Here is a 576,716-nt window from a genome sequence, read left to right as displayed (position 1 = left end):
GGCCAGAGTTTGCTAACTTCTCCACAGACAGTAGTGGAAAGGGTAACCTTCAGCACACAAGTGTAGGAAATAGGATACAGTATGTGGTAAAAAAGGACCAGAATCACTGGCTATAAACTGAGGCTGGAATGCTGCATTCTGTTTCTCATTATAGAGGGAGTTGTTCAATAAACATTTATTTTTGTTCACACCAATATGAACATTAATAATTACAGTAATGGTTGGGCCAGATTAGGGGAAACTTAACTCTTGTGGTTTTTCCAAGAGGGGATAATAAGACTTGCAGTTTTCAATATTTGGAACCTAGAAATTTGACCTCAGGCTTTTTCTTAAGGACTCCTTTTCTTTGTTAAAATAGGAATAATTAAACACGTCGTCAATAGCTAGAATTGCCCTTTTTCCAGTCTGAAATAATTGGAAGTTATTACTTAACTGCTGTCTCTCGCAGCTTGACCAGTACCTCGGCACATAGTAGGTGCTCAACAAATGGACGTGTCTGACAGATGTTCTCCATGTAATGGATCTTGCAAGGTCAGCAGAGGGAGAGCTGGCACCACATGTCCTCCATGGTGGATGAGTTAAGAACTCCCTTAAGATAGGGTAGATTGTTCCACATGGGAAGGATTTGTACCCATGAAATGTTCAATAGTAGTAGCTTCTAGGAGGAAAGGTAGGGCCCTCAGTAGACGGCAGGCATTTGCAGAGTGGCTGGAGAGTGGGATGTTTTGAATTTTCTGTCACGGATGTGGGAACGCAGTGAGAGACTGCTGGTTTGTGAACCAGTTATTTTCACATCCCGAAACTATAAAAGAAAAAAAGAACCTCATCAAATATGCTTTCCCAAGATTTTCTTCAAAGAAAGAGTAATCAGGGCAGCCTGTAATATACCTAATGTCATCTTCTAAACTGTTTCTTGGACTCTTCTGCTTAAAATCACTTAGGAAAAATCTGCTTGAGGACATTTGAGAGAGAAAAAGGAGAACAATAAAGCGCTTTTTAAAAATAGGAGAGACCTCTGAGAAAAGCCAACCACCACTGAATCTTGGTGGTGGTTCCACTGAATGTTGGATTAAAAAGCCAAGAATTTGAAGGGGCGATCACCTTTCCCATGCATGGAAGCTGGGGACTAGAAGCCAGGGAGGCAGGGTGCCTGGCGCTGCAGAGCTGGTTAATGTCAGAACTGGGAACCAGCCACAGCCACTCCACTTCCCAGTTCGTTCTTCCTGCCCAGCTGAGAACTAAAAACCCATCTCAGCATCAGTTTTAGTATTTCACTATGATGGTGGCTTTTACGAGAAGTTAAGCTTCATTAATATAAATAAAGATGATCAGACACAGCCCTTTATCTCAGCCTTAGTTTCCTTGTTTATAAAATGAGGCCATTTGGACAAGACGGTGGCTACCGTCTCTTAGCTCTGGAATTATAAATTGTTACAAAGTCACATACAGAGTCCACGAACTTCCCCAAGGCTTGTTCGTACCTGCCCAGAGTTCCACCGGCCTGGGTGTAATATTTGTTATAATCTAGTCGTAAGAGTAGTTGAGCCAAATCTGAGTTGATCTGATGGTTCCGAACACTGGAGAGAATCTTGAATAGCAGTGAAGACTGGCGGCTGAAGCCCTGCAAAGGAGAAGGACCCGGCTGTCACTCCTCTCAGACTCACCAACTGTCCATGTGGAGTGAGGTGGGAGCGGAGGAGCTCCTTGAAAAACTCTTCCTCAAAATTCTACAGCACCAGCTGGCCTTCCCACAGCCTTGCTTCTCTTAGCTCCTAAAAGGTCTTCTTAGGACAGAGTCCACAGATAGCATGACTTTCTGTGAAAGTATACTCCCATGCTCAGTAGGAAGTTAGCATCCGCTTTCAAATTAATATATTCTGTTGTATACTGGGGCTGGGGAGAGCCGGCAGCTTTTTGTTAGATAACTAAAATCCCAGTGAAGCAGAGTTCGTTCAAGGAAGTAAGGAGGTTGGATAGGAGAATGTGAGAACAAAGCCAGTGCATGTTTGTGGGCTGAAGAAACTATTCACAGCTGAACTATTTTTGAACGCTGAGATGATGGCACATAATTAGCTGCTTCAGAATGAACTGATACCAACATTTTAATCTTTGTATCTTGTTATTTCTGTGTATATGTATGTATTGGGGGAAATGCTTTATTGACTCAGAGGAAAAGATGGTGATTCCCCACTGGCAAAACATCCTCCACCCTCTGGACAGGGCTGCATACTGCCAACAGCCAGGCAGACTCACCTTCACCAGGATGCCCAGCTGGGCAGCCCCACGTTCATCCAGCGGGCCCAGGTTCTGACTGACCAGCGAGCAAAAGCCATGACAGAGATCTAGGATTTCGTTCAGGCAGTGAAACACCTACCCAGGAAACAGTTGGTATTAGGAAAAGAAGGAAGATACATGTATGATATTAAAGATATGGGAAAACAGTCTAAGAGCTACCTTATTCCCACTCTTTGACCTCAGGAGAGACAATGTCATGTATCAGTCCTGCTGGCCCCTCAAAATGCAACAAGTGGAAACCAAACTCTTCCCTTCCTGCAAAGATGCTATCATTCTCTTAGTCACCCCTGCACAAACCTTCCACTGTAGTCACATCACACTAGTCATCATTTCTTGGGCCCACCCAGTGTGCTCCTGCCCTGAGCTTTGCTTTCACTGTTGGTCCCTATACCCAGGATCCTCTCCTTGAAGCCACTTCACGTTCTGCCTTTTCAGTGGAACACTCCTTTCCCCACGTAGCCTTTAGTGACCCCTGCTTCTACTATCTGTACTGTTCTCTTGGCCCCTGTTCGGGCCACCTGTGTTGTTACTGATCTATGTATGTATGTATGTATGTATGTATGTATGTTCTGTTTCTCCAACTAGATTGTGAGCTCCTTAAGGGCAGAGCCATGACTTATACCTCTTTGTATCCCCAGTGCCTTGCACACAGTAAGCACTCAATAAATATTTAATGGTGACTACCTGCTCTCATCTTCTCCTTTTCCCAAGGATGTAATCCTGCCATTTGAGGACAGTCTGCCTGTCACAACGGCTTTTGGTGTTGTCAGTTCACAGGAAGAGCCCTTGGGAGTGGTATCTATGTAACCTGCTCTCCCTTAGTGCAGCAAAAAAAGCTTCGAATAGGAACAAAAGAGAAGTCTGAAGTGTTTGTGGTGTGGCAGAACTGAGGGAGAAGAGCTGGCTGACATCAGAGATGAAGTGTAATCTATGTAACCCACACAATCAGAGAAACTATGAGGGGTCATTTCAGCCTTCCCACTTTCTATTCTGGAACTGGCAAGCACGTTGAGCTTTTAAAAAAACACCGGGCCCGGGGAGGAGTCAAGATGGCGGAGAAGTAGCAGGCTGAGACGACATCGGGTAGCAGGAGATCAGCTAGATAGCTTATCTAACCATTGTGAACACCTATAAATCCAACGGGAAATCGAAGAGAAGAAGAGCAACAATCCCAGAAACAGAAAATCGATCACTTTCTGAAAGGTAGGACCTGCGGAGAAGTGAATCCAAAGCGACGGGAAGATAGACCCCGGGGGGAGGGGCCGGCACCCGGCAAGCGGCGGAGCGACGGAGCACAAAATCGGGACTTTTAAAAGTCGGCTCCACTGGGAGACATCGCTCCAGAGGCTAAACTGGGGGGAAACCCAGGCGGGGTCAGCATAACCCCAGGATCCGCGGGGTCACAGAAGGACTGGGGGTGTCTGAGTGCCGCAGAGCTCGCAGGTATTAGAGCGGGGAAGCCGGCTATAGCGACAAAGCCGAGGAGTGAGCTCTAAGCCCGGGGTTACCTTGTGCCGGTCGCAGGCTGGGTGGGCTCGGAGCGCGGCCGGAGGCCACGGAGACAAAAGCGACCCGGCGCTTTTCTCCAGCTCCAACAATTGACTGCTTTCCTCGAGGCGCGACCGCAAGCCAGGGAGGCGGGGCTATTGGGCGCTTTGCTCTGAGAGCGCACTGAGGAGCGGAACCCCAAGCTCTCGGCTCCTCCGGGCCGAGAGATTGGGAGGCCGCCATCTTCATTCCCGTCCTCCGGAACTCTACGGAAAGCGCTCAGGGAACAAAAGCTCCCGAAAGCGAACCCGAGCGGATTACTTAGCCTGGCCCCTGGCAAGGGCGGTGCAATTCCGCCTGCGGCAAAGACACTTGAGAATCACTACAACAGGCCCCTCCCCCAGAAGATCAACAAGAAACCATCCAAAACCAACTTCAGTCACCAAGAACAGCGGAATTCCACAGCAGGAGAAAGCAAATCCTACCTGGACAAAATGACAAGGCGGAAAAACTCACCTCAAAAAAAAGAACAAGAGGCCGTACCGAAGGCTGGAGACCTAATCAATACAGACATAGGTAGCATGACAGATCTAGAGTTCAGAATGACAATTCTCAAGGTTCTAGCCGGGCTCGAAAAAGGCATAGAAGATATTAGAGAAACCCTCTCCGGAGAGATAAAAGCCCTTTCTGGAGAAATAAAAGAACTAAAATCTAACCAAGTTGAAATCAAAAAAGCTATTCATGAGGTGCAATCAAAAATGGAAGCTCTCACTGCCAGGATAAATGAGGCAGAAGAAAGAATTAGTGACATAGAAGACCAAATGACAGAGAATAAAGAAGCTGAGCAAAAGAGAGACAAACAACTACTGGAACACGAGGAGAGGATTCGAGAGATAAGTGACACCATAAGACGACACAACATTAGAATAATTGGGATTCCAGAAGAAGAAGAAAGAGAGAGGGGAGCAGAAGGTATATTGGAGACAATTATTGGAGAGAATTTCCCTAATATGGCAAAGGGAACAAACATCAAAATCCAGGAGATGCTAAGAACGCCCCTCAAAATCAATAAAAATAGGTCCACACCTCGTCATCTGATAGTAAAATTTACAAGTCTTAGCGACAAAGAGAAAATCCTGAAAGCAGCCCGGGAAAAGAAGTCTGTAACATACAAGGGTAAAAACATTAGATTGGCAGCGGACCTATCCACAGAGACCTGGCAGGCCAGAAAGAACTGGCATGATATATTCAGAGCACTAAACGAGAAAAACATGCAGCCAAGAATACTATATCCGGCTAGGCTATCATTGAAAATAGAAGGAGAGATAAAGAGCTTCCAGGACAAACAAAAGCTGAAAGAATTTGCAAACACCAAACCAGCTCTACAGGAAATATTGAAAGGGGTCCTCTAAGCAAAGAGAGACCCTAAAAGTAGTAGATCAGAAAGAAACAGAAACAATATACAGTAACAATCATCTTACAGGCAATACAATGGCACTAAATTCATATCTCTCAATAGTTACCCTGAATGTTAATGGGCTCAATGCCCCAATCAAAAGACACAGGGTATCAGAATGGATAAAAAAACAAAACCCATCCATATGCTGCCTACAAGAAACACATTTTAGACCCGAAGACACCTCCAGATTTAAAGTGAGGGGGTGGAAAACAATGTACCATGCTAATGGACATCAGAAGAAAGCTGGGGTGGCAATCCTTATATCAGATCAATTAGATTTTAAGCCAAAGACTATAATAAGAGATGAGGAAGGACACTATATCATACTCAAAGGGTCTGTCCAACAAGAAGATCTAACAATCTTAAATATCTATGCCCCTAACATGGGAGCAGCCAACTATATAAACCAATTAATAACAAAATCAAAGAAATACATCAACAGTAATACAATAATAGCAGGGGACTTTAACACTCCCCTCACTGAAATGGACAGATCATCTAAGCAAAAGATCAACAAGGAAATAAAGGCCTTAAATGACACACTGGACCAGATGGACATCACAGATCTATTCAGAACATTCCATCCCAAAGCAACAGAATATACATTCTTCTCTAGTGCACATGGAACATTCTCCAGAATAGACCACATCCTGGGTCATAAATCAGGTCTCAATCGGTACCAAAAGATCGAGATCATTCCCTGCATATTTTCAGACCACAATGCTCTGAAGCTCGAACTCAATCACAAGAGGAAATTTGGAAAGAACGCAAATACATGGAGACTAAACAGCATCCTTCTAAAAAATGAATGGGTCAACCAGGAAATTAAAGAAGAATTGAAAAAATTCATGGAAACAAATGATAATGAAAACACAACAGTTCAAAATCTGTGGGACACAACAAAGGCAGTCCTGAGAGGAAAATATATAGCAGTGCAAGCCTTTCTCAAGAAACAAGAAAGGTCTCAAATACACAACCTAACCCTACACCTAAAGGAGCTGGAGAGAGAACAACAAAGAAAGCCTAAACCCAGCAGGAGAAGAGAAATCATAAAGATCAGAGCAGAAATCAATGAAATAGAAACTAAAAAAACAATAGAACAAATCAACAAAACTAGGAGCTGGTTCTTTGAAAGAATTAATAAGATTGATAAGCCCCTGGCCAGACTTATCAAAAAGAAAAGAGAAAGGACGCAAATAAATAAAATCATGAATGAAAGAGGAGAGATCACAACCAACACCAAAGAAATACAAACAATTATAAGAACATACTACGAGCAACTCTATGGCAACAAATTTGACAACCTGGAAGAAATGGATACATTTCTAGAGATGTATAAACTACCACAACTGAACCAGGAAGAAATAGATAACCTGAACAGACCCATAACCAGTAAGGAGATTGAAACAGTCATCAAAAATCTCCAAACAAACAAAAGTCCAGGACCAGACGGCTTCCCAGGGGAATTCTACCAAACATTTAAAGAAGAATTAATTCCTATTCTCCTGAAACTGTTCCAAAAAATAGAAATGGAAGGAAAACTTCCAAACTCATTCTATGAGGCCAGCATCACCTTGATCCCAAAACCAGACAAGGATCCCACCAAAAAAGAGAATTACAGACCAATATCCTTGATGAACACAGATGCGAAAATTCTCACCAAAATACTGGCCAATAGGATCCAACAGTACATTAAAAGGATTATTCACCACGACCAAGTGGGATTTATTCCAGGGCTGCAAGGTTGGTTCAACATCCGCAAATCCATCAATGTGATACAATACATTAATAAAAGAAAGAGTAAGAACCATATGATACTCTCAATAGATGCTGAAAAAGCATTTGACAAAGTGCAGCATCCCTTCCTGATTAAAACTCTTCAAAGTGTAGGGATAGAAGGCACATACCTCAATATTATCAAAGCCATCTATGAAAAACCCACCGCAAATATCATTCTCAATGGAGAAAAACTGAAAGCTTTTCCGCTAAGGTCAGGAACACGGCAGGGATGTCCGTTATCACCACTGCTGTTCAACATAGTACTAGAAGTCCTAGCCTCAGCAATCAGACAACAAAAAGAAATTAAAGGCATCCAAATCGGCAAAGAAGAAGTCAAACTATCACTCTTTGCAGATGATATGATACTATATGTGGAAAACCCAAAAGGCTCCACTCCAAAACTGCTAGAACTTATACAGGAATTCAGTAAAGTGTCAGGATATAAAGTCAATGCACAGAAATCAGTCGCATTTCTTTACACTAACAACAAAACAGAAGAAAGAGAAATTGAGGAGTCAGTCCCATTTACAATCGTACCCAAAACCATAAGATACCTAGGAATAAATCTAACCAAAGAGGCAAAGAATCTATACTCAGACAACTATAAAGTACTCATGAAAGAAATTGAGGAAGACACAAAGAAATGGAAAAATATTCCATGCTCATGGATTGGAAGAACAAATATTGTGAAAATGTCTATTTTACCTAAAGCAATCTACACATTTAATGCAATCCCTATCAAAATCCCATCCATTTTTTTTAAAGAAATAGAACAAATAATCCTAAAATTTATATGGAACCAGAAAAGACCTCGAATAGCCAAAGGAATATTGAAAAAGAAAGCCAAAGTCGGTGGTATCACAATTCCAGACTTCAAGCTCTATTACAAAGCTGTCATCATCAAGACAGTATGGTACTGGCACAAAAACAGACATATAGACCAATGGAACAGAATAGAGAGCCCAGAAATAGACCCTCAACTCTATGGTCAACTAATCTTCGACAAAGCAGGAAAGAATATCCAATGGAAAAAAGACAGCCTCTTCAACAAATGGTGCTGGGAAAATTGGACAGCCACATGCAGAAAAATGAAATTGGACTATTTCCTTACACCACACACGAAAATAGACTCAAAGTGGATGAAGGACCTCAATGTGCGAAAGGAATCTATCAAAATCCTTGAGGACAATGCAGGCAGCAACCTCTTTGACCTCCACCGCAGCAACTTCTTCCTAGGAACATCGCCAAAGGCAACAGAAGCAAGGGCAAAAATGAACTATTGGGATTTCATCAAGATCAAAAGCTTTTGCACAGCAAAGGAAACAGTTAACAAAACCAAAAGACAACTGACAGAATGGGAGAAGATATTTGCAAACGACATATCAGATAAAGGGCTCGTATCCAAAATCTATAAAGAGCTTATCAAACTCAATACCCAAAGAACAAATAATCCAGTCAAGAAATGGGCAGAGGACATGAACAGACATTTCTGCAAGGAAGACATCCAGATGGCCAACAGACACATGAAAAAATGCTCCACATCACTCAGCATCAGGGAAATACAAATCAAAACCACAATGAGATACCACCTCACACCAGTCAGAATGGCTAAAATTAACAAGTCAAGAAATGACAGATGCTGGCGAGGATGCGGAGAGAGGGGAACCCTCCTACACTGCTGGTGGGAATGCAAGCTGGTGCAACCACTCTGGAAAACAGTGTGGAGGTTCCTCAAAAAACTGAAAATAGAGCTACCCTACGACCCAGCAATTGCACTCCTGGGTATATATCCTAAAGATACAAACGTGGTGCTCCGAAGGGGCACGTGCACCCGAATGTTTATAGCAGCAATGTCCACAATAGCCAAACTGTGGAAAGCGCCTAGATGTCCATCAACAGATGAATGGATAAAGAAGATGTGGTATATATACACAATGGAATACTATGCAGCCATCAAAAGACATGAAATCTTGCCATTTGCGACGACGTGGATGGAACTAGAGGGTATCATGCTTAGCGAAATAAGTCAATCGGAGAAATATAACTATCATATGATCTCTTTGATATGAGGAAGTGGAGATGCAAGGTGGGGGGGTTTGGGGGGAGGTAGGAAAAGAAAAAATGAAAAGATGGGATTGGGAGGGAGACAAACCATAAAAGACTCAATCTCAAGAAACAGACTGAGGGTTGCGGGGGGGAAGGGGGACGGGAGAGGGTGGTGGGGAAATGGACATTGGGGAGGGTATGTGCTATGATGAGTGCTGTGAAATGTGTAAACCAGACGATTCACAGACCTGTACCCCTGGGGATAAAAATACATTATATGTTTATTAAAATAAAAAAAATTTAAAAAAAAAAAAAAAAAAAAAAAAAAAAAAAAAAAAAAAAAAAAAAAAAAAAAAAAAAAAAAATTAAAAAAAAAAAAAAAAAAAAAAAAAAAAAAAAAAAAAAAACACCGGGCCCTGGGTTTCACTCCAGAGATTCTAATTTAAGTGTTCAGGGTCCCAGATTTTTTAAAGCTTCCAGGTGATTCCCATGTGTAGCCAAGGTTGAGGATAATGACCCTGAAGGAGATGTACATACACACACACAGTCAGGGAGACACTACTCCTCTTAGCTGTGAAAACAACTTGGAACTGGTGAATTCTGGCCCAAAAGATTGCTAAGAAAGTAAGTACTATATGTGCTTTCGTTAGTCTTTCTGTGGTGTCAGGTTTTTTAAATTAAATCCTTTCAGCACATACTTTTTCTTCTGTAGCTGCTCACCACATCCCCAGGATACAATATTTCAGAAATTCAAAGACATTTAAGTTCCCTTTTAACATTCCCTTTTAGTTTTGCTTTAAGTTGTTAAAAAGGTCTGAAAGTGGAGATTCAGCAATTGTTTAATGAGAGTTACGTATCCTGGCAACTCAGGACCTAAGGGAACAGTCAGGCGAGAAGCAGTCTGAGGAAACCAACAAGCCTACTTACAGGTTTCAACAAGATAAAGGACTGAGCCAGCAGATTGCTGAGGAAGTGGTCATGAGCCAATCGGATGCTTTCAAAGTCGCGGGTGGAGTTGATCTGATGCAGAAGCTGTGAGAACTGAGACTCCAGCACATCCACCTGATGGGCAGGGACACAGGTACTTTCAGGACCCAGCACATTCTAAGCACTCGAGGACATTAAGATGCCTGACAGTATGAAAGAGAAAGTCTCCCTCCTATTCAAGCCACTTTAAAGCTGACCAAAGACCCCCTTGTGTTGCTTAGCTTTCTACAAAGTTACCTATCTAATGCCTAAAAAGCTCCAAAGTTCTGGCAGATCCCCCCGCCTCATGCCACATCCCCTCCACCGACTGACGTTCTAGCCAACTCTAAACATGAGGGTCAGATCAACAAGAATTAAACAAGAATTAAATACTGCACTGCTGACAAGAACCCTAGACTCAGTCTCCTTCCCTTTATCCCCACTTTCTTCTAAAATGCCACCAAGAAACCCTGCCCAGTGATAAAATCTGTGCCTTTTCTCAACCCCCAATATTTCAACCACTGCAGGGTTGCAGTCCCTCTTGAGTCAACCCCACCCACCTCCCAGACTTTGGTCGCCCTTCCTCTAGTCAGCCCTGGGCCCGGACCTGGAGATAGTACTGAAGATTATCCACCAAGAAGGCCATGTGGTTTCTCAGGCGCCACTTGACGGCGTCTGTCTGGTTGGACTTGAGGTGCTTGCGCTGCATCTGGAGGGCCCAGCAGTGTTGCAGCTCGGCCTGCACCCGGCGCACGCTCAGTAAGTACTTGAAGACGACATTGTACCTGTGACAGAAATGTCAGGCTCTTCAGGAATAAAACTTCACTGCCCACCTCACCTGCATGACAGACCCTAGGACTCTGGGCCTGCCACCTGTTCCCTGAAAGGCAGGGAGGCAAGAAGAATGGCCAGAGCTGTGGCTGAATGGACTGTGGCTCACTGAGATGGTGGAATATTACATAGCTGTCAAAATGAATGTGCTTCAGCTGCAGAGCCCAAGAGGACTCCTAGCAGTAGGATTCTGAATAAAACAGGTAAATCTCAGAGTACATAGAGCCTTTTATACTTTTATTCAATAAAGCTTAAAACAAGCGGGTAGGAAAAAAACATACTTTGAGGGGATATATATTGATTAAATATATATTGATATATTTATATAAATATATATTGATTAAAATATATATAAAATTATATATACTTATATATATATATAAATAATATATATTAAAATAAATATATTGATTAAAAAGACAGAAAACGGGACTGTGGGAGAGGGGTGACCTTGGGCTGGGGGAGCCAAGGGAGGGAGACTAAGAAAGACCGTTACTGTTGGTGTTCCAGTTTCTGTGCTGGGAAGTGCTTTTACAGTGTATGTGAAAGGAAGGCAGGAGGGTCTTGTGTGGCCCAATAATAACAATGTGTTAGGAGGCAAGGATTTCAGTTAATCGAATTTTCTGTCCCAAAGAAGAGAGAATGCGATTAAGGGCTCCCTAGCTCCTGCCTCACGGCAAGCTCAGGGCCTAGCTGCCTCATGCCGAGCCCAACGCTGAGAACACACATGGGAACACAGAGCTGATTCCTAGTGAAACTGGATATATTTACTTGTTCATAGGCAGACTTGCAGAAACCAATATGATTTGGTTTTTAAGATCATCTATTTCTAATGGAACAATGTAAATAGTTCTAATGGAACTATGTAAAAATAGTACACTTTGTTTGGATTCGGATTTGAACAAACCGAAACATAACAAGACATTTTTGAATAACTGGGAAAGTTTCAATCTGTACCAGATATCAGATAAGGACTTATTGTTAATTTTACTGGCTGTGATAACTGCACTGTAGTTATACTGACAACACGCCGGCTCTGCATCACACAGTGATGGAGTGAAACGACACGGCTGGGCTTTGCTGTCTAAGGCTCTCACTAAAACAAGAGACGAACAAGTGACGCTGACAGTTGCTGCAGCTGGATCATGTATACGTGGGGGCCATTATGGTCCATGCTTTTGTTTATATTTGGAAATTCCCATAATAAAACGTTTTTAAAACTACATCAGAGATTGATTTTTTCAAGGGTGTTCAGAGCATATCAAGTGAGGATGTACATGTTTGCCTGTGGGACACTGGGAGCTGTGAAGGCCCTGAACCTGCCCCAGCAAACTCCTGGGACCGGCCTTGTCTTCTCCAGATCATGCCTAGGCTCTCATACCCTAAGCTTCTCTACTCAGAAAGGTAGAGAGGACTGGGAACAGGAGCAGAGGGTGGAAGAGAGGCCCTTTTGTTCATCATTTCCCTTTATCTCCATTCCCCTAGCCTGAGCACAAAGGCTGCTGTCTTCCAGCCACAGCCTGGGCCAGGACAGGATTTGAGAGATTTGTGTAAGTGTGGGGATGGATTCCACAGGTGACCACTAGCCAAGCCTGATTCTCCAGCCTCCCTTCCCCTAGAGCTCTGGTTTCCTGCTTCGGAGACAGGAGGTCCTGATGGAACTGAGCAACAGCACCTGGCAGGCTCTCAGGATAAAGAACAAAGCTGATCCCAGAGCCTCTTACCACACTGGTCCCGCTCCCGTTTTCCATCCCAGCTTAGCCATCCCCACTGCTTCTCCCTGGGGGTAAGAAGGTGAGCTCCTCTGCAGTGGCTCAAGTCCACAGCAAACATCTGGGCTTGGAAAGTCTTCCCAAGTAGATCAACAAAAAATTACACAAGTTTTAGGAAGGAAACTTGCTAGTCTGATGCAATTGGCAAGGGCCAGATTCTTCATGAGGTGCTCAAGACTGCATCTTCCAGAGGCCACAGACAGGCAGTGTGTAAACTGCTGATTATGCAACTTGAAACATGACAATGGGCACCTGACCGGCTCCGTCAGTGGAGCCTGCAACTCCTGATCTCGGGACTGTAATTTTAAGCCCCACACTGGGTACAGAGATTGCTTAAAACATAAAATCTTAACAACAAACACACACACCACCACCACACTGGTGGTTTGAGGGTTTGACACTTTTCATTCATCCCAGCACCCAGCACTCAGCACCCAGCACCCCCCACGGCCTTGTGTCCTCGGCTTCACTTGCTAAGCTTTTCTGTCCAGTCCCTGAAGGCAACTGTATTTGCAGCCTCTGACTTACAGACTTTACGACCACCAGCTGCGTGGTTATCTTGCGCCCAACAATTCTATTCCTGTTTATTTCTACCCTTGCAAGTCAGGTCATACTGACCTAGGAGAAATTCAGAAATACTCACTTTTCCAGAACAGCAGGGGTGAAGAGAATGTGTAGCGGCCACTGCACTTTGTAGGAGAGACCGAGGGCTGCCCAGCCAGACGCAGGGGCTTCCCGGGGAGATGTTTCCCGAGAAGGCCCTTCTCTTGCCTGAGCAGCATCTGTTAAGAAAAGACAACGTTGCTCATTCAGAATCAGGGCTTCTACAAGGTGAGTCACGTTCATGAGGGAGTGCTCATCGCTTGAACCTATAGTGTCAGAAGCACACAGGCGACAAAAAGGGGACTTGCATTAGAAGGCAAGGGAAGTCTAAGGGACTTGCATTAGAAGGCAAGTGAGATTCTCTTAGGAGGTCTCTCAGATTCTTTTTTTCAGCCTTAAAAGTCTGGTGGCTGGAAATAAACAGAGACCATTCCCTCAGCAGGGCAAAAAAACCATGGTCTGGGCATCCTGCCTCGCCTCTCTGGACTTCCCTTTCCTCCCATACAAAATAGGGCCTCAGACAACGTGACTTCTAAGGTCCAAAATGAAATGGTTTCTGTGGAGGTGGGTGGAAGCACGGATGGGAGAACAGATGATGAACCCATAGGAGCAGAAAGATGCAAGAAAGAACGGCAAACCTTTATGCTCCTTTCCGTGATACTCGATTGTCAAGTGCAACAGAGGGAGAAGGTTGTCATCATCCAGCAGAACCTTGTGTGCGGACTGCTGGAAGGCCACATTCACATCTGCAAGGGGGAACACAGTGGCTGACAAGAACGCTAGGCTACGTAACAGGCCCAGATGCCGCTGGCTTTCCACTTCTCCAGCCCACCTGACACTAATGGTGGACGCGTGGAGACGGGCTGCTTTTACCTGCCTCGCACACATTCCCCCTTCTCTTGCTGATAATAGCACCCAGTTTTCCCTAGAGAATCCCAGTATTAGCCATGTGGTTCAGTGGGGTTGACAATACCTGATGCTAGGGGTAGGTAGGCAGGTGACCCAGGCATGCTCAATGGAATGTAATACTCTAACTTATTACACTATTTTGTTTAGGGATATGAACATGACTCCAGCCAGGCCAATCCAGAGGCTCTATTCAGAGTAGAGCTTTTCTTTTGTTTTTTTCTTAGATAAACTGGGATTTAGTGGGATGTGAGCTTGGTTGGAGGCCATCTTGCTACCATATGGAGCAGGCCTGTCTGAGAAAAAAGGCAGAGGTGAAAGATGGAATGGCACCAAGTCCCAAAGGCGTCATGTGAGCCCCCGGATCAGACTTTGCCTAAAACCTTCATCCTCTGGCCTTTTCGGCTATCAGAATCAAAACATTTTTCTTCCCCTTTGCATGAGTTTGAATTGGGTTTTCTGATATCTGCAATGAAAAAAGTCTTGTGTGAATACAGTGGCCATCTATTGTTTATAGAGTCAGAAAAAAAGGAAACCTTAATCTCCCCCCATTTTCTTTTTTAATTTTTATTTATTTATTTATTTTTATTCTGATCCTTTCCCGACTCTCCTCACATAGTGTGAATGGGAATGGTCGTCACTCCCATTAGTCAAGGGTGAACACTTCACTGTATCTTAATGTCTGACATCTTTGGTGCGGGGGTATGTTTATGATCTGGACTGGGCTAATCAAAACCCCTTCCTGGAATCTTTTAATTTGCTACCAGAGATGCTGGATTTGGCTCCTCCAGTAGACACTGTGAGGTACTTGCTCAAAACCGTTGCTGGCCATGTTTCCAAATTGGAGTGGAAGGCCATCAGAGAGCATGGAAGAGGCACACACAAGATACGGTAAGAAAGAAAATTCTAGCAATATTCAAGTCCCTAGTTTCTATTGTCTGAAGCCCAGCTATACTATCCCACTGGAGTTACAGATAAAATAGCAAATAAATTCCCCCTTTCTACATAGGTTGGTTCAGGTTAGGTTTCCATCATTTGCAACCTAAAGAAGTCGAATACAACAAGGGGCAGTAAGTAGCACTATGTCTGTCCCGTAGGGATGTAGAACAACACTTTGATAACATAATACCTGATTTATACCCACTCTTCCAGGAAGGATCAAGAGGCAACTCCCAGTGACTTCAGTGTGCAGCCCACCAAAGGGCCTTCCATCTTTGGAAACCCTACTCTCTAACTCACCAGGCTGCTCTTAACGTGCAACAGACTGAACGGTTCAGCAGCAGTCAAGAAACACCCTATAACATTAGTCAACCAGTAATTCTCAGGCCCAAAGGGCAATTACCATGTTCAGTTACTGCAGTGGGTGGTGTTTTTAACATGTGTTGAGCTGTGTCAATGAAGGCTTGAAACAGTTCTCCACGTCCCAGAAGATAAAAGTCTTTAATGATCTGCAGAAAGAATGTCAATTTACAGTTCAGTGATCTAGAAAGGCAGGAGCTGCTCACCGTCATAATTACACATGAAGTTGCTAATCTCATCAGTGTGAGCCCAGCCTACAAAAGGATACAGGCTTTTGGCATTTCACAGGGGCACACTTCCTAACTTGTCAAGGCAGGACAACTGGTGTGTCTTTAGTGTCATTTATTCAATGGCAACACAAGTCTGTTCCGCCAGAAGAATGTAAACACCCAAACCTTTGTGCTACAGTACATGTGTAATATTAGGGAGAATTTGCCCTCTTGGGTGAGGACATGTGAGGCTACTCTGGAAGTCTGGGTACAGGCAACCAATGCTCTCAGGGAGAGCCTACAGAATAAAGTCGCTGCCCACCAGCATCATTTTAAGAATTAAAAGACAGGGGGTGCCTGGGTGGCTCAATGGGTTAAAGCCTCTGCTTTGGCTCAGGTCAAGATCCCAGGGTCCTGGGATCAAGCCCCACATGGAGCCCCACATGGAGCCCCCTCCTCAGCAGGGAGCCTGCTTCCCTTTCTCTCTCTCTGCCTGCCTCTCTGCCTTGTGATCTCTGTCTGTCAAATAAATAAATTTAAAAAAAAAAGAATTAAAAGACAGCTATTACCTTCAGCTGACCCAGTAAATCTGACTCTTCTACCATGAGCTTCCAGAGATGCTGTGAAAAGAACAAAACAGGAACAAAATTCATTCCAATGAAAACTTCTATAGAGAATGGTTTTGTGGGGCACCTGGGTGGCTCAGTCATTAAGCATCTGCCTAGAGAATAAAGTCACTGCCCACCAGCATCATTTTAAGAATTAAAAGACAGGGGGCGCTGGGTGGATCAGTGGGTTAAAGCCTCTGCCTTTGGCTCAGGTCATGATCCCCAGGGTCCTGGGATGGAGCCCCGCATAGAGATCCCTGCTCAGTGGGAAGCCTGCTTCTCCCTCTGCCACTCCCCCTGCTTATGTTCTCTCTCTCTGTCAAATAAACAAACAAAATCTTAAAAAAATTTTTTTTAAAAGGTTAAAAAAAAAGAATGATTTTGTACAAATCCAGCAATAGGTTGAAGACAGACTATATGCCATAATTGAGCTGTGTTAATCCCAAGAATGAAGGGATAGTTTAAAGTAAAAAAAAAAAAAAAAAAAAAAGATGAAAATGTTCTGGAATTAGATGATGCTGATGGTTGGACAACACTGAATATACTAAAAACCACTGAATTGTACAATTTTTAAAAAAGATTTTATTTATTTTATTATTTATTTGAGAGAGAGAGAGCACAAGCAAAGGGAGCAGCAGAGGGAGAGGGAGAAGCAGACTCTCTGAGCAAGGAGCCTGACACGGGGCTGTCATTAAGTGTCTGCCTTTGGCTCAGGTCATGATCCCAGGGTCCTGGGACCAAGCCCCATGTCAGGCTCTCAGCTCAGCGGGGAGCCTGATTCTCCCCCTTGCTCTGCCCCTCCCCAACCCCACCCACTCCTGCTCTCTCTCTCTCAAATAAATAAAATCTTATAAAAAGCTTCTGCACAAAAAAAAAAAAAAGCTTCTGCACAGCAAAAGAAATAATCAACAAAATGAAAAACAACCTCCAGAATGGGAGAAAATTTATGCAAACCACATATTTGATAAGGAATTAATATCTGAAAGATATAAAGAAGTCCTACAACTCAACCACCACCACCACCACCACCACAAAACACAAATAATCCAATTAAAAAGTGGACAGAGGAACTAAACAGGTTTTTTTCTTCCAAAGAAGACATACAAATGGCCTACAGGTACACAAAAAGATGCTCAATATCATTAGCCAAAAAGGAAATGTGAGTCAAAACCAAAGAGCTATCATTTCACACCTATTAGAATGGTTATCATCACGAAGAGGTAACAAATTGTTGGTGAGGATGTGGAGCAAAGGGAACCCTCATGTACTGTTGGTGGGAATGTAAATTGGTTCAGTCATCATGGAAAACAGTACGGAGGTCCCTGAAAAATTAAAAATTGAACTACCACATGATTCTGAATTCCACTTCTCGGTGTGTACACAAAGGAAACGAAACAGGATTATCAAAGAGATACGTGCACTCCCACATTTACTGTAGCGTTATTCACAACTGCCAAGATATGGAGACAACTAAGTGTCCATGACGGGTGAACAGATAAAGAAGATGTGATTATATAATGGAATATATATATTTCAGTTATGAAAAAGGAAATTCTGCCACTTGTGACAACATGGATGGACCTTGAGCATATTATACTGAGATACGTCAGAGAAAGAAACTGCATGATAGTGTTTATATGTATAGTCCAAAAAAGCCAAACTCATAAAAACAGAGTAAAATGGTGGTTACCAGGAGCTGCAGGTTAGAGGAATAGGAAAGAGGTTGTTTAAGGTTACCAACCTGCAAACTAGTCGGTAATTGAGTCCTGGAGATATAAGTCGTGGTATGGTATATAAGTCGTGAATATGGGCAACAATGCTGTATTATAATCAGATTTGCTAGGAGACTAGATCTTAATTATTCCCACCACAAAAAAGAGATGATAGTTATGGGATATAGCAGAGGTGCTAACTATCCCTACGATGAAAATCTTCTTAGAATATATAAATGTGGGGTGCCTGGGTGGCTCAGTGGGTTAAGCCTCTGCCTTCGGCCCAGGTCATGATCTCAGGGTCCTGGGATCGAGCCCCGCATCAGGCTCTCTGCTCAGTAAAGAACACACTTTCCCCTCTCTCTGCCTGCCTCTCTGCCTGCTTGTGATCTCTCTGTCAAATAAATAAATAAAATCTTAAAAAAAAAAGAATATATAAATGTGGGGTGCCTGGGTGACTGAGTGGGTTAAATAAAGCCTCTGCCTTCGGCTTAGGTCCTGATCCCAGGGTCATAGGATCGGGCCCCGCATCGGGATCTCTGCTCGGCATGGAGCCTGCTTCCCCCTGCCCGCCTCTCTGCCTACTTGTGATCTGTCTGTCAAATAAATAAAATCTTTAAAAAAAAAAAAAAAGAATATATAAATGTGTCAGATCAATATGCTGTATACCTTAAATTTATGCAATATTATATATCAAATACAGTTCGATTAAAAAATAAAAGCACATGTATTAATGATGATAAATAAAAACACATGTAATAAAGATCCTCAGGAAAAGATCAACAAAGATCCTCAATAAAATAAAGTTTAAAAAAATTGTATGCTCAGGATACGCTGAGAAGAGTGTTATTTCAGGGAATGGATGTGCTTGTTCTGCCATGATGCATTCAGAGAAGTGTTTATAAACACCTGTAATAATGGTATTTATAAAAGTGGTACCTAATTGCTATGACATGAGTGTTAAAGTACAGGGATGTGTTTACCATTCAGCAATGCATTTAGAGAAATGTTTAAAATAATGATATTAATGATGGTTATAGAAACATTCTGTACAAGCTTTTAAAAAGGAATAAACTATTGATACATGCAAAAGGGATTAATCTCAAAATAATCATAAGGAAAAACATCCTGACCCACCTCCTCCCCGCCAAAAAGCACGTATTGTTTGGCTCCATTTATATAAATTCTAAAAAACGCAAACTAATCTCTAGTGACAGAAAGTACATCAGTGCTTGCTTGGGGCCAGGGAGGTAAAAAGAGTTGCAAAGAAAGGATGGAAGAAGATATGAGGTAAATAATCACCTGGAAAAGAGGTGGGTAATGATTCTTAACTAATAAAATAGAATTTAAGTTTAAAAAATATATATGTGTGTATGTGAGTATGTATATATGTATGTACATATATATATATATTAATATACAGAAATAAGTATATAAAGAAGACATTATATATACATAAAAGGAAAACAATAAATATATATTCATTACAAATATGCACATGCCTAACATACAGCCGGGAAATGAGATATTAGAACAGGCACAGAACTCTAGACTCACAGAATATACACTCTCTGGGCACAGGTAGAACTAAAAACAAAAATGGGCCCTACATTAATCCATAAAGGAAGCCTCAATCAACTCCAAAGGACCGATCTACAGACTGTGTTCTCCAACTATACTGCAATAAAAATTAAAGCTTAATAAATTCCTGGGGTTAAAAAGAAAATCAGAAAGAAAATAAATTATTTAGAACAGGATGATTATATATATATACTCCATGCCAAAAACTTGTGGGACAAGGTCAAGGCAATAAAGTTTTACATATATTTCCTAGGAAGCAAGGGTTACAAATAGAAAAGTCAAGTTTTCAACCCAGGAAACTGGCAAAGAGTAACAGAAAACTCAAAGAAATAAGAAGGAAGAAAAACAGGGCGCCTGGGTGGCTCAGGTCATGATCTCAGCATCCTGGGACAGAGCCCCTCATTGGGCTCCCTGCTCAGTGGGAAGCCTGCTTCTCTCCCACTCCCCCTGCTGTGTTCCTTCTCTTGCTGTGTCTCTCTGTGTCAAATAAATAAAATCTTTTTAAAAAAGGAAGAAAAATAATAAAGGCAGATATCAATGAGATAAAGAAAAAAGGTAATAAAAACACAAGCTGGCTCTTCAAAAAGATTAGTTAAGACTGAACAGTAAAAGATTAAAATAAAATACAAAATAAAACAAATAGCTACAGACAGATTTTCTAAAAAACTAAATCTAGACGAAATGGGCCTTCCTAGAAAATTAGAAAATACCAAAATTGGTATAAGAAATAACAGTCTTGAACAGATTAATACAGGTTTAAAATATGTTGACTTGGTAAAGATTTTCTTTTCTTTTTTTTAAAGATTTATTTATTTATTTCGGGGGGCATGAGCAGGCAGAGCGGCAGAGGGAAAGGGAGAGAAATCCTCAAGTAGACGTCTCAATGAGTGTGGAGCCCCATGTGGAGCTCGATCCCTGGACCCTGAGATCACCACCTTTTAAACCAAAATCAAGAACTGGACGCTTAACTGACTGGGCCTCCCAGGCACTCCGAAGATTTCCCCTTCTTAAACAACCTAGCTTAGATAATTTTTCAGATAAGTTCAAACTTCCAGTACCAATTCCTGTCTTATACAAATTATTCTAGAAAAAAAGAAAAGTGAGAGATACCTAGCTCATTTATAAGGCTTATACACTCTTTATTCTGCAACCACATGCGAATAAAACAGGAATGATCTAATTTCACTTGTAAACGTAGATGCAAACGTTCCAAGTATTGTACTGCCTAACCAAATCCAACAGTGTTTTAAAAAATAAAACCTCATGTTTTCAAGTACAGTTTATCTCAGGAAGATTCAACATCTGAAAATCTAACCGGGAATTTACCCTATAAATAGATTAAAGGAGAAAAAGAACCCAGAGCAAGAAATTGCACCATCATCGAGAAAGAAAAAGCAGGTGACAAAATTCAACATCTATTTATGATAAAAACACAATAACAAACTAGAAACAAGGTTAACTTTTTTAACCTGATAAACTTATGTGCTGAAAGCCTCCAGCAAACATTAAAGTAATAGAGAAACTGTTGATGCATGATCTTTAAGGGCCAACAAAGCAAAAATGCCCACTATTGCCTCCATTGGTTAACACAGTTTATACCAACTTATCACTCCAGCTGTTTAATATAGTATTAGAGATCCAAGACTATAAGAAAAAGAAAAGCAGAAGTCTAAAAGTTGTAAAACTCATTATTTGCAAATGATACGATCATTACTTAGAAAAATCAATAGAAAAAACAAACTGTTAGAACTAAAAAAAGACTTCGAGTTGTCACACAGAAGATTAACCCACAAAAATACTGCCACTTCTCTACATAAAACAATAAGCAACTAAAAAAAAAATCAAAATAACCAACTTAAATATCTAGGAATTAAGTTTCAAAATCTTTTCATTTAAGTACTAAAAAATATACAGAAAGTACACAAATAATAAGTTTACAGCTTGGAGAGTTTTCACAAATTGAACACACTTGTATAACCAGCACCCTGAAAGCCCTCCTCCTGCCCTTTCCACTGACCAAGGTCAAATTCTATTCTGACATCTAATATCAGATTAGTTCTGCCTTCGAACTCTTTTTTTTTTTTTTTTGGAGAGAGAGATAGACAGTGGGATTGGGAAGGGGCTGACGGAGAGGGAGAATCTTAAGCAGACTCCATACCCAGCTCAGAGCCCAAGTCAGGGCTTGGATCTCACAACCCTGAGATCACGACCTGAGCTGAAATCAAGAGGTAGATGCTTAACTGACTGAGCCACTGAGCGGCCGTGCATTTGAACTTTTATATTAAACTTTACATTAACTGTTTTTGAACTTTATATAAATAAACTCATAGAGTATGTATACTTAAAAAAAAAGAAAACCAAGGGGTGCCTGGATGGCTCAGTGGGTTAAAGCCTCTGCTTTCGGCTCTGGTCATGATCCCAGGGTCCTGGGATTGAGCCCCGCATCAGGCTCTCTGCTCGGCAGGGAGCCTGCTTCCTCCTCTCTCTCTCTGTCTACCTGTGATCTCTATCTGTCAAATAAATAAATAAAATCTTAAAAAAAAAAAAAAAGAAAACCAAAGGGGATGAGTATGATATATATTTGTAAGACACTCCCCCTTTTTCCTTCTGAAAAGGAAACTATTTTCATTACTACAAAGTGTTACTTTAAGAGAATAGCTCTGAAAAAGGCCTATTAGCTACAATTATAAAAAACTTCAAAGAGTCTGAACTTCCACTCTTCATCTATCATTTTTAAACTGGAAATGTAATTTCTACCAATATCCACATTTCAGAATTTCACAAGAAAAAAATTTTTTTGAAATCTTGTATTATTCATTCAATACGATTTTTTCTTTCCTCCATGAATTAACTCCAAAGTTATCACAAGAATAATGAAAGAACAGAAATAGATTTAATAAAATAAGTTGCAAGGACCTCAAGACACCAGCCCCTTAGACAAGAGCTGTGTTGGCTATAGATGGAGGGGTAGGATCTTAAAATTACGAAAGGACAAAAGCATGTATTCTAAAGAGTTTAAGTAATTATTTGCCTATAAAGAATCAAATGAAGTGATACCTAAAGGTCACCTTATGATCTAATATTCTGTCAATATCACAGCTATCTCCCATGCCTAGAATTTTTGAGACAGTGACTAGAAAAGGAAATCATATTCATGGTAGATTACTGTGCTTCCAATGTGAGGATATGTGCTGCTACGCTTCTCAGTTCTGGATACTGCAGTGTGCTGGGTATGCTTCACCATCACCTACAGTGGTTTGTTGGCTGGTTGTCCAGTTGGATGGTGTAAATACCCATAGCAACCCCCTCCCTCCCAATGCAGATCTACCAGTCAGCAGCTCTGGAGGTGAGGGCCGAAGTCGAAAACCACTAATACAGGGTGCCCAGGTCATGATCCTGGAGTCCCACGATGGAGTCCTGCATCGGACTCCCTGCTGGGCAGGGAGTCTGCTTCTCCCTCTGACCCTCCCCCTTCTCATGCTCTCTCTCATTCTCTCTCTCTCTCTCAAATAAATCAATCTTTAAAAGAAAAAAAAAAGAAAGAAAACCAGTAATATAGTAAACAAAACAGGTGACTAAACTAAAAATCCCATTTCACATTATCACACACCTGTGAGCCAAATTTTATTTTAGGCCACAGAACAGATGCACATCTGAAAAATTACTGGTCACAATCTAAGTCAGTGGATAAAGCAGAATTCACTTAAGAATACTGAACTAGGGGGCACCTGGGTGGCTTAGTCGGTTAAGCCTCCAACTCCTGATTTTCACTCAGGTCATGATCTTAAGTGTCCAGGACTGAGCCCTGCATCTGGCTCTCTGCTCAGCGGCGAGTCTGCTTGTCTCCCTCTCCCTCTGCCTGTCCTCCGGCTTATGCTTGCTCTCTCCCTAATAAATTTATCTTAAAAAAAAAAAAAAGATTTATTTGAGACAGAGAGAGAAAGTGCATGAACAGGGGGAGCAGTAGATAGAGGCAGAAGCTGACTCCTTGTTGAGCAGGGAGCCTGACTCTGGGCTCAATCCCAGGACCCTTGGATCATGACCTGAGTGGAAGTCAGACGCTTAAGGCAGACACTTAACTGACTGAGCCGCCCAGGGGGCCCCTAAACAAATTAATCTTAAAAAAAAAAAAAAAAAGGGAAGAAAAAAAGAAAGAAAAACACTGAGCTAGGAGTTACAAGCCCTGCTTCTGACTTCACCTTTGTTACTTTGCAACACTAGCCAAGTTAGCTTTCTATTTTATTCATTTGTAAAAATGGAAAAATAAAACTTATTCTATGTTCCTCATAGTTATTACACCCAATTAATGAAAAAGTAATAAAGCCATCTAAAATATAAGCAAGGTGCTAAATTTAGTCAGAATCCATTGATTCCTAGCCATTATCACCAACTACATTGATAGATTCAAAATGTGGACTGCCTGAATTTGAAAGTAGACCTTCCTTTATTCAAGTAAATAGCTAACTAGAATCCTGTCAGGTGTGGAGACTAAAGCAGTTCTGCGTCTGTTATGAAAAACTTGCCCTGCGACTCTCACAATTCCCTCCAAGCTAAACTCTAACCACATCAAGAAGCAATGGAAGTCAAGTGCTCAATTTCTGGGGGCCTAGTCTGTCTTCCTGCTAAGAAAGCCTACTAGGACATACAAACCTCGGCCACGGTACTACGAACACGATCCACCACCTGCTCGAAATCCACGAGGCTGAAGAGTGGCTGCTGTTTGAGCCGATGGAGCTCCGCAGCGAAAGTGTCCTCCTGGTTCTTCAAAATGGATCCTACAAAGCAGGCAGGCACCATCAAAGGAAGGCAGAGAACAGCAGGACGGGCTTGTCCCCCTGGTGCATCTCCTTCTGGTTTCTCACGTAAGTGCGTCCTGGTCGTGCTGCAATCTCAGTGCAGAAACCTTATCAGCCACTCCCTTGGAGGGGCCACGTGCTATTAAAAAGGGCCTTTAAAGACAGGGCCCACTGGGCAAGGAGGTTCTTACCTTTCCTCGTCAGGTTTACATTTTGATTCTCAAACATCTGGACAGATTCTCCAACAAACAGGATTTTTTCAGCAACCCTCACTGGAATGTAGGATGGCAAAATCTCCACTCGTAAGGAAAACTGTTTTAGGGACGGAGCCAGCATGTTCTCTTCCTCTATCAGGCGCTATGCAAGGAAATAATCCACATCAGACATGATGGATGAAGTAAGAAGTCGAAGGCAAGAAAACATCAACTCTCCCAACCCATGATTTCTATTTTTTTCTAGAGGTATGGACTTGAATTTTTAAAAAATTCTTATATAGAGGAAGGGTGTGCTCAAGTTGGGGAGGGACAGAGGTGACAGAGAATCTCAAGCAGACTCCGTGTTGAGCACAGAGCTGCACATGGGGCTTGATCTCAGACCTGAGCCGAATCAGGAGTTGGATGCTAACCAACAGAGCCACACAGGCGCCCCGAAGCAGGGACTTACTTTTTTTTTTTTTAAACGATTTTATTTATTTGATAGAGACACAGTGAGAGAGGGAACACAAACAGGGGGAGTAGGAGAGAGAGAAGCAGGGTTCCCACTGAGCAGGGAGCCCCCATGTGGGGGCTCGATCCCAGGACCCTGAGATCATGACCTGAGCCAAAGGCAGATGTTTAGCGACTGAGCCACCCAGGCGCCCCCAGAAGCAGGGATTTAAATCTGAAGTTGCACAATGCCTGAACTACCAGTGTCAGAGAGATGAACATACTTCTATTTTCAGACAGCTGGATAGCACAGTGGAAATAACAGTCTTGTTGTTTTTTTTGTTTTGTTTTTTGTTTTTCAACATTAGGATTTTAGTCCTCACTCTGCCTTTACTATGTAAGAATTTGTGTAGCAGATTGGGAACTCAGTTTCCTTACCTGTAGCATGGAATCATTAGTCTTTATTTTTCCAGGTCTATAGGTCTAGACTTCATGATCTCGCCATTTATGTGGGCTCTGCCCAGCTCTTCACTAGTACGTACCCAGAGTCATTAAGCCAAGTGGTTCTCAAAGTGTGGCTCCCAGACCAGCAGCATGAGCCTCACTTGGAAGCTTGTTAGAAATGAAAATTTTCAAGCCCCTCCCTAGATCCAGGACAACCTGGGAGATGAGGCCCAGCCATCCCTCTCCGTTTTAACAAGCTCTCCAGCTGATTCTGACACACGTGGAAGTTTGAGAACCACTGAATCGGCCCATGAAGCCCCAGATGCCCACCACCCAAACAGTCAGTGCCCCCCCCCCAACCTCCTACTTGTTTTGGATTTGACCCTTATCCTCCAGCTCCAACCAGGAACTTTGGGCTCCACAATCCTGCCTTTGAGCTCTGCTGTTCACCCTTACTGTTCTGCGCTTTAATGCAGGTGGTGCTCAGGGCATTTTCCTATTGATCTCCTAACTCTTCTTAAACAATCCTATCTTTTTCCATCACTGAACTGATCATTGTAACAGGTGTTTTTTTGTTCTTGTTTTTAAATATTTTATCTACTTGATAGAGACAGTGAGAGAGGAAACACAAGGCGGGGAGGGGGGGGGGTGGAGAGGGAAAGTAGGCTTCCCGATGAGCAGGGAACCCAATGTGGGGCTTGATCCCAGGACACCGGGATCATGACCTGAGTCAAAGGCAGATGCTTAATGACTGAGCCACACAGGCACCCCATAACAGGTGTTTTAAATCTTTTTACATCACAGGACTCTCTGCCATATATAAAAGCTATGGACCTTCCAGACAAACATACAAACATACATTAAACAGAACCTCCCGAAGCCACCCATGGGCCCCAAGTTAAAAACTGCTAGGTGCTGATGACTCCTTAAACTTATCTTCAAGCTAAACTGTTCTCATGGGATACAAGCTCAGCCCACTGGACATTTCCTGCAAGTACCTCAAACTCAACATGTCCAAAAGTAAATCTTTCTTTTTTTTTTTTTTTTTTAAAGTAGGCTCCAAACCCAGCATGAAGCCCAATGTGAGGATTGAACTCATGACCCTGAGATCAAGACCCCAGCTGACAGCAAGAATCAGATGCTGAAGGGATGAGCCACTCAGGTGCTGCTCAACATGAAATCCATTAGATGGACCCAAAATTAGATCCATCTCTTTTCTCCCAGTACCTGCCATACACATTCCATATCATCTCTACCCACCTAGCTGCTGAAGGCAGAAACTGGGTAACATTCTTGATCCTTCCCTCTGCACCGCTATCCAATCACTAAGGCCTACCTATTCCATGTCCCAAATCTCCCTCAGGCCACTCTATTCTTCTGCATGTTTATTGTCACCACCCTTAGTTTAGGCCACCATTATTTTTCACCTGAGTGTCCCCAACATTCTCTTAACTGGATCTACCTGTTGCTAGCCTTGATTTTTTAAAAAACAATTTCCCCACACACTATCCAGAGTCATCTATCATAAAGTCTGATTGTGTTAACCTCTTGCCTAAAATTCTTCACTGGCTCTCAGTTCTTTTGAGGTTCAAGTCCAAATTCCTTCCCATAGTTTACAACGGCTTTCATGATCTTATCTCAATAGTTTCATCGGCTGCGACTTCCCCAATCCCCTCCACTGTCCTTGCACTTTGTATTTCAGCCTTTACTTGACTGTTTCAATTGAATTACTACTGGTTCCTCAACTAAACCATCTTTCATGGTCTCTGTACTTTGTACACATCCATCCCCCTGCCTGGAACATTTCTGGACCTCTCCTCCCAAACTCTTTGCAATTTAGATGTACATTCCACTGCAAAGCTTCTCTAGCTACCCTAAGACCAAGTTCTGAGAACACCCATAATTGTGCTTTCCAGAGCACTTAGTGCAATGTAATGTCACTGCTACATTTTATTCATTTACTTCAGTTCAACACCCAGTAACTCTCCTAGAACAGTGCCTGGCATATATGTAACAGGCATTTGAGAATATGTTGTAGCAGGACAAATAAATAAATAAACATATCAATGGATGAATAAAGACAAAACAGAGCTTTGGGGACTCTAACTGAAATTCCAAGCTGCATTTAAAAGTTATAGGGTAGGGGCTCCTAGGTGGCTCACTCGTTAAGCATCTATCTGCCTTTGGATCAGGTCATGATCCTGGGGTCCTGGGATCAGGCCCCATGTCGGGCTCCCTGCTCAGCTGGGAGCCTGCTTCTCCCTCTCCCTCTGCCTCTCTCCCTGCTTGTGCTCTGTCAAATAAATAAAATCTTAAAAATAAAAAGTTATAGGATAGCTACGTGGCTACCTTAAGAGATAAGGCTTATTAACCTCAGTAATGCACATACTGGGTAAAGGGGAAACAAAGGAATCTCACAAATATATTTTCTATTTCGTAGTCTCACATTAAGTTAGGTGTTAAGAATGCAAATAAGATAAAACCAAGTTCAAGTGTTTATATCTGCAGAATTTGTGAAAGGTGCTTCAACTACTACAAGCTGGGAACGGCAGGGGGACGGAGGATTGGGGGGGGTTGGAAATCACTGAAAGGTCAACTAGGTGTAGACTTTACTGACTCCTGGCAGGAGTATATTATTAGGCTTTCTGTTATGCTCTCACCAAGTCCTGGAGTTCTCGCAACTGTTTTCCTGTCAGTCCCCCAATGCCCAGATCCTCCTCATCCTCTTCTGGCTGGGCACTGACATTACCAGAAGAGGGACCTTGTTTGATAAAGAACTCTTCGTGCTGGTCCAGGAGGAGTCCATGTAGCATCCAGGCTGAGAGCTGCTTATACATGACCCCATGACACACGGCCAGGATCCTGAGTGGAGAGAAAAGCAGAAGCCTTAGAAGTCCTCTTAACAAACATTAAATCCCACATCGTCACAGAGGCCATGCTCTAAACTGCGACAGGATAAACAGAGGCCTGAGGGTCTGATGACTCAGAAGGAAAATAACCAATTAAGCTAAAAATAATTGTGCTATTTTAATTTAAATGTTTGTGGATGAACTAGTGATTAAATTTCCCAAACTTGTAGGCTAAATGTTCAGTAAATTTCCCAAACTTGTAGGCTAAATGTTCAGTAAACGTTCTACTAGTTTTTTAGAAGAAACACATTTCCCAAACTTGTAGGCTAAATGTTCAGTAAATTTCCCAAACTTGTAGGCTAAATGTTCAGTAAACGTTCTACTAGTTTTTTAGAAGAGACACATTTTCTTTCCTCCTTTTATGTAAAGTGAGTTTCAAAACTGAGGGTCCTTGTTAAAATTAAATTTTTTTTAATTTTTTTTTTAAATTTATTCATTTGTTAGAGAGAGAGAGAGCGCGAGCGAGCACAGGCAGACAGAGTGGTAGGCAGAGGCAGAGGGAGAAGCAGGCTCCCCACCAAGCAAGGAGCCCGATGTGGGACTCCATCCCAGGACGCTGGGATCATGACCTGAGCCGAAGGCAGTCGCTTAACCAACTGAGCCACCCAGGCGTCCCTCCTTGTTAAAATTAAATGTGCTTACAGGAGTCTTTTTGGCTGACACAATATTAAATTTGTTTTTGTTGGAATCACACAGAGAGAGTAGATTCAGTCTGTGAGAAGCAGGTACACCTGAAGAAGGATAATCCAACAAAACGCAGAAAGGTTGTTGAAGAAGGTGATATTCTCATGGTTTCAAAGGACCACTTCCCAGATAACATGAATTACAAAGGAAAATGTGCCTTTAAAATGGAGAGATCTGACAGAAAACACTAAACCAAGTGATCAAGCTTTTACAACACCAAAAATGGAACACACTTACTTTCTGTGCCTTCTGATGTAATGCGACAAGAAATAATGTGGCCTATGGTACGTAGTGTTCTTGCCAAGTATCAGGAAATAATCAGAAAAATCTGGATCGTGTAACAGTTTACAAGACAACCAGTCAAGACTTTAAAAATGTCAACAGTCACGAAAGATTGAAAAGGCAAGGAAAGGCACTGTTGCAAATTAAAGGGGACTAAAACGAGGTGACTGCCAAATGCCACGTGAGAACACATACTGCGTCTGGGAGTACAAAAAACAAGGGGAAAGGACTTCTGGTTGACAGATGGAGACATTCAGATTTATTCTGGATAATACACCGTTAATGTTAACTTTTTTGGGTGTAATATGGTATCAAGGTTATCTTAAGAGAACTGAGATTAGATAAGCCTTTTTCCTAAAGAGATAGAAAGCCTAAGTATTTGATAGTTAGGCCTTTCAAATGATTCCATAAAAAAATGTGTTGTGTGTGTGTTTGTATATTTATATATACTTACATGCATATATTTCATACTCCACATAGAGGGGAAAAAGAAAAATGGGGTCAAATGTTAACAATTAGTGAAGCTAAAGGATATACAGGTGTTTATTATACTGTTCTTACAACTTTTTGTAGACATGGAAATTTTCAAAATAATTTGGGGAGAAAAGAAACTATGAGCTTGAGTCTGCTATTTATAGTAAGCTAACTGGATGGAATCCCTCTTTAAAAAAATCAAATGGGAGGCCATTTACATTGTGCACATTTGAATATTTGGTCTATAAAATTTGGTCCCTGCAAATATATAACAAACATGCACTTATCACATGATCTATGCAAGATTTTATATCCCATGCATAAAACTATATATATTTACATAGAAAGAAATATACAGCAGAAGTTAAATTGTTTATCTCAAAGATCAGAAAATACTTCTTCTCTTTGCATGTATCTTCTATAATCAAAACGCAGTTCTTTTATTAGAAAAAAAAAAGCCCTGTGATAGAGAATTAAACAGAATTAAGCATGTTCTGGAACATTTCCTTGGGTGGATTCTAACAATAATATAGTATTTTTAATTTTAATTTTATTTTATAGACTATCAAGTGAATATACCTCTTTTGCTTTCTTCCGGCTACTGGTAATTTTCTAATTTCCTGATAGAACAGACACCATTACAACAAATGTTTCTACATATGGTTATTTTCTTCTTTCGAGTAACTTAGGATAAAATTCTTAAGAGTGGCATTATGGGATTATAGAGTATAAACATTTTTAAGGCCCTTGATATGAAATACCAGCTACTCAAAATACACATGATTAGATACAGCTACTTTATCCTGCACATGTAATGGAAATTCTCCAAGGATAATGATAAGGATAAAAAGCATTGCTTCAAGGTTATCTAGGCAATTAGATCCTAGCTTTGATACTCAACACTTCATAACACTCTTTATGCAGTTTCCGAACCATCATACATGGGGGCTTTTCTATCCTGCTCTACACAGAAAACCTCATGGATCTTTTCTATCCTGGTCATAGGAGAAAACCTGAGATGACCTGAAAATAAAACAAATACAAAGTGAAGTCACTTGATCACCCGCCCCCACTCCCAATTCCCAGTTAAGCCATGACTTACTTTTCTAGCGCGCTGCGAACAGGAGGCAAACCTCCACAGCTGTGTTTGTATACCGTTTCCAGGATCTGACAACCATGAATCTGTGCAAAATACAGCCTTGTCAAACTTAATTCCATTTTAATAGTTCATGTAGCACAAACTCATATTCTATATTCAATCCAGATGGTACAACCCAGCGGATAATGGGGCTAAAGATCTATGTGTAGTTCTGATTCTGACTCCAATGTATTTGGGGGGCGCGGTTTCCGCTACAACACCAAGCAATTCTTGAACAGCAGCTGGGTGTCCTACAGGTCAACTCGATTCTGACACTACCTACCCAGAATATTATCAGATTCTACAAGTTAGGGGGTCAGTCCCACAAGGCTGTCCTCTGCCTCTGACACCAGTCTCAAGCCCAGGACGGATGGGCTGATAAATCACAAGTTCCCACGAGCCTCTCCCTGGGTTCCATTAATTTGCTAGCGCAGCTCACAGAACTCAGAACACCCGTTTACTCACTAGATTACCTGTTTATTAAAAACATACTAAAGACAGAATCAAGAGTCAGCTAAAGAGATGCACAGTGTGAGGTCCCAAACAAAGGAGTCCCTGTGGAATGTGGGCCCAGCAGTGCAGCACAAAGTGTTCTGGTTCATCAACCCACAAGTTCTCTGAAAGCAGACCTTTCGGGTTTTTACGGAGGCCTCATTACAGAGGCACAGGTGATTAAGTCACTAGCTACTGGCAATTGAACTCAATCTCTAGCCCCTCTCTCCTTCCCAGAGGTCAGGGGTACGCAGCCTCAATCCTCCAATCAAATGGTTGGTTCTCCTGGCAACCAGCCCACCCTTAGATACGCTTTCCAAAAGTCACCGCAGGAACACAGACTCAGGTGTGGTTGATAGGGGTTTGTTACGACTATCAAGACACCTTTATCATTCTTGTCATTTAGGAAATTCCAAGCGTTTTAGAAGCCCTGTGTCAGAAAGGGGATGGAGACCTAACCTACATTTCTTATTATAGATCACAATATCACAATAGTTGTTCTCAAAAGTATGGACCCTCGACCCTCCCTACTCCTCTCCACCCACCCATATCCCAGCAGCAGCAGCCGCAGCAGCACCTGGGAGTTTGTAAGAAATGCAAATTGTTGGGCCCAACTCCAGCCTTACTGAATCAGCGTCTCTGGGGTAGGGCCCAGCCATGTGGTTCTAACATTCTGTTCCAAGTGATTCTAATGTACAATGAAGTTTGAGAACTATTTGCGCTAGAGAAACCAGAATCATTTAGAGTTGAAATTCCAAGCTAAGAGGTAAAGAAAGCTCTTTATTTCAGATTAAGGCCTAATTCAGACTATTTATAAAAACGAAATTTTCCAAAAATCTGTTTCCTCCTTCTATGTCCTTTTGGCTGTTTTTTTTTTTTTTAAGATTTATTTATTTATTTGACAGAGAGATCACAAGTAGGCAGAGAGGCAGGCAGAGAGAGAGAGGGGGAAGCAGGCTCCCTGCTGAGCAAAGAGCTGGATGTGGGGCTTGATCCCAGGATCCTGAGATCATGACCTGAGCTGAAGGCAGAGGCTTAACCCACTGAGCCACCCCTTTTTGTCTTTCTTTTTAAAACTGCTTTATTGAGGTTTAATTTATATACCATAAAATTCATCCGTTTTAAGTATACTATTCAATGACGCTTACTAAATTTACAGTGTTGTGCAATCATTGCTATAATCTAGTTTTATAACATTTCCATCACTCTAAAAGGATCCCTTATGTCTGCTGGCTATCATCCCTGTTCTCCCCCCAACCCCTATTCTTAAGACCTCATTTTTTTAACTCTCTAGAGCCAGAGCCCACCAGCTTCTCTACTACTACCCGGGCAAGCAGGAAGATTTGCCCATCTGCAGTCGCTCTACTCAGTTTCTACTCTTCTTCCTGTGGCCAGTGGAAACTGGAAGTCAACTGAGATGTGTAGCTAAGCACGGAACTCTTACCGTAGCTCTACTTATCTAAAAGGTCCCCTCCATCTTGGGAAGAGAGTTTAGTAGAGCGGTTAAGACCATAATCTTTTGAGCCAGACATATCCGGGTTTAGATTCCTACTCTGCCATCTCCTACCATCTGTGTGACATTAAGCACATTCCCTAACCTACTTGACCCTGTAGAGGACTGAAAGGGATCAAGTATGTGAAGCACTTAGCAGTGTCTGGTATACAGTAAGTACATAATAAAAGCTGAGTGTTATCTGATGAGGGTAATCAGCTTTGAAGGCCAAACAGCACCTCCCCTACTGGCTTTGGGGGCTCAGAATGAGCTCAGCACAGCAGAAATATCTATATTCACACAGCACAAAAAATGAAGAAGAAAGCTGGCAAATTAACCGGTTAATTAGTTATATTTATCAAGGTAAACACTCCTAATAATCTAAGGGACAAATATAACAGCTTAAAAACATAAATGAGCTAAACATATTTAATCCATCTGTCCTTTTTCATTCAGTTACAGACTAGCGGATTCTTCTACTGTGAAATCTCAAAGCATTTTTTCCTTAGTTATTATCTCTGCCCAGAAAAGGCATTCTCCTGTTATTGGGGACACTTACTTTTCAATGCACATGATAAGAACTTGTGATAAGGATAGGCATATTTAATAAAATAAGCATCTGGGTTTCAACCAATGATCTAATTCTCAGAAAACTGCCGACACCCTAATCATAAATCTATTATTCTTTCTAAAGATGAACTTTCCACTTCCCAAGATCCATATCCAACAATTTTTCTTAAAGATTTTATTTATTTGAGAGAGAAAGCATGAGCCAGAGGGAGGGGCAGAGGGAGAAGCAGACTCCCAGCTGGATGGGGAGCACGACATGGGGCTCAATCCCAGGACCCTGAGATGGTAACATGAGCTGAAGGCAGATGCTTGAGCCACCCAGTCATCCCCATATCCAAAACGTCTAAATCCTTAATGTAAAACACTCTCACCTCCGCATACCATCCATAGCATTTTGCTTTTACCCACCAGTATTCTGGGGTACATCTATTAACATCACCCCCATCTTCAGATCAGGAGGTGCTTAAGGGCAGTGTCATAACTTCTTTTTGCATTTCTGACATTTAGCATGATATCCAAGCAAATATATTAAAATAATGAATAAATAAATGAAAACTACTAAAAACTAGGGTCCTCAAAAAAGAATGTAAAGCAAAATTTATTATGAATACATCCTTGGTGCTTACCACAGCAAAGGAAAAAAAGAAAGTTCTCACCTTTTGACTTTTAATTTGTTCTACCACGACCATTACAGAGGGGAAAAGGAGCTGGAACTGCAAAGCACAGAAAAATTAGGAGGGCACATAATCAAATATAAGGGAAAAAAAATGACTCAGGAAATGCTTTTGTTTCTAAATAGTCCCACTTAACACAAAGACGGCAATACCACAGAACAGCCAAGATCCAGTATCCTAAGGCAATTCGATACAGGTTTGGCTGCAGAGAGAGAATGACAGAAGCAGTTTCTATTTCTGAGGCTAGCATAACTGTTAATATTGAAGTCAACACAGAGCATTAATATCAGACATTAGATTTTTACTAAATTTGGAGCTTTCTGAACAGTTCTGATCTCAGAAAGTATACAAAATATAAAATGCCGGGCTCTGAATCCAGAAGGAAAAATGTTCTCAAAAAATAATGTCTTAAGTTATTCTTTTTAAAAATAGGTTTAATTATAATTTTTAAAATTTTTTTAGAGAGAGGGGGTTGGCAGATGGAGAGGGAGAGAGAATTATAAGCAGGCTGCATGCCCAGCACAGAGCCTGACACAGGGCTTGATCTCACCACCCTGAGATCATGACCTGAGCCAAAATCAAGAGTCAGATGCTTAAATGACTGACCCACCCAGATGCCCCTCTTTTTTTTTTTTAATTCTTCACTTTTTTTAAAAAAGCTTTTATTTATTTATTTGACAGAGAGAGACAGCGAGACAGGGAACACAAGCAGAGGGAGTGGGGGAGGGAGAAGCAGGCTTCCTGCTGCTGTAGGGCTTGATCCCAGGATCCTGGGATCATGATCTGAGCGAAAGGCAGATGCCTAACAACTGAGCCACCCAGGCTCCCCATATTCTTCACTTATTTATTATTATTATTATTATTATTATTTTAATTTGACAGAGATCACAAGTGGGCAGAGAGGCAGGCAGAGAGAGAGGAAGGGAAGCAGGCTCCCTGCTGAGCAGAGAGCCTGAAGCAGGGCTCCATCCCAGGACCCTGGAATCATGACCTGACCTGAAGGCAGAGGCTTTAACCCACTGAGCCACCCAGGCGCCCCTTCTTCACTTATTTTAAAGATTTTTAAAGTAATCTCTCCACCCAACATGGGGCTCAAACTCACAACCCTGATATCAACAGTCGCATGCTCCACCAACTGAGCCAGCCGGCCACCCTTTAGATTATTCTAACAGTTATCAACAGATCCTAAGGTATTTTATTATTTGGGCAGCATACCTGATCCAAGGAGTAATTGACATGTGATATGGAAAGATGGGGGTCAGCCAGGAACTGCAACAAAAACCACTGTGATTAGGGCTCCATAAAAATATCTCAATCTATTTGATCTCTGAAAACTAGATAGGAATCTGAGAATGGGCTCCCTGTTAGTTTTAGGCTATCGAGAATTGATAGTTCGTAGAGTATTAATTCTGATTTTACAGGTGACCCAAAAAAACAAAGACAGGGTTCTGATAAACTCACTCAAGAACCTTTGCCATGATCTGCCTGCCACTTTGACTGTGGCTTGGGCAATTACAGACTATACTGTACCCTGCAGCCATGCAGAAAATAGATCTCTCTTAACTACGTGACCACATCAAAGGGTATTTCAAATTCAAGAACATGCCCTAAGCAGCTGTCCCAGAGACGCCTTTCCCGTATCGCCTCTCTCACCTCTTGTTCCAAATCAAGCAGTGCTTGGCGATAAGGCTGCAAAACGGAATCCAGCCCCGTGCAGAAGGCCCTTAGGTAGATTCCATGTAACCCACCTTGGCCCTGCTGAGATGGATGGTGATCCTGAAATCAAACACAGAGAACTCAGCCTCATGGCTCACACTCTAAAACCACACTCTAAAACCCGAGGAAAACATTATCTTTTGTTAGTTTTACTGTTTTTGCTTGTTTCCATAGCAAAGCCATGCTTCAGTGAGAGGAAAAACCAACTAGAGAGACAGATTTTGAGTTTTTACCTTTTAAAATGTGATATTTTAATTTTCCATGCAGCCTGGATGTTACAAACAATCAGGTAGGGGGCACCTGGGTGGCTCAGTCAGTTAAGCAACTGACTCTTGATTTCGGCTCAGGTCATGATCTCAGGGTCGAGAGATGGAGCCCCACATTGGGCTCTGTGCTCAGCATGGAGCCTCCTTAAGATTCTTTTTCTCCCTCTCCCCTTTTCTCTCTCTCTCTGCCTCTCTAAAATAAACAACCAGGTACTACCCCATATTGTCAGTGGAGATTTTTCTACAACTAACCTTATAACTTCCAGCTTAAATCCCCTTGGTGGCTTCCCATTGCCCCAAAATAATATCTCAACTCCTCTGCATGGCATACAGTGGCTTCTACATTCGCACCCCTAACTATCTCTCTAAAATTATCTTTTACTGCTTCCAACTTCACATTCTCATTTCCAAACTACCCACAGTTCGCCAAATGTGCCTTGCTTCTATTTCTCACCCCCATGAATCTGGATGTGTTCCACTTATAACAGTGTACTCATCTTTGTGACAAATACCTACTCTTCCTACAGGACCCAACTCAAGCATCTCTTTTCTCAGTGCCCTTCCTAACTCTCCCGAGGAAACGAATCACCCCCACATTGTTGCTTTCAGAGCATCTCTGTGTAGTGCTGGAACTGTACTTTGGTTTATATGCCCCCTTCTCTAAACCAAGAGCTTCGTGAAGGAAGAACACGCACTTTATTCATCTTTGTAGTTCAGCTTCTAGCACAGTTCTTTGAACACAGGGTAAATATTTACTGAATAAATAAAATGATCTCAATCGTCCTTCTAACATCCCTTCTCCCGCCTGGCCTGGTAACTCATCAGGAGCACGAATCTGATCATCAACATGAGGAGTGGTAAGACCCTCACCAAGAGCCTACTCGCGAATATGACTTGTCTTTCAGGAGACCTGCGATTTTTTTCGAAGAGCCTCTTCTGTATTTTACACGGGGAATTGCAGAGGGAGCTGACTAGAGGCCACAATGACCAGCCTCTCGGGCTATGTTCTTCTGACTTGGTGATCAGGCTCTGGTAGCAGCAGATACAATCACAGGACACCACAACAAACAGGGTAGGAAGCTCAGCCTCAGGGGTCATGAGGCCTGGTATAGTCAGAGGATGCTGCAAAAGGTACTAGCAGTTCCTGGAGATAAAGGTTCACAGCTATAATAAGACTGGCATGGGTATAGGGTGAAATAGACCAGATGGGCTTGCAACCAGCCAATTTTGTTTTGATCTTCTGTCATTCCAAAGAACTAAACGTTTCATTTATCGCGGAATGAAAGAGAAATTAAGTATACTTTTTACTGTTCCAAAAAAAGAGGCACTACAGCTATCTTTAGAATTTGGGAAAGTAGGAATTCACTTATTATATAAGATAAAATCCATATAGTCACAGGAATACAGGACAGCTTTTTCTCTTTTAAGTGTTACTTAAGAAATTAAAACTAGAGGCCTTTTCATCTGTATGTGTGTATATATATATATATATGTGTGTGTGTGTTCCAACTCTGATAATTCATGTGCCCTCATTAATATGATTTTATAGCAAAATGGCATTGATTAGATTTTAAGCTCACATTTAGCTTACACATTTCCAATAAAATACTTTTGAGAGAATCAGAATCCCTGTCCCAGAAAGGAAAATATAACGCATTATTCTCCAACTCTTCTGCCCCATAGATGAGCACGAAAGGCCTGACAACCAATTTATATAAGAGAGGGTACTGATTGCATTATTCCATGAATCCTTCCTTTTCCTTTCTAGAAATCCCCACCTTTCTCTCCAACCAGAATCATTGTTTGAACTGGGCAACAGTCATCACTGAATCACAGTCACACAATTGAGCAATCTTTTTATTTACCACAGACAGAATTACAGACTGCTAAAAATGAAAGGGAATTTAAAAATTTCTCTTTAAAAAAATATGAGTGCTTACTATGTGCCAGGCTCTTTGCATGAATTACCTTGTTTAATCCTTACAACTCTATGAAATAGGTACACTTATTACCCCTACTTTATAGGTAAGTGAACTGAGCCAAAGTTACTGAGCATTAGGTCACTGCCAAGCAGTCTATGGCCAGTAAGTGATAGAGCAGGACACAAATCCTTGACCTCTACACCATTAATCACAATTAACAGTATACACTTCCAATTAACTCATATTAATGGATACTATTTAAGTGCTTGCTATGTGCCAAGCACCTTCTCTGATTTAACTCTTTTAAAATTTTTCAAATAAGAAAAATGAAGCCCAAAGAGCTTAGTTGATTGGCTTAATGTGACTAAGGAAGTTAGAAGCAAAATGACAAAAAGATCTGAAATGATGCTTTATGTTTTTACTGCTGGAACTGGAATTCTGGTCCAGCTCAAACTAATTTAACTCAGGTCTCCTAAAACTCAGGCAAAGCATATTTTCTCTTAAAACAATCTGCCTAGATTGGTCCCTGTGTATATTTTTTCCCTTGTTTAAGCTAGTTACCTGGCCCTCACTTGAATAATTCCAATGATAAGAAATTCATAACATCTTAAGACTCATTTCATATCAGTTACCAATGGATTCACTCAAAACCTGACATGGCTCCTGACCTCTGGGGGTGTCTATTCCCTGGGACCGGCAGCCTACCTGTTGCTGCACATGGCCCGTGTACTGTTCAATGAACTCAGTGAAGCGAATATAGTCTGTGCCCAGCCGGCAGAGGCGATTCAGGACGCTGGTTTCACTGGGATGTAGAAATGGGAAGTCCTGTGACACCTGCAGAAGAGGACAAGCTAAAAACACTGATGCCCACATATCTTGAGGTGCTTCAAATGCTTCATGCTATGAATCACTCTCCTTCTCAAGATGCCCATTTAAGTTTGGTAAATTACAAACTGCTACAAAGGTGTTGCTCCCCATCCCTGACCTAATTAGGTTTATTGAAATTGGTGGTAACACGCAGTAAAGAATTCAAGCACTACCAAGTGTTGCACATTAAAAACAAGCCAACCTCCCCACAGGTGGCTACTGTTACTTGTTTCTTTTGCAATCTTCCAGGGATGGCCTATAAGGATATGGAGTTTTTTACCCGATTTCAACAAAGTCTCTTTAGTGCGACTGCTCAAACCGGGATCTGCAGACTCCAGGGGTTTCTCAGACATATTCTTAAGATTTACAAATTCTCTATTAAATTTTAAATTTTATTTTCATTTCCATAAAAATGTAAAATTAATGTAACATACTATAATCTATAAAAGCACCTTATAACTGGACCTACAAATGTAGTGTCCATATTTTCATTTGTATTTGGTATTTCATTTCATTGGGTATTATTTTAATTGAAAGGAAGGCCAAATAATAACCTACTGTGCTGTATAAAGGTTTCACAGCAGATCGAGTACAACAAAGTAGTAGGAGAATGTACTCATTCAACCACATTTTTTAAATATTGTGGTAAACTATACATAAAAGTTACCATTTTGGCTATCTTTAAAAGTACAGTTCTGTGGCATTAAGTGCATTCACACCGTTGGGCCTACCTCACCACCATCCATTTCCAGAACTTTTTTATCTTCCCAAACTGAAACCCTGTATCCAATAAACATTAACTTCCCATTCCTTCCTCCCCCCAGCCCCTGGCAACCACCCTTCTCTTGCTTGTCTCTATAATTTTGACCATTCTAAGTACTTCAAATAAGTGTAAATACAATATTTGTCCCTTGATGACTGGCTTTTTCACTTCATATGGTGTCTCCAAGGTTGATCCATGTTGTATCATGCATCATCTGAATTTCCTTCCTAAGACTGAAAAATATTCGACTGTATATTTGCTCAGCATTTTGTTTATCCAATTCATCTGCCAAGGGATGCTTGAGTTACTTTTACCTTTTGGCTACAGCAAATAATACTGCCATGAACGTAGGTATACAAATATCTGGGTATTGTATACAATACATACTCGTGTCTCTTCTTTAACTTTTTTTGGGTATATACCTAGAATTGAAATTGCTAGATCATTTGGTAGTTCTATGTTTAATTTTTTTGAAGAGTCACCCTATTATCTTCCACAAGGGCTGCACCATCTTCTGTTCCCACCAGTAATACACAAGGGTTCTTATTTTTCCACGACCTCACCTGCACTTGTCATTTTGTTTTTTCTGAATGGGTATAAAATGCCATCTCATTGATCTGCATTTCCCTAATAATCAGCCATATTGATAATCTTTTCATTTGCTTATTGGCCAGTGTATATCTTCTTTGGAAGATCAACCATCATTTAACCAACACCTACTTATCCCAGGCACTGTGTTACTATCCCGAGATTAAATAGTGAACAAAATCAGATGTAGTTACTATCCCCAAAGAACTTAGCATATTACATATTTATATCATTGAGTACTGTATTTTGTGGATGTCATCTTTACATAATAATAAATGTGGTAATAAATAGGAGCAAAGAAGAATTTTTCTGTTACCAAATCCATACTATGTTTAGGAATCCATTTTTTAAATATTTTATTTATTTATTTGACAGAGAGACACAGCGAGAGAGGGAACACAAGCAGGGGGAGTGGGAGAGGGAGAAGCAGGCTCCCCACAGAGCAGGGAGTTCAATGTGGGGCTCGATCCCAGGACCCTGGGATCATGACCTGAGTGGAAGGCAGCTGCTTAATGGCTGAGCCACCCAGGCGCCCCTTAGGAATCTATTTCACGCATATTTTAATGATACACACTAACCATATCTTCAAGTTAATAACTTAACAACACAGTGCTTAAGAATCTGTCTTTGGGAGGCCAACCTAATTACTCTGTTTAGTGCAGTGTCTCCCTTCAGCTGGAACTATACCCCCAATAAAGCCCTGCCTGTGGCTTTGAAACAAACAAACAAACAAAACTCATATTTGGAGTCAGAGTGCCAGTTTTGAATCCCTGAGTTGCTGCTTACTTGCATGAAAACTTAGGCATATTATAATAACTCTGTGCCTCAGTCTTCATACCTAGAAAGTGGAGATGGTAACTGTGGGGATTAAATGTTAATACATGTAAAGCCATGCACATCGCAAGTGCTCAATACATGAAAGCAATTTTTTATTATTAGGACAGCTCTACACAGTTATCAAGTGATAATTCCCATTAACACTGGAATTTTGAGCAGTGCTTTGTTGGCAGAGTTTTAGAAAAGTTCAAGGTCTAGTTATTCTGAAACAGCAAACAGTACTTTGAAGTTACTGATACCATTCGGTACAACCTACTTATATGAACAGGCATTCTTATTTATTTGTCAGAGACAGAGAGAGACAGACAGACAGAGACAACACAAGCACAGGGAGAGGCAAACAGAGGGGGAAGCACGTGCCCTGCAGAGCAAGGAGCCCCATGTGGGGCTCGATCCCAGAACCCTGGGATCATGACCAGAGCCAAAGGCAGACGCTTAACAGACTGAGCCACCCAGGGGTCCCTGAACGCCTTCTTTACCACAGACTTACTGACATCAAAACAGAGATCTGTAGCAGTCATACTATTATTAAACTCAGTGTTGGAGATTTAGTTTCAGCAAAACAATAGTATATGTCACATTACATCACCAGTTCTCAATCAGAGGGAATTTTGCTCCATTTGGTAATATCTGGAGTTAGTTCTGATTGCCACAATTCAGGGGGTACTACTGACATCTAGTGGGTAGAAGCCATGGATGCTGCTAAACATCCTATAATGCACAAGCAGGACACACTCCCACAACAAAGAATTATGCAGTGTACAATGTCAATAGTGCCACGGTTGAGAAACCATACATTAATGTTATTTTGAATTTATCCATTTGGTAGTTTTGCTTATTTTGTAACAAATAATTGGTTTTACAGTTTTTAAAGAGCAATATGCTTGAGTTTATACTTAGGTTAATGTGTACATATATTCAATATTGTAATAAAATAATTTTTATCAATATTAGGCATTCATAACAATTTTCCTCTTTATTTGATTGTGAAAAACATGCTCTGCAGAAAGTATGCAATATTTTCTGTTTTTAGTAGTCTTTTTTCCTTCCATAAATATCTGAACACCTACTATATGGCAACAATACCCAGTGCTCATCACAAGAAGTGCACCCCTTAACCTCCATCACCTATTTCACCCATTCCCCCATGTCCCTCCCCCTCAGGTAGCCACCAGTTTATTCTCTATAATTAAGAATATGCTGGGGTGCCTGGGTGGCTCAGTGGGTTAAGGCCTCTGTCTTCGGCTCAGGTCATGATCCCACGGTCCTGGGGTCCTGGGATCCTGGGATCGAGCCCTACATCAGGCTCTCTCCTCTGCAGGGAGCCTGCTTCCTCCTCTCTCTCTCTCTCTGCCTGCCTCTCTGCCTACTTGTGATCTCTGTCTGTCAAATAAATAAAATCTTAAAAAAAAAAAATATGTTGCTTGGTTTGGAATTGGCATGACTTTGTGAGCTAGATTCAAATCTTGCCAAATACGAGGACTAGTCACCATAAATTTCTCCGAGCTTCAGTTTGCTCCTTCGTCAATTCCGGCTAACAATACCTAAGTTACTAATTTATTGAGAGGACTGGATAATATTACAGAAAGCAGAAGTAGAAAAGAATGGTTTAGCTATAGGAGCCAAGCAGACCTGGGGTTCAAGACGAAGCTCAATAATGACTAGCTACCAAATACAGGGAGTTAATCTGTGAAATGGAGATAGGTGATTGTGAAGATTAAATGAGATAATGCATATAGTACCTAGCCCTTCCTCCTCATACATTCCTGGTTACATGAAAATCGCCTTCCAAATTCTCCGAGTGCAGAAATTTCCTGCGAAAGGAGCAATGAGGGAAACACTCTTCATTTTTTTAGTCAACAAAACTGGATGACCCCCATATAGTGTGTTAAGCGCTACGCATTTGGACTAATTTTCAAAGCTCACTTTAAAGCAGTGCAAGCGTGAAAACGGGTGAAAGCGCCTCCTTCACTTTCACATCCAGTTCCCCAGCAACTCTCGCTCAGACACCTCAACCTCAGGCAGGGTCGCGTGCTCCCTCCTCCTGGGTCCGCCTTCTCGCCGCCAGCCCGGGCCGCCAGCCCGGGCCCATCCCTCCCGAGGTGAGGTACCGCGCGCCAACGCCCCTCAGGCACTTCCCGGGTTACAAGCCCAGGAACTCGCTCACCGAACACTGCCCTTGCAAGCCCCGCCCTTCGACCCCGCAGACTCCTCCCCCAGGTACTGGCGCGGGCCCGCCCATTCCGCGCTCCCTAGTTCCCGCGCAGGGCGCTGGACCGTACCTGGAGGCCACTCCGCTTGTTCCACGTGAAAATGGACCCTGGGTACCCGCTCAGAGCCAAGAGCAGTTCGTGGATCATTCCCACGGCAGATCTCGAGTCCCTATATCCGTCGCCCCCTCCTCCAACGTCCCTCCAGGGGACTGCAGGGGCGAATGCCGCCTTCTCGATAAGCGCACAGGCCCCTGGGACAGGCGGTTTGTCCTGAATCCCAAGTGGCAAGAAAACTGCTGCGGGAAGAGCGGAGGGGAAATATTACGGGATAGGCGCCCCACGTCCCGGAAGTGTGCCGCGCTCGTTTGGGCCCACTCGCTCGCTCCTGCCGAGGTTCTGCTGAAGAAATCTCCGGAGTGCCCTTGCGCATGCGCCCTCAGTGCCCGAGTCGCCCGCTCGGACTTCCGGTTCGAGAGCTGGACTGGGAGGCTGGAGAGCCGGGGCTGGGGCCCGACCCTAAAGAGGGTGAGGCTGGCCCGGGGGCAGAGATGCGAGTGGGTTGAGGGGCAGCCCCGAGAAGGAGACGCTACCTGGGGTGGCCGGAGGGTGCTCTCAGGGCGCCTTAGCTCGGTCGGAGGCCTCTGGAGGGACCGCACGACGGCTCCGAGAGTGACCTGGCCGGAGGGACCGAAGACAAAGAGGCCGGAATCCCGCACCCGCCGCTCCTAGAGTCGAGTCCCGCTCCCGCGAACCCCGCAGTACCCGGAGCCCCTGGCCAGCAACCGAACTCGTCCTCAGGAGACCCATTACTACTGCCCCCTCGGACTCCCTCTCTCCACCAACTCAGTGTGACTCTCCACGCCCACCGGCCCTCGCTTCAGGAACCCAAACCAATCCTCCCAGTGCGCGAGGTTTCCCGTCAGTAGTTCCCGAGTAGTTGCTGAGCGGTTACTTAGGCTGTGAGGGAAAACAAAGACCCAGTATTAAGTACTTGATTTTTGTCCCGGGTGGGAATTGGTAGTTGTGTAGTCTGAGGAGGCGGGGAGGATGTAAAGGGTCCCCGGAAGGACTGCGGAGGTACTGGGGGAGATCAGCTGCCACCCGCTGGACAGAGGCTTTTTGTTGCCTTCAGCAAGAGGGTGACTTGCCTTTAGATTCTCTCCAGCTCCAGGTCTCCCATATGGTTCCAACTCACTATGCAACATTGGTCAGGGGAGCTGACTGGGATCAGGTTTGGGGGGAGGTGGAAGAAGGGCAGACAATACTTTATACTTTGCTGCTTCTCCGGGCTGCCTTGAAAGTCTCCCAGATATGGTAGCTTTTGAAAGGTCTCCTTCCTGCTGTTTGGCTTGCTGTCCTTAAGTTGGTGCTACGTCACATGGCCACGTGGAGTATATGGGAAGGCAGACCAACTCTTGGCAAGACTTTAGACATATGAGTGAGTGTATTTCTTCTGATAGTGCCATCTCTCTCTACCCTAGGAGGAAACTCTTCTTACAGTTGAGAGACTCATCTGCAGGTGATTCTCCAAGGACATGGGAAAATAGGTGTAAACCCTCCAACCCTTAAGTGGAGGGAAGCTGCTTTCTGCTGTGAATGATGGCCAAACCCATTCTGAGAGGGAATGGCACTAACTCGGAGACGTTCCGACAGCGCTTCAGGAGATTTCACTACCAGGAGGTAGCTGGGCCCCGGGAGGCTTTCAGCCAACTCTGGGAACTTTGCTGTCGTTGGCTAAGGCCGGAGGTGCGCACCAAGGAGCAGATTGTAGAATTGTTGGTGCTAGAGCAGTTCCTGACCGTCTTACCTGGGGAGATCCAGAATTGGGTACAGGAGCAATGTCCAGAAAGTGGAGAGGAGGCAGTGGCTCTGGTGGAAGATTTAGAAAGAGAGCCTGGAAGACCTGGACGTTCGGTGAGAAGGGAGGGGGAATTCAGAAGTGTGTGACTGGGAAGGGGCAAGGATAAAGGGCCATATTAAGGTATATACAGCTTTAAAGAGGGGCACAATCTCTTTTGGTGATGCTTATACTTCGGGTCCTGGAACAGGTAACTTTTTCAGATAGAGCTTATCTGGAGATGCTACCTGGGTATACCTTTGCTACCCTGTCATAATGAGTTATTCATAGTCTTACAGGTTTTTTACTTAAGAGGGAAGAAAGGGGAATTATGTTTTAGCTGTAGGTGGGTTTACTATTTTGAGCTTTTCTTTCTGGAGCTCCAGTTGCTCTAAGCTAATGGAATAAGAAAGACCCATGTTCACTGTTAAACCTCCTCCCCTGCCAAACCTAGCCAAGTCCCAAAAGGATGAACTCTTTTGGGGTATTAAATAATCTCCTCTGGGAATGCCCCTCATTATAACCTTGCAGTGACAATTAATGGGGGTTGTTTCTAGGTCACAGTCTCTGTGAAGGGGCAGGAAGTGCGCTTGGAGAAGATGACACCCCTGAAATCATCACGAGAGTTATTAAGTGTTCGGCAGGAGTCAGTGGAACCCCAGCCCAGGGGTGTAACCAAGAAAGAGAGGGCAAGGAGCCCAGACCTGGGACCACAGGAGCAGATGAACCCAAAGGAGAAGCTCAGACCTTTTCAAAGGAGCGGTGAGGAGTAGATTCATATGGGAAGATAGGATACCATTCTAAATTGGGAAGTAGGGTTGGGAATAGTGAGTGGGAAAGGGATTTCAGGAAATGAGTTGAAATTGTAGAGTATGCAGTTGTTGGAGACCTCCTGAAGGTACGTAGTTTAGCCCTCTGGTGTAATATTCTTATATTTCCTCTTTCAACAAGCCTGCCAGAGGATGGCTTCCTAGTTTTTATCAGAATTGGAACTATTTTATTTCCTCTTGGTAATGATGATACTAGGTATTTTCTAGATAAAAATTCTTTTATATACTTGAAGGCACAGCCTCTTTTTAGTCATTTTCCTTCTCCAAATTGAACTGTATTTGTTTCTTCAAGCTCTTCCTCAGAAGCTCCATTCTTTTTTTTTTTTTTTTTAAGATTTTATTTATTTGACAGAGAGAGATCACAAGTAGAGAGGCAGGCAGCAGGGGGAGGGGAGCAGGTTCCCCACTAAGCAGAGAGCCCCACATGGGGCTAGATCCCAGAACCCTGGGATCATGACCCGAGCCGAAGGCAGAGGCTTTAACCCACTGAGCCACCCAGGCACCCCAGAAGCTTCATTCTTTAGACCTATTAAGTTTTTGTTATTCTCCTTTGGAAATGAAGTCTTCCAAATACCAAGTTAATTGTGGAGAACTAAATTATATTATTTGAGGGAGGGTCTGGTAGGTAGAGGCAGAGTAGGAATTTTACTTGAGAATTTCACTACACTTTCTTTTAGTAAAGCTCTACTAACTGGTGATTATTGTTTGCTTGGTAACTTTCAGGACTCTTACCGGTTTCCCCATTGTCTTTGTGCCTACTCCTTACTGTTGTATTTGATTTTGTAGAACTTGTTTTTCTTATTTGTTCTCAGTTGAATTCCCTATTATCTGTTTGGGGTTTTTTTTGACCATTTCTTTAACTTGTTAAGGTTGTTTTGAATTCTGATCTTATCATCCAAGAAGCTAGCCTTCTCAGCCATTTGTAACGGTCTCTGTTTAGCAATCCAGATGCAAGTCTTCAGCCCCAAACAGAGACTTGCAGAATTAATCAGTTTTTGAACACCTACCATGCATTCTAATGCCTTGCAAGGTACTCTGCAATAAGTAAACGTGCCTGCTCTCAAAGAGCTTAGGGTGTGATTGGAAACAAATATGTGCTGAACTGAACTATATTGAAACCATGCCAGCCAATGACTGTTAGTCAATTTGTGTGAGTACAAAAGGGGTTTGGCAGAGTAAAAGATGAGGGAGGACAGTAGGGAAGGCTTCGTAGGGTGGCTCTGGCAAATACAACTTCTCATAGAATGGGTTAAAGCTGGATAGGAGGGACTTACAGGAAAGGCCCAAAGTGATGAATAATGGTATGCTGTGATCTAGAGAGGAGTCTGATATGAATGGACAGTGCATGGGAGGCACTCAGGTTAAGGTTCAGCAGTATAGTGTTTGAGCTGAGGAAGCAAGAGCCTGGAATTAGGTAGAACAGTGACTCCTGCATTTATCTGGCTGTAAGAGGATAAGGGTTCTAGACTTGGATGGGCCTTAAGGAACAGAGCAGGACATCCTATGGGAGAAACCTTTAGAACTTGGTGACATTGTGAAGGAAATGGATGAGTTGAAGTTTCTCCCCTACTCTTTTCGCCCTTAGAATCACTCTGAGTTTAATTCTCTAGTGCCAAGTGGAGAACTTATAGGAGATGGGAGGTGACTATTCCCAGCAGTACCAAGACCTCCTGTAAGACCTGTAAGATTCCCAGCAGTGCCAAGACCTGTAAGTGGTGAGGAGAGCTAGGGAGCAACATGGAACAGAAGTATTTGCTCTGAACACACAAACAGAACTTTTTCCTCTCTGTAACCCTGCTCTGGAAAATATTCTCTTTTCTTGAGGTTTTATGTATTTCCCCCCACTTTCTCCAACCCATTGAACTTTCTGAGAACACTTCCTTAGACACTTTCTTTATAAGCCTCTTGGATTCGAAAAAAGGCAGGTCTGAACTCAGAGGTATTTTTATGATCAATCCAAATTATGATATCCTTTGTTTGCTTCCCTGCAAGCAGGATTTCCATTTCCTAAATCCGGTGTGGTCTCCAGGTTGGAGCAAGGAGAGCCCCCTGATCTGGGCTCCAAGGAGAAGGAACTCTCAAGAGGCAGTCACACAGGAGAAAGACAAATGCATGCTGATCTGTTATCACCCAAGAGAGAGAGAAGCTGGGTGGACCAGGATCACTGGGGCTTTGAGGATGAGAAGGTAGCAGGTGTGCACTGGGGCTATGAAGAGACCAGAACCCTCCTTGCAATTCTCAGTCAGACTGAGTTTTATGAGGCTCTCCGAAACTGTCATCGAAACAGCCAAGTGTATGGGGCTGTGGCTGAGCGGCTCCGGGAGTATGGCTTCCTTCGGACATTGGAACAGTGTCGGACCAAGTTCAAAGGTCTCCAGAAGAGCTATAGGAAAGTCAAGAGTGGTCATCCACCTGAAACCTGCCCCTTCTTTGAAGAGATGGAGGCCCTGATGAGTGCCCAAGTCATTGCATTGCCCAGTAATGGCTTGGAAGAGGCAGTCTCTCACTCTGGCCTGGTGGGCAGTGATGTTGAGACAGAGGAGCCAGGGCAAGAGGGCTGGCAGCATGAGGAAGCAGAAGAGGCTGTGGCTGAAGAGTCGGACAGTGATGAAATGGGCCAGGAGGCCAACCCCCAAGACCCCGACAACTCAACTGCACCTGTTCTTTTTCGAAGCCCAAGTGGTAAGAAGCTTTTCTTTTGGGGGTTCTTAGATTTGAGGAGTTACGAGACTGCATGTGCAGTCAGGAAGTTTAATGTTGCCTGTCAGCTTTGTCACTTAAATAGAAAACAAAGAGACAGGCACTTTTCAGTTCTATGTGTATTTCATTCTCTTGTGGGAAAATTAGATAATAGTACAGAGTAATTTTAGATATTTTAAATATGTACACTCAGAAAATTCTAGAGCTCTTTAAAAGAATATCATTCCATTTCTTTACTAAAATATTTTTTCCTGATTATAAAATCACTAACAGCTGAGAAAAACCTGGCACTATGCTATATTTAAGGAAAATATTTATTGAGCAACTTACACAAACTGCTGCTTTATTTCCCCAGTTCTCAATGTCAGTTTATTTGTGTTCCTTTTCACTTAGCATAGCATAGTGAAGGACTTCCCAAAGATGGGGAAACATTTTCTAAGACTCTTATAGGAGATTTGCAACACACATAGTAAGAAATCTTAGTTTACACTTGGTTGAAATATTACTTGCCCATGGAACTGTTTTTAAGTATTATTTATTACTGTTGATATAATTTGTATAACCATGTTGTTACAGAAAGAACACCAGAATATGAGCAGGGAGGGGGGGGTTGTTTCTAATCTTGACTACTAATCACCTTGGGTGACCTTCGATAGTTATCTGACCATTTCCCAGCTGCTTCCTCACCTGTAAAATGGGGCTTGGCAATAGGACTACTTCTCTAAAGTTGCAGTTTCACTGTGAACAGCGATCTTTTCATTTTTTAATTATGTGTGTGTTGTTACTTCAGTTCTGTTCCAGGTTTCTTGTCTTCCTATCTTCTTTTCCCTTTCTCAGTATGCTTTTTTCTTTCATTCTTTTTTTGACAATGGAATAAATGCAGGTAAACCACAGACATGGCACATATGCTAGCTGCCATTATTTTCATGATCTGTTCATCTTTTTCCACTGCTTTTTCTGTCTCCCAGTTCTTTCCCCAACTCCTTTACTTGGCAGTGAGTGGAGGATGATAGAAGCAGCAGCATCTCCAGGTGGCTGTCAAGTGGGAGGAAGACTCTTTGAATCTCCTTTCCCTCTAGCCTGGGGCCTAGCAAGGAGCAGAGTCTGTAATCCTACTGAAACACTGCCCAAAGGAAGCCTGCAGCACTAGTACAGGCTCAGGCCGGGAGATACTTCTCACTTTCTTCCTCCTTCCAGCTTCCACCAGACCTTCATTCCTAAGGATAAGGTGCTTGACTCTCAGGCTCTCACCTTGTACCCTTCAGGTCTTTGCTATTACTGGGCTTTTTTGAGATTGTGGCAAACGAAGAAGGGCCATAACAGGGAATGGGCAACCGTGTGATTCTGCAAGAGACTGTTCCTTGGGGTCCTGAGTCATGCTTTGAAACACTTAATTCATAAGGAAGTAGAGTTGATGGAAAAAGAGTGATCAGAAAAGTTAGGGATGACTCATGACAGTGATTGACTAGGTCTTATTCCCCTGGCCAGTTATTTTCTAGTTATGATCAGAATTCCAAAGAAATTACTAGAAGAATGGGGAAATGCATCCTCTACTCTTGACTTAGTGTATGTAATGAGTGTTTCAGTGATCTGGTGGAAAGACTTTTTTTTTTTTTTTTTTAATGGCTAAAGAGAAAATAGGAATCAAGGTCCCTGTGAAATTGCTGTGGGATATAGAGAAGCAAAACATTGTATAATGAGTTTGTATAGATTTTGGAAACAAAGTATTTTTACTTTTTCACCTAGGAGCCCAAGCTTAGGTGGTTTTTCATCATACACTTGGTAGGACTGAGGAATAGAGGCTATAAAGCCCTGGATTAAGTGGTGCTGAAATTTCTTTTCTGGTGGCAGGTGTACACTGGGGCTATGAAGAGACAAAGACTTACCTTGCAATTCTTAGTGAGACTCAGTTCTACGAAGCCCTCCGGAACTGTCACCGCAACAGCCAGCTGTATGGAGCAGTGGCTGAGCGGTTATGGGAATATGGATTCTTAAGGACACCAGAGCAGTGTCGGACCAAGTTTAAAAGCCTACAGACCAGCTATCGGAAAGTCAAGAATGGCCAAGCACCAGAGACCTGTCCCTTCTTTGAAGAGATGGATGCTTTGGTGAGTGCCAGGGTTGTTGCCCCACCCAGTGACAGCCAGGAAGAAGAGACAGCCTCTTGCCCCATCCAGACCACCAGTGAGACCAAAGCTGAGAAGCAAGCTGAGGCTGCAGAAGAGATCATAGAAGAAGATTCTGAGGATGATGAAGAGGATACTGAGGTACCCTTGGGGGTTGTCATGAACCGTGCTCCAGTCTTATTCCAGAGCCCCAGTGGTAAGATCCTTTTACTTTTTGAGGTTTGAGTAGCAGAAGGGAGACAGTGGGATTTAGGAGAAAAATCAACAATCTGAAGAGCAGGAGACTGGCTTCTACACCCAGCTCTCATGGATTCTTCTTGTGACCACCTTCTCCCTTCTCCATGTTTCTTTTCTATTAAAGCAGCTCACAGAGGGGATATAAATTATTCACCTGCCTTGCCTTCTCATAATACATCATCAGTCTGATGGGTGCAAAGTTTATAAATTTGCTCTCATCTACATCTGAGCTATTAGGCAGTTTACCTAGCAGGGAGTATGAAAGTTAACATTTCCCAAGTAGCATGTTATATACCCATAGTGGGCTGAAGTTGATTTTGAAAGTTCATTCTTGTTAAATGTTTTTTTTTTCCTTTACTTCAAACTTGCATACGAGTTGTATGTCTGCTTTATTCACACCTATGAAAACCCAATAACCTCTTCAGCCACAGCTGGGCAAAAGTCCGAGATTTCTTAGGGAATGGACCATTTGAACCTTAGCTGTTGTGTAAGAAAAAGAAATACTTCACTATGGCTTCCCTCCTTGTGGGAAGAATAATTCTGATTTTGGAGTCATACATGTATGTGAATCTGAACTCTCTTGTCCATTAGCCAGCTGAATGACTCAGAGCAAGTTATTTAACCCTATACGTTTGCTTACATATTACGATGTACCTCACTGAAGTTGATGTAAATAAGGTACTATGATGAAACACCTAGCACAGTGCTCAGGCACACAGTAAGTATTTAATAAGTAATAGTTTTCTTTTCAAAAAGTTCTTCAGATGTACATTCTTCAAGGGTGTCCCATGGAGTTGTTAATATGTTCCACTAAAAAAAAGTCTTGTAAGTTTAGGAAGTGCTAAATTACCCTCCTCAGAGGCTCACAATACACACTCACATATTTAAGGTTCTGAGATTTCATTAAATTTAACAAATCTCTGTTTCATGGGGGCATCTTACATGACTGAGCTTCTGGATAGAAATACTATCTTTAGGGGGTACATAAACAGGCTGATGCTCAGTATTGCTTTGCTTTCAGATTTAGTCCAGGGAATTTGGGATCCAGAATTTGTCTGAAACATCTGAAAATTCTGCAAATTCAAAGTCAACTTGCAAACTGAAAATTTGCCAAGTATCTGCAAATTCACATAGCCTACGCCTGGGGAGCCTGGTATTTGGCTCTTAGAAGAATATTAGAAGCTTAGCTTGGGCATTAGAGTAGTGCTTTGGGAACATTTAATGTTTGTTCTTCCAGGGAAAAGAGACTGTTTTAGGGAGATATTTCCTAGCAAAATTTCTCTCTCAGAAGGCCTTCTATTCTTTGAAAGACATCAAATATTTTCCTACCCTGTTTTCATTCTCAACATACATTGGAATTTGAGGGGAGGGGAACTCAGATAGCTCTTTTGGATATAGAAGTTTCTCAAGGTTTTCCTGGGTACTCCTGGACCTATCTTAAATCTGGTAGGTTTTCCTTGTTATACTGAGAGAGTTTTCTGAAGATGATGGGTATCCAGGAAGCATTAAAAGAATGTATTAATCAGCCCCCATAACAGATGAGAAACATGTAATTGGTTACTAAGCACAGGAGTAAAAACACTGGAATTCTAATTGGTAGTAGTCACTGGGGATCTAGTGCTCCCTAATTTTTATCTTTAATCACCTAATGTGATACTTACTTTACCCCCAGCACATAATATTGATGAAATGGATAACCTTTAAAATTCTATTCTTATATCAGGTTTTGAGGCTGGATTTGATAATGAAGAGAATCTAAAACGAGATATTTCTGAGGAAGTACAACTACATAGAACATTACTTGCAAGGTCTGAAAGGAAACTTTCCCGGCATCTTACTCAGGGTAAAGGTGGTGAGAGTGAATGTAGATCAGGACAACAGTGGGAAACAACCCCAGGGGAGAGAAGAGGAAAACCAACACTCCCAGAGAGGAGTTTAGGTAAAGTTCTAAATCATCAGAGACCTTACTTGGGAGAGAGACCCTGTAAATATCTCAGATACAGCAAAAACTTTGTTCCAAATTCCCACCTCATGCATCAGATATCTCATCAAGTGGAAAATCCATATAAATGTGCTGATTGTGGAAAAAGCTTCAGTCGGAGTGCACGCCTCATCAGACACCGCAGAATCCACACTGGAGAGAAACCTTACAAGTGTCTTGACTGTGGGAAAAGTTTTCGTGACAGTTCAAATTTCATTACCCACAGGAGAATCCACACAGGAGAAAAACCGTATCAATGTGGTGAGTGTGGAAAACGCTTCAATCAGAGCTCAAGCCTTATAATTCACCAGAGAACCCACACAGGAGAAAAGCCCTATCAATGTGAAGAGTGTGGAAAAAGCTTCAACAATAGTTCTCATTTCAGTGCACATCGGAGGATACACACAGGAGAGAGACCCCACGTGTGTCCTGACTGTGGAAAGAGTTTCAGTAAGAGTTCTGACTTACGTGCACACCATAGGACCCACACAGGAGAGAAACCCTATGGGTGTCATGACTGTGGCAAGTGCTTCAGTAAAAGCTCCGCTCTTAATAAGCACCGAGAGATCCATATGCGAGAAAAACTTCTGTCACAGTCAGCACCTAAGTAAGCCCCTGAGAATTTAAAGAAAAGATACATGCATTGAAATTGTTAGGAAAAGTCTTCCAATAGTAGATCCATCTCCTATTCTCTGCCCAACTAGCTCAGGAAACACTCTAAGATTTACCCCACTTTGTCCATGTTTTTCCTGGATCTATGAATTCCTAAGGTAGTTATCTTAAGAATGAAAGGAAGATTTCAGTCTCTCTCCTTGCCTTCACTGGAAATGAGAAATAACTCCTTTACCTCTCAGTGCCTATGTTTCCTTAATAGAGAGGATGTAGTAGTAGATCCCATGTATTTATTTATCCTGTTACTCGGCTGCATTTCAACCGGAAAAACTTACCACAGCAGCATTTCAGAGAGGTTGTGAGACTTTTCTGAGTGGGTCTAGCTCTTTATACAATAATGGAAATGTGAAGAAGTGGCTTTTCCTATTCACATAAGTCTGTGCTCAGAATGACATTTGTCATGCCCACTCTTCATTTACCTTAAAGGAGAATTTAATATCCATCTTGGATCTGATCTATGAATCATCTTGTTAAAAGCCTAGGTGTTCTATATGGGGAAACAGTATAAACCTTATATAAATATTGAGGTGTGAACCCTGGATTTCTTAATTTCTTCAAAGCCCTAGAAGATCTGGAATAGAATAATACATTTAGAGCATTCTAGATTGATTTTTTTTTTCTTCTGTTCCATCTGATATGAATTTCATCTGTCCCTGCTGGTCCAGAAGTGCAAAGAGCAAGCCAGCTGGATACGTTGATATGAGACAAGGCATTTAAAGCTGCCATTTGGGGGTTGTCTGCATTTCACACACTCCAAACACCTAGTATAGTGTTACACAGCACCCCATGGGCACTGAATACTCACCTGCATTGAGCAGAAACAACTGCCACATACCCATGAATTAGGAAACAGACCACTTTGTGCCAACAACTCTTTACCCTAATGGCAAGGAGGACAGATCATCTTTGGTCATTGGAGTTGCCAGTACTTGTGCACGTGCACATGCACATATTCAACTGTCTAGATCTAATTTTTTTTAAAAGATTTTATTCATTTATTTGTCAGAGAGTGAGAGAGAAAGCACAAGCAGGGGGAGCAGCAGGCAGAGAGAGAAGCAGGCTCCCTGCTGAGCAAGGAGCCTGATGCAGGACTCATGTACAGATTTATTTCTAAAAGCTCTTCAAACACAAGTGTAATTCTGATCTGTATAATCAAATAGTATTGAATAATCACCCACCTGTTCACAGTAGTATGATGAGCCCTGTACAGCACAAGGTAAACAAGCCCTGTCCTTATTCTTACAACCTAAAACAGATGACACTGACATGGACAAATAATAAATGCACATGTAGAGCTGCAATAGTTTTAGAGAAATCTAGAAATCTAGTAACATTTTGCATAAATGTTAAGGTCTAATGCATTATAGTTTTCTATAAGAAAAACCTGGGAGGTATTTTCTTCTCTTTATTCAGGAAGGCTTCATGAAACAGCAAGTGTTCAAGGAAGGAAGGTTACCTGGTAAGTTAGGGTGGGATGAAATCCCCAAACCAATCACAAAACTGAGCGCTGAGTGGGTGAGAAATGGGAAAATTGTAGAGCAAGGTGTTTTATGCAGATGGAGCCAAGAGCAAAGGACAGACTGTAAGGAAAGTTAAACAAATCTTGGAGCAGCACAAAATCTGAGGAATAGTATTATCTAGGCTATGCACGAGGCAGAGAACTGCCTTAACTGGGACATGGAGTGCCAGAGGCAGATCAGGATGTGGTCCCATCCACCTATAATAAATCAGATACTGCGCTGTACTTATTGATGAAAGAGCCAGCTTGCACTGGAGAAGAATGAGCTGTTTGAGGGGACTAGCTCCTATGGGAGACAAAGGTCAGAAACTAGTATCTTGAGAAGATACTACAGGGGGCAGGTCTGAGGAAAGAGGAATGTGAACAGATGGCTAAGGTCTAGGGTAAGTAGCTGTTTCATATTCACATATAATCAGAGTCCTGTGGCTGGAATGAGGTATCAAAGAGGAGTGGAGAGATAGAATATTCTGTAATTCATAGCTTGCTGTGTTAGGTGAGAGGTTGAGTAGGGTTCTGGTGTTGAGGGATCCTACTACAAAGAATTTTCTAATGTTTATTAGGACAAGATGGTATCTCAATTATGTGGCCTAAGGAGACAGGAAGATAGAAGAAACACCAATCTAAAGCAGTGCCTCAGGATTTGAGATGGTTTAGTGTGTCTTTTAAATGTGTGTGTGTGTTTTTTAATATGAGAGATTACTGTCTAGTATATTTATGGATAGTTGTGTATAAGAAGTACTGGTTGGGGGTATCAGCAGATATGAATTCTGGTTCCAGATGTCTTGTGTGTAAGTCAACCTGTTTCCATCTCCCTTTCTGTAAAGCAGAATAATGTTTACACCTTAATCTGCCTCTCAGGGATACCATGTTAATAAAAATTAATGTCTATAAAGTACCCAGTGTTTCTTCAGGTGGTTCACCCCGCCCCACACCCCACTGAATATACATGTGCAAATTACTAAGTTGTTGTTGCTAGGAAAAGAAATTTTTACCCACTTTTTTGGCTCCCTCTGTGGGTTTACCAGAAGTATGCCTGTTTGAATCTTTATGTGCTAGACTGAGAAACAAATTAGGATGTGGTAGAAGAGAAATTAGAATGAAAATTCTTCTGTGGTGTCTGTATCTGTCTCCATTAGGACAGTGCATTACGACCTGTCATAACTGGGCATGGAGAGTAAGTCTTACTTTAAAAGACCCAGCACCAGCCTCCCTTCTCCCCACCAACCTCCAGATGAAGAGAATGTACCTAAGGAACAGGGAAAAGGCAAACTCTTACTGGGGAAAGCCCATTTCATCTCAAACTAGCTTAACAAGCCTTTTTCTCCTACCCAGTCTGCCATTCCTAAGGACGGAAGAAGCAAGAAATAGTCTTCCAATATTCAAAGAAAGAGAAACCAAGGCCAATGTAGGTGGAGTAAGAGAATCTGTGCACCCTACCCTTTTAATATTCATAAGACCTTTGTGGGGACATACTGAGTGACACGTAGAGCAAAGGAAGTAAGGATGTATTAGCAGGAGCTGAACAATCATATCCTCATTAGTTGTTTTCTAGTGCTATTGTTTCTTTTTCTTCATTTTCCCCACACTACCATTTTTTTAAAGTATTTATTTATTTATTTTAGAGAGAGAAAGTATGCACTTGCGAACAGGGAAGAGGGAGAAAGGAGAGAAAGAGGGAGAAGAAAGAGGGAGAAAGAGAGAGACAGAATCTCAAGCAGACTCCCTACTAAGTGCGGAGCCAGATACAGCCTCCAGGTGGGGCTTGGCCCCAGGACCTTAAGCTCATGACCTGAGCCAAAACCAAGAGTCAAACCCTTCAGCAATTAAACTATCCAGATGCCCCACTATTTTTTTTTTTTTTTTGAGTAACCTCTACCCCCAGGTAGGTTTGGGGCTCAAACTCATGACCATGAGATCAAGAGTTGCATGTTCCACTAACTGAGCCGACCAGGTGCCCCACATTCTTCCTTTTGATTGCTTGCTATGGCTAATGCTACAGAACTTAATAACGTTTATATGTTTTCTCTTGTTGTTGCCATTTCTCTTTTACTATAGTTGGAATATGGAAGCTGAGTCTTATTAACTCTGTAGAGAACTATTTTTATGGTGACCAGGTAGGAAAGGGAAGCTGAGATAGAAGCAATCAATTCTTCCATTATTCAATTCAAAATCCTATACACTCAACTGTCCAGTGAGATGCATATCAAAGTTTAGACATATAAAATGGTATATATTCTCTGATATCATTAAGCTTAAAGTAACATGTTATATGGAGATATTTTAGTTAGGAGTTTAAATTACTCCTACATCCACCATGGTGCTCTTTCAGGAACAAAACTTTGGAACAATCAGAAGTCAGATTAAAAGCAGGAAATAGAAACCTAAGGTACCTTAGACCTCAAGAAGCATCTGGTTGGTATAGCTCCATTATGGTCAAAATTACAGAAGGGTAAGTTAGGAACATTCAAAAAAAAACCCACCACCTTGATTCTAGGGGGATTAATCATGAGAGGGACAAAGCCAGATCTCAGAAGCTAGCTTTATCTGTCACTAGGCTCATCCAAAGTAAATTAACCCTGACTACTGGGTATTCAAAAAAATCCATGGTATACAGTATAACCTGGAGTCAGCAGTTTTGGGGAATACTTAAGTGAAGGGAATTTGAGTAAAACAAGGAAAACAAAATACAGAGCACTGTTGTCACAAGTTACAAGGCTTAACGGTTTTGGTGGCAATTTGTTTTCCCTCTTCTCATCTTTAGTTATTCTAAAACTCTTCTTGATGACAAACTCCTTTGATTTTCCTCAAGATTTATGATCATTAATGGAGAGGGATTGTTAAGTCAAATATCTGGTGGAGTAGGGAGTTTATTTTTTTTTTTAAGATTTTATTTATTTATTTGACAGAGATCACAAGCAGGCAGAGAGAGAGACGGGGAAGCAGGCTCCCTGCTGAGCAGAGAGCCTGATGCGGGGCTCGATCCCAGGACCCTGGGATCATGACCTGAGCCGAAGGCAGAGGCTTTTACCCACTGAGCCACCCAGGCGCCGAGTGGGGAGTTTAGATAGCCGCCACTTTCAGGTCCCTTCCAGTAAGCAGCATGGAGGTAAGCTCTGTAAGACTTCAGAGCCTGCCAGTCATGGGACCAGTCATGAGTAAGCTACTGGTGATGGAGCCCGTGGTACTTGGCTGCTGTGCTTCAGAGGGAGTGATGGACAGTTTACTATGTGGGAGACGGCAGGAAGCTCTTGGTTGTAACACATATTCAAAAGTAGTTCACCTCATTGCAGCTTAAAAATGTAACACTTTGGGTTTCAGATGATTCCACTTCCTCCTCAGTTCAGACCTGGTGCTGTCAGAAGCAAAGATGTAGTCGATGGATTTGTAAGACAGATCCCACACCTGAGACTGGGTCAAATTAAATGTCTCAGCTGCTAGTTGGTACTCCTGAGAAAGGTGTGTTGCAAAAACACCCTTATCATCAGTCTGCCAAAACAAAACAAAACAAAACAAAAATAAAACAAAAACCAAAATAAAACAAAAAACCAAAGTTTCAAAATTAACAAGGAAATTATTTTTTAAAAACAGTAGCTCATGTGTAGTCTACATTTCCCTCTTTACCATGCTTCTTTTAAGAGTCTAAACAGGTCTATAAATGCATCCATGCATATCTATAACTAAATAGGCCTGTTTATCCTTTTTAAAACAAAACCCAAAAACACCAGGGCAGGGGCTCTCAACCATGGCTGCATATTAAATCACTAGGAAGCTTTTAAAATGTATCTGTGTACAGGACTCACCCCAGATCAGTTAACAGAATCTCAAGGGATGGGCACTTGGGCATCAGTATTTTTTTAATGTTCCTCTGGGCACTGCCTAGGACCTTTACCCATAGAGCTAAACCTGAGTCACCTGGCCCTCTGCAGCCTCACATGCCCTGATCCTCTCTCACTCCTCTACTTGGGCAGTATCCCAAGGCACACGAGGCACACGAGACAGTCAGCTAGTAGTGATTGTCGACCTACTACAATAATAAAACAAAAAAGTAGCAAAATACTTCATACAAAACACCTACACAGATCACAGATGGATGGGCGATGCTGTACCAGAATCCAAAATGATGCTGGTCATAAGACGGAACTGTCTGACTTTTGATGTTTGAGGTCAAACAGAGTTCTAGATGAGAGGAGGAAAAAGTCTCTTATTAAAAGCAGATTAGTAGACTCATTCTTCAGTGTTCACCAAGTAAATATGTGAGAAATTTCTCTGAGGTATGTTAATTTTCAATAGTTCATTAATTTACAAAACTGGCCTTAGGCATGAAAATTTATAGTTCAATTAGTGTAGTTGTACAGGATGTATGTGCTGCAAGTTTTTTGTTTTGTGTGTGTGTGTGTGCTGCAAGTTTTGGCAGCAACTGTACCAGACAGGGAATTAATATCTTCTTCGCAGCTATGTGCGTCCCCCTTTCTTTTATCCAAAATGGAGAGGAAAGGGGAATGTTATAAGCCAGTCCCCATGGAGAAAGCAGGATAGAATCATGAAGGAATTTTTGAATGGTTGCTGCACTTCTTCCTGGTCTTCTAGTGGAGGCTAAAACAAATGGTAGCACTGCTTGAGGGCTACAGTATTATATAAAAAGCCAAGAGCAGAAATGGACTTAAAGAAAACTCCTAAACTCCTTTACTCAGACAACCATCTATTCCCTGTCTGGTGCAAGTTAAGTCCATCTTAAGAATGACTTCTATTAACAAATTCCTGCCTTAACACACTACACTGGGCTCCCCAGCCACAGCAGAAATACTTCACTGACTTAATTGATGGTATCTGCTCAGTATGATAAGGCAGCCTCAACATGAGGCCAACTCAGTCTAAGGGATGGCAGCCTGCCGCCCTCACACGGCTGGGCACAAAGCTGAACTACCACACTAATCACTATGCAAGTGCTTCCATCTTCGCAACTTCCGTGGATGTTTAAAAATGTCCTTAGTATAAAGAAAAAAAAATCTCATTATGAATTGCTGAAAACTCCATAAGTAATTAAAAAACACACATCACACACAAATGTTTTTGCAAATTGATCATTCAGTAAAATGGTTTTCAGCCAACTGCTTTTTTCCCTCCGGAGAAGGCCCTGCCCAACCATAACACTGGCCAGTGGTTATCTCATCACTATTATCTCAAACTGTTTAACTTTCTTCAAACACTGACATTTTCTTGTGTAACTGTTTACCGTCTCTTTTACCAATGCCAAAATATAAGTTCCTTGAGAAAGAAACCTTGCCTGTTTTGTTTACTGCTCTATTCCCAACAATTTGAACAGTAACTGAAACAGAACAGGCACTTCATAAATATTTGTGGTTAAATACACATGTAGACAAATATGTAATAGTCAACACACATATAAAGCTATGTCTTGGAATCTTCCATAATTCTTAATTTTTAAATAAATGTCATACATTTTCATAACACATTAATTTCATTAAAGTAATTTTAAAATACTAGATGAATCTTATTCCTTCAGTAAAGTAATCACTGAGTTCCAAGAACTGGGGAATGTAGCAGTGAACAAGACAGACAAAGGCCCTGCTTTCATGGAGCTTATATTCTAATGGAAGCTAAAACTTTCTATTACTTTAAGGCTCAGGAGGCACATGTCCAAGCAACTTTTAATTTCTAAATGACACTTAAATATTTAGAATAGGAGTTCTCCACATATGGGTTGCAACCTGGTGGCTGGGGACAAATGTACACTCTTGTCTGGAGGACGTGAAGCCCTAAGCCTTACCCAGTGGTATCTGGTATTGCCTCACGAAGTCTACCAGATCCGGGGATCCTCCCTCAGAGGAGTTGAGAAATGTCCCATGCCCAATTCTGTCAGGAAGCAGATCCAGAAGTACTTTTGTTTCTTGTTTTTGGTTTGGAATCTGAAAAAAGTGGGGGGGGCATAAGTAACCTCTTTCAGTGATTTTTTTAAAAAGATTTATTTATTTGACAGAGAGAGACAACACAAGCAGGGGGAGTGGGAGAGGGAGAAGCAGACTTCCCACTGAGCAGGGAGCCTGATACAGGGCTCAATGTGGGGCTCGATCCCAGGACCCCGGGATCACGACCTGAGCCGAAGGCAGACGCTTAATGACTAAGCCACCCAGGTGCCCCTTTCAGTGATTTTTAAAGGTACTTTTTTCTGTAGCCAGCTACTTTGTCTCTCAGAGGAGATAATGCATTCTGGAAAGCTGAACTATCATATACCTTCCCAACTTTCTTCTTTGCCTTTATTTTCCCATTCATTTCCCAATATTCTTCTAGATTTGTTTCAAAGATAGTAATAGTTATGGTTAACAAGCATAATAATAATAAACACTTTTAGACCTGCTTTGTGCCTTTTCACATAAATTCTCCTTTAAACCTCACAAGACTCTTACAAAGTACTAAGATGAAAAAAATTAAAGTTCAGAAAAAGTAACAGGATCAACTCAGGAACTGAATTGAAACGAGAAAGGGATCTTTCATTTTTTTATTTTTTCCTTCTACATTACACTTCTCTACACTTGGGATTTCTTCAGATATACCTAACTTTTGTAGTTAAAATATAAAGTTTTGTTTTTTTTTTAAGCTATCTAAGGCCATGGAGCTCTATCTGACTCCAGAGCCCAGATTCTCTGTGTAGTGTGCTCATGTTTTATTTTATTTTTTATTTATTTTTTTAAGGATTTTATTCATTTATTTGAGAGAGGGGGAGACAGAATGAGCTCAAGCAGTGGGGGGTGGGGGGCAGAGGGAGAAGGAGAGAAACTCAAGCAGACTCCATGCAGAACCCATGTGGGGCTCGATCTCATGACCCTGAGATCATGACTTAAGTGGAAATCAAGAGTCGGGCGCTTAACGGACTGAACCACCCAGGTCCCCATTCATGTTTTATTTTGACACAGGTAGCTACATACATACCACAGCTACCATGAAAAGGTCTAGATGTACTGTATCTACTAGACAGCTTACAAGACAAATGACCATAACATGAGGAAATGAAGTGTTTCATATCCAATGGATCAAACAAGAAAAGCAACAAAATAAAGAATATTAAAAAGAATTTTTAAGAAAATAAATTGGCAAAAGAAAAGAAAAAAAGAAAAAGAAAAGCAACAGAGACTAAGGTAAAGGGAAGGTTCTGATGCTGTGCACAAAGACCACAGATAATGGGTCACAGTAACACATGCTGGTTGTTCCATTTTATTGACCAAAAGCTTCAATCAGACATCAGTTACGTTAGCAAGAGGAAGTCCTATGAGTGAAAGATCTTTTTGTTCAGAGTGTGGAAACACAGATCCTACCTTTTAAGTTCTGCCACCAGATTACTCTTTGCTTATAGACATGAAAATATCAGTATTGACAAGAAGCTCCAATTTTTCTTTAATTTTTAAATCATGATGCTATTCAACATTTATATATTACTGCATCTAATACAAATAACTCTGTGAGGTAAGTAGCCTAAGCATTATTTCCTGCACTTGAGACAATAAACTCCAGATTCATCAATCTGTATACACTTATCACGGACAGCTTTTCGTATGTCAAAAAAAAAAAAAAAAAAAAAAAAAAGGAAAAAGAAAATGTATGTCCAAAAAAAAAAAGAAAGAAAGAAAGAAAAAAAGCCAAATTGAAGTACTGCGTTTTAAAGTAAACCCATCCGTAAAATGGGGGAAATTGTAGTTGACTCCCTTGTTTGCCTCACAGGGAAGTGCTTAAGAAAGTGATTGTTCTCCAGCCATTATTTCTACATTATCTGTCATTGTGCTCATGTTGCCAAGGAGCTGGGGCCCAATAATGGACACCCGATCTTCTGATGAGCCTTATAAAATAATAATGAGCTACTTCTTTTCTTGCCAGTGCATGTGATACATTCAGGTCCCTTACCCTACGAGGACAGGTGAGATGAACTGGTGCTTTTCTCAGTGACAGCTTGCCAATGACAAGACTGATGATGAAAACTTACGCATTTTCTCTAGTAAGATGTCAATAGCTTTTTTAATGACATAGTGATACTGTGAGTCAACAGCCACCCTCATGAATGACAAAAACATAAAAACAGTAACAAGGGACTAAAGCAAACCACACCTTTATCATAATATACATTTAAAAAAATTTCTACTTTCCTCCTGTCTTTTTTTTTTTTTTACCTCCAGGTATAATTTTAGCCATTTACAAATGATTATTATTTTCATCGTAATCTATCTTCTCCAGCCTAATTTTTTTTTTTTTTTTTTAAAGATTTTATTTATTTACTTGACAGACAGAGATCACAGGTAGGCAGAGAGGCAGGCAGAGAGAGAGGAAGGGAAGCAGGCTCCCTGCCGAGCAGAGAGCCCGATGCGGGGTTCGATCCCAGGACCCTGGGATCATGACCTGAGCCGAAGGCAGAGGCTTTAACCCACTGAGCCACCCAGGCACCCCCTCTCCAGCCTAATTTTACAATATTATTTACCTCTGAAAGATGCAATGCCAACTTCAGGCCTGCTTTTTTAGCTTCTAAAAGTGGTTCCAAGAAGTCTTTTGCCTGTCCTACCTTGAAGATAAAAGTTAAAATGAAGATGCATGAAAATTCTAGGCAGACTGAAGAATTAGCTACTGTGTGTCAATAAACAAAGGAATAAAATAATGGCAAGGGAAAAAATGGCAGATTGACTCATTTGAAAATTTCAATTATAAAGCACCTACAGTGTGCCAGACACTTTAGGGAACATAAAGCTCACTAAAACAATCCCTGCTGTCGAGAATGTTGAGTCACATATCAGTGAACCCAAAGTCAATCAGCCACACTAGATATAGAGGTCACCAAGTTTTATTTCTGTAAGGAAATCTAGATATCTAGTGCTAAGGAGGAGAACCCACCTGATTTAGGAACCTGTATGATTATAGCAAAGAAAGCTTCTACCAAATGGATGAATGAAACGAGAGCACAATGGTCCAGGTTTAGACAAAGCCTTAAGAACCAGTTTCATGGGACAATCTAAATCCTGTGTTTTTCAACTAGGGACAATTCTGCCCCCGCCCCTCCACCACCACCCCGAAACTTGGTAGTATCTGGAAACATTTTTGGTTGTCACAACTAGGAGGGTGCTACTGGTATCCAGTGGGTAGAGAAGAAAGGAATGCTACAAAACATGCTGCAATATGCCAGACATTCTCCCAGGACAAAGAATTATCTGGCCCAAAATGTCAATAGTGACATAAGTGAGACACTGTGTTTGAATCTGACATTCAAGAAGCTCTAGGCCAGCCTTTCTCAACTGGGGTTCTGTGAGATAATTAAGGCGTAGCCATAATTAAATACGAATTATTAGACATACATTGTATGTAATGACTCAATTTCTCTCTTCTCATTCAAATATTTTTTCTTTTTTTAGAGGGCTTAATTCTTCCATAGAACCCTGGTTGAGAACAGCTGCTATAGACATTCTGGTCATCCAGAGCAGAATAGATCTTTTTTTTTTTTTTTTAAGGTTTTATTTATTTGAGAGAAAGAGAGAGAATGAGTAGGGGGGAGAGGGAGAAGCAGACTTTCTGCTGAGCAGGGAGCCCCAGTGTGGGACTCAATCCTAGGACCCTAGGATCATGACCTGAGCTGAAGGCAGATGCTTAACTGACTGAGACACCCAGGTGCTGCCCCCATCCACCTTTTTTTTTTTAAGATTTTATTTAAGAATAGGTCTTCATCCACTGGGAGCCTGCTAGACCTCTGGAGAATGCAGGATGCCCCAACCTAATACTTAACCCCACAAACTGATTCTACTTTTCAGAAATAAAATGTATTTAAGAAAAACAGCTTACAGTAGGGTCTCCACTGAGGTCAAGGCCAAGAACTGTATTGTCAGCAGAGAGGAAGAACTCTTCAGCAAGTTTAACGGTCTCCTTGGCTACTGAAGGGCCACTTCTTCTGTCAATTGCTATCAAATACCTTTAATATAAGAAAAACACAGTTGAAAACAAATATAGTGAGGATGAAAAAAACAACTCTGAGTATGGCCAGAGAGGTATGGCAGGCTACATGTAAGTTACTTAGTAGAAGTATAGCCTGACTGACAGGACAGCTTACTTTGCCAGAGGGCATGAGACCATAAATTCCTAAATAGTACCAAAAATCTAGTTAGTGTTCAAATTCTTAAATGTTTCATGTTTTTTTTATTCTTCCATTTGTTTTTTAGTTTGATTCAGAATTCAACTGAAGTCCACAGTGGACTTCAGATTTAATCTGAAGGCACTCCCTCCACACCCCACCTTCCCTTCTCCGCAAGCTCCCATCGCTTTTCTAGAATTTATTTCTTGAATTTAAAGAAACCATATCCTTTTTCTATAAAGTCTCCTACAATATTCATTTTGCTGAGTGAATTCCTGTGTTGTTAACCTGTTTCTCCTGTCTCTTGTATCTCCTAAAAATTGAAAATTAGATCTAGTCTAGAGGCTTGATCAGATTCAATTTTTTAGCAAGATTATTTCATAAGTGGTGGTGTGTTATTTCATTAGGAGGCTTAGATTCATTCTTTCAGTAAGTGTTTAAAAATTGGTAATATTCTAACACATATCCAATAGCTGATACAAGTTCATTCTTTATGTTAGCTGAAATTCTACAAGCCATCTAATACCCAGAGAATCTCTGCTAATATTTGCATAATTTTCCCCCCACATTTATTAATTTATCTATTTTTTTTTACACACATGAAATTCCTCCAGCATTTATTTATTTATCAAATTTGGATCAATGATATATAAATGCAGTCTTTTTTTTTAAATTCACAGTTTATCCTGACATTAAATATTAGAAAACAATATAAATCATATGACCATAACATGATATAACTGTCTTCTGCTAAATGTTTTAGGATATTTTCCACTTTTTTGTAAATAACACTATAGGGGTGCCTGGGTGGCTCCGTTAGTTAAACATCTGCCTTGGGCTTGGGTCATGATCCTGGGGTCCTAGGACTGGCCCAGTGTTGGGCTCCCCACTCAACAGGAAGTCTGCTTCTTCTCCCTCTGTCCTTCCCCTTTGCTCAAGCTCTCTCACATTCTTACTCTCTCTAAAATAAATAAATATTTAAAATAAACAAACAAATAAATAAATAACACTACAATAAAGACTCTTACACAAAAATCAATTTATTTCCTTTGGATACATTTCTAGAAGTGGAGTACTGGGTCAGAAGGAAACATTTTTTTTTTTTTTTTAGAAGGAAACATTTTTATACATCTTAATACATACTACTTTTTAAAGAGGTTTTATTTACTACATATGCTTACTAGCAGTGTGTAAGTTCACAAACAGTGGTCATTACCCTGTTTTCTGGCGGGGGGGGGGGCTACAGAAATGGCATTGTAACATTTCTTTTTAAAATTGTCTAAGGGGTGCCTGCGTGGCTCAGTGGGTTAAAGCCTCTGCCTTCAGCTCAGGTCATGATCCCAGGGTCCTGGGATTGAGCCCTGCATCGGGCTCTCTGCTCAACAGGAAGCCTGTTTCCCTCTCTCTCTGTCTCTGCCTGCCTCTCTGCCTACTTGCGATCTCTGTCTGTCAAATGAATAAATAAAGTCTTTAAAAAAAAAATTGTCTGATTGGGGGGCGCCTGGGTGGCTCAGTCGTCAAGTGTCTGCCTTCAGCTCAGGTCATGATCCCAGGGCCCTGGGATTGAGCCCCGCAATGGGCTCTGCTCCGCAGGGAGCCTGCTTCTCCCTCTCCCACTCCCCCCGCTTGTGCTCCCTCTCTGTCTCTGTCTCTGTCAAATAAATAAATAAATAAACAAGCAAAAATCTTTAAAATTATCTGATTGGGATGCCTGGGTGGCTCAGTGGGTTGAGCATCCAACTCTTGATTTCGGCTCAGGTCATGATCTCAGAGTTGTGAGATCTAGCCTCATGTCAGGCTCCATGCTCAGCAGGGAGTCTGGGTGAGATTCTCTCTCCCTCTCCCTCTGACCTTCCCCTATCCCCTGTACACTTTCTCTCTCTCTCTCAAATAAATCTTTTTTTTTTTTTTTAATTTATTTATTTGACAGGCAGAGATCACAAGCAGGCAGAGAGGCAGGCAGAGAGAGAGGGGGAAGCAGGCTCCCTGCTGAGCAGAGAGCCCGATGTGGTGCTCGATCCCAGGACCCTGAGATCATGACCTGAGCCGAAGGCAGAGGCTTTAACCCACTGAGCCACCCAGGCGCCCCTCAAATAAATATTTCAAAAAAATTATCTGATTATTGAGATTAAATAGTTCCCTACAGACCTATCGGTCATTTGTAGGTCTTCTTTTCTGAATTCTCTTCTTTTCTTTTGCCTGCTTCTTTTCGGGAAGGGTGTGGGTATTAGTCTAGTTAAGCTTAATTTGGAGAGACTTTATAGCCAGAAATTATATAGGTAGCTTTCTTTCTTCAAGGACTTATTGAGCCCTGATTTGTGTCATCTCTCTTCTAAGTACTGTGGTGAACAAAAGACAAGGTTCCTGGCCTCATGAACTTATACTCTAGTAGGTATGTACACACAAATAAAACAAGATAATTTCTGATCTTATCAAGAAGAGTGCCATAAGGAAATAGAAAGGATTACTAGAGGATTTGTGGATGGGTGGGGGGAACCTTTAGATAAAGTGGTCAAGGAAGCCCCCTCTGAGGAAGTGACAGCCAAATTGAGAACTTGATAATGAAAAGCCAGCCATGCAAGGATATGGCAGGAACTGTGTTCTAGGCAAAAGTAACAGGATGTACAAAGATGCTGACATGGGACATTCTTGGCCTATTTGAGGAACAGAGAACAAACCAGTGTGTAATAATGACAAGTGGTCCACATAAGGCTATTGAAGTAAGAGAGGCAACCAGATCACATGGGACCATGTAGGCCACAATAAGAAGTCTGGATTTTGGCTGAAGAGCAATGGGAAACTGTATTTCTCTACAGCAACAGTACTCAAAATTTTTTGCCACATGAATAAACTCAGAACTGCATTCTCAACTTTAAACAATAGATTTCTTGACTCCACTTTTCTAAAGTTCAGTTATTGTTTGATTTATAAAAATCTATTACACTCATGATCAAAATAACAACATTTTCACATTCTAGTTTTTTTAAATGGTGATCACTAAGGTACAATGCTTCTTACCTAACATCAATATCTATGTTTTCTTGTTTGGACTGTTTTATACCCTCGAGTACAGATTCCACATAAGTCTTTTTAGTCATTCCTGGAAAGGACATAAAGAAAGTATTTGTAAAGAGTTAATCAACTATTTCATCCTTCAACATCAGCATCCCTCTATGAACAATTACATTTTTACTTTATGCTGTGACAAGGGCATAATTAGAGAGGAGTTAAAACATAGTCCTATGGGTACATTTTCATAAATGCTAACTGTACTTTAATAAATTTTTTAAATGAAGTACTAAAAAGCAGAAAGGGAAAGAAAGACATACAAAATATAAGCCCATTTAAAAATTATTCTTAGATCCAACAGACATTAAACTATTCTCATGGGGCGCCTGGCTGGCTCAGCTGGTAGAGCAGGCAACTCTTGATCTCAGGATCGTGAGTTCAAGCCCTGTGTTCAGTGTGGATCCTAGTTAAAAAAAACAAAAAATAAAAAATAAAAACTAACTAAGAAACAAAACAAAACAAAAAAACCCATCGCACAAATTGCTGTAAAATTCTAAAATGCCTATTCTAACAACACAAGAACAGCCCTTTTCTAAGGCTTGGCCTCAAAAAAACAGAAACAAAAACAAACCATTTTCCTCTATTAGAACAATATTTTCCTGCTGGTCCAGAAAAAAATCCCCTCTTGGGCTCCTGTCTCTTCAACCCTGGTCAGGCTCAGTGTTTCCCGTCCAGGGCACTAGAGCACTTCTTCCAATTTGGGGTGTACAAGTCCTCTTCTTCTGGGGGACTCTGAAAGAGCACTCTCCAGAACAACTTCCTCTAAAACACTCTTGTACCCAATCACAGAATGCTTATTTTTGGCAGAAAATCTCCAATAACACAGAAAATTTTAAAGAAAAAATAATGAGTAACCTGTAATTCCACCACTCAGAGATAACCACTCTGTTTTTCTAAGGATACATATTTTTTAATAGACGAGATGCTACCAGGTATATATGTATCCTATTCAGTTGTTTAATACAGTCCTATATTCTGAGTGTTATCCCCAAGTCTTTATAGTATCTTTGCAAATATTTTTAGTGGCTGCCTCATATTCCATTAACCCTTATCTAACCATTCCCCTATTGTTGCATATCAGGTTAACATCCCTCTTGGAATCTCCATTCAAAGAGCAAACTAGCTCTAGTAAGTGGCAGGTTTCTTCTCTCCTTCCCTTTCACTATCCTCACCAGGGTAACTTGGAACTGATGCTACAATTTAAAAATGTGAGATTTAAGAATCTTCTGCTTGTCCCATTTCAATACTTATTTTATGGAGTTTTAAAAAGCTTATCCCATAAATGACTGGGTTGTACATGTCACAAGATGAACTGGCAGAGCCTTTTCAGGTCACAGACAAGGGACTAAAAGGGACCCAATGACACCACATAATATCTCTCCATTCTGCCCTTATGAAAAGAGGGTTCCAGACATTTCTCCAGACCACATCCAGATGCACTCATCTCCATCCAGAGAGGTTTTACCACATCATCACTTGCTCCTGGCATAAGACACTATCAGTCTCCGAGCAATGACTGAAAAACTTTCATTTCTGTGATCATCATAAAACACGATTCAGCTTCTACTCAGTGGCACTGCCTCACAAGTACCCTTGATGCAAGGAGAAAGAAGTAGCCTCTGTTTAAGACAACGTAACTATAAGGAGCAAGTATTCTTTCCTCAGAGTGAGGAAAAAACAAGAACCAGCAAAATTTTTGCAGGCCTTTTAATTTCCCTTAAACAGATAATCCTTGACCTGACTTTTTAACTTAACCTCACTCATTAATAATGTACATCATTAATGCACATCAGAAGATTTGGACTGTTGACTCTACTACAGTGTAAAAGTACACAGTACAACTTACAAACACATGAATCATCAAAGCACAGAGGAAAAAAGTACATTTGCTGAGATGTAATTAAACTCTACCTGTAGCATTTTCTCCTCTGGGTGTGCTCCTTAGTTCCAGGTACTTCACACCATCATCTGCAAATTCTTTAATGACATCTTTTGTGACCTGATGGTTAAGGCAATGGACACAATATTGATAATGTTAGTGAAAGGGTCCCAATGAAAATGCCAAATGCTACAGCTTTATTTCACGCATTAGGTTTGATCTGCAAAAAATATTGGAAGTCTCTCATGTGGTTAAGACGACCTGCTTTGTCACAACCCTTGCTGGAGATTGCTCACATCAAACAAGTCTGCACATCTCACATACTTTTTCTCTTCTCTCCTTTTAGCCATTTCTCCATTTTCTACTGTTAATAACAGTAGCTGATAAGACAGAGAAATGAGGCAAAACTAAAACTGAGTGTGTAGTGCAGTACTAGGAAGGTATGTATGGAAATAAGTGGCTGAAACGATTAGGCATTACTGATGTACCACTCAAAGTCATGGCTTATGGTTCTTATTCAAGTTATTTATGAATAAGTTGTATTTTTCAAAAGTTTCTTCACCCAGGGTGAACTTGTCCCTAGGAGTACTAAGAAAACTCTCTTTGGCAAAGAGAATCGGTGATAAATATGAGTAAAATGGTATCCAATTTAGCACAAATTAAACAACCCAAAAATGACTAAATGACTAGGGTAAAAGATATCAAAAGGATTGAGGGCATGTTTTCCTTCTCTGCAATCAATCCTAAAAAAGTACCAAATCTAGAAGAAAAAAGGACCAGATTGGAAATGCTGTGACAACCAGCCCTAGCTAGTGCTTGTAGTTGGTATCCTAATCTTAACCTATTTTGAACACATGCACATAAGTGGGCAAGTGCAACGTCCTGGCAAGGGAACAAGGTTTGGCCGATTGTGTAGACAGTGCCTAACAAAGTAGGACTACTTTAGTGGATTCATTGTAATCCAAGGTCTGGGCTTCATCGGGTGTGTGTGTGTGTGTGTGTGTGTGTACACATGCACTTATCTAAGCCAAAAAGGAATTTATTGTAATATTAGAATATAAATATTACTAAGCTGAGATTCTCTAGGAGGTCTGGAGAATCAGCCTCAGAGACTATACAACTCAGGACAGCACAAAAGCATTCAAAATCATGTAACTCTCTTGGACCAAGCAAGACACCACTGCTTCCTCCACCACCGAGCATGACCCTGCAGCTTCTGTACCATCATCACAGGCACTGGACCCCATTGCACTGGTGCTCCCCAAACTCCGTGTTGCTGCCAATGCTACCACCAGAGTGTGGGCCTCATCTATGCAGGCTACAGAACTGCATCTAGTTACTGGCTCCAGAGCAGACACAGAGAAGCCAGCTCCCTCTACTCCAGCTCACATGTTGGCTAATGCAGAAGCCTATCTGTTATGTATGCAGTGACATGGAGGGTGAAGTGAGGGTATTAAGTGGCAGTCCTCAGTGACTGATGAGACCATAGCTACTATCCAAGGCCCCCTCTCTTCGTTTCTTGAGCAGCCAGTGAAACCAAATAAAACAACAGAAGGCTGTTGGCAAGCATGGAATGAGAGCAATGAGACAATTTATCTAGGTCCTAGCGAGGCCTGTGGAATCATCCCTACCCATGTCCAATAACACTTCCTTGCTCCACATCGGTGTCTGCCAGACTCAGCCCTTTCTGCTCCATGCTGCAACTGGTACTAAGGACAACTCTTATTCGAGTTCCTTCTTCAGACAGAGTACATCACAATTAGTTGTTTCTGCTTACTCAAAGGATGGTAAGACTGCATCTCTTGAATGAGAAGGAACATTAGCTCTGGAACCAAAGACAGTCAATTCTACCACTTGCTCTCTCTGTGAGTGACCTTGAGCAAGTTACGTGTAATCAATTTAAGCCTCAGGGTTTTTTTTCATCTGCAAAAAGGGAACAATAAAAATACCCACTTCAGAGAGCAGTCTTGAATGTAGTATCTGGCACATGTAATAGTTAATATTATTATTTCAAGCACATCCCAATCCTTTTTCTTTCAGATTACATCCAGATCATCTTGACTAGACTGTTAAGTGATCCACACACAACAAAGAATTTCTTGGCTTATTCCTACAGTGTTCACTTATTATATGTAAATGTTATTAACTTCACTCTCAGTGTCATCCTTCTGAACCACCTAAAGTTGCTCATTCTAGTACCACTAAGTCAAATCACAGAATCTTAATTCCTTACCTCATTTTATATTTTTTAAAGATTTATTTATATGAGAGAAAGAGAGCACATGTGCAGATGTGCAAGCGCATGATTCAGCAAGGGTTGGGGGAGGGGCAGACGGAGCAAATCCTCAAGTGGACTCCTACACTGAGCCTAAAAAGGGCTCAATCTTATAACCCTGAGATCCTGATCTGAGCCAAATACCCAGGCAGGGACCCCTCCTTACCTCATTTTATTTTGTTTTCTTTTATTTTAAAAATTTTATATATTTGAGAGAGAGCAAGAGAGAAAGAAAGCACAAGCAGGGGGAACAGGGCGGAGGGAGAGGGAGAAGCAGGGAGCCTGATGTGGAAATCGATCCCAGGACCCTGGGATCATGACCTGAGCCGAAGGCACATGCTCAACCAACTGCCACCCAGGTGCCCCCTTACTTCATTTTAATAAAGCTTTTTACCAGCTTTGAAAGTAATAAAATAATGAGCCTGGCATTATTGTAGCCCTATATAAGCTCTCAGAATCCAGGATTTCATCAATTTTGCTCTGTTACAATCTAAAAAGAAAGTGAGACATTCCTAGTAGCATTCAATAGTGTCTGCTGAGTGGCTAATTAGATAATCCTCCTTTAGGTTCCTGTAAGTCCCAGTATGTATCTCTAACATATAGCTTACCTCATTATGTCGGATTTATCTGCTTATGGATCTGTCTCTCTCTCTCTCCTCAGGGGCCAGAGACCATGTCCATCTATCTTACCTCCCAGTCTTTAGCAGAGTGCCTAGAACACTGTGGGCACTTGGGCAATTTTTGTTGAATTAGACTTTTAGAGCTAATTCTCCACCAAAAGGTGATTAATTTACTTAATACTTATGATGAGGATCAGTTTCAGCCAAGAAGGAAAATTCTTTCTTGACCAGTCAAAAGTTATTTTTCCAGAAACACAAGTTTTCCTCTTACTCCACATTTTTTTTTCTAATGGTTAAAAACACTAATAAGGATTCTGCTTTTCTCCATTTACAAAGAGTACATTTTAAAATGCCACCATAGGGATGCCTGGGTGGCTCAGTTAGTTGGGCATCTGCCTTCGGCTTGGGTCCTGATTCCAGGGTCCTGGGATCGAGTCCTGCATTGGGCTCCTTGCTCGGCAGGGAGCCTGCTTCTCCCTTTACATGCTGTTCCCCCTGCTTGTGTGTGCTCTCTCTCTCTCTGACAAATAAATAAAACAGTTAAAAAAATAAAATAAAATACCACCCTAGTCAGACAATGATACAGAAACCAGCCTTCCATATCAGAGAATAGTATCACAGAGCAACAGGTAAGAGAACACAGTGGTGTCCTCTAGTTCTTCACTCCCAGAGAGAATTCAATCTCTAAGTACTTCTGAACTTCATTCTCTATACTGTCACCCAGGCACTTAAAAGTATCTCAAGCAATACAGATAAAGCCGTATCAAAGGAATGCCCACCTAGGTCAAATATCTCATGTTATATATGGAAAACAGGACAAGATTTTATCTTCTATGTAACAGAATATGTTTACCTTGCTTCTCTTCTCAGATCTCTTATAATTAGCTCTTGGCAAATGTCTTACATGGCTTTTGAAAAGAGTTGCCATAAAAAAGCAAAAAATATTTTTCATTTGACTCTTGATGAAAGCAAAAATTCATGTGCAATACCAGAAGGGCATAAATTACATAATAAATTTTAAACCACTCTAATAATTCTTCATTTCTCACCATTAGAATATCTTCAGGGCTAGTAGTAAGTTGATGAATAATTTGAAACATCTGGAAACATCTGCAACAGGAAAGTTTTAACATACTCTAGTCATCAAAAACTTGTCACTCGACACAAGCCCACTAAATTGAATGAATATATTTTAGACTAATACTAATTATATATTGTAAGGAACTACAGAATAGGTTTTTCAAAAATTACACTGACCTGGGAGGATAATCAAATAACTGAAAACAAAATGTTACTTTTAAGTGGGAAAAAACAGTTTCCCTTTGCCACTCCCCTACCCCCTTCTGATAGCAGCAAACAGGGAGAAAAACCAATAAGCCCACATTTTCAGGTCTAAAGAATATTCTAATATAGTATAACTTTATAAACAACATAAAGCATTAAAAATACTGTCAATGGTCTATCAGCTGGAAAAAAAAAATGCTGTATGTCAAGTTACACTGTCCACAGCAGATAGCTACCCAATTCCTTTAACTACTAAAATCTGGATTCTTACAGACTATTTCCAATCCCCAAACAGTAACAGAGATAAAAAGAAGTATGTCCACAACTTCCCTAAACTCACTCTTCTAAAGTTCTTTTCTTTCCCTTGTCAATCATAGTCATCTGATTGTTGATTTTAAGACCTGGTTTCTTGGCTATCAATTTCTTCATGGTATTAGAACTAATGGATCCATTCAGGTGGGCATGAAGTTCCTAAAACAAGAGAATACAGTCAGAAAAATTTCTCAAGTATCCACCAGATTAATAGCATCCTACCAGGTACATGATGTTCGTAATCTGCACCAGGCAAACTGCCTACCAGATGTAGATATATAACTTTTAAGGTTTACAAATCTTACAAATTCTCCCTGTAAAATTCACTTTTCTTTGTGGAAAACAAACAAACAAATTATAATTAGCAACCACTCCAGAATTCTGTGGCTGAATTCTTACCACTTTAGGTAATTCTGAGTAAAAGGGTGTCTTCCGTGGCTGTTGGTGTTCTTCTGCTTCCATCATGATTTCACAGAAAGGTCTTTCTCCAAATACTCTTCTTGTTATGAACACTACAATGTGCTTCAGTCAGCAAGTTTCGTGGTCTTGAATTTCCTTCAGATTGTGTTACGTCCACACATTTTGATAAGATAACCTGTATATGTAGCTCTGGGCTCAGCTTCCCCTATTTAAACAAATGTGAACATTTTCAGACGTTGACATAAAAACAAAGAAACAGAATTTTGCCACTTTATACCTCAAAGACAAAAGGCCCTTCAATGCTATTTAAGCAAATTAACAATCTAACCTAGAAATAAGAAAAGGCCTCAGACTGCTGGAGATTCTCTCTCTCTCCATCTCTTTCCCCCTACCCCTCTTCCCTGCTCATGCATGTGTGCCCATTTTCTCTCTCAATAAATAAATAAATAAATAAAATCTTTTTAAAAAACTGTGCAAGACTGGACAGAGCCACAGAAATCCACAGAAAGGCCAACACAGTATGAAATAAAAGTGGCATTTCAACAAAATGCTATAGTAGGTGCTTCATAAATAGTAACACATGAAAATGATAGGCTGTTTAACTAACATGCTTACAACTCCTACCAAAATACATAGAAGTCAACATTAAGATGGAAAAACACATCTTCTGTAGGTAAAATCAATTTACCATAAATTGACTTTTAAACTCAATGTTACTCAAAATATTCCAAGTTATTTCTTAGAAATTGATTTTTAAAGTTCATGTGGAAGACTTAACTTATAAAATTATCCAGAAAAAACTGTGGATCTCAAAAGAAAAATATCCAATATTAGTGAAGGTATGAGTAAAAGTTCTGGTGGAAGCAAAACTTGATACGGTCTTTTTGGAAAGCAATTTGGCACTATCAACACACACAAACACAAAACACCATTTATTTTCTGACCCAATAATTCTACTTTTAATAATTTATCCTGGGGCATCTGGGTCACTTAGTCGGTTAGATGTCTGCCTTCGGCTCAGATCATGATCCCAGGGTCCTGGGATCGAGCCCCGCATCGGGCTCCCTGCTCGGCAGGGAAGCCTGCTTCTCCCTCTCCCTTTGCCTGCCACTCCCCCTGCTTGTGTGCACACTCTCTTTCTCTCTGTCCAATAAACAAAATCTTAAAAAAAATTTATCCTATATCTTATAGGATATGCACAAATACATTTCTTATACCATATAATAGCAAAAACTGGAAACAACCTGAATTTCTATCAGTAGGCTACTGGCTAAATTAATTTTATCTCAGTCCAACAGAGTATCTATGACTATAGGAAAAGACTTCTATGATATAATGTTACTTCCAAAAAGTAGCAAAATGTATTGCTTAGAAAGATGGCATTTATGAACAAAGCATGTTTTATTTATTCATAATTATGGGTTGGAAGTGGCAAAGGTCAGGGGAGAGAATTTTGCTTTAATTTACCTTACACAGTTTTCTGCAACTTAAAGGTTTTACAAGCATGTAATACTTGACTGCTTTCTGAAATAACTTTAATAAATTAAAATGTTAAATAATCAATAGATTTATATAATTTACTTAATAATTTTAATAAAAATAATAAATAAATGGTTTAAAGTAATTATTTATAAAATTAAATAATTTAAAAAACTTGCAGAACAGTGGTGCCTCAGTGGCTCAGTCAGTTAAGCATCTGCCCTTGGCTCAGGTCACGATCCCGGGGTCCTGGGATAGAGCCCCGAGTCCGGCTCCCTGCTCAGTGGGGAGTCTGCTTCTCCCTCTCCCTCTACCTGCCACCCCTGCTTGTGCTCTCTCTCTCTCAAATAATTAAATGAAATCTTTAAAAAAAACCTTGCAAAACAATTTTATTATTATGAATTGTGAGAGGGAAGAACTTTTATGTTTAGACAATGGAATGACAGCCTAAAAAAGTACTTAGCACATTTTTCACAGCAGGCTGATAATAAATCTGACAAATGGCTAGCTTTTTAAATATATTTTCGGGGATGCCTGGGTGGCTCAGTCAGTTAAGCATCTGCCTTCAGCTCAGGTCATGATCCCAGGGTCCTGGAATTCAGTCCCACAATGGGCTTCCTGCTCAGTGGGGAGCCTGCTACTCCCTCAGCCTGCTGCTCCCCCTTCCGGTGTGGGCTCTTGCTCTCTGACAAATAAATAAATAAAACCTTTAAAAAAAATAAATATATTTCCAATCCCACTCTAGGATCCTGATCTTAATTTTGTGCTACATTCAAACCACCCTCAAGACCGGTCTTTGAGTAAATTTACTGACCCACTGGCTACAATGTTAACCTCTGTAAATTTGAGATCCACCCAAAAGCTCAATCTTTACACATTTAAAAAACTGTTGTTTCACTGATCCATGCCTAAGATACTGCCATCAACAATACCATGCCCTGGGGCGCCTGGGTGGCTCAGTGGGTTAAAGCCTCTGCCTTCAGCCCGGGTCATGATCCCAGGGTCCTGGGATCGAGCCCCGCATCGGGCTCTCTGCTCAGCGGGGAGCCTGCTTCCTCCTCTCCCTCTCTGCCTGCCTCTCTGCCTACGTGGGATCTCTGCCTGTCAAATAAATAAATAAAATCTTAAAAAAAAAAAAAATACCATGCCCTGCCAAATTCCATCTTCCTGGGCAACACTGGGTGTGGGTGGGAAGAAGCTAGGATGGGAGTGAGGAGCGGAAAGGCAACACATTGAGATAAGATCTTTCTACATTTGTACTATACTTCATCAAGTTAGAGCAGGGCCAGGACCAAGTCTCCTGTCTCCCAGAGAATTTTTTTCATGCCCAAATAAGAAAAGGGAACTCAGAATAATAAAGACACGCGTTACTTTTTATTAAGCACTTATCATGATCCAGGCACGCTAAGTTTCTTAAATGGTTGTTTTACTTAATCCTCACAACCCATGAGATATTATTTTCCTCATTTTACATAAGAATGAACAGATTAAAAAATAATAATCAGAAAACAATTCTTCGTTACCCATATCACAAACTTTGCTCCATTCTCTTTCTTCCTCAATCAGTTTTCTTGACCTGTTCTTTATCAAAAAAGTAGCATTTCTAACATATCACCTAAATTTTATTTTATTTTTTAAAGATTTTATTTATTTATTTGACAGAGAGAGACACAGCGAGAGGGGGCACAACCAGGGGGAGTGGGAGGGGGAGAAGTAGGCTCCTCGCCAAGCAGGGAGCCACCTGGTGGCATCTGAGCCACCCAGATGCCCCAATACCACCTAAATTTTTAAAAATTCACTTCTACAGCACTGTATATATTTTTAAAAGTCCTACAATTTGTTTTTCTTCTTCTTTGGCCGCAATCAACTCTGAGACACCCCAGAAAGCAGCACTTACTCCTCTCATTTTAGACATGAATATCCCAAGCCTAACAAACTCAGGGTAATGCTTCTCCCATTCCATCAGAGACAATTCCAAACACCTCAAGCACTCCACTAGATCCAGTCACCTCACACTTAACTGACAACCCAGCTGCCAGCTTTACAAAGATAAGAGAAGCCATGAGGCAAGAATTCCCTCACCTACACCTAGCTTACCTTTATCTGTACACTTTCTTCTCTCATAACTCAGAGAAAAAGGATTCATTCCTCTGTCCTTAACACTGATCTGTGCCCTAGATCCCATTCCCTCCTAGCTATTTCAAGTCATTACTCCATCAGTTACTCTCAATTTTATGTTCCTTCAACCTCTCTCTCCATTTAATAATTTCCCTCAGGGAACCAACATACATGTACTTTGTTTTCACCTAAAAAGCAAACAAACAAAAGCCTTTCTTGTATCCCACATTCCTCTTTACTGCCCCATCTCTCCTTTCATTCTAAGCTAAGCTCCTTGAAAGCATAATTTAGACTGGCTGCCTCTATTTACTTATCTCCCATTCAGGGTGAAACATGAATTCTGCCCTTACTGCTCCACAGGAATTGCTCTCCCTGAAGTCATTAAGAGCTCTTCAACACTAAATCTTTTCAGTTTATCCTGACTCAAACCTCTGAGTACAGTATCCAAATCCAAACTGGCTGGACTCCTAAACTCTTGCTCTTACTATTCTGCTAGACTGCTTTGAAGTAACCATACTTAGAGTTATCCTGATTCCCTTCTCCACCTCAGCCCCTGCAGTCAGTCACCAGATTCCAATCAATAAATATAAATCTCCTAAATATCTCTGGAAGTGGTTTCCTGGGGCGATGACTTGCAGACACTCAACTCAAGAAACTTTATGATTATTTTAAGCCCCTGACGAGACTCACAGGGTATCAGAGGGAATAATCACCTCTCTTCTGTGATATCCCTCTTCCGTGGATATATTAACATTACCCTAGAATCACAGACTTTAGAAGTGGAAGGGAATGCCATTTTATAACCGAGAAACAGGCAGAGTGTTTTATTTATTGTCAGCTTTGCAGAGCCCGAATACAAGGGAATTAACAGTATTTATCTGTGGGGAAACATTTATGGGGTGAATCACAACCTCTGTAAAAGTTTCATTTTGCACCTGGCCTCAATGACTAAGTTTTAGATTTAAATGAGATCTCTTTTTAAACTATGAAAGCATTAAATAAGTACTGGTAGTTAGCATCTGAGGACGACCCCTTCTTCTTCCTGCCCACCAACCAACCTCAGTGGTTCTAACCCTACTTTGCCCCACCAGATTACTCAATGCTGACCCTGTCGTCCAAGGTCTGGTTGTCAGTCCCCACACACTCACCCCTTAAAGATTTCTGTCAACAGTTGAGTCAACTATGAGGACTTAGCTAAATTCTCTCTTCAGACGGAAAGGCTTGTAGAAAAGCGACAACCTGAGCTTCCCTGACACAGTCCACGTCCCCACAATAAGCCGTAGGAGTCAGCCTTCCGCGAAAACACAGTCCCAGAAAAATCCAAAAAAAGTCAATCACAGTCGAACTTCAGCACAAGCTACACCCTCCTCAATTCTGATTGGTGAGGTGCCCTCTTTGCGGAAGTGACGCACACACACGCGGAGGGGAGTCACGGAAGAGGGGTGATTTTTCTGTACGGAAATCCCCGAAGTGGGTACGGCAGAAAGAGAGCTCGTTCCGGTGACGAACCGTCGCTCCTCTCCCTGATCTCGGCCATGGGCCCGCGGAGCCGCGAGCGTCGGGCTGGAGCAGTACAGAGCACTAACGACAGCAGCGCCCTCAGCAAGAGTTCCCTGGCCGCGCACGGGTACGTACTCGACCCCTTTGCCGCGCTGCTCGTTCCGGGGACCGCGCGGCGCGCGCCGCTCATCCACCGCGGCTACTACGTCCGCGCACGCGCCGTGGGGCATTGCGTACGCGCCTTCCTGGAACGGACATGCGCGGCGCCGAGTGCTCTTCGCCCCCAGATCTTGTCGCTGGGAGCGGGTTCGGATTCGCTGTATTTTCGCCTGAAATCTGCGGGCCATTTGGCCGGGGCTGCAGTCTGGGAAGTAGATTTTCCGGACGTGGCCCGGCGCAAGGCAGAGAGGATTCAAGATACGCCGGAGCTGTGCGCGTTAACAGGGCCTTTCCAGACCAGGGACCCCGCGTCAGCGCTGTGCTTTGAGAGTGTGGACTACCGCCTCCTAGGGGTGGACCTGCGACAGCTCTCGCGTTTGGAGCAGGCCCTGGCCGCCGCTGGCCTTAACGCGGCGGCACCCACTCTGCTTCTAGCTGAGGCTGTGCTGACCTACCTTGAGTCGAATGATGCCGTGGCCCTCATCGCCTGGGCAGCCCAGCGTTTTCCTGATGCCATTTTCGTGACCTACGAGCAGATGAGGCCGCATGACGCCTTTGGCCAGGTCATGCAGCAGCATTTTCGGCAGCTCAGTTCTCCCCTGCATGGCCTAGACCGCTTTCCCGACGTGGAGGCCCAGAAGCACCGCTTCTTTCAGGCTGGCTGGACTGCCTGCTGTGCCGTGGACATGAATGAATTCTATCGCTGCTTTCTCCCCTCAGAAGAATGCCAGCGTGTGGAGAATCTTGAACCTTTTGATGAGTTTGAGGAGTGGCATTTGAAGTGTGCCCACTATTTCATTCTGGCCGCTTCTAGAGGAGACACTCTCTTCCAAACTCTGGTGTTTCCACCCTCAGAGGTGTTTCCTCGAATAGATCCTGCTTCTCCATCAGGCGTCTTCCCTGCCAGTGTAGTCACTAGTGACAGCAAGGGCCCAAACCTTAAGAGATATGGGCATGCCTCTGTCCTTTTGAACCGAAACATTATTCTTAGTGCGGGAGGATTTGGAGAGCAAGAAGGGCGGCATTGCCGAGTGAGCAAGTTTCACTTGCTCTCAAGATATGGTGACTTCGAATGGAAAAGCAATCAAATATGCAGTTGTGAGACTGGAGCCCAGTGGGATGGGCGCCTTTATCACACCATGACAAGACTTTCAGATACTGAGGTTTTGGTTCTTGGAGGGAGACTGTCCCCAGTAACTCCAGCCTTGGGGATTCTCCAACTTGGTATCTCTGAGAGTAAGGATAATACCACTAAGGACCTAAATGTAACAATATCAAAGGTGGATCCAGAAGATTCCATGTTGTCATGTTGGCGGCATTCAACAACAGAAGTGTCCTATGACAATCAGAAATACTTGTTTGTGTATGGGGGTCGAAGTGTGGTAGAACCTGTGCTAAGTGACTGGCATTTCCTACATACGGGGACAATGGCTTGGGTCAATATCCCAGTGGAGGGGGAAGCACCTGAAGGTCGGCATTCACACAGTGCCTGCAGCTGGCAAGGAGGAGCCCTTATTGCTGGAGGTCTGGGTGCTTCTGAGGAGCCACTAAGCTCTGTACTCTTTCTAAAACCAATCTCTTGTGGATTCCTCTGGGAATCCATAATCATCCAGCCTCCCATTACACCAAGGTACTCCCACACAGCTCATGTGCTCAATGGGAAGCTTCTACTAGTTGGAGGGGTCTGGATTCATTCTTCCTCAGTTCCTGCAGTGACTGTAATTGATTTGACTACAGGATTGAGCTCTGAGTATCAGATTGACACAACATGTGTGCCATGGCCATTAATGTTACACAATCATACCAGCATCCTCCTTCCTGAAGAGCAGCAGCTCCTGCTCCTTGGAGGTGGTGGGAACTGCTTTTCCTTTGGCACCTACTTAAACCCCCATACAGTGACATTAGGCCTTTCTTCCTTACATGCTGGACAGTAGGACTGATCTTTTGATATATTGAGGACCCACTTAGACAATAAAGGTTTCCACAAACAGGATTTGACTGTGGCCATAGACATTACCACTCCTTCCTTCTCCCTTTTTTCCTTCTCATTAGCACTACTATCCAGTGCAGAACGTGAAAGAGTTAAACACATACCAACATTCAGAGAGATGACACAAAAATAGAACACGAGTAGGCCTATCTGAAGAGAATGGCCATACAGTCCTAGAGTAGGAATTGGGGAGCCTTTGGATCCCTTTGTGTCTAGTTTATTGATTTTCCTCATCTAAGTTTATCCATTTATTGAGTTACAGTGACTGTTAGTCTAAGTCAAGTGAAAAGTTTTCCACTCTTAGGCTTTGAAAAAGTTTAAAACAGATCCTCGGTGAGAATACAAAATTGATAACTCTGGTTTCTCTTTGGAATACATAAAGCTTTTGCTTTTTTCTAAAGATTTCCATGGAGAAGAACAGTAATGAGTTTTAAACTAATTTTTGAGGCCTTGTTTTTATGAGACTGCCTTTAAAAAAGAAGAATACAAGGTTGAATATGGCTGAAGAGACATGGTTTGACCTCATTCTTCATGTATGAAATCTGAAAGGAACCCCATTACTTTATCAGATATGGATATTAGTAAACCCTAGGAAACAAAGGGCTTAACAGCTTGGCATCTGGCAAGGCTATGGGTGGGCCAGATACTAAATAACTGGGAGGAATATGATCAGAAGACAGAAAGGCTGCTCTGTACTTCTTGTTTCTAAATTCACCACAGACTGCCTCCAACTTGCAGGAAGGATCAAAGCAGAATGTTGATGAAATGAGTGTTCTCAGCTATGTAGTAGTTAGTTCTAGAATTCTAACCTAGAAATGACTTAAAAGTCCAGGTTATACCTTCCATTATGCTACTTCTCAGATGGTGCCATCAACCTTCCTTTTTTTTTTCATTAGTTTTGGTGAGAGGAGAGAAAAGGTGGTGGGGGCACGATTGTCAAAAGAATGTGGATGTGAGCCAGACCTCCATTAGTAGTGTGTGGTGCCTCTTGAGTACTGCCCGGTGTGGTGCATTATGAGTAACTGGGCTTGTTCTCTCCAGGGGAATTACCCGTATTTTCTGTAAGTGATTACCAGATTAAGCATGCCCTCCACCTTTAACCCTATACATGCATCATACTCAGTTAAGGAATTATTGGCTTCTCAAGCTCTACTCATTAGAACACTTAGAAGTTTTGTCAGCAGCATTTACTCTGTACCTCTGGAGCAGCACTCCGTATGGACTAGTGCTGGATCCCAGTTTCATAACAGTTTAATTAGAGATGTGGGCCCGATTGAGAACTGAAGTTGGACAATGATTTTCGCTTCTCCAACTCAGCTGAATATTCTTGTTAAAAATTCTGGTATGGAGCCTGGTGCAGTTATGAGAGTCAATGAAAGTTGTTTTTTTGTTTTTGTTTTTGTTTTTTTTTACCTCATTTAGTGATTGCACTTCTTTTTAGACCAGAAAAACTAGTTAAAGAAGGAAGACTATTTCTCATTTTGAGTATCTACTCTGTCAGGGTCTCAAAAACAGTATATCATACCACTGAGGATATGTGAACAAAGTTAAGAACAACTCTTCTAGGATATGTTCTTCAAAAGCCAGTGCTGTCACTTCTTTGTGTGCTTTCTGGATTTTACCATCAACTACCCATTTTTTATCTTTCTGCAAGTTTAATCCTCCTTAGTGATGTTAGGAAATTGACATGTAACAATAATGTTCCAGTGCCCAAGGACTGTTCGGTCTTCTCTTTCTGTGATCTTAGACCTTGAAGTCCCGGTTTATTCTCTCTGCATTTGTAATCCCAAACCCAACACTGAACAGCCCATGCCTACTCTGGGACCCATCCTACAGGATATCTTTTGGAAAATACTCTCATATGGCAGCCCCAAATGTAGCCAACTATTTCTTTTCCTGTGGGAGAGAAGCCTGTACTCTGGAGAATCTGGTGAACATGAGAACTAGTCACTAAGGTGAGTTCTTACTCATAGGGATCCAGTAATATCTAGTGTGACATTAAAACTAAACTCAATTTTTGACTGCAGTAATGAAGGGGTTATAAAATAACATTACACTGGCAAGGAGGGTCGTAAGTCCTGGCTAATCATGTTTGGACTCGATGTTTAAGGAGAGAACGAAAATATGTCAAGCAAAAATTATGAAACTTTTAATCAGCTTCAGAGTAGATTGAGATTTCCTTGGATGTCAATAATTATGTAAATAAAAGATTTCTGTCATTCCACAGTTTAAAGACTGTTCACTTATCTTTCTTGGTCAATGACATAAAGCATTTGGCTGGGAAGGGGCAATTCCTTGACTAGGGAAGGAGTTGGGTCTGTCTAGTTCATTTCACTATTCCCAAAATACTTGATGCTTAATAAATACTTACTGGATGGAGGTTCAATTTGACACTCAAATAAATTAATATTGAATATTACTATTGTACATACCATGCACAGATGTCAAAATTCATTTAATTAGTGTGGGGGGGAGCATTAAAGTTTTTAAAGACCTCCTATTTAAGAGTTTTTAAAATTCAACTGTTTCAACATGGGTAAATGTGGTAGGCTTCCCAGTGTTACTCCTAGCTTTATAGATTACACCCAAAACCTCTCTGAATGCAATTTCCAGCTGATCTTCATGCCTTTTTGCTCAGCAATGAACCATAGTTACCCCATATCCTTTGCAAATGAAATGAGTTAACTTTGCCAAAAGGCTAATCTGAGGATGTAGGAACATGCAATTAAATGTGCTCATGAACACATACACACAGGATCTTACTAGGATGTGGTGATTCTTTGCTGGGCATGACTTCGTGTGTAACTCTCAAAGTTTAATACAGGGAGAGGAAAAAACTTGCCCTAATATTTATGCAAAAAGTTATTTGCCACCTAAATGGCAGTCTAAAGCTAAAAAATAAATGGTAAATTTAGGATATTATACTACATTCTGCTTTTCTTATTCCCTAGTCTTTGTCCATGTTTTTAGGCTTTTCATTAGAACCTCTCAACATGTGATTCATATATAGACTTACTATTTCAGAAAAATTTAGTAAAGCAGATCTTATGTATGGCTATATCAGCAACTTAAGCAGTACTCAAGAGGAAAAAAACGACTTTCCCATCTTTCCTTTCCTTCTAAAAACTTAACCGAAAAGGCAGTCTAGACCTCAGTAAATGGAATTTAAATTTGGACAACTGAATCCAGCCAGTAATTTTTTTTTTTTTTTGAGAGGGAGGTGGGTGAGAGGGCAGAGGGAGAGGGAGAGAGTATCTTAAGCAAGCTCCATGCCCAGCATGAAGCCTGACGTGGGGCTCAATCTCACAACCCTGAGATCACGACCTGAGCCGAAATCAGGATTTGGATGCTTAACCAACTGAACCACCCAGGGGCCTCCAGCGAACAATTTTTATTTCCAAGACATAACACATAGTAAATGTTCAATTAATGTACATGAAGAATGGATTTGTTTGATTCAGGCTAAAATTAATAATAAATAGTGAGTTATAATGTTAAGATCAGAGATTATCCCAGAAAATCAAAATATACTGTAAAGTCATAGTAATTAGTTTGGTATTGGTGCCAGAATAGACAAATAGATTGAAGAAACAAAGAATTCAAGAATATCTGTATATTCTTGTATAGGGGTGCCTGGGTGGCTCAGTAGGTTAAGTGTCTGCCTTTGGCTCAGGTTATGATCCAGGGTCCTGGGCTCTCTGCTCAGTGGGGGGCCTGCTTCTCCTACTCCCTCTGCCTGCCACTCTGCCTGTTTGTACTCTCTTTCTCTGTGTCAAGTTAATAAATATAATCTTAAAAAAAATAGATTGTATAGTAAAGTGACATTCAGACCTGTGATGAATGGCTGGACTCTTAAGTAGATGTACAGTTTGGTACTACTTGGCTAATCATTTGTGAAAAGTGATGTCAGCTTCCTACTTCTCACAAATCACAATCATAAATTCCAGATGGATTAAAGACCAGACTTAAAAAACAAAGCCATCTAAATTATATGAGCATAAGAACAAGTATAAAAGAGTATGTTTATAATCTTAGGTGTAGGAAAGGCCTACATACATATATACATACATATAAACCAAATTAAAAAAAAATCTGATAACTATTCATGTAAAACTTCAGAGCAATAAGGAAAATACATTTTTTCCTCTCCACAGGGTCAAGTCATAGGAAAACTTGTTTTCCTTTTTTTATTCAGTCCCTAGAATTAAGATGCATGTGACCCATTCCTCTGTTTCTCAGTACTAGTTTCTGAGATAGGTTAACAATGGGAAATTTGGATAATATAAAGTGAAGCTTTCAGTTGACCAAAGCAACTCATTCATTCATTCATCCATTCAGTAGTTAGTATTCTAAGCAGGATAGATCAGTGAGCCAAATAATCCTTTGTGGAATTTGCAGCCTAGCAAGGGGAGACAAGAAACTAAACAACAAAGTTAATAAATACATATTATATTAGAAGTGATAAGGACTGTGGAAAAAAGAAAAAGTATAATAGGATAAGGGGGATCAGGAGTGCATGGGGGTAGGGGTAACAGGTTACAATAACTAAAAAGGGTGGACAGGATCACTCTATGGAGCCATGGAATTTGGGAAGGTAATAGAGTTAACTAAGAAGATTATTAAGGAAAGAGTATTTCAGGTAGGGGGAATAGCCAGAGCAAAGCTCCTTAAGAAATTCAGTGTAAGGGACGCCTGGGTGGCTCAGTTGGTTAAGCGGCTGCCTTCGGCTCAGGTCATGATCCCAGGGTCCTGGGATCGAGTCCCACATCGGGCTCCTTGCTCGGCAGGGAGCCTGCTTCTCCCTCTGCCTCTGCCTGCCTCTCTCTCTGCCTGTGCTCACTCTCTCTGACAAATTAAAAAAAAAAAAAAAAAAAAAAAAAAAAAAAAGAAATTCAGTGTAAGAACTTTAGCTTTGATCTGGGTAAAAAGGAGGGCTGTGTAGGGTGTTGACTCACATTTTTAAAAAAGACTTATTTTATTTATTTGAGAGAGAGAGAGAGCATATGAATGGGGGGGGAGGACAGAGGGGACAGGAGGTGCAGAGGGAGAGACTCTCAGGCAGATTCCCTGCCAAGCACAGAGGCCAACATGGGGCTTGATTTCAGGACCCTGAGATCATGACCTGAGCGGAAAGCAAGAGTCAGACACCCAACTGACTGAGCCACCCAAGGGGCCCCTATTTGACTCACATTTTTTTTTTTAAGATTTTATTTATTTATTTGACAGAGATCACAAGTAGGCAGAGAGGCAGGCAGAGAGAGAGGAGAGAGCAGGCTCACCATGGATCGGAGAGCCCGATGCGGGGCTCGATCCCAGGACCCTGGGATCATGACCTGAGCCGAAGGCAGAGGCTTTAACCCACTGAGCCACCCAGGCACCCCTTGACTCACATTTTTAAAGGATCCCTTTGGACATCATAAGTGGAATAGATTGTAGGTCAAGAGTAAAAGCAGGGAGACCTGTTGTAAAGCTGTTGGAGTCATAAAGATGAAAGATGATGTGGATTCAACTGGAGTGGTGAAAAATGGTGGGATTGGGGGTATATTCTGAAGGAAGAGCTAACAAAATTACCTAATGGACTGGGTATGGAATATGATGAAAAGGGAGGAATGAAGAATGAGCTCTAAGACTTTAGTCCAAAGGAACTGGAAGATTAGAGTTGCCATCACCAAAAGGTGGTGCAAATTTGGGGGGGCAGTAGGGGGTAGTAGATCAGGGGTTCAGGTTGGATATATTAACTTTGCCATGTCAGTTAGACATCCAAATGGAGAGTCACTTACTCAAATATCTATTTTATAACCTTCCTCCTCATTCTCTACATTCACTCATTTTTTCCTTTGCCTTCTGTAAATAACCAGACCAAACACAAGAATGGAACTGGCAAATAAAAATGGCTGAATTGGAAACACATATTGTAACTTGAAGAATAAGAGGGGCAAATCCTCTATGAGATGGCCCATGCCTGGCTGCTCCTGGCTCCCAGAGCCCTTCTCAGAGCCACTTTCATTCAGATTCACTGTCTTGGTTTTTTTCTGATTTTAACTTCTTTCTCTATTAATATTTACTATGCATGCTGTGTAATTTTCCATTAGTAGATTTTTCATAAAGCCAGAGTCTGACATTCCCTATGTCACAAGCCTCACCCCCTGCTATACCTCCTCCTCTTACTTGAGATCCCAGTTATATGGAACTACACCCGAGTCTCCAAATACCTCCGTTCTTTTGCTTACAGTGTTCTCCCTATGAGACTCTTGATGCTTCTCTTCTTACCTTACTCTTAACCTGTGTATACAACTCCTGCTTGACTTTCAAAGCTTATCTTTTTTTTTAAAGATTTATTTATTTACTTAAGAGAGGGAGAGAGCACAAGTGGGAGGCAGGGGCAGAGGGAGGAGGGAAAAATAGTCTCAAGCAGACTCCACACTGAGCCCAGGGCCAGATGTGGGGCTTGATCCTGTGACCCTGAGATTACAAACTGAGCTGAAATCAAGAGCGGGATGTTAAGCCAATTGCACTACCCAAGCACCTCTTGAAGCTTATCTTTGAAAAGCATTCCATGATTTTAATACCCTTACCCTTTCAGGCTGGGATGGGTTACCCTTCTATATTATAATACACCTTGTAAATATCCTCCATATTGCACTTACCATATTGTCTTATAATCTTTTCTAGTCTGTCTTCTCACTGCAGATTTAACTCCTTGAGGGCAGGAATAGTATCTTATTCATCTTTTATTCCCAGCACCTGAAACTATAAACACTGAAACTGAACAAGGATCTCTCATTGTGGGTGTTTAACTTCTTGGAGCCAATTCTTTCTCATACCCTTTCAGTATAATAATCTTATGCCACTGGCTTCCTGTAGAATAATAGAGAAACATCAGTGAAGAATAATGACAAAACAACAACAACAACAAAAAACCACAAACTCCTGTCATTCAAGCCTGTGCCGTTGGTCATAAACTCAGAAAGAATCATCCAGAACCTTTAGAATACAGTTGTGATTATACACATCTGTTTTCAGGAACCCCATTCTTAGTCCTACTGCTTCCTCCATCTCCCACTCAGACATCTGGTGAGTAGTAATAAAGATAAGTAATCTGAGATATTGAATTTTTTGTATTATTTTAAGGAAGATCAGTATATTAACCACATTCTAACTATTAAGAAGATCCACTCAGTAGTGACTTGAACCTGCAACTTACCCTCTAGCCCAATATATTTTGAAATTTTCAGTTTGGGTTAAGATTCACCAGTGGTCACTTTTGGTTTGAGCTAACCACCTAGACTCCTACTAGTGTTGATTCAGCTAGAACACAGTACAACCTGTGGCTTCCATATCCTGCTATGTGTTAGCCAACAATTCATTTTAAAACACTTACTGTCATTTATTGTATAAGACATATATGCTCATTATAGAAATATTTTAAAAAGCAAAATCTGCTATATTTAAACATTTTCTAAGACTTCCCAACCATGCTACAGTTGCATTGTTTACCTTCTTACAAGTTCTGAATAAAAATCCTTTTACCACTATAAAGAAAGGTAACCTCAGGGGGATAAAATCAAGTTGTTCATTGTTTTTGTGCATGTCTTGTTCAGCTGGTATCTACATGACAATTTCTTAGCTAATGAATTCCTCTTTGATAAGTGATTGCCTTCTCTTTCCTACATTGATAAGAGTAAGGTAAAGTTCCTAAGATTACTAAGATTATGAAACTAAGAAATATATTATTCCCCCCCCCCTTTTTTTTTAAAGAAAGCACTATGCCCAAGGTGGTACTTGATGTCAGGACACCGAGATCAAGAGTTGCATGTTCTTCCAACTGAGTCAGCCAAGTGTCCTATATGGTATTATTCATAGCATTTTCTTTCTTTCTTTCTTTCTTTTTTTTAAGATTTTATTTATCTGACAGAGGGAGACAGTGAGAGAGGGAACACAAAGCAGGAGAAGCGGGAGAGGGAGAAGCAGGCTTCCTACCGAGCAGAGAGCCCTAGGTGGGGCTCAATTCCAGGACCCTGGGATCATGACCTGAGCTGAAGGCAGATGCTTAATGACTGAGCCACCCAGGTGCCCCAGCATTTTTTTTTTTTTAAGATTTTTTATTTATTTATTTGACAGAGAGAGATCACAAGTAGGCAGAGAGGCAGGCAGAGAGAGAGAGAGGGAAGCAGGCTCCCCGCTGAGCAGAGAGCCCAATGCGGGACTCGATCCCAGGACCCTGAGATCACGACCCGAGCCGAAGGCAGCGGCCCAACCCACTGAGCCACCCAGGCGCCCCAGCATTTTATTTTTTTACAAGATGAGAAATATGGTCTGCAAAATCTGGAAAGACCTGAGGAAAAGGTAGCCTGCAAGTGAAGAATCAAAGTTCTGCTACTCAGGATGGAAAGGAAATAAAATATAAACCTGAGGAGGACAGCAAATGTGTAGTCATTGGCAACCTGAATTAATGTTTGCTCATCCTAAAGAAGTAACTAGACAGAATTGTGACAAAAGTTCATGCTGCATAACTAACCAATGGCAGTTGTGTAGTTTAGGCTCATGGGATTGGAATCAGACAGACTTGGGTTTGAATTCTGATTTCACTCCTTAATATCATGTGACCTTAGATAACTGTATAATAATGGAACTCACATAAGTTGATGAAAGAATTTTATAAGACAATGTAAATAGAGCATTTTAGCACAGTATGAGGTGTACACTAAGGACTCAATAAATGTTAGGCCAGGACATGGACTGGACTGGACTAACATTTATGTTAGACATGACATTCATCTTTGACATGACAAAGTGGAGGGGAGTAGTCTGTGACCTCCCCTGAGTAGTTTGTCTCCAGTGTTTAACCAGTCAGTCCAATGTTTAATGACTATTTAATACTGTGCTAGGTCTTATGGGGTAACACATGGTCTCTTCTCCCCCAAGAGGCTTACAACTTTTTTAAAAAGTAATGCACATGAAACAACTGGATAACAGTATGGACAACATAATGCTTAGAATCAGAGTATCTTAGAGAAATCAGATAAAAAATTTAATTGAGAGAGGTTTTGTAGCCACATAGATATTCTTGAAAAAAAAAAGGGGGGGGTTGACTAGAGTGAGAAGGAGTAGAGAAAGAATACTTCAAGGATAATGTGAGATAAACGCCTTGCGTGGAAAGGATGGATAGAGTATGGTTGAATAGAGGCAAGAAGTAAGTCTTTTCAGGTACACTTGAAATATACAGTTGAGATAGCATGCCTTTGGAATGCCTTCCAACATATTATCCCTATTTTATGGTTCCTATTTTGTTCCCTTAAGTCATTTAGCCTTTAATAGTAGGCCATGAAGCTAGAGTACAAAATAAGAAAATAAGACATAAGGGAAGCACCTTCTAGATGGAAAGGCAGCTGAAAACTTTTTGGTCCTGGAAGGGAGAGAAAAGGAGAAGGATGACAAGACTATGAGTTATCTTCCCACTCTGCCAGCTCTACTTTGGGGTCAAAAGAGAGGGGAGGTGGAGTCAAGGATGGTAGAATCATCTAGACGGACTTAGGCAACTCCCAATGCAGGAAGTTTCTTCTCAGTTCTCAAGGCAGGGCCCGGGAAAATCGTAACCCTCTCAGGGAAACTCCATATTCAACATGGCACCAGAGCAATATGGGGCCATAGGTAGTTTAGAAATTGCTAAGGAGTATGAAGGTCTGAAGTAGCACCACCATTTCCCACAGCCAGTGTGTGGTATTTAATGAAAGCAGAAGCTCCTTTATGACCAGCACAACACAAACGCACTGAAATATCCAGCAGGCCCCAGAGGCCTGGGGTCAGGCTAAGTGAAGCTGCTGGGGAAGGGACCACGAATTTCAGTGGAGGAAAGGAGGGGCCCAGCATGAGATTTGGAGAGCAAGGTGGGACCATAAGAACCTCAGCAAACTGACATAGACACAGCAGGACCAGACACAGGATATCCAAAATCAGAGAGGAGCCAAAGGTCTGTGCCCCTGCCCCTTTGAGGATGTGTAAGCTCCCCCTATACTCAGAAGCCACCTTTGAAAGAAATCAGGAAGAGGGAGGTCTTGAGAATGAAGAAATAGCCCAAAGAGGGAGTTTACACTTTGAAACGACCAAAACAACATAGTTACCTAAGGTTATACAGTCAGGCAATGGTGGAGCCCCATAGGCCCCAACAGAACCTATGCCCTCAGTTACTGCGCTAACCTGAATAGACATTGAGCAGGGTGAATTCTTGAGGGCCTTGGAAGCTTCCCAGAGAAGCTGGATTGGAAGCCATAGGTACTGGTATTAGGAAGTGGATTCTGAGCTGGAGAGCTGTATGATATTTAAGGAAGACAAATCTGGCAGAGTCCTGCAGGACTGAGTGAAGAGAGGGAGATCTGGAAGCAGAATAAAATGTGATATCAATATCTGTAACCCAGGTCAAAATTATAAGAGCTCAAAATAGAGCAGATACAATAAAAATACAGAGGAAGGAACACATCCTGTACTATTTGCAATAATAATAAGACTAGTAACAGAACAAGTACTTACTATGTGCTGGCACTGTGCTGAATATTATCTCATTTACTTATCATAGCAACTCCATAAAGAATTAACTATTACTTTCTCTATTTTGAAGATGAGAAAATGGAAGCACAGTGAGATTAACAAGCTTCATGCCACACAGATGAATGTGGTAAAGCCAAGCATCACACCAGGTTAGGTCTAACGATGGGGCCCAGAATCTTAACCAGTCTATTTGACCATGATGTGGCAACATGACCAAGTGGCTCCTGACAACAGGAAAAGGTGTTGGAAGAATCAGAGATCCCACTAAGAACTCTAGGTTTGGAGATTGAAGTGGTAACTCTATTGAAAGAAATGTGTAGTCGGGAAAGGGGAAATTAAAAAGGGGAAATTTTAAAAAAAGGGGGAAATGAATTTAGTTTGAGATGTGTTGAGTATGTCAATATGGTATACATAGATCAATTTCCTGAGGGTTAAGATGGGATTTAACGGGACACAAGTGAGTTTTTAGGCCCAATCTATAAATTTAAGTTGTTATTTAATGGGGAGGAGTTAGGAAAGCCAATTCTCAAATATAAAGACACACGTTATTTTTGTTAACTTGATCCTCTGTATTGCATTTACACGATGATAAATAATTTTTTAACAAGTAACATATTTCCTCTCTACGACATCAGTCAAGACAGGTAAATTTGAAAAAGCTAGAGAACATAAGTTATTATCATTCTTCTGCATTCAGCAAAGAACTTTGGTGGTAACTTGAGTTCCTTGCAAGGCTCAGCTATTTCCAGACCCAGCCTTGTAGTTACTCAACAAACAGCTTCACACTTATTTATTATATCAAATAAGGTGTCAACAACCCATAGTCCTGCCTTCTTCCTTACCAAAAAGTCTGAGTCAATTGCTGAGGTAATCACCATAGGTAACCACATTAGGACAGTGACCAAATTGTCCAGAAATGAAGTGAAATGGGCTATTGGCCAGTGAGGTACAGTAAGGACTGGTCAGTCTCTGTAGACCTGGGCAGGGACTCCTTCAGTAAAAATAAGGAAGGCAAGAAAAGAGAAGGGCCCTACTTGAGCAGACATAGGCCTTATAAATAGTCATAATTGCTTCTGTTTATTCAGTGCTGACTCTGTGCCCAGAAGTGAGCCAAGAGCTTTCAAGAATTATCTCCTATAATCCTCACAACCGTGTAAAGAGGTACTATTATCATGTCCCTTTGAAGATGAGGAAACTGAGGCTTAGAGAAGGGATGTAATTTATTCACAGACATAGGCTAATCATTGGGACAGGATTCAAACTCAGGTTTGAGAATCCTATAGTAATCCAGTCTCAAGGTAGCTCGGAGGCTTGGACTGAATACCACACCATGGCACTAATCTGCCTTGTAAGAACAATCACCATGACAAAAAGGCCTTTGACATTTTACCGACCCAAACTGGAATAGTCAAGTTAGCATCAAGGACAATACCTCTGAGAATGCACTGCTAGTCAGACTGGCCTTACAGGCAGTATCAGCCCTGCCCCTGTAATGCCAAAACTCCCTCTCTGCATTGTCAGCCCAGCAACCTGAAACCCATTTCTGTTGACTTGAGACCTAAACCTTACATAACCCTTCACTGTCTCTACTGCTTTTACAGGGTCATAATTTTATGCCACGATGAAGTCAAATAACCCAGGCATTGGTTTCTGTTGCAGCAGCTGAACACAAGCCATCAAGGGAAATCATTGTCCTTTTGTCTAGATCAACCCACCAAACATGAAACAATGATGGAAATGTATGGTATTTCCCAGGGCTGATGTAATAAATTTAGCTTCCCCAGGTGCCCAGTCCCTGTGTTGTAACTTGGATGGCCAAGTTTTGGGACTAGCGCTAGGAGGTGAGCTAACCTGGAAGTCATTCTCTCAACCAGAAATGTTGCTACTGCTTTTTCAAGTTCCTTAGAAACCAGACTGCTTTTAGGTCCTGGTTTCATATCTATAACCTTATTTGCTATAGGTCAAAAGTTAAGAGTAGGGGCGCCTGGGTGGCTCAGTGGGTTAAAGCCTCTGCCTTCGGCTCGGGTCATGATCCTAGGGTCCTGGGATCGAGCCCCGCATCGGGCTCTCTGCTCGGCATAGAGCCTGCTTCCTCCTCCCTCTCTCTCTGCCTGCCTCTCTGCCTACTTGTGATCTCTGTCAAATAAATAAATAAAATCTTTAAAAAAAAAAAAAAAAAAAAAAGTTAAGAGTAGGCATTGACTTTCAGATTCTGGGATAACTACCCCCAAGGAAGAAACAATGTCTATTCTGATATTAGACCCCTTTGGGAGGCATCTTCCTTACCCCTTCTTGAGATAGTAAGTGTCATTTTCAAGGGACTGTGAGTAATTCTCTGGGCTAGGGCAGATGGAAACAGCCACTGTTTTGAATCTTAGAACTTAGATTAATGGTTACTCTCAGCACCTCATCTGCCCCAGTCCTGAGGTTTTGTTCAAATCACAGGACACATTGTCTCATTCTTTTTCATTAAAAAAAAAAAAAGATTTTATTTATTTATTTGACAGACAGAGATCACAAGTAGGTGGGGGGTGGGGGGTGGGGAGAAGCAGGCTGCCTGCTGAGCAGAAAGCCAGACACAGGGCTGGATCCCAGGGCCCTGAGATCATGACCTGAGCCTAAGGCAGAGGCTTAACCCACTGAGTCACCCAGGCGCCCCTCAGTGTCTCATTCTTACAAACTATCCAAATGTTCTCTTTCAGGACGCTATATTTACAATTTTTCTCCCTCTAATGTAAATCCTGAGTTTCTGCCTTCACAGGAACTCCATTTTATTGATTCATTTGTAGTTATTTATGGGGTCATAAGTAATGGGCTGGGAAAAAAGAGGGAGGCTCAAGAGAAGGAGACCAATATGCCTATAAAGCAAAGAAACTCTTACCTGACCTAAGTCAACACTTCTCAAGAGATGAAGCCATCTCTCATTCAGGGCTTCTGGTGAAAGTGTTGAAACAACAGCTAAGCCACATAGCTGTGCTTAAATTCTGCCTGGCCCTTTGCCTAGGTACAAGATTTCGTCAGCCAAAGTTAGAGAACAGCCACACCTTGCCTTAATGATTTTTGCCCAAATTCTGTCCCAGCCAATGACAATCCAAACTAGAATAATCATTTACGTCACCACAGACTGATGCAGAATGGTCTTAATGTAATTTCTTGTAAGGTTCTGAATAAACCTTCTATCACCTAGCCTGATGACTCTTCCTCTGGCTTAAATTGTTTTTCAGGGAGTTGCTTGAGTTCATTCCACATGTGAATTGAACCTTCCCAGAACAGGCAGGGGATTGTCAGGCACAGGTGGACTCCTAGGTCCTGCGATAGGGGTTTAGGAGCCATGGAATTATTGAATGCAAACCAAGAAAGTATTCTCCTTATCCCTTTGTTCAAAAGATCAGAGGGGGCTTCAGGCCATGGCTAAAACCCAGTCACAGAAACTCAGTGTAGAATGTATTCAGTCAACTAGAGAACGTTCAGCAAGTAAAAAAGGAGATCAGAGTGACATACTCTTTGTAGAGAAATAGTACATGCCCTTTTAGTTGAAGTGGAAAGGCAAGACCCTTTCTGGGCAGGCACAGGGTGTATAGGAAAGGAACACGTTTAGAACCTGGATTCACCTAATCTCTTTGGGACACAGTTTTCTCATCTGTAAAATGGGTTTCATAGTACCTACCTCACAAGGTGCTTATAAAGATCAAATGATGCAGGGGTCTTGCATGGTACTTGGCAAGTAGGACATACTCAAAACAAATGTTGGTTTCCATCTCCAATTCTGCTTCCTAAAATTCACATTAATCCCAGATCATCCTGGGTTCTACCGCCCTCAGACCTGGGCAAGTGAGAGGGTCCTGCACTTTGGAGTGCCTTCCTCAAAATTTTCTAAATCCCCCTCTGGTAATTGCTGGCAGTGGGGACTAGCTTGGACCTGGTCACATATGGGCCCCAAATGCTGTTTTTAATCTCTTTCAGGCACTCTAACTCTCCATATCTTTCTCTCCCCAACATGGGGTTAACCAGATACCCTGAGGAGTTCTAGGACTCAAATCTATGGGGTTGTCCCTGGGCACTGTGGCCAGGATCAGGTTTCTGGAAGATTGCCAGGTGAACAGATTACTCCAGTTGGCCAATGAGATACTTCCTTGAGGGATCCTGCAAGACTGAGCTGTCAGAATGATGTTGGCATGCTGACTGGGTGATTCCAATTTTTATTCAGATAGGGACCCTGCAAAAAATATTTGCTCAGGGGCTGTGCAAACTATAAGTGTGCCCCTGCTTTTAGGAACCCAGAAATACTTGTCCCCACAGTTGGTTGGACTTATGTGGGATTTAGTAATATAGTAATTATTTATGTGATAGCTATCAAAATTATCAAATATTTGGGCTCTGAAAAGGGCAGCAATTTAAAACATTGGTTTTAAGTTAAAATTCTAGTATCATCCTCATTTCCCTCCCCTATCTACCGGGTCCTGTCTCTCTCACAGTCACCAAATCCCATCAGTCCTAATTCTGCATGTTTCTAACATGTAGCCCCTCCTTTCTGTCCTGTTGCCTTTGTCCAGATCTCCAAGGCATCCCTTTCCCCCTGGACTCTTGCAGTGGCCTCACAGATTTTTCCCACACCATTCTATCTCCTACATTGACTGGGAAGGAAGAAAAGCCAATATAAAAATGGGTTACCACTCAAGAGCAGCACATATACAATAGCCAGAAGGCAGAAACAACTTAAATGTCCATCAAATGATGAACAGATAAACAAAATGTCATATATCCATATAATGGAATATTATTCGGCCATAAAAAAGATGTACTGATCCATGCTTCAACATGAATGAATCTCAAAAACATATGCTAAGTAAAAGAATCCAGCTAGGAAAGGGTATATATTATGTGATTCCATTTACATGAAATGTCCATAATAGGCAGCTTCATAGAGACAGAAGACAGATCAGTGGTTAGCAGGAGTTGGGGTCGGGAGGAGTGGAGAGTGATGGCTTACTAGGTATGGAGTTTCTTTTTGGGGTGATGAGAGTGTTCTGGAGCTAGATAGTGGTGATGGTTGCATAATGGAATGTACCAAATGCTCCTGAATTTTATACCATAAAATTGTTAAAATGGTAAATTTTATATGTTAACACAATAAAAAATATGTATTATCAAGCTGGTCACTGTTATGGGCATCCAGGACTCAGTCTTGCTAGGACCCTTTGGAAAGCCAAGAAGAATGTACCTCAGCATTGTCCACCCTGAAGGAGACCAGAAGGAGCATTTATCCACCAGATCCTGGTCTCCATGGTCAAGGATTACCCCTTGGGGTACTAACTTTCTTTCCCTTTTAGGTTTGTATATGTGTGAGTGCATAGCAGGTCAGAGAAATGCTGGGGCAGAGGGCGAGAGATTCTTGTTGAAGCTGAGACATGGTGCTATGGGGTCACACCTGACAGTTGCAGAAATAGCTGGAGTTAAAGATGGGCCAAGTGGATATGAGGTAGGGCATGGGATGCATGTAGTACACCTGCAGTTTGAAATACTATGGATACACACTCATCAAAGTAGAAAGTAGATGTGGAGGAGAGAGCAATGGGAAAGAGGGCTGGTGGATTCTTATTACTCCTGACCTTCACTTGAGCTTCAGTGTTGTCATCCCATCTCTGTAGAGCCTCCCTTCTCCCTCTCCACCACAATCACCTGTTCTTCAAGCTTGCCTGCTCAATTTCTTCAGCAGGACTCTCTTTCTTTCACGGCATCAGGATGTCTAAGTAGTAAGATCTCCACTTTCTCTCCAGCCTTCAGTCTCCTCCTGCCCTCATCATTCTCCCCAGACTAGTTTAAAATCCATGGTTCATACTTTTAGTCACTCTGTCAAGCAGTTCTAGACTCTTGCTCTTTAGCACTTTCATACTATTTGTCTGATCAAGTCCCAACTCCTGGTGAAACCAACTCCCAGGTTATATCCTTGGATAAGCCCCATTAGAGAACAACAGATCACTGTGGTAAAAGTTAGCAGTTCCATACTCTCAGGTATATTCTTTAATAATAGGACCCTGATGTCTACTTGGACACATAGCTGCCAGGGATAAAAGATGACATTTCCCAGGTTCCCTTGTAGGCAGGTTGGTCTTCTGACTGCATTTCAGCAAATGGGGAAGGATATAGGGTGGTTGCAGCAAGAAAGCTTAAGAGAGTTGATTGATCAGGAAGAGCTACCCTCTCCCCCTTCCCCCTTCTATTGCAGCTCCTGTGGCCATCTTGAACCATGAGGGGACCTTAGGGATGGAAGCCACAAGCCAAGCTGTTGAAGAAAAAGTAGTTTTTTTTTTTAAACTATAGAACACAAACTAAGGGTTAGCAGAGGGGGGGTATATGAGGCGATGGGGGTGATAGGGATTAAGGAGTGCACCAGGTGATGGATGTAAATGTTGAATCACCATATTGTATATCTGAAACTAATATTACACTGTATATTAACTAACTGGAATTTAAATAAAAACTTTTTAAAAAAGTAGTAGTTTTGATCCCTGATGAAATCATATACCAGCCCTAGACTTACCTCTAGAATTCCTTTATATGAAAGAGAAATTTAAAAATTTTTAAAATAGAAATAAACTGATTTTTGAAGACACCATTATTTTGGTTGGTTTTGTTTCCTGTTATATGCTGCTGAACTCAATCCTAATTAATCATCACCAACCTCAGAAGGGCCTGAAATATTACCTAACAACCTTGTCATCTTTTTCATGCTCGAATTTTCCTCTCAGGCTCTATCAAACCATCACCACTCTCCTCAAGTATCTGACTTTCCACCTCCTACCTCATAGTCAGCAGATGACTATGAGCCTCCTGATGATGAAGCCTAGATGCCTCCTGCTTCACTAGCAAAACAGACTTCTATTTTCCAATCAGAAATCCCTCAAATTCCTGCCACAAACTTGTCTTCCTGGTTTCATTCCCTTACTACCTTTCCTCCTGGTACCACAGAAATCCTATTCCTCCTCCAGCTGATGTGAGTCTCTCTGCCTGATGTCTAGGTCCCGTTCCTCACATCTTTTCAAAAGCTTTATTCTCTCAATTATTCTAGAGACCACAAAATGATGCTTGTGGCCCACAGATATATCCTATGTTTGGCTTATATAAGTTTTTGCCCCCTTTTATTTATTTTTTTTACTTACAATAAGGAAAAATGAAAAGTAAAATCCATCCTTTTTAGTGTGTAATTCCACAAGTTTTAACCAACATATACATTTGTAGGCATACTAGCATCACAATCAAGAAGAGCTCCCTCACCTCCCAGAATTCCCTGTACCTCAGGCAAATATTCAGAAAGAGCCTGTACTCTCCAGTCTCTGCAGTTCCTGCACTCTCTCTATTTCCTACATCCCACTGCCTCATGCATTTAGGTTATCTATCTGGACCCTTGGACATTTGAGTTTGAAGTCCCTGAGTTACTGCTTCTCCTTCCTAATCCCTTCCTACTCATTCTTTCCTACTAACATTTAATCATGCTCAGTTCTCCCCCATTAAGGTAAAGCTCTCCTTTGACCTCTTCAGATGCTACCCTTCCCTCACCACCAAACGTCTTAAGAGTTGTTATAATGGCAGCCCCGTGGTCAAATTCCCTAAATAGGCCCAAAGTTCTCCTGGTACTCACCATTTGGGTACGAAGTTTTTTCTGTTTCTTTGGAAAAAAAATAAAAGCAGATTAACTGAAGATTTGCTGTCTTTTTCTCAGATGGCAAATTTCTGATGTTACTCCAAATGGAATATGTAACACTGCTTCAGAATTTTGGTAAACAATTTTTACCCAAATCATGCTTTTATGTTAAAATTATAAATAGTGCAAGACCTACCCATTGCCGTGGGCTCAAGTGAGGGAATATGTTTAGATCCAATGTTATATCTACAAATAAATCGGCTTCCACTGTGTCTTTGAAGAAAGTACCCAGAATGAGAAACCCCGTGTGTCTTTTCCCCCATGAAGGGATCCAGATTGACTTAGATATTCGGAAAAGAAGAGAGAAAGAAAAAAAAAAATACCCAACCCTGCCATCTCATTCACAGAGAGTGGAAACAAAGGTAGGTAATATCTATATCTATATCTGTATGTCTATATCTATCTATCTAGAGAATATGCTGGGGGTGGGGAGGGGCAAAGGAAGGAGGGGAGAGAAACCCAAGCAGACTCACACTGAGTGTGGAGCCCAATGCAGGGCTCAGTCTCACAGTCCTGAGATCATGATATGAGCCAAAAACTAGAGTTGGATTTTCAACCAAATAAGCCATCTGGTTGCCCCAAAAGTGAGTAATATTTAAATGTTACTGAATATTGTTTTGAGTAGAAAATAAAGGGACAGTGAAAGAATTCTCTTCAATTGGCCTCTACCTCTAGGTGTCCTGAATTTTTCCCTTTGCTGGTTATTTTTAAAAGAATGAAAATGAAGCCTGGCAATAGGAAAGGAAGTCCATCCCAACACTGTCCACATTCACTGGATCCATTCCCTCCCCTGCCATGCAGTTCTCAATTCTCTCCAATGTCTTCTTTCCCACCATCTCACCATCAAAATCTTTCTCTCCCAGGTCCAACTGTCTCCATACCACGAAGCTGATGGACACTTCTCAGACTTCGTGTTACTTGATAGCTTGTCAGCCCTTCCTACCAATAAGCACTTTCTTTTTCTTGAGATTCCCTTTCTTTGTCCTCTTGGGACAGCCACCTCCTTGGTTTCCTACTACCTCTCTGGATTCTCTGTTCAGCCTCCATGGCCATCCTCCTCCTCTACCCACCCTTCAAGTGCTGGTGTTCCTCAAAATCTGTCTTAGGTGCTCTTCTCACTCTACAACTTTTCCCAGGTGCACACATCCAAACTCTCAGCTCCAATGACTTCTTACATCTTGAATCCAGACTTGTCCTGTAAGCTCCAAATTCATCTGTTCAACAGCCTAATCAGACTTTCTGTTGTACATCTAAAGAGCATCTCAAACTCAACCACAAATCCTGAACCTGACCCCTACTCTGACCCTACAAACTTGGTCCTCATCCAGTGTTTCCTATTTGAAGAACAGCATCACTACCCACCAAGATGCATGAAGCCAGAACACTTAGGACTCATGACATCTCCTTTTACTTCACTACACATATCCAGTCAATTACCATAGTCTATCAGTTTATCTTCTAATGCCTCTAGTGTCCTCTACTGAGAACATCTCTAATGCCACTACCCTGGTCCAGGTCTCCATCGTTTCTCTCCTGCTTCACTTCAGGGCTCTCCCAATAGGTCTCCCTCCATTCACCTTTGCTCCCCCCTCCCAATTGCTCTTCCACCATAAAGTCAGAATGATCTCTTTAAACACAAAAATGAGGGGCGCCTGGGTGGCTCAGTGGGTTAAGGCCTCTGCCTTTAGCTCGGGTCATGATCCCAGGGTCCTGGGATCGAGCCCTGCATCGGGCTCTCTGCTCAGCAGGGAGCCTGCTTCCTCCTCTCTCTCTGCCTGCCTCTTTGCCTACTTGTGATCTCTGTCTGTCAAATAAACAAACAAACAAACAAACAAAAAACATAAACATGACATTTCCTACCTTACTTAAAACCCTTAATGGCTTCTCATTGTCATAACCCCAAAATGAAATCTCTGGCCTTCATCTCATCCTATGCTCCCCTTTGCTCTAGGTACTTCAGTCGCACTGACCTCTCAGAAATGTTAGGGGACTCACACCTGCTTCTTTCTACTGCAGGGTGTTTGCACAGCTCCTTGCCACTCAGCATCATCTTCCCATACTTAGAATTTCCAGTTATCTTATAAAACAAAGTCAAAGATCTTTCCCCCTGGAGGCCTTCCTGTCCCCACCTTCCACCCTTCCCCAGATTGACGAGGCTCTCTTGAAATATGGTTTCAGAATACTCTTTACTTGCTCACTTGGAGCTAAGTAATTAGTTTGGAGATGTTTATCTCGCTTGGTAGAGTATAAACTCTATGAGTATAGGAACCATGTCTGTTATTTACTGCTGCACCTTTAGAATCTAGCTGAGGGCCACACTCATGGAAGCTCTCAACAAAAATATTTGTTCAAACTGAGGGTCTCTGGGGAAGGTGGGTAGGGAGAGGGTGGTTGGGTTATGACATTGGGGGAGGGTATGTGCTATGGTGAGTGCTGTGAAGTGTGTAAACCTGGCAACTCACAGACCTGTACCCCTGGGGCTAATAATACATTATATGTTAATAAAAAATTAGAAATTAAAAAAATCTAATGATAATAAATAAATAAATTTAAATGCATAATTAAAAAATAAAAATGTTTGTTGAATGAATTCAAAAAAGACTTGTTTTGTTGAGGCACTTGGGTGGCTCTGTCAGTTAAGTATTTGCCTTCAGCTCAGGTCATGATCCCAGGGTCCTGGGATTGAGGCCCATGTTACACTCCCTGCTCAGCAAGGAGTCTGCTTCTCCCTCTCCCTCTGCCCCCACCCCTTGCTTGTGGTCTTTCTCTGTCTCGAATAAATAAAAAAAAATCTTTAAAAAAACCAGAATTTCTTTGTTTAAACTTTCAGAGGCTCATTCTGAAAGGAGTCATTTCAGACACAACTTGGGGTTGCAGAATTCCATCTGGGAAATAGTGGCAGCCCCTAGAGTCTGCAGCAGAGGTTGGATACAGCCACTCTTCACTAATAACCATATGTCTCCTCTGGGGACTAACAACCATACATCTCTTCACTAATAACCATATGTCTATTCCACTAATAGCCATATGTCCTCTGTGGGGTTGGTTAGGGAAATCACTACTGTTTCTAAGTAAATAAACTTTGGATTTCATAGTGCTGTCCATTTGAGAAGCAGCTAGTTCCCAAATCAATGCCTGCAATTAATTTGAAGTTGCTACTTTCTTAGGGCTACTGTATCTTCATAAGATGTGTCCCTTTCAGCCCAAAGCCTAGAGATGCTTGCTGTACCTTTGTTGCTCCAAAGGACGGCCGTCTCTTTGAGATGCTCCTCAAGGGAGTTCTCTAAGACAGATTCTGGGTATACCATGTAAACCACATTTCCTGTCATATCATCCCACACATAGCTTTCTAATTTGATGAAAGTCTGTTTAGTTGTATCCACAGAGCCTAGAACAGTGCCTGGCACATGACAGACACTCAATGAAATGAATGAAAACTATGAGCACATTTATCAAGGAAGTCATTCAGAAGTAAGTAATGTTTAAGCTAGAGTTCTAAAGAAAGAAGAACGTTTAGCTAGCAGAATAGAAGAGTGGAGAATATTCCAGGAAAATGCATGTAAGTTATTGGGAGAAAACAGATGTGCCCAAGGAACCAGGAAAGCTCAGAGGAAATCTGAACTAACCATAGTTAACATGACCAGTGGGGTTCTTCTTCTCTGACCCTTTCCTCAAGTCATTCCCCCCACCAACCTCACCCCACTCACACTGGCTGCTCTTTTCTTCCAACAGAGGCTTGGCAAATATGTGTCAAATGAATGAATGGTTGCAGCAGAAAGAGAACAAGGAAAAGGAAAGCAGAGTTAGAACATACAAGACTGTATTCTATCTTTTGGACCTTACTCTAAGGGGAATAAGAAGATACAGAAGAATTTAAGCAAGGGACTCATTTGATAATCTTGGCTTTTCTGAAGGATTACTCTGGGTGTTGTGTGGTATAGGGATTGTGTGCCATGGGAGGCCAGTTAGAAGGTGGAGTGGTCCAGGAGGGGTGATAGTGAACTGTGCTGGTGGTAGGTGGGGTTGGAATAAAAAGTAGAGGAGACTAGATTATGTTCAGCCTGAAGACAAAATCTGGTTGCAGCATAATTGATGGGATCAACATATACATTATAAAAAGAATAAAAATATTTTTGTCCATTTTGGGGTTGTTGTTGGCAAAACTGGCCTTACCTCCACCCTAGTTTTTAATGTTTAGGTGAAACTCCTCCATTACTCTTCCTCCATCATTTTCAAGCGGCAAAGGAACACCTGGAAAGGGGGTATTAGGAGACCAACTATGACTAACTTCCCTTGGATGCTTACTCCTTAAAACAAGTTTGATGGCCTGGGTGGTCCAGACTGTGATCAGACAGGCAGGCAGGGACTCACAACCAGGAAGGGGCTGTTTGGATGAGAACCCGGTCTACAGCAGGGGTTCAGGAGCTACCCAGGCAGTGGGTGTGGCTGATCTTATTAACCCCTTCTGCCACACCCTCCCAGCTATATAGCTAAATGCCTCTGTAATCCTTCCCAGCTTGTGGGGTTGGCCAAGAACCTCTAGCCTGCCAGAACCAGTCAACCCATCTTTGAAAGACTGTGGTTGAGTTCCCATTCTCCAAGCAGGCACCAGGGGTCAAGACAGCAGAGCTGATTTGTGCACAAAAGTAAGGAACCCTGGGGAATTCTAGGGGAGGGAATCTAGGACTTCTGGGGAGTGGAGGGGATCTCAGGAGTTACTTGACTTCCAGCTAATTTCATAGGGGAGGGATTGGTGTTGTTGTAATTCAAGTATCATAGAAAACGGGCTTCATTTTGCAGATGGCTCAGCCTGTTTGGGAAGAATCATGCAAATGATGCATAGGAGGCAGGGAGTCTAGAGGAGAAGAAAAAGTATACATATGGTTGTTTCGAGTGTGATCGGTGCTGTGAAGGAGAAGTTAAGCGTTCCAAGAGAGTAAATATGGTGTCTCAGCTAGTTAGAAAAAGCTTCTGTGATAAAGTGACATTTCAGTGGAGGTCTGGAGAGGGGGTACAGAGTGTGATCAGGGAAGGGAATGGATTGAGCAAGCCAAGAAAAGATCAGCAAGCAAGTGAGAGGAAGAATGGTGGGCAATACTGCTGGAGATGTGGTCAGGGTAGAACATGGCAGAACATGTGAGCCATGTGAAGATTTTGGACTGTGGAGCAAGGCAAGCCATTGGTGAGTCTGAAGCAAGGGTATGACCTAATCTGTTCAGGTCATATATGTTTTCGTCCCCTTGAGAATAATCAGGCCAGGAGTAAAGACAAGGCTGCATGAGATTGGGCTGGACTAGGTTATGGCAAGTTCTCTATGGTCATGAATGTCTCTTTGGGAAGCTTAGCCCATCTTGACACATTCTTGTATGAATCTCACATTCTGAAGGATCATAAATATTACTGTTATTACCAAATAAAACTGGCTAATGTTTGTGTAGCACTTTAAGGCTTTTACAAACATTACCTATTTGAGTCTCAAAGCAACTCTGTGAAGTAGGCCCTGCTATCAGCCCCATTTTATGTAAGAGTAGAGTGCTCATCAAGGCTTACTTGCTTATAGTCAGGGAAGCACTAAATCTCAGAAAGGACAGAGAAGGATCCTGAACCACTTCTCTAACTCAGAAGCCTGTGCCTTATCCACTTGGTCATATAACCGTCAAACAGAAGCCTCCAAAAAACTAATGAAGATTTATAATATTTACAAGGATGAGTAAAAATATGAATTTGGGGGCTGGGTGGGACTAATAGATTCAATTTTGAAAATGTTGAATTTGAAGTAACAGCAAGATCTTCAAGCACTAGACACATACAAGGATATGGAGCCAGGAGAGGGTTACAGGGGGTCTGTTCTGTATTTATTTTAGATTTAAGCGTCCTCAGAGCTTGCGACCTTGTTATGGGACAAATCTAGTGGATTAACCCTAGCAGAGGTTAGTCTACTATCAAAACAGAGATGATTCTATGGAAGAAAATCTTTTCTGTTCAGGAAACCAAATTTAAAGCTTGACTGTATTAGGCATTTGTCTTTTAGTGAGAAATCTATACACAGAATATAATATACTCAGTCAATGAACATGATTTGCAATACCATGATGGATACTGATAACTTAATCATGTGATTCTAACTCCATTAAAAAAACTTTTTTGCCAAATATAACTGCTTAGCTAGATTCCAGGTGGGTATGACAATCATGTAGAAGGAGCTGGTGTAGGTGGTGGTATGAAAAAAAGCTAGGGGTAATCAAAAGCTCAATTTTTTCAGTGTTTAGGTTTTAAAACTGGTCACTTGCAGCTATAAAACTATACTTTCTAAAGCAGTGCAGGAAAAGTAGCTTTGTTATTCACCATTTTCCAGCTTTCAAGCCTCTCTTCCTTTTTTTCCCTACCAAAGACAACTGGTTTATAAAATGAGTTTGCTTGCTGCAGCCAATTCCTCTGCCGGTTTTAGAAGGCCTGGATTTCCCTGCTCTCCCCCTTTACTGGTGCTGTGTCTTTGGCCCGGAATGCCTTTCTCACACCAGCTTTCTCCCGAAAATCCTCATCTGCCAGTGGCTGCTCACAGTTCACAAAGCCTTTCCAGAGCTCCTCCCTAGAAGACCTCCACTGTTTTGAGCCTACGAAGAGCAGTTTCCTTTGTAGAGGATATTGTGTGTGTTTCCTCTCCACCAGTGGACTGTAAGCTCCTTTGGGTTGGAGACCATCTTTGTGTGCCTTAAAACTTCTAGTATGGTGCCATCAGTATTCCAGGCATTCAAACTTGTAAAACAAAGGAAGGAAAGGCATCAAAATAGTAGGGAAAATTGGGATACTCGGTCTTTTTTTTTTCCCTTGAAGAATTTATTTATTTATTTATTTATTTGAGAGTGAGAGAGAGAGCGTTCACACAAGCAAGGAGGAGGGGCAGAGGGAGAGGGAGAAGCAAACTCTCTACTCAACAGGGAGCCCGATGCAGAACACCGCCCAGGACTTTGGGACCATGACCTCAGCCCAAGGTAGACACTTAACCATCTGAGCCACCCAGGTACCCCAGGACATCCAGTCTTAATGAGGCTCTTAGGTTGACCGAATGAAATTTCTTTCATTAACCTAAATGGTAATACTGTGGTTATTTTTGGAGTAACCTCTTTTCTCATATAAGCCCCCACCCAAATAAGTAAGTGAGTAAATAAATAAATAAATAAATAGAATTTGAGACATGAAAGTTTATTTTTATAAGGCAGAAGTCATTACATTGTGAAAGCTGTATTTTCAAATAAGATGGCAAATTGTTTTTATGGAAATTCACACTTTAAGCAGGTCCTGTCCTCAATATACAGTGTGATTACTACTAAGGAAAAAGTCCCACCTCTGCATAGACAAAATAACAGGAAGGAAATTTACCAAAATGTATACTACCCTCTACCATTAAAAAAAAAAATCTATTTTCAGGGCGCCTAGGTGGTTCAGTCGGTTAATGGTTTGTCATCATGGCTCAGGTCATAATCTCAGAGTCCTGGGATCCAGCACTGTGTTGGGCTCACTGCTCAGCACACCCTCTCTCTCTGCCCCTCTCCCCTGCTCATGCTCTCTCTCTCTCTCAAATAAATAAATACAATCATTTTAAAAATTCTATTTTCAAAATATCTTCAGTATGAATTAGGAGTTCTATTACAAAGAGGTTTTTTTTAAAATTCCACTTTCCTCAAAAGAGCATATGGTTCTAATACAAGAGATTTTTGCACCAGTAACCAAAGTATATTTTTCTGAGCCAAAGTTTTTTTTTTTTTAAATAAAATAAAGCCCCTGAGGTGTTCAGTAAACACTTGGTAATGAGTAAGTTTAATGCATCTAATTGAGGACCATTTCCTAAATACATTCAACACATTAAAAAAAGGCAGAGGATGTGACAGAAAGCTTTGGTTACAATAGGTGTGGGAATTTTCGATGAATCACACAGATTAACCCAGGGAATTAGGCACCTCTTACATACCTTTGACAATGATCAGTGAACATGTAAATAGCTTTATGTTTTCTCTGCAGCATTATTCTTCACCAAACCAAATTCTTCCTTCAGGTGTGTTGACTAAATACTTCTGCTTCTCTCTTTACACTGTGAATCGGGTAAAATACCCATGTCCAGATTTCCAGTCATGGTCTTCCTACCACTTTGCTCCCTTACTCTGAAAAGCATTTTTTTAAAAAATATTTTATTTATTTATTTGACAGAGAGAGGGAGATCACAAGTAGGCAGAGAGGCAGGCAGAGAGAGAGGAGGAAACAGGCTCCCCGCTGAGCTGAGAGCCGGATGCGGGGCTCTATCCCAGGACCCTGAGATCATGACCTGAGCTGAAGGCAGAGGCTTAACCCACTGAGCCACCCAGGCACCACCTGAAAAGCATTTTTTTCCCCGAGCTGGTTAAAAACATCTTAAACTCCCACCATGAAAAATTTTTTTAATTCAGAAAAGTATAAATAAGCAAATCACGATCATTCACAATCCCACTGCTCTTAAACAATCACACTTTATATTTTCTTCCATCTTTTAAAGATGGGTCTATTTATATAAATAACATTTTTTACACTATTGAGATAAGCTGCACTGCTTTTTTACCCTGCTTCCCCCCCACACCTTAGTTAACACTATTTATAGGTATTTCCCCTTGTCATTGGAAACTTTTACCAACTTCATTTTTTAAAAAAAATTATTTATTTATTTTAGAGAGAGAGAGCATGCAGAAGCCGGGGTTGGGGGGTGGCAAGAGAAGAGACAGAGGGAGAGCAAGGGAATCTCAAGCAGACCCCCTACTGAGTACCAAGCCAGATGTGGGACTTAATCTCATGACCCTGAGATCATGACCTGAGCCAAAAGCAAGAGTTGCATGTTCAACTGACTGAGCCACTCACATGCCCCTATCAACTTCATATTTAATCAATGGCATAATAATTCACCGTGTCAACATTCTCCGTTTTTCAAGATGCAAAGGTCTCCAGGTCCTAATGGGCTGTTCAAATCTGTTTTCATGACCACTGGTGAATGACCGTCCTGAGGGCAGCTCTGCTGCTTACTCGTCCCCATCTGGACACTGACTATCTGGCAGTGCCTGACACCAGACTGTGCTGGCTTAGAGTGAACTGGGTCCCGAGCCTTAAAGTGACAGAGGTGCAAAGGGACAGATCAAATCATGCTTTGCCTTCCATATCACTTGAGTCTTCTCAGCTTAAAAAGGAGGCCACAGAAACAAATCCCTCAGCAAATTTTTAAAAGGCTTAGGACAGAAACTTCTTTCCTTATGCAAAGATGCATCCGGAACAGTGGGGAAATTAAGAGCAGGAGGAGTCCTAGGAGGAGGAGGAAATGGCAGCCCCACCCAACCAACTCAGGATGGGAGAAAAGGTTCTAGGAGGATGACTGTAAATGCTTGAAGACACAATTAGGTCTGGAATCTTAATACTGATTAGCTGAAGGGCCTTGGCTGACAGAAGAAGGAGGGAGATGGACCAGAGTGAGTACCGGGAATCTGACTTTTCTGAGGTGCTGAATTAAGAGAGGGGAGGTGTTTTGGGAGGGTGGGGGGTGAACAGAAGGGACAGGAGAACTTAAATGGATGGTGATAGTTCATTTTGTAATCTGGCTCCTTCCCCCCATTTCCCCACTTTCATTCGGAAGACACAAATCATTGGGGCATAACCATTACTTTTCTTATGAGTGGATTCAACATAACCTTAAAGCTGTGAGCAAACTTTGCTTTGACATCTTGTGACTGGAATGGCCTTGAGAAGTCTGAGGAAGCCCATAAGGATCTTGACCTTTACCACCAGATGTCCTTGGTACGTGGGAAGCCATTTCTTTGGCTAACCCTGCAGCTGTGGGAAGACCACCTCTTAGATCCTAGACCTTTTTCCTGGCCCAGCTTCTCCTCTGACTCTGAGCTCCCCTTAGGAGAGTGCTGCTTCTGCCCTCTGAACTCTGGCTCTTTTTGGGTCCCCTCAGAACCTCTGCTGCTAGGAATGTAAAGAACACTCCAGCCTGGCAGGCACACAAGGCCTGCTGGGAGAGGACACTAAACATGGATTCTGTATTTCTTAAAATTGTGTCCAAATTTATGTATCACAGAAACTACTAGAGATTAGGTATGTACATGGTATTATACCACAAGTCATAGTTTAATAGAGAAGTCTCAAGACATCTCTTTGTACACTAGATTCTAGGGTGTTTTTTTTGCCAAAGTCTAGGGTAATTTTTCCCCTCAGGTATCTGCAACCTAAGCCTAAATGTTATATTATCTTTTTTTAAGCTATACTTTAATTAAGCAAGTAAAACACACACAAAAAATATGTTTGTTACAAAAAGTAAAAAGTTCATGTTTTAGGATAAAAAATGCCAAGTACCCCTTCACATATGTATGTACTCCAAATCCTCCTCCTTCCTCATGGGAGAGAACTGTTAACAATGAGGTTAACTGTTTCCAGATAATAATAGACTATATAGAATTTTTCATTTTATACAATGAAATTATGTAATACATATTATCTGTTGACTTGCTTTTTTAAAAACTTAATCATATATCTTGGAAATCTTTGCATGCCACTGCATACTTGTCTATCAAAAAATTTAAATGAAGTATATATAATTTTCCATTCTGGGTATATAAACAGTTTAATAAATTTATTAATAAAAATTGTTTTATTTGTTACTATGCCTTTTTCATGGACATTTAGATTGTTTCCAGTATTTTGCTCTTATGAATAATGCTGCAATGAACATCCCCACTGATAAAACTTTGCATATGTGTGAAAGTCTTTTTTATATGTAAGATTTCTAAAAGAATTGTTAGATCAAAGACAATATCCACTAAGTTTTTAATGGATATTGTAGAAGAGGGAAAACTTCATTATTTTTCCTGCTACCCAGTCAAGTTCATTGGCTGGGGACCAATAATTAGACTGATAAAAGAAACAGAAAACAAACAGAAGTGTATTAACATGTACTTTGCACACACATGGGAGCACTTAGTGATGAGTAACTCAAAGAGATGATTAGAACTTGGACTTGTATAGCATCTCAACAAGAGAACAAGACATTTTTAAAGAAGTGACAAGACAAAGGAGAAGGACTTGGAGTACTTAGGGCATGAAGTTGTAGGAAGGTAAGTTTAGGGGGAAACCAGTAGAAGAGAAGAGCCAGTTAATAATTATATATAGATTTATATAGATTTCCTCTGGTGCCATATCTGGGTTGATGAGGGTCTAGAGCTGTCTCTGGTGATGGACTTCTACCCTTCCTGGTAGAGAAGGGTAGAGGAGGGACACCTTTGTAAATGTGAGTCCTGCTTTTAGGCAAATAAGGGGAGTGCTGAGACCTTTTCTTGTATCTGCTTCTCAAGCACCTTCAGCTCAAAATAATCTTTATGCCAAAGTGGCATATTTTGGGTTGGCATATTCTGTTCCTCTTCAATATCAATTGATTTCCTCTAAAACATCTGTACGAATTTATACTAACACCATCAATGTATGAAACAGTACACTTCCATTTATAGCATATTTACAGAATATGCTATTTTAAATAGTTTAAATATTTTTTAAAATATTTTAAAATTAAATTTAATTTAAATAAAATTTAAATTTATTTTAATTTAATTTAAAAAATAAAAATATTTTTAGGGGCGCCTGGGTGGCTCAGTGGGTTAAAGCCTCTGCCTTCGGCTCGGGTCATGATCCCGGGGTCCTGGGATCGAGCCCCGCATCGGGCTCTCCGCTCCGCGGGGAGCCTGCTTCCTCCTCTCTCTCTCTGCCTGCCTCTCTGCCTACTTGTGATCTCTCTCTCTCTCTCTCTCTGTCAAATAAAATAAAATCTTTAAAAAAAAAAAAAAAAAAAAAAAAAAAAAAAAAAATAAAAATATTTTTAAAAAAGATTTAAAAAATAAAATAAAAAGATTTTTAAAAAATCTTTTAAATAGTTTAAATGGATCAAAGATGGGATCTCATTATTGTTTTAGTCTGCATTTCTCTGATTACAACTTAATCAGAGAACTTTTAGCAACTTTTCTACATTATGGATATATGTCCTCTGTTACATTTGCTGCAAAAGGCCTAAAAATTTAAACTGTATAGCCATCCTAGGGACACTTTCCTCCTGCCAGCAGCTATTTGAATTGCTGAGTACTAGGTATAAACAATTACGTAATACAGTTAATCCTGTAGATATCATTAAAGGGAAATAGTGTTTCAAAGAAACAGCTTAGTAGTACATGATTAACTGACAAATAAATGGTTCAGAGTCCGAGAAATTCCAGAGAAGAAGAGAGGGACAACACGTGGGCTCTGGAACTGGTTTTGACCTGACCAGCTGGCGTTTTCAGATGAGGAGTTTGGGAAGAATCTATGATTTTCATTGTGTTCTTTAGACCCCTAGGGCACTCTTCCACCAGAGCAGCTCCTCTTAGGTCTGTTCATTACACTCTCATTTGAATAAAGCACAATATTCACTTACTTGGGGAGGGGGGGAGGTGAAAACCTCCAGACCAGAACCACAAGCCAAATGTGAAAAGCTAGGTAGGCTCTGAAGTCAAGCTGTCTAGGTTTGAATGACAATTTTTCCACTTACTAGGTAGTTGACACTTGGCAAGTTACTTAAGCTCAGTGCTGGTCTGTCTGCTCACCTATAATATGGAGTTAATAATATCTTATTGGGTAGTTGTACGGATAGAAGGAGATAATAAATATAAAGCCCGGGGCTTAAAAACACTCAAGAAATATTACCCAGATATAAAACTATTGTTACAGGTGTTAAGATATCTCCATGTTCCTAAATGCTTGGGTAGGATTTCGTGGAAAAGGTGGATGCTGAATTTTGCTGGAAGAATGGAGATGGTGGGGATGTAGAGATTGGGGAAGGGACCATCCAGAGGTAGAGCCAGCCAAGCATGATCTATTTAGAAGACACAACATGAATGAGGCAGAGTTCATTTATGGGCTACTGGGAGATAAGTTTGGATAGATATGTTGGTACCACATTGGGGAGAGCTTTGAATGCTTGAGAAAGAAATCTGGACTTGAACCTTTAGATAATATGACATTTTTCTTCTTGCACACTTTAAGAGACACAGAAACACACTGCAGTAATCTCATCCCTTAGGAATCTTCAAGAGCTCTCACAAAGCCATACCCTTTCACATTTTTTAAAAGGGAAGCAATGAAAAGGAATGGAGTATTTAAGAAAGCACTAAACTTATCATAATAACGAGAAGTGGGAAAAGACAAGAAAGACACTGACAGAGGAGCTAGACTGAATGCAGGGACAAAGGCAGGAGACGGAGAAGGAGCTGAGCGCACCCGCTGTTTGGTGGTCGGTGCCAAATCTCATTGCTGGCTGTGCCTAGGATAGTTTACCCTTGGTTATCTCTGGAGCTTTCCAGTCTTTCACTGGTAGCCTGACTGCCTAGGACATTGCTTAGGACATTGTGCATGCTTTTATTCTGCCCTAGTCTTCATCCAAACTAGCTTAAGGAAGCCCTGGAAGTTAGGTATTTCCACAAGTGTTTACTAGCCTGTCACATGCCCATGGACGCCAGTCCCTCACCAGTCCCTTGCCAGTCCCTCGCATACACCAGGCGGTCCCTCCTTTCTTCTTGCCAACACCTTTGTTTAGATCATCTTAGCCTTTTATCTGGGTTATTAGGACAGAGTCTCACTGCCCCTCCCACCCCAGACTTTTCCCCTCTGTCCGGGCTACATACCATAGCCAGAATAATCCTGACCTACAGCTCTGATGGTGTCACTCCTGTTTAAAAACCTGCCTCTAGCCAAAGTAACACTTTACCCTAAATACAAAAGGAATACATGTTCAAAGCAAAAGCTTGGACAATACCAAAAAACTCAAAGGAAAGAGGAATTTCCCATAGTGCCACCTCTTACCATATCGGGTTTGAGTCTTTTTATGTTGCTTCTTAGTGCCTCATGAATTATTTCCCCAGATTCTTTGTTCTTTCTGTTGGTTACATTGAGATGAGAGGAATAAAATTTACATATCCAGCTCTTACTGTAGGATATTTGGGTCGAACTGAAGATCCTCATTGCTTACATTTTTGTACACAAATTACGATTTTTCTTAGGAAAAATTTCCAAAAGATGAATTTATGGCTCAAATGTATTTATGTTTTAAGACTTTCTTTTCTTTGGTAATAAATACTGATAAATTGCCCTCAGAAAGTTGTACCATCCTCCCACCATGGATAGGTGTACCCATTACTACTGAATCGAACAGCAGCATCTTGGCCTGGAGTCAAGCACCCACTCCTGTTGGATCTGCTGCCATTGTGGGCTTCTCTCTTCTTCCCCTATAGTCCCAATGCCCTCCTGTAGGGTTTTTCTCCTTGTACTTTATCCACGCTGCACATACTGCTGCAGCAAACATCCTAGAGAACCCACCAAGGAAGGCAGGTGAAGGTTAAGAGGGAAGGCTCTGGAACCAGCCCACATGGGTTTGAATCCCAGCTCTGCCCTATACCTGCCTGCATGTGGGGAACAATATTAACACCTCCATCACAGGGTGGTTGAAAGAACAGAAATGGTTTCAGATAAATAAAATACTTCTGAAGGTGCCTGGCATTTAGTAGGTATTCAGTGAGCGTTAGCTACCGTTGACAGCAATTAGGAACCATACTCCATCCTAGGCATGGGGGAATCCAGGTGTGAGAAGACGGCCAAGGTCTCTGCTTCTGAGGAACTAATTCGAGATACTATGAATAGCAGAGAATAAAGAGGGTTTTGTGATGGCAAGCAATAGGGTGAGAGGTGAGGCATCATATTCAGTGGCCAAAGAAAGCCTCAGTGTAGTGGTTACCTCTGAGCTAAGACCCAAGGGCGAAGATGGAACCACCCTCGAGAGCAAGGCTGCCTCAGGCTTTGGTCTCAAAGGGCAGGAGCTTCAGTACTCACCTCAGAACTCATCACAGACAGATGGCTGTTTAAATGTTCACCCCCCTCAACTTTTTAAGACTAATAATACATGGGGGAATATTTTGATCCTTCCTTGTCTTCGTATTAGTCAACCACCAGGAATCACGTGGCCAGGTCTTACCATCCTCTCACTCAAGTCATTAACTCTGGTGGGCCTGTGACCAAGTCAAGAAGGCCTTATGGGTGCTGACCTGTTTTTACTAGTCCTGCTGGATTTCCTGCTTTGTTGAACCTCTTCTTGAGCCTCTTGGTTTTCTTTTCCTACTCCCTTGAAGGACCTCTCTTTTGTTCTCTGAAGTCACTGTCTCCCTGACAGGAAATGCACTTTACTGAGCCAAATACATAGTGGTATTAAGTGGAATAAAAAGAAAACCTGAGTCTCCAAAGGAGAATGAGTTTTCTCCGTGCACTGCAACCTCAGGCATGAAGAGGAAGACATCTTCCTTCTTCCTCTTCCCCTTTCCTTCCCAAACCAAGATCCAGCCTGGGTAAAGGGAGAATTGACTTGACTGCCCTTAGGAACTATGTTTCCAGCTGTGAACAGCAGCCAGGAAAAGGCTGCCCCCAGTCCTGTTCCTTTCTGTGGAAGTGATATAAGCACTCCTGGGTGCTGTTCACTGCCTTCTTTGGGAATCTGATCTTTCAGGGTGGAATGGCCACTGGGCTCTATACATGGGGTGGAGAAGCTTCCTTCAGAGGTCTTGCAGTTCCTGGTATGAATACATCAGACCCCTCAGGAACAGAGAAGATGCACTCCGTTTCCACCAGTATCTAGGCCAGTTTTAAAATTTCTGGCGATGACCCACAGTTCACATCATGACCCAGTTACACATAAAATTACACTTGCTCTCCTTATGTGTGATACATTGTGATATTTTCTATTTTAAAAAATATTGGTCACATTTCTCTAAATTTATTTTCTAACTACTAATGGATTGGACCTGATTTTTTTTTTAAATGCTATTAAGTAACCCAAAAGCAACTGTCTTAGATCTTGCCCTGACTTTTCTGTTCTAATAATGTAATTATTTAAGTGCTTAAGTTACATCAAGAGGTTAAAAACTTCGTACTATTCAATCCAGTAATTCAGCTTTGAATCAACCTCAAGGAAAGAAGGTTACAAGAAGGGGGATCAAGGGATCAACAAGAACATTGTTTTTAGCCAAAAGTTTAACAAATTTGTGGGAAAGATGCAAATATTAAATTTGGATTTGCTTTAGACTATGAAAGACACTTTTAAAAGATTTTATTTATTTATTTGGCAGAGAGAATGAGCTAGAAATCACAAATAGGGGAAGGGGAAGGGGCAGAAGGAGAGGGAGAAGGGGGCTCCCAACTGAGCAGAGAGCCCAATGAGGGACGGGCTTGATTCCAGGATCAGGGATCATGACCTGAAACAAAGGCAGATGGCTTAACTGACTGAGCCACCCAGGCGCCCTTCTGAAAAACATATTTAAATACCTAATCCACTTTCCTCATGTGAAGTATTAGATGTAGTCACAGGTAGTTGAACAACTACACTTAAAGAGTATTTCCTAATAGCTCAGCATTAACCTGGAAGAAAGCTCTAACATGACTCCATTGGCTTCTGACTTAAGCCCTAATGTTTAGAGCCATCTTATTACCAGTGACTGGAAGAAGAGCTAGAAAACAGTTTAGGCAATCCTCAGACGGTGTTTGAGTGAAAGAATTGGAATTCAAGAAATCCAGCCAGGTGGGAAAGATGAGCTGAAACTAGCAAAGTGAACTCATTTGTAAAAACATAAAGAATATATGTGGAAGTTTGGGGGCATCTGGATGGCTCAGTCAGTTAAGTGTCTGCCTTCAGCTCAGGTCCTGATCCTGGAGTCCTGGGACGGAGTCTGCATCAAGCCTGGCTTCAGGCTCCCTGCTCAGCGGGAAGTCTGCTTCTCCCTTTGCCCCTCACCCTGTTGCTCGCTCTCTCTCAAATAAATAAATAAGTCAATAAAATATTTTTTAAAAAAAGAATATATGTGGAAGTTCAAAATGTGAATGGCACAAAAACCAAGTAGGTGCCGACATTTGTTTTTCCTCTAGGGTGCTGTTTGGCAGCATCCTTGGGCTCTGTCCCAGTTGTGACCACCCAAAAATGCTTCCAGACATTGCTAAATTTCCCCCAGGGGACAGAATTTCTCCAGTGGAGAACACTGAGATAAACTGATATGCTATTTGGGACAAAGGCTTAACAGATTTTCATTTACGGTAAGTGCAATAAATACCACCAGCAGAAATAACAAAGCAAATGCAGTCTGAGGCTGCATTATTCCTAGCACTAAGAGCAATGAGGGATTACTGAGGGCTGACTCTCCACCTGCCACTACAATAAGGTCTTTCCACATGAATCCTCACTCAACACCCATGTGAACCCTATGGGGTCAGAATACTACAGTCTCCGTTTCTCAGTGGAGGACACTGATGTCTAGGGACATAAGTGACTTGCTCAAAGTCTCACAGCTGAGGTGGTGAGAGCCCACACTCTGGCCCATGGAGCTATGAGAGTCTTTAATCTGTATATTAGGTGTACACGTACAGGAGCATCCTGGGAAGAGTCAGTGCCCTCATACACATGGAATGTGGCTGACAGGTGAGAAATAAGCCACCCACCCAGGATCTTAAAACCTGTAGCTGAGGTCCCAGCCTCCAGTCAGCTCACTGACTTAATTCGTACAAAATTCTAATATGCTCTTTCTTCTATCAGTAGGACAATAGAGTAACTTTTGGAAAGACTGTCGACAAAAGTGGTTAATAGTACGCGGTGGCCCTTCAAGGGTTAAGTTTTAGTGCTGTAGAAACATTTCTCTTCCTGGGGCCCTAATTCTTAAGCCCTGTAGCTCTGGGGTCCAGGGGCAGAGGTCACTAGGACCACAGTCTTCCCACTCCAGGGTCAGATCCTGCTACATTGCCCTCTGAGGCTAGGCTGTGAAACTAGGAGGCAGAGTGGCAGAAGGGCTAAGGTCTGGACGGAATCCTACCTAAGACAGAGCCAGGGAGCCACAGCTGGGTAATGACTGGTCTCCTCCTTGCCCCCCTCCAGTGGCAGCCTTGGAGCTCAGGTCTGTGGATCTGCAGAGCCCGAGGAACAACAAAGAGCATCACACCCAGGAGATGGGCCTGAGGCGGCTCATCGTGCGACGGGGCCAGTCCTTTGGGCTCCAACTACATTTCAACCGACCCTTTCACTTTGGGGCAGATTATCTCACCTTCGTGGCCGAGACTGGTGAGTTCACCTGGCCCCAAGGCAAAACTCACCTATAGGGCTCCCACCTCTCCTTTCTGAGTGCTTCCTCCCCTCTCCTTTCTTGGGATCCCCAGGGCCCTGTAAGTGATGTTAAGGAAAGATTTGGCCAACTCAGCAAACTGCAGTTGTGATAGTAATAGCTGATTTTTCCATATGCAACAAGTGCTGTGCTCAAACTTCATACATATTATTTCATTTAATCCCCATGATGAGAGTTTCAGGTGGGTAGTATTATGATCCCATTTTACAGATAAAAATACTGAGGCCCACAGGTCATAAGTGGCTTGCCTGAAGACACCCAGTGGCAATAAAAGCCTTAAGCCAAAAAGATTAGCAAGGAGGTGAGGGTCCTCTCAGTCTTCCTGGAATCATGTCACGTAGATTTAAAAACCTCACTCTGGGGTCATTCTCTCCCACACAGGACCAGCACCCAAGGAGTTCCTGGGAACCCGAGCCACCTTCTCTCTCACCCAGGCTCGAAAAGGAAATGTCTGGAGCGCCTTTGACTTCACCATTGATACCAACTCGCTCTTAGTCTCCCTTTTCACGCCAGCCAACGCAGTCATTGGTCCCTACACTCTGAAGCTAGAGATCTCCCAGGGTCAGAGTCACAGTGTGGTTCACCCACTGGGGACTTTCATCCTGCTTTTTAACCCTTGGAATGCAGGTACGACTTGCTCACGGGGGGGTAATGCTAACCTGAAACACTGGGAATGCTCAGTGAGGTTCTTCTGAGAAAACCCAGAAGATACAAGTCAACTATCTATGCCATATATCACCACGTGCTCACTAAAAACCATCTTTACCAAAAAACAAAACAAAACAAAAACCAAAAAACCCGAATGGCACGATGAAAATGTTCATGGTGTGAGGTTAAGTGAAATAGATTAGGAAATGGAACACAGTAGGACCTTAATTGTATACGTGGAGAGAAAGAATGACTGGGATACACCAATTGTAACGGTGGGTATCTCTGAGTAGGAGGACTGAGTGATTTGCATTATCTTCTTTCCATCATCTGTATTTTCCAGATCTCTACAACAAGCTTTCCACTTTTACCATCAGCAAATGATAATGATTATGTTTTAAAGGGATTGATTCTATCACTGGCCTCTAGAAAAGCAAAGTAGATTTTTAAAGGGTCCAGTCTTGATTTCTCTTGCCATCAACATGTTCTTTCCCCTATTATCCAGCAGGATGCTATCATTGCTGTCTTATCTCTTTATTACTTTTTGTTTTTTGCCCCCTCCACTCCTTAACCACTCAGAGGACGATGTCTACCTGCCAAGTGAAATACTGCTACAGGAGTATATCATGATGGACTATGGCTTTGTTTACAAGGGTCATGAAAGATTCATCACCGCCTGGCCCTGGAACTATGGGCAGGTAACCCTGTCATGGAAAGTGGGCCTGGGGCGGGTCTCCTGAAGCTGGTTCTTAATCAACTCTATTAGCTCACAAAGGGCCACTAACAAAAGTCAGGGTGTGTGGCACCTGCTGATTTCCCATCCAGTAAGAGAGGGCAAGGAAGGAAGGGGAGATATCTTTCAAGGTTTTGGTTTTTTCAAGATTTTTTTAAAGTAACCTCTCCACCCAACATGGGGCTCAAACTTACAACCCAGAGATCAAAAGTGGCATGCTCGACTGACTGAGCCAGCCAGGCACCTCTCAAGTTTTTAATATTTTATATAAAAAACTACAAGTTTTTTATATAAAATGCTTTAATGGGTTAAGCCTCTGCCTTTGGCTCGGGTCATGATCCCAGGGTCTTGGGATCAAGCCCCGCATTGGGCTCTCTGCTCAGCAGGGAGCCTGCTTCCTCCTCTCTCTCTGTCTGCCTCTCTGCCTACTTGTGATCTCTCTGTCAAATAAATAAATAAAATCTTTAAAAAAAAAACCCTACAAACATAATCCAAGTAGACAGGCTACTAAAATGAACCTATCTCTCAAGTTCAATAGTGAGCAATTTATGGTGAACCTGATTCCATCTACACCAGGGGTTTGCAAACTAGAGTCCACTGACTGTTTTTATATGGTCCCTGAGTTAATAATGGTTTTCATATTTTTAAATTGTTGAAAAAGAACCAAAAAAATTTTTTGATGTGAAAATTATATGAAGTTCAAACTTTGGTGTCCATAAATAACACTTCATGGGAACACAGCCACACTCATTCATTAACATATCATCTATGGCTATGTTAATGTTACAGTGGCAGAGTTGAGTAGCTGAGACAGAGACCCCACAGCCTGCAAAACCTAAAGTACTTACTATCTGGTCCTTTACAGAAAAAGTCTGCCCATCCCTGGTCTATGTTGTCCCTGTCCCTCCCAACTCATCACTGGAATTTTTGGAAGGAAATTGTAGATACTGTATCACTCAGTCCAGTAATACTTCTGTTTATAGAGCTAAAAGATGATGACTCTTTTTGAAAAACTGAACAATACATTATCATACCTGAAGAAATGAACAGCAATTTCTTTAATAGTATCCAATATCCAGTCAGTATATAAAGGGTGGGACCTTTGGCTCTGGGTAACTTTCCCACTCCCAACCACCAGCCACGACTGATGTACTTTTTGCCTCCCTCCCACTGACATCTCAGCCCACTCCATACTCACCAGGAGGGTAGTGGGGAGAGAGCAGGGGGCCTTGCACTGTTCTCCCTCTGTGACAACTTATGTAATTTTTTGAAACTGAAACAAATACCAGTGCATCTGGCAGCCAAAAGGGTTGCAGCATGTGTTGTTTTACATGTTATAAACGTATGTCATGAGCTTACACTGGCTTCTCCTGGGCTCTCAGCTTCAGCTGAACTCCTCTACCTGATTTCCAGGATCTCCACACTCTGCCGCCTCTCCTTTCATGGCTGACCCTGTTTTTGTTTTTGTTTTTTTTTTTTAAAGATTTTACTTATTTATTTGACAGACAGAGATCACAAGTAGGCAGAGAGGCAGGCAGAGAGAGAGGGGAGGAAGCAGGCTCCCCGCTGAGCAGAGCGCGATGTGGGGCTCGATCCCAGGACCCTGGGATCATGACCTGAGCCGAAGGCAGAGGCTTAACCCACTGAGCCACCCAGGTGCCCCTGGCTGACCCTGTTTTTATCCATCTGATCTTTCCTACTCCCTCATGTCCTCCAGAAACAAGAATCTCTAAACCCTGTCCTTGAAACCAAACTCAAAGACCTCAGGTGAACATCTCTACCCTGCTCTCTTCCTGTCCATCTAGTCCTTCAAAGCTCCCTGGCACCAATGGCCTTCTCTGATCTCCTGGTCAACAGGGATCTCTCACCTCCGAATTCTGTTTGCATTTTTCCATCAGACACAGAGTTCATTTTTCAGAATTCTTTATCTCATACATTCCCAATTTGATTTGTAAGCTCTTTGAAGGCAGGACTTTGTCTAGTATTTAACCCCCAATCCCAGCACATATGCCCCATCCCTAAAAGTCTATGTCACTGACTTGATGTTTCAGGATAATGGACATTTATACTCTTCTCTTTTCCCTCCCTTGAAATCACTTGGAAGTTTGAAGAGGACATCATAGATATCTGCTTCGAGATCTTGAACAAGAGCCTGTACTTCTTAGAGAACCCATCCAAAGACTACTCTCAGCGGAATGACCCAGTGTACATCTGCAGGGTGGTGAGTGCCATGGTAAGGACAGCTCTCCCACCTCTGTCTGAGGATGAGCTGAGCTTCCCTGGGGCACTGCGGAAACGAACCTGTCTGGCCTTTGCAGATCAACAGCAATGACGACAGCGGTGTGCTGCAGGGGAACTGGGGAGAGGACTACTCCAGGGGGGTCAGCCCGCTGGAGTGGAATGGCAGCGTAGCCATCCTGCGGCAGTGGTCAGCCAGGGGCAGGCAGCCTGTGAAGTATGGGCAGTGCTGGGTCTTTGCAGCTGTAATGTGCACAGGTGAGTGGTGGGGAGATGGGGATGCAGGGTCATTCATTTAATTTTCGTGATGACCCTTTGAGGTTGGGCTCTGATGATCTCCATTTTCACATAAGTTAACTGTGGCTTGTTGGTAGCCCCCCAGCTAAGGAATGATGTACATGTGACCCTGAACCAGCATAGACTGAAGAGTCATGCATGTTTGCCTAGGAGGGAGGCTGACCTGTTGCAATCATTCGGCAGTCTCCTGGATGGCAGATGGACTATTAAAATGGTCACCTGGAGAGAGAAGCTTGTGGTCTCAAAGTGGAGGCAAAGGCAGCTCCTTTCTACCACAGTCAGGCTCCTCAGCTCCAGGGGAGCCTGGAATCAGGGACAGGATGGGGGAAGTTGAGGTGCAAGAAGATGGTCTGGGAAAGCCTGGTCTCACCATGGGCAGAGCTGGCATCTACCAAATACTTTTCAGAGAGATTCTTGAGTTACAATTGGAGGTTTGCTACTTGGCTAAATACCTGCATGAAGCATCGACATTTTATGCATGATCATTTATTACAATTTAGTGCAAAGACGTTGAGTGGATTATCTGTGAAGGTGAGGGAAAGACAGAATATTGAGGTACCTTCCTGTCTTCCCCCATGCAAGAAGAGTGTACCTGTTACATTGTGGGGCTCAGTCAATCTTTGCTGAATGAATGGACTGGCTTTCAGTTAGAGGGAACATAGGTCAGGGAAGACAGAGACAGAGGCCAAAGACAAAGTTCTAAATTGTTCTGACAGGGACAGCATAGCTTGGCAGTTAAGTATGGGCGCTGCAGACAGAGGAGATGTTCAAATCAAGTGACCAAATCAAGTGACCTCATTTTGCTCTTCCATTTTCCCATTTTCCCCCAAAAATGCTCAGCACAGCATCAGAATTTAGTATGGCCATATGCCTGGGCTCGGAAGTCCCTGGGTAGGCAGGTGTCATGGAGGAGGGCTTGGGTCCTTAGATACTGGGATGAGAGGATGAGATCTAGGTCTGCATCCTTACTCCACGTTGAAGCCTCTCCTTGCTCCCAGGCCCTAGAGCCCTGGGGCCATTGAGTGAGGGGCTGTTCCCATCACACAGCCTCTGGCCACTTGCAGCCCTGGTTTAGCTGTCACCCCTGCAAAGGGTGACAGGCCCAGAAGCTGGGCTGGGCGTAGACAGGTGACTTGTGAACAGGTGACTGGCTCCCCTTGGGGTCTTGAGTCAATCAAAACAAAACGATTGATCAATCTCAATAGTTCTCTTACTTTTCTTACTTATTATCCTCCCAGCAGCCTCAGGAAGCACCCTCTGCTCCTCCTGAGCAAGGGAGAGGTAGAGGAAACCTCCGCCTAAACTCCTCATCTAAACTCTTTGCCTTGCTGGCTGAGGTGGGGCCCTATGTCCCAAAGGCACATCTAGCTCTTGATTTTATTTGGCCCTGGGCAGGTGTGTGTGTGTGTGTGTGTGTGTGTGTGTGTGTGTGTGTGTGTGTGTGTGTGTGTGTGTGTGTGTGTGTGTGTGTGTGTGTGTGTGTGTGTGTGTGTGTGTGTATCTGCTTTGAATGAGTAGATCTTAACTACTTAACATGAAATTTTAACTCAGCTTTAAAAGCCTTTATATTCCTTATGTTCCACAAGTAAGTGAACAACATAGAGGACATTAGGAGAAGGAAGGGAAAAATAAAGGGGGAGCATCAGAGGGGGAGACAAACCATGAGAGACTATGGACTACAGGAAACAAACAGAGTTTCAGAGGGGAGGGGGTGGGGGGATGGGTTAGCCAGGTGCTGGGTATTAAGGAGGGCATGTATTGTATGGAGCACCAGGTGTTATATGCAAACAATCACTCATGGAACACTACGTCAAAAACTAATGATGTACTGTATGGTGACTAACATAATAAAAAAATAATAATACAGAAAATAAAAAGGCTTTATTGTACTATCCTGAGTAGCCACAAGAGGGTGCTGTTGCCTTGTCAAAGATCGTTGTTGCCTCTGTACCTGTAAGTTTCCTCTGTCCCTGAGGTTTTCCGTTTAACCTCCTTAAGTCTATATTGCCCTTCTATCCTTTCTCAGACTTCTTTCTTACCTCCTCCAAACCCTGTATTTCAGTAAATCAGCTGGTCCAATTCCTTATTTTGTTACACACAAGGAGACTAAGAGCCAGAGAGGTTAAGTCACCTACTGATGGTCGCACAGCTTTTCTCCTGAAACTGGCCACAGCATAAGGCCTAAAGTTTCTTATTTTCTTTCGAATTAGCAAGTGTTTCACGTTCTGTTTTTAATGTGGAAAGCTGCTGAATGAAAAAAGCCCTAAATGATAAACTGAGTTGCTTATTGTTGTTTTAAGTTACCTTCACGTGATTTCTTTCTTCTAGTGGGATGGAGACCTTCGATGGGGCAGGTAGGCAGCAGGGTTCTGGGCCTGGGTGCAGTGCCCTGAGAATAAAGGAGTTACAGGTATGGATCTGCAAGAATCTTGGCCTTCTTTCTGTCCTCCAGCTTAAAACTTAGAAAGGATGCCTGGGAAACCAAAGATTCTACTTGAAATGGACTCAGTGATTCTCCACACTTTCCTTCTCTTTAGTAATGAGATGTTTAGGTGTTCCAACCCGTGTGGTTTCCAATTTTCGTTCTGCACACAACATGGATGGGAACTTAACCATTGACACCTACTATGACCAAAATGCAGAGATGCTGCCAACTCGGAAGCGAGACAAAATATGGTAAGGGGACACAGTCTCAAACAGATCTCTGCTTCATCTCAGGACGGGCAGGGAAACTCTGACACACTACTCTCTGGTCTTGAGGCAGCATCACCCTTCCCTTTGTGGCTGGTGCCCAGAGAGTAATTCCCCCACCTAGGAGACTGTTTTGGCTAATTAGGTCATCACATCACACTCATTTCAGAGATAGAAGACTATGGGGTAACATTCCAGAGCCCACATCTTAATGAATAGATTGTGTGGTCTGTGAATACTGATCTCAAAATCTGCATGCCTCTTACTCTTCCTTCTTTGAGCCATTCTGTCGGTGCCATTCTCTGCTTGCCTTCTTGGGCCTGGACTTGCTGTCTTTGCCTACTTCCTCAGTCTCTCCTGCTTCTTCCTCTACCTACCCCATTCTCATTGCACGCATGTGAGCGTGCATGTGTACATGCGTGTGTATCTCTGTGCATCCCTTCATTTCTGTATCTCTCATCTCTTCCCCTGGCTCCTCTTTGCTCTACTTCAGATCTGATTTTCTGGTTTTCCTTTCCAGCTAGTTTCCAGGTACAATCTTTGAGTTGTGTGAGAACTAGCGGCTATCCTTGGAGCCCCTCCCTCTCTGAGCTCCTAGAGGATGAAACATCCCCCATTCAGTCAGCAGTGGTGTATCTGGGAAGTCGGGATCACAGAATTATGTCGAATTCTGTGTATGAATGCATAATCTGAATCTAATCATGAGGAAACATCAGACAAGCTCAAAATGAGGATCACTCTGGCAAATAAATAAATACTGTATTCCAAATGTCAGTGTAATACAACAAAGGCTGAGGAGCCCCTCCAGATCCAAGCAGACGAAGGGCCTTGCCCAACTAGATGCGTGTGATCCTGGACCAGGTGGAAATGAATGTCATAAAGGGCATCACTAGGTCAATTGACAAAACTGAAATGTAGACAGTAATTTAGATAAAAGTATTGTATCAGCAGTAAATGTATGAGGTTGATAACTGTACATGATTATGTAGGAGAAGATCTCTAAGAAAGTACACACTGAAGTAAAAAACAAAGAGAAAAAATGTATTCATCATCTTCGCATCCATACTGAAACAAAGCAAATGATAAAGCAAATGGGCAAAATGTAATGATAGCTGAATTGGGTAGATGGGTATTTTTTGTACTATGCTTGTAACTTTACCGTAAGTTTGAAATGACTTCTAAATAAGTAAAAAAAAGGGGGGCATGAATATAATTAAAACATAATAGCTTTGTGCAGTGCCAGATGGTAGCTAGATTTTTCATGGTGATCGCTTCATAACTGATATAAATGTTAAATCGCTATGTTGTACACCTGAAACTAATACAATATTGTATGTTAGCTACACTTTAATTAAAAAACTGATATAAATTACAGGATTCAGTATAGTGTCCAATACCTGGCAAATCTTCTGAAATAAATCCTCATCTTCTTCCTCTTTTCTGTAGGAATTTCCACGTCTGGAATGAGTGCTGGATGATCCGGAAAGATCTCCCACCAGGATACAATGGTTGGCAGGTTCTGGACCCCACTCCCCAGCAAACCAGCAGCGGTGAGTGAGGGGCCCTGTGGAAGGGTCTGGGCTCTGTGCGGAGGCTGGTCGGGCACTGACCCCATGAGCAGGAGGCCAGAAAGGAGCAGTATTTTTCTCACTTTGTCGCCTTCAGCTGGGTGACCTAGAGGAGTAGCAGGACCTCTCAGTTGCTTCCTCACCTGTAAAGTAGGGAAGATGATGATAACTGCCACTTCACAGGGTGGCTGTGAGGATTGGGTGAATTTGTGGGAATCTGAGAGCACTCTGTGGATGTGGGTCTTCTCCATCCCATCTCCCTGCCTGCCCCTGCCGCCCTACCCCTCAACAGCCACCCCAGTCCACATGCTGGCAGCTGGCAGCTGTCCTCAACTTCTGTTCCCTCCACAGGGCTGTTCTGCTGCGGCCCTGCCTCTGTGAAGGCCATCAGGGAAGGGGAGGTCCACCTGCCCTATGACACCCCATTTGTGTATGCCGAGGTGAATGCTGATGAAGTCATTTGGCTCTTTGGGAATGGCCAGGCCCAGGAAATCCTGGTCCATAACACCAGTTCCATCGGGAAGGAAATCAGCACCAAGATGGTAGGGTCAGATCAGCGCCAGAACATTACCAGCTCCTACAAGTATCCAGAAGGTGCTTGGGGCCCTGGGGACTCAGGAGGTGGGGGATGGGTATAATCTCCTTTGCATGCCTCCCAGTGAGGATGGCTTGCTCCCGTTAAAACCCCGCCTGATCACCTCCTCCTCATGGCAAACTCCCAGGGGCTTTCCTGGACCTTGGCCATGTGGCCCTAGAGTTGCTAGATTGAGCAAATAAAAGTAGAGGGTATCCAGGTAAATCTGAATCCCAGATAAATTCAAATAAGCAAATATTTTATTAGTATAAGTGTGTTCCAAATATAGTATACAACATATCTAAACTGAAAACTATTCATTGTGTATCTAAAATTCAAATTGAATGTCCTTTATTTTACTTGGAACTCTGTCCTAGGGTCATATCATGATCTCGTTATGTCAAGACAGTAGGGGGGTGGATGCTTAAGGAGGGCAAAGGATGCCTGGCTTGTGGAAGGGAGTAGACGTCCCTGCAAAGAAGGCCAGGGGGAGTCAGACCCCTTGAGTACCAACCAAGGCTCTGCTGTGTAAGCCTAGCTGGGTTCTTACCATCCCTGTGCCTCCACTTCCTCATCTATAAAATGGGTTAATGGCACCTTCAAGGGCTGTTGTGAGGGCAGGAGAGTGGATACACAGAAAGCACTTGGAGCAGTGCCTCTGGTGCATAGCAGCTACTATAGAGAGAAGTCCACAGTTTGGGGTGAGGTGGGGTTCAGCCTGAATGTTGAGTAGCCCCCAGGGGCAAGAGATGAAGATCTATTTAGAAGGCTTGAGCATGTATTTTAGAAGTGAGGATGCTGGCAGGGGAAGAAGTCTCTGGCTTTGATGCAGCGGCACTACTGACCACAAAGAACAATGCCGGGTGCTTATGTTCAGCAACTCATGTAACTCACCATTTTGGCCACTCTAGGAGGCAAGGAGCTATATTTGGGTTATAGATGAAAGGACTGAGCACCCCGAGATTAAGGGACTGTGCCTGAGCAAGGACTTGAACCCAGCACCGAGCACTGGCAGTCCCCATGTTCTCAGCCGTGATGCTGTTCCGTCTCCTGCGGCAGCTCTTCACATGGCTGGGCTTTGGGAGGGGAGCTGAGAGTTTTGGGGGTGGCTAGCTTCCCAAAGGAGGCCCCTGGTCTCTCAGTCTCTCCTCACTGGCTCTTCTTTTGGCCAGGATCCCCTGAGGAGCGATCTGTGTTCATGAAGGCTTCCCGGAAAATGCTGGCCCCAAGAAGGGCCTCTTCCCCCTTCCTAGATCTGCTGGGCTCTGCGGGCCCTGAGGACCAGCCTGCACAGCTGCAGCTTCACCTGGCCAGGACCCCCGAGTGGGGCCAGGACCTGATGCTGACACTGCGTGCCCGGAGGGTGCCAGACAGAGTCCACTCCCGGGGGTCCATCAGCCTGGTGGTGCACTTCAGCGCCCAGGCCCTGTTGCACCAGGGTGAAACCCGGGAGCCTCTCTGGAGGCAAATAGTGCACTTGAACCTGGATTTTGGGAAGGGTGAGTATGAGATAGGCCTGGAAAGTAGCCAAGAAGGATGGGAACCTTGGGGTCATGAAAGAAGCTGGGTATGGTTAAGCCAGATTCCATGGAGATCCCCGCACCCCAACACACACACATGGCAGACAGTGAAGCTGCTGGTGGCAGGACGTTGCATGTTATGTGCTGTACTCTGACACCATCCTGCCAGGGGAGACACAACAGTGACCTCTGGGGGTGGTGGGTAGAGGGTAAGTGCTCGGAATCTCTCTTAGACACATGCACACAAACATACTTGCACACACATACAGACTCACACACATATTCTCTCTCACACACACATACTCTCTCTCTCTCTCCCTCTCTCTCTTTCCAGACTCCTCAAGGTGTCTTTTGTCTGTGCTTAGAGATACAGTTGCCGCTCTTGCTACCCTACGACAATTACAGAAACAAGCTGACAGATGAGAAACTGATCCGGGTGTCTGGCATTGCCAAGGTGGAGGATACAGGGAGGTCCATGCTGGTCCTAAAAGACATCTCTCTAGAGCCTCCTCACTTGTCTATTGAGGTAAGGTGTCTGAACAGAGATGGAGCCTGGGGGCCCTCTGACTCACCCAATCCAGGGCTTGGGCTCCAGCAGTGAACAGAATATAGTCCCTGCCTCAGACACCAAATATATGATTAAAGCCCGGGATGATGTTATCTCGTACCCTGCAAAGTGCAGGGCAGGGTGAAAGGCTTCTCAGAGGAGTGATATTTTGTGTGGGATACACAGGAAGACACCTTACAGAGAAATGAGATGGAGATGAAGGCATTTTAAGCAAGGAAAAACCTTGGCAGAGGCAGACAGACAGGAGAGGCGTGGCTAGAGGATGATTTTGAGGAGTTGGATTTGAGAAAAAACACAAGTCAAATTCCAAAGGTGACTGCAGATATTAATATAAGTGTGACAGGGAAGAGGGAAGACAAATGAAAGGTGAGGCTCGTACTTTGAGCTCGAAGATCGTGTGGCTGGCAAGTAATTACATGAGGAAGGAACACAGGTGGAAGAAAGGTCAATGGAGGCAGAAATGTTCCCCATCTCCTATTACGAGGGTTTTTCTTCCCTTGAAGCCTCCTTTCCCCAGCCCCTCACCGCATTCTGAAGGACTTGCCCTCTACCTAGTCCCAGACTGGCTTTGCCCCTGCTGGATCTGTTAGCAGCATGCTCCACCCCCACCCAGAGCAAGAATTGAGTGGCTTCATGTCATAAATCACCTGGCCCTGCTGTCAGGTGTGGCAGACAGTGGGCAGTGCAGACACAGCGTGGTGCCGAGGTGAGCGCCCTGTCTGTTACCCAGAGCCCTGGTTCCCAACAAGATCCAGCACAAACACATGGGATGCTGAGGAGACTATTAACTGGTCCCCACTGGTAAGGGGCCTAAGGATCTGTACCACTAGGAGAGAAGCCAAAGACATTTTTACCTGTTCTACTTTGCTGCCCTCATTAGAGTACAAAGGGTTTGTTTCTTCCATTTGAATTTTAGAGAAGTCAGGATGTGTTCTTGTTTTTCCTTGATTTTTTTTTTAATTTTTTAAAAATTCTCTCTTGAGCCAGAACGTGTCCCAAGTATGATCTGGGTGGTCAGAATTTGTCTTAGTTCAACATTCATTTATCAAATATCCACCACTTGGCAGGAGCTGAGCTAGGCACCAGCTCTAGAAGTGAGTAGGATAGAATCCCTGCCTCCCACTCACAGGCCAAGGCTGTGCTGCCCTATGACACAGATTCCCATGGGATGCACAGAACACACCTGGAAAAACTCAAGAGTGTTTCTAATGTCAGAGCAATGTGGGGAAAAGATCCTGCCCACGGTCTGGGACATCTGGGTCAGGTCCTGGCTCTGCCATACCATGTGACCTTGGCCTTGGAATGATATTGCTGATAGCATATAGATGGCACATAGGACACCACTTCCTTACCCTCTTCCTGTGTCAGACACTACTAATCGATCACAGCTCTCTCTGACTCTGGATTTGTCCTCAGAAGTCTTTCCAACAGACCATTTCTATCGGCCACGATTAACAGATTGGAGCTGGCCCTTAGGTCAAAATCAAATTACCATCCTGAACCAGATGGTGGGGAGGGAAATAGATTTCTACGTGGTGCCAGTTCCCAGACGGTGGTGGCTTCCTGAAGCATTGTGACCTTCTAAGACAGGTCAGGATATGTGTTAACCTTGAATACTCGGGGCTCATATTCTTCTCACCCTGCAGCGGTGTTACTCCTCAGTAAGCAGTCCCTAGTGGTCAACAGTGGGATGGTGGAGTCAGGTGACTGAGCTGGAGTACAGAAATCAGGCCAGCTGACCACAATATCCCCACCCTCTCTCCACACAGGTGTCTAAAAGGGCTGAGGTGGGCAAGGCACTGAGGGTCCACATCACCCTCACCAATACCCTGACGGTGGCTCTGAGTAACTGCACTATGGTCCTAGAGGGAAGTGGCCTCATCGATGGGCAGATATCCAAGAAGTATGTACCATTTGTTTCATGCTGGTCTCTGACAAGGGGCACCTTGTGGGGTCACAGGATGGTCCTTCATCTCCTGGATGGTGTCTACTCACCCCCATTCGTTCACCCTCCTTGGGGAAGGTTGAGCTTGGTGGTACTGAGGCATGGGAGGTGCTTAACCACCAAGAGGGGAAACCGGATCACCCTCCTCCCTCACCCCCCACCCCCGGCAGTTACTTAAGGCTTTAACAGGTTCTTTGACTTTCAGCATTGGGACGCTGGTGGCTGGACATACCATCCAAATTCAAGTGGACCTCTACCCCATCAAAACTGGGCCTCGACAGCTGCAAGTCCTCATTAGCAGCAAAGAGATCAAGGAGATCAAGGGCTACAGGGACATCTTTGTGGCTGCCTCCAGGGCTTCTTGAGCCCTCCCCCACAACCCCTACCCTCTCAACTGCCCAGCCCTCCCTGAGCTCCACCCCTCCTCTTGCTCCTTTCTTCATCTCCCCCCGTAGCCCCTCCCCTCCTCCTCCTGAGGCCCTTCCAGCCCCCTCACAGCCCCACCTTGGTGTTTTCTACTCCTGAAGGTGTAATGTTATCTTTGTTCCTTCTCCATCCTCTTCCCAGCCTGCCTGGGGGTGAATAAAACTCTGTTGGAACCACTGTGCATCCTGGGAAGAGACAATGAAGACGTCTTTATTTATCACCTGTGTTCTTTCTTCTCCACTAACAAGCTCCTTATTGCTACTGGCTGGTCCTCTGGCCTGGCTGCCAGCTCTGTCGGCTGGGCCCTCCCTACTCTTCCTGTCTTCTCTCTCCTGCTTTAAAATTCCCCAGCCACGAAATAAGCCTAATATGTTCCCCTCTAAGTCAGCTTCTCTGGAATCAAGGTTCCCAGGTCTCTCCATTTACATTGTTTTAGCAAGCCTGCAAACAGAAGCAGGAGGGAGGTCAGTGGCCTGGGACGGCCCAGGGGCACAGGCCAGAGCTATCCACTATCTAGCAGGACTTCTCTGCTGAGAGCATGGGAATGGCTGGGCTGGGCTCATGCAAAACCATTTGTACTCAGTCTAGATAACTGGGAAAGAGCAGAAAAGTGAAAAGAAACAAAAGAAAAAGTCACAAACAACTCCCCGTCCCAGAAGAAATCTCTGCTAATAGTTTGTGGTATATCTTTCTGTTCTCCCCCCCACCCACACATTCATTATGCTTTTCAAGGTTATCATTATATGGCTATCATCAAAAGATAAAAGATAACAAGTGTTGGCGAGGATGTGGAGAAAAAGGAACCCTCATGCACTGTTGGTGGGAAGGCAAACTGGTGCAGCCACTGTGGAAAACAGTATGGAGTTTCCTCAAAAATGAAATATAGAACTACCCTAGGATTCAGCTATCCCATGTTTGGTATTTATCTGAAGGAAATAAAATCGCTATCTTGAGGAGATATTTTCACCCCCATGTTTATTGCAGTGTTATTGACAATAGCCAAGATATGGAAACAACCCAAGTGTCTGTCAATGGATGAATGGACAAAGATGTACCACACACACACACACACACACACACACACACAAACACACGAATATTATTCAGTCATGAAAAAGAAAGGAAATCCTTCCATTTGCTCCAAAATGAATGGACTTTCACTTATGCTAAGTGAGAGATAAGTCAGACACAGAATGACAAATACATATCACTTATATTTGGAGTCTAAAAAAGCTGAACTCCTAGAAACAGAGAGTAGATTGGTGGTTACCAGGGGCTGGGGGGAGGGAACTGGGGAGATGTTAGTCAAAGAACTTCCAGTTGGTAGATGAATAAATCCTGGAGCTCTAATGGCATTGTGACTGTAGTTAACAATAGTGTATTATATACTCAAAGTTAACAAGAGACCCGATCTTAAATGTTCTTACCACAAAAAAGAAATAACTATGTGACATAATGGGCATGCTAGTAACACTACTGTAGTAATACTATTAGACATATAAATGCATCAGATCAACATGTCGTATACCTTAAACTCACACAATATTATATGCCAATTATTTCTCAGTCAAAAATAAAAAACAGTTATTATAAATTGGCATATTTCCATCATGGAAGATTTGGAAACGTCAGAAACACAGAAAACGAGATCCTCCTCCTGGAGGTTTTCAGGCATGGTCCCTTCATCCTTGCCACTCCTCACCTGCTTAGTGGCTTTGCAGGTTCACCTGGAACCTCTCCCCACCCTCTCCCATCCTCCTCTCTCTTTTTTTAAAATTTATTTTGCTTTTGCAAGCTCCACCCTGTGTGCCCGCTGCACCCATCCCCACTGAGTTCCAAGGGCATTTCTGTGTGGCTCTGTCACTGCTTTGTCACTGCTATGCTGCATCTGGGTCCCACCCACTGAGGGAGACGTAGAACCTGGGCTGGCTCATGCGGAAATCTGAAACCTTGTTCCGCCTGCCAAGTGCCTCCTCCTCCTTTGTTTAGTCATTGCTCCTCCTGTCAGGTTGGTCTGGGGGTGCAGAGCTCCCTGGCTGTATGACTTGTGTCCCTGGAGGGGGAACAGTGGACAGGCTTCCTACTGGGCCCTCAAGGGCCTTGGATGGGAGGGGGTGGTTAGCCACTTCTATCTTCGCAGTCAACCTTTCAAATACCTTCCAGTCTCCTCATCCAAAAATTGGCTTAAAAAACTGTACTCTGTAGTGTTTTCTTTTCTGTGTATAGGCAAGTCTATCTGGCTTCATTTCCCTACTTCAGCTGGACAAGCTAGACAATCTCAAAGTCCTTTCCAGGGCCCAGGGCCCTGCTGCTGAGCACCTTCAGAATATGTCCTGACTGATCCTGCTTCACCGTCCTCACCCTCCACTTGTCTCACAAAACCCAGTGTGCTGGCCTCCCAGGTAGTGGTGCCCACGAATGAACTCTGAAAGCATTGTCTGGGGGCGTGGATCAGGGGCACAAAGCAGGCCAGCCCCCAAGTCTCTTAATTGCTGGTCTTCCCCAGGAATCCTCTGTGATGTTCATGGAGACCATGGCGCTCATGTCCTTTCAGCTGGTAGTGTTGGGGTCCATGCTGTTCAGTGTCATTGTGTGATATAAAGCAAAGAGCTCCGGGGCTGTGTCCGGGGTCCCTCAGGTGCAAGACAATACCAGCAACAGTAGCAGAGCCAGCCCTCAGAGGACTGTTGTAAGGACCAAATGAGAGAGTGCGTTCTAAAGAGCTTTGCCATTCTTGAAGTACATCCATGCTCAAAGGTCCTCCAATCAGTTTAATCACCTCTCCTGGGTGACCGGCTCCATTTCTGGTCAGAGCAAGAGGGAGGAGGCAAAGGAACACACATGGATCTGCCATGGATCTTCCCTTTACAATTGTCTGTGGGGAACCCCCTCCCGCCCCTCAGATCTGGGCACCCATGGAGTCAAGGACCCTGAGTCTACAGAAATTGGAACATGGCTCAGAGAATACTGGGAATTCATGGTAGGGTCAGAAATACCATCCTAGTCTGAGTTTTAGAAACTTCTGGAGGTACCCCACCCCCATCTTGGGAGAGCCAGCCAGGGGGAAGGTAGGTGAGCCCACACCTGCCTTCTTGAGTGTTCCAGGATCTGCTCTGTGCCCTACCCTTGCAGGTCACAGACTTACTTCCCTCCCGAGAGGAAGGTGCTCATCAACTCTGCTCAGCTTCCCTGGCTCTCCTCCGCCTCCCTTACCCTGGACCAAGGAATGAGCTGCTGAGATCAGTGCTGCCTCCCGCCCCCGGCACACACTCCTCCACACACTCTCTAATGGTTTGTAGGAATCAAATGAAAAGCTGAACCTGTGAGTCAGCTCATTAGCTCACTGCCATGAAATAGGCTATTATTGTCTGGTGGCCATTGGGCACCTTCCTCTTTGGCTACCCCACCTCTCCAGACCCACTCGCCCTCACTGCACTCACATTCCTGTCTCTCCTTCCAGTTCAGCTCTCCTGCCTATGCCTCCTCCTCCTCCCCTGGGCTAACCCATCTCCACTAATGTGGTAATGGGTTCAGGCATTTATCCATTTGTTCATGCATGGGTCATCTTTTAGTTCATTCACTGCACTGGCCAGCAAATATGAACTGGAAAACTGCCCATCCTTCAGATAGTGCATTAAGCACTTACACAGGACTCTGGAGTCTGACTGCCAGCCTTCAAATCTGGCTCCACTAGTTTTTAGTGATCTTGGGAAAAGTATTTAATGTCTTCAAGCTTCAATTTCCTCACTTGTAGTAGAGGAACAATAATAGTACCTAACTCATGGGGAACAGCAGGAAGATTCAGTGGGATAAAGCACATAATGTAAGGCAGTGTCTGGAACTGAAAAGATGTCGCTAGTCTACTAGTAGTTTTACTACTAGCCACCATCATTTGTAAGCACTGGGGATATATTAATAGGACTAGGTCATACCTTCCAGGGGTCTAGAAGAAAAATAGATTAAATATTTATAATGTGTACGAGTTGGCTAATAGGGAATGAAAAGAGGGTGCCCCCAAATGCCTGGTGTGGTAGTGAGATGGTGTTAGGAAAACTTCCTGGAGGGGAAGTGCTTGAGCCTGGATCTGAGAAAGTAGACAATTGAGAGAAGGACATTTCAGAAAGAGACTGACAGGTGCAGGAGAGCAGGTCTGCATCTGAGAACAGCAGGACTTTGGCCTGAGGGGACTCCAGGCAGGAAGGAAAGATCCTGAAGGGCTTTGGGGGCGATGTTGGGAAGTTTGGACTTGACCCACTGCTGGATTTTTTTTTAAGATATATTTATTTTAGAGAGAGAGAGAGCGTGACTGGGGTGGGGGGAGCAGAGGGAATGAGAGAATCCCAAGCACTCTCCCCACTGAGCACAGAGCCCCACACGGGGCTTGATCCCACAACCCTGAGATCATAACCTGAGCCGAAATCAAGAGTCAGATGCTTAACTGACTGAGCCACCCAGGCATCCTGAGAGGGAAAGGGAGAGAGAATCCTAAGCAGGCCCCATGCCCAGTGCAGAGCCCCACATGGGGCTCAATCCCACGACCCTGAGATCACAACCCCAGGGGAAACCAAGAATCAGATGCTCAACCGACTGAGCCGCCCATGCACCCCAACCCATTGCTGGATTTTAAGCCAAGAGCAACCTGACTGAATTGGCACTTAGAAAAATCACAAGGATGGCTCTTTTGGAAAAAGGATGGGTGGGGGTTGTCCAGGCAAGGGGGTCCTTCAGAGAAGGCAGGGCCAAGGGCACAGGGAAGACAGGCTAATGTTAGGAGATAATCAGGAGCTGGACTGGCAGGGCTCAGCGACTGATGGCCTAAAGGAGGCCAGGAAGACAGAGAAATACAAGGTGGCTCCCAAAGGGACTGGGCAGGCACCATCCTCACTCACCAAGACCAGAAATGCGGGAGGAAGGGGAGAGGGGAGGTGTTCCATTCTGGATTAAAGGTATGTGTGTGTGTGTGTGTGTGTGAGGTAGTGAATTTTATATGTGCATGGATACACACACTGTAAGAGTAGACTGGGGAGAGGGAGAGTCGAAAATACGGGAGAGAGGGAACCCTCCTACACTGTTGTGGGAATGCAAGCTGGTGCAGCCACTCTGGAAAACAACATGGAGGTTCTTCAAAAAATTGAAAATAAGAGCTACCCTATGCCCCAGCAATTGCACTACTGGGTATTTACCCTAAAGATACAAACGTAGTGATCCAAAGGGGCATGTGCACCCGAATATTTATAGCAGCAATGTCCACAATAGCCAAACTATGGAAAGAACCTAGATGTCCATCAACAGATGAATGGATAAAGATGTGGTGTGTTTATCTATAATGGAATACTTTGCAGCCATCAAAAATTGAACTCTTGCCATTTGTGACAATGTGGCTGGAACTAGAGGGTATTATGCTAAGAGAAATAAGTCCATCAGAGAAAGACAATTATCATATGATCTCCCTGATATGAGGAATTTGAGAGGCAGGGTGGGGAGTTTGGGGGGTAGGGAAGGAAAAAATGAAATAAGATGCGATCGGGAGGGAGACAAACCATAAGAGACTCTTAATCTCACAAAACAAACAGGGTTGCTGGGGGGAGTGGGGTATGGAGAGGGGGTTGGGTTATGGACATGGGGAGGGTATGTGGTATGGTGATTGCTATGAAATGTGTAAGCCTGATGACTCACAGACCTGTACCCCTGGGGCTAATAATACATTATATGTTAATAAAAATAATTAATTAAAAAAAAACAGGAGAGAGGGCAGATGGTGATGAGTGAGGTTCCTAAGGAGGGAGGTTAAGAGACCCAGAAAGCAGGAGAATGCACAGAAAAGGGTCCCACAGGAGGGAGAGGCAGTGTGGAGGTGGGGTGGGGGAGGGGAGCCTTAAAGGGTCCCACCCACTCCCTGAGAAGAGCCCTTTCCTCTCCTTCCACCTGTCTTCTCCCATCTGTGCTTTTCTCCTCGCACACCCACTCCCAGAACATGTACTGTTCTTAATGGAATCAAGGTCACTCATTGGCATTCCCACCCTCTAATCTACTTCCAAAACTCCTCCATGAATCTTCCCAAATTTGCTTCCTCTACTGCTTTTATCTGAGTTTCACCTTCACCTGGCAGGTTTCACCCAAGACAACAGCTCTGCCAAAAAAGGAATACCACAAAATCATACCAAGGGTGGTTCAGAGTGGGTTCCATTTGCATTTGATGTCTAGAAAGTGACTCTTCAGGGAAAAAAAAGGCCAAGCAGAGTTCTAGGCTTGAGAACTCTCCCAGGCTTTCTCAGCTGTGAGCTGTAGTCTTGGGACCCTGGTATTCTTTCTTGCAGGGGGGCACAGTCCCCTCCATCCCCTGAGAGGCCCCATCAGCTCATCTCCCCCACCTGGCTCCCCGACTACAGCACAGCAACTGCCATGGAAGGCCCCATTGCCCAAGAGCTGTCAAAAGCTCACATGGCACACGGGCCTGAGAGTTCATTGGCCTCCACACTTCCTCTCAGCCAAGCAACGCTGCCAAGAAAAACCTGAGGGCAAGTGAGAAAACCAGTTGTGATCTGCCCAGTAAGCAGGTGGCAGTGCAGCAGCCACCCTGCCTTCGGTGTCTCCTGGAGTCTTGAGGATGGAGGGGGAGAAAACCACTCCAGAACCAGTTTCCTGAAGCTCCACACCACCCAGCTCTCCTGTGGGGAGCAGCCCAGGAACCAGAGACAGCCACCATGGAGCAAGGTAGGCGAGGCCCACGGGGCTGCTGGAGCAGAGAGAGAAAGAAGACAGAGAGACCATAGGAAGTCAAGGGGAGAATGGATTCAGGGGAAGAAAAGAGTAAATAAAGAACTGAGGCAGAAAGAGTAGAAACTCAGGAACCTCAGTATTTGTTGATAGCCTGAGACCCAGGAGACAAGGTGGAGGCTGGCTGGTAAACATAGCCAAACAGCTGTGTACCAGCATGCCTGCTTCCATAACCCAGTGGGACGGGGCAGGGCCAGGGATGAGTGGGTCAGGGATCCTGTCCTCTGCCACTTGCTGACTTTTTAACATTTAGCAAGTCACTTCTCTAGTTCCCAGCCCCCGGCCTGAAACATGAGGGATGGGGGTGGACAAGACAATCTCGAAGTTGTCTTTCAACTCCAACATTTTCTCATCTTTATATCTTCCCTTTTTTCCCCACTTTAGGAGGTCTCTTCCTCATTTTAGCTCATCCTCCCACCACCACTCCTCTCTGTATCAACTCCCTCTCTAGAAAGCTTCTACTGAAGAGTAAATGGTTAGTTGAAACCATTTATAAGAATGAACTCCAAGCTCTACAAACTTAACAGCCTCATCTTCATTTACTATTTTTTGTTTAAATTTTTATAATTTTTAACTACACAAGAAATACATGGGTACATAGTTGGAGTAAAATAAAACAATAATTACAGATAAAGCTACAGTCGCCTGCCTGCCACCCCCAATCTCAGCTTCATCTTGAGAAACCACTGTGATCATTTCTAAGAGAAATTACTGTTCTAGTCTTTTGTCTATAAATAAAGATATATATTCAATATAAGACAAGCTTGTTTTTGGTGTATCATGGTATCATCATGTTGCACATATTTTTCTACAGCTTGATATTTTTTCACTCAATAGTAATGTGTTGGAGCTCTACCTGTGCCAATTAGTATCTATAAATCTACCTCAAAATTTCCCACTTTGCAAAGTATCCCATAGTATGGGTATAAATAATTTATTTATCCAGTCCCATTAAAAAAAAAGATGTATTTATTTATGAGAGAGAGCAAGGGAAAGGGAGAGGGAGAAGGGAAGTAGACTCCCAGCTGAGTGTGGAGCCGGCTGCAGGTCTCAAACCCATGAGCCTGAGATCAAGACCTGAGCCAAAACCAAGATCAGGATGCTCAACCAACTGAGCCACCCAGGCGCCCCTATCCAGTCAGTCCCTTTTTGGTAGGCATTTAGGTTGTTTCTCATTTTCCAGTTATATAAGCAATGTTACAGGGCACATTCTTATGGATGCCTCTGTACTCATGTGGGAGTGTTTCTCTAGGATAAATACGGAGATCAATTACTTTAAAAATTCTTCCTATAATTTCCTATCTATTTCCCTGATCATTTCACTCCCTTCTCTCCTCACATGAAGGAGAACAAATATAGCCAATAGTAAATGTGCCCCATATTTGAACATCTGGTATCTGGAGTGAAGACCGATCCCAGCATTACAGGCAGAGATTAACCTGACCCATGCTATATCCAGAAGATGAGATTTGGCCTCAGTGCTTGCTGTCAGGCAAATGTTGCCATACCTGTTGAGTGTTCTGGGTCACATGCCCAACCTGAATTGGAGCCAGTTAGTAATGTCTGTCTAGTCATCTGGTCTCCAAAAAGAGTGAACTTCTTTTTCCACTAGTCCCACTGAGAGTGGGCTAGATGTCCTTTCTGAACATGAGTGAAGAAGAGCAATGCAGCTAGTGTTGGGTAATGGAAAGAGCACAGGACTTGGGCCAGTGACCCTAGTTTCAGGCTTAGGTAAGAAATTTAATCTGTCTGAACCTTGTTTACTCATCTCTAAGTGTGAATGACATGGCATTTCATCCTTCCAACATTGTGGTGAGGATTCAATGAGACAGAGTGCCTAGGATGGTGCCCAGCCTCCAATGAGGTGTTGGTTGAATTTGAAAAAAGTGCAGAATGATTATGCAAAGGATAAAAACTCTATTCAGGGACGCCTGGGTGGCTCAGTTGGTTAAGCGGCTGCCTTCGGCTCGGGTCATGATCCCAGGGTCCTGGGATCGAGTCCCACATCGGGCTCCTTGCTCCGCAGGGAGCCTGCTTCTCCCTCTGCCACTCTGTCTGCCTGTGTTCACTCTCTCTCTCTCTCTCTCTGACAAATACATAAATAAAATCTAAAAAAAAAAAAAAACTCTATTCAAACTAACAAATGTCTTTTTTTTTTTTTTTTTTTAGATTTTACTTATTTATTTTAGAGAGAGTGCGAGCAGGGGGAAGGGCAGAGGGGAAAGAAGAGGGAGAGAGAATCTCAAGAAGACTCCATGCTGAGTGTGGAGTCCGATGCAGGGCTCCATCTCATCACTCTGAGATCATGACCTGAGCCAAAACTGAGTTGGATGCTTAACTGACTGAGCCACCCATGAGCCCTAACAATCTTTTAGTACCTACAATGTGCTGACCATTATGCTTATATTTCTTTTATAAGAAACACCATACCCGGGGCGCCTGGGTGGCTCAGTGGGTTAAGCCTCTGCTTCAGCTCAAGTCATGATCCCAGTGGTCCTGGGATCGAGCCCCACATCAGGCTCTCTGCTCAGCAGGGAGCCTGCTTCGCCCTCTCTCTCTGCCTATCTCTCTGCCTACTTGTGATCTCTCTCTCTCTCTCTCTCTCTCTGTTAAATAAATAAATAAAATCTTAAAAAAAAAAAGAAAGAAAGAAAGAAACACCATACCCATCCACAATCACATCTCATTCTCACCTCCTCCCAGGCCCTGGCAAACCCTAATCTACCATCTGTCTCTATGGGTTTACCTATTCTGCAGATTTCATAATGTGAATCATATAACATGTGACCTTTTATGTCTGACTCCTTTCACTTAGCATAGTGTTTTCAAGTTTCTTCTATATGGGTATACCACATTCATTGATCCAGTAATCATTTGATGGTCTCCATCTTTTGGCTATTTTGAATAAAGCTTCTATCAAGATTCATGTACAGATTTTGTGTGAACATATATTTTCAATTTCTTGGGTACATACCTAAGAGTGAAATTGTTGAGTCACATGGTAACTCTATTTTTGGCTTTTTGAAGAACTGCCGTACTGTTTTCCAAAGCAGCTGCACCATTTTACAATCTCACCAGCAATGTATAGAGTTTCATTTTTTCCACATCCTTAACCAACACTTGTTATTTTCTGTCTTTCTTATTAGAACCATCCCAGTGGGTGTGAAGTGGTATTTAATTTGCATTCCCCTAATGATTAATGATGTTTACATTTTTTCATTTGCTTATTGGTCTTTTGCATATTCTTTTGGAGAAATGTCTATTGAGATCAATTGCCCATTTTTCATTTGGGTTATTTTTTTATTATTAGGTCATACAAAGTCTTTATATATTCTTTTTTAAAGATTTTATTTCTTTATTTGAGAGAGAGAGAGTATGCATGCAAGACAGCATGAGCAAGGGAGAGGGGCAGAAGAATAAGGAGAAGCAGGCTCCCCACTGAGGAGGGAGCCCAATGCAGGGCTCCATCTCAGGACCCTAGGATCAAGACCTGAGCCAAAGGCAACAGCTTAGCCAACTGAGCTACCCAGGTGCCCCTCCTTATATATTCTTGATACAAGTCCCTTATCAGATATATGATTTACAAATATTTTCAATCATTCTACGGGTTATCTTTTCACTTTATTGAAGATGTACTTGAAACTACAGTTATTAGTTTTGATGAAATCTAATTTATTGTTTTTTCTTTTATTGCTTGTGCTTCTATTTCATATCTAAGAAACCATTTCCTAGTTCAAGATCATGAAGATTTACCCCTATGTTTTCTTCTAAATGTTTTATAGTTTTAGCCCTTACACTCAAGTCCTTAATTGATTTTGAGCCCATTAATTTATATGGTGTGAGGTAGGGGTGCAACTTTATTCATCACAAGTGTATGAAACGTAATTAATTTTTGATGAATGTAAATGAATATATCTACTAGTTCTAATTTTGTGTGTGGATTTGTTAGGATTTGCTATATTCAAGATCATGTTATATGTTAATAAAGATAATTGTACTTCTTCTTTCTGGTGTATATTGGCTAGAAACTCCAGTATAATGCTAATGGGTGGGGAGAAAGGAGACATCCTTGTCTTGTTCCTAAACGTAGGGGGAAGTATCTAGTTTTTTACTATTAAGTATGGTTTTGGCTTGGATTTTTCCCAGATAATCTTTATCAGGTTGAGCAAATTTACTTATTTTCCTAGATACAATTTACTTGTATTTGATTATGAGAGGGTGTTGGATATCGTCAAATGCTTGGGTTTGTATTTCTTATAATCTACATACAGCTGAGACAAAACAACCAGGCCTCTATCCTCGTGGTGGAAGACAGACAAAAACTTGACAAAACTACCTGAACGTCTCATGCTGATCCTGAAACTAGTAGGCTCTCAGTAAAAGTTTGATAAAATTGAAAAAAAATGAGCATCGTATTAACTAAACGAAGCAATTAAGATTTTCTGTAAGTGATGCAGTTAAGTACGGCAGGTCAGTGGGAGATGGGAAGAAGGGTGGGTCAACTGGGGCAGGCTTCATGAAACAGATGGGTCTTCAACAGACCTTGGAGGACAGGTGGAATTTGATTAGATATTTGGTTGGGACAAATGGAATGAGAGAGCATTCTAAGTTGGTGTTACAGCAGGATCAAAATATATGGACAGGCAAGGCTACCATTTGCTTGAGGACAGATTGGCTAGAGGAGAGAGTCCATAATAGGAGTGGTGAGAAGTGAGAATGCAAGTGTAGGTGAAGACCAGGTGTGGTAATAAATGTCAGGTTAAGGAGTGTGTCTTTTGTATGATGGGCTGTGGGGTATCTCAGAACTTTTAGAGCAAAAGGTTGGCATGATCAATTTGTCTTGAGGAAAGAAAATCTGGTGATGTGTTAGGAGGGGATGAGTAGGAAGCAGGAGATCTGATAGAGGCTCTTATGGTCACTAGGTGTGAGGTGAGGAGGCCAGAATTGTGTAAATTTGGAAAGGGACGGGTTGGCATCAGAGATATTTTAATTTGGGTAAAGGGACTTGTCACACACGAATGGATAAAGACTAAGAAGGAGATAGGAGAGCCAGTTGTGCTTTGAAACTTCTGAGCCCAGGTGCCTGGGGACCACTGTAAGACCATGGTCAAACATCAGGAAGTCATACATGGAGCCTGGAGCCTCTTTCGGGGAGACACACTTGGAGAACAGTGAGATCAATCTGTGTTTCATTAGAAGCTCCAGAAGGCAGGGAGTGGGCTCTCCTCCTCCTCCTCCAACTCCTCCTCCTCCTCCTCCTCCTCCTCCTTCTCCTTCTTCTTCTCTTTTTAAGATTTATCTTTATTTGCGGGGGGCAGGAGAGAGGGAAAGAAGAGAAACACAAGCAGACTGCCTGCTTAGTGTGGAGCCCTATGCAGGGCTTAATCTCACAGCCCTGAGACCATGACCTGAGCCAAAACCAAGAGTTGGATGCTTAACTGACTAAGCCACCCAGGTGCCCCTGGGAGTGGGCCTTTCTTTGACTGTCCTCAGAATCCCAGCTCCCAGGGCAATAGGCACATGGCATTAGTGGTGGGCAGAGAGTCAGCAAATTGCTAAAAGCATAGTACTACCAGATCTAGACGTGGAGGCTGGTACTGGGCCAACTGAAACTGTTAACTCGAGTCCAAAAGCTGGATGCTGGGGTGAATCTGGAGATATGCTAGGCTGAAGGGAGCGATCACACTTGATCAGGACTACAAAAGGGGTTGGATAGAGGCAGAAAACCATGCGTCTCCAGGAAAGTGTAAGCAAGATGGGGATAGAGGGTCCTGGAAGCAAGGAAGGGAGGGGAAAATGAAGTAAGAAAGAGGCACCTGCATATATGAATCTTCATTTAATCCTCATAAAAACCATGTAAGGCTGGTATCATGGATTCTGTTTTACTGACTTGGAAACTGAGGCTCAGAGAGGTTAAGCTTCTTTCTTAATTTTGTACAACTAAGTGGCGGGCAGGATTGGACCAGGCTCCACAACCCTGCTCTTTCATATGCTCCTGGCTGCCCTGTTGCAGGGCTGGAAGTGGCCCTCACAGACCTCCAGAGCTCCCAGAACAACGTGCAGCACCACACAGACGAGATCAGCTCTCACCGCCTCCTAGTCCGCCGGGGCCAGTCCTTCAACCTCACTCTGTACTTCAGGAACCGGGGCTTCCAGCCAGACCTGGACAATATCATCTTCGTCGTTGAGACTGGTGAGGACCCCTGAGGGTGAGAGAGAGAGAGAGAGAGAGAGAGTGTGTGTGTGTGTGTGTGTGTGTGTGTGTGTGATGTATTTAGGGAGATTCTGGAGGGTTGAAACAGAGAGCCTCTGTTCTGCTTCCCTCCCAGGACCCCTACCAGACCTGTCCAACGGGACTCGAGCCCTGTTCAGCCTAACAGGTCGTCATGGCCCCAGCCCATGGATTGCCTCTCTGGAGACTAATGGGGCCAACTCCCTGGAGGTGAGCCTGTGTGCCCCTCCTGTGGCACCTGTGGGTCGGTATCTCTTGAAAGTTCATATTGACTCTTTCCAGAGATCTGTCACAGCCTACCAGCTTGGGGAGTTCATCCTGCTCTTCAATCCCTGGTGCCCAGGTAAGGCGAGTGTCTGTGTGGGGACCTGTTGTCTCTGCCCCTTTGTCAGTGCCACAGAGAGCCAGGCTCAAGGATTTCTAGACCCCTGTTCCTTGGCTACCAGAAACCTCCCAACTGCATGCACTCAGCATCTGCTACCAACCACTACCACAAAGAGGGCGGGAGAAGTTGCTATTTATTTACTTATTTAGAATTTTAAAAACATGAGCCAAGTTGGGAGGCCTGGGTGGCTCAGTTTGTTGAGCGTCTGCCTTCAGCTCGGGTAGTGATCCCAGGGTCCTGGGATGGAGTCCCACATCCGGCTCCTGGCTCAGTGGGGAGCCTGCTTCTCCCTCCCACTGCCTGCCGCTCTCCATGCTTGTACTCTCCCTCTCTGTTAAATGAATAAATAAAATCTTAAAAAAAAACCCAACATGAGACTAGTTATCTTTACTTAAAAACTATTATAATTAAATTTGGCCACTATTAACATCTACTTTTACTATATATATTTTAAAAGATTTTATTTATTTATTTGTTTATTTATTTATTTATTTGAGAGAGCAAGCACATGTGCGCACAAGTGAGAGAGAGAGAACAAGGGTGGGGGTGGGCAGAGGGCGAGGGAAGAGCAGACTCCCCACTGAGCAGGGAGCCGGATGCAGGACTCTATCCCAGGACTCCAGGATCAAGACGGGAGTTGAAGGCAGGCACTTAACCAACTGAGCCACCCAGGTGCCCCACTGTGTATTTTTAAGTTAACTTAAAGTTTTTCATTATAAGTAAAATTGCATTGAGTGTGGAATGAGGTAAAGGGAAAGAAAGAAGGGAAGGGAAGGGAAGGGAGAAAAGGGAGGAAGGAAAGGCAGGGAGGGAAGGAGGAAGGGAGGAAGGAAAGAAAGAGAGAAAGAAAGGAGGCAAGAAGGAAAGTATAAGGTGACGAGTAAAACCTTATTCCAATCTCCAAGTTCCATCTTCCAGAGGAAAATCCTGTTCACACTTTCTTGTGCAGCCTTACAAAAATGTTTTATGCTTAAATAAATATGTACTTATACATATATGCATATGTGTGTGATTATATAATCATACCACAAATGGGATTATATGGTACATAAAATGCCTTGCTTTTTTCATTCAACAATTCAATTTTGAATGTATTTTCCTATCAATATGTCCTTTTTAATGGCTACAATTACTCCACTGTTTGGATGCACCAAATGTTTTTAACTGGTCTCCTACTTATGGGTACTTTGGCTGTTTCCAGTTTTTGTCTTAGACAAGCAAAGCTAAACGGAATAGCCCAGCACTATGTGTCCCCACAATCACTGTCATCTAAATCTACCTGGGGGCAGAGTAGTTATATTCTGTCATAGACGTGGTGTGGGCAGAATGAAGGACAAGCCAAGAGGAAAGAGTGGGAAGAAGGCCAGAAAGAGCTGATAGTAGAGAATGGGGCTGGTGGGCTTTTGGGCAGCGATCAGACTCAACAGTCTTACTTCTAGTTAGAGGATGTCCTTTCCCCTTCCACCCTCTCATCTACTGCTCCCCCAACCTTATCCCAAGGGGGTCAGGTGAGTGGTATCAGAACCTGGCTGGGGGGCGCCTGGTTGGCTCAGTGGGTAATTAAGCCTCTGCCTTCGGCTCAGGTCACGACCTCAGGGTCCTGGGATCGAGCCCCACATCAGGCTCTCTGCTCAGCGGGGAGCCTGATTCCCCCTCTCTCTCTGCCTGCCCCTCTGCCTACTTGTGATCTCTCTCTCCATCAAATAAATAAATAAATAAAAATCTTAAAAAAGAAAGTTAATGAATTGAACTTAAAAAAGAAAAGAAAAGAAAAGAAAAAAAAAGAAAAGAACCTGGCTGGAATCTAGCATCTCTAACCACCTCCCACCATACACAGCAAGTGTCACTGAGTGGCCCAGAGCTCTCACTCATTAACCATGTGAAAAGGCCCTGCCGCTGGGTCAAGGAGGACAGTTGTCTGTCTGTTTCTATCTCTCCCTCTCTTACACACACCCCTCCTGGCCTCCAAGACTGTGGATTTCAGACTGTACTGGGGTCTCCCTGAGCTATGAGGAGGAAAGTGATATGTGTGAGGACTTCTTTTTTGTAGCTGTGCCCTATCCAGGTTCCAGGGAGTCTCACTATGGGACTAGGGAGCAGTAGGGGCTGAAGTCAGGTTCAGTGGCTACCCCATGACCATGTCCAAGATATTGACTGGGGAGCCCCACCCTGGAGTTCTGGCCACTGCTAGTCCCCACTGTGAGGAGGGATGTGTATGGTCTCAAACGTGAACCTGCAGGCCTCACCACACTGGTGAAAGACCTCAATAAAATGCATCTCTCCCAGGGGTCATCCTCCACCATGCAGGCTGAGTCTGAGGAAGCGAGGAGAGCACTTTTACCTAAGGGTTTGGTGGGGCTTCCAGACTGTTCCAGGACACTGCAAAGGGGACACCTGCTCCCATGGCCTTTGTTCGTTCATTCTCAACTTTAAAAAGATAATTTTTTTAAAAGATTTTTCTTTATTTATTCGACAGACAGAGATCACAAGTAGGGAGAGAGGCAGGCAGAGAGAGAGGAGGAAGCAGGCTCCCTGCTGAGCAGAGAGCCCGATGCGGGGCTCGATCATGACCTGAGCCGAAGGCAGAGGCTTAACCCACTGAGCCACCCAGGCGTCCCAAAGATAATTTTTTTATATCACGAAAGTAATACATGTTCATGCCAGAAAATCTGGAGATAGCAATAGGAAAAAGGAAAAAAAATTACTATTAACCCCTTTTAGAATAGCCTTCAAAATCCTCTGCATAAATATGTTTTTAACAAACATCAATTTATGTTGTAACATTATTATATAACCCATTTAATCTTAATATATCATGTGTAGATTTTGATGCCTATATACACAATTTTGTGATCTTATTTTTTTATAAAGATTTTATTTATTTATTTGACAGAGAGAGAAATCACAAGTAGGCAGAGAAGCAGGCAGAGGGGGAGGGGAAACAGGCTCCCCGCCAAGCAGAGAACCCAATGCAGGGCTCAATCCCAGGACCTCAAGATTACGACCTGAACCGAAGGCAAGAGGCTCAACCCACTGAGCCACCCAGGTGCCCCATTATGATCTTATTTTATTTTTTTTTAAGATTTTTATTTATTTGACAGAGAGAGAAATCACAAGTAGGCAGAGAGAGAGGGGGAAGCAGGCTCCCCGCTGAGCAGAGAGCCCAATGCGGGGCTCGATCCCAGGACCCTGAGATCATGACCTGAGCTGAAGGCAGAGGCTTAACCCACTGAGCCACCCAGGTGCCCCTATGATCTTATTTTGATAGCATACAGAAGTATGGCTATTTAATCAGCTCCAAGAACCAGGCATTTACGTTGTTGTTTCCAGCTTTTCAGTGTCATATACAGCACTCAGATAAACAGCTTAGCATCCAAATCTCTGTGTACTTCTAAAATACTGTCTTTAGATTAAATTTCTACAAAATGAATGAGGAGGTTACTGCCAACCCCAAAATTCTGGTTTGCTCTTTTCTAATCAGGATTAGTTGAGTGTAGCAGAAAGATCATGGAATATGGTGTCATATGGATTCTGTGTTCAAATTTCACTCTGTACTTACATGTGATTTGGACAAGTTATCACTTTCAGCCTGTTCCCTCATTCTTAAACGGGGTGAGGATGTAAACGTGCTGTGTGAACCAAGAAATTCCACCAAAGGTAAATTTTTTTCTGTTCAACCTCATGTTTGGATTGAACCTGTGGCTGGTGTTGAGGGACTGTAGAAGGTGGGTCTCTCCAAGAACCAGCTGCCTTCTGCCCCTCTTGGTGTCATCCAGTGCCCTCCCCAGAGCTTTTTTTTAAAATAAAGATTTATTTATTTATTTGAGAGACAGAGAGAGCAAAGGTAAGGGCAGAGGGATAGGGATAAGCAGACTCCCTGCTAAGGCCAGAAGCTGGAGCCCTAAGCCCAGAGTGGGGCTTAATCCCAGGACCTTGAGATCATGACCTGAGCCAAAGGCACTGTAACCAAGTGAGCCAAACAGGTGCCCCCAGAGCTCAGTTTCTATGGGATGTTGTCTTCTGGGGATGGGAATGGGGCAGGAAGGGCAAAATGATTTCTTTGCTTTGTATCCTCCCACTTTGATTCCTAGACGATTCTGTCTACTTGGACAGTGAGCCCCAGAGGCAGGAATATGTTGTGAATGATTACGGCTTCATTTACCAAGGGAACAAGAACTGGATCCGCCCATGCCCCTGGAACTATGGACAGGTGAGTCTCAGTCCTACTCAGGGCTCATGGGAAGAGGGGAACAGGAGCAGGGTGGGAGGGTTCTCCTCATGCAGGGTTCACCCAAAATTGACAAATGGGAACAGTAAGGTGTGAGATGACACTCCAGGGAGCTAGAGGAGCAGTCATAGACAGTTGGAAGATGTCCTTCGCTGATCATGTCTGGTTTGGACATCAGGATCCAAGGGGGAAGGGCAGCTAAAGGCACCCACCCTGGAATTCCTTTGAGTATGATGATAAGGATGAAGGGACAAGAGTGATGATGGCCATGATGGTGCCTGGTTTTTGTGAACTGTTTCCACTAGGGCCCACTTTGCCTCTCTCATCGCCCAGGCCAGAGACCCTAGGATCAGTTCTGTCATACAGAGGTAACTTGTCCCTGAGCATCTCAGGGACATGCAGCGATGCATTTCCCTCCTGGTTACTATTACCTCTTTGTTAGTTTGATATCTTTTTCATTATAAAACTAATACCTGGCTGATTAAAAAACTTTACAAGAAACATTGCAAAAATAGGTACTTGGAGTATGAAGGCCATGCTAAGCACTGTCACCAGCACGGTGTATGTTTCTCTACATTTTCTTTTCTGTGTATATTCTAAAACGTGATTTTTTGATAAAAATTGCATTGTATTCATCGCAGTGTTTTGCAACTCCTGCCTTGATGAAAGCCTGCCTCCCACATAAAGTTCAGCCTCTAGCAGGTACTCCAGGAAGTCAAGCACCAGGCCAGGGAAGAGGGTTCTCTCTCAATACCATTGCTGGGAGAAGACCAGCTCCCGCTGCCAGCTGGCTATTGGCTGGGAAATCCTGGGGGCCCTTGTGTCCATTTGATATGGGTTCCTCTCCTAGACCTGCCCAAATCGAACTCTAACACATGTGGCTGCAGCCACACAGCCTAGACCCCCCCAGGTGGCCATAGGTAAGATGAGATCTGGCAGCCTCAATAGGCCCCAACTGACCTCCCCAGCTCCTCACTTAGCATGGACAAATGAGGATCTGGAGAGCCCCTAGAGACAGGAGCTTACCACCATCTGTGAGCAACAGAAGTGAGCAACTGCTTCTTTCTGACCCCCCTCCCTTTCTCCTTGCCTCTCGTTTAGTGGACTCACACTGAATGCCTACTGAAGGCCAGGCCGGGTGCTAGGTGCTAGGAACGTGAAAATGAATTAAACGCGGTCCCTGAGCTAACGGTGTAATGGAGACTCAGTCACATATGCAGGTCACTTACCATGCAGTGGGTATTGCAAAGAGTGAGATGGGCACAGGAGGTGCTAGGAGGCCAGAGGAGGAGCATGTGGTTGGGCATGGAGCTCTCAAGGAAGCTTCCTAGGAAGGGAGATGTTTGGACTGAGTTAGCCAAGTGAAGGAAAGTGGAGAAAATATCCCAGGCAGAGTGACACATTAGCCAAAACACAAAGGGGAGAAACGGTTTGGTCTGCTGCAACAGTTACAAGGAATCTGATTTTGCTGAAGCAAAATGATGAGGCAGGAGGTGTTGAGACATGAGGCTGGAGGGTAGAAGGGGGCCGGATCAGGGAAGGTCTTATGTATAGAGGAGGTGAGAGCTTTGATTCTGAAGGTCCAGAGGACTTCAAACATTTCAAAGCAGAAAAGTGAACTGATGGAACTGTCCCCTGAGGAAGATGGGTCAACAAAGCCTCCTAATCCTATTTATTGTCCAGCGGGAATATTACATGGAAATAGATGCATTAATTTACTCTCATTCAACTGTGGAGTTGAATGCATGGAATCCCTACTATGTGTTGGGCACTGTGCCAGTTCTGGGGCATAGAGTTGCAAAAGCAGCTGGAGAGGGGGCACCTGGTTGGCTCAGTCGGTTGAGTGTCTGCCTTTGGCTTAGGTCATGACCCCCGGGTCCTGGGATTGAGTCCCACGTCAGGCTCCCTGCTCAGCGGAGAGCTTGCTTCTCCCTCTCCCCCCTGCTCATGCCCCCCTCTCATTCAAATAAAAAAAGAAAACTTAAAAAAAAAAAAAAGAAGAACAGCTAGAGAGAGACAGAGCATATGCTCAGGCAGGGAAGACAGAACTTGGCTCCATCCTACCTGAAGCTAAAACAGGCTCAGGTTCAGGGACAGCCTCAGAAAAAGTGGCATCCATGTCAAGCCCGAAGGACAAGTCAGCCTGCCTTGGGTGGGAAGTTTCTTTACCTCACATGCTATTAGTCATTCCAGAGCCCAACTGAGTCACAGGTGCCAAGGCAAGTTGGCAGCAGCACCTGAGCCACAGCTGCCAATGATGAGCTGGGTCAGCAACTGGAGGTGGAGGATGAGGCAACATGGTTTCAGCAAGAACATCCCATGGGCTCCAGGAGTATGGGCATTGAAAGGTGAAGAGGGAAAAAGAGACTTTTTAACCAGTCAGACTCATTTTAATCAGGGATTTGATTTGTAGGATATGCAAAGCATGTGGCTTGTGACCCCAGAGCTCTCAGAGCTCTGAGACCCTGCATCTGGCTTAGGATGCACTTCGTGTCTGGGCTACTGGACACAGTTACCTTCCAAACGGGTTTACATTCCACAAACACACTCTATTTGAGAGCTGGGCGGGGTGGGTCATGAATTTCTTCCCGTATCTGCCTGTGCCAATTATGGGCGCTCCGCCCCTCTGCATCTCCCCTTGTAGTTTGAAGAGAATATCATAGACATCTGCCTGGAGCTGCTAGACAAGAGCCTGAACTTCCAGATTGACCCAGCCACAGACTGTGCCCTGCGGGGAAGCCCCGTCTACCTCAGCAGAGTGGTGTGTGCCATGGTGAGCTTGGATCTGGCTCTGGCTCTGCCCACCCAGGGTGTGTCCAGAGAGGGAGGAAGCCATGTGTGGCCAACTCACAGTTGCCCCCTGCAACGGAGGGATGAAGAGTCAAGAGCAGGGGCCCTCTGGCAAGGCCAGTTTGGCTGAGACTGAGGACAAAAATCTGGGTAACAGGTTTTCTCAGCCAAGGTCTGAATTAGCTGGGTGTGGGCCATCACCTTGATTAATTCCAAACTGCAATTTTTAGGGAAGGCTGAGTGTAGCTCTGGTTTGGGAAATGGTCTTGTCTTTTTGAAATTTCCTTTGCTCTGAAGGATTTTTAAGAGCTCGAAAAGCTGAGCTCTTGCTTTGAACGGGGTGGGTAGAAATAGAATAATACACTAATTAACAGTGGAGACAAGTCAGAATGGCTGGCTTCCCACCCCACCCCTTCCCTAGCAGGTCTGGAAAGTCCCACGTAAAATGAGATCAAAGAGTCTGCTGTGTCTCGGGCCCACAAACCTTGTGAGGAAGCCCACACATCACATCTTGCTGAGGAAAAGGATGCTTTTAACGTGTCTGCATATGGTTTCTCTTCAGATCAACAGCAATGATGACAACGGGGTGCTAAATGGAAACTGGAGTGAGAATTACTTAGACGGGGTCAACCCTGCGGAGTGGACAGGAAGTGTGGCCATCCTGAAACAGTGGCATGCCACAGGCTGCCAGCCAGTGCGCTACGGGCAGTGCTGGGTCTTTGCAGCCATCATGTGCACAGGTAGGGAGTGGAAAGGGCCCCATGGAGAGAACCCAAAGTGTTCTGGCCCATGTCATAGCCCTTTGAACCATTCTCGTTCCAGTCTTGCACAAGTCCCACCAGGGAATGTTTCAAAGGAAGTCGTTTCTGTAGAACTGTCTTATCACTGGCTTCAGGCTTCATGTGTCTGGGCTTATCTTAGAGGGTGGTTCTGAGGATGAAATTGCACCCTTCCCCACTCTTCTCTTCCTTTGGTTTTGGACAGCCTAAGAGCCTGGCTAGAAATTGTCTGGTTCCAAACAGGAATGAGATGAAATGTCAAGTAATTAGAAAACTTACAAACTGATTAGTGTCCTTTCTGAGCCTGGAGAGTGATCTTGACCTGGAAGGGAAATGTGCATCACAGTGATGGTGTGGGCGCCATAGGGTCAGAGCAAGATGGCGGCTGAAGTAAAATGACCTTGAATTTGGAGTTGTCTCATGTTCAACAGGTCTAGAGGCCTGACTCAGTCAAGAGAGATAGGGAATGAAGGAAAATGGGAGATCAGTTCTTCAGATAGGAAGTATATGTTACACTAGTAGAAGAAAAGCTAAAAATTATGTATGGGAGGTGGGGGTGTCTGGATGGCTCAGTTAATCAAACATCCGACTCTTGATTTCAGCTCAGGTCATGATCCCGGGGTCATGAGATTGAGGCCTAGAGAGATGGCTCTGTGCCCAGCAGGGAGTCTGTTTGAGACTGTCTCCATCTCCTTCTGCCACCAACACTCCCCACACCCTGCTTGGGCTCCCATGCTTGCTTGCTCTCTCTCTCTCTCTCTCTCTCAATAAATCTTTTAAAAAATTAAAAAATAAAATAAATAAAAATATGTAATGGAGAAGGAAAGCAGATGGGAGTTGATTTGTAGGTGGAAAGAGGAGCAAGCAGAAGAAAGCGGGGAGTGGTAAATCTTGAGGCAACTGATACCTGGAAATGAGTCACATATTAGACATAGCAGGAGGAAGCCTTCTGCCTCACCCAGGGCCCAACTTGCTACTGGTCCTGACCCTCACCCTGCCCCCCATGCCTAGGCCAGCTCTCAGCCTCTAGGCATGCATATCTGTGTGCCCAACTTGGGTCACAGTCGGGAAACTCTTACTCTTGTTAGCTGGGAAAAGAGGCCAAATAACTACTTTTGCTCAGAGCACCCTCTAGTCCAACCCAGGGAGACCAGCTTAGTGTTCCTTGAGGGCTCAGGCCTTTCATGTAGAAATTCCCTATATGACAGGGGTGCCTCGGTGGCATAGTTGGTTAAGCATCCGACTCTTGGTTTCGGTTCAGGTCGTGATCTCAGGGTCATGAGATGGAGCCTCGCATCAGGCTCTGTGCTCACAGTGGTGTCTGCTTAAGATTCTCTCTCTCCCTCTCCTTTTGCCCCTCCCCACTGTGTTCTCAGTCTCTCTCTAAAATAAATACATAAATCTTAAAAACAACAACAACAAAGTTCCCTGTATGGCAAAACCTGGTGCAGTCTGTGTGCATATGTGTGCTAAGCCCATCTCTGGACTCTTTGGGGAAGCCTAGGGACACCCCCACGCCTTGATGCTGGGGAGCGAGTGCCAGGCCTCTGGCCAAGGGTACAAGGAAGTTTCTGCAAACACCCACAGAGGATGACTTCACATGGGTTGATGAGGAAGAAGTCCTGAGCTCTTCCTCCTCTGCCACTGCGAAGCCGCACCTTGACTCCCAGGCTTTGATTGCTCAGGGACAGGAAACCAGGAATTCAACAGCTTTGATACTGGGGAACCAAAGAGATATGGGCGAACTGGGGTGTCTGAGTCATCCAGGGAGCAGACACAGGACTGGCAGGCAGAGGATGGATTACTCTTGGGCATGATGGAGAGGGAACTTTCCTCTGCATGGAGAAACCTAGAGGGGAATAGGCTGGGTGTGTGTGTGAGGACAGAGAGGACCTGGGCTTTGGGTGTGGTTGTCTGGAACTGGGTGATGAGAGGGGTGGAGCCAGTAAATGGAGATTATGCAAGGAGAGCAGGCCAATTAAAATGTTTATGAGAATCGTGGCCCCTTAGTGACCTGGGAAGCAAAGGGTTGGGCAAAGTGGGTCAAATGTGACTTGATCCAACTGTAGCTCAAGCAGCAGCAGCCTTCCCCAAAAGGGCCACTGTGGGGTATATTAATAAATGCATCTGTTTGAAAAATCGATTTTTTCATTCAGCCACATTTATTGAGTCCTTATTCTATGCTAGGTATGGTGCTTTAAGTACTCTTGGATACAAAGATGAATAAGACCTAGCCTTTATCAAATCCCAGGACTTATCAAATTCCTTAGCCCAATATAGCTGCCAAAGCACATTTGTTGTTAGTATTGTTATTTCATACTCACAATAGCTGTCATTTACTGGGGACCTCTTTAGTGCCAGGCACTGTGCTAAAATCTTGACAACCTAAATGATGAGGCATGTGGACTCTGGAGGTAGGCTGTTTGGGTTCAAATACCAGCACTACCATCAGTTGGCTGAATAGCTTTGGGCAAGTCACTTAACTTGTGCCCCAGACTTATAATGGAGAAAGTAATAGTATCTACCTCATAGGGTTATTGGAAGAACTGAGGGAATACATATATGAAGAGTGCTAAGAATAAATAGGGCCGGGAATGTTTAGCAAGTACAGCTAGGATCACCTCGTGTGATCCCCCCAAATGACCTTAGGAGGTAGGGTCTACCATCATCATCTCCACTTTGCAGACAAGGAAACTGAGCAGCAGGGCCGGTCTCATGCCCAGGTCTGGCACGCTGTGACCGCTAGACTATACTGATCCATAAACCTCACTAGCAACTGCCATTTACCCAGCATCCTCTGGACTTCAGGCATATGCTGGGCACTTTCACTGACGACCACCTGCGAGGTAGCATTATCTTACAGATGAGAAAACTGAGGCTTGAAGTGACCAAGTGACTCTTGTGTCTGACTGAGAAATGCATTCTCCCTCTGCAGCACTGCCTCTGTTCAGAACGGCCTTTTTAAACGTCAACATATTAACTTCAACTTCCTAATGCAAAAAAAAAAAAAAAAAACCACCAAAAAGAAAATTTGCTTGCATCAAAGATACACTTCCAATTTTTTGAACAGGCTTTTACTTTGACACTCATTTAGGTGGCTGTTATTTTAGGAATTTCAGACAAATCTCTGGCCTACCTTCTCTGCACTCCGGGCCGGCCACCCACAGCTCTTAGTCATCAGGCTTTTCCTGTTCTGGCCATCCACTGCCTGTGACAGGGAACCTGGAGAGAGTTCCAGCAGCTTCACCTCCACCCCCCCATTTGTCAGGGTTCTAAGTCTGGTTCCCAGTATCATCCATCCCCGCTGCAGTTCCCAGAGTTGGGGTGGGGGTTCCCTTTGTCACTATGTCTCCCTCTTTCTTGCCACTCTCCGTGTGGTCTATCTTTTGTTATGCAGAAGCTGTTCAGTCAGTCCTCAGTTCTTCTTCAAGAGGAAGTGTTCTATAAATAGGTATAGATTTGGTGTGTGTGGAGGAGGTAAGTTCAGGGTCTTCCTACGTTGCCATCTTAGACCAGAACTCCTGAATTATACACTTTACAAGGGTGAATTTCATGGTATGTGAATTATACCTCAATAAAATTGGGGTTTTGTTTTTGTTTTAAAGCTAGGCACCCTAGGAAGGTGCCTTGTCTGTTCCTGCCCACAGCTGCATGGGGCAGGAGCAGCAGCGACTTGGAAGACATGAACTCTGACTGTGAGCAGGTCTATGGAGTATGATTTCCCTCCTCTGTAGACACCTGGGCCCAGGAGCCATGGTGGGAAAGGTGGTGGGAAATGAGGAGGCTGTGTTGCTCGGGACTGGGCCCTCCTCTCTGCATCCAAAACTACCCCATCTGTATATCTTTTGTATATTGGGTCCCTATTCTTGTCTTGTCTTGCCTTGCATATAGGATTCTCTGCTTAACACTTATTGAACACACCTGGGATAGATGTCCACCTAAGATTTCTTCTCACTCAGTTGTGTAGTGGCCTCTAGAAAGTACCTCATTTTCTTCATTTGAATACAACTGTTATTCTCATTATTTTTATTGAGCCTTTAGCTCTTACAAAAGGAACCTCAGCCAAGGTCCTGGTGTATTATTTTGCTTCATCCTTTGGCTCAAACACAAATCTACTATTATTCTCCATTGATTTATGAGACATCTTGGGTTGTATGGAATGTTCCCTTACCAGGTTGTGGGTTAATATATGGCCAGCACCTAGAAAAATGTCTGGTGCTTGGTTAGCTTTACATAAATGTTAGCTATTATATTTAGTCTGATACTGTTTTAATCTCAGCTTCTTGGACTCCAGAGGTCTTGCTGGGTCTCATTCACAAAGTGTTTCTGGTCATCCCCTAAAATTCAGTTCACCATCATTTCCATCACTTTTTTTTTTTTTACATTATTTCCTTTCTTTGTTCCTTGGAGGGTTTAGGGTTAAATTAATCATATTCCTCATTTCATAATATTTATCATCACAGATCTGTTTCATGCCCCTTTTTAAAAAACTAACTAATTGGGGTACCTAAATGGCTCAGTGGGTTAAAGCCTCTGCCTTTGGCTCGGGTCACGGTCCCAGGGTCCTGGGATCCAGCCCCGCATTGGGCTCTCTGCTCAGCAGGGAGCCTGCTTCCCCCCCCCACCTCTCTGCCTTCTTGTGATCTCTGTCAAATAGATAAATAAAAATCTTTAAAAAAAAAACTAACTAATTGGTTTTTCCTCACTTTTGTCTTATAACCCATTCCTATTCACCTCCCCCCATAAGAGGGAAACATTTTGATGTATTTAATATGTAACATTGTCTCTGAAAGTGCTCTTACAGGAGGAAAAATATATTGTTATAGTGCAATATATTGTCCAATATGTTTTTTGTTTTATATATTGTATTTTTCATCTTTAGAAGTTCCATTGGATCTTCTTTCTATCTTCCATTTCTCTTCTTATGTTCATGTTTTCTTTTACCTCCTCTTGAGCATATTTGTAATATTCAAAATAGCTGCTTTAAGGTCCTTGTCAGCTCATCCTATCATCTCTGTCATTTCTAGATCTAGTTCTATTGATTTACATCTTCCTGGTTATGAGTCGTATTTTCCTGCTTCTTTACATGCTTGGTAATTTTATTAAGTAGACCTTATTTGTTATTATTTTTTTTTGAGAGAGAGAGAGAGTGTGTGTGTGAGGAGGGAGAGGGACAGAGGGAGAGAGGGAGAGAGAGAGAGAGAGAGAGAGAATCTTAAGCAGGATCTACACTCAGTGTGGAGCTTGACTGGGGCTTGATCTCACAACTCTGAGATCATGACTTACATTGAAATCAAGAGTCGGACTCTTACCCAACTGAGCCACCCAGGTGCCCCTATAGTAGATATTAAAAAAAAATTTTTTTTTAAGTTTTTATTTATTTGCCAGAGAGAGAGAGAGAGTACACACAAGCAGGCCGAGAGGCAGGCAGAGGCAGCGAGAGAAGCAGGTTCCCTGATGAGCAAGGAGCCCGATGTGGGACTCGATCCCAGGACCTTGGGATCATGACCTGAGCCGAAGGCAGCAGCCCAACCAACTGAGCCACCCAGGCGTCCCTATAGTAGATAATTTTTAGAGCAGTTTTGGGATTCATTGTCATTGCAGATAATGAAGAACCGTTCTAATATGACCTTGTGAAGGTATAGCTGAAAAATCAAGACAATATAAACTTCTGGGCTTAAGGAAAAATTAAAGGCATAGGAGGGGAAGTTACTTTTCCCATATGGAAGATTTATGTGTCCAGGGAGAAATTAAAAGATGCTAAATATCATCATATTTAGATGCAGTCCCTTCAACCCTATTAGCTGAAGCTTTGACTATATTCTTCAGTATAAACCATGGACGGGTGGCAGCAAAGCTGACCAAACAATTTCAACAAATTGAACTGGAACTTCACACTGATTTCTCTCTTTTTTTTTTTTTTTAAGATTTTATTTACTTATTTGACAGAGATCACAAGTAGGCAGAGAGAGAGGGGAAAGCAGTCTCCCTGCTGAGCAGAGAGCCCAATGTGGAGCTCAATCCCAGAGCCCTGAGATCATGACCTGACCCAAAGGCAGAGGCTTAACTCACTGAGCCACCAGGTGCCCCACTGATTTCTCTTTTAAATGAGAGTCACATTTCCACATGAGGAGGTAATAGGGGAGCAGGGGATGGAAAAAAACTTGTGAGAAGCTTCATGGCCAGTCCTGAAACAGACTCCATGTTCTTTTTTTTTAAGATTTTACTTATTTATTTGACAGAGATCACAAGAAGGCAGAGAGGCAGGCAGAGAGAGAGAAAGAGAGAGGAGGAAGCAGGCTCCCTGCCGATCAGAGAGCCCGATTCGGGGCTCAATCCCAGGACTCTGGGATCATGACCCGAGCCGAAGGCAGAGGCTTTAACCCACTGAGCCACCCAGGCGCCCCCAGCCTCCATGTTCTGATACACCACTGGGATGTACCAGTCAAAAACGATCTACACTTCTTGAGGACAGGGATGTCTTTCATTTCTGTGTATGCATCTAACCCATTGCCTGGTTAATCTCAGAGGCCTGACATGTATCACTGAATGAGTGCTGAATGGCTGAATGGAGAGACATAGTAATTCATGCTGGCAGTGTGGTGTGGTGTATCCCTTGGGAAATCTGCAGCCTTCTCCCGATTCTGATATCGTGCCCACCTTTGTCTAAGCATCACTGTGTGTGCGTGCAAGCATGTGCACACACACAAAAACACACACCTCCCTTTTACGAGGGACTCAGCTCCCACAAAATTATCACCATAAGAGTCACCTGAGTCTCATGTCAAACTGTGAGTCACTAGAACTGACAGTCTGCGGAAATCTTTTCCACGGGTTAAAGACAACTCATGTCAGCACAAATTTAATGATCATCTACTTTGTGCCCAGCATTATGCTGGAAACAAAGAAATGCAAGAAAAGTGTCCTCTATGAGTCCTACTCCAGGGGGATGTGTGATCTGGCTGACAAGATCGACAAATGCAGGAAATCCCAGAGAGCTCCATCCATGGATAAAATATGTTGGACAGGTGACTGGGATTAAGTGAGAGCATGGGAAGGGAGGTTAGTGTGGTGTGAAGTAGGCAGTGAAAACTCACAGAGAAAGATGCACTGAGAATGCAGTGAAAACTCACAGAGAAAGATGCACTGTTGCCTGGATGCTTGGCGAAGTTGCAGCGGTGTGGCCTGTCGCTAGAAGCATGGGGATGCTTTGAGATCAGAGAAACATGGGCTTAAATCCTGCCCCAGCTCTCCTCTTTCTGCCATGTGACCTCAACCTCTCTAAGCTTCAGGTTTCTCCTCTTTAAAGTGGGGATAACTCCAGGGTTGTGGAGATAGTTTAATGAGATCATGCCTGTGCAGTGCTTGGCACCATGCCTGGCACTGTGATGATGGTGATGCCTTCAGCTGGCAAGGAAGACAAGCACAACTGGGGATGTGTTTAGAAGCAGCGAGGTCCCTACACTATTGGTGGGAATGCAAGCTGGTGCAGCCACTCTGGAAAACAGCATGGAGGTTCCTCAGAAAGTTGAAAATAGAGCTACCCTATGACCCAGCAATTGCAGTACTGGGTATTTACCCCAAAGATACAAATGTAGAGATCTAAAGGGGCACGTGCACCCAAATATTTATAGCAGCAATGCCCACAATAGCCAAACTATAGAAAGAGCCTAGATGTCCATCAACAGATGAATGGATAAAGAAAATGTGTTATATATATACAATGGAAAACTATGCAGCCATCCAAAAAACCATTATCTTGCCATTTGCAATGATGTGGATGGAATTAGAAGGTATTATGCTAAGCGAAAGTCAATCAGAGAAAGACAATTATCATATGATCTCACTGATATGAGGAATTTGAGAAACAAGACAGAGGATCATAGAGGAAGGGAAGGTAAAAATGAAACAAGGTGAAACTGGAGAGGGAGAGAAACCGTAAGAGACTCTTAATGTCAGGGAACAAACTGAGGGTTGCTGGAGGGGAGGGGGGTGAGAAGGATGGGGTGGCTTGGTGATGGACATTGGGGATGGTATGTGATATGGGGAGTCCTGTGAATTGTGTAAGACTGATTAATCACAGACCTGTACCCCTGAAACAAGTAATACATTATATGTTAATAAGTTATCAATGAAAAAAAAAAAAAAAAAAGAAGCAGCGAGGTCTTCATACAGGCTCAAGATTCAAATTCAGAAGTTGTGGGCACACAGGGAGAGACAAGTCCATGACAGAGGATGAGCTCTTTGTAGGAGGGCAGAACAGGCAGGACAAAGGGAGCGAGAACCCAGGAAAAATATGTGTGTACAACCTCATGCAGTTCTGGGCGCTATTAGCTCCTTTAGTATGATGTGGAAGCTAAGGGAGGCCTCACTCCCCTCACTCACTCACTCCTCACCTTAAACATTGTTTAGAATGTTAACAACCATTCTTGCCCCACCTTGTCTCACTGGGACAGGCTGTTGTCCCCCATCCCAGGCCTCTCACAAGCCAGGAAGAGGAATGAGTGGGAACGGATGAAGGCAAATCCATCACCACTCCAAAGCTTACAGTCAAGCTTACTCAAAGCATGGTGCACAGTCATTATGATAGTGCTGGGTGTCAAGTCAGAAATCACCAGAAAGGGGAAGAGAGTCCTGGGACACTCATTCACCTGTCTAGCAACAATGCACCAAATTTCTGCGAAACAGGTCTGGCTCTGTGTTGTTAATGGCCATATAATGGTAAAGATGGATATTACACAAACTCTGCCCTAGGAGGGCCAACTTGCAAACAAATCATTACAAGCCGTGTGCTATGTCTACTAGAGAACTTCAGAACGCTATGAGAATAATGACCTGTGTTCAGGTGGGAAAGGTCAGTCTGGCCTTGTAGAGCAGGAGTTGACACCACCACCAACATTCCAACTGGCTGTTTGTGATCAGTCCGGGTGAATTTCGGAGGCTTGCTTCCTGCTCTCCCTGCCCACCTCCTTTGGTGCCTTCTCTGAGTATCCTTTTACCCACCCTCCTGGCTGTAATCTTAACAGAAATGTGTTCTGTGCAATGGTCCTGAGTTACCTGATGCTCTCGCCTTCCTCCCGTCTCATGTTCCTTTAGTGGCAGCTTTTCCAAACTTCTCCCTCCCCTCTGAGGCTGTCCTGTGTTACCTCCACTCACAAATCACCCATCAGCTCTGCTCCCTCCCTGACCTCATTCCTTGGCCCTGCACAGACCTGCCACTCCAAGAGAGCGCCAGGTTCCCCTTTGGGCTTCTCTCCTCACTGTTCCAAGGTGTATCCAGAGATGTGTCCCCACCCTGACCTGGAGAGGCTTTGTGCCAATATTTGATCACATAGGAAAATGCTTGATATGTTTAATAAGGTAAAAATACTAGAGCACTGAACTGTGTGCATAATACTGGGAGGCAGGCTCAGAATTGAGCACGAACTCAGCAGTGTAATCGGGATTTGAGTGACGGGTCTGTAACTGCCCAGCTGTGTGACTTTGGTCAAGGTTGCTAACTTTTCTTAGCCTCTGAGTCTTAATCTTTAACATGAGGATAATAATAGCAGCTTCTGTGTAGAGTTGTCCTGAGGGTAACTTAGCAACATGCCCGGCACGTGTGATTATTATTGAATTATTATTATTATTATGTTACTACTACTACTACTACTGCTACTACTACTACTACTATTATTATTATTATTGAATGGGCAGACCGCCAATGCTGGACTTGAAGGGAGAGGGCACCCAGAACATTGGTGGTAGGGTATCGCTGCACTTAAAGAGTGCCAAAGAGGGGAAACATGGGGACAAAGCAAAAGAAGTTGGCTGGCAAAGGGAAGAGATGTCTCCTCATGAATAAAAACAAGGTTGTATCTCCTTTCTAGAATTTCTCTATTGGGTACAAATTCTCACTTTTCTAAGCATTGTTACACAGTTTCCTTCCTTTTCTGCCTTCCTTTGTGAGGCTTTCCTTGATAAGCTTCCAAGACAACACACCCATGGAAAAGGGGGAATCCAAACCACAGACCTCTTTTCTAAGAATTTGATGGTCTGAGTCAAAATCCTAGCTATTTGGCTTGAAGATGGAGATTCAAGGCCAAGAGGGAAGTGAGACCGAGTCAGGCCACTGAGTCTTGCCAAAGGAGGTGTGCCTGTCCTCTCCCGCTTGCAGGCAGGAGAATTCACAACTTGCTTGGCCTTGGCAGTGCTTGTCTGAGCAACCGGAAGCTTAAACTTTGCCGAGTCTCTTCAATGAGCCCCAGAGAGGAGCTCAGGAAGGTGGGAAGAGAGGTTGGCAAGATCACCAACCCATTGCCCCAACAGCTCCTGACAGGTCCTGGGAGTGCCAAATGAGTGGCTTCCCTGGGCCCAAAGAATCCATAGGATTCCTGAATCCACAGCCCACAGGAGATTTTTATTTTCTCTTTCTGCAGTAATGAGGTGCCTGGGGATCCCTACCCGTGTGATCACCAACTTTGACTCTGGCCACGACACAGATGGAAACCTGATCATAGATGAGTATTATGACAGCACGGGCAGGATCTTGGAGAATAAAAAGAAGGACAGTGTCTGGTGAGAAACAACCTCCCCATCTCCTTCTGGGGCAAACCCCTCCTGGAGAGAGTGGGGCAGGACTGCACCCATGAGCCTGCTGCCCTCTCATGGCCCCTCCACATTCACCAGTCCCAGGGCTCTGTATCCCCAACTTGAAGGCTGAGCCGCAGCTGAACACAAAACTGATTCTGCATTTAGAATCACAAGAGTTTTCTGCCCTGGGTGACGTTTCCCTCTGTCATCTCTTTCATTTGATATCAGCCTACAACCTCACCTCCAGATGCACTATGACTGCCCCCGGGAGTCAGCAGCACATACAGGGAAGGGCCATGAGGACCTTTTGAAGGGAATGAGAGAGAGATTTTAACCTCAGTTAGTTCGGGAAGTCTTCACTCTCTGTTCCCAGAAGAAAACTCTTTTCTGAGCAAGCTGAGGCTCACACGAGGAAGAGCTGCCACCACTCACCCATGGAGGTCTGATGGCCTCGGGTGCACTAAATCTGTCTTTCTGTTTAGCAGTCCATTTGCCCTCCGCCCCCTGTCTTGCTCTGGAAAGAACACAAGCACTACAAACTCTCCCTTAGCATCATTTGACATTGACTCCTCCGGCTTTTCCTTTAGGAATTTTCACGTGTGGAATGAGTGCTGGATGGCCCGAAAGGATCTCCCTCCTGGATATGGAGGCTGGCAGGTGCTGGATGCCACACCTCAGGAGACCAGCAATGGTGAGGCTGTTCAGAAGGCAGAACCCACTCCCACAAAATCCGCCCTGCCTGACCCTGCGGCAACCAACCACCGTGGCTCTTCCGTTCTCCTCAGGCCTCTACTGCTGCGGCCCTGCCTCGGTCAGAGCCATCAAAGAGGGAGAGGTGGAGCTGAACTATGACACAGCGTTTGCCTTTTCCATGGTGAATGCTGACTGCATGTCCTGGCTTGTCTATGGAGGGAAGGAACAGAAGATTCACCGGGACACGAATACTGTTGGCAATTTTATCAGCACCAAGAGCATTCAAAGTGACGAGCGAGACGACATCACGGAGAACTACAAATACATAGAAGGTATGACGGAGCCAGCCCCTGCCAGAGACCAAGTCCTGGGGACACCTTCCCTAGGGAACCTCCCAGCAGCTGGGGAACCAGATGGAATCTGAAGGACAGAACCTGGGTCCACTGTCTCCTCAGTTTTAGGATCCCAACTGAGATGTTCCCACTGCCTCACTTCCTTGTGCCCACCGCCACCCCCTCCCCCATATCCCCACAGGCCAGTGAGCATTCTCCACAAGATGTTCACACTGACTGTAGGGCCACTGACAGGCATCCCACCAATAGCCTTCCTGAAAAGTTAGCCTCTGTCTCAAGATGGGAGGGGATTTAGTAAACACTATCCTATTAGTTAATTTAATGAATTTCATTTAACATATTGCCTAATTAACTTTGTCTTATTGGGTATTTGGAGGACAATCCAGACCACCAACCAGCACCAAGGCTAACATAAGGCCAAATGTTTACTCCGGACACCTACCTCCTGCAGAGGTTGGGTCTGAGATGTGGGAGACCTGACAGGGGCTTCTTACTCAAGTCAGCAGGGGCAAATAGGCACCTAAAGTAGCCAGGCATGAACTTATTCTCAAGATCCGAGAAACACCAACCACTAGGTTCAACCACGAGGGAGCCAAGCGAAAATATAGTCTTTGAGGACCAGAAGCTGAGTGAGGAGCAAGAGTGAATCAGGAAAATGGGGGAGTGGCGGGTAGCTGAGCAGTGGCTGGGAGTGCTGGCAAGGAGAATAAATCTGTGGTTTGTCTAAGTGGGCCTTTGGGACCCACAGAGAAGCTCCAGAATCTGAGCCTAAGAAGGGATTTTTCACAGCAAGAGGCAAGCACTGAACACAGCCCAGCTGGCTATTTGCCATCCCCTTCACCTCCATCCACTCGGGGGTTATCTTGGTTGGGGGGCCCAGAACAGGTCCTGAGGCAAGGATTCAAGTACAAGTGGTTGATCTGTGAGGCCATCCAGCAACTACTGGCAGGAAGGAGAGTGAGCAAGTGAGACAGGGGAGGGAAGAAAGCCAACACAGGGTGCCTCCTCAAACTGGGTGGGCTTTGGCAGCATTTGCTAGAGGTCCACGGGGCTCCACTGTATTCTTGGGGGTTTGCAGCTATATTCCTGTGGGCCTGAGGGTGCTGCTCAGTTGGGCAGTATTTGATCTCCTCCCACTTGGCCTGATGGCATCTGGGGGAAGAGCAGACCACAGGTGAGCTAAATCTAATTCACATCACTCTTGCTGAAGTAGATGCCTTGAGATCCTCTTTTGCCTGGAACCAGGCTTAGAAAGTGCCTCTGCCTGGGGAGGATGTGGGGACGCACTGAAGGGGTGGGACAGACACTGGGGTCAGTGAGTGCTACGTGAATACAGCTGCTAGGATTATTAGGGAAGCTCAGGTGAGTATTCCTGCATATCCTAGCCACAGTACCACCGAGGACTGAAGCCAGGCCTCTCTGGGAATTCAGCTTACTTGAATTTTACTTTACTTTATTTTCTCTTCTCTTCTTTCCTTCCTTTCTTCCTTCTTTCTTTTCTTTTCTTCTTTCTTTTCTTTCTTTCTTTCTTTTTGTCTTCCTTATTTGTGGGCCTTCATCTTCCCCATGGGGAAGTCAGAATAGAGTCTAATGACCATGAGCACAGATTTTTGTGTTGGGCAGATTTGGTGTCCACCTGGATTCTGCCCTTCCCATGTTGTGGGACTTGGACAAGTGGCGGGACCTCTCTGAGCCCCATTTTACTCAACTGTATATGGATTATATTGTTGTTGGTGGTGAGGATGTGTAGAAAGGGGAATCCTTGTGCAGTGTTGTTAGGAATGCAAGGTGGTGCAGCCACTGTGGAAAACAGTATGGAGGTTCCTCAAAAAATTAAATATAGAGCTACCATTTGACCCAGCAATTGCACGTTTGAGTATTTGTCTGAAGAAAACTAAAACACTAACTTTAACTTGAAAAGATACATGCACCCCCCCATATTCACTGCAGCATTATTCATAATAGCTAAGCTATGGAAATAGCCCAAGTGTCCTCTGAGGGATGAATGGATAAACAAAATGTGATATATATATGTATATATACATACACACACACACACACACATACATACATACATACACATACATGATGGAATATTTTTCAATCACAAAACAACAATGAAATCTTGCCGTTTACGACAATATGGATGGACCTTGAGGGCATTATGCTAAGTGAAATAAGACAAAGACAAACACTGTATGATTTCCTCTCTTATATGTGGAATCTAAAAAAAAAGAAAAGAAAAGAACCCAAGTTTATAGATACAGAATACAGATTGGTGGTTACCAGAGGCGGGGGTGGGATGGGAGAAATGGGTAAAGTAGGTAAATAAACAAATAAGTAAAACAGTGCTAATGATTTAAAGAAAAATAGTTCTAGGCCTTTCGTGGCACCAAAGAGAAGGTCCAGAAGGCCTTCTCTCTCTCCAGTAGGGAGCACTGGGCTCCTTGCTCAGTGGGGAGCCTGCTTCTCCCTATGCCCCTCCCCCCACAGTGTGTTCTCTCTTTCTCTCTCTCTCTTTCTCTCAAGAAATAAAATCTTAAAAAAAAAGAAAAGAAAAGAAAAAGAAAAGAAAGCACCTTATGAATAGTAGGGAATGTCTGTTGTTGGAAATGAGGGTTTTAACAGCTCTGCAGTGTTTGGCCAAGGCTTACCTCCCTGAGTCAGTCTGGCCCACAGCTGATACTGTCTCTGCCCTTCCAGGTTCTCCCCAGGAGAGGCAGGTGTTCCTGAAGGCTCTTCAGAAGCTGAAGGCTGGAAGGTCTGAAGACCCCCACCAAGCAGACTCACAATATTCCACACCTGAGCCACGGAGCGGGGACGGCCTTCGGAGCCTGCATACGCCTTCCCTTCGGCCTAGTGATGTTGTCCAGGTCTCCTTGAAATTCCAGCTGCTTGACCCTCCCCACATGGGCCAGGACATATGCTTTGTCCTGCTGGCCCTCAACATGTCACTCCAGTTCAAGGACCTCAAAGTGAACCTGAGTGCCCAGTCCCTGCTGCATGATGGCAGCCCCCTGCCGCCCTTCTGGCAGGACACAGCCTTCATCACACTCTCTGCTGAAGAAGGTATGGGCTCTGGGTCTGGGCATGGGGACAGTCTGTGTACACAGAGTGGGCTATGGAAATGCCAGTGGGGACAAGCCAGATGACACAGTTCTGGGGACAGACCTCTGTGACACCAGTCTTAATTTTCCCTTTGGTGCAGATTCTTTCCACCCCCTTCCCTCTTTTCTCTTGCTCCTCCTTCCTTCCCTTCACTACTTCAAGGAAGAGAGCCTGGTTTAGTAGGGGAAGCCTGAGCTTTGGAGTCATATAGAACTTGGTTAGAAGCTCAGCTCATCCATTTACCAGGAGAATGATCCTGGGGAAACCATTTTGCCTCTCTTAACCTCAGCCTCTCCACCTGAAAACCTAGAACCTGCTTCACTGGGGCTTAGTACATGTTGGTCCCCTCTTCCCCAAAGAAGGATTCCCCAGATCCAACCCAGGCCTAGCTGATTTTCCCAGCTACTTTCACCTCATCTTTTTGTTTTTCCCTAGCAAAGACCCACTCCTGTAGAATTCCGTATTCCCAGTATAGCCAGTACCTGTCAACAGACAAGCTGATCCGCATCAGTGCCCTGGGCGAAGAGAAGAGCAGTCCGGAAAAGATCCTGGTGGACAAGATCATCACCTTAGCCTATCCAGGCATCATAATTAATGTAAGTGGCCTGGGGGCTCCTGGCGATCTGCACTCCTGGGGAGTGCAGCCCTCTGAGAGTCTGTTCAGGAAAGCAGCCCCTCTTTTCCACTGCCTCTTCTGGTGTCCCCAAACACCTCCCTCTCGGAAACATGAGATTCATCTGAAAACACTGGACAAGTTATCCATCCTCTTCCACCACCCAAGTCCTTATGGGTGGACCTTGAGCACGTGCCATGGAAAGGACAGGAAGAGATCCTTCTCTTGTGCCACCTCCCACTGCTGGCCTTCCCCAGGGTCAACTATGGGCTCAAATGGGAAGAACCTGAGTGGGGAGAAAAGCACTGCCTGAGGTCAGCTCAGGTTTGATTTGCCATTTCTTGGCTGCGCATTCTTGGACAAGTCCCTGGGCCTCTGCTTCTTGAACTGTCAGATGAGAAGATTAGACTAGCTGGCTTCTGAGGACACTGCCTGCTGTGACATTCTGTGATCCTCTGAGTGGGAAGACTTCATGGGTCCGCATCTCTTCAGTGCTGCCTCCCTGAGGCCAAGCAGCCTCCTAGATCCTGCCAAGCGAGCCTGTGGTGCCCCCTGGTGGGGTGCATCTGGCAAATCAAGCCACTGGAGTCTTATTCTAGGGAGTGTTTCCAAAAGGGCCTCCAGGTTTCCTGAGACTATTTCCATCTCTCTACAGCCTTGAATGTTCCATTGCTCTTCACTCACACACTGGGGTGAAAAGAAATGAGCCCATTTTGTCATGAGGGAGAAAAGGGATGGAGCAGAGTTGCAGTAAGAAAGTGCCAAAGAAGATTCCATTCACTCAAATTATGCATGAGAATCTTGGATGAGATCTTTGGAGCAGAGGAAACATCACTAGAGATTCCAATTTACCTGATTTTTCCATATGCTGGGTTGAGGGATATAAAATACTTCATACAAACATCTATGGATGGATAAATGAAGCACAGTTTTACTTAACAATATCTCATGTGGTCTACACTGATATTTTCTATTTCATTTTTTAAAAAACATTAATGACAACCCATCAAGTTGGCTTTAAGCCATAGCTGAAAAAACATGGGCCACAGAAGTCCAGCTCTTCAGGAAACAGATCTGAAGAGCAAGGCCCTCTGTAAATGTTTGTTCAATTAGGGAATGAGATTAATCTTCTGCTCCCTTCTTCTCCTCTGGATCTCCATGTTTAGGTTTTAGGAGCTGCTGTTGTGAACCAGCCACTCTCCATCCAGGTGCTGTTTTCAAACCCCCTCTCAGAGCACGTGGAAGACTGTGTGCTGACTATGGAAGGAAGCGGACTCTTCAAGAAACAGCAGAGAGTCCTGTGAGTGCTGGCTGTACATGGCCTTTGCCCCCATCTTATCTTGGGGTTCTCACTAGCCTTCTTTTTGGTGACAGGCACTGGGACCAGTCTCTGAAAACTCCAGGAAAGGAAAACCATGGTTGCTGAGTGGAAAAGAGCTCTGGAGTTCTCACAGTGCCTATGGTCTTCTAACATTCTCTTTTCTCTGCTATAGCATTGGAGTCCTCAAACCTCAACACAAGGCCAGCATCACTCTGGAGACTGTCCCCTTCAAGAGTGGCCAAAGGCAGATCCAAGCAAATCTGAGGAGCAACAAGTTTAAGGACATCAAGGGTTACAGGAATGTTTATGTAGACTTGATGTTATAAATTCTAGAACAGTAAGCCGGATGCATGGATTTTGAGCAAGTTCAAATGCAAGCTGTGCCACACCCCACCACAACAGAGACTTTACAGGGCTCCAAAGGAAGCAGCAGAGGAGAGATGGATAACCCCCTGGGCCATTTGCACAGCTCCCCAGGACTCTGATTGGAGCGCAGGGACTCTATGGTGTCCAATCCAGAAGTGTAAGATAGCACAGAGGTCTGAGGACACTGGCTGGACTTGTCATGACTTACTGCCCCCCCTCCAAATTGGCTGAGAAGCTCACTGTCATTTTGTCACTGCAGTGGCTAGTGCCCTAGTCCCAATAAACTTCAGTCTTTGTTCTCACCCCCTTTGCACCCACGGAGTCATCACTTGCCCTGCAGCAGCCCCCACCTGGATGCTGGGAGTGTCCTACTGTTGCAATGCCCGAGTCCATTCCAGGGTGAATCACTGGGTGCCCAGTATATGCCAGGCACTGTTCTGAGTGTAGCAGAGAAGACAGTAAACAAAGCAAAGGCTCTGCTCCCCACGGAGCTTACATTCTATTGATGGTGGAGAGGGGATACAGACAATCGACATGTCAACAGGTAAGTAAGGTATCTACAGATGATATGTCAGTCATGATCTGGACAGGGAAACCAAAAGCCCTCTAAGAGTTTCTATATACCACCTACTCTCTTCATATCTTGGGGGGAGAAAGACTATGAGATCTCTCACTTGGCCTTCCTTTGAATCCCTTTCCATATCACATCCAAGATGTCCCCCAATCTTAACAGTTCCAGCCTCTTGGCTCAAAGTCTGCCAGGACCTTGTGGTACTGGGTGGACCTGGAACGACTGTGGTTCCAGAGAAAAAGCTGGCTGACCAATGCAGTGAAGCAGATTTTTTGGTAGGAAATGAAGTACTCTCAGAACTTTCTATTGGCTGTAGCTGTGTATATGCTCCTTCTGAACACAAAGCAACTCCAATCATCACCTCGTCCCAGAGGCACCACTTTCTCAGGGCAAGCGCCAAGTTCTCAATGGGGAAAGCATGAAGCGTCTGCCCTCCAGGAACTATCTCCAGGACTGAGACAGTTATGTTAGGCATATATTAAATGTACACACATGAAATAAATACTTCAATTATCTATAAACAAAAGAGTAAGTGTAATTGATCAGAGGGAGAGAAGAGGGTGTGGTGAGAATTACATAGCGGGGTTGAGGTCTTCTTCAAGAGTAAGCTGAGAACCAAGAGAACCTGGACAGCAGGGACCAGGAAGTAATAAATAATTATTTCATTCTGTAACTGTTGCCTAACAATTGTGAAAAATGATTTCAGGAAAACATTGTGGATGGGAACATCTTACAGAGACAGGGGGCTCGGAAGTACTCGGAACATTTCAACTACTACACCCTCAGACTCTTTTATGAATCTTGATTTTACATTCATTAACTCTTTCACTTGGCAAATATTCAGAGTTTCTACTAGGGGCCAGGCCCTGAGCTAGGCACTGAGGACAAAAGAAGGACCAGGGCCTGCTCTCAAGGAGCTCAAGTCTAAGCATGTGGAGGATGAAAAATAAACAGGAGGTTATAACACAGAATGATGAGAACTACTGTTGGAGTGAGGTAGGGTGTTGTGGGAGCATGAGGAGGTATAGCTTGTCTAATCTTGGGACTGTGAATCAAGGAAGGATTCCTGGAGGGAGTGGCATTTAAGCTAAAAGACCAGGAGCTAGCCAAATAGACTCAGGGTCAAAGGGGATGGGGCAGAGTAAAGCAGTCAGGAACTGCAATCAGTCAGATAGCTAGAGATTAGAGCTGGAAGAGCTAAGAAGCAGGGAAAAATAAGGCTAGAGACAAGGGACGAAAAGTTTCAGGCAGGCAGTCTATTTATACAGTGATCACCTGCAGGTATCTGTTTCCTGTAAGTCTTGGATCACAGTCATGCCTGCGGTGTCAGTGCTTAGAGTAGAATCTACTTTGCAGAGCTGAGTAGACTTCACGCGATTTGAGAAGCATGTAAAGGACAAATAGTTCTCCACCCTAGTCTGTCAAAGGAGCTTGCAATTCCAGTCAGAGTCATTCCTCTGAGTTAATAAAGCCTTCCCTCAATGTCAAGGTTGTCTTTCAACTCTTCATTTAACATTTATTGAGAATCTATGTGCTGAATATTCTAGGCCCAAGTGATAGACCAGTAAACAAAGCAAACAAGGCAAAGGATTTGAACAGATATTTCTCCAAAGAGGATAGACAAATAGCCACAAAGCAGACAAAAAGATGCTCAATATCACTAATCATGAGAAAATTCCAAGTCAAAACTACATTGAAACATTAAAAGTAAATGCCACACAATTCTGTAATTCCACTGCTGGAATTAAACAAAACAAAAACATTAGTTCAGAAAGATCTATGCACCCTTATGTTTACTGCAGCATTAGTTATGATAGCCAAGATATGGAAGTAATGGAAGGGTCCATCCATAGATGAATGGATAAAGAAGATGTCACACACACACACACACACACACACACACACACACACACACACACAGGAATATTATTCAGCCAAAAAAAAAAAAAAAAAAAGCAGTGAGATGTTCCCATTTGTGACAACATGGATGGACCTAAAGAGGATTATGCCAAGTGAAATAGGTCAGATAGAGAGACATTCCCACATGATCTCACTTACATACAAAATCTAAGAAAAAATAGACAAAGCAGACAGACTCATAAATAGAACAAACTGATGGCTGGCAGAGGGGAAGAGAGTGAAGAAATGGATAAAATGGGTGAAGGGGAGTGGGAGATACAGGCTTTCAGTTATGGAATGAATAAGTCATGGGAATAAAAGGTACAGCATAGGGAATACAGTCAATGGTACTGTAATAGCATTATATGGTGACAGAAGTAGCTACACTTGTGGTGATCATAGCATAATGTGAAGACTTGTTCAATCCCAGGTGCCTGGATGGCTTAGTAGGTTAAGCGTCTGCCTTCAGCTCAGATCATGATGCCAGGGTCCTGGGATTGAGTCCTACATCTGGCTCCCTGCTCAGCAAGGAGCCTGCTTCTCCCTCTCCCTCTGCCTCCCCCTGCTTGTGCTCTCTTTCTCTCTGTCAAATAAATAAATGAAATCTGAAAAAAAAAAAGACTTGTCCAATCCCTATACTGTACTGAACTAATGTAACGCTGTGTGTCAACTATACTTCAAAAAAAGTCCTACGCTAAGATATTACCTTACACCCATGAGGATGGCTATCTAAAAAAAAAAAAAAATAGAAAGAAAAGAAAACAGAAAATAACAAGTATTGGTGGGAATGTGGAGAAGTTAGAACTCTTGTGTGTTGTTTGTAGGCTTGTAAAATGGTGCAACCACTTTGGAAAACAGTATGGCAGTACCTCAAAAAGTTTAAAATACAAGTACCATATGATCCAGCAATTCCACTTCTGGGTATAGATCCAAAAGAACTGAAAGCAGCATTTCAAAGACATATTTGCCCACCATGCCCATAGCACTATTCACAATGGCGAGGAGGTAGAAAAAACCCGAATGTCAATTGAAAGAATGGATCATCAAAATTCAGTATATACATACAATGGAATACAATGTAGCCTTAAAAGGAAGAGAATCCTGCCACATGCTACAACAGGGATGAACCTTGAGGACATGATGCTACATGAAATAAGCCAGCCAGAAAGGGACAAATACTGTATGATTCCACTTCTATGAAGTATCTAAATTAGTCAAATTAATGATATCGAAAGTAGAATGATGGTTACCAGAGCCTGAGACAAGGGAGCAGGGTGAGGGGGTTGTAGCTGAATTAGTACAGAGTTTCAGTTCTATAAGATGAAAAGATTCTCGATTGAGATATCTTTCACAACAATGTAAACATACTTAACACTACTCAATTGTACACTTAAAAATGGCTAAGATGATAGGGGTGTCTGGGTGGCTCAGTCAGTTAAGTGTCCAACTCTTGATTTCAGCTCAGGTCATAATCTCAGGGTTGTGAGATTGAGCTCTGCTTTGGGCTCCACATTGGGTGTGAAACGTGCTTAAGATTTTCTCTCTCCCTCTCCCTCTGCCCCCTACCCATGATCTGTTTGAGCACATGATTTCTCTCCTTCTCTCTTTAAAAACAAATGGTTAAGAAGGTAAGTTTTGTGGTATGTGTTTTCTACCACAAAATTTTTTCTATGTTGTTCCAATATTTATAACCTTATTAGATAAATAATAATGATAATAGCATCCATAACGATGTCAACAGGAATAAAAATCTCCATTGATTGAGTGCCTAAAAACAAACAAGTAAGACTGGGTTTCGGTCTTCTTAAGTGTCTAGGTCTATTTCCTATTACATTTAACCCTATTACATTTACTCTTGGGAAACAGTCCTCCAGTGATCCCAACTGAAAACCGGGGGGTGTTTTTTGGGGGTCCTTCATTCCTCATGGCTGTGGAACTCCAATTTTTATTCTCCAGTAATATGAGATTGTCAGATCTGCTCAGATTCTCAGGCTGTCATCTGCCAATTGTGAATCAGCAAATGTCCTAAAGGGAAAAGTGACATGCTGTTAGGCTCACCTCGCTCTGCTTCTCTTCTCCCTGAGATCTTGATCCCTCAAATCCATGCTGCCCTGATGCTTTCAGGCAGAGCTTTGAAATGTTTTATTCAGCTTTTCTGGTTACTGTCAACAAGGGTGATAGGATCAAGCTAGTCTCTGCTCTATCTAGAAGCAGAAATCCTTAAGAGATTTTTTTTTAAGATGTTATTTATTTATTTGACAGACAGAGATCACAAGTAGGCAGAGAGGCAGGCAAAGAAAGGGGGAAGCGGGCTTCCTGCTGAGCAGAGAGCCCAACACAGGACTCGATCCCAGGACCCTGAGATCATGACCTGAGCGGAAAGCAGAGGCTTTAATCCACTGAGCCACCCGGGCACCCCTTGCTCATTCCATTTAACAATGTAGTTTGGAGATTGTTCCCTATCAGCTCACGCAGAGCTACTTCATTCTTTTTCACATTAGCAGAGTTTTCTTTCTTTTTTTTTTAAAGATTTTATTTATTTACTTGACAGACAGATTACAAGTAGGCAGAGAGGCAGGTAGAGAGAGAAGGGAGGAAGCAGGCTCCCTGCTGAGCAGAGAGCCCGATGCGGGACTCGATCCCAGGATGCTGGGATCATGACCTGAGCCGAAGGCAGCGGCTTTAACCCACTGAGCCACCCAGGCGCCCCACATTAGCAGAGTTTTCTATTGAACACACATCCTGTAATAGGTCTATCTAGTACCTTATTTATGAACGTTTATGTAGTTTCTGGTATTTTGCTATTGTAACTACCAGTGCAATGGATATATTTGTACAAATTTCATTTTACATGTTTGATTATTTGCATCAGAATATCTAGAAGTGATATGGCTGAGTCAAAAGCAGAGGGATTTAAGTTTTGGGTAAATATTACTTAATTTTCCTTAGAAAGCTATACCAACTTAGGGGCACCTGGGTGGTGCCCAGGTTGGTTAAGTGTCTACCTTTGTGTCGGGTCATGATTCCAGGGTCCTGGGAATCCCTGCTCGGCAGGGAGTCTGATTCTCCCTCTCTCTCTGCCCCACCGCCCATTCATTCTCTCTCTCTCTTTCAAATAAATAAATAAAATCTAAAAAAAAAAAAAAAAAAAAAAAAGGAAAGAAAGCTATGCCAACTTACATTCCTACCAGTACTTTTAGAGAGTAACTCCCTAGCCATCACTAACTCAGAAAGTTGACAAACTACTCTATCTTTGCCAGTCTGATAGGTGAAAGAAATAATATCCCAGGGTAATTTAATTTTGCATTTCTATTAAATGAGGCTGGACATGTTTTCATGTATTTAAGAGACACTTGAATTTTCTTTTCTGTCAAATCCTTCACCCTTTTTTCTATTGATTTGTTGTTCTTTACTTACTGATTTGCAGATACCGATTACATTAAGGAAAGTAAAGATTTGTGTTACGAGTTCCAAACATTTCTCCCAATTTGTTGTATGTCTTCTAACTTTATGGAGTTTTCCAAGTAAAAAAATTTAAAGGAATAAAAATTATCTATTTTTTCTTTATGGCTTCTGAGGTTTGTGTTAAATTTTAAAAGGCCCTCTCCACGCTGACTTAACAGTAAGTCTATTATCTTTTCTTCTAGTATTTTTAGGATTTAATTTTTTACACTTTTTTTTTTTTTTTTTTTAAAGATTTTATTTATTTATTTGACAGATCACAAGTAGGCAGAGAGGCAGGCAGAGAGAGAAGGGAGGAAGCAGGCTCCCTGCTGAGCAGAGAGCCCGATGCGGGGCTCGATCCCAGGACGCTGGGACCATGACCCGAGCCGAAGGCAGCGGCTTTAACCCACTGAGCCACCCAGGCGCCCCTAATTTTTTACACTTTAAGAGTTTTGATCCATCTGGAATTCATTTTGGTATATGGTGAAAGATAGGAAACCAATTTTACTCTGCAAGCTCATTGTCCCCAAACCATTTACTACTAAATCCTTATCTTCCCCATTGATTCAAAGTGCCATGTTTAGTCCATACTTAGTGTGTACATTTTAGTCAATGTACTTTTTCAAATGTAGTTTTATCATACTATGGTTTAATATCTAGAAAGATGGTTATACTACATAAGAAGTCAGAAATGAAGCATGACAAGGCCCACTAGATAGTAAAACACATCTTAGATGTTTTCATCTAAAACATCTTTATATCTTCTTAGATCTTTTTAGATTATATCTGATATCTTTTAGAAATTTTCTTTTGAACCTTAGAATCAGTTTTTCTAGTTTCAGAGAAAAAGCTTGTTAGAATTGTTATTGGGAATGCACTAAACTTAAGAATAGCATTCTAAGTGATCTTTTATCATCATTTTTTTAGTTGATTTATGGTTTCCAGGTAAAAATCACATCACCTTCAAGTAATGAAAAATTTACCTCTTCATTTCTCATAAAGAATCATTTTCGGGGGGGAGTATAAAAGCAGAAGCTTTGTTTCATCTTTTTTTTTTTAACATAATAAGATTCTTCAAATGGGCAATAGTTCAAAGTTTTAAAAGTATAAACAGGAGAAAAATCATCTTCCTACCCCATTCTCCAGCTCTCCTCCCCACAGGCACCCAGTGTTCTTTGTAGTGTCTTTTATATCTTTCTACAGGTATCCCATATGCATGCAGGCCAGCACGGCTGTCCCTGAGAGTGTTCCGGGTTGCACCGTCTTAGACACCTCTAGCAAAAGCTGGGCTTCAGAAAACCAAAGAGGGCCAAAGAGGAGGTCCTTTCCTGTGTCTTGTCTCCTCCATGACTAGATAAGTTGAAGTATAAAAGACATAGGCCCTCAGTCCCAAGATAGTTTCCAACCTTCCCTGGAAGAGTGTACCAGACCTGGTGGGCTTAGAAGAGCAGGGGCTCTGACTTCTACTTTTAGGATATTTATTTTTCACCAACAAATTCTACCTCTTTATCTGCTTCACACAGATGAATCCCAGACACACAGGTCTCTCTATTACCAAAATAGCCACAAACAAGTAGCAACTTAAAGCCCATGATGTGTTTAGAGCCTGAGATTTGGAGTTGGATGTGGGCCTCCTATTTATGGAGTCATCTCTTCCAGAGTCTTCCAGCATTGTCCAGGTAACATCTCTGAGGGTCTCTTGAGACCACTGAAGTGGCAGGCTTAGAAGTGTCCTCTCAGCTTCTAGCTGGCAGATCTTCCCCCATTCCACCCTTCACTCCAGCCCGGCATAAGAGATAAAATGAAAAAGGGCAACTCCCAGCAGCTGGCCCAAGAGATACCAGTGGGGAGAGAGCAAGAAAAAAAGAAACATGTGGGAGCTCACAGGAGGAGTGGGAGGACACTCCACTGTTATAGATTCTTAAGCCAATGAGAGTACCGCCATCATTTTCTCTCGGGACAGAATCAGAAAGGCAGCAGCACGGAGCAACAGTTCAAGACAGGCATTTTCTGTGGTTGAGTGGAGAAGAGCAGCCTATAGCCATGGGACAGGGTGAGCCAAGCCACTTCTCCATGGGGCTTACTTAACTCTCAGTAGCTCCTCCATCATAACGTGTTTTCATTAAGAGAAGTAGGATGGTGGTGGAGGTTATGGTGGTGTGACTGGTGGAGGTGGTGGTAGGTGCTGCTGGTGGTGGCTGCGATGGTGGGTGGAGCTGCGTTGGGAGTGGTAGTGGGTGCTGTGGTGGTGGTAGCAGTGGTATGGCTAGGTGTGGCAATACGGTTGGTTGTTGGTGGTAAATCGGTGGTCATAGTTGTGAAGACAATGATGACAGCTAACATGGATTTATGGCATTACAACATGATTATCCTCACTGGATTGTGATACACACAGGAGATAACCCTGGCAAAGCATGAGGGCATTATAGCCTCAAAGCTAAGTTGGAAAGAAGGGGAGGTAAGAGTCAGGGAATCCAAATTCAAGGGACAGAGGCCAACAACAAGCAAGATAATAGGTAGAACCAGAGGACACAGAAAGCTCAGGAGCCTCTGCATAAGTCCGTTTGTATATTTACAAGACTTATTATAAAATGAGGACTGCTTGATAGGCTGTCATAATACTTTCAGGCCCCCTCCTTGGAAAGTTTTTCTGGGCTGCAGGAGGCCATGGGTTTGGTGAGCCTTTAGGTGAAAGAGCCAAGTATGATCTCAGATGAGTTGGTTCTAACTCTCTGGGCCTCACTCTTCCTGTCTATAAAACAAGAGAATCAGCTCAGCGATTTCAAAACCAGCTTTAAAAATTATCTGACTGTATTTGAAGAAGACAGGAGTAGGGGTAAGCAAAATTCCAGGTTTTATCCATTGTTTTGGATAGGGACCAGAAAAGAAGGTCAACAATGAGGGCAAGCATCACTCTTATTAATAATATAGTAAAAGTCTCATTGAATGGGACTTCCTACATGTCTGACACTGTGCTAAGTGCATTAATACATTAACTCATTTCATTTCTCCAACTCTGCAGAGAAGAATGATTATTCTAAGGAAGAGAAACTGAGGTTCAGGGGGTTAAGTTACTTGCTTAGGTGGCACAGCTAGTATGTAAGTTGACCCAAGGATTTGAACCTCAGTTTAACTCTGACTCCAGGGTCTCTGCTTTTACTAGAGCTGTCACATTTACCTCATCTCCATGACTTCCCTTTTCCACCACAGCTCTGGGGATCAAGAACTGTGACTTCCAGGCAGCAAAAAACAATGAGGAGCACCACACCAAGACCATCAGCTCCGGGCATCTCATTGTGAGGAGAGGACAGCCCTTCACCATTATCCTGCACTTCCAGGCTCCAGTCTATGCATTTACATCCAACCTGAAGAAGGTAGCCCTCATTGCACAAACTGGTGAGTGGGGCAGGCCTAGGACTGGAGAGCTTCTTGCTCTAGCACCCCCTCAGGGAACAAAGAGGCAAATGGCCCCCACTGTACCTGAGACTCAAAAGTCCTGTCCACCTGGGAAGGCTGTGGTGAGGATGAGATAACATGTCTAAAAAATAGTGTATATTGGGGCGCCTGGGTTGCTCAGTTGATGAAGTGGCCAACTCTTGCTTTTGGCTCAGGTCATGATCTCAGGTCCTGGGATTGAGGCCATTGTGTGGCCCCGCACTCAATGGGGAGGCCGCTTGAGGACTCTCTCTCCCCCTCCTCCCTCCCCCTGCTCTCTCTCTAAAATAGGTAAATAAATCTTTTTAAAAATACTGTTTATTATGATTCAGAAGTTGCTAAGCATCATTATCACTAAGGGGTTTCTTTTAGTTACAAATGTATCAGTTTTGTAGAAAGCCTGAATGGATCTAATCTAGGCTTACGGTAACACTTAATCACTACTATTTATTGAATTTGTACTACATGTCAGATATTGGGCCAAGGGCTTTACATGCAGTATCGCATTAAGACTTCACATCCGCCCTATGAAGAAGGCATACCACTATGCCCACTTTATACACTATGGACCTTTTTCTAGATGTAAGTCAAGGAGCACAGAGAACTTGTGCTCTCCCCGCACCCTTTACTGCTTCCCATTACTGGATGGGCTGCTTCCATTCTCATCGAAAACCCGTTTTCACCTGTTCCAACTTTGTGATACTTGACTTTATTACTCTGAATTGTGACCAAAAGGTCCAAATGACCAACTCATCTCTGTCTGACTGCAGGAGAGCATCCTTCCAAGGCCAACAAGACCCAAGCCATATTCCCAATTTCCCATCTGGGGGACCAGAAGTGGTGGAATGCAGTAGTGGAAGACAGAGATGACCAGTCCTGGGCCATCTCTGTGACCGCGCCCGCAGACGCCATCATTGGCCGTTACTCGCTCCTGCTGCAGGTCTTGGGCAAGAAGCAACTCCACCTAGGCCAGTTCACACTGCTCTTTAACCCTTGGGCTCGAGGTGAGTTTGAACCTGAACTAGCCTGGGCTGCACAGGGACTCCAGGCTTCAGAGCTGGGGCACAGCTCTTGAAGGAAGTGACTGCCCCAGGCCCCAGTGGGCAGCTCCCCCTCAGGACAACACCAGCATTCAGTTACTGTGGTACCTGCTCCCTGGCTGAATGGCCTCTCAGACACAGGACCTGTGTCGGTGTCACCCTTGGCACAAGCAGCCTGGGGCCTCCCACTGAAAGCAAAGGCTTATCTCACCACCAAACCCTGGTGCCAGGTCGGGCTCTTTGGTCACAGGAGCTGAGACTCACTGAGATGATCCTGGCAGAGCTACTCTTTATTGTGACAGCACAGGGGCTGAGGACTGGAAAGTGGTTCAGAAATGGATGCAACCTGAGGAATGGGCTTCTCTGTTTCTCCCCTGGGCTCCCATAGTCTGCGTCCAGGGTGAATCCAGGTTTTACAGGACCTGAGGTCTATTTGTATAATTTAAGGAAAAGAACACAAAAGTTTGAATTGCTGAGGCCTAAAGTGGTCTGTGCAAGTGAAGGGCCCAAAGCTTCAGCTTCATCAGCTCTACAATAAATCTGCCCTGTTTGGTTGTCTTGCTTCTCTCCACTTGTGTGTTCTGTTACTACTGGCTGCTGGGTCCTCTCCACATTGATCTAAATATCCGCTAGAGTGGCAAATGAAACAGCTAGGGGCCTATAACTCAGCAGACTAAGGGTGGGCTTTCCTGAGGTCAGGTGACCTCCGGCAGCCCAACCAGTGGCCACCTCTTGGCAAAGCCCAGCCTTGGCTCTTAGGGATATTTCATCTTAAAAAATCATCGGGGGTGGTTGATGTGTCCCAAACATGAGGAGGGCATCTCCTCTTCCTTCCCATTCTGAAGGTTGAGTCTGTCTTTCCTTTTTAAATCTGCCACCCCCCACCTTAATCCTCCGGGCTCCCTGAAGGGTTTCTTGGGGGGATGGGAAACAATTTCAACCAGCTTTCCTGTCCTTACTACCCAGACAACAAGTGCAGAGCCTTTTTCTTTCAGGAGTTTCACTGCCAGCCTGAAGCGTCCCTCATAAAGCAGGGCTGGAGACAAAAGGAAACAGGGAAGCAGAGAAAATCTTCCCGGGTTTTTCCTGCCAGTTCCTAACTCCCTTTCTTTGTAGCATCTGAAACCCAGTGGGCTCTCTCTCTCCACTTTTCTTGCACAGGGTGGGGTTCTCCAATCCCCCTCCTTCAGGTAGCCCTGCCTATCCTCAGTTCAGGCTCTTATTTCCTGATCCAAGGGGATGAGCAGGTAGAGCAATAGAGGGGAACGAGTGTCTATTCAAGGGCAGCTGCCCCATGTGGGTAAATGTGGAGTTAGGGCCCCTTCAGCTGAGGGAGGACCCATGGCTCTTGACATACTTCCCTCCAAAGTTGAAGTCCTAATGTACCTGCCTCGCTGACTCGAGCCCACAACCAGAGCTAGGCCCTCATGCCAGAGCAAAGACACAGCAAAGACAGTTCTGAAACCATGTTCAGTTCAGTGGAAACTCTTAGCCTTGACTCCATGCCAGGTTTCTTGCCTCTAGGCTTGGTTTGACCTGCTTGGGGAAGACCCCTCTGTGTGAGTCCCTGTGGAGATGTCTGTGTTGGCAGGGGTGAGTGATGGGCTCTGCTCATCTGAGAGGTGATTAAGAGATTTTCAGATTATCCAGGACTAGTCCCATCTTAGCATACTTAGAGATGGAGCCTTCTGCACTCAAAAGGAAATTTTACATCCTATAAGTAAAGTCCTATTCAAAAGCAGAGAACTTTATAAAAGGGGGCCACACCCTGGGGGGAAAGGGGAGGATGATGCAACCTATGCTCTGATAGGGTACCTTCCAGAGCCCTGCAGAGCCTGGGGCCCAGGACCTCAGTTTGAAGTGATTTCATAGAGAGTACTCAAGATGGAGGAACAGGAGTCAAGGGCTCCTCAGGCACATGGTTCTATGATTTTAGGCCTCAGGTTCTTCAGGGCTTCCCAATTTTTAATATCCTATCCTTCTGTTGTTTTGCATACTGTACACCCTCCTTCCAGCAGATGCCTGGAGGGATAATCTGGAAAGCCTCGTATTAGTCCCCAGGAACCAGCCTAAGCACCCTCCTCCCCTACCCCACCCAGCAACACGTGCAGAGAGAGATAGTTGGCAAACAGAGCAGGTCTCCCTGATGCTCCCGGCTTCCTAGAGTGTCCTCTTTAAAGCCCACCATCCTCCTCATGAACCCCAGTTTGATCCTTTGAGGAAGGCAGCAGGAGAGGCAGGAGAGACTGTGGGAGTCTCAGACCCACTTGGACGCCCCCAGGGTTTCCACTAGCTTCTAGCTCCACGGTTCTCTCTGACCCTGTCCTACCGGGTGCTCCTCTTCCTTTTTCCCTCCTGTTTCCCTCTTCCTTTCTGCTCACCTCTGTCAACCTATGTTTGACCGTTTTGGTTTTTTTTCTGAAACACCATTTAAAAATTTTTTTAACATTTTATTTTTAAATAATCTCTATGCCCAACGTGGGGCTTGAACTTATAACTCCAAGATCAAGAGTTGCATGCTCTACTGACTGAACCAGCCAAGCACACCTGAAATGCTATTTTTTTTTTCTTTTTTACTTGAACTTGTGAGATCTAACACGCCCACTGGGAAGTTCCCTGGGCTGTTGCCAAACTCTCGGGCCAAAAGCACTCTGGCTGCCATGTCTTCTGGGAACCAGTGGGCTTTTTAAGCTTGACTTGTTCCCATCTGTCTGGTTGACCATGTAGGCCACCTTGGCTGACCCCTGGGACTCTGACCGCTGTCCCCACTCTGCATCAGAGAAGACTCTGGGTCCCAGTGGGGTCAGTGAGCAAAGGGAATTCCTCCCCAGTCTTCATCACGCCCAGAGCTAAAGGGAAGGCCAGCAGTCAAACCTGGACTGGGCAGGGAGGGCAGAGGCCTAGCTGTGGAGGGCAGGCCTAGCTCCCCACAGGCCCTCATCCCTGCCTGCTTTTCACCAGAGGATGCTGTGTTCCTGAAGAAGGAGTCTCAACGCAGGGAGTACGTGTTGAACCAGAATGGCCTCATCTACCTGGGTACGGCTGACTGCTTCCACGCAGAGCCCTGGGACTTTGGCCAGGTATGGGGACCTCTGAGGAAGGACAGTGATTGCCCCATAACCTATAGTGTTCAGACCAGACAGAGCTGGCAGATCCAAAACCCTATAGGTAATGAGGCCATTTCTTTTCTTCTTCTTCTTTTTAAGGATTCATGCCGTAAGTTTATTTACAAACCTATTGAGTATGTTGAACTCGAGTTTGATCCATTTTTCAAAGAGACTGCACCTCTCAAAATGCTCTCTTCCACGTCTGTTTAATGGATTAATTTAAATACCCTTATTTCTTAAGCAGTTAGTGTCTTACTACAAAATAAGGTGAAGGAAATCCAGATCCAAGTATATAGTCATCACAACTAGTAAATGCCGCTTGTTTTCCACTGAAAATGGCAAATCCTTCCCTGGGCCCCCCTCACAGTGGCTCCTACAGACCACAGAGGTTGTGAACCTCCAGATGCTGTATGCCAGCATAGTGCTCTTGGAAGTTCTGTGAAAGGCGCAGAGACCCAAGATGGACGAAATGGTGGCCCCAAACAGAATCCTCCTTTTCTCACAACCTTGTTTCCTGGTGTGTCAGTGAGGCTTCTTTTGGCCATTTCCACCATGTGGTGCCTCTCTTTCCTCAGGGCCACGTCAGACCAGCCTCCACAGCTTCCAGAGCTATCTTCCTAAAGGCCACAGCAGATCAACCCTCTGTTAAATCCCCACTGTCTACAGGATAAAAAGTAAATGCCCTGGCTTGACCCCTAAGGCCCTTTAGAGCCAGGCCACTGCTTTCCTTTCCTCAAGAGCCACCCCATGCACCAGCTTCTGGCCATCCCCTGAACAAACAGGCTAAATACGACTGGAATACCTTCCCTCCTTTATCACCCCAGAAAATTCCTACCCATCTTTTAAGACCATCAGAATGTTTTCCTCAGCCCCCAAAGATAAGAGTGACTCTTCTCACTATGCCCTCTGCTCTGGGCTGACATCTTTCCTAGAACACTGGCCATGTTCCTGAGATCCATAGTCTAAGTGCCTACATGACCCTCTCTGCTCCTAAATGTGGATTCCTCAAGAGCAAGAGCTGTCTTGGGTCTCCTCCCCATGTGGGTCAGTCCTAGAAGGAGATGTAGGAGCATACGAAATGGCAAATGACAGAAATGAAACGATACAGCTCTGGTCCTCAAGGGCTCCCGCCCTGTTGGGAAAGTCAGACAACAGAACAGGCAAAGGATGGGACTGCGTGGACTCAGGGACCAGGGGGCATGGTGGGAGGGAGGGAAAAGCCAGAACTCCCACGGAAGACAAGAAGGCAAGGCCGGAAGGAGTGGAACCTGGGTCTGGAAGAAGTCTGAGGTGATGGTGGGGGGATGAGTACCCAACCTGGAGGTCTTCATCATGGTCCTGTGTGCTCCTTACAGTTTGAGAGCAGTGTCATCAACCTCAGCCTCCGCTTACTGAGTGTGGACAAGCAGGTGGAGGAGTGGGGCAACCCTGAGCATGTGGCCCGTATTTTGGGTGCCTTGGTAAGTGACTTGGGGAGGGGAGCCCTCTGCTAGAGCTGCCTACATTTACGGCCCTGGAAATCTTCAAATCACAAATGGTACCTTCCTCCTAGGATGTGGGGGCCAGTTCCTGGAGACAGTCTCAGTGAGGAGGGAGGACAGTAGTATCCACAAGGGAGAGAAAAGCAAAGGGAAGTGTAATCCCTTGGGACACAAGCCAGGAGGACTAAAACTGGCCCAGATTTCCTCAGAGCACTCCTCCTTCCTTCTCATCCTCCCATCAGCCCAACCTGCAGGCTTAGGTCCATAGGAGGGAGGGGATAGGGTCTAACTTGCCCAATGTTTGCTGTTCAAGTGGTCATTTGTTTTCATTTCTAAATTATTCCTAAGAATATACAGACCATGAAGGTAGTTTGGTGCTTCCTACTGTCCCTAAATGTCCTTTCAGAGGAATTGTGATTTCCTCATTTCTGCTCATGCCTCTGGACTCCCCTCTGAAGAGGTGGACAAGGACAAGGTCAACCTGTGAGGAGGAGGAAGCTTGGGATAAGTGGGTCTTGAGGCCCCAAATGCAAATGCCTGCAAAGGAATCAGGGTCAGGCAAGTGAGGGAGCCCCCAGTGAGAGGCAGCTCTCTTGCTCTTCTTAGGATGTGAACTTTGCTTGCCAATGTGGTCCACGAACCCCTGGCTTCCAGAGGACTAGAGAGAAAGGAGAATTCCCCAGGCCCCACTCCTAGAGATTATAAGCCAATGGGTAGGGTGATGCCCAGGAGTATCCAGATGATTCTGATACAGGTGGTCTAAGCCCTCCTTACTCCCCGCCCCTCCTCCAGAGGCTGTTCTGTTCTGGGCCCCACACAACATGTGCTCATTTCCACAAACAGCTGCACGCTCTCAAGGAGAAGAGTGTCCTGCCCCCAACGAAGGCTGCCACTGCCCTGGAAGGGGCCTTGCTGAGCAAGCGCCGGGGCAGTGTGCCCATCCTGCGGCAGTGGGTCACAGGCCAAGGGCGACCTGTGTACGACAGTCAGGCCTGGGTGTTCGCTGCAGTTGCCTGCACAGGTACAGAGCTGGTTTGCCTGCCACACTACTTGGTCACCTTGGCTACTGTACAGCGTGTCCACCCTGCCTTTTGGGTTTCCCCATGGCTTTTTCCCTGAAACTTTCCCTCCCCGTGTTCCAGGAGAGCAAACCCCGGCACTCTATTGTACATTGTGCAAGCCTTGCCCTGCTGTAGACTCTGCGTGCTGCATACACTTTCGGTATCTCATCTCTTGGCCTTCATGTACCCTGCGTGTGTGTGTCAGTCCTACCTGCCAGGTGCCTGCATCCCTCCTCTTTCCACAGTGTCAGGTGGCATTTAAGACTGTGCCTTCCCAGAGGAGACACTGAAAACACTAGCTATACATACACAGGCCTCTCTGGCACCCCCTGACTCTCTGGCCCCTTCCACACAGTGCTGCGATGCCTGGGAATCCCTGCCCGGGTCATTACCACGTTCACCTCAGCCCAGGGAACCAGTGGACGCTTGTTGGTGGATGAATACTACAATGAGGAGGGCCTTCAGAATGGAGAAGGCCAAGGAGGCAGAATCTGGTGAGAAGCCCAAGCAGGATAAGATCCCAGACATGGAAGGTTTCCAAACCCACATGGTATAACCTCATGACAACCCCCCCACACACACTCTGAGTGACCCTAGCACTGAGAGGAGGCCCTCAAGACTCTTGTAGCCAGGATGCTGATGGTTGGTCGTGGCAAGCACCTCCCCGCACCTCCCCCCGACCCCGGGAGTGTCACAGCCACTTTTACAGACTTCTCCCATCCCCATGGCAATAATGACTCTGCCACGTCTAGTTCTCTTTAGGACCACTTTCTTCCTCACTTGAATTACTCCTTTGGTACCTTCAGGATCTTCCAGACTTCCACGGAGTGCTGGATGACCCGGCCCGCTTTGCCCCCAGGTTATGACGGATGGCAGATTCTGTACCCATGTGTTTCCAATGGAGGTGGAGGTAACGGCTGGGGGTAGACCCACTACCATCCTGGGCTGCACAAAGCTGTGCAAGCAAGAAGTCCCTCAAAAACAGGAGCAGCAGGAGGTCCAAAAGGGGTCTGTGTTTTCTAAAACAGGAGAAGTAGAAGGAGTGATAGTGGCCAACAGAATGCTCACCTGAAGCCTGAAGCAGGCTCAAGGGAACAAAGGTGTTAGCCATCTAGGCCCAAGGCCGTGGGGAGACTTGTCCTATCTCAGAGCAATGGGCGAGGGAGCAGAGTCTCAGTGAAGGGTAAAAGGTCTTAAGATAGCTGGTGGATGTGCTGGGTTAGGGGCTTGTGAGAAGAAATCTCCAGGAGCCATACAAGGACTGCTCTTCCTTTCTCAGCAGCAGAACAGTAACAGAGCCTGGCACAAAGCAAGCGCTCAATAAAGGTGACCTATTCTTATCATATCCATAGTAGAGCTGGCTAAGGAACTCGGCTTTACTACATTCCTCTGAGGTCCTACCTGCCCAGTTTCTGAGAGGTCTCCTGCCATAAGCCATGACCAAAAAGTACTGTCACTAAATAATTGTGAATTTCACTACTGCAGTGCCCTTCCAGAAACTCTGCCTAGTGCCCACCTCTGACCTTGATCTCAGGGAAGGGAAAATAGGGTATAGGATAGGGACTGAGGTTATACAGCCCTGACTCAAAAAAGGTCTGGGTACAGTTCCTCTGGCTCACTGAACTTTTTCTCCCTCAGTCCTAGGGTCCTGTGATCTGACCCCTGTCAAAGCAGTCAAGGAGGGGACACTAAGCCTGACCCCTGGAGTATCAGACCTTTTTGCTGCAGTAAATGCGTCGTGTGTGGTCTGGAAGTGTCGGGAGGACGGCGCACTGGAGCTGACCAACTCCAACACTAAGTATGTTGGCAACAACATTAGCACCAAGGGTGTGGGCAGCAACCGCTGTGAGGACATCACTCAGAACTACAAGTATCCTGAAGGTACTGGGCAGGGGAGGGCCCCAGGCTTCTCAGCACCTGAAACGCCAACAGAGGGGAAGGGATGGGCCGGGAAGACGCAGGCCAGAGAGACTCACAGTCTTCTCCCCATCATATAAAATAGGATTTTGTAACCCCGTTTGATACTATCAGCATTTGGGACCAGATAACTCTCCATTGTGGGGGGCTGTGCATCACAGGATGTTCAGCAGCATTTTCAGATTGCATCCACTAGAGGCCAGCACTCCACAACGGGCTGTGACAACCAAAAAGGTCTCCAGGTGTTTCTAAATGCCCCTGGGGGGCAAAATTACCCCCAGTTGAAAACCACTACTATAAAACAACACACTAATACCAACTCCAGCTGCCAGAAGATGTTCTCCCTCTCACCTTCTTCCCCTCTCTTCCAGCACCCCAAATCTGTTCGTTTCTCCATAGTGATTAATGGCACCACTGTCACCTATTTATCCAAACAAAAAGGCTTGCACTCTCCTCAACTCTCCCTCCTTCACTGCCCCATATTACTCTCACATCTGTTTCCTCACCTCCTTCCTGACTGCTTATAGAAAATTCAGGGCCTCAACAGCTCGTCTGCAGCATTGTAACAGCCTGCTAACTGGAACCCCCTGGGTCCAGTCTCTCCATTATCACTCCCTTTCCAACTTAGTTTCCATGAAAGACACAAAATGATGTTACTCCCCCACTCTAGAATATTCCATGGCCCCCACTGCCCTTGGAGTAAGTCAACTCTTCACTTAGGAAGGTGTGAGTCCCTGCATACCTGTCCTCAGAGTCAGCATGGCTTGTCCAAAAGCTTGCTCTCCCACCATTCAAGGGGAAAATGCATAACACCTGAAGAATGGGAATGACCTGGAAGAGACATGCCTTATCTGTGGTGGATCTGCCCAATGCAGACCTTTTTTTTTTTAAGTTATATATATATATATACACACATATATTAAAGATTTTTATTTATTTGACAGACAGAGATCACAAGTAGGCAGAGAGGCAGGCAGAGAGAGAGAGGAAGGGAAGCAGGTTCCCCCCTGAGCAGAGAGCCTGATGTGGGGTTTGATCCCAGGCCCCTGGGATCATGACCTGAGCCAAAGGCAGACTGAGCCACCCAGGCGACCCTTAAGTTTTTTATGTTAATTACAGTTGGTTAACATACAGTGTAATATTAGTTTCAGGTGTACAATATGATTCAACACTTCCATACATCACCCAGTGCTCATGATGACAAGTACAATCCTTAATCCCTGTCACCTATTTCACCCACCTCCCCCACCTACCTTTCTTCTGGTAACCAACAGTTTGTTCTCTATAGTTGAGTCTGTTTCTTGGTTTGCCTCTCTCTCTTTTTCCCCCTTTGCTCATTTGTTTCTTAAATTCCACATATGAGTGAATTCATATGGTATGTCTTTCTGTGACTGACTTATTTCACTTAGCATAATACACTCTAGCTCCAACCATAGTGTTGCAAGCTGCAAGATTTCATTCTTTTTAATGACTGAATAATACTCGTGTGTGTGTGTGTGTGATCTTATTCATTCATCAGTTGATGAACACTTGGGCTGCCTCCATAATCTGAGTAGTTGTAGAAAATGCTGCTGTAAACATCAGGGAGCATGCATCCCTTTGAATTAGTACTTTTGTATTCTTTGGGTTAAGTACCTACCAGTGCAATTGCTGGATTGCAGGGTAGTTCTATTTTTAACTTTTTGAGGAACTTCCGTACTGTTTTCCAGAGGAGCGGAACCCATTTGCATTCCCACCAACAGTGCAAGAGGGCTCCCCTTTCTCCACAACCTCACCAAAACCTGTTGCTTCTTGTGTTGTTTATTTTAACCATTCTGACAGGTGTGAGGCGATATCTCACTGTAGTTTTGATTTGCATTCTCTGATGATGAGTGATGTTGAGCATCTTTTTGTGAGTCTGTTGGCCATCTATATGTCTTCTTTGGAGAAATGTCTGTGCATGTCTTCTGCCCTTTTTTTAAATTGGATTATTCATTTTGGGGATGACGAGTTTTATAAGTTTTTTATTTTGGATAGTACCCTGTATCAGACATGTCATTTGCACGTATCTTCTCCCATTCCATAGGTTGTCTTTTAGTTTTGTTGTTTGTTTCTTTTGCTATGCAGAAGATTTTATTTTGATGTAGTCCAAATAATTTTTTTTAAGATTTTATTTATTTACTTATTTGACAGCACAAGTAGGCAGAGAGGCAGGCAGAGAGAGAGGAAGGGAAGTAGGGTCCCTGCTGAGCAGAGAGCCTGATGCAGGGCTCAATCCCAGGACCCTGAGATCATGACCTGAGCCAAAGGCAGAGGCTTTAACCCACTGAGCCATCCAGGCGCCCCCAATAGTTTATTTTTGCTTTTCTCTTGCCTCAGGAGACCTATCTAGAAAAAAGTGGCTATGGCCCATGTCAAAGAAGTTACTACCTGTGTTCTAGGACTTTTTTGTGGTTTCATGTCTCACATTAAGACAGACTTTTTTTTTTTTTTTTTTTAAGCTAAATGTGGCTTTAGAGGGTTACAGAGCTCTTGTGATTTTGGCTTTTGAGTGGCAGTGGGTAAATGAATCTTAATCTTGGACTTTTATTAGAACAGTCTATACCCTCTAGATAAGAGGCCTGCTTTATTTCCTCTATTCTTCAGGATCTCTTCAAGAAAAAGAGGTGCTGGAGAAAGTCCAGGAAGAGAGAATGCGACATGAAAAAGACAGTGGCATCCATCCTCCCAGTCTCAAGATTGCTGAGCTTCTACACATATTCTTAGAAGTACCCTGTTCCCTAAACCTGGGAGGGGAAGCCCAGTACTCAGTGAAACTGGTTAACCTCAGTGACCAGGAGAAGGCAGTGCAGCTGACATCTGCCTTGCAGGCAATATACTACAATGGCATCCTTGCTGCTGAGCTCTGGAAGAGGAAGCAGTCCCTTATGCTCAGTCCCAAGGGTAATTCTATGGCCCCCAGATATCCCCAAACCCCAGCTTCCACCCTGACAGGCAGCAGCCTAAGGGCACCCCTGAAGGTCTGAAGAGGTGGTTTCTAGCCCCTAATGTGCCCCCTGTTTCTCTGCCATTCAACACATATTTATTGAGCTTCACAGAGACCAAAGTCCCCACAATTCCGATTGCAGTCAGATAAGGAAACAGACAATGGTAGCAGTTAAAGAAGTGTTTGATAAGGTCAACAGAGTACAAGGGCAGGGGAGCATCTCACCCAGGCTACAGGAGGCTGTTCCCAGGTAAAGCAGACTGCACTGGGTCTGAAAGGATGAGTAGGAAGGGCAGTCAGAGCCAAAAAGTAAGTTACGAATATTCAAGGCACAGGGAAGAACATGTGCACAGGTTCTTCCTCCTCCCCCAAAGTCCTACTTCATTGGTCTGGGATGGGGTCCAGGCACTGGTACTTTTTAAAAGCTCCCCATGTTATCCTAGGGTTGAAAGTCCCTGGACTAGAGCAGTTGCTCTGAAACTTTGCTGCCTATCAGAATCACCTGGGGAAGTTTGATGCTCAGCCTGTATCCCAGATCAATTAAATTGGAAACCCCAGGGTTGGACCCAAACATCAAAAACTGTTTAAATTCATTCAATGATTCCAATGTGCAGATAAGAGAGAATCAGTGGACTGGAGCTTGTCTACATTATTTCAACAGCCTCTTAACCAGCTCCCCTGCCTCCAATCTCTTCACCATGTTCCCTTTCTGAGGGGGGCAGAGTCTGGATCATGCAGGGACTTGTATGTCATGCCAAGGAGTTTGAGTTTTGTTCTTTGGGCGGTGGGAAGCTGGGGAAAATGTGAACTAGAGGGGCCTATGTGATCAGAAATCCATTTGAAAAAAAAAAATAACTTTTGTCTGAGTGGAATGGAAGAGGTCCTATTAGAATAATGACTCTCACCCTTGGCTACATGTTGAATCACCTGGGGAACTTTAAAAATACTGCTGCCTGGGCCTCACTGCCAGAGTCTAATATAATTGATCTGTTGTGTAGCCTGGCATTGGGACTGTTTTATAACGCTGTATGATTCTAATGTGCATCTAATGTTGACAACCACTGGATCAGAGGTTGGAAGGCTTTATAACGGTCAAGGCATGAAGGACAAATTAGACTAGCAGCACTTCAAATGAAGACATATTAAGGATGTAGGATAGATTGGACTTGTGAATATGTGTGTGGGAGGCGGAGAGGGTTGCTTCCTCTCTAGAACAGGAAAAATGGGGGAAAGCATGTATGGGGAGAAGGATGATGAGTTCTGTTTGTGGCATGTTGGGTTTGAAAGCCCATGAGACTTCCAAACAGAGATGGCCAGTAGATGGCTGGACACCTAAACCTGGTATTCAAAATAAAGGCCTGGGTTGGAGACCAGAGGTGGGAATCCCTGCACTGAGAGGGCTGCCAAGAGTCAGGGCATTGATGAGTTCCTGGGGGTGGAAGAAAAGTTGTGAGAAGAGAAGAGGGTGAAAGGGGAACCCAGGCAGCACCGGCATGTAGGGGGCAGGCAGGGAAAGAGCAGGGAATAAGGGAAACAGAGAAGTCAAAGAGAGGAAGGAGCAACCAGAGGGGCAGCAGAGTGGCCATGAGATGTTAAGGCTGAAAAGCAGACACTGAGGGAGTGGTCTTACTGAGAAGTTGATGTCAAAGGCCAGCTTCCTGGGGGCTAAACAGATGAAGAGCTGAGGAAGCAAGACATAGTATGCAGTCCTTCCTGGAAGAACAGACAGAAAAAGGAGACAGGCTGAGTGGTGGTCAGCCAGGGACACTGGGTAGAGCGAGGGCATTTTTTTGTTTAAGATCAGAGAGCAGAATCTGCTTATACACTGAGGAAAATAATCAACAGAGAGGGAAAGACTGAAGCCTCAGGAAAGATGGGTTACAGCTGATGGTGCAACCCTTGGGGGACTGAGAGGCAACTAGAATAACTGTAGTTACTTTTGGTAAACACAGTGTTAAGTGTTCCATATGCATCATCTCACTTACCCTTACAACAACCTTCTGAGGCAGCAGCCATTATTATCCCCACTTTACAGATGAGGAGATCAAGACACATAGAGGTTACATAATTTGCCCAAAAGTTACACAGCAGGCAGAGACTGGGGCAGGCAGAGAATGGGGCAGAGACTTATAGAGTGGAGGGTCTGACTTGGGGAGGGAGGACATCTCATCTTCCTGGAGGTGGTAGCAGGAAGTAGGGATAGATGACTATGTCTACGGGTTGGGACTGAGAACATGAGCTTGAGAAGATTCCTAGACAATGAGGGATGGCTTCATTTTCTCTGCAAAAGGGAAACAGAAGCAGCAGAGAATAAGAAGGAACTAAGTAAGCATATATTCAGCAACGACTGTGTGGCAGAGTCTGAGATAAGCACTTGGTATCTCAATTTAACACAAGCCACCCACCAGGTAGGTGTTATTATTAGAAAAGGAATTGGAGGCCAGAGAGCTTAACTTGTTCTAGTCTGCAGGGGCCTTCACCGGTCGCCCTGAGGTGGTCTGGCAAGAGTGTTGGAGGAGGCAGTGATGGTGGTAGGTGGTGGGATCTTGACGGAGTTCCAGTTTGAAATTACTATGAGAAATGAGGCATCTTTCTGACTTCAGTAAGATACTGACTCCTTTGCACTATGTGTAATATTGCCTGTTGCCAGGGCACACACACTCATGATTTGCACTGACTCCGCCTGTCTTATGTTTCAGCTGACCTAATCACGAGCAACCTGTCTTTCTCCCATTTTGAGCAAAGCCCACCAGAGAACAGCTTCCTCAGACTCACCGTCATGGCCACGGCAACGCACTCTGAGTCCAGCCTTAGCTGCTTTGCTCAGGAAGACATCGTCATTTGTAGACCACACCTTACCATTGAGGTAGGCACCAGTCCTTCCCCAAGTCACTCTCATTTGCTCCTGTTTCAGAAGGAATCAGAGCCCCTCAAGCTTTAGGGCAAACAATCATGCTCTAGGATTACCAGAAAATGTTAGGTTGAGAGCTCCTTCTCTTTAAAGAGATGGTTAAGGTCTACATCTTCCAGCTTCTTTTTTTGGTTCCATAAAGATTTTAAAAAGCAAGTCCTCCCCAGTTGCTGCCTCCATTCTTGAATAATACTAGCCTATATTTATTTAGCACTTTATACATATGCCAATGTATTTTCACCCTCTTTAATACAAAAACCCTGTGAAGTGGAACCATTCCCATTATTCAGATGAGGAAACAATCCTGGAGATTATCATACCATGATCATGAAAATGGGATGTTTCAGAGGCTTATGGCTCTTGATTTAGTCCTCTTTCCACATGTCTACCCTGACCAAAATGAATGCAATCTGGTCTCAGCCCTCAATGAGTGTATATTATAGTTAAGTAAAGGAGACACAATGTTAGGTCTTTTATGTAAGTGCTTCAATAGAGGTATGAAGTCACTGTGGCATAAGTTAAGTAAGAGGATTAATTTCAGCTGGTGGGTTTGAGGAATACTTACTAGGAGGAGGCATTTATGCCAGGCCTTGAAAAATAGGTAAGCTTTAGTGCAGAAGTTGAGGAAGGCCACTGCAGGCCAAAGACTGAACAGAGAGGCCCCAGTAAAGGGAGTCTGAGGGGGGTGCTGGGATGTCATTTAGTCAAGGAAAGAACAGATAAGGCTGGAGAAGGGGATTGGGGTCAGACCATGAAGGGTTCTGAATGCCTACCAAAGCTGAATTCTGAAGACAGTGGGAACCCCTCCAAGGTTTCTAAGTGGAGGAGAGAAACTACCAGAGATGGCCACAGATGAATCAAGGCAAGGGTAAGTATCAATTCAGGAAGACCAGACAGAAGGGTAAAGAAGTCAGGTGTGGAGTTTGGGTGTGGATGGCAGAGACAAGAGAGTAACTGAGGAGAGTACAGGAACGATGCCTAGGAGGGGAAGCAGTAAGTGCAGCCCTGTGCTCATGGCATCCACTCCAGGTTTTGCCTCTTCCCACAGATGCCAGAGACAGCAGAGCAATATCAACTTCTTAAGGCTTCAGTCCAGCTCCATAACTTCCTAGATGCTCCCTTGAAGGACTGTGTGATCTCCCTCTTTGGAAGGGGCCTCATTCACAGAGAGAGGAGGTATAGGTAAGAGACCACAAGCACCTCGGGACACCTGGGTGGCTCAGTTGCTTAAACATCTGCCTTCAGCTCAGGTCATGATCTTGGGATCCTGGGATCGAGTCCTGCATCTGGGCTCCCTGCTCAATGGGGAGCCTGCTTCTCCTCCCCCTGTCCCCACCAAACCTCGCTTGTGCTCTCTCAAATAAAATATTTTAAAAGAGAGAGAGAAAGACTGCAAGCTTCTCATCTCACTGAAACAACTCTACTTGTTAGAAAGGCAGGGATCCAAGATTAATGACTGTCTTTTTGCTGAGTTCATAGAGATAGAAAAAAATACCCTCTAGGGGCGCCTGGGTGGCTCAGTGGGTTAAAGCCTCTGTCTTCAGCTCTGGTCATGATCCCAGGGTCCTGGGATCAAGTCCCGCATCGGCTCTCTGCTCAGCATGGAGCCTGCTTCCTCCTCTCTCTCTGCCTGCCTCTCTGCCTACTTGCGATCTCTACCAAAAAATAAATAAAATCTTAAAAAAAAAAAAAAATACCCGGGGTGCCTGGGTGGCTCAGTGGGTTAAGGCCTCTGCCTTCGGCTCGGGTCATGATCCCAGGGTCCTGGGATCGAGCCCCGCGTCGGGCTCTCTGCTCAGCGGGGAGCCTGCTTCCCTTCCTCTCTCTCTGCCTGCCTCTCTGCCTACTTGTGATTTCTGTCTGTCAAATAAATAAATAAAATCTTTTAATAAAAAAAAAAAATACCCTCTAGAAGCAGAACTGAAAGATTAGGGCCTCCCTCCTCCTGGAAGACAGGAGTGAGGAAGTGCCCCATGGGCATCCACCTGACCCCGATTGCTGCCCTGGTCATGAAGGAAGAGGTTTGGTATTGCTGGTAATTGCAGGCAAGGAGTTAGGCCTGAGTACTAGAAAATATCCCAGAGAGCTCAGGCTGCCTCTTGGTGTGGCCAAAGAGCCGCATTCTACTAATGACAACTAATGAGCTGTTTTGGAGATTCATCCACATGGGTTAAGCCCACTGCTCCGGCAACATAAGGCTTCATTTGGTACATCGGTACTTTCTACTATGCCACTCTACAGTGATGGGCACCCAGAGAGCCTCCAGCTCTCAAACATCACAAATACTATTGTAATAAACAGCCTCACACGTCTTCTTATATAGTACCTTGAAACTCTGGTCGGGGAGGAAGGAATGTACATCACAGGATCTGGTTTGACCGGATACTATCAGACTTGTCTGCACAATGACTGCAGAAGCCCACATCCCCTCCAGCAGTACAGGAGTTTCTATATTCCTACCATTTCTCCACTTTTCTCCACTCTTGGCCATACTCAGCTTCCTTTTTTTCCAAATAGAAGTAAGATAATATCTCATTATTGTTTTGATTTGCAACTCTTCATATTTTTATTAGCTTTTTCGGTTTCCTCCTCTGTAAAATATTTGTTTTTAACTTTGCCCACTTTCCTTTTGGTGTTCCTGCCTTTCCTCCTTGTCAATCTGTAGGAGTTCCCTGTATGAGTCCTTTGTTGGTTTCAGATGTTGCAAGTATCTTCCTTCATTATTTCTTCTCTCACTGCGTCTGCCACATCCTTTGCTGAAAACACAGTATACAGTTTAGAATTCACGGTGCCTACTCCTGAAATCCCTGGTAGTTTTCTGGTTATTGAGCCAATGCCTCAGCCTTACGAAACTCAATGAATCACTATTGCCAGTAGATTGAGAGAGGAGAGACTGTCAATATTTAACTATACTTTCATGGTATCCCAGATCAACCGTGGGGGAAAGCTCCTCAAAGGAAATCTGTGCTACTCTCTTAGTCACTGTGAGAAGGTTGCTGATAGGATGCCAAACACCATCTGTTAACAGACTGACATCTTCTGTATATGTCCACTGTACCCTCACAGCACTTAGCAATGTGAGGGATCCAAAACCACAGCCTTCCCAAACATATCCTGGTACTACTACCAAGAGTGGGACCAGTCACAGGCGATAAAAGAAATAACAGATGCAGCTTGGAAGCCCTTAAATTAGGATGTTTCTCTTCTTAACCCTGCAATTGTTTGCCATAGGGAGGCTTCTGTCTTCTATCTCCTTAAAACTGCCCCTGTTTTAACAGCAAGGTACTTAAATGTTTATTTCTTCACAGTTCACCTCTTCAAGCAGGGAAGGATCAGAGTCACTGGGACTAGCAAAGCAATGGGACAGAACTACCACCTGCCTTTTCCTTTATTTCAGATTAGCTTCCGTGTGGCCTGGAAACATCTTGTACACTGAATTCCAGTTCACACCGACACAGGTGGGGCTCCAGAGGCTCACTGTGGAAATGGACTGCGATATGTTCCAGAACGTAACCAACTACAGAAACGTCACTGTGGAAGCCCCTAACTTCCCGCTTAAACTTCCATTAAGTATCCCTTAATTAAAGTCTGATATTGATAACATGAACTTGGCCCACTAGAGAAATATGAAAACTATTAAGTATATAGAAAACAGGCCCTAGGAGAGAAAAATAAAAGAACTGTACTCCTTTTGTACAAAGTTATCATTTTTGTTATTTACATTATTTTGTTGCTTTGGCACTCTCTGTTTGACTTCAATTCCTTCCCTTTATGACTCTTATGAGAAGTATAGAATGGCGCTTGATAAAAGTAAATTAAAACTCATTTGACGTAAAGAATTCCAACTCAAGTACACACAAACTCCTCAAAAGAATGACTGCTGTAGCTGGTTAGAACTAAAAAGACCATGGGGACACATCAAAAGGGCAGACGGGATGAGTTACATCCATGCAAGGAACAAGACTGGCATCAGACATTGTGGAGACCTGCAGACCAAGTCAGGTCACCAGAATGCACATCATACAGGTTTACCCTGCTTTCTAATATGTGATCTTCTAGACCAATGCAAAAATACAATTAAATCGTGATGGCCATGCAAAAGGATTAACTAAAAAGGCCCCTAAAACTATATAAACTCTCTCATACATTTACAAATTTTTGATGTATAAACATTTTGTATTTACATTTGGAATGACATGTAATGTAGAAAAGAACAAGCATGTGTTAAGAAAAACAAACCTGTTCAATAAACTGGGCAAACCTAACAAAATGAGCTCAATACTATGAAATAATTTTGGAGGCATGGATGGAATAACATTTAGAAGGACTTAATGATAAGAATAATGATATTATGTAACCACTGAAGCACTTAAAGGAGCTTTGAAGTCGTCTTCTCTAAAGTCAGGTGTTGGATGCCTGGGTGGCTCAGTCGGTTAAGCACCTGCCCTCAGCTCAGGTCACAATCCCAGGGTCCTAAGATCGAGCCCCATATTGGACTCCTTGCTCAGTGGGGAGCCTGCTTCTCCCTCTGCCCATCCCTCTGCTCATGCTCTCTGTCTCTCTCTCTCACTCACTCTCTCTCAAAATAAATAAATAAAAATCTTAAAAACAAATAAAAATAAAGTCAGGCATTTTTGTTCTAAATACAGTTCTGATCACAATCAGAACTTTAGACCCATAAATCCAAATGAAACCAATGTGCTAGTCTCAACCCAATGTATTTCTGGTAGAAAGAAACTTTGGAAGGTTACTTACTGAACTACTGGCAGGTCACCATTTTATTAAGATTATCGACATGTTTAACAACGAAACAACACACTTTATTGCCAATAGGGAATAAGGCAGCTTCTACACAAATCTCTAAAAGGTGATTCAGGAACACAAACTCATGCAATTACCTTTTGAATCTAGCACAGAAAAATATATCATACTCATATAGTTATAAATAACTGCCAGTCTGGCCTAACCAACCAATAATCTTTGGTAACAATGTCTCTTGACAAGCATGGACAGGAACTCCCTTTTGATCAGGAGAGCATTCTAGCCTCATTTTAAAAGCAGACATCAGAGGCTACCTGTGATAGTAAGGAAAGGAGAGAGGAGAGTACAAAGGAGCCTGAAAACTCACAATTCAAGTTCATTCTGAGTGAGTTCCTTGATTCTGTTCATGCAATGATCAATAGCATTAATGAGTAAAGGGATCCAACTATCTTCTGGCTGTGGGGTCACATGACTTGCTCTGCAAATGGAATGGGGAAAAAGAGAAGTTAAATTTATACTGGGAAGGGAAAACCTACTCTCAACAAGGAGCACAAAAACTAGTAAGATAAGGCAAATTTCTTTGTAGAAACTTAGCTGCTCCACAACTGAAGTGGAAAGAAAACACCACATCCACCTTCTTCCACTTCTTGAAATGGGGCTTTGGGAATTGAGAATTACTGGATGTGTTCATTCTCAAAAAAGCTATTTGATGAGAAGTCCTCATACTCACTTGGTAATTTCAAGTGCCTTCTTTAAGACAGATACAAGTTTCGCAGACTAGAAAAGAAACAAAGAAGTTACTCACCCTGAGATCCACATAAAAAGGGAAGGAGAGCTAAGATATACTAAAGGACTCAAGTAATAAACTATTAAAAAAAAAAAAGGCAGAAAAAAAATCCAAACAAAAAACCTTGAAGGAAACTGCAAAAACAAAAATTCTGATTAGATTAGGGTGGCAGGATTATAGGATTCTTCTGTATTTACAAAATCTTATTAATATTGTTGCTATAACATTCCTATAAGTTTAAAAAATTTTTTAATACTTTTAAATTTTAAAAAACTAGAAAAAGTTAGAATTTAACCTGAATTTATCCCAACTGCAGCTCTAAATATATAGTAGAAACAGCCAGTGTTCCTTTAAAAAAAAAGAATATGTACAGAATTTTAAGCACACCAGTAACAAGATAACATGAGAACATATGTATTCCACCAATCTATGGTACACATTTTAAAATTTTTATTTGTGGTAACTGACAAGGCATATTACTAAAGATGCTTATTTCTTAGGAAGTCAATTTTTTAAAAAAGTGAATGGGAAAAAAAGTTAACGCCCATTCTACTTTAAGGTGTTCACATACTGTGAAGATATATTTGATGAATTTCCACCATCTAATTTATCAAATATTTCAGGACTGATAGTTCTGAATGTAAGATATAAGCCATCTGGCAATTTTACTTCTCCTTCCAATAACCATAGAGATAATCTGAGTCTCTAAAAATGAGACAAGAGAATTCTCTCTAGCACAGGACCCAGGACTTGAAAAAATACAATAAAACCATATTTTTATAAAGACCTTGACCCTCTGTAGTTAAATCATCCAATGTGTTTACATTAGAACAGAGTATGTTTCTGGACACAGATTTTTGCCTACACCAGAAATCAGAAACTTAATGATTTTAGGTTAACAGGATCCTAAAGTAGTGTGGTAATTCAGACTTTCTTTTCAAAGTAGCATTTTCTAAGGTCTTTGGATTCTTCTGATTACCCAAATGGTTATGGAAGAGAGTACTACCAGAACTCAGGGCTCCAGTAAAGATTTATCAAGCAGAAATACATGTAAGAACTATGACATTATTGTTGTATTTGCATCTAACTGACAAATAAATATATTTCCTATAGCTTAAAGGAAATAGTAGGTAGTAAAATCCTACCAGTTAGGTCAGTAGCTTTTCCCTCCAAGCTGGTACTTACATTGATTCGCACAGTTAAGTGGCACATTGGTGGATATATGCTCAGTGCCAAATCATCCACACTAAGGGCAGAAAGCAAAAATAACCATTAACAATAAAAGGAACAAAGTTCAACTGGGTGGTTTCCAGTACACAGTTAGGGATGTGACCAGTGAGAACCTAACTGTCCATAAATGCCTATCAATTCCTTAAATTGGGTAACCAGAATCAATTCAACTGGTATTTACTAAACACATACATACCCCATTTCATTAGAAAAAACTCCCTTGGCCTTTATGATAGGACATGATTAATTCAGTTTAAAATGGGAGGCTCTGAGGTCACCTGGGTGGCTCAGTGGATTAGGTGTCTGACTCTTGGTTTTGGCACAGGTCACATCTCCAAGTCCAAGTCTGGAGATTGAGTCCCATCCCTCTGGGCTCCATGCTCAGTGGGGAGTCCACTTCCCCTCTCCTTCTCCCTATGCTCCTCCCCCCTCCCCTGCTCATTGCTCTCTCTCTCTCTCTTAAATATTTTTTTAAAATGGGAGGATCTGAAACCATTAATTTAGTAACTGACGCAAGTAGAGTTCATCCATGGAACAGCACTCAAGTGGGCACTACTTTAACCAAGTGGTGAAATTTAGTACCACCGGGGTGCCTGGCAGCTCAGTCATTAAGTGTCTGCCATCAGCTCAGGTCATGATCCCAGGACCCTGGGATCCAGCCCTGCATTAGGATCCCTGCTCAGGGGGAAGCCTGCTTCTCCCTCTCCCACTCCCACTGCTTGTATTCCCTCTCTCGCTGTCTCTCTCTGTCAAATAAATAAATAAAATCTTAAAAAAAAAAAAAAAGAAAAAAGAAATTTAGTACCACCAAACTAACATTATGTCCCTCCCCCATATGATGCAATGAGAGGCACAAAATACTCAAATACATGATATCATTGCCAAAAAAATATTTAACTTGAAAATAATCTATAATCATGACAAAGACAATAATGCAAATCCAGATTTTTGGATATTCTGCAAGACAACTGCTCTTTAAAAAGTCAATGTCAAAAAATACTAAAAAGGACAGGGACTGTTATAGTTGCAAGAGACTACAACCACACGAGACTACTCCAAGAGATGATAACCAAATGCGATGTGACACCATGACAGAACCCCGGATTAAAAAATAAAATTTAAAAAAAGCAATAAAATACATTTTAGAGACAAATGGGAAAATTTGAATATTAAATATTATTCTATTTAATGTTAAATCTCTTAGATGTAATAACAAGAATATCTGTTCTTAGGAGATACATGCTGAAGAATTTAGGGGTGAAATGTCACTGATGTCTGCAACCTATTCTTAAATGGTTCAGGAGAAAAACGGCACATCTAACCATAGAGAAATAAACCAATATTGAAAAAAACATGTGAGCAACAGGTGAATCTAGCTAAATGAAGGATATATAAGTGTTCACAGCAATACTTTTTTTAACTTTCCTATAGACTGAATATTTTCAAAATAAAAAACTGGGGGAAAAGCTTGGGGTGACAGCGCAAGCTAAGATCATACGCTGCTACTCACATGTTTCAAGTGGGGATCCTGCTTACCTAGGGCTGATCTCATCAGAAATATCCACAATGTCGTCCAGCTGGGCAACCTGATCTTTCTTCCCATTCTCTGCCACTGAGATCCGGATTTTCTTCAGGCAGGCTTTGGATGCTCTCACCAGTGCAAGGCATGGGATTATGAGCTCTTGATCCTCCTCTGACCAGTATAAGTCCCGATTGTTTGGACACCCCAACCTATCATCCTCTTCATCACCACGGCTGTCAGAGTTGTCCTCAGTGTCATTTAAGAGGCCACAGTATGGGTCGCATTCTTCCACCGCCTAAGATATGCCAAAAAAAAAAAAAAAAAAGAGAGAGAGAGAGAGACTGTTATACTTTCAGCCTCATACCTGAGTTATCCCAAAACATCACCCAGCTACTTCACCAATGGCCACACTTGAATCACTTCATAATCCCCGTTCTCACTCTCCTAGCCCAGCAAAGGACAGAGGGGAATGGTATAAATCACACACTGGCATGAGGTAGGAGATAGTCAAAATCCAGGAATGAGGATGGGACTTAATTGAGTCAATGCTCAGGCCATCTCTTTCCTTACATTCTCATCCACTATCATGGAGCTGTCCCCTCACCTGTTCCATTTCCTCATGTGCATCCTTAACAAGATCCACACTCTTCGTCAGCATTGAAAGGGCTGCAGCTTTGTTATCTAGAAGTGAAAAATCAGAAGCACTAGAATAAAAGAAGAAGCCTACAGTTCTGTCAAGTCTGCAAATGACAACCAATAGTGTTCCCATTTGAGAAGAGCGCCCAGGATAGTCAACAAGAGCAGTGGTTTAATGTAAAATTTTTCTAATACCCATCCTCTAGGTACCCAGATAGGAGTTAAAAAGCTTTTCATTATTCACCACAAAAAGAAATAAAATGGTCACACAAGGGGCACCTGGTTGGCTCAATGGGTTAAGTATCTGCCTTTAGCTCTGGTCATGATCCCAAAATCCTGGGATCAAGTCCCACGCCGAGTTCCCTGCCCAGCTGGGAGTCTGTTCCTCCCTCTTCCTCTGCTCCCCGCCCCCCATTTGTGCTCCCTCCCTCTCTTGCTCACACTCTCTCAAATAAATACATAAAATCTTTTTTTAAAAAATGGTCACATGATGTTTCTCATCAAGGTACTCATGGATGAACACTACTTTCGACCTGGCTGGCATTACCTCATAAGCGCTTCAGTGTGTCCTGGGCAGGACCAGGAGAAGAAACCACATTTGTTCAACAAGATAGGGCCACAGAAAGAGGGCTAAAAAAAAGCATGAGAACTAAATGGACTGAGAAAATATACGAATACTTATCTTTTGATGTTGGTGATAAACTATATATATTTTACTAAACTGTAAGTTAAAATACATCAATGCTACAAAACTAGAAACTAGATAGGAGAATTTCAATCTGCTTTGGCCAACAGAGTCAATGGCCCATTTCCCACTCTGACCCACCTTTTGGTATCTGAGGCACCTGCTGGCATGCAGTCCAGACACTGTTGTAGGAAATAAGGTCACTGTTATCTGGGCTGGAGAAAGGAATCAATAAGGATATATCAATAACCAAGGTTCCTCTCTCCTAAAAAGCCCTTCCTACTAGTCATCATTCTCAGCTGTTAGTAACTTTGCTGTTGAAATGAGTTTTTCCCCCTCCCTGAAGCAATAAACCCCATTAACTGATAACCCCAACTGTGGTATTACTACCTTTGACCTGGAGTAATGAAAAGCACATCCACAAGTTGAGCCATTCCATCTACGATGTCCAGAGTGGCGTTCCGTACCAGCTTTCTCAGGGTGATTCCTGAAGAAACCCAAAACCTAAGTAGGCTGGTCTTTCCAGAAGTCACCATCTGCTTTCTTCAGAGTTTAAGCCCTTCAGAACTTGAGGTAATGTGCACCCATATCCTTTAATTGGAGTGCCAAAACAAAACTCAGGTCTTATGTATCTCCCCATGCCATTTTCTTGCTCCTCCCACCATTCCTGAGTACTGTCCTCCAAAAGAGATCTAGAACAAAATCTTTCTAAGACAGCATGTATCCATTCATTAAGGTCAATGGTCTCTTGACAACTGTGGATGTAACAGTTGACATTTAAAGCATCTATGACTAAACTTAAGATCCATGAGACACATATTCATTTATAATTTTGGCATGATTATAATCAAAGCATTAATCTATAGGCAGAGTTAGAAGTCACTTAACCATAAGGGAGCTCAGAAACAAGATATGATGTAATATGGGTGAAGGAGATGCTATAGATTCAGCATCTGTAGTGGTTAGAATGGGTTAGAGAGGGAGGAGCCAGTGAGAATTAAAAGCCTTAGAGTCAGGCAAAGCAGGGAAGAGGGTAACACAGCATCCGTGCCTTAGCATGAAAGTTTATTTATGGAGGTCAGTGATGTTATAAAATTATCCTTGAGTGCATTTTATGGAAGAAAGATACATTACATGCTCAAATTGAGGACAAGGTAAAAGTCACAGGACATAAACTATCATATTAGCAAAGAGCTACCCTATAAATCAAACATTTCTGTGCCCACAGTGGCTTACCCTGATCCTTGGGAAGTGAATAGTATACTGCAGTGATTGCCTTGATGGCAGCATGGACTTGTTCGCAGAACCTCTTGGTTTCCTATGAGGTGATGGATCAATTTCAGAATGAAAAAAAATTGGATTAGATTCATCAGTCCATCTACTGTACAAGAGAGCAGACAACTGTACAGCATGATCTACATTTTCTGTAGTCCTATTATGACTTAGGGCTTCTGCTGCTCTTGCACATAGCAGAGAGGAGTTAGCTGGACACAAGAGAATGAGGTGACAACTCAATAAAATATTTAAAAAACAGCAGGAAAGGGGCGCTGGGATGGCTCAGTTGGTTAAGCATCTGCCTTTAGCTGAGGTCATGATCCCAGGACCCTGCATCAGGCTCCCTGCTCAGCAGGAAGTCTGCTTCTCCCTCTTCCTCCACCTCTGCCCCTGCTCATGTGCTCTCTGTCTTGCTCACTCTCTCTCTCTCCAATAAATAAATAAAATCTTGAAAAAAAAAAAAGCAGGAGAAACTTATTCCTAATACTCTCCACATCATGAGGTACCCATGATCTGCTGTGAGGTATTCCTCTTATCTCAGACCAGGAGTTGGTAACTACAGCCTATGGGCCAATTAGATCCACTGTCAGTTTTTAAAAATAAAGTGTTACCAGCATACAGCCAAACTCTTGTTTATATATTACCTCCAGCTGTGTTCCCACTACAAGGACAAAGTTAACTAGCTCACCTTCAAAGCCTTAAATATTTACTATTTCAATTTTTAATTTTATTTATTTAAGATTTTATTTTTTTGACAGACAGAGATCACAAGTAGGCAGAGAGGCAGGCAGAGAGAGAGAGAGAGAGAGAGGAGGAAGCAGGCTCCCTGCTGAGCAGAGAGCCTGATGCGGGACTCGATCCCAGGACCCTGAGATCATGACCTGAGCTGAAGGCAGAGGCTTTAACCCACTGAGCCACCCAGGCGCCTCCCTATTTCATTTTTTAAAGAAAAGTTTGCCAACCCTTAGATCATTATCCAGATGTCTGATCTCTCTCTAACAGAATCACAATATACCTAAAGATAATTTAGCATAGACTCAACATTGCTCAATGTTGACTATTTTCCTTCTAAGCAGTCACTGGCTTTCTCCTATCTTCCTTGTCCTCACTTTTCTGCTAAATTCTAAGCCAGTGCTCTGTAAAATATGGTCCACAGACTGGTGCCAGTCTGTGAACAGTTACCAGTCTAGGATGGTGAATAAGCACAGTGACTGAAAGTGTTAAAAAAAAATTTTATGGCAATATGACATTGCTTCAACATCCAAACACTTAAAAAAAAAAAAAAAGCCATTCTTCAGTAAACTAAGGTGCAAGATTCTAAGAAAACAGTTGTTATTCAAATACACATAATTCAAATATAACTAAAACTTTTCACCTATGAATGAAACCACTGTCCTGAGCATGTATGGAAAAATAGTTCTATGCTCCCTCCTCATGGTATGTTACTAGCTATGAATTTTAGCAACAAGTCCTGAGTATATTTGAAAGAAAGCAGGCAACAGATAAGAAAAATAAGGTAATACTATTCCCCTTAAAATAAATATTGACTTCCTTGCACAAAGCTTTTAAAATGCTCTCAAACACTTCATTTCTTATTTTCTCATCATAGATCTCTGGGGTCTACAGGGGGAGAGTTTATCATTGTAGGTGTAGCAAAAGGATATTTTTTCATTTCAAAACATCTGGATATACAGACTGAAAAAGAGAATGAAACTACTGACAATGAAAATGAAATAAGGCAATAAATATGCCATTTTTAAATAATCTTACTCCTAAATTAAGTATGCCTAGTTCTAGAAAAATGGCATAAAGCATACGTGGTCATAGCCAACATATTGTAAAACTAAGTTTTACAATAACAGGTAATTTAAAAATGTACAAATCCAGGGGCACCTGGGTTAAAGCCTCTGCCTTCAGGTTAGGTCATGATCCCGGGTCCTGGGATCAAGCCCCCCAACATCGGGCTCTCTGCTCAGCAGGTAGCCTGCTTCCTCCTCTCTCTGCCTGTCTCTCTGCCTACTTGTGATCTCTGTCTGTCAAATAAAATCTTAAAAATAATTTTTTTTAAATGTATAAATTTGGGGTACCTGGGTGGCTCAGCTGGTTAAGCGCCTGTTTTTGGCTTGGGTTGTAATCTCAGGGTCCTGGGATTGAGTCCCGAGTTGGGTTCCCTGCTCAGCAGGGAGTTTGCTTCTCCTTTTGCCCCTCCCCATCACTCATGCTCTCTAATAAATAAAATCTTTTTAAAAATAAAAATGCATAAATTCTTGTTCCAGCTATTCCGCTTCTGGGAATTTTTTTTTTACTGATAATACATACATACAAAGATTGTCCTAGGCAATTTACTATAGCACTGTTTATAAGTCACAAGTTGTAAAGAGCTTAAATATCCCCATAAAGTATTGGTTAAATAAATTATGGCTATATCCACTCTACTGAATACCATGCAGCCTTATAAAGAACTGAGCAACTTTAAATGTCCTACTATGAATCAATGTGCAATCCATGTTGTTAATTTTTTTAAAGGAAGATCCAGAAAAACGTTTATGGTATCCTATCATTTGTGTAAAAAAGAAGCATGCATATACACATAAGTACGTCTATGCATCAAATATATATGGAATAATACAAAAGTAACTGGGGAGGGGAAATATAAACTTTTAGCACACTTTGACAACTTCAGAATTTTATATGTATATATATATTACTGATTAAATATAAAAAGTAATTCGATACAAAAAGGGTATTATGTAGTATGACAGAAAAGGTGTAGTTTAGACACCATAAACCCTAATTTCAATCCTAGCTCCACTGCTTATTTACCTTAACCTGAGCCTCTAATCCTGCTTACTCATCTATCAGATGGGAATCACGTATGTGAAAACACCTACCAAATAGCGAGTGTTTAAAAAATATATGTCAGAAAGGGAATAAGCAGGATGAACTGAAAGTTGAACCGATACCTATTTAGAAGGTCTGCCTATGCCGTGCCAGGAACTGCACCTGGCAATTTGGCCTTCGTTGCAATCCTGTGAGACGAGAACGGCAATCCTATTTGACAAGTGTGGAAAATAAATCCTCTGGCTTGAGTGTACAAGGTGGAAAAAGGGTGACTGGATTCCTAATGAACGAGGCAACACAAGGATTCCAGGAAAGTAAAGCTCACCTGTGGAGAGGGCAGTGGAACTCGAGAGAAGACTTCCGTCAGAATCGTGGCTTCCCTTGACACGTTCACAGCTGCCTCATCTGAGGGGAGGAGCCTATATGTTAGTGCCAAAAGGATCAGCCTGCAGCTGCTGCATGGGCTTTAAAAATGTCAGCCTTACCAGCTGAGACCTCTCAACACACCTCCCCAAATCAATGTTTCATATCTCTAACTCCGAAGTACAAAGGATTGGTAAGGTGAAGTATCCTGAGAGGATGCGGTGGGAGGGGGGGAAGCGGGAGGGAAAGGGGTCGGTACACTGAAAGGCACGAGAAATACAAGTCCCCAACAGGGGAGGCACTCACTGAGTCTCCTCCAAAACGTCTCAGGATTAAACTCCTTGGTGGTCTCTCGGGCTTCGCCGACTAATGGGTTTGGCATGTGGGCCGGGCGGGGGCGAAAGGAAGAGCACAAGTAAGCCCAGCCACCCCCGACCCCACCTCCTCCGCCCGTGCCTCCGCCCCCGCCGGCCTCTTCCCGAACCAAGCCAGCCCCTGCCGCCGCCGGTCTCAACGGCGTCAGCTCACCCCGCAATCCAGGCAAGAGCAACCGCAGCTCCACTGCCAAGAGCCGGAGCTGCTCCAAAGGCGGAACTACGGTGGGGACCGCGGCTGTAGGTGCAGCTGCACTCGCCATCTCACTATATCGTCTGGAACCTCCGGACAAAACCGACCAAGGAAGGCGCCCGGGCCGCACTGCCGGAGGCGTTCCACATCCGGAAGTCACAGATACCGGTTCGTTTCCGGCAACAACCCACCCGACCCCGCCCCGCAGCCCCCGCCACACCTCTTTTTATCTCGCCAGGCCGGGCCACGCCTTTCTCCCCGGTCCCTCCCCTAGAGGCCCGGCCACGCCCCCTCCCCGCCCTCCATATAAGCCTGGTCACGCCCCTTTGTCCACGGAGGTCAGGCCACTCCTCCTCCCGCTCTCAGAGGCCTGGTCTCTCTCTCTCTCTCTCTCTCTCTCTCTCTCTCTCTCTCTCTCTCTCTCTCTCTCTCTCTCTCTCTCACACACACACACACACACACACACACACACACACACACACACACACACGCAACGCCCAGTCGGGGTTCTTAATCATTACTCTTTTATTTGATTAGCTGAAAGCACCCCCACCTAAAGAACCTGGGAGCCCATAACCCCGAGGGAAAAGAAGACTTTGAGCTAATATATCAAGGGTAGTCAGGGGAGGGCCCAAGTTCCTACCGCTTACCCACCCCTCAAGTGGCACCCTTGCCGGCTGCTGAGTTCCACACACTGTGCTAGGTACTTTACATGAGGTAACCATAAAAAATACAGTGGGGCTTCTGATAATCCCATACACACACCCAGACCCTGCCCTGTGGATCTCCTGATTAGAACTTTTTCACAAAAGTAAATCAATCCCCTGCCTTCCTGGCGAAGGAAGGAATCATGGCATTATTTAGATTTTTCTGCAGTCCATTCTGCAGGAATCAGTAGTGAGCAATCCCCCCAACTCCCAGATGTCCAGGTTGCAGCAGCTCCCTGAAGCTTGCCCCCAGCACTGGCCTTCCACCTGCTGCTGGGGCAGAGGCCTGGGCTACAGAGGCAGATGGTGACACAAGACCTTCAGGAGCTCAAGTGGCTTTTTAACTGTGCTATGAAGGTTCCAAGCTCAGTAGAGTTCAGAGTCCACACACAACGAATGATAACAGGTGTCAACAGTGTTAACCAGGTCCGCAAAGGGGAGAAGAAAAAAGCTAGAGTGCCATATGTCATATGAAGAAAGTAGCAGGAATAGATCTGCCAGATGTACAGCAGTAACATAAGTAGGTGAACAGGTATAACTTTCAAGTATTTTCCTTGATGGAGATGAGACCGGAAGTTGTGACCAAAGCACCGCTGCAGCAAGCTCCAACACAGGTAAGCCATCAAGGGTATGTTAAAAAATGCCAGCTGGAAAAAGAAGCAGAACAGAACCATGAGCAAGACCTTAGAGGGTCGGGCCTCATTAATGCATTATTAGTGGCTCCTAAGGATATGTTGCTCTCTCTCGGGGGTTAACTCTCTGATTCTTTATGCTTCAATCACATTTGCTTGTAACACTCACAAGAAGTGACTTATGGTTGTATATTTGCCTGTATCCTTTTGTTCATCTTAAAAGTTGGTATCATTTATGTTGAAGCCCTCAGTAATGTTTAAGGTGGAAATGAATATATGTATATATATGTACATAAACACACTTTTCTTTTTGGCAGAGTGAGGGGGGAATTAGGTATCAGTATTTTTTTCTTATCTCTGTGTTTATTAATTTTTTCTATTTTAAGTAAACTTTACACCACACATGGGCTTGAATTCAGAACCCCAAGATCAAGAGTCACATGCTCCACCACCTAAGCCAGCCAGGTGCCCCCATTATCTCTGTATTTTTAATTAAAGTAGCATTATGAGTAGTGGAATACAAATCAGAAGATTTAAGTTATAATCTAAGTTTAGCTGCTGTATGATTCACTCATTCATTCATTCACCAAATAATTGCCCATTACACCAAATAAATGCCCATTACACGGCAGGCATGATGCCAGGCTCTAGACTGAGGACACGCGGCAAAGATGCATCGTAGAGCTTACATTCTAACAGAAAGAAGAGAGACCAAAAATATAAACACAAAAGATCACCATAGTTGTGACACATTCAATGAAAGAAATAACTGAGTCACAAGAGGGTAACTGAGAGATGGGTTCTCTGAGGCCTGAAGAGCAGGAATGACTCCGTGGAAGGAAGCACATTCCAGGCAGAGGAAACAAATAACCCCTGAGGTGGGAGAGGCCTTGGCCTACTTAAGACCCATGAGCCTGGAACATGATGAGCCAAGTGGAAACTGAGGCAGTCAGCAGGACTCAGATCATGTCGCTGCTCTGCTTAAAGGGTTTTCAAGCTGAGGAGTGAGCTGATTAAGGTTTTGAAAGAAGTGGCTGCTCTGTGGCAAACTGAGAGTAGGGAGGCAAGGGTAACAGTGGGAAGACCAATCTGGGTTCCTGCAGTGGACCAGGCAAGGGATAATTATGGGTTAGACTAGCGTGGTGGTAACAGAGATGAAGAGAAGTGGTGGATTCAAGATATGCATCGGAGGGAAACCGAACAGGGTATTACTTGCTAATGGATTAGATAGATACAGGGTATTAGAGGGAAAGAAAAAAATTAAAGATACATCCTAGAAAAACTTACCAAAATTGTAAAGAACTGGGGGAGGAAGAGGTTTGAGGTAGAAACGAAAGGTCCTATTAGACATGTGATATTGAGATGCCTGTTAGATATCTAAGGGGAGATGTGAAATGGCAGGTGGATATATAGACACCTGAAATGCAGAGAACAAGTCAAAGGCAGAGATAACACATTTGGGAGCCACAGGCCTAGATGATACATAAAATCCACTAGTGGTGTACTATTTATTAAAATATGAATATGGGGTGCCTGGGTGGCTCAGTCGTTCAGCATCTTCGGCTCGGGTCATGATCCTAGGGTCCTGGGATGGAGCCCCACATCAGGCTCCCTGCTCAGCGGGAAGCCTGCTTCTCCCTCTCCCTCTCCCACTGCCCCCTGCTTGTATTCCTTCTCTCTCTGTCTCTGTCCAATAAATAAATAAAATATTTTAAAATATATGAATATAAACCCTACCTTCTAGTAAGGCTCAGGTTTTATTTGGTATAAGAGTGCTCCTGTGAGACAGCCTCCATCTACATAATAGAAAACTGAACAAGACTCAACGATCTACTCACATATAAAATGCTGCTATACAGAGAATGTTCTGGTCTGTGGTCAATGCTTACTAGGCAGAAGTCTTCCCTGATTGTCTCTAATCCTGCCGATCACCTTTACTGCCCTGTTATAAGGCTGTGAGCTCATTCTGAAAAATGTTTTTGGCTCTCTTCCCAAACATGAGATCATTACCTGAGATTTTAGTACCTTTAGCCCCAATAGGTGAATAAAATACATAGTGGGTAAATACTTTCCAAACTATATACGAAGATTTGCTATTGGTTAGTTGTGTGTGTGTGTTTTAAGATTTCATTTAGTTGAGAGAGAGCACAAGCAGGGGGAGAGGGAAAGGGAAAAACGGACTCCCTGCTGAGCAGTGAGTCGATATGAGGCTTGATCCAGGACCCGAGATCATGACCTGAGCTGAAGGTAGATCCTTAAACGACTGAGCCACCTAGGCACCCCTGTGTATTTCTTTTAAAGGAATCTTAATATACCTGTAAACCTAACCTATTAGTATTTTCCTAAACAAACAGCAGCTAAGACATCACTAAAAAGCCCAGGTCTGGTTCTTGCCCAGTGCATCTTCCCCTGGACAATGGACCCATTTCTCTTGTCTATTTTTCCTTTTCTCCCTCTGAAACATTTTCCTTCTTCATTATCAATTTTGGTTTACTTACTTATTCTACTTTAAGTCCCTTATCTCATTTTTCGTCAAGGGAAAGGCACAGTAAAACAAACTACAAAACTAAAAATCTCTTTCACTTTTTAGAAACCCTTCCTGCCGAATGTATTTAGATGTTACGAGAGAGTGGTGGAAGAAAGAGCTTAGGAAGCATTTGAAAAACAATTGAAACATTGAAAACAAACAAAACAGCAAATATTAAATTAGGAAATATGATCTGTGGTGTTTAGTTTGAGGCTCGGATTTAATTCGTAACTGTTATATAATTAGTCCAAAAGGCCGAGGCGTTCTTACATTCCATTTCTGACCTCTTACCTGCAGAATGCCAACAACAAATGTTAGGCTGCCTTGTAGGAAATGTCCATCAACAAACATCCCAAAGGAAAAGCAGCAACCCAATTTGCCTTTGGTGATCTCACCAACAAACCATGGTCCTGAAAGAGGCAATGGGGACAAAAGGAGATTAAATGACTATGATTCTGATTATATACATCACAAGGTACATTTATAGGAATAACACAGTGTGAGAGTAGTCATTGGTAAGCATTTTATTGGCATAGTTTTTCTTCTTTACTGATCTGTATGTTGCACCATACATCTTAGCTAACCAACCATTTGCTCCTTTGCTCCACTTTTGTCTGATTATGAAATCATCTGAGTACATGCTATACCCGAATAGATTCCAGAAACAGGTCAGAGTATGTTCAGAAACTTTAGAAGATTCTGTTGCAATAATAATCTTAATATAATGCATTAACATTTCCTTTAAGCAAAGAGGTAGTCTGTGAAAGTTAGTTTTCCAGATAACTGATATTTACTCCTTTAAGCAATGAAACTTCAACCACTTTCATCTTTCTAAAATGCATTTCTTCTCTTTCTTATTAATATTCATGAATGTATTCTGACCTTTTCTTGCTGAGCCAAGTCATTACTTTGTTTATCAACTATACACTCAAGGTTAACATGTAAAAAATTTAATTTCTTTTTCATTTAGAATGCCAAAATAACTTTTTGCTCCTCCCTATTACTTAATGTCCTTCCTAGCGTGCAGGTTTCTGGAACTACTATATTGTCCAGAGTGATAAATGGACAGTCAAGATTTCCTTTCTCAAAATGCAAATACCATCATCTGTTGGTAAGAACAGGGTTCAGCTTTAAAAAGTCATAGGTAATTTTCTCAGATGTTATTATATAACCTCCACTGGATACAGAGTCTAAAAAAGTGTTTTCCCTGAAAGTTTCAACTTTTAAACATGGAGCAACTTCTACTCTTTTAATGTTTTCTTTTACAGCCAGGAGCCAAATCACGTGCTTCACCCTCTAGTGTAAGGCAAGTGTCTAAAATAGCTTCAACCTATCTTCTAACAAGGAAACTGACCTCCAAAGGGCCATCCGCCAAAGCCTGGTACACAGAATTGTAGAGTGTTGTATTTTTTTATCTAACTACTCTGTTCTCTGGTGGGAGTTACTAATAGGCAAAGAAAAGTCCTGAGGTGGAATAAAAGTATAAGACAAAGACTAAGCAACGAGTAGGTTAATCTACTCCTAACTGACTTTAAGTCACTAAGGAACATTAGTAAAAAGCTGTAAATACAGAACCACAGTGCTTCCTGCTTCCGTAAGTGGCTGAGGGACTACGTATTGGGTATGATAATATAACAGAAGAACTTGGATATGCCTGAACTCACCACTCATCTCAGGTTCTCCTTTTTGAGCTGAGTTTTTAAGGGGTATCCATACGTAAATATTCACTGAAGTACATACTAGGCATTGTGCTTAGTGCTGGGCATAGAGGTGAACAAGACAAACAAGACTTCAGTGGATATTCTAATGAGGGAAGAGATGATAAACACAGAAGATAATCATAGGTTCTGATAAAGTAAAGAAGGAAGTAAAACGTGTGATGAAATAAAGGATAAAACTTCAAGGTACTCAAAGAAGGCTGCTCTGTACACACACGCTAATTATTTAATGGTCTTCTCAGCTTAAGTTAACTCCGTGTCAACTAAATGTCCTTCAAACATGTTAGGAAAGAACTTTATTTCCTAAGATCATGTTCCAGGAAATGATTTATGAGGAATCCATGTGTTGTTCATTATGCTCTCAAGAGTTTAAATGACTCTTTTGTCAAAATACTCCATACATCTTTTGGCAGAATTCTTCACAATCTCGTGTTTCCTAATTGACTTACCCAGTGCTGTATACAGGGTTAGCAACAACACAGAATAGTAGAAGATGTTTAGTTTGCTCAGGACGTGGAGAGAAAAGGAAGTCAAATTTATAAATCCTGGAGACCCTAAACAGAATAAATTTGAAAAAACAAACAGTGAGCACATGCAAAGTTTTCTTTCTTTCTTTCCTTCCTTCCTTCTTTCCTTTTTTCTAGTTAGTTTCAGAGATAGCATTTAGTGATTGGTCAGTTGTATACAACACCCAGTGCTCAGTACATCAAGTGTAAGGCCCATCACCCAATTACCCCATTCTCCCACCCAACTCCCCTCCAGCAACCCTGTTTGTTTCCTAGAGTTAAGAGTCTCTTATGATTTGTCTCCCTCTCTGATTTCATCTTATTTTATTTTTCCTGCCCTTCCCCTATGTTCATCTGTTTTGTTTCTTAAATTCCACATCAGTGAAATTATAGGATACTTGTCTTTCTCTAAGTTCAATTTCTTTGTAAGATTTTCTAGAAGACTTCCATGGGCTATATTTTGTTATATGGTAACTATACAGATGACACCACTTTAAATTCAGAAGTTGGCAGGAATCCTGAGAAGCCAGTCCAATCAGAACTACAGAGAGTAGAAAGTTCAAGGCAGTAGTGTGGCTGGGAGACACGCACATGCACACATGCACGCACACACTTTTAGCTGCATAAACATGTAGGTTTGAAATAGAGTGCTGTGCGCAAAGTCTCTGTTTTCTATGGGATTTAGTATCCAAATGTACAAACTTCCAAGTGGTATATAAAAATATATCAAAGAAGTATCAAAATTTCTCCAGTCTAATCTTAAGTATGAATATCCGTCCAATATTTCTTTCCCATATGTGACATAGCTCCTAACTCATTGTTATTCTCTTACTCTAACTGAAAGGGATCCCTAAAGCTCTTCAAATTAACATCTCTTAAAATATAGTGCCAAAAATGCCAAGCATATAGGCTTCACACCCAGAGTAGCTCCACTCTGTGGCCACAGACTAAAGTATCACAGATCCTCAACCTTAGTCTGCCGTTTTTCCACTCATGTGTGTGGCTTGTCATAAACCAGAAGACATGACTGGAAGCTTGGTACACACTGAGCACCCCTAGAGGTGAAAACTACTGAAAGAACCAGTCCCAATGAAAGACAGCCTGATGTAAGTTAAATAGTATGTCTTTATAGGCCAACATATCCATTTTGTATTTAAAACACTATTCAGTCTGACAGTTGATTTTGTACAAAACTTGGTAACAAATGATCTTTCCCACTTTGTCTGTGACATTCTTGCTACTCATTCCTCTCTTAAGAGTCTTTCTTGTTCTAGTCTGGTACTTCTCAAAGTAGTCATCTACATGTCCACCTCTAATAATTATTTATTTATTTTTAAAGATTTTATTTATTTGAGAGCGAGCACATGAGCATGAGCAAGGAGCAGGGCAGAGGGAGAAGCAGGCTCCCCACTGAGCAGGGAAGCCTGACAGGGGGCTCGATCCCAGGACCCTGGAATCAGGACCTAAACCGAAGGCAGACACTTAACCAAATGAACCACCCAGGCACCCCAATAATTATTATTTATTGTAAATAAATAATCCTTTAGCCTTGGAGACAGCTATGCTCCAAATTTTTTTTTAAAGATTTTATTTATTTGACAGACAGAGATCACAAGTAGGCAGAGAGGCAGGCAGAGCGGGGCGGGGGTGGAGGGGGGAGGCAGGCTCCCTGATGAGCAGAGAGCCAGATGTGCGGATCCCAGGGTCCTGGGATCATGACCTGAGCCGAAGGCAGAGGCTTTAACCCACTGAGCCACCCAGGCACCCCTATGCTCCAAATTTTAAGCATAAACTTTAAACGTGATTTTCTTTTTTGGCTCCACATTTAAATAATCTGGGGGAACTCTGAAAAAATAATCATGCCCAGGTCTCACTCAACAGAGATTCAGATTTAATTGGCCTGAGGGAGAGGAGAAGCTTAGGTTGCAACCCAGGTGATTCTAAGTAGTCAGGACTGAGAAATACTGCTTTAGTCAGAGCTGAACATCTCTACCGTGACTGGCCACTGGAATCATCTGGGGAGCTTTATAAACTACTGATGCTTAGATCCTACTCCTAGTGATTCTGATGTGATTGGTCTAGGGTGCTGGGTAGACACCAAGATTTTAAAAGATTCCCAGAGGATTCTAAGGTGCAAAGTTGAGAAGTGTTGTTTACAGAAAAGAACTGACCTGGGGTCAGAAGACTTAGGTTTCAAGTCTCTCCTTTGTCTCTTACTAGTGATGAGACTTTGAACAACCTTCACAACCTTTCCAGTCCTTAGTGTCCTAATCTTTAAAACGGGGACAATAATACCTATTTCATAGGATTGCTGTATGGATTAAATGAGATAATGTAGGTAAAAATATGTTGTGAATTTCAAATAACTACACAAAGATATCGTTATCCCCACAGAATGATGCTGGGGCCCTCCCTTAAACATTTATTTATTTACATTATATGCAGGAACATATATGTGTACAATAATGGTTCTTGAACTTCTTCACAGAATTTGTGAAAATATATATAGGCAGGAAAACATTCAGTGGGATGTGTACACTCCCTCTGTAGTTAGCCATTTTACTGTTGAGTCATTGCTATGGTACTCCCCTCCCCTACAATCAGTCCCTGATCCCAGGGATTTCATCCAAGCCAGGAAGGGGTAAGGAAAATTTAGTTCAACAAGTATTTATTTTCTGTTATGCACACAGGGCTGGGTGCTGTGAGAAACAGAAAAGAAGTGGAAAACAGGAGCTCCTATAATGAGAAACTTACAGTCAGGTTAAGGAGAAAATGTATATATACATTTGGGGTGGTTATAGGAAGCAAGGTGACTGACTGGCCAAGTACAGCATTAATTGTCAGGAAGGACTCAAGGGATTCAGAGATGCAAGAGCTTATTATGACCTGGAAAGGGCGGAGAAAATGGGATGGAAAACGAGGGTTTGAGGTGAGCCCTAAAGGAGGCTAAGATTTAGGTAAGTTTAGAAAAATCACTTAAAGATAACAGCCTAGGCAAAAGCACAGAAGCATAAATGAGTATGGTGTTTGTAGGGAACAGCGGAAAACTATCTAGGCTGAAATAAAGGTAACTGGTTAAAGATGCGGCTAATTAGATAAGACCCAGCTGTGGAGGATCTTTAATATCTGGCAGAGACATTTAGTCATTTTGAGCTATATTGTGATTTTCCCTCCCATTTCTGTTCGAGCTTCATATTATTGCAATGTAGCAGCAAAAAAAAACCTGATTTTTTTAAAATTTTTTAAAGATTTTATTATTTGAGAGAGAGAGAGAGAGAGCATGAGAGGAGAGAGGTCAGAGGGAGAAGCAGGCTCCCTACCAAGCAAGGAGCCTGTGGAACTTGATGTGGGACTTGATCCCGAGACTCCGAGATGATTTCCTGAGCCAAAGGCAGATGCTTAACTAACTGAGCCACCCACGCGCCCCAAAAAGTGAATTTTTTAAAAAAAGATCAAGTACTATGGAAAAAGTACAGTAGGTTTGAAGAATGCACCTCACAGAGCTAGGGCAAAGATAATTTATAATAATATTTATCACTTGGTAATAGGATATTATGTGATACTTTAGAATGAAGACATCTGAGAATACAAGGAACCATGACTAACCTTTATGCTCTGGATATCCTCGGTGCCTAAAAGTAATGAGAACAGTGAGCTGGATCAGCACAATTATCACAAAAAGGACCCGGGCCTGCAAAGAAATTGGTGTTAGTGTGAAGCAGATACATGGGTACAATGACAGTTAAGGTTTTTAAAATGGCTTCATCAGCAAAAATGGAAATAACACCATTGCCAGAAATGACTATGCAAGAAAAAGAAATCATCAAAGAGAACCAAACAACTGAGCCACCAAAAAAGAAAATTATAAATAGCCTCAGCATTACTCTTTCAGGATCTGGATACTGAGACTAATATTGAAACAAAGTAATTCTTAGTTATATAAAGTGATCAAACTGAAACAGTCCACCTTCACTGTCCTAGAAGTAGAACTGGTTTTATTTCAAGTTGTATAAGAGTAAAGAAAAACCATACACAGTGCACTGCAGGCCGAATGAACTAAGTCGGTATTTTCTTTTGCTTTCTCCTTCAGGGCACAATTCACTTGGAGATTAACTCACAATGAAGAGACATAACCTAGCTTCTGGTTTCTCAAAGTATGGGATCATTGGAATCACCTTGTGCCTGTTGGGAAGGCAGAATCTAGGTGCCATCTCAGCCCTACTAAATCAGAATCCGTTTCTTGTTAATGTTCCCTGGTGATTCATAACTACCTCAAAGTTTCCAAAGTCTGATCTAGGTGACTATTATAAACCCCCAAAAGAAAAACAAATGACACTAAAGGAACTTGTAAAACTGAGATACAAATGCCCATTAGTTATATTTCCAAAAAGCTTAATCATACAAATAATACAATTAAAATAATAAATTTACATTGTAAGTCTGTAAAGATATATGTAAAGCTATTACTAGAAAGTGAAATTAAAGGAGGCTTAAATTTTCTTCTCAGGACGCCTGGGTAGCTCAGATGGTTAAGCATCTGCCTTTGGCTCAGGTCATCATTCCCAGCGTCCTGGGATCAAGTCCCGCTTTGAGCTCCGCGCTCAGTGGAGAGTCTGCTCCCTCTCTCTCTGCCTCTCCCCCTGCTTTTGCTTTCTCTCTCAAATGAATAAGTAAAATCTTAAAAAAATAAAAAAGTAAAAAAAAAATTTCCTCTCAACATCATGGTGTGTCTCTTTGGTGTGTTTTATGTCAATACCCAATTAATAAGACATAAATGGTTAAATATATTAAGGTATATCTATGCCAATCAACATCATTTTTAAAAGTAACATAAATTGATATCAGAAAATAGTCAAAACAAATTCCTCAGTAGAAAAAAAATTCAGGGAGCGCCTGGGTGGCTCAGTGGGTTAAAGCCTCTGCCTTCGGCTCAGGTCATGATCCCAGGGTCCTGGGATCGAGCCCCACATCAGGCTCTCTGTTCGGCGGGGAGCCTGCATCCCTTCCTCTCTCTGCCTGCCTCTCTGCCTAATTGTGATCTCTGTCTGTCAAATAAATAAATAAAATCTAAAAAAAAAAATTCAGACCACAAAAGAGAATGAAAATTACTATTTTATATTAAAAACTCATATACCAATATATATGAGAAAAAAAACGAGTATCATAATGACAAATACAATGGTTATAATAAGTAGTGTGATAAGAGAATAATGTGGGACTGATTTTACTTTATTTCTAAATTTTCCAAGTTCTCTACATTAAGCATGTATTATTTATATAGAAAGAAATAATTATTTTTAAAAGATCCTTAGTCCAATTTTATGCAGTTCCTTTAATTCCCTTAGTTATTCTGGTTTTATGGTATTGGTTAGAACCAGGTTCCAAAACAGGTATTACTTGTCAATACCTCTGCTTCTTTTAATTCAAATCAACTTTAAAGCATTGTCTTCTTCTAGACAAATAACTAAATTTTATGAAGTTTGTCTTTCTCACCACATGATTATATTACTACTTTGGACCCACCACTAGATTCCACCTAATCTCATCGAAAGCTGAATTTACTCACCACAATGCAATGGTCAGTAAGGAGAATAAATGATGCCAGGGGATCAAATCTGAGGTGAATATCCTCTTGAACAGAAAATAGGTGGTGAACACTCTTAATTCTTCCAGCAGAATCCTAGTTATAAGCACAGCAGTGACTCTCATGCACATTTATATGTATAATGTTCCAAGATTTAGCTTCCAGTAACATTTGTCCATTATCTCTGAATAGCTGTATTTTTTTCATTTATTTTTTGCTTCTTCCTATAAGCACTTTAAATATAACTTCTTTTAAACCCTGTAATTCTATATTTGAACTAGAAATATCAGCATGTACTCACAATACATTTTCTCTTAAAGAAAAATTTATGTTTTCCCTCTGCTCACTGAAAAGGCTTAAAAATAGTAACAAATCCAAGAGCAAGGAGCTAGCTGGGCTAGCGCCCAGATTGTACTCTCAAAATAAAATTTCTCATTATAAGATCAGTGCTCTTTAGAGAAATAGCTGATTCCAGTTCCTGAACAAGAAATACACAGGGAGAGCTTAGAATATCTTCATGCCAGAAAGCAAGAACACTAACAAAGACCACTGCAATTATATCGAAAGACTTAGTGGCCAACTTGGAGAAGCTCCCACTAGCCAAAGGTAGAACAATTTGAACATCAAAAAATATAAATGCCATGGATTGAAACATATCAGATATATATATTTTTTTAAATTCTGAATTCACAATGATACTAAAAATAAAAGATTCATTTGGTTACCTTTGGCAGATGCTAGGGAAGCAACTCATTATTCTGAAAATTGATTTAGAAAAGGGAGGGTGGGGGAAGAATTAAGAATTTATCCTACCTTTCCTGTATGAACTTCTCTATCTGAGTACCAAATAGGTAAGGGAATTTTTTTCTTTATGGGACTATTCTAATTAATACTCCTTTTACAAGGAGTGCTAATTTGAATACCACCATTGTACAACTCTAATGATATAATGGATCTAGGCCAAGACCATCAATAGCTGCTGGAAATCCTTCAGTGAAAAGCTGATTAGCTACTTCATAATGAATGGAGGGAAAGGCCGGCAGTGTGCTAGAGCTGGCTTGACAGGCTCACAAAAGCCAATTGTTAAATTTTCAGGAATTTTGCAGGCCAGTTGATATGCTGGTAGCTTCAAATCGGCTATTTTATACTATGGAAATTGGTATAAATCAGGGAAACAGGACAAATCAGGGTTCCCTCTTCAAACCCGTCCCAAGCCATTCGTTAGATATTTACCACCACATCACCGGATAAAGTTAACAACACCTGAATACAATGATCAATCCTAACATTACTAAAAGAGAGACAACCAGATATCACAGACTTCTGATAAAAGCATAAAACAGGGGCGCCTGGGTGGCTCAGTGGGTTAAGCCTCTGCCTTTGGCCCAGGTCATGATTTCAGGGTCCTGGGATCGAGCCCCGCATTGGGCTCTCTGCTCAGTGGGGAGCCTGCTTCCTCCTCTCTCTCTGTCTGCCTCTCTACCTCCTTGTGATTTCTCTCTGTCAAATAAATAAATAAAATCTTAAAAAAAAAAAAGCATAAAACAACAAATCAAGTATTCCCGCCAAAAAAAAGACTCAAACCTGATCAAACCCCTAATGTAACAGCCACTTATAGAAACTAGAGGGGGTGGACGAGCATGCTGAATGATACATGAATGTAAACAACGTAAATCAAGAATGTCGAAAACTCTACAGGACAGAAGATCCAGTTTCCAAAATTTTCCAAAAAATAAATTGCAAAGAAAAAAAGGGGGGGAAGAGAGTGGGACTCTTGTCCGAATTCTGATTTGAACCAACCACATGCTTGTTATATATATATATGACGAATTGGGAAAACTGAACACTAGATAGCTTGAAATTAAGGAATTACTATTAATTTTTCAAGTGTGATGGTATTATGGTTACATTTTAAAAAAATCGTTCTTTTAGGGATACATACTGTCATATTACAGATGGAATGACATCAAGATTGGTCATGAGTTGGTAACTGTTTAAGTCGGCTAAGGGATACATGGGAATTCATTATAGTATTATCTCTTGCATATATTTTTAAGTTTTCTGATTATACAAAAGTTTTAAAATAGCAAAAAGAATTTGCACATGTGTTTATCAAACTTTTTTGCTCAAAATGTTATTTTAAGTTATACATTCTTATTTTAAAGCAGAGTTTGTCTTTAATTTTGAGATAGATTTCTGGAGTCTGTTCTTTCATTTGGCAAAGTAGGCACAATAAAGTTCTGGTTCTCAAACTTTAGTGTACATCGGAACCACCTGGGTGGACTGTTGAAACAGATGGCTGGGTCCCATCTCCAGAGTTTCTGATTCAGAAGTTTGGTATGGGACATGAGAATTTACATTTTTAACAAGTTCCCAGGTGATGCTGATGTTACTAGTTCAGGAACCATGATGAAAATTGATTAAAGGGTCTAGTTGCTACTAGGCTGCTCAGACCTACAGTCAATAAAAATAGTGAGTGGGTAAAATGTTAAGATAATAAATTGATGTTGTCTCTCATAGATTTTTCTCAGACTTATCTATAGTATACTGTATTTGAAAGAGTAGAACTTGGGGTACTTGGGTGGCTCATTTGGTTAAGTGTCTGCCTTTGGCTTGGGTCATGATCCCAGGGTCCTGGGATTGAGTCCCTCATTGGGGCTCCCTGTTCAGTGGGGAGTCTGCTACTCCCTCTCCCCCTGCCCCTGCTTATGCTCGCTCACTCACTGTCTCTCAAATAAATAAATAATCTTCAAAAATAAAAATAAAAGAACAGAACTTTCCCGTTGACAAATGAGGGGACCAAGTTCACTATTTAATATTCAGTAGACAAATCCTTTAAAGTTATATAAAAGAAAACAGGGGCGCCTGGGTGGCTCAGTGGGCTGGGCTCTGCTCGGGTCATGATCTCAGGGTCCTGGGATCGAGCAGCACATCGGGCTCTCTGCTCAGCAGGGAGCTTGCTTCCCCCCTCCCCTCTCTCTGCCTGCCTCTCTGCCTACGTGTGATCTCTACCTGTTAAATAAATAAATAAAATCTTAAAAAAAAAATCCACCAAATTATACTCTTTAAATATGTAGAGTTTTTTGTATGTAAATTATACCTCAGTAATATAGGAAATGTTAATGGATGTGGTGAAAAAACAATGAATACTGTTATGCTGAAAAGAAATAAAACATTAAAAAATATAAAATATAATATACACCCAAAAAAAAAACCATGGAAAAAGTATATGTAATTTCACATGTCTACTAAGAATTTAATGAAGCAGCCAGAAATGTTTCAAGGAACATGGGCTATAGTTTTTTCCTCATAAAATCATAGAAGCTGGGGTTTTTGAGGCAATCCAAAGATTTGGGAGGTCCCTATCCCTACTGTGAACACGTCTCCTATGGTTGTGCCTCCTCATAACTGTAAATAAAGAAAGGGAATAATTTATTCTAGGTGTACTTGTACCTTCAGGTTTTCTTTCAATAATCCACCTTCTATCAGAAAGAACATTTAAGAGTTCATTCCCAGTCATCCTTCCTTCCATGTCCTCCCTGTGAGTTTCTGCCTCCTAAGCAGAACACTTCAAGGATGTGTGGCATTGCAGAGTGCCTTTTCTTGCTTCTTCATCAATGAACTGGGGATAAAAGTCTCTACCATAAAGGATTGTTATATGAATTAAGTAAGAAATTATAAGGGTTCAGCCTTTCCTTGGAAGGAGCTCAGTAAACAGCTCCTTCCTATTCAAAATCCTTCTCTGTGACACACACACACACACACAAAAGATAATGAAAATAATTACATGTGTTTTCTGAAGGATTACTTAGTAATCTTCAAACTAAGACTTAATATTAGAAGATGAAATAGTTAAAAAAAAAAAAAAAAGAAGATGAAATAGTTAAAAACTGTCATCAAATCATAAAGTTGTGGAAATTGACAGATTTTTTTTCCCCCAGAAACTAATTCCTGAGCACAGTCTATCTCCTAAAGAATTTCCTAATGTTGACAAAAGCGTTCTATTTTGGTAATGAATGACCACTTGCTACCCCGGCAGGTGCTAGTGAATTAAATGTCCCAAGCTGAATTGGAATAGCAGGAAGACTGTTACTACATATGCTATCAATGCATACTCCCAAAACAAACAAAAAAAATCCTCTGGATGCCTTGAAAATTCTCTATCCTACAGCTTTCCAAAATAGTGACACAATTTTCCTATATTTGGAGATAGCAAGCAAAGGCATGGGTACATAAATACATGTTTTCTGACTTATTCTATTATCTCTGGGTATGTTGGGGAATTTGCTCCTGTTATTAAAAGACTCCAGGCAAAGTTGAAAGAAAATAAAAGAATGATTCCCTGGGGCCCAAAAAGAGGGGACTGTGGCCAGTAACTGCAAACTGAGAAGTCTAGTTTTTTGTCTAACAGAATTATTCCTCAGTGCTCATTTTCAGAAAATACTAAATCCAGTGTATTCAAGGTTTTTGTTAAGATTTTACTTATTTATTTGAGAGAGAGAGCATGCCAGGGAAGGGGGCAAGGAGCAGAGAGAGAGGGAGAGAAACAAGCAGACTCCACCTGGAGCACAGAACCTGATGCAGGGCCCAATGCCACAGCCCCAAGATCATGACCAGAGCCAAAATCAACAGTTGCATGCTCAACCAACTGAGCCACCCAGGTGCCCCTCAAGTTTTCAATTAACTTAGTTTCATCTCTATCAATTGACTGAAAAAAAAAAAATCACATCAGAGTTTAGTGTGGTTATAGCCAAATCATTTATATGGCAAGTTGAAAATTACTAACTTACCTGGACAATTACTTCTATGTTATGTGTCCTGTTACTATAGTTTCGTGGGTTCCACTTCAGTATGAAAATAGGACCAGACAAATGAACAGCCTGCCCTAAATGAACTCCATCAATCTTAACTGTGACGGAAGTAATGGGGGTCAAGGAAAAGGCCAAGACTCTAAAATGAGAACATACATAATAAGCATGTGGTTTTCAATATTTTTACTGCTTTTAGAAAGGAGAATAACTATTATAATCTGAAAAAATATAAATGTAGGCAGAACCATCACACTGCATAATTGTTTATATGATCACTATTCATGATCTGGTTTCTTTCTGAATGGTGGCTTTTGGAGTTGTATAATTTAGCAAACCTAACTTGGTGAGAAATTAGAAACTATTTTCGTACTTTTTAGAAAGGAAAATCAATTTTCTTTTGACAAAGCTGGAGTAGATCCAAAGTTCTTTCTGATAAAATCCTTAAATCCTGGTTTTTTACATAGGAAAAGAATATTGGTTAGACATCTTACTTTGTTAATCTCATGTTAATCCTACCATCCACTCATTTGGTTCCCAACATATCTGTCCACAAGAAGCAAGAGCACAAACAGAATCAAGGCTACCAGACCCTTTCAGAGAATACAATGTCTGAATCAGATATCCAGTATCTATCAAAAACACCTGAGATTCACTTCACTGCTGATGAAAAAAATAAGTCAAAACAGCTCGATACCGGGGCACCTGGGTGGCTCAGTGGGTTAAGCCTCTGCCTTCGGCTCGGGTCGTGATCTCAGGGTCCTGGGATCGAGCCCCGCATCAGGCTCTCTGCTCAGCGGGGAGCCTGCTTCCTCCTCTCTCTCTGCCTGCCTCTCTGCCTACCTATGATCTCTCTCTCTGTCAAATAAATAAAAAATTTAAAAAAAAAAAAAAACAGCTCGATACCATTTTTCCAGATTAATTAGTACATCTTTTTAAAAGTACAGCATCCAAAAATGATAAAAGCACCGTAAAATTTGTACTCATTTGCCTGGTAACATTATAAATTAGTATCTTTCTAAAAAGTAATTGGGTACCTTATGCACTGCTCGTGGTAATGTAAAATGGTACAGCCGCTATGGAAAACAGTATGGTGGTTCCTCAAAAAATTAAACATATAATTACTATGTGATCCAGCAATTCTGTTTCCAGACATATGCCCCACAACTACTGAAAGCAGGGATATGAACTGAGTATACTCACATTCACAGTAGCATTATTCATAATAGCCAAAAGGTGGAAGCAAAAGTATTGACAACGAATAAACAAAATATTGTATATACACACAAAGGAATATTGGTCCGCCTTAAAAAAGCAAAGAAATTCTCACACACTCTACAACATGGAGGAACCTTGAGGATATTATGTTCAAGAAGCCAGCCAATTAGAGACGCCTGGGTGGCTCAGTCCGTTGAGCCATTGCCTTCAGCTCAGGTCATGATCCCGGAGTTCTGGGATCAAATCCCACATCGGGCTCCTTGCTCAGCAGGGAGCCTGCTTCTCTCTCTGCCTGTGCCTGCCACTCTGCCTGCTTGTGCTCTCTCTCTCTTTCTCTCTCTCACTCTGACAAATAAATAAATAAATAAAATCTTTTTCAAAAATTAAAAAAAAAAAAAAAAAAGGCCAGCCAGTTAAAGGACAAATACTGTAGGATTCTCTTATATGATGTTCCTAGAATAGTGAAATTCATAGAGACAGACCAGTAGAATGGGTGTTGCCACAGGCTGGGGAAAGGGGGAAATCAGGGAGTTACTGTTGGATGGGTACAGAGGTTCAGTTTGGAAAGATGGAAGTGTTGATGATGGATGGTGGTGATGGTTGCCTAACAGTATCAGTGTACTTTAATGCCACTGAACTGTACACCTAAACGCTGGTGAAATGACACATTTTATGTTCCATATATTTTACCACAATTTCTTTTTTTTTTTTTTAAAGATTTTATTTGTTTATTTGACAGACAGAGATCACAGGTAGGCAGAGAGGCAGCCAGAGAGAGAGGAAGGGAAGCAGGCTCCCTGCTAAGCAGAGAGCCCGATGCGGGGCTCGATCCCAGGACCCTGGGATCATGACCTGAGCTGAAGGCAGAGGCTTTAACCCACTGAGCCACCCAGGTGCCCCTACCACAATTTCTTAAAAGAATAATGATTTTAGTTTAAGAAAAAAAGTAATTGGGCAATCTTTATCAAGAGTCATAAAAGAATTCATAATGTTTCACCAAGATTCCCACCTCTAGAACTTTATCTAAAGAAATTATTCAAATGAGGGGCGCCTGGGTGGCTCAGTGGGTTAAAGCATCTGCCTTCAGCTCAGGTCATTATCTCAGGGTCCTGGGATCGAGCCCCGCATCAGGCTCTCTGCTCAGCAGGGAGCCTGCTTCTCTCTCAGCCTCTCTGCCTGCTTGTGATCTCGGTCTGTCAAATAAATAAATAAAATCTTAAAAAAAAAAAAAAAAAGAAATTATTCAAATGGGAAAAGCATCTACATGCATCAGATGCTCATTCCCAAGATAGAAAATAAATGGAAAAGTTCACCAATAAGATAGGAAAATAGTTAGGAAAAATTGTAGAGCATTCTCTCTATTGAAAGAAAAAAAAAATAGGAATTGTTTACAGACTGTGCCCTATCTTTACAACTATGTAAAAACGTGCCTCAAAGAGAATGCCTGAGAAGGAAAAGTCAGAAATGTCATTAACAGCTCTCTCTGGGGCTAGGGGGATTACAGCAAGGCAAAACATGAAAATAAAATACACAAAAATGACAGTGGTAGGGCTATGGGTTTCTGGATTTTTTAAAAAATTTCAACAGCTTAAAAAATTATTTTTTAACTGAATGGGAATGAAGCAATAAGCATTTTATCTTTATATAATGTTCAGATTGTTGGGAAAATTAAAATGGGGCTTCTCAATGATTTCACAGGAGATTATAATCACATTGACTTATTCTCCATTAATATCAAACTGAAAGTAAATTCCAAAAAAGTGCTACATACCTGATGTGTGTTGAATGAAGGAGTCTTTCTAGTGGTTCATGTCTAGCACAACTATATAAGAGTGACTTAGGATTAGTGATAAGAACCACAGGCCACTCGCCAAAGACCAAATCTGCGAAGCTAAAGAGGTCATGGTCAAAAGCAAAGATTCGGTACCTAGAGACCAGAAGACAATAAGGTAATTTAGTCACTTCATATTATAAGAGGGTATGAAAGTAATACACAGAACAGATGTAAAAATGTAAAACTACAGTTTCTGAGATCATGAATTTATACAAAGTAAATAATATTGTTTCTGTCCTTCTTCCCTTGTCCCTATCGATTTATAGTTCATGTTTGTCACAAATGGGATCTCATTGAAGACATAATTTAACTGTGCCCTAGGACAAGGCCTGGTACATAGCATGCACCCTTTCATTTTCAAACAAACGCTTGATAAATTAATTCATTTGGTTTCTGACTTTAAGACTGTTTTGAATCTAAGACATTCATCATAAGCCCAATACCTGACATTCCTCATCTCATCAAAAATGTTAATATTAACATGAACACAATTATAAGTCTTTCATTCTTCTTTCAAACCTTTATTTCTATAATTTCAAAGAAATTAACAAAACTTATTTTGGTTTTCTAATGCATGGTGAGAAGTACAGAGAGTCATTAAATAATAACCAAAATTTTATATTTTCTACTTTTTGAACTGAGAAAAGAAATGATTGACTATGGCAGAAACAATAGTGCTCACCAAATACTCCACGTGCTCCCCTGCATTGCCCAGTCTCCCTGGTATTAGGTTGGGACCATGTGACTATTTCTGGTCAATGGGCTGTGAACAGAAGTGACATGTATCACACTTCTGGTCCAAAGTACTTAAGAGTGGGTATGAGTTCTCTTCTCTGCCCTGGAATTGAGGTGTTAAGATGGAGGAAGTCTGAATCCCTGAGTCACCCCACGGAAGAGAGATGCCCTGGCTCATACCAGATTTACATATATGAAAAAATAAACATCTGTTGTGTTATTTGTATCCACAACAAAGCCTAGCCTAATATTACTAATACACTTTTAAAAGTTCTTCTATTACCCTAATGCAACTTAAATGTTTAGAAGGGCAGGTAAAGGTTAGGTCCTTTCAGTAAAACCCCAGGGTTGGAACAACAGGAGAGCAGGTGGGAAGAGAAAGAGAGGAAATGGTTTCATGACATCACTTAACTTGTAACTATAGCATTTATAAGAAGTAAAGAAGCTGATCAAGGATTAGGAAGGCTATCTGGTAAAAGGCAATCCCAGCCCAGCTCACAACCTCACAGGCATGAATAGGCAGGTCTTAGCTCAAAGTAATTACAGTTGCCAACTAATTACAGGCTTCAAGCATACCTTTAGACAGTTTCTAGCAGAGCCAATTGAAATGAGTAAGTACCTTACAAGATGTAAAGCTATCTTTTAATTCATGGAAGTAGTTAAAAATAGACAGATAACATATTTAGCTTGAAAAATATTTACTGAATAAAATATTCAGAGAAGTGAGTGTGAATAAACAGTAATTGATAAAACAATGTTCAACAATGAGATGATACTCTTCCATATTTAAGCTACTGTACTTAGTTATTCTCAAAATATGTATTTAGTTCTTGTCTCTTTATATACTTAACTATACTGTATGCTTTTGATAAACAGGTTATGTTTTCTCATAGAAAGACTTTAATCTTAATAAAACCAACTATTGTGTATTTGAAGAACTTAAAGCACTAACATGGTAATGACTACCAAGGTACATATAAAGTTCAGAAGGTGATACACTTACAATTCTAAAGTAAGTGTGGTCCATAGAGCACCTGGTGGGCTTTAAAAAAAAAATGCAGTTTCTTGAGTCCTAAACCAGACCCATACAATCAAATTCTCTGGAGATAGGGCCTCCAAATTGTTATTTTAATAACAATCCTTGTGCAGCCTGGAGTTTGAGATCCATTTCCAAATGGATGCATCTTGAAAATCCAATGTAACACAGTGAGAGCAAATATAACACTTGCAATGAGGTTTTTCATACCAACACACATAATATCTACATTACTTTAAAAACTTAGGGAAATCATAAGTTCTTCCTTGACTGGGATCACCCATGATAGCAATAAGAAAACTATCATTTTAGCAAAACTTACATGTTTAAGTTTTATTTTGTGGGGTAGTTCCCTTACCTTCTGTTCTCTTTCCAGTCTCCCACCTCAAGTTCCAAAGTGCCCTGGAGGTGACGTGTGTGCAAAACAGGCATGAGCCCACCGAGAGTGTGCAGGTGCCCACACAAATATGCTGTAGCTGAACTAATTAACGAAAAATGAACAGAATAAGTGAACAGGTAACTTGTTACGCCAAACTAATAAAAAGATCTCTTTGGGAGAGCAAGAGGAACATAAAAGAATTACAAGCAATTAATTTTTATTTTGGAAGCCTGCCTCACCTCATTATAGACCGAATTCCAGGTGATGGAGAGAGGATAGTGGATGTTGTATAGTGTCCAAACCAAATACTGTGGTTGCTCCGACTACTTTCCTTGGCCAGTAGGAGAAGTTCCTCCATTCGCTTCTGAAATGGGAGAAAAACAGAGGGATCTTTAATCAGGGCTCAAGCTGAAATCTACAGATTGAACATCTCCCTTGAAGTTTTATACTAATATTATGTCTAAGGCCTAAGCCCTACTAATTAATGGCCTGTATGGACCTGTATAAATTTCAAACTGTTTTCATATACATTATAATTCATTTGGTCCTAAAAATAACTCTGTGCTAAGTAGGACAAGTATTAGCCACATTTGATAGATGAGGAAACTGAGAAATAGAGAACAATCTTTAAATGGCATAAATTTCTTTTTTTCTTAAATAGAAATTCTTTATAGAAATTTCTTTATAGAAAATAAGAAGAACCACTGATCTTTTTAGCCCTGTATGCTACACTGCAATTAATAAAGAGGAACTTGAAACTAAACTTCTAAAATAAGATGTACATATGCTGTACCTGAATGTTCACAACAGCTCAACTCAGAATAGCCAAAAACTAGAAACCATCAGTATATCCAAACAATGGAATGCTATGCAGTGATAAAAAGGAAAGAATTACTCAAACACACAAAAATATGGATGAATCGCAGAAACATTACACTGAGCAAAAGAAGCCAGACAGAAGAAGAATATATACTATATGATTTCATTTACATAAAATTCTTTATATATTTATCCATATCTTTATATATCTATATAATCTATACTGACAGAAAATCCATCAATGGTTCTCTAGGATTGGGGTGAAGACTGACTACACAAGAGAACTTTCTAGGATGACAGAAATGTTCTATCTTGATTGTGGTGACAGGTATACCAGCATATATATTTTTTGTCAAAACTCTTCAAACACTTAAAATGAGTGCATTTTATTGTATGTAAATCATCCCTCATAAAGCTGATTTCAAAAATAACTTGTACAGGGGCACCTAGGTGGCTCAGTTGGTTAAGCAACTGCTCAGATCATGATCCCAGGGTCCTGGGCTCGAGTCCCACATCGGGCTCCCTGCTCAGCAGGGAGCCTGCTTCTCCCTCTCCCTTTGCCCTGCACCCCTGCTTGCGCGTGCACAAGCACTCTTCCTTTCTCTCTCTCAAATAAATAAAATCTTTTTAAAAATAACTTGTACATGTATAAATATATATTAATTATCTATAAAGTGCTTATAGCAATGAATTCTTGGACCATACCTTCAGGATTTCTAATTTGACAAGTCTTGGGGGAAGTCTGAGAATCTGCATTTTATGAGTCCAACTGATTTTCATGCAGATGATCTTTGAATTGTATATTAAAAAACACTGCTCTAAGGAGTAGGCTTTAAAATAATAAGTTAAAAAACTGTCTAAAGACAGTTGGGAGATATGGGACGCCTGGGTGGCTCAGTTGGTTAAGCCGCTGCCTTCAGCTCAGGTCATGATCCCAGGGTCCTGGGATCGAGTCCCACATCGGGCTCCTTGCTCAGCAGGGAGCCTGCTTCTCTCCCTGCCTCTGCCTGCCTCTCTGCCTGCTTGTGTGTACTCTCTCTCTGACAAATAAATAAATAAAATCTTTAAAAAAAAAAAAAAAGACAGTTGGGAGATAAGAAACAAAATATACCTTCATTAAATAAAATGTGTAGTATAACACAATGCATCTCACAATAGTCTATTCACTTGATTTCAAGGTCTTCTGAACCCTCGTATCACTTTGAATCTCTCTCAGCACTTAGCAAATTCTGCCCTTTATTATAGTTATTTCTGCACTAGTCTTACTCCCCTCCACTACAGTAAATATTCTTTTTTTTTTTTTTTAAATATTTTATTTATTTATTTGTCAGAGAGACAGACGGAGAGCGAGCGAGCACAGACAGACAGAGAGGCAGGCAGAGGCAGAGGGAGAAGCAGGCTCCCTGCTGAGCAAGGAGGCTGATGTGGGACTCGATCCCAGGACGCTGGGATCATGACCTGAGCCGAAGGCAGCCGCTTAACCAACTGAGCCACCCAGGCGTCCCTACAGTAAATATTCTAAGAGGCAAGTGACTTGATCTTATCGCTCTTGTATGCTTATAGGCAGGCACATATGTCTTGCCTACGGGCATGTGCTTGTTAGTGAGCTGACATCTGTTGTACTAAGAAATAATGGGAGGGTCTCAGATATGACTTTCTAGACAGTTTTAATCCAGCAACGGTTTTCACCTCACTTGCTTTAATGGAAATTTATTTACTTCAGTGGTTGTCCTTCTTTTATTAAAACAAATAGAGTCCATTAGTTAGAAATGGCAACTGTGGGGATTTAGGAATATACCCCATAGTATAAAAGCTGTATGCCCTGCACCTTGCAAAGAGCATGCTGCAGTTAGTACATATTTAATAAATGTTTACGGAATAAATATAAAATGTGAGATACTTCTTTATGAGATTTTGGGACTAGAACAGGGATAGCAATGATAGTGCTCAAGTAGCCAGTGATTTCTTCTAGCCATACTTGTAACCACAGTAAAATTTTTCGCAAGAATTTCTGGATAAGAACTGGTTTACTTAGATAACCTTAAGTGAGCCACATTTATCCAAGAAAAAACAAAATAGGTTAGCTACAAAGGGAAGGTAGATTTTTACTGTACCTCATCTAAAATTCCAAAGAAATTATAGGGTCTCTTAGGCCCTGGATTTGGGGTGGCATCCAAAGAGATGAAAGAATAGTTTCCAAAGGGAGTACTGTGGACATAATGGAAAGAGCCATCCTTATGTACAGCAGAATATTTCCTAAAAAATACAAGACAGGAAAGTTTTAGCACAATCATAAAAAAACAGAATGAGTTTAAATTCCTCCCCGTATATCACACTATATTTTGCCTCCCTTTGATCATTTCCTAATCTGACAGAGAAATACATCAACTATTCACAATAAGCTGATTAAAGAAAATTTTAAAGATTTTTTTTCCCATTGTCTACAAAGATTTAGGCAAACTAATTCATAAGTAACCAAATACAAGGTCATCAAGCAAAGCAGAGAAGGAGATGGCTAGTTTAGGCAATCCACTGAACATTTAAAGAGAGATCAATCAGAATCCAGTGAAATGGTACTTATCCATCATTGAAAAATTTAGTGAGGACCTACTAAAGTACCTAGCAGAATTCTTGGAGTAATGGGATATAAAAGGTATTTGCATCCTGAAAGAGGATTACAGAGACTTAACTCACAAAAAAGCCTTGCAAAGATGAAGTCATCAAGCCAGGAGAAAAATGTTAGCTAGGTCTGAGTCAGTAAATCTTCTTCAGTTCCTAAAAATACATCTGTAACATACACGGGGTATACATTCAGTAATGAAAGTCCTCACTACCTAAGTATTAACAGTGTTCAGGTGTCTGTAAGGTTGGAGAATGAAGAACAGGGGGAGAGGGTAGGTAACACAGTACACAGTGTAGGAACTCATTAGTATTTGTTGAATAAATGTGAAGGAAGGTATAGATTGGGGACATACCTATATTATTCAAATGTCAAAACATTATAAGAAAATAGATAAGGCACATAGGGAAAAATACAAATAAACTCCTGAAACCTAATGTGCTATCGGGGAGCTATATTTGAGCCATGATAGCCATCTAATCTATCATAAAATAAATAGATTATCACAGACAGTATAATTAAAAGTCAATTAGCTCTATTGCCTCCCTTCCTGGTATTTTTAAATTTTCTATTTTGGGAGGCACCTGGTTCAGTCAGTTAAGCGAGCGACTCTTGATTTCAGCTCAGGTCATGATCTCAGGGTCATAGGATCCAGCCCGGCACTGGGCTTGGCACTCAGCACAGAGTCTGTTTATCCCTTTCCCTCTGCTCCTCCCCTGGTCACATGGGCTCACGCATGTGCACACTCTCCCTCTCTGAAATAAATAAATAAAATCTATTAAAAAAATAAAATTTTTCAGGGCGCCTGGGTGGCTCAGTTGGTTGAGCGTCTGCCTTTGGCTTGAGTCATGATCCCAGGGTCCTGGGGTTTAGCCCTGCATCGGGCTCCCTGCTCAGCGGGGAGCCTGCTTCTCCCTCTCCCACTCCCCCTGCTTGTGTTCCCTCTCTTGCTGTTTCTCTCTGTCAAATGAATAAATAAAATCTTTAAATAAAATAAAATTTTCTATTTCAAGTTTTTTTCTCAGTAAAATTTTTATTTATATTTTTCCTGCTTAATTTGTTTTCAGTTATTCTTTAGGATCTTATAATCTCACATATATTGTTTCCTTTCCTACATTTTTAACACATTAAAATCAACTATCAACCCAACTACTTGAAAATAGAGATTAAAATATATGATAGCTATTAACATTTTTTGAATTATGGATTTTGACATTCTCTGGGGGATTTGTAAGATCAAGATTTAGCTTTAAGATTTTTTTGTTCACCCCAATTCACTTTTCCTTTCCTTCTCCTACTGTCCTCCATATTATTCCTTATGCTCACAAGTGAAACCATATGATAATTGACTTTCGAGAGACTATGTTCTCTGAGAAACAAACTGAGGGTTTTGGAAGGAAGGGGGGTGGGAGGATGGGTGAGCCTGGTGGTGGGTATTAAGGAGGGCACATATTGCATGGAGCATTGGGTGTGGTGCATAAACAATGAATCTTGGAACACTGAAAAAATTTAAATTTTTTTTTTAAAAAATCACAGTACCATGTTATGCAAATAAACAAATATGAGTGTTTGTTTTTAGGAGAAAAAAAAAGATTTTTTTCGTTCAGTCACCCCTGGGTGACTCAGTCAGTTAAGCATCTGCCTTTGGGTCAGGTCATGATCCCAGACTCCTAGGACTGAGTCCCACATTGGGCTCCTTGCTCAGCGGGGAGCCTGCTTCTGCCTCTGCCTGCTATTCTCCCTGCTTGTGCTCACTCTCTTGCTCTCCCTCTCTGACAAATAAATAAAATCCTTAAAAAAAAGGATTTTTGATTGGTTGATATATCTGTAATGTCCATATTTCAGGCTGTTAAAATGCTGCTTATTAAAAATTCAGATAGAGTTTAGGTGCTTAGATACAAAAATATAAAGGTAAGAAACCTTCAAGTGACTAATAGCTTTACCCTCCAGATAACCAGTCAGACCCAAAGTCCTGTTAATTCTTCCTTGAAAATGTTCCCTAGTTCCATTCCACAGTCACCATGAAAGATACAAATAGATAATAGAAAATGAAAGATAGTTTGTTCCTGCTATTTGAAAAATGCCAGTGGAATTTTGATTGGGATGGCACTGAAAGTATAGATTGCTCTAGGCAGTATAGACATTTTAACAATGTTTATTCTTCTGATCCATGACATGAAATACTCTTAAATCTTTTTGTGTCTCCTTCAATTTCTTTCACGAGTGTTCTGTAGTTCCTCGAGTATAAATCCTTTACCTCTTTGGTTAGGTTTATTCCCAGGTATCTTATGGTTCCTGGTGCTATAGTAAATGGAATCGATTCTCTAATTTCCCTTTCTATATTTTTTGTTAGTGTATAAGAAAGCAATTGATTTTATATCCTGCCACATTACTGAATTGCTCTAGTAGTTTGGGGGTGGAGTTTTTTGGGTTTTCCATATAAAGTATTATGTCATCTGCAAAGAGAAAGAGTTTGACTTCTCCTTTGCCAATTTGAATACCTTTTATTTCTTTTTGTTGTCTGATTGCTATTGCTAGGCCTTCTAGTACTATGTTGAACAACAGTGGTGAGAGTGGACATCCTTGTCATGTTCCTGATCTCAAAGGGAAGGCTGTCAGCTTTTTCCCATTGAGGATGATATTCGCTGTGGGTTTTTTATAGATAGATTTTATGACAATCCTAAAATTTGTATGGAACCAGAAGAGACCCTGAATTGCTAAGGAAATGTTGAAAAAGAAAAACAAAACTGGGGGCATCACGTTGCCTGATTTCAAGCTTTACTACAAAGCTGTGATCACCTAGACAGCATGGTATTGGCACAAAAACAGACACATAGACCAGTGGAACAGAGTAGAGAGCCCAGATATGGACCCACAACTCTATGGTCAAATAATCTTTGACAAAGCAGGAAAAAATATACAGTAGAAAAAAGACAGTCTCTTCAATAAATGGTGCTGGGAAAATTGGACAACTATGGATAGAAGAATGAAACTCGACCATTCTCTTACACCATACACAAATATAAACTCGAAAGACCTCAACGTGAGGTAGGAATAAATGTGGAATAAATGTAGGAATATATGTGGATAAAAGACCTCAACGTGAGGTAGGAATCTATCAAAATCCTAGAGGAGAACATAGGCAGTAACCTCTTTGACATCAGCCACAGCAACTTCTTTCAAGACATGTCCCCAAAGGCAAAGGAAACAAAAGCGAAAATGAACTTTTGGGACTTCATCAAGATAAAAAGTTTCTGCACAGCAAAGGAAACAGTCAACAAAACAAAGACGCAGCCCACAGAATGGGAGAAGATATTCGCAAATGACACTACAGACAAAGGGCTGATATCCAAAATCTATAAAGAACTCCTCAAACTCAACACACACAAAACAGATAATCACATCAAAAAAATGGGCAGAAGACATGAACAGACAGTTCTCCAAACAAGACATACAAATGGCTAACAGACACATGAAAAAATGTTCATCATTAGCCATCAGGGAGATTCAAATCAAAACCACATTGAGATACCACCTTACACAAGTTAGAATGACCAAAATCAACAAGACAGGAAACAACATGTGTTGGAGAGGATGTGGAGAAAGGGGAACCCTCTTACACTGTTGGTGGGAATGCAAATTGGTGCAGCCACTTTGGAAAATAGTGTGGAGGTCCCTTAAGAAATTAAAAATAGACCCTGCAATTGCACTACTGGGTATTTACCCCAAAGATACAGATGTAGTGAATAAAAGGGCCATCTGTACCCCAATGTTCATAGCAGCAATGGCCACAGTTGCCAAACTGTGGAAAGAACCAAGATGCCCCTCAACAGACAAATGGATAAAGAAGATATGGTCTATATATATAATAGAGTATTATGCCTCCATCAGAAAGGATGAATACCCAACTTTTGTTATCAACATGGACGGGATTGGAAGAGATTATGCTGAGCGAAGTAAGTCAAGCAGAGAGAGTGAATTATTTTATGGTTTCACTTACTTGTGGAGCATAAGGAATAACACGGAGGACATTGGGAGATAGAGAGGAGAAGTGAGTTAGGGGAAATCAGAGGGGGAGATGAGCCATGAGAGACTGTGGACTCTGAGAAACAAACTGAGGGTTTTGGAGTGGAAGGGGTTGGGGGGTTGGGTGAGCCTCGTGGTGGGTATTAAGGAGGGCACGTATTGCATGGAGCAGTGGGTGAGGTGCATAAACAATGAATTTTGGAACACTGAAAAGAAATTTAATTTAATTTTTAAAAAAAGAAAATGAAAGATTTCCATCTCCGACCTTTTCCTTTCTCACATTGAAAAAGGACAACTTCGTCCTCCAAGTTATGGTGACTCTAATTATATGTTAACCAATGCTGTTTGACCTGCCACCCTCCAGCTGATGACACTGTCCCCATATCTATGGACTTCATTAGATGGGGTATATCTCCTATACATTTCAGAAATAGGCCTTCCATATCATGCCTGGACTATTACAGGACTCCTCTATTCTACAAAACTCCAATCTCCGTGTTTTTTGCTTATTATCCCTATCTTTTTTCTTTTTTGTTGTGTGATTGCCCTTTATAAAGTATTATTTCATTATGTGACTTGTCTCCTTAGGAATCTATACTGGATTATGAACCATTACCCAACACATCTAAATTTCTACACTTGTCACTTAAGACCTTGTTAACTGGCCCTAAGCTACCTACCCAATGTCATACCAGGCCTCAAAATGAACCTTTATTCTGGTGATACCAGTTTCCTTACTGTCCCTAAAAGCTCATTCTAGCTTTTAAAACTCTGGGGTTTTGCCTAAAATATACCCCTCAAAATTTCTTACTTCTCCAAATGTAATCTTTCTCTTAAGGCTGGACACAATTTTTGCTTCTTTTATAAAGTCCTAACTTGCAACTTGTAGCTACATAAGTTCTGGAGATCCACTGCACAGCATGATAATTATAATCAAAAGTACCATTTTATAAACTTCAAAGTCACCAAGAGACTAGATCTTAATTATTCCTACCACAAGAAAATGATAATTATATGATGGTAATTGAGATATTAGCTAACTCTATGGTGTCCTCATTTCGCAACATATAAATGCATCACGTGAACATGTTATACATCTTAATCTTATACAATTTTACATGTCAATTATATCTCAATAATAAAATAAAGTCTCCTCTATGTCTAGCCCATATTAACTTCTGCCCTTTCCGATTTCTCATAGTGATTATCATGTGTACCAAATAATGTAGCATTTCATCAGTCATCCCTTCATGTTCTTTTCTAATTGTTTCCCAAACAATTCTTATCTCCCTTAACTGGACTTCCTTGAGGGTAGAGGCCATATTTTTAAATATTAGCTCTTGTATCTCTCACGCTATCCAGCTAATGATGGGCTCTCAACAAATTCTCACTACTTGAGTAATGGTCAATGTAGGACAAAGCTGTGGAATACCCTAGAACTGAAGTGAAACTGCAACTAAAAGAACCCGAACACTTTGTAACTAGAGAGCTGGTTTTCTAACTCAAAGAACCTTTCATATTCATAGCCTTTTTCACATTCATGGCATATAAAGAAAATCTTAATATTTCTGTGACATACTGGGATAAATGGACAAAGCAACCAGGGTGACCAACTGGGCTCCTCACCCACTCTAGAGGCTCAGAGAATCAGTTACTCAGTATTCCTAAAATCCATAGTACTCTGGTAACAAGCTCTAATCTAAGTGACTTCTGCTACAGCATGGTGACTACAGTCAAACACACCCTATTATATATTTGAAAGTAGTCACAAGAAAAAAAAAAGTTTCTTAACTATGTATGGTGATGGGTGTTAACTAAACGTATTATGGTTACCATTCCATAATACATACAACTATCAAATCATTGCATTGTATACCTAAAATGAATATAATGTTATATGTCAATTATATCCAAGTAAAAAAATTCAAATAAAAAAATGACTTCTTCTCTATATCAATGGCAGGAAAAAAGTTTGTGTGAAATATTTAAAGTATCATTAGCCAATAAAAAGCATAAAGTATATGAGATAAAAGGAATTAAAGGAAAGAAAAAGTCTTGGGAAAAAAGGAACTGAATATGTCACACACACAAAAATTCTAAGTTACTAGAGGTTCTTCTGTTAAAAAATGTTTTCACTCAGGGCACCTAGGTGGCTCAGTGGGTTAAGCCTCTGCCTTCAGCTCAGGTCATGATCCCAGGATCCTGAAATTGAGCCCCGTATTGGGCTCTCTGCTCAGTGGGAAGCCTGCTTCCCCCTCTCTCTCTGCCTACCTCTCTGCCTACTTGTGATCTCTCTCTGTGTGTCAAATAAATAAATAAAATCTTAAAAAAAAAAAAACCAAAAAAAATGTTTTCACTCATTCACTGACTTGACTGCACCCCTCTTGTACTACTTCATGGTCTGTGTTCTGTTTACTACAGTACCTGTAATAATTCTCGACACTGTCCAGACTTGGAATGTTGAATGCATCTAATTAAAAAGAAAAGAACAATGAATCACTAAATTCTACTCTACCAATATTATACTATATGCTAACTAAATGGAATTTAAATAAAAATTTGGGGGGAAAAAAGCACACAGAAAAAAAAAGAACAAACATCATCTATATTAAAAACAAAAATATAAACATCTTAACAACTAAAGAAAAATGACAATACTTTCAATAACACTTTACATGGCAGAATGCCAATAAATTAGCCTGATAGTTTTTAAAACTTGGTAACAGAATTCATTTTATCTGAAAACTTATATAAGGTACTAGTATACTAGAGAACAAGAAATACTTTCATATTATGTACTATTCAGAACACATGAATTTGCAGTTCTAAGACTGGACGGTGTTGCTGCTATTTTAATCATGTTTTAATCATGACTGATACATGGATCCATGCTAAGTGTTTCTAAACAGCTGATCACTTTGATAACAGGACCTAAGGCCATCTCTTCTTAAATCCTAAAGATTCAATAAGAAAGGAATTATATAATGGTAAGAGGTAAGGTAAAGGATGTTATAGAACACTTACCTGGAAATATAATGATTTCACAGAGCTTGATTGTCTGGTTGCAATAACTAAAATTTCTTACCAGCTTGGAATTCTAAGAATCCACTACATTTCTAATAACTTCAGAGAATAAGCTGTTAAGTCCAATTTAGGCTAAAAGAGTTATTATTGTGTATGCAATCCTCTTACTATGTAAGAGAATAATACTGTTATAGTTAAATTTTAATAAAAACTAGTTTCTTCCTATCTTAACATAATACATAAACATAAACACATACAGTAAGCATTTGTCCTTATATAAATAGAATTAGATTATCATGAACTCCAAAGGATGAGCTCTGTTCACAAGATCTAATCACAAGAGTCTGATATTTATTACTTGAAATAAATCAGTAGCTTGGCTTGAAAAACTTTTTTATTATGTACAGGCTTGCTTTTCATTACAAAAGAATTTGACCTGTACCACTAATCAGGGTCAGGAAAAAAAAGGGAAATGTAAATTCAGATCTTCTTCAACTTACAATGGGGTTACATCCAGACAAATCCATTTTAAGTGGCAAATATTTAAGTAGAAAATGCATTTCATACGCTGAACCTACTGATCATCATAGCTTAGCCTCACCTATGTAAAAAATGCTCAGAATGGTTACATTAGTCTATAGTTGGGCAAAATCATCTAACACAAGGTCTGTTTTATAATAAAGTGTTGAATATCTCATGCTGAAGATCTGAGAGTGAAAAACAAAATGAAAGCACAGACACAAAATGGGTTATAAGGTTAATGGCTCTTTACGCTGGCAGTCATGTCCAGCATCACCAGAGTATCATACTGCATATTGCTAGCCCAGGAAAAGATAAAAATTCAAAATTCAAAATACAGTTTCGGGGCGCCTGGGTGGCTCAGTGGGTTAAGGCCTCTGCCTTCGGCTCAGGTCATGATCCCAGAGCCCTGGGATAGGGCCCCGCATCGGGCTCTCTGTTCAGCAGGGAGTCTGCTTCCCTTACTCTCTCTCTGCCTGCCTCTCTGCCTACTTGTGATCTCTGTCAAATAAATAAAATCTTTAAAAAAAAATACAGTTTCTATTGAATGTGTATCACCGTCATACATTGTAAAGTTGAAAAACTATAAGCCAAGGGGTGCGTGGGTGGCTCAGTCGGTTAGGCTTTTGTCTTTGGCTCAGGTCGTGATCCTGGAGTCCCAGGACTGAGCCCTGCATTGGGCTCCCTGCTCAGACAGGAGTCTGCTTCTCCCACTGCCACTTCCTCTGCTCATGCTCAATCTCTCTCTGTTTCTCTCTCTCTCTCACTTGCTCTCCCTCTTGCTTGCTCACTCTCTCTCGCTCTCAAATAAAATCTTTAAAAAAATCGTAGGTCAAGCCATCATAAGCTGAATCATCGTAAGTGGAGGACCAGACTTACAGAGTATACCAGAGAAAGCTATAAGCCAGATACCCCATCATCAATTAATAATTCCTAGCTGCTTTGTAAGAACTATTTATAAAGAGAGCATTTTCTGATCAAACCAAAACTATTTCACCAGAGAGAATTATCTGTTTAAAATGATAGTTTTAAAAGTATTTATAATTAGGCATACAGCAGCAATTAATAATCAAGTGAAGCAGATCAAGTACTTAACAACCAATAAGAAGGTCAACCTATATAAAACAAACAAGCTTACTGTTAGGATATTTTGTTGAGATTTCCTTACTAACACTACAATAATAATGTAAAAAATGTGAAGGGATTATCTACCTATTTCTCTCCTCATACATAGAGATTTGTTTGCAATTTTAATTTTTTTAAGTATACACAGTAAAATTCATTCACTGTAATGTACAGTTCTTTCGGTTTTGACAAATGCAGTCATGTACCCACCACAATGGAACAGTTCTATCATCTCCCATAATTCTCATGATGGCTCTTTGTAGTCAGCCTATCCACCCACCCAATCCTTGGCAACCACAATCTGTTCTCCATAGTTTTGCCTTTTCTTGAATGTTACATAAATCATACAGTATATAAACTTATGGGTGGTGGCTTCTATTAGGCAAAATGTTTATCTATTGACTTTTATATATGTATTTATGTATGTGGTGTGAATGTATATATGTATGGACTGATTGATTTTAGGTTCCACACCCAATGTAGGGCTTGAACTCATGACTCTAGATGAAGGGTTGCATGCCCTACCAACTGAGCCAGCCAGGCACCCAAAATGGTTATACTTTTAAACACCCTCCCACACAGTTTTTGCTAGAGGTTTTTCTTCATGTAAAGAAGGACCACCCCAACTTTCCCCTCAAAGGCTAGAAGTGACATCTGAAGTTTTAAAATCACATAATAGAGTTGTATTTCATAGTTGTGGGCTTCGGGATAACTAAACCTTGTTACAAAGTTCCCATTTTATAATTTTATATTCCAAACTTGAGAATCTGGGCTCTTGAAGGGAAAAAAATCTAGTTTTAATTATATATGGGTCTTGACTCTTACCATGATTTCCTTTAACATCAATCCACTTGGTTTTTTCCATGACCCTTGTCTTCTTCAGGATACCCTGGTAAGTTTGCCATTCTACCTCATGCTGCCTGGATCCCAAGTGTTCCTTTGTTTTGGCATCAGTCAGGTCTCCTGTAGATTTACATAAGACTTGAATCACAATGCAAAATAAACCCAAGGGGGTTAAAAAATGTCCTCATATGCACTCCAAAGGAACAAAGATACTTAAAGTACTGAACATACATAAGCATAACAACTTATAAGTCCATCTATGTTCAAAGCAAGCCAAACAAAATGGGAATTTCTTATTTTGAAAGGACTTTATTTGTTTCTTATAGGTTAGCAAGTACCTATTTAACTTCCTGTGATATTAGAAATGGGTTCTGAAAAAAATTATCTTTAAAGAGAGCCGTACAAAATGCATCATGAAACTCTGACAAAAATGAAAACTATAAGAAATTCCAACACTCTGGGCAGATGCCTGATATCTATGACAACCATATTTTTCACACCCAAAATCAGGATATGTAATCTGACCAAGTGTTATTCTACAGCAAGAAGTGATCTGGAGGTGTGGTTGGGCAATGAAATACCAAAATTTCTGGAAAACAAAACAGTTGAAATGGAGGTTTTGCATAAAATGAGGACTGATAAGCCATCGTTATCAGCAGAGGTGTTTCAGTAAGGTGGGTAGGATATGAATCCCCCAACAGACAAGACAGATGCTCCTTTAGCTTTTTCTCCAACACATTTAGAAAGCAAATAGGAGTTGAAAGATTCTAGAGAACCCAAGTCAAAGTAGTACCAAAAGATGAAGAAAAGTGTCCTAAGTCACTTTAAGAACCGACTAATGCTGTTTTTAAAAAAGGAAAATTAGTTTTTTTTTTTTTAAGATAACTTTTGGGGCATCTGGTTGGCTCAGTCAGTTAAGCCTCCCACTCTTGATTTCCGCTCAGGTCATGATCTCAGGGTCCTGAGATGGATCCCTGGTGAGCTCTGCCCTGGGCCTGGAGCCTGCTTGAGATTCTCTCTCTCCCCCTCCCCCAACCTCAAAAGACAGAGAGAGAGAGAGAGAGAGAGAGAGAAGGAAGGAGGGGAGGGAGGGAAGGAAGGGAGGAAACTTTTGATTTGTGGTTAAAGGGCTTTCCCTAATTCTCTCAAATCCAGAACTATAACAACGAACGAATACAAATACAGCAGACGGTACTAAGAAGAATCATGAGCCTTGCTTCTACTGCTTTGACAAGACCTTGCTACGGCAAGTCATTGATTGGTCTTGGATCTTGACTCAATTATGCATAGGCAAAGGAAATTACAATGTCCCATCTCCCCTACAGGAGGACTCACCTGGGGCTGGGGCTATAGTGTTCCCAACATCACCCAGGTGAAAAGCTGCAGCCCTGGCTAGCATTCTACCATCCGGACTATAGAACAACGCGACAGCACGGCAACCCTCCCTACCTGTTGCCAGGACGAGAGCTGGTTGAATGATGCCAATAGTTTCTGAACAGAACTTCTCTAAGTCTACAGCTCTGCCTGGATCACGAAACCTGCTCAGGTGAATGTCGGATATCTGCCGAAAGCAGGTATTAAACAGAGATATCTGAGTCAGGAAGAGGCAGCACGGACAGCAGGCGACCCTGCAGCTCTCTCTAGGCGGAAGGAAATGGCAAGGATGCCCCGCAAGAACGAACCCCCCTCCAGGGAAGAACAGAGCCCCCAGCCGGGAGTTTGGGGTCGCGGAGGTCGCACCCTGGCGGAAAGTGCCCGCGTCTCACCGCGTCGTGACGGCTCTCCACCCACCCTCGCCCTGCTCCCGCTGCGTCACCTGCAGACCCCAGAAGATGTTGCCGGCTCCGGGGCCCGGCGCGGGGTGCGGGCTCCTGGAGGCGCGGGGCTGGGGCAGCAGTGAGGGCTGACCCGCCAACCCATAGTGCTCCAAGAGCACGGCCGCCAGCGCTGCTGCCGCCAGCCCCGCAACCACCCTGATGGCCAGCACTGCAGCCATTCCGCCGGCCCGGGCGCTGCCCTTGCCGTCCGGGGCTCAGCGGGTGCTGCGCCCCCGGGAGCTGCTCTAGCTGCACTTCCGGACTCTATGGTCTCGGGGGCCTAAAGCGCAGCTGGGCCGCCGCCGCCGCACCTGCACCTCGCCAGGCACCTGCTACGAGCCAGCCGCCCACGTCTCTGGGCTGGGTTGGCAAACGGAATGCGGATGAAGTAAAGGAAACCGAGACCCCCAGCGCCAATCAAGGTTGCCGAGGAGTGGCGGGGAAAGAACTCTGGTCCGGGAGGCGGAGGCTAAAGTCCTGGCTCCGCCTTAGTCAATCATTCCTGACCCCGGTGGGTCAGTTTCCTTACCCATAAAACCGAGCTAATGAAGCCTCGCGTGCGTACTTCACAGGCTTGTGAGAATCACAGTATGTATAAGGACGCCATTTAAATTACTGTACAGGTGTGACAGCTGACTCTCTCTCGGCCCATCTATTATTAACAACGTGTTTCCATAGGTTTTCAATAGAAAAACGTACATACGTACGTTTTGTAAAGGTATTTTTTTCTAAACCTGATTTCAAAGCACTTGGCTATGTAATATCCCGTTGCCATTTAACAAACTGTAAATACTCCCTATGGGCAGTCACAGGAGAAGAATTAGATTCGGATCCTGCCCTTAATTTATCTCTAACCATTCTGTTATTGTTGAATTTCTGGATTACTTATGTTCAGAATGTTCTGAATAAACATATGCTGTTTTGAAAGAAAAACATTTTTATACAAATAGCACCCTTTTAAACACCTATTTGAGTTATTTTCTTGGGATATGTTGCCAATATTGAAGTTATGCCTATTTTAATTCATTAAATACTTTTTGTGTACCTTTGGAAAGAAAGACATTGATCTCAGCAGAAAATATAACGAAACCTAAGTAGCTAAAGAACCATGATTCATTATTTAGAAGCTTAGGTAGGAAAGAGAAATATACAAGTAAGTTTAATGTAAGACCAATATGCCATTTGGCACAAGAGACAACAAGATATAAAAGGCCAGAAGAGGTTTAACCAGAACAGATCCCATCTATAGGATCAGGAAAAGTTTAAGGAGGTGTCATATAGAAGATGGTTAGTTATTTCTGAGTGGCAGAGATTGGGGATGGGGTGGGGAGAAGCACTTTCCACCAGGACCTAACATGAATCAAAGCATTAAGATGAGAATGCAGGACCTGTTGAGGAAACAGTGAGTACTTTGGTTTGTATGGGCCTAGAGTATACTTAGAGGAATAGTAGTAATTGAACCAGACCTTTAGTTTGAGCCACATTTTGGAAGGCCTGTATAAATGTCAAGAGTGAAGACAGATCTGGCAACAGCACAGGGAACCAATTGGACAGAGGAGAGGTATAGCAGAGACTCTGGTTGGAAGAATATAGGAATAATCTAGTGCTATGGTCTGAATGTGTCCCCACAAAAGGTATATGTTGAAATCCTAATACTCAATGTGATGGATTTTAGAGATGGGCTCTTCCCTTATGAACAGAATTAGTGCCCTTATAAAAGAGACCGTAGAGAGATCCCTCATCCCTTCCACCATGTGGGGACACAGTGAGAAATCAACAATCTGCAACCTGTAAGAGAGCTTCAGTAGAATCCAACCACTCTAGCACCCTGATCTTAGAATTCCACCCTCCAGAACTATGGGAAACATACTGTTATTTACAACCTACCCAGTCTGCGATATTTTATCTTAGCAGCCCAAACAGACTGAGACTGCAGGCAGTGGGTTACCTGCAAAGTCCTGAAGAAGGAAGATGGGAGAGCATGACACTGAGATTACAAAGGAAAGATCAGATGTAAAACAACTGTGAAGACCAAAACTATAGAATTTGACAGCTGATTGGATATTTGAGGGAAGAAAAAAAGATAGTTAAAAGCTAGTGCCAAAATTTGGAACCCAAGTGACAAAAAAATACTAGGGCTATGATATATGTTTGGAGAGCATTGTCCATATGAATGAAGTTTTTGGTTTTGCCTAATATATTGCACTAGAAAAATATCTGTATGGATATCTTTAAACCAAATTTGGAAGATATGTTTGAGATGATCTGATTTAAAACATAGGCAATATGGCATGTATGACAGGCATTTGGAGAGGCCTTAGAACAACTTTAAATATATGAGAATAATCTTCTAGAAATGGAAGACAACAAGAATCTGAGTGATAGATGATAGGAATAGACATGCTATTAAGACATTTTGGACTGAGAAATAATGGTTTAAAGTCACAATGGCCAGCAGTCTGGATTGCAGGCACTGAACTGTAACCAAGCTGCTTCACTCATGGTGTTCATAGCGAGTCGAAACAGGAATTGTTTAATGACGGTTAATGATTCTTTAGGGAATATAGCTAATGCACCACAAATCACCATACAAGGTGATTCTCGGTTCCTAACAGCTAAAGGAGAAAGGAGATTTCTTGTTATCTCATAAAGAGAGCAAGCAGCAATGCACCATCAAAGCAAAATATCCTAGAACTAAAGTCAAGGGAGAATGTATCACTTGGGCATTTCACAAACAATGGACATTGTCATCAACAGTCATAAACTGAAAAATGTGACTCTCACAAACATGTAGAAATTATCTTCAGATTACTATTTCTTATACTAAGTTTGTTTAAAAATCCAAAAATGCAGGGCGCATGGGTGGCTCAGTCAGTTAAGCATCCAACTCTTCATTTCGGCTCAGGTCATAATGTTCGGATTGTGAGACTGAACTCCTCATCAGGCTCCAGACTCAGTGCAGAGTTTGCTTTAGATTTTCTCTCTACCTCCCCTTCTGTCCTTTCCCCATCTTGCATGGGCTCTCTCCTTCTCTCTCTCTCTCAAATAAATAAACCTTTTTTAAAATTCCAAAAATACAGTATGTAATAATTGTTCTGTGACGTTATTTCTGTGAAGAGCTAAAGTAATGTAATCAGAGTAGTTTTTTGTGTATGTAAGGATTTTTAAATTTCAAAATTGTGATATATAAAATATACCATCTTACCCATCTTTAAGTATATAATTTAGTGCCATTAAGTACATTCACATTGTTGTGCAACCATCATCACCATCCATCTCCTGAACTAAACTAAAATACTGTACCCATTAAATATTGAAGCTTCATCCTCCCCTCCCCACTCCCTAATAAATGTTTTCACCTATGTTATATCATGGGTCAGAATTTCCTTCTGTTTTAGGGCCAAATAATATTGCATCATATAAATATACCACATTTTCTTTATTCATTCATCTGTGAAAGGACATGCGGATTATTTCCATTATTTGGCTCTTGTGGATGCTGTTACTATGAACATCAGTGGGTACCAGCCAGTTTTTCAGCTTTTTAGGGAACACTCCATTCACCCCTTAGGAAAACAAATTTGAGGAGAATTTCATCTAAGTAGTTCAGGCTCTGTATAAGGAACCTGAAACACGAGCAAAAGTAAGAAATCACAGATCAAGGAAATTCTCACACATGTCATAATATGATGAACCTTTAGAACATTATGCCAGTAAAATAAGCCGGTTGTAAAAGTACAAATACTGTATGATTCCACCTATACGAGGTACTGAGAGTATTCAAATTCACAGAGACAGAAAGTAGAATGGTGGCTGCCAAGGGCAATGAGAAGTTAAGGTTTAATAAATACAAATTTTCAGTGTCGCAAGACGAGAAAGTTCTGTAGCTGGATGGTGGTGATGGTTGCACAACAATGTGAATGCATTTAATGCCACTGTACAGCTGTGGTTGGGCTCCCTGCTCAGCCGGGAACCTGCTTCTCCTCCCTCTGCCCCTCCCCCAGCTTGTGCTCTCTACTCTCTCTTTCTCTCTCAAATAAATAAAAAAAATCTTTAAATATATATGTAAAATACTAAATTAAAAAATAAGCGTGGGAAGCTTGATCTTAGGTTACTATTTTTTAAAGATTTTATTTATTTATTTGACGAGAGAGATCCCAAGTAGGCAGAGAAGCAGGCAGAGAGAGAGGGGGAAGCAGGCTCCCCGCCAAGCAGAGAGCCCGATGTGGGGCTCGATCCCAGGACCCCGAGATCATGACCTGAGCTAAAGACAGAGGTTTAACCCACTGAGCCACCCAGGTGCCCCTTAGGTTACTATATTTAAAAAGATTTTATTTATTTATTTGAGAAAGAGCGAGAGTGAGAAAGCAGAAGCGGGGGGAGCAGCAGGCAGAGGGAGAAGCAATTCTCCACTGAGCAGGGAGCCTGACGGTGAGCTCAATCCCAGGACTCCAGGATCATGACCTGAGCTGAAGGCAGCCGCCCAACCGACTGAGCCACTCAGGCACCCCATCTTAGGTTACTATTAAAATGATCACCATTTAGGGGCACCTAGGTGGCTCAGTCAGTAGAGCATGCGACTCTTGATCTTGGGGTTGTAAGTTTGACCCCCTGTTGGGTGTAGAGACTATTTAGAATCTTTTTTAAAAACACGATTACCATGTATATGTCATTTTATGATTGAGTAAAAGAAACACGGACCACACAGCCACTTTGGGATGGGGCAATCACGGCAAGTTTGGATGACAACAAATCCATTCTTTACATGTGTTTAAATGTATATGATAGATGGGAAAACAGTCATAAGGTTGTGGGCTTTCACATTCCTGAGATACAAATGCTAATTTGCCGTCCCTGCAATGAAGCATAAATCCAAAAGCCTTTAAAAAAAAAATGCAGAGAACTAATGCCCTCATCAAAAGTTAGAAAAAGCACCAAACTCAGAAATTGAAATTAAAAACTCCCAGATGTTGGTCACATTATTATTATTACTTAAGATTTCATTTTTTTAAGATTTATTTATTTGAGAGAGAGAGCACAAGTGGGGGACAGGGAAGGGCAGAGGGTGAGAAAGAATCCTCAAGCAGACTTCCTACTGAGCAGGGCTCAATCTCAGGACCTGGAATCATGACCTGAGCCAAAATCAAGGGTTGGCTGTTTAACTGACTGAGCCACCCATGAAACACTTAAGATTTTATTTTTAAGTAATCTCTATACCCAACATGGGGGCTTGAACCCACAACCCCAAGAACAAAAGCCACATACTTTGCTCCACTGACTGAGCCACCCAGGTGCTCCCTGTTATTATTTTTTTAATATTTAAAAGTTAGCCTTTATTTCTTAAATTGATGGTGGATACACTGGTCTTCATTTTATTGTTATTCTTTAACATGTACATATGTTACATGTAACCTTTAGTATTATAAAATATTTACCATAAATTCTTATAAGAAACATTTAATAAAAATGCAATAAATGCATACTTATTTTTCCATTAAAAATATGAAAAATATTTAAATGTGCACTCTATTCAACCTGGCATTTATACTTAAAATAAGTTATTCTAAGGAAATATATGGATGTTTATAGGGAATTACCAGTAAGTATGTTTATTAAAGCAATTTTATAATAGGAGAAAACTGAAAACAAACTACAGTGAAAGACAATAAGAGTCCTAGAGATAAAAACGACTCAGCCATATAAGCCAATACCATGCAGTAATCTTAAAATAATTTTGAAAAAACATTAATAGTATGAAAATACATTGATAACATGTTAATGGGTATTTTACACACACACACACACACACACACACACACACACCTGGAAGCATATACACCAAACTGTCAACAGTGGTTATTCTGGGATTCTGAAATTACACGAGATCATAGGTTATTTATATTTTCTCCTCTTTGCATATCCATATTTTCTGAGTTTTCAACAATGACAATGTAAAGAGGAAAAAGAACTTTTATTTTGTTTTGGTTTAGCAAAACTTTTTATAAAAGACCAGATAGTAAGTGGTGGGCCAGGTGTTTCCATTGTGACTACTCATATGTACCACTGTGCAAAAGCAGCCATAGTCAATATACAAACTAATAAGGTGGCAGCATTCCAAAAAAGCTTTATTTATGGACACTGAAATTTGAAGTTTATGCATTTTAAGTGTATTATAAAATATTCTTCTTTTGACCTTTTTTTCCAACCATGTGAAAAATGTTAAAACTATTCTTAACTTGAAGCCTATATTAAAATAGACAGCAGGGGGATCCCTGGGTGGCTCAGTTGGTTAAGCTGCTGCCTTCAGCTCAGGTCATGATCCCAGGGTCCTGGGATCGAGTCCCACGTCGGGCTCCTTGCTCAGCAGAGAGTCTGAATACAAGCTGCTCTGTCTGCTTGTATTCTTCCTCTTTCTCTCTCTCTGACAAATAAATAAATAAATAAAATCTTTTAAAAAAAAATAGACGGCAGGTGGAGTTGGGGCCATATTTTGTTCACTCCTGTTAAGGACAAGCTTTTGGTTTTTATTGCATTGATTTCACTGGATTTCTGCTCTGGTCTTTATTATATATATATATATATATATATATACACACACACATACACATATATATACACACACACATATATATGTATATATATAATGAATAATATTATTAATATTAATAATATTATTTATTATAAAAACAATTTTAAAGGAATAAGATGCCTGAATAGAATATACAGATGGTTGGTAGGCTGTGTTGACAGGTGCTCAAACTATCATGGTCCAGCTTGGTTCCTCTTTCCAGAATATACTCAGATCCTGGACCAATAAATTTGTTCATGTTTATTTAATCTGTTCACCAAAGCACTTGAACCCCATACTGATGCAGCCTGCTGCAAACTGGGGCATAAAACTCTCCACAAACTTGATGGAAGGACCCACTCTGTCTCTCTCCAAGCCAGATTTTATTCTTCTGGTAGGTTGAGCCATTTCTTGCTCAACCTACCAGAAATGAGAGCATTCACTCTCCTTTCTTCTCAGTGATGTGCACATTTCCGTGTCCTGGCTCCTCTGTGAAGGGCATGCTCGCTGGAGTTGTATGGCTCTTAATCCACATTCCGATTCTCTCTTTCTATTTGTAGTACCTTCCACGAGTTATTTATCTATTTCTCTTCCCAGACTCCCCCCACCCTTTATCAGGGCTAAAATGCTCTTGTGGTCGATCACTTGCATAGATAGGATTGTCTGACCAGCAGAGCCCTTAAATGAAACCTCTGGATTCAGGGCAGAGAATGAACCCAATATCCAGGCCTATATGGATCCCTAATCCAGGTCTAACTCAAGTTGAACCAGCAATCTGAGTTTCACTCCAGATATGACTCCCTACGTATGGATATCCTTGTTTTTAAATAAGAAAGCCAAATAAGGTTGGTTGAAGCCAACCCCAGAAATGTAATCTCTGAACCCAGGATTGATTCTCCTAAAACTGGTGCTGAAGCGTCCAGTCCTGACTACTTTATCACAGTCGCAGGACTTTTCCAGTTCTAACAAGGGTTGATCTCCCCACAACTGTAGGAATGACCTTTGTTCAAGACTGAAAACTTCTGTTCTAATGAAGACCATCACATTGCCTCTCCATTCTGGACCCTAAAGACCTTAATGATCCCTGCTTCTCAGCTCAGTATGGGAGCCTTTTTCTTCAAGTATAATCTGCCCCCACATGGGATTGCTATAGTCCACAGACTTCCTGAGAGGACCTGAGAGCCCCAGGCTCTTTCCTTAGCTCAGAAACCAGCACTCTTGGAATAGCAACTTACGAATAGCAGAAGCAGAACTGAGTCATAAGATGAGGACAGTGGTACCATTCTCTATTTTTTTTTCTTTTTTGTTTGCTTCTTCTTTAAAATGTATATCTTTTAGAAAGTACAGAATTCAGTTAGGTTTCATATTGTTTTGTTTTCTAAACTAATCATGTAATAGTAAGTATCCTCCTGTCTGAAGGGTCTTGGGTTAACTTTTCCACTGAAATGTCCCAAAACAGCTGATCCATAAAGAGCTCCTCAAACTCAACACACACAAAACAGATAATCATGTCAAAAAATGGGCAGAAGACATGAACAGACAATTCTCCAAAGAAGACATACAAATGGCTAACAGACATATGAAAAAATGTTCATCATCATTAGCCATCGGGGAGATTCAAATCAAAACCACATTGAGATACCACCTTACGCCAGTTAGAATGGCCAAAATCAACAAGACAGGAAACATGTGTTGGAGAGGATGTGGAGAAAGGGGAACCCTCTTACACTCTTGGTGGGAATGCAAGTTGGTGCAGCCACTTTGGAAAACAGTGTGGAGGTCCCTTAAGAAATTAAAAATAGACCCTGCAATTGCACTACTGGGTATTTACCCCAAAGATACAGATGTAGTGAAAAAAAGGGCCATCTGTACCCCAATGTTCATAGCAGCAATGGCCACAGATGCCAAACTGTGGAAAGAACTAAGATGCCCCTCAATGGACTAATGGATAAAGAAGATATGGTCCATATATACAGTGGAGTATTATGCCTCCATCAGAAAGGATGAATACCCAACTTTTGTTATCAACATGGACAGGACTGGAAGAGATTATGCTGAGTGAAATAAGTCAAGCAGAGAGAGTGAATTATTTTTTGGTTTCACTTACTTGTGGAGCATAAGGAATAACACGGAGGACATTGGGAGATGGAGAGGAGAAGTGAGTTAGGGGAAATCAGAGGGGGAGATGAGCCATGAGAGACTGTGGACTCTGAGAAACAAACTGAGGGCTTTGGAGCAGAGGGAGTTGGAGGGTTGGGTGAGCCTGGTGGTGGGTATTACGGAGGGCACGTATTGCATGGAGCAGTGGGTGAGGTGCATAAACAATGAATTTTGGAACACTGAAAAGAAATTTATAAAAATACCCCAAAACAAATAAGCTAAGCAATAAACATTCACCATACTGTGAATGCCTTTTCAAATTTGCAGAGGTACACTGGACTGGCTCTGAACATGCTTCATTTTTTTTAAAAGATTTTATTTATTTATTTGACACAGAGAGACAGCGAGAGAGGGAACACAAGCAGTGGGAGTGGGAGAGGGAGAAGCAGGCTTCTTGCTGAGCAGGGATCCAATGCGGGGCTCAATCCCAGGACCCTGGGATCATGACCTGAGCTGAAGGCAGACGCTTAATGGCTGAGCCACCCAGGTGCCCCGAAATGCTTCATTTTTATAATCAAGTTGCTGCCATTTAAAGAACATGCTCAAGGGCTTCCCAATAGCTCTATTTCCAACAGACCAAAGATTATGCAAAATGAAAAACAGTCTTTAGTGTTAAAAAGGAAGTATTTCTTGACAAAGAATGTGCCAGGCCCAATTGAGATAATCTTGTAACTCAGTCAGTGAATTGGACAAACAAAAGGCTAAGAATTGCCATACATGTAAATGAAAGAATTAATATATATGTATGTATATATTCAGCATCTAGGTTGAACTGAAGGTTTCTTTTTGTAAAAGTTGTCAAATTATTTTTGCAATTTTAGGAAGATTATATCCCAGTTTTCTGTTATTCTTTCATTTCCAGTGCAATGAAATCACAGAGGGAACAATTTTGCATGCTGGAAAATGAGAGAATCAGAGAACTTCTCAGAGGAAGTCATATATAAACTGAACTCTAAAAAATAACAGAAATCCCTTTATAGAAGGAGGTGTTGTGGTGGGACAGGGGGCATTCTAGGCCAAGGGACTAACCGATGCAAACCCACAGAAGGATGAGATTGAATGGGAAATACGGGAAAAACGGTATGGATAGTTCAAGGTGAGGGGTGGCAAGGGAGATTAGACTAGCAAAAAGTGTTTCAAGCTGGATTGAGAAGGGCTTTGGATGCCATGTTCAAGAGTTAAGTTTTATGTTATAGGGTAGTCGTCTAATTTATTTAGAAAAGGGAGTCACATGACTAGATTTATATTTGCAAATAATTCTGGCAGGAAAACAAGTGATGAATATGAGCAAGAGAGTGGAAATAGGGAGATCAGATGGGAAGGTTACTCTCCTCTAATCTGGATGAGGATTACCAAGGATTTGTACCAGACAGGTGGAATCATGTATGCACTACTATCATCCACATAAGAAAATATCCCAGAGAAAGAAGTCTATTAAAATAGAATCACTAAAGGGGGCGCCTGAGTGGCTCAGTGGGTTAAAGCCTCTGCCTTCAGCTTGGGTCATGATCCCAGGGACCTGGGATCGAGCACCGCATCGGGCTCTCTGCTCTGCAGGGAGCCTGCTTCCCCTCCTCTCTCTGCCTACTTGTGATCTCTGTCTGTCAAATAAATGAATAAAATCTTAAAAAAAAAAAATAGAATCACTAAGGGTCTCTCAACTCTGATTGCTCATTAAAAACACTTGAGTTTTTTTAATGGCTATTCAGGTCTCACTCCTTTTTAATTAAATCAGAATCATTAGAGTGAGACCTGGTGTTGGAATTTTTAAAAAGTTCTCAGGTGAGCCTAACATGTGACCAGGGTTAAAAACCTCCAGCACGAGGCGCCTGGGTGGCTCAGTGGGTTAAAGCCTCTGCCTTCGGCTGAGGTCATGATCCCAGGGTCCTGGATCGAGCCCCAAATCGGGCTCTCTGCTCAGCAGGGAGCCTGCTTCCCCTCCTCTCTCTGCCTGCCTGTGATCTCTGTCTGTCAAATAAATAAATAAAAATCTTTAAACAAAAAACCTCAAGCACAATCCATACATGAAGAGTGTAAGGAAAACAGCTCTGAGTATGGCTGTCCTAACTGTGTCATTCTGGGGCTTTGAGAAAACTAATTTATGTATATTAGCTGTTGATGATACTTCAAACAGTAAAATGACACCTGAAAAATGACCTGTCAACTTACAAAAGTTACTGTGAGTTGATGCTAATTTAAAAAGAAATATGTATTTGCAGAAGAATCAAAGAAGTTCATAATCCTCTTCTAAAGCAGGTCAAGCCACACCTTGGTCTAGATCAGAAAAGAGCAATGCTAATTCATAAGTTTGTATCTATTTTATCTTGTTCAGGCCCTATGAAATGTCTAATAAAAGCATGCTAGGATGTTAAATGTGTGCCAGATACCTGATATTTTTGTTGGTTTAATAATAAACATTTATATTACAACTTATAAAGTGGTAAAAGAGACTAAAATTTTTTTTTATCGGAGGTAGGACAGTGAAGTGGTTGAAGACACACATTTGGAAGCCATATAGACCTAGGTATTGAATCCAGGTTTTGTCACTTTAATTGTGGGTTTGAACAAGCAGTCTCACTCATTCAAGCTATAACTTCCTTTTCTGTGCAATAGTGATAACAGGAACGACATCCTAAGATTGTTTCCAGAGGGGCACCTGGGTGGCTCAACTGGTTAAGCGACTGCCTTCGGCTCGGGTCATGATCCCAGGGTCTTGGGATCGAACCCCACATCGGGCTCCCTGCTCAGTGGGGAGCCTGCTTCTTCCTCTCCCTCTGCTGCTCTGACTGCTTGTGCTCTCTCACTCTGACAAATAAATAAAGAAAATCCTTAAAAAAAAAGATTGTTTCCAGAGTTATACTTTATTTTTTTTTAAGATTTTTATTTATTTGACAGACAGAGATCACAAGTAGGCAGAGAGGCAGGCAGAGAGAGAGGAAGGGAAGCAGGCTTCCCGCTGAGCAGAGAGCCCGATGTGGGGCTCCATCCCAGGACCCTGGGATCATGACCTGAGCTGAAGGCAGAGGCTTTAACCCACTGAGCCACCCAGGTGCCCCCAGAGTTATACTTTAAAATGCATCTAAAGTCTTTAACATAGTAGCTGACTTCTAAGTACGGCTTAGCTTAGTGTCTTGGCTCCTGCACTCAAGGAACTAACAAATTAGAGAAGGAGTTAAATTGGGCCTGTGACACAAGGCAGCATTATAGGTTATAAACAGTACTTTAATGGTTACATCAGATAGGATCCTAACAGTTTCAGATAATAAAAACCATCTTTAACTATCTTGAGAAAAAAGCACATCTACTGAAAGGCTATCAGAAACTCAAAGATTCTGCAAAAAGCTAGGGACAGGCTTAGAAAAAAAAAGCAGAAACCCAAGGAACTGCCATGGACTAAGAAGCAGGAGGCCAATGGTTTCTTAACAAGAATAGTCAGAATAGACATTGCTGCTTGAGGATACCAACCAGGCATGAATTCTAAACACATGTTTGGGAACACACTCTCCCTCCAACAAGACTTCCTATAATGGAAAGACCTCCTGCACCAAATGGAGAAAGTGCCAACAAATGTAGGACAATCAGGAAACAAAACAAAAACAATGTCCATCTTGAACACTAACAGGCATTGTCCTGCACAATGCCAGTCATTGAGGGCTTTAGATAGAGTGTCTCATTAATCTTTACAACCATTATATGAGGAAAATAGTCTTATTACCACAACTATTTTATAGATGAGGAAACCAAGTCTCAGAGAGGTTAATTTGCTTAAGGTCACACAACCAGCAAGTGGCAAAAAAAGAAATTCAAATCCAGAAAGTTTGATTCTAGACACTAGGTATATAGCTACTAGTTCCTCCAAGAGGAGGGAAAGATCCAACCACATCTGGCTAGATCACAGAAGGTATTATCATGGAGGACTTCTGAGCTTTAGAAACTATCTATCTGTCCATTCAACCATCCATCCATTCAAATACCCATGCAGATATTTGGTATTTTATCTATTTTTAAAAATAGGCAGTAAATTTTTTTTTTACATAGGTCACCAGGGTGGCTTGGTCAGTTAAGCATCTGCCTTCTGCTCAGGTCATGATCTCAGAGTCCTGGGATATAGCCCCATGTTGGGTTCCCTGCTCAGCAGGAAGTCTGCTTCTCCCTCTCCCTCTGCCCCTCCCCTTGCTTGTGCTCTCAGGCTATCTTTCTGTTTCTCAGATAAATAAAATAAACCTAAATAAATTTTTACACAAGTACTAAATATTTGTTAGAGGAAGAATTAGAAAATACCAGCTAAGGAGAAAGTAGAAAATTAAAATTTCCATATTTTTGCAATCCAAGGATAACCATATGTTGGTGACTAGTATTCTTCATTGAATACATAGGTGCATTTTTTTTTTTTTGTCTTACAAAAATAAACTCATACGGTTTTAGGAACTTGCTTTTTCCACCTAACAATATATAGTGAATATCTTCTCAAGTTAATAAAAATGCCTCTACAACAATAGCTTTTAAATTGTATGGTCTCGGGGCACCTGGGTGGCTCAGTGGGTTAAAACCTCTGCTTTTGGCTCGGGTCATGATCCCAGGGTCCTGGAATCAAGCCCTGCATCGGGCTCTCTGCTCAGTGGGGAGCCTGCTTCCCCACCTCTCTCTCTCTCTCTCTGCTTGCCTCTCTGCCTGCTTGTGATCTCTGTCAAATAAATAAATAAAATCTTAAAAAAAAAATAAATTGTATGGTCTCAGGATCCTTTTATATGCTTAAATATTGGGGACCTTAAAGATCTTCTGTTTATGTAGGTTTTATCTATTGATATTTACATTAGAAACTAAAACTGAGAAAAATTTTAAATGATCTTTTAATTTGTTCAAAATAGCAATTATCAACCCAATACATGTTAACATAAACATTTTTAATGAAAAATAAGTTTTCCAAAAAACAAAAAAAGAATTATTAAAAGGCATGGCAATGGGGGCACCTGGGTGGCTTAGTCATTGGGTGTCTGCCTTCAGCTCAGGTCATGATCCCAGCGTCCTAGGATTGAGCCCCACATTGGGCTCCCTGCTTGATGGGAAGCCTGCTTCTCCCTCTTCCACTTCCCCTCCTTGTATTTCCTCTCTAACTCTCTCTCTCAAATAAATAAATAAAATCTTTTTTTTAAAAAAAGTATGGCAATGTTTTACATTTTTGAAAATCTCTGTAACAGAAGACAGCTGGGTTCTCATAGCTACTTCTGTATTCAATGTATTGTGATAGGTTGTTTTGGTTGAAATATATAAGAAAAATTGGCCTCACACAGATACATAGTTGGAAAGGGGAGGAATATTTTAATGGTGTTTTCATATAATTGTGGATATGCTTTGAAACTGCAGCAGAACTGGGAAAATAGTAAAAGCTTAAAGATCAATTCAATGTGGAATCTAAAAGCATATTAACTAAATTTTGTACTCCATTAACATTAAATTCTTTTGGCCTATTTAGCAATGCGAAGAGATCTTTCACCCATACTTTATAGTATCTCCATTTGTCATATAGAAGATATCTGTTCAATGAGTTATACAGATCTTCCGAATGTCAATGTATTTCATAATACATTATTTAAAAAATCACACGTTAATACGGCCAATTTCCTTGGGACTTTGTCAAACTCACAGTGGCAGATATGTTCTCTACAGAATGTTCTCTTGAAAGCTCTAATTGTAAAATGGACAACAAAAACTGTTTTCCTTGAAGAGAAAGACTTTCCTGTTCATATTTGAGAAAATGCCTGTCAAATACCTAAGTCTGAATAACCCTGCATATCTACTTTTTATAAAGCTTTTATTAGTCAAGTAAGTTCATCATCTGTTCAAATTTTGCTAACACAAACTTGATATGATGAAATCTTCATAAGTAACTACACATAATTGTTGAGAACAAGTGAATTAAATAGATGTAAGTAGTGTTAGGATTTTTTCCTTTGGTGCCTGTGGTTCTTGGCCACTTTGCTTTGAAGAATGAAGAGGTAGGCAGAGTGGCGGGCAGCAAAGCAAGGTCTATTGAGTGACAATGAAGCAAAGTTTGAGTGATAGTACAAAGCGCCCAAGGAGGGAGGGGACCTGAGAGAGTTGCCTGTTACTTATTCTTGCAAGTGAATGTGATATTCCACGTAAAAATGGCCGGTTCACTTAGCAACTCAAGTATTTCTCCTCAAGTCAACTATCATACTTTTATACACAGAAGAAAAGGTTTATGTGTGCTTCTCATTTCATCATACAGAATATTTAAAAGACTCTCAGGTTGAGATTTAATATATTTTTACTGCTTTATCAAGGACATCGGGAAAAAGGCTTTGAATTCTTTTTTTTTTCCCCCTTAAATGCAAGAGCATGGTGGTCAAGAAATGACTTCTAGATCACTTTGGTGATTTGTTGAATTTGATGCCCCTGCTTTTATTTTGTGCTAAGGGGACAGCAGTTTCACCCACCATTTCTTCTGCAGCAGTTAGTACAAATACCACGTGGTAAAAAAAAAAAAAAAAAGCACATAACTCCTTTGTTATTACCATAAAAATTTTCACTTCACGAACTTCCTAAATTTTGGGAATGCTCAGAGTCTGTGGACCACACTTTGAAAATCAATGTTCTACAACATTTTTAATGGCTGTAGAAAAATTACATTATATGAGTGACCACAGTTTATTGAGGATATTTGAGTATTTCTAATTTTTCTCCATTACCAGTAATGATGTAGTTTAAACTTCATTTGCATCCTGAATTATATCTTTAGGATACAGCCTTAAAAATGGAATAAATGGGCCAACAAAAAGCATTGAAGAAAAAACAGCTTCTGAATATTGTCTTCCTATAGGTTTACTAATGTACATGTGTATTTTATATAACAATGAGTATTCTTTCAGCTTACCAACATGGTGGTTATTTTTTTCTTAGGATTTTAATTGAGAGAGAGATCGTGCACTAGATGGGGGAGAGTCAGAGGGAGAAGCCAATTCCCTGCTGAGCAGGGAGAGGGTTGCAAGGCTCCATCCCAAGACCCCTGGATCAGGACCTGAGCCAAAGGCAGGCTCTCCACCCACTGAGCCACCCAGGTGCCCCATGGTGGTTATTTTTAAGTAAAAACAAAAACTGACCAAATTTACAGCAAAAAAATGGAACCTCATTTTAATTTGCATTTATTTGCTTATTAGTTAGGTTTTTTCATGTTTATAAAAGTTAGTGAATTGCATATTTACGTATTTTGCCCATTTTTCTATTGATACAGTCTTCTTTGGGATTGGTCTGTCATGAATGTTGCAGACACTTCTCCCCAATTTTTGTTTACTTTTTAACTTTGTATAGTTTATTTTTGTATATGTTTTAATTTTGATTAAATTATCTATCAGTCTTTTTATATTTTCTGTCTTTGGTGTCATGCTTTAGTTAAAAAGCCTCCTCCAAAAAACAAAAAATAAACAAATTAAAAAAGGCTCCTCCATCCCAATATTATACAAATATTTACCTATTTTTTGTAGTTAACTCTTCAGTTCATTAAGAATTATTTTGATACGTATAATTTGAGGTAAAGATTACTTAATCTCTTCTCAATAGTTAACCTTTAATTCCTTCAAGAATGTTAGATTTATCCTTATTTTCCCTTTTGTTAAAAATACACTATTAAATTGGTTTGCAAACAATTTAAAATTTAAAACAATACAGATCAATCTAAAGTAGTTCTTGACCAACTTCTTCCTAATAACTTCTTCCTAACTCCTCAGAGTTATTATTAGTTTGCTCTTTTCCTTTACAAGCTTTTTCCTTCACATTTCAAAGCACACAACTGCAAATACACAGTTTGCGGCAACTTGGGTTCCTTCCCCTCATTTAACTCATCCTTATTTTTCCACGATGGTCTACCTTGTTCCTTTTGACACAAACGCATGGTTTTCCATAATGAGCATGACCATGTTATATTTTGTTTTCCCTCTACCGATGCAAGACTACAAGGTTTCAATTTTTAATATTCACCACCTCTCCTCAAAGCGGCTGGGGCCTGAGCTTTCTTGTGCGCATGCGCAAGTGGCGAAGGGCTACATTCCTAAACATGGAATAGCTTCGAGTATTTTTTTGTTTTTTCATTTTGTGGGTTCTGAGGAACCACTGAGGGTACGTAGGGCGACAAACGCCCCCAGAACAACACAACCCGGCCTGAACGAGACGCAGACTAGGTTCTCAGCCCCTGACAGTCTTCCTCCTTCCAAAATGGACGCTGAATTTATTTTTTACCTCGCAGATGCAACAGTTCACAGCAACGAAACCAGATGCACAACCTTTCAGGCACCGGGGACTACAACTAAGAAATTAGGGGAAGAAAAACCTTCAGCCGTACCGGCCGTGACGCTGGCTTCCGGGAAGCGGACCGGAAGCCACTCCTCGATTCTGCGTCAAACCCGACTTCAGGGGCCGTCGTAAAAGTGTCGCCCCTCGTTTCTTGGACCGGCCACAGGTTTCCGCTGGTCTTCGGCCGGGGGTCTGGAACTGCGGGTGTCAGTTTCCCCCAAGATGGCGGACGAGGAGGCCGGGGGTACGGAAAGGATGGAAGTCAGTACGGAGTTGCCCCAGACCCCTCAGCTCCTGGCATCCGTAAGTCCTTGTAGGCAAGTTCCTTTTGTCCCCCCCAGTCCCTCCCTACCGCGCTCTGGAGGATGTCTGTCTTCACCCCTTATGGCGGCTCTGGGGAGGGGGAGTCGTATGGATTGATCTGGAAAGAAGCCGTCGAATAAAAGTTAGTCATTACTCACATCCCTGCCGACTAAGTCTACGGAATATAATGATTTTGTCATTTATTAGTCGTGACGAGTTCACGCTTGTCTCTATCCTTAAGGTGATGTTATTAGATGGCCTGGTATGGGGGCTAAGGCGGGATTAAAGGAAAAGCCATTTTCGCATAGACGCAGTGCCAACCCCTCTTGATGACAGGAATCCAGGACGCTGCACCTAATGTTATATTGCTTAGCTGGCTGGGTGGGGCCTGATAATGGCAGGGAATACTGCCACTGTCAACTCGTCAAGATATGGGGTGTAGGAATTGTAGTGTCTCATTCCGGTGTCTTGAGAACCCCAAGCCTAACCCCTCAATGGAGAAACCCGTCATCTGTCGCTTCTTATTAAAGGTGAAGAAAAAAACCTCCAGACATTTTGAATCAAAGCAGTACTATTAATTAATATAGCAGTCTATACTTTGCCCTTGTATTTTGAAAGAACGGGAAGGCAGAGACAGTGAGCAAATTTGAGTCTATAGTCTGGCCACAGGGAGAAAGCAGATGAGGAGGATAAGAGCTAGGGGGCAATATTGGGGAATGTTCTGGATGTCTCTGGGCATCTACTGGGGAGATATGCAGGAAATACTCAAATACTGATCCGTGCATGGTATTACGTTTTATCACTTTGTTTTTATTGCTGCATATAGAAAAGTGTGAGATATGCACCTCTTTCTGAAGTATTTTGGTTTGTAGTTTTAATAAATGCATTTTTGGACTGTTTTAATCATGCAGACACTTCAGCATTGTTTTATGAGAGAATAAAGTGAGCTCCAGAATTAAGAATCCACCCCAGGGACTGGGGAGACTGGCTGGGAGATAGAAACCAGGTAGGGAGGGAGTTGGAATAAGGGTTTGGCCATAACTAGAGCATTGCTTGCAACCATCTTCTATCTCATATAGCAGTTAAACCTCGCTTCACTGCCAGTATTGAAGTAGGAAAGCATCTGTTTGAAATGAGAAGGTAGGGAAAATTGAGAAGCACCTGAAACATCTGGTTTTAATGGTAGCTTGTGTGTTCTACATCTTAGAAGCAGTACAGAAATCGTGTGGATAGAAGTGTTACTGTAATTTTGTATTGCCAAAAATGACTAGTGCTTATTTAAACTTTGATATATTAATTCCTTCCAGGTGGTTAAGTAAAACCTCATCAGTCTAGACTCTGCTTATTTTTAATTGGACATAATGGTACAGATATCAAGGTAGAATTAGGCTGCAAACTCTTTACTTCAAGAAATACTTGATTTCTTGGGGCAAGGCTGTAGGTTTTACAAAGTAATGGATAGATGCCAAGAGAAGTAGAATAGCCTGAGGGAACTCGCAGTTTAGTGACACAGATAAGACAAATGCTCAAAGAATTTAATACAAGATAGGGTGATATAAGTGGATGAAGACCTGTGTCAGGCCTCATGATCACTTTTTTGGCAGATTGCTCTATCTACTTGAGGATTCCAGATATGTCTTTATGTTCCTTTTCTTTTTAAAGCTACTGTCTTCAATTTTATTCTGACAGTGGAGTGGCATACTGGCTTTCCAGTTCACTACTTCTTTGTTGTTAAGTAAAACAAGCTCAGAGATTCTTTAACATTTGAATGATTTGTATTTTAAATCACCATTGGGAAGCAGGGAAAACAAAAATAATAAATATGGGACAGTTACAACATTTTAGAAATCTTACCAACTCCATTAGAGCCTTACTCTTGGTTGTACTTTCCGTTATCCTTAAATCAAACTTTCCTCTTAAACCCCAGATTATTTCTCTGCAATACTGCTATCAAAAACATGAAGGCTTTCAAATTCCCAATATCACCTAACATGCAATTAAGGTGAAATAATAGCTATGAATTACTGGACATTTATAAAAGTCATTGCTTAAGAATCATTAGGAGTTGATTTTGTAGGTCTAGGGTGGGGAATTTTCACAAGCATGTCCCGCTGATTCTGAAGTCCTGGTCTGTGAGCCACACTTTGAGTAAGACTTAGCTTAGACATTTGGAAATTCTCAATACAGAGTTGACGGTTGAGATTATGGGAATGGTGAAGATCTTTGAGGAGAAAATTGTGTGTGTGGGTGTGTGTGTGTGTACACACACATGATCACGTACACACAAGTTCAGACACAGAGGGAGAGAGGGAAAGAAGAGAGGGAGAAGGACTCGGGACAGGGATGATTGAATTTCAGGAATAGGAGATGGAGGAAGGACCAGAGAAGGACTTAGAAAGGTAGCAGCCAGGCAAGTAGGTGAGAGTAGTATGATGCCATAGGGTCTAGTTTCTAGGAGAGGGTGGTTTATTGGGTCAAGAAGGTAAGGACTGAGAAAAACTGGGAATTCAGAGAGTATGTGGGGTGGTCTGACAGAACTTTTGCCTTCTGTCTACTTTGACTGGATTTTCTTTCCTCAGTCGGTCTCAGAAGGTGTCTCCTGGCTTAGCACTAAGGTTTTTTCTTTTTCCTATCTACACCCTCTGCCTATGTGATTTCATCCAGTTCTGTGGCTTTAAATACTGTTAGTATGCATTCTGTTCTCAAATTTATATCTCCGGGTCATCTCACTTCTGAACTTAACGATTCACAAATCCAACTACTTGCCTACTTGATATAGCCACTTGGATGTCTGATAAGTGTTTGAAACAGGGGGAGCAATTAGAAAGTTACTGCTATAACCTAAGCCTTAGCTGATGGTGGTTTGTACTAGAGAGACATCACTAGAGATACAGAGAAGTGGATAGATTTGAGAGAGATTTTGCAGGTATGGTAGAAGCAAAAAGGTTTGCTAATGGATTAGGCATGAGGATAAAAGGGAAGAAGCAAATGACATCTGGATCCTCAGTTTTTGGTTTAAGCATTCATGGCCATGGTTGTGTCATATTCTGAGAGAAAGAACCAGGTTTGGAGAGGGGAAAGAAGGGAGGCTGATCAAGAATTTTCTTATCCCTGTCTCATGACACTTCTGTAATAGCTCTTGAACACAAACAACTCTGTCTCCACTCCACCTCTCTAGTCCTAGCCACCATCTGTTGCCTAGGCAACTGGAGTGGCCTCTTAACTAGTCTCTTCGCTTCCATTTCTGCCCTCTTCCAGTTTATTTTCTACAGATCAACCAGCGTAATCTTTTTAAAACTAATTCAGATCATGTCAGCCTCCTGCCTAAATCCTTCAGTGACTTCCCATTTTACTTAGAATAAAATCTAAACTCATTACAAGTCTTTCAAGATCCTGCATGATCTGGCTCCTGCATTTCCCCCTCATTTCCTGTTATTTCTTGTCATTTACTATTAGCCACATGGCCTGTTAGTTTCTAAAACAAGCACAAGATCTGTCTTGCTCTAGGGCCTGTGCCTTTGCTTGCTGTTCTTTTTCCCAAGAGTGTTTTTCCTTTGCTTTTTCTTGATGCTTACCCAGTCTAAAAGATGGGTTCTTCTTATCCTTCTATGTGTAAGCACTCTGTTTATTTCCTTTATTGTACTTATTACAATCTATAATTACTGTGCTGTCCTTATTATTTAAATATCTGTCTTTCCCACCAGAATGCAAGCTCCATGAAGCCAAGGATCATGTCTGACTTGTCCATTGATATATCCCAGTATGTGTTTGAAATAGTGGACATTTATGTACTCTTAATGAATAACTGAGAATCAACATTAGGGATTTATTTTAACAAGATTGGTGGTGATTAGGGGAAGGAGTTGTGGAGGGAGGATGGGAAGAGAAATGAGGAGGCATACGAGGGTAGTAGCTAACATTGGGGTCTAGGCTGAAGGTGGGGTATAGGAAAAGCCAAAATAGGAATTCTGTGGAGTATTGGTAGGATCTGAGTTATTAAAGTTATGATGTTGACATAAATGGAAGAACTGAACATTATGGTCTGTAAGGGCTTCTGGAGTTTGAGAACATGAAGGCACATCAGCTTTTGTGATGATAGAGCTGGTTAGAGGAGCCTCTGTGCATTCCTGGAGCACCCTTTTCATATTTCTGTTGTACACAGCATGTCTCAGGCTGTCCTGAGCATTACCTGTTTGCTGTCTGTTTTTCTAGACAATAAACTCCTTGAGCGTGAGCTGTTCTTGTTCATACCTGTATCTCCAGTACCTAACACATTGTTTCAGAATTTTTATTGAATGCATGCATGAATGAGTGAATGAGAAGACAATAACCGAGGTGGAGTGGAGGTGAAGGTAATAGGAGTTGAGGAGGTTAAGAGAAAATGAGGCTGAAAGGTTTAAAATTGAAAGGGGAATTTAAAAAAATTAACATTATCAAGTTACATTTAAGTACAATAAAATTCTTCCATTTTAAGTGTTTTGGTTGATGAGTTTTGATGAATGTATACACCTGTGTAACTATTACTAAATTGAGGTACAGAACATTTCCATTACTCCCAAAGGTATATTGTCTCCAAATGGGATTTTAGGGTTTTTTTTAAGTGTAATATTAATAATAATCATGCAATAAACATTAAATCAAGGAAAAATTTGTCTACAATCTCATATGTGTACTGGATCTTTAAAAGATAAAAATTTATTTTGATAGTTGACCTTAAAATACTGAGATGGGGCACCTGGTTGGCTTAGTTGATGGAGCATGTGACTCTGGATCTCAGGGTTGTGAGTTCGAGCCCCATGTGGGGTGTACAGATTACTTTAAAAAATGAAAATCTTTTAAAAATGAGTAAAATACTAAGATACAAAAGAAAGAACGTGAAGTTATATATTATTTTCCGTAGTGGTGCTATTTCTTAGAAATTGCAATCTATATCATTTTAGGCCAGAGCACAGCTTTCTATACCAAAGGCACACTTATAATGAGAAAACTAGGATGGAAAACCAAGGTCTCTTGAGTCCTGACTGAAGTGCTTTGTCACCAGATCATAGCAGAGCCTAGAGTGTGTTGTTTTTTCATCATTATCTCCTAATTTCTGTTGTGGACAGCTAAGGAAAATTCTGATTTTCAGTATCAGACTCTATAGACTCAAATGTGAAGTTGAGGTGTAAAATTGCAGATTACAGTGGTAGATTCAATCCCACTACCTTTAATAGTCTAGGGAAGAATAGTAATTTAGTGTGGATAAGCTGGTGCTGAAGATGGACTGATTTTGTTTAATAACAGACATTGTCCTGCAAATAAAGAGGTTTTTGTCTTCAATACTGCATGGGGAGACTGTGGGTAGATACGTGTGTAAATCAGTGGTGCAGGATGAACCAATGCAGTGTCCTGACCATTCTCTCTTCATGTGTGCTGGCCTTGAGGGTTATTTCAGATTTCTCTTGCAATCATTTTACCCATTTCTCTACAGGTGCAAATTGTACACCGTGCTCTGTGAAAGTTTTCTTTAAGCTTTTAACTCATTGCTTCAGGTGACTTAAGACAAAATATTAAAACTCTGTAGTCCCAGGTGATGTACTGTGAACTCCTTCATGTTCTTTTAAGGTATTCTGAGTTAATATGCCTCTTGTTGAAGAAACAGTTGTTATTTGATGAGTTTGGTTTTTTAAAAGCATTTGGTACAGCTTTTTTTTTCGGTGTTAAGTTGTACCCTGTAATACGCTAAGTGCTTATAGAAATATGCTGTACTAAATAAATGTTACCGAATAACTCTAGGAGAGTTATTGTGTTTCCCTAAGTGCCTCCTTGCTATCCGGGAATGATACAGGACCGGTCCAGGATAGAGTCTGTTGTTAATCACTTGACTTTAATAATTCTCCTTCAGAACAAAGTCTATTTGACCTGTTTGGAGGAGTGGGGCTTAACCACTTAACTGTGTCTTTATGGATTACTTTAAAAAATCCCTTTGAACTTTTGGTATTTATGGGTAAGCTAGAATGACTTAGGAACAGGAAGAAAAACCTGTTAATTTATCCATTTATTTTTATATGCACACATACTCTACCTTGTAGTCTAAGAAAGGATTTTAGTCCATTTGCAAATATATTCAATACAGTAGAAATATGAGATGTTTATTCCACAGTTTAGGAAAGCAGAATTCATTGTTCCAAAGATTTCAAGGAGAGCTTAGAAAATTGGAGCATGAACCTATGATCAAAGAAGAAAAAGGAAGAGAATAACTTGGGGGCAGAATGCTTTCGGAAACTAAATTTTGACAGTATGCTTGTGTATTATCTTAAAAGAAAAGAGAGGGGCCTTATTTGTCACATGATTCTATATTTGAGCCTAGCTTATTTTATCAGTGCCATGAAGACATAGTATACTTACTTATCGTATTTACGAACAACACAAAGCTGGCAGGGATAAGAAATACGTTATAGGACACACATACAAAATATCTCCTTAGTCTGAACATTGCTTCAGAACTAACAAAGTGAAATTCAATTGGGGTGAAAGTACAGCCTTATACCTCGGGTTGGATATTTGTGTATTGGACCAGGTTTGTCATATGTGATTATCCTAAGGGTTTTAGTTGTCCACAAACTCACTAAGTCATGATATGATGTGGCTGCCAAAAAAAAAGAATGTGACCTTTTTGAGTGGTTAAGTACCCTGGATAAGGAAGGTAAGAAATAGTCCCACTTCTCTATACAGAGGCACATTGTACATGTTCCATAAAAGAGTAATCAACATAGAGAGTAGTCTAAATACCGTGGCATTAGGGATGACCAAATGTCATTTCTGGGGATGAACAGATTTCTTTAGTTTCTGTGTTCCAGTGTAGCTCCAGAATAGAGACTGATGGGAGACTTAATAGTTGTCTTCATTTATTTGAAAGGTTGTTTGATGAAAGAGCAGAGTATATCATGTGGATTATTTGAGGCAGTATAGGATAAAAATTACAGGAGAGTAGATTTTGGTTTAATTATGAGCTGTAAGAATGGACTTTGGCTGAAAGGAAGTGTTCAGACAGGCTTAGGAAACTAATTATCAGATATGCTATAGATAGTATTCCTCATGGGGTAAGCAGTTGAGCTTAGGGGTTTTGCTGTTATTGTTTGCTTGTTTTTATGAAACTTTATGAATCTGTCCAATAGTATTACAAGAAACCTTTGTGTAACCAAAAGATTTCTTGATGTCTGGAGATACTCCGATTACATTCATCCAGTACTTGTTATGAACAATCCCAGAGCCTCTAGATTTTGTTACTACTTTAAAACAGAAGAGCTGGGAAAAGAGTTTCAGGGAATCTGAAGCCTCATGGATGTGAGCAGTTGTCTAAAGATGTGTAAGTTGTGGTTTGAACAAAAGGAACGTTTTAAAAGTACGTTCCTTTTTCAGAATGATGTTCCCAAACAGGAATCCAAGTCCCTGGGTCAGAGTTGAGAACATATCTTAATCTCCATGGGGATGAGAAAAATGTTTGGAATGTTTGGGAATTTAAATGTTGTGAGAACTTGTTTTTACAGAACAGTCAATTAAGAAAATCCTCTCTGAACTCTAAATTTGAAAAAAAAAATTTTCCCCCCTCTGGACATTGAAATTAAAGATGCTTAATTTTATTCTTATCTGAAGTGGGTAAAAATACTAAAAACAACCAAACAAATAAATAAGAAAATCAAATCTATTCCAGGCACCAATAATTCCTGAACGTATCACCCAGTAAAATACATGCTGTGTAGTTACTCTTATCTGGAAAAAAAGACAAATCTTAGCTGAAAACGATTTTTCATAGATGTGGCAGTCATCTAGGAAAAAGTCTTCATGAAAGAGTGAAATTATACTTTATCTCCTATAAGAATTCTATAGTTTTAGAAGGTTTAATGTCAATCAATATTTGCTTTGTTCTCTCTAGCAAGAAATCTACAAAATTCAGCAATGACTGAGAACATTTTTTTCTTTTAAGATTTTATTTATTTATTTATTTATTTAGAAAGAGGGAACATGTAGGGGGAGGCGGGGTAGAGGGAGAGCGAGAGGGAGAGAATCTCAAGCAGACTCCTCACTGAGCATGGAGCCCTATGTGGGGCTCAACTCCACAACCCTGAGATCATGACCTGAACTGAAATCAAGAGTCAGATGCTTAACCAGGCGCCCCAAGAGAACTTTTATTATTTGTGGTGGGCCTGTGGTGATACAGGGATTTATTTAAAAAAATTTTTTTTAACTTATTTATTTGTTAGAGAGAGCGAGCAAGCACAGGCAGACAGAGTGGTAGGCAGAGGCAGAGGGAGAAGCAGGCTCCCTGCCGAGCAAGGAGCCCGATGTGGGACTCAATCCCAGGACGCCGGGACCATGACCTGAGCCGAAGGCAGCTGCTTAACCAACTGAGCCACCCAGGCGTCCCCAGGGATTTATTTAAAAGGCAGCATTCCTCACCTCAGGGAATTTATAGTCTGGGTGAAGAGGCTAGGTGGACACAGATGAAGATAACTAATGTAGGTACTGAATAAGTACCTCCTTCAGTAAGTGCTATATTTGAGTTACAGGGGAGAGAAATTTGTTTAGGCTGATCAGTGTAGTAGTCAGAGAGGAGTGCCTTGAGTTTGATGGACCTTAAGGATTAACTCACAGTGGGGATGGAATGATGGAGAGCTAGTGGTAAGATCACTGAAGAGGTCATTAAAGGCATCAACACCCAGACATTCTGGCCAAATCAACCAACAGTATAAAGATAACATTTCAAAGTATTATTTCACACGGTGATGCCTGGGTGGCCCAGTTCGTTAAGCATCTGCCTTCGGTTTAGGTCATGATCTTGGGGTCCTGGGATTGAGTTCCACATCAGGCTCCTTATTCAGTGGGGAGTCTGCTTCTACCTCTGCTTCCTGCTTCCCCTGCTTGTGTGCACACTCTGACAAATAAATAAATAAAATCTTTTTAAAAATAAGAATAAAATATTAGTTCACACCGAGATATGTAATGACAGAGATAGAATTTAAGAATATTTAGTAGTACACAGGAGTGTTAGGCAGTTGTTAGTGAATACGCTTCATTTGGAGGAAGGAAATAAAAAGAAGGCAAAACTATGTTTCTTTTTTTGTTTTATGATTAAAACGAAATTGATTGTTCGTAAAGGTAAATTCAGATGTACTGTGTGCTTATATTTGGTTGAGTACAATGAGCACTGAACTCTAGGAGTTAGGATACCTAACTTCTGTTCCTGACTATGATATTAATTGTTTATTCAATCTTGGAAAAGACAGTTTATTTCTCCCTGTGACTCAGTTTTTTTCATCTATAAAATGAGAGACTTGAACCAGAAGATCCCTTAGATTTTGGTGGCTGTCAAATACTTAAAAGTATTCTTCAAAAACTTCAACTGATTCTGTGCCTTCCATAATTAGATAATACAGAAAATTTTTTGTTTGGTATATAGCGGTAAATAAACAGGCCTTTTTTCATTTAGTACTGTTTGGAGAAAAGAACTTTAGGTGTACAATAGAACATTAGATATTCTTTACTTTATAATTACAGTTGTTGGTAGATTTGTGGAGGAAACAAGTTGTTGGTCTGTGCATACCCTAGAAAAGTTGGGAGTTAGAATACTGGAAGGTATAATTGTTTTTTTTTAAAGGTTTTAGTAAAATATTTTTACAATTAAAAAATTCCCCCCAAATATGGAAACTGTCACTAAGAATATTATTCATATTAGGTAAGCAAATGTACAGTTTCTGTGAAAATATGCTAAACTCTTACTACCAACTGCTGTTAACATTTTGGTGTATATTCTTCCTGATTTTTTCCCTTCATGTAAAATATTTAGCCAAAATGAGATTTTATATACACTGCATTGTAACCTGCTTTACCAAACTGTATACTATTAATGACTTTCTGTATTAGTAAATAATCATCTTCAGTATCAGTTCTTTTTTTCTTTTTATTTTGAACTCATTTTAGACTTAACAGAAAACTTGCAAAAATAGTAGTAACAGTTCTCTTATATCCTTCACACCTGCATTCCCTAATGTTAGCATCTTACATAACCATAGTATAATTATCAGGGACAGGAAATTAGTATTGATAGTAACTAAACTATAGACCTTATTTGAATTATAATAGTTTTCCCACTGACATTAATTATTTTTCTGTTCCAGAATCCTATCTAGGATCTCACATTAAGTCTAGTTATTTCTCCTTCATTGCCTCCAGTCTGTAATAGGGTCTTACTTTCTCCATAATCTTCAAGTTTGTAACAGCATCTTGTTCTTGCCTTATTTTTCACGACCTTGACATTTTTGAAGAATACTGAACAATTATTTTTTAGAATGTTCCTCAGTTTGGATTGATGTTTTCTCATGATTATAATGAGGTTATGTATTTTTGGGAAAAATAACACAAAAGTGGTACCATAGCCTTCTCAGTGTATCATATTAAGGGATTCTTGGTATCATTATTCTTATTACTGGTGATATTTATGTTAATCACTTGGTTAAGTTGGTATCTGCAGAGTTTCTCTACTTTAAAGTTATTACCTTTTCCCCTTATAGTTAATAAATGTCTTTGAGGAGATATTCTGAGACTATTTGACATCACCTTTTTTTTAGGATTTTTTCAGTAACCTTGCACCCCACATGGGGCTCCAACTTACAACCCCAGGATCAGGAATCACATGCTTAATCAATAAAATCTTTTTTTTTTTTTTAAAGATTTTGGTTATTTGACAAAGAGATAGAGAGCAGGCAGAGCGAGAGGGAGAGACAGGCTTTCCGCTGAGCAGGGAGCCTGATTCGGAGCTCTATCCTAGGACCCTGGGATCATGACCCAAGCCAAAGGCAGATGCTTAACCGACTGAGCCACCCAGGCGCCCCAATAAATAAAATCTTTTAAAAAATTTTTTCCTCTCTTCCACTTTGCAGTAAACCCCTGGGAACCACTGTGCAGTCCTCCATCTTGATATAGTTGTGCCTTTTCCTAAATGTCCTATAAATAGAATCATACAGTATATAGCCTTTAAATTTTAAAATTATTTTTAGAATATAACTTTAATGTGTACAAATACAAAATTATGTATAACTACCAGTTTATACTAACTATGAGACAAACATGAAATACCATTAACACCAGAGAGCCAGCCCGTTTCACATGAATAATACTAATTTAACTAGAAGGATGTTAAGTGCAACTAAATTGTCAGTGTTGAGTTGATAGTAGAGATTTCGTGCACTCAACCTTCTGTTCATTTAAGCTTGCTGTTACTGAGTGCCATTGAAAATTGTTCAGGCTGGTCTGGTTGGATGGTTTAGGGTAATCATACCTCACATTTAAGCCCAAATGGCCAGTGAGTAATCCCCAAATGTCTTTTTTAACAGGGCATTTTTTGAAAGCTGTTTTGTTTGAAACAAGTAAGAGTGGAATGGTGGTGTTATTGAAACCTGCATATAGTGTCTATGAAACCCATATTTAATGGGAATCAGGAATTTGGCACAGAGATGAGCTCTGCTCAGTTTACACAGATGATGTCACTATGAACATGTCCCCATTTGCTAAGAGGCGGTACGTAGCCTTTTGAGTTAGACTGTTTTTACAATAATAGATTTTGTTGCATGTATGTAACTTCTTCTTTTTTTAAGACTTTATTTATTTATTTGACAGATCACAAGTAGGGCAGAGAGGCAGGTGGAGGGGGAGGGGGAAGCAGACTCCCTGCTGAGCAGAGAGCCCGATGCGGGACTCGATCCCAGGAAGCTGGGATCATGACCTGAGCCGAAGGCAGCGGCTTTAACCCACTGAGCCACCCAGGTGCCCCAGTAACTTCTTATTCTTATTTTTGAGCAGTATTCCATGGTTTGGCTGTAATAGTTTGTCTCTAATTCACCAGTTGAAGGACAATTGGGTCATTTCTGGGTTTTGGCAGTTTAAAGCTGCTACTGTAACATTCATGTATACTTTTTTGTGTGAACTTAAGTTTTCATTTCTTAGGTAGATACTTTTTTTAGAGTTTGATTGCTGCGTCATTAGAGTTTGATTGCTGCATCATACAGTAAGTATATGTTTAACTCTAAAGAAAGTACCAGACTCTTTTGTAAAGTGACTAAACCATTTTCAGTTCCTACCAGCATTTTCCTTTTCCAGTTTAATGCATCCTGTTGATACTTGGTATTGTCAGTTTTTTTTTTAATTTTTAATTTTTAAATTTCTTTTCAGTGTACCAGAATTCATTGTTTATGCACCAGTATTGTCAGTTTTTTATTTTATTTTTTATCTACACCTTAATATAATAGGGTGTGGAGGGGTATCTCACTGTCACTTTAATTTGCATTTCTCTAATGACTTATGATGGTGAGCATGTTTTCATGTACAAATAAGCCATCTGAAATAGTTTCCTTTATTTTTTTTAAGTTTTTTAAAATCTTTAAAAGATTTTTAAGGGGGAATGGGAGAGGGGGAAGCCCTCTGAAATAGTTTCTTTTAAAGAGTAGAAGGGTTTAGGTTTACTTTTTGGTGAGTCTAATTTATCCATTTTCTTTTATGTTTAGTGCTTTTGGCATTCTAAAAGCTCTTTTGCGGGACGCCTGGGTGGCTCAGTTGGTTAAGCAGCTGCCTTCGGCTAGGGTCATGATCTCAGCGTCCTGGGTTCGAGTCCCACATCGGGCTCCTTGCTCGGCGGGGAGCCTGCTTCTCCCTCTGCCTCTGCCTACCACTCTGTCTGCCTGTGCTCGCTCGCTCTCTCTCTCTAACAAATAAATAAATTTAAAAAAAAAACTTTTAAAAGCTCTTTTGCATTCATTCATTTTGATCTCTCAGTAAATGTTATGGTTCCTTAAAACAATTAAACTAAGAGTGTGGGAAATGCTTTGTCTCTGCAGCACCTGACTGGTAATAGAATTGTCTTCACAGACGAGGAGTTGCCCATTCTAAGAGGGAAGGGTAATTCTCATCCATTATAGCTTCTCTTCCTTTTTCCAGGTATATATGGTATGTGGGCAACCACTTACTTCCAAGGCTATTTTTTTTTTTTTTAATTACCCAGTTTGCTTTTACCCACTTTCCTTTTGTATTGGTGAGGGATAAAATAATACATTGTTAATCACTTTCTCTGAAATTACAGAATTGTGCCAATGTTTGTCCCCCTATATCTTCAAGAGGAAATTTGTAACAGTCTAATTTTCATTTTCTTTTCTTTCAGTGGTGGGATCAGCAAGTTGATTTTTATACTACTTTCTTGCACTATTTGGCCCAATTGGTGCCAGAAATTTATTCTGCTGAAATGGACCCAGACTTGGAAAAGCAGGAGGAGAGTATACAAATGTCCATATTCACTCCACTGGAATGGTACTTATTTGGAGAAGATCCAGATATTTGCTTAGAGAAATTGAAGCATAGTGGAGCATTTCAGCTCTGTGGGAAGGTTTTCAAAAGTGGAGAGACAACATATTCTTGTAGGTAAGAATTAGAAATTTACAGGATTGGTTACAATTTCTGTTTTGGTATTTTGTACTTATGATGTATTTTATTTTGCCTATTACTTTTTATAATATACTTAATCATACTTAATTTCCTTTTATTATCCACTTATAAATCTGTTTCTGCTTGTATAGCTTGTTTTTGAGTATATGACTTAGACAGTTGTCTCACTTTTCCTTCTCTAAAAGTACTTAAGTGATGGACTTTTGTGTTGCTTATAATATAGTCCACATACTCTTATCTGAAACCCTGGGCTGGGTGTATTTCAGAGTCCTGAACACTTTCCCAGCAGTGTCAAGGCAGGATCCTATTATCAAACATAGCATTTCTGTAAGAAATCTATGAATATTCACAACAAGTAGTATAAATAAAGTCTGCAGTCTCATGTCATTTCAGGTCAGTTTTTGCTACCAAGTGAGATTTGGTGTCAAGGGACTGTGGGCCTGTAGGAACAGTTGTAATTCAGTTGAGTAGAAAAGGCTAGTAGTAGGGAAACTGGAAACAGCTTTTTAGGCTTTTTTAGGCTTTTTGTCCTTTCTAAGAGCAGGTGTCTTAAACATCAGGGTAGCACAGAGAACATTTTTACTCCCTACTCCTGCCTGAAGTTTTCATCTTTTACATCTTAGCTGTACTCTAGTTTTAGTGGGGTGGGGTTTTTTTTTTTTTTTTTTTAAGATTTTATTCATTTATTTGACAGACAGAGGTCACAAGTAGGCAGAGAGGCAGACACAGAGAGAGCGGGGCGGGGGTGGGGGGAACAGGCTCCCTGCTGAGCAGAGAGCCCGATGCGGGGCTCGATCCCAGGACCCTGAGATCATGATCTGAGCCGAAGGCAGAGGCTTAACCCACTGAGCCACCCAGGCGCCCCAGTGGGGTTTTTTTCCCCCTTTACTAGAGGTAGTTCAGGTTAGGAGTGAATTTTTAGACTTCATAAATTCAGAGAATTATTTTTGGCTTCACTATAATTCTAGGTTTGACTGGTTTACTTATAGTTAACAGTTGGTTAGCACACAGTATCTTTATCCTGTTCTTTTCTCAGAAAAAAAGTCAGCTTTTGTATCTTGTGTATTATTTTACTACATACGTAGTAAGGTTTGTTTATCTTCTTATGTATATTTTAGCTGAAGCCCAATCAGTCTCAGCTAAAGTGTGATAGATATTTATAGATCTCACTTCTCCAAAAGTCTCATGGAGGCATTTTAAATTGTCACAACTGGGGAAATGGTACTAGCATCTGGTGGATAGAGGACAGGGTTGCTCCTGAAGCATCCTGCAGTGCACGGGACAGTCTCCTCTATCCCCAGTAAGTAATTACCCAGTTCGGAATGTCAGTACTGCTGAGGTAGAGAAATTCTGCTCTAAATAGGTCAGTAGATCATATATATTTTCAAGACTATAATTAGGCAATCTTTATTTCCTAATAGCCTTTAAAATCATTTTTTAAACTTGCTAGTGCCATCTCTTCAATTCTTCAAAATCAGATATTTTAAAAATTTCTTTTGCACTTTTCACCAGTTTATGTTGCTCTTAATGTTTTTCTGGAAATGTTAAATAAGATAGTGACTTTTTAGAGTTACTATTAGGGAAGAGATTAAGAGAGATTGAATTTTTTTTGTTCATTCTATAAATATTAATTGAATACCTATCAGGTGCCCGGCACTGTTCTAGGTGCTTAGGACATAACAATATACAAAATAAAGAAACAATCCTGCCATTATGCTGCTTACATTCCAATGAATTTTGTCTTTATCCAAGCCTCATTTACCAGTGAACAATCAGTGTTTATAAAAAAAAATGTTTATAAAGGCAGGAGGGTAAGACGATGACAGTTAATGGAAAAAACAGCTAATTATTTGTCATAAAACTAATTTCGATTTGCAACTTAAGAGTCTGAAATCAGGTAAAAGCTCAAAATAGTGAGGATGACTTAAGAAGCAAAACCAATCCTAAGTATTCACATAATGGCTAAAATTATTTAGAATTTAGTGTTTGAGACATTTTCATATTCAGCTTGTGCATCACACAGGAAACTCATTCACATTATATTAACACCTTAAACATCATTGGCGTCCTCTAAATTTTGGAATCTAATTTTTAATTTTTTTCAGGGACTGTGCAATTGACCCAACATGTGTACTCTGTATGGACTGCTTCCAGAATAGTGTTCATAAAAACCATCGTTATAAGGTATGAAAATACATCCATAGTATCTCTAGAACCTGGTGGCCATCTAGTCTGAATTCCTACCAGTACTTGAAATCCTGCTGTAATAGCTCTGATATGTGAACCTTTAGTTCTGGTTAAGTATCATGTGATACGAGATCTACTACCTCAAGAGGCAGCCCTTTGTATAATTTTTTTGTGAGATATATCATGTTTATACAAGAGATTGTATAAAGCAGATGAACACTTAGAGAATAACTATGATGCGAACATCTGTATAACCACTACTTAAGTCAAGAGTAGGCATTGTCAGCTCTCAGAGGCCTCCTGTTTATCCCTTCTACATCAGTCTTTCTCTCTCCCGTTGTGATAACCTTTCTCCAGTGTTGTGTGATAATGGTTTCCTTGATTTCTCTTTTAGTTTATCACCCAAATCACATTGAATAGTTTTATCTATTTTTGAGCTTTATATAGACATAGTCATGCTATATCTTTTTCTTGTTGAGTATTATGTCTAATAACTATAGTTTGTCCAGTGACCTTTAGGTGTTCAATAATCCATGTTGTCTCTATTCATTGTACCATATGTGTGGATTGTTTCTAGTTTGGGGCTGTTATGAACAGTTATGCTGTGAACATTCTTATTTGTGTATTTTGGTACACATGTCCAGTAGTTTCCCTAAAGTACATATCTGGAATAGAATGCTGAGTTCTAGGGTATGTGAATCATTAGTTATAATAAATAATGTCACATTGTTTTCCTAAGTGTGTATACTAATTTATAGCCTCTCCAGCAGTACATGAAAGTTTCCATTGCTGCACATTCTTGGAAGATTTGGTCTTGTCAGTCATTTTAATTTTAGCCAGTCTGGTGGGTCTATAATAGTATCACATTGTGGTCTTAATTTTCCTAATTACTAATGAGGTTGAGGGGTTTTTTCCTTACTTGTTACATTTTTAGACAACTTTTGTTATTTTGAGCTGAAATGTATTTCTCACATATTTGTATTGGTTGTATACTTTGTATACTCTGGGCTTAGACAGATGTTGATTTTATTGATGGTTCTCTTTAACATCCTGTTAAATATACTAAGGTCCTGTATAAATGTATATAACATCTTAAAGGTATATCTGTGTCTTCTATAAAGTTGAAAGCACTATTCATGTTGTGAGACTGGCCTCAACATTACTACTTCTATTTCAGGAGGCGATAGGCTATTGATAAAGATTATAAGTATTATTATTATTGTGCACAAGAATAAATAGATAGAGGAACCTATGATATAGTATGGTTAAAATGTTTTCCCAAGATTGCAAAGCTAATTGCTGATGAGATTTATAAAGTTAAGCATTTGTTAACTTTATTCCATATTTCCGTATTTTCTTATCACCTCCGTTAATTGTAGTATTGCTTATGCTGGAAAACCAAAGAAAGAATGCCGGAAGTAGAGACATGAGAAAGTTGTTCATTTCTTCTTATTTTTACTCAGAGATGCTAAAAGTCTTAAGACCAAATTTTTCCAGTTCCTCAGACTTCAAGACTTCTAAGCTTATGCTTTCTAAGCTTTGGGATCTTGGGGGTCAGTACAGTTTGCAAAAGCTTTGAATGAGACATAGGGTTTTCAATTTTTCTTTTGCTAATTAAGTTCAGTTTTAATTTTAAAAAGGACACATGGACAGCAACCAAATATACCTGCCATTTGCTATAATTTTATAAAGGAAAAGACATTTTAATTCCAGGAAAGTAGGATAATCCCAGAATAAAGACCAGTCCTTTAAGTTGTATCCATGTAGCTCTGTGAAAGAGCTCATGAAAGAGCTCACTACATTTCTTCCTTTTCTGGTTTTTCTGTAGAATGGTAAAAACTTGTTTGTTAAATTTTGGGAACTTTTTCACCAGGCTACCTTCAAGTTTTTAAAGCTTACCAGTTTACATCATCACCACAAAGCACTCTTTTATGGAGCATACCTAGGTTTGCCATCTTGGTTTTGTAGAGCTCATCTTACAGAAGAAGGTGCTTACATTGACTTACTCAGGAACCTTTGAGTCATCCGAAGGATGGGCTGTTTTATGCCTAATAAAAGATGATGTCTATAAGCTTTAAAAAATACTACCCATCAGGAGCGCCTGGGTGGCTCAGTGGGTTAAAGCCTCTGCCTTCGGCTCAGGTCATGAACCCAGGGTTCTGGGATCGAGCCCCACATCGGGCTCTCTGCTCAGCAGAGGGCCTGCTTCCTCCTCTCTCTGCCTGCCTCTCTGCCTACTTGTGATCTCTGTCTGTCAAATAAATAAATAAAATCTTTTTAAAAAAATAATACCCATCAAATGTGAGTGTGAAGGGAACAGAACACTTTTGATGAGAGAATAAATTGATAGACTCTCTCTGGAATCCCTGTATATGTGGTGAAATTTTTAAAGAAAAGCAAGTGAATGACTAATAAGCATACTACAGGTGAGTGGTAACTTCTAGGGCAGGTAAGAGAATGGGATTCTGGATGATCGCACAGGCAGTTTCAGCAGTATTAATATTCTCTTGGGTTGGGTGCTGGGTTCATGGGTGTTCTTTTCATTGTTTTACTTTGTAACTTACCTGTAACTTACCTTTGTAACTTACCTTACTGTGTATATTCTTCTGTGTAATAAAACACTTCATAGAAGAAACAGCCATTAAAAAAAAAAAAGAAAGATTGGAAGAAATAAGAAGGGGTATCTGTTGCTCCAGAGAACACAAAGAAGAGTAATGACAGGGGACAGACCAAAGATTGGACACTGTGAAGAAGACAGAACCAAGAAAAACTTTTAGTGGCAGGGTAGTCCAAACAACTTGAGAACAAGAAAATAACAAAGTTGAAATTTTGAACTGTTTATTCTGCTGTGTGAATGTGACTCTTCATGATCTCTAGGTTCTCCATATTTTATCCCTTAACGTACAATGTGACTATAGTTGATAACACTGTACTCTGTAGTTGAAATCTGTTGAAAGAGTACAACTTAAATGCTTGTACACACATTTTAAAAAGTACATATAAAAAAAAGAATATACTGCAGTACTATTTTTTTTAAAATAACCTGAAGCTAACCTGTGCATTTTCTCTTCAAAGACCCACTCTGTTAAAGATTATTTTTGAATAGTAAATGTTTCCTTTATTGAAAGCAAGGAAAATGAGTTACAACCAACAATATTATAGGCATGCCTAGTTTTATAGCACTTCACTTAATTGTGTTTTGTGGATACCATGCTTTTTATACTTGAAGGTTTGTGGCAATCCTGTGTCAAGTCTGTTGGTACTATTTTTCCAACAGCATTTGTTCAGTCCATGTCTCTGTGTTACATTTTTGGTAATTCTTGTGATATGTCAGACTTTTTCATTATTATTACATTTGTTATGGTGATCAGTGTGACCTTTGCTATTACTATTGTAATTGTTTGGGGCTGTCATGAATTGTACCCATATAAGACAGCAAACTTAGTTTATAAAGGTTGTATGTGTTTCGACTGCTCTACTGACTGCCTATTCCCCTCTCTCTCACTCTCCTCAGGCCTCCTTATTCCCTGAGACCCAAATGTATTGAAATTATGCCATTTAGTAACCCTGCAGTAGCCTGTAAGTGTTCAAGTGAAAGGAAGAGTCACACATCTTTTACTTTTAATCAAAAGCTAGAGATGGTTAAGCTTAGTGGGGAAGGCATGGTGAAAGCTGAGTTGGGCTGAAAGCTAGATCTCTTATGCCAGTTAGCTAAGTTCTTAAAAGAAATTAAAAGTGCTACTGCAGTGAACACATGAATGATTAGAAAGCAAAACAGCCTTATTGCTGATAGGAAAAAGACTAAGGGGTCTGGATAGAAGGTCAGATCAACCACAACAGTTCCTTAAGCCAGCCTAATCCAGAGCAAGACTGTAATGCTCTTTAATTCTGTAAAGGCTGAGAGAAGTGAAAAAGCTACTGAAGAAAAGCCGGAACCTAGCAGAGGTTGGTTTAGGGGGAAAAGCCATCTCCGTAACATAAATTACGAGGTGAAGAGCTAAGTGCTGATGTAGAAGCTGCAAGTTCTCCAGGAGATCTCGGTGAGATCATTAATGAAGGTGGCTCCACTCAACAACAAATCTTCAGTGTAGACAAAACATCTTTGTATTGGAAGAAGATGCCATCTAGGACTTTAATAGCCAGAGAGAAGTCATTGCCTGGCTTCAAAAATTCGAAAGATATGCTGACTTTTTTGTTACAAGCTAATGCAGCTGATGTCTTGAAGTTGAAGCCAGTGCTCATTTACATTTCTGAAAATCCTAGGGTCCTTAAGAGTTACACGAAAGCTAGTTTGCCTGTGCTCTGTAAATGGAACAGCAAAGCCTGGATGAAAACATTTCTGTTTACAACATGGTTTACTGAATATTTTAAGCTCACTGTTGAGACCTACTGCTCAGATAAAAGATTCTTTTCAAGGGGCGCCTGGGTGGCTCAGTTGGTTAAGCGACTGCCTTCGGCTCAGGTCATGATCCTGGAGTCCTGGGATCGAGTTCCGCATCGGGCTCCCTGCTTGGCAAGGAGTCTGCTTCTCCCTCTGACCCTTCCCCTTCTCATACTCTCTCTCTCTCAAATAAATAAATAAAATCTTTTTTAAAAAAAAGATTCTTTTCAAAATATGACTGTTTACTGACAGTGCATCTTGTCACCCAAGAGCTCTGATGGAGATGTAAAATAAGATTAATGTTTTGATGCTAACACAGCATCCATTTTGCAGCCCGTGGATCAAAGAGTCATTTCAACTTTCAAATTTTATTTACGAAACACATATCAGGGGCACCTGGGTGGCTCAGTGGGTGAAAGCCTCTGCCTTAAGCTCAGGTCATGATCTCAGGGTCCTGGGATCGAGCCCCACATTGGGCTCCCTGCTCAGTGGAGAGCCTGCTTCCCCTCTCTCTCTCTGCCTGTCTCTCTGTTTACTTGTGGTCTCTGTCTGTCAAGTAAACAAATAAAATCTTTTTTTTTTTTTAAAGAAACATACCAAAAAAAAGAAAAGAAACATACCATAGAACTACAGCTGTTGCAGATAAGTGTTTCCTCTGATGGGTATGGGCAAAGTAAATTGAAAAGTTTATAGAGAGGATTCATCATTTTAGATTAAGAACATTCATGATTCATGTGAAGAAGGAAAAAACATGAACAGGAATTTGGAAGAAGTTGATTCCAGCCCTCAAGGATGACTTTGAGGGGTTCAGGACTTGATTGGAGGAAAACAACTGCAGATGTGATAGGAATAGCAAGAGAACTAAAATGAGAAGTGGAGCCTGAAGATGTGACTGAATTTCTGCAAGCTCATGATAAAACTATAATGGATGACAAGTTGCTTTTGATGGCTGAGCAGCAAAAGTGGTCTCTTGAGACAGAATCTACTCCTGGTGAAGACTGTTGAAATGACAACAAAAGATTTAGAATATTCCATAAACATAGTTGATAAATTAGTGGCAGGGTTGGAGAGGATTGACTTCAGTTTTGAAAGAAGTTCTATTGTGGGTAAGACGCCATCAAATAGCATTGCATGGAACAGAGGACATTGAAGAGTCCGTCGATGTGGTATGCTTTATTGTTGTCTTATTTTAAGAAATTGTTACAGCCATGCCTTCTCTAGCAGCCACCACGCTGACCAGTCAGCAGCCATCAACATCAAGGCAAGACCCTCCACCAGCAAAAAGATTGCCGCTTATTGAAATCTTAGATGATGGCTAGCATTTTTAACAGTAAAATATTTTTAAATTAAGGTATATATACCTTTTTTTAACTATAATGGTGTTTAATAATTTAAATACTTAATAGACTGCAGTATAGTGTAAATGTAACTTTTATAAGTACTGGGAAACCAAAAAAGTCATTTGACTCACTTTGTTATGCTATTTGCTGTATTTCAGTGGTGTGAAACTGAACCTGTATGATCTCTGAGGTATGCCCATATTCATACAGTCTTCCCCTTTAATCAGAAATAAATGTCTCCAAATGAAATGTATAAAGTTGTGAAAGAAAAAAATTCTCATGGTAGACTGTTATATGGAAATAGCAAAATATATAAATTATGCATTCAATTTTTGGTATTTATTTTAAAATATATTGTATATATAATACTTACCCATAGTTTATTTTAACTATTACTTATTATTGGGGGAATGTAATTAGGATTCAGTTGTGTTTTTTTATGGTAAGCAGTGTTGCTATAAACATCTTTTTTTAAAAGATTAATCTGTTTTAGAAAGTGCACATGTGAGCAGGGGGAGGGGCAGAGGGAGATGTGGAGAAACTCAAGCTGACTCCACACTGGGGCTCCTAACTCTCTATCCTAAGATCATGATCTAAGCCAAAATCAAGATTCAGATCCTTAACCAACTAAGCCAACCAGGCACCCTGCTATAAATATCTCTATGTGTGAGTCACTTTTCTGTTTGTAGGATTATTTCCTTAGGATAGGTTCTCAGAGGTGGAATTACTGGCTTAAAAAATATGGACATTTCAGGAAATAAAAAAACAAGCCTCAGATTAGGTGAAAGTGTACAATACATGTATGTGATAAAGGACTGGTATCCAAAACATACGAAGTGCTCTTAAACAGTAAGAAAATGAACAATCCAGTTTAAAAATGGGCAAAAGATTCGAAACAGACTTCACCAAGGAGATGTATAAATGGCCAGCAAGTACATGAAAAATGCTTAGCATCGTCTTTTTTTAAAGCAAGAATGAAGTACTACTACATACCTATAAGAATGGCCAAAATCCAAAGCACTAACAACACCATATGCTGACGAGGTTAGGAGCAACAGGAACTCTTATTCATTCCTGAGGGAAATGCAAAATGGTACAGCTACTTTGGAAAGCATTTTGGCAGTTTCTTGCAGAAGTAAACATACTGTAACCATATGATCCAGCAGTTGTGTTCCTTAATATTTACCCAAATAAACTGAAAACTGCACAAGAATGTTTATAGCAGCTTTTTTCACATTTTCCAAAACTTGGAAGCAACCAAGATGTCCATCAATAGATGAATGGATAAACCAACTTTGGAATACCATTACAATAGAATATTCTTCAGTGATAAAAAGAAATGAGCTATTAAGAGAGAGGACAGGACCTTAAATGATCATATTGCAACGTGAAGGAAGCTACTGTGAAAGCCTACATACTGTGTGGTTCTAGCTGTATCACATTCTGGAAAAGGCAACACTGTGGAGACTAAAAAGTAGAGCCTGACAATGGTGGTGAGAGGGATGGAGGAATGAATAGGTGGAGCACAGGGGATATTTAGGGTAGTAAAACTATTCCATATGATACTGTAGTGGTATATACATGTCATTATTAATATGTTAGAACCAAAAAAAGTGTGCAACACAGAGAACCCTAATATAAATTATGGACTTTAGTTAATAATGTATCAAAAAATAATGTATCAACATTGACTTATCAGTTGCAACAAATGTATCACTCCAATACAAGGTGTCAATAATAGGGGGAAACTGGTGTGGGGGGGAAGTAGAGGTATATGGGAACTTGGTATTTTCTGCTTATTTTTTCTTTAAACCTAAAACTGTTCTTAAAAAGTCCGTTAATTTTTAAAAGTGAATTTCAAAGTTTCCTAGTACATTTTGCGAAAGTGCCTCATGAAAGAATTACACCAAATGTACTACAATTAGTGGTATAGAATCTCACAGAACCTGCAGAAACCTTTAAATAGAAACCCTTTAAACTAAAACCTTTCAGACTGAACCCAACTTAAAACAATTTTTCCTCCACTTCATTGAAAGGTATTTTCTTGATTGTTAATTATGTTGTTTCTCCTTGCTTATTCTGGAATGTTGAGTATGAAATATCCCTGCATTGCTCCTTTGCCATCTTCCTGGATCGTAGGAACAAGGCTGTTTATTTTGCCATCATCCTTGCTGACAGGGCCAAGGTCATTGATTTGATAAGTAGATTAAATTCCAGGAAACCGTGATCACAATAATGTAGCTTTGATCAAACAGAACCAAAATAGTGGCTGAGTTCACCTAATTAGGGTCTTCTCGTACCTTGGAAGCTGATACCAAAGCCAGGCCAGCTTCTAACATTGGTATCCTTTTATTGAACACATTGCAGGGTCAGTTAGAATAAATCTGAAGAAGAAAACAAAGCCCACTACCAGTCTTCTTTTTCTCTGTCCCTTTCCCATGTATGTCTTTATCTTCATTTACTAAATTGCAATGAGTCGTTTATGTGTCCTTCATCCCTATCAGACTGTAAACTCTGCAGGACAAGGCCCAGGTCTCATGTACTTTACACCTCCTGTGTCTTTCATAGTACCTGGAATATGGAGGCTTTCAACAAACGTCTCTTGAAGTTTTGGGATCAGAAGGACTAGACCATAGGTAGAGCTGGTATCTAACATTTAATTATAAAGATAATCATGAGGGTCTATTTTAACATCAGCCTGCTGTAATCTTACATGATGAGATTTATATTCTTATATTGTCTTTGAAACACAACAGCACTAAAAATAATTAATTTACCCAGGCAATATAATAAAACTACCTTTTAAAAAATTTAAACAATACAGGAAAATATAAGTAAGAATTATAGTTGCCATTCTGTCTCATTGTACTTTCTTTATTAAACTGAATACGATTTAGTGTATATACATCCTTACAAATCTTTATGTATTTACAAACATGCACACACATTTATATGTTTAGGAGGCGTGTGTATATGTGTGTGTATATAAATGGATCTTTTTTTTTTAAAAGATTTTATTCATTTATTTGACAGAGGTCACAAGTAGGCAGAGAGGCAGGCACAGAGAGAGAGAGGGGGGAGGAAGCAGGCTCCCTGCTGAGCAGAGAGCCCAATGCGGGGCTCGATCCCAGGACCCTGAGATCATGACCTGAGCCGAAGGCAGAGGCTTAACCCACTGAGCCACCCAGGTGCTCCTATAAATGGATCTTAAACTGTATATCCTGTCTTGCAATTTGTTTTCAACCGAACAGTATGTAAAGGGAATAATTCTATGTTGATATGTATAACAACTCTCCTGCCTTATTGCATGTATTCCTTTTGGGATTATATCACCATATATTTATTTAACTCTCCCCTTTTTTTAGACGATTATGTTTCCAGCTCTTCACTGACCAACAATATTGGAATGTACACATATACCTTTGTTTTCATATGAACCAGTGTATATATACCAAGAATGCCTGATGCTAGATATTTAGAGGTAGATTTTCTGGATTGAAGGGTATATGCATTTAAAATTTTGTTAGATTTTTTGCCAAATATTTTCCTTGAATTACCATGAACTTACATTCTCAGTAAAGGACTATGAAAATGGGAGCGCCTGTGTGGCTTTGTTGGTTAGGTGTCTGCCTTCAGCTCAGGTCATGGTCCTGGGTCCTGAGATTGAGCCCCACGTTGGGCACCCTGCTCAGCAGAGAGTCTGCTTCTCCCTCTCTCTGTGCCCCTCACCCCCACTTGTGCTCTCTATCTCTCTCAAATAAAAATCTTTTTAAAAAAATACGAAAATGTTCTTTTTCCACAGCTGTCCCCAATCTTTATTTAATCAGTCTTTTCTTTTACATTTTGCCATCTGTTAGATTTCAGATTATTGAAGAATGTCATTACTTTAAGTTGCATATCTGTTTGTAGTATTAACATCTTTTCATATTTTAAATGTATATTCAATTTCTTTTGTGTTACTATTTCTTTACTCATTTTTCTATTGTTTTTTAACTTACTGCTATGTTACATACTTCACAAATATTTTCTTAATAATGTTTGTTTTTTAAAAACTTCTTTTAAGTGAGATTTATTGAGATAAAGTTTATATAAAATAAAATCTAGGGGCGCCTGGGTGGCTCAGTGGGTTAAAGCCTCTGCCTTCAGCTCAGGTCATGGTCCCAGGGTCCCGGGATCAAGCCCCGCATCAGCCTCTCTGCTCTGCAGGGAGCCTGCTACCTCCTCTCTCTCTCTGCCTGCCTGTCTACCTACTTGTGATCTCTGTCTGTCAAATGAATAAATAAAATCTTAAAAAAAAATAAAATAAAATCTACACTTAAGGTGTACAGTTTGAGGTTTTCACAAACATTATATAGTTCAGTAACCATCGCCACGATCAAGATATGTTTGCTCATCTGCCAAATTCCCTTTGCATTCAGTTGTCTTGTCTCCATACCCCTGGTTCCTGGTAGTCACTGAACTGTTTTCTGTCCCTATATTTTTGCCTTTTCAGAATGTCATATAAATGAAATCATATAGTATGTAGTGTTTCCTGTTTGGCTTTTTTCTCTTAGCATATTGCCTTTGAGATCCTCTCATATATCAGCATTTGTTCCTTTTTATTGCTGAATAGTATGCCATTGTGGGGATCTGCTACAATTTATTATCTTTCATCATTGGTGCACATTTGAGTTGTTTCCAGCTTTTAAATAAAGCTTCTTTAAACATTCATGTACAAGTCTTTGTGTGGGCAAATGTTTGCATTTTGTTTGGGTAACCTAGAAGTAGGATTGCTGAATCATAAGTTAAGTGTATGTTTGATTTTATAAGATCTGTTTTCTGCCTTTTAACTTGATTTATGCTGTCATTTGTCCTGACATTTTAAACATGTATGTTGTTAAATTTGCCATATTTTTTAAGGCTTCTAAATTTTGTGCCTTGCTTCTATGCCATTCCCTATTCTAAGATGATGCTTTTACTTTTTTAAAAAGAAGATTTTATTTATTTATTTGACAAAGAGATAGAGCCAGAGGGCACAAGTTGGGGGAATGGCAGAGGGAGAGGGAGAAGCAGTCTCCCCATTGAGCAGGGAGCCCAGTGCAAGGCTCGATTCCAGATCCCTGGGATCGTGACCTGAGCCGAAGGTTCACTGACTGTGCAATCCAGGTGCCCCTAGTCTGTCAGTTTTAATGGTATCTTTAATTCCTCTTACTACCTGTATAATAGTTAATAATCTTATGTTGCTTTCTCTTCCCCTTGTCCCAGTTTTTAATTGTAGCCCTTTTGATTGTTAGATAATACAATGTTTACATTCTTCATCCATGTCCTTACTTTTGATTTGTTCTTAACTCTGCAACTAAGTTTGTAAAATGTTCACAATTTGTCCTTTTTCTCAGGTCTTTCTAGTCATCTCTTGGTCTGATGAAGCTCATACTCTAAGGGTTGATGAACTAGTTTGTGGGTCAGATCTGATTCACTGCCTGTTTTTGTATGGCCTGCAAGCTAAGTTTGTTTTTGTATTTCTAGATGATTGGGGAAAGATAAGAAAAGTAATAATTTATGATACATGAAAATTATGTGAAATTAAAATTTCTATTTCATGAAAATTATATAAAATTAAAATTCTAGTACCTATAAATCAAGCTTTATTGGAATATATCCATGCTCTTTTATGTATTTATTGTCTATGGCTCTTTCTGCACTACAACAGTAGGTTTGAGTAATTCAGCAGAGATTATATCACCTGAAAAGCCTAACATATTTACTGTCTGTTCCTTTTTTTTTTTTTTTTTAAGTAGGCTCCTTGCTCAGCATGGAGCCCAGAAGAGGGCTTGAACTCATGAGTTCAAGCTGAGGTCAAGAGTCACATGTTTAACTGACTGAGCCTTTCAGGCTCCCCACTGCTTGTTTCTTTATACATAAAGTGTGCTGATCTCTATTCAAGTAGATTCCTCAGGAGAGGCTCATGTATACAGTATTCCTGATGTTCTGACATGTTCAAAATTGTATTTTTATAGATTGGTTAGAGATAACATCCTTGATTTGCATTTTCTTTCCTTGAAGACACAGCTCTGCTATTGTCTTGTTTTATATGTTGTCATTGAGAAGTCTGATAACAGTCTAATTTTCTTGCTACTGTATTATTTCATCTTTTTGCCAGAAAGCCTTAGGACATTTATCTTTACAGTCTTAGAATTTAGTAGGATATACTTCAGAGCTGATCATCCTAGGTGAGTTTTAGTGACTCATGGGTACTTCCAATGTGTAGACTCAGGTCTTCTTTTATTTTAGAAAGTTTCCTTGGATTACAGTTTTAAATATCAGCTCTGTTCCATTGTTTAGATTTTCTTCTTTGGTGACTCCGGTCATGCCTATTTTCTGTTGCAACCCCCTTCTCTCTAACCCTGTATTTAATTACCGCATTTTCATTTCTTAATTGCTTTTCCTGCTTTGTTTAATGTTATGTATTAAATTTTCATTTGAATCTATTGTCTTGGGCACCTTGTAATTTAGAATTCATTTCTGATAGGATTTTCTAGTTCTCTTCTGGTTTTGTTGTTGTTGTTGTTGTTGTTGTTTTCCTGAGTTCAGTCAGGTCTCATTTATTGCTTTTTTGTCCACTTCTGTTCTTAGTTTCTTTATTTCTAATTAAAGGTGCTTTAATCTGATTAAGGACTTTCATATCCCCCAGATGCTTGTTTGAGGCTATGTAATTAAGTTTGGAGCCTTATGTTACAATTTCCTTTAGCTTTGTGATTGGATTTTGGCTCTTACTGCAATTTTGGCCTTTCTTTTTTGTTAATAGTTTTGTATGAATGTGGTCTACCTTTGTTCTTTTTTATTTCATGGATAGGGTCCACAAGTGGTCTCTTCTGTCAGTTGCTCTCTTCTGTGTAATTTCTTTTATAGATGATGTTGGTGGTAGAGGTGAGGTGAGGAGAGCATTTTGGCCTGTGTTGTTTCTCTCATTTCTGTAGGATCCTTAATTTTTCCCTTTTTATTTCCTTGTTTCATTTACTGCCACACTGTTCAGGGCTTATCACCTTTTTTTTTTTTTTTTTTTTTTTTAAAGTTTCATTTTCCTCCAAAAGCAACACTTCTCTCAGGTTGCCACTTCTGGTCATGCTCATTTTTGATCTTTCCCTGGGAAGTGCCTCGTCTCAGCCTATGTTCCTCAGTTTTGGGCGTGGCTTTGTATGTGCTTCATCTAAGTCCTCCTGTTTCCTTTCTTGGAGCCTCTTGAGCCCCTGTCTCATCTGCATTTGTAGGCTTGAAGCGATAGGCAATAGAAACTCTAATGGAACAAGTCATTTGAAGCCTGTGGCATGTATTTTTTATCTCTCAGTAATGCTGCAGACATGAATCCTATGTGGTTTTCTTGCTCTCCTTGTTTATGTTTTGGAGGAAGGTTTTGGGGAAGATTCAAAATCAGGCCATAGTCATCATCCTCTATCTGGATTCGTGTATGTTGCATCATTTTTGTTGTTGTTGTTTGCAAGAACTCTGAAAGGAAAAGTGAGGAGTAACTAAGAATAATAATAAAAGTAAATAATTTTAGTTTCAGTGGAACATCAAATAGATGTAAATACTGTAAACATTTCTTAACTATGTAAGTATTATTATAATGATTTTTAGAAGTGTGTTTAAGCAGAAAAATGCCATTACTCAAGCATTCTAGGTGTTGCGTAGTGGGCTGGGTTTTTTTTGCATACTTCATAGTCTGTTCTCCACTAGTACACAATTTTAATAACTATTATTTAAAAATTAGGTGTTTCAAAGCATGTTTGTTTCAAAATTTTGTCAATTTTGAAGGCTCATTTTTGTTGTGATTAAGTGTTCAGATTTTGATTTATTTTGGTTAACTAAAGTAGGTTTTGGTTTATTTGGTTTCTATTATATTAATGGCAGTTAAGTTTTAAGTATCGGGGAGCATTTGTTATTTGAGTCATCTTCATCCCCCTTGCTTTGTAATATGTTTTAAAGTCAAGACAAACTCATTTTTCATTTATCAGATGCATACTTCTACTGGAGGAGGATTTTGTGATTGTGGAGACACAGAGGCATGGAAAACTGGCCCATTTTGTGTAAGTCATGAACCTGGAAGAGCAGGTACTACAAAAGAGGTAAGAGTACTATTTTTAAAAATTACTAATTATTTTAAGCTTGATGCAGTTAGGTAGAAAGAAATGTTAATATTAGGGTTAAACTCAATTCCATTAGGAATCCTGGTTTTTAATGTTCCAGTATTTAAATGTAAGGAGTTTTATTCTACTCTGTATTTATTTGTCTAAAGAGTGAATTTCTTAGTTCTGTTTGTTAAGCAGTCAATTTGATAGGCAAGAGTAAATGATATATAAGGCTAAAAGAGCAAATGGAACAGTAGAACTGACATGTAACTTCAGTAATTACTTTTCTTTAAAAAATTACTTTTCTTAAAGAAAAAACAGTCAATAAATTGATTATCTACTATACATCCTAATCAAGAAAACTGAGTAAGCCCAGATAAAGGCTATTAGGAAGGAGAATGAGGAAATAACTATAGACCCGCAGATACAGAAGAAATTAAAAGGGTTATAAAAGACTCTTTATAAGACTATGTGCAAATACATTTGAAAAATGGGTTATTTTATCAAGCTGTATAAAATTTCATCATTTATTCAAACATGGAGAAAACTTGAACAGTTAATAACCAATGTAGAAATTCAGAATGTTGTCACAAGAAAGTACTTCCTAAGAAGTACTTCCTGTGTTCAAATGATTTCATAGTGACCCTTTTGAAAAACTGCAAGAAATAGTTTTTGCACTCTTTAAACTGTTCCAGATAATCCTCTAGCATTGAATACCCCAAACCCCCAGATTTTGATCTCTTTAAGTACCATTACCCACTAAAAGAACTCAGGGCTTGTAAAAATACCTGACCAGGTCTGAGTCAAGGATTAAGTAAGCTTATGAGGATGGGTTTGTGTCTAAAGAATCTAGGACCCAGCATGAAAGGGCTGTCATTGATCAGAGTTGGACAATTAGAGCATCAAAATAATACTAATTACAGTAACTACTGTAACTGATTGAATCATAATATATGAAAATTCATGAGTTCCTAGTAAAACCAAAGAGAACTTAAATAATTTTGCCATGGCAGTGGTTATTATATCAATTTCTCACACTGAAAACTGGTAATTAAAAGAATGAACTAAGCATTTATTCTACCTCTTTTTTTTTTTTAAGATTTTATTTATTTGTTTTAGAGAGGAAGAGAGCATGTGAGCAAGAGTTGGGGGAGGGACATAGGGAGAGAGAGAATCTGAAGCACACTACACCCTGAACTTGCTCTAAACTTGGAGCCGTACTCAGGGCTCTATCCCAGGACCCTGAGATCATGACCTGAGCCGAAATTCAGAGTTGGACGCTTAACCAACTGAGCCACTCAGGTACCCCTGTTCCACCATTTCAGTAGGAATTGTATTTCATGGTAAACAAGTATTTCTGGCTTACAAGGTAAAGCTCTTCTTTCTGGGTGAATGCTACCTAGCTAATAGAGAAGGGATAATAGAATTAGAATAATTAACATTTTGCAAACCTTGAAGAAACATTTGATTCAGGCAAGTTCATTAATGGATGCTAAACCCATTAAGACATGAGTTGATAAAGAACAATATTCTCATAGTTCTAAATTGTCATCTCATAGATCACTTGCTAGGCATAAAGGAAAAAAGTGAAACTTTAAGTGGATGTATTATATTGTCATCTCCTGAAACTGGTCATTGGTATTAGCTTCATTACTGATAATGGAGTGAGACGGCATAATGAGCCTCCTCACAAAATGTAAAATAAAGTACATAGGTTAACATCTCAAAATCAGCTCACTTTGGTGGCACATATGCTAAAATTGGAATGATAAAGAGAAGATTAACATGGCCCCTGTGTAAGGATGACACACAAATTTGTGAAGTATTCCATATTTTTATGATTTCGCTCATATGTGGAATTCAAGAAACAAAACAGATGAGCATAAGGGAAAGGGAAAAGAAAGAGAGGGAGACAAACCATAAGAGACTCTTAACTATAGAGAATAAACTGAGGGTTGCTGGGGGCAGGGGGATGGGCTATATGGGTGATGGTATTAAGAAGGGCACTTATGATAAGCACTAGCTATTATATGTAAGTGATGAATCTCTAAGTTCTACTCCTGAAACTAGTATTACACTATATGTTAACTAAAATTTAAATAAAAATTTGAAATATTGGGAAAAAATAAATAAAAGTTCGTAAAGAATTTTAAAAAAATGAGTTAATGTAATGTACCGTTTAAACAGAATAAAAAACAAAACCACATGATCATCTTAGTAGATGTAGCAAAAGCATTTGACTAAATCCAACACACTTTCATCATAAAAAGACTTAACAAACTTAAAACAGAATGGAACTTCCTCAACCCTAATAGAGGACATTATGAAAAACTCCTAGCTATAAATATATTAGATACTTTCCCTCTGAGATCAGAAACAAGACAAAGATTCTGCTCTTGTCACATCTATTCAATACTGTATTAGAGGTTCTGGCTAGGGCAATTAGTAATGCAAGAAAAAGAAGTAAAAGGCATCCAGATTGGAAAGGAAAAAGTAGAACTAGCTCTATCATGATGACATGATTTTGTATATGGAAAGTCTTAAGGAATCCACACAAAAAAATTATTAGAACTATAAGTTCAACAAGAATGTAGGATACAAGATAATTATATAGAAATCACTTGCTTTATACATCAGTAATCAAAAATCTGAAGAAGAGATTGAGAAAAAAATTCCATATTGGAATATTCTATTCCAACAATTCCATATTCCATATTATAGTATCAAAGAGTATACAATATTTAGAAATAAATTAACAAAAACATCATAAAATTTATATTCTTTCACTGTTGAAAGAAATTAAAGACGATCTCAATAAATGGAAAAACATCCCACTTTTTTTTAAAGTTTTTATTTTAATTCCAGTTAGTTAACATACAGGGTAATATTAATTTCAGGTGTACAATATAGTGATTCAACAATTCCATACATCACCGGTGCTCATCATGATTAGTGCGCTCCTTAATCCCTATCACCTATTTCATCCATCCCTCTACACACCTCCCATCTGGTAACCATCAGTTTGTTTTCAGTAGTTAAGAACCTGTTTCTTGGTTTGATTCTCTCTCTCTTTCTTCTTTCCCCTTTGCTCATTTGTTTCTTAAATTCCACACATGAGTGAAATCATATGGTATTTTGAAGACTTAAAATTATTAATGTGGCAGTCCATTGGGTATTTTTTCCCCAGCACCACCAAGCTATTAAACTTAGTTCTCCATTGACACTGACCAGGTATCCCACAAATTTAACTCAAGTCTGATATTCTCTGCTTAGTGATAACATCAGATTCCAGAGATTAAGGGCACAGTCTCACAGGCTTCCCCCATTTTAGATATCACTTGGAAGTCTAGGTTCTCTTTGCTTTTGCTTCTGACCAATTGGCTATAAATCAGAGATTCTCATAACCCTCTCTTTGGATTCCATTGATTTACTAGAGCAGCTCATATAACTAAGGAAATGAGATTTCCTAGATTTACTAGATTACCTATGTATTATAAAGGACTGTACTTCAGAAACAGCCAGATGGAAGAGGTGCATAGGGCAAGATATTTGGGGATGGGTTGTGGATTTTGTATGCCCTTTGAGTGCACCACTCTCCCTAGATCTCTATATGTTCACCAACCTAGAAGTTTCCCAAAATCTTGTCCTTTTGGGTTTTTATGGATGCTTCATTATATAGGCGCATGATTGATTGAATCATTGGTCATTGGTGGTTGATTCAACCTTTAGCCCCTTTTCCCTCTCCGGAGGTCAGGGGATAGGACTTGAAGTTCCAGTCTTCAGATCGCACAATCAGTTCCCCTGGCAACCAGTCCCCATCCTTAGTTGCTTTCTAAAATCCTTAGTTGCTTTCTTCATTAACATAATGAAAGACTTTAAAAATTCCTCCCAACACTTTGGAAATTCCACGGGTTTTAGGAGTCTATACCAGAAATGGTGAAGACCAAATATATTTCTTCCTATACATCAGAATATCACAGGCCATACGCTCCAGTTAATCTACAGATTCAATACAATTCCTGTCAGAATTCCAACTGGGAAATTTTTTTTCTCTATTTTAGTAATTGACAAGCTTACATTAAAATTTATGTGGAATTATAAGGGACCCAGAATAGCCAAAACAACCTTGAAAAAGAACAAATTTGGAGAACTCACACTTCCCTATTTCAAAACCTACTACAAAACAACAGTAATCAAGACAATGTGGTATGACATAATGATAAACAGAGATTATGAGAATAGGTTTGAGAGCCCAGAAATAAACCCACCTGTCTGTGGTTAGCTGTTTTCAACCAGAATATGAAGGGCATTCACTAGGAAAAGAATAGTCTTTTTCTCAAATGGCACCAGAACAACTAGATAGCCACATGCAAAAGAATGAGTCTGGATGGGGAGCCTGGGTGGCTCAGTGGGTTAAAGCCTCTGCCTTCGGCTCAGGTCATGATCCCAGAGTCCTGGGATCGAGCCCCGCATTGGGCTCTCTGCTCAGCAGGGAGTCTGCTTCCCTTCCTCTCTCTCTTTGCCTGCCTCTCTGCCTACTTGTGATTTCTGGCTGTCAAATAAATAAATAAAATCTTTAAAAAAAAAAAAAAAAAAGAATGAGTCTGGATACCTAGCTCATATCATACATGAAAATTAGCTCAAAATGGATCAAAAACCTAAATGTGAGAACTAAAACTATAAAACTCTTAGAAGAAAACATAGAGGTAAATCTTTATTACCTCATATTTGGCAATCATGGATTGATAGACATGATAGCAAAAGTCTGAGTAATAAAAGAAAAAATAGATAATTGGACTTCACCAAAGGACACTGTCAAGAAAATGAAAAGCCTATAGAATGGGAGAATTATGTTTGCAAATCATATTATCTAATAAGGGACTCATATCTAGAACTTAAAAAGAGCTCTTAAAACTCCATAATAAAAAGACAACCCAGTTTTTAAAACCTGCAAATAGTCATTTCTTCATGAATAGTCATTTCTTCAAAGAGTATATATACATAGATACACACACACGCAGCTAGTAAGCACATGAAAAGATGCTTAGCATTATTACTCACTAAGGAAATGCAAACCAAAATCATGACATTCTTTTTCATACCCACTAATGGCTATAATCAAAAAGGCAAATAGTAACGAGTGTTAGAATATGACAAAGTTGGAGCCCTCATACACTTTGGTAGAAATGTAGAATAGTGCAGCCACTTTGGAAAATAATCTAGCAGTTCTTTAAATGATTAAATGTAGAGTTAACATACACTCCAGCAACTCTACTTCTAGGTATATCCTCAAAATAATTGAAAACAACTCAAGCAAATATTTAGAGATAAATGTTCATGGTAACATTATTCATAATAGTATTATCAGAGAAGAATATATTACTCATAATAAAAGTAGAAACAACTCAATGTCCATCAACTGATTAATGAATAAACAAATGTGAGTAAATTGGTACAGTGCATTATTTGGCTATAAAAGGAAAGTAATGAAACATGCTTCAGTTTGGAGGAACCCTGAAAACATTATGCTAAGTGAAGGAAGCCAATTATAAAAGATCACATTATATGACTACATTTAAATGAAACGTCTGGAATAGGCACATTTAAAGGGACAGAAAATGGGGTAGTGGTTCTTTAGGTCTAGGGGCATGGAGTCATTGGGTGGCAGAGGAAGAAATCACTAAGGAGTGTTTTTGTTTTTGTTTTTTTGAGGTGATGAAACTGGTCTAAAACTGATGTGGTGATAGTTACAAATATGTATAAATAAACTAAAACCATTAAATAGTATATTTTGAGTGAGTTGTATAGTATGTGAATTATATCTTAAGCTATTTAAAAAATTGAAGTACCTAGAGCTTCACTTATGAAATATATATATATATATTTTTAATATTGATTTGAGAAAGAGATTGCACGGGTTCATGTCCAGTAAGGGATAGAGGGAGAGGGACAGAAAATCTTAAGCAGACTCCCCATGGAGCATGGAGCCTTTCACAGGGCTCCATCTCACGACCCATGATGTCATTCATGATCTGAGCTGAAATCATGAGTGGGATGCTTAATTGACTGAGCCACCTGGCCCCACTTACGAAATACTCTTGATAAAAATGTTTAGCCTGAACTTAGTAAAACCTTGAGGTTTAACTTAAACTTCAGAAAATACAGGAGAGACATGAACACGATAAAGAAGACCACAAGGAAGATAAGGATAAAATGTAGGACATTTCAAGGTAAATCTAGAATGTAGGAGTTTTTATAGGAAATATGGCCTGTTTTCTGTCATGAAGAACAAAAGGCTGGAAGTGGAGATGGGAGATTCATTTAGATGTAAATGACCTAGACATAATAACCAAATGCTAGATATTTTGGGAAGAATTAGGAAAACTGAATATGACCAAGACATTAGAGGATATTTAAAAATTATTAATGTTACTAGATATAATAATGGTATCATAAGTATGTAAGAAAATTCTTTTTTTAGAAATGCATGTTAAGTATCTATGTTTAGAATATGACCAATACCTTAAAATACTGGAAAAAAATATATGGAGAAATAACAATTATTGAATTTAGGTAAAAGTGTCTTTATTATACTGATCTTCCTGTTTTCCACATTTAAAAAATTTTACTGGTTGGGGCGCCTGGGTGGCTCAGTGGGTTAAAGCCTCTGCCTTCGGCTCAGGTCATGGTCCCAGGGTCCTGGGATTGAGCCCCGCATCGGGCTCTCTGCTCAGCAGGGAGCCTGCTTCCTTCTCTCTCTCTGCCTGTCTCTCTGCTTACTTGTGATCTCTGTCTGTCAAATAAATAAATAAAATCTTTAAAAAAAAATTTTACTGGTTAAAAATAAAAACCAGTCAACTTAATACCAAATAAATAACAAAAATATAGAAACTGTCCTTAAGCAAAAAGGGGGGAAAGATAAAGTTTCCAGATTTGTTAGGTAAAGCCAACATTATATTGATCTCATATCTGACAAAATGGAGAATGTACAGATCAGTTTTATTAATCATTGTTATGCTGAAATACTAAATAAAACATTAGTGAGTGAAATCAAGTCTTTTAAAACAATCATGTAACACTATCATGCTTACCTTCCTGGAATGAACTCTCCTTGGAATTCACTTGTGAAACCATTAATCCTGGCGCTTTCTGGAGAAGTAGCCTCTTTTTAAAAATCATGATACCTGGAAAACCCAAGAATGTTAACTGAAAAATGGAAACTAGAGTAGAGTTTAGTCAAGTTACTGGTTACAGAACTCATATTAAAAACCGTTAGTTTTTCTGTTTAATGTATTCAACAAATATTACTTTAATACCCTTACAGGCAATAATATCTTTTAGAAAATGTAATGGAAGGGGCGCCTGAGTGGTACAGTTGGCTAAGCATCCAAGTCTTGGTTTAGGCTTGGGTTGTGATCTCAGGGTGTTAAGATCGAGCCCCATGTTGGGCTCTGTGCTCAGTGTGAAATCTGCTTCAGATTCTCTTACCCTCTCTCTCTGCCCCTCCTGCTTATGTTCGTTCCCTCTCTCTCTCTCTCCCTCTCTAAAATAAAGAGATCTTGGGGGGGAAAAAAGGAAAATGTAATGGAAGAGGGATGCTTGGCTGGCTCATTCAGTGGAGCAGATGACTTTTGATTGGGGTTGTGAGTTCAAGCCCCATGTTAGGTACAGAGATTTTTTTTTTTACTGTAATGGAAGAGAAGATCTCATTCACTATAGCATGAGAAAAAAATATAATAACTTGGAAAAAATAAATCTGCCAGCTCTGTTTTAAGAAACTTGAAAAGTGTACTCTAATAGGCATGAAAGAAAAAAATAATCAAGAGATACACTTCATTCTTGGATTGGAAGATTCAATACTACAAAAAAAATCAATATTAAAATTTTTTCTAGAGTTAATCCACAAAATCACTATATTCCCAACCAGAATAACAGCCAAATATTCTTTTGGAACTTGACAAAGTTATCAGAAGTTCTTCTGGAAAAATAATCTGTGAGAATTGTCAGGGAAAGCTGAAATAAAGAATTACGAGTGTGAGTAGGTGTAACAGATTTAAATGTATTAAAGAGCTCTAGTAATCCAAATACTGCGATTCTTGCTACAGGAGTAGACAGCAAAGAATGGAACAGAAAAGAGAATCTAAATCCAAATTGGTAGTAAAGATAGCACTTAAGGTTGGTGGTGGTACGTAACGGGCTACCCATTTGAGGGAAAAAAATATAAAGCTTGATCAGATAAATTCCAGAAATATCAATGATTTTTAAAAGCTTTTTTTTTTTAAAGAAAAGGAATTATAAACTTGTTAGGAAATATGAGTGAATTTTTAAAAATAATCTTGAAGTAGGTTGGGCCTTTCTAACATTTTTTTTAAACTCCAGAAGCCATAAAAAGGAAAAAATTGATAAATGTGCTTCTGCAAAAATTAACTTCTTTATAGCAAAAACTTTTTATGAGATTAAATGACAGACTGGAAGAAACATTGCAGTGTGTTATGGAAGATAATTATCTGTCATTAAGAAACCCTTGGTAATCTGTATATTTGTGCTATATGACCACTCGTGTGTAATATACTCTTATTTTACAAAACTCAGAATGGAAAGAATTGGAATTATATTTGGGGAAGTAAAATGTTGTCTTCTCTTGAGTAGGAGCATTAGAGCACAACAGTATGGGCTCTAGAACAGGTGTCCTCAGTTTGCTTTATAACCCCATTGATAGCTCTGTGATCTTGGCAGAGTTATTCACTGTTTCTTCCTTTCAGTTTATCTCTAAACTGGAGATAATACCATCTGCCTCACAGGGCTGTGAGGATTAAATGAGACAATACATGCAAAGTGCTTAGCCCTAGAATATGCCTGGCATGTTCTAAGGGCCCAGTAAATGTTAGCTGTCATCATTAGTATTAGTATTACAGCTCCCACTACTTTTCCCATTACCTTTCTTATTTAATACTAGTAATGTTTTAGAATTAACTGGTATGTTTTAGAATTAACAGAGATCTTCCACACGAATTATATCAATTTATCCTCATTACTACTTTGTGAGGTAGATATAGTAGCTCCATTTTATAGAAGTAGAAACAGAGACTCAGTAAAGTTAAGTGACTTGTTCAGGTTTGCATTATTTAGTCAGTGGCAAAGTTGGACCTAAAATTCAGATCTTTAGATTCTGAGTTCTAGGATGTTTTTTAAAATCTTGAACTTAGATGTAATTTCAAATTTATGAAAAGCTGCAAAAATCAAAATAGTACAAAGAATATTCACATGCTTGGGATGCCTTTGTGGCTCAGTAGGTTAAGTGTCTGCCTTCGGCTTACGTCATAATCCTGGGGTCCTGAGATCAGGTCCCACGTTGGGCTCCCTGCTCAGTGGGGAGTCTAATTCTCCTTCTGCTTCTCCCCCCACCCCCCGCTTGTGCTCCCTCTCCCTCTCTCTCTTTGACAAGTAAATAAATAAAATCTTAAAAAACTAAAAAAAAAAAAGAATATTCATATACTTTTTACCCTTTCACCACTGTTAGCCTTTCCCCCATTTACTTTATTATTCAGCATTCATTTTTTAGATTGCTGCTTCTCTCTCACTCATTTTACTTGTCCTAATCTCAGACGGCCATTCCTTCATTTGACAAATATTTACCAAGTGTCTATTACTTGATTAAATATTTCCAAATGTCCATTACCTAGAATACTGTTTAAACCTTTCAAATTTATTCTCATTTTTTTGTTTAATGAATGCTTTTAATTCTGATTATTTCACTTTCCTCCTCTAATATTTTTGAAAGGGTACTCAAATATTTTGGCACATAGAGAATAATTTGTGGCTTGGTTTTTATAACCTCTTCATTCCATAACTAGTCACTCTGCAAAAACTGTCTTTGTGTTTTAAGTACCTGAAGAATCCCTGGGAGTTAAGTTGACTCATTGAGTTTACAAAGCTTGCTTTACTTCCATCTGCCTCGTGGATTTCCAGTCCCTTTGGTGTTTCCTGAATCATAATGGCCTCAGAACACTGAATTTAGTACTGAACTAAGCTGATCCTGGATTTAGAATTAGAGTCAAAAGGTGATTGGTCATTCAGGCTTATCCTAAAAGTAAATCTGGATATTTGGAACTGACTGATTATCTGGAGGTAAGGGAGGGACACCTGCATATAACTAATCAATTCACTCAACACAAACAGTCCTGTGTACATAGCATTTTGTTTCATCTCTGCTTTGATGAATGTGAAAGCCATACTGTACCAGGTGCATGGCATTGTGCCAGTCATAGTGGGGATTTACCAAGTGTAATCCCATCTGGCTGGTACTAATCAGCCAATCATCCAGCTTTCGGCAATGTCTTTAAAAGCAAGGCCTCTTTCCGGTATATATAAAAGCGGTTTCTCTCTAGTCCTGTAGTACATTTCTGGGTTAATTATTAAGTTCTTTTTAATTTTTTTTTCTATTTAGATTATAGCCCTTTTGTTTCCTTTCACTGACCTTATTTTTTAAGCTTTAGATGCTTTGCTTAAAAGTTTCTTATATACTTACCAGATCTCTTCTAAAGAACTTACCTCTGATTGATACGGTATGGAAGTAATGAGTTGATTCTTTTAACGCTTCACCTCAAACTATTTTTTTGAAGAATTCAAAAGGATATATTGAGCTAAAAAAAAAATATATATATATATATATATACACACACACACACACACGCACACACGAATGAAATAGGAATGTAGTGGACCAGTGTTGGTCTTAGTACTTTGGCACTCTTTGTATCTCTCTCTAGTAAATGCTTCGGAACAAAATCTCCAGAGAGAAGGTGATATGTTGAAGAGAAGGTAAAAATTGAAATCATAAAGCATTGGGGAGTGAGAAAGAATAGGTGCAAAAGAGAATTGCATAGGTTAAGGGTTTGGTGAACACAGAATGAAATACAGTTCATTAGAATGGTCTGCAGCAGGTAGGTTAAAATTTAACATTAAAATCTTATATTAAATTACTACTGGATTTTTTTTTTTGTCTTCAAGACCTCCTTTGTTTTTTTTTCCTGTTTAGTCTTTTGTTTAAACAGCTTATTGAGACATAACTTGCATGCCATAATAAAAAATTCTCCCACTTGAAGTGTACAATTCAGCACTTTTTGGTATATTCACAGAGTTGTTTATCCATCACCTCAATTATAGAACATTTTCATTACCCCCCCAAAAAATCCTGTATCCATCAGCAGTCACTCTCCATTTCTTATAAACTCCCCAGCCTTAGGCAATCACTATTTTACTTTCTGTCCCTATACATGTGTCTACTGTGGACATTTTATATAAATGGAATCATATAGTATGTGGTCTTTTAAGAATGGCTTTTTTCACCAGCATAATGTTTTCAGGGTTCATCCATGTTGGACTGTGTACTTTTTGGTACAAGTAATACTGTGTTTTTACGGCCGAGTAATAGTCTATTGGCTAAATATTCACATTTTATTTATCCATTCATCAGTTGATAGACATTGGGGTTGTTTCCGCTTTTTGGCTATTATAAATAATGCAGCTATGAATATTTGTGTATATGGTTTTGTTTCAGACGTGTTTTCATTTATTTTGGATAGATATGTAGGAGTGAAATTTCTGGGTTGTATAACTATGCTAAATATTTTGAGCATCTGTCAGACTGTTTTCCACATTGGCTGCACCATTGTATATTTCCATGAGCAATATATAAAGGTTCAAATTTCTCTACATCCTGGTCAGCACTTGTTTTTATATGTCTTTTTTATTATAGTAACTGTAGCAGGTGTGAAGAAGTATCTCATTGTTTTGATTTGTATCAAAATCAAAAGCATTTGAATGCATTTTTTTTAGTTGAATGGTTTCAACAAGCCTTTTGTTAAGGAGGTAGTGGTCTGTAATAAAGAGAACACTGTTTCTTGTGGGAGCCAAAGACTCGGGTTTCTGCTATTTATAGGCTCTTTTACCTTGGGTGGGTTCCTTATCCTTAAAATGTCACTAATTCTCAGGCACCTGGGTGGCTCAGTCAGTTAAGCATCTGCCTTCAGCTCAGGTCATGATCCCAGGGTCCTGGGATTGAGCCCGAATAGGGCTCCCTGCTCAGCAGGGAGTCAGCTTCGCCTTCTTCCTCTGTCCCTCCCCCTTGCTTGTTCTCTTTCTTTCTCTTTCTCTCATGCTCTCTCTCTCGCAAATAAATAAATAAAATCTTTTTAAAAAATGTCACTAATTCTCTCCCCTTCTTATGGAGTGGGCATGAGGAACAGTTAAAATAATAAGAAAAGTTTTTTGTAAGCTCTAAGGGATAACCAAATGTTCTCTGATAGTACCATAATTAGGCTACTCAGGAAGGCAGAGAACATTTTTAAGGGAGAGCATCACTAAAAAGGGAACTCTGTGTTTCTGTCTCCTTTCCATTCTATCTATAGCACCAACTTGGCCACAAGGAATTAAGCTAAACTGTTGTGAATAGCAACCTCTTGAGCTCAACTTGAATTTGTTCCTGAAGGGTGGTGTAATGAAGTCATTAAAATAATTAAAAATTAGTAACCTTTTTCTCATCCATTTATTTGTATACAATGTTGGTAGTTATGTTTTTTTCTATACTTTCTTACAGAATTTACGTTGTCCATTGAATGAAGAGGTAATTGCCCAAGCCCGGAAAATATTCCCTTCAGTGATAAAATACATTGTAGAAATGACTATATGGGAAGAGGAAAAAGAACTGCCTCCTGAACTCCAGATAAGGTGGGGACAGTTTTCAAAAAGGAGAAGTTTTAGCAAAGGTTATTCATATTGCAAAATAAATGTTGGAAAAATGTTTATGTTGTACTGGTTTTAATTTATCAGGATTATGAAAATTTTGTAGAGAATTATCTTTTGAGAATACTTTCAAAGTGTCCATTTATGTGAGATGCTCTGAGTAGGCCATTAAACAGAAGGTAAGCCAAAAGAAGACCCTAAACTGGAGCTTCTGACTTTTAAGAAAGAAGAGTTTGGTTTTTTTGTTTTCTTTTGTTTTGGGGTTTGTTTGTTTGTTTGTTTGTTTTTGGTCAGAAAACAGCCAGGTATTTTCACATTTTATTAGCTGTGGTACAGCCCTAGAGCTGCCTCATTCCCACCCCTCCCCATCCCCCACCACAGGGTCCGGCCTTCCAGGAAGCCCCTGCCTTGGCTGCCTGAGCCCACTGGAACTCCTGCTGCAGCTGAGCCAGGTCTCCCTCTGTTGCTCTGACTAGTAAGGTCCTGGAGCTGGGACTCATATCATTGAATTTCAGCTGTGATATAGTCCAGCCTCTTCCCCTGCTGTGCCCCAAGCCTCTCCCAGCTCCTGTTTGACCAGCAGAAGACCCAGAAATTTAAAGACCATGTTGGACCTATCTAGCCGGGCCAGCTCCTCCTTCATGATACTACTTTCTGCGCCTCAAGCTTCTGCTGCCCTGACTTGGATTTAGTCAAGTCCTTCTGTAGCTGCTGATATTTCACTCCTTTTCCCTGTAGCATAGCTTCTTCTGGATTAGCTCAGCCATGGTGGGGAGAAAGATCTTTCTTTCATTATTTGGGCTGGAGGTCTTGTTCTGAATGATTTGTAAGGACCTGGTAGCTACCCATCCCAATAGAGAGGTAAATTGCCCTATTTGTTCCTGTTCTGGACCAGCCTCCAGATTCCCTGAGAGATTTGTGATGGGAATAAGGAGATAGCCATTTTCCAAGTGCTTTGATATCTATGATTATTTCCCTACTAGTTGTGGAGATTTAACATTTTAAAACTAAAACCCAACTGTTTCTAACAGCCACAAGTCTTTCTGTGACAGTATTTGCTCTTAACTTATAAATGTACAAGAGAATTCCAGATCTGATATGATGATACAGTTTGGGCCTTTTGGGAATTTTTCTGTCTCTGTAACACTAGGAATTTCACAAAATTGCATCACAAATTTAAATACTGCTATTCTTTGAGTTTACAGGTTTTTTTGTTTTAGGAGGAGAGAGCATTAAAAATTTTAGCTTATAAAGACATGAAATGTATTATTTTGACTCTTGGTGGGCAATAAACTGGTTGGGGAAATAAAGGTCATCAGAGATTGCATCCACAAATGCTTTAATTTCAGATATGTGATAATGTCAGTTGAACTCTTTAAGAAATTTTGTGTTGGTAAACATGATACTAGCAATCTGCCTGCCTGAAAAGGGAGAGTTGCTTGAGTTTGAGTGTATATATAGCAGCATCAGACTTCAGATTCATAGATCTGAATATGGCCTTCTAACTGCTTATTGGCATTGTGACCATAGAGAGGTTTTTTTGTTTTTTGGTGTTTTGTTTTGTTTTGTTTTATAGATTTTATTTATTTATTTGACACAGAGAGAGAGATCACAAGTAGGCAGAGAGGCAGGCAGAGAGAAAGGGGAAAGCAGACTCCACACCAAGCAGAGAGCCCGACGCGGGGATCGATCCCAGGACCCTGAGATCACAACCTGAGCCGAAGGCAGAGGCTTAACCCACTGAGCCATCCAGGCGCCCCTGTGTTTTGTTTTTTATTTTTTTTTATAAGCTCTGCCCTCAATGTAGGTCATGAACTCTTGACCCCTAGATCAATAGCCAGATGCTCTACCAACTGAGCCAGCCAGGCACCCCTGTTTCCTGAGCTTTCAGAGGCCTGAAAAAATCTGCTTCTTAGAGTTATGAGATGGATTGAGTATATTATAAAAGCATATTGTAAACTGTTTAAAACTGATAGTAACATCTGACATTTGTGTAGTCCATGACAACTGTTTTCACATTTCTTATGAGATCCTCATACCACTCTTTAATGTAGATATTATGCTCTTTTTCAAGATGGAAGAGGCATGGTCATCGCAGCAAGATTAAAAACTTAAGTAGCCGAAGGTCCTTCAGTCACATGATAGTGCTAGCACTTTCAATCTATACACCTTTTTTTGTTAAACTTTAGTGTTCTTTAAAACCAATATCACTTTAAGTAAGTAGAAAGTAAAAGCAAAAATAAACTCAATAAAAACTAAGTGTTAATAAAATCTTACCATTTATCATTGCCTACCTGAAGGTCCTGAGCCCAGGGCTATCTCCCTTTGTGCAGTAAGAGATTAGCAAGAATTAAGAGTAGTGTTAAAAACATATTGCCAGGGACTCCTGGGTGGCTCAGTTGGTTAAGCATCTGCCTTCAGTTCAGGTTATGATCCCAGAGTCCTGGGATAGAGTCCCACATTGGGCTCTCTGCTCAGCGGCGAGCCTGCTTCTTTCTCTGTCTGACATTCTCCCTGCTTTTGCTCTCTCCCTCCCTCTTTCTGACAAATAAACAAATAAAATCTTTTAAAAAAACACGTATTGCCACTAAAGTAATAATTTACATTGAGAGGTAATAAAAAGATGAAATGGTAATACTTTTATCAGGGTTTTTAAAGTTTCATGACACTGTAACACTTACAATAACTTCCTTTATCAGTATTGCTGTGGTACTTTCTCATACGTAAGAAACTACATGGTGGTGCTTTGGTACAGATATTACATATTGTTTTTGTCTATTTTTCACATTTTTCTTTATTTGTTTTAGTATCTGAGTATCCATCTTTTTTTTTTTAAACAGGGAGAAAAATGAGAGATACTACTGTGTCCTTTTCAATGATGAACACCATTCGTATGACCATGTCATATACAGTCTACAAAGAGCTCTTGACTGTGAACTCGCAGAAGCCCAGTTGCACACCACTGCCATAGACAAAGAGGTTTGTGGGCTTCGTTTGAATTCTTGTGCTCCCTTACATCAGCTTCCTGGGAGTCAGGTGTTGACTGAGCCCTTGCCAAGGGCTCTTTAGTAATACAAACAATGTGTTAGGAACAATCATACTCTTCTTTTATTCCTTATATCCTAGGTCAATTGGTTAAACTTGATTTTTCTGTATATTGTAATTGTAGATAAACTATTAGCTTTCTTCTTTTATTCTAAATAATTAGAAAGTTACTGACTATATTTGGTGAAAAGTAGTTAAGAATGTCAGCTTTAGTCAGTTTATATAGTTATTTATTTAAATAGTATTCTGTAATTATTGAGTGTATAAATAAATGCATCAATTTTGACATTTTTAACATTATTTGTTACAGCTACTTTTAGTATAATACTGATTCTGTGGTTTAGCTTTTTAAAAAATATCTGTCCAAAGCAAACTGTGTTCCTCAGGTATATAGAGACAATATTAACTTAATCCTTGTCCTTGAGAGGAGTGTAATACAGTGGAAGAAGCAGCATGGCATTAGTAATCAGCGTAGTGGTCCTAGGGCTTGAGGAATCAATATCCTGGTCATACCTGTCATCCACTGGTGGATGCTAAGTGTGTTGTGGAACACATGTTGTGGAACTTGTAAATTTCATTCATGGCAAGTATTTACTTACTTTTTAAAAAGATTTTATTTATTTGACAGAGAGAGAGGGTGAAAGAGCACAAGCAAGGAGAGCGGCAGTCAGAGGGACAGAGAGAAGCAGTTTCCCCCGAGCAGAGAGCCTGACACGGGGCTCAATCCCAGAACCCTGGGATCATGACCTGAGTCGAAGGCAGATACTTAACCGACTGAAAGACCCAGACACCTGCATGAAAACTATTTAAAACATGTACCAGGAGTTTAGTAAAAACATAAATTATTATTATTGGATATAAATAGAGTACACAATAGCAAATGAAGGACTGACATTCTTACCAAGCAGGAAATCCAGCATCCTCAAGTATATTTTCTTTTTCTTTTTTTTTTTTTTTTTTTAAAGATTTTACTTATTTGACAGAGAGAGATCACAAGTAGGCAGAGAGGCAGGCAGAGAGAGTGAGAGGGAAGCAGGCTCCCTGCCTAGCAGAGAGCCCGACGCGGGACTCGATCCCAGGATCCTAAGATCATGACCTGAGCCGAAGGCAGCGGCTTAAACCACTGAGCCACCCAGGCGCCCCCTTCAAGTATATTTTCTACTAGCAGTATCAAAAGTTCTGAAGCTGGGGCGCCTGGGTGGCTCAGTGGGTTAAAGCCTCTGCCTTCGGCTCAGGTCATGATCCCAGGGTCCTGGGATCGAGCCCCATATGAGGCTTTCCGCTCAGCCGAGAGCCTACTTCCTCCTCTCTTTCTCTGCCTGCCTCTCTGCCTACTTGTGATTTCTGTCTGTCAAATAAATAAATAAATAAATAAAAATCTTTTTAAAAAAATGTTCTGAAGCTTCATAAAGGTGTTGAACATTTATTTTTATCTTCCAGGTATTGCCCATCTTAGGACTTTGAGGCAGTTGCCGAATGATTAAAAGCTCAGTAGGCCTTTGGACTACATATTACTTATTGATTGGAATTGTCAGTCTATTTAATTCTCATGTTTGTTTATAATTAGGGTCGTCGAGCTGTCAAAGTAGGTGCTTTTGCTGCTTGCCAGGAAGCAAAGGAAGATATAAAGGTAATTTTCTAAATTTGGGATGAAAGAGAATTAAAAGAGGAATTCACGTTATAAGAGCCAAAGTAGAACAATTACATTGTTGAAGTGGTTTGGCATCCTATGTAAAGGTAGGATTGGTTCAGTCTCATAAAGGTAGGATTGGTCCATTTAGACCCAGAGATTTGAAGCTGTAAGTGTTACATAAGATTTTTTTGAAGAATAGATTATCTAGTTAAAAAAATTTTAAAACTAGTGTTTTGTTTTTAATATTCCTTTCACTTATAGAGCCACTCAGAAAATGTCTCTCAACATCCACTTCATGTAGAAGTATTACACTCTGAGGTTATGGCTCATCAGAAATTTGCTTTGCGTCTTGGCTCCTGGATGAACAAAATTATGAGCTATTCAAGTAAGCATATTGCCTGTTTTTCTTATTTCTCATAAAATACTGGTTTTTGAAATAGCCACGAATTTGAAAATGTCATTGAGTATAAAACAAATTTCTTTTTCATTTTTGGTTTATACATTTTGATTAATTTTCAGAATTGCATCTCAAATGCTGCAAATAATATTTTATCGGCTTGTGATTCTTTGATATTGACAAAATTATTCTTGATATCAAACTGGGAAGATTGTTAGTTTTTTCACATGTTATTGTAGGAAACATACTTTTGGGAGGAATATTGTGAGAATAAAAATTATCTGAGTTCTTTTGTTTGTAGGTGACTTTAGACAGATCTTTTGCCAAGCATGCCTTAGAGAAGAACCTGGCTCTGAGAATCCCTGTCTTATAAGCAGGTTAATGCTTTGGGATGCAAAGCTTTATAAAGGTAGGTAGATCTTTGCAATGATGCTTGACGTGAAGCATGACCTTAAAGTGGAGCTAAAATCTTTTTTGTTTATTAAAACAGTGATCTTGATTGATGAGCTACTATACTTTAAGAAAAAGCTGACCAATCAGTATGTATTCTTCTGTGTTAAAACCCAGGGCTACTATCTTTTAATTATAGTGTCTTTTTGTTTAGTCAGGACCAGTAAAAAGAGTATGTATATATTCTTGTAGTAGTGCCATTATTAAAGGTATGTTAATTTTTATTTTAAAAATCCAAATGCAGGGACGCCTAGGTGGCTCAGTCATTAAACATTTGCCTTCAGCTCAGGTCGTGATCCCAGAGTCCTGGGATCGAGCCCCACATTGGGCTCCCTGCTCAGTGGTGATGTTTCTCCCTCTCCCTCTGCCTCCTGCTCTGCCTACTTGTACTCTGTATCTCTGTGTCAAATAAATAAAAAAATTTTAAAAACTTTAAAAATCCCAATGCAATGTGCTATGGTGAATGCTGTGAAGTGTGTAAACCTGGCAATTCACAGACCTGTACCCCTGGGGCTAATAATACATTATATGTTTATAAAAAATTTATTTAAAAAAATCCAAGTGCAGAACAAAAAGCGAAAGATGAGAAAAAAGCTAAAGTAAATGGAAAAGGGAAGACACAGAGTAAGAGTAATTTTGAGTAAAATAGAGTAAAAAGGAATGGAGAAAGCTTGGATAATGTAGAGTGAAGTAAAGCAAAGTAGAAGGGCAGAAACAGAGGGAAAAGGCATATATGTATTTTAAATTCTTGCTATTAATTATTAATGGATTAAATGCTACTCATATTTGAGTCCTTGAGGTCTATTAATATGTGAAATATTTTTATAATATTCTAACACTTCTAATAGCTGGAATTTTTTTATTTGCCTTTGTGTTACTCTTCCACTTCCCCCCAAAATGATCTGTAGGTGCCCGTAAGATTCTTCACGAATTGATCTTCAGTAGTTTTTTTATGGAGATGGAGTACAAAAAATTCTTTGCTATGGAATTTGTGAAGGTAATTACTCTTTATAAATAGATATCAATAATAGAAAAAGAAGACCATTTTGGAAATGAAGCTGTAGAAACAAAGACAATTATGAATCAAGAATTTAACTTTGTGGTTTATTTTTTTGTCAAAAGCCCATTTATTTTCACATTTGGGAGTATGGAAGCAGTAGTCTCAGAGCAGAGATAGGTGGAAAATGATATGTTACTTGCCTGGACAGAGTAATAGGAAGTTATCACATTCACACATGCATTTATTCTTCCTAATCATTTGTTTTATAACAAATAAAATAATAACAAGTAGAAGTGACTAGTTGAAAGGCATAGCAAGGAAAGGAACAGGTATGCATGCTAAAGGAAGGCAGAAATTAGATGAGCAAGAATTATACTTAACTGAGGCTAAAATGTAAAGAGACAACATACAGCCTTTTAATATTGTTTTACTGATCTGTTGTCTATCTCTTATATTTTTATATATATGTATTTTGCAAGGGGCGGGATCTATCTCTCAAGTTAGATTGCAAGGTAATACATAACAAGGGCTTTTTGAATCTTTCACTTTGCCTTGTACAGAGGTATCCAAGGGGTGCCTGGCTGGTTCAGTCAGTAGACCATGTGACTCTTGATATCAGGGATGTGAGTTCAAGCCCCACGTTGGTTGTGGAGACTATTTAAGAAAAAAAATTTTTTTATGTGTGTGTGTGTATATATATATATTTATATATATAAAAAATAAAAGAAGACATTAAAAAGGTATCCAGTAAATAATTGTTGGTTTCCTCTGATTTTGAGTTACAGACAATTCTATAAAAAATAAAACTGGTCAGAGGTACGGTCCAGGATGGAATTGGAAGCAGAGAATGAAATAATGGTACTATGGGACAAGATACCTGCACTCTCTGGATTTTACAAGTAGAGTGTTAAAAGTAACACGTTTAGTTTCTTGAAAGATAGTAACAGCTCAAGCTATTTAACTCTATTTTTCTAAAATTCTTAGGATATTGGATCGTATCTGTGATCTGAAATGAGTATTTTTTTTCTTCTACAAAAGTACTTCTCCCTACTTAAATTGGATTTTTTTTTAATATCATGATTACTACTTTGTAGGAATTCTAGTGGATAAAATTAAATATGTAGGTCAAGGATCTAACACTGTGCTTGATACATGACTGGATGTATTATTATTTTTGTTTCCCACTATATCAGGTTGATTTTCAGCTGGTATAGTTAAGCTGAACCAGTATATTTAACCAGCTGCACCAGTATAGTTAAGAAGTTATTTGCAGCCAGCATCCATTCTGTGTAAGGTTGGATTGAATCCAATTGGTTGGTTTTCTGGGTCCTATCAGTTTTTAGGTACTTCGAATATTGCCTCTGCCCTATACCACTGCAATAGAATCTGCTAAAGATTGTCCCAGATTCTGTTTAGAGAAAGGATATATGGCACTACCACAGTCCGCTATGACTCTTAGATGTGTGTGTGGTTTTTTTGGTCTTTTTATAGTTTTCACTTATAACTCTGCTAGATTGGGTAGCTGAGTTCATATTTGGTCTTGTGTTTGTTATTCTCTAATATATTTTTGTTCACCATACTGTCTTCTCTTTAGAAATAGGAATTATAGGGGCACCTCGCTGGCTCAGTCAGTAGACCAGGCAACTCTTCATCTTGGGGCTGTAAGTTCAAGCCCCATGTTGGGTGTAGAGATTACTTAAAAAATACATATAAAAAAAAAAGAAATAGGAATTACATTACTTTTCATCATATGTGTAGAAACAAATCTGCAGCAGCTATTAAAATTGGGATTCTAAAAGTTTTCAACAATTTATCATTGATTCTCCACTTACTATTATATCTTTCAGTATTATAAACAGCTGCAGAAAGAGTATATCAGTGATGATCATGACAGAAGTATCTCGGTAACTGCACTCTCAGTTCAGATGTTTACTGTTCCTACTCTGGTATGTATTGATCATTTCTTTGCAATCTTCCCAAGTAAAACCTGTTTTGCTTTTTAAGAATTTGCCTAGTAGTGAATCAAATTAAAATAATGTTGGAGTAGTATATTGGGCTAATTTCATTTGGAAAATTGAATAATACTTCAGTAGTATTTGCATGTGAACTATACGTTAATGGGACCCAAGGACAAGATAGCTTTGGAGTGGGAGTGCTGGCGTGACTGTTGTCCGGTGGTCCTGATCTCTGCTGGTGAAGTCCAGAACTGGTTTCTCAAATTCTAGACTAATAAGAGCTGTGTCTTTTCAATACCCATACGACTTTTTTTTTGCTGTTCTTTTATTCTGTAGTTATTGTTTGGAGGCAGGAGTATAGATTAAGATAAAACAAAGCAGAAGGAGAGAGTACTCTGAAGCATTTGCATGAAATAGTACTGATAAGGTACTGATAATAGTACTGATAAGCTTCCACTGGGAAGAGAGTGGAAAATTCTGCTTTTTTTTTTTTCTTAATACTACTACTTTTCATGTTTCTTCTTGATAGTTTGGTTAACTATTCTTACTTTCCCATGTCAAAGGCGGGAGAAAAGGGTGGAGAAGAGACAGTGGATTAGGAGTGAAAGGGAGATAGTAATAGAATAGAATAGATAGTAATATGATAGAAGTCATGAAGTGTATCTGTGTTCTACTTTGCTCATCATGTGATTACCGATGGTGCACATTTATGTAGATAACCTGTGTGATGGAGTATCCAGACAGGTGTTACTGAGGAGTAAGGAATTACCACTTTTAGAAAATAACGTCTCAGAGAAAAAAAATGAAACAAGATGGGACCGGGGAGGGAGACAAACCAAAAGAGACTCTTAATCTCAGGAAACAAACTGAGGGTTGCTGGGGGTTGGGAGAGGAGGGATAGGGTAGCTGGGTGATAGACATTGGGGAGGGTATGTGCTATAGTGAGTGCTATAAATTGTGTAAGACTGAAGATTCACAGACCTGTATACCTGAAGCAAATAATACATTATAAGTTAATTTTAAAAAAAGGAAAGAAAGAAAATAGCATCTCAGAATTTGCTGTTCTGTGAGACTAAGAACTGAGTTTGATGCATTTATTTGGAACATTTAAAATGACTCACTGACCAACCATACTATCACGAGTTAATACTAAAGAATATTCTTGAAATATTCTGCAGGCTCGACATCTTATTGAAGAGCAGAATGTTATCTCTGTCATTACTGAAACCCTGCTAGAAGTTTTGCCTGAATACTTAGACAGGAACAATAAATTTAACTTCCAGGGTTATAGCCAGGACAAATTGGGAAGAGTATATGCAGTAATATGTGATCTAAAGTAAGTTGTTCAAGTCAAAAGGTAAGGGTACCTATTAATCACAGTGTGCTTATGTATTCCATTTTATAAATAGACTTCTCATCCTTTTGGTTATTTAGAATTCTCCTTATAATGATGGCAAGTACAAGGAACTGTTATTGTCTCATGTCAATAAATGTTTTAACTGAAGGCTTCTTATATAGAGTTACAGCCTGGTTAACAAAGGAGGTATTGAAGAGGGGCCTTTTACAGGAACTTTGGGTCTCTAGGGTCACTAAATGAATCTCCATCATAACTACCATGCCTTTCACTCACTCTCACTCATGCACTTTTGTTCCTTCCCTTTTACGTAGTCTATTTGTGCATGGTTTTAGATAATCTTGTTGATCTGAGTTTCTTTTTAACTCCCTTTTTCATACATACAACCAAGTTATTGATGCTCATCAGGGGTTTCTTAAGTTTTTTTTGCTGAAGAGAATAGAATTTCCTTTTAAACTAAAGTTGGAATCACATGATAGATCACTTTTGGGATTGTTGGACTTAAAAGGAATTAAGTTTCCATTTATTTTAGAGTTGGTGAATATTATAAGGGTTGTGATATAAAAGTATTCAATAAATCATAAGTTCCAGAAAATTCTTCTGAGAATATATTAAAACAAAACACATTTCATTTAGTTTACTGTTTAAATTGAAGAGCTCCAAGGTGTATTGAATTAATTATTTTTAGTCCCCAGTGGGGAAAAATCATTCTAATTTTGTCTACTTTTAGTGACCATTTAGGGCATAGAGGGGTGGAAACAGGCTTCCAAACTAATCTAGAAATAGTTCAGTTTGCTTAAAAATACATTTGACAGGGGCACCTGGGTGCTTAGTCAGTTAAGTGACTGGCTTTTGATTATGGCTCAGGTTGTGATCTCAGGTTCATGAGATGGAGCCCTGCACTGGGCTCCAAGCTCAGTGGGAAACCTGCTTTTTTCCCTTTCCCTCTGTGCCTCCCCACATTCTGACCTTCTCTCTCTCTCTCTTTCTCTTTCTCTCTTAAATAAATCTTAAAAAAAAAAAAAAAAAACATTTTACGGAGCTCTGGAATTATGCGTTGGATCCTTGATATTACTAAGGGATCCTTGATATTACTTCCTCAAATTCCTCAGTTTTTAAATGTGACTGTAAATCTTTCTCTCAGGTTTAGCAAATTACTACATTATCACAACTTCAGTACAGAGATGGTAGGTAAATTCAGTAGTGAATCACCATTTAGCCAGTGTGCTTCACAACTTATGCATAAATTAACATGTATGCAAAACAGACAAGCAAAAAATGCACAAAAATGCCAAATGGCTCTACTTAAAAGTATCAGTGTTAAATCAGTGTATTTATTATTCCTAGGTATAATGTACAGGAAAAATCTCTTTACTGTGACCCTCATTACTGTGAAATATTCTTGTAGCTGAGTTATTTTTTTAATCCAGGGAAGTGGTGCATAATTACCTCATTGTTTTATCGCATTTTATTTTGCATTATGCATTTCTGACTATAGTTATTCTCTACAACGAATACTTTAGAGTCAGCACATCCCTAGATACTTTACCATATGTTAAAACTTTAGGGTTGCTGGTTTGGATGTTAACTTTGAAGTTTTCCCAGTCTTTGGATGGTTATTAACAATTTCTCTCCTATATCCTTACCTAAATAGAAAAATCTCTAATGACAAGGAGAAGGGGAAATTCACATATTTTGAGCACCTAGAAAATCTGTATTGTGGTTGTCCATCTGTAATAGGCTAGGTTGCTTCCAAGGTTCGCTTAAGCAGAACAACTTCTGAGTAGAGAATTCAGGCTTAACTTTGACAGCCACCTCTCACAGAGCCTTAACATTTTGCTGGTATAATTGTGGCTCTGCCTAGAGCTTCTGATTATTTTAAGAAATTAGAATCCATAATGTTGATGAATCAATATTGTCTATAGCTTTGATAACTTTAAAATTATCTCGGACTGGGAAAGTGAAATATTTCTTTGTCTTTTGAAATGATAGGTATATCCTAATCAGCAAGCCCACAGCATGGACAGAAAGATTAAGAATGCAGTTTCTAGAAGGTTTTCGGTCTTTTTTGAAGATTCTTACCTGTATGCAGGTATGATAGTTCTTCTGTACATCAGTAAAATAAATTTATTTTTAAAAATTTAACCCCAGGCTTTCTTTGTTTTAAGCAAATATTGGTTGTTATTTGAGGAAGACTGTATCTAGTAAAGTAGAATTAAATTTAAATACTGCCTCACTGATCCCGCTTTAATAGATCTTTAATAGGTATAATTCTGTATGCTTTAGTTAATGTTTATTAACTATTTAATACTTTAAATTACTCTTTAATGTTTATTGAATGCTTGCTATGTGATATGGTAGTAACCACTTCACATGCATTATCTCTGCTGAGCATCATAGCAGTCTTATAAGGTAGTTACTATTATTTTCATTTTCCATATAAGGGAATTGAAGTCTAGAAATAATTTGACCAAGGTCACATGCAGCTAGAAAGTGACAGCTAGGATTTGAACTCAATTTGAACTTATATAATAGCCATGTTAAAAAAGCTATGCATATATGAATATGAATCCTAATAATTTTATATTTTGACGGTAGAGGAGCAAAGAAAGAGGGCCCACTATATACATTTATAGTAATCACTCTTTTCTTATAGGGAATGGAAGAAATCAGAAGACAGGTTGGGCAGCACATAGAAGTGGATCCTGACTGGGAGGCTGCCATTGCTATACAGATGCAATTAAAGAATATTTTACTCATGTTCCAAGAGTGGTGTGCTTGTGATGTAAGTAAAATTTATTAGTAGGATCAGTGCCTTTTTAAGTGCTCTAATGGTTATCAGTAGTAAAGTTTTATGTAGCAGCTTGCTTGAGGTAAAATTTTATTACTTAAGTTGTGTATTTGAATTTTTCTTATTAAATTTATTTATTTTTCCAAAAAAAGGGTTTTTTAAAATATTTTTATTTATTAGAGAGAGAGACAGCAAGAGAGGGAATACAACCAGGGGGAGTGATAGAGGGAGAAGCTGGCTTCCCACTGAATGGGGAGCCCCATACAGGGCTCGATCCCAGGGACCCTGGGATCATGACCTGAGCCAAAGGCAGACGCTTAACCGACTAAGCCACCTGTCTTACTAAATTTAGAAGGAAAATCCAGTGTTTGGTTTTTGTTCGTTTGTTTTTAAAGATTCTGTTTATTTAGAGAGAGAGAGAGAGAGAGCGAGCATGAGCGGGGGGAGGGGCAGAGGGAGAAGGATTGAGAATCTCAAGCAGTCTTCCCACGGAGCATGGAGCCCAGCACCAGCCTGGATCTCACAACCATGAGATCATGACCTGAGCCAAAATCAAGTCAGATGCTTAACCGATTGAACTACCCAGGTGCCTCAGAGAATCCACTTTTTTATACTTAATTAAAAAATGTGCCCCATGGTAGTTTCATTTACCTCTGGGAATAGTGGGGTTTAAACAATACAACAAAACACATTTATTTATATATGTATTCATTTATTTCCTTGGACATGAATGTTAGTGTGAAAATTAGGATCACATAGACTTTAAACTATTTCATTAGTAGAAAAGGGTGGATATTTATTCAGTCAAGAGCTCTGTTATGCATATTAAACCATTAAGAAAATTAATTTCAAAATACAGAGCTAATATATTTCCTTATGCAATAATTTTAGACCATAGCCCTCTTAAAACACAAGTCCTACCCTAGATGACATCATTTATTTCTGTTTTGAGAAAGCTGACATTATCTGAATCAAATTCTTTTGATTTCTCGAGTTTCTCTATTCTTCTTACATGACACAGTCTATTCATTAAGTTTCTTTGTGTCTTCACACTTGGTCTTATTCCTTTCATCTCTTTCTTTCTAAAACTGAGGTCTCTACCTAGGCTCTTGGTCCTGAGCTACTTCTTCCTGGAATTGGCTTCCTCATTTTTCTCCTCTGTTATTTCCCACTCTTTTATTCATCTGCCTATACACACACAGGACTCCCCTTTCCTTAAAATCAATAAGAATAAAAGCCCCTTAGTTGTCTCTGCTACTCCTGCGAACTGTGAACTCCTTTTTTTCCTCCTTTCTTCTGCTTCACGATGAGCAGTTGATCACAGGTTCAGAGTAGCAGTCATACAGACATGACAGGATTTAATCTAGCACTGTAGCTTTGTGGAACAATAAGGACAGGAAATATTGTCCAGCAATTAGCCATATTGCATATTTTTTGGCAGCCCTCACCTTATGGAGGGCATGCATAATTAAATTTAAGATGAGGTCAAAGTATGCGTTGCTCATCTTGACATTTACCAAACTTTCTGAAGTCATCTACATTTGCTCTTGTCACTCTAGCTTCTGAAACTTCTTTAGGGTCTGCTTTCTGCCCTTTCCAATTGATTGGAACTGCTTTTTGAAAAAAATTTCAAAGGATCTATGTAGTAACCAAATTCAGAGAATCTTTTCGAAGTCCCCATCTTCCTTCAAATGTGTGTCATTGTATTCTGTTGAGTACCTTAATCTTTTTTTTTCTTTCAAGATTTTATTTATTAATTTGAGAGACAGAGAGAGTACGAGCAGGGATAGGGGCACAGGCACAGGGAGAAGCAGACTCCTCGCTGAGCAGGGGGCCTAACATAGGGCTGGATCCCAGGACCCTGAGCCAAGGGCAGATGCTTAACCAACTGAGCCACCCAGGCACCCCTGTTGAATACCTTAATCTTTTTGAAACTTTCTTTCCCCCTGATTTTTACAAACCTACTTATTCTAAATACTTCTGTTATTGATTTGTTAAGATTTCAGTGATTCCTTACCCCCTGCCCCAATTCTTTCTGCCTACTAAACGAGATATTCCCAATATTCTTTTTTTTTAAATTTTTTATTTCTTACAGCGTAACAGTATTCATTGTTTTTGCACCACACCCAGTGCTCCATGCAATTCGTGCCCTCCATAATACCCACCACCTGGTTCCCCCAACCTCCCACCCCCCGCCCCTTCAAAACCCTCAGGTTGTTTTTCAGAGTCCATAGTCTCTCATGGTTCACCTCCCCTTCCAATTTCCCTCAACTCCCTTCTCCTCCAATATTCTCTTCTTATAGTTTTAGGTCTTTCCTTTCTACCACCTCAGTTAAAACTGCAGAGATGAGGGGCCCCTGGGTGGCTCAGTGGGTTAAGCTTCTGTCTTCAGCTCAGGTCGTGATCCCAGGGCCCTGGGATCGAGCCCCACATCGGGCTCTCTGTTCAGCAGGGAGCCTGCTTCCCCCTCCCCCTCTGCCTGCTTCTCTGCCTTCTTGTGATCTTTCTTTCTCTTTGTCAAATAAATAAATAAAATCTTGAAAAAAAAAACTGCAGAGATGATTGTCCTAAGCTATAATATAATTTCTGTTTATGTGCTAGATATTCTTTTTTTTTTTAATTTTTTTGTTTGGTTTTTTTAAAGATTTTATTTATTTATTTGACAGGCAGAGATCACAAGTAGGCAGAGAGGTGGGCAGAGAGAGAGAGAGAGGAAGGGACGCAGGCTCCCTGCTGAGCAGAGAGCCCAATGCGGGGCTCGATCCCAGGACACTGGGATCATGACCTGAGCCGAAGGCAGAGGCTTTAACCCACTGAGCCACCCAGGCGCCCCTGTGCTAGATATTCTTGCTTAGATCTTATACTTATATTCAAATTCAAAATATATTGAATTGGTTTGTTATCATTTCTTTCTACTTCCGTCTTGCACTTTCCCTTCTCAACTTCCCTTGTTCACTGTGATTCATACATTCATCCACACAGAAAAATCTTAGAGCCACTGCATTCTGTGTGTTAGATGTTAACAGATTTTTCAGGGGAAAAAGTTCTGTGTTCACATAAGATTGAGAAATGCTAGGTTGAACAAGTTCAAATAGGATTTTTTAAAATGCCACTGAACTTCTCAAACCCTTTAATTAATCAATGTGCTCATTTCTAAGTGGAATATTCCTAAAATTTATTTGCTCATAGAATCCCTTTTTTGGGATAAAATTAGTGTAAGAAACACGGTGTTGAAAAGTCAGTTTGACTCTTCTCTCCCTGGCATACTATCCCAATTTGAGTTTTCCTTATACTAAATTTATTTTATAATTCTAACTTATTTCCTATGTGTTCTTTCTCTTTTGCCTTGGCTGCCCCCATCCCAGTTAAGACCCTGTACCCTTACAGTTAGACTTCTTGGTAATCTTTCTCTTGGTTCCCTTGTCTTCTAACATTACCCTCTCCAATCTGTCATCTTCAGTAACACTCATTAATTCTTTCTGAAGCAATGTATTGACATCATTACACTTCAGACATATCAGTGCATTCACATACTTGCCAAGGCATATTTCCAGCTTAACTGCTCATTAATTTCATCCATAAATCCTTTGATTTATCTAGTTTTTATTCTTCCACAGTGACTGAACAGGAATTGAACTTCCCCTTTTTTCTCTGTTTACCCCCATCTCTGCTTATGATGCCACTGTCACCTCAGTCAGTAGAGTATGAGACTCTTTTTTTTTTTTTTAAGATTTTATTTTAGTATATGTGCTGCCAAAGTGAGCACAAGATTTTATTTTAGAGAGAGAGTAGTCAGGAGAGCACATGACTCTTTTTTTTTTTTTTTTAAGATTATATTTATTGTAGGAGGAGAAAGAGACAAGCATACAAGAGCATGATCTCAGGATCATGGGAGCAGGCAGGGCTCCAGGCTCAGTGGGGAGTCGGCTTGAGATTCCCTGCCCCTCTCCCTCTCTCCCCCTCTGCCTCTCCTGCCACCTATTGTCATCTTTTCCCCATACTTAAATTCTGCATATTCTTTTAGACCCCACCCAAAAATGCTTTCATAAATATGTCTTCCCAGTTGTTTATAATTCTTTTTCCTCCCTTTTAATTTGTTTGTACCATTTACATGGTACTTAAAATGTTTTACTTTGATAGTGCATGTGTGTGTGTCTGTGTCTATCTGTCTGATATTTCCACCTAGTTTGCAGATCCTCTGCAGGTGTCCCTGCTATACATAAAATAATTTTGTGCTTATATTATTTTTTATATTATTTTGCTTATTTATATATATTTGTGCTTGTATTTATTGAGTGGTGTAGGAAAGTAACTTGTTAATCTATTTGCATTTTTATTTTTCTTTTAGGAAGAGCTCTTACTCGTGGCTTATAAAGAATGTCACAAAGCTGTGATGAGGTGCAGTACAAGTTTTATAACTAGTAGCAAGACAGTAGTACAATTGTGTGGTCATACTCTGGAAACTAAGTCCTACAGAGTATCCGAAGATCTTGTAAGCATACATCTGCCACTCTCTAGGACTCTTGCTGGTGAGTGTTTGTTTTTTGTAGATTTCTATTAGCTTTGTTTTTTAGATATTCAGGATAGTGGAATTATTTCTGTTTTTGTTCTGTGCTCAGTATGTACAGATATACTCAGATCAGATACTGCAGTTAAGAACTGTCACTGTCCTTCAAAGAATATCTATCTAAGGAGGCTGGTGAACCTGGGCCTTCTTTTATCTGGATCAACTAATGGATCCTTATAATACAAACTTAAGGACTAACTTGGTAACTCATCTTCCACTCAGACTTAAATATAGCAAAATCTTGTTGCTAGTTTGTTTTTGTTTTATTGTTGTTTTAAATTTTTAAATTCTTATTTATTTTTTAATTGAAGTATGGTTAACACACATTGTTACTGGTTTTTAACACCCTCTCTGCTTGATTACACCAATGTGCTGTCTGTGTCATTGTTCCTTTCACCACTAAAAGAAAGAAATCATAAATTTTATTTAATCATTCTTTGATTTGCATTTCCATGTAAATTGGCCCTGTCAGGTTTTTTAAAACAACTTTATTTAAGTGCATTTATTTATTTATTTTTTAATAATATTGATAGCAGCTTCTAATTTAGTTAGTTGGGAAGTCAGGAAGCTCTACTCCCAGTGTGGGGCTTGAGCTCACAATCCTGAGATCAAGAGTCACATACCCAGGGAGGCTGTGTGGCTCAGTCAGTTAAGTGTCTGACTCTTGGTTTCAGCTCATGTCAGGATCTCAGGATCATGGGATTGAGCAGGTCTGCAGGCTCATCGGTCTCAGCAGGAAGTCTGCTTGATATTCTCTGCCCGGCTCTCTCACTGCCCCTCTGCCTCTCCCTCCCCCGCCCCCTGCTCTCTTATGCTTGCCTTTCTCTCTCTAAAATAAATAAAATCTTAAAAAAAAAAAACAAATCAGAGTTGCATGCTCTACTGACTGAGCCAGCCAGATGCCACTACATATATATATATTTTTTTCCCCCCTTCCCTCCTCCCCCCTCCCCTTTCTACATATATATTTTTAATTGTAGTAAAATATACATATAACACAAAGTTTATCATTTTAACCATTTTTAAATTTTTTTTTCTTTTTTCTCTTATTTTTTTCAGTGTTCCAAAATTCACACCCAGTGCTCCATGCATTACGTGCCCTCCATAATACCCATCACCAGCCTCACCCAGCCCCCCATACCCCTCCCCTCCAAAACCCTCATTTGTTTCTTGGAGTCCATAGTCTCTCACACTTCGTCTCCCTGTCCAATTTCCCCCAACTCTGTTCTCCTCTGTGTATACAGTGGCATTAAGTACGTCACATTGTTGTGCAGTCATCCCCACCATCCATGTTCAGAATTTTTTTCATCTTTCCCCACTGAAATTTGGTACCTATTCAATATAATGCCTCAATCCTGACCATTCCCTGTAGTACCTGGCAGTCACATTTCTACTTTCCATTTCTAGGACTTGACTATTCTAGGTACCTCACATAATTTAAATCATACAATATCCTTTAAAAACTGGCTTATTTTGGGGCGCCTGGGTGGCTCAGTGGGTTAAGCCTCTGCCTTCGGCTCAGGTCATGATCTCAGGTTCCTGGGATCGAGCCCTGCATGGGCTCTCTGCTCAGCGGGGAGCCTGCTTCCCCCCCTCTCTCTGCCTGCCTCTCTGCCTACTTGTGATCTCTGTCTGTCAAATAAATAAATAATCCAAAAAAAAAAAAACAACCCTGTCTTATTTCACTTACTACAGTATCCTTAGTAATCCATGTTATAGCATCTATCAGAATTTCCTTCCTTTTTTTAAAATTTCCTTCCTTTTTGAGGCTGAATAATATTCCATTGTGTGTGTGTGTGTGTGTGTGTGTGTGTGTATACTACCTTTTGTTTATGCATTCATCCACAAATGGATGTTTGGGTTACTTCCACCTTTTGGCTGTTGTGAATAATGTTACTGTGAATATGAGTGTACTAGTATCTGTTTGAGCCCTTGTTTTCATTTCTTTGTGGTATGTATTGTAAGTGGAATTGCTGGCTCATAAGGTAATTCTGCTTTTTAATTTTTTGAGGAAACTCCATACTCATTTTCTTTCTTTCTTTCTTTTTTTTTTTTTTTTTTGAGATCTTATTTACTTATTTGACAGAGATCACAAGTAGGCAGAGAGGCAGGCAGAGAGAGAGAGGAGGAAGCAGGCTCCCTGCTGAGCAGAGAGCCGGATGCGGGCTTGATGCGGGCTTGATCCCCGGACCCTGAGATCATGACCTGCGCCAAAGGCAGAGGCTTTAACCCACTGAGCCACCCAGGCACCCCTATAGTCGTTTTCATAGCAACTGCATCGTTTTCCGTTCCCACTGGCAGTGCCCAAGGATTCCATTTTTTCCACATCCTCACCAACACTTCTTATTTTCTATTTTTTTAAAAAATAGCCTTCCTAATGAATGAAGTGGTAGCCCATTGTGGTTTTGGTGTGCATTTCCCCAATGATTAGTGACTCTTGAGTATCTTTTCCTTTGGCCATGTTTATATCTTCTTTGAGAAATGTTTATTCAAGTCCTCTGTAGTTTTTTAATCATATTTATTTGTTGTTGGAGATAGATATCAGATATATGATGTACAGATATTTTCTCTCATTCTTTGCATTCCTTTTCTACTCTTTTGATAGTGTCCTTTGAAATTATTGCTAAATCTAATGTATTGAAGCCTTTTCTTTATTTTCTTCTAAGAATTTTATAATTTTAGCTCCTGTGTGTAGCTTTTTGATTAATTTAGTTAAATTTTGTACATGGTGTAATTGATGTGATTTTTATGTCACTTCTATTTTTATAAAACAAAATGATTAAATTAGTTTTCTTTTTTTTTGATGCTTATTTAAGAGCAGAATAAGAAAATATCTTGGCAACTTATTTTTACATAATATATAAGCACATCTTGCACAATGTAGGATATTATATAGTAGTAGTATTAATATATTACTGTGTTTCAAAATTAGAAATCAAAAGTTTGCATTGCTAAACTCAATAAATGTGTATTTCCATCTCATAAGATTCTAAACTTGAGCAGTTAATGAGACAATTAACTGGGTTTATTCTTTTTTGATTTTTCTCTCTCTCTCTCTTTTTTTTTTAATAACGTTAGGTCTTCATGTGCGTTTAAGCAGGCTGGGAGCTGTTTCAAGACTGCATGAATTTGTGCCTTTTGTAAGTGACTCTATTAAGTGTTGATTTATTTATGTCCTATTTCTAAACACCTCTTGGTTGAGGAGAGGGAAGAAAAATTTTGAAACCTACCTGAATTTAGTCCTTTTATGTCTCTCTATAAGTACATTGAGATCTGAATCACAAGAACTTCGAATTACTCACTCAGGTCCATCCATTTCACAGATGAGAAAACTGAGGACTGTGTAATGCCGTAACTTTGAGACACATCCAAGCCCTCTGAAAAATAACAAAATTGCTCATCTGTTTCAGGAGGACTTTCAAGTAGAGGTACTAGTGGAATATCCTTTGCGTTGTCTGGTATTGGTTGCCCAGGTTGTTGCTGAGATGTGGCGAAGAAATGGGCTCTCTCTCATTAGCCAGGTATGGCAAGTCCTGTTTACATTTATGAGTATGTTCATTCTCTGATTGTTCTTTCTTTTATTTAATTTTACCTTGTGTCCCTAGATTTTGCTATTTCCTTTTTGGGTTTTGCTATTTCCTGTTTTCTTATAGAAACTCAGAAATGAAAGTTCTAGTAACCATATAGACTTTTGTTCTTCTATCCTATTGAGTAGATAGATTAAATGAAAGCCAGTAGAAACCTGTCCATTAGTATAGGTCTTTTCTGAAGATTTCCTTACTTGGATACATGTAGTCTTCCCACCACTCTTCTTTTTTTTTGTTTTTTGTTTTTTGTCTTTTAAACATTTTGGTTATTTATCTGACAGAGAGAGAGAGAGAGCATGAGCTGGGAGGAAGAGCAAGGGGAGAGGAAGAGAAGCAGGCTCCCCTCTGAGCAGGGAGCCCAATACAGGATTTGGTCCCAGGACTCAGGGATCATGACGTGAGGTGAAGGCAGATGCTTAACCAAACCAACTGAGCCACCCAGGTGCCCCGATTTAGAGCATTTTAAACTCTGAAGTATTTTCATGCCATATTTCCTTCAAAATCTCACAAATCCCTTAAAATAATTCAGAGATTTACATTTTTTTCCCCACTAAGGAGTTCTTGGAATTTTTCGTTTTGAGAAAGTTTTAAAAAAGTTTTTGTTGAGGATTCTGTTTAAAATAAAATAATTCTTGTAACTTCTGTTCTACCTTTTATTTTATAGGTATTTTATTACCAAGATGTTAAATGCAGAGAAGAAATGTATGATAAAGATATCATTATGCTTCAGGTACCTGTTGAAATTACTTTTGATATTTATGTCTTAACTTTCTTTCTTAGATCCCTTGTAATGAGAAAAGATACTTATTTTTAAGTATCTTAAGTAAGTATCTTAAATAAGTATCTTAAATAAGTATCTTATTTTCAAGTATCTTATTTTTAAGTATCTTATTTTTAAGTAAGATAATTATTTTTAACTTTATTTAAAATTTTCTTACTGTTAAAATTAAAAATGGAAGGGACTACTACATTATCTTCTGCAGACTGTATACTATTTCTGAAGTCCTACTAGAGACAAATGTTTCTTCATTCAGTACATGTAGAACTGTGATGCTGCATTTCTTTCACAGATTGGTGCATCTTTAATGGATCCCAACAAGTTCTTGTTACTGGTACTTCAGAGGTATGAACTTGCTGATGCTTTTAATAAGACTATATCCACAAAAGACCAGGTAAGAACAGAAATGGACATGTGAATAAATTCCAAAGGAAATATTTTTGTTAATAATTTTAATCATATTTAGGATTTTTTTTCTTTAGGTATATTTCCAAAAATCACACATATACATACAACATGCATATCTATCTACATATGCACACATACACTCTTTTAAAAATTTTAAAATATATAGATTAATAATAAGAAAAATCACATGAAATAGCCTGCCTCCTGGAAATGATCACTTTTTTAAAAATGTTATTAGTTAACACATAGTGCAATATTGGTTTCTAGAGTAGAATTCACTGATTCATCACTAATATACAATACCCAGTACTCATCCCGAGTGTCCTATTTAAGACCCATCACCCATCTAGTCCATCCCCTCCATCAACCCTTTGTTTGTTCTCTAGCATTAAGAGTCACTTATGGGGGCACCTGGGCAGCTCAGATGTTGAGTGTCTGCCTTCAACTCGAGTTGTGATTCCAGGGTCCTGGGATTGAGCCCCGCATCGGGCTCCCTGCTCTGTGGGGAGCCTGCCTCTCCCTTTCTAACTCCCCCTGCTTGTGTTCCCTCCCTTGCTGTGTCTCTCTCTGTCAAATATATAAATAAAATCTTAAGGAAAAAAAAGAAGAGTCATTTTTGGCAGGTATCTGTGATTTAGTCGGTTAAGTATCTGCCTTTGGCTCAGGGTCCTGGGATCAAGCCCCGCATTGGGCTCCGTGCTTAGCGGGGAAGCCTGCTTCTCCCTCTGTCTGCCACTCCCCCTGCTTGCGCTTTCTCCCTCTCTGTCTCTGTGTCAAATAAATAAAATCTTTAAAAAAAAAAAAAAGTCACTTATGGCTTGGTTCCCTCTCTCCTTTTTGTTTTCTGCCTTCGCATATGCTCATCTTTTTCTTTTTTAAATTCCACAATTGCGTGAGATCATGGTATTTGTCTTTCTCTGACTGACTTTTTCATTTAGCATAATACACTCTAGATCTGTCCACATTGTTGGCAGGATTTCATTCTTTTTGGTGGCTGAATAATATTCCATTGTGCATCTTCTTTATCCTTTCATCAGTTGATGGACATATGGGCAATTTGGCTGTTGTTGATAATGCTGCTATAAACATCAGGGTGCATATACCCCTTCAAATCTGTATTTTTTTTGTTTGGGTAAATACCTTATAGTGCAATTGCTGGATCATACAGTAGTTCTATTTTTAACTTTTTGAGGAACCTCCAAACAGCTCTGGAGTGGCTGTACCCATTTGCATTCCCACCAACAGTGCAAGAGGGTTCCCCTTTCTCCACATCCTTGCCAACACCCATTGTTTCTTGTGTTGTTAATTTTAACCATTTTGTCAGGTGTGAGGTGGTATCGCATCATGGTTTTGATTTGTATTTTCCTGATGATGAGTGATGTTGAGCATCTTTTCCTGTGTCTGTTAGCCATCTGGATATCTTCTTTGGAAAAATGTTTCTTCATGTCTTCTGCCCATTTCTTTTTTTATTTTTAAAGATTTTTGTTTATTTATTTTCTCGGGTGTGGGGAGCACAAGTAGGGGTAGCTGCAGGCAGAGGGAGAGGAAGAAGCAGGCTCCCCGCTGAGCAGGGAGCCGATGTGGGGTGCGATCCCAAGACCCTGGGATCATGACTTGATTGGAAGGCAGATGCTTAACCAACTGAGCACCCAGGTGCCCCTCTTCTGCCCATTTCTTAACTGGATTATATGTTTTTGTTTTTTGGGGGGTTGAATTTGTTAAGTTCTTTGTAGATTTTGAATACTAACCCTTTATCAGATATGTCATTTGCAACTATCCCATTCTGAAAGCTGCCTTTTAGCTTTGTTAAATGTTTCTTTCGCTGTGCAGAAGCTCTTTATCTTGATGAAGTCCCAGTAGTTCATTTTTGTTTTTGTTTCCCTTGCCTTTGGCCACATGTCGAATAAGTTGCCATAGCAAAGATCAAAGAGATTTCTGCCTGCGTTTCCCTCTAGGATTTTGATGGTTTCCTGTCTCACATTAAGGTCTTTTATCCATTTTGAATTTATTTTTCCGTATGGTGTAGGAAAGTGGTCCAGTTTCATTCTTCTGGATGATGCTGTCCAGTTTTCCCAACACAATTTAAGAGACTGTCTTTTTTCTTTTTTTTTCCTTAAGATTTTATTTATTTGAGAGAGAGAGAGAGAGAGAGGGAGAGCATGAGAGGAGAGAAGGTCAGAGGGAGAAGCAGACTCCCCGCGGAGCTGGGAGTCCGATGCAGGACTTGATCCCGGGACTCCAGGATCACGACCTGAGCCGAAGGCAGTTGCTTAACCAACTGAACCACCCAGGCCCCTAAGAGACTTTTTTCTGTTGGATATTCTTTCATGCTCTGTTGAAGATTATTTGACCATAGAGTTGAGAGTTATTACTGGGTTTTCTCTTCTGTTCCATTGATCTATGTGTCTGTTTTTGTGCCAGTACCATACTGTCTTGATGACAATAGGTTTGTAATATAGCTTGAAATCTGGAATTACGATACCTCCAGTTTTGTTTTTCCTTTTCAGAATTGCTTTGGCTCTTTGGGGTCTTTTGTGGATCCATACAAATTTTAGGATTGTTTGTTCTAACTCTGAAAAATGCTTGTGGTATTTTGATAGGGGTTGCATTAAATGTGTAGATTGCTTTGGGTAGTATAGACTTTTTAATTATGTTTGTTCTTCTAATCCACGAGCATGGAATGCTTTTCCATTTCTTTGTATCCTTTTCAATTTCTTTCATAAATGTTTCTATAGTTTTCAGAGTACAGACCTTTTACTTCTGTAGTTAGATTTATTCCTAGGTATCTTCTTGTTTGCAGTGCATTTGCAGATGGGATTGATTCCTTGATTTCTTCTTCTGCTGCTTCATTGTTGATGTATGGAAATGCAAGACATTTTTGCACATTGATTTTACATCCTGCGACTTTACTGAATTTGGAAATGATCACTTAAGTTTTCGTGTCTTGTTTGTTTTTAACCCCAAAATTGGATCATTTTGTATGTGCTGTTTTGTAATTTGCTTTCTCTGCTTAATGAGATATTATGCTATATGTTTTCTTGTCATTAAATAAATATACAAGCACATCATTTTTTACATCATAATTTTTTTAAGATTATGTATTTATTTATTTGACAGAGAGAGCGAGCGACAGAGGGAACACAAGTAGGGGAGTGGGAGAGGGAGAAACAGGCTTCTCACTGAGCAGGGAGCCCAACTCGGGGCTCGACCCCAGGACCCTGGGACCTTGACCTGAGCGGAAATCAGATGCTTAACGACTGAGCCACCCAGGCGCCCCTACATCATAATTTTTAATGGCTGTATGTTATTGTACTATATGATTACATTATACCTTAGTCCTCTATTGCTGAAGAAGTTTTATAGTGTTTTGGTCTCAGAAATGTCTCTGAACCTTACGGTTTAAACACTTGCCTAATTATTCTGTTAAGATAACTTTTTAGAAGTAGATTTGCCGATGAAGACAATGTGCTCTTTCTTAAGACTCTTAATACAGATTGTCAAATTGCTCTTGGAAAAGTCACTCAGATTTACCCTGTCTACCACTGTGTATATCTGTAATGACACTGGTATTTTTAATCTTCATTGAAGCAGTAGGTAAAAGCTGGTCTTTCATTTGTAGGTGTAGTTCTTTAATTAGCAGTGAGGCTGATCATGTTTTCTTGATTATTGGCCTTTTGCTCCCCCTTTCTGATAGTAAATTATCTTTCTAGTCCTTCAACCTTTTTCTGTTTTTGTCAAAGTTCTTGTTTAATAAGGATATTCTTCATTTTTTGTTACATTTTTCACAATTTATTATTTGTTGTCCTATACAGTTTTGTTATACCTTTATTGCTTTGAAATGTGATATGAACTTATAAAGGAGTCCTTTACCTTACTTTGAATTCATGAATCATGTTATTTTATGCTTTTACATTAGAAGTTAGTTGCAAAGGACCAAAGAATAGGATATAAAATATAAAGCTAATTTTTAGTCATTTTATACTCAGTGAAAAATGAGTATCTAATTTACTACATTGCTTAAATAAGAGGTGTATTAAGGAAAGCTACTATTACTGTAACTGGGATCTATTATTTGAAGCCACTGTCCCACCAACCGAGATAAGAAGGAAGTCATTAGAATTATTTCATTGACTTAAGGCTATATGGCAATGATCATGAAAACAGTAATATTTTTATTGAGTTATTACTTGCCAGGTGTTGTGAACCTTATGGAATTTGATGTCAGAAAGGAGAATTATTCACCTAATAATCTGTTGTAGTCTGGAAGAAAATACTGGACTGCATAGGCCATGAGCCTGATCCAGAAATCTATGTCTTATGAAAGCTTTGATTCATATGTAACTAATTTATTCTTTTTTGATTCAATAGGATTTGATTAAACAATATAATACATTAATAGAGGAAATGCTTCAAGTCCTCATCTATATTGTAGGTAAGATTAAAACATGTTTGAAATAGGATATGAGTTCTTTTTAGAGAGAACATTAATAAAAACTATAATTTATCATTTTACTCGTCTCCCAAACATAGCATAGAATATTAGAGATTAATGTGACTAATATGAGTGATATATTTAGAGACCCAGCTTTTGAAAAAGCACAGCTCTATTATATCTTTATTTTTCAATACCTGATTTATAATTGGTCTTGTTTGTAGAGGTCTGGAATACAATTATCCTACTTAGAAATGTAGATGAAAAATATTTATACATCGAGTGCTAAAAATCTTATTTACATATGAAATTTCAGTGTAAAATAGGTCTAAATAAAATGTATTTTCATCATGTCATTCTGTTAAATTACTTTGTGCAAATATTAGCCATACTTTTATTTTTTTATGTTCTATTTTATAGTCTGTTGGTTTTATCAGCTAAGGGAAAGTTCTTCTCATTCTAGCTGTTATTTCTTACTTTACTGCAGCAGACATGGCTTTACATTAGTAGTTCCTAGTGAGGATCCTAGCCATTAACTAAATCTGAAAATATGGGTTCATTTTACTTGTTGTGAAAGAGTTAATTATTTACTGGCTACTTGTCTCAGCAGGAAGTATGATAAACGTTCATTGCTAAATGAGATGGAAATGTGTAAAAGATTTTTAAATTAATGCTATGCTTTATTAAATTATAAAAACTTGGAAATTTTAATGTTTGTTCTTGGAATGCTATATGAAGAATTTCTAGTACTGTATTATGTTTTTGCTATTTTATATTTTTACTGTTTTTTTATTGCTACTATTATTTTTCTGTTACTGTGTTTATCCAGATTTATTGGGTTTTTCCTCCTATGTGATTTGATTTTTAGTTCATGCTTGCTATATTCTTGAGTATAGTAAGTTCATTGCTTTCAGGAGTCAACATTTAATATATATCATTTATATATGTATAATTAACATATATATAATTATATAACATTCTATAGGAATTACATGTTATATATTATTAGTTACTTATATGTTATATTATTATATATTATACATTATTATTGTTATTTATAATATGTTGATTATCTAGAGCATGCCATCTATATTCTTTGGGTCTCAGAGTCCTGATTTGTAAAATTTGAGGCTAATCTGTATGGTCTCTAAAGTTCCTTCTAACACTGAACTTCTGGGGGATTGTTTTAGTAGAGAAAATTGAAAGTTACAAAGTGCTTTACATATGTTAAGAGGAGTGATCTGTTTGAAATGAGTTTATTTCACAAAAAGTCATTCTTTGGCTAACGTGTAGAATTTATCAAATCTCTTAGGCAATAGTTTTTAGTCGTTATAAATATCATAGGACTTGGTATACATGTTGTTTTGAAAATCAGTGGTTACATAAGGCCAGTTACTGTAGGCCTTCTTTAGGCAGTTAGAATTAGATGATATGATGCCAGTGAAGTTCCCATAGTTAACTTAGCTATTTTTCTCTCTCCATTTGGCAGTTTATTGAAATGAAAAATGGAAGTGTGATCATGTGGGCATTAGCAACACCAGTCATTCCTGATACATATTACTTTAAGTATTTTGTTTTTGAGTTTTCACTTTTCTTTCTTAAAATAATAAGTAGAGACAAAATTGAAGAAGATCTCGAAAAGCTCTTGTTCAACAATGGCCACTGCTCTTTCAGTGCCATGTACTTTGTGTTTTGATTTAGAAACACATGCTAATTTAATTGAGGGGCCTTGTTTATAATGTGTGAATATGTGTATGTATACTTATGTATGTTTGTGTTTGTATAAATTACAAGAAAGCCTGTGTTCTTTAGATCTCTTCATTTCTCTTCCTCTGACTTTTACTTAAAGACTTCTTCAGATTTTAGGAACATGTGCAAATAATTTTTGGTCCCTCTCTCATGGACTTAACTGCCTTGTTCTGTGTAAAAGTATTCCTGGTGGAAGAGATTTAAACAGAAAATAATTGTTTTACTTTTTCTTTTCATTGTTTGTATTAGGAGAGCGTTATGTACCTGGAGTGGGAAATGTAACCAAAGAAGAGGTCACAATGAGAGAAATTATTCATTTGCTTTGTATTGAACCCATGCCACATAGTGCCATTGCCAAAAATTTACCTGAGAATGTAAGTCCAATCTTGTTTTTTACTCCATTCACCTTAAGTTGGAATTTTTTTTCCTTTTTTGTTAATTGGAAACTACTTTGAAGTTTGAGGAAAACCTATTTGGCAAGTTTTGCAGATCTACAACTATCTATTCTTTAGTGGTATAAACTTTAATTCTGAACTTTTGGGTAGGAACATTTTAGAAACATTATAGCTGTTTGGAAAACATCTTAGAACAAGAAACTCCTTGACTTTTTGTTTACCTTAAAATAAAATTTCTCTAGAGAAAAAGGGAGCTCCGTGAAATACTATTTGGGTAGTGTATTAGTCTGGATCATCCAAGATGCAGACAGATGTCAAGATAAAACATGTAAGGGTTTATTAGGAATGTTGCCTGTGAGAGAAAATGGTGAGGGAGTTTGGAAAAGCTGGGGGAGCCATCAGACTGTCAGACAGGACTGATTCCAGGAGAAGGAAGGACGGTAGGTTAGATAGAAGCATTCTAGACCACTAGTAATCTCCAGGCATGATGTCTTCCTCTATCCCAGAGTGAGCCTGCGTTAGTGTCTCTGCTGCCTCTGGGGCCTTCAGTGTCGTTCTCAGGGCCACCACAGGTGATACTTACGTTTTTGTGTATACTGATAAAGTAGTATCCTAAAGACTATGAGTCTCATATTTCTAATTATGAATTAGAACAATGATTCTTTTTTTTTTAATTTTAATTTTTTAAAACATTTTTTAAATATTTTATTTATTTATTTGACAGAGAGAGAGAGATCACAAGTAGGCAGAGAAGCAGGCTGAGGGGAAGGAAGAAGTAGGCTCCCTGCCCAGCAGAGAGCCCAATGTGGGGCTCGATCCCAGGACCTGGGATGATAACCTGAGCTGAAGGCAGAGGCTTAACCCACTGAGCCATCCAGGCACCTAGAACAATGATTCTTAAAAGAGGATTAGACTTACCTACTATCAAAGTGTTCTGGAGAAGCAGAGATAAGCTTGGACTGTTGGTCATTTTTCCCAAAAAATATTTGTATCTTTTTCCAGTTCCATTGTTAACTGATTCTCAAACTAACCGTTTGGTATAACACCTTCCTGATTTCTATATATTCATCTACCAATTTTATAATTATTAATACATTTTAAGACTAAATTACTTCTTATTTATTTATTTATTTATTTAAATTTTATTTGTTTATTTGACAGACAGAGATCACAAGTAGGCAGAGAGGCAGGCAGGGTGGGGGATGGAAGCAGGCTCCCCGCTGAGCAGAGAGCCCGATGTGGGGCTCAATCTGAGGACCCTGAGATCATGACCTGAGCTGAAGGCAGAGGCTTAACCCACTGAGCCACCCAGGCACCCTGAGACAAATTACTTTTTTTAAAAGATTTGTTTATTTGAGAGAGAGCCCATGAGCACAAGAGTGGGGGGAGGGGTAGATGGAGAGAATCCTCAAGCAGACTCCCCACCAAGTGCAGATTCCAATGTGGGGTCCAGTCTCATGACCTAAAAGATCATGACCTGAGCTGAAATCCAGAGTCAGGTGTTCAGCTGATTGAGCCACCCAGGCGCCCCTAAATTACATTTTTTCTTAGCATCTTTCTAGGCAATCCTATAGTGAAATAGTAGGTTTAGATTCTGGATTTTTTTTCCTAATTCATATTAAAATAATTCAAAATTTTAAGAATATATAACTATGTGCAACCTAAAATAATTTCACATACCACTAGTGATGTACATACCATACTTTGCAAAAAGAAAGCTTTAGGCCATATTCTAACTTCATTGCTTATCCCAAGTACATTATTATTATTATTTTTAAAGATTTTATTTATTTGTCAGAAAGAGAGAGAGAGATAGAGAGAGAGCGAGCACAAGCAGGCATTGTGGCAGGTAGAGGCAGAGAGAAAAGCAGGCTCCCCACTGAGCAGGAGCCCAATGCAGGACTCGATCCCAGGACCCTGGGATCATGACCTGAGCCGAAGGCAGCAGCTCAACCGACTGAACCACCCAGGCATCCCCTAAGTGCATTATTTTTAAAGGAGGTTAAATATCATAATTTTTGCACAACTATGGGAATCTGTGAGCTTGCTTTGGTATCTTGATTTTGTTCTTATCCTGATTTTAAATGACTTCATAAAAAAAATTACTCGATTAAGAAAATGTTCCAGCCAATCAGAAAATTATTATAATGCAGAAGCCAGAATACATTTGGGCATCTACATGTATTTTGCTCTAGGTCCCATTTGTGTTATAACCTTGGTTTTAGGTATTGGTACAGCATGGACATGTGCTTAAATGATGTGGATGTTGAACAAATTACATAAAGGAAAGCTCTTTTTCTCTGAACTGTTGGGTGGGTGTTGTGTGTGTGTGTCTGTATTAGACTTAGATAAAATTTCTTCCGTAAGCAGTTTATTTATAGATTTTATTTCTGTTAAGAAATTGGTTCCTCAAAACAAAGGTAATTGGCTTCAGACCTCATTTTTTTTATATTAGAAATTGATCTTTTTTTATTGCTTATAAAGTACTTCCAGAATGTTGTTGAAATGTATTTCAGTTCACAATAAGAGAAGGAAAAGTCATAACATGAAGGTAAAAATGACAAAAATATTGTTTCAACAGGAAAATAATGAAACTGGCTTAGAGAATGTCATTAACAAAGTGGCCACATTTAAGTAAGTACTTAATATTTATGCTTATTCTGAGAGGTAGACCAATCTTTGTTCTTGTACTTTGGATACTTTGTAGAAGCTCTGAATTCCTTGCCTGAACTCCCAAGAACAAGAACGAGTACAGATTAAAAAGGGTGAAAATGAGAGGCACACAATAAACACTTGGTATGTGTTTATTGAAGAAATGACTATCTTTGAAGGGTGTATGAGAAATACTCATTTATGATACTAAATGACTTAGATGATAAGACAGTTGACCCTTCAAAATGGATTTGAATAGCATGGGTCCACTTATACGTGGAGTTTTTACAGTACAGTACTATATTTTCTCTTAATTATGATTTTCTTAAAAACATTTTCTTTCTTCCAGCTTACTTTATTATAGAATACAGTGTATAATACATCTAACATACAAAATGTATGTATCAATCAACTGTTTATGTTATTAGTAAGGCTCCTGGTCAGTAGTAGGCTAATAATAGTTCAGTTTTCTATTGATAAAAGAAATAGAAGATGAACAAACAAATAGAAAGATATTCCATGTTCGTGGATTGGAAGAATTAATATTTTTAAATGTCCAGATAATTCAAAGCAATCTGTAGATTCAGTGCAATCCCTGTCGAAATACCAATAGCATTTTTCACAAAACTGGAACAGATAATACTAAAAGTTGTATGAAACCACAAAAGACAAATAGCCAAAGAAATCTTAAGAAGAACAGAGCTAGAGGTATCACAATTCCAGATTTCAAGATACATAACAAAGATAGTAACCAAAACTGTATGGTCAGATTGGCTAAAATCAAAAACACAAAAAACAGCACGTGTCGGTGAGGATGTGGACAAAAAGGAACCTTCTCATGCTGTTGGTAGGAATGCAAACTTGTGCAGCCACTATGGAAAAGTTTGGAGGTTCCTCAAAAAGTTAAAAGTAGAACTACCTTATGATCCTGTAATTGCAGTACTGGATATTTACCCAAAAAGTACAAAAACACAAATTCAAAGGAATACGTGCACCCCATGTTTATTGCAGCATTACTTACAATAGCCAAATTATGGAAGCAGCCCAAGTATCCATCGATAAATGAATGGAAAAACAAGAGGTGGTATTACTAAGCCATAAAAAGGAATGAAATTGGGCACCTGGGTGACTTAGTTGTTAAGTGTCTTCCTTCGGCTCAGGTCATGGTCGCAGGGTCCTGGGATCGAGGCCCACATTGGGCTCCCGCAGGAAGCCTGCTTCTCCCTCTCCCGCTCCCCCTGCTTGTGTTCCTTCTCTCTGTGTCTTTCTGCCAAATAAATAATAAATAAAATCTTAAAAAAAAAAAAAGAATGAAATCTTGCCATTTGCTGCAGCATAGCCAGAGCTAGAGAGCATAATGCCAAGTGAAATAAGCCAGTCAGAGAAAGACCGGTACCATATGATCTCACTCATATGTGGAATTTAAGAAATAAAACAAATGAATAAAGGGGTAAAAAGAGAGAGAGAGAAACCAAGAAACAGACTTGAAAATAGAGAACAAACTGGTGATTGCCAGAGGGAAGCTTGGTGGGGGATGGGTGAAATAGATGATGGGGAGATTAAGGAGTGCACTTGTGATGAGCACTAGGTGTTGCATGGAATTGTTGAACCACTGTATTTTACACCTGAAACCAATATAACACTGTTAACTATACCGGAATAAAACTAATTTTTAAAAAGTATGCTACTGGCACAAAAAAGGCACATAGATCGATGGAATAAAAAAGAGAGCCCAGAAGTAAACACACAATTATATGGTCAGTTAAGCTATGGCAAAGGAGGCAAGAATATACAATGGGGAAAACATAGTCTCCTCAGTAAGTGATATTGGGAAAAAATTGGACAACTTGATATAAAAGAATGAAACTGGACACTACCTATTAACACCATACACAAAAATAAACATAGCATGATAAAAGACTAATGTGAGACCTAACACCATAAAAAATCCTAGAAGAGAACACAGGCAGTAATTTCTCTGACATCGGCCATAGCAGCATTTTTATAAATGTCTCCTGACAAGTGAAACAAAAGCAGAAATAAACTATTGGGGGGTGACATTAAAATAAAAAGCTTTCGCACAGTGAAGGAAATCATCAACAAAACAAAAAAAGCAGTATACATTTGAATGGGAGATTTTATAATTCTTTGATTCTTTGAGATACATGAAATGGAAATAAGCTTTTAAGTGGATCAATTCTTGAAATTCAAAAAATTCCTATTGGTAGTGAATTTCTACTTTTTATAGTATTATATTCATAAATAAATTACTAGTTTTAAATAACTTAAAATAGGATGTAGTTTTTTTTAATGGTTTAATAATAACACATTTCACTTAAAAATTCAGTAGAAACCAAAAGCTGTTTAATGTGCTGAACAAATATGATGTACTCCTTGTGGCTTTGATGCTTTTCCTTATAGTACTGTATAAAAGAGTCAAACCTGTTTTTTCTTTCTTTTTTTTTTCCTTTAAGATTTATTTATTAGGGGGAAAGAGAGAGTGTGTGAACTTGTTCACACATAGGGGGAGGGGCAGAGGGAGACAGAGAATCTCAAGCAGACTCCCCACTGAGCACAAGCTGAACACAGGGCTCCATCTTACAACCCTGAGATCATGACCTGAGCCAAAATCAAGAGTTGGAAGCTTAATGACTCAGCCACCCAGGTGTGCCAACACTGTATTTTCATCTATAATTTGGTATCTCACTACCATTTTAGAAAGTCTTAGCAAATTAAGTAGGGCATGAGATCAGGACTGTATAATATAAACTTCCTCAGATTTACTTAAATTTCTTAATTATGAAACACAACTTGGCTGTTATCAGGACTTTGAGCTTGCAATGTAGGTTTTTAATTTTACTGTTGGAATAAAATTAGTCATTTCAGTTTAAGCAAGCTAATTGATAAATGATCGTATTTCTTCTAGGTTTTGACAGTTTGATTAATTTTTAGGTTCTTATTATGTCAATATTTTATACTACAAGAACACTGCAGTACATCTCTATATTTCTGTTTAGGAAACCAGGTGTGTCAGGCCATGGAGTTTATGAACTGAGAGATGAATCATTGAAAGACTTCAACATGTACTTTTATCATTATTCCAAAACGCAGCATAGCAAGGTAGGAAAAGATATCCTCTTCAGTAAGTAAGCCTTAAATGCTTTGTGGTTCCTAACACCACAGAAAATTTCTAGGTTTTTCTGTAGTTTCATACTGATTCTCACCAATAGAGGCCATTATCTCACCCAAGAAACTGAAATTGAATCAGTAATGTTGTCTAGTGTACAGGGAACATTTAAATTTTTCTGATTTACTAGAAATAATCCTTTATCACTGTGTCATGGGGAGGAGGATTCAGTCAAGAATCCTGCATTTCATTTGGTGTCATGTTTCTGTAGTCCCTTTTAATTTAGGGTAATCTTTTTGCCTTTTTTGTCTTTCATAATACTGCCATTTATCTGTAGAGTACAGGCTACTGATCTTTTAAAATACCCTACATTTTGGATATGCCTTATTGTATTCTCATGGTTAGATTTAAGTTAAACTTTTTGGGGTAAGAATATTACATAGGTAGTAAATTGTTTCACATTAGTAGGCACATAATGTCTATTTGTCCCATGTTAAGTTTGATCATTTAGGGTGATATTTGGACTTGTCCTTGTAAGTATGAATGAATAATTTCTAGCCCATAGTATGATGCCCTGAATAAACAATAGGCACTAAAAGAGTATTATAGACTGAAAGAATGGGGAGTAAGGTCTTGAGGAGGGATGTTACTCATCTGGTTTGCCCGTGGCTTTTCCTAGGATAGTCATTTTATTTCTGGCACAAGGTAACATTTTGAATACATAATTAGTGTGTGTTTTGGTGGGCTTCTGGATCTTTCCTGCTTGCTTCAAAGTATCCCCTGTTTCATGTTTGCCAAACAATATATTTAAAGTTGCTGGTTTTTTGTTTGTTTTTTGATACGTAGGCAGAACATATGCAGAAAAAAAGGAGAAAACAAGAAAACAAAGATGAAGGTAAAAAGTGAGATTCTGAATTGACTCATTTTTTAAGTGGTTTTTTTTTGGTTTTTTGTTTTTTTGTTTTTTTTGAGAGAGAGAGCAAGCAGGGTGTGGGGTCGAGGGGGAGGGAGAGAGACAAGCTGACTCCACTCTGAGTGCAGAACCCAATGCAGGGCTCAGTCTCATGGGCCTGAGATCATAACCTGAGCCAAAATCAAGAGTCAGATGCTGAATCAGCTGAACCTCCTAGGTGCCCCCAAATGGACTACTTTTGACTATTTTCTGTGGTTTCTTTATCAGCAAAGCATATGGTGTTTTTCATTTTTGTTTTCGTTGTTTTTTAAGGGTGGGCAACTAGTGGAAGTACAAAGAATCTGTTAATTCTTGTCCTCATATTAAGATATGACTTATACAGTGGCAATAGAATTTTTTAATTTATAGCAAATAGAGTTTATTTTGGGTGACTGATATAGTAACTTTTATTTCCCTTGACATCATTGTATTCAACGTTTAAAGGTAACAAAAATCATGTGTTGTTTTGCATATAATATGTGATTTTGACATATGCAATTTAGCATGTAGGATAACCCAAATAAAAATTACTTGTTTGTCTCCTGCTGTCCATCTCCCATCACTATAGCGTTACCACCTCCACCACCTCCTGAATTCTGCCCTGCTTTCAGCAAAGTGGTTAACCTTCTCAACTGTGATATCATGATGTACATTCTCAGGACCATATTTGAGCGGGCAATTGACACAGATTCTAACTTGTGGACTGAAGGAATGCTTCAGATGGTATGTATACTTGAAATATTTTTTCTGCTTCCAAAATTATCTCTATGTGATAGGGTTTGTGAGGAACCAGGGAGGAGAAGATCTTTGGTTCCAACTTTGTAACTTCAGTCAGAACCACACTAGAGCACCTGAGACCTAGGGGTCATTAAAAATAGTTTAGATTTGGTGCAGACTTTCTTAGTCATACATTCTCATGTTTTTAGTATCCTTACTCTTGAGAACCATTTATATTGGAAAAAATGAATTAAAACCCTGCCCTGCTAATAATAAGTTGGTATATCCTTATTGCATCATAATTTTCTATGTTTCTTATTTCACTTGTATTATGAGCAAATAATGATTAGAAGACAGACTTGAATCTTGGGTTACCCTACTTCCTATTTAGGAGCAAAGAATAATTTCTCCATTGGTAAGTGGGTATAATTATTTCATTAAGTTTTTATAGGAAGTAGCTTATTAAGTGGAAGTGGGTATTTTTTCTTGGTATTGTTATAGATAAATTAGTTAATAATGTCACCTTTGGTAGCTATAACTAGGTATTTATTTAACTTAATTTAAAATTTAATTAATTTAATTTAATTAGTTTTCTTTCTTCCTTGGCTTTTACTGGTCTGGAGGTTCTAAATGCTGGTCATACCATATGTGTATCTCAGTTTTTGTTATAACAGTGGTAAATACATGACTAAAAACTTCAGGCCAGGGGCACCTGGGTGGCTCAGTGGGTTAAAGCCTCTGCCTTCGGCTCAGGTCATGATCTCAGGGTCCTGAGATCGAGCCCCACGTCGGGCTCTCTGCTCAGCGGGAAGCCTGCTTCCTCCTCTCTCTCTGCCTGCCTCTCTGCCTACTTGTGATCTCTGTCTGTCAAATAAATAAATAAAAAAAAAAAAAAAAAAAACTTCAGGCCATGGAGATATATTTGAAATCAAAGATTAAAATTTCTAACCCTACCCCTAGTGTCCTACCTAGGAGATAACCACTGTTAAACGTTTGTATCTTCTGGAAATCATTACACATTAGCATGTACTGGCCTGTTTCATTCTTGATAGATGTATGTTCTGTTGTATGGGTATGTATAGTGCATTTAACCTGTCTCCTATTACTAGACATTTAGGTTGTTTCTGTATAGCACTAAAGTGAATATTCTTGTACAAATATCTTTGCATACTTGAGTGTATCTGTCATACTGATTTCTAATACTAGGTCTGTATCTTTACATTTTGGATAAATATCATTACTGGCCTTCGAAATATTATACCAATTTTATACCAATTACTTTGCCATCACCAGTGTGGTGAAAAGTGCCTGTTTCCCAGCACCTCAGCCAGCTCTGTATTTTACTAAACTCTGAAATTTTTGCCACTCTAATAGGTGAAAAACAGGATGGTCTTGTTTCAGTTCACATTTCTTTAAGTGAGGTTGGACATTTTCATATGTGTATCATTTCACTTTCTGTGAACTGCTTGTTTATAACCTTTGCCCCTTTTTTATCTGTCAGATTGCTTATTTTTCACCTTCATTTAAAGTATATTTACCTGAGGAAGCACAGTTTTATAGATCTTTTCATATTCCTCTTTCAGGCATTTCATATTCTGGCATTGGGTTTACTAGAAGAAAAGCAACAGCTTCAAAAAGTTCCTGAAGAAGAAGTGACATTTGACTTTTACCATAAGGCTTCAAGTATGTTTTAATATTAATTTTCAGCATAGCTTCAGCTAATTACCAATTTGCAAGTGAAAGTTTAGCTCTTACAGAGTGTTAATCTACCACTCCTTAAAAAATAGACAATCCTGAAATTAAGACTTTCCCTAGCATCTTTAGTTCTTAACTGTTTTCAACAGTAAAAATAGATTTTTAATCCCCTACTACAATCTTTTTTACTGCTTAAACCCCCTCCTTTTTTTGAGTGGGGATGCATACATCGATGATTTCTTACTTTTATTCTTTGTCTCAGTATTACAGATATTTGCTACTTATCAACCATAACATTCACACTACCCATCCGTGGAAGATACTTATGTTCCTGAATGTAAAATGATTGTAGACATCTGAGTGAATGATAGTGTGTTTATCTTGCACTGTTTTCTTCCTGTCAGAAAAGGATAGGTTTAGATTAGATTGTTATTAAGATGTATTTTGATTTATTTATTAAATTAAGACAGTTTCATCAAAGCACAGTCCAGGGACATTGATTACGAGACCAATAGGAAAAAGGTATCTCATATTTTGTTTCTAGACTGTATTTTTTAGGTCCTTGAAGACATCATAAACCTCTTCAGTTTATGGATATAAAAAGCCCCCACTTTCATATTTTTGGAAGCCTTGTTTCTCATTAACTACTTTTACTAGATAGTGAGCCAAGTGGAGGAAAGGGGAGAGTCAGAACATTAAATGTAGCTTTGACTAGCAGCCCCAGTGGAAAATGTATTACAAGTTCTAAAATAATTCAAGTTTTTCAGATTGTTTAATTTAGTACTGAGTACTTTATGTCATTGCAGATTCTTCTGTTGAAAAATTAATGTAGTTAAGGGAGTGATTATGAACTTTGATTATCAATGTGAATAACATAACACTAAAGATTATAATTATGAAGATTTTTGTTTATGATTTTAACTTTTGTGTTTTATTTTTTTTTATTTATTTTTTTAACTTTTGTGTTTTAAAAAAGGATTGGGAAGTTCAGCCATGAATGCTCAGAATATACAAATGCTTTTGGAAAAACTCAAAGGAATTCCCCAGTTAGAAGGCCAGAAGGACATGATAACATGGATACTCCAGGTGACCTGATAAATAAACTGTATCATATCTTGGTTTAAAGATTGAAGAATCCTCTGTCTGTAATGTTAAACAACTCTTCTCCAATTGTAAAGTCATTTACCACTGATGGTCACTCACATTTTTTCATGTTTTAGTGGAAGTTTTTTTTTTTTTTGTAAACTAAGATTTATTCATTTGTGTCATTATTCAGTCAGCATCTGTTGCATGCCTGTTATGTGCCAGGGTCATTTCTGGACTCTGAACAGCACAGATAAGGTTCTTGCTCTCATGGAGCATACACTAGTTGATGTACAGGCAATGCACAAGAAAAGGATAATTCAGTAGAGAATAGAGGGTAACTTCAGATGGGTAATCTGAAAGGCCTCTTTTGGGGCACTTGGGAGGCCCAAGTTAAGTTGGCTAAGCATCCATCTCTTGGTTTCAGCTCAGGTCATGATCTCAGGGTTGTAAGATCAAGCCCCTTGTCGGGCTCTGCACTCAGGGTGGAGTCTGCTTGAGATTCTCTGTCCCTCTCCCTCCACTCCTCCGGCTAGTGCATGTTCTCTCTCTCTCTCTCTCTTTCAAATAAATAAGTCTTAAAAAAAAAAAAATCCTCGTTTAGGAGATAACATTGAAACTGAATGGCGTGGAGCCAGACTTTTAAAAATCGGGAGCAGTATTCCACAAAAAGGAAACAGCACTGCAGAAGCTCTAAGGTGGCCAGAAAGAAGGCCAGTATGACTGAAACACAATGAGGAAGGGAGAGAAAGGTAGACAGCAAGGTCATAGGGGCAGCCAAGAGCAAGATCATATAGAACCTGACAGGTTAGGGTAAAGTGGTGGATGTTATTTTTGAGGACAGTGGGAAACTAGTGAAGGATTTTAAGTGACATAGTCTGGTCTCTACTTCTGTAAGATCACCATGGCTCCTGTGGTGTAAGCGGATTATAGGGGACAAGAGTAAAACCAAGGGAACTATTAGAATTCTGGTGCAGAGGGATACCTGGGTAGCTCAGTTGGTTAAGCGTCTGCCTTCAGCTCAGGTCGTGATCTCAGGGTCCTGGGACCAAGCCCCATGTCAGGCTTCCTGCTCTGCAGGGAGTCTGCTTTTCCCTCTCACTTTACCCTTGCACCCTGCTTGTGCTCTCTCTCACTATCTCTCTCTCAAAAAAAAAAAAGTAATAAAATAAAATTTTGAGGGATGCCTGGGTGGTTCAGTTGGTTGAGCCGCTACCTTCGGCTCAGGTCATGATCCCGGGGTCCTAGGATCAAGTCCTGCATCAGGCTCCTTCCTTGGCAGGGAGCCTGCTTCTCTCTCCGCCTCTGCCTGCTTGTGCTCGCTCTCTCGCTCTCTGAAAAATAGATAAATAAATAAAATCTTAAAATAAAATAAAATCTTGAAAGAAAGGAAAAAAAGAAAACTGTTGCAGAAATCCTGTTGAGAAATGAGCATGACCAAGACTCAGATGCAGATGGTGAGAAGCTGAACTGATTCAGGTGTAATTTGGTGGCAGAATGTATAGAATTTGCTGATAGATAATGGTGGAAAGGATGAGGGAAATGAAGGAGTAAAAAATGACTCAGATTTGGAGCTTGAACTGTTGAGTGGAAGCTGCTGCCTTTGGGGAGGAGTGAATAAGGGGTAGGGAGAGAAGCCAAGGAATATTACCTTAATGGGAAACCCTCCACATGGAAACATGAAACCAAGATTATGGAGCTTCCCCTCACTGTATTTTAAAAAAGATTCTGATGTGATAAGCTAGATAACTGTTTTGATAACTAGAATATGGAGTGACTATTTTCCATATTCATATCAATTGGAGGTCTTTGTACTGATTTTTACTTCAAGAAGTCAGCTTCAAAAAAAAAAAAAGCACTCAGCTTTTTTTGTAACTAGAGATACTCCTTAAACATGCTTGATATAAGATAATGATGTTATTATTAAGGTTTCTCTTGGAGTAGAATTCACAAGTATTTAGTATTTGTGTTAAATTTGCCAATATAATCATTTTAAAAATGTAAAATCAAAACATAAGTATTCAACTCTTATTAAGAAAATAAATTAGGGGAACATCTGGGTGGCTCAGTGGGTTCAGCGTCTGCCTTCAGCTCAGGTCATGATCCCAGGGTGCTGGGATCGAGCCCCACATTGGGCTCCTTGCTCGGTGGGGAGCCTGCTTCTCCCTCTCCCTCTGCCTGCTGCTCCCCTTGGTTGTGCCTCTCTCACTCTCTCTCTCTGTGTCAAATGAATAAATAAAATCTTTAAAAAAAAATAAAGGTCCCAGGGGGGCACCTGGGTAGCTTAGTTGGTTAAGTGTCTGCCTTTGGCTCAGGTCCTGATCCTGGGGTCCTGGAATCAAGCCCCAAGTCGGGATCCCTGCTCAGCATGGAATTTCCTTCTCCCTCTCCCTCTCCTCCTGCCCTCAGCTTGTGTGTGTTCTCTCACTCTCTCTCTCTCAAATAAATGAAATCTAGAAGAGGAAAAAAAAATTGGGGCGCCTGGGTATCTCAGTCAGTTCAACTCTTGATTTCAGCTCAGGTCTTGATGTGAGGGTTATGAGTTCAAGCCCCACCTTGGCCTCCACAGTGGGCATGGAGCCTATTTAAAAGAAAAAAAAAGGAAAAAAAATTGAACTGCATTTAGTTCAACATTTATATTCTGTAAATACAATGTTATCTATTGGAGATCCATTTCCAAAAATTTATTTTCTTTTAGAACACCAAAGTTCAGGGTGCCTGGGTGGCTCAGTTGAGCAACTGCCTTCGGCTCGGGTCATGATTCTGGAGTCCCGGGATTGAGTCCCATATTGGGCTCCTTGCTCAGTGGGGGGTCTGATTCTCCCTCTGACCTTCCCCCTCTCATGCTCACTCTCTCATTCTCTGTCTCTCAATAAATAAATAAAATCTTTAAAAAAAGAATACAAAGTTCAATATCAAGAAATACAAAAAGTACAAATATCAGTTTTATAATCATTGCATATTTTCCCCAAATGTTTAATATAAAGTTGTGTTGTAAGTTCCTTGTGGGAGGTTTTTATACATGAGAATGAGACTCCAAAATGTAAACAAGTTTTGGGGAGGTACCAACCTATTGCTGAAACTTTGATTTTTGTTCAAAAGAATGAGACTGGGGCGCCTGGGTGGCTCAGTGGGTTAAAGCCTCTGCCTTCGGCTCAGGTCATGATCCCAGGGCCTTGGGATCAAGACCCGCATCAGGTTCTCTGCTCAGCAGGTAGCCTGCTTCCTCCTCTCTCTCTGCCTGCTTCTCTGTGATCTCTGTCTGTCAAGTGAATGGATAAAATCTTAAAAAGAAAAAAAAAAAAAAGAATGAGACTGATCTATATAAGCTATTATGGAAGTATCTCTACAGATAATTGTTTAAGTGAAAAAGAGATAGGAAACGGTATATATGATAGGGTTGCTTTTGATGAGAATATGTCTAAATATAAAGAAATATATATTCTGATAATGTTTTTTCTGGCAAAAGGAGAGGGAGAGAGAGAATCTTAAGCAGGCTCCACACCCAGAGTGGAGCCCCACGCAGGGCTCACTCTCATGACCCTGAGATCGTGAACCGAGCCGAAATTAAGAGTTGGATGCTTAACTGACTGAGCCACCCAGGTGCCCCCTAACAATCTTAATTTTGGGGAGAGCAACTGGCATCAGGAAAAGAGGATTTCACTTTCCATTTTGTATTTTTGTCTTTATATATCTTTGTACTAAAAATGTTATTTTAAATTAAAGAGAAATTTTTTCTCCTGACAAAAGTATAGATATGCTCATACCTGCAGATGAAATCAGCAGGTATGCAGCCTCCTCCTTGGCTATATTGCTCATCAACTGGGGGAGGTTTGGTGTAGTCAGGAGTCACTTTTTATATGCTTGAAATATTTATATAACTGTTTACATGTGTAACTATTTGTGTGTGTGTATGTCAAATTTAAGTCTAAGACATTTGTGACATATGACTAAATCAAATTAGTGAGTTTTTCTGGTTTCTGGTCAGTCTAACCAAATCTTTTAACCTTTCATCTGTTTGTCATAGATGTTTGACACAGTGAAGCGATTAAGAGAAAAATCTTGTTTAATTGTGGCAACTACATCAGAATCAGAATCTATTAAGAATGATGAGGTAATAACATTATAATAATGGTGATATTCTTCTTTGTCTTTGAACTTCACTGGTGTAAGAGAGCTGCTGCTTTTTTGTTAGAAGGAACCTGTAATTTATGAGATGTCCATCTTCTTTTGCTTGTGTTTCTATATTACAGAGATTAGTGGTATTTGACATACAGTTGTCCAATATAAAATATGTATTTTATAAAAGCAGAGGAAATTGATGTACAATGGGGCTCTGTTGGAAATACCATATTTTATTAATTTTTAAAATATTTTATATTTTAAATATTTATATTTAAATATTTAATATCTAAAATTGGGATATAGCCTATAATTAATGACTTATAATTTAATCAGCAACATTCTTTTCTTAGCAGAACATAAGATACATCTTAGATTCAGTGAAGTCTGGTAATATTTAGGTTACAAAATACTATAATATAACAAATCAAGTTTTGATGATTCTAATCTTAAAATTATGAGAATACTACTACTTGTGATTTTTTTTTATTACTTGTGATTTTTAACTATCCCTCCTAAAAGAAAAACACTGGGCTTAAGTTAGATAGAAACAATAAAAAGACACCATACATCTCAGTAATATGTTTAAGTTCTCAGTTTTAGCACTGCATCTAGCAGTAAGTGTTAGGCTTCTAGTAGTAACTGTTAGATATCATCAAGTTGGGTAAAATTGATTAAATGTCATTGATTGAATGATTGAGTTATGATTTAAAAATTTTTTCTTCTAACTTTATTCCTTAATCTACCTGCATTGAGTATAAAAGACAATTTATTAGATATTCAAGGTACTTGTGGCTTTTACATTGAATTATTGAAATAACCAGAAGAGCAATTAGTTGTGTGATATATGGAGCCTGCATGTTCATTTTGAGACATCAGATTGCATCTAGTCTTAAGTGGTAATCAAATTTTATCAGACTTTAACCTTAGGGAATTTTTCCTGACTGAACAACAAATGTAAATTTCAACAAGGGATCTTACCTAATTTTTTGTGATTTCTTAATACCAGATTACTCATGATAAAGAAAAAGCAGAACGGAAAAGAAAAGCTGAAGCTGCTAGACTGCACCGCCAGAAGATTATGGCTCAGATGTCTGCCTTACAGAAAAACTTCATTGAAACTCACAAACTCATGTATGACAGCACCTCAGAAATGTCTGGGAAAGAAGACTCCATTATGGAGGAAGAGAGGTAAAACCAAGCAAAACTAGAAATTAGCAACTCAGTTTTATGGAGGGAAAATGACATATTCATTTTAAATAAAATTTTTCCAAAATATATTTTATAATAGGAGAAATTACATTATTTTTAAACTAGGAAAGGTACAGTGAAAGCTCTTAAGGTACTTAATGAATGTAAATTTATGTTCATAAGCAGTTCAAGTGCACAGTAGTTTGGTGAGAGGCTTTATGCACAAAAAGATACAAAAATGGGAATGGCAAAAATTGAGATCAACTTCTGTTATCTTGTATGCACAGGCTCTTTTTTTAATGTTAAAATGTAGGTACTAATTGTACTTTTTGTTTCTTTGAACTTATAAATTTTCTTTTATATTAACATCTATGTTGCAGAATATATTACATAATGCACAGACTCTTTTAGATGCACATTTATATATCAGTTCAAATATTTCACATCTTTTTTATGATACCTGCTAAAAATGACTGTGGTTATTGAAAATTGAAATTTGAAAAAATTGAAAATTGAAAAAAAAATCCTTCACTTGAAAAAGGTGGTTTATGTTCATTTTTTTTTCTTAAAGAGAAAGAAGACAGTGCCCATAGTTGTGGTCATGGATAGCACAGTAGAAAATGGGAATCAGTAAGTCTGGTGTTCTGGGTCCCACTGTGGTGTGCTTTTGGGGAAATCAGTTAACCTGCTAAGGGTCACGCTTTGTGGGAGGTTATATGGATATACTAAGAAAAGGAGACAAAATAAGGGTACTTTTAAAAGCATTCCAATTTAAAATATTATAAATACCTCCTATGCTTATTTTAAAAAAAAAGCTTCCATTGCTCTTTAAACAATGTGTGTTGTGGATAGTTTTAGGAAATTGTGCCTTTGCCATAACAGTAGTAACATTATCCATATTGTATCTGTAGTCCTAAAGTTGAATATGCTAACAAGGACCCTAAGGATGAAGACTGTATATTTTAAAGATTAAAAAAAGATATGAAGGTTAAGGTATCCTTGGGCGATGATAGTAATAAAACTAGAAATTAATGCAAAACTTAGACAATTAACAAGTCCCAGCCCTCTAGATATTGCATATTAGCAACATACTATTTAGAAAGTAATGAAAAAATTATGAGCAACTATACACCAGCAAATTTGACAATCTGAAAGAAATGGATGCATTCCTAGAGACATATAAACTACCAAAACTGAACCAGGAAGAAATAGAAAACCTGAACAGACCCATAACCAGTAGGGAGATTGAAGCAGTCATCAAAAATCTCCCAACAGAAAAGAGCCCAGGGCCAGACGGCTTCCCAGGGGAATTCTACCAAACATTTAAAGAAGAATTAATACCTATTCTTCTGAAACTGTTCCAAAAAATAGAAATGGAAGGAAAACTTCCAAACTCATTTTAAGAGGCCAGCATTGCCTTGATCCCAAAACCAGACAAAGACCCCATCAAAAGAGAAAATTACCAGTATCCTTGATGAACACAGATGCGAAAATTCTCACCAAAATACTAGCCAATAGGATCCAACAGTACATTAAAAGGATTATTCACCATGACCATGTGGGATTTATTCCTGGGCTGCAAGTTTGGTTCAACACCCGCAAAACAATCAATGTGATACAATACATTAATAAAAGAAAGAACAAGAACCATATGATACTCTGAATAGATGCTGAAAAAGCATTTGACAAAGTACAGCATCCTTTCTTGATCAAAACTCTTCAAAATGTAAGGATAGAGGGCAATATCATCAAATCAATATCATCAAACCTATCTATGAAAAACCCACAGCGAATATCATTCTGAGCAGGGAAAAAATGAGAGCTTTTCTGCTAAGACCAGGAATGTGGAAAGAATGTCCAGTGGAAAAAAGACAGTCTCTTCAACAAATGGTGTTGGGAAAATTGGACAGCCACATGCAGAAGAATGAAACTGGACCATTTCCGTACACCACACACAAAAATAGACTCAAAATGGATGAAAGGAATCCATCAAAATCCTTGAGGAGAGCACAGGCAGCAACCATTTCAACCTCAACCGCAGCAACTTCTTCTAGAAACATTGCCAAAGGCAAGGGAAGCAAGGGCAAAAATGAACTCTTGGGACTTCATCAAGAACAAAAGCTTTTGCACAGCAAAGGAAACATTCAACAAAAACAAAAGACAACTGACAGAATGGGAGAAGATATTTGCAAATGACAGATCAGATAAAGGGCTAGTATCCAAAATCAATAAAGAACTTATCGAACTCAACATCCAAAGAACAAATAATCCAATCAAGAAAGGGGCAGAAGACATGAACAGACGTTTCTGCAAAGAAGACATCCAAATGGCCAACAGCCACATGAAAAAGTGCTCAACATCACTAGGCATCAGGGAAATACAAATCAAAACCACAGTGAGATGCCACCTCACACCAGTCAGAATGGCTAAAATTACAAGTCAGGAAGCAACAGATGTTGGAGAGGATGCAGAGAAGGGGGAACCCTCCTACATTTTTGGTGGAAATGCAAGCTGGTACAGCCTCTCTAGAAAACAGCATGGAGGTTCCTCAAAAAGTTGAAAATAGAGCTACCCTATAACCCAGCAATTGCACTACTGGGTATTTACCCTAAAGATACAAATGTAGTGATCTGAAGGGGGCACGTGCACCCGAATGTTTATAGCAGCAATGTCCACAGTAGCCAAACTATGGAAAGAACCTGGATGTCCATCAACAGATGAATGGATAAAGAAGATATGGTATACACACACACACACACACACACACACACACACACACACACATATGTGTATACATATATATACACACTATATATATATATAAAATATTCCATTATATATATAATGGAATACTATGCAACCATCAAAAGAAATGAAATCTTGACATTTGCAATGACGTGGATGGAACTAGAGGGTATTGTGCTGACCAAAATAAGTCAAAATAAGTCAATCAGAGAAAGACAATTATCATATGATCTCCCTGATATGAGGCATTTGAGAGGCAGAGTGAGAGTTTTGGGGAGTAGGGAAGGAAAAAAAGAAACAAGATGGGATCAGGAGGGAGACAAACCGTAAGAGACTCTTAATCTCACAAAACAAACTGAGGGTTGCTGGAGGGAGTGTGGGTATGGAGGGGGTGGTTGGGTTATGGACACTGGGGAGGGTATGTGATATGGTGAATGCTGTGAAGTGTGTAAGCCTGACGATTCACAGACCTGTACTCCTAAAGCAAATAATACATTATATGTTAATAAAAATAGCTAATAAAAAAAGTAATGAAAGAGATTACCATGTATTTATCCAAACAAGAGGATATAAGCAAATATGTGCTCAGAGTTAATTAATGGCCTTAATACTTTTATTATTTATTTTTTATTATGTGATTGATTGCATACATAAAATTATTATGTTCTCATTGAAAACAATTCCAATAAAATATTAAGTTCCCTTTGACCATCCTTTACATCAGTCTTTCTGCACAGATAATCACTGTTAATAAGTAACTTGTATTCTAAACTTATTTCTGTGCATTTATTTATGTGCACTTAAGTGATTTTGTTTTGTTTTGTTTTTTTAATTTTTATTTATTTGACAGACAGAGATCACAAGTAGGCGGAGAGCCAGGCAGAGAGAGAGGAGGAAACAGGCTCCCTGCTGAGCAGAGAGTCCGATGCAGGGCTCGATCCCAGGACCCTGAGATCATGACCTGAGCCAAAGGCAGAGGCTTAACCCACTGAGCCACCCAGGCGCTCCCGTTTTGTGTTTTTTAATAGTTTATTTTACCTTGACTTTTGTTCTACAGATTGGTTTTTTACTCAGTGTCTTATAAATCTTCTGTTTATAGATCTGTGGTATAGATTCTACATGATTCTTTATGACTACTGCATTATAGTCCCTAGTGTGTATATATAATATTTTATTTATCAGACTTTGGATGTTTAAGTTGATTTTCCCTTATTTTCCAGTTTTCCCTTGTTATAAACAATGTGTCAGAACAAATTTTTATATTTGCCTTCTTGTACAGTTGTATTAAGTACTTCTCAAGGGTGGAATTAATATGTCTAAGGGCTGAGTCACAATTATTTGAAATTTTGATATTGCCACAATGTCCTACAGAGTGGTTTTACCAGTTCCTACTCCCAACAATGTTTGAGAGTTCCTATTTCCTTCATTTTTACCAATACTTACTATTACCGGACTTGAAAAAATTAAATACTATCAACATTATAAATCTGTGCCAGTTGGAATTTCCCTGATTACTAGTTAGTACTAGGTTGAGCATCTTTTCATAAGATTGTTCACTAGTCTGTTGTGTTTTGTTTTCTGGGAGTTACCTTTCACTATCCTTTGCCCGTCTCTGTTGGGTACTTTGCTTTTGTTTTATTATTGATCTTTAGAAGTCCTTTAAAATTATGGGTACTAAACTTTGTTGCATGTTTCCCATATTTTGTCCCTAATTCTTTAGCATTAATTATGAAGTTTAGCTATAGAGAAGTTTTCAGTGTTAATAAGGACAGATTTATCAGTCTTTTAGAGTTTTAATTTTTTGTATCTTAAAAGGCTTTCTCAGTTCTGAAGTCACTAATGCATTCTCTTACATTTTTTAAAATAAGATTTTAATTACACAGTTATATTGATACATTTTCCTTTTAAAAATCAAATGTTAGGGGCGCCTTTGTGGTTCAGTGGGTTAAAGCCTCTGTCTTCAGCTCAGGTTCCAGCCCCGCATCGGGCTCTCTGCTCAGCAGGGAGCCTGCTTCCCCCTCTCTCTCTGCCTGCCTCTCTGCCTACTTATGATCTGTGTCTGTCAAATAAATAAATAAAATCTTAAAAAAAAATCAAATGTTAGACATGAAACTAAAGTTCTGTTTGAGTACTGGCCTAAATCCAGGACCCCTTTCTGCCCTTTCTCGGAAGGTATTCTGGTTATAAGTTTTATGTTTATCCTGTCAGAATGGCTATTATATACTATTACATACAAATATATGGAACTATAGAAATTATGTAGTTTCATTCAGTCTTTTTGTTTTATTTGCAATAAGTGGTATTGTGTATGTGTCATTGTGCAACTTGTCATTTTCACTTGGAAATCTATGCAGTATGTTCTTACATACAAAATGAGCACAGTGTTCCTTAGTCTTGGCATTTGGGCAGCAGTTCTTTTTCATGCTCCATTAATTGCAGGACAGTTAGTATCTCCGGCTCCTCATCCACTCATTCCAGTAGTGTCTCCTAGTCCTTATGATAACGAAGAAAATAAACCTTGCCCCACATCTTGCTGAACACCTCCTATGAGGTTGTACCACACGTAGCTTTTTAAACTGCACCTTTTAAAAACTACATAATATTCTGTATGATATAATTGCATTTACATTGATGATGAACATTTAAGTTATTCCCAGTTTGTCGAATGGTTTCTGACATTTCAGGGAGCTTCTTGCTCAGGTAAAGCAGTATTGCAGAGTAGTTCAGAGCATGGCCTATGAAGTCAGATCACATGGGTTAAATCCTGGCTTTGCTATTCATAGTGATGAGTCATTAGGTAAGTCTCTTACTCTCTCTAGGCCTCAGTTTCTTCATCTTAACAATGGAAGGTAATATTAGGACCTACTTCATAGGATTGTTGGAAAGATTAAATGAGTTAACATAATGTAAAGTGTTTGAAACAGTGCCTCACATTGTAATTACTGATTTATAAATACTTGCTGTTATTATATTATTACTACACACATTGAGTACATTCTAAGAATTGCTAAATCATTAAGATGTAAGTTTTTATTTTAATGCCTACCAAAATAGAATAGAAACTTAAATGCCTAATAAGAGGGAATGGATTAAACTATTACCGGCCCATATAGTGAGAGTACTGTGCAGCCATTAAAAACAATGTTTATGAAGAAATTTTAATGAGATGAGAAAACAACTAAGATATAAGTGAATACAGGATGCAAATCTGTATATGTAATATGATCTTAATTATGTATAAAGAATGTTCTAAATAGAAAGTGAACTGGACGGGAATATACAAATGGTTATCTCTAGGTTGTGAGTGTATCATGCTTTTTGTTTTCTTTTTTATACTTTGTAGATTTTCCAAAATTTCTTAATAAGCATGCATTACTTTTATAATCAGAAAAAACCAATAACCTGGCTTCTTGGTACAATAAATTAAGTATAATTATATAGTCTACTTTGTGATCTGCTTTTTTTGCACTTAGCAGCACAAAGTGTATTTTCTAATAAGCAAATTAACTGATAAGAGTGAGAAAAATCAAGGGGAAAGATTTTAAGCTAATATTGCTAAGTTATCATTTTTATTTTACTATTTTTGTTCTTAAAGTTCTTACCCTATGGTTACTTAAAATCTACCAAAATATAAAGACAAGTGACCAAAACATGTGTCCTCACTTCTGGTCGTTTCTCTTGGTAGCACCCCAGCAGTCAGTGACTACTCTAGAATTGCTTTGGGTCCTAAACGGGGTCCGACTGTTACTGAAAAGGAGGTGCTGACATGCATCCTCTGCCAAGAAGAACAAGAGGTGAAAATAGAAAATAATGCCATGGTATTATCGGCCTGTGTCCAGAAATCTACCGCCTTAACCCAGAACAGGGGAAAACCTATAGAACTCTCAGGGGGTATGTATTATTTAATAAATATCCTTTTGAGCATTTCTTTTCATATTTATGTGATTAGAAAAAATATCGAAGGAAGTTTGGGAATGAGACTGTATTTAGCTTTACTTAGATCACATTTTATCCATGTGTAAGATGGACTCTAGGTCCATGTTGGCTCCTCTGTTTTATTTTTTAATTTTAATTTTTGTTATACTTGGCCACACTGCTCAGTCTGTCTCTATCTGCCTATCTCCATTTCTCTTTGCTGAACCTTTTAAAGGTAGGATGCAGGCATATGACTTTCATCCCTGAATATTTCCACATGCATTTTCTAAAATTAAGAATAATCTATTATATATCTATCATACCATTATAACATTTAAAAAGATGAATAATAATCCGGGACTGTCACCTAATATCAAATCCTTATTTGAATTTTCCCAGTTGCCCTCAAAATATCTTTTTTTTTTTAGCTATACTTTTCTCTTTTTTAGGATCCAGATATGTTTGATGCATCACTTTTATTATGTCTATTTTAGTCTAATTCAATCTAAAATAGTCACTTGGCCTTTTTTTTTTTTCATGATAATTTGTTTGAAAAATACAGACCTATTTTGTACAGTGTCTTACATTGTGGATTTGTCTGATTGTTGTCTCAAGATTAGGTTCATTTTAAAGATTTTCTTGGCAGGAACACTAGGTAATTTTTTTTTCAACATTTTATCAGAGTTAGCTGCTTTATAACATACCTTGGAATAATAATAATAATGATGATGATTAAAAAAAAGACTAACATTTATTGACTACTTATTGTATGGCAGGCACTGATGAAGTGCTTTTTTGTGTATTTACTCACTTAATCCTCACAACAGCTCTTTGAGTTCGGTACCTATATTGGCTCCATTTACAGATGAAGGAACTGAGGCACAGAGAAGTTACATAATTTGCCCAAGGCCATGAGTTATACATAATGAAACCAGATTTTGAACCACATTTTGTCTTTGCTTTCATCCAGTAGATTATAATGCTTTAAAGGTCCCTTAAAAAGTAATTGAAATTACTCTTAAAATTACAAAAGAAAATTGTGTTTGAATCATAGAAAATCACTTCAATAAATAAGACAAAGCAACTTAAACCCAAAGGTCAGATTAAAAATGCAAATCAAAAATACAAGTTGTCATTAATTCATTTTAATTTTGAATCCACGTAGAAGTCCAGGTTTTACTTTTCTCTAAAATTTTTATTTACTATTAAGAATATATCTCCTGCTGTCATGATACTGTGACAGTTTAGTTGGGCATTCCTAAGAAGGTTTATGGTTAAAAATTTAGACCTGATAATCTCTCTCTCTCTCTCTCTCTCTCTCTCTTTTTTTCTCATTTTATGACCATGGGGGAAATGAATACATACCTCCTATTTTTGTCTTCCTGTACCAGAAATTGTGGACCCGCTTTTCATGGATCCAGACTTGGCATATGGAACTTACACAGGAAGCTGTGGTCATGTAATGCATGCAGTGTGCTGGCAGAAGTAAGTTGTCCTTCTGACACGTTCTTGAAAGAAACTAGGAATAATTGAAGTTCACTAAAGGCCACAAAAAGGCATGTTTTCTCATGTCTTTCCTTCCTTTTTTCCTTTTTTGTGAATAATTGAAGCAGTTTTAATTACCAGTTTTGTTTACATGATACTCATTATCACCTTTAGAAATAGGTGTAAAAAGTTACCAACTTTAAATTTTCACTACCCTTTGTACTTCCTCTTCATAAGCTAGTTACTCTTGATCAGTATTTGTATAAAAGAAGCTGTAATCTTTCTTCCTAAAAAATCTCATTTCCTTGAAAAAATACCTTTGAGATAAAATAGGACAAATTCTAGTTCCACCTCTAAAAGAGAAAAATTCAGAACTATAATTCCTAGGAAATCTTTATATAGGTTTCACCCTTTTGGCATTATTAAAATACACAATTTTCCTGTAGCCTTTACTACTATAGTTGGCTGTTGAAAATGAGGGAACGAGTGTCTACATTGTTTTTCCATGCTGTTGAATTAGGAGCCACGTTATGATTCAGTAGAATTATTTTAAATTTGTTTCTGCCCTGATACCTCTTCCAGTTTGCCCCCAAAAGAATGGGTATTCTGTTTCTTCTGTAATCCTAACTTGGGTTTTGTGCCATGTAGATGTTAAAGATGTTTATTGAGGCAAAAACTCCAGGTTTTTGTCACTTGGATTAAAGATTAAAGATAAATGCATTGTTCTAAATGGACACATGCCTTGGAATTCTGCAGGTATTTTGAAGCTGTACAACTGAGCTCTCAGCAGCGCATTCACGTTGACCTTTTCGATTTAGAGAGTGGAGAATATCTTTGCCCTCTTTGCAAGTCTCTGTGTAATACTGTGATCCCCATTATTCCTTTGCAACCTCAAAGGATAAACAGGTATATTTTAATTCATGTTCTGGTTAATTTTTTAAAAAGCTACCTTTAATCCTTTCATTTGTGTCTGTTTTGATTGCTAGGGGTTTTTTTGCTATTTAAAGTAATACTTTTTCTTTTTGGAACTTGCATTCTACTTTAAAAATATGATGAAAAGCCCCAGTGTTTGGTCTCTAAAATAACTAATGTTCATTAACTCAAATCTGTATGTTGTGTGGGTATCTCTAATAGCCATGAAGTAATAGAACTTGGATCTCTACCTTAGCATTCACATAAGGAGAGAAGATGCCAAGAAGATTCATTTCTTTCATCTAGTCCTTTGATATGGTTTCTCTAAAGGTCTTTGTATTATTATTTTAATTCTGTTTTTTTAGAAGATCCAGTTTTCTACTTGTGGAGATGTGGATAAAATGTAAACTGTAAAAGTTAAAAAAAAAAAAAAAAAAACCACTAGATTCATTGTATATCTTGGGATAGTTTTTGCGTTTTTAGACTAAGTTTTTAAACTTTTTTGTTCTGACCATCTATATATGGAACTTAACAGCAAATTTATGCATTTGTTATGATCACTGTAACACTCAATTATATATGTTATTATATGTTGTCACTGTTATACATGATGGTAACAGTATTATTGTTATTTTTTTAAAACACAATACATTTGTAATAATTGACCTAAGTTTTGCTATAGAAAATTATTTTGTTGATAAAAACACTTCTAACATGTTTCCACAACAAAAGTGCTCAAGGGTGATAGGCTTGGCAATTAGGGTCAATAAGGAGTTGTTCTATCTCTACTATTACATGTCATTAGAAAACCTGATTTGAAAATTGTCTTCTACTCAGCATATTGGGACTTAAAATGTCATATTTTAGGAAGAAGATGGCATTGGAAGCATTTATCTTTTATTTTTTGAATAATTGATATGTTCTAGGCACTCTACCAAGCACTTGCTATATTATTTTTTTAATACTCAAATAGCCTAACAAAGGCAGATGCCATTATTGCCATTTAAAAGATAAGGAATTGGAGACAATGAGTAGTTTTTACTTGTCCCAAGACAGACCTAGGATTTGAACCCAGATCTGACTCTACCAAAGCCTTACCTGACTATATACATGAAGACAAAGATAAAACAAATCATAATAAAATTAAGTGACTTTTCCAACTTCTGTTAGCCTGTATAAGCCTTTTTTACACAGTGGCTTCCCGAATAAGGATTATTAAACATGTAAATTATTCTCTAAAGGAATATTCAGTACCTACTTCCCTTGATGTCTTTAAGAATAGGATGCTTCAGGGGTGCCTGGGTGGCTCAGTTTAAGCCTCTACCTTCGGCTCAGGTCCTGATCTCACAGTTCTGGGATCAAGCCCCTTGGTTGGGCTCCCTGCTCAGTGGGGAGTCTGCTTCTCCCTCTCCCTCTGCCCCTCTCCATTCATGCTCTGTCATGTTTGTGTGCTCTCTTTTTCTCTCTCTCTCAAATAAATAAGTAAAATATTTTAAACTAAAAAGGAAGAATAGGATGCTTCAGGGCAGTCCTTTCTGAAGTTAGACCAGTCCTTACAACTGGGTCTCTTTGAACACTGTGACACTCTTAATGTGTAATAACACCTTTGTTACTTAGGATCTGAAATACATAATTATACATAACATTTTTATTAGGCACTTGAACCTTCCTTTGTAGTTGGATGTATTTGCCTCTCTTGTTTTTAGAAAATCAGTATGAGTATAATCTAAGATATGAAAGTTAAGTGTATAAAAAAACTCAAAACTAGTAATAAACTGATATTTTTATTTATTTTTTTTAAAGATTTAATTTATTTATTTGACAGACAGATCACAAGGAGGCAGAGAGGCAGGCAGACAGAGAGGAGGAAGCAGGCTCCCCGTGGAGCAGAGAGCCCGATGCGGGACTCGATCCTAGGACTGTGGGATCATGACCTGAGCCGAAGGCAGAGGCTCTAACCCACTGAGCCACCCAGGCGCCCTAAACTGATATTTTTAAAGAAAATTGGTCATAGCCAATCATAGTACACTTTCTGAGAACTGAAAAATTCTTTTTTTTTTTTTTTTTTTTTAAGATTTTATTTATTTACTTGACAGACAAAGATCACAAGTAGACAGAGAGGCAGGCAGAGAGAGAGGGAAGCAGGCTCCCCGCCAGAGCAGAGAACCCGACGCGGGGCTTGATCCCAGGACCCTGAGATCATGACCTGAGCCGAAGGCAGAGGCTTAACCCACTGAGCCACCCAGGCGCCCCGAGAATTGAAAAATTCTTAAGTCAAGTATATTTCCAGATATGTGAATTTTGGCACGTTCATTATATAATTTCACTTCACTCAGGACTGTCCTTTCAACAGTCCCTTTTAGTAACATTGTTTCTAGTCTCCTTGGTTGTTAATAAAAGTTTGGATCAGGTCCCTGCCCTTACGGAATTTATATTACAGAAAGGAGAGACGAACAATAAACATACGAATACAAAGTGAGAAATACTATGAGAAAGCTAAAGAAGCAAGGTAAAAGGCTAGAAACAGATCAGGTACATAAGACTATAGACACAGTCATCAGGGAGCTCCTCTTTGGGATAAAGAAATTTGAATAGGGGCCCAAATGAAGTGAAAGACAAGTACTGTTAATCTCTGGGAGAAGAGAATTCCAAGCACGGGCAATAGAAAGAACAAATGCCCCAAAGTAGGAATACATCAGCATGTTTGAGGCACAGCAGACAGGTAGTACGTTGGAATGGAACAAGCAAAGAACCAGATCGTAAAAGGGTTTATAAGATTAGAAATTAGAATTTTATTTTTGGTATTAAAAACACAAAATATTTTATGTGTGATGGGAAACCATTGGAGTATTTTGAACAGAGGGGTGATACCAGATTTACATTAAAAAGTCCTTTTGGCTGTTACACAATGAATACATAGATAATAATGAAGCACTGTTGTGGAAACAGGAAAAACAATGTATCGAAATAGTTCAGGTGAGGGATAATGTAACTTGGATTAGGGTAGTAACAGTGGAGGTAGAAAGAAGTGATCAACTTGGCATATGTTTTAGAAGGTAAAACCAGGAAGAATAGCTGCTGGGTTTGAAGGTGGGCTGTGAGAGAATCTGAGAAATCAGTGATGACACCTGGTTTTTTATTTGAATGACTAGAATGGTGATTCCCTTTGTTGACATGTTTTACTTCTAGGTGTTGGGCCTATGAGTGGTATCTTATTCCTTTTAAAGTTCTCCTCCCTCCCCAAACTACATTTTTTACTTTTATTTATTTATTTTATTGAAATATAGTTGATACACAATGTTACTGTATTTTCGGGGGTACAACACAGTGATTTGACAGGTCTTTGTGTTATGCTGTGCTCACCACAAGTGTAGCTGCCATCTGTCACCACACAACACTATTTCAGTACCATTGGCTATATTCCCTATGCTGTGCCTTCGTCCCCATGACTTACTCTTTCAATAACTAAAAGCCTGTGTTTCTCGCTCCCCTACACCCCTTTTGGCCCATTCTCTACCCCCTCCAGCAGCCATCAGTTTGTCTTTGTATTTATGGGTCTATTTCTGCTTTGTTGGTTCATTTGTTCTGTTTCTTAGATTCCACATATAAGTGAAATCATATGGTATTTGTCTTTATCTGCCTGACATACTTCACTTAGCATAATACCCTCTAAATCTGCCCATGTTGTCACAAATGGTAAGGTGTTATCCTTTTTTATGGCTCAGTAATATCCTGTTGTATATATACTACATCTTCTTTATCCATTCATCTGTCAATGGACACTTAGGTTCCTTCCACATTGTGGCTATTGTAAATGATGCTAAAACTATATTTATAGACATATGTGTTTCTATGGCCTAGGAAGTTAATCTGAAAGAGTTTGACTTTTTTTGTACAGCCATTTATCTATAGAAGAAGTACAGCTTTTCAGTCTGACTTTGTGCCAAAGGTTTAATAATTTTTAAATGTCATTTTTCAGTGAGAATACAGAAGCTGTTGGTCAACTTTTGACCCTGGAACAATGGATACAGACTGTTCTGGCCAGAATATCAGGTTATAATATGAAACATGCCAGAGGTTTGCTTAAATTTATTTTATATTCAGCTGTGTAAGATTTAAGTGTTAGAGTCTTTAATTTTTTTCTCAAGTACTTACTGCTCTAAATTATGATTTGCCAGTACAGATTTGTTGATTATCAGGAAGTAAAGGTTTTCAAAGCCAAGACTAAGTTTGGCTTAAACCACTTTATTTGATTAAATAATGTTCATACTGGCTAGCAATACAAACAGTGGTTAATCTGGAGTCACACTGCTTTTACACTGCTTGGAGTTAAATCTTAGATCCATTGCTTACTGTCCCTGTGATCTTGAACAAGTTATTTAACCTCTCTGTGCCTCAACTTTCTTATTTGCAAGGTTGGAATAATAATAGTACCTATCTCGCTGATTGAAGGATGGAGTTATCCTTTGTAAAGTGAAACAGTGCATGATATATAATATAGGCATTAGCCATTACTGTTAAAATTTTGTTAATATGTTTTTATTAATAATAAAAATAACATCTTAAAACTGTTACCTCATTTATATATTCCTTACAGTTGAGAGATAAGACTATCTAAAGACTCTGAGAAGTAAACAGCAGCAGGCAGATTGAGGAGGGAAGTCAAAATTTGAAGAATGCTTGGCAATGAGTTTCCTGGGTTTTTTTCCTCCTTTATTTCCCAGCTTTGACCCCAGGGTAACCTAAGTCACAGCTTTGCAATGGACATAAACAGCAAAAAAATTCGAGAGATTCCCTCTTTTTGGCCAAAGGATCAGGAAAAGAAGCCCCTCAGAACTGGAAACTGTAAAGGGAATTCCTGTTGTGGTTTTTTTCATCTTCTGACCCTCTCCTGAGGTCAGCCCCAGTCATGGAGCTACAGTGCCATGGTGGTCATATAGACACATAAAATCCCAAGAGAAAACCAATATCTCTGGCCAGAGGAACTGGGAAAAAAAGGACCTCTGTGTTCCAAGGAAGGCAGGGTGAATCCTTATTATTTTTTCTGTCTTTGCCTCACAGCTTCACCCCACAGGTAAACCTAGTCACCTGAATCTACTTGACAACAGAGGATACTAAAACTGAGAGAAACATGTCATTTTGGCCAGAGGAACTGGGGGAAAGGGCCCCTTGGAGCTAGAGAATATGGGGGAAATCGCAGAGAGGAGAGAGCCTATAGAAGAGGAATGTCCTGGTTTTGATACCAGCACAAATCTTGGGCTTGCCTCCAAGATGCACATGTGTAGAACAGGCCCAGAGAAATGGCAACAGGATTGAGAGTGAAAGAGCATTAAACCACCACTGAGGGATATTCAAAATAACAAAGATAAGATCCAAAATTATTCAGCATACTAAGAGCCAGAAGAATCTGACCAACTCTCAAGGAAAAAAAAAAAAAAAAGCCAATCCTGAGATGTTTTAACACTGAACTTTTTTGACAAAAAATTTAAAACACCTATATAATTATTAAGCATAAGGTAAAGGTGAACACTTTAGAAATGATTGAAAAAATATGAGTTCTCAGCAGAAAAAAATAGAAACTATTAAAAAAAAAAAGAACCAAATAGAGATAATAGAATTGAAAACGTACTGTATGAAATAAAAATTAACTGGATGGGCTCAATAGTAGAATGGAGATGGGAAGGGTAAGAGTTAGTGAACTTGAAATTAGATCAGTGGAAATTCTCCAGTCTGAGGAATAGACAGAAAAGTGATTGGCGGGGGGGGGAGAACATAGCTTTAGAGACCTATGGATCCAATTTTTAAAAATCCAATATTTATATCCTACAAGTCTCAAAAAGAAAAAGTATGGTAGAGAAAAAAAAATTTTTTTGAAGAACTAATGACTGAAAACTTCCCAAATTTGGTGAAAAACATAAATTTACATATTTAAGTGCAGGAAACCTCAAAAATAAACTGAAAGAAAACCACACCTATATAGATCATACCCAAGCTGTTGAAAACCAAAGATGAAGGGGAAAAAAATCTCAAAAGCAATCAGAAAAAGACAACTTGTTTCATATAGGGAACAACAATTCCAATTTGATGAGGAATTGGAACCAAAAAGAGGTTAATGTTCACCCAAGGTCTTAGTCATAGTGGCAGAGCTAGGATGCAGACCTACGCAGCTTGGCTCCAGATCCTCTGCTCTTATTCACTAATATATGCTGCCTTATTAATAGAATACTATGCATCCATTAAAAATGAAACTATAGAGGGGGAGTTACTGATGTGGAAAGACATTTATGATCCGTTGGTGAAAAAACAAGATACAGAACAGTACTATGGATTTTGTCTTTATTAAAAAATCTGTATGTGTAATGTTCATATGGAGAACAGAAGAATATCACCCAAATGTTATTAGAGAAATTTTGAATGATTACTTATTGCTTATTAGCATTTTCTAAGTTTCCTAAAATTGTCATAAATAATTTTAAAAAGCTAGAAAAATGTCTCACTAAACCCTCATGATTTTTCTTTTTCCTTTTCATTTATAAGGAGAAAACCCAACAATTCCAGTCTTATTTGATCAAGGAATGGGCGATTCCACTTTTGAGTTCCATTCTATCCTCAACTTTGGAGTTCAGTCTTCGTAAGTATCTAAGTAGTTAAGAAAAGTCTGTAAATGGCTGTGAAAATAAGAATGAAGAATAATCCTTCCTCCCATCCTCCCATCTTTCCTTCCTGCTTTATTTGTAAAATTATTTCTTTACCCCATTTTTATCTTGTTTCTTTCTCCCTGAAGTTTTATTTGTACAATAAAATAAAGTGGTTTGAGGTATTAGAATACTATGTTTTAGGGTGAACCATGTCTATAATTAACCATTTTTAAAAAAGATTTTATTTATTTATTTGAGAGAGAGAATGAGAGAGAAAGAGCATGAGAGAGGGGAGAGTCAGAGGGAGAAGCAGACTCCCCGCTGAGCAGGGACCCCGATGAGGGACTCGATTCTAGGACTCCAGGATCATGACCTGAGCTGAAGGCAGCCGCTTAACCAGCTGAGCCACCTAGGAACCCTGTAATTAACCATTTTTTACCAACAAAAATGCCATTTCTCTATAGTCCTGCATACAATAAGAGCAGCATTTCAGAGACTTTAATTAAAGTCATATCTGACCTGCCCTCTGACTTCTGAAAAGTCTCTAGTCATCCACCTCCCTGATTCATTTTTCTTGTTGGTAAAATTCAGTACCCTCTTATCTTACATTATAAGGTTATTAGAAAAATACTTATGTGAAGACACTTTGAAAAATATAATGTATCTAAATCAGGTGTTATTATTTAATAGATATTATATACATTTTTTAGTTGTGATCCTTATTTATATTACATTATCTCATTGTTATTGAAAATAGTTAGGAAAGGAAGTTCAGAAAGCCAGAGATTATCACTCCAAGTACATGACATGTTCTCTCTCTTTCTCTCTTTCTCTCTGTTTCTCACACACATACACATAACCATACCACACACACTGTTAACATTGAAGTCCTTAGTCCCTTTTACAGACACTAAAACTTTTTAGGTTGGATCTGTTTCCTCTGAATTTTATTCCTTCTCTGAGTCTGCCCTTAATTTGGACCTAGATCCTTTCTGCTGTGATCATTTACTGCATTTTTTACAGGAAGTAAAGTTATATGGACCGTTATCATTTTGTAAGAGGTATTTTTCTACCTATAAGATAACAGAATTCTGCTTTTCCCATTTTTTCATAATGAATAAATCTTCAGAGGCTCTAATCTCTAATTTGACAAAGAGCAGTTTACTTTGTCAAAAGGGGTTAAATTGCTACTTCAGTACCTAGTTGGACTTCTCAGTAGGTAACCCCATTTACTAAATTACTATACAAATTTTTCTTGTTTTATTTTTAGGATAAAATATTCTAATAGCATCAAGGAAATGGTCATTCTATTTGCTACAACAATTTATAGAATTGGACTGAAAGTACCTCCTGATGAAACGGATCCTCGAATCCCCATGATGACCTGGAGCACATGTGCTTTCACTATCCAGGCAATTGGTAAAGCCTGTGAGAGACTGCTTTGGAGGGTTCATAGAAACAGGATTAAAATTGACCACAATTTTTCCATTTTTCCCCTAATGGCTTAAAATAGTTTGAATTGTTGGAGTATTAATATTTCAGTATATTAGTGTGACTTGATGCCATTTAGTCTGAGAATTTTTTTTAAGATTTTATTTATTCATTTGACAGAGATCACGAGTAGGCAGAGAGGCAAGGAGATGGCAAGGGGGAAACAGCGTCCCCACTGAGCAGAGAGCCCAATGTGGGGCTCAATCCCAGGACCCTGAGATCATGACCTGAGCCGAAGGCAGAGGCTTAACCCACTGAGCCACCCAGGTGCCCCTAGTCTGAGAATTTTTTTTATCAATCCCTTTTTAACTATAGTGTTGGCTATATGCAAAATAAGCTAAAAATATTTGAAAGGTATAGCACAAAGCAAGCTATGTTTGAAAGCTGGCAGATTTACAACACTAGAAAATCAAGAAAAAAAGGCAAAGGAAGAAGAATCAAGCCAGAAATGTTCAGTAGTTTTTGTTTTTTTTACACTTTGAGAGAAAAAGATCTAAAAACCAAAGTCACCTAAAACATTATCAGGATAGGGAAAGGAAGACTGAGGTAGTTAGGAGAGACAGATTAGCAGGAGGAACTAAGAGGTCAGAGGGGAAGCCCACTGCCATACTGAAAGTTTCTTACAGAAAAGCGTAGCTGTCAAATCAACATGTTGTACACCTTAAATGTACACACTGTTATGTGTCAGTTATATCTCAGGAAAGCTGTGGGGGGAGAGAAGAGTGTAGTAGTGAAGAATTGCTTAAATTTTAAAATTAGCATACTTGCCTATTTTAGTCGCAAGATACAATACTATCTTAAAAACAGTAAGAACGGTAATTCTTTTATGTCCTCTTTATCCAAGACAGTTTCAATTTCCCTTTCCAATATAGATTTTTGGCAGTTGTTTTTAATGGAGTCTACCACCTTTTTCTTTTTTAAAAAAAATATTTATTTATTTGTCAAAGCGCACAAGCAGGGGGAGCAGCAGGCAGAGGGAGAAGCAGGGAGCCCAATGTGGGACTTGCTCCCAGGACTGTGGGATCATGACCTGAGCTGAATGCAGGTGCTTAACTGACTGAGCCACCCAGGCGTCCCAGTCTACCACTTTTTCTTCATTTACATATATTTTTGTAGCAAGGTGTTATTTTGCAATTCAAATTAAGTAGCATGAAGCCATTTCTTTCACAAAACCATCCTGCATATCAGCTTCAGCCTCCTGAACAGTTACATCCAAACCTATCAGACTTAAATCATGGATAAAAGATAATACACAGATTTATATTTGCTATGAATAAATAAAATGAGAAATAGGAAGAATAAGATTTTTTTTTAAGATTATTAATTTATTTATTTGAGAGAGAGAAAAAGAACATGAGCAGGGAGGAGGAGCAGAGGGAGAAGCTGACTCCCCACTGAGCAGAGAGCCCGACCCGGGGCCCTATCCCAGAATGCTGGGATCATGACCTGAGCTGAAGGCAGAGGCTTAACTGAGCCACCCAGGCACCCTGGAAGAATGAGATTTAAAAAGAATAGAATCTAAACAAATTGATAAATACAAAGCATTCTTTTAGAGTCATGATCTACTACTGAGTATCTTGAGACTTCCAGTGAAGGCATTTTACACTTTACTGTCTTTGGAAAGACAAACATTAGGAATCAGGAGTTTATATTGAGACAGTTAACATTTTAAAAAATGCAGTTTTGGGGGCACCTGGGTGGCTCAGTGGGTTAAAGCCTCTGCCTTCGGCTCAGGTCATGATCTCAGGGTCCTGGGATCCAGCCCCACATGGGGCTCTCTGCTCAGCGGGGAGCCTGCTTCCCTTCCTCTCTCTCTGCCTGCCTCTCTCCTTACTTGTGATCTCTGTCTGTCAAATAAATAAATTTTTTAAAAATGCAGTTTTTGTCATAAAAGTGATAAGTTCACTGGAGAATAGGACTGAATTTTTCTGTGTGGTTCTGTAACCTAGTAATTGGATTTTATTTGATTACTGTAGTGTTATACTGTTTTCACAGTGCTTTTTCCATCCAGGGGACCTAGTGCATAAGCCACTAACTTACCTCATTCCCTATGCGTACAGAGAGACATATACAGGATGTGTTGGCATAGTTAGGAACTACCGTTAAGGAATCAATATATAGCATCTCTTATTACTGTCCATTCAGAGTTGAAAAAAGAAAATAGGTTATAAGCCTTCCTTGCTCATAGATATATCTGCTGCCAGAGAGCAATGAAAATACAAGTAATACAGCAGTAAATGCCCTAGCCAGCAAGGAGAAATGCATATGAATCCATGGGTTGGTTTTTTTTTTAATTTCCACTTTCAGTTATTTTTCCTATAAATGTAGTTCTTTTTTAACAGTACCTATAAGAGCAATAGTTACTTGCATCTGCCTTATGTATTTTTAAACAAAATAGGTTGTAATTATATATAAAAATGACTTGGTTAAAATTGTTGGCATAGAAGCAATGTTCAAAGGATGAAAAATGAACCAGGATGCTTTGTTTTTTCCAAGCGTTCTCTATAGATAACTGCAGGGGCTTTATTTTATAGTAACAATTTATAAGTGATCTGCATTTGTTTTTTATAATATTTTCTCACTCAAAAATTTGGAAATTTTGGCTTAAACATGAAACTTTGAAGGGGAAAAGTGCAAATCATCTGGTCAAAAATATAATCAGTTGAAGAACATCTGATAGGAACCAAGTATACAACTGTAGCAGTATTCAGGATTTATTATTTTTGTTTTTCTTACTCTTTGAGAAAACCTCTTGGGAGATGAAGGGAAACCTCTCTTTGGAGCACTTCAAAATAGACAGGTGTGTATATTCCAGAAGGGTATGTGTAACTCATGGTAGGCTTTTTTTGGTATAGTCTAATTTAACATTAGTCTAATTTAACATTTTTAAAAATCATTATTTAATTCACTCCTTTTTCTATAAAAATTAGCAAAATTCTATTTTTTTTTTAAAGCAGCTTCAGTCTCACAGGAGACTAAATGGCCAACATTGTGCACTTTTTTTTTTAATTTTTTAAGTTTTTCTCACCATAGCATATACCCTCCCCAATGTCCATCACCCGGCCACCCCATCCCTCCTACCCCCCTGCCCTCCACGAACCCTCAGTTTGTTTCCTGAGATTGAGTCTCTTATGGTTTGTCTCCCTCTCTGGTTTCATCTTGTTTCATTTTTCCCTCCCTTCCCCTATGATCCTCTGTCTTGTATGGAACTAGAGGGTATTATGCTAAGTGAAAAAGGTCAATCAGAGAAAGACAGTTATCATATGATCTCACTGATAATGAGGAATCTGAGAAATAAGACATTGTACACTTTAGAGAGCTTACTCAATCTTGGTAGTTAAATGAGAGAGATTTCCGGTGATACTTACTTTTTCTCCCCCTACTTTGTTTACTGCCGAGTCAGAAACCTGGTGTCTCCTACATTTTCCTTCCTCACTAATTTTGCCCCATCGTGTAACATTAAGTATTAGTGCTGGCTTAACTATAAATGAATCCTCATAGTAAGTTCAAGAATGAAACTAAACCATGGCTCCTTGATGGGCAGATCTTGGCACTACAGTACTATACGCCAGGGCTATCTCCAGGCCTAAGCCTCATATTGTAGGGGACCCTGGGAAACAGTGCTCAACAAATAGCCCCATGACAACAGAGTGGGCAACCAAGGATTCCCTAGACCACCCCCATCCTCGCCATTTCCCTCTTATTTTCCTGACAGCTGGCACAGGGGACTTGTAGTCCATAGTGTGCTTCCCTACAGTTCCTGGCCTTCTGGTTAGGAAGCAGGAGATCTGAATTCAATGGAGCTTTTAGGGGTTTCTTGCCATCATTTTAGAATTTCTATAAATATATATTTTTTTTTGCCTAGGCCTCAGCCGGGTAAATTAGTCCAAACATCTAAGAAATTGACTGGGGAAAATGAGTACTTAAATGAGAATTGAAATAATTAATCGCTTTAATACCTCTTTGTCATGGGAAAATCTGTTAAAAATTTGATGAGTTCATAAAACTTTCTAAAAGTACTAAAAATATTGTAATTTATTTGCAAGACTATAAAGTATATAATAAGTCTGCAGCTAATTCTTGCAGACTGGGATTGAGTTCTACAGTGAGTGACTTCAGCCTATCATCTTCCCTTATCTTTTTATCTTTCCCTCTCTTACAATCTAGCATAATGGTCTGAAAGCATTAATGCAGTTTGCCATTGCACAGAAGATTACCTGTCCTCAGGTCCTGATACAGAAGCATCTGATTCGTCTCCTGTCAGGTAGTCTCCTCTTAATTATTATTACTTACATGTCTTTTTCCATTGCATTTCTGGCAGTGTATTTCATTAGGAAACAACACACTGCACTAATTTTGAATCACTCACTACAGCAGCTTTACAAAAGAAAAAACAGAAGACCTGGGTGCCGCTATAATACCTGCAATCTTATTTCAAAACTCAGGTTTTCCAAATGTTTTTGTTTTTAACTTAACATCTACCAACCTCGGGACTTTATTGAACCAACATCCACAACCGCTAGCTAACATATTTGTATCCTAATCTGGTTAGAAAAGGGATCAATGACATGGATAGATAATTTAAAAATAAGTTTAATTTTGCTGGATCAAGGGGATATTCTTCATCCTCATTTCACTTGCACTGCTTTGCATGCTGTCTCTGCTCTGTATGTATGAATACATATTCTGTGTATCACAAGACATTTAGAAATGTGTAGTTAGGAAAAAAGTATTAAGGAACATAGTATAAAAGTAATTCTTATTCATTGAGCATCTTTTTATTGAATAATCTCTTTCTGTTATGCTGTTTACCTTTTTTCCTCTTGGATCTTATCTTTCAACTCTTAAATTCTATACAAAGCTTTCTAGGAGTTTTTATTAGTTTAACTTATCTTTAGTTGTGGTTCCCATATCTTAAAGGTGTGATGTTCCAGGTTACCCGTTTCTGTATTTTATAACCGTGTTACATTTTTGTTTTAGGTGTTTTATATTATATTTAACTACATTGCAGTCTTACTGAATGAATTACACTGTTGTTGTTTTTCCCAGTTGTTCTTCCTAACCTAAAATCAGAAGATACACCTTGCCTTCTATCTATAGATCTCTTTCATGTTTTGGTAAGTGTTCAACAAAAATTCTTAAGTCTCTCAAGTTTCTGATTTCATGTATTTTCCCATTCAAATTCATGTTCTTTTTTCAAGATTATAAATTATCGGTTCAGACTATAAAGTTTAGTCTCTTTTCCATTCTGCTTATGAATAGATACAGATTTGACTGAGACTGTCAAAATCACTTTAAAGGGCACCTGGGTGGCTCAGTCAATTAAGTGTCTGCCTTCAGCTCAGGTCATGATCCCAGGGCCCTGGGATCAAGTTCCGCATCAGCCTCCCTATTCAGCAGGGAGCCTGCGTCTCCGTCTCCTGCTCCCTCTGCTTGTTCTCTCTCTCTCTCTCTCAATCTCTCTCTCTCCCTTTCTCTCTCTCTCTCTTGCAAAAATAAGTAAATAAAAAATCTTTCTTAAAAATCACTTTAGGGGCACCTGGGTGGCTCAGTGGGTTAAGCCTCTGCCTTCGGCTCAAGTCATGATCTCAGGGTCCTGGGATTGAGCCCTGCATCGGGCTCTCTACTCAGCAGGGAGCATGCTTCCCCCTCTCTCTGCCTGCCTCTCTGCCTACTTGTGATTTCTCTCTCTGTCAAATAAATAAAATACAAATAAATAATCACTTTAAAAATGAAAACACATTAAAAACCAGTGGAGTGTGTCCAAAAACAAGGAATGGAGACTTGGAAGTGAGGAAGGTGGAGGTAAAGCTTCCAGAGAAGTGGAAGGGCACTTCTTGCCCCTTCTGTGTCTTCCTTCAGGCAGCCTCAGCTTACCCCAAAGTCTAGGTGGCTGCGAATGTCTTCAGGGAAGGGCAGGTTTTTGGACAAGGATTTTAGTCCTCGTTTTCAGAGCCTAGGACTTTGTGCTAGAAGTGCTTACAGCTGCAAAATAGACATGTTACATCTTCTTAATGCATCAATTTTTTCAGCGATGTGAGGGCGAAATAAATAATATAAGTAAGACTGAGATAGCCCATAGCTGAACCAGTGACAGGACCTGTCATAAAAGCGAGGTGACCAGCCCATGCACAGCATTCAGGTGAGCAGGGAACAGTAATTCTGAGTCCATGAGGTGAGACGAGCATCCTTTCTGGAAGCAGTCTGACTCCCTGGACTAGGGCTGGGGGAATATGTCTTCATGGTGACACCACCACCTGAATGCATTTACTCAGTGAACACTTCAGACAATGAATACCTATAAGATAGGACCTGTGCCGTGCACTGGAGATGCAGTGATAAATAATGGTGGGCCTGAGGCCACTCTGTCATCATCAGTTGAGAAGAATATCGGGTCCGCAAGAGGAGAGCAAGGACAAATGAAACCCACCAGCGTCCCCGCATCTGTCTCATTACATCCAATGACAATAATCTTCAGAGAGAGTGCTGGCCACCGCTTCTCTTTTGCCTTCCAAAGCTTGTGTGACTTCCTCTTTTGACAAAGTCCAGCTTGAAAATATACAGGGAAGGAGGCTCTGGGAAACATACCTCCAGCTTAACCACATTGATGGAGAACAGACCACAACAGAATCTCTTCACTACTATCCCCACAGTTGAACTATCTACTCTTCTGGGGAAAAAAAGATAGTCTTGTCAACGTTGCGTCTGGCAAATACTTAAATTAGTGTTCCATATGAACTCACAACATGATTTGGGGGCATCTTCAACCTAAATACCGAGATCAATCTCAGATAGCCACCAAACATTTGCTGTGTGGGGCCTACTCATGAATGTATGTGCATTGATTTTTGGTTACTCAGTATGGAATGATAGCAACACGCTTTTCCTCTGGAAGCTCATTGCTGTCCCACATTTACTTGTTCACAACCACCTATAATTATAAGTTAAATCTATAAAAATAAAGAATGTGGAAAGAAAAAAAATGAAAGCATTTTTATACTCTTTGTTTTGTAACAGGTATCATCCTAATTGATTATATATATAGTTGGTGTCTGTCCAAGCAGACTTTTTCTAAATAAATATTATGTGTTCCTCCTCCACCTTTTTCTTGTTTACATTATAAGCATGAATGACAGTGTGAGCTATCTTAAAATCATTGATTATTTGATGTTGAGAACCAGACCCTTGACACATCTAGGCTTCCCCCAAACACCTGTGGATGGATGGCAACTGTTTCGTGAGTTTCTTTCTTTTTTTTTTTTTTCCTTTTTTAAAAGATTTTTTTATTTATTCATTTGAGAGAGAGAAAGAGACAGAGCCCAAGCAGGAGAGCCAGAGGCAGAAGAAGAGGGAGAAGTGGGTTCCCTGCTTAGCATGAGGACTCTGGGATCATGACCTGTGCTGAAGGCAGACACTTAACTATCTGAACCATCCAAGCACCCCTGTTCTGTGAATTTCTTGGAGAGGTTTTCCCTCTGTGCAGTGAACGCATTCCTTCAAAATGAGTTCTCTAGAAAGATCATTGGTGAGGTTGGGAGCATGGAGTTTGTGAATATGGGTTAGCCATTATTCTCCATCTCTCATTGTCCAGAACTCTGCCCAGTGGTGGTCATTCTTGCTTTTGGAATCTTTAGGAAGACTTTGAAAAGAATGCCAGTAACTTGGCCCTATATTTGATTGGATTGGCCTGTGAATCAGTGTTATTTTAAGAGCTCCCCAAGTTACTGTAATGTTGAGTCTTCTGAGCCACAGACAGGATTGAAACGACTCCTAGAATAAGAAGTTTCAGGAAAGAGATAACCTATTTGGTGATGACTTTTGTTCTCCATTTATGGTACACTATATTTTAAGATATTCTGTTGAATAATTAGGAAAAATATGGTGGTTATAAAAAAAACACACACGAACACCCTGCAGTATCTGATATATTTGGTTATAAGATTAGCCCATGCTGATGTTTGTTGTCACACATGTTGATGTTCATTTTCTCTCATAGGTTGGTGCTGTGTTAGCATTCCCATCCTTGTATTGGGAGGACACTGTTGATCTGCAGCCGTCATCAATTAGTTCTTCTTATACCCACCTTTATCTCTTCCATTTGATCACCATGGCACACATGCTTCAGATCCTTCTTACCATAGACACAGGTAAAGCTCCCATCCGTTGTTAACTGTAAATAATAATTACCCGTGGTTTGTTGGCAAAATTCATTTTGCTTGTGATTAATCATGTATATATACATATATATTTCTCTTTTTTTTTAAAGATTTTATTTATTTATTTGAGAGAGAGAGAGAGAAAGAGAGAGCATGAGAGGGGAGAGGTCAGAGGGAGAAGCAGACTCCCTGCCGAGCAGGGAACCCGATGGGGGACTCGATCCTGGGACTCCAGGATCATGACCTGAGCCGAAGGCAGTCGCTTAACCAACTGAGCCACCCAGGCGCCCATATATATATATATATATATATATATATATATATATATATATATTTCTAAATTCTATGTTATATCTCTTGTTGAATGATCATTTGTTTCTTTATGGATGCTATTTAAATAAAAAGAAGAGCTACGAAAGGGATAAATTAGCTAAACCACTTGATTCTCTAACTAACTTGTGGCTGCTGCTCTCCAGATATACAGGGAAACCATTTGGACCTGCTGTACCCTTTTTCAGATTTCCTAATTTCGGGGTTGGGGATTAGTCTCTCTGACGCTTGTCCCTGCTAAATAAGTCTGTTTATAAAGCCATTTTTGATTCCTCCAGCTAGAATGATAATAGAATGTTTTATAGCATTTGTCACATAGTATCTTATTTTATAATTCTGTACTATTCTGCTTCTTTCCCTGGTTCTCCTTTCTTGCTACTCCTTCCCCCCTGCAAGTTTCTTGAGTAGAGAACATTCAGATTTTAAAATCTTTTCTCATAAAGTTAAAGTCCAAATAAGTATTCATTAAATGTTTTTTGAACAAATGTTCACTCACAGATACCTGAATAATACAGCATCATGGAATCATGATGTAGTTATTCTCTTAGACTCTGCTGTTAGTTGAAAGTAAAGTCTACTTCCTGGCTATCAGTGATCATGGGGCGCCTGGGTGGCTCAGTGAGTTAAAGCCTCTGCCTTCGGCTCAGGTCATGATCCTGGGGTCCTGGAATTGAGCCCCGCATTGGGCTCTCTGCTCAGCAGGAAACCTGCTTCCCCCTCTCTTTCTGCTGGCCTCTCTGCCTACTTGTGATCTCTGTCTTTCAAATAATTAATAAAATCTTTAAAAAAAAAAAAAAAAGAAGGGCTCCTGAAAATTCAGGTAATTTAGAAAATGGATAATTAAAGTGACTTTAGAATAATGTCTAGCAAAACTAAATATGCATTTACTCATTGACCTACCAACTCCACTTCTAAGAATCTATCCCAAAGCCATACTGGCAAAAATATGAAAGGATATATGCACGTGATTATTCATTTGTGGTATTATTTGGCATAATAAAAACCCCAGAGATTGGTTGAATATCCTATGGTATATGCATATAATGGAATTTTCTGCAGCCATACAAAGGAATGAGCAAGATCTACTGAAGAAGTAATCTCTAGGAGATACTTATTAAGAGTGAAAAAAGTAGGATGCAGAACAGTAGTTGTAGTATAATGTCTTTGTGTAAGGTATTTTAGGTATATGTATCCATATATATGCTTACATATATTCATATTTGCTTATATTTTTTATATATGAAACAAAAGAAGTATAAACCAAAAACTGAAGAGTTGCCTCTAGATAAGGTAGAGAGTCAGGGATTTGAGCAAAGACTCCTGTAAGTATCTTTTTAATGTAGTTTTTTTTTTTTTCCAGAATTCTATTTATTTATTTGGGAGAGAGAATACACAAGCATGGGGAGGGGCAGAGGGAGAGGGACAAGCAGAATCCCTGCTGAGTGGGGAGTCCTACATGAGGTTCAATCCCAGGACCCCAGGATCATGACCTGAGCTGAAGGCATATGCTTGAAGAACTGAGCCACCCAGGCACCCCTAAAACATGGTATTTCAACTGTACTTCCCTAGTAGGATATATTCTGACAATAAAAGAACTAACCAAAAAAAATCATTAAACTAAATTCGTATTAGTGGTACAAATGGTATTAAGTACTAGTATTGTTATTTTGAAATTATTTTAGGTAATTTTTAGGGTAAACCAAGTAAGTATTTGTGTAAATGTCACTGGGACCCAAGATTTTCAGTGTAGGAAGGAGGAGACTTAAGAATTAATTCAGAACTGTGCATTCTGAAGTATGCTTCAAGTAAAAGATGTTCTTTTTGGAAAAAAATTAACTGAGGGTACTAATTTAAAATAAAGCATTTCAGGGGCACCCTACTGGCTCAGTCGTAAGAGCATGTGACTCTTGATCATGACTTCAAGCCCCACATGAGGGGTAGAGATTACTTAAATAAATAAAACTTGAAAAATAAAATAAAGGGGTACATGGGTGGCTCAGTCGGTTAAGTGTCTGCCTTCAGCTCAGGTCATGATCCCAGAATCCTGGGATAGAGCCCTGTGTCAGCCTCCCGGTTCAGCAGGGAGTCTGCTTCTCCCTCTACCCTTTCCCTTGTTAATGCTCTCTCTCTCAAATAAATAAGATCTTTTTAAAAAAATAATAAAGCATATCAGAGGGGAGGTGTGTGGGGGAATGGGTGAAATAGGTGAAGGAGATTGAAAGTACACTTAAAAGGTATAGAATAGTTGAATCACTGTATTGTACACCTGGAACTACTACAATACTCTATGTTAGCTGTATTGGAATTAAAACTAAAAACTTAATAAATTCAGAAAAGTTAAGTAAAAACCCAATAATTTCCCAGTCAAAATTCCAGCAAGTTATTATGTGGATATTGACAAACTGATTCTACAGTTTATATGAAAAGGAGAAAGATCCAGCATAGCCAACTCAGTACTGAAGGGGAAGAACAAAATTAGAGGACTGACATTACCTGACTTCAGAACTTACTCTGAAGCTACTGGAATCAAGACTGAAAAAAACAGACCAGTAGATTAGTGGACCAGCATAGAGAGCCCAAAAAAATCTGTATACATAAATAGAGTTAATTGATCTTTGATGAAGGAACAAGGACAAATGGAGCCAAGATAACCTGATTTTCAACAAATGTTGCTGTAACTGGACACCCACATATAAGACAGAGACACACATCTTACAGCCTTTGTGGAAGTTAAAAATGGTTCATTAAAAAAAAATGGTTGATAGGCTTGAATGTAAAATACAAAACTATTAGAAGAGAGTGTGTAGGAGAAAACTTAGATGACCATGGGGTATGCAGTGACTTTTTAGATACAAGGCCAAAGGTAAAATCCATTAAAGAAATAATTAATAAGCTGGACTTCATTACAATTAAAAACTTCTGTTCTGCAAAGGACAGTGTTGAGAATGAAAAGACAAGCCACAGACTAAAAGAAAATATTTGCAAAAGACACATCTGAATAACTGTTCTATAAAATATACAGAGAACTGTTAATTCAACAATAAGAAAATAAACAACCTGATTAAAAATAAGCAAAGGACACCCACAACCTTAAGATAGGTTATCTTAGGAATAAACCTAACCAAAGAGGCAAAGAATCTGTACTCAGAAAACTATAAAGTACTCATGAAAGAAATTGAGGAAGACACAAAGAAATGGAAAAACGTTCCATGCTCATGGATTGAAAGAACAAATATTGTGAAAATGTCTATGCTACCTAGAGCAATCTACACATTTAATGCAATTCCTATCAAAACACCATCAACTTTTTTCAAAGAAATGGAACAAATAATCCTAAAATTTATATGGAACCAGAAAAGACCCTGAATAGCCAGAGGAATATTGAAAAAGAAAACCAAAGTTGGCAGCATCACAATTCCAGACTTCAAGCTCTATTACAAATCTGTAATCATCAAGACAGTATGGTACTGACATGAAAACAGACACACAGATCAGTGGAACAGAATAGAGAGCCCAGAAATGGACCCTCAACTGTATGGTTAACTAATCTTCGACAAAGCAGGGAAGAATGTCCAATGGAAAAAAGACAGTCTCTTCAACAAATGGTGTTGGGAAAATTGGACAGCCACATGCAGAAGAATGAAACTGGACCATTTCCTTACACTACACACTAAAACAGACTCAAAATGGATGAAAAACCTCAACGTGAGACAGGAACCCATCAAAATCCTTGAGGAATACACAGGCAGCGACCTCTTCAACCTCAGCCGCAACAACTTCTTCCTAGACACATTAACAAAGGCAAGGGAAGCAAGGGCAGAAATGAACTCTTGGGACTTCATCAAGATCAACACCTTTTGCACAGCAAAGGAAACAGTCAACAAAAACAAAACAAAACCAAAAGAGGACAGAATGAGAGAAGATATTTGCAAATGACATATCAGATAAAGGACTAGTCTCCAAAATCTATAAAGAACTTATCAAACTCAACACCCAAAGAACAAATAATCCAGTCAAGAAATAGGCAGAAGACATGAACAGACATTTCTGCAAAGAAGACATCCAAATGTTCAAAAGACACATGAAAAAGTGCTCAACATCACCCAGATCAGGGAAATACAAATCAAAACCACAGTGAGATACCACCTCACACCAGTCAGAATGTCTAAAATTAACCAGTTAGGAAACGACAGGTGTTGGAGAGGATGTGGAGAAAGGGGAACCCTCCTACACTGTTGGTAGGAATGCAAGCTTCGACAGCCACTCTGGAAAACAGCATGAAGGTTCCTCAAAAAGTTGAAAATTGAGCTACCCTATGACCCAGCAATCGCACTACTGGGTATTTACCCTAAAGATACAAATGTAGTGATCCGAAGGGGCACGTGCACCCCAATGTTTATAACAGCAGTGTCCACGGTAGCCAAACAGTGGAAAGAACCTAGATGTCCATCAACGGAAGAGTAGATAAAGAGGAAGGGGTGGCTCAGTGGGTTAAGCCTCTGCCTTCAGCTCAGGTCATGATCTCAGAGTCCTGGGATCGAGCCCCGCATGGGGCTCTCTGCTCAGCGGGGAGCCCGCTTCCCCCTCTCTCTCTGCTTGCCTCTCTGCCTACTTGTGATCTCTGTCAAATAAATAAATAAAATCTTTTAAAAAAAAATTTACTTAACAGTTTTAATCTTTAAAATCAGCTATTTAGATCGAGAATAAGGAAAAGAAGCTCAGTTGAGTTGACATTGTTTATTATCCTGGAACCATGAAATTGAGGTCAAATTTATACATTGAATAGCAAATTCATAGATTTATCTTTCACAATTTCTTTTTCAGAACTTCCCCTTGCTCAGGTTCAAGAAGAGAGTGAAGAGGCTCGTTCTGCATCTTCTTTCTTGGCAGAAGTTTCTCAATACACGAATGGGTGAGTAGCAGTCCATTAGTCCAGCCTATTTGAGTATTGTTTTAATAATTCAACCTCTTAGGGGTGCCTGGGTGGCTCAGTCGGGTGGGTGTCTACCTTTGTCTCTGGTCATAGGATCGGGCCCCATGTCTGGGCTTCCTCCTCAAAGAGGAGTCTGCTTCTCTCTCTCTCTCTCTCCCTTCTCTCTCTCTCTCTCTGCTTATGTTCTCTCTCTCTCTCTCTCAAATAAATAAATAAAATCTTTAAAAAAAAAAAATAATTCCACCTCTTAGTTCAGTTGTTTGGCAGAGTAACTTTTGAATAATTTTAATTCCAGTTTTTAAAAATCAGTTAAGGGCTTTTGAAATAACAGGTACCCATTTGTTTCTGAGACTGAGACAAGTTTGGACACATCTTTACTCTTATAAAAAATGAAGATAATAGTTATTTGCTTTAGAAGTCTACATGGTATCGCTTCTCGGCCTTTTGGCTAAGATCAAGTGTAGAAGTCTACATGGTAAAAGATGCAAGAGCTATGGTTTTCTTTAGGAAACTTTTAGGTTTAAAGATCAAAGCTACCGCCAGTTAAATATTTTGTATTAAATGGATAAAAAATATTTAAATATTTAGCTATGTTTTTAAAAGAGGATGTGTCTAGAGTTTTAGTCTGATTATTATTCTGTTCTTTTCTGGAATTATTGCCTCTTAGCTGCATTGGATGTGGTGTTCCTGGCTGGTATTTGTGGGCCTCACTGAAGAATGGCATCACCCCTTACCTTCGCTGTGCTGCATTGTTTTTCCATTATTTACTTGGAATAACTCCACCTGAAGAACTGCTAACCAGTAAGTAGGAAGATGAAATCTCAGAGTAGTAAATAAGGGATTTTTTTCCCTTATCTTCAGCGTCAGAAATATAAAGTGGGGACGGGCAAAACCACTTGTTTATTCCTGTCTCTTCAATTAGCGCTCACTCCCAGCATGTGTGCGCCTGCTGTGGTGTAGGTTAAAAGTGAGACCAAAAATGAGATTAACCTCATAATATGCAAAACCTACTCATGGCTCCTCTCTAGGTCTAGTTTATGTACTTGAGCTTATAAAATGTGCACAGAATATAACAGAAAGGATATGCAAAAAATTAGAAACATCGGTACCTTTAGGGAAGAGAATGTTTTAGCTAAGTAGAGGGAAAACTTTTTTGTATACTCTGTTATTTGAATTTTAAACATATGACTATTACAAAAGAACTAAACTGCTGCGAGGAGACTCCGTTGGAACAAACCAAGGATACACGTATCTGAGTAACAATCATTTCCTTTCTTTACTTGCCTTTAATCTAGATCAAAGTAGACAAGGCTTCCTTGTAGCTTTGTGTAGGTAAAATTCAGAACATTTGTATATTTTGTAAGCATCACCAGAATTGTTCAGAGTCGTGCTTTTGTCTTGTGAGATTAAGCTGAACAGCTCAGCTTTACTGGCTTTCAGTTTTTTCTTGAACTCAGTTCAGTAGGGCTTACTTGATCTAAGTTTGTTATGGTTCTGTATACAGGCATACCTTGTTTTATTGTGCATGACTTTACTGTGCTTTGCAGATACTGTGTTTTTTATAAATTAGAGGTTTGTGGCAAGCATGTGGTAAGCAAGTCTGTCAGCACCATTTTTCCAACAGCATTTCCTCACTTCATGTCTGTGTCACATTATGATTATTCTTGCAATAGTTCAAATTTTTTCATTATTATATTTGTGAGGGTGACCTGTGGTGATTATTATGACTAGCTGAAAGCTTAGATGATGGTTAGCATTTTTTAGCAGTAAAGTATTTTTTTATTAATGTCTGTACCTTGTTGTTTTAGACCTAATGCTATTGCACACTAAATAGACTACAGTCTAGTAGAAACATAACTTTAATATGCCCTGGGAAACCGGAAATTCACTTGACTTGCTTCACTGCAATGCTGGCTTTATTGTGGCGGTCTGGAACCAAACCCGCAATTATCTCTATGGTATGCCTGTAAATGGGGGGCTACTTTCCAAGTAGTTGCCCATACAGATCTGTTGTTTCCATTTAGAAAAGCATGTATTAATTTATCTAGTCGGTGCTGTAATACAACAGTGAGTCAGTGAGTAAGATTAAGTCTTTTATTGAGAGGAGACTAAATGTATACAAACAGATAAATGTAAGTGGTGATGAGTGCTACCAAGAAAAATAAAGCAGGTCAAGGGGATAGAGAGAGCTGAGCTGGAATAATACGTTTCGTAGATAGTCATGGAAGACTTCTCTTTGAGGACACATTGAGCAAAGAGACATTGAAATAAAGATGGGGTTGAACTGGACAGAGAGTTGAAGGAAGAGTATTCCTAAGCAGAAGGAACATTAAATGCAAAGCTTTGCTTGACATCATCAAAGAATAATAAAAAGATGAGTGTAGCTGAAACATAATGAACAGGGTGAGCGTGGTAAGAGATGAGGTTCAAGAGGCAGCCAGGGACAGCTTATGAAGGGCCTTTATTGCCACGATAAGGACTTTGTGTTTTGTGCCTTGTGGTGGAGTGGCATTGGAGAAACCTCATCAGGAGAATGAATCAGATTTGCGTTTTGAAAGGATCACTGTGGCTTGTCTCCAAGTTTTATGGAGTATAGGAATGAGCATAAACAATGAAGAAACTCTATTCACAGGTTGACCAGGTAAGAATAATGTGCTTATTAAATGTATTTTTATTCTCTTGCAGATTCTGCAGAAGGAGAGTACAGTGCACTCTGTAGCTATCTGTCTTTACCCACAAATTTGTTCCTACTTTTTCAGGAATATTGGGATACTGTAAGACCCCTCCTCCAAAGGTACTGTAAGACTAAAATATCATTGTTGGGTCATTATATAGTTTGGAAATTTTAAATTAAAATTATTTGCTAAGCTTCTAGATTGATTAGACTTGATTGAAGTTGGTAACAAAAATATAGGAGATTCCTAATTCACACATTCAATGAGTTAGAGATAAGTCCAGCAGCCATGGCAACTGGACTTTCCACTTGTCCCATCATGATTACCATTCCTTGTACTACTCTTCCCCGCAGCTGCCATTTCTTGCCAGTATCCACCACTGACCCCAGCAGGGTAATAATACCACAATTTCCTTTTGTTCCTCCAGCCTAGGAGAAGTGGTAGCTTACTATTATTGGCTAATCTTTGGATTGCCCTGCTTTTTTGTCTCCTGGTTAGGTTCCCAGCCCTTCTGTCATCTTTATTACCAATTCCTGGTATTAAATTCCTTCTTCAGAATGGTTTCTGTTTTTCTAGCAAGACCTTGATTGATTAGCCCTTTAAAAAAAAGGATGAATGGGGCATTTGGGTGGCTCAGTCAGTTAAGCATCTGCCTTCAGCTCAGGTCATGATCCTAGAGTCCTGGCATTGAACCCCACATCAGGCTCTTGCTCAGGAGCCTGCTTCTCCCTCTTCTTCCTGCCTGTGCTCTATCTCACTATCTATCTCTCTCTCTATCTCTCTCTCTCTCTCAAATAAACAAATAAAATCTTCAAATAAATTAATTAATTAAATTTAAAAGAGGTGAATAAAAGAAGGGGGGAAAATAAACAGACACAAAAATGAAGGAAAGAAAAGCCAAGGGGTAATATGTGAGACAGAAGTCTAACAGAGGCAACATGGAAAGGAGGGAGAGAAGGATTTGGAGTGGGTGGCTCATTGATGAAGACTGTGCTGAAGTTGTGATGGCCTGTTTGCTTTTCTCTTGGCTCCCCATATAGGTGGTGTGCAGATCCTGCATTACTAAACTGTTTGAAGCAAAAAAGCACTGTAGTCAGGTTGGTTTTCCTTCTCAATCCTTTCCCCCCATCTGCAGGTTGTGTTTCCAGAAGTAGTTGGTTTGTGGAACATGCAGTCCAGTCTTTCTTCTTCATTCTCACTCAATACATTGTTTCCCTACGTTTCTTTTAAGGCTTTGCCAGAAATTAGATTCTTCCTACAACTGATTTTTTTCTTGGAGTGACTATCCTTTCCCTCTTAAATTGTTTCACTCCACCAGCTCCTCTTCGTTAAGCTCTAACATGCTTATTAAAAGGCACAGGAGGAGATGGCATTTTGGAGCTGCCAGTGTATTAAAATCAAAAAGTAGTAACAGTATTCCAACACTCCACTTTTTTCCTTTTGAGAATAGAGTAAGATATAAATAGAACTGTTGCCTCTTCCCCTTCCCTTCTGATCTATATACTTAAAGACTACCCAACAAAACTGTTCCTCAGCCCCCAACTGTTACGGCTTAATCAGAATCCACCTCTTCCTCAAAGACTAATTCAAATATGACCTCCTCCTGCAAGTCTGCTTTAGTAATATGCTCTCAGATGTGTGTGCATATGTGCCTGCCAGCACTACAAAGCACTCGACAGTAAACTCAGGGCCCAGACTGCAGGATTATTTTCTTTGTATCCTCTCCAAGGCCTTTTTATGTTATATATGTGTCTAATTTTTATTCCAGTTTAATTGCATCAGTAAACAAGCAAAGGAATTGACCCCAACTTTAAATGCTGATATCAGTACTGTTTTCTTATGGCTAAACCAAACATTGTGACACAATGAGTATTTGCCACCTTCTTTTCTCATCTTTCTTACCCCTGGAACTTCCTTCCCCATATGCTACCTGCTCCTTAACCCAACTTTAGTGATTTAGAGATTACAGATCCAGCTTTTATAACTTTGATACAATAGTATTCACATCACCAAGAAAAGAGAATAGAGAGAAAAGTTTAAACGATGAGTACGTGTTTTAAAACTGTTAATCTCACACAGTTTTTCCTTTATTTCAGTTCATTGTGTGCCTTTTAGCCAACTACTATTTCCTCAGCATGGTGCTAAAATACTTTGGGAGAGTTAAAAGACCTAACACATACAGCTTTTTGGTCATGGGTAATTTACAATCTAATTATGTACATAAACTAAAGACAAAATTAAATAGTATATGTATGAATATACTGTTAATGCTATAGAAATTTAAAGAGTAAAATATTCTTAATGATGCACAGTTAGTCTTAGAGGAGATAATTTTTAGCTGAACATAGGAGGAATTAGAGAATTTAAGTTGATTGGGGGTCACCTGGGTGGCTCCATCTGTTAAGTGTCTGCCTTCGGCTTGGGTCATGATCTCAGGGTCCTAGCATCAAGCCCCACATCAGGGTCTCCCCGCTCAGCAGCGAGTCTGCTTCTCCCTCTTCCTCTGTGATCTCTCCCACTTTTGCTCTCTCTCAAATAAAAATAAAAATAAATAATAATAATAATAATAAAGATTTAAGTTGACTGGGATTTGAGGATAGAATTTCCACATGATTCACATGACGTTTCCAGGGCATGTGTGCAAGGCTTTTATTGTATCTGTATTGTATGGTAAGAATGAATAATAATATTTGCAAACATGTTATCAAGTACTAAGTATTTTATATTCCACTTCAATATCTTATTAAGTCCTCAATAGCTGTGAGCTTCTTCCATACTATTATTTATATTTAACATTTCTTAAATCAGCATGAGTCTTTATATTTTTCTCCCCCCCACCACCTCAGAAATGTGTTATTAAATTGATGGTATACCTTATGACTGAGAAAGGATAATATATCCATCCTCTATTTACAGACCAGGAAATATAGGCTAAAGTTCAGTGACTTGTCAGGTATCAGAATTTAGGATTTGTAGTGAGGTCTATCTGATTTCAAATGAAGTCTGTGGTTTTTTGTGTGTGGGGGTTTTTGGTTTTTTTTTTCACTTTCATAGTCCTTTTTTCTGTGTTCCTCCATCTTTCTATCTCTCTCTCTCTGCCTCCTACATTTAATGAGGAGTGCCTATGTATTAGTCATGAAGTCTGTATTCTTAACAACATCTTTATGTTACCTTCCTAGCCATCATGGAAATTTAGCTAGAACATTTAGTCTTAGGAAATAGTGGGATTTGAGCTTGGAAAGGAAACCAGATGATGAAAGATTTGAAATTCTAGGCCGAGAAACTTGGATTTAATGTAGTCAACAGGAGGAATTACTGTGGGTTTCAAGTATGGATCTTTTGTTATTTTTAAAATATTTGTCCTTCTGTTACTTGGTCAATTTTTGACATGGGCTTATTTACTCAGAAGTAAAATTGTCTTTTAAATTATGTTTCTAGATACCCTAGAAAAAGAAATAGTTTGATAGAGCTTCCTGATGACTATAGCTGCCTCCTAAATCAAGCTTCTCATTTCAGGTAAGAAGAAATATATTTCTAAAAAAATTTTAAGCTTGCAATTGGTATGTATCACCACTAGCAGACTTTTTTTAAAGTGACCACTGAGCATCCTCTATAACTGTGATTGTCAGTTTCTTTCTTATTATTGAGGTGAGAACCATAAAACAAATAATTAATGATAAATTAATGATGAGTACAAGTCAGTGCTGTTTAGTGTATTCACAGTGTTGTGCAACCACCACCTCTCTCTAGTTTCAAAACTTTTTCATCATGCCAGAGAAATCCTTGTATCCACTAAGTAATCACTCCCCTTTTCCCTCTTTCCTGATCCCCTGGTAACCAGTAATCTGCTTCCTTTCTCTATGGATCTGCCTACTCTGGAGTCTGATAAAAGGAGTCAAATAAAAGGAGTCACATAATGTGTGACCTTTTGTGTCTGGCTTCTTTCACTTGGGATAGTTTTTGAGGTCATTTAAGTTGTAGTATGCATTCAGTCCTTTCTTGGCTAAATTAATATTCCACCATAGGGGTGCCTGGCTGGCTTAGTCAGTGGATCATGCTGCTCTTGATCTTGGGGCTGTGAGTTTGAGCCCCATGTTAGGTGTAGAGATTATTTAAAAATAAAACCTTAAAAATAATAATAACAATATTCCATTGTATGAATATACCAGAGTTTGTTTATCTGTTTATCCATTGATGAGCATTTAGGTTGTTTCCCCCTTTTGACTATTAAGAATAATGCTACCCAATGTCCACAATAGCCCAACTATGGAAAGAACCTAGATGTCCATCAACAGATGAATGGATAAAGAAGATGTGGTTATATATACAATGGAACACTATGCAGCCATCAAAAGAAACGAAATCTTGCCTTTTGCAACGATGTGGATGGAATTAGAGGGTATTTTGCTGAGCAAAATAAGTCAATCAGAGGAAGACAATTGTCATATGATCTCCCTGATATGAAGAATTTGAGAGGCGGGGTGGGAGGCTTGGGGGGTAGGGACGGAAAAAATGAAATAAGATGGGATTGGGAGAGAGACAAACCATAAGAGACTCTTAATCTCACAAAACAAACTGAGGGCTGCCAGGGGAGGAGGGGTAGGGAGAGGTGGTTGGGTTATGGACATTGGGGAGGGTATGTGCTATGGTGAGTGCTGTGAAATGTGTAAACCTGGCGATTCACAGACCTGTACCCATGGGCCTAATAATACATTATACGTTAACAAAAAATGAAAAATTAAAAAAAAAAGAAAAATGCTACCGTTAACATTCATGTACAAGTTTCTATGTGGACATATAGAATTACTTGGTAATTCTGTGTTTAAATCTTTGAATAACCACTAAACTGTTTTCCATAATTATACCATTTTATATTCCCATCAACAATATAAGTGGACTCCTGTTTTTCATATCCTTGTCAACACTTGTTTTCTATTTTTTTAATGAAAACTATCCTAGTGGGTATAAAATGGTAGCTCATTGAGGTTTGATATACATTTTCTTAATGACCACTGATGTTAAACATCTTTTCATGTCCTTGTTGGACATTTGTATATGTTCTTTGGAGAAATGTCTGTTTAAGTCCTTTACCCTTTTTGTAATTGGATTGTCTGTTTTGTTGTTGAGTTGTAAGACTATATTGAAGGGGAGGAAAATTCTTCCTTTCTTCCCTCTGGGTTCTTTAGCCAAATAATTAAATTGACATAAGACAGATTAAGAGGACAAGAGTTTAATTTTGCATATATGGGAGCTCATAGAAATACAAGACTCAAAGAAATGACTGGGTTTATACCTTTTAGTCAAAGAAACAGTTTTTTGTGAAGATTTGACAAAACAGAGGGGTTTAGGCTTGGAGTACCAAATTAATGAAGAAGTAAGAGAGTCTGTTTATACAGCCTTCTTGACCTTGAATTCCCTATCTCTGGTGGTAAGGGTACTTTCTATGCTTCTGGTATAGGGAGGATACCTTCACATGGGAGATTTATTTCCTGCTTTCAGGAGAACAAAAGATGGTCAGAGTGTCCTTTTTGCACCTGCTGTTTCTTAAGTAACTTTAATTCAAAATAATCAATATGCCAAAGTGGCATGTTTTGGGATGGCCTCTTCTGTTCTCTTTCAGTATATTCTGGATATTCAGCACTTATCAGGTTTTTATTTCACAGATATTTTCTTCCATTCTATAGGTTGTGTTTTCACATTCTTCATAATGTTTTCAATATGTAAAAGTTCATTTTAGGGGCACCTGGGTGGCTCATTCCTTAAGCATCTCCCTTCAGCTCAGGTCATGATCCCAGCATCCTGGGATGGAGCCCTGCTTTGGGCTCCCCGCTCACCGGGAAGCCTGCTTCTCCCTCCCACTCCCCCCTTGTGTTCCCTCTCTTGCTGTGTCTCAGTCAAATAAATAAATAAAATCTTTTTTTTTAAAGTTCATTTTACCTGTTTTTTTGTTTGTTTCTTGTGTTTTTGGTGTCAAAACTAAGAATCCATTGCCAGACCTGAGGTCATGAAGGTTTACCCCTTTGTTTTCTTTGAATAGTTTTGTAATTTTAGCTTTATGTTTAGACTGTGGGTTTGTTTGGGTTTTTTTGTTTTTTTGTTTTTTGTTTTTTTTTTTTTTAAGATTTCATTTATTAGAGAGAACAAGCAGGGGGAGTGGGAGAGGGAGAAGCAGGCTTCCTGCTGAGCAGAGAGCCTGATGCGGAACTTGATCCCAGGACCCTGGGATCATGACCTGAGGCGAAGGCAGAGGTTTAACTGACTGAGCCACCCAGGTACCCCTAGACTGTGGATTTGTTTTGAGTTAATTTCTGGAATAAGACAGGAAGTCCAACTTCATTCTTTCTTTCATATGGTTTCCAATTATCCCAGCACCATTTTTTAAGAGTTTGGATAATCTTGGCACCCATGTTGAAAATCAATTGGTCATGGATGTTTGGGTTTCTTTCTAAATTCTAAAGTCTATTCCATTGGTCTATATGTCTATCCTGATGCTAGTACCACACTTTTAATTACCATGGCTGTGTAGTAAGTTTTGAAATTATAACGTGTCGCCTTTCCAACTTTTTCTTTTTCAGTGTTGCTTTGACTATGAATAGGTCATACTTTTCTGCTTCTTTGTAAGCTTTGTTAGTTTTGTTGAGAATTGGACATTTTGATTATTGTAGTGCCTCTGTAAATCAAATTCTGCCTCATCCCCAAGAATTGCCACTGTTGCTTGATAAAGGCTTCAGGTGTCTCTTTAGTGACTTTTCCAAACTGTTTTTTTTGTTTTGTTTTTGTTGTTGTTGTTGTTGTTGTTGTTGTTTGCAAAGACTGTGTTCTTTATTGTGTGTCCACTAAAGTCTCTATTCCATTGTCTCTGCAGTCAGCCAGTGAACTGATAAGATTTCCTTAAATTTCTGGATCCAACAAGAAAAGTGAAGAGAAGAAAAAAATATAAAGAATATTCTGTCTCTTTAAATTCCCTCTACCATCACTGCAGAGAAAGTCACTTTAGTCCATAGGGGTTGAAATAATGGCCACTATCTCTGCAGCCCTTCAGTAAACTGCCAGGCAGAACTAAACCCACAACCATGATTTTTGAGGACATCATCTCTATTACCCATCATGGCACCAGCAAGCCACACCAGAATTGTGGGCAGCCACCCCCATAGCTACCTGCTATAGGGCTGGGAATTAGGGGGGTGGTAGTCACAACGCAAAAAGCCAAAATTCATTGAAACTTACCAGCCTCTTCTTTGTTAAGCACTCCTGTGGAGGCTGCAAGTGTTCACCTAGATTATAAGTTCCAAAATAGTTGCTTCAGACAGTTCTTGCCAGATCAATAGTTGTATTGGTAGAAGAAACAATTCCTAGAGCTCGGAGCTTGATACTCTACCATGTTCTAGGATATCACCCCTCAACTTTTTTTTAAAGCTACAGGAGCCTTTTTTTTAAAGCACTCTAAGAATCATCATTTATTCCTGTATCTTTTAACTGTGCTGTTGTAGAATTGTGGTCAGCACATCTGTCAACTGAAATAACACTGTTTTCAACTTCATAAACAAAGAGTTCTCTTTGAAATATCTTTTATACCTGTGTCATTAAGCACTGTTATATGTGCATTAGAGTGAGGTGACCACATCCTCACTGAAATAACACTGAAGAACCCTTGTTTGTGCAAGCCAAATCTTATATGAAATCCTATTAGAACAGCAAAACAAGTAATAGCATTGTGGCTCAGGTTTAACCCTAGGTGCTGGAGAGAGAAGTACACCAGCTTAGCCTTTTTTGATACTTGTTCCCCTCTACCTCAGTCAAAATAAATACCACACTAACGCAGTGTTTCTCAGACTTTATTTTATCTTCCTCTTCCCTTTCACTGATTGCTTTCAAAAAAAAAAAAATCTGGATGATAAAGACTGGTAAAAAGTACAATAAACAAGTTACATTGTACTTGTTATGAATATCACAATTGAATTACCTGTTAGTTAACTTTTATAAGGAAACAGCATGAGCTTAAACACATGATTCTATATGATAAAGTAATGTCATATAACATTAACAGTTCACACTTACCTTGCTATAATATGATATAAGTTATTCAAATAACATAAATTCGTGAGCTGCACACCACCAATGTAATGCCCCCGGATGGAGAAATTATATTCATGTCCGCCTTAGCCATTGGTGTGTGAATATTTCATATTTGAATCACAATGTATCATGTCTTAAAAATAATAGGCCAGAATTACTATTGATGCAGTTATGTATCCTTGACATTGAGGTGGAATCACCACCACCCATAGCAAACCAGATTAATAGTGATGACATGAAATTAGCAGTAATTTGTAATTAAAAGGCAAGAATCTCAGTCTGAAAATCAAAGCCTAGTCAAGATTTTATTGATCATGCACGGTAATAGAGCATCTTGTTTTGCAAATGGCAGGAATTCCAAAGCTCAGTTAGGAGTTCCGTAATATTAAGTAAGCATTGTACAGCAGCCAGACTTCTTAATAAATTTAATTAGAGCTCTCAGAAAACACAAAGAACTCTTAAATTTTGTTTCAAGGATACCAATTAATAATTCTAATGAATTGCCTTGGCATACAGAGTGACTATTGTAGTGCTTAGTCATATGTTAAATAACTTGCTGTCATTTGAAGGACAAAGAAAGGGATTGCAGTTGATTATAATTTTGAGGGTTTGAAGAGCCCTTATATGGCCCAGTCTGAGAATCACTGATCTCCAAAATGATTAGGGAAATTGTCCCATTCTGTTACAACCATTGCTTTGAGCCCTGAAGCCAGGGACTTTAATGGGCCCAGCAGTGGCTTGGGCAGCCCATACTCCCGCCTCTTGTAATAGATAGAATTGATCTTGGTTTTAGTTCCTTTGCTGTTTGTCCCATGCAGATTAGGTTCAACCACCTAAAGAAATGGCTGAGCCATTCACCTCTCAGCCCTTAAAACATGAGCTAGATGGTTTCAGAAATTGCATCCAGCTCCAAATGCAGCGATTCTCCTAATCTTAGGGCTGTATTGCTATCACAGAATCCCAGTGAATAGGTGAATCCCAGTGTTAAGGAGTATCACTGGTGACTCCTAGAAGGATCTGAGGAGACTGTTAGTCACTAATCACAGTGAAGACCCCCCTGGATGATACTACGTACTGGTTTTAAGTAAAGTGAAAATAAATCTTATGATCTCTTCCAGTTCTTTGTCACCACCAGTTTCCGTTAAGACTGAGCCATTTCTACTGTAGGAGGGTAAGCTGCCCAGTTACTATACTTTAGGTATCACCCCTTTTTTCTGCTATAGGATATTAGTGGTAGGACTCAGCCATCCTGCACTAAGTGAAAGATTTTGGCTTTATCCAAAAAGAGCTAAAATTGTGTTCTTCCCCCTGGAACTGAAAATAGTCTCCTCACCTCCCGGAGACAGGAGTGGAATACCTGTGCACGGAGTCTTTCTCCTCCTATGTAGACAGTAGTGATTTTATTATCTTACCTGAGACATGAGGGATCAGAGAATAAACTGTTAATGCCTTGTTGGAGATGGAGGTTCTTTTGGTGCTCTTTATTCTGACCCCATTTTAAGCCTCACTGGATCTCAGCTTACTGGTTGCATTTATTTATTACTCCCCAAATAAAGGAATTTTTGATGTTTCTAATATGTCCATTAGAAGGCAGAGATAGGAGTGTAGAAAGCTTCTTTTTTTATTTTTTTAAGATAGCATTATTGCTTTAATTCGGAGAGTGATACCCCTCTTTGAGGGGCATTACAGCAAGGCTCTAGCATGCTTCTGTGTAAAATGGTAGATCTCAGCGTACTACTTGGTTCAAGCAAGTCAACTCTGTCACTTTTTCCTTCCTAAGGACTTGCTTTGTTTCCCAGATAGTGTGTGAACTCTAATTTTAACCCTAAAGATCTCAATACTTAAACAAAATGGACAGGAAAATGTATCTGAACGCTTACTGCACATCTGTGATAAAAAAATTTTTTTTTACACCTAACCAGTTCATATTCCTCTAATACTGAAGACGTAAGCTTGTCTAAACCAATCCAGAGGAAGGAGTTGACTATAATTGGTCATGTCAGATGACTACTAGATTCTATAAAAGTATCTCAGTCTCAAGGCATATTTAATTGCCAAACTATGGGAATTATCAGGACTTAATAGTATGTTTTCTTACTATGGATTAATCAGATTTTTTTTTGTTAAGTCCTTATTAAAGAGGAATCATATAATTAAATGTTTTCTTGTGTTTGGGGGCACCTGGGTGGCTCAGTCCATTAGGCATCCAGCTCTTGATTTCAGCTCAGGTCATGATCTCAGGGTTGTGAGACGGGTCCCTACATCGGGCTCTGCTCTAGGCATGGAACCTGCTCTTCACCCTGGGCATAGAGCCTGTATGGGATTCTCTCTTTCTCTCTCCCTCTCTAAACAAATGAGTGAATGAACATTTTCTTGTGTTTTTAAGAGCTTTCTTTGCTGCAAAGCAGCCAATGATGAACGCAATTCATTGCTAACTGGATATATCATGCTTTTATTGTTTCTCCCCCATACTGAATGTTTTCTTCCCCTTTGAGGTGCCCACGGTCTGCAGATGATGAGCGAAAGCACCCTGTCCTCTGTCTTTTCTGTGGAGCCATACTGTGTTCTCAGAACATTTGCTGCCAAGAAATTGTGAATGGGGAAGAGGTTGGAGCTTGCATTTTTCATGCACTTCACTGTGGAGCTGGAGTCTGCATTTTCCTAAAGTGAGTAGTGAGTGTTCTGGATGCTTCATAATGAAGTTATAGAATCTGGATCCAATTTGGAGGCTATTATGGTAGGGCAGTGTGTTGGTAGGAAATGGTCTATCAGAAGTTAATAGACCTGTTATTCACATGAAATTGCACTTGAGAAGATATTACAGAATATTACAAAATAAGTTTGAAAAAAGGATTCTGTTCACATTCAATTATTTGTGGTATATTTTAAGCATGATAGAGTTTGCATTGATTACTCTGGTGTTGTATAACACTCAAGTGTGGTGAAAGGGCTTGGAGTCCTCACACTTACATTTAAAAAGTACCTATGCAAAGTTATCCTTTGAATATATTCATTTTCTTCATTTCTGCTATCAGGCAACCATTGTTTTCCCTGGTCTCTCAGCAAAAGGCTGAGAGTGGAACAATAGTTAACTTAATGTTTATGAAAGAACACTACAGGTTCCCTGAGAGAAATAAAATTCAAAGTGGAGATGGGTGCTTTTTCTTTCCATTCTCCCCACGTAATGTAGTTTCTGTTTATGTAAGCCCAAATATCTAACTATGGAATATGTAATTATTGCGTGTAGGCATCTGTTGGAACAGTGGGAATGAATTCTTAGAAGCCACACCCAAACACCTATTTTCTTCTTTTAGGAAACTTGCAGCATGTAAACCCACTGCCTATTCCATCTGTTTATTTTATGTCACTCTCTGGTACTTACCCTTCTGTACACGTGCATACAAACATTCTCTTTATATCTTCCTGTCTAGGCTGTAACAGGCACAAGTAACTTCACAGTGGCAGTAGTTCTTTGTAATTTGCACTGTTGGAGGCTGGCTCTAACTGGAAATGGCTTGACACTTCCCTAGCTGACCTTCTTTATGGCCCAAAGTTATCAGAACAAGAGATGTTCTGCCCTTCTGTTAAGCTCCCCATTCTAGGTTGTAGGTCCAGAAACAACAGAAACAACTCCGGACATCATTTTCCAGGGTATCTGTGACTCAAGTAGGACAGCTTCCTTCCTCTCTTCAAGACATTCAGTCAGTATTAATGGTCCCAATTCCCTAAATCCACTGATCTTTTCCCATACTTAAGTAAAAATTGCAGTGTTCACTCTCTTTTATTTAAACAAAACACAGTTTAGTCTGTTGGTCTATGTTTATTCTCTTTATACTGAATTCCTAACAGATATTGGCCGTGTCTTTTCTCTAGATTAACTTTGATTTAGTGCCTATCATTTGCATACCTGCAGTTAATAATATTTCCAATTGGTTGTTTTTTCCTTCAGAATCCGAGAATGCAGAGTAGTCCTGGTTGAAGGTAAAGCCAGAGGCTGTGCCTATCCAGCCCCTTACTTGGATGAATATGGAGAAACAGACCCTGGCCTGAAGTAAGATTGGTTTATTTATTTTTCATTTTAGTCCCATTATTGGACATGGACAGTAACAGTTCTTTAAACACAGAAACTAATGCTAAATATTGAGAGATATTTTAAAATAAGTACAAATTAAAAATACTAAGTATGATACCATCCTAAATGTAGCACATAATTTTGAACAGCTTTGTGCTTCTCCAGAATGTGAGGGTAATCCTCCTCCAAAATTAAAGATGTAGCCATCCTAATGTTTGAATATTGTGTTGTTTTTAATCAACCTTTGTTCAGAATTACTTAGAAGGTCTAAGTATGGAGGTGGTCTTTGGATTAAGGGAGAAAATAGCTGAATGGTGAAAGTAGTTATTGACTGAGGATAAGATCTGAGTTGTTCCAGAAAGGTAAGAAGTAGCAGAATTTTTTACTTTATTAGGCAACTTGAAAATACCCAACCAGCCGAGGCACTTGAGTGCCTCCAGACTGAGAATCTCATAGTTCTCCATAATTGCAACAGCCAAACTTTAGTCATTTGAGATTAGCTGTGTTATGGACTGTACTGCCTTAGAATTGATGTGGAATAGTTTTGTTTAAATATTTGCTAATCACTAGCAAATTTGTTATGTCATAAAGACAACAATAAGCAAATATTTCTGAGCAGCAGAATGTAATTTGAGGGCTTAGTGTTATACTTCAGGCTTAATCTCTCCTATACAAAGACCAGAAATCAAAGCTAAGTAAACTGTATGAGGCCAAAAAGCCATTAAGGCCCCTCAGACTACCCAGAAAAGGAATAGAGCTGCTTCATGTTATAAACCTTACGTTTAAATAGGGTCTCATAATGCCTGTGATATACTTTGCCTCTTTTCTGAATAATCAAGGAGTAAATTTCTGCTTCATCAGTTAAGTGATCTGTTAAATTTGTGGTGATTAGGGGTGAAGGGAGAATATCCCTTTTAAAACTCTGTCCTTGTGATTCCTCCCAGTTCTAAGAACATCTCAAGAGTGTGAACTAATTTAGGCAGTAAAGATGTGGCAGTTATTTGATTTGAACTTACATGTTGTTTGTTTGTTTGTTTGTTTTTTCCCTGAAGGAGGGGCAACCCCCTTCATTTATCTCGTGAGCGATATCGGAAGCTCCATTTGGTGTGGCAACAACACTGCATTATAGAAGAGATTGCTAGGAGCCAGGAAACTAATCAGATGTTATTTGGATTCAACTGGCAATTATTGTGAGCTTCAACCTTGCCTTGGGACAATCACAAATGAAGAACAGTAATGAAGACCGATTCAAAATTACGGAGATCTTTCTGAGGGCAAGGGAAGGGTTGGCGGGTCTTTGCTCCACGTCCAGATTCACATACATCAATACAATATTCCTTAATGGAGTATTGCTTTCAATTAGTGAAAATATGCTTAAAGGAGAAAAAAGACATTGATTAATCTGTTTTATGTTCTGGAACACTAAAAAATGCTTCTTTATCCCAAGTGTCTGATTCTGCTATTTCCAGAAAACTCATTTCCCTTCATAATCTGTCCCACTTCTTTTCATTTCATTCACCTGGTAAATGAAGTCGCATTAAGCAGTTGTGGACCTTTTTTTTTTTTTTTTTTTGGTGGACATTTTTTTATGTTGGCTAACTCTTCTACAGTTTTGTGTTTGGTATTTCCCGCACATACCCAGGTTTAGTTTAGCTGACATTGAAGCACTGACAGGATTCTAATCTGTGGTAGTCTTCCATGCAGCTAAAGAGGAATTGCAGAAACCATGCAGTATACTTTAACTGAGAAAGTTTCCAAAAGAGTAAATTTTTTTTAATTACTTCTCTTTTAAGGAAATACCCCTAATGTGCCACTTATTGTTTCAGCCAGAAATCAAACAACTCTTTCTGTGGGCAGAGTAGCCATTTTTAAGGCAAATGTCTGCTAATGTGGAAAAATTTTTTTCCCATTGTAGACCTCAAGAATAGGATAAGATAGGTTAATGTATACATTATCCTATCCCTCATGGGCCAAAGAAACTGCAGTTCTCACCTCTTACCACAAATAGCTTTGTTGAATTTTGAAATTATACTTTCTATTTTCCAGAGGCAAATTTCTAAAATGAGTTCCCTTATCTCTTGTTTGTGGTACCATCCTATTTGACTCTTAAGAACCTGATGCAGTTCTGATGTAAACTATCTCTAGAACGAGGATAAGAAAATTCCCCTGGTGAATGGAGCATGGCAGCTGTCAATAAGAATAATCAGATTGAAGCCAACTCTCATCTTCTGTGTCTTTGTAAAAGACAAATCCTTCCGTTGTTACCTGTGTGCAACCTTTTCATAAACTCTGGTTTTATGACTAGTACCGACAACCAAAAAAGCCATGTGATCAGTGGTCATGTGTCCTGTTATAATATGCTGTGGTTGAGCCATCGTGTTTACAGATAATAGAGCTCTCCCGAATCTGTGTGTAGACTTCCTGGTTTTTGGCTCTAAGTTTTTATATCGAGAACTTGTGATCTAAACAGCAGACAGAAGATAAATTGAAATCTTCCACTTTAGCTTCTGTTGTCTCTGGAGTAATGTCAAGAATTTGAAAGATGCATTCAAAGACCATCTGATTTTGCCTTTGGTGACTACCATCGTATATGTGTGTAAATGTTTTCCTATCTTCTTTTTGCTCAGCAAAGGCAAACAAATAAAAATACATTTGCAAAGTGATGATGCACATTTGGGGTTAGATTTTTTTGGTGTTGTTGTGTAAAGTAAAGATGGGCTTTGCAGTAAAGGATTGGCATGAACAGGTATCAGAATCAGAATCATGATTTTATACTTGAATAATTATTATTCAAAAGGTATCAGGAAACAGATACAATTCCACTGAACTATTTGTAACAAGTGATGAGTGAGGATCCGAAAACTCAGTATTCTGCTTGTCCAGTTTGTCAGTATGATTAAATGATTAGAACATCTCCCTTTGTTTCTGATATAATTGGGGGGGGGGGTCTGACTGGAAAATCTGGCCAGAATAGGCAACAGAAGATGCTGACTTCTGCCCTAACTGGTTGGCCCCATTTAGCAAAGATAAACTGACTTTTTATTTCTAGCCTTTTATATTCACTTCATAAACCCTTTGGTTAAGCTCTTAAGCTGCCAGAGGGACCACCCTGTCCTGGCCAGTCAGACTTTCACTGCCAAAGAACCCATTTCATATTGAGTTCACTCTTGAGATTGATTCAGACCCCTGCACTGGAGATGAATTTGTGTCTCAGTGCTGTCCCCAACCCTAGGGATTTCTAATTATATTCAAATATCATAGTGGTTTGCCTTCATCATTGCAAACAATTTAATTATGCTTATGGAGTTTACTTGCAAATGAGCAAAGTCACTTTATTTTCATTAGTGTAGAATGTGGAGGAACCGGTTCAACAGAATGGCTCCAAAACTGTGTTTTTCTAACGTTTTTGGTGAGGGGCTGACAGGAATTTTAATGATAGAGTGAAGAAAAGCATATATCTGTATAATTAATTTATTTTGCTGGTGTATGGGCTGTGAGTTCACCCGTTAGTGGTCATTTGTCATTTCATAACAACTATGCATTTGGTTCACTGTGATGATGATCTATATCTAGTGACTGCAACATGTTTATACCACTGATTCAAATGCCATCCATGATGAAGTTATACAAATAATGCATATATTGATATCTTTTATTGCAAAATGTAAATTTAAAACTTGTATAATGTTCTTGTGCTTTTTGAAATAAAATATCTTATATGTGTATATTTACAAAGAAAAAAGGGACTTCTCATGTCTGGGGATTTGGGTTTGAAGTATAAAAATCTGTACCTACAAAGGACCTCTAATTAAATGTTACCTCTGCCAGCCCAGACAAATTCTTTAAAACACATAGGTATTGGGACGCCTGGGTGGCTCAGTCGGTTAAGCATCTGACTTTGGCTCAGGTCATGATCCCAGGGTCCTGGGATGGAGCCCTGTGTCGGGGTCCTTGCTCAGCGGAGAGCCTGCTTCTCCCTCCCCCTCTGCCTGCTGCTCCCCCTGTTTGTGCTCTCTCTCTGACAAATAAATAAATAAAAATCTTAAAAAATAAAATAAAAGACACAGGTATTCAGTGTAATGGTCTCTAAACTTTCTGACCATACATTCCATCAGTAAATAATTTTTAAGCATGCACTGTACCTATATACAGAGAGAATTTTTTATATTCAGTATGGTACTAATGTATTAAGTACATTATAAATGATTGCCCCAAAACGGAGATTTTAAAAAAGCAGCTAAAAAGTAGAATATTTCTATTTAAATATCTTCCAAGTGAATCTGTGCATCTCTTTGGGTATGTACACCCTATTGTGGACTCCACTGTATAGAGCAGCACTGTCTAGAGAACTCTGCAATGACAGGAATGTTCTTGATTTGCACTCGAGTATGATAGTTGCTGTCCCCATGCAGCTGTTGAACGTTTTGAAATGTGGCTAGTGCAACTGAGGACCTGAGTTTTTTATTTTACTTAATTTTAATTTTAGTAGTTTAATAGTAATTTTAATTATTAGGTGTGTGTGGCTAGTAGCTACTGTATTGGACAGCATAAATCTAATCTAATGGTTCTCAGACTTGACTGTTAGAGTCACTTAAAGAGCATTAACAAAATAAATTTCCAGATATCACCCTTGATCCTGAATCAGAATCTCCTGAGATTGAGCCTTTACAAAACCGTTATAATTTCCTTCTGTTTCTAAACCATTACCCTTAAAATTTAGAGCTTTCTTTGTTTTTACCTCAGTGATTTAGTCTACGTGCCAAAGAGCCTCAGAGAGAAAAGCAGATCAAAGGGGGGAAAAGTGCCAAACTTAGATAGTTGTGATATTTCATTTCAATTTTCTATGTAAACTTTCATTTAAGGAAAGGATACCTAGAGTTAAAACAAAAAGTCATTGCTTTTGTTTTAAGATTTTACAATATTCTAGGAGGGTAGTAGCTCTGAAGGCAATGAAGAAAGTGTTTTGGTTATGAAAATACAAGGCACTTGGAATTAGGAAGAAGTTACTTTGATGAAGTCTTCTCTGTACTTAGAGTAGCTGGCCACTACTAGGAAAAACAAATCATACAACCAGGGAGATTTTTACAATTTGCATTAAAATTTAAAACTGGAGCACCTGGGTGGCTCAGTCTGTTAAGCATTTGACTCTTGATTTCACCTCAAGGTGTGATCTCAGGGTTGTGAAATCAAGCCCTACATTGGACTCCACATTGGGGGTGAAGCCTGCTTAAGACTCTCTCTCCCACTCACCCTCTGCTCCTCCCCATCACTGTGAGCAAGTGCTCTCTCTCTCTCTTTCTCTATCCCTCCCTCTTTAAAAAAAATTAAAACTTCAGTACAACAAAGAACTCCATTAATAAAAAGATATCCAGAGTTAGGTGGTATGATCATATCAACAGTTACAGCTTCTGAATTTCCTCAAAACTCTTCCAGAAAACTGTATGCACTAACCAGGATAACAAAAGAGAAAACCCAAAGTTTAACAAAACAAAGCAAAAGGAAATCTCCCATGAACTCCCGAGTATGGACAGATATATTCAAAGCACCAACAGCAGCAGGGTTGTGCAGTGGAAGTGGTGGAAAGTGAAAGGGGATACCGAGTAAGAGTTGCAGAACTGGGGGCGCCTGGGTGGCTCAGTTGGTTAAGCGTCTGCCTTCGGCTCAGGTAGTGATCCCAGAGTCCTGGGATTGAGCCCCACGTCAGGATCCTTGCTCAGTGGGGGAGCCTGCTTCTCCCTCTCACCCCTGTTCCTGCTTTCTCTCTCTCAAATAAAAAAAAATTTTTTTTAAAGATTTTATTTATTTATTTGACAGAGAGAGACACAGTGAGAGAGGGAGCACAAGCAGGGGGAGTGGGAGAGGGAGAAGCAGGCTTCCCGCTGAGCAGGGAGCCCGATGCAGGGCTCAATCCCAGGACCCTGGGATCATGACCTGAGCTGAAGGCAGACGCCCAATCACTGAGCCATCCAGGCACCCCAAATAGAATGTTTAAAAAAGAAAAAGTTGTAGAACTGAGAAACTGTCAACCACCCCCAAGTGGGAAGAAACCCACTCAATAGAAAACCTGGACACTCAGGACTGAGGATTACCAGCAGAGCTGATCAAAGTCCTCACATGCTGTGACCATGGGTGAAAACTGCTCAGTCTTAAGAGAAACAAGGTGCTGGCAGTCTAAGTCCTCTACATTCTTATAAATAACCTTTAAATACTGCCTTCATTACAGAAAAAACCTCACCCACCCCGTGGAAAACTGCTAAAAACAGAAACCAGATTGAGAATGGCAGTAATACCATTACTGGGTAAGAGAGGAAGTTCAAATTGTATGCATGAGTGATAATAACCTATTGTTAAATTCAAAATGGTTGAAAGACCTAAATGTGAGACAGAAATCCATTAAAAACCTAGAGGAGAACACAGACAGCAGCCTCTTTGCTATCGGGTGTAACGACTTCACTAGACACCTCACCAGACATAAGGAAAACAAAGGCAAAAATGTATCAGGACTTCATCAAGATAGAAAACTGCACAGTGAAGGAAACAATCAACAAAACTAAAGGCAGCTTTTGGAATGGGAGAAGATATTTGCAAATGACATATTAGTTGAAGGGCTAGTATCCAAAATCTATAAAGAACTTCTCAAATTCAAAACCCCCAAACCAAATAATCCAGTTAAGAAATGGGCAGAAGACCAAAAGACACTTTTCCAAAGAAGACATCCAGATGGCTAACAACACATGAAAAGATGCTCAACCTCACTGATCAGAGAAATGGAAATCAAAACCACAATGAGAGACCACCTCACACCAGTCAGAATGGCTAAAATGAACAACACAGGAAGCAATAGATGCTGGCAAGGGTGCGGAGAAAGGGGAACCCTCCTACACTGCTGGTGAGAATGCAAACTGGTGCAGCCACTCTGGAAATTAGTATGGAGGTTCCTCAAAAAGTTAAAAGCAGAACTACCCTATGATCCATCAATGGTAGAGAACAAACAGAATTGGTGGGAGGGAGGTGGGTGAGGGATAGGTAGATGGGTGATGGGTATTAAGGAGGGCACTTGATATGTTGAGCACTGGGTGTTTTATGTAAGTGATAAATCACTAAATTCTACTCTTGAAACCAATATTACTCTATATGTTAACTAGAATGTAAATAAAAATTTGGAAAAAAAATCTATTAGCAAAATGCTGCATTTAAAGATGTAAGTACATGAGAGTACTGAGTACTTGACATTACAAATAGAAGAAGTAAGTCTGAGCTATGAAGCTAAAAACATTTTCTTGACCCATCCCTGTCCATTTGTCAAGCACCTCCCCCTGATGGTCCAGAAAATCCATCTCCTTTAAAAAAGAACATAACTGTGCTGGTTAATTTTATATGTTAATTTGGCCTAAGGGATGCCTGGATAGCTGGTACATAATTTCTGGGTGTATCTGTGAGGGTGTTTCTGGAAAAGATGAGAATTTGATTCAGTAGACTGAGCAGAGAGATCTGTCCTCACCACAAAGAGATCTGTAGGTGGGCTTCATCCAATCCATGGGAGGGGGGGGGGGTCCAAATGGAACCAAAATGTAGAGGAAGGATTATTTCCCTCCCTCTCTGAGCAGGGCTATCTATCTTCTCCTACTCTCAGATTTTGGAGCTTCTGGATCTTAGACTTTGGACTCGGACTGAATTATACCACCAACTTTCCTGGTTCTTTTGCAGACTTCTGATAGTGGGATTTCTCAGCAACCATAACCACATGAGACAATTCCTATAATAAATCTCATGTGGGGCGCCTGGGTGGCTCAGTTGGTTAAGCACCTGCCTTTGACTCACGTCATGATCCTACAGTCCTGGGATGGAGCCCCACATCGAGCTCCCTGATCAGTGGAGAGTCTGCTCCCCCCTCTGTCTAACACTCCCCCCTGCTCATGCTCTCACTGCCTCTCTCTCTCTCTCCCTCAGGTGAATAAATTAAAAATCATAAAAGATAAAAAAATGAATCTCGTGTGTGTGTGTGTGTGTGTGTGTGTGTGTATTCCATTGATTGTGTTGAGAAAAATGTAATTTTTTTAAGGATTTTTTTTTTTAAGATTTTTATTTATTTGCCAGAGAGAGAGAGAGAGTACACACAAGCAGGCAGAGAGGCAGGTAGAGGCAGCGAGAGAAGCAGGCTCCCTGCCGAGCAAGGAACCCGATGCGGGACTTGATCCCAGGACCCTGGGATCATGACCTGAGCCGAAGGCAGCAGCTTAACCAACTGAGCCACCCAGGCGTCCCGAGAAAAATGTAATTTTTAAAGGGGCAAGATATTTGGATATTTCTCCAAAGAAGATACGCAAATTTCTAATAAGTACATGAGAAGATGCTCAATGTCATTAGTCATTAGGGAAATGCAAATCAAAACCACAATAAGAAACCACTTCACACCCACTATGATAGTTATTAATAAGACATACATGTTGGCAATAGGATGTAGAGAAATTGGAACAAATACAGGCAGACCTCAATTTGTATGGTAATGCAAACCAAAACCATACAAAACATTCTTAATAATATGGGAAAGATTGTGATTGTTCCATGGTCTTTACAAATTACAAACTCTAATAAATGTAGAGAGAAATTAAAATAGTGAAACTAACATTTATTGAGCACAGTGTGATTTATAACATTAGAAACATTGAAAATTTAACTGTTTCATTTATTTTAGGAAACTTAGAAAACATCAAGAGTGCTTGCCTTCTCTGTGTAATTTATGATACAGAGTGAGTCTCTCTTCTATGCCTTAGCAAATCGTCATTCTTTTAAGTTTGAATCAGCTTCCAGCATTGTATCCTTTGTGTTTCCAGTGTTGTGAAATACTTCCAGGAGTTCCTTTCATGTGAAGTTTTGTGCCAGCATTGTTTTTTCCGGGATGTTAGCCATAACCACTTATTTATTTCAATAAGTGTGTATTCACGAAGTTCCTCTGATTGCGTATCAAGAGTTTCTCAAGCAGCAACAGTGTCAACAATCCCACAATGTATATTTCTTCTAGAATAAGCCCTGTATAACTTCTACGACATTTATAGGTGACCCAAATTTCACTTCTGGCATTATCACTTCAGTGTCTTTGGCACTTTTATCTTTGTTGGCCAATTCCCTCTTTTGGTTATCAATTTTTGTCAAACGTCTCATGGGCTTATCACTGGGAAGCAAGGGGACAGCACAACTACGTGTTTTGCTCCCTGTCCCTGAACTCACCAACAGACTTTGAAAGAAGTTACATAATTGACCTCTGATCGTGACAAGCATTATTTAGTGATGTGCGAAGGGAGGGACTAGCTGCAGAGTTCACACTTTATCCAATTACAATTAATGTGCCATCTTAAATGAAATTTGAACCATTGTGGTTGAGGGACTGGTGTTTATTTAAAACAAGGTAACTGAAAATTTTGCCTCTAGGAACAACACAAGCTGAGGACGATTTGTAATAGGAGCAGCAACTTTTATAAAGTTTTTTTTTTTAAAAGATACATAGACGCATTAATAAAGACACTTTAACAAATATCTCCCAAACCTGGATAAAGTAGGCAAAAAATTTGTAAGGATATAGTAGACCCAAACAACATAGCGCATTAGTTGGGTCCTATGGTAAGCAGACATGGAGTCAGATTTGGGAGCATAAAAGGATTGCTGCACTGATCTGTTCAATTACAACTGGGCAAGGGAGTACCAAGAAGGGCCCAAGCAGATCATCTGAATTCCACAGGCAGTCCTCTCTTTGTCTAACACAGCTCTTACACTTTCCTGCTGATCAATGCCAATTAGCCCGGCCAAGATGGTGCCTCTTCTTGCTCGCTAGTCCCAGGTTATATGCAATACCAAAGGCCCAAGCTGCGTCCAGAGTTTATAGTCCAGTAAGATGTTTTCCAAGTCCTCTGGCAGAAGTGAGCCCCTTTTCGGGACTAAGACCTCTATCTCTGGGGAGTTCAGAGTTGCAGGGACAGGAAGCATAGAGTCCTCCAGGGAACTATTGGGAATGATGATGAGTGGAGCCGCTGTTTGGCCCCTGAACCCCAGGCATACTTCCTTTTGAAAACAAAGCACTATATAAAGGTTTCCAATTCAGTGCAAATATTGCATCCTGGAGGATGACAACCGCGCCCCCCCCCCACCCGCCCCAGAGCATTGCCTCTAAGCCGATACCTGAACTGCAACTTCCACGGATCATCCCAACATTCTGTCAGCCCAGCTGCTCCTGAATGATGCAGTATGCAAGGCAACCATTAGATCCCTCTGTCGTGGCCCCACTCCTGCACCTCCTTAGCTGTGATGTGAAGGTGACTGCATGCATGATATGTTGTGTGGAATCCCATGGTAATGGAACGGGTACCCTATGAGCCCCCAGATAGCAGTGCTACCTGAAGCTCTGTGGGCAGGAAAGGCATACTTAGACCCTGAAGAGATGCCCAATCATGTGAGAGTGAAGCGCTGACTCTTCTAGAATAGAATCATCCTGGTGAAATCAACTTGACACCAAGTAGCTGGTTAATCTCCTTGAAGAACAATGCTCTGCCAATAAAGCAATGGACCCGTTACTGGCAGGATGGACATGGCAGTAGCTCTAATGGTCTTGTTAAGTGGAAGTCCATGCTGTTGGTTGGCTCCATGCTTGCCCTTCATCTCTCCATTCTGTGCCCACTATGTCAGCTGCCAGAGGGGCATAAGGTCTAAGTGGTTTTGATTGCTTCCTTGTTTGTTACCTTTTCTGTAATAGATGCTTTCTGGTGGACATTCATATCTAAAGCAAAAATCTTCCCACTTTGTGCACATACTCCTATGTCCATCCATCATATCATACAGTGTGTGCACTTTATGTCTAGCTTCTTTTACCTATGAGATTTACCCATGTTGTACCAGTAGTTCTTTTCTTTTATTGTGTTCTTCATTATAGGATACAGAAAATGTATCCCCTCTCCTGTTGATAGACATTTGGTTGTTTATAATTTGGGGCTATTATTAATAAAACTGTTAAGAACATTCTTACAGGGGAACCTGGGTGGTGCACTCAGTTAAGAGGCCGACTCTCGATTCTAGCTCAGGTCATGATCTCGGGGTCCTGGGATCAAGCCCCCTGTTCGGTTCCACACTCTGCAGGGAGTCGGCTTGGGGATTTTCTCTCGCAGACTCTGTGAAGCGCAGAACCCGATGTAGGACTCTATCTCACGACCCTGAGATCATGCCCTGAGCCAAAACTTAACTGACTGTACCACCCAGGCACCCTTACTAGTGTTTTGTTTTAGATAATATGTATTCATTTCTTTTGGAGACTATGTGTACGTGTGTATATGACTAGATGTGTATGTATGTGTATATATTTAGTGACATATATAATGAGATATGTAATGAAATATATGTGTGTGTGCGTGTGTGGACTGATCCATGTTTATTTAACCTTTGAAGAAATTGTCAAACATTGTCCCAAAGTTCCTCTTGCCCCATATTCTTGTGAACACTTGGTATTATCTGTCTTTTCAATTGTAGACATTATGGTGGGTGTGTAATGGTAGCTCACTGTCTCATTAATTGTAATCCTTTTTTTAGATGCTTTTGAGAGTTACTATATGAATGATAAATATCTTTTTTTCTCTTACCTTCCAGGATTTATGTCTTATTCCTCCTCTTCTCTTACTGGATGGGCTGGAGTATAGAGTGTGGTAACTTAATAGCAAGAGTGGAAAATGAGCAGGAAGAGTTTTGTAAGAGATGCTGAGGACAATGAGGAACCACTAGTATTTTCTCAGAGATGAATAATGTGGTCAAATTCACGTTTAGCAAAAGCTCTCTAGCTATAATGTGGAAAAAATAAAGACACCAGGGAAGGCCAGTTAAAAGGCTCCTGAACTAATGTAGATAAGAAGAGGGTGACCTAAGCTAGGAAAGTGGCAATTGGAGTGGAGAAGAATTGATTTTTAGAAAATAAAATATGTCTGGCTCCACTTAGTCCACATCAAGTGTGATTTCAGTAAACCAATCAATAAAAATGTGCACATATTTCAAGCCATTCTGAGGACAGACATTTCCTTTAGGGGAAATTCATCTCCAGAAGGTACGAAAAAGAACATCTTAACAAATGTTATCAAACTGTTAACAAAAAGAACTTGAAACAAATGAAACTATTGGGTTCAATGTGAAATACGAAATGAAAATAATGCAAGTCAATGAATGCAAAATCAGTTACTAAAACTTTTCTTCTTTTTCTTCTTTTTTAAATGAATTCTTATTTATTTATTTGACACAGAGAGAGCGCAAGCAGGCAGAGCAGCAGGTAGAGGGAGTGGGAGAAGCAGTCTTCCCGCTGAGCAGGGAACCCACTGCTAGGCTTCATCCTGGGACCCTGGGATCATGACCTGAGCCAAAGAAAGTTGCTTAACTGACTGAGCCACCAAGGTGCCCCTAAAACTTCTTTTCTTATAAACATGCCTCAATCAAGGCAGGTCACAAGTTGTTGATGCCAGCTTCCAGAATTGATTAAATTGTAGTCATAGGGGCGCCTGAGTGGCTCAGTGGGTTAACCCTCTGCCTTCGGCTTGGGTCATGATCCCAGCGTCCTGGGATCGAGCCCCGCATCAGGCTCTCTGCTCAGCGGGGAGCCTGCTTCCTCCTCTCTCTCTGCCTGCCTCTCTGCCTACTTGTGATGTCTGTTTGTCAAATAAATAAATAAATAAAATCTTTTTTAAAAAATAAATTAAAAAATTGTAGTCATAGTTGATGTGGTCCTTGGTAAGCAATATAGATGAAGTGGAAAGTAAACTAACTCTGGATGATAGTAAAATAATAAGTCCACACTAACTTAGAAAACAACAGAAGACCTCAGTAGGAGAGGTGACAAAAGCAGAAAATTTGAATGAATTATGCAAAAAGATGAGAGCAGATGACTTTTGGGGAGAGTAACTAACTGAGCTCACCCAAGGCCTCAACAGCCCAAGGACTGCCTCCTTCTACCACTTCCCCCCTTTGCTGTTGGTCTTCCTTCCTTTGGCCCTGAACCCTCCCCTTGTCTCATTGCCTTAGTGGATGCCCCACGGTTTAGAGCTATGATTTCATCTCTAGGTGAAAATTTTTCAAATTTATGTGTCCATTCTTGACATTAGCCCTGCATTTCCAACTTTTTACCTGGTAGTGCTGCTGGACCTTCGAGCTCAGAGTCTAAAAATCAAACTCATCCTCAGCCCCAAACCAATTCTTCTTCCTGATTTTTTACTTCTGCTAAAGGTACCACCATTGTCCAAGTCATGGAGTTTTGACATCTAAATTATCTTTAACTCTTTCTTCCACAGGAAATGGCTTGGCAAACTGGCCAAGTCTCATAAATTGTTTTTTCTGATTATTCTCTGCTCTGTACTCTCACCTCCCCATTTCAGGTCCTTCTTCCATCATTGCCAGAACAATTGCAATTACCTCTTGGTTGGTCTTCTTTCTCTAGTTTCTTACTTTCTTGAGTTAATTCTGCATATCATCACAAATTTAATCTTCCTAAGCACAAATCTGGTAATATCGCTGGTTGTTACAATGGCTACTCAGTAGCAACCCAAAAATCTTCAGTGGCTTATGAAACTCAAGAGCCTCTAAAACATGGCTCTAGGTTATTTTTTTGGCGGGGCGGGTGGGGGGGTTCTTCCCTTCCTTTGCAACCAGCGATGCTCTGACTTTTAACCAGTTTGTAAGAATAACTTTAACAGGGGGTGCCTGGGTGGCATAGTCAGTTCAGCGTCCAAGTCTTGGTTTCAGCTCAGATCATGATCTCAGGGTGGTGAGATTGAGCCCCACATCAGGCTCTGCGCTCAGTTTGGAGTCTGCCTGAGTTTCTCTCTTCCTCTGCCCCTCCTGCTCATGTTCTCTCTCTCTTTCTCAAATAAATAAATAAATCTTTGAAAAAAGAATAACTTTAATGGTAATTAAACTTTCCCATTTCATCTCTACTCCTTAAATATGAGCTATAGTAACTTCCTTCCAAAGAATACAGTATAAAAAGAAGAAAAAAGAATAACTTTACAGTGGAGAAAACTGATAAATCCTAGTTCAGCCAGGTGATCAAGGTCAATATCAGTAGGGATAAATCGTGCTGGTAGTAGGTATCTTGGATATGATGTGATAAAATGGCAACTTATATGCCTTTCCTCCCCCAAAACTTTAATAACAAGAAAAACAAACCAATTCCAAAAGAGGGGCATCCCTCAAAAACTTGGCCAGTACTCCTCAAAACTGTCAAAACCAAGGCTGACACAGCCAAGGATACCCTAAAGAAATGACATGTAAATGGAATGTGGTGCCCTGAATGGGATCCTAGAGCAGAAAAAAAATTAGGTAAGAACTAAGGAAATCTGAATAAACTATGAATTTCAGTTAACAATAATGAATCAATATTTCATTAATTAATTGTACAAATGTGCCATACAAACATGAGCTGTTAATAATAGGGAAAACTGGATGAGAGGATACATGCAAACTCTCTGTACTACCTTTGCAATTTTCCTGTAATCTAAAACTATTCCAAAGAATAGTCTATTTTAGAATCTTATTTCCAAATAAATATTATACAATCATCAAAAAGAATGAGGCAGATTTTTATGCACTAATATTGAAGAAACTCTAAGAAAATATTAATGAAAAAAGAAAGTTGTAGAAGAGGGCATAAAGCGCTGGTTGCTATTTGTCTAAAGAAAAAGAACTGATATCTGTATTTGTTTGCAGGTGGGTAAGAAAGCTACATGAGAAACCAGTAATTGGAGTAAGTGCACTGAGTGGCCGGGAGTCATGCATGGGAAAGAAGCTCACTCTTCACAATATACTGTTTCAGTACTTTTCAAATGTTGAACCATGCGAATCTATTTTCCATTAAACAAATAAGTACAAAAAACAACAAAATCAGGGGGAAAAAGATGGTCTGCCAAATCCTCCTTCTGATATTTTTAGTCAGAGTGGATGAGCATTTTTATTGTCAGGAGAGAATAGGGTGGAGGCAGCTGAAAATAAGCCTTTGTAAGATCCTTTCAAGAGAAGTCTTAAGGCAGGTGTAAGCACTGTGTAGCAAGGGACGTGGAAAGCTGAGCCTTCAGCTCAGGCAGGTTAAGTTACCTCATCCAGTTGCCTCTCCTGGATTTTTGTCCCACCATCTTCCTTTTAAATGTTAGCTTTTTTCCAGGTTCCAATCTCACCCTCTTACCTTCTTGCTCTGTATGCGCTTCCTTGTGGATTTCATCCATGAGAGAAGTTGATTCTAATTAGGGACAGGATCAAATGACAAAAGAAAGAGAGAAGGGGCCCCTGGGTGACTCAGTTGGTTGGGCCTCTGCCTTCGGCTCAGGTCATGATCCCAGGGTCCTGGGATCGAGCCCCGAGTTAGGCTCCCAGCTCAGCTGGGGACCCTGCTTCTCCCTCTCCCTCTGCCTACTGCTCCCACTGCTTGTACTTGCTCTCTCTCTGTCAAATATATAAAAATCTTTTAAAAAGAGAGAGAGAGAGAGAACCTGAAACTGTGGGTTGAACAGCAGCTAATATTATTTGAAGCTCAGTTTTATGGTCTACGAGGGCTTCACACTTGGGGGAGTTGGTGTACAATAGTTTTAAGGTATATTTGTTTGGGGTGCCTGGGTGGCTCAGTTGTTAAGCATCTGCCTTTGACTCAGGCCATGATCCCAGAGTCCTGAGATCCAGCCCCACATCAGGCTACCTGCTCTGCTGGAAAGCCTGCTTCTCCCTCTCCCACTCCCCCTGCTTGTGTTCCCTCTCACACTGTGTCTCTTTCTCTGTCAAATAAGTAATATAAAATCTTAAAAAATATATTTTAAAAATAAATAAATAAAGGTATATTTGTTTAATCCTGGCTTCTTGTCAATTCTTACTTCTTGTGTGTGCATGACTCTGGGCTAGGCCATGTGCAAAGGTTAAGAAGTTTACTCCTGCTGAATGGGGCTTTATAATGTGGAAAAGGCCAGTTACTGTGTATATATGTACTGTCCATAGAATACAGTATAGACAGTTACTGTCCATACTGTATATTATGGCACTAAGTCAAAGCAACCCAGAGGAGTATCAAAATGAGGCTGGTTTGAATTTTTCAAGTTTTTGGTTATAATTCTTAGAGGATATGAAACAAACCATAGAGATTTATAACCAATTCTTGAAGGAATCCTGAACTTCTAACGTAAAATTAGATGACTGATGCAGAAAGGACAAAAGCAGGACTATATCAATGAATAATATAATGAATGAAAATTAAAAGTTGTACGAAAATTTGAGAGTGAAAAGTGTTACTCTTCCCAGGAAGCCTTTCTTAACTGTCCTTGTGGTAGGCAGAAAAATGTCCCCTTCCCTTCACAGGCTGTTCATGTACTTCCAGGAATGTACAAGTGTGATACCTTACATGGTGAAAGGGTCTTTGTAGATATGATTGAAGTTGTGGACCTTAAGATGGGGAGATTAGCCTGGATTATCCAGGTGGGCCCAGTCTAATCACATGAGTCCTTAAAAGTGGAAGAGGGAGATAGAAGAGTGGGCCAAAGGGATGTGCCATGAGGACTTTGCCTACTGGTGGCATTGATTTTGAAAATGGAAGAAGAGGGTCAAGAGCCATGGAATGTGGGCAGCCTTTAGAAGCTGAAAAAAACAAGGGATCTGATTTTCCTCTTGAACCTCAGAAGAAGGAACTGAGGTCTGATGACACCTTGATTTGAGCCCAGGGAGACCTATTTTGGACTTCTGATCTACAGAACTCTAATAAATTTATGTTGTGTTAAGGCACTGTGTTTCTTGTAATTTGTTATATCAGCATAAAAAACTAACACATTCCCCTCAACCCTGGGTAGAATTGAACAATCCCTAAGTTCACATCCCCACTGGATCCTATGTAGACATCTACCAGAGGGTCCATTTCCAAAATGGCTCACTAACGTGTTTGTGAAATCTTTTTCCAAACTCCCTATTCTACTTCCAAACTCCCCATTCCAGTCAACTAGAATGAAAGTTTGCAAATTTTTATTTTTTCAGCAATGGATTTCTTAAAAATCTGTGTGAGCAAGTAAAATGAAGCTTCAATTTACTAAAAAAAAAAAAAAAAGGTGTAAGGATGACATCTTTCTGAAGGAGGGTAAGCTAGAGCTCATCTTCAACTGAAACTAGACACCCCCAGTTCCTTGCAACTCTGAATTAACCTGAGCAAGCTTACAGACACACAGTGGTGGGATGTGGTGCTGAGAATAGGCAAGGACTCTATCTGAATGCTGTATATAAAGACAGGCTGGCCCAGGAACCTACAAGATCCAGTTTCTGGCTCTATACTGGTTTTTTTTTTTTTTTTAATTTATTTATTTGACAGACAGAGATCACAAGTAGGCAGAGAGGCAGGCAGAGAGAGAGGAAGGGAAGCAGACTCCCGCTGAGCAGAGAGCCCCATGCGGGGCTCGATCCCACGAACCTAGGATCATGACCTGAGCCGAAGGCGGAGGCCTCAACCCACTGAGCCACTCAGGCGCCCCGCTCTGTACTGCTGTTATTACTTCCTCCTCTTCTTCTCCTCTTCCTCCTCACCCTCCTCCTCCTTCTCCTTTTTAAGATTTTACTTATTTATTTATTTGAGAATGAGAGAGAACACAGAGGAAGAAGGAGAGGGAGAAGCACACTCCCTGCTGAGCCGGGAGCCTGAAGTGGGGGCTCCATTCCAGGACCTGGGGATCATGACTTGAGGTGAAGGCAGATGCCTAACCAACTGAGCAACTCAGATGCCCCTGCTGTTACTACTTCTAAAATAAATTTAATAGGATTTTTCTCTTTTCTCTCTCTTCTGTGACTTCCAAACTGGGGGATTTTTTTCTTCATCATTTGTTTTTAAATAATCACCCTTTGTTATGTTTCTGGGTAAGAATTAAAGAAAATCAAAAAGCAATGTATAATCATCTTCATACTAAAGATATAGAAAAAGGCAAACCTAGAGGTGTTGATAGCACTTGTTTGGAAGTTAATACAAAGTATGAGGGCACTTGTATTTTTGTATTATTTGTATCTTATATTATTTTGTATTATATTTAACTTTTTGCATTACATTCATTCATTTAAAAATACTGAGTGTATGACTCCTGGGTGTCTCAGTCAGTTAAGTGTCCAACTCTTGATTTTGGCTCAGGTCAAGATCTCAGGATTCCAGGATCAACCCTGTGAAGGGCTCATTGCTCAGTCAGTGGGGAGTCTGCTTGAGGATTCTCTCTCTCTCTCCCCCCTTTGCCCCACGCACTTGCTCTCTCTCAAATAATCTTTTAAAAAATTAAAAAAAAATACTGAGCATATTTAATAAATACGGAGTAAAGAATGTATGGAAAATATGCATTATAAGAAATGACTCCTCTATACTTATAGAAAGAAATAGGATATATGTACAAAAACTGTAATTCAAAATGGTCTATATAGGAACTACGTCTAGTATTTTTTTAATTCTCCATAGGATATAATACAATAGTATCCTTTTTATAGATACCCAATAAATTTTTGGAAATTTTATTTGACATCTCCAAATATATTTTATTTTGCAGAACATACAATGTCCAAATATCACCACCAGAAAAAATATTTTTTAAAGATTTTATTTATTTGTTTATTTGACAGAGAGAGAGAGAGATTGAGATCACAAGTAGGCAGAGAGGCAGGCAGAGGGGGTGGGGGAAAGTAGGCTCCCTGCTGAGCAGAGAGCCCAATGCGGGCCTTATCTGGGATCATGACCTGCACTGAAGGCAGAGGCTTTAACCCACTGAGCCACCCAGGCGCCCCCAGAAAAACGTTTTTTTAAGATCATCTTTGTCACCATCATCAACAGGTTTCTAAAAATAGTGAAAATCATTATCCACTGGACAGTCTGCTTTGATCCGTAAGATAGGAAAAGAGACCATTCAGGGCACCTGGGTGGCTCAGTCAGTTAAGCAACTGCCTTTGGCTCAGGTCCAGGTTCCAGGGATCTAGTCCTGCATTGGACTCCGTGCTAAGCAGGGAAGGTGCCTCTCCCTCTCCTCTGCTCTATCAAAATAAACAAATAAAATCTTAAAAAAAAAAGACCATTTGACATTTCAGTACAAGTGGCAGTGGCAGTGGAACACTATGGTCACTAGGGTGCGCTATTAGCAACCCCGGCCAGTCAGTCTTCTGGCGGTGGAGCCTGAAAATCAGAGAAAGTTGCCCAGTGTTTCCAGAAGCTTATTGCTGGACCAGACTGAAAATCACTGAACTTTTTGCAGACTGTCAAAGCCACACATCGGAATCACAACATTACTTCACCACTTTCACATTTGAAAATTTTAAGTATACAACCATGTTGTGTTAATGAATGACCCTGCAACAAAGAAGAAACCTAGAAGGCTGAGCAAATATGTATAGAATTAACTGTTCTAAGGGAATAAAACTTGGAAAACGTTAACTGTTACCATTCAATGGTATAGTTGTTTCATATTTCATAAAAGTTAGGCATAAACAGGAAGTACATCAAGAAATAACAGTAAATATTTTGTAAATGCAAACGTTTAGCTTCTTTTCTAATTTTACTAGTTCTAATCAGTGTTCATCTTCCCTGATATTATGCTCTGTTTTAATTATCATCAAACACAAATTGGTATTCAATATGTTAAAAGATAATAGATACAAGGGTGCCTGGGTGGCTCAGTTGGTTGAGTGTTGGACTCTTGGTGTCTGCTCACGTCCTGACCTCATGGGTCGTGGAATCCAGCCCCGAAATGGGCTCTCTGGTCAGCAGGAGTCTGCCTGGATATTCTCTCTCTCTGTCCCTTCCCCCACTCACTTTCTCTCTCTAATAAATAAATCGTTTTTATTTTATTTTTTTTTAAGATTTCATTTATTTATTTGACAGAGATCACAAGTAGGCAGAGAGGCAAGCACAGAGAGAGAGGAAGGGAAACAGGCTCCCTGCTGAGCAGAGAGCCCAATGCAGGGCTTGATCCCAGGACCCTGGGATCATGACTTGAGCCGAAGGCAGAGGCTTTAACCCACTGAGCCACCCAAGCACCCCAATAAATCTTTTTTTAAAAAAAGATAATAGATTCATACACTCAAAATTGAGATTACCTTGCCTTATTTCCAGATTTCTCTTATTTTTGAAATTTAAAAAAATATCAAAATAAATAAATCCTCTCACAACAAAATAAGGATTGCAGTTTTCAAAAACACAAATACTTGACGTAGTTAATACATTTGGTATTAAGAATTTCTGTCAAAATGAGAATGCATGGGGTGCCTGGGTGGCTCAGTGGGTTAAAGCATCTGCTTTCGGCTCAGGTCATGATCTCAGGGTCCTGGGATGGAGCCCCGCATCAGGCTCTCTGCTCAGCGGGGAGCCTGCTTCCCTCTCTCTCTCTGCCTGCTTCTCTGCCTGCTTGTGATCTCTGTCAAATAAATAAATAAAATCTTTTTTTAAAAAATGAGAATGCAGCTGACACTGGCTTCAAGAGGCCACGCTCTCAGAGGACCCCAGGGATTTGACCAGCCTGTAGGCTATGGTTTACTGACTCCCATTCTAGAGCAGAGCATCTGTGTGTGCTACAGAATATGCCTCTTTCATAGCAGTTGTTACAATGCATTGTAGTAGGGTTTACATGTTTGCTGAAATAGGCCCTGAGTTTATTCATGTTTGTTTCCCCAGTACCTAGCAGAGTAGTTGGCATAAATAGGCTCTAAAATTTTTCATTTAGTGGATCAAGCAAGATTCAAATAGAAACTCGTAAGACTGATGAAAAATTTAAAACATGGGGCTGTTTCCTGGTTTGTGGAAACACTTGAGCACCAGTCCACTATTGTTCATGTTTCAAAGGACTGTGCAGAAACAGAGTTACTGAGGTGTAATTCACATACCACACAATCTACCCATTTAAAATATATGATTCTGATTTTGTTGTTGTTTTTGAGGTATAACTGACATAACATTATACTGGTATCAGGTGTACAAGATGAGATTTGTTTCTGAAGGAAGAGATGGAAAGCAAAAGGGAAAAGGGGTCTCTTTTCCTTGACTTGCACACTGGTTAATACTGTGGTATTTGTGGTGTTGTCTTTTTTTTTTTTTTTTACGATTTTATTTATTTATTTGAGTTGGGGGTTGGTTAGAAGGGTAGGAAGGGAGACAGATAAGCAGACTCCCCACTGAGCACCGAGCTGGACACGGGATGTGGGATTCAGTCTCAGGACCCTGAAATCACAGCTCTGACATCATGACCGGACCTGAAACCAAGAGTCTGTCGCTCAACCGACTGAGCCATGCAGTCACCTCTGTTGTCCTTTTTTACTTCAAAGATTTTCTTTGTCAGAAAGAGAGAGAGCACAACTAGGGGGAGAAGCAGGCAGAGAAAGAAGCAGGCACCCCACTGAACAAGGAGGCTGATGTGGGGCTCTATCCCAGGATCCTGGGATCATGACCTGAGCAGAAGACAAGCACTTAACCAACTGAGCCACCCAGGCATCTCGTCCCCTGCAGTCCTTTTGATAATGATACAAATAACCCATCTAGATTGTTTCCTGTTTAGATTGGGGGAAATTTAGAACGTGGTAAATCAATGGTTTTCTAAAGATGGGTAGAGGAGGCCACAAATGGAGAAAAGGAGAAAGAAAAAGTGTTCTCAAATATGTTACTTATTCTGCATTGGGAAAAAAGAAGCTGGTTAAAAGGGACATTATGTTCTGGGTGGGGAATCAGTATAAATCTGAAATTTGCTCATTATCTTTGAATATGCTAAGACTGGTCCTAGGATGAGAGTCTCATTCTTTCAGACTCAAGTATCCAGGGCAGATATCCCTAGACTTAAATCATTTCTCATTCTATTACTTTCATAAATCTTACTGTATTAGTTATCAATTATTGCATGACAAATTGTCCCCCAAAACTGAGTGCTTAAAGTAACAGTAAACATTTATCATATCACATAGTTTCTGTGGGTCTGGATTTTGGGAATGGTTTAGCTAGGTGGTTCTGGATTGGGGTAGCTCACAAGGTGGCAGTCAAGATGCCAGCTGGGCCTGTAGTCATCTGAAGGGGTGGAGGATCTGTTTTCAGGAACGATTCATTAACATGGTTGACAGTCTGGTGTTGATTATCGATGTAATGCCTCTGTTCCTTGCCAGGTGGCCACTTTTAAGGGCCGCCTACTTAAGCATCCTGCTACTATGGCAAATGGCTTCCCTGTAAGTAAGTGATCCACAAGAGCATAAAGCAGAAGCTGCAAAGTCTTTGATGACCTAGTCTTGGAATTTACACACTATAATTTCTGAAAAAGCCTATTAGTTACACAGGTCAGCCCAATTCAGTATGGAGGGACTCCACAAGGGTGAAGATACCAGGAGGTAGAGATTATTGGGGGCTTGCTGTGGAGACTTGCTACCATATTTATAAAACAACAACAACAACAACTCATAATAGTTAGATCAATCGATCTCAAATGGGATTCCAGAATTCCAGTGCCAGCTCTTGAATAATACATTACTTTGCCATTTGTCTTAACTGAACAAATACCTCTTGGGACAGCCCAACACTTCTTAAATGGAAAAGATCAGAGAAAAAAGGGACACCCGGGAAGCTGTTTTCATTGAGCAGTCCCTTATCGTAGGATTCCTACTCCTGTGGCATTAACTTTCACTATATATTCAATCTTACACTTTCGGCTGAGATACACTGTTGCCCTATTCTCAAGATCCTCATCATAGAACACTTCTCTCTGCACTGCATTAAAATAAAAATTCATTCTTTATATGCAGCTACTGGTTTTCTTTCTCATATACTCTTCTATTTATCTTAACCCTTCATGGATTTGCAAATGGAGTCGGTTATAAAGTAACAATCAGAAGAATAGTCATCTGTCCATATTTGGAGAATCCAGGTGTATCTACTGATTCATTTAAAATAAATAAAATAGTAATTCTGTGAATACATTAATCAAAATCCTTACCGGGATGCCTGGGTCACTCAGTCAGTTAAGTGACAGACTCTTGATTTTGGTTCAGGTTATGATCTCAGGATTGTGGGATGGAGCCCCTCTGCCCCCAGGCATCTGCTGTGCCGAGAGTGGAGCCTGCTTAAGATTCTCTCTCTCGGGCGCCTGGGTGGCTCAGTGGGTTAAAGCCTCTGCCTTCGGCTCAGGTCATGATCCCAGGGTCCTGGGATCGAGCCCCACATCGGGCTTTCTGCTCAGCAGGTAGCCTGCTTTTCCGTCTCTCTCTCTGCCTGCCTCTCTGCCTACTTGTGATCTCCGTCTGTCAAATGAATAAATAAAATCTTAAAAAAAAAAAAAAAGATTCTCTCTCTTCCTCTCTCTTTGCCCCTCCCCATCCCTCCCACCTTCAGCTGTCAAGCACTCTCTTCCCTCTAAAACAAAACAAAAAAACCAACCAACCAAACAAACAAACAAAAACCTTATCCATGATAGCAGACATTATATCTGGGTAGCTTGAACACTGAATTTGCTGAGTGAAAAATATTCTCTTTGAACAGAGAATAGTTATTTGAAATATCGCTAGATATAATTTCAGGGAATTGGGATTTTTTCCCCCTATAAACTTCTTTAATCTTAAAGGAAAGCATTTGCAGGAACCCTAATCCCTCCCAATTAAAATTACTCGCCCAGCCAATATTGTGAAGTGAAATATAGTCTGTGAGACAAAGTAATGGGAAAAACAACTTGTGGTTTTAATCAGTGGAAAGGAGACAAGTTGGCATCTTCTTTAAGTTTGAACAGAACAAGATGAGCTGCATCATCAATTGCCTTTAATGTACACTTTGTCCTGTTTTTCATCCAAGGATCTAGACATGACAGACAGTCGAGGTATCTGCTTTTTGTTTGTTTGTTTGTTTGTTTGTTGTTTTTAAAGAATGTCAAGAAGCTGTGGCATTTCCTGAACAAGAAGAAACAGATTCTGTAACAGTTCTGAGATTGAATATAGGATTTATATTTAACCTTTCCATGCTCTTAATTAATCAGCTTTAAACAGAATGTCATTTCAGAGAAGAAAAAGATTTAAAGTAAAACGAAGCTCACAAGTCATTGCATATTTTCAGTCCTTGGCAGACTCCTGGGCGTCATTTTGATTATTAAGTTTAAAAAAAAAAAAAGCATTAGACACAGAAGTAAGTTTAAAAGACCTGAGTTTTAGTACTGTCAATCATTAGTTTTATAGCCTTGGAAAGTTGTTAAACCTCTTTGAGATTTTCTTCTGTAAAGTGGTGGATGGGAGCGGTTTAATCTTAAGGATTCCTCTTCACCAAAGAACTTGACATAATCAACGCCTAATACAAATTTATCCCACACAAACTCATTGCTCTGCTTTCCTCATTTTTCCTTGGAAGTCTTCGAGGGACTCCTGCCTTCTCTTGCTTAGATTCCCATGCCGGTGCTCGCAGGGGATGCTCATTGAACCCTTCGCTGATGGTGTTTGAAAAGGGGAAGGTAATCTCATTCTTCATGGGTTGCAAAAACTGTAAGAATACTTCGGGCTCCAGGCTGGTATTCTTTTCTGGAGGTCTCCGTCTCCTTTCCTCCTTATACCTTTAGGCCTATCCCTAGTGCCTGCTGGTGGTTAGCTTCACGTTAGGCGGTTCTGGGGACAGCGCCAATTTGTCAGATCCTGGCAGCTCCGGTTCTGAGGAGGAGGCATGGTAGGGCCTCACGATTTGGGGCCCTTCTTCGTGACCATCTCAGGGTGTAAATTCGTTCTGTGACAACGTATCTCCGATTTTCTTCCCAAAAGCCCAGTCCTGGGGTCACAATCATGCCCCTATAAGCAAGTTAATTACTGAGCTAGGAGGACACCACTGTGCGCCAACCACTAGTCTCAGAAGCTCTACTTCTCTACTCTGGACCGGCGGGCAGTTGCGGCTGCGGCTGGAACTACAAGGCCCAGAATTCCTGCGCACATGCGCGCTGCCATTGTGATGCTCCTTTCCCGGTAACTCGCTCTCTCAGGCAAACCTGAAGATAGCGGCAATTCTCCGGTGGGGGGCGGAGACGCTCCCTGCCTGACTCTCCGCCCACTTCCTGATAGGCAATGGGATCAGCCAACCGACGTGGCGGGCCCGGGACGCGCTCTCCAATCAGTACCTGTGGCGGAGAGGTGGGCGTGCGTACTGGCAGGGCAGGTGGGCTAGGCTGTGTCGGGTTGCGAAGGGGGAGAATAACGTCGGGTCGGGTCAGCGGGCGCTGCAGTAGTCGCCGCAGCGGCGATGGGAGCGGTGGGGACGAGGCGGCGGCGGCGGCGGCAGGAGGAGGAGCAGGGGCTGGCACAAGAGCAGCGGCTGGGGGCGGCCAGCAGCAGCATTAACAGCAGCCGCCGCCGCCGCCAGTAAACGCGGACGGTACCCGAGGGGACTACCAAGCCGGCCGGCCCTCGGAGCCGCGCTCGGGTCCCGCCGCAATCGGCGGCGGGGGATGGGCAGGCGGCGGCTGTCCCGCTTGCTGAGGGTTGATCCCTGCGGGTCCTGGCCCTGAGCTGTATCCGAGCCCTCCGCCCGAAATCCCTGCGTCCGCCACGGCCCAGGTAGGACACACCCCCCGGAACCCCCAGGGCGCCGCTGGGGTGCCCCGGGCCCCGCCCTCTCCCAGTCCTGACCCCCTCCTTCGGCCGCACCCCTCGCGGAGTGACCGACCCTGGTGCGGAGGGGAAGGGTACGAGAGACGACTCAGTCGCTGCCCACGCCCTGGGCTTGTGCCAGATGTAGTCACTCCACCTCGGAGACCTTCTGCTTCTGCCCCTTTCCCCGAAGGCTTGTGCCCCGTTTCCTGAGAAGCTTTTGGTGTCTTCACTGAACTTGGAGGGTCACGAAGCTTCCACTGTTTCTCTCTCTGTGGGTGACCCACATATTACTTGTATTCGTGCTGCTTCTGGTACCAGGACTGAACACAGCATTCTCAGGATATACGGAGCGCTTCTTTCGCACCCCGCCTCCCCAAATATAATAGAAGGGGTAATGGGACTATGCAGTGTTCGCTGTGTAGTAACCACATGAAGGCCATGACTTTTTGGTACTTAGGATGCAAAGTAATGACCTGAGGGATTTGCCCGTCATTTGCCTTGACTAAGACGCTGTTGACTCTCGGGGATGCTGTGGGAGGGACAAAAGACTCCACACATATGTAATGTCAAATCAGGGAAGTAAGTAATCCATTGGGATGCCAGGATACTTTATCGCACAGTGAAGTTAATTTTGTTTCAGCGTGACAGCGTTAGAGGTAAAAATGACATTGAGTTGTACTTTGCTTTGAATTAAAGTTGATAGGTGGCAGCAATCCCGGTATTAACTCTTCTCATCCTTAGCTGTAGAAATTGTTCTTTCTTTGAACATTAAAGAGGGCAGTTTTCTTATAAGCTGTGTATTATGTAGAGGTGTTCTGGTATTCAGTAGAAACTGAGATTTTGAATGCGTGTGTGAGGATCACGTTATTATGAATGGGCGCATGTACACACACAGGGAGGATCCACTCAGTGTGTTTTGTTACAGTGTTTGGTTCTGAGCCATTAGTAACAGTTGCATTGGTTTCTAAACACTGATTTGCCAGAATAGACCATAAAGATGTGTTTGCTGTTTTCTTTTGCCTAAATGGAATAGAGTAATATTCTATTTCGGGGAAAGGGGAGATAGGAGATTGATTGTAAAGTATTTAGGGAGCTGGACGCCATGTATTTCTTACAAAGAAGTAGTAATAATGATAAATACTAGTATTAGGAGTAATCTTGAAAAATTAACATTAACTCTATTAATATTAATTCCAGGGACTTCCATGGCATATTGTAATTTATTCAAATTGAAAAGATACCATAAGGAATCTAATTTAAAAGCTTATGTTTTCCTGTATGATACATTTTTTATCAAGGCACTGTAGGGGATTTTTGAGGCATGCTTATGAAGGGAAGTTTCTCTAGCACTTTTCCTTTATGATAGGATGTTAAGAAATGTTTTTTTTCCTTTTTCAGTGTTAGACACATAAAGTCCCTAGCTTATTTAACTTAATTTCTAGTAGTAAATTGAAACAAATTTGATCTTCAGTAGGGGGCTAAGAATAATATATCTCGCTCATTATCTTGTACTATGGCTAATGCATAATTTAGTGCATACTCTATTGTATTGCATATGACTTCAGATTTTGTGTCTTTTTTGACTTTAAAAAATACTGATTATAAGCGCGCCTGGGTAGCTCAGTCGTTAAGCATGCTGAACCTGCGGCTCAGGTCATGAAGATTGAGCCCCATTGGGCTCCCTGCTCAGTGGGGAACCTGCTTCTCCCTCTACCACTCCCCCTGCTTTTGTTCCCTCTCTTGCTGTGTCTCTCTCTGTCATATAAATAAATAAAATTAAAAAAATATATATATTGATTATTTTAATGCCTCAGGAAATCTTCATAAGATTAGGCTCATTTGCTTTAGCAAATTGAACTCAATTATATAGGACTTCAGATATCTTTAAATGTAGTGTTATAAGTAAAGCTTGTGTAATTTAGACAATTTTGAAGGTATTTTACATAAAAAATGCACTAAAATGTGAGAATTAGTGATAGATTGTTGGTTTTTCAATGTAAACAAATGTAATGGAGCTTACTTCACCATGATCATGAAATTTAACTTTGGCAGGGGCAGTCAATTCTTTGTTTTATAGCTTTAAAAAGTTATATATAGAGATGACAGCTTGACTGCCACTCCTGAGAGGCTTTGACCTAGAACCACTAAGACACTCTTAGATTCCTAATCCTTAGAAACTCTGTGAGTTACTGAATGTTTTTTGCCTTAAAAAAAAAAGGCTGTATATAAGGGAAAATGTATAACGACCATTATTGAACTGGTGTGGGCTGAGTTGATTCACAAAATAAAACAACCTTTGAGAATTTACGGAGAATGTAGCTTACTTCTTCACTTAAAAAAAACAAAACAAACAACTCCTATAAAAAAAAATTCTTTAGGGGCACCTGGGTGACTCAGTCGGTTATGCTTCCCACTTGATTTCAGCTTAGGTCATGATACTCAGGGTTGTGAGATCCAGCCCTGTGTCAGGCTCCACACTGAGCATGGAGACTGCCTAATATTCTCTTTCTCTCGCTCCCTCTGGCCCTCTCCCACTTGTACTCTGTCTCCAAATAAATAAATAATTAAATAAATTTATAGATATGTGGCCAACAGCTTTAGAATTTGAGCATATGAGGTGCCTGACTGGCTCATTCGGAAAAACCTGCGACTCTTGGTCTCAGGGTCATGAGGTAGAGCCCCACGTTCGGTGTAGAGGTTACTTAAGTAAAACTTAAAGTAAATAAATCCTTTTAAAAAAGCAATTTGAGCATATGTTTCTCAAACATATTCTACTCCTGTATTCTTTTTTTTCCCTCTTTTTTGAGGTTTGAGAAATACTCAAAATATAGCTGGAGGTTTGTCAGTTTATTTGATTAGCAGTATTGCCGGACATCTTCAGTATTTATAAATTTTTTTTTAAATTTTTTTTAAGATTTTATTTATTTATTTGAGAGAGAATGAGTGAGAGAGAGCATGAGAGAGGAGAAGGTCAGAGAGAGAAGCAGACTCCCCAAGGAGCTGGGAGCCCGATGCGGGACTCGATCCTGAAAGTCCGGGTTCATGACCTGAGCCGAAGGCAGTCGTTCAACCAACTGAGCCACCCAGGCGCCCAGTATTTATAAATTTTTGAAACTAACCTTTTTTGTTATCCAGTATATTGTAAATAATAGTGATGCAAGTGGTAGACACCCCCCTCCCCAGGCTTTAGTGGATAGAATCCTTGTGTTGAGAGTGCTTTTATAGCTTTTATTCTCTAAGTACTCAGTGCTTTCAGATTAAATGTCAGACTTCCATGTTTGATACAAGAGCCTTTAAGTCTATACGAAAAAGTTGAAGTTTTTAGAGCTGAAGTTTCAGCATACGTACAACATGTGCAGTATAACCACTCAAAAGTTTCTATCTTCCAGGGCACCTAGGTGGCTCACTTAAGGTTAAGTGTCAGCCTTTGGCTCGGGTCGTGATCCCAGGGTCCTGGAATCGAGCCCTTCATTGGCTCTCTGCTCAGTTGAAGAGTCGGCTTTTCCCTCTTCCTTTGTGCTTTCTCCCACGCTTGCACTATCTCAAGTAAATAAATAAAATCTTAAAAAAATAATATAAAATAATGTATGTTAAAAAAATAGCAAATGCAAATCTTGAAAAAAAAGTTTCTATCTTCCTTAACATCTGGTGAGCTTTGATTGCAGATTTAAAATACAGATTGAGGGGCACCTGACTGGCTCAGCTGGTAGAGCATGTGACTCTTGAACTCAAAGTTGTGAGTTTGAGCCCCTCGCTGGGTGTAGACATTACTTTAAAAAAATAAAAGTCTTCAAAATACAGATTGAAATTAAATTATTTATGTAATGTGAATGTCAGTTGTGCCAGACCATTTCATCTTTTAAGCAGGTGATTTTTAAGCAGATTTCTTGATCTATATTTATGTTATATGACTATGGTAGACATAATTATTCTTCTCTTTGTGATTATTATTTTATATGTTCTTGATTCTTTTTTTTTTTTAAGATTTATTTATTTATTTATTTGACAGACAGAGATCACAGGTACGCAGAGAGGCAGGCAGAGAGAGAGGGGGAAGCAGGCTCCCTGCTGAGCAGAGAACCCAATGTGGGATTCGATCCCAGGACCCTGAGATCATGACCTGAGCCGAAGGCAGAGGCTTAACCCTCTGAGCCACCCAGGCCCAATAAATGATTTTAAAACAAATGAATATAAACTGTTAATATGCATCAAGATGAGATTTTAATGTATTCTCATTTCTACTGTAACATATCATAGGACTTAGATTACTTAATCTCTTTTCACTTCAGTTTTGCTATTTTTAATAAGAGAAATTAATATACTTAAAATATAATTACAATGGAGATCATTACAGAGAAGTTTCCTGTATTGATGTTTTTTCCTTGTCTTAGTGGGAAGATCGTAGATATAATGCTTTGTTTGGTTGATATGGTTACAGAAGATTTTACCCAAGGAATGGTTTTATTTAATATTTTCATTATAATCTGGACATGTAAGTTAACACTGTACTTTCTGTAGTTGTTAGTGTGGTAGTCAGGGAGAAGAGAACTAGATTGTTGTTTTCACTTTTATCCTGTTGTCAGTATTTGTAACCATACTGACTTGTATAGTTTCTTACCTTCTTGAATATATTTATTGAACCCAGAGAGCTTCCATGCTCCTGTAAGTGTAATTTACCTCCTGTAAAAGTTTAGAAGGAACATTTGAATGAAGTATAAGTGGTGACTGAATGTTCCTTTCCTTTTGCTGTCAGCAAGTAGGGTTATGCACAAATCTTCATCACTTTTTTTTTTTTAAAGATTTTATTTTTTTATTTGGCAGAGATCACAAGTAGACAGAGAGGCAGGCAGAGAGAGAAAGGAGGAAGCAGGCTCCCTGCTGAGCAGAAAGCCCGATGTGGGGCTCGATCCCAGGACCCTGGGATCGTGACCTGAGCCAAAGGCAGAGGCTTTAACCCACTGAGCCACCCAGGTGCCCCTTCATCACTTTTTAATAACCCTTTTGAGAGAGTCTTGCTAAAACCTGTGGGGTAAAACAAAAACAAAATCACATGGGGTTTATCCTGTTCTTGACTCTTATTTCTGTTGTTGATGTTGATATTGTTAGATGTCTTGAAAAACTTACCTGTTGTGTAGTCTCTGATAATTTTTGTCTGTAACTCAGCTTGTTTAAAAACAGAATTGAGTTTTTTATTATGTGAAAAATAATATTATTTTGAGTTTTGAGATTCATGAGATAGCCACTCTGTACCTAACTATAATCTATAATTGGAATACAGAATATGTATTCCAAATACTATTTACGTAATAGAGCATGATTACTTTGAAAGCATTTAATCTTTCACTTTAATAGGGGGTGTTTGGTATATTTATAGTTTTCATCAGATTTGAAAAAATTTAAGACATTTTCTCTTTAGATTTTTTCCCCCCAAACATGGAATTTTTCTGGGCCCAATAGGTGTATCTAGAAATTAAAATATATACTAAAAGTGGAGAGAAACTTTATATAACACAGTATGGTTACAGTAACTGACAACAAAGTAAAAGTGTAAACAATCTGTTCTTTCCTTCTGGGGCTCCAGTTACATGTATGTTAGGCTTTTTGATTTTAGCACATGGCTAACTGATACTATGTTGGTTTGGTTTCTTTTTCTCTGTATGTTTAATTTTGGGTAGTTTTTTTTATCTTGAAGTTCACTAATTCCTTCTTCTGTGGTAGCTAATCTGGTGTTAACCCTATACAGTGTTGGTTTTTTTGTTTTTTAATCTCAGATATATACTTTTCATGTCTAGAATTCCTTGTCTACCGGTTCTGTCATCTGTATCTTTTCTGGGTCTGCTTTTACTTTTTTTTTTCTCTTTTCTTTTCCTCCTTTGCCCTTTCCGTTCCTTTCCTTTTCTTCCTTCCTTCCCTTCTGCTCCCCTCCCCTCCCTCTCCTCCCTCCTTCCTTCCCTCCTTTCTTTGGCTATTTCTCCCTCCCTCCCTTTCTTTCTTTTTTTCTTTCTCTCTCTCTCTTTTTCTTTCTCCCTTTCTTCTTTCTCTGCTTCCTTCCGTCCCTCGTCCCTCCCTCTTTCCTTCCTTTTTCTTAAAGTATAATTGATACACAATGTTACATTAGTTTCCGGTGTATACAACATAGGGCTAAGAAAACCTAGAGTTGTACTATGCTCACCACAAATGTCGCTCCCATCTATTACCATACAGTGCTATTACAATACCATTGACTATATTGCCCATGCTTAACCTTTCATCTCCATGAATGATTAATTCCATTACTAGAATCCTATACCTCTCACTCCCTTCATCCATTTTGCCCATCCCACCACTGCCCTCCCCTGTGGCAACCAGCAGCTTGTTCTTTGTTTTTGTGGATCTGATTTTTTAAAATTTGTTTTTTTTTTAATTTTTTTAGATTCCATGTATAAGTGAAATCATATGGTATTAGTCTTTCTCTGTCTGACTTATTTCACTTAGCATAATACCCTCAAGGTCTATCCATGTTGTCACTGTTGGCAAGATCTCATTCTTTTGTGGCTGAGTAATATTCCACATTCCATATTATTCCGTCTGTATAAGTTCTTCTTTATTCATTCATCTCTTGTTGGACACTTAGTTTGCTTCCATATCTTGGCTATTGTAGGTAATGCTTCAGTAAACACGGGGTGCATATATCTTTTTGAATTAATGTTTTCATTTTCTTTGGGTAAATACCTACTAGTGGAATTATTGGATCATATGGTATTTCTAGTTTTAGTTTTTTGAGAACTGTCCATACTGTTTTCCACAGTGGTTGTACCAATTTGCATTACACCATTAGTGTTAGAGGATTCCTTTTTCTCCACATCCTTGCTAACACTTGTTATTTCTTATCTTTTTGATGCTAGCCATTCTGACGAGTATAAGGTGATACCTCATTGTGGTTTTAATTTACATTTCCCTAATAATTAGTGATTTTGAATGTCTTCTCAGGTGTCTGTTGGCCATCTGTATGTCTTCTCTGGAAAAATGTCTATTTAGGACCTCTGTCCATTTTTAAATTGAATTATTTGGTTTTTTTGCCATTGAGTTTTGTAAGTTCTTTATATACTTCGGATATTAACTCCTTATCAGATACATCATTTGCAAATATCTTCTCCCATTCAGTTGGTTGCCTTTTTGTTTTGTTGATGGTCTCCTTCATTGTGCAAAAGCTTTTTATTTTGGTGTAGTCTCAATAGTTTATTTTTTATTTCCTGTTCCCTTCCTGCAGAGACCTATCTAGAAAAATGTTGCTAAGGCCAGTGTCAGAGAGATTACTGCCTGTGTTTTCTTCTAGGAGTTTTATGGTTTCAGGTCTCACAGTTAGGTCTTTAATCCATTTTGAGTTCATTTTTATGTATGGTGTAAGAAAGTGGTCCAGTTTCATTCTTTTGCATGTAGCTGTCTAGTTTTCCCAGCACCGTGTACTGAAGAGACCATTTTTTTTTCCCATTGTATAATCTTGCTCATTTTGTTTTAGATTAATTGACCATAAGTGAGCGGTTTTATTTCTGGGTTCTCTATTTTGTTTCTTTGATCTATGTGTCTGTTTTTGTGCCAATACCATACTGTTTTGATTATTATAGCTTTGTAGTAGCTCTTTAAATCTGGGTTTGTGATACCTCCATCTTTGTTTTTCTTTCTCAAGAATGCTTTGACTTGTGTCTGTTTTTATTGACTGATATTTCTCCTTATTTGCATCCCCAGTAATTTGTTTGAGTGCTAGGCATTATGATTTTACATTATTATGTGCTAGGATTTTTTTTATTCCTTTAAATATTTTCAGGGTTTATTTTGGAATACAGTTAAGTTACTTGAGAATACTCTGATACATTCAATGCCCTGGATGTTTTTGAAGGTCTTTTTCACTCTGGTGAGTATGCACACTATTTGCAGCTTTATTTGAGTATCAGAGATTGTTCTGCCTACCCCTCTCCAGTGATTTGAACCTGGCTTTGATCACTTCACTTCCTTACACACATACACTTATAAACTCAGCCAGAGTCTCAAGGGGAATCAGCCTTTTAAGATATCCACAGCTCATTCTTTGTGCTGATCTCTCCTCTCCTCTTGTCCTGTTTTGACCTTCCTAGAACTCTGAATTTTGTCTCTTCAACTCAGTGAGACTGCTGGGCTCTGTTTGGGTTCCCCATTCCTGTGCTGCAGCCTGGAAATTCCCTTCCAAGTGGTGAGTTGGGGGCAGTTGTAAGGTTTGCCTTATTTATTTCTCTTTTCTCATGAATCCCTGTTCTGTAGTTCCTATTTTCTGTAGTGTCTAAAATCCATTGTCCTTTTTGCTAGTTGTTGAAAGTAGGAGGGTAAGTCTGATCTCTATTACTTTATTGTACCAGGAACTGCAGTAGTCTGGTGAGAAAATTTAAATCTCGAACAAAGAGGAGTCATATTTCACAGCTATGCTGTCATTAGAAATCTATGTATTATCTTTATGCCCAAATAAAGTTTCAAAAATATCTTCTATACTCTTTAGACACGTCATGAGTTCTTCTGATGATTAATGCTAGTATTCTTTCCATTGGGATTAAAATTGTAGGTGAACATAATTTTCCTGGGGCACCTGGGTGGCCCGGTTGGTTTACCACCTGTCTCTTGATTTTGGCTCAGTCATGATTTCAGTCATCTGCTAGATGGTCCCGGGATCAAGCTTAGTGGGAGGTCTGCTTGTCTCCTTTGCCCTCTGCCCCTCCCCCTGCTCATGGGCACTCACACGTGTGTGGGCTCTCTCTCTCAAATAAATAAATAAATCTTTAAAATAATTTTCCTGTTTTCTGTTAGAACAGAATCTAACATAAACTATATATGACACTACTTATGAAAACCACACTTATTTATTTTGTGAATTGTCTAGCTCCCCTGCCAAATAGGAGAATTTTATTATTTCAGCATATCTAGATAATAGTAGTTCTAACTGGTCTTCCTTTCCTCTTGCTTTGTATCCTCCCCCAGCTCTGAAGTCCTTCAGTGGCTTTCCTTTGCCTACTGAAATAGAATGAGTTCATTTTTCTTCCTAGCCTGATTTTTACAGTCTGAACTTAACCTTTCACACCTATGTATTTTTTCTCTATGATTAGAAATATTTTAGATTAATCTTAGTCAATTTAGACTAATGCACGCATTCATTTTCCCCATGCACTTGTATGTTGTGTTCATTTCCTCTTCTGTGTCTTTGCTTAGCTCCTCAGTTAGCTTTTGCCTTCAAACAAACCACCCCAAAGTCCAGAGGCTAAAACAAGAGTTTGTTAGTTAACTGTTCTTTGGATTGGTGGTTTGGACCCAGCTGAATGGTTCTTTTGTTGTTGTTGTCTGGGCTTGCTCACATGAGGCAGTCAGCTATCTTTGTTTTTTTTTTTTTCACAGTCTAGGTTCCAAAACCAGCAAAAGAGGGCAAGTTCAGTGCTTAAGTACTTTTCAAGTGTCTGGTCATATTTGCTAATATCCCATTGGTCAAAACAAGTCACAGGGCCAAGCCCGGTTTCTAGGATGGAGAAGGAAACTCTGCCTCTTGATGGGAGATGAAGCAAGGTCACAATGTAAAGAGCTGTGTATGCAGGAATGGGAGGAATTTGTGGCTATTTTGCAATCTACCGGACCATTGTAAATCCTATCCACCTCCTCTAAGAAACTTGATTGTACTAGCCCAGGTAAACTTCCTGCAGTTCTGATGTGTCATATGTACTTGGCCCTTATAATTTGATGTTTATTAACTTTTTATATTTTTTGCCTTTTAAGTCCAGAAAATTAATGTCAGTTTCTGTTTTCGTATTATGTATTCTATTTCAAAGAATAATTTGGAAATAATTGTTTACATTTTCTTTCCTTGATCGTAAACTCATAGAGGGCGAAACCTCCATTATATATACTTCTTTCTACTCTTCTGTGTATTAGTAGCAATTTATTGAATGACTATATGTTATATTTTCAAATCAACTCTCAGTTATTTGCTGGAGGATGACTTAATTTCAGTCAGCTGTATAGGAGGTGAAAGAAGTTTCATTCATTCTTCTAGTAATTAAACATTTATTAGAAAGATTGTTCTGTGGTTGGTATTATACTAGGTACTAAGTACAAAAATGAGAAGAATTCTGCTTTTGACCTCAAGAAATTTATAGTCTACTAGGAAGACATTGTAAATTATATATATGTTTCTAGGCTTGTTTCTTTATTGTGAACCTAGAATTCTGCCCTATGCCTAACTCATAGGTTAACTGGCTTTTCACCATTGTGTAGATGGAACAGTCTCTTGCTGAGCTGTCACACTGCTAGATAGTTGTTGCCTGAACTATTCTGTTTCTGGTTATCCTTGCCTCTGGTTCATATGATGGTTATCTGTTAGTGTTCTTATTATAAGACATATCAGTCACAGACTACATAAAACTTAATTGTGCAGTTTAACAAATAATTGTAAATAGTTAAGAAATAGAACATTACCCACATCTCAGAAACCCCTTCCTTATCTCATCCCCCTTTACCCCAAAGGAAGCTATTCTTGTGATTTCTGTGAAAAATCATGTCCTTGGTTTTCTTTATAGACTTACTATAAAGTAAGTGTTTGCATCCCTATTTAATTTAATTTGGTTTTACTTATTTTTGGAATTCATATAAAAGGATTTATATTGTATGTATATGTCTGTCTTGCTTGATTTTTTTTCAATGTTGAGTGTGAGATTTGTTCTTATAGTTCAGTGTTGAAGTAGTTTCTTCATTTTCATTTTAATAGTTTTTGTATTAGGTAGAAAATAGTCCCTCAAAGATATTCATGCTCTAATCCCTGTAGACTGCGAATGTGTTATCTTATATGGTGAAAGGGCCTTCATGGATGTATTAAAGTTAAGGCTTTTGAGGTGGGAAGATTATCCCTGATTATTCAGGTTGGTTCACTGTAGTCACAAGGGACCTTGTAAGAGGGAGGCATAAATAAAGACCGGTGATGATGGAAGCAAAGGTCAGAGAGAGAGATTTGAAGATGCTACACTACTAGCTCAGAACATGGAGGATGGGTCCATGAGCCAAAGCATCCAGGAAGCTTATAAAACTGGAAAAGGGATTCTACAGCATAGACTCCAGAAGAATCATAGCCTTGCTGACACCTTGATTTTATCCCCATCAGAAGCCTAGACTTTGGATCTCTAGAACTGTAAGATTTTAAATTTGTGTTGTTTTGCCACTAATTTTGTGGTAATTTGTTACAATAGTAGTAGGAAACGAATACTTTTTTTTTTTTTTAAACCTCTGTGAATATACTACACTTTTTTCATTCTTTTCTTGCTGAACATTTGGGTTGTTTTTAGCTTTGGTGTTTATGGATGGTATGGCTATGCACATATTTTTGTATGTTTCCTGGTACACATGAGAGAAGAGTGTTTTTAGGATATGTACCTGGCAAAAGAGTTGTTGGGTTGTGGGGTAAGCATATTTTCAGCTTTATAATATAGAACTATTTTCCAGAGTACATTCCTACCAGCAGTGTATGAGTCTTTAAATTTTTATTTTTAAATAATTTCTCCTTTGATAGTCGCTATGATAATGCTTCCTTCCTTCATGTGGGCGGGTTCTCAAAATTTGCTTCAAGTCAAGACACATTTAGGAACTAATTTATACTGTTTCCAATCTAGAAATAGTAGGTGTCATTGGTTTCTTTTTATTCCCTTTTTGATCAACTAATTTTTCTATTAACTTTTAAAGCAAAACTGTAACAATGCAAATGCTGTAATTTAATTTGTAATCGCAGTTGTAGAGTAGTCATTTTCTCTTGCTGATAAATTTTTGTTTAGATTTTGATAAGTAGTAGTTGTATAATAGGTTTAAATTCAAGGCCTCCATGCAAACATAATTTCTTTTCATCAGCATGCAAGCAGTATAGGGTCTGTTTTAGACAGTAGTATGTCTGTGGATATGACAATTTCTCTTTCTTTTGGCTAAGAAGCATACAGTATGATTTACTGGGTAATGACTGCCATTTATTGAGCATACTTATTGTCCCAGTCAGATAAATAAACACTTTACATATATCAAATATTATCACTTTTAATCCTTAGATAGACACCGTTGTTATCTTTTTCTTATAGATGAGGAAATTGAGGCCCAGAAAAGTTAAGTAATGGGCCTTAGATTACATAGCCAGGATCTGAATCTAGGTAGTCTGGTCTTAATGTCTATTTTGTGAGAAATCCCTGGGGTTAGAAGGCAATAAACACAGCAGTATTATGTTATTTTCTCTTATAGGGAGTTCTCTTTTTTAGGTGTGGTTTGGTTTGGCTTATGCTTATGGAATTCTTACACAATTTTTTATCCATTTGCCATTGTGCCTCTTAACATTCTTATTTTCAAAGATTTTATTTATTTATGTATTTATTTGACAGAGAGAGAGAGAGAGAGAGAGATATCACAAGTAGGCAGAGAGGCAGGCAGAGAGAGGGGGAAACAGGCTCCCCGCTGAGCAGAGAGCCCAATGCGGGGCTTGCGGGGCTTGATCCCAGGACCCTGAGATCATGACCAGAGCCGAAGGCAGAGGCTTAAACCACTGAGCCACCCAGGTGCCCCAAATATCATTCTTATTTTCATTTTCCTTTTTTCCCTCCTTTTCCTCTCATCTTTATTACATTTGTGTATGTGAATCTATATGACTTTTAAATTATAGCTTTAAATTGATGAGCTTTTCAGCTCATCAATTAACTTTACCAACTATCTATTGATTAACTGCAAAGTTAATCTTTTTTTTGATTATGGCAGAGGATATGTGATTATGATAATGGTCTTCATCGTCAAGGGGTTTATAGTCTTGGGGATTGTCAGTGTTATTTGTTGGCTACTTGCTTCTCAATCTTTTTCTATCTAGTAAATGTTTCAGTGTTTACCACATGTTATTTGGCAAGTTGAATCTCCATTTACTATGTTTTGTCCATATTTTCATCATCTTTGGGTCTGTTTTGACAACACCTCCACATTTAGCATCATTGTCTGAATTTATCAGTATGCTATTTACTCTGTATTTTAGGTCAATAAGGATATTGTCAAGGAGGAATTTATTTAATTTTTTTCTTGCAGTATCTAGTTTTCTTGTATCAAGATTATTTTTAACTTACTAGCATTACTGAAAAAATGAATTCCAATTATTTAACAGCATTGATACTGCAGCCAAATTACATTAATTTTTTTAAGATATAATTAGTGATGTAGAATCAAAAAGAACCTGTGGTTCATGCACAACTTTGAGAAACTATTATCCCATGCCATTGAAGTCTGGTGTATAGGTTATGTATTGCAGCATAAAAATTACCCAAAATTTAGTGTTTTAGAACAACAGCATTTATTATCTCACAGTGTATGTAAGTCAGGATTTTGGTTTGTGACTCAGCTAGGTACTCTGTTTTAGGGTCAATCACAGACTGCAGTCAAGGTAGACTGTAATTGTCACATGGTTTAGCTGGGGAAGGATCTGTTTACAAGCTGAGTCTGATGGTATGATTCAGTTCATTGTGAGTGGCTGGACTAAGGACCTCAGTTCTCTGCTAGCTGTTGGTACCTGTTATAAATGGAATTATATAATTCTGCTAGCAGAATTATAATCCTTGCCATGTGAGCCTTTCCTGGGGGCAACATGGCAGCTTGTTTCATCAGAGTAAGCAAGTGGGAAGAGCCAAAGAGAGAGAATGTCAGCAAGATAGGCATTGCAGTCTTTTATAATACATCTGGGAAGTGACTTCCCATCATGTTTGCTGTATTTATTCTGTTCATTAGAGGCAAGCAGCTAGATTCACCTACACTCGGGGTGGGGGTGATAGAAAGCATCAGATGGGGGATCATTGAGAGCCATTTTAGAAGCAGTGTAGTATACCTTGGTGGCTTATGGGATTCTGGGCTTTTACCCTAGGGTTCACTTCCCAGTTGGAACAGGTGTATTCTTAGATTTGCTTCAGTGTTCTGTGAAGGACTCCATTATAGGATACTACTTTGTTCCTGGCAATTTAGAATGAGACAGTGAAAATTATTTGGCTTTTGTAGTTGTATCTGAAGGGTACCTGGTAGTCATTAAAAAATTTTTATTGTGGTAAAATGCGTATAAGATTTACCATTTTAACCATTTTTAAGTGGACTGTTCAGTGGCATTAAGAACATTAACATTGGGGCGCCTGGGTGGCTCAGTGGGTTAAGCCTCTGCCTTCAGTTCAGGTCATGGTCTCGGGGTCCCGGGATCGAGCCCCGCATCGGGCTCTCTGCTCAGCGGGGAGCCTGCTTCCCCCTCTCTCTCTGCCTGCCTCTCTGCCTACTTGTGATCTCTCTCTCTCTGTCAAATAAATAAATAAAATCTTAAAAAAAAAAAAGGAACATTAACATCATTGTGCATATATCACCACCTGAACTTTTTCATTTTTCCAAAATGAAATTCTATATACAGTAAACAGTGAATCTCTGTTATCCTGTCCTTGTAGCCCCTGGCAACCAACCACCAGACAGAAACTACTTTTCTATCTCTATGAATTTGCCTACTCTAGGTGCCTATTATAAATGGAATCATATATTTGACCTTTTGTGACTGGCTTATTTCATTTAGCATAATGTCTTCAAGGTTCATTCATGTTGTGATGTGTTTGAGAATTTCTTTCCTTTTAAGATTGAATAATGTGGCATTGTATGTATGTACTACATTTTGTTTACCTATTCATCTGTCACTTGGGATCGACACTTGTTTCCTTCCATCTCTCTGCTATTGTGAATAATGCTGCTGTGGACATCGGTGTACAAATATTTTTCTTTTTTTAAAGATTTTATTTATTTATTTGACAGACAGAGATTACAAGTAGGCAGAGAGGCAGGCGGGGGGGGGGGGAAGCAGGCTCCCTGCTGAGCAGACAGCCGATGCGGGGCTCGATCCCAGGACCCTGGGATCATGACCCGAGCCGAAGGCAGAGGCTTTAATCCACAGAGCCACCTAGGCGCCCCGGTGTACAAATATGTTTTTGACTCCTTACTTTGAATTCTTTTGGATATATACTCAGAAGTGGAATTGCTTGATCATATTTTAATTCTGTGTTTTAGTTTTGGGGCAATCTCCAATACTTTTTTCTGTAGTGGTTACACCATTTTATGTTAATGTCAGCAATGCACAAATTCCAGTTTCTCATCTTTGCCAGCAGTTATTGTGTGTGTGTATGTGTGTGTGTGTGTTTATAATTCTCATTCTAATACATATAAAGTGGTTAGTGGTTTGATTTGCAGTTCCCTAATAATTAATGATGTTGAGCATCTTTTCATGTGCTTATGGACCATTTGCATATTTTCTTTGGAAAAATGTCTATTCAGGATTTTGCCCATTTATTTATTTATTTATATAAGTAGGCTCCATGCTCAGTGTGGAGGCCAACACAGGGCTGGAACTCATGACCCTGAGATGATGACTTGATGTGAGATCAAGAGTCAGAGGCTTAACTGACTGAGCCACCCAGGTGTCGCCACGACCCCGTTTGCCCATTTTAAAATAATGTTGTTTGTTATTTTGTTGTTGAATTGTAGCTCTGGATATTAACCCTTAATGAGATATGATTTACAGGTATTTTCTCCCATTCCATGCCCTTTCATTCTGTTGATAGTGTCCTTTGATTCACAAAAGTTTTTAGTTTTTATAAAGTCCAATTTATCTGTTGTTTTTTTTTTCTTCTGTTTTGGTGTTTCATCCAAGAAATCATTGCCAATTCAATGTCATGAAGCTTTTTAACTTACGTAGTCTTCTAAGAGTTTTGTAGTTTAGTTCTTACACTTAGGTCTTTGGTCCCTTTTCAGTAAATTTTTCTATCTGGTATAAAGTGAGGATCCAGATTCATTCTTTTGCATGTGAATATCTTGCTTCCCAACATCATTTGTTAAAAAGGTTGTCCTTTCCCTTTGGAATGGGTTTTGGTACCCTTGTCGAAAATCATTTGACTATATATGTAAGGGTTGAAAATTTTAACTTTTAAAAATGATGTTTTTCTTCTTATTTTAAAACTACATACTTGCTGTTATAAATTCACAGGAATCTTCTCCAAGAAATTAATCCTATTATGTAGACATGTATTTGTTAATATGTTAATAGTTGGTAAACATCACTCAGGTTTTTTCTGTATTGTAATTAATGTGCACACATTTTTTTTTTTAAGACTTTATTCAAGAGGGAGGGAGAGCAAGTGAGCGAGTGCAAGGGGAAGAGCAGAGGGAGAGGGACAGTCATACTCTGTGCTGACCGTGGAACATGACACAGGGCTTGATTTCAGGACCCTGAGATCGTGGATCGGAGCTTAACCCAAGAGCCAGATGCTTAACTGACTGAACCACCCAGTCACCTCAGTGTGCACACTTTCTAAAATACAAATGGGATCATACATATATGCTGTTTCATAACTCTTTCACTTAAAACATAAAGAATTTTTCATGTTTAAATGTCTTACAAGTTGTTTTTTAAAATTTTTTACTTTTTATGTTTTTAGAGAGAAAAAGCATGCAAGTGAGGGTGAGCAGAGAGCAATAAGGAAAGAATTTTCCGTGCCCAGTATGGAGCCCAATGTGAGGCTCTATCTGATGATCCTGAGATTATGACCTGAGCCCAAATCAAGAGTGGGATGCTTAATTGACAGGGCCACCCAGATGCCCCTTTATGCATATGCCTCAGTTTATGCATATAAAATCGAATGATTCTCTACACTTTATTCTAGAAAAGAACAGTTTTCTGAACAGTTTTCTGTCCTCCCCACTCTGCCCTGTTTCAAACTCTGCAGAAGTACTCATTTGAACTTTTTCCTAATTCTTCCAGTGTTTAGCTCCATATCTCCAACTATTAAGCCGTATTGCTGCTGATTAATTTTTAACTTTTTAAGTCATAATTTGTTGGCTTTCCACTATGGAAGATGAGGGTTTTCACTACTTATCTCATTCCTATCATAGATGCTATTTTTCTAGTAATACTATATCTTAATTTTGGTTATGATAGTATTCAGACTTTAAGTTTTCTTCTTCTTCTTCTTCTTCTTTTAAGATTTTATTTATTTATTTATTTGACACAGAGAGAGAGAGATGGGAAGAGAGGGAACACAAGCAGGGGTGTGGGAGAGGGAGAAGCAGGCTTCCTGCTGAGCAGGGAACCCCAGTGCATGCAGGGCTCAATCCCAGAGCCCTGGGATCATGACTTGAACTGAAAGCAGACACTTAATGACTGAGCCACCCAGGTGCCCCAGACTTTAAGTTTTCTTGACTCTGTGAATGCTTTGACACGTAGGTGAAATTTACTATCGATACAGATAGAGATAATAGTGGTGAGTATCTTTTCTGTCCTATATTATTTTTTGTTTTTCCTGGAGCTAATGATTTTTTCATTTGTTTGTGTGTTTGGTTGGTTAGTTCCCTAATCACTAACTAATTCAATCCCAAACTTTCCACCAGCTGTACAGGTCTCCTCTTAATATATTTCAGTTCATGCAGGTATTCTTTCAATAGCATCATCTTTGAGAAGTCTTTTCTAGAGCCATTCATGTCCTACAGGCTAGTGACTATGACTTATACTCATTTAGTATTCCCACAGTTTTTGGCAGAGTCTTCATCAAATCTTTATTGAAAGAATGATTGGGGACGTCTGGGTGCCTCAGTTGGTTAGGCATCTGCCTTCAGCTCAGGTCTAGCCCACATCCAGCTCCCTACTTAGCAGGGAGCCTGCTTCTCCCTCTCCCTCTGCTGATGCTCCCCCTGCTTGTGCTCTCTCTCTGTCAAATAAATAAATCTTTTTTATTCATAAAAAGAATTGTAAAAGTTCAGATTGTAGAATTTAAAAAAGATGTTTATTCATTCAGGCAAGAGAAATAAAAGCAAAAACCAGTGACAAAACAAAAAGTCTCAGCACAGCCAAGGAAACAATCAACAAAACTAAAACTGAATAGGAGAAAGTATTTGCAAGTAGCTTATCTGATAAAGGATTTAAGTATCTAAAATATATAAAGAACTGATACAATGTAACACCCCCAAAACAAATAACCCAATTAAAAAATGGGCAGAAGACATGAGTAAACATTTCTCCAAAGAAAACATACCAATGGCCACAGACACTTGAAAAGTTGATCAGCATAACTTATCACCAGGGAAATGCAAATCAAAACTGTAAATCACCTCACACCTGTCAGAATAGCTAAAATCAAAAACATAAGAAACAAAAAGTGTTGGTGAGGATGTGGAGAAAAAGGAACCCTATTGCACTGTTGGTGGAAATACAAACTGGTCCAGCCATTGTGGATGGCAATATGGAGGTTCTTCAAAAAATTAAAAATAGAACTACAATCTAGTAATTATACAATTGGGTATTTACCCCCCAAATACAAAAAACACTAATTCAAAGAGATAATGTACCCATATAATCATTGCAGCATTATTTATAATAGCCAAACTGTGGAAACAGTCTAAGCATCCATCAGTAGATGAATGGGTAATGAAGAAACACACACACACACACACACACACACACACACACACTGGAATATTACTTGGCCTTAAGAAAGGAATGAAATCTTGCCATTTGCAGCAATGTGGTTGGAGCTAAAGAGTATTATGCTAAGTGATGGAAGTCAGTCAGAGAAAGACAAATACCATATGATATCACTCATATATGGAATTTAAGAAACAACAAATGAGCAAAGGGGAAAAAAGAGACAAACAAAGAAACAGGCTTTTTTTTTTTTTTTTTTAAGATTTTATTTGTCAGAGAAAGTGAAAGAGCACAAGCAGGGGGAGTGGCAGGCAGAGCAGGAAGAGGGAAAAGCAGGCTCCCTGTTGAGCAAGGACCCTGATGTGGGACTTGATCCTAGGTTCTGACTTGAGCTGAAGGCAGCTGCTTAACCTATTGAGCCACTCAGGTGTCCCAAGAAACAGGCTCTTAACTATAGAGAACAAACTGATTGTTACTAGAGGGGAGGAGGGCGGATGGCGGCGGGGGAAATAGGTGATGGGGATTAAAGAGTACACTTATCATGATGAAAACAAAACAAAACTGCAAAATGGTATATTAGAAAACATTATAAAACAAATAAAAATGAAACTCTAAAAAAAGTTTACTCATTCAAATAACTTTGTATACCATAAATCAAGATTTTTAATGGGGAAAAATACAGATCTCTGTAACATAATTTAGCTGTTCTTGAACTTTTTGGTCTCATGACCTCTTACTATTCTTAAAATTCATTGAGGACCCTAAAGGGGTTTTTTTTGTTTGTTTGTTTTTATTTTAGCATGGATTTATATGTAATGATACTGTATTGAAATTAAAACATATTTTAAATTTATTTATTTTAAAATAAAACTTACACGTTAACATCTAATAGGCTTTGAATAGTTTCCAGAATAGAAAAGCAAATTGGTGAAATGAGTGGCATTGTTTTATGTTTTTTTCAAGTTTCTTTAATATCTGGCATGATAGAAGACCGCTGGATTCTCATACTTCTGTGTTCATTCTGTTGCAATATGTTGCTTTGGTTGACGCATCTGAAGAAAATATGGCCTTATACAGAGACACAGTTGGAAAAGGGAGGAATATTTTACTAGCCTTTTTAGATAAGGATTTTCTTTTTATAAATTAGAAATTTTTTAATTTAAAAATAATATATGATAAATGACTTTTGGGTTCTACAGTTCTAAGTTCTAGTACATGTGTAGATTCATGTAACCCTCACCATAATTATTATAATCATAATAGTTCATAAAAGTATTCATAGTAGTTCCAGTACCTCTTGTGAACTCCTTGATACGTATATTCCTTTAGAGTCATACCCTCACCCTGCCTCTAACCCTTGGCAACCACTGCTCTATTCTCTGTCACTGTAGTTTTGTCTTTCTGAGAATGTCATATACATGTAACTATAATATGTAATTTTTGGAGACTGTGAGTGATGTCAAACAACTTTTCATTTATTTATTTGCAATCAGTATATCTTCTTTGGTGAAACATCTGTCTTTTTCCTAGTTTTAAATTGGTTCTTTTGTTTTCTTACTGTTAATTTTAAATGTTCTCTGTATGTTCAGATACAAGCCCTTGGTTGTGGTTTGCAAACATTTTCTCCCAGTCTGTAGTTTGTCTTTTCTTAATAGTGTCTTCCACAGAGTAAAAGCTTTTAATTTTGGTGAAGTTCAGCTTATCAGTTTTTCCTTCATCTGTGAATTGTGCTTTAGTATCATGTCCTAAACTCTGCACAAAGATATGCTCAGAAGCTTATTTCTAAAAGTTTTACATTATACATTTATATCTGTAATACATTCTGAGGCAAGTTTTGTATATGGTGTGAGGTTTAGATTGAGGTTAAGTGTTTTACATACAGATATATACTTGTTCTAACACTATTTGTTAGAAATTCTGTTTTTTCTGTCTTGAATGGCTTTTGCGTCTTTGTCAAGTATCAGTTGGCCTGGAATAGGGAAATCCATAGACACAGTAAATTAGTGGTTGCCAGGGGCTGAGGGAAGCAAGGAATAGAGAGTGACTGCTAGTAAGTATGGGGTTTCTTTTGGGGCTGGTGAAAATGTTCTGAAATTAGATAGTGGTGATGATTATACAACCTCGTGAATATTCTACAGACCATTGAGTTGTATATTTTAAAACAATGGATTTTATGGTATGTGAATTATATCTAAATTTTTTAAAAGTTAAAAACTTAATTAGCCAGGAGCACCTGGGTGGCTCAGTTGGGTAAGTGTCTGACTCTTGATTTCAGCTCAGGTCATGATGTCACGTCATAGATTGAGCCCGGGATTGGGCTCTGTGTTCAGCAGGGTCTGCTTGGGATTCTATCTCTCTCTCTCCTCCTCCCTGCATGTGCCCTCTCTCTCTCTCAAATAAATAAATAAGTCTTGAAAGAAAATTTAATTAGCTATATTTGTGCAGATCTATTTCTGGGCTCTTTGTTCTACTACCTCACTTATCTCTATATATGTCTATTCCTTGCCAGTAACATACTGGCTTGATTACTGTAGCCTTATCAGTTAAGTCCTAAAATCATGTAGTGTGGTTCCTCCAACTTTATTATTATTTTTTGGAAATGTTTTGGGTATTTTAGTTCCTTTGCCTATCCACATATATTTACAATCAGCTTGTCTCTATAGGGCCTTTTGCTTAGATTTCAACTGAAATTTTGTTAAATCTATTCATCAGTTCAAGGAACTTTTTTTAAAGATGCCCTTTATCAGGTTAAGAAAATTCCTTTCTAGGGGCACCTGGATGGTTTAGTTGGTTGAACTTTGCACTCTTGGTTTTCACTCAGGTCATGGTCTTGGGGTTGTGAGATCGAGCCCTGAGTTGGCTCCTTGCTCAGCAGGGAGTCTGCTTGAGATTCTCTCTCTCCCTCTGCCTACCTCCCCTACCCCCCAACCCCCCCACCCCATGTATGCATTCTTTCTCTCTCTAAAATAAATAAATCCTAAAAAAAAAAAAATTCCCATCTATTTCTAGTTTACTGAGAATTTATATCATGAATGACTGTTGAGTTTTGTCACATGCTTCTCACATCACACGATAGATTATGTGATTTCTTTTTTAGACTATTAATCAGATGGATATATTAATTGGTTTTTAAATCTTGAATCAGTTTTGTTCCCTTCAGGATAAGTCACATGGGGTTAGAGTGTCTTATTTTTATGTATTGCTGGATTTAATTTGCTAGTAGTTTTTAAAGAATTTTTATATCGTGTTCATGAGAAAGATTGCTTTGTTATTTTCTTGTATTGTCTTTGAGTATTTTTATTTTTTTGATAATGTATTTTTATAAAATTTCCACACTAGTAATTACATTTTTTTTTGCCCCAGTTTTATGACTGGTTTTGATAACAGGGTAATGCTGGCCTTATAAATGATTTGGGAAGTGTTTCCTTCCCTTCTTTTACTGGAAGAGATGTACAGATTTGTTTTATTTTTTTTCTTTAAATGTTCAAATGTGATAGGAGTGCCTGGGTGGCTCAGTCAGTTAAGTGTCCTACTCTTCATAGGTCATGGTCTCAAGCTTATTGAACCCTGAGTTGGGCTCCAGGCTGCTCTGAACCTACTAAAGATTCTCTCTCTCCTTCTCCCTGTGCCCTCCCCCACAAATGTTTGAATATGGTAGAACTTGTCATTGGGGAGGAAAAGTCTCTGGGCCCAGAGATTCTTTTTTGGGAAGGTTTTAAATTATGAATTCAGTTTCTTTAATAGGACTCTTCAGGCTCTTCCTTTTATCTTGGGTGAATTGTTGGGTTTATGGTTTTTGATGAGTTGCTCCACTGTTGCTCAGTTTATGTGTATAGTGTTCTCCATATTTCCTTCATTATACTTTCAATGTCTGTGGAGTGGTGACTCCTGTTTCATTCCTGATATTGATAATTTGTGTTTTCTCTCTTCATTTGGCAGTTTTTCTTTCTTTATTTTAAAAAGTATTTTTATTTATTTGTGTGTGAGAGAGAGAGCACAAAGCAGGGGGAGTAGCAGGCAGAGGACGAATCAGGTTTCCCCGCTGAGCAAGGAGCCCAGTGCGGGACTTGATCTTAACAACCCAGGATCGTGACCTGAACCAAAGGCAGACCTGTAACTGACTAAGCCAGGCGCCCCTCTTTTGGCAGTTTTTCTAAAGCTTATAGATTTTATTGGTATTTTTGAAGAACTGACTTTAGATTTCATTGACTTTTCTCTATTGTTTTTCTTGCTTTAATTTCTACTTTTATATTTTTGCCTTGTGCTTGGTGTTTCTTTCTTTTTTTTTTAGCTTTGTAAGGCAGAGGCTTAGATGATTAATTTTTGACTTTTTCTCATTCTGAATGTTTTATTTTTGAAGATTTTGTTTATTTGAGAGAGAGCAAGTGAAAGAGAGAACAAACAGGGAGGGGCAGAGGGAGAGGGAGAAGCAGGCTTCCCGCTGAGCAGGGAGCCTGACACAGGACTTGATCCCAGGACCCTGGGATCACCACCTGAGCTGAAGGCAGATGCTTAACCGACTGAGCCACCCATTCAGAGCCTTCATTCTGAATGTTTTCAGTGGTATACTTTTTCCTCTGGTCACTGTCTTAGCTGCATCCTGCAGATTTTTATATGTTGGATTTTAATTTTTGTTCAGTTTAAAGTATTTTGGGGTGCCTGGGTGGTTTAGTCAGTTAAGCATCCATGTCTTGATTTTGGCTCAGGTGATGGTCTCAGGGGTGTGGGATTGACATCCCTTTGGGCGTCCGTGCTCAGTGCAGAATCTGCTTATTTCTCTCCCTCTGGTCCTACCCTACTCGCACTCTCCCTCTCTAATAAGTAAATAAAATCTTTAAAAAAAAAAGAGTACACTTAAGGAGGGCACATATTGCATGGGACACTGGGTGTGGTACATAAACAATGAATCTTGGAACACTGAAAAAATAAAATAAAATTTTAAAAAGAGTACACTTATGATGAGCACTGAGTAATGTACAAAATTGTTTAGTCATTATATTGTACAGTAGAAAATAATATAATGCTGTATGTTAACTAAACTGGAATTAAAATTAAAAACTTGATTTAAAAAATAGTTTAATCCTGACACATTCACATACATCAGGAAAACGTTGATGACATTTTTGTGGCCCAGCAGAATAGATTAACTTAGAGCTATTTCACTTCAAAGTAGACTGAATGTGACTTCATATTAAGGCAGCATTAAGATTAAGTACTACAGGGAAATACATGATTAACTTTAAACTCTTATCAAAATATAATTACCAGTTTCCAGAATTTCCAGTACAGGACCTCCTGAAGAGAGAGCCAGTGTTCAATTACAATTTAGTGTGCATGACAAAGTGGAATTCAGAAGAAGTAAAGTTGTCTATTTGATATTTATCTCTTCATTAAATCTTTAACTTTTTTCCTGTCTATATTGCTTTTTTATTATACATCCATTTCTTTGTATAACTCGTGATTTTCATTTTTATTTTGATTTTTATTATAAGAAATATCATTATAAATAAGCTTATTTATGAATTTTAAAAAGCAAAGGAATGGGAAAAGATACACCATGCAAACACTAATCAGAAGAAAGTTGAAGTACCAATAATAGTATCAGACAATGTAGACTTCGGAGCAAAACAAATCCCTAGTGATGAATGGGAACTTTCACATAATCAGAGAAAGGCCAATTTACAAAGTAATTATAAATGTGTATACATCTTAAAAAGAGCACCAAAATATATGAAATAAAAATTAACAAACTGAAAGGAGAAATAGACAAATCCATTAATTATAACTGGATTTTTCATCACCCCTGTCTCAACAGTACTTCAGAACAATAAAAAATATATTTGGTCTATATATGGTCTACTAATCTTAACATTTATTGATTTATCCCCAATTCCTGGCAGAGGCTGGCATTTCCTGAGTGATAGGAATGTCTGTTACGCTGATGAGGTAACTTCTGGCTCCTAGATTTCAGGATAGGGACTGGTCACTAGAAAGATCAAGCAAATGATTTATAGGGTTGGAACTTCCAGCCCTACCTCTCAACCTCTGACCTTCAGAGAGAGTGGTACTGAAGATTTCAGTTCAGTTACATAGACAGTGCTTTTTTTTTTTTTTTAATGAAATAAGATAGTTTTTTCCTCCATGATTTTATTTAAATTCAAGTTAGTTAACATATAGTATAATATTAGTTTCAGTAGAATGTAGTGATTCATCACTTACATATAACACTCTGTGCCCATCACAAGTGCCCTCCTTAATGCCCATCATCTATTTAGCTGATCCCTCCACTCACCTTTCCTCTAGCAGCCCTCGGGTTTGTCCTCTGTAGTTGTCTTTTATGGTTTGCCTCCCTCTGTTTTTATCTTATTTTTCCTTCTCTTCCCCTGTGTTCATCTGTTTGTTTCCTGAATTTCACATGAACGAAATCATATGGTATTTGTCTTTCTCTGACTGACTTATTTTGCTTAGCATAATACAGTCTAGTTCTGTCCATGTTGTTGCAAATGGCATGATTTCATTCTTTTTGATGGCTGAGTAATTTTCCATTGTGTATATACACCACATCTTATCCATTCAACAGTCAATGGACATTTGGGCTCTTTCCATACTTTGGCTATTGTTGATAGTGCTGCTCTAAATATTGGGGTGCATGTGCCCCTTCAGATCAGTACTTTTGTATCCTTTAGATAAATACCTACTAGTGCAATTGTTGGGTCCTAGGGCAGTTCTATTTTTAACTTTTTGAGGAACCTCCATACTGTTCTCCAGAGTGGCTGCACCAGTTTGCATTCCTACCAACAGTGTAAGAGGGTTCCCCTTTCTCCATATCCTTGTACATGGTCAATGATTTATTCACACATGCCTATGTAATGAATCTTGATATTAAAAACCCTGACCAACAAGGCTTAAGGAGCTTCCTGGTTAGTGAACACGTGGACTGAGAGGGTGGCACAGCCAAACTCCTCAAGGACAGAAACTCCTGTGGTTGGAACCCTTACCAACCTGTCCAATATACCTCTTCATTTGGCTGTTGATTTGTATCTTTTATAAGAAAATGGTAATCATAGGTATAACACTTTCATTAGTTCTGTGAGTTCTTCTAGCAAATTTGTAGCCAGCCAGGCAAAGCATGTGTGGCTTTGGGACACCCAGGACTTGGGGCTATACTCTGATATTTGTGCAGTTTTGTGGAACTGAGTACCTTAACCTGTAGGGTCTTTACTGATTCTGGGTAGTTAGTGTCAGAATTGAACTGAATTGTAGGATACCCATTTGGTGTCAGAGACCTGAATCTGAGCAACCCATCAACCAAATGAAATTAACACTTAAAGACACTCAACCTGGGGCACCTGGGTAGTTCAGTTAGTTGAGCAGCTGACTCCTGGTTTTAGCTCAGGTCATGATCTTGGGGTCCTGGGATCGAACCTCATGTTGGCCTCTGCACTTGGTGAGGAGTCTGCTTGTGGACTCTCTCTCACCTTCTCCCTCTGCCCCTCACCCAGCTTGCTCTCTCTCTCTCTCTCTCTCTCTAAAATAAATAAGGTCACTGGTCCTTGGGGTCCTTGGGGTCTATGTTCATTAAAAAAAATCCTTTCTGTTTTCAGGTTTACTGACTTATTTTTTTGACACTTCCATTCTTTCATTGACTCCATCCAGTGACATTTAGAATTTTTCTTACTGTATTTTCACTTCTAAGATTCCCACTTATTTATGTCTTCTTTTTCTTTAATGAGACTATATATCTTTCTGTTCATTTCTAGAATGTTCACCTTCTTGGAGCATTTTTATTGTAACTATTTTAAAGTGTCTGATGGGTCCTAAATCTGTGTCATTTTAGCATTTACGTCTATTGATTTTGCTTTCACATGTAATTTGGGACTTTCCTGGTTTTTTTATGTGTGGTAATTTTGGATTGTATCCTCGACATTTAACATTTATGATACTTAAGGTTTATTTAAATTTTGTGAAGAGGGGTGCTTGGGTGGCTCAGTTGTTAAGCGACTGCCTTTGGCTCAGGTCATGATCCCAGGGTCCTGGGATTGAGCCCCGCATCAGGCTGCCTGCTCTGCTGGGAAGCCTGCTTCTCCCTCTCCCACTCCCCCTGCTTGTGTTCCCTCTCTCACTGTGTCTCTCTCTGTCAAATAAATAAGTAAAATCTTTTTTTTTTAAATTTATTTATTTGTTAGAGAGAGAGAGTGAGTGAGCACAGACAGAGAGTGGTAGGCAGAGGCAGACGGAGAAGCAGGCTCCCTGCCGAGCAAGGAGCCCGATGTGGGACTCGATCCCAGGACGCTGGGATCATGACCTGAGCCGAAGGCAGCCGCTTAACCAACTGAGCCACCCAGGCGTCCCAATAAGTAAAATCTTTTTAAAAATCTGTGAAGAATGTTGATATTTAAAAATTTTAGCTATTCCCTTGTGTTCAGTGTGCAAGTTCTGACTAGCCTTCCATGTATGTTGGTTTTAATATTAGTTCAGTTTTCAAAGATTTTGAAATTATATTCAGATCTGTCCCAAATGTGTACTGAGTAGCCAGTTTGGGACTTGGGAGGTGCATCTGAACCTTGGTTCAGTTCTCAAAGTATGCTGTTTAATATCAGCTTTTTTAGAAATGCTAATATCGATCAGTGAGTCTAAGTATATTACTAGTCTCATCCATCTATTATTAAGTTCTTTTTTTTTTTTTAAAAGATTTTTTATCTATTTATCTGACAGACAGAGACCACAAGTAGACAGAGAGGCAGGCAGAGAGAGAGAAGGGGAAGCAGGCTCCCCGGTGAGCAGAGAGCCCGATGTGGGGCTCGATCCCAGGACCCCAGGATCGTGACCCGAGCCGAAGGCAGAGGCCTCAACCCACTGAGCCACCCAGGCGCCCCATCTATTATTAAGTTCTAAATCAGCTAACTTTTTACCTAAGAATTTTATCCATCATTGCCTTCATCATTTTATTACATTTTGCAGAGTGGTGGATTTTTAATTCTGTAATCATTATTCAGTTTCAAAATACAAAATACAATTAATACTATAGAAAATGCAGGAGAAATGCTTGGTTTATTTTCCTTTTATTTATATTCAGAGTAATAAATTAGTGCTCTAGCAATTGTTCATGTCTAATGAGTTGGTTTTTTTTTTTTAAAGATTTAATTAAATTATTTGACACAGAGAGACACAGCGAGAGAGGGAACACAAGCAGGGGGAGTGGGAGAAGGAGCAGCAGGCTTCCTGCTGAGCAGGGAACCCAATGCGATGCGGGGCTCGATGCCAGGACCCTGGAATCATGACCTGAGCCCAAGGCAGACATTTAATGACTGAGCCACCCAGGTGCCCTTAATGAGTTGTTTTTGAGTATTGTTTTTTTTTGTTTTGTTTTGTTTTGTTTTTGTTTTTGAGTATTGTTATGAACTCATGGATATTTATTTATTTAAGTAGGCTCCATACTGGGTGTGCGGCATGACCTTGAGATCAAGACCTAATCTGAGATCAAAAGTCAGCTGCTTAAACAACGTAGCCACCCAGGTGCCCCAGACATTATTCTTTTGGTTGTCAAATTTTTCTTACCTTAAACCAGTGTGAGCCCCTACCATTTGGCTTCAGTGGAGAAAGTTGGATTTTCTTTGAAGATAAGGAAGCTTAAACATCAGAGTTCTTTATTTGTATAGGCTTCTTTTAAGGCTTTGGGATTAAGGCTTTAGTTATTGGTGGTATAGGTTTTGTAAAATTGTAAAAAAAAAAAAAAAAAAAAAAGAAAGGATTTTAAGGTAAGGCCCAGCTTAATGTAAACTTGAGGTCCCATAAAACCTGGATCTGTCCCTAGTGTTTGGTGTGTATATTCCCTGCTTTCAGGCATAGGGAGATTCTAGGTGTATCTTTTATATATCCTGGCCTAGTTTTTATTTTATTTTTTTTAAAGATTTTATTTATTTATTTGACAGACGGAGATCACAAGTAGGCAGGGAGACAGGCAGAGAGAGAGGAGGAAGCAGGCTCCCTGCTGAGCAGAGAGCCCGATGATGTGGGGCTTCATTCCCAGGACCCCAGGATCATGACCTGAGCTGAAGGCAGAGGCTTTAACCCACTGAGCCATCCAGGCGTCCCATATCCTGGCCTAGTTTTAGAAGTAGTCATTTGTCCAAGGAGCTTTCTTCTTTTCTTTCCTCTTTTTTTTTTTTTTTTTTTTTTTGAGGGACATAGTATTTGGTAACCTTAATCTAAATACTAAGGGATGCTTAATGCCACTGCCCTGTGTTGCTTCTAGGATTTCTCAGTGGTTAATTGTGAAGTATGTATTTAAATAAAGATCATGACTTTTTTTCATATTTTCTTTATTGTGGGATTTCAGAATTTTTACATCTTTGACTTTTATATCTCTTTACGCTAAAAAAATGTAATCACTTTTTTGCTGTGTCCTGCAGTATACTTATAATAGTTTTAAAGTAACATAATTGATATTATTCCTAACCATATAAATACTAAATATAGGTTTTTAAAAAGATTTGTTTATTTTAGAGAGAGAGCCTCATGCGTGTGAGTGGGGAAGAGGAGCACAGAGAGAGAATCTTAACCAGACTTAGACCTGAGTGCAGAGCCTTATGGGGGGCTCAGTCTCACAACTCATGAGATCATGACCTGAGCTGAAACTAAGAGTCAGTCACTTAACTGACTGAGCCACCAGGCGCCCCACTACTAAATACAGGTTTAACATTTCTTTGCGGTTATTTTATTCCTTTAGATATATCGCACTAGGAATGTACCATCAAAATACTGTATTTCAAAGCCACTTGTATTATTTTTCTGTGTAATTTTGCTGCAAACTTGGAATGCAGTGGGGTATTGGTTTCAGTCTGTTTTAAATACTTAGAGATTGTCCCCCCTGCCATTTTTGGCATTTTTTTTCTTTTTAAATTTAATTTTATCTTTTAATTGTCTTGAAGGAAGAGGCCCTCACTTAATATCTGAACCAAATACTAAATTTATTTCTCTTTGTGCAGGGGAGAGCTGTGAGGCTTCTAGTTCAGGGATTGAAGTGGGAGTGTTTAGGAAATAAGTGGTTGAACTTTGTTATGCGATGAATGTGGTTATGGAGTGTTGCTGTTACTACTGATTGGTTGACTTTTTAAAGTGTGGTCACTGATTTGTAGCTATTATTGATAGACTGGGATGAGTTTAAAGCCAGATCTGATGCCTACTGTTGTCCTTTCTTGAATTTGGAGTATAAGAATTTTTTTTTCTTGGGGCGCCTGGGTGGCTCAGTGGGTTAATCCTCTGCCTTAGGCTCGGGTCCTGATCCCAGGGTCCTGGGATCGAGCCCTACATCGGGCTCTCTGCTCAGTGGAGAGCCTGCTTCCCTGTCTCTCTCTGCTTGCCTCTCTGCCTACTTGTGACCTCTCTCTGTGTCAAATAAATAAATAAAATCTTAAAAAAAATAAAAAGAATTTTTTTTCTTATGTAAAACAATGATTTTGTCTTAATTTTTTTTTTTTAAAGATTTTATTTATTTATTTGGCAGGCAGAGAGGCAGGCAGAGAGAGAGGGAGGAGGAAGCAGGCTCCCCGCTGAGCAGAGAGCCTGATGCGGGGCTTGATCCCAGGACCCTGAGATCATGACCTGAGCCGAAGGCAGCGGCTTAACCCACTGAGCCACCCAGGCGCCCCGATTTTGTCTTAATTTTTTAAAAAGATTTTTATTTATTTATTTGATGCAGTGGGGGGGAGGGAGAGAGAGGGAGAGAACAAGCATAGGCAGGGGGAATGGCATGTAGGGGAGAAGCAGGCGCCCGGCTCAGTGAGGAGCCTGATGTGCAGCTCCATCCCAGAACCCTGGGATCATGACCTGAGCTGAAGGCAGCGGTTTAACTGACTAGGCCACCCAGGCGCTCCCTTACTTTGTTTTTGAAAGATTTATTTATTGGGGCTTCTGGGTGGCTTAGTCAATTAGGCATCTGCCTTTGACTTGGGTCATGATCTAAGGGTCCTGGTTTTGAGTCCCGTACCGGGCTTTCACCTTGACAGGGAGTCTGCTTCTCCCTTTCACTGTCCCTTCCTCTCTCAAATAAATAAACAAAATCTTTAAAAAAAAATAAAGTTGTATTTATTTTTAGAGAGAGTGAGAGTATCCACAGTGGGGGGTGGGCGGTGGGGAGAGGGGCAAAAGGAGAAAGTTAGAGAGAATCTCAAGCAGGCTTCATGCCCAGCGTGGAGCCGGACATGGGGCTCAATCTTACCACCCTGAGATTATAACCTGAGATGAAACTAAGAGTTGGACACTTAATGGACTGAGCCACCCAGGTGCCCCAGTGATTTTGTTTTTAAACAAAACTGTATTACAAAACAGATTCACAGGGGGGCCTGGGTGGCTCAGTGGGTTAAGCCTCTGCCTTTGGCTCAGCTCATGGTCTCAGGGTCCTGGGATAGAGCCCTGCCTCACGCTTTTTGCTCAGCAGGGAGCCTGCCCCCCCCCTTGCCACTTTGCCCACTTGTGATCTCTGTCTGTCAGATAAATAAATAAAATCTTAAAAACAAAATAAATTCACAGAAGTCTTATCCCTTCTATCCTGTTTGCTCCTTTCTTTTGAGAAAAGATTGGTAAACAACAGCTTGCATGCAGGCCAGATTTGGCTACCTAGCTCTTGTAAATAACGTTTTGTCATGGCCGCATTCGTTTGTTTACATTTCATCTATAGCTTCTTTTGTGTTGTAATGGCAGAGTTGAATAGCTATGACATAGATTATATGGCTTGAAAAGACTGGAATATTTACTGTCTGGCCCTTTACCAACAAAACACTGACCTCTGCCATAGAGAATCATTTTCATCATTTTTTGGCTTATCTTTTTTTTCTTTTTTAAGAGGAAATAAGTTAATAAGTTTGATGTTTACCTTCCTTTTATACAAAAGGTAGCATTCTGTAAACATTTTACTCCACCTTGCTTTTTTTCACTTAACATATCCTGAAAAATCCTTTATCAATATCTCTCTTAAAAATCACTTTATCTGTATTTCTCTTATTCCTGGACTAGCACTCCATTATTTAGATGAACCATTTTATATTAACCTAATCCCCTATTGATGGACTGTTAGGTTTTTTCTAGTCTTGTGATTTTAAGTAGTGTTATAGTAAAAAGCCTGTGAAAAAGTCATTACACATTTTTTGTCATGATACCTTTGGGATAGATTCCTTGAAGTGTTAATTCTTGGATTCAAGTTTAATGTATATTATCATGCTGAATGTTACCAATTTCCCCACCATGGGCCCATACTATCCTTTCCCTTTCCCTTCTCCTTTCTTCCCATTTCCCCACTTCCCCCTTCCCCCTATTTGCTTCCCCCTCTTTCCCTCCCCCTTTCCCCTTCTTTCCCTTCCTTCTTTCCTACGATAAAAAATACATAACATAAAATTTACCACCTTAATAATTTTTAAGTGTACAGATAACTAGTGTTAAGTATATTCACATTGTAGAACAGACATCCAGAATTCTTTCAATCTTGCAGAACTGAAATTCTGTTCCCATTGAACAACAACTTCCCCTTTTACCCGTCCCCTCCTGCCCCTAGTAACTGCCATTCTACTTTTTGTTTCCATTCTTTTTGACTACTCTAAATACTTCATATAGGTGGATTCATAGAGTATTTGCCCTTTAGTAACTGGCTTATTTCACTCAGCATAATGTTCTCAAGGTTCATTCATGTTGTAGCATGTCAGAATTTCCTTCCTTTTTAAGCCTAAATAATATTCCATTGTATGTATATACCACATTTTATGTATATGCCTAGCAATAGTCAAAGCAATATTTCAAAAAGCAATTCTCTGTTCAAAGAGAGTATTTTTCATTCACTTAGCAAATACAGTGTGTTCTCTTCAAGCTACCCAGGTATAATCTGCTATCATGGGTGAGGTTTTTTGTTTTTTTTAGGGAGGGGTATGGTAAGGAGGGCCAGAGGGAGAGAGAATCTTAAGTAGGCTGCACACTCAGACTTGGGGTTGGATCTCACAACCTGGAGATAATGACCTGGGTGGAAATCAGGACTTGGTCACTTAACTGACTGAGCCACCCAGGCACCCCAGGAAATAGTGATTTTCTGATTCTATCAGTTCTTGTAACATTTATTATCTATGATTATTCTCTGAGGACAAAAAAATTCATCTCCTTCCTTTCCACAAGATAGTGTTCTTACCAGAAAGGCATGATAATCCATGATTCTTTATTTCTTTATCAATGTTCAGAATATTGAGTTGTACCCTAGCAACTTCAAAGGTTGACCAAAGAGAAATTTTCTTTTTTCTTTTTTGAATGTTATTATGAACTCAAAGATGTTTATATTTTTTATATTTTCCAATCATTGCAGTCACCATTCTTAGTGACCATTATTTGAGCATTCTTATATATACTCAAATGAGAAATTTGGCAAATGAGAATCCCTTCTGTTTCTGATTTCCTTTTATTTGCCTGTAGTAGAATTTTAATGTTTTGCTTTCTGATTTGATAAGATGTCCCAAGTTCATTTTATATAGTTTCCTATGCCAGACCTGGAATAAGTCATTCCTCCAAGGAGCCCGATTTCTTTTGTTTCCTTTTTTAAAAATTTTTATTATTTTTTAATTTTTAAATTATTTTTTATCGTGTTCAGTTAGCCAACATGTAATACATCATTAGTTTCTGATGTAGTGTTCAACGATTCATTAGTTGCATATAACACCCAGTGCTCATCACCAACATGTGCCCTCCTTAATACCCATCACCTGGTTACCCCATCCCCTCTACCCTCTCCCTTCTGTAACCCTCAGTTTGTTTCTCAGAGTCCAGAGTTTCATCATTTGTCTCCTTCTCTGATTTCTTCCCATTCAGTTTTTCCTCCCTTACTCTGTGGCCCTCTGCACTATTCCTTATGTTCCACATATGGGTGAAACCGTATGATAATTGTCTTTTTCTACTTGACTTATTTCACTCAGCATAATCCCTTCCAGTTCCATCCATGTCGATGCAAATGGTGGGTATTCATCCTGATGGCTGAGTAATATTCCATTGTATATATGAACCACATCTTCTTTATCCTTTCATCTGTCCAGGGACATCTCAGCTCCTTCCACAGTTTGGTTATTGTGGACATTGCTGCTATGAACACTGGAGTGCATGTGCCCCTTCATTTTATTACATCTGTATCTTTGGGGTAAACACCTGGTAGTGCAATTCCTGGGTTGTAGGGTAGCTCTATTTTTAACGTTTTGAGGAAACTCCATACTGTTTCCTAGAGTGGCTGTACCAGCTTACATTCCCACCAAGAGTGTAATAGGGTTCCCCTTTCTCCACACCCTCACCAATGCTTGTTGTTTACTATCTTGTTAATTTTTGCCATTCTCACTGGTGTAAGGTGGTATCTCATTGTGGTTTTGATTTTTATTTCCTTGATGGAACCTGATTTCTTTTAATGAGAAATTGATGTTTAAAGTACACAGTCTGAAGGCAGGGGTTATTTATTGCTGCTGGGTTATCATTGCTTTTAGGCCTTTTCAGGCCATACCTCATGCCAAATCTTCTATCATAATTTCTTGATTGTCTGATACGTGTTACATGGTTCCCAGGGGGCATTTCCTGGGAAGAGTGTTCTTTGAGTTCTGTGTTTCATAACCATTTGTTTCCTTTAGCCATGAAAGTTAGTTTGGCTATATAGAACATCCTTGGCTTGCATTTTATTTCTTTGGGTATTTAAATATATAATTTCATTGTCTGTTGGTGGAAACTGTTTATGCCAGTGTCTCTTGTTGGTCAGTGCCAATGTCTTTTTCTTTCTCTTCTAAATAATTTGGACTATCTGTGCAGATCCCAATGAAATTTTTTCCCCCTTAAAATCCAGTAGTTTTAGGAAACTGTGTTGATGTTGATCTTCTGAGTTGTTTTCCCAGGTATGTGATATACCACCATTTCAATATGAAGATTTAGCCTTTTTTTAAAAATAGATTTAGCCTTTTTTTAAATTTCCAGAAATTTTTTGAATTATAGTGGCTAGTATTTATTCTATTTCATTGCATGGGTTTTTTTTGGCAGGGGGGCTCCTAGAATATCTATTTTGTATTTACTTTGTCTTTTATCACTTTTACTTTTAAATTTCTTTTCATTTTATTTCTTTTTTTCTCCCTTATTTATATGGCGTCTTCTCTTATGTCTCTTCTAGTTGAGTCTTCATTTCTGGTCCTTTTCTGAGTTAGCTCAGATTTCTTTTTTTTTTTTTTTTCCAGATTTCTTTTTAAGTCATCCTGTTGTCTAGCTTTCTCATTTAAGGGCTTTTCTAATTATGATTTATGTTGTTTTAAAGCTTTTTAGAAAACATTTCTTTAGTTTGTTCTGTAACGTAAAGTTACAGTTTTCATCTCCTTTAGACCAGCTTTTTCTGCTGTATTTTCATTTTCTATAAGTATGCTATACATATTACTATCCTCTTTTTCTTAAAGTATCATTGTATTGGAATTGATCGAGTGCCCTTTTCTGTGGCTCGTGTTTATTTTCTGTGCACTTTGAATGCATTATGTACAATATGTAATATTAAAATTTTATTAGCTCTGGATGATGTTAAGCTCTAAGTTGCAACCTATTAAACTAGATAAGCTGTTGTAAGTAAGTTGGGTACCATATCCTTTTCTTTAGCAATATGTTTTAGTTAAGACAGTGTTCTATCTTGGTCAGTTGCCATTGACACCATGCTTGCTCTGCAGTCTAGCAATCTTAGTGCTTGAAATTATATCTGTGTTGTATCATAATGTCTTTGTAGGGGCGCCTGGGTGGCTCAGCGGGTTAAAGCCTCTGCCTTCAGCTCAGGTCATGATCCCAGGGTCCTGGGATCGAGCCCCACATAGAGCCCCACATCGGGCTCCACATCGGGCTCCCTGTTCCGCAGGGAGCCTGCTTCCTCCTCTCTCTCTCTGCCTGCCTCTCTGCCTACTTGTGATCTCTGTCTGTCAAGTAGATAAATAAAATCTTTAAAAAAAAAAAAACACTTTGTATTGGGGTGCCTGGATGGCTCAGTGGATTAAGCCTCTGCCTTTGGCTCAGGTTATGATCTCAGCGTCCTGGGATTGAGTCCCGCATCGGGCTCTCTGCTCAGCGGGCAGCCTACTTCTCCCTCTGTCTCTGCCTGCCTCTCTGCCTATTTGTGATCTCTCTCTGTCAAATAAATAAATAAAATCTTAAAAAAAAAATAATGTCTTTGTACTGTCTAGCTATTTCATGGGCATCTGTAATGGAAAGATAAGTACTTTTTTTTTAATGCACTAAACAGATTTTGAAACTGAGTTTTGTGGGGTTTTTACCCCCTTTCCGATAAAGTAACCTAATTAATGTATAGAATTAGTAGTGCTACTTGGCCCTGGAATGTTTGTTATTTAATGAGCCCTGATATGCTGCTGCTGTTTTTTTGTTTTGTTTTGTTTTAGGTTAAATGGAAACCATCCTTGGGAGCTGGATGCCTGTGTAGCCGTTTTATCACATCAGTGAATTGCAATGAGTGGAGGAGGAGAGCAACCGGATATTCTAAGTGTTGGAATCCTGGTCAAAGAAAGATGGAAAGTGGTGGGTACACATCTTGGAGAGAGAACATATCAGGGGATAATTTTTGGTATCTTGATAAAAGTAGCATTTCCATAGAAAATAATAAATATATTGCTTATATACCTAAAGCATATTTTCAGTTATCTTCCTACGATTAAATCCTGTTTATACCATAATTCTTGCTTTATATAGTAGTAAATGTTCATAATCTCTGATAGCTAATGTTGAGTAAGGTAGATCAAAGTGTACTTAGGAAAGACAAACCAACAACAACATCAAAAATACCATACAATGAACTTCTCTTTTTAAAAATGTTTGAAACTTTTATTAAGGAAAATTATAAGCATACATAAAAATAGCAAGACTGATTTAATGAACCTTTATGTACTCATGCCCAGCTTAAATAGTTATCATTCTGTAGTCAGTCTTGTTTTCTCTTTAACCTCCCAGCCAGAATATTTTGAAGCAAATCTTTTACCTTAGCATGTCTTCTGTACATCCTTGAGTTATGTATCTCTAAAGGATAAAAGTTCTTTTAAAAATGTAATCATAATACTATCACACCTAAGAAAAAGTAAGAATTTTTAAATATTAAGTATCCTTTTAACTTTCACATTTCCCCGTTGTAAATTATTTTTAATGGTTTAAATCATATCCATATAAAGCCTGGGTGTTGCAGTTGGTTGACATCACTTAAGTTTCTTTTAATTTCTAGATTTCTTTTCATCTTTCTTTTTTTCCTTTTTTTTTTTAATTGAAGAAAGTAGATCATTTTCCTGTAGAATTTCCCATAGTTTTGATTTTTCTGATTTCTTCCATGTGGTATTAACATGTTTCACTGTCTCCTGTTTTATGCATACTGCTATTGAGGCTCAATTAGATCTGAGTTCAGGGTTGTTTATTTAGGTGGCATTTTTTTCATAAAGGGTATTGTGAACTGTCAATAGGAGGCACAGAATGTCTTATCGCCCATTAAGACATTGTTTTTCCTATAGCCCATTATCATTTTAGCACTATTGATCATTTTTAAGCCTATTAATTGCAGATTGTGACATTCTGTCATTCCTTCATATTTTTAGTTGAAGTATGTCTACAAAGAGAAATTTCCTATCAGCTGTTTGATTACCCTGAGATACATTTTGATTAGGAAAGCAATAAATACTTAATTTCTTAATTTACCAGTTTTCAGAATGATGAATTGCTGCCATGGCATTTTCCAAAAGTTACCAATGAGATTTTTAAAAATATACAATTAAGAATTCATGGATTTAAACATATTTTAAGTGTTTCAGTCAGTTGTAGATATTATCTGTATTGATCCCCAAATTTTCTCACTTGACTAGGGGACACCATTCGTATTGTCTCTTGAGTCTTTTCAACTAATAATTGATCCTAATAATGAGTCTTTTGAAGTCTTCCTTGCCCTAGACCTGGAATCTATCATCTTTCCTGCTCTTAAAGACACAATTTTTGTTTTAGATGTATTTAAGTATATATTTTATCGCTGCCATCTTTTATGAAAGTTTTGTTCCACTAGCATGTTTAGCAAAGTTATTTTAGTGGTTTCCTTACTCTATCACAGATTAGAAAAAGAAGATTTTTCCTTTAGAATTACAAATATTATATCTGGGTTACAGTGTTTTGCCAGTTAGGCAGTTCAGTAGGCTTTGAAAATTTACTTGAGTAAATATAAGAAAAGAACCATGTTGTCATCATGGATTGATGCAGGGAAATTCCAAGAGTTAGTAGTCTTTTATGTAAGTCAGGAATGAGTGTTGCTTTGGTGAGTGTTTTGTATTAAGTGCTGTGATCAAGTTTGGCTTTTTCCAGTAGACATATCAAAAGGTGACGAATGCAGCCACACCTGGCATAGTTGCTCTGTCCTGATAATTAGAGTTAATATATGTATGGAACATACATATATTGGGAGGTATAGTGGCATTTTAGTAAGAAATCATAGGCCCCATAGGGATGGTGTTTTGGTTATCTACCATTATGAACAAACTACCTCAAAACTTAGAGGTTTAAAACAATTTTTAATTTGTTTACAATTTTGTGGATTAGGAATTTGAGAAGAGTTTGCTTGGTGGTTTGTCTCTTAACCATGTGGTACTTGCAGGATTGTGTGGATTAGGGGATCCATTCCCAAATGTTTGGTGTTTGGGGGTCCTTCGTTCTCTTACCCACCCCCCTTCATCCCTAGTAGCTTATTTTCTAGGATCTCTCCACAGGTCTGTGTCTTCTCAGGATGGTCAGACTTTTTACATAGTAGCTGGCTTTTGAGTGACAGGAAACAGAAGCGACAAGGCTGTTAAGGACTGTTCTCAGGGCTGGTGGTCTGCTGGTCAAAGCAGTCACAAGATTTACCCAGAGTTAAGAGGTTGAGGAATGGACTCTGCTTCTTTATGGGTGAGTGGCAGGGTCACATTAAAGAAGAGCAGAGGGTTTGTTGATATTGTTGATATCGTCTTTGGTAAAGAAAGTCTGCCACTTACCTCTATACTTTCCCTAATCTGCCTATCCCCCACCATCATACTAAATTGTCTCTAGCTCTTTGCCTTATAAGCATTAATGATGTCTTAGTGCTTTGTCGAGCTCAGTAAAAAAAAAAAAAATTGGTGTTCCACTATCATTGAAATGACATAGGAATAGACCAAGGTGCAAAATCATTACTTTCGTGTAGATTTTTTGTTCTGTTATTTGGTTAGCTCTTTTTGTAAAGTGAAACATAAAGCTACCTCTCAGTACAGTCTGTAATTAGAGAGGTGTCCCTTTTGTACTGTTTATGAGTTTTTAAAGTCACACTAGGCTTTGTTTAATGGGCAAATGTTAAGAATTGTAAGTATTGCTCAGGGCCCAACAAAAAACTTTTTAACTGAAATGAAGTTCTGGAACTTTATTTTAATCCTGAGTTCATACTGTAGCTCCTCATGGTATCTTTTCCCATCACCCACTGGAATAAAGGATTATGGCTCTTATATATAAAGCATTGAATAGTTGTTTAACAATAATTATGTAGTTACCACTTAGCTACTTGCTATAGGGAAAACAAAAAAAAAAGAAAAGAGTGACTCTCTCTGAAGAAGCTTGGTTTCACTGTAGGGGGCTAGGACATTGACAGTGGAAAGTTAAAAAACTGTCCAGTGTATTAATATAAGTGATATCTGAGGTGTTTAGCCTAGTAAAATGAGTAATTAAATGATTAAGCAAATAACTGTAGAAATTCAGAAGATAGAAAAATCAGCCTGGAGGTAGTAATCAATACCTACCCAGTGCTGAAAGAAGCAGAACTTCAAGTGAGTCCTCTGGGGTGTTTAGAATTTAGGACTGTGTGCCTCTAGTGATGACTTCTGGCATTATATCACATCCTAGATGTTTGGTAATGTGGAAGGGAGAAGACCTTCAGGAAATGGAAGAAGGCTAATTCCATGCTGTATCTAACATGAAATATATTACCCACCCTGGTGGTTGTAGCTCTATAGGCTCAGTTGTCACTGACACCTGAGAACTTGCCTATGATACTCAGACAGAGATCCTGGTATTCCCCCAGTTAAGCAAACACATTTTATCAGGAAGGATATTAAGTGTTGGTTGAAAGTGTTTTATTTGATTAAAGTTTAGTATTTGAGCATATTATTTGGGCATATAGTTATATAGCATATTCTGGACAGGAGTTTGTCTCTTCTTTGAAGCCACCTCGGTCCCTCAGAGAGGAGGGTAAGTGGTGCAGAGAGAGCTGGGCTCTGGTTGCCCCACTCCCACCTCCCCACATAAACATCTCAGCAGGGTTCCAGATAAGCTTTCAGTTGGCAAAAAGATTTCATGGTTTAAAAAGTCTTCAAATGACTGCCTTAGAATTAAAAGAGCATATCTGGTTGTTGAGGGGCATTTGTGGGAAGTGAAACTTTGAGATACTATGCTTTTTTGTGACATTTTTAATGCTGGCTGTAGACTAAATTTTAAAGTTGTGGCTAAGATAATTTCATTACCTTTTGTGGGCAAAACTGTGAGAAAAGGTTTTGATGCTATTTCTAGGCATTTGTTTTCTTCTCGACATATGTATAATTAATTTAACAATATTGAGATCTTTTGTCCTCAAATAGGGATAGTAAAATTATTTATTATTTTTTTCAGTAGAAGAGATGAGTTGATTTCCAATTAGAATGTTCTAGTAATTGTATGTGTGTATGTTCTTATTTCCTGTGCAGTTGAGGAAGATTGGGGGTGGGGGCTTTGGAGAAATTTACGATGCCTTGGACATGCTTACCAGGGAAAATGTTGCACTGAAGGTAGAATCAGCTCAACAACCAAAACAAGTTCTGAAAATGGAGGTGGCTGTTTTGAAAAAACTACAAGGTAAGCTGCTTTGTATGATATACCAGACAGTTTATAATTTACTTTTATCTTTCTGAACATCGTTACATCCTCTATTAACTGAATAATCAGGTGTCAGCTCAGTATAAACAATGCTTAGTATTTTTCTCTTTGAAATTTTATCACTAGCTAGTAGTAGTAGAAATCTTAATGCTTAGGCTAATTGGACTGTGGGAATTCCTTTTCTTTTTTTTTTTTGGAATTCCTTTTCATAGTGAGTAAGGATGAGAGAGTGAATTAGTTGAAACATTCTGCCTTAGAAAGTGTTTTTGTAAGGCAAACTGAAAATTTACCTTTTTTTTTTCTTAAACCACTAAACAGGAATACCTCTGAGTTGTTTCTACCTGTGTTGTTGGAGGTAAATATGCTTTAATCACATTAAGGAAACCTTCAAATCATACTGCAGGGTGGATTAAAAAATAATAGTATTTGTTATGTGATTTCTTTAACTTCAGTTTCATAGAGTAACTTTTTCTGGCCCTGTTTTCATTTTTGAGATCTGTTTTACTACTTGGGTTCCTGTTTTTTACTACAAGGATAAATAACTTTTTTTTCTGACTTTAACCCAGTGATGTAAAACCCTGAATGCATTGCTAGTTTGTATTCATCTTTGTATTTTCAGGTTAATGATATAATCTCATATTACTTATTTTTAAATGTTGTATCTGAATCAAAATTAAATGGGTGATTAGGACATTACATGATATTGTTAAGTTCTTGAACGTTTGATATTGTTATAGGACATTCATTAGTATCTAAAGAAAATTTAATACTAACATAGAGCAAAAGAAGTTGCTGGAATTAGTAGAAATAACTGTAGTTGGTAGAAGTAGCAAGCCCAAAATGCTTTGTAGCCTAGGACCTTCAGATTTGTGGCTGTGTAGTCTCCAGGGTGATTGTACTCTCCTTGTGAATTCCTGGTGTTTGGAATTCTAGTAAACTAGTTTGTATCAAGTTGATGAAATGTGTATTATGTATTCTGGCAATGTCTGTTCTTTTAATCATTGTCCTTTGCCTAAGCTTTCTCATTACCCAGGTGTTTCTACCAGTTGGCTCATTTGTTTAGAACCTGATGCTAATAAAATGCTAGATCTGTTTAATAGTTATTTTTAGCCCAAACTTAGGTTTCCCAAAACATGGGAAATTAGGAAGGCAGTGGATAGATCAAAACCTATTGTCACTACTAGAAAAAATGTAACTGGAAAAGGAAGAATAGGGGAAAAGATGGTGCTCTCTTTTTTTTTTTTTTTTTTTTCCAGCCTTTCTCCTTACTCCCTATTTCTTTGGAGCTGTTCTCAGCTCAATGACGTAGAGGCCACAAATAGGTGCAGCTGTAGCTACCAGTTCCTGGTTTGCACAGATCCTAGGGGTCTGTTTGACTCTCAGACGATGATCCTATAAAGGATGTGTCAGCATCAGTGGCCTGGAGCATGCCACTTCACTTTTCTCCTGCTTGGCCCTGAGGAGATGTTCCAGGTGAGGCAGAATACAGCTCCATAGCCCTTTCCATAGGTTCTCTTGCCTATTTTGGCCACGATTTACCCAGGATTCTATGGGATAAAGGTTGAAGATAACTTTAGTACCTTTTAATGGATGAATTGGAAACCTTAGGATGCTAAGTCTTTCCTTCTATCTTCCATACCATTAACTAAAATGTTTCTCCTACATCCTAGTCCTCACAGCTCTTCATGTTCCAAAAACAAACAGATTTTTATCTTCTGGTCTGTATTTCTTCTTCTTCTTGCTTTTTTTTTTTTTTTTGAAGTTTTAATTTTAATTCCAAGCTCTGTATTTCAGTGAGGCAGCCCTTGACTCTTTTGTTGGCTTCCTAACTTATACCTTCTGTATATTTAATGCCTTACAACTTATTTTGATTAAGGGTGCTTTAGAATCTAGGCCTTTTTGAGAACATTTTATGGGGCTGACTTAGGTTTGCCTCCTTTTGCATAATAACTTCTTACTCACTGGCCCCAATAAAAAGGCTAAGTGTGTAAGGAAAAGATATATAACCAGAGGTTAACCCTTTAAAGGATTGGTTGGTTTTGAACTGATATTCAGGGGCGCCTGGGTGGTGCAGTTGGTTAAGTATCATACTCTTGGTTTCCGCTCAGGTTGTGACCTAAGGGTCATCTCTCTCCCTCTTTCTCTACCCCTCCCCCTGTGCATGCAAGCTTGCTCGCTCTCTCTCAAATAAATCTTTAAATTGATGTTTTTGATAGGTGATATCAGGATTTGTTTCTTGACAAGATAAAAAAATATTCTATGGTGAATTTAGCCAGAACCCTAAGTTTTATTCTTTGTAATAAATCAGTTCCCCTTTTCAAAACTCTCACAGTGTTTTTTCCTGAATACCCTGAATTCTTAGTTTTCTCTCAGTCTTTCCTGTACTTGCTAAACTTAGATTTCCTCGCTCATGCATAACTCTGATTACTAGGATGATCCTTTCTCATCGGCTCTGAAAAATGTGAGCGCTTTAGCATTTTACCCCATCTTTTCTTCTAAACGACCTCCCCTATGGTGCTACCCAGATTACTCTCTTTTCACAACTCTCAGAACCACTCTGGATGTATCTTACTATTCTCTATTGAATCCAGTTTGACTCCAGAATCATACTTGGTTTTTACAAATGTGTTTGAATGTGTTAATCACTGCTGAAGGAAGCAAACCATAAGAGACTCTTAAATATAGGGAACAAACTGAGGGTTGTTGGAGGGGAGGTGGGGGGGATGGAGCAACTGGGTGATGGGCATTAAGGAGGACACATGATGGAATGAGCATTGGGTGTTACATGCAACTGATGAATCACTAAATTCTACCCCGAAACTAACACTGCACTATATGTTAACTGACTTGAATTTACATAAAATTAAAAAAAAAAATACAACTAAACCATCTGTCTGTAGGCCTGTTAGGTAGTACTTCTACATTGAGTTATTATTCTCTAGAGTATCTCTAGTACATAGAAACACAGAACTTAATAAACTTTTCTTTTTATTAACATACATCTCCATATAACCATTTATTTGTGTTTCCTCCTTGTCTCCATTTGGACTATACTGTCTTCAGACCTTTGTCTTTCAGTTCATTTGCTTTGAAACTTGGAGCAAAGGGGATAATTGCCTCCCTAGGCTGTTAGGTTCTTTTTTATCTTTATTCTCTCCCATTTCAGTAAATGTTTTAGGGTGGTATCCTGGCTATCTTCACTTCTCCATTTTTTTTTTTAATATTTTATTTATTTATTTGACAGGCAGAGATCACAAGCAGGCAGAGAGGCAGGAGGAAGCAGGCTCCCTGCTGAGCAGAGAGCCCGATGCGGGATTCGATCCCAGGATCCTGGGATCATGACCCGAGCCGAAAGCAGAGGCTTCAACCCACTGAGCCACCCAGGTTCCCTTCACTTCTCCATTTTAATGAACTCTTGAGCTGTATCTCACCACACCCCTCTTTTTTGTTTTTTTAATAAATACAGTTTTATTTGCAGTGCTGGTGTAAGAGAAAAAAAAAAAAAACTTCTGTCTAGTAATTTCAAACTGATCACTAGTAATTCTGCAGTACCCGAGGAACCTATCATCAATGCTTTTTAAAAGGATTCTTAACAAAAATTTGATACATAGCTAGAATCCTGCAGCAAGACAGGTAAATCTTAAATTTGCCATTTTCCCTAATTTTTATTATGAAGAACTTTAAATATACACAAAAATAGAAATAATGATATAGAGAACATTCTTTGTACCCAGTACTCAACTTCAGTAAGTTATCAGCACTTGGCCAATCTTATTGCAGCTATGTGCTACTCCTTCAACACTTTTTCCCACCTTGCTGGAGTATTTAAAAAGAAATGCTGAGTGGCTTCTGTGTCCCGGTGCTGTGTCATCATGAAGCCTGTGTGGTCCCTTAGCTGTGATACCTGAGGAAACCCAGACCCAAGACCAGCTGATGAAGGAGAAGGTGGTTGAGACATTCACCTTTCAGGTGGGAATCACTCAGTTGATATCCCTGATCATCAGCTCTTTCTACTCGAATAAAGAGATCTTTTTGAGGAAGTTTATTTCAGATTCATCAGATGTTTTGAACAAAATCAGGTATGAAAGCTTGACAGATCCCAGTAAGTTAGATTCTGGGTAAGAGTTGCACATTAATCATGTTCCAGACAGCCAAGATCTAACCCTCGCTATGGTGGATACCGGGATTGGCATGACCAAGGCCAATTTGATCAGTAACCTTGGTACTATTGCCAGGTCTGGAACCAAAGTGTTCTTGGAAACTTTGCAGGCTGGTGCATATTTCTGTAATTGGCCAGTTTGGTGCCTCTTTGATTGCTGAGAAAGTGACTATGATCACCAAACGTAATAATGATGAACAATATGCCTGGGAGTCTTTTGCAGGAGGATCGTTCACAGTTAGGACTGATACAGGTCGACCTGTGGGTCCTGGAACAGAGGTTATCCTGCATCTGAAGGAAGACCAAACTGAGTACTTGGAAGAAAGAAGAGCAAAGATGATTGTGAAGAAACACTCCCAGTTTATTGGCTATATATTACTCTTTTTGTGGAGAAGGAATGTGATAAAGAAGTCAATGATGATGAAGCTGAAGAAAAGGAAGAGGGGGCGCCTGGGTCGCTCAGTTGGTTAAGCGTCTGCTTTCAGCTCAGGTCACGATCCCAGGGTCCCGGGATGGAGTCCCGTGTCAGGCTCCCTGCTCAGTGGGGAGTCTGCTTCTTCCTCTGCCTCTATCCTTCCCCTTGCTCATATTCTCTCTTTCTCTTAAATAAATGAATAAAGTCTTTAAAAAAAAAAAAAGAAAAGAAAGAGGAAAAAAAGAAAAGGAGTCTAATGACTGACCTGCAATAGATGTTGGTTCTGATGAGGTGGAGAAAGAAAGGAAGGTTGGTGATAAGAGAAGAAAAAGATCAAGGAGAAGTACATTGGTCAAGAACTGAACAAGACAAAGCCTATTTGGACCAGAAATCCTGATGATATTATTAATGGAGAATATGGATAATTTTATAAGAGCTTGACCAATGAGTGGAAGGATCACTTAGAAGTGAAGCATTTTTCAATTGAAGGGCAGTTGGAATTCAGATGACAGAACTACAAAAATTTTATGAACATTTATTTTCCTTCCCTCCTTCCCTTCCCTTCCCTCCCCTCCCCTCCCCCTTCCCCCTCCCCTTCCCCTTCCCTTCCCTACCCTACCTTACCCTACCCTACCTTACCTTACCTTTTCTTTTCTTTCTTAGTAGGTTCTACAGCCAGCATGGAGCCCAGTGTGGGGCTTGAACTCATGACCCTGAGATCAAGACCTGAGCTGAGATCAAGAGTCAAATGTTTAACTGGCTGAGCCACCCAGGTACCTCTATGAGCATTTCTCTAAAATATTAAGCTTGGGGGACGCCTGGGTAGCTCAGTCAGTTGAGCCTCTGATTCTTGATTTCAGCTTGGGTCATGATCTCAAGGTCGTGGGATCAAAACTCATGTCAGACTCTGTGCTCAGTGGAGTCTGCATGGGATTCTCTCTCCCTCTGTTCCTCCTCCATCTCCCCCCACCAAATAAATAAATAAATCTTAAAAAACATATTAAGCTTGGAATTACATGAGGACTTTCAAAATCAGAAGAAGCTTTCAGAGCTGTTAAGATACTACACACCTGTTTCTGGTCATTAGATAGTTTCTCTCAAGAACTATTGTACCAGAGTGAAGGAATACCAGAAGCATATCTTTTACATCACAGGTAAGACCCAGGACCAGGTAGCAAATTTGGCTTTGTGGAATGTCTTTGGAAGCATGGCCTAGAAGTATATATGATCAAGTCTCTTGACAAGTGCAGTGTCCAACAGCAGAAGGAATTTGAGGGGAAGACTGTAGTGTCTGTTATCAAATAGGGCTTAGAACTTGCAGAAAATGAAGAAGAGAAAAAAACAGGAAGAGAAAAAAAAGTTTGAAAACCTGTGCAAAATCATGAAGGATATCTTGAAGAAACAAATAAAAAAGGTGCTTGTGTCAAACTGATTGGTGTCATCCTCATGCTGTACTGTCACAAGCACATGTGGCTGGATGGCAAATAAGGAAAGAATCATGAAGGCTCAAGCCATAGATGCAACTCAGCCATGGCTACATGGCAGCAAAGAAGCACTTAAAGATAAAACTCTGACCACTCTATGATCGAGACCTCATGGCAGAAGGCAAAATGACAAGAATGACCAGTGGTCGTCCTGCTCTATGAAACTGCACTTCTGTCCTCCAGCTTCATTCTGGAAGATCCCCAGACATATGCTAACAGGATCTATGGGATGATCAAACTTTGTTTTGTTATCAATGAAGATGACCCCACTGCTGATGATAGCAATACTACTGTGACCAGAAGAGATGTCACCCCTCAAGGGAGAGTATGACATGTCATGTGTAGAAGAAGTAGGCTAAGCTCTAAGCTCCATTCCAAGAATTACTTGTATCTATATTCAATACTTTGTCTTCATTCCCTCTGATGATATATTTTTCTTTATTTTTGTTAACATTTTAAAAATCTGCATGACATGACAGTAACTGCTTAAGGGGAAGATAAGGTTTCTTTCTCTTCTGATATGCTGATACTTAGGAACTAAAGCCCAGCCAGTTTTTCTTTTCTGGTTTCATGTGAACTTATTTAACAGGACAAGGTAACATTTGTTGTAAGATGTATATAACCTTATATTAACCTAATATTAATTGTGTGGGCTAAAGTGTTTAGCTATCAAGCGGATTCCCTAGTAAGACCAAATTTTTTTGTCACTGAAGTGACTGAGCTACACTTTGATGTTTAAAAGAAAAATATTGGTTAAAACAACTTCACCTTCTAGGATCTACTTTTAAAATCTTATATCCCCTGTAGTTACCAACTGTGTGCACCAGGCCTCTAGAAACTAGTATGTTAAAGTGAACCAACTTGATGGGAGTTATTTTTATTATAGGGTTTGTTTTCTGAAGAACATTGTTTAGAGTAGCCAATTACAAGCCCACTTAGGTGTGTTGTGAAGCTGTTCAGAACAGCAAGTTTTGTGAGTGGAAATGTAGTGCTCAAGTCATATTCAGCTTTAAAAGGTTGTAACACATACGAATGAATTTAAGAAAGAAATGGTAGACATTGTATCATGTATAAATACTTCAGTATGTATCTCTACTTAATAGATAAGGGCTCCTTTTTTTTTTTTAATGAAAATATTCTTTATTTCATAGAGTCATGAATTACCAGCCGGTTAGGGAGTCTGTAGGGTTGGAGTGGGGGATATTTGGAGATACATCAAAATTTGACAGATACTACTTTGCCTGCGAATGAGTGCTTTATTGATGATCAGTGATTTTGTAAAACCATTAAATTGCATCTGTGGGAGCCTAGAAAGTCTTAGCCACTTATCCTTCAAAAAAGAAAAAAAAAAGGAATGCTGTGAGAATATATTAGAAGTAGTTTATTTTAAACATTAGGAACGTTTGAGATATCTATATAACTGGAAAAGTGAAATAATAAGCCTGTGGAAACCCCTCAGGTGGCCAGTTTTAATAATGGGCTAGAGAATTTATTGGAGAGGAAGCCCATGTTCACAGTTTTGCTTTTTTTTTTTTTTAAACTAATACACTTTATTTTTGTGGAACTGTTTTAGGTTTACAGAAAAATTGAACAGAAAATACAGAGTTCCCATAGTACCCCTCCCCACCTATAGTTTCCCCTGTTACTAAATACTGTGTTAGTGGGATATGTTTGTTATAATTGGTGAAGCCAATATTGATACATTATTATTAACTAAAGTCTATAATTTATAGTAAGGTACTCCTTTTTTTAAAATAACATAAGCACAGTAGTTTTAAACACCTAACAAAATTATTTCTCAATATCATCTAAGATCTAGCCAATGTTTAATTTCTCCCATTGTCTTAAAAATATCCTATTGTTCTGTCTTTGAGGCATGTTGAGACCTTGTCAGCATTGATCTTGGGAGAGGGAAGTAACTGTTGAGTGAGGAGGACTCGTGGGGGGCATGCTTTGGCTATTGACTGTAGCATTGTCCAGTGGGAAGTAGCAGAAGTACAATATATAGAGAAACATAACTTGTGGTTGATAAAAAAAAAAAGCGACACCTGAGGACCATCTCCACCACTTTCTGCCCATGTGAACCTACTTAGCTCAAATTCCCAAGGGTAATATGGGAACATTAACAACACACAAATTATAGGTTGGTTATGAGAATGAAGTGGTAAAAGTCGAGTGTTTAGCACAATGCCCTCAATAAATGTTAGATTGATTGAAAGCAGTATCCTGTTGTTGACTTGTTCAAATCGAGATTCACATACGCTGCATTTGGTTGACATATCTCTTAAGTCTCTTAGTCTTTGAGAGTTCCACAGTTCCTCCCTCATCCTCCCAATCCCCCCCCCCCCGCCAACCTTTTGCGTGTGTGTGTGTGTGTGTGTGTGTGTGTGTGTGTGTTGCCGTTTATTTGTTGAAGAAATGAAGTTCTTAGTTTGATAGAAGAGTCCAAATTCTGGATTTGGCTAATTGCATATTGGGGTGTCTTTTAACATGTTTCTTGAGCCTCTGTTTTTCCTGTGAACTGGTAGTAGATGCAGAGCCTTGATGAGATTCATGTTGTTGTTATTGCTCTTATTTTTGGCAAGAGTATATGGTCTAGATCTATTGTTTCCATATGGTTGGCAAAATTGTGATTTTTATGATTCTTTTTCTGAATCAAGTTTCTGAACTGGAATTATTCTACCAAGTAGAACTTTATTTCATCAGCTGTTTGTTTCCCCTGAAGGGCAGGATAAAGGCTTGATTTTTCTTCCCTCTTATTTACCAATTCTCAGAAAAATGAGTTTTGTGCCATATGACCAGTGACTTTGTTTTTGTTTTTGTTTTCAATATTTTATGTATTTTATTTCAACTCATTGTGGTGATTGTTATTTTGATGCTCAAATTTTCATGTCTTTGGCTAGTGGAAGCCCTTTCAAGCGGACTGCTGTGTCCTTCTAACTCCAGAGTTCTTTGATACCATCTTTCTTTTCTGGCACAGTCCATATTTCAGACTTTCCTTGAATTTTCCCTGTGCCATTGTTGGAATCAGGAACTCTCTTTCTCCAAGAAGCCCTGTTTCCGTTCATTGAGAAATAATTGAGACCACAGTATGGGTACTAGGGCATTAATTGCTATTGGGTGAACACATTTCTCTCAATAGGTTTTAATTACTAGATTTTGTCTGTTTTATCCTTATGTGCACTTTTCAATGTGTTTGAATTGTTTATTTTTAAAAATACACTTGTATTCTCTTTTAAATTGCAAGCCACTTAAAGAATTACATACACTTAAACTTGATATTTGTATCATGCTCAGTGGCAAAACGATAGCACAAAGTAGTAAAGAATATAATATGGGGTAAGGGTCTATTCCTAACCTTTTAGTCCCAGAGTTCAACTGCTATTCCCTCCCATGAAAGGAATTATCAGAGATCTTCTACACCCTTTGATGGAACTGACGAATCTTGATGAGGGCAAGCACTTTGGAGAAACTTTCATAGACAGTAGTCTATGGATAGACCAGTAGTCTAATCCAAAATGACATATGTCTCTCATTCTTATGACTGGGGAGAGGGAGTAGTTGTACTTTGCAGCAGTCGCTAGAGACTTCAAGCAGGAAGGCAGAAGAGTTGTAGTTACTTTTTTTTTTTATAAGATTTTATTTCTTTGACAGAGAGAGCATAAACAGGGGGAGAGGAAGAAGCAGTCTCCGCATTGAGCAGGGAGCTCAATCCCACTGGGATCATGACCTGAACTGAAGGTAGACAGTTAACTGAGCCACCTAGGAGCCCATGCAGTTGCTCTTCTGTACTAATGACAGTTTTCGCCCCAATCCTCCGCTTGTGCTCTGTAGTCTTTCTTTAGCCTTTTATATACCTATCATCTGTCCTTTTGTTTATTTCAACTTTTACACTTTTTTCCCTAAGGTAATTTTTTGCTTGCCCTGGTTAAAGTTCATCTGTTCCATCAAAGATGTGTTAGGACATCTCTGAGAACTTTATCTGTTCAGTGTGTTCAGTGTGTTTAACATTCTCTACTTGGAAGATTTCACATTACCTGCCAGCTTGGGGATTTGTCTATTGATTACTCTGGATTTAGGAAAAGGACATTTAGGAAATTGAATATGTCTAGGTTATCTTAAGGAGCAGAGAACAATTTCCTTGAAAGAGAGTATAATATATATGTGTGTGTCTTTGTATACACATGTACACATATATTTATATGTGCTTTAAAAGCACAGCGAAAGTCTGGAATCATACAGAGCTCAAGAAGCCAGTGAGAATAGTTATGTTTAGGAATTGGCATTAGGGGGACCAGGAAAGAAGAAAAAATTTTCTAATGTTTCCCTTTATGTCCTTTGGTGCTTAAGAAATTGAAAAGAGTAACACAAACATTTCTTTTATAGTAAAAATGTAGTATAATTTCATAGTGAAAAAACGTAGTATAATGATAATATCTTCAAAATCGGTTCTTACTCTTCCATCTTCTATTTAAATTTCTCAGTGCTTGAAAATACTTAGTAAATTAGTGAAATGCAGTATAATGTAATGTAATAAAAAAGCTGTTCTGTGTTGTGAACTTTATAAATGGTGAGTAATATTTGTAGGGAAATCTGTAGTAGTGTTTGAGTGCTAACTCTACGCTGGAAGATGGATTACTGAATGCTAGGCTTATTCATACTTGTTCTAGTGTATCTAGTTCATGTGTAAGACCTCCCTCTATTTTTTTAAACCCTTTTTAAGGGTACAAATATTCACGGTAAAAGGTTTAAAAATGAGAGAAGGATAAAGTGAAAAGTAAGTTTGCTTTCTCTTAGCCCCCAACTTCCTCCTAAACTAACCACTGTTACTGGTTTCTTGTGTTTTTTCCAGAAACATTCAATACATATTTTGTCATCTATTTTTATACACACATATATAATCATGTGATATATATCCTATATACATAAATCATATGGAATCATAATCATGTATAAAATCATATGATTACTATGATATATAATGACTGTGTGCATGCATGTGTATGTGAAACAACCCTCTCACCCATATCCCTCAACAACATGTGCAACCATAATATATATATATTTTTCTGCAACTTGATGTGACCCCCTAATATTCAGACAGTAAGACTCATATTTTACATATCTTTATGTTCTGTAGCAGGAGCGATTGTTCAAACATACTGATTGGATCATGTTACTCCCAACATTTGCTAAAACACTTAAGGGCCTTCATTTTCTCAGGTAAAGTCTAGCCACCTTAACCTGGCATGCAAGACCTTGAACTGATTCCTGCCTGCTTCTCTAGCCTCTTTACCAGAAACTGTTGGCTTACACTTGGAGTGTTGGTTATCCTGAACTTTTTTCAGTTTCTTAAACAGTTTATGGCCTGTCATCTGAATTCTGCTTCCTCTGTCTCCTACTACTTTTTCTTCTTCTTTTAAAAAATTATAACAGTCCTAGTATTTATAAAAGTCCACAGATAAAATAAGATTTGAAGAAATAAAACAAAGTACAGTTAAAAACTTCACTTTTCCTAAGCATATAATACCCAAAAGAATATATGCTTAAAAAATGCGATCCTACTGGCTTCCTTGTTCCCTTTTCCACAGTAAGGTTAATACAGGATTTGCTTATCTTTACTTTTTAACTTCTTGTAATCAAAGTTCTATAAATAGTTTCAATAATCAGTTCGACAAAGTGTGTTGTGAAAAACAGTAGTCCAGGTTCTGGTTCCAGATAAGATGGAGTAAGCACACTTCACCCTGTCTCTCCCACTGAATGCAGCTAAAAAACCTGGACAGAATGCTTGGAGTGGCTATTTGAGGACTCTGAAAAATAAATAGTAGGAGGCAGATTGGGGAAGAAGACCAGAATTCAAAGTACCTCTGAACCGGCGGTGAGTTTACCATTTTTTTTCTTCCGGTATGCCCCAGCCTGAACTTAATGTATCCTGAAACTTGGAAGTGAGCATTATTAATACGGACAGAAAAAGCACCAGGAGAAGCCCTCTGGTTCTGACTCAAGGAGCGGAAGGGATCTCCTTCCCACATCCTTCTCTTTTTTCTTCTTCTTCTTTTTTTTTTTTTTTCCTTTTCTTCACTTTCTTCCACCCCAGGCCTCAAGCAGTCCTTGGCAGAAGCTGCAGTGGCCTCAATGGGGGCAGGCAGGAGCCTAAATCTCAGAGGGAGGGGAGACTTCCTCCCAGATTGGAGGAGCTTTGGTATCAAGAGAGTGCGGCAAATCCCATTGTTTTCTTCTCCCTCTGCTCTTCTTTTGCTTAGCCCTGATGTGGGCGCAGTCATGGGAAGTACATGGCAGAGTGGGGTTAATGAAGTCCCAGCCTCCTGCTGGAAAGGTGGAAAAGGGGAGCCCCAGGGAACCAAAAGATTGCAAGACAATGAGGAGCTTAGAAAACTGACTACTTAAGGTTGGTTATGGACTCATGAGCTGACTCCCAAGCTGACATGTATGAGTCTGATTCCTAATCAGCATACAGAAACATCAAGGACTGAATTATGGGATAGACCACCCCTAACTCCCAAACTGGACACTGCATGGTACAGTTATGAAACTGTATGTATGACTGCAGAGGGTTTGCAAACTGAATTGTAATTGGAAATACAACTCACAGAAGGCTGGTCAGAACTTGAAATGTGAACCCAACGGGTCAAATCAATTACTGGCTAAAACAAGCACACCAGCATTCTCAGTGGGGCTTAAATAAGATCCAGAGTATCATAACATAATATCCAAATGTCCAGAATACAATCTAGAATTACTCAGCTTAAAAAGAACCAGAAAAATTGAACTTACATGGGAAAAGACAGTGAACAGATTTGATGCCAAGATCACACATATGTTAAAATTATCTGAAAAGTAGTTTTAAAATCAGCTATTATGACCATGTTCAAGGATTGAACGGGAAGATAGAAAGTCTCAGCAAAGAAATAGAAGATACGAAGAACTAAATGGAGATTTTAGAACTAAGAAATACAATGATGGAAATTAAAATTCATTAAAAGGGCTCAATAGCAGAGTAGACATGACAATGAAAGAGTCTGCACTTAAAAATGGGTCAACAGAAGTGGTCCAATTTGAATAACAGGGAAAAGGTTAAAAATAAATATACAGCTTCAGGGACCTATGAAACTATGATAAGGTCTTACATTTGTGTCATCGGAGACCCAGAATGAGAAGAGAATGAATGTGATCCATCAAAAATACTTGAAGAAATAATGGCACAAAGATTAAAAAGGAAGAAATAAAACTGCCCCTATTTGCAGATGGCATAATCATCTATGTAGAAAATCCCAAGCAATCCACAAAGAAATGCCTAGAGTAAATGAGTTTAGCAAGTGATTCATGGTCAGCTCACAAAAAACAATCATATTTCTATATACTAGTGATACAACAATTGAAAACTGAATTAAAGATATTTATAGTAGCTTCCCTAAAGTGAAACTCTTAGGTATAAATGCAACAAAATATGTATAAGATCTCTATGGTGAGAATTATAGAACCCTGATTTTAAAAAAAAAATCAAAGGATAGTTAAGTAAATAGAGAAAAATGTATTTATGAATTTGAAGAATCACAATAGTAAAGATGTTGATTTTCCCCAAATTGATCTATAGATTTAATGCAGTACTAATAAAAACAATCCCAACAGCACTATTTCTGGTTATAAGCTGATTCTAAAATTTCTTTACAAAGGTAAAGGGCCTAGAATAGCCAAAACCATTTTTTTGAAAGATTTTATTTATTTGAGAGAGAGAGAGGGTGAGGGAGAGGGGCAGAGAGAAAAGAAGTGGACTCCCCGCTGAGCAGGGAGTCCAATGTGGGGCTTAGTCCCAGGACCCTGGGATCATGACCTGAGTTGAAGGCAGATGCTTAACGGATGGAGCCACCCAGGCCTCCCAAAACAATTCTGAAAAAGAAAAATGTTGGAAAAGATCAAGCTACATGATTTAAAAACAGGATGAAGCTATCATCATGAAGACTGTGGTATCGGCAAAGCAAAAGGCATGTAGAGCAATGAGATAGAATAGAGATCGCATAAATAGGCGCACACAACCATGGCCAGTAATTTTTTACAAAGTGACAAAATGGAAAAAGAAAAATCTTTTCAGTAAGTGATGCCGGAACAATTGGATATCCACATACAAATATAATGAACATTGACCTAAACTACACAATATATGAAAATGAACTTTAAATGTACCACACATCTAAATTTGAAATATAAAAATGTACGGCTTTTAGAAGAAGACAGGAGAAAATCTTCATAACCTGGGTGTAGACAAGAAGTTCTTTCGCATTACACCAAAAGCATGATTCATAAAAGAAGAAATTGATGAATTGGACTTCATCAAATTAAAACCATTGCTTGCAAAGACACTGTTTAAAGAATTAAAAGGCAGATTATAGGCTGGAAGAAAAGATTTGCAAATCATATACCTGCAAAGAACTTATATTTGGAATATGTAAAGAACCCTGAAAACTCAACAGTAGGAAAACAAGCCACTTAAAAATGTTTAATAGGCTTTGGCAAGAGGATATAGAGTGGCACATCAGCTCATGAAAAGATGTTTAGCATAACTAGCCATTAGGGGAATGCAAATTAAGTGCAAATGGTGAACTACTACTGTACTTCCATTAGAATGACTTAAATCAAAGTTGTTGTCAGTACCAAGTGCTGAGGAGGATGTGGAGCAACTGGAACCCTCACATATTGCTGGTAGGGATGCAGAGTGATTCAGTTCCTCTGGAAAACAATTAAGCATATACTTATATGTCAAACATGGATTTACTGTATGATCCAGCAACCCTACCCCTAAGCATTTAACCTTGAGAAATGAAAATTTGTGTTCATATATTTCTATCAACTTTATTCTTACTTGTCAAAAATGTATACTTCAAAGAAAAGAGTGAATGGATAAATCAGTGTTGGTATATTCATACAGTAGAATACTATTTGGCAATAAAAAACAACGAGCTACTGATTTGCACATCTCTTGATTTCCTCTCCTTAGGTAAGTCTCTGTAGGGACCTCCTAGTCAGCTCCAGTCCAGCTTGGTGTTTTTGTTCACAAGTATCATCCTTGGATCACCCTTCATTGTCTTCTTGGGGATTCTCTTTGATTCTCTTTTATACTGTATGCCTCGTTGAATCCCTTTCTCTTTTTTTTATTTTTATTTTCATTTTAGTGAAATGAAATTTCACTAAATTTTATTTTTATTTTCATTTTAGTGAAGTACCTCTTCTAAATAGTTTCCTGAGTAAAGGATGCCAGGAGGTATGTCTTTGAGACCTCTCTTGCAAGTCTGAAAGTTTTTAATACTACCCTGATGTTTAAGTGAAAAACTGGCTGGATATAGAATTCCGGATTGAAAATAATTTTACTACCAAAATTTGTCTTCATACTCCCTGTAGCGGTTGAGAAGTATAATTCTGTTATGATTCATGTTACTTTGGAAACATATAATTTTTTCTCTCTTCCCCCAGGGTTTTGCAATTTCATGATGATATACCATAGTATGGGTATGTTTTCTTTTTTTTTTTTTTATATATATTTTTTTATTTTAATAAACATATAATGTATTTTTATCCCCAGGGGTACAGGTCTGTGAATCGTCTGGTTTACACATTTCACAGCACTCATCATAGCCCATACCCTCCCCAATGTCCATTTCCCCACCACCCTCTCCCGTCCCCCTTCCCCCCCGCAACCCTCAGTCTGTTTCTTGAGATTGAGTCTTTTATGGTTTGTCTCCCTCCCAATCCCATCTTTTCATTTTTTCTTTTCCTACCTCCCCCCAAACCCCCCACCTTGCATCTCCACTTCCTCATATCAAAGAGATCATATGATAGTTATATTTCTCCGATTGACTTATTTCGCTAAGCATGATACCCTCTAGTTCCATCCACGTCATCGCAAATGGCAAGATTTCATGTCTTTTGATGGCTGCATAGTATTCCATTGTGTATATATACCACATCTTCTTTATCCATTCATCTGTTGATGGACATCTAGGCGCTTTCCACAGTTTGGCTATTGTGGACATTGCTGCTATAAACATTCGGGTGCACGTGCCCCTTCGGAGCACCACGTTTGTATCTTTAGGATATATACCCAGGAGTGCAATTGCTGGGTCGTAGGGTAGCTCTATTTTCAGTTTTTTGAGGAACCTCCACACTGTTTTCCAGAGTGGTTGCACCAGCTTGCATTCCCACCAACAGTGTAGGAGGGTTCCCCTCTCTCCGCATCCTCGCCAGCATCTGTCATTTCTTGACTTGTTAATTTTAGCCATTCTGACTGGTGTGAGGTGGTATCTCATTGTGGTTTTGATTTGTATTTCCCTGATGCCGAGTGATGTGGAGCATTTTTTCATGTGTCTGTTGGCCATCTGGATGTCTTCCTTGCAGAAATGTCTGTTCATGTCCTCTGCCCATTTCTTGACTGGATTATTTGTTCTTTGGGTATTGAGTTTGATAAGCTCTTTATAGATTTTGGATACGAGCCCTTTATCTGATATGTCGTTTGCAAATATCTTCTCCCATTCTGTCAGTTGTCTTTTGGTTTTGTTAACTGTTTCCTTTGCTGTGCAAAAGCTTTTGATCTTGATGAAATCCCAATAGTTCATTTTTGCCCTTGCTTCTGTTGCCTTTGGCAATGTTCCTAGGAAGAAGTTGCTGCGGTTGAGGTCAAAGAGGTTGCTGCCTGCATTGTCCTCAAGGATTTTGATAGATTCCTTTCGCACATTGAGGTCCTTCATCCACTTTGAGTCTATTTTCGTGTGTGGTGTAAGGAAATAGTCCAATTTCATTTTTCTGCATGTGGCTGTCCAATTTTCCCAGCACCATTTGTTGAAGAGGCTGTCTTTTTTCCATTGGATATTCTTTCCTGCTTTGTCGAAGATTAGTTGACCATAGAGTTGAGGGTCTATTTCTGGGCTCTCTACTCTGTTCCATTGGTCTATATGTCTGTTTTTGTGCCAGTACCATACTGTCTTGATGATGACAGCTTTGTAATAGAGCTTGAAGTCTGGAATTGTGATGCCACCGACTTTGGCTTTCTTTTTCAATATTCCTTTGGCTATTCGAGGTCTTTTCTGGTTCCATATAAATTTTAGGATTATTTGTTCTATTTCTTTAAAAAAATGGATGGGATTTTGATAGGGATTGCATTAAATGTGTAGATTGCTTTAGGTAGAATAGACATTTTCACAATATTTGTTCTTCCAATCCATGAGCATGGAATATTTTTCCATTTCTTTGTGTCTTCCTCAATTTCTTTCATGAGTACTTTATAGTTTTCTGAGTATAGATTCTTTGCCTCTTTGGTTAGATTTATTCCTAGGTATCTATCTTATGGTTTTGGGTACGATTGTAAATGGGACTGACTCCTCAATTTCTCTTTCTTCTGTCTTGTTGTTAGTGTAAAGAAATGCGACTGATTTCTGTGCATTGACTTTATATCCTGACACTTTACTGAATTCCTGTATAAGTTCTAGCAGTTTTGGAGTGGAGCCTTTTGGGTTTTCCACATATAGTATCATATCATCTGCAAAGAGTGATAGTTTGACTTCTTCTTTGCCGATTTGGATGTCTTTAATTTCTTTTTGTTGTCTGATTGCTGAGGCTAGGACTTCTAGTACTATATTGAACAGCAGTGGTGATAACGGACATCCCTGCCGTGTTCCTGACCTTAGCGGAAAAGCTTTCAGTTTTTCTCCATTGAGAATGATATTTGCGGTGGGTTTTTCATAGATGGCTTTGATAATATTGAGGTATGTGCCTTCTATCCCTACACTTTGAAGAGTTTTAATCAGGAAGGGATGCTGCACTTTGTCAAACGCTTTTTCAGCATCTATTGAGAGTATCATATGGTTCTTACTCTTTCTTTTATTAATGTATTGTATCACATTGATGGATTTGCGGATGTTGAACCAACCTTGCAGCCCTGGAATAAATCCCACTTGGTCGTGGTGAATAATCCTTTTAATGTACTGTTGGATCCTATTGGCCAGTATTTTGGTGAGAATTTTCGCATCTGTGTTCATCAAGGATATTGGTCTGTAATTCTCTTTTTTGGTGGGATCCTTGTCTGGTCTTGGGATCAAGGTGATGCTGGCCTCATAGAATGAGTTTGGAAGTTTTCCTTCCATTTCTATTTTTTGGAACAGTTTCAGGAGAATAGGAATTAATTCTTCTTGAAATGTTTGGTAGAATTCCCCTGGGAAGCCGTCTGGTCCCGGACTTTTGTTTGTTTGGAGATTTTTGATGACTGTTTCAATCTCCTTACTGGTTATGGGTCTGTTCAGGTTATCTATTTCTTCCTGGTTCAGTTGTGGTAGTTTATACATCTCTAGAAATGTATCCATTTCTTCCAGATTGTCAAATTTGTTGCCATAGAGTTGCTCGTAGTATGTTCTTATAATTGTTTGTATTTCTTTGGTGTTGGTTGTGATCTCTCCTCTTTCATTCATGATTTTATTTATTTGCGTCCTTTCTCTTTTCTTTTTGATAAGTCTGGCCAGGGGCTTATCAATCTTATTAATTCTTTCAAAGAACCAGCTCCTAGTTTTGTTGATTTGTTCTATTGTTTTTTTAGTTGCTATTTCATTGATTTCTGCTCTGATCTTTATGATTTCTCTTCTCCTGCTGGGTTTAGGCTTTCTTTGTTGTTCTCTCTCCAGCTCCTTTAGGTGTAGGGTTAGGTTGTGTATTTGAGACCTTTCTTGTTTCTTGAGAAAGGCTTGCACTGCTATATATTTTCCTCTCAGGACTGCCTTTGTTGTGTCCCACAGATTTTGAACTGTTGTGTTTTCATTATCATTTGTTTCCATGAATTTTTTCAATTCTTCTTTAACTTCCTGGTTGACCCATTCATTTTTTAGAAGGATGCTGTTTAGTCTCCATGTATTTGCGTTCTTTCCAAATTTCCTCTTGTGATTGAGTTCGAGCTTCAGAGCATTGTGGTCTGAAAATATGCAGGGAATGATCTCGATCTTTTGGTACCGATTGAGACCTGATTTATGACCCATGATGTGGTCTATTCTGGAGAATGTTCCATGTGCACTAGAGAAGAATGTATATTCTGTTGCTTTGGGATGGAATGTTCTGAATATATCTGTGATGTCCATCTGGTCCAGTGTGTCATTTAAGGCCTTTATTTCCTTGTTGATCTTTTGCTTAGATGATCTGTCCATTTCAGTGAGGGGAGTGTTAAAGTCCCCTGCTATTATTGTATTACTGTCGATGTATTTCTTTGATTTTGTTATTAATTGGTTTATATAGTTGGCTGCTCCCATGTTAGGGGCATAGATATTTAAGATTGTTAGGTCTTCTTGTTGGACAGACCCTTTGAGTATGATATAGTGTCCTTCCTCATCTCTTATTATAGTCTTTGGCTTAAAATCTAATTGATCTGATATAAGGATTGCCACCCCAGCTTTCTTCTGATGTCCATTAGCATGGTACATTGTTTTCCACCCCCTCACTTTAAATCTGGAGGTGTCTTCGGGTCTAAAATGAGTTTCTTGTAGGCAGCATATTGATGGGTTTTGTTTTTTTATCCATTCTGATACCCTGTGTCTTTTGATTGGGGCATTTAGCCCATTAACATTCAGGGTAACTATTGAGAGATATGAATTTAGTGCCATTGTATTGCCTGTAAGGTGATTGTTACTGTATATTGTTTCTGTTTCTTTCTGATCTACTACTTTTAGGGTCTCTCTTTGCTTAGAGGACCCCTTTCAATATTTCCTGTAGAGCTGGTTTGGTGTTTGCAAATTCTTTCAGCTTTTGTTTGTCCTGGAAGCTCTTTATCTCTCCTTCTATTTTCAATGATAGCCTAGCCGGATATAGTATTCTTGGCTGCATGTTTTTCTCGTTTAGTGCTCTGAATATATCATGCCAGTTCTTTCTGGCCTGCCAGGTCTCTGTGGATAGGTCTGCCGCCAATCCCTTGTATGTTACAGACTTCTTTTCCCGGGCTGCTTTCAGGATTTTCTCTTTGTCGCTAAGACTTGTAAATTTTACTATCAGGTGACGAGGTGTGGATCTATTTTTATTGATTTTGAGGGGCGTTCTTAGCATCTCCTGGATTTTGATGTTTGTTCCTTTTGCCATATTAGGGAAATTCTCTCCAATAATTGTCTCCAATATACCTTCTGCTCCCCTCTCTCTTTCTTCTTCTTCTGGAATCCCAATTATTCTAATGTTGTGTCGTCTTATGGTGTCACTTATCTCTCGAATCCTCTCCTCGTGTTCCAGTAGTTCTTTGTCTCTCTTTTGCTCAGCTTCTTTATTCTCTGTCATTTGGTCTTCTATGTCACTAATTCTTTCTTCTGCCTCATTTATCCTGGCAGTGAGAGCTTCCATTTTTGATTGCACCTCATGAATAGCTTTTTTGATTTCAACTTGGTTAGATTTTAGTTCTTTTATTTCTCCAGAAAGGGCTTTTATCTCTCCGGAGAGGGTTTCTCTAATATCTTCTATGCCTTTTTCGAGCCCGGCTAGAACCTTGAGAATTGTCATTCTGAACTCTAGATCTGTCATGCTACCTATGTCTGTATTGATTAGGTCTCCAGCCTTCGGTACGGCCTCTTGTTCTTTTTTTTGAGGTGAGTTTTTCCGCCTTGTCATTTTGTCCAGGTAGGATTTGCTTTCTCCTGCTGTGGAATTCCGCTGTTCTTGGTGACTGAAGTTGGTTTTGGATGGGTTTCTTGTTGATCTTCTGGGGGAGGGGCCTGTTGTAGTGATTCTCAAGTGTCCTTGCCGCAGGCGGAATTGCACCGCCCTTGCCAGGGGCCGGGCTAAGCAATCTGCTCGGGTTTGCTTTCGGGAGCTTTTGTTCCCTGAGCGCTTTCCGTAGAGTTCCGGAGGACGGGAATGAAGATGGCGGCCTCCCAATCTCTCGGCCTGGAGGAGCCGAGAGCTTGGGGTTCCGCTCCTCAGTGCGCTCTCAGAGCAAAGCGCCCAACAGCCCCGCCTCCCTGGCTTGCGGTCGCGCCTCGAGGAAAGCAGTCAATTGTTGGAGCTGGAGAAAAGCGCCGGGTTGCTTTTGTCTCCGTGGCCTCCGGCCGCGCTCGGAGCCCACCCAGCCTGCGACCGGCACAAGGTAACTCCGGGCTTAGAGCTCACTCCTCGGCTTTGTCGCTATTGCCGGCTTCCCCGCTCTAATACCTGCGAGCTCTGCGGCACTCAGACACCCCCAGTCCTTCTGTGATCCCGCGGGTCCTGGGGTTATGCTGACCCCGCCTGGGTTTCCCCCCGGTTTAGCCTCTGGAGCGATGTCTCCCAGTGGAGCCGACTTTTAAAAGTCCCGATTTTGTGCTCCGTCGCTCCGCCGCTTGCCGGGTGCCGGCCCCTCCCCCTGGGGTCTATCTTCCCGTCGCTTTGGATTCACTTCTCCGCAGGTCCTACCTTTCAGAAAGTGATCGATTTTCTGTTTCTGGGATTGTTGCTCTTCTTCTCTTCGATTTCCCGTTGGATTTGTAGGTGTTCACAATGGTTAGATAAGCTATCTAGCTGATCTTCTGCTACCTGATGTCGTCTCAGCCTGCTACTTCTCCGCCATCTTGACTCCTCCCCCTATGGGTATGTTTTCATCTAGTGTGCCTGCCTTTGTCCTTCATTGAAACTTGTGATTTGAAAGTTTTTCTCAGGAAGTTTTCTTGAATTATTTTGTTGATGTTTTCCACCCCCTTAATTTAAAAAAAAAATTTTTTTTTTGTTATTTATTTATTTGAGAGAGAATGAGTGAGAGAGAGCATGAGAGAGGAGAATATCAGAGGGAGAAGCAGACTCCCCAAAGAGCTGGGAGCCCGATGCGGGACTCAATCCTGGAAGTCCGGGATCATGACCTGAGCCGAAGGCAGTCGCTCAACCAACTGAGCCACCCAGGCGCCCCCACCCCCTTAATTTTTTATCCCTTCTTTTCTGGAATACTTGCTATGCTGATATTGGGTCTCTTGGAATGGTTCCCCAATTCTTGACTTTTACTCTCCTATTTTTACATACATTTGTTCATATATTTTTGTAATTAACAAGTACGTTTTTTAAATAGAGAGGATGATAAAATTGTGCTTTTTTTTTCCATTCTAACCACAAAAACCTGATAGTTTTAAATTGACCATTATGATAGGATAGTTTTGTTTAAAAGATAGAATTCCCTTCTGATCCACTTAATCTACTGATTTCTCACAGTGCTTATTTTTGTTCATAGAAACTATCATTTGATCTTGTATTGTCATATTATCTTATAAGGTTGTTTCTTTCAAAAAGATTGTAAATTCTTTGATGAAAGGACGTATACCTTATATTTTTCTGTGTTCCTTGGTATAGTTGTTTCATGAGCTGTTATTGTTAGGTTGGGTGTGGTTTGTTTGTTTGGTGTGGTGTGAGTGGTTAAGTAAAAAGAAATGATGGGTAAGGATGCTAAGACTGGTTTTGTTGTATCCTTAGCAGTATAATAGTCCAGCTTTGCAGAATCCCAGTATTTGCTACTTTCCCACTAACCTGAAATTTGTTCTTTGAGTTCCAGAGCATCCCCATTCGTGGGTTTGGGATACTTTTTTTTTTTTTTTTTTGCTTTATTTTGTTTTATTTTATTTTTTCAGTGTTCCAAGATTCATTGTTTATGTACCACATCCAGTGCTCCATGCAATATGTGCCCTCCTCAGTACCCACCACCAGGATCACCCATCCCTCACCGCCCTCCCCTCTAAAACCCTCAGTTTGTTTCTCAGAGTCCATAGTGTCTCATGGTTCATCTCCCCCTCCTATTTCCCCAATTCACTTTTCCTTTCTTTCTCCTAATGTCCTCCATACTATTGCTTATGTTCTACAAGTAAGTGAAACCATATGATAATTGACTTTCTCTGCTTGACTTCTTTTATTCAGCATAATCTCCTCCAGGCCCGTCCATGTTGGTACAAAAGTTGGGTGTTCATTCTTTCTGATGGCTGAGTAATACTCTGTTGTATATATGGACCACATCTTCTTTATCCATTCGTCTCTTGAAGGGCATCTTGGCTTTTTCCACAGTTTGCCAATTGTGGATGTTGCTGCTATGAACATTGGGGTGCACATGGCCCTTCTTTTCACTACATCTGTATCTTTGGGGTAAATACCCAGTGGTGTGATTGCAGGGTCATAGGGTAGCTCTATTTTTAATTTCTTTTCTTTTCTTTTTTTTTTTTTTTAATATGTCAGTGAGGTTCTAACATCTCAACCTCATTGATCAGATTTTTTTTTTTAAGATTTTATTTATTTATTTGACAGCCAGAAATCACAAGTAGGCAGAGAAGCAGGCAGAGAGAGAGAGAGAGAGAGGAGGAAGCAGGCTCCCCGCTGAGCAGAGAGCCCGACACGGGGCTCGATCCCAAGACCCCGGGATCATGACCTGAGCCGAAGGCAGAGGCTTTAATCCGCTGAGCCACCCAGGCGCCCCTCTATTTTTAATTTCTTAAGGAATCTCCATACTGTTGTCCAAAGTGGCTGCACCAACTTGTGTTCCCACCAACAGTGTAAGAGGGTTCCCCTTTCTCCACATCCTCTCCAACACTTGTTTCCTGTCTTGTTGATTTTGGCCATTCTAACTGGTGTAAGGTGGTATCTCAATGTGGTTTTGATTTGAATCTCCCTGATGGCTAATGATGATGAACATTTTTTCATGTGTCTGTTAGCCATTTGTATGTCTTCTTTGGAGAATTATCTGTTCATGTCTTCTGCCCATTTTTTGACATGATTATCTGTTTTTTTGGGTGTTAAGTTTGAGGAGTTCTTTACAGATCTTGGATATTAGCCCTTTGTCTGTGGTGTCATTTGCGAATATCTTCTCCCATTCCATGGGTTGCCTCTTTTGTTGACTGTTTCCTTTGCTGTGCAGAAGCCTTTTATCTTGAAGTCGGGTTTAGGGTACTTTTAACTAGCTTTTTACTTTATTACTAAATGGCTTTTTTTATTTAAAAAGGAAAATAATCAATGCCTCTTTTGATTGTTTTACTTTCTCAGGCATATAAAAATCATATAAAATTATTTGCCTTTTATGTGGCATTGTTATTCATTAATATTTAATGCTGGGGTGTAGACCACCATACCATCACTTGCCATAGCTTTTTAAGCTCTTGTATTGAAAGCAGGGGTAGTAGATGATTATTTGAAATTGTAAGAACAAAAAGATTCATTAGGTTATATGCACTTATTTAATTTTTACTTTTTTTAAAGATTTTATTTATTTATTTGACAGACAGAGATCACAAGCAGGCAGAGAGAGAGAAGGAAGCCGACTTCCCACTGAGCAGAGAGCCCAATGTGAGGCTCGATCCCAGGACCCTGGGATCGTGACCTGAGCCTAAGGCAGAGGCTTTAACTCACTGAGCCACCCAGGCACCCCAATTTTTTATTTATATTTTTGAAAAGATTTACTTATTTTAGAGAGTGTAAGTTGGGGGAGGAAAAGAGGGTGGAGAGAGAATCCTCAATCCCCACTGAGCGCAGAGCCTGACTTGGGGCTCAAATCCCAGGACCCTGAGATCATGACCTGAGCCAAAATGAAGAGTTGGCCTCCTAACCTACTGAGATACCCAGGTGCTCCATATGCATTAATTTTAGAGTACAGTTTATCTATTCCTTTAAAAAAAGATTTTGGACAGTAAGGAAGGGTTTATCACTACATGCGTCAGATGAATAAAAATCCTTTTTAATATCACAATTAAAATCTGTGTTTAACTAGCAAGATGCTACCTTGCCTGTAATATCTGTAGATATTATCTACCTGTCTAAATTAAGTCTGTTTCTTACTGTCTTTTTTGAGTGGACATATCATTGATTATTTCTTTTTTGCACAGTTTGGTGACAGACCACAAACATTCCCTATTCAGTTAGATTAGTCAAGAGGTAGAAAATAAAGAGAAAGCCTTAGTGGTGGTATTTAGAGTGACTGGTAAAGATTTGGTTTGTATGTTCAGGTTCGTTTGTTTATTTATTTATTTATTTATTTATTTATTTATTTAAAAGTTTTTATTTATTTACTTGTGTGTGTGGGGGGGTGGCAGACAGGGAGAAGCAGGCTCCCTACTGAGCAAGGGGCCCGATGTGGGACTCAATCCCCAGACCCTGGGATCATGACCTGAGCTGAAGGCAGACACTCAACCAACTGAGCCAGCCAGGCATCCCATCAGGATTCCTTTAATCTTTTAAAGGATTTCTTTAACGTAAGAGACATATAAGCAGGGAGTTAAAATTGACTTATTGTATATTTCCACGCAATGTTTTCTTGAGATCAACAATCTGTGACTCTTAGTGATCAGTGCTTACCTTGCTGACTTTCTTCTTTCTCTACTTTCATCTCTGTGCCAGACTTGATTGCTCTTACTCAACTCCAGGAAACTTATTTTAATAGTCTTCTTTATTTTTTTCCCCTCAGGGCTTTGCTAGATGACTAACTTGCTGATAGCTGTAAATCTAATCCTGAGTTTTAGTTGGTTGATATTACTTTCTACAGGGATATTTGGATTCGAGAGTTTTATTTGTTTGAGGAAATGAGGTGGAGGGGAATAACTTGAGCAAAAAACAAAGTAGCACATTTTCAAAGGAGAATAAAAAAACAAACTTACTTCATCAGAGTGTATGATGTATGTTGAAGAACTGAAGGAAATGGGGTTTGCTAAGTAATGTAGAATGATCGTAAATTCCAGGTTCACCATTTTATTTCATTTATTTTTTCAGAAAGTAAATTTAAAAATGTCTAATTCCATTATAATTAACATAGTGTTATTTTAGTCAGGTGTACAATATAATGATTCAATATCTACATACCTCTTTCAGGGCTTATCACAGTAAGTGTACTCCTAATCCCCGTCACCTTTTTCACCCATCCCCCTGTCCACCTCTTCTCTGGTAACCAGTTTGTTCTCCATAATTAAGGGCTGGTTTTTGTTTGTCCTTTTGTTTGTTTGTTTGTTTCTTAAATTCCACATACGAGTGAAATCATATGGTATTTGTCTTTCTCTGACTCCTTTTGCTTAGCATTATACCCTCTGGATCCATCCATGTTGCTACAAGTGGCAGGATTTTATTCTTTTTTATGGCTGAATGATAATCTATCACACACACACACACACACACACACACACACACCACATCATATCACATCACATCACTTCTTCTTTTTCTATTCATCTATTGATGGCCTCTTGGGTTGTTGCCATAATTAGGCTATGGTAAACAATGCTGCAATAAATATTGGGGTGCATACATCTTTTCGAATTCGTGTTTTCATATTCTTTGGGTAAATACCCAGTGGTGCAATTACTGGATCATAGGATAGTTCCATTTTTGATTTTTTGAGGAACCTTCAGTGTCTGTTGTGGTTCCATAAAAATTTTAGGATTATTTGTGTTCCTTCGGTGGGAAAAGTTGTTGGTATTTTATTTTTTTAAAAGATTTTATTTATTTATTTGACACAAGAGAGATATCACAAGTAGGCAGAGAGGAAGGCAGAGAGAGAGGGGGAAGCAGGCTCCCTGCTGAGCAGAGAGCCTGATGTGGAGCTCGATCCCAGGACCCTGAGATCATGACCTGAGCTGAAGGCAGAGGCTTAACCCACTGAGCCACCCAGGCACCCCCGCTGTTGGTATTTTAATAGGGATTGCTTTAAATCTGTAGATTCCTTGGGATGCCTGGGTGGTTCAGTTGGTTAAGCGGATGCCTTCAGCTCAGGTCATGATCCCAGCGTCCTGGGATCGAGTCCCACATCGGGCTCCTTGTTCCGCAGGGAGCCTGCTTCTCCCTCTGCCACTCTGTCTGCCTGTGCTCACTCTCTCTATCTCTCTCTGACAAGTAAATAAATAAAATCTTAAAAAAAAAAAATCTGTAGATTCCTTTGTGTAGTTTGGGCATTTTAACGATATTTGTTCTCCCAATCCATGAGCAGGGAATGTCTTTCCATTTGTTTATGTCATCTTAAATATCTTTCATCAGTGTTTTATAGTTTTTAGAGTACAAGTTTTTCATCTCCTTGGCTAAGTTTATTCCTAGGTGTTTTATTATTTTTGATGCAATTATAAATGGGATTATTTTCTTAATTTTTCTTTTTGCTATTTCAATATTAGTATATAGAAATGCTATGGATTTCTTTATACTGATTTTGTATCTTTAGACTGTACTGAATTCATTCACCAGTTCTTGTAGTTTTGTGGAGGAGTCCGGGTTAACCATTTTAGTGTTATTTCTATAGGCATTATTGTTTATGGTGTCTTGAATAGATAAATGACATGATAAAATCAGTATTTGGGGGGAGATTATCTTATGAATAGTGTGTTGCCCGTGACATTATGGGACATTCTTGGCCTGAAGTACTGTCAGATGTGACCAAACAGATGGGGTCCAGAAGAGACACTGCTAGGTGAGCTTGTCAATAGATAATTGGTGGTAATTCATTAGAGGAGTCATCATCAGCAGAGTCCAGTAGGATGTTTATAAAAGGTAAGTGAAGCACAGGACAAAGCAAGCTCATGCTTATCATTCTAAGGTGGACATTTGGCCATGGGGGGTGGGGAGAGGGGGAGTAGAGTGGAGAAGATGGGGCAAATATGACCTTAGCTCTAGAAAGTCCAGGATATTAGATAGTTCATGAATGCTTGTTTTCATTCTCCCTTCTTTCCTTCTTAGATGCCTGGTAAATGTGAACCACTGTGCTAGGAGCTAGGAATATAAACAGGGCATGTTCTTTGTCCTCAGCAGTTCACAGTCAAGTCAGACTGACACTGAGAATGAATAATGACATTATAAAATGATAAGTTATCAAAAAATGTATAAAATATACAAGAAAGAGGAAGGTGGGTGCACCTGGGTACTCAGTTGGTTAAGCGTCTGTCTTTGGCTTAGGTCATGATCCCAGGGTCATGAGGTTGAGCCCTGCGTTGGGCTACCTGCTCAATGGGAAGCCTGCTTCTCCCTTTCCCTCTGCCTGCTGCCCCCCTGTGCTTGTGCATGCCCTCTTGCTCACTCTCTCTCAAATGAATAAATAAAATCTAAAAAGAAAGAGGAATGGGGATGCCTGGCTGGCTCAGTTGATTAAGTGTCTGCCTTTGGCTCAGGTCATGATCCCAGGGTCCTGGGATTGAGTTTCGCATTGGGCTCTCTGCTCACCGGGGAGCCTGCTGCTCCCTCTCCCTCTGCCTACTTCTGATTGATCTCTCTCTCTCTCTCTCTGTGTCAAATACATAAATAAAATCTTAAAAGAAAAAAGAGGAATGTATAAAAAGATCCATAGGAGCATTGACAAGGGAACAAAAGGGAAACTAAGCAGAAGCTCAGTTGTCCGAACCAGGGAGATAGGACAAAACTAGCAGCAAGGATGAATGGTTCATGACATCGAGAGTATTGTGGTTGCTAGAACTCCATAAATGTTTCTTGCTGGGCCTAAGGGAGAGAGTGAGGTGGGCTTGAGTCTTTAGGTGAGAGATTAAGTGGCACCAGTAATATGGAGAAAAAGGAATGTAGTGTTAAGGAGCCAGTGAGGGCCTTAAAGTATTTGAAGAACATAGAGGCTGAGGATTCCAAGTACATACTCTATGACATAGTAATGTCCTAGGCCAAGGTAGGCAGTAGCAGTGGACAGAGAAGAGATGGGCAAAGGATAAGGACTGGAAATTCACAAAAAAAGGAAGCCTAAGCAATCAATAAACAGATGAAAACATACTCAAACTTACTAGTAACTAGAGAAATGCAAGTTACGTAGCAAGACACTGTTTCATTCCCTTCAGATTGGCAAAAAAAAAAAGTCTGACAGTACCATGTATTGGTGAAGATAGAGAAAGGAAAACTTCCTCATGTCCTGATAGCAGAAGTATAAATTGGTACAACCACTTTAAAAAGCAATTTGTACCTATTATGTAATGAAGAGGCTAGCAGTCATTTATTCTTTGTGTCAGGTATTGTTTTAAATGTTTTTTTTAAATATTATTTGATTTAATTTTTACCACAACTTTCCCCAGATTTTATAGTTGAGGAAATACAGCCTAAGAGAGGTTAAATAATCTGTCCACAGTCAAAAAAGCGGTAAGGTAAAGAGCCAGATTTTAGCTTAGATCTGTCTCTTTCTAAAACTTGTGTTCATAATCACTAATGATAATAATAGGAAGCATATATTGAGCATTTACTATGTGCCAGGTAGTATATTAAATATTAAACATACCTTAGCTGATTTACGTATGTAATAACTCTTTGAGGTAAGTGCTTTTGTTACTCATCACGTGGCTTTTAGAGATGAAGTACCAAGCTCGCAAGTGAAAAAGCTGATATTTACCTCAAGTGGTCTTGAGCACATACACTTTTCTTATATACCAGACTGAAAGATCCAGAGGTGTAGAATAGACTTTAGGTATATTTTGATTTCAATTCTCTTTTTTTCCCTCTCAGTGTATGTATATGTGTACGTATACATATATGTACTTATATGTGTGTATGTATAGGTATTTGACATACAACTTTGTACTATATGTAGATTAAACATAGATTTGATACATATATATATTGTAAAATGATTACCATAAGTTTAGTTGGTTGAGTTTATCATCTCACAGTTACTTTTTTTTTCCTGTGATGAGAACTTTTAAAATTTGTTAACTGTAATCAACATGCTGTACATTACATATCCAAGATTTACTTATTTTACAACTGAAGTTTGTACCTTTTAACCACCTTTACCTGTTTCCCCTACCTCTCACCCCCTACTTCTGGGAACCACTGATCTCTTCTGTGTTCCTGTGAGTTTGGTTTTCTTAGATTCCACATATAAGTTTTTCCTGTCTGACTTATTTCACTTAGCATAATGCTCTCAAGTCCCATCCGTGTTAATATAAATGGCAAGATTTTTTAATTTTTTTATGGCTGCATAGTATTGTAGTGTATATAAATACTATATTTTCTTTATCCATTCATTTATAGATGGACACATAAGTTTTTTCCGTGTCTTAGCTATTGTAAATAATGTTGCATTTAACATGGGCGTGGGATGTCTCTTCAAGATAGTAATTTCATTTCTTTGGGTATATACCCACAAGTGGAATTGCTAGATCATTTGGTAGTTCTATTTTTAATTTTTAAAATTTTAATTCCAATGTAGTTAACATGTAGTGCTATATTAGTTTCAGGTATACAATGTAGTGATCCATCAGTTCCATACATTGAGTGCTTATCAAGACAATCCCAGTCCTAATCCCCTTCACCAGTTTTGGTTTTTTTTTTAAGATTTTATTTATTTATTTGACAGAGATCACAAGTAGGCAGAGAGGCAGACAGAGAGAGGAGGAAGCAGGCCCCCCACTGAGCAGAGAGCCAGATGCGGGGCTCAATCCCAGGACCCTGGGATCATGACCCGAGCTGAAGGCAGAGGCCTTAACCCACTGAGCCACCCAGGTGCCCCCCCTTCACCAGTTTTAACCATCTCCCATACATCTGTTTTCTGGTAACCATTTGTTTGTTCTCTATAGTTAAGAGTCTGTTTTGGGGGGTTGTATCTTTTTTCCCCCTTTGTTCATTTGTTTTGTTTCTTTTTTTAAAAATTTATTTATTTTGGGGCACCTGGGTAACTCAGTGGGTTAAAGCCTCTGCTTCGGCTCAGGTCATGGTCCCAGGGTCCTGGGATCGAGCCCCGCATCGGGCTCTCTGCTCAGCAGGGAGCCTGCTTCCCCCTCTCTCTCTGCCTGCCTCTCTGCCTACTTGTGATCTCTCTCTATCAAAAAAAAAAAATTCTTTATTTTTTTTTATAAGCACATTTTAAAAATTTAATTTCTTTTCAGTGTAACAGAATTCATTGTTGATGCACCACACCCAGTGCTCCATGCAATATGTGCCCTCCATAATACCCACCACCTGGTTCCCCCAATCTCCCACCCCCAGCCCCTTCACAACCCTCAGATTGTTTTTAAGAGTCCATAGTCTCTTCATGGTTCATCTCCCCTTCCAATTTCCCTCAACTCCCTTCTCCTCTCCATCTCCCTGTGTCCTCCATGTTATTTGTTATGCACCACAAATAAGTGAAACCATATGATAATTAACTCTCTCTGCTTGACTTATTTCATTCAGTATAATCTCTTCCAGCCCCGTCCATGTTGATACAAAAGTTGGGTATTCATCCTTTTGATGGAGGCATAATACTCCATAGTGTATATGGACCACATCTTCCTTATCCGTTCGTCCGTTGAAGGGCATCTTGGTTCTTTCCACAGCTTGGCAACCGTGGCCATTGCTGCTGTGAACATTGGGGTACAGATGGCCCTTCTTTTCACTACATCTGTATCTTTGGGGTAAATACCCAGTAGTGCAATTGCAGGATCATAGGGAAGCTCTATTTTTAATTTCTTTCTTTCTTTTTTTTAAAGATTTCTTATTTATTTATTTGAGAGAGAGACAGTGAGAGAGAGCATGAGAGGGGAGAAGGTCAGAGGGAGCAGACTCCCCATGGAGCAAGGAGCCCGATGCGGGACTCGATCCCAGGACTCTGGGACCATGACCTGAGCTGAAAGCAGTCGCTTAACCAACTGAGCCACCCAGGCACCCGCTATTTTTAATTTCTTAAGGAATCTCCACACTGTTCTCCAAAGAAACTATTTTTATTGGGGAGCTTGAGTGGCTCAGTCAGTTAAGTGTCTGCCTTTGGCTCAGGTCATGATCCTGGAGTCCTGGGGGCAAGTCCTGTATCAGACTTCCTGCTTGGCAGGGAGTCTGCTCCCCACACTTCCTGCTGCTCCCCCTCTTGTGCTCTCTCACTCTCATTCTATCTCAAATAAATAAATAAAATCCTTAAGAAACTATTTTTATTTTGAGGAAACTCCATACTGTTTTCCATGGTGGCCACACCAATTTACATTCCTAGTAACAAAGCACAGGATCCCCTTTTCTCCACATCCTTACCAGCACTTGTTATTTCTCGTCTTTTTTATAATAACCATTCTAATGGTGTGAGGTAATATTTCCTTGTGGTTTTGATTTGCTGTTCGCTCCTGATTAACGATACTGAACACTTCTTTATGTACCTGTTTACCATTTTACTCTCTTCTTTGGAAAACTGTGTCTTCAGGCCCTCTACCCATTTTTAAATCAGACTGGTCTTTTGCTGTTGAGTTGTATCAGATATGTAGATATATAGATATAGATATTTTATGTTATGTTAGTTACCATTAGTTTTTGATGTAGTGTTCCATGATTCACTGTTTGCATATAATACCTGGTGCTCCATGTAATACGTGCCCTCCTTAATACCCACCATCAGGTTCACCCATTTCCCCCCCGCCATGCCCCCCCGAAACCCTCAGTTTGTTTTCTGGAGTCCATAGTCTCTCATGGTTCACCTCCGCCTCTGATTCCCCCCCTTCATTTTTCCTTTCCTTCTCCTAATGTCCTCCATGCTATATTCCTTATGTTCCACAAATAAGTGAAACCATATGATAATTGACTTTCTCTACTTGACTTATTTTACTTAGCATAATCTCCTCCAGTTCTGTCATGCTGATGCAAAAGTTGGGTATTCATTCTTTCTGATGGCTGAGTAATATTCCATTGTATATATGGACTACATCTTCTTTATCCATTTGTCTGTTGAAGGGCATCTTGGCTCTTTCCATAGTTTGCTGATTGTGGATGTTGCTGCTATAAACATTGGGGTGCATGTGGCCCTTCTTCTCACTACATCTGTATCTTTGGTGTAAATACCCAATAGTGTAATTTCTGAGTCTATTTTTAACTTTTTGAGGAACCTCCACACTGTTTTCCCAAAGTGGCTATAACCTTGCGTTCCCACCAACAGTATAAGAGGGTTCCCCTTTCTCCACATCCTCTCCAACATTTGTTGTTTCTTGCCTTGTCAATTTTTGCCATTCTAACTGGTGTAAGGTGGTATCTCAGTGTGGTTTTGATTTGAATTTCCCTAATGGCTAATGATGATGAATATTTTTTCATGTGTCTGTTAGCCATTAGTATGTCTTCTTTGGAGAAGTGTCTGTTCATGTCTTCTGCCCATTTTTTTTACTTGATTATTTGTTTTTTGGGTGTTAATTTGAGAAGGTCTTTATAGATCTTGGATTCCAGCCCTTTGTCTGTAGTGTCGTTCGCAAATATCTTCTCCCATTCCATGGGTTGCCTCTTTGTTTTGTTGACTGTTTCCCTTGCTGTGCAGAGGCTTTTTTATCTTGATGAAGTCCCACAAGTTCATTTTCGCTTTTGTTTCCCTGGCCTTTGGAGACATGTCTTGAAAAAAGTTGCTGTGGCTAATGTCAAAGAGGTTACTGCCTATGTTCTCTTCTAGGACTTTGATGGATTCCTGTCTCACATTGAGGTCTTTTATCCGTTTAGAGTTTATTTTTGTGTTTGGTGTAAGCAAATAGTCAAGTTTCATTCTTCTGTATAGAGCTATCCAGTTTTTCCAGCACCATTTATTGAAGAAACTGTCTTTTTTTCTGCTGGATATTTTTTCCTGCTTTGTCGAAGATTAGTTGACCATAGAGTTGAGGGTCCATGTCTGGGCTCTGTATTCTATTCCATCATCTATGTGTCTGTTTTTGTGCCAATACCACATTGTCTTGGTGATCACAGCTTTGTAATATAGCTTGAAATCAGGCAACGTGATGCCCCGTCTTTGTTTTTCTTTTTCAACCTTCCCTTGGCGATTCAGGGTCTTTTCTGGTTCCATACAAATTTTAGTACTGTTTGTTCCGGCACTTCAAAAAATGCCATTGGTATTTTGATCAGGATGGCATTAAAAGTGTAGATTGCTCTGGGAACCATAGACATTTTAACAATGTTTGTTCTTCTGATCCATGAGCACGGAATATTTTTCCATCTTTTTGTGTCTTCTTTAATTTCTTTCTTTCTTTCTTCAATTTCTTTTTGTGTCTTTTTCAGTTTCTTTCATAAGTGTTCTATAGTTTCTAGAGTATAGATCCTTCACCTCTTTGGTTAGGTTTATTCCAAGATATCTTATGATTTTTGGTGCTATCATAAATGGAATCAATTCCCTAATTTATCTTTCTATAGTTACATTGTTAGTGTGTAAGAACGTAGCTGATACCTGTGCATTGATTTTGTATCCTGCCACATTACTAAATTGCTGTATGAGTTCTAGTAATTTTGAGTTGGAGTCTTTAGCATTTTCCGCATAAAGTATTATGTCATCTGCAAAGAGAGAGAGTTTGACTTCTTTTATGCCAATTTGAATACCTTTTACTTCTTTTTGTTGTCTGTTTGCTGTTACTAGGACTTCTAGTACTATGCTGAACAATAGTGGTAAGAGTGGTCATCCTTGTGTTCCTGATCTTTTTTTTTTTTTTAGATTTTTTTTTTTTATTTATTTGACAGAGATCACAAGTAGGCAGAGAGAGAGAGAGGGAAGCAGGCTCCCTGCCGAGCAGGGAGCCCGATGCGGGGCTCCATCCCAGGACCCTGGGATCATGACCTGAGCCGAAGGCAGAGGCTTTAACTCAATGAGCCACCCAGGCGCCCCTGTATTCCTGATCTTAACAGAAAGGCTCTCAGCTTTTCCCCATTGAGAATGATTTTCACTGTGACTTTTCATAGATGGTTTTTATGAAATTGAGGACTGTTCCTCCATCCCTACACTAGGTAGGATTTATCCTTGGGATGCAAGGATGGTACAACATTTGGAAATGAATCAATGTGATAGAACATATTAAATAAGAGGAGAGAGAAGAACCATATGGTCTTCTGAATTGATACAGGAAAAGCATTTGACAAAATACAGCATCCTTTCCTGGTATTTTGAATATTAACCCCTTATCACATATATGAATTGCATATACTTTATCCCATTCAGTAGGTTGCCTTTTCATTTTGTTGATGGTTTTCTTTGTTGTGCAGAAGTTTCATAATTTGGTGTAGTCCCACTTGTTTATTTTTGCTTTTGGTGTGAAATTCAAAAAATCATTGCCAAGACCAGGGTCAAGGAGCTTATCCTTATGTTTTCTTTTATGAATTTTATGGTTTCAGGTTTTACCTTCAAATCTTTAGTCTATCTTGAGTCGATTTTTGTGTACAGTAAAGATAGGGTCTAGTTTTCATTCTTTTGCATATGGCTGTCCATCTGACTTTTTTGTGTGTGATTATCTCTTCCATATTGTAGACTTAATTCTTATGCTGGTTTCCTTCATGGTTGAGAGATAGTTGCTGATAGCATCTGGAAGGGAGCTACATTCTTTTCTCCTTAAAAATAACATTTCTTCTCATAATTGTCATATGAAACATACTGGGTTTTGCTCTGATTCGAATATCCCTGGAGAACAAAAGAAAAAAAAAAGAAAAAAATCCCTGAAATAATTATATTTGTCAAAGTAATGTGATGCATTGAATGCCTTAAGTCTTGAATGTTTAGTTTTCTTGCCATCGACAAATTGATCTCCATAACAAAAGATAAATGTGTCTATTACTCTGATTTTAGAGCAGTTAATGCCCAACTTTGGGCCTGGGAGTGGATCAAACCCATTGAGACAGTAGATACATGATAAAGGAAGATCATTCCCCAATTTGGGTAATTTAGGTACTATTAGTAAGGGGGAATGAACACTGGATATTTAGTCAGGAAGATGCTTTATGGGGTACCTGGGTGGCTCAATCAGTTAAGTGTCTGACTCTTGATCTCAAAAAAAAAAAAAAAAAGATCCTTTATAAATATGCTGTGTCATTTAATTTTCTCAATAATTTTGCTGAGGAAACAGACTTGCTTAAGGTTCCATAATTATTAAGTGGCAGAATGAGATTTAACTCTAAGTTAGTCCTTTTTTTCTTTCCTTCAGTCTTGTGTCTTCTTCAAAGAAAAATGATATGCTGCCCCATATGGCATCAGTGACCCTATCTTCTAAGATTTCAAAGTGATTTTCTGTAGATTCCTTAATTTACATATCATCACAAGGTACCAAAAATTATGGGGTTCAGTTTAAGCAGTGCTTAAACAGAAACTTATAACAGTGAACACCTATATTGAGAAGCCAGAAAGATCTCCAGTAAATTACCTAACCTTTCACCTTATGACCTTAGAGAAGGAAGAGCAAATTAAACCTAAAGGTAGCAGAGCCAACCTGGCTGGCTTAGTCGGTAGAGCATTTGACTCTTGATCTCAAGTTTGTGAGTTCAAGCCCCTTCTTGGATGCCTGGGTGGCTCAGTCCCTTAAGTGTCTCCCTTCGGTTCATGATCCCAGGGTCCTGGGTTTGAGCCCCACGTCGGGCTCTTTGTTCAGAAGGAAGTATGCTTCTCCTTCTACCTGTCACTCCCCTGCTTGTGCTCTATGTGACAAATAAATTAAAATCTTTAAACAAAAACAAAACAATCTAAAGCAGGAAGAAGGAAGGAAATAGTAAAGATTACAGTGGAAATGAATGAAATAGAGGATAGAAAAATAAGAAGGGGAACTAAAAAACCAAAAATTGGTTCTTTGAAAAAAAAAATGAACAAAATTAACATACCTTTAGCTAGACAGACCAAGAAAAAATAAAGAATCAAATTACTAAAACCAGGAATGAAAGAGGGGACATTTCTTTTGACCTTACAGAAATGACGAGGATTATAATAAGGGAAAACAGCCTTGAAAAAGAACAATGAAGCTGAAGTATTTACACTTTCTGATTTGAACTTGCTACAGAATGATAGTAATTATGGTACTGGCATATAGATAGAAATGTAGATCAGTGGAAAGAATTGAAAGTCCAGAAGTTGTCACATTATGGTCAGTTGATTTTTGACAAGGGTGCCAAGAACATTTAATGGGAAAAGGAGTCTTTTCAACAAATGGTGCCAGCACAACTCCATTGGATATTGTAAAAGAATAAACAGCACATATATTGGTCTCTGCCCCTGGTTCCTGGCAGAGACCTCTTATAATCCGTGTAATCTCTTGAGTGATAACAGCACTAGGAGCAACTTTTGTTCTGATACTTAGTCTTAGTAGTTTTGGCTAGGACACTGGTTTCTGACACAGAGCTCCTGTGTTCCTTAGCATTTCCTGGGCGATAAGAGTGTCTCGTGTTCCAATGAAGCAACTCTTGGTGGGCTCCTTAATAGCTTCAGGATGGCAGGTCACCAGAAAGACCAGGTCATGATTAGAAGTTTGGAATTTTCAGCCCCACCCCCTGTCCTCTGGGAAGTAGTGAAGATTCCAGAATCTTCTGAGCTGGTGCACACTTGGAGGTGCTGGAAGAGTGGTGCACACAGAAGGAGCAGCTCTGCACCACTTCCCACACAGCTCTCCCTATGTGTCTCTAAATCTGGCTGCTCATCTGTACTCTTTATTATAGCCTTTGTAATAAATTGGTAAATCTAAGTATCTCCCTGAATTCTATAAGCTAGCAAATTGTCAAACCCAAGGAGGGGGTCATTTATACAGGTGACAACCTGGGACTTGGGATTGGCGTTTCAAGTAGGGGCAGCGTTGCAGAACTAAGCCCTTTTGGGGATCTGATGTAAACTCCAGGTAGATAGAATTGATTTGAATTATAGGACAGACACCCAGCCAGCCGGTCTTGAGAATAGCTTGATGTGTGGAAAGCCCACACGTCTGGTGTCAGAAATGTTTTGAGTGTGGTAGTAGTGGGAGAGTAAAGGAGAAACACAAGAGGAGTGTGTCTTCCATCACAGTTATACACATGCAAAAGAATGAAGTTGGACCCTTACCTTGTACCATATATAAACCCATATATAAAAATTTATTCAAAATGGGGGCACTTGGCTGGCTTAGTTGGTGGAGCATTTGACTCTTGATCTCAGGGTCATAAGTTCAAGCCCTACATTAGATGTAGAATTTACTTACAAATAAAAAAATAAAATCTTAAAAAAATTTCTTCACAGTGGATCAAAGACTTAAACATTAAACTCTTAAAGGAAAACATATGTGTAAATCTTTGTGACCTTGGATTAGGCAATGAGTTCTTAGATATGATGCTAAAACTGTAAAACAGCAAAACAAAAAATGGATTAATTGGACTTCATCACATTTAAAAACTTTTGTGCTTCAAAGATCACCATCAAGAAGGTGTGGGGCGCCTGGGTGGCTCAGTGGGTTAAAGCCTCTGCCTTCGGCTCGGGTCATGATCCCAGGGTCTTGGGATCGAGCCCCATGTCGGGCTCTCTGCTCAGCAGGGAGCCTGCTTCCCTTCCTCTCTCTCTCTGCCTGCCTCTCTGCCTACTTGTGATTTCTGTCTGTCAAATAAATAAATAAAATCTTTAAAAAAAAAAAAAAAAAGAAGGTGAACAGACACAGCACCTGGGTGGCTCAATTGTTAGGCAACTGCCTTGGGCTCAGGTCAGGATCCCAGGGTCCTGGGATTGAGTCTGTATTGGGCTTGCTGCTTGGCGGGGAGCCTGCTTCTCTCTCTACCTGCTGCTACCCCTACTTGTGTGCTCTCTCTCTCTGTTAAATAAATTTTAAAAATTTTTTAAAAATGTGAACAGACAACCCACAGAATAGGAAAAAATATTTTCAAATCATGCATCTGATAGGGACTGTATTTAGAGTATATAAAGAACTCATAAACTCAGTAATAAAGAGACATAAAACCCAATTTAAAAATCAACAAAGGATTTGAATAGACATTTCTCCAGAGAAGATATACAGATTGCCAGTAAGCACATGAAAAGATGCTCAACATTATTAGTGATTATGGAAATGTAAATCAAAACTATACTGAGATATCAGTTCACTCTCACTAGGATGACTGCAGTAAAAAGAAATACAGATAATAACAAGAGTTGGTGAGGATGTGGAGAAGTTAGAACCTGCTACCGGTAGGAATATAAAGTGTGCAGCTTTTTTGGACAACAGTCCAACAGTTCCTATGGACTGCTTAAGATTAAACATATTAATAACTATATAAGATTAAGCATAGCTACATGATGGATATTATTGACAATGAAGAGAAGTGAAATATTGATACATGCTACGACGTGGATGAGTTTTGAACACATTATGCTAGGTGAAAGAAACCAGTCACAAAAACTACTTATTGTATGAATCCATTTATGTGAAATGTCCAGAATAGTCAGGTCTGTAGAGATAGAAAGTAGATTAGTGGGACTGACTCTCATGGGGTTGGGGGAGTTGCAGGGGGAAGTGGAAATGACAACTAATAAGTATGGGTTTTTTGGTGGGGTGGGGTATGGCTGTTGAAAATGTTCTAATGTTGATTATGGTGGTGGTTGTACAACTGTGAATATACTAAAAACAATTGAATTACACTTTAAATGGGTGAATTTAGTGGTACATTAATAATGTTCCAATAAAGGTATTGTCAAAAACTTATTCATTGTTTGGTTAATGTGTACCCTGTGCAGAGCTGGGTACTAGAGCCCCCACCCTAGGAGTACTTACAGTCTAGGGGCCAGACAAGCAAAGACAGTATAGCCTAACGATGCTGAAATTAAATTTATATATCTATCATATTCTGTGCCTTTAATGAGAATGTATGGGAGGTTATTAAGTAGGAATAAAATGAGGATTGGTGTGGGTTTGACATCACTCCTGTCCTAGAGTGACATCAAGATTATTTAGATGTCATGGGGGCTCTTAGCTAGCTCAGTTGGTAGAGTGTGCAAATCTTGATCTGAGTTGGATGTAGAGATTACTTAAAAATAAAATCTTTTATTTATTTTTAAAGATTTTATTCATTTATTTGAGAGTGAGAGAGACAGAGAGCACGTGTACCTGAATGTAAGGGAGGGGCAGACAGAGAGGGAGAAGCAGACTCCCGGCTGAGCAGGGAACCTGATGCAGGGCTCCATCCCAGGATCCTGGGATCATGACCTGAGGTGAAGGCAGGCACTTAACGGACTGAGCCACCCAGGTGTCCTAAAATAAAATCTTCTAAAAAAGACTATTTACGTGTCTTTTATACTGGGAGTTCTTGAAACTTTATAAAATGGTTTATCTAGGGACTTTGAGTGGTTTCCGTAATATGTCTGGACCTCTCCTCTAATCTTACCGTGCATGAAGTTGAATAATTATTTTTTGTGAACGTGGAATCATAATCACGCCTAGCAGTGCATAGTGTTGGACTGTCTTGGTTTTTTTTGTTTGCTTACCAACTAGATATGACCTAGGAGACTGCCTGACTTATCATAAAGATTGCTGTAGTTCTGGTATCTGGATTCTCCTCAGGACTCTTAACTAATGACAGTTTATTAGGTCTCTCCTGATATATTCTGGGTTTAGCAAGCTGATTCTCTTTCCCTTTGTGTTTCTCTTTCTCCACAGCAATGATTTTGAATTATTTACACTCTCTTCAAGTATAACTTACCCTGCTCCCTTCATTTTTAGAGATTATTTTGCTGAATTCTTCACATCTGAAAAATGGGGAAAATAATAATACTTAAGGTGTGAAGATTAAATGCATGTAAAGCACTTAATATAATGCCTGGCACAATATGCTTGCATATTATGCATGTTTTACTAGCTATCATTATTTATATAATTTGTTTATTCACAGATACTAATTGGGCACTTCACTAATTGACAGGTGCTGTGCTAGTCACCAGCACAAGATAGATATGGTCCCTGTACTCATAGAGTGATATCTCAGTTTGTACTAGTTATTATAATAGTTATTTTTAATACTCTAAGTGGTGGTGAAGAATTACTGTTTCAGTTAAATTATAGTTTCTTCATGCTTCTAAAAATATGCACATATTATTGAACCAAGGATTTTCACTAATTGCATGTATCTAAAATATAAGAGCAGTAGTACACTATGCTAAAAAGTATGAGTTAAGAACTCATTAAGCTCTGACCTAAATCAATGAAGATGTGTTGGTGAATCCTAAAGAGTTTGCTACTGACTTTGTATTTTGTTTATCAGTCAAGGATCTACAGTTTATTTGATTTCTTTTTTTTTAATATAAGTAGGATGTTTTCACTATCAAGAGATAAATAGTATCTTGGTGTTATGTACCATTAAGGTATTTTTGAAAGAACATTCTGAGAAGCATTAAATACAGTATGGCCTTTTGTTTTTAGATGGTTGAAATGTCTTTGTAATAGACATCCATCATTTAAATGTTATATGCTAGGAAGGTGGAATTTTTAATGGATAATAAGAATAAAATACTTCCTAAATGATTTTTAAATTGTTCCTTTGAAGCTGAGGGAAATAGTAAGTTGCTAATTGGCCATCATTTCATCCTTTCATTCTTACTGCATTTTACTAGATGACAGACACAGTTTTGCAAATATTTGTAAAATACATGTAAAGTGATGCACATGCATTGTACACATTGGGAATTATTGCTCCCATTGAACATATTTTTTGTGAGTTCCAACCCTTTCCAGCAAAACCACAGAGAAAGAGAGAATAGTGTAAAAGAAGTTGAATTATTAACTAAAATAAGTCTGGATTGTATTTGTATTTTAAGTCCAATAGTAGAAAGTTTTTGTTTTTGTTTTTGTTTTAATTTTGGGATGTATTTCCCATTCATTCACCACATCTTGCCCTTCCAGCTCTTGGCATATGACTTGCTCACTTTACAGGCAAACTTCTTCAAAGATTACCCTCACTGCCTCATTCTTGATTCATACTTTATTCCATTGAAGACTGGCTGTTGCCCTTTCTACTCACTAGTGACTTCCTAATTTTTATATTAACCAGCACTTCTCAGCCTTTCTATAGCATTTGCCATTAGCCAAAATTCTTCTTCTCATTGTATGTCTATAATACCTCTTTCTCATAGTTTCCTCATACCTTTCTGGCTATTACTTGATTCCCTTCATGCATTCTTTTATTTCTTCCCATGCTCTAAATGTTTCATTTTCTAAAATGATTTTCTTCTCATTCTTTATATTCTTCCAACTTGGCAGTTTTCCATCTGTGTGTGTAGTTCTATCTATCTTCCATGAACTTATGGTTCCCCAGTGTATTTCTACAGCTCAGCTTTTTGCTCAGCAGCAGGCTTAAAATTACAATTGTCTGCTAAATTCACCAGGTTGTCCTTAAACTCGACATTCTAATATCCCTTACAGCCTATACAACCTACTATATATTCTCTTATTTTGGTACAACTTACCATTTAATTGTACCAGTTTCTAGTCAGAAACTGTCTTTGGTATCTCTCATATTTATCTTATTTTTTCCCATCTCTCCTATACTATTTATCATTTAAACCCTATTCTCTCTTGGGATATTGTAACTGTTCCCAGAGTGACCTTTTTGCCTTTAGAGTTGACCTCTATGTGGTCTGTCATTGCCACCATAGCAGTGTTCTAAAGTACAATGTTTTAAGTGTGTTTTTCCTCATCTTAAAGTCTTGTAGATGCTTCTCATTACCCAGCAATAGATCCAATAGATCATATATCCATCCATGGCCCATCTACTTTTGGATCACTTAGAGAACTTTTGAAAAGCTCCAACCTGTATTTTTCCCCACCAATTCTGAATCACTAAAGAGTGCAGGAATTTACAAAGTTTTACAAAGTTTTCCAAGATGATTTCAATACGTAGCTAGGGCTAAGAAAAACTGACTTCTACATGTGGCTCACTTTCCTTATTATAGAGTCTAAGACCTTTCAGGGCCTCATGTCTCTTGCTTCTCCAGCATCTCCTCATGCTGTACTCCCTTCATTCACTATGCTCCAGACAAAATGCCCTCTTCTTGCCCTGGAGCCCACCAGTCTTAATCCTTTTCTGGGACCTTTGCTTGCTTTTGTTGAATCAGGGCAGACTCTGGATTTCTACCTGTTCCACCTCTGCTTTCCTCTGCACCCTAGTCAGCACCTCCTTGGATTTCATAGGTAAAACCCAGGTTGAAAACCACGGAACTAATCCAGATCATTGAGGCTCAGAAAGATTGAGTGATTAAGGGACTGAAGTCATATATTGGTGAATGGCAGACCATATCTGAAATTCAGGATTTATACTTATAAAATAAATTTATATTATATTTATATATATATTTTTCAGGATTTATATTTATACAATAAATTTATACTATAAATATAATATTTGTATCCCCCAGGATTTATATTCCTAACAGAGTTCTTATTTATTGCTCTTCTCTGTTTTCATACGTATAATGTCTGGGCAAGTTGATCTGAAATGACCTTTTAATTCTTTACTTCATAAATTATCATTCATTTATTTCCTCATTCATTTATTTATTCATTCAATAAACATTTGTTTGACTACACACAGAGCAATGTAGGGTCCAGGGGGAGGTGGATAGAAAATTTGAATAATACAGATTTCCTATTTTTAAGTTTCTTAAGACAGGTCCTTTATATTCAATTATAAAATACTTACAGAAAAGCAAATTATTAATTATTTAGAAGAGAAACCATAGCATAACCTTTTCCACTGTTTTCTGTCTTTCTTTCTTTCTTTTATCCAGGGAAAGACCACGTTTGTAGATTTATTGGCTGTGGGAGGAATGATCGATTCAACTATGTGGTCATGCAGTTGCAGGTAGGTTACTTAGAAATGTATCTTAAAATATTTCAGTTTTGATCAAAGTACCTAATTTCAGTAGATATGAATAAAATAGAATTCTTGGTATCATCTCTGAATATTTTATATTATGCAGATGGAATTTTCATTTAAACAGATTTGACATAGATTTTCCCAAAGATGGAAGGGTTGTTCTTTGTTCTTTTTTGTTGTTGTTGTTATTTTTTTAATTAACATATAATATATTTTTTGTTTCAAGGGTACAGGTCTGTGAATCCTCAGTCTTACACAATTCACCACACTCACCATAGCACATACCCTCTGCAATGTCCATCACCCAGCCACCTCATCCCTTTCAACCCCCTCCCCTCCAGCAACCCTCAGTTTGTTTTCTGAGGTTAAGAGTCTCTTATCCTTTGTCTCCCTCTCTGGTTTTGTCTTGTTTCCTTTTTCCCTCTGGAAGGGTTGTTCTTGTCAACTATCCATTGATTATCATCATTGCAGTTTTTCAGTCCCCACATGGATTGTTGGATAGGAATCTTGCCCGGTCCCTCTCCCTTCCTCTCTTTGTTACCTCTTGTTACCTCTAGTTTTTAATTTATGTGCTCAAGAACCAACTTTGACTGCTTGAAAATTTAAGCATTAGTTGATACGTAGGAGAAATGCATTCCTTTTTCTTTTTTCGTTCATTAACATAGTTCTGTTTCCTAGATGGAGAGTGGAGTTGGGTTGGGGCAGCAGAGGAAAGAAATTCAGAAAAAGTTTCGGAAAACTAAGGAGACCAGTGTAGATCAGATAACGATGGCCTTTGTGGCCTTTGGCAGGCTCCTCTGGATTTATCCAAGAACCTTTCCAATTGACTTTCATGCTGTATTTTTTCCTGTTCATAAGAAAATTATCCACCATTAGCCATGCATCTGTACAGTTATGATTGACTTGATTTGGAGTAAAGCTAATATAATTGTTAGAGGGTACTCTGTCTTACATGACATATTGAAGATAACTACTATGTTTCCCCTTGTATATTGTGATAAAATTTACATAGTCAGCTTCTCACTGCCACTTTTAATTTCTTCTAAAAATCCCAAATTCTTTTGGCTATGGAGGGCAGGAGGGGCAGAAGGAGAGGTTGAAAGAGAATCTTAAGCAGGTCCATGCTCAGGACAGAGCTTGATGCAGGCTGGATCTCATGATCCTGAGATCATGACCTGAGCCAAAATCAAGAGTTGGATGCTCCACTGACTGAGCCACCCAGGCGCCCCCTAAATTTATTCTTCTTAAATACTCTTTTCCTCTTGGCGATTCAGTTGTAGAATATCTGCCTTAAAAATTTTAAGGACTGGGGCACCTGGGCAGCTCTGAAAATCTGGGTCTTGAAATCTTATGGGTTTGAGAATTTGTGCTTCTTTCCTCATTTCTACCTGCAACATCTGGGAAGAGTCTCATGAAATTTCCTTTCACCATTGAGGCTTTACATGAGCAGCTTTCATATAGCCAAAGGGTGATATTTTGTGAAAAAGCGTTATCACCTAGGGAGGGGCAAAAAATTTTTTGAATCTTATAATCATACAGATGTAGATCTAGATTTCCTAACATCAGAGCTGGCTTATTTTTAAAACTTTTTCTTATTGTGAAAAAAATTAAACATACACAAAAATAAAATAGTATAACGAACACCCTTGTACTCATCACCCAGCTTCAGTAGTTATCAGTACATGGTCCATCTTGTTCCTGGTGTATTCTTCCTCTCCTCTCCCTCCCCAAATTATTTCAAAGCAAAATGGAAGCATATTTTATCTGGAAATACATGAATATGTATTATTAAGAGTCAGAGACTCTTTTTCTCCTCTTAATCACAGTACACAGTAATTCCTTAATAATAGCATTAAATATCAAGATAATCTTCAGATTTCCTTATTGTATATCTTTTATTTATTTTTTTTATATTTGGATTACTTAAATCTGGTTTCACAGAGGGTTCCACATGTTGTATTTGGTGGATATAATTCTTAAACCTTCTTTACTCTATAGGTTCCCTCTATTTCTTTTTTTTACAGTTTTTTGTTGTTGTTCATATTGTCATTGACAAAAATGATGTCGCTTGTCATGAAGTTCACATATTCTGGAGTTTGCTGATTATCTCCCTCCTTATTTAACATGTTGTTGTATCCCCTGTATTTTCTGTAAACTGGTGATTAGATCTTTGTTTTAATTAGCAAGAGTACTTCAGAGGTGAGTGGTATGCTTCCTCTTGCATCCCATCCCTAGGCAATGTCTGGGTTGTCTCTTTTTAATATTCTTAGGATTGATCCTTGAGATTCAGGGACAGTCAACCTGATGCATCCTTTTTAAAGCTCCCAGTAGTTTTTCTAGGTTTTATCAACCAATTAGTAATCATTGCCTAGATCCATTACTTCAGTGGGGTTGCAGATGTATGATTCTAATTCTATCAGTTTTCCTTAATTAGTAGCTGTAATTCTTCTTCAAAAAAGCACTCCCTCAACTATTAGGTTACCTGAGATAAATTTTTATATAGGAAGGGCAGGATTTGTACTTGTTTCTTTTCTTCTATTTACTAGTTTTCAAAATAACAAGTTGGTTCCCTAATATTTTCCAAAGAGGACTGATGAGCTCTGTCTTTTTAAAAGAATATGAGTTCATGGATTTCACATCTTTTATATTTCTCAATTATTGTAGTTGTTTTTAATGTTCATATTGCTCTATCTTCGACCAATAGGGCTTCTTTCAAGTTGGATTCTGATTCATTTTGGTAAGACCAGACTGTAGCAGTCTTTGATAGCATCCTTACTTTCTTGTCCAATATCATGTTCCAAGCTCATTCTGTCTGTTTCATACTTCAGAGCTAGAATCAGTCATTTCTCCAGTAAGCCCTGATTCCTCTTCGTGGGAAATGGTATTTAGAGACCACAAACTCTAGAGGCTATGGGTATCTCTTGCAATTGGATTGAACATTGTTTTAAATTCATTTCAAGTGGATGGGTTCAGGATACACAATTTTTAAAAGAGAAAGTAGATATTTCTAGTTCAAATTTGTGACAGTAGGGTTGCTGACAACTTATTTTTATCATTTGCTCTTACACACTTTTAAATATATGTAGATGAAATGATATTGGGATTTACATGAAAATAATCCAGCATATATATGTGTGGGAAGGAAAGGGGTGTGCGTTGCAAGGGTGTGGGGGGGTAGGTAACAAATAGGTGAAACAAGATTGGCTATGAATTGGTAATTGTTAATTCTTGGTGATGAGTAGTTATATGAGGGTTCATTATATTATTTTCTTTTAGGTTCACTTCACACTTTCAGTAGTAAAATCCACTTGCATTTTTATTGGGATCATGTTAAATTTATAGAATTACTTAGGGGAAAATGAATTTGTTTTTTTTTTTCATTCAATAATATTCATTCTATGTTATGAATAAGAATCATCCCCCCCCCCCGGTGGCTGTGTACCAGTAAGATGAATGTACCATAATTTATTTAACTTTTCATTTATTGATAGATATGTAGATTGTTTTCAGTTTTTCTTTGTAACAAATAATAACTACTTTTATTTAGTTTATACTGTGAAGTTTTTAATTTTAATTAGGTGAATAAAACCTGCATGTATTTACCATGTTAATAACTTTTCCCCATACTCCTGCTAGCCTTATATTTTATCTTTTTGGATTTTGTTAGTTGATACCTTAGTTTACATTTTAAAAGATGTTAAATTTTGGGGACGCCTGGGTGGCTCGTTGATTAAGCATCTACCTTCGGCTCAGGTCATGATCCTAGGGTCCTGGAATCAAGTCCTAGATAGGGTTCCTTGCTCAGGGGGGAGCCTGCTTCTCCCTCTGCCTGCTCCCCCTGCTTGTGTGCTCTTTCTTTGTCTCTGACAAATAAATAAATAAAATTTTTGAAGAAATTAAAAAATAACTGATTTGAAATTTTAGAATCATTACTACTGTCATAAATCAAATTAATTGATTTTCCTTCAAAAGCTTTTATAATGGTGGAAGTTGTTTACAAATAAAGTTCCAGTATTTCTTAGGTATATTTTTGGAAATCAAAATACTGATTTTTGAGAAAAAAATGATTGGAATGCTCGTAAGTTATTAGCTACTCATGGGATTGTAAAACTCATTATTGTAGATTATCACTTATTTTATATTTGGAATTATTGCTCTGGGTACATATGTTTTCTATATTTTCAAATAATCAAGACTATTTTGTTATGGCATGAAAGATGGAAACATGATGATTCAAAAACATAATTAAGTTCAAAAACTTCTGGTTATTCTTAAATTTCTGTGAAACATTCATGTATTACCTTAATGGAATCTCTTCTCTTGAATGAGAGGGTCACGATTTGGGTGAAATCCTTGCTCTTTCTGTCAAAACTTTTTTTTAAAGATTTATTTATTTGAGAGAGAGCATGAGCCGGGGGGAGGGGCAGAGGGGAGAGAAAGAATCCCAAGCAGAGGCTCCGCTGAGTGTGGGTCCTGCGCTGCTCAGGGCTCCATCCCACAACCTCAAGACCATGACCTGAGTGGAAACCAAGACTTGGATGCTCAACCAACTGAACTACCCAGGTTCCCCTGTCAAAACATTTTTAATGGTGAATGAATAACTTCCCGCTCTTCTTTTATAACATAGTACCATATGTGAAAGTGTTTATTTGGTTTACACAGGGTCGGAATCTGGCAGATCTACGCCGTAGCCAGTCCCGGGGCACATTCACCATTAGCACTACTCTTCGGTTGGGTAGACAGATTCTCGAGTCTATTGAGAGCATCCATTCTGTGGGATTCTTGCACCGAGACATCAAACCGGTAAGAGGCCTTTTCAAGTCAGAGCACAGAATGAATTTGCTTTGTACTCTTAATCTAATGAAGGGACACAATAAATTATGAATGTAACTTTCTGTATTTGCTTTCTATTATTAAATACAAGGTAATATTTTAATTCTGTAACTAGAAGCAAAATGTAACTTGCCTCTTAATTTAAAAAAAAAATTCTAATTACAAACTACAATTTAACATTCAGGAGCTTTTTTCATACAATGAAAATGTTGCTCGCAGCCAAAGTAAAAATTAATAATGCTTGACTATTATTATTATGTGTGTTAACATTTCTAGTTACTTAGCCTTACACCTAAATTGGAAGTCATTCTTTAGATTTCTTTTTCCTGATACTGTGTAAAAATATATACATATGTGGCTTTTATATTCATTATGTTCTCTGAACTATTTCTCAAGTGACAAATTGTACTTATAAGGAACCATCAATTATGAAAGACCTTATTTTTTCTTCTGAATGCTACAGTGGCAATATATAGTATTTTTTTCTATTCTGTTTTTTCTTAGAAATTGTCATTTCCATAACTGAAATATGTGTTTATTTTTCCTTCTTTGTTTTTTAGTTGCTCACAAGGGGAAATGATCCATTTCTGATATACTGTATTTACTATAAATATATCATGTGTTGGTTAGTGCAGTTGAAAATTACATCCATCTGTTGCTACATGATTTCTAAAATTAAATAGTTTACATGAAAATGCCAACTAAAATTAACATTAGTAGAGTCAGGCTTAATGTAATATAGATTTCTCTTGCTCTCAATTCTATGCCAAACTAAATGTCACTACTTTAGAAGCATGGTGACTGAAGACTTTCCATTTTCATCTGAAAACTCCCTAAGTAAAACACTATTTTAAAATAAAAGCTAACAATTTTGTAGCAGTTTTGCTTTTTCCTTTATATATTCTTTTTACATACCATCTTTGCAAATTTGTGCTCATTTAACATTACATTTATTTTTTAAGGGAAGAATGCAAAGTGTATTTCATGTAAGTCTGTTTTGAAATGCTTCCTTAAATTGAATTTTAATTTTTATGCTTAGTGAAATTCAGCTTTATAATGCTTATAGGAAATTCATTTAAATTTCTAGCTGTGTATTCAATTTTGCTCACTCCTAGTTCCTCCCATTTTAAAAAGGAAGAATTGGGCTGTCTTTAAAGCATTGACTTAGACCAGAATTTCAAGGAACATGGAGTTCCACTTAAGTCAGTGTTGTTGTAGGTAACTTTGTACCATCACTTAATTCTTTGTTCCTTAAAGTTACCTGCTCCTAGGCATTAATAGAATACACAACGAGATTATGTATTAATATCCAGTAAGTATCATGGATTAGAATAGTGTGTTTGAGACATATGTTTTATATAGAGTTTAAATAGAAGAATTAAAATATAGGAAGGATATATGTAAGGATTTAGTATTATAAGAATATGTGTATTTTCCTTTTTTGCTTTTCTAGTCGAACTTCGCCATGGGTCGCTTTCCTAGTACATGTAGAAAATGTTACATGCTTGATTTTGGCTTGGCTCGACAATTTACCAATTCCTGTGGTGACGTCAGACCAGTAAGATTTTTCATATTATTATTAAATTTGAGAATTAACCTGTTATTTATAGTATCACTTTTTTAAAAAAGAAATACAAATTATGTATAGAATGGATGTCATCCAAGAAGTGGCATATAGATTTTATGATTAAATTAGTGGATAGAGTTAATTTTATTATTGAAAGTTGTGGCTTTAAAAAAAAAAAAAGTACATTAGGGGCAGCTGGGTGGCTTGGCTAAGCATCCGGCTTTGTTTCAGGTCATGATCCCAGGATCTTGAGATCCAGTCCTGCATCAGGCTTACCTGCTCAACAGGGAGCCTGCTTCTCCGTCTCCGTCTGCTACTCCCCCTACTTGTGCTTTCTCACTTTCTCTCAGTCGAATAAATAAATACAATCTTAAAAAAAGAAAAAAAAAGGACATTAGACACAGAGTTGGAAGAATGGATTTGGAGTAAGAACACACATTGGCCCTTTAGGCTCAAAGGTCTTTTTTGCAGTCTGAGGTTCTTTTTATATCCTACAAGTCTGTTTTCGCTTTGTACATTTCATATCCAGAATTTCCATTTGGAAATATTTTTTCTCATTGTTATTATTCTCTATTTGAGAATGAACATTTTTTTTCTTTATTTATACTCTCTATTTGACACCATGTTGTCGTCATGCTTTCCTTATGTCTTTAATCAAGCTCTCCTTTGGTTCTGTGAACATACTTATAATGGCTAGTTTGAAATCTTTCCTCTTAAATCTGACATCTAGTCACTGTCATAGGCGGTTTCTGTTGCTTCTCCCACCCCCAGATGTATGGGTCATACTTTCCTGTTTCTTTGATTCCTTATAATTTTTTTGTTGGAAACTGGACATTTTAGATAATATAGCTGTTTTAGATATCGGTCCTCCTTTCCAGTGCTTTGTTATTGTTATTTGCTTGTTTATTTGTTTAGGGGCTGAACTGGATTTGTTTCTGTGAGGGCTGTTCCCCCTGTGACCCTTCCCTCCCTTTTCCCAACACAGAATATTAAGTCTCTGTTGTTGCTCCTGGGGCAGTCTGCCTATAGTCACCCTGGAATGACTCCTGTACTGGTGGAGCTCTCTTCTGCACTTTTCCCTGACTACACCCAGGTTTTAAGCTCCACTAATTGCTGGCTGATTGCTTTGTTGCTTACAATAGTGCCCTGGGGTATAAATTCCGGGTGGGGGCATGACAAACTAATCTAATCTAATTTCTGAGGTTAGAGTTTGGATTTTTCTGACCTCAGGAGGCCTTCTAGAAGTCTTATTCCCCTGGTTCTTCTTACCTGGCCAGTCTGTGGTCCTGGCTTTATCTTCATTAGATCTGCAAGCAAATCTCCTTCCAACTCCCTATACCACAACCTTCCCTATTTTTGAGAAATGTTTTAAGTTTAAATTTTACTGTTGCAAACAAGATAAACTCCTGTGGGGAGAGATTAGCAGGTGGTTTTTTTTTTAATGGCCTTTCTCCTCCCCCCAGGCAAAATCTCTGAGCCAAGGCTCTAAAATTGGGTGGAGAACTGTGGTAGCTTCTGAACGACATCCTTACTCTTTAGGAGCTGAGACAGGGCAGTAAGTGGAGATCTCTCAGTTTGTCTGTCCTGGCAGGGAAGCACTCTCCTGAGCCACAGGAAGGGCTCTTGGGCTCCCAGGATTGTCAACATACACCCAAAGTAGAGATCTGGAAGAACCTCAGAAATGCTGAAGTCCTCCTTCTATGGGAAGAAAGCCCTCCAGCTCGGAACTGGGAAATAAGGAGTCCAGTGTCCATAGTGGCAACAGTCTGGAGTGGAGCCACGTTTTCTGCTCTGGAAGAGAGGAGGGAGGGAATGGTTTTGGTTCAAGTACCATAGAATTTTCACTTTTCTTGAATAGATGTTTCTTTATTTGTTATTTACCCTAAGGACCATTTCCAGGAGCTTTAGTTTTTTAAAATAATTTTCACCAATTTTACCGGGGATCGGGTCAGTAGAACTCCTTATATTGTCATAACCTATAGTTCAGTTCTTGTAATGTCTCCTTTTTACCTTTAGTTTTGTTTTAACTTGGTACTGATTGTGATTTTCATTTTCTAGCAAATTAAGTTGCACAAAAGCTAAAATACTGATTTTGAATGAGCTAAATATATAATAATGGAGTTATATACGCAAATGTCAATTGTATTTAGAATATAGGCACATGAGAATTTAGGTGCCTTAAAAATTACAAGATAATCTTTTTGATTCTGGTGAAGATCTTGCATTAATACATAGCAAAGCAGGTAAAGAATGTAGGTTCTATATAGCTTGCTAGATTTGAATGTATTTCTGGAATCCCATTTCTTTTCCAGATATCTTTCTTTTTGAATTTTTAGACTGTTACAGGTTATTGTTTATTCTTACACATAACATATGTTTGATGAGCACGTAATCTGTGTGAGGCATGGATCTAGGTGCTAGGACTATAGTGGTGAACAAGCAGACCAAAATCAGGCTCTTATGGAAGTTATATTTTTTGGAGAAGGCAGATAAAAAACAAATAAATACATAATTTTAGGTAGTGGTATATGCTATGAATAAACACAAAACAGTGTATTGACAGAGAGAGTGATGGGCAATGGGAATAAGAGACTATGTTAGTACCAAAAAAGAAAAAAAGGAGACTATTTTAGAAGTATTAGTTAAAAAAGACTTCTTTTGAGAAGTTGAGAGTTGAATTAAGTGTGAGAGCGGGCCATGTGAATATCTTGAAAGAGAGTGTTCCAGGCAAAGGGAATAGCAAGTTCAAAGTAGTAAGTTTGGTGTGTTTGAGAAAAAGCAGGGAGGCCACTGTGGGTATAGCACAACACAGCATAGCATGATGAGTTCAGTGGCAAGAGATAAGGTATCAGAGGTTGGTTGGCCCTAGATTGCATATGATTTTGCAAAGAGATTTTATTCTAAATATGATGGGAAGCCTTTGGAAAATTTTGAGCGGGGTTGTTGCATAATCTGGTACATGATCTGTCAATAAGCTAATTATATAATGGAATTATATACAGAAGTAGATTATATTTAAGACATAGCCTTAGGAGAATTTCAGTGCCTAGAAATTGTAAGGAGCCTATCTTCAGTTTTATCAGTATTCTTCTCTAAATTAGTAGTCTTGCAGAAAAGAACTTAGGTTCTTTGTAGTTTGTTATATTTGAATGTATTTCTGGAATCCCGTTTCTGTTCTAAGTAACAGTTTTTTGAGTTTTAGAACATGTGTTGTTTTTTTAAAGTCACTCTGGCTGTGAAGAAGAGACTATTGAGAGCAAGAGTGGAATCAGAAAGTTACAAGTGAGAAGGCTAATGCCGTTAGTCCAGTGGTCATTGATAGTGACTGAAATCTAGGGCGTTAGGGAGCTCTAATGAAGGTGGTGAGATATGGTCATATTTAGGATATATTTTAAAGATAGACTTAATGATGCTTCCTTTTGGATTTGTTAATATTGGATGTCAAGAAAAAAGAAGAGTCAAGATTGACTTTTAAATTTTTGTCCGGAACAAATGGTCATGCCTTTAACCATGATGGGGAAGAAGGATGAACAGTGGATTTGATAAGGGAAAAATGAGGTTCTATTTTCCAGAAGTTAAGTTTGAGATGCTTCTTAGATTCCAGATGGAAATACAACAAGAAAGTGATTTGATACAGTAATATGTAGCTCAAAAGAGAAATCAGGACTGGAAATAATAGAAATTTAAGAATCATTTGATTGGGGATGGGGGTGTAGCCAGGGCACAGGGGTGCAAGAGTACCTGGTTTTGGGGGTCGCAAGTAGATGAGCTTCAACTACTTGACACTGAGAAAATCTGAAGGCAGAGAGACAAGTACTGGTGAAACAAGAAAGGAAAGTATTTGAACAGATGCTCAATGGACTGGGCCACCCAGGGTGCCCCGGGAGCTGTTTTTATTTTATTTTATTTTATTTTAGATTTTACTTATTTATTTTAGAGAAAGAGTGTGTGAGAGGGGAGGAACAGAGGGAAAAAGGACAAGCAGACTCCATGCTGAGCGCAGAGCCCAACAAAGGGCACAATCCCATGACCTTGAGATCATGACCTGAGCCGAAATTAACAGTTGGATGATTAACCAATTGAGAGATGTTTTATTTTAAAGACTGGTAGGGGCACCTGGGTGGCTCAGTGGGTTGGACCTCTACCTTCGGCTGGGGTCATGGTCCCGGGGTCCCAGGATTGGGCCCCACATCGGGCTCTCTGCTCAGTGGGGGGCGTGCCTCCCCCTTTCCCTCTGTCTGCCTCTCTGCCTACTTGTGATCTCTCTTTGTCAAATAAGTGAATAAAATCTTTAAAAAAAAAAAAAGAAGAAGAAGAAAACTGGTAAAACAGGGACATAGTTGAAAGGGAAGTAATAAAATCCTTCCTTAATTTATTCCTTCCTTCTCATTTATTTATTTAAAGATGACTTATTTATTTGACAGAGAGAGAGAGATCACAAGTAAGCAGAGAAGCAGGCAGAGAGAGAGGATAAAGCAGGCTCCCTGCTGAGCAGAGAGCCCAATGTGGGCCTCAATCCCAGGACCCTGAGATGATCTGAGCGAAGGCAGAGGCTTAACCCACTGAGCCACCCAGGTGCCCTCATGCCCTCATTTTTTTTTAAATGGCAGTTATTGCAGCATGCTTGTGTACTGATGGTAATACTCCAGGAGATATGAAAAAAATGATAATGTAGACAGAGAAGGAAAAATTCTAGGAGCCACATTCTTGCATAGCCAAGGGAAGGAATCTGAGCACAAATGATGAGGTTAGCTCGTTCTCTAAGAGCAAGAACACTCCTTCCCTTGTAACTGAGAAAAGGCCGAGTAAATGGACACAGATATAGGTAAGCATTTAGATTTGGTAGTGGAGAGTTGAAGTTCTCTCATGGCTTTTATTCTCTTAGAGAAGGTAAGGCCTTTTGCTGAGAGTGTAGAATGGTGCTGGAGGTTGAAGATGGAAGAGGACAAGCGAAATAGTTACCATGGAGAGGGAGAGGAGAACTAGATTCAGAAAATAGATTGCTGACCTGGGCTGAAAACTCATTTGAGTATTATGGTAATATAAGGTGAGATTGTCAGTACAGTTTGTTTTTCTCTAAACACCTTAAACTGTTTATTTAGAAGTGCACATTAGTGTGAGAGTTGAGTTTAACCTGAGTAAGGGTCAGGTTAGCACTATGGAAGAGTGAGGGAAGAGAGTTGAGAGAATGTTATTGTGGTTGAACATAGTTCAGACTGTGTAAGGAATGATCTTTCCCTTTTTTTACATACCACCTTCTAGAATTTCAGTAGGATTTTCATAATTTTCTTTAAATCTCTTAAATCTCAGGTAAAATTAATTTCATACTTTTTCAGATCATGATTATGATTGAAATCCTTTTTTCATATTGCTCCATTAATATAAAATCAAAGTTGCCTTTGTAGATTTGTTTCATATCATACAATTTTGTTTATTTATTTCTTGTAAGAAACTTAAATTGAGTCACTATTGAATTGTCTAGGTATGCCATCATGTTATCTGCAAAAATCAATATTTTTATTTTGTATTGCTGTATTATGTATTCCAGAAGAGTGTAAAAAACACATACAAAAATTTTAAGGAAGACTGTAAAACATCTGTGGCCTCTATCTAGGTTAAGAAATAGCTCATTACCACTATATATTTCATTCCCTCTTCTTCCTCAAGCAGCACTGTCTAATTGAAGTTACTATAAGGATAGAAATGTTTGGGCGCCTGGCAGGCTCAGTGGGTTAAGCTTCTGCCTTCGGTTCAGGTCATGATCTCAGGGTCCTGGGATTGAGCCCTGCATCGGGCTCTCTGATCAGCAGGGAGCCTGCTTTCTTCTCTCCCTGTGCCTGTCTCTCTGCCTACTTGTGATCTCTGTGTGTCAAATTAAAAAAAAAAAAAAAAATTAAAAAAAAAGAAAGAAATGTTCTGTACCCCTGCTCATATGGTAGCCACTAGCTACATGGGCTATTGAACACTTGAAATGTGACCAGAGCAAATGAGGGACTGAGTTTTAAATTTCATTTAGATTTAGGTTGCTGTTATATTGGTCACTGCAGCTCTAGATATAACCTCCATTCTGAATTTTGCACGAATCAGTCTGTCTTCCGTCAACCTGACAGTACTTGTTGTAGAGCATGAAGCAGATTCAGGGAGCTATTGGAAAATAGTACAGTTATCATGTGGCTTCCAACTAGTTTTCCCCAGTGATAATATCTTACATAACCATAGTATATTGTTAAAACTAGGAAATAGTTATTGGTTTACTATTACTAACTCAAGTGCAGGCCTGAGTCAGCTTTTACTTTATTTTTATATGTAATTTTTCCTGAGGGAGGGGAGTATATGAAACTTTTTCCCATGTGTAGATTCATACACCCAACACCACAATCAGGCTACCAAACTATTTCATCACCACAAAGAAACTCCCTCAAAACATAACATAATTTTAAAAATTGATTTTAAAGATGTGAATTTATATATATATATATATATATATATCACATCTTCTTTATCCATGTGGTTATATGGTGTGTACATACATACATACACACACACATATACATGTGTATGTGTGTGCGTGCACACACACTGGTATATCATGCAGCCATCAAAAAATAAAATCTTGCCATTTGCAAGGATGTGGATAGACTAGAGGGTATTATGCTAAGTGAAATAAGTCAATCAGAAAAAGACAATTATATGATCTTACTGATATGTGCAATTTGAGAAACAAGAGAAGATCATAAGGGAAGGAAGGGAAAAATGAAACAAGAAGAAACCATAGAGGGAGAAAAACCATAAGAGACTCTTTTTTTTTTTTTTAAGATTTTATTTCTTTATTTGACAGACATAGATCACAAGTAGGCAGAGAGGCAGGTAGAGAGAGAGAGGGGAGGAAGCAGGCTCCCCGCTGAGCAGAGAGCCCGATGCGGGGCTCGATCCCAGGACCCTGGGATCATGACCCGAGCCGAAGGCAGAGGCTTTAACCCACTGAGCCACCCAGGCGCCCCAGGAAAACCATAAGAGACTCTTAATCTCAGAAAACAAACTGAGGGTGGCTGGAGTGGAGGGAGGTGGGAGGGATGGGGTGGCTGGGTGGTAGACATTGGGGAGGGTGTGTGCTATGGTGAGTGCTGTGAATTGTGTAAGACTGATTATTCACAGACCTGTACCCCTAAAACAAATAATACATTTTATGTTAATTTAAAAAGTTTTTTTCTCTGTTACCATTCCACAACTTCAGCTATTTTCTTACTTCCACTGGGGGCTATATTACATGGTTCTCTATGCTTCCTGTCCCTTTCCAGAGTCCCTACCTTTGGTTAGCAATAGGCCTGGGTTCATGCTTACAGTCTCTCCCTGCTCCTGCTAGGTGATTTAGTCTCCTGGGAGCTCATTTTGTCTCTGACATTCATCCTCTCCTTCATATTCACACAGCTCTGTCTTTGTAGTAGTCTTGTGGCTTCTCATTGGGATTATTAAGCGTTTCCTCCTTGGTCTCCCTAAATCCTCCTTCCAGTCTCTCCTCTCTTACCTCCAGAAGAGTAAGTATCCCAAGCACTTTCTCACTCATGTCCCTTTCCTACTTAAAAGTTTTTGATGAATTCCATTTCTCTGCATGTTATAAATGAAACACCTTAATATGACATTCAAGGCCATCCTTACTTAACCTGATTCCAACCTCCTTTTCCATTATTTTCTCTCACCATTTGCTCCAGCCTTATCAGACACTTTCCCTAGCACACACACAGTACTTTCCTACCATTTTGCATTGTACACAGTGTTCTTTTTACTTAAAGTTCTTTTTCTTCTTCCTGTTGTAATTCTTTCAATTTTCATTTTAAATATTTATTTATTTGAGAGAGCAAGAAAGAAACCGAGCGTGAGTGGGGTGGGGCAGAGGGAGTGGGAGAGAGAATCTTCCACTGATCATGGAGCCCAACTTGAGGCATAATTTTACAACCCTGAGATCACGACCTGAGCCAAAATCAAGAGCTGGATGTTAACCGACTGAGCCACCCAGGTGCTCCTTTTTCAGTTTTTCAAGGTCCAATTTATTGTTTCTTTTTCATTTTCACTTAAATATCTAGGTAAAATGTGCTCTTAGGCTGTTAACCACTCTCACTTTTTTCTTTTTTATCTTTAAGGATACTTTTTAAATATAATTCTTGAAGAGATAATATATTTATGTAGTGTGAACATAAGAAAGTAAAAATTCATCAAAGTTAAACACTTCCTTGAAAGGCACTGTTAAGCAAATGAAAAGACAAATCACAGACTGGGAGAAAAATATTTCAAAACACATGTCTGACAAAGGACTATATCCAGAATCTACAAACAATTTCCACAACTCAATAATAAATGAATAAACATGAGCAAAAGATTTGTATAGACATTTCATCAAAGAAGAAAGACTACAGATGGCAAATAAACACAATAGCAAATGGTGAACATCTTCAGTTATCAGAGAAATGCAAATTAAAACCACAGTGAGATATCACTACACAGCAATAAACCTAAAAATACAATTCTGAATGCTTGTGAGGCATTAAAAACAGAGGTTGCGAAAGACTGGGAGTTGGAAGGGAAGGGGTTGACTATACAGGACTTTAGGACAACTCTTGGGGAGGGAGGAGAAGCAAGATGGCAGAAGAGTAGGACACCTAAATTTCATCTGGTCCCAAGAATTCAGCTAGATAATTATCAAACCATTCTGAAAACCTACAAACTCAACAGGAGATCAAAGAAAAGAATAGCAGCAATTCTCTGAACAAAAAAGCGACCACTTTCTGGAAGGTAGGACGTGCAGAAAAGTGAATCCGAGGTGATATTCAGGAAGATAGACCACAGGGGTGGGGGAGGGAGCCTCCGTCAGCTGGCTCCCAGCACGTAATAGAGCATTGGAGCCCAAAATCAGAACTTGCTCTGTGGAGGGACGTCGCTCCAGTGGCTAAATGGGGGTTGGGAACCCTTGCTGGGACACTGTGGTCTCAGGACCCTCGGGAAGGACCAGGGGTGCCTGAGGGTGGCAGAACACCCAAGTGTTGGAGCAGGGAAGCTGGCTGTAAAGGAGGAGCCAAGGAGTGGGCTTTCAACTCAGGGTTGCCATAAACTGTGATCTGAGGCACAGTCTGGCCACTGCTCTTTGAGCAGGGACCCTGTGAGCGGCAGATCCAGGGAGACGCCCTTCTTCCCCTGGGAGGAGTGGCACAGCAGCACACCACAGGAACCTACTGGGTTTGGAAACTTCAAATAGGGTTATGTGCCAGAGATAGAAACATTCGGTTACAGGCTGGTTGAGCACAGAGTGTACAGGAGACCAGGGAGACAGGAGTGATTGACTGCTTTTCTCTCAGGGTGCAGTGAGGAGTGGGGCCCCAAGCTTTTGGCTCCTCTGGCCCAGAGATTGGAAGGCCACCATTTTCATTCCCATCCTCCAAAGCTGTACAGAAAGCTTTCAGGGAACAAAAGCTACCAAGCACAAACCCAAGCAGATTACTTAGCCTGGCCCCTGGCAAGGGCTGTGCAAGTCTGCCTCTGGCAAAGACATTTGAGAATCACTGCAACAGGCCCCTCCCCCGGAAGATCAGCAAGAACATCCAGCCAAGACCAAGTTTACCGATCAGTGAGAACTGTAAAAATCCAGTGCTAGGGAAATACAGCATATAGAATTCATGACTTTTTCCCCATGATTCTTGAGTCATTCAAAGTTAATTTTTAAAATTTTCTTTATTTTTTTCTTTTCCTATTTTTAAAAAAATTTCTTCTTTCCTTTTGCAACCACCATCTTATCAATTCATTTTTAAGTCTTTTTTAATTTTCATTTTTACAGTCATATTCTATCCATTGTATTTAGTGTTATTTTTTGTATATACGTAAGTTTTTCTTTCTTTAAAATTTTGGGATACAGTTTCTTCTAATAGACCAAAATATACCCTAATTCTAGTGTATGGCTTTGTTCTAGTCTCCCACCTGATCACATTCTCTCCTTTTTAAAAAAAATTATTTTCTTTATTTTATCAACCAACTACTTATCAATTCCTTTTTAAAAATATTTTAAAATTTTTATCTCTGTAGTCATATTCTATCCTTTCAATATTTACCCTTATTTTTGTATATATATAAGTTTTTCTTTCTTTAAAATTTTGGGAGGCAGTTTCTTTTAACAGACCACAATACACCCAAAATCTAGTGTGTGGCTCTGTTCTGTTCACAAACTTGATCATATTCCTTTTTTTTTTCTTTCTTTCTTTCCCCCCAGTTTTGGGTCTCCAGATATATTTCTGGGGTTGTTCTTACCCTTTTAGGATTTTGTTCTCTCATTCACCTATTCTTCTCTGGACGAAATGACAGAATGGAAAAACTCACCTCAAAAAAAGGAACAAGAGGCAGTACTGACTGCCAGGGACCTAATCAACACAGACATTAGTAATATGTTGGAACTAGAGTTCAGAATGATGATTATAAAGATAAGAGCTGGGCTTGAAAAAAGCATAGAAGATACTAGAAAATCCCTCTCTGGAGAAATAAAAGAACTAAAATCTAATTCAAATCAAAAAGGGTATTAATGAGGTACAGTAAAAAGTGGAGTCTCTAACTGCTAGGATAAATGAGGATAACAAAGAGAGAATTAGTGATATAGAAGACCCATTGATAGAGAATAAAGAAGCTGAGAAAAAGAGAGATAATTACTGGACCACTTGGGGAGAATTCAAGAGATAAGTGATACCATAAGATGAAACAATATTAGAATAATTGGGATCTCAGAAGCAGAAGAAAGAGAGAAGGATCAAAAGGTGTATTGGAGCAAATTATAGCAGAGAACATCCCTAATTTGGGGACAGAAACAAGCATCAAAATCCAGGAGGCACAGAGAATTCCCCCTAAAAATCAATAAAAATAGGTCAATATGCCATCATCTAATAGTAAAACTTACAAGTCTCAGAGACAATGAGAAAATCCTGAAAGCAGCTCTGGACAACAGGTCAATAACCTACAACGGTAGAAACATTAGATTGGCAGCAGACCTATTCACAGAAACCTGGCAGGACAGAAAAGACTGGCATGATATATTCAGAGCACTAAATGAGAAACATATGCAGCCAAGAGTACTATATCCAGCTGGGCTGTCATTGAAAATAGAAGGAAAGATAAAAGCTTCCAGGACAAACAAAAACTAAAAGAATTTGCAAACACCAAACCAGCCCTAAAGGAAATACTGAGAGGGGTCCCCTAAGCAAAGAGAGAGCCTAAAAGTAACATAGACCAGAAAGAACAGAGACACTATACAGTAACAGTCACCTTATAGGCAATACAATGGCACAAAATTCATACCTTTCAATAGTTACCCTGAATGTAAATAGGCTAAATGCCCCAATCAAAAGACACAGAGTATCAGATTGGATAAAAAAACAAGACCCATTGAGGGGCGCCTGGGTGGCTCAGTGGGTTAAATCCTCTGCGTTTGGCTCAGGTCGTGATCCCAGGGTCCTGGGATCGAGCTCCGCATCAGGCTCTCTGCTCAGCGGGGAGCCTGCCTCCCCCTCTGTCTCTGCCTGCCTCTCTGCTTACTTGTGATCTCTGTCTGTCAAATAAATAAATAAAATCTTTAAAAAAAAAAACAACAAGACCCATTGATATGCTGTCTGCAAGAGACTCATTTTAGACCCAAGACACCTCCGGATTGTAAGTAAGGGGGTGGAAAACCATTTACCATGCTAATGGACAGCAAAAGAAAGCTGGGTGACAATCCTTATATCAGACAAATTAAATTTTAAACCAAAGACTGTAATAAGGGATGAGGAAGGACACTATATCATACTTAAAGGGTCTATCCAACAAGAAGATCTAGCAATTTTAAATATCTATGCCCCTAAAATGGGAGCAGCCAATTATATAAACCAATCAATAACAAAATCAAAGAAACACATTGACAATAATACAATAATAGTAGGGGACTTTAAGACGCCCCTCATTGAAATGGACAGGTCATGTAAGCAAAAGATCAACTAAGAAATAAAGGCTTTGAATGACACACTGGACCAAATGGACTTCACAGATCTATTCAGAACATTCCATCCTGAAGCAACAGAATACACATTCTTCTCTAGTGCACATGGAACATTTTCCAGAATAGATCACGTCCTGAGTCACAAATCAGGTCTCAACCGGTACCAAAAGATTGGGATCATTCCCTGCATATTTTCAGACCACAGTGCTTTGAAACTGGAACTCAATCACGAAAGGAAAGTTGGAAAGAAGTCAAAGGAGGCTAAACAGCAGCCTACTAAAGAATGAATGGGTCCACCAGGAAATTAAAGAAGAATTAAAAAAAAATTCATGGAAACAAATGAAAATGAAAACACAACTGTTCAAAATCTTTGGGATGCAGCACAGGTAGTCCTAAGAGGAAAGTATATAGCAACACAAGCCTTTCTCAAGAAACAAGAAAGGTCTCAAGTACACAACCTAACCCTACATGTAAAGGAGCTAGAGAAAGAACAGCAAAGAAAGCCTAAACCCAGCAGGAGAAGAGAAATAATAAAGATTAGAGCAGAAATCAATGAAATAGAAACCCAAAGAACAGTCAGTAGAATAGGTCAAAGAAACTAGGAGCTGCTTCTTTCTTTGAAAGAATTAATAAGATAAACCCCCTGGGGCACCTGGGTGGCTCAGTGGTTTAAGCTTCTGCCTTCGGTTCAGGTCATGATCTCAGGGTCCTGGGATCAAGCTCCTCATTGGGCTCTCTGCTTAGCGGGGAGCCTGCTTCCCCCTTCTCTCTGCCTGCCTCTCTGCCTACTTGTGATCTCTGTCTGTCAAATAAATAAAATCTTTAAAAAAAAAAAAGAGATCACAAGCAACACTAAAGAAATATAATTATGAGAAAATATTATGAGCAACTATATACCAGCAAATTAGACAATCTGGAAGAAATGGAGGCATTCCTAGAGACATATAAAGTACTAAAACTGAACCAGGAAGAAATAGAAAACCTGAACAGACCCATAACCAGTAAGGAGATTGGAGCAGTCATCGAAAATCTCCCAACAAACAAGAGCCCAGGGCCAGATGGATCCCAAGGGGAATTCTACCAAACATTTAAAGAAGAATATACCTATTCTCCTGAAACTGTTCCAGAAAATAGAAATGTAAGGAAAACTGTCAAACTCATTTTATGAGGCCAGCATTACCTTGATCCCAAAACCAGACAAAGACCCCATCAAAAAAGAGAATTACAGACCAATATCCTTGATGAACACCAATGCGAAAATTCTCACCAAAATACTAGCCAATAGGATCCAACAATACATTAAAAGGATTATTTACCACAACCAAGTGGGATTTATTCCAGGGCTGCAAGGTTGGTTCAGCATCTGCAAATCAATCAATGTGATACAATACATTAATAAAGGAAAGAACAAGAACCATATGATACTCTCAACAGATGCACAAAATGCATTTGACCAAGTGTAGCGTCCTTTCTTGATTAAAACTCTTCACGGTGTAGGGATAGAGGGTACATACCTCAATATCGTAAAAGCTATCTATGAAAAACCCACAGCAAATACCATTCTCAATGGGAGAAAACAGAGCTTTTCCCCTAAGGTCAGGAACACAGCAGGGATGTCCGCCATCGCCACTGCTATTCAACGTAGTACTGGAAGTCCTAGCCTTAGCAATCAGACAACAAAAAGAAAGAAAAGGCATCTGAATTGACAAAGAGGAAGTCAAACTCTCACTTTTTGCAGATGATATGATACTTTATAAGAAAAACCCAAAAGACACCACCCCAAAACTGCTAGAATTCATACAGGAATTCAGTAAAGTGTCAGGATATAAAATCAATGCACAGAAATCAATTGCATTTCTATACACCAACAACGAGACAGAAGAAAGAGAAATTAAGAAGTTGATCCCATTTACAATTGCACCCAAAGCCGTAATATACCTAGGAATAAATCTTACCAAAGAGGCAAAGAATCTGTACTCAGAAAACTGTAACATACTAATGAAGAAATTGAGGAAGACACAAAGAAATGGAAAAACGTTCCACGGTCATGGATTGGAAGAACAAATATTATGAAAATATCTATGCTACCTATAGCAATCTACACATTTAATGCAATCCCTATAAAAATACCATCAACTTTTGTCAAAGAAATGGAACAAAATCCTAAAATTTGTATGGAACCAGAAGAGACTCTGAATAGCCAGAGGAATGTTGAAAAAGAAAACCAAAGCTGGCGGTGTCACAATTCCAGACTTCAACCTCTATCACAATGCTGTAATCATCAAGAAAATATGGTACTGGTACAAAAACAGACACATAGATCAGTGGAACAGAATAGAGAGCCCAGAAGTAGACCCTGAACTCTATGGTCAACTAATCTTTGACAATGCAGGAAAGAATGTCCAATCAAAAAAAGATAATCTTTTCAACAAACGGTGTTGGGAATAATGGACAGCCACATGCAGAATAATGAAACTGGACAATTTCCTTATACCACACACAAAAATAGACTCAAAATGGATGGAAGACCTCAATGTGAGACAGGAATCCATCAAAATCCTTGAGTAGAATACAGGTAACAACGTTTTCTACCTCAGCCGCAACAACTTCTTCCTAGATACATCAACAAAGGCAAGGGAAACAAGGGCAAAAATGAACTCTTGGGACTTCATCAAGATAAAAAAACTTTTGCACAGCAAAAGAAGCAGTTGACAAAACCAAAGACAACCGACAGATTGAGAGAAGATATTTGCAAATGACATATCAGATAAAGGGCTAGTATCCAAAATCAATAAAGAACTTATCAACCTCAACACCCAAAGAAAAAATAATCCAGTCAGAAATGGGCAGAAGACATGAACAGACATTTCTGCAAAGAAGACATCCAAATGGCCAACAGACATATGAAAAAGTGCTCACTATCACTTGGCATCAGGGAATTATAAATCAAAACCTCAATGATACAGCACCTCACACCAGTCAGTATGGGTAAAATTAATAAGTCAGGAAACAATAGACGTCAGCAAGGATGCGGAGAAAGGGGAACCCTCCTCCACTGTTGGTGGGAATGCAAGCTGGAGCAGCCACTATGGAAAACATTATGGAGGTTCCACAAAAAGTTGATAATAGAGCTACCCTATGACCCAGGAATTGCACTTCTGGGTATTTACCCCAAAGATACAAATGTAGTGATCCAAAGGGGCATGTGCACCCGAATGTTTATAGCAGCAATGTCCACAATAGCCAAACTTTGGAAAGAACCTAGATGTCCATTGACAGATGAATGGATAAAGAAGATGTGGCATACACACACACATACACACACACACACACACACACACACACACACACACACAGAGGAATATTAATGCAGCCACCAAAAACAAAATCTTGCCATTTGCAATGACGTGGATGGAACTAGAGGGTATTAGCTAAGCGAAATAAGTCAGAGAAAGACAATTATCATTTGATCTCACTGATAAGAGGAATTTGAGAAACAAGACAGAGGATCATAGGGGAAGGGAGGGGAAAATGAAACAAGATGAAATCAGAGAGGGTGACAAACTATAAGAGACTCTTAACCTCAGGAAACAAATTAAGGGTTGCTGGAGTGGAGGGGGTGGAGATGGGGTAGCTAGGTCATGGACATTGGGGAGGGTATGTGCTATGGTGAGTTCTATGAATTGTGCAACACTGATGAATCACAGATCTGTACCCCTGAAATAAATAATACATTATATGTTAATTAAAAAAAGAGAACTCTTGGGGTGATAGGAATACACTGTACCTTGAAAATTGACTTAGAAAAAACTAAATGGTAAGAAGCAATGAAACAAATCTCTCTTTCATCCCTGCTATCCCAAATGCATTCATTTTCTATACTGCTCTTATGCCTTCTTCAAACCTTTAGGTAACTATATTTTTATTTTTTCTTTAATGTATTCTTCCAGAATTTCTTCTTGAATATGCAATATAGATGAATGTGTATTCTCATTTTTCTCTTTTTGATTTAAAAGGTAGCATGATGTACATTCTGCACTTGTTTTTTTTTCCACAATGTATGTACAAGATCTTTCCATGTCGGGATATAGAGCGTCTTCATTCTTTTGTGAAGCTGCAAAGTGTATTCTGTTATAAGGATGTACTGTAATTTATTTAATCAGTTCATAAATATGTTAATTTATGAACATATTTGTGAACATATGGGTTACTTTCAGTCTTTTGCTATCACAAACACTAATGTAGTGAGTGAATGTGTTATGTCCGTTATTTTTGCACATATGCAAGTATATATGTAATATAAATTTCCAGAAGTGAAATGACTTTTTCAAAGAGAATGTGTGCATTTGAAATTTTAATAGATATTGCCCAATTGCCATTAGTTAGGGAGGTTTCAAGAGATCACTTAGTTTTTTTCTTTTTTAAATTTTTATTTAAATTCTAGTTGGTTAACAGTACAGTGCAGTATTGGTTTTAAGAGTAGAATTCCGTGGTTCATCACTTACATACAACACCCAGTGCTCATCATAACAAGTGCCTTCCTTAAATGCCCACCACCCATCTAGCTAATCCCCTACCCACCTCGCTTCCATCAACTCGTGGTTTATTATATCTTTAAGAGTTTCTTATGGTTGGGGTGCCTGGGTGGCTCAATCAGTTGAGTGTCCAGCTCTTGGTTTTGGCTCAGGTCATGGTCTTGGGGTCATGGGATCAAGCTCAACCTGAGATTCTCTGCCTCATACACTTATCAGCCTTTGGGCTAAGATCAAGTGGAGATTCTCTGCCTCTCCCTCTCTCTTTCCTCTTCTCATGCACACTCTATTTCTCTTAAATAACTAAATATAATCTTTTAAAAAAAGTCTCTTATGGTTTCCCTATCTCTCTTTTTCCCCCATCCAATATGTTGATCTGTTTTGTTTCTTAAATTCCACATATGAGTGAAGTCATGGTACTTTCTTCCTCTGAGTGACTTATTTCACTTAGCATAATACACTCTACCTCCATCCAAGTTGTTCCAAATGGCAAGATTTCATTCTTTTTGATGGCTAAGTGTAATATTCCACTGTGTATATACACCACATCATCTTTATCCATTCATTAGTCAGTGGACATCTGGGCTCTTTCCATAGTTTGGCTATTGTTGATAGTGTTGCTATAAAAATTGGAGTGCATGTGGGGCGCCTGGGTGGCTCAGTGGGTTAGGGCCGCTGCCTTCGGCTCGGGTCATGATCCCAGTGTCCTGGGATCGAGCCCCGCATCGGGCTCTCTGCTCAGCGGGGAGCCTGCTTACTCCCTTCTCTCTCTGCCTGCCTCTCTGCCTACTTGTGATCTGTCTGTCAAATAAATAAATAAAAGCTTTGAAAAAAAATTGGAGTGCATGTAACCCTTTGAATCTGTGTTTTTGTATCCTTTGGGTAAATACCTAGTAGGGGTATTGCTGGGTCATAGGGTAACTCTTTTTAACTTTTTGAAGAATCTCCAAGTGAGATTTATTCTTGGGCTCTACAGGTGGTTCAGTATTCACAAATCAATCAGCATGATACACCACATTAATAATAGAAAGAATAAGGGGGTGCCTGGATGGCTCAGTTGGTTAAGTGTCTGACTTCTGATTTTGTCTCAGGTCATGATCTCAGGGTCCTGGGATTGAGCCCTGCATTGGGCTCTGTGCTCAGTGGAGAGTCTGCTTGTCCTCCCTTTGCCCCAACCCCTGCTTGTGCTCTCTCTCTCAAATAAATAGTATCTTTAAAAATATAATAGGATAACAACCATGTGGTCCTCTCAATAGATGCAGAAAAAGCATTTGACAATACACAGTATCCATTCTTGATTAAAAAACCCTCAGCAAAGTACATAACAAAGGGACATACCTCAACATCGTGAAGGTTGTGTATGAAAGACCCACAGCTAATATTATCCTCAGTGGGGAAAAACTGAGAGCTTTTCCTGGACAGTCAAGAGATCATCTATTTTAAGGCCCCATTAAATGTTGCTTATTCTTAAGATTTTTTTCTTCTTCAGCAGGACTTTTCCTTCTCCCCTCTCACCAAATGGAACTAATGCTTTCCATTCCTAGGCTTTCATAGCTTATTGTACTTTGCTAATGATATTAATTATAATCTGTTTTAAATTAGAAGTAGTTCTATATATGGCTATTTTCCCCAGGTGGGTTGAGTTTTCTTTTCTGCTTTATATAAGATGGCTGAATTTTCTTGACCTGGCATTATTTCTTTGATGAATCACATCAAGATCTTTATAAACAGCTGATATCTTTTTCTCTCTGGCCCAACCTTTCCATGGCAGAAGCAAAGTCAGGGGTACTCTTAACTGGAAGGAGTTTCCTGGGTTTGTCTTGGCTAGAATCTATCAGGGGGACATCTAGGTGTCCAATTAACTGTGGACTGGATTGCAGAGTGTGGTAATAGCTCTGGAGATTTTTATCCTGATAGTTACTGGAGTGAAAATAACTGGGCAAAAGCACATGCTATGAAAACATTTTTGTTAGTGAATGCTCTTGTCAGGTAATGAATAAAAGTACAACCAGTGAAATGTTATTTACTAAATAGAGTTGATAGTAGGCTTTGGTGTATAATCTTATACATTCTTTGTCTAGAAAAGAAATCTCTGATCTCAAAGTTTCATCAAATTGAGAAAATTAGATATTCCTGTTAGTTGTGATATTGTAGGAAAATATTGAGATCTACTGACTATGATTGTCAATGAATGGCAGGTAAGAAAAGGGATTTAAATATATCACAGGAACTTTTGATTAATGAGAGTTATCATTAAATAAAAAGAATATTTTTTTGAAGATTTTATCTATTTATTTGACAGAGAGAGATCACAAGTAGGCAGAGCAGCAGGCAGAGAAAGAGAGGGGGAAGCAGGCTCCCCGCCGAGCAGAGAGCCTGATGGCGGGGCTCGATCCCAGGACCCAGGGATCATGACCTGAGCTGAAGGCAGAGGATTAACCCTCTGAGCCACCCAGGTGCCCCAAGAATATTTTTAAAACTGTTAAGTCTTAAGACAAAAACGAAAAAGAGTAATTAAAATGGGAAGAGAAGGGCACTTGGTTGGCTCAGTCAGTAGAGTATGTGACTCTTGATCTTGGGGTCGTGGGTTCAAGCCCCATACTGGGCGTGGAGCTTATTTAAAAATGAAATGGAATGAAAATTTTTAAAAAGAGAAGACAGAATTTCATGAAACAAGAAATAAATGGAAAACTAATTTGAAAAGATAACACATATATTACAAAAATGATCAAAGGAAGAACACATAGAGTCTATCTTACGGCATATGACCAGAATGATTCTGGTAGGTAAAGATTTTTAAAAGAACATTTATTATACTCTTTTTCTGATTATAACAGTAAAACATCTTAATTGAAGATAATTAAAGGTTACTGGGGGAAAGACTTCTAATGAAAGTTACTGGCTGTGATCATTTTCAGGTTTGTCAAGTTTGCATATTGAGTCTTTAGGATACTGACTTGATCCTTGTGAAGCAGTAGAGTGGAAACAGTGTATGATTTTAAGTCAGAAGACCTTGGTTGATGTTTGTTTTATCACCTACTGATTCTGTGTGTTCAGATAAATTTAGTTACCTCTCAGAGCCTGTTTCTGTGTCTGTGAAATGAGCAAACCAAGACCTTCCATCACAGAGTCTATATTTCAATGGAATAAAATAGGCAGTGGACAAATAAGTAAAAGTCTAAATAAAATTAATTTTAGGTAAGGTATTATGAGAAAAAAATAAAGCAGAGTAAAAAAGAATGGAGTGGCATTGAAGGGGGTGGGTAGTATTTTAGATTAGGTCGGTTAAGGAGTACTTCTCTGAGGAGGTGACATTTGAGCAGAGGGCTTGGTGTTGGGTAGAAGAGTTAGCCATTGAAGGTAAAGTGTTGGCTTTTCACTGGAGAGAATAGCAGAATAAGCTAGGTACACAGTTGGTTGTAGGAGAAACTGTAAGTAAATCCGTTTGGGAATGAGGCCAGTGCCAAATCATGGAACTCTTATAGGCCAAATAAGAAAAGTTTGGACTTTATTCTAAGTTGAGCTCTCCAAGAACTGGGATCATGTATTATTTATGTTTGGATTTATTTTAGTACCTAGCATGTAATAGTTACCCAGTAACTTGATTTATGAATATTTGAATTGCACATATAGGGAGGGATATAAGTTGCCATCATCTTCAAGTCGAGTTTGAGTGAAATAGCCAAGACATAGGTTGGCATCTTTACTTGCAGATTCCTTATGGTCTTACTGTGCTTAAATGTAACCAGAGCCTGAATATTAGTGTATATACTACAATGCTTGTCATGATTCTGGATATATGAAAGTATTTAGTGTTTTCTAATGTACAGAATTTGTCATAAATGCTGCTTTACTTTAAAATGCAGGTACAAAAAAATGAGACTCCCTGATAATTAAAATGCTAGTAGTTTTTTAAAATAATTTTATTTATTTATTATTATTATTTTTTTATAAACATATAATTTAATTTTTCCCCCACGGCTACAGGTCTGTGAATCGCCAGGTTTACACACTTCAAAAATGCTAGTAGTTTTTAAACATGATTTAGAGATACTCTCTAATTTTCTGTAATTTTGCAATAAAAAAATTAGAAATTTATGTAGTATTTTATTGTGACAGTAATGCATGTTTCTCCCATCTACTTAATGGGTTTGGGTGTGCTGAGTCTTTTGCTATTTGGAGTTCATTTTATTACTCTTTTCTTGGTGTTGTTGTAGCCTCGAGCTGTGGCAGGCTTTCGAGGGACAGTTCGTTATGCATCAATCAACGCTCATCGAAACAGGGTAGGTATCTGAACTAGTCATATCTATATAAGCATGCTGATTACTTGAATGAGATTGACTTTTTTACATTAGATACACAAGTATGGAAGGTGCTTGGGAGCAGAGAGTAAGGTGTTAGTAATACTAATGTACCGTAGTATGTATAGTAGATGATAGATGTGTGTAGCTACATAAAAAAATAAAGTGTATTTGCCAGAAAAGATAATAGCTAAGAGTGTGTGTATGTGTGTGTAGGGAACCTTGTGTCCTTAATTAGGTATAAGTATTAACAAATCTGATACAGAATTTTGAAGAAGTAAAACATCTGCATTCTAATCTTAACAAGTTATTAGGGAATATCATACTTACAGTACCTTGAAATATAGGGGTCATCATTTTATCTGTAGTATGCATCTAATCTGTGGTATCCCTTCTCCATTAAACCTTTTCTTTTCATGAAGATCTCAAGTACAAACTACTTTTACATTTTCTGGGAAATTATACCTTTTGGGTAAACTTTTTAAAGTCTCTCTCTCTCTCTTTTTTTTTTTTTTACTTTGCTCCTTTTGTTCTTCTCTGATTTTTTCCCCCCATTCTGAACCTTAATTATGAGTAGAAAGTTGGGTATTTTGTGGATTCTTAATCCTTGAACTTGCCTGGTTGGAGGTGAGAAGTTTAACATGTCATTCCCTCATAAAATAAAGAGAAATCTTTTCTTCATCTTACCTTACTCTTGTTCTGTGAAGCCAAAATTCCCTTTATGAAAATTTGACTAATGCTAACTATAGTAGGAAGAATACGCTGTGATCTTATATGTTATGCTCCAGTTAATTTTGTTTCTAATAATATTATAAATTGAAAATAGGAAAAGTATTTTTATCAGTGAATAATGTAGCACTCTGTCAAGCATTTCAGCTCATTTGGTTTGATTCAGTGTTGTATTAATTTGTGGCATCCAGTTAGGGTAACTGCCTGGCTGATTTAGTCAGAAGAGCATGTGACTTAATCTCAGGGTTGTGAGTTTGGGCCCCATGTTGGGTGTAGAGATTACTGAAAAATAAATAAACAAACTTAGAAAAAAATAAGGCATCTAGTCAATTATTCTGTCTTGAAAAGAAAGTACTCTTATTTTCCAGATACATTCTTAAAAACCTTTAGAATTACTAAGTTTTTTAATTAATTCTGTTTAAAATTTGGTCCACATTGGAATGTTTGAAATAGGACACTTTTTCTGAGATAAGCATAAACATTTCCAGAGATCATAATAGCTACATAAGCATTTCCAGAATATCTAGTAGGAAGATAATATATTTTTACTTTTAGAAATCTCCACAAATTTAAAAAAAGTAAAAATATACTCCATTTCATTTTTTTTTTGGATACTTTAATCTTCAACTTTTAACATGAATGATTCCCAGACAGTATAGGACTTTTCAAACTACTTGAACTCTGTTCACTACATTGTTGTCCTATATTTCAGTCCTTTATTGATATTTGTTTTGTCTCAATAATACGAAGAAATTCTGTCTTCTGGTTCTGTGGTTGCTATTCAGAAGATCTTTGTTCACTTAATTGTTATTTTGCATTTAATTTGTCCTTGTTCTTGGACGTTTTAGATATCTGCTTTTTGTCTTTGCTGTTCTACAGATAAGTTAGAATGTGCCTACACATGGATTTCTTTATAATTATTCAGTTTGGGATTTGTTGTGCATCCTAAATCTGAACATTCACATCTTTCATAGATTCTGGAAGATTCTCAGACATTTCTTCTTTAAATATTGCCTTTTCCCCCTTTCTTTTTAATACCTCTTTTTTCATATCTCAAATTGATGTATGTTAGATCTTCTTGTTCTGTCTTCCATGCCTCTGAAGTTCACTCTCAGATTTTCTCTTGTGTCTCTGTGTTGTGTTCTAGATAATTTCTTCGGATCTGTCTTCCTGTTCATTAAATTTTTTTTTGCTGTTTTTGATCAGCTTTCTAACCTATCCATTGAATTTTTAATTTCTAGATGTTCTTTTTGGTCCTTTTTGAAATCGAACTGGCCTTTTTATTTTTTTAGATAGGATATGGTTCCTATCTCATGACTTTGATTCCATTTTTTGCTTAAGCATTTTTTAAAAAGATTTTATTTATTTGACACAGAGATACACAGCGAGAGAGGGAACACAAGCAGGGGGTGTGGGAGAGGGAGAAGCAGGCTCCCCACAGAGCAGGTAGCCTGATGTGGGGCTCGATCCCAGGACCCTGAGATCATGACCTGAACCAAAGGCAGATGCTTAGTGACTGAGCCACCTAGGCGCCTGTTGCTTAAGCATTTTAAACATTTTAATTTTGTATTCTTTATCCTATAATTCCATATCTGGAATTCTTGGATATCTAATTCTGCTCTATAATTTCTCTTGCCACTAGCTTATGATAACTTGCTTCTTAATGTATTTTATACTTCTGAATAAGCAGCTTATATTTGGTGGGTCTCTGTCTATAGGACTTCTTTGAGGCCTGAATTTAAAGGTGCTTTTATCTTGAGAGGATTTTCATTTGCATCTGTCATTACTACAGGACAGGTTCACCCAGAAAAAAATTTCTGGGTTTTGTTTCCCAAACCACACAAGTGGTATAAATTTAAACCCCAAATCTGAGTGAGGGGCAGGTCTGTCACCACAAATTTTCAGGGCAATGGTTTTTTTGGGGGGGGGCAATATTTTTAATCGCTTACTTTATCCCTTTGATAGTGGTCAAATTTTACAGAAAAAACAATTATTGTAGTATAATGTATATACCAGATATTGTAATAAAGATAGCCCTGAGAGGGTCCAGGCTGTTTGGTGAGGGCCTAAGAGAAGGTGTCTCAGTTACAACTCCTGTCTTGTGTAGGCTCAGTACTTTCACACCTGTCCCCTTCCTCACTGTTAAAATACCTGGTTGACAAAACCTGTAACAGAGGCCCCTAAAACCAAAGCTTCCGCATCAGCTTGCTTCTCTTGTTTCCAGCTTTCTCTTTAATTTTGGCTCCTAGAATTTGCTTTCTTTATTTATTATCGTGATAAAAAACATTCTCACATTAAATTTACCATGTTAGCCATATTCATTCATTCATTCTTTCTTTCTTTTAGTATAGTTGACACACAGTGTAACAATAGTTTGGGGTGTACAACACAGTGATACAACAACTCTGTATATTATGCTTTGCTCACCAGTGTAGCTGCCATCCACATTAACCATTTTTAAGCTCACAGTTCAGCAGTGTTAAGTATATTCATATTAGTGTGCAACAGAGTTCTAGAACTTTTTTCATTTTTTTTCAATGATTTTATTTATTTATTTGACAGCCAGAGATCACAAGTAGGCAGAGAGGCAGGCAGAGAGAGAGAGGAAGAGAAGCAGCCTTCCGCTGAGCGAGAGCCCGATGTGGGGCTTGATCCCAGGACCCTGGGATCATGACCTGATCTGAAAGCAGAGGCTTTAACCCACTGAGCCACCCAGACGCCCCTGGAACTTTTTTCATTTTACAGCAGTGAAACTCCATACCTGTTAAATGCTAATTCACCCTTCCCCTTTCCCTCAGCTCTTGGCAACCACTTTCCCTTCTTAATGAACTCCTTTATTAATTAATGAGCTGTTAATTACATTTCCAGCATTTCTGGGTTTTGGGTTGTTCTTTGTAGCAAAAAGTATTTTGTTATATCTATTCTGATATGTACATTATTATAGCTTGTTATATAGCTATGTAGATATATTTACCAGAAGATTTTATGGGAAATACATTACAATTTTTAAGCCTAATAAGACGAAACACAATGGTTAGTCCTTACACAATGTAATATACTCAAAAGGCGTAGTTACATAATGTGACTGAATTCTGTTTGGCTTATGAAGGAAATGGGAAGACATGATGACCTTTGGTCCTTATTCTACATGTTGGTGGAGTTTGTGGTCGGTCAACTGCCTTGGAGAAAAATAAAGGACAAGGTAATTTTGGAAATGGAAGTGGAAATAACAGTTTTGGTAAGGGAAGGAATAAAATTTTCTCCTGGGTAGACATAATGGATGAGAATATACTTACATAAAGGAACTAAAATTAAGCCTATATTAAAGATCTAATTAATGTTATGATTTTTTTCTACATACATGAAGAATACTCATTTAAGGATCTGTTAAATCTTTGCTTCTGATCTGATTTCTAGCTTTCCCTCAGAGCTTTTCTTTTCCCTAGTTCTCCTTTTTTCTTTTTATAAGTCATGTAAGCTTTTAAATTTTAATTGTTACATTATTTTGTTTAATTTGGAAACTGTAAACGTGTGTTGATAAAAAAAATAGACCAGATTGAAGATCAACTTTTTATTTTTTGGCAGACTGTCCATTCACTGATGCAGAACTCTTGTGTTACCCTTTTGGTTATTCATTACAGTCCTCCCTCCCCCCATAAAGCAATGTACATTAAGCTATTAGTCGGAGCTCAGTTCTTGCTTTATACTTAATTACTCACTATCTCATTCCCTAGTACATACCCTTGAGACTGTTACTGAGAGGCTGTTAATGTGTAGCTGCCAAGAGAAATTGACTTTGGTTCCTCTTCTCTTTACTTCCCAGGAGCAAGTAGGCTCTATTAAGGAGAGGTATGACCACAGGCTTATGTTGAAACATCTCCCTCCAGAATTCAGCATCTTTTTGGATCACATCTCCTCTTTGGATTATTTTACAAAACCAGACTACCAGGTAATCATCTTTGTGAGTTCTGTGGGTTAATTCTTCTCTCATTTAGTCTTTATCTTCACTTATTTTATATTGTAAATCAGTATGGAAGGTCCCTAGAATGATATTTTAATACATCCTGAGAAATGTGGTAAAATTGATTGATGAGGACAATGTGTGTGTGTGTGTCTGTGTGTGTGTGTGTCTGTGTGTGTCTGTGTGTTTCCTCCATTCTGGGTGGGCATATTTCATTAGAGTTTTAGGTTTGTTTATTATTGAACAGATTTTACTGTTCCTGCTGTGATTCATTTGGTGTATAGAACTGCTGATGGTCTAAATTATGTAAATCCTGTATCTAATTTGTTGATCAAAAGGAAATATCCAGCTGGGTAATGTATCTGTCAAGGGCTTAAGGGCTGCAATATCATATGTTAATATGCTATGGAACAAAGTCAGTGAAGATTATTGGCTCCATTTTATCTGTGGTCAGTGAATCATTTCCTTAGGGTGTCCATTCATAAGGCCTTGAGTAGGTTTACCGCAAATTGCACCCTTAACCCCAACAAACTATATATTTCAGAAGATTCTGTTGCTTTCAGGGAGAAGTTGGAGCTTAATGCAAAATAATCACTACCTCTGAAGACATAAATGAAGCCACACATAGGTTAAAACAGGCATACATCATTTCATTGCACTTTGCAGATGTTGCGTTTTTTAGAAATTGTGGCAACCTTGCATTGGGCGAGTCCATCAGCACCATTTTTTCCAACAGCATTTACTTATTTCATGTTTCTGTGTCACGTTTTGATAGTTTTTGAAATATTTCAAACTTTTTTGTTATTGTTACATTTGTATAGTGATCTCTAATCAGTGATCTTTATGTTTACTACTATAATTGTCTTGGGGTGCCATGAACCCTACCCATGTAATGGAAAACTTAATCTATAAATGTTGTGTGCATTCTCACTGCTCCACTGACCGGCCATTTCCCGTCTCTCCCTCTCCTTCACCCTCCTTATCCCCTGAAACACAATAATCTTGAAATTAGGTCAGTTAATAATCCTACAGTGACCTCTAACTGTTCAAGTGAAAATAAGAGTTTCATGTCTATCACATTAAATCAAAAGCTTTCTAGAAATGATTAAACTTAGTGAGGAAGGCATGCCAAAAGCCAAGATAGGCTGATAGCTAGGTCTCTTGTGCCAAACAGTTAGTCAAGTTGTGAATGCAAACGGTAAGTTCTTGAAGGAAATTAGAAATGCTACTCTGGTGAACATATGAGTGATTAGAAAGCAAAACAGCCTTATTGCTGATATGGAGAAAGTTTTAGTGGTCTTAATAGAAAATCAGACCAGCCACAGCATTCCCTGAAGCCAAAGCCGAATCCAGAACAAGGTCCTGACTCTTGAATTCTGCGAAGGCTGAGAGAGATTAGGAAGTTTCCAAAGAAAAGTTTGAAGCTAGCAGAGATTGGTTCATGAAGTTTAGGGAAAGAAGCCTTCATTGTAACATAAAAGTACAAGGTGAGGCAGCAAGTTATCCAGAAGATCTAGCTTCTGAAGGTGGCTACTACACTAACCAACAGATTTTCAGTGTAAACAAAACAGCCTTCTATTGGAAGAAGAGCCATCGAGGATTTTCATAGCTAGATAGGAGAAGTCAATGCCTGGCTTCAAAGCTTCAAGGGACAGATTGACTCTCTGGTTAGAAGTTACTGTGGCCGGTGACTTGAAGCTGAAACCAGTGATCATTTACCACTCTGAAAATCTTAGGGCCCTTACAAATTATGCTAAATCTATTCTGCCTGTGCTCTCTAAATGGGACAATACCCAGATGACAGCACATCTGTTTACAACATGGTTTACTGAATATTTTAAGCCCACTGTTAGGACCTACTGCTCAGAAAAAAAAGATTCTTTTCAAAATATGAGTGTACACTGACCATGCATCTGGTCACCCAAGAGCTCTGTTGGAGATGTACAATGAGATTAATGTTGTTTTCATGCCTGCTCACCACTACCTCCATTCTGCAGCCATGGGTCAAGATGTCACTTCAACTTTCAAGTCTTACTGTTTAAGAAATACATTTTGTAAGGCAGTTGGTGCTGTAGATAGTGATTCCTCTGATAGCTCTGGGCAAACTAAATTGAAAACTTTCTGGAAAGGATTTACCATTCTAGATGTCATTAAGAACATTAGTGATTCTTGGGAAGAAGTCAAAATATTATCATTAACAGAGGAGTCTGGAAGAAGTTGATTCTCAGCCTCTTGGATGACTTTGAGGGCTTTAAGACTTCAGTGAAGGAACTAACTGGAGATGTGGTGGGAATAGCAGGAGAACTAGAATAAGAAGTGGAGCCTGAAGATATGACTAAGTTGCTGCCAGCTCATGATAAAACTGTAATGGATGACCAGTTGCTTCTATGGCTGAGCAGAGAAAATAGCTTCTTGAGATGGAATCCACTCCTGGTGAAGATGCTCTGAAGATTATTGAAATGACTACAAATGACTTAGACTATTACATAAACTTAGCTGATAAAGCTGTGGCAGAGTTTGAGAGGGTCGACTCCAGTTTTGAAAGAAGTTCTGTAGGTAAAATGCTATCAAACAGTGTCACGTGGAACAGAGAAATCACTTGTGAAAGGAATAGTCAATCAGTGTGGCAGAGTCATTATTGCCTTATTTTAAGAAATTGCCACAGCCACCCCCTGTGTTCACCAGCAACCACCCTGGATAGTCAGCAGCCATCAGCATTGAGGCAAGATCCTCTAGCAGCAAAAAGATTACACTTAATTAATGAAAGCTGAGACGATGGTTAAGATCTTTTAGCAATAAAGTATTTTCAATTAAGGCATGTATATTGTTTTCTTAGACATAATACTATTGTACACTTAATACTATTGTTCGGTATAGTGTTAACATAACTTTTATATGCACTGGGACACCAAAAAAGTCATTTAACTCACTTTATTGCAATATTTGCCTTATTGTGGTGGTCTGGAACCCAGCCTATAGTATCTCTGAGCTGTGCCTGTAAAAATGATGTATTAGTTTATTATTTTTACCCTCAAAGTACAACACACAGACTTTATTGTTAAAGAAAGTTTTACATTCTACAACATTGTCAGTTTGCCCAGTCAAAAGACCATCAAAGCACAGTGAACTTATTCATTTTTTAACTATTTCTATGTGAAATGGCAGCTTTTGTATAAATATAAACAGGATATAAAGCAGAGAGACAGCATATAGTCTTGGGTCCTTAGAGACCTGAAGTGGATGAGCGTATCACCTTCTTTCCTATGTGGCAATTTGTGTTAATAACTAGAGACTCTAACAAATGGAGAAAATACAAGGGGTTTTGGAGCGTGTTCTTATATTTACATTTCATAGGTATTTCTGAAATGCACAAAGCTCATATTACTTAAAATAATGAAATTAAAGCTATAATACTAGATTCAGGAAGAGCTGGAAAATGTTCCAACTTTCCCGACTTAGGTGCAAAAATTTTTTTATTGATCGAGTTTGCACAGGAGTATAAGAGTTGAGCAAATAAAAAATTTTTTATCACATTCAACACTTAGTTTTGTCTATAATCTAAAGAAGACTATTGTGAGGTGTGCCTGGGTGGCTGAGTCAGTTAGGCGTCTGCCTTTGGCTCAGGTTATGCTCCTAGGGTCCTGGAATCGAGTCCTGCATCGGGCTCCTTGCTCAGCGGGGAATTTGCTTCTCCCTCTGCCTGCTGTTCCCCATGCTTGTGGTCTCTCTCTCTGTCAAATAAATAAATAGAACCTTAAAAAAAAAAATAAGTTGCACATGGCTAATACCTCATCCAGTAGCCTACTATTGCTTTCTCTGACAGCAGATGTAGAGAGAGGAGCTGTTTTGCTCTTTACCAGGAATCTTTTATTCATGTCTTAATTAGAATAATGGCTGACACTTGCTTTTGGAAAGTGTTATGGTGTTTTGGGAAATGACATCCAAGTTTATCAGTACTTTGTATTTATGTACAAGGGTGTCTTCCCAGCTGGTTTTTAAGTCCTGGAAGTACAACCATGTCTTCTTTTTTTATCCCACGCTGTCCTTGCACTGTGCCTGGCACCTAAATTTTCAACAAATGTTAGGAAAATTGAACTGAATCCTAGTTTGCCTAACAGTCTCCTACTAAGGAAATCTAAGAAAAATCAACTTTTCAGTGCATAAATACTGTTTTATATCTGTTAAACTAAACTAGGTGAAGCTGTCAGAATTATAGCCAAGATTGAAACAGAGATCTTATTATGAAAACGTTTTTATTATTAGATTTGAAACAGTATAGCAACCGTAAGAGAAAAAAAGATGCTGGGCCACGAATCTCCTCAGGTCAATAAAATTCTGTGGATTTATACACATGCACATGGAAACAAACACATGCGCACATGAGGGCATGTAAAACTGGTGAAATTTGATAAGCTCTGTGGATTGTACCCATGTCACTTTCCTGGTTTTGATACTGTAGTCTAGCTGTTTAAGGTGTTACTATTGGAGCACACCGGGTGAAGAGGATTTCTCTGTACTATTTTTGTAATTTTCTATGAATCTTTATTTTAGATTAAAAGTAAAAAAAAAAATGCTGGACCAACAGTTTCAGAAATGTAGGTAGTGATTAGAAACATTCAATTCTGTTGTGGCCACCTTATAATTTAAACAATCCTTTTTAAAGTGTTTTGAGAATGGAACATGTCTCTGAGGAGTGTGTAGGAAGATCTTAACCTTGAATTCCACCCCTAGACTACACAGGTAGATGACAACAGTTACTAGTTAATAGGAAACTAAGATAGCATCAGATTGGATAAAGAAGAACCCTTGGTGCCTTTGCACATTATTGTCACAGTAAGGACACCCAGCAGTGTCACAGTAGTACCGGGGTGGTGTTATTATTCCCATTTTATGGAGATTTAGTTTAGACCTGTTGCCTGGGAAAACTTGTGCTGCTAGAAGTGGTGTCTGAACCCAATTTCTGGCTCATTCAAAAAAGCCGAAGCTCTGGTCGTATTTCACCATCTTGCCTTCTTTGGAGAGGTGGCAACAAATACAACAGCCACTGTGAAATAAATACTAACATGACTGGTTCATAAAAATGCAGTGAAAGAACTAAAAAGTTATATGAAGAATTATTTGAAATCTTTGTCGGCAATTAGTAGAATCATGTGATCCTGACATAAGAACATAAAAGTATCTTTATTAGAGTGTCCCAGATACGTTAAGCATTGTTTAGCAAGTTGAGAAGACTAATAAAACCCATAAATATCCACAATGTTGGGAGCCTGAAACTAAAATGTGTCGAGCAGCCAGTTCATACAATGTGCCACAACATTGCTGAAATCAGAGGATACAATAGAGAGGAAATCCATAGCTGTCCAAGCTTTATATTAATCCTGTTAATTTCTGTCTAGATTTAGGAATGGGACTGTTTAAACAGAGATTACATCAAAATGCAGCAGGCTTGCCTCTTGCTTCAGGGGACTTAGCTGTTTTAGGATTCCCCTGACTCTGATGACATTGGAGTTAAATTTCTCAGAAGGCATAGCTGGGCTGTTAGGGAAACAAAACAATCAGAGTTTGAGCTAGAGTAACAAGAGGGAACCTCCCATAAATTAGAGGGCCAGGGAAGGTCTCTCTGTTTCTTTTGTTCTGTGCCTTCCATCCTTCTGCCTTCTGCTGCTGGTCTCTTTTATCACCATCTTAGTAACAAACTTTTTTTTTTATCTGAGGCCCAGCGGCATATGCTACAGTTTCTAAGACATACGCTAATACTGTGGTAAATGTAAGAAAATAATTCATAGTAAAAGGACATCTGGCATACAAACTGCTTAGGATCATTCCCTTGGCAGCCCAGTCCGGGCAGTGCATTTAGTGGCAGCAGTCTAAGTGCTCACACAGCAAGGCAGGTGCTGCCTCCTGGGTAGGGACTCCCTCTTTCAGGAGGCATGCAGCCCACTCTGCAAGAACCTCCATTTCCAGAGTCAGGAGAGAGAACTTCAAGATCTGTGACTTCTGTTCCCATATGCTGGGTCTTAATCCATCCTCCTTTCTTGTGTGTTTTCTGTAGCCCTCTAACTTTGACAATTTGCGGAAATCTATGCTATAACATAGGTAACTTAAGTCAACAAAAATATGACCAAAACAAAAATTCCCAGGTTTTATAACCATGCCTTTTCCAATTTCTTTGATCTTTTTAGTTTCCTTTCCTCCATTTATTTTTTTTCCTTTTGGGAATCTTGCAATAAATATTCTCGCAAGTGTTTGTTCTCAAAATGTTTTTAGAGTCACTAAAGGTTCTGCACTCATAATTCTTACATAGGTTCCCTGCCATCATCACCAGGCAGTTCTCTGGGCACCAGCTGGGTATCCTGCAATTCAACTCACTTTTGACACTATCCACCCAGAGATAGATGGCATCAAATTCCACAGGTTAAGGACTCAATCCCAGAAGACCACCCTCCACTTCGGATTTCAGTCCCAAGTCCTGGTTGTCACCTGTACTTCTGACTGACCTATGACTGTAATTCAGAGGTTCCTACAACCCCTTCCTTGCGTTTGATTAATTTCCTAGAAGGGCTCACAGGACTTGGGAAACCAGTTTTCTCACCAGATTACCGATTCATTAAAAAGGGTATAATTTCAAAACAGCCAGATGGAGAAGATGCATAGGGCAAAGTATGAGGAAAGGGTGTGGAGCCTCCAAGCCCTCTCTGAGGGCATCACTCTAAGCACCTCCATTATGTTTACCAACCAGGAGCTCTCCAAACCCCATCCTTTGGGTTTTTGTGGCGGCTTCTTTATGTAGGCACAATTGATTAAATCGTTCACCATTGGTGATTGATTCATCTTCTAGCCCCTCTCCTCTTTACTGGAGGCCATGGGATAGGAAAGTTCCAACTCTCTAATCACAGGGTTGGTTCCTCTGGTGACCAGCCCCTATCCATAGGTGCTTTCCAAAAGTCACCTCATTAACAAAAACTCAGTGGTGGTGGAAAGGGGCTTGTTACAAATAAAAAGAGAGCCATTTTACCTTTATGGCTCTGACATGGTTTCAGGAACTTGGGACTACAGATCAAATATTATAATAAAAGATACTCCTATTGTTCTTTTCTCTCAGGAAATTTTAAGCGTTTGGGGACCTGTGACCCAGCAACTGTGGACAAATACCAAATATATATAAAAAATATATTTTGGTTATGCAGTTGACCAAACTTATTTCTTATAAATCACAACACTGCATTCATATATAAGCTACTGTGTTAGATATTATGATGAACAAAATCAGATGAGTGCCAGCGTCTAGGATCTTCCAGTCTGGGTAAAAGAGAGAAACCAACTAAATAATCAAAAATAACTTACAATTTACAATTGATAGCATTTGGCCATCTTGTTCAGATGTTCTCTTCAGTAAGCCTCTAAAACTGCACACACTTGGTTTTTTTGTCTCACTAGCCACTTCTCCTTGCTTTGCTTTAGTGAATCTTCTTTCTAACTAAATGTTGGAGTGCCTTAGGCCTTTGCCCTTGGACCTCTTTGCTACCTACTCTCCTTAGGTGATATCCGGTCCTATTGCTTTAAATAATACCTATTCCTATCTATATGCTGATGACTCTCGAGTTTGTAGTATACCCTTTTCCTCCCTAAACTCCCTAAAACTTTCAGTGTCCTAGTCCTCAAACTCTCTGCTTTCCATTTCAGTAAATGACACCACCACTCATTCAGGACAGAAATCTAAATTATTATTTATTCTTGGATACTAATAGGGTAAGAGAAATGATGAGGAGAGAATGAAGCTATAATCATAAAATTAAAAATCAGAAACAGTAGAGGGCAGTTTTTGTGAGATCATTATCTACATCACATCAGAGTTTGGAATTTATTTAATTTTATTTTTTTATTATGTTATGTTAGTCACCATACAGTACATCATTAGTTTTTGATAATAGTGTTCTTTGATTCATTGTTTGTGTATAATACCCAGTGTTCCATGCAATACGAATTTGGAGGCCAAAAAATGAGGGGCACCTGGCTGGCTCAGTCTTAGAGCATGCAACTCTTGATCTTGGGGTTGTGAGTTCAAGCCCCATGTGAGGTGGAGAGATTACTTTAAAAAAATCTTTTAAAAAAAGACAAAAAAATGAAATATTTAATATAAACCAAATAAAGTGGCTGAGTTCTTTGTGATAATATGTACGTACACCCATACCACATACAGCTGAAAAATTTTTCAACCCCCCCAGAACTGTAAGAAAGCCCAATGAACTTCTATAGACCCCTTAATCTAGATATAATAGTTGTTAACATTGCTCACTTATTTAAGCTGAACCATATAAAAATAACTCCTTTTTGACAAAAAAAAATGATCATATAAATGGTTAAAACTGAATACATATTTTCACATACAACACAAACTTCCTTTTGCCACACCATCTGAAAGTAGGTTTTAGATAAGATACTTCATTATATATCTTATAAAAACAGAGATATTCTCCTATATAACTACAAACCAGTACCTCAGCTGAGAAAAATCAGTATTAATTCAATATCATCATCCACATATAGTCCTTTTTCAGATTCCCCTATTTGTACCATCTGTTTTTTTTTTTTTTTAATCCTACTACAAAACTAATTTGTGAACATGGCAGCTTTCTCTTAAAGAATAAAATGACAATGCTTATTGTTACCTTACTCTAGTTTTTTTCTTTATGGTCTAGCTTCTGACATCCGTGTTTGACAACAGCATCAAGACCTTTGGAGTAATTGAGAGTGATCCTTTTGACTGGGAGAAGACTGGAACAGATGGCTCCCTGACCACCACCACTACTTCTACCACCCCTCAGCTGCACACTCGCCTGACCCCCGCGGCCATTGGGTATGTCCCATGCAGATTACTTAGCAGTGGCTTTCTTAGGTGCACTGTGTTCATAGAGACATCTGTTATTTCATCCAGATCCTTCAGATGACAAAATGCTGAGACAGAGGAGAGAGCCTATGAATTTCCTTGCATTAACATTGCTTTTATATATGTCTTTGTTCACATTTACTTTTCTTAGAAGGTATTTATAGATCATACTTTGAAATGGGAGCTTCAAGCTTGTATGATTTGTTGATGTCAGATTTACAGTGGATTTTCAAAATGAGAAGGAATTGTTTGCATTTACTTCTTTTTTTTTTTTTTAAGATTTATTTATTTACTTGAGAGAGAGAGTGAGCCAGGGGAGGGGTAGACAGATAGAGATAGACAGAATCCCAAGTGGACTGCCCACTGAGCCCATAGCAGGTCTCTGAGATCATGACCCTGAGATCATGACCTGACCTGAAAATTAAGAGTCAGGTGCTTAACCAACTGAGCTACCCAGGCACCCCAGTTTGCATTTACTTCTAAAGAATATATGGGACCTGGAAAGAATGAGCCACAATTGCACCTAACTGTACTGTGTTTAAGTTTAATCTGAACAAAAAATGTAGCTTGTTCCTCTATGAAAGTGATTTAGTTTACAAAGTATATTAGGAACAGATTATAGTGTATTTCCATCATCCTGTGTATGTTTGTTTTCTTCTCTTCATGCATTAAATACAGTTGCTTTTGTTTGTTATTAAATAAATTGGGGGAGTCATCCCCCCCCCCATCCATTTTTACCTGCTCTGGTTGCTTTAAAATGTTTGGTTAACAAAGAAAAAAAGTAAATAGGGAAAAATAATCTTATAATTGGGGAAGTTTATCACTAATCCATTGTTTGATTTTATATTGAAATTTGGGATCACTCAAGCTTTTTGAATCAGAAAAGCTTACATGGACTTGTTTAACTAGGTATGATATCCTTGATTAGCTAGTCTAAGAGTTCTTAAGTGAGGGGCCCTGACTAGCTAGATTAGAATCATCACAGATATTTGTTTAAAGTACTCGCTAAAATAAATAAATAAAATCTTTTTAAAAACAAACACATTAGATACTCCTAACACTAGCTGAGTGAATCATCCAACACTAAGTAAATACTAGCAACAGAGCTAGAGCCTTTCTAAAATTTTGATTCTTGTTTTCATGCCTTTGTTCTCCTTCTCCTTTGATTGTTGTTAGAAGTAGGTGAGTCTCAAACATGTAGAAATCCAGATGATAAGGAGTTCAGGGTAACTGAAGTCAGTGAGGACAGTTTAAGTTCCCATCTCCCAATGTTTCCTCCTAAAATAAAGCAATAATGAGAAAGAAGAAGTAAAACTATGCAAAAACCACATCCTCAACATAATTTGAAGATAAAGGATACCTAGCCTAAACTCCAAAATAAGTAAAAAGGGAAACCAAAACCACCAACTCTCTCGTGCTCCTGCCTCACTCAACTCTGCCCCCAAGACTTTGTAAAGACAGATCAGTAAAAACCGTGCAGAGGAAGAGAATTTGAAATAAGACTTAAGGTTGATTTAAGCCAACATCAGAAAAACTAATCCCGTCCTACAAATGTAATTACTAGAAAGTGTTCAGGTAGACAAATGTAATTACTAGAAAGTGTTCAGGTAGACAGAGAGGTAAAAATAGGCATGCTTCAAAACATACAGCTTATGGAAGAAAAAAAGAAAGAAAAAAGACAAAAAAGAAAGGAGAAAATGCCTTTTATCAGTTGAGCAGTGAAGGAAAAAACATTTATGTGTTTGGATCCAATCAGGAGAGAGAAACTGCATAGTAATTTGAACAGGGGAAGATGATACAAGGAATTAGTAGCTATAATACAGAACTGGAGTAATGTGGGATAGACTAGTAGGAAGTAGAGAATACAGGAATAGCAAATATCAAGTAAAGCTCCTACTCCAGGGGCTGAGATTAAGCATCCCAAGACAGAGCCCCACCAGCCCCAGGGCCGAGTCCTGACCTTGTTGGAGAGCATATGTCCGTTGCTTACTGGATGGCGGGGAAGTCACTCTGATGCCTGGTAGAATTTGCTGAAAATCTGCCCTCTGGAACTTAATGGAAATCTATTCTCTGGGGTGGCAGAGAAAGCTATTTACTTTCTTCTAGATAGTGGGAATTGCTCAGGGAAGCTTTTGGTTGCTGCGGTCTTTGTGCTGCAAGAGACAGGTGCTGAAGATGCTGGGATGTGGCAGGATCCTTGTGCCAGGGAGAGCCACACGCACAGGCAAGTCTCCTTGCCAAGAGCGGCACACTGGAACCCACAGCAGAGCACTCTCCTCCTGCCGTGTCTCTCCAGTGCCCTCTACTGACAGAGCTCCAGGGCTAGCTGGCAAAGGAAAATAGCTAAAGGGCTCAGATCTACTTTCATAGAACTGGCAAAAAAGATGAATTTCAAGTTGAAGGCAGTACATCAATAATCACAGAAGGGCAAAGGGGAAGTAAAATTTAACAGCCTACAAAAGAGAGAACTATGAAATCAGAGGATACTGTGTCTCTCTGACCATAAAAACAAATAAAAATCCCCTAAATTGTTTGGACTTTGCCACATTGACAGAAGAGGGCACTAATTAAACTACGAATCTCATGAAATACTCTAATACCACAAAAATGAACAGATTTGAAGTGAAAGATTTCAAAGATCCATAAAATGTTACTGAAAAAAATCAGAAGAGAAAATCCAATTCATGCTAAGGAAATTTCCTCTCAGAGACGTAGCCATGAAGAAGAAGAAAACTATAAAATAAAACCCCAAATGGAAGCAAATATATTTGTGCACTCAAAGATAAGGACAACTACCTTGAATCAGAAAGTTAAAAACTAAGAACAGAAATAGACCACAAGGTAGAGGGGGATGGGAGAAAAAGGAAAAGGAGAAGAGAGAGGAAGAAATGAGAGTTGATTGAGGTTGGGAAAGAAATGGAAGAAAAAGATGTCTTAGAAGTGAAAAAATTATAAAGTTGCACAAAGGAGAGTAGACGCAAATGAAAATTTAATAAAGGGCATTGAATAAAAGCAGAAGGGAAAAAAAGCCCTAAGAGAATGAAAATAAATCATGTAAAAGGACTAAAGGGGTGCCTGGGTGGCCCAGTCCTTTAAGTGTCTAACTCTTGATTTCAACTCAGGTCATGATCTCTGGGTTGTGAAATCGAGCCCTGTGTCCACCTGCACACTTAGTGTGAAGTCTGCTTAAGATTCTCTCTCACCAGGGTGCCTGGGTGGCTCAGAGGGTTAAGCCTCTGCCTTCAGCTCAGGTCATGATCTCAGGGTCCTGGGATCAAGCCCCGCGTAGGGCTCTGTGCTCAGTGGGGAGCCTGCTTTCCCCTCTCTCTCTGCCTGCCTCTCTGCCTGCTTGTGATCTCTGTCTGTCAAATAAATAAATAAAATCTTAAAAAAAAAAAAGATTCTCTCTCACCTTCTGCCCCTTCTCCCCCCACAAAAAACATTTAAAAGGACTAGAGAGAAAGTAGTGCAAATGGAATGCAGACAAGGGATAGCACTTGTTCGAGTCCCTGAAGGACAATACCATTGAAACCTGAGAAACTCAGTGGCAAGGTGAAATAAGAAAGTAGGACTAAGAGCATTTTTTTTAAAAAGATTTTTATTTATTTATTTGACAGAGACACAGTGAGAGAGGGAACACAAGCAGGGGGGAGTGGGAGAGGGAGAAGCAGGCTTCCTGCTGAGCAGGGAACCCAATGTGGGGCTTGATCCCAGGACCCTGGGATCATGACCTGAGCCGAAGGCAGACGCTTAACTGACTAAGCCACCCAGGTGCCCCTTTAATACGGTGTTTATTAATATTTAGTCCTGAGAATCCCATCAGTCACCTTTAGGAAGCAAAAACTACAGAGGATCCAGGGAGGCATAGCTAGAAACACACGAGTAATTGGAGATCCTAATATGTAACTCAGTACAAGACAGATCAAGTGAACAAAGAATAAGAAATAGACAAAGAAAAGGATCAATAAGATAGATCTTTAACTCTATACCCTGATAATAGAGCTTGTGCCTTCTGCTCAAGTGCCTCTGGAACATTAATAAAAATTGATCAGTTATTAGGTCATCAGGAAAGCATATAAGTAGACCCATAAATTTAGCACAAGTATACTACTATCTGATCACACTACAGTAGAACTAGAAATTTCCAACAAGAATAAAAATGTCAAAAGCCCATCCTTCTGGAAACTTAGAAACCTATCAAAGTACTCTTTTTTTTTTTTTTTAAGCATTTAAAGCTAAGATCAGAGGGAAATTCTTGGTATTAAATAAGGAGCTACATAATGTCAGTTTGTCCTATTACTGATCGTATTAATGTTGTTAATCGGGCTGGGGTGATATTAGCTAGGTTTCTCCACTGTGAAGTTACTATCTTTACTTTGTAAGAAGTATTTTGTGGGAAGATACTTTGAGACAATTCGAATAAACTTGTTTTTCATCATAATTTTGCCCACAAGTTTTAGATTCTGTCTGTGAATCTACCTGAAAAGTATAAGGCCTACAGGCCTACCATTTAAGAAGTGGGTGAATTTGCTGACCTCTGAATTAAAATACTGATTCTTTAGCAGTATCCTTTAGATAAAGGATCCTTTAGAAAGGATGTCCATTCTTTTTGTTTTTCTTGATGTCTCTCTGATTCTTCCATACATGTCCCTACTTTTCTTCCTTAATCTGCTTCTGTAATTTATACCTTACCTGCAACCACCCAACACAGACCATGTGTTAATAATACTCTCATGTATACATATGCACTCATTCGACTCCTGAATGTAATATAATTTTTCTGGGAAGGAATTTCTTTCCATATCTCAAACTCCAGATTTGGATCAGAGTTATAGGAGAAGGAAGAAAATAGTAATTATGTAAGAAGTAAAAATGGGCAAATAAATGCAGAGAGGAACCTGAGTCATGTGGAAGAGAGCCCATGTGGGGAAGCTGTGGGAGCCCCTTGAAGTGTTTGGTATCAGAGAGAAGAGGGAAACCAGGATAGAGTAAAAATAGAAGCAGTTCATAGGTCAAGGTGTGCTTTGTTTCCTCAGGAGTGGAGAAGGAGATGCCAAGGAACTGGGGTAGTTGGAAAGAAGCAGAATAGTAGCTTAAGCATAGGGAAAAAAGGATTTGGAAGAATACTGATGAAAATGGGAAAAAATGTGGGGCTAGTAGACTGAACTTACTGAATTCAGATATTGATTCTTTTGCCACTCCCTTTCCTCATGAACAGAGGGAATTCTTTCAATAAACATTTGGATTACCGTGTAGCACATCTATGTTCGTGTCCTTTGTATGCGTCAGTCAGTAAAGGATATTGAACTTCTATCTGAAAAATCTTTGGAGCTCCTCACTGGCTCTCACCGCTTCCCCACACGGGCTCTCTTCCACATGACTCAGGTTCTTCTCTGCATTTATTTGCCCATTTTTACTCCTTACATAATTACTATTTTCTCCCTTCTCCTATAACTCTGATCCAAATCTGGAGTTTGAGCTATGGAAAGAAAGAAATTCCTTCCCAGAAAAATTATCCTACATTCAGGAATCGAGTGAGTGCAAAAGTATATGTGAGAGTATTATTTATGAACTTCATGAACTTTATTTATCTTTGAACTTTAATTACTTTTAGAATAAACCCTTTCATAGGAACTATTTTAGGCCAAACTACCTTTTCTTTTCTTTTTTCCTTTTTCTTTCTTTTTTTTTTTTTTTCTAATTCCCTTTTCAGTGTGTTCCCAGTTTCAGAACTACAAGAACTGTTTTACAGGGCTGTAAGGTTTTTTCCCTGGGAGCTCTTATCAGTGCTTTTCTAAATTATACCTGCAACATACCAAGAAGAGATTCATCGTCTACTGTTGACCCAATAGGGAGCGATGGTAACGAGGGTCATCAGCTCAGGCAGGACAAGTCCCTGAAGAACGACTGATCTTTGTTCTCACAACATGACATATGGATGACACGTGGGCCAGGTGTAGCCCTTAGCCTTGCAGCGGTTCACTGAGAAGATGCCTATCTTCCCACTCAGAAGAATTGTGTGTGTCAGTATAGTCTACTGAGAACCGGTTCTTCTCTACTTTTAGACATTCCAGAATGTCTTTTCACTTAGAAAAGATTTCACTGTGTGGTAAATACTGTGTTCAGTCAGCAATATTGAAAAACAAAACAAACTAGTGTACAAAGTAGAGTTGCAGAACATGCAAGCTGACAGGGACCTGATCACTTAAAAAGTGATAACAGAACTGGAAAAAGCTCCTCACAAGCCAGAACTCTGAGGGAGAGACAACCAGTCATATAAATAGGACACGAAATTACTTTGAAAGAAATATACTGACAAATGTCAATTAATATTTTTTTATTTTGCTGCTGGTCGGTTCATGCAGTTCTGTATAATTGTTCTGTATAATTACAGTATTTCTAGTTTCTCCCAGAGGGCAAGAATTTCCTTTCTCCTCTTTATGTCCCTAGAGCCTTGCATAGAGTAGATACTTGTAAAAAGTCTGTAAATGAAGAAGCAAATGTACATTTTACACTATTAAAAATATATAACTGATCTCATACCTGCTAATGTCATAATGACACTTGACATTTTTCTGTTTATAATTTTTGTTACTCTCAGCAAAAAATGGGTTAAGAGTAGAAAATATTAAAATTGACACAAGACTTACTAGAAAATAGACCAAATATTTCTTTATTTTTTATTTTCTTTTTTTAAAGATTTTATTTATTTATTTGACAGAGATCACAAGTAGACAGAGAGGCAGGCAGAGAGAGAGGAAGGGACGCAGGCTCCTTGCTGAGCAGAGAGCCTGACGTGGGGCCCAATCCCAGGACTCTGAGATCATGACCTGAGCTGAAGGCAGAGGCCTTAAACCACTGAGCCACCCAGGCACCCCTAGACCAAATATTTCTTACTTTTAAAGTGATTCTTAAATCAGTGAGTTATTATATTAAAATTTGTATTTTTAGATCATCCTGCAAATTTTCCTCATCAAAAATAGAAGTTTTGGGGCACCTGGGTGGTTGGCAGTTAAGCATCTGACTCTTGACTTCAGCTCAGTTCATGATCTCAGGGTCATGAGACCGAGACCTGCATTGGGCTCCACACTGGGTGTGGAGCCTGCTTAAGATTCTCTCTTTCCGGGGCGCCTGGGTGGCTCAGGGGGTTAAGGCCTCTGCCTTCGGCTCAGGTCATGATCTCAGGGTCTAGGGATCGAGCCCCGCATCGGGCTCTCTGCTCGGCGGGGAGCCTGCTTCCTCCTCTCTCTCTGTCTGCCTCTGCCTACTTGTGATCTCTGTCTGTCAAATAAACAAATAAAATCTTTAAAAAAAAAAAAAAAAGATTCTCTCTTTCCCTCTTCCTCTGCCCCTCGCCCCTCAAAAAAAATAGTTTTATGTTGTAGAATTGGCATGGCCCAAGTTTCTGAGGTTTTGTTTTTATTTTGTTTTACTCTTGTAAGTATGTATAAACTTGATCATTTAAATTCAGAAGCAAAATGTAAGATAGTCTCATAGTAATCTTTGATTCTGGTATTTTAAAGTTCTACCTTTCTTCCACCCCACATTTTTAGAATTGCCAATGCCACTCCCATCCCAGGAGACTTGCTTCGGGAAAATACAGATGAGGTGTTTCCAGATGAACAGCTTAGTGATGGGGAGAATGGCATCCCTGTTGGTGTGTCACCAGATAAATTGCCAGGATCTTTGGGACACCCACGTCCCCAGGAGAAGGATGTCTGGGAAGAGATGGATGCCAACAGGAACAAGATAAAGCTTGGGATTTGTAAGGTGCGTATTTCTTGCATAGGACGGGGTTTCTTTCCTAAGTGCTTAATATTTTCCTTCTGTTGCTATAGCAAAGTATCATGATTCTTAATTTTGGATGAGAAATAGATAGAAAATTGTATTACTAGTGATTATGTATTTGTAGTTACAACATCTTGGCTAATTTTGCCCATAACAGTGAGATATAGACACTAAACATTAATTTTCATCTTGTATTTGGTGGAAAAGATGAAGGCATTAAAAAAAAAAATAACACTAAGACTAAAACAAGAGACATCTGTAGGTCAGAAGTTAATAGTCTTTCTAAATAATGTGACAAGACTCTTGGCCCCTTCTTTAGTGTGGACCTATGGAGCTAGGAGTACCTGTTGTGAAAATTGTCTTAAGTGGAGGTGGGGAAATAAGGGCTAGAAATGGAAAGCACCAAACTAATCAGAAGCTGATAAAGTGGATATTGAATAATTGACACGATTTTTTCTTCCTTAGGATTCTAAACAGTACCAATTTTTAAGTATGGGGAGAGATACAGATTTCTGAATTAAATGGTTAATTTTTAGTACTCTTGCAGTACTCTTCAGTACTCAAATTTCTTTTTGATCTTACTGTCCTTGTCATTTCCATTTTCATAGAAGATAAGATGAAGCTAAATGGGAATGGAGGGGCAGTGAACTATGAACAATTAGCTTTTGGTGCTTCTTATGATTTTATAAAGGTTTAGTTGGGATGGAAGTTAAATTTATAGGTGTAAAATGAGACTTTGGGCTCATACCTGTTAACATCATTGGTAGAAAGTTGGCTAGTCGTGCTTTGTGAGATGTATCTTGGAAAGAATTTTCCATGATCAATTCTGAGGGGCTTGGTCTGTCTTCAGGCAAGGTACATACTATATTGTTAAACTTAATAATTAAAAAAATTAACAGCATATACATTCAGTCATGGGAGTCACTTTGTAAAATCATTCTCTGCATAGATATGACATGCTGCTCTGTGGTCTGGCTATTGAAAAAGCCCTTTCTTGAACCCTCCTGCACTGCTGGTGGGAATGCAAGCTGGTGCAGTCACTCAGGAAAACAGTATGGAGGTTCCTCAAAAAGTTTAAAATAGAACTGCCGTATGACCCAGCAGTTGCATGGATACAAACAATAGTGATTCAAAGGGGCACATACACCCTGATGTTTATAGCAGCAATGTCCACAATAGCCAAACTATGGAAAGAACCCAGATGTCCATCGGCAGATGAATGGATAAAAGAGATGTGGTATATCTGCAATGAAATATTACTCAGCCATCAAAAAGAATGAAATCTTGCCATTTGCAGTGATGTGGATAGAACTAGAGGGTATTATGCTAAGCAAAATAAGTCAGTCAGAGAAAGACAAATACAAGGTGATTTCACTCTTGCATAGAATTTAAGAAACACAGAAGATGAACATAGAGGAAGGGAAGGAAAAATAAAATAAGATAAAAACAGAGAAGGAGACAAACCATAGGAGACTCTCAACTATAAGAAACAAACTGAGGGTTGCTGGAAAGGAGGTGGATGGGGGTTGGGGTAATTGTGTGATGAACATTAAGGAGGGCACTTGTGATGAGACCTGGGTACTATATGCAGCTGATGAGTCACTAAATTCTACCCCTGAAACTAATAATACACTATATGTTAACAAATTTGAATTAAAATAAAAGAATTCTTTAAAAGAAAAATAGACTATTTTAAAAAAAGACAAAAGAAGAAGCCCTGTGTGGACTAATAGTAATCAGGAACAGGTAGTGAAATGTAGTCAAGAAGTCAGTGTCAAATTTTTATAATGTCGACTGTAACTCTCTTTATTGCCCCAGAAGCAAAAACTGTTCCTACAGTAAAAAAATCTTTTGTGACATTCTCAGTTGCCAGCCCACATGAGTATCTCTGTGTGTATGAGACTGTGAAATGGCACTTGACATGGAGATGACTTACTTAGTTTCTATCTTTCACCCATCATCACAATTTAATCTGTATTTAGTTCTCTTCTACTTGTTAATTCCTTCCTTTAATTTTTGTTTAAAGATTTTTTTATTTATTTGAGAGAGAGGAAGAGAGGGAGAGGCAGAGGAGAAGCATAGGGAGAAGCAGACTCTCCACTGAGCAGGAAGCCCGATGTGGGACTTGATCGCAGAACCTCGGGATCATGACCTGAGCTGAAGGCAGACAGCTTAACTGACTGAGCCACCCAGACACCCAATTCCTTCCTTTTCAAAGACATTACTCAAATTAGATTATTAGAATTGTTTTTGGTTTTTGTTTTTTTTGAGAGGGGGGAAGAGAGGTGGGGGAGGGGTTGAGGGGAAAGGTGAGAGAAAATCTTAAGCAGGCTCCAAGCTCTGTGAGAGCCCTACGCAGGGCTTGGTCTCTCAACCCTGAGATCATGACCTGAGCCAAAACAAAGAGTCGGACACTTAAACAACCAAGCCGTCCAGATACTCTGGTATTGTTTTTTTGTTTGTTTGTTTTTTTAATATCAGTGATGTTTGTCTGGATTTTTCAAAGATGTTTACTATATCCTTGCATTTTGGAAAGTCCTGGACTTGTCTTCTTTCTTCCTGAAGTATTTCCATTAGAAGTTCCTTTAGTTGAGGTCTTTGGGGACTCTCTCAATTTTTACTTAGTTGTAAATGTATTTATTTTAGCATCATTCTTTTTTTTTTCTTCGTGGGTATCAAAGCAAGGTTTATTGAATGATAGCAAAAATGATAGTACAAAGCTTCCAAGGAGGGAGGGGACCTGAGAGGGTTGCCCAGCATCATTCTTTAAAGAGAGTTTATACTAGATTCAGAGTTTTTGACTGACAGTTATTTTTCCTCTGGATTCAATTATTGGTGTTCAGAAGTCTGTTACTGTTACTTTTTTTTCTTTGTAGATGGTCCATTGCTCTCTGTCTTTGCTACCCCAGCTGCTTTCTAACTTTTCTTTTTGTCTTTGGTGTTCTGCATTTTATCTAGAGTGTGCATAGGCTTACATTTCTTTTTATTTGTCCTGCTTAGGATAACTTATGTTTCCTGAATCTTTGATTCATAGTTTCATATCATTTCTAGGAGATGTACAGCTATTCCCTACCAAAATATTTCCACTAATTCATTCTTTTTGTTCTCTCATCCTGGGCCTCTAAGTGAACGTATGCTTTTTCATTCTGTTATATAATTTCTTAATTTTTTTTTCCGTATTTTTTTTCTCCTTGCTGTGCTCCATTCTAGGTAATTTCCTTTGCTATGTCTTCTAGTTCACTGGTTAATAACTTTGGCTTTTTCCGGGTAATTTGATGTTTAACTTGTTAATTGAATATTTAATATTAAATTCATCAGTTAATCTCAAATAATCCCTTGTTGATCTTTGTGATAATGACCTTTATTTATTTAAACATTTGATGCATAAAAGTTCTGTATTCTGTATCTTAACAAGTTTAATATCTGATATCTTTGGAAGATTCTCTCAAATAAATAAATCTTTAAAAATAAGAGAGAGAAAGAGGAGGGAAAAGGCAGAGGCAGAGAGAAACCTAAGCAGATTCCATGCTGAGTGCAGAGCTGACATGGGGCTCAATCTCACGACCCTGAGATCACAACCTGAGCTGAAACCAAGTCTGATGCTTAACTGACTGTCTCACTCAGGTGCCCCTCATGTCTTAGGGAGTTTTAAATGTTTTTCTAAAAGTTATTATTTCTGCTCTTAGTCATGGTGGCATGCCTTCTTGTGTGTTTGACTATCTTTAGTGTTTTACTTATTAATTAATAATTGATGGCAATCCTGTAGACCTAAATTGGGGATTGGGAAGCCTTCCTTCAGAGATTGTCTTCTGCTTCTGCTAGTAGCCAGAGTAGACCCCCAGTTTGCGACCAACTGGGCATCTTCTGTGGGTCTCTAATCAGAATGGACATACCAGACTTCCCTCTCTTACCCCAGTACTGGGGTCAGGTTTAATTTCTCTGGTAAGTGTACTACTCTGGGCATCTGTCCTTAGGCAGCCCCACTGCTCTGAGCTGCGTCATGTTCAACCTCCTTCTGCTCTGCCCAGCTCTTTTTTGTTCTAGTTTCAGGTTTTCTTGTTTTTGTTTGGTTTTTCACTTGTTTTTTAGAGAGGGAACAAGGGGATATTCAGGCTTGGTGACCCATCTTACCTCTTGTGAGACCACTTACGTCTCCAAGAAAATGTCCTTTCCAGGTTTTATTTTTAGTTTAGTGGAATGGAGTCCTGCAAGTATTTCATTAGACAGGACACATAAAGTCAACGTGGGTAAACATTTTTAGACTGTTTATCTTTGTACCCCAAATATAAAAAACTGGAATAATACTGAACTGAGAATAAATTAAGAAAACTCGTTTTATAAAGGGTTAGTAGACATGTATGTAATGATATCGACTATCCAGAATATCCTTATTTCTGAAAACACCTCCCAAGCATTTGCATTTATTATTTTGAAAGACTTCAGTGATTGTTACACACAGTCACCTGAATGTTTTTCATGGTTTTCTTTTATATTTTGTCTAGGCTGCTACCGAGGAAGAGAATAGCCACGGTCAAGTAAACGGTATTCTGAATGCTCCAAGCCTTGGTTCCCCAATTCGTGTCCGCTCCGAGATTACTCAGCCAGACAGAGATGTTCCATTGGTGCGGAAGTTACGTTCCATCCACAGCTTTGAGCTGGAAAAACGTCTGACACTGGAGCCAAAGCCAGATACAGACAAGTTTCTTGAGACCTGGTATAAAATAATTTTTCCTTTTTTTTTAAAGCTACTAAGATGTATAATTACCATCATCATTATCATCATTATGAATTCTGTTAGTCTTTCAAATAAGAAAATTTTGCATTTTTATAGTACTGATTTGATTAAGTTCTCATCTCCATCCATGCTTTTAATTATCATTGTGATTCCTAATGTGAATTGTCTTATAAAATTGTTACATGTTCTATAACAACCTTTGGGTTTGGGAGCTGAGCAGTGGGAGCTGGTAACTTCATGGCACCAGTATAAGTTAAATGAGCTTTTTGCTTTGTTTGTAAGGGATCTCTTTCATTGGAATGAGAAGATGCAATGTAGAGTTGGAGAGCACGTGATAAAGAAGGCATGATACAGGAATGAGGGCAGCATGTGAAGGAGGGAAACAAGTAATTTATACACAAGGGACAGGCAGTTAAATTCACTTTAATGAGTGCCTTTTATGAATAAGTACTGTAGGAAAAATAGACACAAAATATCATTCTTCCTGGAAAGAAGGAACAGTGGAACTTTGGAGAACTATGCATAGGTAATAACTCTAGTTCATGTTTATAAGTCCCATTATCCCCAAATTTTGATAACAGAAGACAGAAATGAAACTTTAAAAAGAATTTGGATATGTTTATGAATTATAGAAGGCTGCAGTAGTATTAAGAGCCGAGTGACTAGTGATAGTCACACACCCTTCAATGTACATTACTGGTGGCTGCTTTTGGTAATGAGATGTTAAGTGAGAAACATCACGTATTTGATTGACATGGTAGTTACTGTGTCCAAAGATAATTCAGCCTATTCTAATCTAGCTTCCATTTTTGACAGTCCTTCATATATGTGTGTTCTTCCTTCCATGGCAATCATTCAGCCTCACACCTATGTAATAGAAGCTTCTGTTTATAGGGCGCTTGGGTGGCTCGGTTGGTTAAACGACTGCCTTCAGCTCAGGTCATGATCCCGGAATCCCAGGATCGAGTCCTGCATGGGGCTCCCTGCTCAGCGGGGAGCTTGCTTCTCCCCCTGCACTCCCCTCTCATGTTCTCTCTCTCTCAAATAAATAAATAAAAATAAAATCTCTAAAAAAAAGAAGCAGCTTCTGTTTATACATTGATGTGATTAAAAGGATGAATTTGAGTTGGGGCAGTGCTTAAAACATTTCAAGTAGTGGCTAATGTTAGAAATAACTATATAAATGCAATAGGGATAAAAGCTTAGTTTGGTAAAGAATTAGTTTAATAAAAGAATGGAACTAAAAAGAGAGTCCCTGCTGTGGGAAGAGCTGAGAAATAAGAGTTGAGAGAACAGAAGTAATCTAAGAAAATGAACTCAAGCCAGAACCTAGAATGAGTAGGAAACCATTGAAGGAACTGAAGCACCTAATTACAAACTTGGAAAGGAAAAAACATATCATTTAAACTGCTGCCCTGAAGAAGAGAATGGTTCGTAGAAGCAAGTGCAGCCGAATGGTCATACTGTCGCCTGACCCTCAGGTAGCAGAGGTTCATATACCATGTTGACTGCCTTCTAAGCCACCTAAACAGGCAGTATACCTTGAAGCTTCCCCCACGCCACATCCACACCCCCCACCACTGGGTGCCCCACGTGTACATAGTGGGCTGCACCTGCTTGAACAGGCATAGTGGCTCTTCTTAAAAGTTCTGCCTTTGAAGTTCCCTTGAATGAGTCTACATTTATGTACATCTCTGAAGACAAAACACGTAAAGCATCTGCCTAGCTTCTCCATTTCCTTTCCTATACTAGCTTCTTCATTTCCTTTTGTAGGGCTTCTGATGAGGCAAAATTCCCTTGGCTCAGCTCTGCCTCAGTCCCCCACAGAGAGCAGAGGGCCATGTGATTGAATTGGCTAGAAAAGGTCTACGAGATCCCATAAGTCAACCTGATTAGGCTTGTACCCTGCCCTGCAGCAGGAGAGCCATCTTTCCCCCATGGGTTCCATCTTCCAAAACCGGGTGGAGAAGAACATTAGCGGCCTGTGAAACTTTCCTTATGCTTTATTTATATATTATTCTCTCCTCCGTGTGTGAATCTTACTTCTGTATAGAGCTTATAAGTTACATAAAAAATATTTTCCTAGAGCAGTTGAGTAACTTCTCTCTCTTTTTTTAAGCTTGGAGAAAATGCAGAAAGATTCCAGTGCAGGCAAGGAATCTGTTCTCCCTTCTCTGCTTCATAAGCCTTGTGTTCCCGCCGTGTCCCGTACTGACCACATCTGGCACTATGATGAGGAATATCTTCCAGATGCTTCAAAGCCTGCCTCTGCCAACACCCCTGAACAGGCAGATGGCGGTGCCAGCAATGGATTTATAGCAGTTAACTTGAGCTCCTGCAAGCAGGAGGTTGATTCCAAAGAATGGGTGATTGTGGACAAGGAGCAGGACCTTCGGGATTTTAGGACAAATGAGGCTTTAGGTCATAAAACAACTGGAAGCCCTTCTGATGAGGAGCCTGAAGTCCTTCAAGTCCTAGAGGAATCACCTCAAGATGAGAAGCTCCTACTGGGTCCTTGGGCAGAAAGCAATCACTTACAGAAAGAACCCTCAGGTGTGGTCTTAGCACTTTCTGGAGAATGCCCTGCCACCGCTGCCTCGGAACAGTATACGGATCGGCTGGAACTCCAGGCAGGGACTGCCGGCCAGTTTGCTGCAGTGACACCCACGAGTCCCATGGAGGCGCAAGCAGAAGGACCCCTCACAGCGGTAAGAGATTTGTTCCAGTTATTTTTCTGTTACCCACTCAAGGTGCTGTTAAAAAAGAACAAACAGTTGATCAACTAAGATTGATCAGCAGATGCCTAGGTTTGGCACATGGAGATAGGGAGTGATGTCTAGACTAACTTCTCTAGTCAGTCATCCAGTATGAAATTTCTCAAAACAAATGAGCTTTTCTGTCAAGATAGCAACTGAACACATGAAGTGTCATTATAACCTAATTTCAGAATAACATTTATAATTAGACCACAGGAGCTATCTATGCATTTGTCTATGACTTTAAGAATTTGTAATTCTAGAGATTTTGAATCTTATAAATCTGGTGAGGAAGGCATATGTGGTTTGTACTTCATAGGCTAGGCCTGATTCTCTTTGTTGCTTTTTTTTTTTTTTTTTTTTTGTAATCTCCACACAGAAATTTGTCATATTTTACATTCCTCTTAAATAGTAGTTTTCCAGCTTTGATGTCCATTGTTTAAAACACAGAGTTCTGGCCTCTCTTCCAGAACTTCTGCTTCAATAGGTCTGAGATAGAGTGAGCCCAGGAGTCTGCATTTTAACAAGTAGCTGAGAGCAGTTGTTGATGAATGTCTTTTGCAAAGGAGCATTTTGAAGAAACTGTACTCTTTACTCTCAGTTTGGACATTCAGCTGGAGACACCTGTTACCCTTTTATTATCAGTGAGCAATGATGCCCCCAGGACTGTGAGCCGCAGGAGCCCCGGGCAAAGCCAAACATGCAGGCAGTAAGGAACTGTGTACACAGATCTTTGGCACCAGCCCGAGGGCAGGTACATCTGTCCTTACATGGGTAGAAGTACCAGACTTCCTTAAATTCCCTAATCATGTAGCAGCCATGTCTTCCACCTCACCAGAAACAGCATTGTTCCCCAAGCTGAAATGTTTCTTATTAGAACACAATTCCAAATGCAGGTGTGAAACAGTGAGAAAAGATGACAAAATTTGATTTTGTGTATAGCTCTGTAGGAATTCATCTGCACTTCAGCATAGGAAAATAAATGCCTGCCTCATTCTTCATCAGAGTTGGTCTTTCCTTCTTTTTCAGGACTGTTTCGTACAGTTACACAGGTTGTTCACTGAATAAAGCGGCATAGCCAAGGGAGGAAGTAGGGGCTGAAATCTAGCCCTAACATTGCTAACCAAACTGTGCATCTTTGTGTGGCTCTGTTTCCTCTTTGAGGAGCATCCTTTTTCAAATTGTACACAGTAACCTATGGACTAGAGGCAGGTCCAGCCACCTCCCTCCCCTCCCCTTAACACACTTTCCTCCCACCCTTCCTCTTTCCTATTTCATTCTTTCTTTCCATCTTCCCACATTCAGTTCTTCTTTTCTCTGACTCTGTCCTACTGTACATTCACTGCCACTCAAGCGTTTTTCCAACCGTTTTCTGGTGTGCTTCCCTGCAAAGAGGCTTTCTACAGCTTTGGCTCCACTTCTCCTTGTAGCTTTTGCCTTTTCCCATCAGTAGTATTTTATCCACAAAGATTGTTCTCATGGTTCTATTATGCTGCCTGCAGCATTTTTTCTGTCAGGTTATTGAAAGACTTGTATTCATATATTTGATATTATAAGTTCAACCTTATTTTCAGGTATCTTTAAATAAAAGCATTTTTTAATTAATTATTTTTATTAACATGTAATGTATTATTTGCCCCAGGGGTACAGGTCTGTGAATTGTCAGGCTAACACACTTCACAGCACTCACTATATCACATACCCTCCCCAATGTCCATAACCCAACCACCCTCTCCATACCCATACCTCCATACCCTCTCCATACCTCCCTCCAGCAACCCTCAGTTTGTTTTGTGAGATTAAGAGTTTCTTATGGTTTGTCTCCCTCCCGATCCCATTTTGTTTCATTTTTTCCTTCCTTACCCCCCAAACCCCTTGCCCTGACTCTCAAATTCCTCTTATCAGAGAGATCATATGATAATTGTCTTTCTCTGATTGACTTATTTTGCTCAGCATAATACCGTCTAGTTCTAAATAAAAACATCTTTCTTAACTGAAGGTCTCCAAAGAAATAACACCTACATCATTTGTATATTTATGTCTAAGGTAATAAACCTACCATTTCCTTCACTTGGGCAGGGATTAAAAATATATTTATCTTGATTCTCTTCTTGAGGCTTAAATTCAGAGTTTACTTTTACGAAACAGACATTATTATTTCCCTGATTTACTACAGACACATTAAATAGGGAGTACGGCCAATTAATCTCTCCCTATCTTTTACAACTCTGATTATATGTTCTAGCTTGGATGATATGCTAAACCATATTACTGGGCTATCTGAGTATTTTTTTTTTATCTGAGCATTTTAAATTAAGACATACTCTGATGGAAAACACTTTGTTAGTTTGTATCTTTTTCACTCAGGCTTATTTCTCTTTTATGAAGGGAAAGTATATTGATGTCTTAAAATATTTAAGAGCTATAAAAATGGGCAAAGCAAAAGTTTATCTGTATTATAGTCATAGTTGGCATAATAAACTAACCGATGAGTTTTAGCACCCTCTAGTTCTCTTTATGTCTTAGTACAGATTCATGAGCCGTCGTTAGGTCTTCCCTTATCCCTACACATGAAACCACTGATTATCAAATAGCATGTGTAAACTTTTTAGATAATATATTCTGAAAGATGGATAAATTTGCTAGATTTGAAAGAAGTTGTTTTGGGGCTCTACTGGAAATTAAGGGTTTTTCCTTGGGTAAACAGTATTGAAATTGACCCACTGTCAATCATTTCTAAAAAGATGCTAAGCAACACAGATTTACAGGAAGTAAATAAGACCAACCTTTGGCTTACAGAACAAATATTATGTTTTGATTAGAAAATGCAGAGACAAAATTAAGAGAGCATAAGTGAACAAGGGTAGAGAAGAAAAAATGAACTGCTTTCAAAAGAGGTCTAACAACTCGTCCAGAATGGCAGGAGCTGTAGGGCAGAATATGACCAGTTTTATGTGACCTTGGGTAATCACTGTTGGTAGGGAGAAGGTTGAATTTGAAAAGTAATGTAGAAGTGGAAGACATCTTTCTTAGCGGGTACCAAGGCAGATTGTACCACATGGTCTCTTGGTTCTAGATGGTCATTTAGAAAGCCAGTGTTTCATTTTAATGTTACCTTTGGAAGCTGTATAAATGTGACTGGGAAATAATAACACCACGAATATGTTACCTGTTGCTGTGTAACAAATTACCCCAAACTTAGCAGCTTTAAACAACACAGTTATTTCACCCTGTTTCTCAGGGTTAAGAGTGCAAGAATGGCTCAGTCTGATGGTTCTGGCTCAGGGTCTTTCATGAGGTTGCTGTCAAGCTGTCACCTAGGATTGAAATCATTGTAAGGTTCATCCGGGATGGGAAGATCCCCTTCCAGGCACACTCTGTGGTTATTGGCCAGAGGCTTCAGTTCCTCTCCATTCTTGTCATGGCAGCTGGCTTTCGCACAGACTGAGGAGAGAAGGAGGCAGAGATAGGGGGAGAGATGGGGTGGTAGAGTGAATAGGACTCCACCATGATGGAAACCATAGTTTCTTTTATAACTTTATCTCGGAAGGGGCACACCAGCACTTCGTGGGTCTGTTGGACACGTGGACCAACTCTGTTACAGTGTGGAAGGGACTAGACAAGGGTATGAATACCAGGAGGCAGAGGTCATTGGGGCCATCAGAGAGACTGGCTGCCATATTAATCTTATGTTTATATTTCACAGAATACATTCATATTTGATCCTAACAGCAACTCTGTGTAGCAAGCAGAGGGAATATTGTCCTTTTTTGCACTGATGACACAAAACCGTAGGACAGTGAGATCATCTGTAAAGAGGCAGATGGCTACTGGAGTAGACTCTGTTATGTTCCCACACCAGGGGATTATCAACATCCTGAAGGAATTTTCTCATTGACTTATTTCTTAGACATTGAGAAGAAGAAAGAGGGTGTACAATAATCCACACAGGGAACAGGACAGGGAGAAAGGGAGTCATGTAATTTTTTTTGTGTGTGTGATCTATCTGGTAGTCAACATGTATTAAGAGGATTCCTCTGACTGACTTACAGCAGTACCAATCCCAGTTCTATGAAAATGAGATCAGCAGTGATTGCATTGCCTTAGTCCTCTTCTTTTCATTCCTTCAGTTCTATTAGTTGTCTCCTAAGTTCCAGGCTTTACTCAGGGATAATCAGTTGGCACCTTAAAGAGCATGAAGTGATTCTAGTGGACCTGTGTACACAAACGAGGACACAGGCGGACATGCCTAGGACTAAGGAGTGCGATATCAGGGGGTTTTTATTATCAAAACTTTTCTCTTTTTTTACGATGAAAACTGAAATTTTGAAAATACACTACCTTCATAATTGGAGAGGAAATAAAAATTAAAAATCTTTTCCTGGGAAGATTAAGGTGCACTTCGGGCGCCTGGGTGGCTCAGACGGTTAAGCGTCTGCCTTCGGCTCGGGTCATGATCCCAGGGTCCTGGGATCGAGCCCCACATCGAGTTCCCTGCTTGGCGGGAAGCCTGCTTCTCCCTCTCCACTTCCCCTGCTTGTATGCCCTCTCTGGCTGTCTGTCTCTGTTAAATAAATAAATAAAGTCTTTAAAAAAAAAAGATTAAGGTGCACTTCAAAAGTAAGAGGGCTCTGAAGGATGAATTAGTTTGCTGGAAAGAGATGCAGGGATATCAGGCAGAGAACACAGTATGTACAGAGACATAGAAGAGTTCAGAGTTTAAATGAGTGATCTAGAATCTAAGTGCCCTTTTCTTAGGACAAAGGAAAAAGGCTGAAGAAGAGCTACAGAAGGTAAGGTGATAACGGGGATTCACCTGCTCTGCTGAGCTGTGTGGGCTGTGGGACAAGAAACTGCCAGAATTGAGGGTGGGGAATAACATGCTATTTGGGAGCTGAGTGGGGGAAATGGGCTGGGGCAGCAGCCAGTGAAACTTTGGCATTAATTCAAGCAAATACGATGAGCGATTGAACTGTGAAAATTGCAGTGAGAACTTGAGAGACATTTTAGTGGTACGACTCATTTGAAATAGTAGTTTCATGTGGTTTCCCCAGTGAAATGGGTTCCAATGGCTGTTTGGAGCCCTTGTATAAATTAGAGGGACTACTCAGAGCCTCCACTGAAGAAAGGAATGATCCATGTGATGTATTAATAGTATAGTTTAGTCATGTGAAAAGGTAAAGACTTCCTGGAATAACTTGAAATGGATTTTGCAGGAGAAATCTGTATTTCTGCATGTACCTTGACTGGGGAGTGGCCACATGTCCTCTGTCTGACCACGGATACCTATTTTTGATCTGGAAAATTTGGTCACTGTAATGATAGAAAAGTTTTGTTTGTATGCGATTACACCTCTGAAATTATCTGTGACAGTGTAATTCAGTCTACGAACAGAAAGGACCAGAAATTGGATGGCCTGATTTGGGAAGTAAAGGAAGCCCTTTTGTGAAGTGTTCAAGTAACAGGCTGGACTATCCTTTGGGAGAGGCTCCATGGAAAGGACCCAGGCATCCAGTGATGCAGTCTCATGTTCATTAGTTATCAGGCCTTTACTATGTATCAAGTACTGCACTAGACATCAAAGAATTCAAAGCCCATGAGTCTCCTTGCTGCTTTCAAGAGTCTTCAGGCTAATAAAGGGAAACTGTCTTAAGTGTTAGAGATGCTATGATAGAAATCTGTAGGTTATGAAAGTTGGGAATAGTTGAACAAGATTCAAACCTGAAGTGTCTTCCAGTATTGCATGTGAAGGGGCTTGAAAACGGACTGTGAATCCTGTAGCTGTATATGTGATGTGTAATCACTGGCCAGCCAAAAATATTTTTATTTTAGTCTGTCTTTTCTGTGACTTCTAATCTTTGGGTGTGAGTTCTGGCTTGCTTATGATTTTTAGCATCCCCACAAAATTCTTAGAGTTTCCAATCCCACTAAATACACTGTTACTATTGATGATGAGTGACTGTCTCTGAGGAGTGGGAAAACAGGAAAGAGAAAAAGCAGCTTCTACTTTTTGTTTAATTAGGTCTTGAGGCTTCAGGTTTTCACGTTTCTCCACCTATGTAGCAGACTGCTGCCTGCTCCTGCCAAGTCACACTACAGCAACATCTTCAATGATAGTGCCCAGCATAAATGTGGTCAGAGTAAGCAATAGGGGTTAAGAGTAAGAGAGTGGGACATTCTCTTAGCATGTAGGGGCTCTTATCATTCAAATGTTATCATTGCTGTGTGCTCTCTAGAAATAAAAACTTGATACATTAAAAACATGGTTCAATACTAGTATTTTAGTTTTATTCATAATTTTCCACAGTTGTATAAAGTATCACACAAAGATGCTTTAAACAAAAGAAGTCTTTGAATGGCTCAAAGAAATGTAAATGTTTAAAATTTAAGTTTTTTTGGGCGCCTGGGTGGCTCGGTTGGTTAAGCCACTGCCTTCGGCTGAGGTCATGATCCCAGAATTCCGGGATCATGTCCCACATCAGGCTCCCACGTCTGTGGGGAGTCTGCTTCTCCCCTTTCATGTTCTCTCTCTCTCAAAATAAATAATAAATAAATAAATAAATAATTTAAGTTTTTTAATAGACTAGGAATGTGTTCATATAACTATTGTTCTTGGCAACAGTAGGAACCACTAAATTATTCTACTACCTATATCTCATAAAGTATTTGTCAAAAAAACAAAATGAGATCTAGATATTTCACAAATCACATACCCTTTATTTGGAAGAGAGGTTGTTTGGTACCAATGTTGAATTCCCAGAGTTTTTATTATCTTACTAACATTACAGCCCTTGAATGAGATGAAAGTTAAAAGGGTATTTATAAGTTAAATGTACATAATAACTAGTTTGCAGTCTGTTGTCTCTTGCTATATGGCCAGTCATAAACATGGGATAACGATAAATAATGAGGCTGCTTTATCTGAACTAAACAGTAATGAGACTGATGTTAGTCAATCTGAGTAGTAGGCATTAGTAAAACTAATATTAAAGAAATGGAAAATGCCAAGGTCATTTTCTAGTTCTATAAAAAGGTGTTACCTTATACAGTTAGAGAACAGAAGAAAGGACTTGAGTGAATTCATGCCTTTATGAGATGTTTGTAAATTATAGAAATTAAAGATATAAAAAATGCATATGGCTTACTGGCAGATCATTGATTTAGTCCAATTGTAAAGTGTCCCAGTGTGGGAATTGCTTTCAAATCTTACAGTCTAAGGTTAGGGAGGTTATTTTCAGGGGCGCCTGGGTAGCTCAGTCATTAAGCGTCTGCCTTCGGCTCAGGTCATGATCCCAGGGTCTTGGGATCAAGCCCCTCATCAGCCTCCCTGCTCAGCGGGAAGCCTGCTTCTCCTCTCCCACTTCCCCCTGCTTGTGTTCCCTCTCTCACTGTCTCTCTCTGTGTCAAATAAATAAATAAAATCTTCAATAAATAAATAAAAAAAATTTTAAAGATTTTTAAAAAGGAAGTTATTTTCAGCTATACTTAGAATTAGTCTTCCTTTTTCTACATTTAGCTATTGTTCTTTGGTTTTTCTCCTTTTATCTTGTCAGATAATATTTTTGCAGACTCTTCTGGACTTCATTTGAGTATAGTGTATGTGGTGGGCTATGTATGATATACATGATTTTCAAAACCCTTCGGTCCTATCCTTGACTTTTTTGAACCTTTTTTTTTTTTCTCATTTGTGAAATTTGTGTAAAAAATAGCACCCATTTGAAATGTAGGGCAGATATGAAATCGAATTAGTAAAAATGGTTTTAAGAATATTTTAGAAACTTAAGGTGCTATAGAAATATTATATGAGAGTATATTTTGCAGTTCATCATAATTGCTCAGAATCTTTTTCAAGAAAAATTCAGGCAGAATATCATTTCTGTGTACAAGATTGTCACCCCTTTGGGATGCCTGGGTGGCTCAGTCGGTTAATTAAGCAGCTGCCTTTAGCTCGGGTTGTGATTGTGATCCTGGGGTCCTGGGATCAAGTCCTACATCGGGCTCCTTGCTCAGTGGGGAGCCTGCTTCTCTCTCTGCCTCTGCCTGCCTCTCTGCCTGCTTGTGCTCTCTCTCTGACAAAAAAATAAATAAAATCTAAAAAAATTTTTAAAAGATTGTCACCCCTTTTGTCATACCACACACACACCCTTTTTTAAAAAAGATTATTTATTTATTTATTTATTTATTTGACACAGAGAGAGAGAGAGAGAGATCACAAGTAGGCAGAGAGACAGGCAGAGGGAGGAGGGTAGGCAGGCTCTCTGCTGAGCAGAGAGCCCGATGTGGGGCTCAATCCCAGGGCACTGAGACCATGATCCAAGCCGAAGGCAGAGGCTTAACCCACTGAGCCACCCAGGTGGCCACGCACACACACCCTTTTATATCCTGAATCTAAGATGAGTTAAACTCAGAAGTGCATGGATTCCCTAGCTCCAATCTTTAAAGAGCGGTAAACTATTACTTGTGTTAACACTGCTAACTTTATTTTGGCTGATGTTTTGGAATTACATATAATAATGAAGTGACTTTTGGTGTATTTTCAATGTAAGTCGAGTCATCTCACTTGTTATTTGGCATTTTATAACTTCGTAACTGATTTTCTTAGCACCATCACTCTCAGGTCTTAAAAATTACATTTTGAATAGTAAGTAACTATACATGTTAGGTTTCAATATGATTTTTAAAATATAGTAGGAAATCGACATCTGCATGAATATATTTTAGAATAATGAAAGAGATATAGGTGTGAGGTGACTTCCTGGAGGGCAACAGCACCACTAGAACTTACTCCCTTTTCCCGAAGGTCATTATAGGTCTGGGCTTATTGTAAGAATTCACGTCTGAACCCAAACAGCCTGTCTTTATTCAATTAACCCGACAGATCCTCAGGATACTGGTACTATCCAGGAGCTATTTCAGGACATGAGTTAGGTGTTTTCTCCTGGGCTGGTCTTAGGATAAGCTTTACATGTTCGTAAACCTAACTGTATTCCTGACACACAGAGAAACAGATTGAGACAATATCTCTGACTCTGGAACAACACCGATTTCTTGATGTCTGTAGACTAAGGTGGGGTCTAAGCATAATCTCCCACAACAGTTCCAAATTCATTTTGCTTTGAATTCAGACCAATTTCCGTAGTTTTCCTAGAACTAAATTGGCTTCGTGAAGCAATTTGGTTTATTTCCTTTCTCAAAAATGCTTTTTTTCCATACCAGTTTATGTAGTTGATATTTGCTGACTCCTTATGTATCACTTTTGTTTTCTTACACGTTACTTTTTTTTCCCTTTCAAATATTTTATTTATTTATTTATTTATTTGAGAGCGAGAAAGAGAGAGTGTGCAAGGGGGAGGGTCAAAGGGAGAAGAGACTCCTTGCTGAGCAGGGAGGCTGATGCGAGATTCAATCCTGTAACTCCAGGATCATGACCTGAGCTGAAGGCAGTCACTTAACCAACCGAGCCACCCAGATGGCCTCTTACATGTTATTTTTAACAAATGTGAAAATGTAGAAACTTCAGGAGTCTTAAGGTAGGACATTCTATTTTTTTTTTAATATTTTATTGATTTATTTGACAGAGGGAGAGATCACAAGTAGGCAGAGAGGCAGGCAGAGAGAGAGGAGGAAGCAGGCTCCCCATGGAGCAGAGAGCCTGATGCGGGGCTTGATCCTAGGACCCTGAGATCATGACCTGAGCCGAAGGCAGAGGCTTTAACCCACTGAGCCACCCAGGTGCCCCTGGGACATTCTTGATATTGAATCTCTCTCTCTTCTTTTTTTTTATTGTGTTCAGTTAGCCACTGTATAGTACATAGTTCTTGATGTAGTGTTCGGTGATCCATTAGTTAAGTATAACACCCAGTGCTCATCATAGCACGTGTGCTCCTTAATACCCATCACCCTGTTACCCCACCTCTCTACCCCCTCCCCTCTGAAACCCCCAGATTGTTTCTTAGGGTCCATAGTCTCTCTTGGTTCATCTCTCTCTGATTTGTCCCTCTTTGGCTTTTCCTCCCTTCCCCTATGGTCCTCCCTGCTATTCCTTATGTTCCACATATGAGTGAAACCATATGATAATTGTCTTTCTCTGCTTGGCTTACTTCACATAGAATTAAATGACCTCAGTGGAAGGATGGTAGAATTTAATATATCATAGGCTTGACCTTAAAAAATTAAAGAAGATAATGAAACATTAGGAAACGTCTTTCTTTGTATGGCTTTGCTTGTATATTCCTAACATTGATTGATAGGAGTTATGGGAAACAAACAAAATGCATGTAAATCTGGAATTTTTAAATGTACAATAATTTGCCAGTAATTTTTTTCCCCTGTAATCCTTTATCTGGATTCTGGCAGAAAATAGCTGGCACACTCAAGGAGACTTGGAGAGAATTTACTGAGAAGAGCTTTTTACAGATGGGTGGGAAGAGTTAAGAGAACTAACAGAAGCATCAGTGGAGGGAGCCATTTCTATCTTGAGTCCTGTGGGAGGAGGAAGAGGGAATAAAAGCTAGCAGAGGGGCCATACCATAGCAGCTGTGGTCAGAAGTGGTAGACTGTAGCCACTACCAAAGCTGCTGTCCCTTGGGCAAGATGCAGAGAGAATTAATACCCAGACCTGGGGGCGCCGGGTGGCACAGTTGGTTGAGCGTCTGACTCTTTATTTCGGCTCAGGTCATGATCTCAGGGTCCTGCTATTGAACCCCATGTTGGGGTTCCCTCACTCATCACAGAGTCTGCATGTCCTTCTCCCTCTGCTCCTCCTCCTCTCTCTCTCTCCCTCTCTCTCTCTCTCACTCTTATAAATAAATAAATAAATCTCTTTGAAAATACTAATAATACCCAGACCTTTCTCTTCTCCAGCTCTGATGCTCTGTTGGTGCTGCCCTTTGAGCAAACCCAGCCGGAAATCTGAAGGCGAGGGAGCCTGGGTCGTGCAGTCTGGAGAAGTCAGTGTTGTAGAGCACAGAGTAGGCTAAAGAAGAGGCAGGGATGAGCCTGGAGGGAGACTGTTTTATACAGTTCATGGGTGGGAGAGCTTGAGCATCATGTACTTTGATTTAAATATGAGTTGGGCAGACCTGGTCAATATCTGTGTTCCTCTTACAGATTAGAATTTGACGTGTGAAATTTCAAATCATGCATCTTCAGTATATTCCACATTATTGCATAACACTTTTTCTCCTGTCTCTCCAGATTACAATTCCTAGACCCTCTGTGGCATCCACACAGTCAACTTCAGGAAGCTTTCACTATGGTCAACAGCAAGAGAAGAAGGACCTTCAGCCTGTGGAACCCACTGTGGAACTTTACTCTCCAAAGGAGAACTTCTCTGGCCTGGTTGGAACAGAAGGTGAACCTCCTAGTGGAGGAAGCAGAACAGACTTGGGGCTGCAGATAGATCATACTGGTCATGACTTGTTACCCAATATTAGAGAGTGTAACAAATCTCAAGATCTAGGACCAAAAGACCATCCTGACCATAAAAGACTGGCTTTGAGAGAACTTGAGAGTCTCCCTAGGGAAACTGAAGAGAAAAGCAATCTTCTAGGGTCAGATAATGAAGACGAGAAGTTAAGTAAAGGGCAGCATTATATTGAGATCGCCTCCCTTCCAGGAGACTTGGTAACTGTGGAAAGAGATCACTCAGCTACCACTGAACCTCTTGATGTGGCAAAGACACGCACTTTTAGTGTAGTGCCAAATCAAGACAAAAATCATGAGATAATGAAGCTTCTGGAGGTTGAAACTTCAGAAGTTTCTTCACGAGTCATTGACCCACATGTTGAAGGACAGATAGGTCAGGTGGCAGCAATGCAAAAAGGTAAGCCGTCGAAGGATGATGATGTCAGGAGTACAGACTTGCCAGGTCAGCAGGGAGACCTGTCTACATTTTTGCACCAAGAGGGTAAGAGAGAGAAAATGGCCCCTAGAAATGGGGAATTATTTCATTGTGTTTCCGAGAGCGAACATTGTCCCCCATCCCGGAAGGACGTGATCAGGTCATCCTTTGTAACTAGACACAGCCGAATCCCTGTTTTAGCCCAAGAGATAGACTCAACTTTTGAATCATCCTCTCCAGTCTCCGCAAAAGAAAAGCTCCTCCAAAAGAAAGCTTATCAGCCAGACCTCGTCAGGCTTCTGGTGGAAAAAAGGCAACTCAAGTCTTTCCTTGGGGATCTCTCAAGTGCCTCTGATAAATTGCTGGAGGAGAGACTAGCCACTGTTCCCACCCCCTTTTCTGAGGAGGAGGTCTTTTCTCCCTTTTCAAGACTGGCTGTAGACTCACACCTGAGCAGATCAGCCGAAGACAGCTTTCTGTCACCCATCATCTCCCAGTCCAGAAAGAGCAAAATCCCAAGGCCAGTTTCATGGGTCAACACAGATCAAGTCAGTAGTGCAACTTCAGCTCAGTTCTTGCCTCGGCCACCACCAGGAAAGCCTCCCACGAGGCCTGGAGTGGAAGCCAGGTAAGGCTCTGTGTTCTCACTCTGTTAAGTGTGTAATGTTCTCTCTGTGTCTGCTTGATTATGTTACGTCAGTGGTCTCATTTCTCTGTTGCCTGCTTCTGATTATCTGTTGCCTTCACTGCCTTCCCCAAGCTTTGTAGGCCAGTATAGAAGAAGGGGTCGTACTGATCCAAGTAAACTCTTAGCGCTCCCTCTCTCTAGCATTGTGACCCTCAGCTTCTGCATCCATAAAATAGGTCTTATATTTGCCTTGTGGTTTGGGGAGGATCAAATATGGTTGTGTACATGTAGAGCTTTGTGCTGGGTTTAATTGGCATGCAACCAAGGTCATTTCTCTTCTAGTCCATTTTAACTAGATATTCAGTAATTTTCCAGCTTTTTCTAGTCCAAATCCCATTATAAGAGATGTCATTATGATGTCAAATTCTAGTGAAAAAGACTGTGTCCATAATTTGATGAATGGGTCCTGGTCACAGTGCTCTTTATCTGATTATAATGAAGTAAACAAACACAAAAACCCTATAGGCAGTTTCCCTTAGGTCTGATGATACATATAGGCATACATAATAAAAGTATTACTTCAATATTTACTATATGGTATACTTGTTAATTGAAGTATTGTTGTGTAGAGTTGACCATAGGGTGATTATATTTTAAAGAAGAGGGGAAGCTATTGGGAGGTGATAAGCCAGTTAAGAGTGCTTTCGTTGGAGAGTGATTACTCATTCCACAGACTAAAATGGTCTCAACCCTGTTAGAAGAATGAGAAAAAGAATGGCCTTTGAACAAAAACCAGGTGAAAATCAAAATACATGAAGACTTAGCCTATTCTAGATAGTACAACAATATGGATTATTGTTATGGATTCTGAAGTGTATTAAAGTGAGAGTCTATCTTTATCATTACCCAGCAGAACTTGCTCCCCTTAGGTAAGGTTAACTCTGAGTTGCCATAGGGTTTCAGGTTCAAGGGTAACTAAACATTGGATCTGAAGTGCCAGTGGGACTAGACTCCTACAGGAAGCATGATGATGAGTAAACAGCAGTCATTTGAGACAGTTTAGAAAGGTGATTCCATGAACAGTAGCGACACATCCCCTCTTCCTTCTGCTTGTCCTCTGTACTTAGTAGAGATGGTGTCATTTGTGGCTTGAGCTGCTTTGGACTTCAGCAAACAAATCTTGGTTATCATTTATTACTTAGCATTTTATGAGTCCCTTAAAAGTAGCACTTGGTAACCAAGCCAGGCGTGTGGCATTGTGTCACAGAGCTGACCAGCCTGGACTTCATCTGGGAATTCAGGGGTCACTCAACTCTCCCACATAGGTCCTGGCACAGAAGAATTATTTTATTCCATTCTTCTGACTTTACTATAACATCCATGAGGGTAGGTTTAACCAGAAGGAGTTTCATCATGTCAGAATAAGTAGATGGTGGAAAAGGAGGAAGAGAGAAAATTCAGAGAAAAAAACAGTAGCTTGCTGACCCATGACGGTGATGATGGCTATTTATGCCCCTGCATCCTGCAGCTGCTAATATGACCTTGCAAGTTCTTCTCCCACTTCCTTCCATAAGGAGTGGCATGTCAGCAGTTGAAAGTTTTGTTTGTTTGTTTGTTTAATTTATTTGAGAGAGGGTGAGTGAGCATGAGCGGGGGCAGAGGGAGAGGGAGAAGCAGACTCCCACTGGGCACAGAGCCTGTCACAGGGCTTGACTCGGGGCTCGATCCCAGGACTCCAGGATCATAACCTGAGCTGAAGGCAGACACTTAACTGACTGAGCCATCCAGGCCCCCCAGCAGTTTGATGTTTAAATTCTTTAACTGAGTGGGTTTTAGGCTGAGACAGAAAGAATTTAGGCCAGAGGATAACTGATATTCATATGAATATTCTCTAGATGTAGAATTCTAGGGCCCAAGTTCTGTTGCCAGTAAGACAGGGCAGTCAGTCTCCAAACCCAGCTCTCTTGAATCTCAAACCATTGTCAGAGACAGACACTGAAGCCCAGAGAAACCAGTGACTATGCTTTCCTTTTGCAAAGTGTTAAATGAGGTTGAAATAATACTTTGATCTGTAGTTCCTGATGTTGGTTGAGTGTACTTCACATTGTGAGATTTAATGTCTGCATATACACATGCCAGATTTCTGTCTTGGAGCCTTATACAAAATGGTTTACTCTCTCTCATAACTTAACTAACATGCTAGAGATGTTTCATTAAGTTGATCCTAAAATTAGAAAAACAAACAAGGCCAGGGTGCCTGGCTAGCTCAGTCAGAAGAGTGTGCAGCTCTTCTTCTTGGGGTCATGAGTTCAAGCCCCGTATTGGGTATACAGATTACTTAAATAAATGAATAAAAAATTAAAAGAAGAGGAAGAGCAAACGTGCCATAGGAGAAAGGGACCGACAACATTTAAGTCCTTCTGAATGGCAGCCAGCCAGCTAAATACTTTACTTGAGCCATTATTCTTGGCTGCCCAGTAATCTTGGGAGGTAGGTAACATTCCCATTAAAAGCTAGGAGAGGTGATGTGCACTGCTGGTGAGGATGTGATTTATGCAGCAACTATGGAAAACAGTATGGAATTCCCTCAAAAAATGAAAAATGGAACTACCATCCAATCCAGTAATTTCACAGCTGGGTATTTTCCCAAAGAAAACAAAACACTAATCTGAAAAGATATATGCACCCAGGTTTATAGCAGCATTATTTACAATAGCCAGGATATGGAAGCAACATGTCTATTGATGGATGAATGGGCAAAAATGTAGGGGGTGTGTGTGTACATGTAATAGAATATTGCTCAGCCATAAAAAAGAATGAAATCTTGCCATTTACGTCATGGACAGACTTAGAGGGTATTGTACTAAGTGAAATTAAAGAAAGACAAATACCAAGTACATATAAGTGAATTCATACAGTAATTTCACACTTACATGTGAAATCTAAAAACACAAAATGAACAAGCAAGCAAACAGAAACAGACTCATAAATACAGAGAACAGCCCGCTGGTTGCCAGAGGGGAGTAGGGTGGGAGGGGTGGGCGAAATAGGTGAAGGGTGGGGAGTAAGAGGTATGAACTTTGAGTTATAGAATAAGTCGTAGGGATGGGAAGTATAGCAAAGAGAATATAGTCACTGATACTGTAATAAATTTGTACAGTGACAGTAACAAAATTTATCATGGTGAACATTGTTAATGTTTAGAATTGTGAAATCGACGACGTGCTGTATGCCTGAAATTAACACAACATTGTGTGTCAGCTGTACTTCACTTTTGAAGAAAAAAAAAAAAAAAGATGTTAAGTAATTTGTCCAGGCTCATGCAAGTGGTGTGTGAAAGAGTAACTCTGTTTCCAGTGTTTGCTGACTTGACTCACCTTATACACATTATCATTAGAACACTTTGACTTTCTGGATGCCTTTGGGTTAAAATGAAAAGAATTCTTGTCTGTTCTTTTAAGGCTCCGCAGATATAAAGTCCTAGGGAGTAGCAATTCTGACTCAGACCTGTTCTCCCGCCTGGCCCAAATTCTTCAAAATGGATCTCAGAAGCCCCGGGGCACTCCTCAGTGCAAGAGTCCAGGATCACCCCACAATCCAAAAACACCACCCAAGAGTCCAGTTGTCCCCCGCAGAAGTCCCAGTGCCTCTCCTCGAAGCTCTTCCTTGCCTCGCACGTCTAGCTCCTCGCCATCCAGGGCTGCCCGGCCCCACCATGACCAGAGGAGTTCGTCCCCGCATCTGGGGAGAAGCAAGTCCCCTCCCAGCCACTCAGGATCTTCCTCCTCCAGGAGGTCCTGCCAACAGGAGCACTGCAAACCCAGCAAGAATGGCCTGAAGGGATCCAGCAGCCTCCACCACCACTCAGCCAGCACTAAAGCCCCCCCCGGGAAGAGTAAGTCAGCCACTAAACTCAGCAGGTAGAAGCCGGGCTGCATCTCTGTGAAAGGTGTGAGATCTTCCTCCTCAGCCTGATGCATGTGTGTCCCTGTACTGTCTATTTAAACAATCAGTGTTGATCTTCTCTTACAAAAGAGAGTAACATGATAAATTATTTATAAGAAGACATAAATTTATGATAAGGAATTACCTAAGGCAGGCAGCAAGCAGATCAGGAATCAATGCCTTTGCATAGGAAGGGGCAATCCAGCAACATCCAAGGGGGAGATTAAAGGAACTCTCATTTTTCAGCTGCCTTTGAAACAAAAGAGTTGAAGGTAGGAAATGGAATGGAATTTTAAGGGGTTCGGCCTGGTTTTTTTTAAGGCATTGCTCAAAG

The 576,716-nt window shown here is 39.9% G+C and overlaps 11 protein-coding genes and 2 pseudogenes across 16 annotated transcripts in view; 8 read left to right on the top strand and 5 right to left on the bottom strand.

The window, feature by feature from the left end:
• Positions 1-43,748, bottom strand: part of TUBGCP4 (tubulin gamma complex component 4) — a 44,533-nt gene extending 785 nt beyond the window's left edge. The window contains exons 1-18 of the mRNA XM_080807883.1: positions 43,395-43,748; positions 38,763-38,891; positions 35,807-35,929; positions 35,369-35,422; positions 34,136-34,192; positions 30,890-30,969; positions 28,099-28,300; positions 24,542-24,707; positions 24,205-24,329; positions 16,223-16,273; positions 15,488-15,593; positions 13,878-13,985; positions 13,280-13,418; positions 10,641-10,818; positions 9,995-10,129; positions 2,254-2,370; positions 1,482-1,621; positions 1-802 (exon numbers count right to left, since the gene is read on the bottom strand). The exon at positions 1-802 is cut by the window's left edge and continues 785 nt beyond it. Coding sequence (XP_080664009.1) covers positions 790-802; positions 1,482-1,621; positions 2,254-2,370; positions 9,995-10,129; positions 10,641-10,818; positions 13,280-13,418; positions 13,878-13,985; positions 15,488-15,593; positions 16,223-16,273; positions 24,205-24,329; positions 24,542-24,707; positions 28,099-28,300; positions 30,890-30,969; positions 34,136-34,192; positions 35,369-35,422; positions 35,807-35,929; positions 38,763-38,891; positions 43,395-43,472 — 2,001 coding nt within the window. The 5' untranslated portion in view covers positions 43,473-43,748 and the 3' untranslated portion in view covers positions 1-789. The remainder of the gene's footprint in view (positions 803-1,481; positions 1,622-2,253; positions 2,371-9,994; positions 10,130-10,640; positions 10,819-13,279; positions 13,419-13,877; positions 13,986-15,487; positions 15,594-16,222; positions 16,274-24,204; positions 24,330-24,541; positions 24,708-28,098; positions 28,301-30,889; positions 30,970-34,135; positions 34,193-35,368; positions 35,423-35,806; positions 35,930-38,762; positions 38,892-43,394) is intronic.
• Positions 43,749-44,812: 1,064 nt separating this feature from the next.
• Positions 44,813-56,116, top strand: ZSCAN29 (zinc finger and SCAN domain containing 29). 2 transcript variants are annotated; one of them, XM_080808189.1, is made up of 5 exons: positions 44,813-45,239; positions 45,720-45,924; positions 47,988-48,674; positions 50,544-51,014; positions 52,779-56,116. In XM_080808189.1, the coding sequence occupies exons 1-5, from the start codon at positions 44,922-44,924 to the stop codon at positions 53,645-53,647; spliced, it is 2,550 nt and encodes an 849-aa protein (XP_080664315.1). In that variant the 5' UTR covers positions 44,813-44,921; the 3' UTR covers positions 53,648-56,116. The 2 variants fall into 2 exon arrangements, with proteins under 2 accessions (XP_080664315.1, XP_080664316.1); XM_080808190.1 differs by having other exon boundaries at positions 45,073-45,239; positions 48,022-48,674.
• Positions 56,117-58,066: 1,950 nt separating this feature from the next.
• On the bottom strand, positions 58,067-80,518 carry MAPDA (N6-Methyl-AMP deaminase). Its single transcript, XM_080808188.1, has 11 exons — positions 79,946-80,518; positions 75,180-75,405; positions 74,809-74,939; positions 74,234-74,294; positions 70,322-70,409; positions 68,360-68,441; positions 65,056-65,182; positions 63,710-63,790; positions 61,016-61,154; positions 59,303-59,403; positions 58,067-58,713 (listed from the first exon to the last, which is right to left on the bottom strand). The coding sequence occupies exons 2-11, from the start codon at positions 75,243-75,245 to the stop codon at positions 58,519-58,521; spliced, it is 1,071 nt and encodes a 356-aa protein (XP_080664314.1). The 5' UTR covers positions 75,246-75,405; positions 79,946-80,518; the 3' UTR covers positions 58,067-58,518.
• On the top strand, positions 80,333-84,670 carry LCMT2 (leucine carboxyl methyltransferase 2; the record flags this gene model as incomplete). Its single annotated transcript, XM_080808187.1, has 1 exon — positions 80,333-84,670. The coding sequence occupies one exon, from the start codon at positions 80,333-80,335 to the stop codon at positions 82,388-82,390; it is 2,058 nt and encodes a 685-aa protein (XP_080664313.1). The 3' UTR covers positions 82,391-84,670.
• Positions 84,671-105,817: 21,147 nt separating this feature from the next.
• TGM7 (transglutaminase 7) lies at positions 105,818-132,076 on the top strand (the record flags this gene model as incomplete). The annotated part of the gene is made up of 13 exons (XM_080809713.1): positions 105,818-105,875; positions 118,686-118,868; positions 119,311-119,556; positions 120,157-120,275; positions 122,415-122,543; positions 122,629-122,806; positions 125,383-125,521; positions 126,983-127,086; positions 127,456-127,698; positions 128,851-129,177; positions 129,564-129,724; positions 131,536-131,669; positions 131,917-132,076. 13 exons carry the CDS (start codon positions 105,818-105,820, stop codon positions 132,074-132,076), a joined length of 2,181 nt encoding a protein of 726 aa, XP_080665839.1.
• A 6,608-nt stretch (positions 132,077-138,684) lies between these two features.
• Positions 138,685-170,659, top strand: TGM5 (transglutaminase 5). The gene is made up of 13 exons (XM_080808000.1): positions 138,685-138,851; positions 144,928-145,107; positions 145,244-145,489; positions 149,623-149,741; positions 152,404-152,532; positions 153,112-153,289; positions 163,747-163,885; positions 164,488-164,591; positions 164,686-164,925; positions 167,650-168,015; positions 168,490-168,650; positions 169,834-169,967; positions 170,161-170,659. Exons 1-13 carry the CDS (start codon positions 138,842-138,844, stop codon positions 170,312-170,314), a joined length of 2,160 nt encoding a protein of 719 aa, XP_080664126.1. The 5' UTR covers positions 138,685-138,841; the 3' UTR covers positions 170,315-170,659.
• A 229-nt stretch (positions 170,660-170,888) lies between these two features.
• EPB42 (erythrocyte membrane protein band 4.2) lies at positions 170,889-194,428 on the top strand (the record flags this gene model as incomplete). Its single annotated transcript, XM_080809712.1, has 11 exons — positions 170,889-170,898; positions 179,479-179,664; positions 180,474-180,707; positions 183,705-183,823; positions 185,206-185,310; positions 186,175-186,352; positions 186,748-186,886; positions 187,199-187,302; positions 188,031-188,273; positions 190,935-191,231; positions 193,974-194,428. The coding sequence occupies 11 exons, from the start codon at positions 170,889-170,891 to the stop codon at positions 194,213-194,215; spliced, it is 1,857 nt and encodes a 618-aa protein (XP_080665838.1). The 3' UTR covers positions 194,216-194,428.
• Positions 194,429-196,729: 2,301 nt separating this feature from the next.
• CCNDBP1 (cyclin D1 binding protein 1) lies at positions 196,730-209,048 on the bottom strand. The gene is made up of 12 exons (XM_080807999.1): positions 208,814-209,048; positions 208,592-208,651; positions 208,248-208,327; positions 205,043-205,124; positions 204,197-204,293; positions 203,948-204,021; positions 203,090-203,166; positions 202,500-202,780; positions 200,919-200,979; positions 199,677-199,723; positions 199,314-199,424; positions 196,730-196,941 (listed from the first exon to the last, which is right to left on the bottom strand). Exons 1-12 carry the CDS (start codon positions 208,920-208,922, stop codon positions 196,794-196,796), a joined length of 1,227 nt encoding a protein of 408 aa, XP_080664125.1. The 5' UTR covers positions 208,923-209,048; the 3' UTR covers positions 196,730-196,793.
• A 306-nt stretch (positions 209,049-209,354) lies between these two features.
• Positions 209,355-262,435, bottom strand: TMEM62 (transmembrane protein 62). Of its 3 annotated transcripts, XM_080807709.1 has the most exons (14): positions 245,329-245,691; positions 244,962-245,073; positions 243,495-243,632; positions 240,426-240,471; positions 233,470-233,611; positions 230,776-230,900; positions 230,516-230,638; positions 228,324-228,479; positions 225,317-225,476; positions 220,509-220,622; positions 218,549-218,633; positions 214,886-214,990; positions 213,010-213,128; positions 209,355-210,206 (listed from the first exon to the last, which is right to left on the bottom strand). In XM_080807709.1, exons 1-14 carry the CDS (start codon positions 245,506-245,508, stop codon positions 209,880-209,882), a joined length of 1,932 nt encoding a protein of 643 aa, XP_080663835.1. In that variant the 5' UTR covers positions 245,509-245,691; the 3' UTR covers positions 209,355-209,879. The 3 variants fall into 3 exon arrangements, with proteins under 3 accessions (XP_080663835.1, XP_080663836.1, XP_080663837.1); XM_080807710.1 differs by lacking the exons at positions 244,962-245,073; positions 245,329-245,691 and adding an exon at positions 262,311-262,435; XM_080807711.1 differs by lacking the exon at positions 240,426-240,471.
• Positions 262,436-262,465: 30 nt separating this feature from the next.
• Positions 262,466-398,134, top strand: UBR1 (ubiquitin protein ligase E3 component n-recognin 1). Its single transcript, XM_080809584.1, has 47 exons — positions 262,466-262,667; positions 275,857-276,113; positions 278,243-278,321; positions 292,037-292,147; positions 304,749-304,879; positions 307,735-307,873; positions 309,507-309,569; positions 309,834-309,957; positions 310,271-310,378; positions 311,328-311,416; positions 313,267-313,365; positions 314,553-314,710; positions 316,721-316,820; positions 317,385-317,513; positions 321,868-322,048; positions 325,165-325,226; positions 325,497-325,607; positions 326,338-326,403; positions 326,744-326,845; positions 331,228-331,291; positions 333,290-333,414; positions 336,017-336,069; positions 339,105-339,207; positions 340,061-340,109; positions 340,735-340,889; positions 342,467-342,566; positions 343,555-343,664; positions 347,689-347,775; positions 348,793-348,974; positions 355,405-355,610; positions 357,026-357,119; positions 357,876-358,025; positions 362,011-362,108; positions 364,569-364,662; positions 365,940-366,088; positions 368,905-368,960; positions 370,328-370,424; positions 371,210-371,277; positions 374,157-374,307; positions 379,471-379,558; positions 380,247-380,380; positions 382,265-382,373; positions 383,295-383,351; positions 385,693-385,770; positions 392,826-392,996; positions 394,280-394,381; positions 395,455-398,134. The coding sequence occupies exons 1-47, from the start codon at positions 262,587-262,589 to the stop codon at positions 395,594-395,596; spliced, it is 5,262 nt and encodes a 1,753-aa protein (XP_080665710.1). The 5' UTR covers positions 262,466-262,586; the 3' UTR covers positions 395,597-398,134.
• Positions 305,233-305,661, bottom strand: LOC308346041 (prefoldin subunit 6-like; annotated as a pseudogene). The gene has a single exon. The product of its transcript is annotated as a prefoldin subunit 6-like (transcript).
• Positions 398,135-419,530: 21,396 nt separating the features above from the next.
• Positions 419,531-576,361, top strand: TTBK2 (tau tubulin kinase 2; the record flags this gene model as incomplete). The annotated part of the gene is made up of 15 exons (XM_080809583.1): positions 419,531-419,938; positions 455,870-456,005; positions 460,193-460,340; positions 503,789-503,862; positions 508,540-508,680; positions 510,164-510,268; positions 531,028-531,093; positions 534,950-535,042; positions 535,664-535,789; positions 544,501-544,658; positions 552,242-552,458; positions 556,979-557,190; positions 559,331-559,919; positions 571,164-572,437; positions 575,899-576,361. The coding sequence occupies exons 2-15, from the start codon at positions 455,937-455,939 to the stop codon at positions 576,359-576,361; spliced, it is 3,735 nt and encodes a 1,244-aa protein (XP_080665709.1). The 5' UTR covers positions 419,531-419,938; positions 455,870-455,936.
• LOC308346039 (heat shock protein HSP 90-alpha-like) lies at positions 461,763-466,778 on the top strand (annotated as a pseudogene). Its single transcript has 5 exons — positions 461,763-461,834; positions 463,973-463,994; positions 464,257-464,974; positions 465,160-465,438; positions 465,941-466,778. The product of its transcript is annotated as a heat shock protein HSP 90-alpha-like (transcript).
• Positions 576,362-576,716: the final 355 nt, after the last annotated feature.

Source organism: Martes martes (assembly GCF_963455335.1).
Source record: "Martes martes genome assembly, chromosome: 7".
Lineage (NCBI taxonomy): Eukaryota > Metazoa > Chordata > Mammalia > Carnivora > Mustelidae > Martes > Martes martes.
The sequence above is the reverse complement of the archived record's forward strand: the minus strand, read 5'-3'. Positions and strand labels throughout refer to the sequence as shown.

Excerpts from the sequence above, each read along its gene's own strand:
- ZSCAN29 (XM_080808189.1), top strand. The coding sequence starts at position 44,922 with ATGATGGCCAAACCCATTCTGAGAGGGAATGGCACTAACTCGGAGACG. Across the intron at positions 45,240-45,719 it reads CTGGAAGACCTGGACGTTCG|GTCACAGTCTCTGTGAAGGG; the intron begins GTGAGAAGGGAG and ends GGTTGTTTCTAG. Across the intron at positions 48,675-50,543 it reads TCTTTTTCGAAGCCCAAGTG|GTGTACACTGGGGCTATGAA; the intron begins GTAAGAAGCTTT and ends TTCTGGTGGCAG.
- MAPDA (XM_080808188.1), bottom strand. The coding sequence starts at position 75,245 with ATGATGGAAGCAGAAGAACACCAACAGCCACGGAAGACACCCTTTTAC. Across the intron at positions 74,940-75,179 it reads ACTCAGAATTACCTAAAGTG|GAACTTCATGCCCACCTGAA; the intron begins GTAAGAATTCAG and ends CTCTTGTTTTAG. Across the intron at positions 65,183-68,359 it reads AACATAGATATTGATGTTAG|GTATTTGATAGCAATTGACA; the intron begins GTAAGAAGCATT and ends CTTATATTAAAG.
- TGM5 (XM_080808000.1), top strand. Across the intron at positions 168,651-169,833 it reads ATCCAGGCATCATAATTAAT|GTTTTAGGAGCTGCTGTTGT; the intron begins GTAAGTGGCCTG and ends CTCCATGTTTAG. Across the intron at positions 169,968-170,160 it reads AAGAAACAGCAGAGAGTCCT|CATTGGAGTCCTCAAACCTC; the intron begins GTGAGTGCTGGC and ends TCTCTGCTATAG.
- CCNDBP1 (XM_080807999.1), bottom strand. The coding sequence starts at position 208,922 with ATGGCGAGTGCAGCTGCACCTACAGCCGCGGTCCCCACCGTAGTTCCG. Across the intron at positions 203,167-203,947 it reads GGTGCCTCAGATACCAAAAG|ATAACAAAGCTGCAGCCCTT; the intron begins GTGGGTCAGAGT and ends TTTCACTTCTAG. Across the intron at positions 196,942-199,313 it reads ACTCAGAATGAACTTGAATT|CAAAGGATGTGGCAGACGCA; the intron begins GTGAGTTTTCAG and ends CTGTGTTTTCAG.
- TMEM62 (XM_080807709.1), bottom strand. The coding sequence starts at position 245,508 with ATGGCTGCAGTGCTGGCCATCAGGGTGGTTGCGGGGCTGGCGGCAGCA. Across the intron at positions 243,633-244,961 it reads AGCTCTCGTCCTGGCAACAG|GAGACCTGACTGATGCCAAA; the intron begins GTAGGGAGGGTT and ends GTAAATCTACAG. Across the intron at positions 210,207-213,009 it reads TTGTTGTTGGCATTCTGCAG|CTGGCATTTTTTAACATACC; the intron begins GTAAGAGGTCAG and ends TTCTTTTTCCAG.
- UBR1 (XM_080809584.1), top strand. The coding sequence starts at position 262,587 with ATGGCGGACGAGGAGGCCGGGGGTACGGAAAGGATGGAAGTCAGTACG. Across the intron at positions 374,308-379,470 it reads CCTTCTTACCATAGACACAG|AACTTCCCCTTGCTCAGGTT; the intron begins GTAAAGCTCCCA and ends TTTCTTTTTCAG. Across the intron at positions 394,382-395,454 it reads GAAACAGACCCTGGCCTGAA|GAGGGGCAACCCCCTTCATT; the intron begins GTAAGATTGGTT and ends TTTTCCCTGAAG.